The sequence below is a fragment of the Haemorhous mexicanus genome, chromosome 1 (genome assembly GCF_027477595.1).
Source record: "Haemorhous mexicanus isolate bHaeMex1 chromosome 1, bHaeMex1.pri, whole genome shotgun sequence".
Lineage (NCBI taxonomy): Eukaryota > Metazoa > Chordata > Aves > Passeriformes > Fringillidae > Haemorhous > Haemorhous mexicanus.
In genome coordinates, this window is record NC_082341.1 from 63,645,238 (window position 1) to 64,221,953 (window position 576,716).

The window sequence follows — 576,716 nt, forward strand, 5'->3', positions numbered from 1 at the left end:
GCATCATCTGTTTCCCCCTCATCCCGCCCCACCTCCTTGCCTCCAGCATCCAGGTGCAGAAATGACAGTGAAGGCTAATGGATGGGACAAGGAAAAGAAGTCATAGGATATGTACTGTAAGGCATATTAATAACAAGTTAGGCTGTTGCTTTGAAGTCTGACTTTCTTTCAAAAAATTTAAAATAAAAATAAAAAAAGTAAAAAGAGAGAAAGAATAAGAATTGAAAACAGATCTGTCATGGAGCATTTGTAAGAGGCAGTGCCACAAAACCCTTTGGGACTTTCCACTTAGGTCATAAGGGATCTGGTTCAAATCGCATTGGTCCTTAATCCACAGGTAATTGACAGCACAGCTCTCAGTGACTCAGTGTGGAACAGCGCTGCAGTGCTCATTACTACTGCAGACCTTCAATCAGAATATTTTTAGTCACATGCACCCTTTTGGCTCTACAGAGCCTATTGAGACAATAGACAATTTGCACGTTTATAAGAATTAATTACCTGCTGGCACAATAAAAGCCGTTACCATCCAGTGTCCACTTCAGAGGGAAGTATCTGATGGAGCAAGGCCAGACTATAAGATGAACAAACACAGCCTCGAAACACTCCTGAGAAAAGGGCTGTTCCCTGTCCTAAACATGGTGCAGGGCTTTTTCCCTCAGAGCCCCAGGAACTTGGGTGGATGAAAGACCTCTTCCTCATCCCTTACGGAGCTCTGAGAACATCCCAATCTTGCCTAATTTATACAACCCAGTCCTCAGGGTCCTTCTCTGTTGCCAATACCCTACTGTGAAGGCTCCATTAAATCTTTTATTTATTTGTCCATGGAGGCCACTGAAGAATGTCACAAGGTACTTCCCTTTCCAAAGAAGGTTCAGCTAAACATGAATGAGGCCCTAACATTATTCTGGATAAGGGTGTGTACTCGTATTTTTGCCAGACCACTGACAGGCTGCAGGGAGTACATATCCCTGAGCTGGACTTCTGACCACCTTATGTGCAATTAGGTGCAGATTTGTCACAGTCATGACTTGGCAGTATTTTATGCTCATTCTCTGTAATGTCACAAGCAAATGAACACAAAGTTCAAAACAATGGGGGGAAAAGTAACACACCAGTTCTCTTTGCATAGGCTCAATCTCTGCTGCCACATGGAGCAAGCTGAAGTCTAAGGTCAGATTTGTCTTCTAAAATTATAATTAAATACTAATTAAAATGTTCCAGCACAGTTCTGGTAGTGAGATTTCATGCTAGCATTAAACAGTAGGTTTACTGGTAACTCAGACAACTGTACACCTTACAAAAACTCTCTTTAGCTTAACCATCCCCAGGGATATCTGTCCTGAACTATGTCCAGAAACACCTGAACAAGAGACTCTGGCCAATTCCAAGTACCACTAAAAATTACCAATACTTTCCTATTATGAAAACACAAGAGGATCTACATTTTCTTTTTTTTTTTTTTTTTTTTTAATAATCACATGCATTTCTTCTTACAAAACTAAAGTTGGTTTTCCATTTGACTCAGTCTGGGTAGAAAATACATTCCTCAGCTCTAAAGCCAGTCGCACTTTGCTGACTCAAAACTTAGCAATTCTGCTCAGCTATTCTGCACAAACAATAACTCTACCTCACCTCCAAATGCCCCAAGCGCATTCAAGTTATACTTGTAAGGCTTTCTTCCTTTGCAGCTTCTGTCTCCAACTTCTTACCCTCTAAGTTACTGAATTCTTGGCACCTCCTGCTTCTTTAGGTTATAGAAGTCCAATGTCTGAAGAAGGGATTTTGGCACTATTACTGTAAATATCTGGAAGCCAGCGTGATGACTGGTTACTTGTATTTATTTAAGTGTTCCTGTGTAGCATCCAAAGTCTGTTGACACCCAGCAGCACTGCATTCTGCAAAATGCTTTAAAAGCAAGCAGAAAGTAAGTTTCTGTTGCTGGCAGCTAATTCTTTTAAACTTGGAGAATGATAAGCTAAGTAGTACATCTCTGGGTCACAGCAACCTTTTATAACAGCAGAATCTAGAAGCGCAATTTTCTCACATCAAGCAGTTTGAGGAAGATGAATCTGCTTCTCTATTTCCAGTGTTATGAAACTATGATAAAGAAACAAGCCAATAGAAGTACATAGCCCAAAAATATGCTTGCAATCTGGAACATCTGAAGTACTTGATAAAAGCATTTGAGAACTTATGCATAATGGAAGCAATACACTTCCCAATATAACATTAAAAACAAAGTTATGTTGCTAAGAGAGATAATGCTGCAGATGATGTCCGTGACTAGTGGCCCTGGCCTTCCTACTGGACAAATCTCTCACTGTTGAGTATTACAAAATCCCTGAGCTGTGAAGGACAGTGATTGTCCCTGGGAACTCAGATTCTGTGGGATGTTTGTAACAAATGCATTAGGTTTTGCAAATTCTGAAATGTGGACTTGCAGTATTAGCCCCTGAGGGTTTTCCAGAAGGAGGTTTCGGTATTGCACTGCAATGGGGTTTGAGGAAAGGATCAACCCTGTTGTTCTGCTAGGCTACATTTCTTTCCAAGAGTGAAAAGAAGGGCAAAACTAGCTCAGAAATTATATGATGTGGTTAGTTTCTGCCAGCTACAGCACATCAGGCCTGTGTACTTTAGCTAGGTGAAAGACTGTCTGAAAAAAAGCACTTTTGGGAGGCTTGTTCAGTAAATTGTTTTTCCATGTCTTTCTGAAGAAGAGTTTGTGGTACTTCGCAAAGTTGGCATGGAACTCCCCAGGTACACTGATACATTCAGTATGTACAGCTACAGGAGCTGTGGAAAGCTTTTTTCTATAGGAATATGAGTACCTGAGGCAACAACACTCCTCTAGTTTGGAAACTAAGCAGGTACTTTTGTCTGTGTTTACTCCTAGGGGAAAGCAATGTGATCATCATAAGGCTGTGAGTTACATCAATTTTAAAAGATATTGCTTTGAATTAAGAGAAAAGTGACTAGGAAAATTCTTCCTCCTGGAAATCTAGTTCCCAGCTGATTGTTTATGTGTTGATATTCATTCTTTCCAAGTAAACAAAGAAATAAGCTCTTCTTATTAGCCAAGAGAACCAACATTACTGGAATGAAAATCATTCTCTTACATCAATTGTTTTTCTCCTTCCTCCAAGCTCTTAAGAAAAGGCCAGAAAACCCACCTTAGGAAAAAAAAAATCTGTCTGCAGTGACCCTTATAAATTAAAATGACAGGAGTGATAAAATTATAGGGAGAGAAGGATTTAATCTTTCACTCAAAACATGCATTGGAAAGAATTCTATACTCCAATGCATATCTGCATTCAAAGAAGAATTATGAAATTATGCCCATAATTCAAAGAAGAATTAAGAAAATATGCCCTTTCTGGTGAGCTAAAGAAATATGAGATCAGCAAGGTATCTAAAAATATAGATAAATTAGCATTTAAAAAATTTAACTCTGCATACAGTTCTGGTGCTCCCTCTCTACCCCAGGGTTGCAGTCAAGGTAGGAATCCTTGAGTCAGATAAATGCTGTTTCCAAATAAGGGAAAAGCAGGTCCTCAAAACCACTTTTCTGCAGTGGAATTCAAAGAGCTCACTCAGTCCTGTCATCAGGATTGTCTCATTCTGACAAGGATCCCCCACCACAACCACTTTCTATAGAGTCTCAGGCTGAGTGCAGACACTGACATGTCACTAGAACTCACCCAGCTGTGTTCTACACACATACCAAGCAACCATCATAACAATGCTGTTTGTGAGTGATTTTTCATTGTCTGCAATATAAAAGCCAATAATGGTCCCAGATATTGGCAAAGTGCCATTTCTAGTAGACACAGCTGAAGGGGGAATTCCCACTGCAAAAGATGCAGGACAACAGAGAGAAGTATTTCTCCTCCTAAGACTAAGGGCAGGGGGTGAGCTGTGGAGACTGTCCTTCCAAAATCTTAGGTGGTTATATGGCATTTTAAGATGCCAAACAACTTAGCACGGTTTTGCTCCAGTTCGAGGGCAGCTAATTATGAAGGACACTACACAGCAGAAGCCATCTGTGTAATTCAAAGACAGCACAAAGCTGCACCACAAAGTACATGGTCAGAGCAACAGGCAGCGTTGTAAAATACATCAGGAAGATTTTTCATTTTCTATTTGGAACATAAGTAACTTAGAAGTCTGCCAAAATTCCATAACCATTGATCTTCTGTGAGGAACTGTTTCAGCCTAATGCAGAGCACCAGCAGCAGCAGCCAAAGCAAAGATCACCAGCTCACCAGCACTGCTGTGCCTTTTTGTAATATCTGATCAGCTTGCTGGCTGCTAGATAAGCCCTTATTCCTATGACATTTCCTGCTTTTAAAATGGAAATAAAAATCATCTTTATAGCTCTCAAATTAAAAATCCATACGCTCCTCCACGGCTTACCTTCAGCCTCACTCTAGGCCCAGACTCCTGCAGAGCTGTACAGTCCTCTGGAAAGCCTCCCCAGCCCAGCTGCACCCCAGCCCAGCCTCAGCCATGTGCTGTCCCCATGTCCCCCAGCCTGTGCCCCCACACCCAGGAACACCAGGAACACCAGGTCAGCCCCAGCACGCGGGGACAGCGCCGGGCACAAGGACACCGCTGCATTTCTGTAAAAGATAGAAGGCTCATGGCAGCCTCAGCTTTTTAGGCTGGCTGTGGAGGGAAAAATGATACCTTATCTGGCACCAAGCCTACTGGTAGAAAGCAGCTTGACATATTTTGATCCAGCAGAATGAGTAAGTTTACACAAGCTCAGTGCTTTGTGTTTTTACTGTACCACCAAAACACAGCTAGAGAGTACACAAGTCTTGCCATTACTGACTCCTTATCTTGGAAATCTTCTATGTGTATTTCATCCAAGTCCTTTAAGCACCCACTCAGTGTGTGTGTGCAATCCTGACCTCCCAGGACCGGTGATATTTGCACACCACAGAAACAATGGAGCCATTTGTCTTGCAAGCAGGCCTGGGCAGGGGAGACAGCTCTCTCCCATAGCTGGCCCCAAACAGGGCATTTGTTTCAAATGACTGAATTTCAGAGCCTTTAGAAAAAGACACAGTGCTGCTGATTAAACCTTATTTTCCTCTTTCTAAACTCACACAGCCCTTCTCCAACCACTGGCTACAGAATGAACAGGAGAAAGACAAATGTATATAAGAGTACATATAGGAGCAGTGCATATACCCGTTAGTGAATGCAAGCCAATCCAGGGGAAACACTTGCAAAAACCAAATATTGTGAGAAACAGTAGAATACCCATAGTACTCCATTTAGAATACTGATAATAAACTGCTATTTTTTTCCTGTTGTTTCACAATGTAAACATCTAATCATTTGCTTTCCCCTGGACAGACTGTCAAGCAAAGACCATTTCTGTTCTCATTATTTCCATGAAGCTCTCACTACAAGTCATTGTTTTCCCACATGCTCGCACAAAACAAATTTGCATTTAATATCAATCTGGTGCAAGTACAGTGTTTCCTCCTTTACACTAATTAGGCTATTTAAAGACATTTTCATCAAATGCATGATAAGAACCTCTGGATTGTACCCCTTGAAATGTTCTGCTGAATTTTTGCTAACATTTGGTAACAAATCTCATGAGAGCCTTTAATGGAAGTTAGCATTTTTTTCATGTGTCATACTGCAAGTCTTCAAAGCAGAAGTTTATAACAAACTCTTAATGTGACTTTAAAGCTCCCAGTCCTTTTCTAGATATCTGCTTTATGTTTGCTCACATTGCTGACTGCCTAGAGTTTGGCTGGCTCTGACCAGATCTAAGCACAAAGGCAAACTGAAATGACGCAGAACTTACTTCTTCCTCCTTTGAACTTCCTTAACAAATAGAAATTTAGCAGCCTGTGCATCAGGAAAGTAAGCAACAAGAGAAAAGAATCCCTAAAACCATAAACAACCAAAACCACCCACTCTCATGCCAGCTGTTTTTAAAACTGATATCTACGGTTAACAAAAGAGACAGACTGGGAATCATGAAAGATGAAGCGTGTTCTACCCACATCAACAGCACTTCCTGGAGGCCACCAGCAAATTGAACTCCTATTAGAAAGAAAAAGGAAAAAAGAAAAGGAAAAAAGGAAAAAGGAAAAAGGAAAAAGGAAAAAGGAAAAAGGAAAAAGGAAAAAGGAAAAAGGAAAAAGGAAAAAGGAAAAAGGAAAAAGGAAAAAGGAAAAAGGAAAAAGGAAAAAGGAAAAAGGAAAAAGGAAAGGAAAGGAAAGGAAAGGAAAGGAAAGGAAAGGAAAGGAAAGGAAAGGAAAGGAAAGGAAAGGAAAGGAAAGGAAAGGAAAGGAAAGGAAAGGAAAGGAAAGGAAAGGAAAGGAAAGGAAAGGAAAGGAAAGGAAAGGAAAGGAAAGGAAAGGAAAGGAAAGGAAAGGAAAGGAAAGGAAAGGAAAGGAAAGGAAAGGAGTTGTATTAGATATGCACCTCTGTATATCAAAAAGGAGTTACTAGCCTAAGGGAGAGGACAGGTTGACAGCAACTTTGTATGTCCTTTATGATGCACTAATCCTGAGCTGATCAGGAACATCCCTGCAGTAGACCCTATCATTTAGCAACATCCTGCCTGCCCTATGTGCTGTGACCTGGGCTCTGTAATTCCTGAGCACACCTCACCTTACAGCTTCAGAGCCATGTGGAGGTGTTCAAACCACAAGTTTCTGGCTCTGCTGCACAGTGCTTGCCCAACAGAGATGTGTTTCCAGTCACGTATGGCGTGTCAGTGGCCTCTGCAACACGAGAATGGAAATAAAGTGGTGGAGTAAGGACCTTTCCACAGCTCTACCAGCAAGAGACACTTCAGCTTGTAAGACACACACAGTCCTCTCTGACAGTTCAAGGCAAGGTAAACCAGCCCTTGCCTTGCAAAGATGCTCACAGCAACACGAGCCATCCCAAAATGAGCCCCACCAAAACACTGCTGCAGTCAGAGAGCCCCCCACACTTCCCTTCAGGAGTCTCATGGCAGAACTGCTGGTGCAAGCAAGAGCTGTCAATAGAAGGATGTAGGACAGAAAGGCAGCATCTTAGCTTTAAATCTCTTTGGGCCACTGTACTCACTTCCTGAGGCTGCCACATTGATCCTCCTTTCTGGGAAATTAGTTTCAGCCTATAGAAACTATTGAGACTCAAAATTCGCATTTGTAAGAGCACCATGTGAGTTACAGCCATTCTATTTTGAAATGAAAATGTTTAATCTGCCAAGAACTATAAGGAAACATAACATTTAAAAATAAAAAGAGAGAAAAAGTGAGCAAAATACCATCATTGGACTTTTAATGGATGTAACTGTTAAACTGTAGTTTAATTTAAAACCATATGGCACACCAGAATAGAGTAATTTATTTAAAATTTTTCCTTTGCTTAGGTCTTGGTATTATTTAAAACTTGTCCCATATTGACAATTACAAAGCATGGAAAGAACTGTCTATAGCATTCCTCTTCCATAAGGCCAAAACTTTTGCTTTCCAACCAGCTATGAAGTGTCTGAGAAAAGAGAAGTTTTATGTGTTCTTTGGCCATCACACCAGCTTGTTCCTACTGCCTGAAAGACGAATAGCATGTCTAGATAACTGAACTCTGACAATTAAAAAATCAGACTAGTTAGTGAACTGTCATTTTTTTAAAGCAAGGAGACCTTGTCAATTCTACCTGTCAAGTGAGTTTGGACAGATTGATAAACATTTCAAGAAAACAGAATAAAACCTGTTCTCTTCATGAAGCAGACTTTCGTTTAATTTCTTTGCTCACAAGCACATGAAAAGAGAGCACAGCACAAGACTGTCCACAGAACCAGACTTTATTACCAACACTATTCCAGGTCTTTTGCTCAAGCTACTGCTGTGAATGGGAATGACTTGAAATTTGGTTTCATGGATTTCCTGGCAGATAAGATAGTATTTATGAGTTGCCTTAGCATTCCTACATTTGAAGCAATATGAAGTATGATTGGCAGCAACCCAATTTCATTATTCTTAGATGAGTCAGTAAGTGTGGAAAGAGAAATTAAATGGGCAGCCAATCAACATACACACAAAAAAAATCAGATATTCTGAGGCCAAGAAAGTATTTATATGCTGATGACTCAACTTTTGCAGCAGTGTCTGCAGCAAGAACAGGAAATATACTGTTGAACCCTCTTACGACAACAACTTGGATGTGAAAGACCGGAATAGCTCATTCTGCCTTCTGTGATTCCGAAAGCTGGAGCTGCAATCCTGGATCTCTGCAGAACACACTCACAAGAGCTTCCGAGCTCATTAAAGGACATCAGAAATACAAGGGTCCTGCAGGACACATGGTGAGTAAACGGCTTTCAAAGACTTTGGAAAGGAGCACAGATGACAAAGGGCTGGCCCTGGAAGCTCTGCTGCTGTTTTACATACAGCGTGTGCATAATACATAGGGCCCACCTACCTCTGCAGTGGTAGGTGACTGCTGCTACACAGTCACAGAAGAGATGAGGTCCTCCGTCCTTCTTCTATCATGGCAGGAAAACTTCTTATAAAACTTCGTATAAAACTTCTTATTGGAATTTTCTGAACTCAGAACCTACAATTTACCACATCCTTTCATGAGTATTTGTGTGGAGGCTCAAGACAGTTACTTCTTTACAAAGTTTAGGAACTGCCTCTTGTGTGCTGATTATCATTTGCTTTTCTTCTTGCACTGCAGATGTTGCAGAGGATGTGGTGAAAGCAGTGGATAACAATGTCCTGCAGCAGTAATTCTTACAGCAGATATATGCTTATATGCTGGGGCAAAGCTATCAAATCAGCTCTGTGTCTGACTTTAACGACACTATAAATTGGAAGAAACAGAGAATTTATCAGTGGATTTAGATTAGTTAACTTCAACAATTTTTAGTATGTAATACTAGCAAATCTGTAGATAGAGACAGTAAATATATTAAATTGGTTGCCAGCTAGGCTTAATTTTCTTGATACCCCTGGTAGTACTTCACAGACCAACTGAAAACTTCCAGATTAAGTTCAAATCAATACAAAAATTAATCCTATCCCTTCTACAAGTAAGATGCTGGTTGATGCAGGCTCACAGGACATGCAAAAGAATGCAAACAAGTCTGATCTTAAAACCTGAAGCATAAGTGATTTTCTTTCAGTATTATTTCAGTCAGATACAATAAAAAAGGTTTGGGAACCTGAATACGTGTTTCCGGAAAAAAATGCCAAATAAAACCAAATCAAAACAAGGTGTCCCTTCAGAGCAGCACAGGGAGGAGATATGGAAGTGCATATTTGTTCTAAATAATTTCATTCTCACAGATCCAGAGCTGCTATCTGCTGTTAGGCTCTGTTTTATCCTTCTGCTGGAGAGTGTTATTCAGACTGCCCTCTTCCCCTACTAAATCCGAGCAGGACAGAAGCAAAATAATGTTGCTGCAGCATGTCCAAGCTGCTATCTGTCTTTTCTAAATTTCCTTAATATTACCATAATACTTGGAGATTAAGCTGTCCCTTGAGTGTGAACATCTTTCTCTCTGCCACTAGTTATCTGCACAGCTGACTTGGTAACGTGCTCTCTTGTTTCCTCCTGCACTCTGCAGGCCATGTCACACACAGCCCTTTGTAATCTCCTGTATAGACTTCTTGTAGTTGGTGATTTCTAGATATTGGCTTTTATAGCTCATAAAGCCACTAGTGGATATCAAATTTAATATGTTCAGCCAACATCAATGATGTGTTTTATCTCTTGCTCTGAATTACAGCATTTCTGGGGTTTGCAAGTTCAAAACTAATACAGCACAGCAGAAGAGGCCTTTTAATCCTGCTTATTAGCAAAAGGGAGTTTCTGACATAACCCAAACGCTCTGGCAGACAGACAACACACAGCTGAAGAACAGACACTGCAACACAATGGATTCCAAGCACTGATACCTCTGGCAAATGAGCTCCACTGGAGAAGCAGCATTCTTGTTTTCAGGGAAGAAGCCACCTTACTCAGACTAATACTTACCTTCTGAAGACATGTCATCTTCCACAAAACAAAACGAGGTGCTGATAGCTTAGCTGAGGCAGCTGGGGGAAAGGGTAAGAGAGAATGCAGGCTCGCAGTGGAATGGAGGTACTTGAAACCCAAACAAAAAGCTGAAGCTTTCAACCCCTAAAGAGTGTGCATTATTTACTGCATGCCACTGGACTGAGCAAGTTTCTTAGCTGGCCACAGTTTACCCATCTCCCCTACCAAGCAGCAAGAAATGTACTGACAAGAAGTACACCCACTGAGAAGCAGGGTGAGAGGAGACAGAGCTGGGATGCCCTCCTCCAGGACACTGTGTGTGCCCAGCTCACAGCCAGGGGCCAGGTGAGCGCTTCTCTGGCTGTGGTAGCAGTGTGGTGGAACAGACTGCTCCAACACAGCACAGGAACCCAAGTTATGAGCAGTTGGGAAGGGTGTCTGTGCAACAAAGCCTTCCTAGCACCATTAACATTTCATTTTTCAGATTATACTGAAACGATATCCTAACCATGAGAAGTCAAATTTCCCATCATGTCATGATTTCATCACATTAATTTCTCTCAGATCTGCAACTCTTACTATGTGCCAAACAATCATGGCCCTTTTTTGGTGTGTTGTATCATATCCAAGCTTCTCCTGTAATCTGTAACCCACTAACATTTGTACATCACTCACCACAAACACCACCCAGGAAGAGAGTAGACACAATATTTTATGCTCACTTAAGCACAACTATGCTGTTTTCACACTCAAAGACAGATGGGGCATTTAAAGTATGCAAGTTGTGGGCACAAATCTGCATCACACTCTGGCCACCAACATGGAAATTCACCCCATTACCTACAACCAGCATTAAGCAAACCATGCAGGGCAGATTGTCCTCTATAAAACATCATGTTAAGACCACTTTTTAAGAAGAATGGCTATAATTGCTAAATATTTTCCAACAAAATATTGTTGAAAGGATACTCAAATATTACTCTTTCCCCGTTCATGGGACATGACTGGACAACAGTAATGATCCAAATCCATAACCACAACTTCCCAAATGGGGCCTCTGGGATACCAGCAGTTGCAGTGACATGATTTTTTTAAATGGTATTGGGCTTCTTTAAAATGAAAATAGACTATTCATAATTCATCTCCCTTCTATCAACTGAAGAACTTTCATTTAAAGGAAAAAAGCATTCACTTGAATGTTAAGAGCATGCATAAATCAAATATGGAACTAAAAGACATTTAATGATATTTGCACAAACACTTTCCAGCAATGACTCTGATTTTAATTATCTAGTGGATGAACCCTGCCTGTGAACAAGTCCAATGGTATTCTGCAGCCAATTCCTAACTCTGTGGTCCATGTCTCCTAGACCAAACATGCTTTGCAGCTTTTGCACAAATATTTTTCATTTTGCACCCTAGTTTTACAGCCCCTCATTTTTTCCCTCTGCTTTTTAGTTTCTAAATGCTCTCTGTTTCTATCTATACAATCAACCAAAGTGCACACAAAATATAATGTGGGATATAAAACTGTGAAAATAAAATCTGGGAAATTTGCAAGCAATTTTTCTAGCAAAAAATACATGTTTGAGAAGACATAAATAAAGATTTTAATAAGCCTCACACAAACAGGCACATGCCTACTCGTTCTTCCAAACTGTCAGAGCTCTTGCAAAAGACTTCTTTTATATTTGTCTTAGTCCCTGAAGTTACACGTCTTAAAGTTAAAAAAGATAGACTTGTTAATAACACACAAATGTTCATAGACATAACATCTTTACAGATATCCTCTGTGAGCAGATCAAGCCACTCTCCATATGTATTTAAGTGAAGTGGAAGGCTGGAGTTTTTAAGTTGTCAGATCTGCGCCTGGGTAAGAGGGGCTCTATTTTCACTCTTGGAGCAGGGAGAGATTAGCAGCTTGAAATCACTTTGACAGTTTCAGTTACTCTCCTGCATACTGCAGGGAATTTTAATTCCAACCTGTGAAATTGTAATTGCTTCTCAAGAAGAGCAGGAGGATTCTGGGTAATGGCCACAGCTAAGCTCAGTGTCAGAGTTGCCACTTGCTGCCACTTCTGATATTATTTGCTGTTATTCAAAAATCACTCCAGCTTTCTATATGGGAAGTTGAACTGGGAAGTGAAACTAGATTAACAGTAGCTGTCAGATGTTCAGAGATGTGCAAGGAATGATGTAACAAAGGTGAGTCTCCTCAAAAAGCACCTTTTCTTCTTTATCTTGCTTTATAGAACAAGCTTTACATAAAACACTTCTTCTATATCATACTCTTTTTCTAAACAAGTATTACTAGAAAGCTGCAATGAAAAGACTAAATGACAAAGTCCTCCAGCATACAATGCTCGAGTAGACAATAAAATGTGTGTACTTAATGCTGATCACAATAGATTTAAGATGTCTTTGCTGCTCAGGGTTCCGTGGTTTGTAAGATTCCTCACTGCAAACAGCCAAGAGAACTCAGAGCTACCACAAACACTTAAATAGTTGAGGCTTTCCTGGTATCAAATGGAAATTATATTCTTTTTTTCTCAGACAAAAGGTCATTGAACGTAGATTGCTTATTAGCAGACACATTCTCTAGTGATGAGAGTGTTCAGCATGTGTGAAAGCGGGATCAATTGACTATGAGGTAACTTTTCCTGCAATGACCTTGTTAAGCTGGGGTGCAGCAGATTTCTCACCCACCCTGATGGCTTGCAAAGAGGGAATACTTGGAAATAGGTCTCGAGCATAATGTTGATGTAAAAATTAAAAATGCTGCCTGGCAGGGTACTTAGGGGATTCAGGGAGCCAAACAGGATCAAAAATCACAGATCAGATGGTCAGGTTAACTCGTTCATGAGGAGGATGTACTTGTACAGCTCACTCCACACTCACTGAGGTTTCCCAAGCTGCACCAGTAGCCGCAGGCAGTCCAGGCTTGGTCCAGGTGAGCTGTTTGACCAGAACTGTTTTGCTCAGCTCAGTGGCTTTGGAAGCTTTATTTGTACATAACCAGAACGCAATGACAAACACAATGCTGCTCTACAACACAAAGTGTCAAAAACCTCTCTCAAAATCTAAAGGAAGGCAACAAAACATGTGATAAACAACACTTCCTACTTTGTGATTTTAAACAGTCTCTGCAAGTGGAAGTTTGGATGAAGATTCAGAAAGGTGACAAGATTAAAGCTCAGTTTAAGAATATACTGCAGGCAATGTCATTTACAAAGTCTTCTTTGGCCTCTTTCAGTATATTGCACTATTTCTGAGAAAATAAGCTGGTCCCATTAAAGTCAACGATGCACAGAATCTAAATCACAAGCTTGGTAAATCTCTGTAATAGCTGATGCAATGAGTCTGTAATTGCCACGATTAGATAAGCTAGAGTGGCTGACAGAGATAATGCTAGAGGCACACAACATATCTGCATAGATTATTCCCATCACATGCGAAAATTTGGCTCGGATATAATGATTTTGCCAATCCACAGTTTTCCTGAGAATCTTGCAATCTGTGGTACTTTCCTGAAAATTTCAACGCCCAGAGTCATGTTGGTGAGTTTTTTCTGAGAATTTTTCAGATTTGTTAAAAAAGTAACTTACTGATTATTATATATTCCTTGTTGTACAGAAAAGCCTGACAAAAAAAGCATGCCAACAAACACAAGAAAATTAAGGGCATGTTTTTGTTTTGTTGTTTTTTTTATTTTTTCTTTTAAAACTTGTGGATTTTGAGTCTTGGCTTTTGACCTTCAGTGGTTGCTATAAAAAATTCTATTTTTGATTGATCACACACCTGATTTCCTAAAGACAGTAACATCTGTTGTTATAATTTACAGGCTGTGCTGAAAGCATCATGGTGGAGCTTCCTGGTTAATTGTCCGTAATTATTTCAAATCCCCAATTTATAAAGTACAAGCTCTCTTACTAGGGGATGATTATTCCTCTGCACTGTAGAGACAATGTACTGGTTTTGGCTGGGATATAGTTAATTTTCTTCACAGCAACTGGTATGGGGCTATGTTTTGGATTTTCTGCTGCTGAGGAGGGCTCACACAGCATCAAGGCCTCTTCTGCATTTCTGGGAATGTCTGAGCACCTGCCTGTCAAAGTAATGAATGATTTATTTACTTGGTTTGCCTTGCTTGCATGCACAGCTTTTGCTTCACCTATCTAAGTGTCTTTACCTCAACCCCTAAGTTTTATCACTTTTACCCTTCTGATTCTTGTTCCCACCCCACTGCAGGGGAGTGAGCAAGCATCTCAGCTGCCTGCGGGGGTTAAACCACAACAGCCATGTAAGACAGCTCAGCTCCACCTGGATGTGACACAAACACTAAAAAACCCCTCAACAGTGCCTGTGTTATGATTTGAAACAATCTCTGCAAGTGGAAGTTTGGATGAAGATTCAGAAAGGTGACAAGGCATGAACAAACCAACAATATGATGAGGTCAGGTGCTGGAAGAACTGGGCACACAGTCCAGTCCCTGACTCACCAGCACACTCACAGGATGTGTGGAGATCCTGTCATGACAAAATGGCTTGAATTGAGTAATTAGAAATTTTCATTGTGTTAAATGCAACCTCTAACAGAGCAATAATTGTTTTACTGAGCCAATGCAAAGCTAGGAGATTCCCAGACAGCTCTCTAAAGATTGTATAAAATCTACAGACTATATTAAATCCATCTTTTAACAGAACTCTATCACCAGAACAACATCTTCCCATTCAATTATAAAACCCCAACACCTTTAGAACTATTTCTACTGAAAAAATAATTCTTCTTGTATTAAAAAAAGCCTAATAACTCATTGTGAAGTTGAGAGATGCAAGATAGCGGGCAAAAACTCTTTCAGACATGACAGAAAAATAAATAGCAACAAATAACAAACTTTAATGGTCTTGCAGTGTTCATTCTAATATAAAAAGACAGATACCAAACGATCACACTGCATCAAGCAAAATCTTTAGGAAAGCTTTAAATAATCTACTGATAAAAGATGACCAATATCACTCAATAGAAAGATTCCTTATAAACTTAATGCAATTTTACCTGATACAGCAAATGTGAAAAGAGCATGTAATGCAAACATTTAATCATTTCAGGAAAAAAAGAAAAGGAAAGATGCAACAGCCTGTTCTACCAACCAAGGATCTCAGGTTTTGGCAAGATAGGCCTTCCCACAGCTTACTGACGTTCTCTCCTTTGAATGACAGGAAAGGCATAGAGTGAGTACAAATTATTGCCCAATTTATATTAGCTTTTTTTTCTAAAATAAAAAAAGATTTGTTGGTAAAAGGGTTTCCTTTGAAGATTTTGAACAGCAGTTTCATTGTTTTTATAAAAGCCCCATTCAGTTCACAGTTCTGTTTTCATTCCTCCATAGTAAAACATAACAAGAACTGCCAATAGAGCCAGGCTGACAGACAGGATCTTCAGTCCACCTCCCTCTTGTTGCCATGGCAGCTGCAAAGCCATCCAGGAGCTGAGCTGTGTTTTCACTGGGATCTCAGCAGAAGGCTGAGCTTTCCACTTTGTGCCGTTCTGTGCCGACCGTCGGAACTCCTGTGAAGAAATGCACACATTAGGATTGAAATTGTGTTCTGTCTTTCTGATAGTACATACCAAATACACTCTCTTCTTTGTACTGAGGTTCAAATTAATGTCCTTTTCAAGACCAACAATTCAACCTGCACTGCATCATCACCAGGTCATCAGGTTTTCGTACAGGAATCTTATAAATGCCATACAAAATCAGTATTTCTAATGAAATTAACTGCCAAGTCAATGCAGCTGTTAGCAACAGTAACAAATCTCCAGACCTCACTGCCATCAGGGACAGCTGTTTGATGGTTATTTTTTAATTTGTTTCGCTGCTATCTCACTACTTTCTGATTTTTAGCTTCTCCAAAAGAAATGTCTAACCAGTGATAAAGGGGACCCCAGCACTCAATCCTTTGCACAGCAGGGATCTTCTAAAGTCAATCATTGACTCCTGGTGCGCCAGCTCAGTGGTGCTTGAAAATCCTCCCAAAGGGCTTTTCCTTTCCCCTGACCCTCAGGAGGCAGCTGTGCTAAAACACTCACCTTCTCATCCAGCATATTGAATCCCAGTTCCCTGCTGTGCCTGCCATTACCATTCCCAACCTGACTGCAAGCACCAAGATCCCCAAGAATATGATGTCTTTTAACTGCAGCACAAGTTACAGATGTTGCATCACCATTTCAGCAGAAAATCCAAGTGAAAAGAATAAAAGATTCTTTTCTCTCTTTTCTCCTTATTCAGTTCAGCATTGTAGATACTCAAAAGGAAAAATATTCAATGAAACTCTGATGACATTTACAAGAGGTGTAAGTGGTAAAGGTGGAATTAAACAAAGGTGTAACAATGCTGCATCATAAGATGCAATATTTCTGTTGATCATTTCTGTTTTCCCCCCTCTATTTGAATAATCTCTTGGGAAGTCAGTTGAGTTCAGCTGGATTTTTAATTGGTTTGAAATTTTCCAGTTAAAAAAAGATTTTTGATTAAACCATTTTATTTTTTTCTCTTTCACATTTTGTATAAAATAAAGCAGGAACCCAGAAAGTACCTATATGGATAACCTTGTATTTCCAAGAAGCTGAAACAGGGCCACATGAAAATACAGACCAGATGCCCGCTCTGTCTTTTACCAAACATATTTCTGGGCAAACTCAAATGAATATCAAAGCTCCAAGAAAGGTGCCTGCCCATGAAAGTGTGACAGCACAATTCAAACCTTCTGTAACTGCCTCCTGTTTTCCATTTCAGCACTCAGCTCCATTATAGTAATTGTAGAAGGAAAATAGCGATTACTACTGGTTAGGTGAGTAAGCATCAAAGGGGCAAATGACAGCCTGGAGTAAGTGCTGTTCTAACAACTGAGTTATTGCTGACTTAGATCCCAGTTCACACAGGCAAAGGGTTACTGATCAAGTGAACTATGAAATGAGGATGACTTCTCACACAAAAGCACCTAGAAGAATGTCAACTGGGTAAACAGAGGAAAGGAAACAGGTAAGCACACAGGGGTGTAATTCTCCACAGTGTGAGGCACAGTAACAGCAGCACTCCAGAACGTCAGTCTATATTGTGCAGAACATGCTCCCTTAATCAAAAACTGTTGTTAAGTTATTCATTACAATCAATTTCTAAGGTGTCTGAAATTTTAGCACTTGGCCACAGCTATTTTGTCTTCCCAAATCAAAGCTGATTAAGCTTTGCCTGAAGATTAAACTGGAAAATGCACAGTAGTAAGGATTTTTTACAAATGAATCAAAATTCTTTTGCAATTTATTCTTTCTAGACATTTATAAAGCATTTCTTTTCTTTGTAGGTCTCACAAATCTCTAATGTAAGGTGCTTAATTTATGGTAATGATCTGTTTTTACATGTATTGTTGGTACATTAACACTAAGGCTAAAGTGATTTAAAGGATGGATAAGGATGTAAAAATATCAGTACAACTAAAGTTTTATTTCTTCTGATATTTCTTTTTCACTGAATCATGACTTAAAATTTGGCTGTCTACAATCAGCCTATTGATTCCTAATTAAATATTTCTACACTGCATGATAAAAGTAGTTATTTACTCATACAAGACTAGATGCTGTCCCTTGGCAAACACATAAAAAGGGCCTCCTCCTCAATGCTTCAGTTCCTATCTACATGTCTCAGGAAGACTAGGGACAGCCAGCAAAATGCCCCAAACATGAACTGTGAGTTGTAAAATGTTTTGAGAGACTTCTTTTAAGTTTTCTCCTTCACTAACAGTTAAGCACATCAGTGTTTCATGCATTCAATCATGTTTCTGTAACACAGTTTACAGTAGTGGTTTCACTGGCATTTCATTTATGTTATACAGTTTTTCTGTTTTCCAACATAAAACTAAAGACTCTCATTTCACTGCTATAATTTTGATCATGCCTATACTGCTTTTTTTGGATACCATACTGTCTTCTTACACCTCTACTGCAACATGCACTGCATATGCATTAGGTAGTGCTGCATACTGCTGGTAGGACAGAATGGCACAAGAGATTTTGGCAAGGTTTACAAAGTTCCAGGGGTGGTGAACGCTGCTGGTGAGTTGTCCCAGTAGCGTTTCATCGAAGTCAGCCTGTACAGCTGTGAAATCTGTTTTTTCCTTACTTCATCATATTTCCAATAAAGGAGATGATCATACTGATACAGTAAACCCATTTTTAGGCTTTTGTTGTTGTTGTTGTTGTTGGTTTTTATTCTTTTGGTAGAAAGACAAAAATATCTCAATTTGCAAACTGAAGTGACCCTTTTCTTAAAGACATCACAGCTTACCACTAAACATGCTGTGTTTCTGTTTGATAATGTACACCTCTTCAGGTGATCCTGCCAAATATTTCCTTCCAAGGAAAGTAAAGAGTGTATTCATCTGATACAAGTTTTCTAAGCACTCTTCTCTAGTTTGGCCCAAAATTCTGCCTGACACATGAGTAATACCACAGGCTTCCATTAAATTTTCCCTCATTATCATCACAGAATGTGCATCTTTCAGTCACAGGCTCCCTGTGACTGAAAGGCTCCTGTAGAAAATAACAGTCTTTTTGTCTCCATCCTGAGATTCATACAGAGCTTTTAAGCCCAGGATAATCACTCAGAGACACCTGCAGGTGGATGCCTCTTGCTCAGAGTCTGTTGTGCTGCTCAGTGACACATGGCACAAGTTCCACAGGGGGAAGAGGAGCTCTGCTAAAGGGACGGTGTCACTGCACCCTCTCCCTCCTGAGTAAGGGCTGAGTGGCCCTTGCCACAGTCTGGACAAGAGTGATGGGCCTGTCTAGAATAGAAGCAGTTCTTCCAGGCACACAAGTGTCCTCTAAACAGCTGTGTTAGTGAAAAACACTGTATATATGACTCTATGCACATTTGGTGTAAAAAACCTCAGTGGTGGTAAAAAATTAATTTTTTGAATTAGCATTTACACTGTCCACTCACTATACTCTCACTTAACAGAAGGATTAATTTTGAACAGTCCTTATTTGTATCTCTGTTTCTAGCTACAATATTCACAGTGCATTAGCTTTCCAAGGAAATCTTTACGTAATTTCTGTAATATTCTGACCTGATACAGCTGTGACATTCACCACATACAATCACTAGTCAGAGTGCAACAGCTCCTTAAGCTGAGTTCAGATATCACACTTTTGTAGCTGCAAGAGTTAGGAAGATTACCATAATGATTCATTTCAGTGGAATTTAGAACAAAATTCAAAGCCTCTTTTAACAAAAAAGTGCTGGGAGGAAGCCCTAAGGTAAAGAAGTTTCAAAAATATGTGTTTGTACTAGTTGCAGTCTTGATAGGCCACAAACTCTTTGGTAGACTTGTTAAGCACTGCTCTCACTAAATAGGACCACAGTGAAGGAAAAGGTACTCTAAGATTTAAAATGATATACTATTAATCAAAATGAGGGAAGGAAGGGAAATTACCAAACTGAAATGCACAGACAGAGACTTTGAGCTAAGCATCTTGTATTTCCACGGAGGCAGCCTTTCATCTTGTTTTGGCAGTCACAAAGTAAACACAAGACTTTGCTAATAAGGTATAATATAAATTATTAAAACTTGTAGCGTATGATCAAATGCATTTCAGATTATTTTTTGAATAATTCTGCCTTGACGACTGCCAGGAGTAATATATTTTGTGTACTCTTGCACAGACCCATTGATTGCTGTCTTTCTGAAACTCCAGTCCCAGAGCAAACCACTGGGCATGAAAGAAATATACAATCACATCAAAACCTGAGATTTGGCATCTGTCGATCACAGCCTAGCTTTTTGTAAGATCTCACTTCATGTTAGTCAACAAAGACATAAGAGAAACTCTTTAGCTCTGAGCTGAGGTTTTAATAGATTCAAAACATTTCTTACATGCAAATTTCTTTTATGGCTCAGGGGCACTGTTAGAGCTTGAAGTGTTAGCTAACTGCTGTGAAAAACTTCTTGACTGAGCATATCTCAAGATAAATTAGACTTCTGAATTTTTTAGCCCAACCAAGTACATCACACACTTGCACTACTGGCTTTAAAAACACGGACTTTTACATAATCATGCACAACAAGTCTGTATGACAAATTTAAAGAAAACATGTTAAAATATGCATTACATCTCCTGCTGCACTATTTGAAACTCTGGGCTATTACTCTTTAAAGGCATTTTTCAGATTTAAAAAAACAAACAGTAACTGAAGGTCACATAGATTACACATCCAAAAAATATGTAAATTGAGTTTCATTGAATAGGTCTTGAAGACACATTTAGTTCTGTAGGTATTAAGAGAACTCCTTTGATTTATTACTTTAAAAATTCTATCAGCCTTCTGCAAATGTGTAATGCTGATCTTAAATTACAAAATAAATGGCACAGAAAATTTTTTTTTCCTAATGGAATTAACATGGTAATTCCTACAAGAAGCATCCCTGCCATAATGTATTCCAATGAATGCCCAGTATGATGCTGTTAAAAGAAAATGCTGTCTACAAGCATTCTTGTGTCAGATATTATCAGCTGTACACCATTCCTAGGAATTCGCTGATTCCCAATACATGCAGAGTTTACCCATTTTAAAAAGTGAGAAACCTTGAGGAAAAAAAAAATAAAGCACCCAGGTCCTTTTGCAAAGGAATTTCATGTTATTTCTCCTTTTTGGGCTTTGAAAACATCCAGTGATGGACACCACAACCTCTCTGTGCCTTTGTTCCCCTGCTGGAGCCCATTCATGGGAAAATGCTTCCCTTTATATCCATCTGAACCTCTCATTCCAAGATAGGCCCAGTGTCTCATCCCTCCCCATGGGCCAACGGGAGGCACTTGGCTCGGTCTTGTCCAGGAACCCCTCCCTGTGCAGGCACTGGGAGGCCACTGCTGGGGTCCCCTGAAGCCACCCCTGCCCAGCCCTGAGCAAGCCTCAGCCTCAGCCTCTCCTCACAGCCCAGCTGCTCCAGCCACTGACCAACTCCATGATACACACCTGAACTCCTTACAGTTCCCAGCTCCTCATTTATGGCAAGATCACTGCAAATGACCCAGTGCAAGCAGGTCACCAATACTCCTAGAGACTGGATCATGGTCAAATACAACTATACAGGCAGTAATGGGAGGCTGTAGAGACTGACTGACCTCAAACTCATCTGCATTAAATCTGACAGTTCCTTCCAGCTGCCATCCTTTATGGAGACAACCTTTAACTAGGGCCTTCCCTGACCTGCACAGCAAGTCAGCAAAGTCTGTGCTCTTTCCAGCAACACCTGCATGATCTGTCTGGGTCCTTTGATCAGCATGGAAAAAAACACTTTGCTCACTACTCAGCTTTTACCTTGATTACTACTACAATAACTCCTCCTGTCCATTCTCCTTTCCTTCTACTTCTCCTCATTTCTCTCTTGCATCATCTGACCATGCAGCCTCTCAAATAAACAGAGATGCCACTAGGAACACAAATTCGTAACATCATGTCAGACAGAAACACATCTGGAACTTCCTCCTCCTACATTAACATTAAATTCAAATTTTAATATTCCTATTTAAGAGTATAAAATGAATTAATTTTCTCTCTGTAAATTCCCACCATTACTGTATGGCTGCATTGGTGTTTTTCTTGGCAGACATCTCCCCACTCTCTTCCATGTTCTTACCTAAGGGTAGGCCTTTGCCTACCTACTTCTTTTTCCTCCCCCAGTCTTTCAGATCATTCCCTCAATCAGCCCTCAAAATTCAAAAAGCACTTAGATGCTAGACAGAAGGCTGAGCAACTGGGGCTTATTAAATAACTTCCTTTGTGATGTACACTTTGAGCAGGAATAAAACAACCAAAAAGCTCAACTAACAAAAGAAACAAAAACAAGAGAAACAACCAACTGAGAAAACACAAGCCAAAAACCACCTCCAAAATGTTTAAAACACAGTCTTGTGCTGGTTTTCATTATACCCACTTGTTTTACCCTGTTTCTTCATATTTACCTATAAATGCTTCCAGCCAGGACTTGACTCTCTTTTTACATATATTAATTTTGTGCTGCTATTAAACTTAGTGACTCAGTACAGTTCCACTACACAAACAATGCACTGTCAAAATAACCTGTCATTCAAGGTCAGACACAACATCTCTAAAAAACAGTGTGATGCCTGGGTTCTGAGCTTTATTTTTTTTGTAATGAGGTGTGTGGGGTGTCAATCAATATGACAGAATCAAAGGACATTCCAGCCAGCACCGGCAACCACAACAGAACTGAGAGATCTTCTAAACAGAAAAAGTTTGCTTTTCAAAAATCACAAGTCACCCAAGCAATGACTTGAAATGAAGAATGAACATAGCAGCCCAATGTGGACAAATTCAGGATGGGGCTCTGTCACTGATTATCTCCTTGTGCATAGGACAGTTTTATGAAGGAGATGGCAGGTACTTGCTCTGGGCACTTATCTGGTAATTAGCTGGCTAACAGACAAATCTTTTTCCTAGAGATCACTAGCACAGGCTTCATGGCTTTGAAAATACATTACAGTGAATTACAGAATGTACATTAACTTGTAGTAACACTAGATATCATTTTGCAGTGTGCATACCACAGCCTGTCTTATTAGATACCATTCCATAGGATTCCAGCTTGCTCTTTCTTCAAAGGATCACTAAGATTACTTTTTTTCTTGGGGGGGGGGGGGGGGGGGGGGTGGGGTGGATTTTTTTAAAATAAGAATTTTAACGTTGTGTTTATAATACAACAATTTTCCCAGTTTATTTTGTTGGATGATGAAAGAAATACAATATATGAATGTTCAAACTCTGCTCTACAAGTGAGAATATGAAATGAAATATGATATGCTTTTTTTACAGCACAAGCTTTCAGAGACCATCACCTCTTTGCCTCCCTTTTAAATCTTGAAACAACAGTGACAATTATGTGGAGGTCAATGGTAGCTACAGGCAAAGACACAAAAGGTTTCCATCAGAAAGAGTACCCCACTAAAATGAACAGCTAGATCTGAAAATGTATATTCATGTCACAAGAACCACCAATACAACTGAATGATATTCACACATCAACAGTGAAATGAGTCATACTGGTTTTACTCAAGGGACATTGTCTCTCAAAATCAGGAGTGATTTCAAAGATCTTTCACATACAGCAAAGTAGAATAAACTGATATATGTACATATTCCTGGCTAAAGCCTCCCCCTTAATCCTAGAATATGTCATAATCCTGAATTTATGGTGTTTTCATTTCTTCCTACAGAACCAAGCATTAAAATGGAATGTTCCACAGAGACTTATATAACACAACAACCTCAGAAACAAAGGATACAGCCCTTCTTACACTTCAATGTCGTGGGTAATAAACACGGTTTAAAACCAGCATTTTAAATACTTTGCAATGATACTTGGTTCCAGAGTTTCAAATTTCATTCCAGTAGGTATCTGTAGGATCTATATGCCTCCCTCATTTTACAGGGAGAGAAAAAAATAAAGAAGATTGAAGTGTCTCCATTGCCACAATGCAAGTCAGTAATCAGGTCTCTACAATTCAGATTCCAGCTGCCAGCAGAAGCCAACATAGCCTGTAAAATCTTTTAAGTCTGTCGAGTTGAAGTTTTAAAAAAATTTTCTTAAAGCTAGACAATGCCTTAATATGAAGTCTCCTGACAATTTCTCTTACATTTATTTTTACAGACTTTTCTGCCTAGGATTGAACACCTCCAGTTCCTGGGAGTGCAGATGCTCACCAAGCACAGCTGGAACCAGACCTTGGCAGAAAGAAGCATTTCATGTAAGCCTAAAATGTAACAGTTAATACAGTGTGACTGATCTTCACCAACTTTGTGGGTTCAGTGATAATACAAAGATTTTCCTTTCACATTGTCTGTGGCCCCTTTCCTTTAAGTATCCTTAGCTGTTTTAGAAGGTCTCCCACAGTGCCAGTTAGCATACTTTTGAGCACCTGAGGGAGTGTCTGGAAATCTGTGTCTCCTTTTTAATTTCACACTCAGTCAAGTTCAGCTGCAGTTAATGGAGGGCTCTCTCATGGAAACACCAAACAATGGTTACTTTCTGTGATTAGCAAGCCTAACTGCTCTAACACAATCTCTCTATCCCCAGTCACCACAAATGATTCGTCAGCCCTTCCCCACAAGAAAGATTACATGAGAAAAACCTTTCTTGGCTTGCAGTGTATTTTATGCTAGATAATCATGATAGCACCTTGGCACTCTGTCTAAGACATCAAAGAGCCTTAAGTATCCAATCTGCAGGCTGGAACAAATATCTACCCTCAGGAGAGACTTCGTATCATTCAGAGGGTGGTCTGACCAAACCTCTGTAGTTGTACAGGATTGCAGTGCCTGAGCAGGGACTTGCACCCTGTCATGCTCAAATACTGACCATTTGTACCCACTGGACCTCAGTCTTATCCCACATGGGTGCTACACAGTGTGCTCTATCAGGCTCTATCTGATAATTCTGAGGATTAGCTCATGAGGAGAAATTTAGTTCTTCTGGAATTAACCACGAAGTAAAAGATACTAATTTCCTCTTGTTCTCTGATATATCGTCCCCTGGATATTGTTGTCTTAAATGCTGAAAAGCCAACATTGCAGCTTGCCTGAATTCCTGCTACAAAATTTTCATAATTTTAAGTATGCATTTCCAAGCATCTTTAACTGGCCACCATCAGATCTGTTCTCCAGACTAACCTTCTAGCAGACACTTTAAACATCTCCTTCATTTTTATCAGTGAAATGGGAAGACAAAAGCCACATTTTAGGAGGATAATGTAAATATAAACTTATAACTGTTTCTTAAGCACTCAGAAATGTAGTTATGGGGGGTCACAGGAAAGGTTAGAAAGAAAGAAGTACTTCCCTTGAAAGAGGTTTAAAAGGCATGTAACAACATTAATACTACATGACAGACAATGAAGAGGAAAAATATCTAACAGTAGCTTATTAAATTGGACACTAGGAAAAATGTTTTTACCCAAAAGGTTGTCAAGCATTGGAACAGGCTGCCCAGACAAGTGGCTGAGTCACTGTCCACGCAGGTATTTAGAAGATGCATGGATGTGGCACGTGGGGCCATGGTTTAGTGGTGAGCTTGGGTTGGGCTGGGTTAGTGATTGGACTTGATGATCTGTAAGGCTTTTTCCAGCCTAAAAGATTCTGATAGGAATAGTATCAGCTCTGTGCACAAAAAATTTGCACATGGACATGTGTGAAAATACTGCATAAGCATAAGACTGAAACACGGTACAGCTGGCATTTACAGAGAAATGAGGATTGTTAAACTTTCCTCTGTTTAGAAAAGGCTACTGGTCTGTGAGAACACAGCCCATAATATTTTAATACAGCTTTCTCTCATGTTTTGCTATTGCTTTTGCTTCTAGCTGAGTACAAGTATTGACAGCAATTGACTCCGGGACAAGGGGTGTCCTCCACATCATTCCAATGTCTCTGCCTGCCCTAGTAACTTTTGAACTTACTCACTTCAACAGCGGGAGAACACCAAGGGCTGGTAAAAAAACCCTTATCCAAGTCACTGCTTCTGCTGAGGGAAAGGCCAGCACAGTCTCAATAATCTCTTTTATGCCACCATGCTGCTGACCAACCTGTACTTCTGAAAATCCAAAATCGTATGCAGTACTTACACAAATCAGGAGAAGAAGTAACAAAAATATGAGATAAACGCAAATAAAACAGAGGATGACCTCTGGCAAACATATACCAGGTGTCTACAGGGGTGAGAAATACAAGCCCACAGGATGACAACAAATTGATGGGTCTGGATTTTAAGATGTTTCATGTCTCCGTACTAAAGCTTAACAGCACTACAACAGTTTTCTTTTATCACACAAGATACTCCCCCAAGTACAATTCATTCCTTTCCAGCTCTTAAGAGCTGCACATCTGGCTTTCCCCTGTGGTTCTGTGACAAAATCTGATTATGCTACAGAATCTTAAGCACTCCTCACTGAAAAAAAGTAATGAACTAACATTTCTTTGGACAAGAGACACATGAGCTGAAAAAGGAAAAGAATTCCTGTCATTCTCAGCACTACTTCCATAATTTCACCAAATTAAAGTTCTTGTATTTTGAAAAAACTATCTGTGTCAGAAATGGATATTCACAGCTGTCCTTTTTGTATGATAATTATTGTTATCTGCACTTATCAAAGATTTTGTATGTGAGAATTGCAAAATAGTTTCCATACGGATAAGAAAAATCACAGTCACACTGACTGAAATGACTTTACAATCACATGTGAAGTCATGTCAAAACAAGGATAAGAGTTAAAAAAAAAATCCCCTAGTCCTGATAACAGGACCCTTTCCTCAGGACCAGAAATCCATCTGGTCGATACCATGCATAGGTAGTTTTTGTAGCTATGTGATTTTTTTTTTTGACAAAAAGAGCTTTAGTGTACTGCCTACACATTTTTGTTCCATCAAAAGTACTTTCACAAACATTTCCAAGCCACTCCAATCCAAAATGGAGCATTTGTTCAAATTCTGCCATAGTACAGATATATATATATATAGATATATAGATATATATATATATATATATATATATATATAGGTATGAAGAAGAATCTATCAATTTGAAAGCCAAGACATTTAGTGAATAATTTTCTCACATAATACCGCATCAAGGACCCCCTGATTATACTGAGACTAAAGAAAAATAACAGTAATTTCCACGGGGCCTTTTTTGTTTTGCATTTGACATCTGGCTCTCTAAGCCAGTCAGGTTTCATTCCTTTCACAATTTATCAATCACACATCCATCTCAGGTTGTAGTATTTGGGTGGTAAAAACCTTTCTGAGAGGTCACGTGGGTCTACCAAGAGCCTAGACTGCCATGTCTCACCAATCTCCCGGTCAGAGAGAAATGTGTCATGTAATTAATAGCTACGAGCTCTCCTGCTCCACACGTCACATGTGCTCCCACATACATGACACTGACCTGGCAGCCCCTGGAAAAGAGGGTATTGGATAACACCAAATGAGCCAGGTCAACTCTTTAGGTTGTCCCATGCCAGAGGCTGGCCATTTCTGCCCTGGAATAAAGGACAACATGCTCACACACGTGTGGAGGGGGCTTCATTACAGGCCAAATCTCACAAAACAGTCTTTCTACTGGAAAGACCAGGTAAAATGGAAAAATAAAAACTGATAGCACAGTAAAATCAACACTCATTTGCTGAACTAAGTTGAGCCAGAAAATTTGGATTAAGTGTTTTCTTACGGGCTGATGAGCTATCTACATTGAAAATGGTCTGTCTTCGGGTCCTTATTTGTTCTGTGTGATTGCCATCACCAAGAACAACTAAAAATGTACATTTCTTCTGGAAAAATATTTATAAACATTTTTTACATGTATTCTTTTAATTTATAAATGATTTGTTAGCCCTTTTCCAAACAAAGAATGACAAAAATCCACATAATTTCTTTCATACCATGGTGGCATTAATAAATGTGTAGAATAACTTTGGGGTTGACTTTATACCACTGTATCCTAATTAAAAACTACTTCATGACAGTGCTTGTTACCTTAGTGATTAAAAGCTGAAGCACCACTGCAGTACATATATTTTCCTCATCATAATTCCAGTTTTTTATAGTATCTAGAAAGGAAGAAATATGTCCTAGGTCATGATTTTATTATTACACCAAATCTGAGTTGTGGCCCTGACTTGAGGAAAAGAAATGAAAGTAAATATGCTGGAATTTTAGCATCCCATGGGCTTGAGTTTCAAGCACAGAAAAGCTGTGCTTGAAGCCCTCTGACTCTTTTGGAACCTTAAAACATGAACTATTTCTGATGCCAGCCTGTGAATCTGCTTTGAGTCAACTCCCTGTGAAAATGACGACCAAGCTTTGGAATATGTTGTGATGAAGAAGAAAGGCTTAACACCTAAAGGACCCTGCAAACAGATGTAGCACCAATTTTACCTTAGTGGGAACATATATGGGATATCTACACTAGCCCTATCACACCACCACCGTAACCTTTCATGCTAACCTCACTAGATCTTCCAATCCAGAATTCCTTCATCCCACTGCTGGATCAGACCACTACAACAGATCCATTTGCAATTTCTGGCTAGAATGGCTGGCATTATAACAAATCAGTAGAAAATCTTTTTGCATTTTTAAGAAGGGTTCCAAGGCCTGAAATAATTAATTGTAGGTGGGGGAACTCTACAAGTAATTTAAATACACAATGGGAAGTAGTCAGAGAAAGGTTATCAAAGATTGGTGTACTGTGTACTAACCAGAAGTAAAGCTGTCTTTAACAAAGTACTTAAATAACCAGTAATTTTTGTATATCTTTTACTTAATGGTCTTTGATAAAGCCCACAGGAACAGCTTGCTTTGGAACTTGCTAAAAATAAGAACTGATCCTAAAGCTCAGTTTAGGAGTCAGGTCCTGTGAAAACTCATAGGCCCTGAGCCAAGTTCCTTAAAGAGAGAATGTAATTTTTTACAGTGATTATTACCCCTGTAGTTTGAGAAGACCCCTTTAAAAAATATCTTAGTGGGAGAGATTGTAGTAGGAGGGCAAGGGTTTATTTCCATTGTTGTTTAGCCCAGTAAAACTGCAACAACACACTTTAATAGCTAATGGCATGATAAAAGATCTGGAGGGAATGTTAAACTTGACATGGAATACAGCCTGCACAAACACAAAGTTACTGTATGCGACCTTTGAATAAGCAGCAGTTTCTAAGCTTGCTTAGATGCTCTAACATGACTGTCTTTGAGCACACAATCATTCTAATGTGTTCAACAGTCACAGTAAGTTCTTTGGATATTCTAGGGTAGTTAGGAGCATATCCTCGGTGGACTAAATTTAAGGCTGTGAAGTTCACATCCAATTCACTGAAGGATGGTATCTGAATATTTTAAGTTACCTCTTCTCCAATGCAGACATCAAATAGAACTTATTACTCAACTGCAATTTCATTTCAGCCTAAGACATAGCCCCTGCAAAAGTGCCTTTGAATTTTTATATGCAGACATCTTTCCCAAATATAACTTAATAGTGTCAAAACCATACAAAATTTGTTTCTTTCTCTTACTGAAAAGCCTTTTCCTCTTTTTCTTATGCTTTCTCCTTATCTTATTACCATTGACACCACAAAATTAAAAACAAACATCTCCAATCTCTAATAAATCTCTTATAAGTATATTAAAAACACAAACATAAATCACTATGTCCAAGTATTATAAAAGTCTGACAGGAAGATTATGATTAAAAATGTATCTGGATATCCTACTATAACTCACAATTAATCCTAATATTGCAGAGCAGTTCAATGCTTTTTCAATAGATTTGTCAGAATAAAAGAGAAAATAACTTGCAAAATTTATGGATACCTTAGCAATTCTCATTATCATAAAGGGAATAAGCAAGAACACAAAGGATGATTATTAGACTATTAGAAACCCATTAATCTACTCAGAATCTAATAAAGACTTTGAACATGTAATAATATTAAAGGATACAGAACATGGCAGTTTACCTTTAACATGGTTTGGTAATTTTTTTGAAATGAGCTACAGTTTTAAAACAATTTTTTAGTTAAAAAATAGCTTAATGTCATGACTGTAATTTTTATTGCCCTTCAAAACAATCTCAATGGTAATGAATCATCTCACTTCAATGCTTTTGGCAACAAATACATTTCTAAGAGGCGGATGTTCAACATTCCAGAACTTAGTATGTGTAAATTCAAACCTCCTACTGACCTTTCATTTGGTGATGGGGAAAGCTGTATCATGAGCTACATGCACCTTTTTTTGTGCTGTCCCTTTCAAGTATTGATGTAGAAAGACTATTTTAATTACAGCTTCAATAAAGGAGGAACAGACAGAAATAATATCCACTCAAGACATAAATATCTTATACCTCTGACTCTGTATCCTCACAGGGAAAGGAGAGATAGGGAAGGAATGGAGAGAGAAATACTGCCTAAATGTGCTTTTTGGTGATCTAAGGAGTACTAATAAAAAGAAAAGGGATTACTAAGTACTGCAAACAGAGATAAAATGTACACATGGGCTGAATATCCTCCACCTATCTTTGCTAGAGAGGTATAAAATTCAGACCTATGATGATTTTTGTGGACTGGATGTAGATGACTTCCAAAACAACATAAAAACTGAGGAAAGTTGTGGCTGCTATACTTTTCTCCTGAAAGCCAATTAAAACTTACTGAACATTGGTATATTAAATAATAAAGGATTAACAAAACCAAATGCTATTTAATTTTTCCCAAAGAGTCTGTTTGTTAGAGATCGGATGGAAAAGAAAAAATATTTTAAAAGGATCTCCTAAATATTACAGGGAGTGTCAAGTAGTTAAAATTACCATGGCTGCACATTTCCCTATGCCAACAGAGAGCAGAACCTACCTACCGATCTTGCAGTGCAGCATCAGCAGGTTGAGCACTAGAAATAATACACAGAAATGGTGGAACAATTTTAGCACTTAGAGCTTTACTTCTGGAGGCAGAAGGGGTAGAACATTTCTGTTTAACCCTTGCTTATTCTCCAGAAAATGACTTAGAGTTGAATCCTCCCAGGCATGACTATTTCCATTTATTGCATGAACTGCACAGGATTATCATAATTATGTATTTTAAGTGATTAAACAGTGACATTCAGCAAAATAACACTGTCTCTTGAGGAAATGAAAAGTACATAAATAAAGTTTTTCACCTGAAACAGACTGTGGTGAGCATTTGTTTGAAAAGGGTCTATGTAATATGTGTTGTTTCAGCTGAGCTTTGATCACTGTAGTTGAAATTCAGCCCTGCCAGAGGGAGGGGCAGAAAGACAACATGCCCAGTAAATTAAAGACATCAGGACAAAACTATTTGGTGAAGGTCTTATGGTGGCTCTTGGGCTTGCTGCCTTAAATCACCTCTGTGTATTTTAGCCCTTTAAGCAGGGCAGAGAAATGTGTTGGATCAACACACTCGCACTACCTTCTGTTCCAGTCTGGGAGTCATCAAATGGCTAAATTAAAATGTTCATTGAATTACAGCAGATAAGGCTGGAAACAAAGAAGTCACCTAGCCCATACCCATGACCCAAGGTGGCTGACTTACATCTCAAGTGTTTGTCACAGACATTGGCTAAATATGTTCCTAAAGATCAGCATTGATTAAAATTCCCCAACCACTGCATGGGATTCAAGCCAGTGCTAATCTAAACCCAGCAAGAAAAATTTACTCAGCCCATATGAAAGACTTGACTGCAAGTTTCAAATTTTAAGCCAAGTAATGGTCTTTCAAGCAGAAGAAAAATTCAAGTCAACTCAATGCCCCAAATGAACAAAGCCAACACAGCATGCAAATAATGTGTAGATCATGAAAATCAGCATCTAAGAAAGAGAACATGACAAAATTCAGGAAAAAATAAGACTTTGACTTTCAAAGGTCCTTTTATAAAACATCCATAGGTGGCATTGAACTCTGCTCTTCAAAAGGAAATATAGCTCTTATTACACTAACTCTATAGTAATCTTCATGAAAGAATTGAAGAAAATATAAGAAAAAATATTAATTAAGAAGGATTTTACACCATCTTTTATGACCTCTATTTACAACCAGCAGGGAATACAAGGAACACATTAAATAAAACAGATTAATACATGCAAAAGCACTAAGTATTTGTTCACTTAGCCCTACAATCATTTCTTTCAGAGAATCATTGAACCATAAAATGGTTTGTGTTAGAAGGGACCTTAAAAATCATCTATTTCCAATTCCCCAGGCCAAGTGGAAGGGATACCTTCCACTAAACCAGGTTGCTCAAAGCTCCATCCGACCTGACCTTGAACACCTCTAGAGCTGGGACATCCGCAGATTCTCTAGGCAACCTGTGCCAGTGCCTCATTTCCTCACAGTTCTGAATATGTAATCTACTCTCTTTCAGTTGGAATACGTTCCCCCTTGTCCTGTCACTACCTGCTCATGTAAAAAGTCCCTCTCCATCTTTGTTGCAGATTCCCTTCAGATACTGAAAGGCCACAAAGTGTCCTCCTTTCCAGGCTAAACAAACCCAATTCTCCCAGACCTTCTTCATAGGAGAGGTGCTCCATCCCTCTGATCATCTTGGTGGCTTCCTCTGCACTTTCTCCAAGAGGTACATGTTCTTCCCGTGTCAGGGACCCCAGAGCTGGATGCAGCACTGCAGGTGGGGTCTCACCAGAAGAGAGGGAAAGAATCCCCTCCCTCTCCCTGCTGGCCACTCTGCTTTTGATGGAGCCCAGGATGAGGTTGGCCTTCTGGGCTGCAAGTGCACATTACCTGGTCATGTCCAGCCTCTCACCCACCAGCAATCCCAAGTCCTTCTTGACAGGGCTGCTCTCCATCTGTTCATACCGGGGATTGCCCTGCAGCACCTTGCACTTGGTCTTGTTAAACGTCATGAGATTCCCATGGGCCCAGCCCTTGAGCTTGGCATTCCATCCTTCAAGTGCAACAACTGCACCACTCAGCTTAGTGTCACAAAAAAGGTATCAGAAAGTGGGAGAGAGTTCAACTGAGCTAATAAAGGGATGTTCCAAAGAAGGCAAGAGCACCAAGTAGTGAATTGTATTTCATAAAGAATGACTTGAAAATGATTTTACATAGAAAATATTCCTTTTTTTGTCAGTATTTCTCTTTAATAGAAATTTCTCTTTAATAGAAATTTCCCTACATTTCTCATATTGCCCTTTCTTGGACTTTGTGATACAAAGATCCCATTGCAAAGTAGTTCTCTGAGAGAGGTAAAAGGTTCGATATTAGTTTATCTTTCTTTGGAAATTCCGATCTTTCATTAGCATTTCTCTTTCTACTTTCTACAGTTTCTGAAATTTTAAGAAAGATTCCTCTACTCAGACCTCTATGCCATTTTTTGGATCTAAGATTTGCTTCCTCATTCTCTTTTTGCCCTAAATCTCTAATCTCTAGTTCCTGTTCAGGAACCAAATTTTCCACCACTTTGAAACTCCAGCACATGTAAAAACTATGCTTATTAATTAACACACATCTTCCACATTTCCTTCCAAGTCCTTGAAGGAAGTTTCCAATAGAGAGATCTTAATTCTGACATGATTTCTTTAATTTCTGTTCCAGCAGAAGATATTTTCTTCCCCCTTCTCCATTTTATTTTGCCTGCAAGTGAAGCACCCTTTCTACCTGAGATCAGAGAGTTTCCTTTAAGCTATGCTTTGTTGAATTTTCTTGCTGGCAGGCTATAAAGAAGTGTTTGATATATGCATCTTTCCTGTTTCTTAACATCATAAAAAAAGCCTGGGTGATGTTTTTGCTCATGGAACTAGAAAATATTTGTGGCCAACTGTAAGACCAGTAACATAAATCTTCTTCATTAGTATCCAGAAGCACAATGCCACAATAACCTACTGCAGCTAAAATGCGGGGAGGACCGGAGAGAAAACAAAAAAGCAGAATGACCAAAATAATTGGCTGCTAACTGAAAATCAGTGGCTCACTCCTCATTTCCTCCAAAGAGCCCAATGACTTGAATAGCTATTAGCTTAACAGGCCAACTGTGGGTATTTCCAAGGCCTAGGAACAGAGATGTGCACCAAGATCCCAGACTCACAAAAGGAGACACTGGAAATGGTGGCTCCCAGCACATGCCATTCACAGAGGAAGCGTTAGACATGGAGAATATAATCACAGAAACCAATGGAAAACTGAAAACTGAAAGATGTGCCTGTATTTGTTTGAAAAGAAAGTCAGTCATAGAGGCATTATAGAAACGTGAACTATGAACATAAAATAATCATGACTGGGGATTAAACAGACTGTTAAAATTATTTTTTTTCCTTTTGCCTTAATTTTCCATCTGATTAAAACTTCCCATCAAAGGCCCTCAGACTTATGGGGCTTTGATTCTGGCAATGCATTGCAACTCTGGCAAGTAGCCAGCCTTTTATTTTTATCCCTCAGCCCTTTGGTCTTTTCTTCAGATATTTCTCATCTTGCAGTATTTTTTTCCTCTATCCACAGAACATATGTAAACAACCAGAATTATTTTTGGAGTACAGAAGCATAACATACTCTATTTCTGGTTCTAACAAGAGATCATATTCTCGCAGATTCTTACTTTTTTTCAATGATTAGTTTTGGGCAAACATTTTTCTGTAAACAGGATACATTTATTAGGTACTTTACTTTATGCTGCTGAGAAACAGTCAAGATCCCTAGATATGGCCAAATAAAACTAATACAAATGTTAAAATTGTTTTTTTTCTAAATTAGATTACATTTAGACTGTTGACACACACTGCTGACTTTTCAAAAATATTATCCAAAGATAATATACTCAACACTATGTGCATTGCAAACCTATCTCCAAATCCTAAAAGGCAAGTTTACCAGAGTGCTTAAGAACATAGAAAACATGCTAAATTGCTTTCTGAATCTCAAAATGCTGAAGTGCATTCTTAATGCTTTGTCAGCTCCAAGCCTACCTCAATGAAAGGATCTACACAGCATTTACATCTTCTTTTTGTTCTTGTGAAACTTAACAGAACTAAATCTTGATCAGAGCTTTGAAATACTTATTCACTGATATTTGTAATTGCAGTTAGTAACTCGTGACAGGTTTGTTTTGTCTGAATGTTCATTTTAAGGTTACTGTCACTACTTTTTAATGTCCAGTTCACATACATCTATCTCAGATTTACTAGAACCAAATTCAAAACTGCCTTTAACATGTGTTAATGCTTTATCAACTTCAACTTTCACCTATATATCCTCTACAATGTATGTCTTCTAAACATGGTTCTCTTACTGAATCAGCAACTGTCCATTTTAAACCCAAGTAAGTCTACAGTAGATCTGTCAACCAAAATTTCTGAATGTGTTTGACCTCCCAAACAGCCATCCTGTAAAATTGTGCCCTTGGAGACATCACTCCTTTTTGAGTGGCTTTTATAAGAAAATTCATGCTGAAGTTTAAAAAAAAAATCCTGGCAAATACTTGTGCATTTTACTACTTAGTATGTCCACAACGATCACTAAGTCCGATTCCTTTGACAACTTTTTAACCCCAGCTGCTGACTCCAAGACTCTTCTGTCCTTCCCTTCCCAAATTCTGCCACAGAGCCTAACATTATTGAATGTCAAGACCTTCCACCAACCAGTTGGTTCCAGTTTTTTCCTTAAAGAGTATGGCTGTAAGACATTCTCCATCTTTAGTACATTAATGGACATATATAATAGCTGTGCTCTTCAGACAATGAAAAAGCATGAAATGCTAGAAATTACTTGTCACAGACATACAATATGTGAATATTTTATGGACACTCTAAATTGTCCTTTGTGGTTTTGCGTTTTGCATTCCCCCTTTTTCAGTCAAATCTGTTGACTCCAGTTGGCGACCTACTTCTTTTATTTCTGTGGACTAGTTTGCTGCCAGAGTCATGCAGCCAAAAAGTTTAAAAAAAGGTCTAAAACTGTTCCTTCAGACACACATGTTGCTTGTGGTGCTCACTCTGAATTTGTCAGAAAAAAAATATTGAGGGTAATATATCAGATGAGAAAGAGAGCACACAACTGCAGATAAGCTTTGATTCTTTGGAGGTACTTTTCCTCACAGTATCTCTAGAAGTATCTTCTTGCTTAGGATGAATTTATGACTTGCTTTGACATCCTCACAGGCTGATGCTCTCAATTGATTAATTTCCTTAAAAACTACAGTTTCAAAATCTTTCACTCTTTCTGTGAGCATTCCTCATTAGAGAGAAGTACAGCTGTGATGGATTTTGAAACACCTTTTACTGTGTCCTACGTAAGTTAATGAAAACACTATTAATATTGAGCAGACCTTAATTCTTGCTCATATGTGTGCACAGTGGAAAATTTATCCAAGATTTTAGTTTTGCAAGCTGCAGAAAACCTAGTGGAGACATTTGGGACCTTGTTAAAGATCCAAGATATTTTGCTACTTTTGGGAAATCTGAATTCATCAGTTCTGAGTTTTCTCCTTCATCTTTCCCCAACCTGCCATCCATGCACGTAAAAAGCTACAAAAGGCTCACATGACCCTCACATGAGCCCCTTTTATCTTGCTCAAAGCATCTTTGCTTGGAACTATGTGTCTTGAGCACACGCAGCAGGAAGTGTTTCCCAGCACTCCAACCAAATAGAGCACCCCAAATTGCATCTTGCAACCAGACAGAAATCCAAGGTAACCTTTGTGGCAAACTGACTTTTTTTTTTGTGAAAACCTAAAGAAAGTTACTGAGTTTCTATTTATATGTATGACTTTTCAGGATGAACTTCCCATTGAGAATTTCAGTTAATGTTCTATATATTATACATTGGCCAAGTGTGATTAAAAGCTTTCAGCTGCACCCTCTATGCACCAAACCTGTTCCATTTACTGAAATACTGAGATTCTGTTTGTTTCCATTACACAAAAGTTCCCAACATTTACAGTGGCCCAATCATATATAAAATACTCCCTTGAAGGAGCACTGGTAACCACAAATGTCATGAAAAGCAATTTCCCTTATCATTTGCTTGCTGCAGCCATTTATGGGGGGATTCCAGGTACTTGTTCCAGGTACATATCTCAATGAGTCCCTATGGAAATTATCAGTATCCTTGATTTTAATGTTTTTATCTCTCATTTTAACATTAAAAAATTCAGTCAAGATTCTGCTTGTCCCCATCTACAAGCTTCTGGCAGCACATACTCAGTTTAATGACAGTCTTGGTTCTGTTCCAGCAGATTATTTAAAAAAAAACATTCTGATGAAAAAATCAGCTGTGCCTAAATAGCCACATAGTCTAACCAGACAATTTGAAGGTTTTGGCTATTTTTTATCTCTTACAGACCCTTATCAGGCCAATATACACATACACACAGACAATATTAATGGAGAGCTTAGTAATGTGTTTGTGCCTAAGTGTCACGATCTGCTGAACACATTACAGTAGGTGCATTACAGGGAGTGCATTATTGCTGCTCCATGTTTCCACAGCCAGCCTTATTCAAGAGACCAAGGAGCTTAGCTTAACACTGGTCACCTCAGGTATGCCTTGATGATGTATTTTATTTTAAATGTGACTACTTAGAACATAAACAAGGACATGTATATACTTTAATACTTATCAGCAATTTACTGTAAAAGCAGTAAGGTGGCTGATAAACTGCCAATTATCCTTCTCCCATGTGCTACATATTTGTTGGAGATCCTAACAACAGTGCTGGAGAAAGGACATCAAATGATGCTTAGAAATGTGATACACATTTTCATTTCACACTCCATCAGTTTTTACAACTAGAGCTCCATGAAATGTATGAGAATACTTGGCTAACAGCCATATCTACTGAACTGTAAAATAAGAATCAGATCTCTTTTAAAAAGAGTTTCATTTTTTTTTCATGACTAAATCAGATGTTGACCTTTTTCCAAAATATATTGTAAATATATTCTGCACCTCTACCCATCAATTAATTTTGAATCTCTGAATATGTTTAGACCTGTTTTAACAGATATGTAATCAATACATATTTTTTAAAACAGCTTTGTAAAAAAAAACAAAACTATTTATCCTTCCACTAAACTGAAATATACTGAATTATATAATTACTGGTGTTTAATCTTTTCAATTCTAGTATGTTCTTTACCCATCTTGCATCTAGAAACAAGAAACAAGTGTATTATTCCCTTATAGTCAGCAAAGTAAAGCTACGAGCACCAGCAAAAATCTATTTTGAATTCAGATTTCAATCTGTCAGAAAAGATTAAAACTTCATGCATATATAAATGGGAACTATAAAATGATAACAGATAGATAGCACGGCATCATTTTGCTTGAACAGCTGTTGATTTGCCAGTGTAGTAAAGCAGAAAATGTCTTTCACTCACCTCTGTTAAACCAGAAACTTCTCCTTTTGCTAACGGTCTGCTGATGGATGCAGTATGAACTCTGGCATCTGATACTGGCTGCCCCTTCATAAAATGTTTCCCAGCTTCATAAATATTCACTTCTACCATCTTACCCATTAACAGAGGATCCTTTGGCACAAGAACCTTTCAAATAAAATAAAGACATAGTTACTAAATACTGCAAGGAACATTAGAGTCTCTTGTATCCATTCAGAAAACAGATTTTTGATAAACCTTGGAGAAAATCCTAAAACATTTTCGTAACCAGCGTACACTACAGCCCCTGGCACACTTGACCAGAAAGATCTCCAGCCTGCATTCTACAAGAGCTTTGCAGTGTTAGCTCAGCTCTTTTCAACTCCAACCAATTCTTAAAGTCATGTTTTTAGATTGATGAGAAAGTTGGGCCTGAATTGCAGCTTTTGAATCCAGACCCAAACAGCTCCCAAGGACATTTGTACTCAACAATTCCAACAAACTGCTGTAAAGCTTCCCATTTTCATCTCTGTCCCATGACACTTAAAAAAGAAAAATAATTCTGAGTCTGTAAAGGCTTCAGGACAGAAAGTATACCCTTTTCTCTTTGCACAAGCCTTTATTTTGATTGTGCAGATCCTTGGCAGCTGAGATGCATGACTGACACTGAATGCCTGTAAAAACAGATGACTGTTTCTTGGGTCAGCAACTAATGCCACTCTTTCCTGAATTTGCACAACCATGATATCAGACAGTCCCACTTCACATAAAAGCACAAAACAGATGTTCCTAGGCCATGCATTTAAAAAAAGAAAGAGCCCAAAGTACTGGCACAACACTATTTGGAATGCAAGAATAAATGGACTCAAAATGGCTCTCAAATAGGTAAGCAGTTGAAAAAGAAAAGTGGAATAATTTCCTGACAAAATTACATTTTTTACACTGTTTACAATGAAAAATTGAATCATGGAGACTTATTTAATAACATTTACTTGAAGCTTATCAACACACAGAATCCCAGGATGGATCAGGTTGGAAGGGACCTCAGAGGGGTCATCTGATCCAGTCCCCCAGTTCAAGCAGGGTCATTGTAGAGCACATGGCACAGGATTGCACCCAGGCAGTTCTGGAACTTCTCCAGTGAGGGAGACTCCACACCCTCTCTGGGCAATCTGTCCCAGTGGATGGTGACCCACACAGTAAAGAAGATTTTCCTCATGTGTAGCCCCACATTTCTCTTCACAGAGAAAAGCAAGGCACAATTCTTCCCAAGAATATTTCTGCGTTTCACATTCTCTGAACATCAGAGATAGAAAACACAGTTCTTATCTTATTTGCTGTGCCTCTGTTTGTGCCAAAGTAGAATGCAATATGGAGACTGTTTATCCGAAGTGATGGTGTTTTGTTTCCTTGGCCTATCAGGGCCAAGAGTGTGTGTGTGTCGGGACAGTCGGCTGACAGTCATGAGAATTCTGTGCAGTTCTGTGCAGTTGTGTGCAGAGTTGAGTGCTTGGCAGATTCAGTTTAGATGTAATATAGGATAGAATAATTTAGTATATTAATTAATTAGCCTTCTGATAAGATGGAGTCAGATGCATCATCATTCTCTCTCCCCTCGTCAGGGTTGCCTGCAAATTCGATACTCATGTTCAGGGGGAATTTGCCGAGCATCAGTTTCTGCCCATTGCCTCTTGTCCTACAGCTTGGCACCACCGAGGAATACCTGGAAATATCCTCTGACAACCTCCCTTCAGATGCTTAGGGACATTGATGAGGTCCCCTCTCAGTTGCCTCTTCTTGAGGCTGAACAGGCCCAGCTTCCTCAGCCTTTCCTCATGAGAGCGTTGCTCCAGTCCCTTGATCATCTTTGTCCTCCACTGGACCCATTCCAATAGCCCTGTGTCTCTCTTGAATTGAGGAGCCCAGAACTGGACACAGCACCCAAGGTGTGGCCTCACCAGGGCTGAGGAGAGCTTTTCAAAGGAAAAGATCTTATCTTTTTATCTTGATTCTTTGATGCTGAAATTGAAATGCCTTAAAATGGCTTAATAATGCACATGGACTACATGTGCAGAGGACTTTCAGAGAAAAAAAATCTGTGCCACCCACATTTGCAGACCATTTTTTTGCCAAACACTGCCTCTCCATTTTCACCTATCACAACTGTTGATTGTCCCACTTGGAGGAAATCACCACCAGCGGTTTCCCTTCTTCCCTGAAGGCTCAAGGTGTTCCATGACTGTAAGTACTTTGAGATCCTAGGATCCTTCTGAGCTTCCTAAGCATCTTCCAAGAAAAGCAGAAATCTTTGCCTTTCAGAGACAGGTAAGCTGACACTGAGCAAACACAAACTCAGGATCTTAATGCTCAGAGAGTGTTACAATGTGACTGGATCACAGTTCTTCCCAAGTAACTCATCCTGGGCAAATTTAAATCAAAGAGAAACTAGGTAGCTGAGTATACACTGGACTCATGACCTCTGTAAATCTTCCATTTCCTCATGAAAAAGGGAAGCAACTAAATATAAACCAAACTTCACGAAAAGAAACAGGTGAAATGAAAATAACTGGGAGATAGCACAAACAACCAAGCATCCAGGCTTGACTCGGATAGTTTTTGAAGCATTTGTTAAGAAAAAGCCCTCAATGGTATTTCTAAGAAATTAAGTTAAGCCAGCAGAAACTCACCTTGGCTGTGGATCTGGCAGAGCACTCTTTGGTCACTTCAGACGACTCTGTTCAATGTAAACTGTATCACCTAAGCCTTCACAAATGTCAGTTGCAGCTCTACCACTAAGTCTGTCTGTGCAGCTGCATTGATGTGGGTTTAATGGCAAATTCTTTTAGTACAGATGAGCTCAGTGAAGACAGAATACATTTGATAACTATTTGAGTTAACAGAACACTGCACCAGGATTCTGAGCTTCAGCTTTAATAATATTTAATATGATATTTAGACTTCGGAGTGGTTTTCAATTTACTGCTATTAATCTTAGTTACTAGCATGGATTCTTGTGCTTACCTGGGTGAGCAGTAGGATACCATCCTTATGAAACATGCAACACATAACATTTTAGGGAAAAGATTTGCATTTCCTTAATGCAAAGCATTTCTTCCCTAACAGAATTTAAAATTAGTCCCTACGTGACTATTTGTATCTCATGGATTCTTTACCAGTCCCTAATGAGCTGCATTAGGTGCTGTACAAACACAAAAAATCAACACATTGCTTCCTGTACATATTTTTTTTCATTGAATTAATTAAGCTCCCATAAAACAAGCATTGAACAAAAAAGTCCCAAGAAATTTCTTTTTAATTTCTTTGTGGAAGACCATGTTCCTCAACTCTGACTGAAAAGATACAAAATCAAGGAGCATCAATACATAAGACTTAGACAGAAGTTGGATATGTAACAAAAAAAAAAAGGAGAAAGTGAGGAAAAAAATTAGTGACCCATATATCTTAAAGAAACAGATATTTAAAAATAGCAATGACACTTACTACTAAAGGAAAAAAAAAAAAAAATTCTGTAACATAACCCAAAACCAGAAGAAAGCACAGCCATCACCTATAATCTCCACAGGTTCAGAAAAAAAAAAAAAAAAACAACTAATGGTAGCAAAAGTAAATTGTAGACAGCTTAGTCAGAGAAAATGGAGAATAAAATCATGATGATTCAGGGAAGCCAATTTTATTGGTCTTAACCAAGTCATCAGCTTTTGAGCAGAAAAAACAATTTTGTGAAATTGATCTGTGTACTTCCTACCTAGCTCAAAGATAATGTTTTTGTGTGGCAAAAATTTTTCTACTGGAGTACACAAAAGGAAATGACAAAAGCTAGAAGGAAGGTATTCCACTTAGGGGGACCCACACAAGCCTGAGAAGTGAACCCACAAAAGCAAAATGAGGTTCAACAAGTCCAAGTGCAAGGAGCTGCAGCCAGGTTGGGGCAATCCCAGACATAAGTACAGACTGGGAAAAGAACTCACGGAGAGTGATAACTTTGCTGCCAAGAAGGACTTGGGGGTGCTGGTGGATGAGAGGCTGGACATGAGCCAAAAATGTGCACTTGTAGACCAGAAAGCCAATTGTATCCTGTGCTGCATCCAAAGAGGGGTGGCCAGCATGGCCCCTTCCAGCCTAAACCATTGCATGATTCCATGAAACACAATAAATCATGTTGAAGTGTTTATCTAAAAAAGTTTCTGACCCTTCTATTGTTAGGATCTTTTTTTTTTCAAATTGCATTGCCTGAAACACTTTTCAGAAAGATGTATGCAAATTGTCATGACTCAACTATTCAGAAATCCCCACTTTGGGGACATTGAAATTAAAATTGCTGCAATAATTAACAGCTTCTTAAACCATGCTGTACACTCAAACATCCACTGTATATTTCTTAACATAATTTCAGGTAAGTTATATTTACAACACAATCATAAAACAAAATATCTCATTAAAAAGTCTTGATGGTCACATGTTTCCTGGAAAATCCTTCTTATTTCTCTACTATATTTTTTTTATCCCAACACACTGTGTTGCTGAGATTATCAGAAAGCAAAGAGAAAAGAAAAATATGTTATTTGGTTTATTTAACTGTACCTGCTCATAGAAAGGATTGTGAGCAACGTAGTAATTGGAGTCAAAGGATTCTTCTGTCACCAGAACTCTCTGTCTCTCACCAACCTGGAAAATAGAAGATGAGAGATGGCTTAGAAAGCAAAACCAATGAATTATACTGAGAACTTCAGCTACAAACAAATGCCCTTAGCAGAAATGATCAAATTCTCTGAGGAAACTCTGTATCAGCAAGAAAGTGGAATAGAGAAAATCCTACTTACAAGAGTCTAAAACTGACAGGGTTAAAAGAATTGAGGGATAGAAATGAAGGGCTGTAATGAAAAAGCATGAGAGCCTAACACGATAATCCAGTTCAGAAATATAAACTGATTTTTATTTATTAACATGATAGAAAATACAAATGTCAGATGTGAACTAAGTCCTTTACCTTTTCATCCGCCTAATGAAAAAAATCTGTGATCAATCACCAAAAGGGTGTCTTTTCTTTAAAAGTCACACTTGTAATTTACAATGTTGGGGGATCTCCTTATTCCCTCTTGGTGATCTCATTTCTCTGTACTCATGAGATCACACCGATTTCCATGGCAGTGGAGCCAACACTGCATATTACAAAGACTCAAGAAGAAGAGTTTTTAACAACTCACAGATCCAACACACTAAAGGCAAAATAAACACTGGCCTGGAAAGATCTGTGTTTCAATCATACTTCTCAACCTTCAAATGCACTCACACTGTTCAAAGAAGCACCAATTTTAAAATTAATTTGAAGACTCAAAGACAAATCAGTTGCATTTAGGGACCAAACAGATATGGAACAAAATCTGACTTTCCCCAAAGTTCAAAATCTCCCTCTGGTCTTGTCCATTACAAAGTTTATGACGAAGTGTATAGTTTAATTTCTGCCAACCTGGAAGGACATTTAGCTCACATTTTTAGTCTGAGCCCATCTCTACTTTTTCCATCTAAACGTGCTCTAGATTATTTCCAAACTATTTGACAAATGCATTCTGCAAATTACAACTGTCTAGCAAGTTAAATTTACTCACTGCTTTTATTACTATTCTGAGACTCAAGAAGGTTTCACATTTTACTTCACAGTCTTAATATCCATGAGCAAAGTTACATTCCCCTCCCCTCTCCCTGAAAGATTCCCACCACAACCTAGTGGCAGCTGTTACACACAAGTTTTAAGATCTCCAACATAAGTTCCATGTGAACTCTGCAAGATTTCAGAGAGGACAATGCTGTCTTGATTCTTTAGGGTACAAACAGTAAAAAATAAGATTAGGATTTTCTCTTACAGTTAAGTGTAGAAAATAGAAATTTAAGAAATAGGAACAGCAATGTCACATCTGCATTACAGTATATATATAGGTACACACATGTATACACATGAGATATGTATATAATTCTCCACTTGCTGAAAAGAAAGATTTCACAGAATAACTCTTGCCTTCCCTTCCTTGTGCATTTGTCTGGAACATTCCCAAAGTAAACCCTGGAAAGCAAAGGAAACTGCAAGCCCCCAGCTCATTTCCCCAAAGGCAGATAGACTTCACTCCCCAGAACCACAAGTTGTGGGATACATAGTAGAAGGGGCCAAATCCCCAAATTCCAGACCCAGTGACAGAATCCTAATAGTAGAAAACATGTATATTTTTAGTGTACTTTTAAGAAGTGTTTAAGACTTGTTTATAACACATTTAGAATTTCCATTCTCTGAGAAGTCTGCAACTACAAATAACAACTGATAAAACATACTCAAATTTTAGTAAAAATCCAGTGTAACCAACAGCATGGTGGTTTTCTTTATTATTGTTTTCAAGAAAACAGTCATTAAATTTAAATCCCCAGAGGAGTTTTGCAAAACATGTCAATAAGGCACTCGAGATAACTACTCCAGTAATAAGATTACAGAAAACATTTCCCCTAAACTGAGAGGTTTTGTTATTTCCATAATATTTGAGACCGCAGCTTTTAAAAATCACAGCTCAACATCTGCTGTAGAACTGAAGTGCTCAAGTCTCAGATGTCCTGCAATATTATGAAAAAGAGGAGGACATAATGTTAGATAAGCAACATTCACCCTTGGGCAAACATGCTACCACGGAAAAGCACAAAGGCCAATCACCAAGTCATGTCCTCACATCCTGTTTACTATTTACTGACACCAAAACGTAGCAAAACTGGCTCAGAGAAATATTGGGTCTGTAACTCATTTCTCAGTTGTCTTGTGGTTCCCTGGCTCTCTCTGGTCATAACAGTCTGCCTTCATCGTGGCTATGAACCCTGCCTGTGAGGCAGACTAGGCTACATGTGTTATCTTCATACTCTGAGATGACAGAACGGTAAGCATATTATGCAGAAAAAAAAATTTAAAAAACCAGAGGGAAGAAGAAAAGAACACCTGTGTTAGATCATTTGATATAAGCTGTGGTTTCTTCAGAGACAGGTTGCCAGTTTTTCTCAGCTTTGCCTCCAGGAGCCAAAAGAGGTCAGGTCTGCATGTCTCAGTGGGCCAGAGGGAGAGATTCTGGGCTCAGAATTTCTTGAGAATGGGAAGAAATTAGGAAGACTAAATTCATCACATAGGATCAGAATGGTGGCATTTAAATTGAAGATCAGAAGCTCAGAGGAGCGACACAGCCTACACCAATTTACAGTACGTGCATACAGACAGACAGACACACACACAAGACTAGCATGGTGCACTGTAAGGAATGAAAAGTAAACCCAGTAATGGTCCACTTGCTGAAGTTATGGATCTGTGGCCTTGGCCAAGGCTGAGCTCCCAGAGAGATACAATACTCAGCTATTTGCAGACTCCTTTGCCATAACAACAGAGGAGGAAAATTCCATTTAATGAGTTAGGCCATTGCGTATTCATGATCTACAAGAGTAATTGGCTACATGCATTTGTAAGACAGAAAATTACTATCTATCCTGCATCCAAGTATAATTAAGAAGAAATGTAAGTACGCAGAACGCAGCTTTGGTATTGAAATTTGTTCAAAAAGTGGAATATGTCATCATTTCTGCAATTATTCCCCTGGGATCTCTAAGTGCCTAAGTTTCACCTCTCTCAGAATTTAAATATGCAGAAACCAGACATGATATCTAATAACAGTCATAATTATAATAACTTTGATGATTTTTTTTTTCAGGCATGTAGCAGCAGAAGTAGTTCAGTATCTTATTTTTATTCCTATTCTTTCATCTGCTTCCATAGGTACACATGAGTTCCAGCTCTCAGGGAACTACAATTCTGCCAAAGCATCTGGAACTGAGGCAACTCAGCCCTGGCATCTCAATTTGGAAAGGTTTCCTATAGAAGCATTATTTTTTACTTTATGGATGACATTAGGAAAATATTTATGAATGACAGCAAAAAAACCTTGCCCAGCAACCTCCCCCATGCCAAAGTGGATTGGTCACATAATTTCCTCAAGGGCAGTTTGCTTTCACCAAAAATCATGCAACAATCCCTGCTGGTCTGATCACTTCCTGCACTGCAACAGTTACCAGGAAGTTTGTATATCTCAGAGTTAATAATCAAATCATTTAGGAACTTTTATTTCATTTTCATTTATCCTACAGGAAATTCTGACATGATAATTCTTTAACTCAGTTTTTCCTTTACCGGAAACCATGAAAAGCAGGTTTTCCAGCTGGCTGATGTATAGAACGAATGAACAGCAAGAAATGTCCAAAATCCTTCTTGGCTGCAGTCAAATTAAGTTCCTCTCTTAAACCAAAACTGCCTGAATCACATAAAACACAAGACTGATTTTTAAACTCTGCAACAGTTTGGGTGTCAAGGACTGTCCCTTTTTACATGCTTTGATAGAATAGTGCTACGTAACATCAGCAGTGGTGCCTGCTGTGATTACACTCAGGTAATGCATAACCCCCTAATTTATTTTTTTTCCAGCAATGAAGACTATGATTGCATAGTTTGGATTTGTTACTTACTACAGCCAGAGCACAAGGCACATGATCTTTTTCAACGTTTCCTTATTGTTCTTCTACCTGTATTTTATCAGCTTTGTTTTTTTAAGAGCCGCTGATTGGCTAAAAATACATAAATTAACAACCACTGTACTTCTATACTTCTCCCATGGAAGAAAGAACACTGCCCATGTAGCAGCTCCACTGATTTAGAGACAGTGGCCAAACCCTTCTTCAGACTAGGTTCAATTCATAGTGGAATTGGTAAGCATGTCTCCATTTCTCTTGAAGGAGGCTGGCTTGGATTCTGACCCAAATCATCATGGAACAAGGCTTGGAAGCCACATAAAAATCTGCTTTCCTGTACTTGTTATTTAAATATGTCACAAAGCAAGCAACAAAAAATACACACCATCACAATTTATGTGTGCATGTTTTAGCAGATTATTCTGATGTATAGAATATTTCTAGTAAACATATTTGACCTTTATTAAGTATAACAAAGTTTAAGCAAAAGCAATGTAGACAGTGTTTCTTCTACACCGGTTTTGGTTTACTTCTCTCCCGATTTTTCACTTGCAGTCTAATTATTTTGAATAAATTTTAGTAATTATGCAGACTATGTATTCTTCACTATAAAGCAGAAATGAACTGCTGGACCTATTTTTAAAAAATCATGTGAATCCATCTGTAAATAGGAGCCAAATTTCTGGAAAATTATAATCAAGCATTCTCTAGGTCTTCTGTTTACATATTGTAGGGGTGCTCTCCACCTGACAAAGAAGTCAAAGTGTGCCACTACCTCCCTGTAAAAGTGACAAAGTTTCTAGAAACTTATGACATGGTTCTGTTTTGATGATATCAGAATACAACTCTTTTCAAAATGTCCTCTGTACTGCTTTGTTCTGCTATCCAGCACTGCTCCACCAAAATTTAGGATCTATACATCTCTTTCTTTCTGAAGGTAATCTTGGAGACAAAGCATGGACTTGTCTCAGAGCTTTTATACAAAGTTGTTTGGGATTTAAATGAGGATATTGGAAAGCAGTAACATTAAAATAGTTCAGCTCCTGAGCATGACAATTTTTATGCTGGGATAAATATACTTTTCTAGCACACAGCAAAGACAGCTGCCACTTCACTAAGGCTCATGTTACAACAGCTGTCTGATTCCAGATGGGTACATGCCTCTTTTTTATTATGTTATGTTCAGTGCATAACCCTGCAAAGATCTACAGCAACAGAGTGACATAAATATTTAGAGTTCCATATCTTTTGCATCATACAATAATCAGTCAGATTAATCTTTACAGCATATGTCTGGCCCTTTTTACCTGGGCACAGAAACATAGAACCTGAGCACTTCAGTGCTGCAGAGTAAGCAGCTGAATTCATGGATTTCATGTATCCCTACTTCTTCCTCCCAAACCTAGACAATGCTGTCTCAGTCCTACAATGCCACTAATCTGCAACAAAAGCAAAATTCTCAGTGTTTTTCCTGTACTTTTATTACTCAGGTTTTTTTCAGCGTTGGAAACAGCATTGGGTGCTTGTCTTCACATACAGGAAAGTATTCAGCTCTTAACTAATGAACTCTGGAAACCCAAGTGAAAAGCAGACAATGCTCAGCAAGGTGTCTCATTTCACCGTCAACCAATACAGCTGACTTTGTTAAATCATCATTACTGAACTGCCCTTCTTTAAACAAAGCTGCAGAATTTTTTTTTTTTTTTAAGATTGCATAAAAAGTATAACTTATGAAATAATACCTAGGAAAACGGCTTTTTAAAATTTTGGTTTAGGCACACTTGCTTCAGCCACACTTCCTTCCACAGCATCATTCAAAATTCAGAATGGACACAGGCAACAGATGCCCACAGAAAAAAACTCTTTCAACCATTTTCCTGGCTGGCTTGAGGCAGTGCAAGCTGGAAGGAAGGATTAGGTATAAATTAAAAGACAGCCAGCTCTAATAGCACAAAATCAGCATAACAAAAAAGTGCTTTAGACCTTCGGCAGCAGGCACTGCAGCTCATTAACAGCAAGCGAACACCTTCTCTTTGGTCCCCTTATGAATTTGTTGGCACAGTTATGGGGGAGGGAAAAGGTAGGGAGAGAAGGAGGTGAGAGATAGAAGTAGACTGCTTCTGCTTTCTTGGCCCACCGCTCACGCTTCAGGGTAAATAGATCCTTTCTATTACTGTGCACCTGCATCTGACTGCTTCATTTTGATTTGGTCTCCTGCTGGGAAAATGTAGCTTCTCCCAGCACATACAAACCCTGCCATGCAGCTTAGATGAAAATTATATTCAGAGATGTGAGCGGTGACCTAAAAATGACAACTGGTCCTCAAAATATCTGATTCCTTTTAAATTCTGTAAGCTTGCATTTTGCTTGTCTCTCCTTTTCATTGCCTAGAAAAGGGGTAATACAAGTAGAATGTTGACAACTCTGTCATATTACATTTCCAAATTTCATTGACTGCGTACAATATTACAAAAGGAAAATAAGTTTTCTGAAATGGGAGATACATATTGCCCCTGAAAGCAGTCTCTCTTGTTGGATTTTTCTGTTGTAAACCTCAGCTTAAGCAGAAAAACTGGCTTTTTTCTGGATCTGGGACACCGTTGCTAAGACGCAGTTTTGTTGAGCTCTCGGAAACACTGTTTCCACACGTGCAAAATCCAATTCTGTTACACACAGGAGTGACCACAGAGCTGGGCAAAGTGCTGCAGCGATATAAAATACTCAGTGTAAAACTGGTATTTTAGACTATCAGGTAGCATAAGCACCCAAGCAACTGCCTTAATGTAATACTGGCAAAAGCCTCTCCCTCCTTCTCTTTTTCAAATGATCTAACAAACTGGATAAAACTGTTGCAAATGTCTACAGAAAAATTATAAATAAAAGTATCATCTCAAAATACGAACAACAAACATCTCAGAAGGTAAAATATGTTTAAGGTCTTCCTTACATACCCCTAACATTTCACAAATAAAACAAAAAAAACTAGACAATGAGTCTACCCTTAAGAAAACTTGACATTAAAAATAAAAGTATGGGAAAGCATACTGTCAACGCTGATTTTATAGAATGGAAGATGGCCTTTAGGAGAATCTTTTCATTTTCAATTTCCAGCCAATTTGGCAATCAGATGGATTATGGTGGCATGAGTAAACAAATATACGCGTTCTTTAAATTTTATTGTGCTTTTTTTCTAATACCAAGCTAAGCCTGTAGTGAAATGAGGCAACCAAGCTTAAAAGAATGATGGTCTTTGTTAGGAAAGGCCATTCTTATGCTTCTTCTGTGAAATTATTTAGAATTATTTAGATTGGGTGTTTTTGCTGGAAGCAGTTCCTTAAGACATACTGTGTATTTCCAAGTGATTTAAGCACAATATGAAGTGGTAGTTGCTAAGGCAACAATGTGCAATTCCTGTTTCAGTGATCTCTCTTAACAGCTGCATAAGCCCAGGCAAGTATCAGTTATATGAGAATTTATAAATCAGCTTGGTAAATACCCTATCAAATAACTTCTCCAGGAATTGCTTTAGGAACTCACAATACCAAACTGTTTACTCAGACTCAAGTCTTGTCCACACTACGGAAACAGAAGTGCTCAGCAGTGGCTCTGTCAGGAGGGTGCTGATGTAGCACAGAGCGATGCAGGGCTGTGTTCAGCACCAGCAGCTGTGGAAGAGAATTGCCAGGAATAATAAGGAATAATAATTGCCAGGAATAATAAAAGGCCCCAACGTAAGCACCACTTCAGTAAATCGCAGGCCGAACCACAGGTCGCTTCCTCACAGACAAAACAAAGCAGGAAAGATTTAGGAACAGAGGAAAATACTGGATTTGAGAACACAAAGTGAATACAGCAGTGATACAAATCAACACTCAGTTTTGTCTCCCCTGACATGATGCTGGGATCCCTTCAGGAAGATTGGGCGCTCCTAGAATTCATCTGATATTTTTTGGTCAAATACACTATAAGTGTAGTCTGATATTTTTTAATCAAATATACCAAAAAGACTGCAAAAAAAGGTCTGACTTCTCTCCAAAACACCACTACAATTTTTCTGCTCATCCTACAACTGAGGCCAATGTTCTCTGTTCATCTCATCTGAGAAGAAAGGGAGAGCAGATGGGATAAAGTAGAAAAAAACAAAGGTTCAAAAAGGCCCTGTATGCAAAGCCAAACCCAACTCTCCCCCAAAATCTACTAAAAGCTCTCTTAACACATTTAACAACATACAAAATACCTAAAAAAATCATTGTGAGTTAATTAACTTAGAACACAAAATGGTGGCACTAACTGAGGGTTAAAAAAGGGCATAAATATGTATCAGCCTTCTTTTCAAAAGAATATAAAAATTCTTCCTGCCTACACGAAACACAGGCGACTAAAGAAAGCATCTGAACATCATCAGAACCTGCTAATGTTAATGAGGATAGGATAATGATATTATATTCTTTTGTTTTGAAGGTAGACACTATATGATCAAAAATTACACACTTCAGGGGGTTTCTTCAGTCTAAGGCAAGGTAAGACCCTAGAACTGCTGACACTTCTAGCGGCATAATGCTGAATGACAAATAACATCAAGGGCTCACAGAGGGACCAAAGTGAATGAGTCATTAAATAATGATAAATGTAGTGTGACTTTACATTATTTAGAATTTAATAGCAACTACTCTCAAACTAGATGGGATGCATTTTACTATTTTTAAACTATATGCATAATTATTTGCGTCTAAAAAAGGTAAGCAAAAGAAACAACTCTCCATTAGCAAACTAGAATGAAAATTCTGACCAATTCTTTATTATCCATTCAAGGAAATGAAAATAAATCAGTTCAAGAAAATTGTAAGATGAATTACTTCTGTTCTAAAAAAAAAAAGAAAGAAATTATTACTATGGACTAAATATCTTTCTAATGACTTCACCATAACTTACTCCATTCACAAGGCTATGCATAAAGTTAACACAGGAACCTCATCTGGGTGCTGTTGTGTACACTCATTACCTTTTGCAATATACCAGAAGAAATATTTCAGATTAAATCCTTGACTCCTTAGTAAATTCTCTTAAACATCTACTGTGTGCCATCTTCCTTTAAAAAAGCCCTTATATAGCTCAGACAGTAAGAAGTACCTAAAAATTGGAAAACACCACAAGTTTCTACAGCACTTCAATTTAAGCAGCAATGCCCTTTGCTGTATCTGGATTTTAATACAACAGAAAGAGGAACAAGCTGTACAATTTAATTGCAAGGAAAATCAATTATTGAGATATGTCAACAAGAAATACTCTAGAATTTCCAAAGCCAGGTATTATGATCACATTATAAACTTTTTTAATGAAAAAACATTACAGCTGATGTCAAATATTCTGTCTGTAGCTCTGTGCATATCACATCACTAATCAGACTATTGTGCTCTCACCCAGCAGGTTTCCTATTCCACACCAAGTGTACTGGCTATCTTATCAATTAAGCCAATAGAATGGTTTGGACATACACACTAAACAATACAATACCTAGACAGGCCTGAAACTTCTTATGGTATAAAGTCTTTGCTAACAAGAGAGAACTAGGAAGAAGAATGATCAGCAATTGTGTGACACATATTTTTGGTCATATTTTTGGTCATATTTTTAACCCTCTCTGTGGGTATGACAAGAGGGGTGGTTTAAGTGTACATGAAAATGGGGATTCAGAGGGAGATTTACAGATTGTTCAGCAGTCTTGAAAACTCAAGGGAGGAGTGGCCCTGCCTATCTTTATGATTTTTGCAGACCATCCACAAAGGAGGTTGACAGCTGTGAAACAGGGCCTCAAGAATAGAGGATCTTCTTATGCCTCTCTGAAAAAAGCCTGCAAATAAAATTGAAATGTGCCATGTAAACATAACAATTCTCCAAGGAAAAAAATATTTTGAATTTCTATTTGAGCTCCTTCCCTTTTGTAAGTAATCTCCCATTAATCACAGTCAAAATGCAACAGAAAATCAGAGGCACAGGAAACAAATCACCATTCATTAAAAGAAATGTATTAATGAATGTGACACACTAGGCAGAAATCACTGTTGTATTCCCACAATTGCTGTAAAGGCTATATTCTAATGTTCTCAAAGCCTAACTTATGAAGTTATCAGAATTATTATAAGAAATACTTGTGATAAAAGTTCCCACATTTGTTTTTGCTGTTGCCTTCACTCAGTATCGGATCATATCAGAAGGACAGAAGCATGCAGCATTTTATTGTCCCATCCTGTCCTTTTTCTTCTTCTGTGTTTCCACCTTGCAGAGTATTATTTTACCCATATTTGACTGGAATGAAAAAACTGAGTAAGACTAAACAACGTTCCCATTCCTCAGAAGAAGTGAAGACTAAGAACACAGGAGCAGCAAGATTTCTCCTGGCTTCTTCCCTCCTGCCTACATCTTACTGGTTTGCCCAACACATAGTTTTTTTTATTAGGCTTTCTACCATGCCTGGCCTAAGACAATTATTCTTTTTATTTTCCCTGAAATTTGTTCTGCTCCTGAGGGGACTCTATGAAGCTGTCTCATGCATGCAAGAAGAAATGCAAACCATTGTTTCCATTTCCTCCATGTCAACATGCTCCAAACATGGAGAAGGAAAAGACACATCCCATTTAAAAAATTAAGCTTACTGTTTTCCACTTTGAAGATCTACTCCCCTTTCACCTCTTACACCTCTCCCTCTATTGTACACCAGTAAAGGCAACAAAACCATAAGCTGCCAGATTCCAAAGGCAAAAGGCTAGTAATTGACTTGAAATTTCCTTTTAAACAACTGAGATGGGGCACAAAATGAGCCAGGCCTAGATCTTTTTAGTCCCTCTTATACTTTAACAGCCAGCTATTGAATTCTCCAAAATGACTTCTGCATCAGAATCAGTGCATCATCTGTATCTTACTTCTATGTGAGAAGCAGCAAGAAGAGTATAAGCTACTTTCCGCGATGTGATCACATAAAACAGGTATGTAAGACAAGAGATAGGAATGATATCTACATTTTACACTGTTTTGTGAAATTATAAAGACAAAGTTGCCTGGCAACTGTAGCTGAGTTCCCCAACTATACTGGGGAAGAGGTCTGTGCTGACAGAAGTCTCATTGCACAACCAAAAAAACATTGTCAAGAGTGCCAGCATGGTGTCTGGAGTATTATTATAGCATACTATAATGAGAAAGAAATGAGAATGAAGCTAGCTGTCCAAAAATAAGAAGGCTCCTGGTTAAAAAAAAAAAAAAATATAGTATTGTTCCTTTCTCCTAAAGAATATGGTAGAAATGGCAGCACAATTCACCACACTAAAAAATGACATAACTTCACATAAACTGATCACTTTGATCAGTTCTAGCTAGCATAACATCTTTTGCCAGTATCTCCTGCATCCAAGTGACTCTCCACATATTTGCACTTTCATCCTACTATTTTTCCTAGCTATTATGTCAAAGACTATACAAACACCTCAGGGTCACACAGGTTTCTCAAGCTCTAGAAACTTGACAGGGATTCCAGTAAAGATAGGGATTGGTGATTGAAAACTGGTGTAAAAATGGTGGCAACAGAAGTCAGTAACCCAGAGGCACTGCACTGGTTTTGCAGAATGAAAGGGCAATTTTTGTCCAAATAAAGAGAAGCTCCACTCAACCTTCAAATCTACATTTTAACTGAGAACATCAGCAGCTTCATTATTAACATGAAGTTGGGCATGCCCTTATATTGTTTTTTAGTTTTCAAGATCATAAATTAAAACAACTTACAGATATGTCAGCCAAAAACCCCTGCCATTTTACATAGTGGATTTTGCTATTCCATCATGTTTGAAAGCCAATAGAGAGAATAGAGCTTTTGCTATATTTTTTAAGGAATACTGTTCAACTCTGAAGAATGCTTTTGATAAAGGAAATATTTGCCCTTTCATTTGTTCGGTATTATCAAGGACAGAATTTCTTCAGGTAGTATGAGATAACTGGTAACATTTGTATTTGAAACACTTTGAAAATACATCTTTCAACTTCTGTCATAAAAATTCTGACCACGCAATAAATTTGCCAAACGTTTTTCCAAATAAATTTCTTTAAGCTGCGATGCAGTGAGATAAGCCAGAGTGTGTGCCACAAGTGACCTGATGGTCCTTCTAAAGGCAAAAGAAGGAGGCTCCTAAAACAAGAATTCATCCTAGGTTTGTCCCAGGTTATTTCTTTTTATGAAGGCCAGATGGCAAGGCAGGAAATAGAAAGGCTCATGACTGCGAGCACCCAGCAATCCTCGCGCAACAGAAGCCTGATGCTGGTGAAGCCCAGCATTTATGAATGACATTAACAAATGGGATTGATTAAAAGAAAACAAGGGCTTCATACAGAGGCAAGGAAGATGAGGGGTCTTGGTAAGTCAGGCAATAATTTTTCTCTCATATAAAGAGTCCATTGCTAAGAAAGGGCCTAACTCACAGATTTACCTTTACTGGTTATAATTGCACACAGCTGATATTCCCTCTGCTCCAGGGTTGAAGAAGAGGTAATGCCTCACTTTCTAGGAAATTATTCATGACCCAGCTTCAGTGAAGAAGAGGTTAGCCTCTCAGAGAGGTTGAGATGAGTTATATGATCCAAACTCAAGAGAGCATGAAATAAATGCAGAACCTGGGAGAGAGGATATGCCATTTCATTTACACAAAGAGAAAAGAGATTGAATGAGGAAAAAAGTAGGCAACAGAAAATCTGTTTATGAAGGAAGCAGATCAAGTAGAACAGAGTATCTGGAAGGGCTTTTTGCAAAACACAGATCAAATAGCATTATCTGCTCATACTTCAGGCTTCGCATGCATCAAGTATAAATTATTGCATGGAAGAGAACATGCTTTCAGAATCTGTTTATTGAAGAGAGTCAGGCAAAGAGTTTGCTGCACAGCTCTCAGAAAGAATCAGCTTTAGGCCTTGTCACATCAATGATTTATAGGGTGACACTAGGGAAATCAATTAAGCTCTCTACGCGCCCCAGTTTTCCCATCTGTAAAACAGGGGCAAGCTGTTATTCAAGGAGAGTGCTTTTCCATTTTATAGCCTTCCTTTTTGTGTTTGGGTATTTGTTATTTTGTTAATTTTTACACTATTCAGTGTATTGGTCTTATGTGGATGTGTTTTTATTTTAGCATATACCTGTTCTTGCTCCATTTTAACTGTTTTGATTTTATATAAATTCATCCTATAATTTTAGCAGCAAGGTCAAAAATATGGCATACAATGTGAAGGGAACACCTACTTTTCCTAGAACACAGATCTTTCAGGAAACTATTAAAGAAATCTCATGGTAGGCATGAATAGAAAATCCAAAGATAAGGAAGTCAGGCAAATGTGGGAAACTGCTATTTATTTTCACTTTAAATTGTTTAACAGTTCAGCAGCATTTCAGTACTTCAACATTTAGTAATTCTTTGAAAAAAACTGCACAGAAAAAATAATTGACAAAATACAGTCTAATCCTCAGGCACCTTGGAAAAAAAAAATGACATGGTTGTCCTTGGGCTTCTTGCTTCATAAATTTTCTTTGTTTGTTCTCTGGCATTCCATTCAGAAGGAACATCTAAATAAATACCTTGCTGAGGTTTTAGTCTGGAAAAGGAAACTCAGTCCAGGGCATTGGTAGCCTTTCTGTTCCTACATACAGACTTAAAAGACACCAGTCACGGTTGCCTTCATTTTTATAATACTCTACTTTGCTTAAAAATGGGCTAAATAATAGGAAAAAAAAAAAAGGCAAAGTAGTTCAGAAGCACAGAGATCTAATTATTTATGAATATCTGTCAGGAGGGCTTATATCTATACAATGCTTTTGCCTCTACTAGGAAATTTACCCTTTTGCCTGTCGAGGTAATAATACATTCAACTCGTAAAGTGGGAAGAAAACAACTAAGGAAATGTTTCAAAATACAGTTTCTGTTTCAGTATGAAATGCTGCAGTCTCTTCTTAGGAGGAAGCCAGTACAAATGTGATTGGCAGACAGAGTAACAAGGATTTTTTTCTGTCCCTGCCACCTGAGCCCTCTGTTACACTATGACTTGCATGAAGGATAACCATATAACAGTGAGGCCATCAAAATCTGACTCCAGCTCTGCCATGGTTTTGAAATTCTCCAGCAGACAGCAAAATTTCAACAACCAGGTTCTTCAATTATAGGAGGACTGGGAGATTAATTTAATGTGTTTAGATACTTGTCTTGCCATTGCAAATATAATCTTCTTACTCAAGACACACCAGCTGCCTTGGGCATTAGAAAGAAAATTATTATTCTGCTATGCACGGAATGGTGCACAGGACATTGGCTGAAAATAAAGAGAAATGATGGTAAAGCAAACACCAGTTTGTGGTTACACTGAATCCTCGGCAAATGACTCTGAACTGGCAAATCCTTTTATCATTGCAGTTTTTACAGCAATCTCAAATCTCTCCTTTATCTGCTTGTTTTTTGGCTTGTTTAACACAGAGACTGATGATCAGTGAAGCAAAAGATTTAGTTTAAAGGTGTCAGCTAATATCTACCACAGAGCTGCCATTACTCTTCAAACTGGCTTTACAGATAAGAGCTGGCTGCTCACTGGGTGGCCACCACAATATTATTCGAGAAAATATCTTGAGGTGTTCATATTGGCAACTGGGTTACAATATACCATGCATGTGTCCAGAAATGTTATCTAAAGTCACTGAGAGGTTAACAGTAAGTATGTATGCTTTGTATACAAGATACTATTCCAGGAGAACACTGTGGTTGGGTGGTCTGATTTAAGCAAATCAAGTTAAGTCATATCATGGAGCTGTCTATTTTTATTGTTATGTTTTGTCCTTAACAGATAACCCTTTTATTTTTGTTGAATACAAGGTACTTTCTGTTTTTAATCCCATGGCATTATATTTTTAAAGAAAACATGTCTCTGATCTTTGTAAACTTCCATTTAGTTGATTTAGTCCCCATTCTTCCACAGGTTGCTCTTTACACAAACTGCACTTGGACAAAGCACTCTGAAAGCTGCTGCAGCTCATTAGGACAGTGCAATTTTATATCCAAAAGCAACACAGTAAATTACAGACAAACAAAGCCATTCTAGAGTGCAATCTGGAGACCTGAACTATGAAGCTGTCGGGGTGACACTACGTGGCCTTCAACGGGTCCTGATTACAAGGGACAGTGTTTTGAATTTCTGACTGCTCCAGCTGAACACTCACAGGTTGGAAGTCACCATTCTCACATGAAATTCTGAAAATACTGTGTTATTGTTCGTGTGTGTTACTGAAATACCAGACCACATAGTAAAACTGATTTTACATTAGCCACCTAAGTTTGAATAACATTTTTGTCATTTAGGTTAAGATATCTAAAGTAACAACAGTCAATGTTTCCACAAAACCAGTCTGAATCAAGATCAAAGCAGCACCTACTTGTTTCCACTGCACTCATGGTTTGAAACTGATTTCTATTTCTTGTGCATTTGCTTGAGTCAGTTAAAAATAAATGATCAGTTTAAACAAACAATTTGAAAAGAAAAACAGATAGAAAGGTGAACTCTATTCAGAACTTCAATGTACTCCACAGAGAATTTCAGTGAATGCACAGCAAAACCTCATAATTTAAATAAATGTTAATTTTATACCAGACTGATGCAACCTTTCTGAGAATTATTTTCTTTAAAGACCATAATTGTCAGAAAGATGTATGGTTCACAAGGGAAAAAGGATAGTGAGGACAAAATTCTCACTAGGAAAAACTAAAATTAGAGTAGGAAGACTGTTGTGTCTATCAATACTTTGCACTGCACACACCTGATATTTGGATTATGTAAAAAATACTCATCAGTGTAATCAAAAGGAATCTATTTAAAAACAGAAGGACATTGGATACAATTATTTATTATTTGAATAATGTAGGGATTCCTCAGTACAAGTGTACCAGAGCAGCACATAAGTCGTGCATATGGATGTAATGCAATAAATCAGACACAAAAATGTAACTCTTGAAAGTAGACAGACTGCTTCTTTACAAAATGTAATACCCCATATTTCCCTGCTTTCCTAGAATTCCACTGACAACTTTAAGCTTTTAGAGTAATGGGTTTCACCCTGTGAACACATGCCACAGAAGGCTGAGGGAGGCATTGCATAGAGTTCACTATATAGGCTGGAAACCTAAACATTTGGTTGCATCATATAAAAGAAGCACATGCACAGCAGATCCATCTGACATTTTCACACTTATTTTAGAAAATCTCTTCAACTTCCTCATGATTTCAGTCTACATTTAGTTCATTACTAGGTCCTGCAATTGCAGAACTAAAATTAATCAGAATCCCATTTACTTTCTGAAGAGCACTCAAAAGTCTATGATTTTAAATTAATTTATGCAAAGAGAAAAGCTCTTGTCTTTGTAAGTATAATTCTAAGCCATATAAATCGAAAGTAAAGCTTTAAACCCGTAATGACCCCTTTTCCATCCAGTCTTAAATGGAGTAATTAAGCAATAACTTCCATTCCATCTAAGTACATGCAGCAGTGATGGGTGTCTGCTTGCTGACTAAAGCCTGAAGCATTTAATTGACCTGTGGGAGCTGATTATTGCAAGTACAGTCATATGGCATAGAAGCTATCTACTTTTTGCTAGAAGAAATCTTTCAAAGTAATTAATAATTTTGGTAATTTAAAAAGATTATGCATAACTATTCGCTCTGAAGAGACTTAAGCTGTAGTCAGCAAGCCTGCCACAGATTTTGAAAGATAATAATATCTGTAGGTGTACTCATTTGGGTTGTAAATTTGACTCTTCAGAGTAATTGAACAAAAATGATTCATTGGCCAAAGGCTCAGTTCAGAACTCAGAAATTATCTCTGGATTTGCCTGGAGAGACTGACAATAAGGAATCCCTCACTGACTTTGCTTCAATCTGATGTTTGCTATTTATATCCTTGTAGCAGTGCTTAGAAAGGTCCTAGGTAAATGAAATTCATACAATTGAAAACAGAATACATTCTGTCTCAGACACCCTTCACAGCTGCACACAAGAACAGGCCAGTATTAGAACAGGCACTCTTCCTGAAGCATGTGCTCCAAAGTCACGAGACCACTGAGCCTACAGAGAGATTACAATCTCCACAGACAATGCAACATAAAAGCACTTTCCTTGGCCAACCTGCACTGCACACTCAAAGAGGATATTAACTGCTGGGGGAAAAAAAATTGAATAAACTCTTCTACTAGAAAGTGACAGTGTGAGACAAGAAGGAATTTAGAAGACATTTGTTTGCAAGTTCTCCTCTGTCTAAAGAATAGAAAAATAAATTCACTTTTAAGTATTGTGTCCATTGCTTGCTTTTAATAGATATTGCCTCTGAAGTACTGGGATCAAAAAACAGATGAATATTTTCTAAGCATCTCAATGCCCAGGTGACGCCTTTAATGCCTCCTCAGCTAGACTTTTTAAAACCAAGAAAAATTACCAAGTGTAAATATCCCGTCACAATCATGGAGTGCTTAGCTGAAAAAGACCCAAAGGTCATTGAAAACCCACTTCAGCAGTCCTCGATAGGACAAGGGATAGACAATCCCTTGGTGGACCTTCAGATGGGTGTTGATCACAGTAAGCAGCTACTTAAGGGATAACACTGACCAGCCAGTCCTGGTGGAATTCAGACTATCAGAACTCATGCCTTACAAAAATAACCATTTGAAAAAAGAAAGCTTAACAGGCAATTGTTTTCTTTTGATTAAAAACTGGGATGTGAGAAGGAGGAGTATGGTGGATTTATTTGTTGTTGTTTTGCTGTTTGCTTTTTTTAAACATCTGGCAAAATTTAGGGGACAAGAGAAGAGTCATAAGTACAATAAATACTCTTTGGTGAAGCACTTTATACAGTATAGCATAAATTACCATTGAATAAGATTTTGCATATATATATTTGGGACAAAAAAATTGTCACATCCTGGTAATGAAATGGGAATTGTTTCTAAGAGACAAACTGTAATATCTCAATTTGTTGGAAGCATCAGATGGAAAACTTCAGCTATCAGTTACACATCCATCTTTATTTAATATATTCATACACGATCTGGAAAAGAGAGTAAGTGATACAGACTTGAAATCCATAATGGAGATTAAAATGGAGAAGATATAGAAACACTGGTAAGAGAAAACAAATTGAACTATGAATAGAAAAACAAGATTCTTATTCTGAAAATGTCAACTGATCTATTTGAAAATACATAATCTGAAACACAGATGCTCTCTGGGAAACTTGGAAAGCAACAATGCTGAAAAAGATTGTTGGGAGGACAGAACACTGGACATGAATTTGTAAAATGACACAGAAGTGGAAAATAACACAGTTCTACATTATATTAGAATAAATACACATATTTATATCATGAGTGTGGCACTAAGCCATTTAGCCTAAGAATTCCTTCAGGGCCTTGGAAATAAAAGTTGTATTTCTTTACTCTGAAAACTCTAAGTACTATCTCATCCCCCTTCCTTTGTTTTTGAAAGTTTTACTCAATTAAACCTACACTAAACTAGAAATCCCTGCAATTTTCTAAGGTTGGTTTTACCAATATTGAAGAGAGCAAAATGCAGAGACAAATGGCCAATCAGATGTGAGCAATATTCTGCTTTGTGGTCACTGGATCTGAGCTAAGGCTTTCATTTCCAGAAGTTAAATTACAGAAAGATTTGGGAATTCTGAGAAAAAAAAAAATGCCACTGGAAATCTGGAGCTGGCAAGTAAAGAGATGAGATCACAAGGCTGACAAAGACAGGGAGAAAAGAGTAACAAGAAGCAATGAGGCTGTGCAGCACCTCTGGAAGATATGGTCAGATAAAACCACTTGGCAAGGAACCTCAGTGCATGGGACAGTTAAAACCACACCAATCAAAATATTAAGAAAAAAGACCTGTGCCACATGAACCTTTATTATTAATCACATAAATAGAATTCTTTTCAATATGTAGCTTTTCTTAGTCTTGTTTAGTTTGAATATGAATGACATTTTAAAAACGTAAATATTTCTCAGCATGCATTTAAAATTTTTCTTAAAATTTCTACTGCTTTGGTTATCCTTTGAAGTATATTCCTGCTGCAACATGTATTGCCTTTGAATGTCAGGCAGCATCAATGCCCTTCAGAAAGAATACAGAGTTTTACCTTGAAATTGGATTGTCATATTTTAAAGGAAAATATTTTTATTTTCTCTCCTCTGTCCCATCAACTTCAGATGTTGCTCAGTAGCTGAAGCCTGTCTACCATCATTTTCACTTGTATTAGTCGTTTGCTTGTCTTCTTTTTTTTTTGAATCAAAGTAACCTTTTCACATTTAAGGAATTCTAGATGCAATTGTTTCACCTCCATTTAAGTTTGTGTAATAGTGGAGTGTACCTTGCAGTTTGTTATCTCATCTCTTTAGCACCACTTAAGTACAAGTGATCAGGAAAATGCCTCAGAATTCTGTCTGCAAGAAAACTGGCCAAGACTGTTTTACCTAGCACTAATTTTTACCCCCTTGACTGCAAGGGTTTATTATAAACTGAGTACATTTCTCAGAAATCCACTTAGGTGAGAAATGGATGCTCAACCCCACACATTTTGACCTCTCTTGATGAAGTTCACAATTTATGTGGAGTGGGAACTGTCAAAACCACCCCTGTGCTAATTATGTAAAAATAACTAGTGATACCTTTTTCGCCTTAACTGTAGGAAGAACTTTGGCAAGGACAAAGCAGCAGTGAGATGGGAAGTCAGCATGTTCCCATGTTTACTGACTGACCCTTTAACACCAGTGCTTCTCTTTTAACTGTATCCTTCACAGAGCCCATCACAAATGAGGCCAGCTCTGGGTTTGCATTACACATGCAGTTTTTCAGGCAGTACTGGTTCATATTCTCTGATGTGTTATGAACCTACTGTTGGATGACAGGAGCTTTATAAGATGTCAATCTACCAAACTACTCCAACTTTTAGATCATATATTCATTCAGCTGCTCAGATCATAATGAGAAGTAATGCAGGAAGTACATATTCTGGTATTTCTAATGCTAATTTGCTCTTTGGCAGCTGCAAAAGTCAACTTTCTAGATTTTGGGGGCAAAGTGAAGATCCAGTCTAATATTATTTTCCTCTCTGGCATCTGCCAGCTCTCAGACAACAAGAAGTTTAGGCTGTCTAGTAGCTAGAATTCAGTTTGGATTCACTGAAACCTTATTGGAGATATTTGCAAGCGTCACCTTCGGCACAAATCCTCTGTCCCAGCTGACAGCCCAGCTGTATCCCCAAGTTTTACATCTGTATACTTTAGGGAGTAACTAACAGTAATCTTTAGCTGGCAAAAACTGCAGCTACTCTTGGAAAGCTACTAGAGCTACAATTGCCTGTGTTTACTCTTGCCAACTCGGCACTCACAAACTGTCCTCTAGCCCAGATGACAAATAAATAAAGGAATATTTTGGAACTTGTGCCTGGCTTGCAATTCAAATATCTAAAAAAGCATTAGCACTAGCACCAATACTACGTTGCCATTCATGTCATTTTACAGATGGAGAGGCTGTGACTAAGCTGAGAATAAATATCTAAAATTTAAGAAAGCCCAGATACAGCTTCCCAGGCTTTTGACACCATAGGTGTGCTAAGCACAGGTAGTCTTTGCACCCAAGGACACCTGCTCTGTAGTGAATGTGCCCAACAGAATTGTACAGCGTGCCATCCTGAAATATTGAACAGTTTCTGTGTCTCACTACCCAAAACCTGTGCCCCAACAAGCCTTTCTAGAGATAAACAATGACGTTATTTTCTGCCTTTTAAAATAGTCCTTTTAGACTATTTAATCTCAAACTACAGTGACTAGAAATATTTTTAGAATATGTAAATTGTATTAAAAAATCCACTTACTTTGAAGGCAATGGAAAAGAATCCCACTTTGAAGTAGAAAGAGCCATGGTAACAAAAATACCCCCAAATCTTAGCAGTGCTTGATTTCTCTCTTAATTACATTTCTGAGTGATCAAACCAACATATAACTTCAGCGTGTCTATCTGAAAGCAAAGATCATTTAGCCTCAGCAATGAACCCAAAAGAAATCTTTTATATTTCTTTATTCATACCCTTGCATTTCAGTTCAATTTGTGTCTAAACAAGACATGTCCCTGTCAGTTTATGTTCACAGTTCACCCCCATCTTTAACCTTAAATCTAAGCAGAGCTGATAACCTCTCTTTCAAGTCAACATGTATTTTGTTGGATTGATCCAACCCCTCTGCCTTTAACAGAACTCAGCAGCAGCTGGTTTCAAACTGCTTGAAACCTTGGAGATCAAAGTTTGATGAACCCCTGTCATTCTCCCGAAGAATTAAGATCTGTGAAGAATGTATGTACCTCCTCAGGCTCAGATTTCAGAAATACAGCAAGTGAAATGAAGAGAAGTTGTTTATTAGAGAACCATGCCAAGCATATTCACACTGCTGGAGTAGGTATTTTCAATTAAAACAAATAGATACTTTCAACAAAGCTGTACAGGCATCCTCACAAGAAATTAATTTGCTAGAGTTTGCAAGGCAACTAGATTCTTCAGAGATAATATAGATGGAAATTGCTCACTACTAACAGTAAACATACAGAGCATGTGGCTCTGCAGAATAATGTGATATCCTGGATTAGATTCAGATTTTACATATATACATGAATTGCTCTTTTCCCTTTCCAAACTACCACTCAGTATGTGGAAAACTGACATACTGGCATAAACCACACACAATATTTTGGGGTTTCTCTTGTCAGCCAGATGCTATTTATCATGCTACCTTTCAGCAGTGCTCAATATACCAGAGTTTTATAAATAATCATTAGGTTGCCCGTCATCATCCTATAGGAAACACCTACTACGTCTTTTGATTGCAACCTACCTAACCAAAAAGTGTGACTGGCCAGGACCTGAAGAAGTCTGATGAAATAAAGAGTGAAGAAAGATCCCAACAAAATTATTTCAAGAAAAAAATCATACAAATCAATCATCATGCAAATTCCCATTTTTCCTATTGGATGCTTTGAAGTCAGGGTAGACATCTGCATTTGTGTGTTCAACTAGCAAAGAAGGTATTTCATACTTGTTTTGGCTTTTAAATGAAAAGACTTTCCTTCAACCCCAAAGTTCAGAAATTTTCTCCCTCCACCTGTATGCTGTATGATGACAACTGCAGTTCTTATACATTTAATGAGGTCCTAGGTGATATATTACACAACCTAATTAAGACACATAGAAAGCAACATCAGATTGGCATTTTTCAAATGCCAAATTTATAAATAGCCATTTTTAAAAATGCAAAATATTTTTCTTTTCTTTTCTCTGAACTGACATTGTGTGTGTGTACCACTGATCATTCATAATTTGAATTTGCTCCGCCATATATATACACACACAAATGCACACACAGACATGCACCTTAAATCCCACCCTGAATGTGCAATTCTTCCATCATCACCATTTATTTATCATATAGTCCTGTAAGACCAATTTGTCTTCAAGATAATTCACATACCAAATGCAATCTCCAGTGATAGAAAAAAACCCCAGAAACCACCCTAAGAAAACAAACAGAAAGGCAGTAAAAGCACATTATCCTTTAATAATCAAAAGCTGCAAGAAAGAAAAACTGCATCAGGATTTTTGCGTGAGCTTTACTCAGGGTCCTTCTCCCCCTCGTGCATGCTGTGCAAATTCAGTCACCTTAACACAGGAATGGAGCTGCTACATCAGACTCAACAGGGTGTGTGAAACACAAGTTCCTTCCTCCAGCCCAGGGGGTTTTTACAAAAAGCCTGTACACACACATTAGTGGACTTCTCATCCCCCAGATATTTCTCCTCCATGCAACAAACACAACTAATAAGTTGGAGCCAGGAAATTGAACATCTGCAAAAACACCCATCATTCATAAACACAGAGCCTGATGTGTTGGCTGTGCTGCTCACGGATCAGGCAACAATCAGTGATAAAGTGGATTTAAGTAAAAATTTAACTTTTTCAGTTAAAGAAATAGAGCATATGCTGTGGGACACCAGGTCCTGGTATTCTTTACATGATATCTCATGAATTATATTGATTATTTCTGCTTGGTTTATTGCTGGTTTATTTTGTGTGCTGCTAGCAAGCTATGTTTCGACTAAATTTTTCAATGGGCTTCCTTACTAAGATAAAAAGCAGCAAAAGCAAGTCTTATCTTGGCAGCAAACAATTTAGAGCTCTGGATTCTCGACTCAAACACAAAGAATGAAATCCTCATTCAGAATATCAGATAATTCTGAATATCAAAAGTTACCACCTGTACTTATTTTTTTCTGGTGTTATTTGATACTCTTCAAATTTTCACTTTCAGTATAAGAGCACAAAGTTTAATTTTAATGAATGTAAAAAAAGGAATTATTAGTACATGTCAAATTTACTTAGCTACTTTTTAGACTGATACACATTTAACTGTGAAATGCACTCTTCCTCAGTGTTCTCACCTCCATTTATTTAAGGATACAGAGTGCTAGAATGAATCAACAAAACATTACATTTGTTGAATTATTTTCTATAATGCACTTCCTGAACTGATGATGTCTAAGTTGTCCAAATAGCAAACAGAAGGAAACGAATCTTTGGCAGCTCTGGAACTGCTATACCAATGGAATATCCAGTCAGACTGTGATAGGAGAACCTCTGATGTTAAACTCTGAACTTGGATCCCCAACTTGAAGTCCAAATTCATCATGCAGCGAATTAAGAGGAAATTTGAAACATAAATTTTTTTTCGATTTGCTGAACACATAAGCTCAATATCTTTGCAAATCAAACTCTACAGTCATACTGTATACTGTCAGACAAATTTTAAGGTACTTCTTTTGATTCTTCTTTCTAAATAAAATGTTACTTTCCTATATTAAGCAGATAACTACCGTACAGCAGGGCGTGTTACAGATATGACTCTTAGGAAGACTCCCTTTATCAACATTAGTAAGATCAACACTACACATTTATAAATCAATCTACACTGAAGAACAAACTCATTCAGCTCTCAGTTATTTTTAGGAAAAATTTTAAAACAAAAAGTTTATGACAAAAATCACAAACACTGGTCGGCAAACAACGTGGTTGTAATAGTCTGAGCTGTATATTTTGAAATTTCAAATTCAGCCATCCTGTCCCCATTTGCAAACCGAAGAACATCTTGGTAAATCCCTGAAGCCACAGGTCATTGAAATCTAGAGAAGTGCATTAGGTCTGGCTGAGCTGGAGTCCATTTTCCATCAGCAGCTCTCACAGTGTTGTGCTTTTAATTGGCAGCTAGAAAGGTGCTGATAACACTCCTGTGTTTTGGCTACTTCTGGGCAGGGCTGGCACAGCTGATGTGCCGTCTCTCTAAGATTCCCTCCACATCAAGGAGCTGGGAGTGGGCAAGATCCATTCACTACAAGAAGTCACCTGTAATGGACTATCTGAGACTCAACATATCACAGTATTTCACATAAAAAAACCACAGATGGGGGGATGCAGAGCAGTTTAACACTTACTGAGGCACAGCAGTGCTTTCAAGAGCCAGAATTCAGGATGCAAGCTTCCTAAAGGACCAGTGGAAGAAGGAGAAGTTGGAGTCTGAATGAGTCAAAATGTCTGAAGAAGGTGGTTTAGTGACAACTTATGATCTTAGAAGATGCTTGAATGTATTTATGTCTTTTTGTTTCAGGACATTTTTATAGTAGAAGACCTTAAGGATTATACTGTTAAAACTGGGCATGTGCACACAGACAAATTCTGTACAAATGTAAATTACAAAAAAAAAAAAATTTAAAAGCATATACCCAAAGTATTTTTCATCACATTGTAAAGCTACAACAGTAGAAAACTGCAGCACTGGATTCCCACTGCAGACTCCCAGCTGGGAGTTGGACTGTATGACAGCATAGACACTACAATTAATATCACCAGGAAAAAGAAAACAGGTAGAATAGGCAATAGAGTAAAACTGAACACTTTAGAACTGAGAATCCTGTGACTGGATTCCCCACCTCCACATCTCACACACATTTGCCAACGTTCTTTGTAGCTTTGTGCACATGTGCAAAAAAGTTTTTATCATCCAGGGGAAACCACTATGTAAACCTGTGGAGAGAGAAGAAATAATAATGGCCCACACCTAGCAACGCCATAAAGTTTCATGCCATTACACTTCGGAACATTTTAGTGAACGTGAACAGACGGGCAAGAGCCACCCATCACGTGAGAAGTCAGAAGGTTTGAGAAAGCCAGTCAGTGTGTGAGTGCCTGAGAAGGGAAGGCACTGCTGCCAGGCAGCCCCAGAGGCTGCCCAGGCCTGCAGCTCCCTGGCTTTGCTGCCTGAATGTCGCCTGTTTGATGGTCCCCCCCCAGCTCCCATGTGATGCAGGGGTAGCATATCGGATCACTGCAGATGCTGGGAGCTGAAGGCAACAGAAAGAAAAGCTTTGACGTTCTGTCATGGAGATGACAGGACAAAATGGCCTGCAATAAACAACAGTTTGAGCAGGATAATTTGATGCATTGAGTTCTTAAGCTTTTCCAGACGCTGAACTTAGCTTGGGATGTGAGATAAGGGGACCTCAATTACTTCACTGAATAGAGTGTGGTTGTGTGAAACCAAGAAAAAGGAACCCTTCTGTGAATGCAGAAGAAATAATCCACATGCTCTCTTTTATTTTTTTTTTAAAGCCCTTTTTCCAGCAATCAGCTTTTAAGAGGATTCGTGTGCAGGTCATATACTCTGCAGACTGAAACAATCAATGTTTCTAATCAATTTTTAGTAATTTTATTTTACCATTGTTGCATTGCCACTGCAAAACAAAACAAAAAATTAAAGCCCAATAAAAACCAGCAAGCCTGCACAAAAACATCTTTTCATCCCCCATCCTCCAGCAATCAGATTTACAAAAGTAGCTTTCTAACTGCTGCATATGTTTTTAAATCTGTGTAAAGCCCCAGTTTCATACATCATTGTGGCAGTTCAGCATCTCTGCGCTCACGAAAGAATATATGAGCAGCATTATGTTTCTCTGGAAATTGGCCCCTATTACTGGCACATAGGCAGACTCACAAGAGAACCACGCTGCTGGAGTACTTTCCATAAATAACAAGTTGTTAACCCACGCCTGTTGGGTCCAGTCCATCCTTTCTAAGCAGTTATTTAATGATATTCCACATGCAGGGGAGCTGTGGATAAACATGCACGGAAACTGTCTCTCTGCAATCCAAATGACAGAAGAATTGTGAGCCCCAGATTTACATCACACTTGAAAAAATAATGAGCACCACGGGTAATTTTAGAGCTGAAAAAAGATTTTTTTTTTTTTTTGCAAGTCTAAACGGATTGTATACGCTCCTGCAAATAAATACGCAATAGACAAGGATCATCTATTGAATATTTGGACTGACCTTTGTGCAGTGCACTTGATATCTAGAATGTTTACTGATGTTTGAATGTTCTCTTGTGATACAGAAAGTTAAAGACAATTTCCTTCTCATTCAACGCACTAATTTTAATAATGCTGCTTATACCAAAGTGTGCACTTAATCTCATAGACTCTTCATATATTCTAAGAGAAAATTAAAATAATGCAAAGTTATCACACATATCCTCTAAAGAAGCATATAAAATGTTTAAACTTATATTGTCATAAAGCAAGACAAAAAAGGAGACAAACCACAATCACTTTAATGAATTCAGCAAAATACAACTGACACCAGCTGTTGCCTAAGTGGCCAGACTTGGAACATAAATTCCTTTTGCAGGATCAGGTAAATGACAATTTACAACTCCCTTCCACATTATAAACACCCAGCAGTACAGTCACAAGAAATAGCTCTGTCTGCAGAACATTGTCATTAGTATATTGGCTTTCATTAGAGCCATACTAGCTAAACTCTTGCCTACATTTAGAAAGTTGGAAATTGGTAAAAGCAAAATTCACAACTGCATCATGAATACACACACTCCTACCTTTCTGATTATTAAATATTTGGCAATAAACGTTAAACTTAATTGACAGGACAATATAATAAATTATTGGCAATATGTTTTTCTGCATTTATTTATAATTACTAATAAACCACAACTCCTAGTCCCAGTTCTCCCTGAAGAAAGACCCCCTTGTTATTCACTCTTTGCTGAAGAAGCTTGCCAGAATTTTCAAATTTCAGCACTTGCTTTAAGGTCAAAGCCAGCATCCTAAGGGAAATAAAAGATTTCAGAGCACTCTGAGAAAAATGGTATTTGAAAATAAATTTTACACTTCATTTGTCAGGAACATCTTGAGGTGTTGTCAACACAAGAAGAATAATTTTCCAGAGATGTTTCTTTCATCACCTTAGTTCCAAATTTCCAGGGATGGAGAAATTACTCATAAGATTAATATTCTAGCTAAGGCTACGTCCCTTCCTACTTATCACTGAAGGAGAACAGGGTCTGCTTTCTATATGGATTATATACATTCCCACATTTCCCTTTCAGTAACTGCTTGCAAATAAAGTTTTAGTGTGATTCTGCAAAATGGTCAACCATTTAATTTTTTTTAATGTTTTCCCTATACTTTTTATAAATAGTTGAAAAATAAACAAAAACCTTCATATATACTACAGGCAGTATATATATACACACATATACATACATACATATATACATACATATATATATATATTAAAAAAATTATATATATATATATATATATATATATATATATATATATATATATATAAATAGATAAAGAGATAAGAAACATGGCTACAGCACCCCCCTCAGAGACCTAGTATTTTAATTGAGTGGTCCAATGCCAATGTTCAAAATTTATGTAGGATATTCAAACTTAGGAATTGAGAAATATTTTAGAGCTTTCTTAAATGACAAATATTCTTAAACAGCTTCTTCAATTTTTAAATTTTTAATTTTTTTAAAAATACAAAGAACAGCTGGATATAAACAGATTGAAGGATATGTTACTTTCACCACTTCATAAAACACATGGCTCTCAGAGACTGCCTCGTTACCTAAAAACTGCTTAATTGTACTAGGAAGCCAAAATCAAATACTCAAAAGTTACTTAACACACTATGAATACTACTTCAGTGTTGAATTAGAATGACAGAGTCATTTAGGATTTTCTCTTCCCTAGGTCAAAACAGCAGCAGAGATGAATGGTGATGAGTGCTAGTAATATTTTTATTTGCTAAGTATTAAAGACCTTATTTAGATATCACCAAAGTTTCACACATTAATAAAAACACCATCTCATTTTCTGCCAACTCAGCAGTCAAACATTTTCTTCCTTCTGAATGACTGATTCCCTGTCAAATGCCCTTGTGACTCACTTTTATTTTTGTAAGGAAATAAATACCATTATGAATTTACTTTTAAAGAACTCATTTGTGACTTAACTTTACATTCTCTTTAATTTATAAAATACTACTTCATACATATGCAAATAAATTCTGCAAAAATCAGGCTTTAGACACCTATAAAAGAGGTTTCTGCTCTAAGGCAGTGAGCTAAGGCACTGCTGCAAGGTTTGGTTATCATTTCCCTGTACTTCAGATCCCTGATGTTAGAGCAGTGCTTTTTCAGTACTTCACAAGTTCTTGTGAAAAACTTGTGAATGCAGAGATGGCTGATGCCAATTAGAAATAGGTAGGAGGCCACATGCAGAAGGAGAATGATAAAAATTTAATAGAAATAATTAATTGTTCAGTGAGTACTGTGCATGCTTTGCAGCACATATGATAACATGAGATCATGTGAATGTAATTCAAATGTACAAGGGAGTAGGAGTAAAAGTTGTCAGACAACCATGAACTTGGTCTTGCTGATTCAGGAAATCAGACCTTGTACAATGTACAAAACCCAGTAGAGGCACTGAACTTGCTGCACCAGTGAACACCAGTCAGGCATGTGGTGTCAGGGCTCTTTTTACACGTCTCTCATAAAATGGAGATTCACTAAATCTTGAAGGCTACTCAGTCAAGTGGAAGCTTGGTGAAACAGTGGGAAGTTGGAAAAACTGGCCAGCCAAGCTTGCCTGAAGAGGAAGAAGTCTGGGGTATTGGACTACAATTAAAAGGAGAAAAAAAGCCTACGTGCTACAGCTGGAGCTTCTACCTCAAGGCACCAAAAAGACTCAGAAAGAACGCACGTGAACTAAAAGAAACAAATGAAGTTTATGCAAGGAAGAGGAAGAATGGGTCATACTTTCTTGGCAAAGGTATATCTGTAGGATCAGATCAGAGATAAAATCAACAGGTAAAAATTGGACAAGATAAGGACATAGTCCTTATTGGACTCTGAGTCCAATAATGTGATTCTTCACCCAGGAGTGGTAGAGGAAATGAAGCTGTGAAATAGAGACAGCCATTTATTACTTTGCCTAGGCTTGTATACTACTTTCATAAAGAGTCTGGCATTTGGAACCTTTACAATGTCCATGTGCTTGTTAGATTAAAACATTGACCAGCCCTGAAGAAACACGTTTTAATAAGAAGCAGCCACAAAGTTGTGCAACCTGAGTGTTTCTGAGCAAGTAATTTAATGCATGACGACACATGGAACATAGTTTCAGTAAGAAATGTATGTTTGTGTTTATATATGATGTCTGTATAGATGTACTGGGAAAGCAAAAGAGAAAAGGTATGTTTCTCTTGGCCAAATTCATTATACATAAGAAAAATTCCTTGTATTTGGCATTTTTTTGTACAAGCTCTCCTTGTACAATTTCAGACTTCCATCTAAGAATATTATTTCTATTATTCTTTCTTGCTAGAAATCACGTGTAATCTGCTTTTACCTTCTGTTGCTGATATTTTTGCATCCATTCTCTGCTTAAAGCTCTGCCACTCCAAAAACATTATCTGTTTTCTTCCTTCCCCCAAAAACCATTGTATTGTTTCTTCTCTTCTACGGAACCATCATGAAAAAAAATACTGAAGTAATGAACATATCTGAGTGTGGGAGTTGCTCTACCAGAAGATGTAAACAAGGCACAATCTAGGTGAAAGTGGACCAAATGACACATCATGGAAAAACACAAGCTTTCCTCCAAGCACTCATCTTCAAGTCATGAAGGTGTTAATAACTGCTATCAATCAGGTCTTTCCTCTACAGGCAGCTGCAGAGGTGAGATGTTTATCTGCTAATTAGGTATCAGTACTTCAATATGTTCTATCTTTTCCCTTTCAATGCTGACTGAAAAAACAAAGCTCTATCCGCCAAAGCAGAAGAAATCCCTTAAAATGATCAGATACCACATTCAAAATTTCTTTGTGATATATAAAGGTCTGAGCAGGGAAATGTCATCACATCACACATAGATGCTTGCTCAGCTATGACCCCTATCAATATCATACAGACACTGGTAAGACCCTTACTTTAACCATTTCTTTTTCACTAGATTGGTTGCTAGTTATTGTAATTGCTTGTTTTGTAATTTGTAACTGTTTTTGTAATAACTTGCTGCTCTTCTTTGATTAACCTGCCAGCTTTACATAAATAATTTTTCCTAGGATCATGATGCTTTTTTTCCCACATCCAGTGAGACATTAGCTATGCTGGCACCTGAAGTGTTCCACAACAGATCTAAATGAGAATGGAAGACATCTTGCTCAGAGGTTTGCACTGCTCTTTGATGTCTCTGAATAAATCTGTAATGGCTGTAACCCCGTGATAAAAGCAGCTCACGAGCAATTAAAATTTAATTTTATTTCACTTTCACTCAGAGGGAGTATTCACCCAATTTCTGTACTATAAGCACCTGGTACAGCTGTATGATAAGATGGGAGAGTTAAGCATAGCAAAGCAAACAAAAATTTCCTCCCATAGTTACCTGCTAGAGGCAGATCTACTGTCAGCACCATTATGTAAAAAAACTTTTTGCCTGCTTAACCTCTTTTCTGCACCTGCTTTTTTGCCACAATAGCATACGGAGATGGAAACAACTTTCTTCATAAGATGCCTTTCTCCATAAATTGTAAACAAATAATGTTCACTTCCACCACAGAATAGTGTATTTTAGCTGGTTTTGTTTGTTTTATTTGGAATTAAAAGTAAAGAAAATGTTGATTTTTGGTAAGCACAAGTCCTTCCTTTTAACTACCATTAATATTCCACTAAAATATAGCTTTATGCATACTTTAATCAAAAATGTTACCACGGTTTTCAAAGCACTGAAGGAGATTTTTATACTCTGTGTTAATAAGGACATCCTTCAACCACTGATCAGCCTTGCTGCAATTGAAATGATAATACTTATTTTAAATTTAGTTCTTACTCCTCAGAAGATACTTGCTGCTGATAAAGCATTGCAACTTACCGATGTTATAGTAATTTCTAATTTAAAAAACCCACCAAACAAGCACTTGGTGTCTCAAACATTGTATTTCTTCCACAAGCAGCTTTTCTTGTCCTAGTTCTTTAATGCTACGTTAATGCAATAGTGCGTTTTTCCCCATTAACAGTAAAATAAATCTCAATGAACTACTTACTATGTTTTAATTGCTTATGCATGTGTTTAATTTAATTTATATCACCATTTACCTTCTCACTGAAACCACACAAGGTTTTCAAAGTTGTAGCCCCCTAATACCAGTCTAATGATCAAACTGCTTGATCAGGTTTTTATATTTAAAGGATTAAAGATAACAGCCATAATGTCCTATTAGACACAATGGCATGATTTCAAGGCTGTCCTATCAACTTCACCCTGACAGCTTTTCTATTTCCCACAGCTGCCTTGCTCACTTATTCCTTAGTGCACAGAAATAAAAGTATAAATCCAGGTAATGAAAACAGTCAAGCTGCTCATAAAATGTCATATTACTCTGAGACTGCACATCACTTCCCAAATAGTATCCTGTCAGTCACATGCTCACTCTTTAAACGATGGAAGCACTGGCCTGAAACATGCCTGGAAAAAAAAAATCCACTCCAAAACAAACAAACAGAAAGCCATCACCAGGAAAATTTAGAAATTTTCCCCTTAATCCCATACTTGCAAGGCATTCAATACTATTTAAAAAATAATTTTTAAAATAGCCATATACAAAATGGAGGGGAGTAAAGGTGACAAGACATCACTGTGCTCATTGTGTCACTGACAAATCAATAACCGACATGGGTGGGTATGGGGATACAGCTCTTTTTTTTAGGACTATGATGGATGAAGTATGTGACACTAACAAATGTCAGTGCATTCCTTCAATAGAAATTTCTGCTGTCGACAGCAGAGTTTTAAAGTGCTGGGTTTGGTTTGCCTTTTTTTTTTTTTTTTAATCTTCAGGAAAGTGGAGTTAACAAGTTTGTAACTGCTGTTACTAATCTGTAAGCTTATGATTAATGTCCCAATTTAGTATCTGTGATATTCCTGAAAAGATTTAACTCATCATACTTATTCCAAACTTGCAGATTTACTGTTGAATATGGCCCCTAAAACATTAACTTGTATCTCTCCAAAAGACATAAATCTGATGACATATAAAGACACTCAGAGAACTTGCAAGATTCATGAATAATTCCTGAAAGCACTAGCTGGCCAGTATAATCTACTTCATTTTTTCATTAGAGAAACATGCTCACCTTTAAGTAGGTTTGGGGAACTGTGCACCTACTGGGAAGTGAGTAAGGAACCAAAAGTTACCTCTCTGCCCCCTCACATCGTCATTGTTTTACACCAACTGGCATTGTACAGATTTTGGCTTGCTGGTTTATTTTAAAATTGAGCATGTTAGTGAATGTAAAAACACCTCAATGTGTGGACAAATGTTTCCAACTAACCTCACACAACTGAGATTCACTTCCATAACGTACACAAGAAACAAAAAATAAAGACTGAAAAGAATGCAAATCATCATTTGAGAACACTGAGAAGGTTCAGAGACAGAACTGGAATTATGATCCTATTTTTTCCAGCATATAAATATGCAAAAATATTCCTATAGTCACTTTTCTCTATTAAGCTCTGATGTTCCCAGGGTATGTACACACACATATTACAGGAAAAATTAACACAGTTGTTTTTAAACTTCAAATCTTTCTAAATTCTTGCTTATGTGATTTGCATCTTGTACAGTATTATAATATAGACAATATAGTCTCCTTTTTATGGTAAGAAAATCTATACTTCTGTAATCTCTTCTTTTGACTTGATTCCTCGCCATTAACACTGCATTAATTAACACCTCTCACGTTTATGCAATTAAAACCAATGCTGTTAAGCCAGTAGACTCTTCTGCAGCACAGCAGCCATGCTGGCCATCCTGGAAAATCATTGGCAAATACTCCAAATTCCACCTCAGTGCTCTGACATGACACAATTTTACTGCAGAACAAGAGGAAACAGGCCATAAAAAGCAGGCTTATGGCCGAGGCAACGAAATATGCCACTGCCATCGAAGCAAAACAACTTTAATGGTAAACTCAGTATATGGAAACTTGGGAACTATGATCCTGTGAGGCTGCAGATGTAGTCACAAGAGATAGTGCATTCCTAGAGCCAGCTGCTTCTTCAGACAGAGCCAGGGAGCTCACCTTGCCAGCTAAAGAAAACAGTCACCTACACAGTTACTCAAAGAACCAAGAAGTAATCTTAAAAATGAAGAGCTGTTACAGAAGATAGATATGAGTATGCATCTTTCATTCATCAAATCCCAACATCCTCCTCAACTAAAGCTTTAGGAACACTAAAACACAGACTCCAAACTTATTCCCAAGGATTTTTACATGCTTAACTGCTTCTTAAAAGGCTCGTCTTCACCACAGATCAGAAAGGATGAATGAACAAAAACACTTAAAATACATGTTACAGATGTTAGAATTCTCCTCCTTTATTTTCAGTTTAATTCAACATTTCCAAGTGGTGCCTATGGACTACCAAGGACCCACGAGGCATCACTTAGCAGCCATGTGAACAGAAGTATTTAAGAGTCAAGTGTCTCTGCATGCAGTACAAAGGAGACCCAAGGATGAAAAATTTTTTTCCTTAAGGTCTGACTCTTATCAGGAATCCTTACAGTGGGCTTTGTACACTGTTTCAGATAGGTTTAAGATGACACTTAAATGTTCTGCAGGATTAAAAAAGAAAAGATAAATATTCTTCTGAGAAACACATATGACTAAAATTATCATTGTGAAACGTAATTCAGCAGCTTCACAGTAGCTGAGTTGCATAAAGGTCACCAAATTATTTTATTTATGAACACAAAAAATGGGCTTTGGCAGAAGACCTTGGCCAGTTTTTCTTCATTAACCAAACTTTATTGCTTCAACTATAAAGAACAGAGCAGTTTGTCATTCAAGCAAGAGTAATATATACACATATACCTTAAGAATATAATGGATATATCTGATAACCTTCCAAAATATCCATATAATTACTGTTACATGAAAGAGTCCTTTGACCAGCAACTTAAAAACAAGCCCTGGGATTAAAATTTACCATTGCAAACAACTTATGAAGATGTTTTTTTTCTCTCTCTTCTCCCTTTCTTCTACAAATCCTGGATCTACTATAAAAACCACTGGAACCTGGACAAGCCTGAGAAGTGGGCCCATGAGAATCTCATGAGGTTTAAGAAAATCAAGTGCAATGCACCTGAGCTGGCACAGCCCCTGGTATCAGCAAAGTTGGGGATGAAGATATCAAGAGCAGCCCTGCTGAGAAGGATTTGGGGTGCTGCTGCATGAGAAGCTCAATATGATGCACGATATGTGCACTTGCAGCCCAGAAAGCCAAATAATTCTGTGATTCTATGGCTAAGCATTTTACAAATAGAGTGAGAGAGCATGGATGCACTACCAGTGGTTTCCCAATACATGAGGCAAGTTACAGAAAATCAGAGGGCGAGGGCAAGGGCTTTATTTTGGACAGTATTTAAATAAAAATAAAAAAAAAGAACAAGCTCATAGTTGGAAGAAAACCAGGTGGAAATAGGAGTAAACCATTTCCACTGCACTCTCTCTCAGTCTGCCGCAAATTAACCCAATTAGTTTAAGAATATTTTCCCCCTCAATTCAAACACCTCCCTAGATCAAAATCAAAAACATTTATTAACTGATGCTTCCAACTGTGACAGAAATTACAGTCATTTTTGTAGTAGAGATGGTGTAAAAATGCAATCTAAAAATATGATTAAAAGCTCAAAAGATGAGTAACCCGAGTTCATCTTGGAAATGGCTGTTTGGATACTGCTAAAGAAATGCATTTGGAGTTAATTAGTTTGCTTTTTATCTGTTCCTCAATTAAGAACTTCCTACTCTCCCTTAATCATGAAACAGCTATTAAATTTAACAGACCTGTCTAGATGACCTTACACAAGAAGAATAAATTAATTGAACAGATTTTCTTAAAAATATGAGAATCGTTTTATGAAAATAATGGTACTAGCAATGTTCTGATCCTTCTAGACTTTGAATCATATCAAATCAATCCCATATATAACATCTTAGATTCCTCCCGTAACTCCCGTAAAATAAGTATTTTGGAACACTGGTTATTCAGGTATTTCCTGAGAGTAGATTAATTCTTTTTACCCTTTACAAAAAAAAACAAACAACAAACAAAAAACCCATCAAAAAGGTGCCAACAAGTGAGAGAGCACACGTGGGTAAATCATGTAGTATTTCAATCATTAACACTACATTGCAAAGAATTAGAATAATGGGAAAAAACCCTCTGGAAGATATGATTAGAACACATTTCTACATAGAAAACAAGGACTCATCCCCTCAGTGTAGTTCCTTTAAATCCTGCTGGAATCCTGTTGGATTCCTGTTGGAATGTGGAGGGTTCTGTCCAAGAAAAGCCTTCATGTGTCAGAGCAATTCCTTTAGTGCTTTTCCCTTCAGAAAGTCATTTCAAGTTCTGTGCTGCACCTTCTCCATGTGTGAATATGGCAATAATGGACTAGAGAGGGCTACAAAGCTGAACAGATGTTCACAGATACCTGCTGCTTTCTGATGCATTCCAGAAACACTTCTTTTTCAAAGGGCAGACAAACCACAACAGAAATCTGCTCTGAAGTCTTCATTCACCCCATAATTAATTCACTCAGCTAGCAGCTGAAACACCCTGTTTAAACTTTAGTATCCAGGTTAAAAAAATCGATATTTTTTGAAGAAAGAGGTCATAATTTCTCAGATCTTAAAAAAACCACAAACAACTCAAACCTACACAGTGTTGTTATGTTCTAGGTTTGCCAAAAACAATGAAAATACACTACCATAAACAGAGAATCGTGTTGCCACTCATGCTATGGGGATGCTGGTAATGGGGAAAAAAAAGGCATGGACATCCTAAACAAAGTCCAAAGCTACTTTACCCAACAGGTGGGCAAGCAGAATCTTAGATGCAGAAGCCTACCTCAGGAGACTCAAACTTACTGAGACATACCAGAATGGAGATGTTAGAAAATATTTTACACATATTTAGTAAACACAGCACAGGCCTTCAGATGTCCATTAGCCACCTCAACCATTTTAACATCTGCTCAGAATGAAGCTTTGTCCATCATTGCCCTGGGGTAACTTCCTACAGGAGTAGAAAGGCTAGTTCTCACTGGTTTAATACAGCAACAAAATTAACTTCCAAGCACACAGCTTAATAAAATCATACTTTTCACCCCAAAGAAAGAAGTCTTCTAGGGGCATCATGAACCAAATTTGATAGTGCTGTAAAATAAAATTATCTTTACATGTCCTCTAGAAGAAATAAGGCACTAAATACAGATGAGAAAGGAGCACCCTTTTAAGATTGGGGTGAAACAATACAGGAATGTGTCAAGATTTTTAATCTAGATGCTTGACCTCAAGGCTAATTGAGAGTTCTTGCTGTCTGTACTGTCAGCCCCATATTACACAGACAACAAAACTAACAATCAAAAGACAACAATGGTAAAAAGGCAAGTTATCCTGACTTGCAAATTTCACCTATTAAACAACTGCCCCTGTTGATGTTGCAAGTAAAAAAAAAAACCAATAGCATTCTTCACCTCAGAAAAAAATAATGATTTCATGAATCTGCAAATGCAGCTGTGCCAGGCATAAGAGTTATACAGCATCTGCCCAAAGGTTACAAAAGAAGAGCTTCAATAGTTTCTTGGCTTGTTTTACAGCAGTTCAGTACTGCTGACTATCAAAATAATACCTGAAAATATATGATAAAAATGAGACGTGACTATTTTAAGAAATTCACTTTTCCGGAACCTAACTGCAGTGTGGAAGCCTGACTTTGACTCTTCCAGCACCAGCTCTCTTACCAATTCAATCCTTTTTATTCATAAAAAAAAAAATTTATTATATGATTGCTTCAGTCCCTTGCACTTGATGTATCTACCACTGTAGTGTTCTGCATGCTGACATCTACTGACAAAGAACATGGAAGAACTGAGTTCAGACCTTTGGATAATAACTTTTTGTCATCAGGGCAAGACCTTAAGATAAAGAACATGTAAGTCTGACTCAGCTCTCATGGTTCAAATCATCTTGGGCAGCAGAACAGCCCTGAGTAACCAATGGCTGTCTGCACTCTAAGCCAATATAACTTGTAAGAAACATGATTGGAAGGACATTAATACTATCTCACCACCATACCATCAATAACCATCTTCATTCAAAATCCCACTATTACTGCTATCATTTTAAACAAACATACAAAGCCCTAGATACACCTGGACTGAAATCCCAATAGTTCTACAGAATTCACCTCATTGTTTTACTGTTAGTAGAAAAAGCCCTGACCAAGTCAACAGGGAAGAACAGCTGAATGAATTTGCTTAGTTCTTGGACCTTGCAAGACCTGGATGGATAAAAAAGTAAGCCCCCTTTCTTTTTTAGATGGATGCAGACAGCAACAGACTGTTAATACAGGAAGCAAAGAGGGATGGCAACAAATTCACTCAAGTCTTTTTAGAGAGACTGATGCTGGAGAGACACAAATGAGGTTGCAGGCTCCTTGAAGCCCAGCAGTACATTTTTGAAAGCAAACTTCTGGTAGAGGATTTTGTTTTCATTGCCTCACCTCTTTCTTCCTCTTCTCTCTTATCCTCTACTCCAGCAGGGTAAGAGGAAGTTTTCAAGGTGAGGTAGATGAAAGAGATGGGAATCGTAAGGGAAGCCTCCAGCAGACAGAATTGTGGGATTCTCACTCTCACTGCTCTCCTGCAAGGAGTGCAGGCCATCAAAAGATTGAGCTATGTTAGGATTATCACACTTCTGTGTATTATTTGTGGAAACAAGGGGGAAAGCATGTAGTATATATTCAAGGACAGGTCCCTCCTCCAACCCCTTTTAAATATTTAGCATGTGAATTGCTAAAAAGCCTCTTTTGAAACCCAAGTAAAGCACTGATTGTCCTAAATAATCACCCTAAACATTCACCTTTACAGTTTCAGAAGCTGGCAAGTGTAAGAGAACACACCTAAGATAAAACATGTGGTTTCCACTCCAAAGAAAGAGAAAAGATAAATCAAGCCAAGCTGTTTCCATATTTTTCAATATGATTTAAATAACAGACCTGTTTTTTAGACTGGTACATTTCCTCCAATGCACATGCTAGTCCCTATTCCAAACTGGGGGAAGACTATTTAAAAACTGCATCCGCTACCACCCACCCCCCATTTGAAAGTTTCTTTCTTCCTTGACCCAATGCCAACACGATAATCCCACATAAAACGGGAGTGTAGGAGGGTATTATTGGCACTAAAGCATGGGAATAACCTGCGGGAGGAAAAGCATTTCTCTTAGTCCTTCCTTAAGCATAAGTTCTGCAAATAAAATAGGGGGAGTTTGGACAGAAGAAATGTCTGGTTTAGCACAAAAAGGCAGAAGATAAAGAGGTTAGATGAGAAATAAAATATGAGAGGAGTTGACAAGAGATTACTTGGAAACTGAATTCAAAGCAAGAAATTTATCCTAAGGAAAACTTAATTTTTTCCTTCCTTACCTGCAACAGAGAAATTAGAAGGCCCACAAGGATCTACAGAACACATGTTGTATGTGCATGGTGACGGGGAAAGAAATGTCTGGCTGCAGGAGGCATCCAGGAATGACAAATAAGGATTATTTATATTATAGTCTAACTACCTGCATCTATTACTTCAACAGACACCATGACAAGGCTGCTCTCAGCACAACAATGCTGGGATTCTTCCTTGGCACAGACAGACCCTCACTCCATGGGGGATGCAGACATTTTTACAGAAGTCTGGAAGGAGGCTGCTAAAAACAAAGGAAGCATTTTTAGTACCTCTCAGGTTTTAGAATACCACCTGTGTATTTATACCATCCCTTCTCATTCCAAGCATTTTCCTGGGAGGAAAGTGCCCTGCACAGAAACATGGGAGGCTTCCTTGCCCATATGAAGAGTTTTTTTCCATTTAAAGGAGCATCTGGTCTAATGTGTGTGTTTTAATTAAATGCAACCATTTGTAGCTCAGAAAAAAACATATACAAAAGGCCATACTGAATCAACATAACTGCAGCCAGTGACATCTAGATTCCATAGTAAAACAATAAATACTCCACAACAGTATAGTTCTAAGATTAAAAAAGGGGGGAAGCAATTTCAATGAATTATGATCTGTGGTTCCTGCAGCTATTTACAAAAGAAAAAATCCTTTGATCTTTGCTATAAAGAACAAACAATACTTCTGCACTGCAAAGAAAGCCTGGATTTCTACTGAGTTGAGGCTGTATTCATTTGTTAAAAAAGGAAAAAGGTGACTGCAAGGAAACCAGTGCCATGAATCATTCCAATAATTCAGAACTATGCCACCCAGCTGCACATATCTCTTAGAGCCGTATGCAAAACATTACTGTACACAAGCAGGCAGATTAGCTCAAATAATGGTCTAGCCTAGCAAGACAGACCTCTTTTTGTTGGCTTGAATAAGCTCATACAACTTCAAATATGCAAATTTGAGCCCAGCTTAATTGTACTTGATTATAGGAGATGCTGTGCATGACAAGAGATAGTCGCTTATAGTCAGGAAAAAAGTGCCAGTAACATCTATAAATCACAGTACTGATCAAATAAACATAATCCAAATATCCCTTTGAGAAAATACCAAATTAACATGCTTCCATTGGTTAATGCTTCTGTTTCTTCTTGCTTCTAAATGTTTCCCTCTGGTTATGCCATCTTCTGAACTGCCTGACCCACTGCCCAACCTCAGCCTTGCACAAGTTCCGTACTGCCTCTCTTCCACCTTGCCAGGCACAAGTGCAGTAGTTCTGCCTTGCACTACTACAAAAAGCAATTGAAAGAAGAAATAAAGCTACAAAACATTGTAGTTGATTTTGATTGTCTTTGTTGCAATTTGGTACTTCAAAAGGAGGTAGCAATACAGGAATCAGAGAACACTCCCTGTTCCCCGAAAATTCAGTTCTGCCATCTTAAGTTATAAGGTAGCTCAGGAAATCCAAGGCACATGGCACATGGCACATGGCCTGACCAGGATGAGGCTTATTTAACACCAGTGCTACAAACATGAACTTCACTGGCTTTGATTGACTTTCGCCTATTCTGCATCCAAGGTTCTCTTCCTGTAGAAATGAAGGGAAATTGTGGGACTACTGCATGCATTTTCTAAAGTGATCTACAACTCTACAGTGGCATTTAGCTGAGGTTTTCAGACATCTGTGACCAAACTGAGAACTATTGCTTTGACCTGCATATTTGACATTTGATAGATGACTCAATGAACTTCCTCTTCCATGACACTGCGTTTGGGAAAACAATGTGTTCTAATATTCTCTGCATGAGGTTTATGAAAGGCCAGTGAACTACCTTGGGCTTTTCTGAGGCAGCAGATGTCCAGCTACTCATTAAAACATAGAACAGTTAAACTCGGTTAAAAAGGTACAGAAGAGGAAAACCGACTTTCATGAAGTTTTATCTAAAAAGACAAAAAAACCCATGCAATATCTGTAAATGTACGATCTTATTCAACAGTCTTTCCAGATAAAGCAAGATTTTAGTTTATGTTAATTCTAATCCAAACTTTCTCTCATTCTGATGTAGAAATAAAACCAATAATTTACTGTGCATCCACAAAACAGCTTTATATTTAATTTGACCTTGCAAATACAAAACCAGAACATTTTAACCTTATGTACTACAGCTAACTGGAAGTGAATTTTATTTCAGAAGATAGAAATTTAAATAGATTAATTGCCTCATCAAGCAAGAATAAATAATAAAAAAAACCCCACAAAATAAAATTAGTACTGAGATTCATCTATAAAACCAAATGTACAAAGTTGAAGGCTGTGAAAAAAATACTATAAACATTTGAAAATCACTGGTATGGCTAAAAGTCAATGAAATACAAGCAGGAAGCTCCCCTTTAACCATCTAAGAGCAGCATGCCAGGGCAGTGTTAACTGTTCTCTTCTGCCTTGAGAGGTTTGGTGTATGCAAACATGGAGATGATTTGAAACAACTGAAATATGACTGTAAAAAACAGGTAGACGATGATTCAAACCTTCTTGGGATTTAGGATTAGGCAGAAGCAGCCAACTAATTACACATTCTGTTTGTTTTAGCTGAGGGAACAATGAAGGTTTTACAGTTGCTACATTCATCACACATTTTTCACTGTTATATGGTAAACAAAATTTATGTCTTTCCTCCAAGTGAAGCAGACAGTGAGTCTGGTAGGAATGTTTCTTCTTTCTTTAAGCATTTGTTTCTTCACTTGCTGTTTTTCTCATATATAAGTCTCCTGAGGTATATCTGAAGGCACATTCACCTTGGTATTCATAAACAGTGTTTATATGAGGCACACCATTTACAAGAGCATTTCCTCATTCCCATCACTTTTTGAGGAGAGGGGCCGTTGACTAAAATTTTTTTTATTTAAATGTTTAACTGACTGCATTTGCAACATTACTCCTTTCATCATTAGAACTTTTTTCTAGGTTTCCTGTACCTGGAATATTTCAGTGAGAGCAGAGAGAGCATATAACATACATAGGCACGAGTTCTACTCTGCAGAATACTTTAAAGGAAAAACTTTAAAGTAAAAGAAAGCAATACCCTTCTGTGTTTTTTTAGAACAGGAGATCCAATTGTATTCAAGGAGCAATTTTTTCTGGACCCCAGAGGGAAACTTCTCCATGGTCAGGATGTGTGCAGCATGCTGTGAAAAAACAGCTGAGCTCTGCCTCACGGTGCGTGACTGTGAGGTTCTCATCATCTGAAGGGTCAAAAGATTTACTCATTATCTCTATCCCTCTTTTAATTCTATTTTATAAAAATAACTATTTTTCCCAGCTAATCACTGTCAGACCTTCTTATGGATATCCAGAAAGAGCCCTGCACCATCTCCACCTCTCTCTCACCCTCCCTGCTCCACTGAGAACAGCACCTATTGTAGATTCACAACTGAGCATGCAGAGCAAGAAAATCACATCTGAGAAGACATCTTATCCTTCAAAACAATCTGCTCCCTCACCATTTCCTGTATTAAATTCTTACAATATTTTTATATTTACAGAAAAAATAAAGGATTTCTTTCACTTGTGTAAGAAAAACAATGATACCAAACAGACATTTTCAGGATGAAAATATACTCACAAAATTTCCAGAAAAAAAAATTCTAAGTAACTGATAAAAGTCATGTAGATAATTATGCTGCATTTTCTAATTTCATAAGATAGCTTATGTTCAGTTTTTAAGATCTAGTTTGCTGTCATTTGATCCATAAATCCAAGCAATTGGAATTCATGGCTTCACACACCGCTCTCATTATGCGTGCTCACTGCAAATGCTTGCAGTGTGGATATCACTTTCTTAAAATAGAGTGTTTGAAAATAATTTAGTCTTTTACATGAGGTCACCTTTTCTAAAGGCACAGTATAATTTTTAATTAATGCCGGAGATCCTGTATCTCTGAAAGATTATGATTATGCAGACTTTATAAAAACACTTAAATTAAAAAATGAAGCAGGTGCTTCAAGTTTCTGCAGAGACATGTGCAGATCTTTGGTTACAATTTTTAAGTGCCTATTCATTAGGCCCCTCGTAGGACAAAGCTGTGCATGGAGCCAGCTGGCTTTCAGGTACTTCTGCTGCTGTCCAATTTAACTGTGCAAGTGGTGCAGAATAATAATTCACAGGCTGAGATCACGAGTACAGTTACACCTTAACACAACTGAAGATGATGAAAATATCTGACAGTGGAAAAAGCAGAAGTAAGACAGTCACATAAACATTATTTCACTAGGAATTCTGGGAAAAAAAAATCCTCCCTAAATGAATCTCATTTATATGGAAGAAAATGGGAAGGTTGCATTTGAAAAATTATCCAGCAATTTCAAATCTCACCACACTGAAATTAAAATTAAAAAATTGCCTAAAACACACTGCTCTCAAAATACCACCAGCGAAGAGTTTAAAATACAAAATCAAACAGAAATCCACCTTAATCCCTCCTCCTACCCTGACCATTAGAATACCTTTAAAGTCTTCTGGAGTAAAGTAATTACTTGATTGTGGATACAAATTACTGTGATTGTTAAAAAGATCTGTTGTTATATAGCGTGTTTGTATACAGATTTGAATTTGTGGCTTAGCACAGCACAAGCAGCAAGAAATCTGCAATATTTATATACACACAGTTAGGTGTAAGCCCAAATTTACACCCCCAGAGACAAGGGATATCACTCCTAACAGGGCCTCACTTGGAATTGATCCAGCTTTTGAACTGTAGATTAAATACTATTTTTATTTTCTTGGGAAAAAAAGGTAAAATTTATCATATTCAGGCAAGAACAGAATGGCAGGGTTCACAAGACAGATGGTGCCTGAGTACTACAGCAGTTGTCACTTTGTTGTTCACTGCTGAGGAAATACAGCAGAACAATAACTTTGGACTGGTATTTGACTTAGACACATAAATACATGTCAGCCACTTTTTCTCCATACACTCATACATCCTCACATGCCTGTTATTTTTCCTATGAGATGCAAATTCCTTTTGCCCCACACAAATAAGCTGCTAGCAATTTTTGATTCCGGATGATTTATAGGCTTTAGCTTAGAATCAAAAGCTATCTTACTTTCCAGAATAAAATATGCTGATACCTCATTTCAAGTATATTTGTGGAACTGGGGTTTTGAACAACTGTGAAAGAGGAGACTGTTCCTCAAAAATCCCAACTGCCACGACAATACACATACAGATACTGGCAATTAACTTTCTCCTCTCAGTGGCTCTGTGTTTTTCTTTTTGTGAAATTATGTTCTCAGAATCAGGTAAAGGAAAAAAAAACCAACAAACTCACAAAACCAAGGCCCAGCAGAGCTCTTTCTAAAGATAGTTTGGAGAGCATTCTCCACAGAAATGACACATATCTATGTGAGACATGGCATATTATCTACCACTAAAGACAAAACAGCTTTCTTGGCAATTACATTATCCTATTTTAATATGAATAACTGCATTACTTTGATTTAGATGTGAGGCATTATAAAGGTTTTACAGTAAGTAGTTTCACTTTCCATACTTCCCCAAAGTGTTTTGACGTACAGACCCAATTTCTTACCAGACACACTGAGCTTGCACAGAGTGCACAGTTGCCAACCATTTCTCCTATGCTACACACCCTCAGAATCTAATCCATACAGAGCTTCCCCCTCCTTAAAACTATGCACATCCCAAGAAAAGGAAGTACTCAAAGACAGTATTTATAAAGGAGTTGGTTTAAAAGCACCAAAAGCCTGTAGTTTCAAGGAAGAGAGAATCCTTTGTAATAAATTAGAAAATCTTCGCACGTATATTTTCCCAGATTATTGTATCAAATTCACTAAAATGCTGTAGATCTTTAAATACAAAAATACAGAAATTTTAAAAATAAGTACCAATGGTATCTGTTTTCCAAATCCAAACATCCTAAAATAAATTTAAATTAGCTTCTGATACAAAATTGTTAATAACCAGAGCAAGAGCAAAACCAGATATAGTATATTAAATACTCCTGGAAAGGACTTCACTAAAAGTCATCCCATTTGCTGATTTGTTACTGGAAAGCTTTATAGAGAATGGAATATACATATAGAAGCAGGTAGAACTTAACAGATTTTAGAGTATTTACTTACTCCTTACATTTCTTTCAACACAGGGAGTGACAATAAAACTAAAAAAGAACATAACAAAAATTCAACCCAAAAATATAACCAAAATTCAAATTGCTCCATCCTCCCTATTGAAACAAAAAGCACAGTGGCCATAAGAGAACAGGCAGCATCACTACAGGAACATAAGGCCTATTCCTACAGAATTAATTGACTGCACTGACTTCAGGAAGCTAATTCATTAAACCTGCATGGACAAAGATAAGATTGACTGGAGCTGTTCAGCTGAAAAGGCAGGCCTTGCATTTCAGAAAATATGGTAATACAATGTTTCTGCATATTGAGCTGCTTACTGAAAGATGAAAACACCAGTAATCTGTATGACAAGTTGTTGTGGGCTGCCTTCCTAAGGTGGCATATACAAACTTGGAAGGAGATGAAAGGAGATCTACCGTAAAAATGTTTCACTTGTTAGGGATTTCTATCAACCATCCTGCAGGCCCTGATCTTTGACACTGCACCCCAGTGTTTAAATGACAGTAGCAATGTTTTTTCCATTCTCAGGAAGACATTGCTGTATATATTTTACCTTTGCCTCCATGTTTTGAAGTATAATGCAGAATACCTCATATTCTGTGAGACAGAATATCTTGCTCATATCTAACAAAGCTCAGAGGAGCCTTTTCAGAATGCTGCTATGAGCAACTGTCCTTTTGCAGACCTTTGTTATCAAGAGTGTGTTGGGTGGCTCCAGCTTCCACAAGTATGGTGTGCTGGTGTGCGGTGTGTGCATGGTGATGGGCTCTGTGTTGTGTGCTGTGTTTGTACAGTGATGCTGCTATTCCAAGCTGGAAGATGGGTAATGAGAACACCAGGGAGCTGTATAAATAGTGAAGACCTCTTCTGAGCTTGAGGATCCGGGCTTTTATGAACAGCTTAGGAGAAGATACTGACTATGCCTGTTGGCAAGATTTTAACTTCCATAATGTCTCTGAGGTGAACTTTAATTACAATGATTCAGGCAAAATAAGGTGGGAGTTCTGTATCTGGGAGGCCACAGCAAAATTTCTCAAGATCACTTGCTGATTTATTAAAGAACTGTGATTCAACACTGGGCACAGTTTGGTCAGAAGTGTGGCCATGAAGATTTTTTAACATACACCTTGTCAAGGGAATGAGGATGCTTTTGTAATAATGATTAAGCAGGTTTTCTTTATCCTAATTTTCAGCATCCATACTTAATTTAACACAGATTAATGGTGAATTATGGTTCTCTCAACCCCATATGTGTATTCTAAAAAGCTGTGAGACTGTAAAAAACTGCCTGACTTGTTTTTGAAATAAATGTACATGAATACATGAACGCGTTAGAGGGAGACAACAGAAAAAGTAGAGTTTTGTAGAAAAATGGAAATGAGCAAATGTGAGACAGGGTGCTGTCAGCATCTGCATAGTGCTAGACCTTAGAAAGCTTTATATCTTTATTAAATACAGTGACTGAATTTTCTAAAATCTTCCTCAAAAGCAGTTTCTTACTATAGCATATCAAACAACATTCTAACATGCTGTTAGCTTGAACCCTAAGAACAGTTTTAAATTAAGAGAATTCATGCCAGATATCTCAAAAGAAACCTTGCTGCTCTACAGAGACACATCGTCAAGCCTGGCAGAAATAAAATTAGAACAGAAAATTTTGTTTTAGTTGGTGCTATGGATGAATGTTGCTCCACCTTCCTGCTAAGTTATATATGAAATTCTTCCATACCTGAAGATATTATTTTCACATGGAAAGCAAAGGGAAAAGTGTGTGTGTGTGTGTATATAGATAAGATACCATAGTACCTGCAAGCTCTGTGAATAAGAGTACAAGAGGAAAAATGAGAGAAAACGGGACTAAAAAATTAAAACATGAAACAAAACCCCCCACAATAATTCAATTCATAGCTGTGAATGAAAAACTGGGGGCTGCAATACTTACACAGCATTTAACTGGAAGGGAAGAGAGGTACACCTCAGAAAAACACTCCAGTGGGACCAGCAAATGTTAGATTTAGGGACAGAGCAACTGCACCCATTTGATTTCTTATTAAGAGTGTAAAGCACTGCTGTCCATCCACCATTTCATGGAGTGTTAGATCCATAGGTGCAAACAATTCAGGGCAGATTCTCATCCTGTGGTCTTTGAAACTTTAAGTGGTGAAGATGAAGCAGATTCTGAAAGCTAAGAACTAGCTCATTTCTTCAATGTCATAGATTACATAACACAGGCCAAATCTTCCCATTAAGTTAAACTGTAAACTATGACAGAATGAAAGCAACCTAATGAGAAGGTGAATAGATAATTGCTTCACTTGTAAATTAGAAAACTGACTAAAATCTGGAACACTGAAGAACTGCATCTTGGCTGTTTAGTTCCATATTGGGAGATTTAATTTTTAATCCACCGACACAATACCCTAAAATGCTTTTGTCAAACTCTCTCAGAAGTTTACAAATATGGCCAATTACCGCCTTTGATATATTGCATCTATAATTCAGGTTACTTTTTTTTTCCTTAGTGTGTAATTTAAATATAACCATTTTAAGATGTTCTACGCCTACAGAATTTAAAACCTGATGCTATTCTGTTCCAGAGCATGGTGCTAATAACACCAAAAGTGCAGGTTCAATCCCCATACAGGCCGTTCACTTGAGAGTTGGACCCTATGGTCCTTGTGGTTCCCTTCCAACTGAGAATATTCTGTGATTCTTGGAGCTCATGCTATGTTTATAAAGAAACAAGGAACTGCAGTGTATCAAAAAAGTAGCAGAAAAAAATTTTAAGATTTACTTAAAACATCTGAGATGCAACTCTGACGCTTTAGACAAGTCCATTGTTCTTAATCAAACATAATAGCAAAAAAAAAAAAAAAAACCTTAAGGCAGTGACTCAGTGACTATAAACAGATGATAGAAAGTAAAATGAAATACAATTAAAACTAAGAGTAAAATCAAAATATGGGCATTCATAAATAGAGATTTATTTAGAGACCTATGTAACTCAATCTGCATGAGAGGCTTGTTGCACTCTTTTGTATGACTGGAACTTATAGGAATTAAATACACAAACACATACAATCATGCACTTTTCAACATACATCATTAAAAAAAATCCTGTCTAAATTTTCATCATTCAGAATATGATTAATGCAGCCTATCAGAAGCCAGATGGTGCAAAACCAGAGCCATCAATCAAAATGAAAAGACCACTGTGTGCTATCCCGAGTGATGTGCTCTCAAATGGAATTTCTGGTCACAGATCCTAATGCATGATGTGCAGTGCCACAAACATCATGGCACTGCCCCTAAGGAACAGCCACAAACACAGCAGGCTTTGTTAGGCAAAAAAAAATTGTAGAATTAGTATTTGCTGCTGTAGTCTCTGACTGGGAAAGGCTCTGCAAGCCAAATATATGTACTTTAAATAAAAAATTAAAAGCGATGCCTTTAATGAGTTTAATGTTTGCACTGATGACAGTACCTGTCAAACTGTGCACTTGCCATTTGATTTAATATGGGATCGTGCCATACATAAACAAAGCAGCTGCCACTGTCTGTCTGACACGTGAATTGGTATTTAATATCTGTTCCCACACAGGACTTACAAATGGTTCACGTTTTTAGCTTTCTATTACACATTTTCTGCAAATGTTACACAGAAAACAAGGTTGGGGTTTGCAATGGGAAACAGTGATCGCTTTCCTCTTGTAAGGTTTTGTACCAAGCAGGCCTAGTACTTAAAAAATCAGCCTGTAAAAATAAAAGGGATGAAGAGGCATAACTCACCACACCATACACAAACTTCATAAATGATGCTATCAATATTAAAGGAGATACACAAATGAGCAGCAGTAATAACATATAGGTGTTTTTACCTGGCACTAGCAAGGCAGTATGAAATAAAGGATTTGTTAGCATAACTGCTTGTATTTGCAGCATGAAGTGTTTTATCACAACACTTCTCTCACGTGTGTTATGTAAGAGAATATATCAAATTTTATACAAATACATTTTGTAAAAAAAATAAATCTCACATTCTATTTTAAAGACCTGCATAAACTACCTGCATATCCATCTCTTTTTCTATAAGGCTTGGAGACTAGGTATGACTGTCATGATTGCATGAGAAAAAGGAGGAAGAAAAATTAAACATGACCAAGAGGAGCATTTATATAAACTAAATGTCATCTTTCAAGATGAACTCCTTACTTGCTTTCAGTCGTATTACAAAATTCCACATATATCAAGAAGAAACTGTAATGCCTATGTTCCTTTAAGGAGATATACCACTCCACCCCCTCATTTTTATTCTGATGATCATGAGATACCAAACCTTAAATTCATCATTAGTCCCTTAAACAACCACTTTATACTTCACATAATGCAAATCAAAAAGAGGCAGTTTCTAGAATCACAAAAGGAATGTGCAGTGTCTTGGAAAGATGTTTTTTTGTATGCTGGAATCTCATAAAAATTTGAACTTAAAAGAAAATTCTAGAGAAGACGGCACCATACAAGCCTCTCATACTGGAGCCTTTCCCTCAAAAAATGCATGGAAGGATGTATAGTTTCTTTTATACCTCTTTGGATGCATACAGTTTTTTGGATGAAAAGTCTCCTATGTTCTTAAAAAAACAGAAGAAAAAATTCTATAAAGGAAATTAAGATGTATTAAAAGAATGAAAAAGGCTTTGTTAAGGTACACTTATCATAAGATCCAGGTTTGTACCTCTCTTCCTACTGACACCACCACTCCTTCCTCCTGATGCACTAAAGCTCAAGTACAGCTGAAATTGAATTGTGTATTAAGACGCTTCTTTCACCCTGAACTGGAACCCAAACCTCCATGGCAAGTTCACACCACAGGCTGAACTCAAACCCTACTGACCCAGAGTCTCCATCCTTGCCTAGGTTTGATAGTCTTTCAAACCTACTGTTAGTATCTGGGACATTTAACTTATTGTTGCCAATTTTGCTGTAAACATGTATACAGTGTATACATGTCAGAAAACTGACATCATCCAGCACTCATCCCACAATTCTCAGGAAGGATGAGCACAAGAAGCCACAGGGATGCTTGTCTAATTACATCTAAATACATCTCTGTCCCCTAAGATCATAAGAGTTTCCCTCCAACACAGGCACACTGACTGCAAAACCACTGACAGCATGTTTGAGAGAACCCTGAATTTCAAACACAGCTAGGACAATCACCTAGATTATGCCGGGAAAATCCATGTGGTTTGCTGGCAGATGCTGAGACTTCTCCTCCAGCTGCCCTTCAAAGCTGAGCTCTTGAGCTCACACTGACAGTGGCCAAACTGCACGGCACGGAGAGACAGCAGGAGAATTAGTTTCCTGTGTAGAGCAATCTAATGCCCAAATTATATCTATTGTTTTACATGGCCACTTTACTGAGACTTCTCTTTTCAGCTGTATAACTAACCTCTCTTCATGCTTTTAAGTGGAATATAGTGCAGAGAGGAAATTATAACAAAATAAAAACTAATGGAGCGTCTCTAGTTCCAGGAGTTTAAATGACAGCAGAAGATGGAATAAGTAGCCAGCGCTGACTTATTCCAAATGGGGAGAAATGTGATCCTATTCTTGTATGATTTCTGCAAAATATACCAGATTGTTTCTGGATGATACTTGGAATCAATCTCAAATCAAAGGTTTTGTTAATTATGGGGTTTCATGCATGTGTGTATGTGCATATACGCAAGTCTGTGCAGAAGATTATACCTTATTATCAGACAAAAAGCCAAAAAATCCACATCTCCTTCACAACTTTATGTCAAAGGGTCAATAAAACATAATTTTAAACAGGAATAATTAAGAAGAAAAATAAATAGAATATCCTCACTCCGTGGAAGAAAGTAAAAATCTTAACCAAGATTTGGGGTACCAGACGACTAATCAAAATACTCTAGTAATAAAAGTATTGATGCCTACTTGATTAACAACTAAAATTTTAAATACTATGCCAAATTAATTACAGTACACAGTTTTCCAGTGAGAAGATGGGGATCAAAACATAAAGACAGTTATCAAATCTACTACTGAAGTTCCCAAAACTTCTGTCTCTTGGTAAGTGCTTAGATAAAAGCAGACGAGTCCAAGAGCTTGGTCATATGAATACTTACATCAATAGCAAAGTTTGAATAATGGGGAGCTGTACCACCACCTCTGTGGATGGGTTTCCACAACACTGTGCTCATGCACTGCTACACTTGATGCACTGATGCCTTCCTCTCCCACAGCCACTTTAATGCCATGGCAAAGTACAGCTAAGTGGCTCCATAAAGAGGAAAATAATCAAGGAAAACAGAAGGGCAGGGGAGCAAAACAGAGCAAGAATGTAATGTTAGTACCTGAAGAAGATACTAAAGAAAGAATAGTTAGATAGAGAGGACCTGAAAGAAAGAAGGTACATAAAGGAAAAACCCTTTTATTTTTTGAGGGGAGAAAAGGCAATAGAATAAAAAAAGAGGGAGGGGTTGGAAATGGGAAAAGATGGGAGATAACTAGGAAATCCAATCCAATACAAACTGCAAAGCCAGACAGGTAGAGGTCAAATGTGGTCTTAAGGAATAGAGAAGGAAAGATACCTGAACTTGAAATGCCCATGCTAGTTATGCGCTCCATCACACTTTGATATGATTTTGATGCTAACACAAGATTGAAGGGAGCTTTAAAAAACTGTAGCTGGGTCAATCCTGTTTAGTTTTTGGAATGCCAAGATTTTCCAGCAACTGATTTGAAAAACCCTAAAACCTTTCTTTTTCGTATTTTTTGTCTCAGCATCAGATCAATCAATGATGGACAAGGTACATAAATGATACAAGACATTGAGCAAAAGGTAATGTCTTTCTCCAGAAAATAACAAGAGGATTAATGTGCATCAAAGAATTTCTCTCCATTAAGCTGATATGGCATGTATTTAATGTCACTGTAAAACTTGTCTCATTTTATGTTTCAGTATTTTTTTGGAGTAGAATATCCTTATTTCAGGCAATCTACTACACCAGGTAGCATCTGCAAGCTGTACCAAGGAAAAAAACTGTGAAGTAAATAACCACTATTTTCACAACTGTTTAACTGGAAAAGTGTATACATGGTTTTACATGAGGTGAGGGATACATGTGGATTTCATGAGTTCATTTATTAAAACTGTTCTCAGGATCACTAATGAAGGTATGTCAGTAATACATTGGAACCTTGTTCAACACCTAAGCACATACATCAACACATAGCCCAGGTACACCTCTGTGTATAGATGCAAACATGATTTAACAGATTATTGTTAAACATTTTTTTGAAAGGCCACTTAAAAAAGACAGAAAAAACACCTCTCTATCCTAAAACAGGTGTCCTGGTTTAGGGCAAATTTGGGAGAGAATCCCCAAAAGGGGGGCCTCTCCAGAAAGCAAACCCACACGGCCCCTCCCCTCAACAAGTTCGGGAAGAATTCCTTGGAGAGAAGTGGAAAGAACCTGTTTATTTAACAGGCACTGCACCCCCCAGCACATAGAATGAACAATACCAGATGACACCACTCTTTCACCGCTCTGAAAAAGATGACAAATTCAGAAAGTCTGAATTTGTCACCACCCGTCTCTTGGGGGTGGTCGCTCTGGTATCAGTCCCTCTGGCGCTGGGGCAGCTGCTGCAGCCACAAGGTGCAAACTCTCGGTGTTTCCCAGGTCCCAGTCCGGAGCAGGCTTGAGTAGGTCCAAAAAGGAAAGGAGAAACAGTCCAGGAAGAAATTTGGACTGTTTAGCTAAATTAACTAATGAGAAGAGGCAAAAAGCAAGAGCAAGCAGAAGCAAAGCAGAAGCAAGAGCAGAGCGAAAAGCCGGGCAAAAAGCAAAAGCAGCACTATGTACTGCCCCATTGGTGTGTCCCACCGGCTGTGGGGGAGTGGCTGATAAGAGGCCAAAACAAAACTTTCACTCTTCAGATCCAGTCTTGAAGGCACAGAACATAATATCCAGTGTACACAGCACACACAAATGGGGATACAAGCATCCTAAAATCACCCCAGGACAAAAAAAAAAGCCTCTGTTCTGGAATAGAGGTAACAATCCCAAAACATTCAGTTAGTATCAGACAAGGTTAGATGCTTTAAACGTCCAACAACAAAAGTTACTAGCATTAAATATGGATTTAAACAAAATATTAATCATATCTACTAATAATATATTTACTTGTCTGTATATATTCTAGGTTTTGTCTAAAACAAAACCAACCAAGAAAGCATTGCTTTTAGAGCAACAAATTCAGGAATTGGGTTCTTTGTTTCTTGATTTTCTAGATGCAATATGCACTTCAAATAAGACTGCAATTCTTTAATCACAACACTTCAGCTACAGAATTGAGACAGCAAATATGTATTTTTCTAACAGCACATACAGAGGAGAAGTAAGCCCTTTTGTTGCAGTGCTTGCCTTATTTCTTTGCCTATTCTCTACAAACCCTGAAACAATTCCTGGTGTATGAACAGCCCTTTCTAAACTATCTCTATATTAGCTTGCTCTGTGTTACAGATGGCACAAACTTCAGTGTGGCTTAGATCTAAGTCAAGAATAAGCAGGAGCTTTTGAGGCAATTAGATTTTCTTCACTATCATCAAGTAATGTTCAAGTGTGCCATTAGCACGAGGCCACTGCATGGCTCTTCCAAATAGAAATTGCTTTTCTCTTTCAGTAGTCTTCTTTGAAGCCTCACATCATATCAAGAGCACAAAACAGCTTTATGTAACCTCCTCCAAACAGCAGCTCTGAACATGAGAGAAGAGAAGAATGGATGTAGGTTACAATAAGAGTATTTCCATAAAAAGCGGTCATATCTGACATCTGAGATTTTAAATTAAACCCAAAATCTATTTCAAGGCAGGAGATAGCAAAAGGCTCTGGCCCTTTTCAGCAATAACCTAAAAAACCTTTTCATCTTACAAAACAACAATTCAGAGCACCTCCTTTAGAAAAATTCAGATCATGGCTTATATCACAGGCATTGCAACCTCACAGTTGCCTTACAATTTAGTACAATGCTGTTCCTGGAATAAATGAAAAGCAGGTTAAAAGGATTTTTGTTATTTTCCAGCATCATTTACCGAAGTAATTACCAAAAATTCTGAAGGCTGACAGAGTACCACAAAACTGCTTTCTTTTTTTCTGGCTCAAAAGTAAAACCTACACATTCACAGTACTTCCACCACGCATCTTACAAAACACAGTTAATAACTGAGAAACATTACTGCCCTTATGAAAAACAATAAAAATCGCTTGTGGTTTTCAGCAGTTCTGTAATTTCCCATTTCCAGCCTCCAAAAATCATCCAAATTTGGTTTACCTAAATGTTTAACATGCTAGCTGCCATGCTTCACGTGTAAAACAAACCACTTCCTAATGCCAGTAGCTTTTCAAGATGACAGCAGCAAAAACATAGGATGTCTAAGTCTGAGAGATCTGGAATTATGAACACGGAAGTATGGTAATCTCACCAGCCACATGTTTAGTGTAGCAACTACATTTTAGTCCTGCATCAGCTACTCTCACAGCAACACTTCCAACTCTACAGGTGTGCAACATGTCAATTTAAATGTCCCCTTATGAAACACATTGTCCCACAGTGAAGACACATCTTCAAAAAGATAGTTTTAGGACCTAATTAACAAGAGTACTGTGGTGATGTCTGCCATTAGAAAGTTAGCCAACATCAAGCATTTTAGTTAGAATGGTTTCATTCACTAGAGATCAGAATTTCTTTTGTTCAAATTGGCTTATTTGTGAAGGAGTCCTGGTACATGGGAGAAAAATGAAAGAAAGCAGCTTATCAGTAGGAAAACTGGTCCCAACTTAAGTGATTGACTTCCCATCTCCCCCTGTTTCTGCTGTTGAGCTAAAGAGTCCTCATCTTGGTGAAGACAGTTTTTCTGGTTCTCAGTGCCACCACCACACCCTCCATTTCTCTGCCACAGCCTATTGCTCCCAACACAGAGGTGGAAGGAATACAGGACTTAACAGTTGTTTTTTTTTTTAATCAGAAGCCAGATGACTCCAAACCCTCACCCTTCACCTGGCACTTTACACTTGCTTTCCAATATTTTATGTTTCACACAGGTGCTCATGATGATTCCTAAACAATGCGACAGCCTTGGGCATTGCTATGATTAATATGCTGTGTTATTGTCAACAAAAATCACTTGGAGCATACAGAAATGCCTCCTAAGGCAGTGCCAAAAAACATCCCACCTGTTTCATAGCAGCCCCTGCCTGCTTCACTGTGAAAATAGTTTCGCCCCCTCATTACTTACAGCCTCTTTCAATGTTAATTTTCAAAAAATTTCTGACATAAAATGTCAACTGTCCAGAAGAGCTGAAGAATTCAGCAGAAGAACCTCAGTTTAAGGAAACTGACACTAGATTAATTATTTTCCATTAAGCATAGGGTCTGTGTACTATTGAAATAATTGTTTGAAAACATCATAGGTCTCTAAGCAGCAGCAGCCATTAATACCTTAAGCATACCTTGTTATAATCTTGTTAATAATGTTCCTTGAGTGAGTTATGCACATCTCTACCCTTCTCAAAGACAACAGGACATAACTCCCTGCTCCACAAAATTGCTTATGAGGCTAAGAGCTGACAAAAAAACCAAACCAAAACAAAACAAAAAAAACCCAAGAAAATATTTTTTGTCACTTAATTGTGGATCTCAATACAATGGTCCATATAACTTGCCAAACACACAGGCATTTTCTAGGGGATTTTGCTCTTTTGAGTGTTTTAGCATTTCCAGAACACATTAATAAAGAACATTAGAAGCATGAAGTCTAAAGATCTTACAATTATTTTAGCAGAATTGCATCAATTACAGCACATTTTGAAACAGCAACTAATTTTTTTACTCCTGAGCACACCTTCAGTTTGGGAGAAAATCTCTCAAAAAACTCTTCAAATCACATGAGTGTTGACTCTATTTCTTACGAGGCTGGACACAGTATATGCTAAAATAAATCTCTAAAGCTATAAGACATGACCTTATTTTTTCATATATCATGCCGTGTTGTACAGCAAGAGATTCAGGCTGCAAAGAGCAGAAGCAAATAGGGAGCTGAGTTTTAAGCACAGCTCTCAGGGGATTTCTCACTGTAACCGCCCCGTGCTGCCAGAGGCATGGATGGACATGCCCTAAGGTATCCCCAGGTATCCTCCCAAGAAAGCAAAGCAGCAAAATGCGTTGTAGTTCTGATATACTGTGCTTACAATATGTAAAAACGTTCTTCTGCAGAGCAAAAATTGAGGATTATAGTTTTAAACAACAACTCCAGGGCTAGACTGAATACTTAAACTCATCTGACAAAAAGAAGAAAAGGAACTAGGGCTCTGCACTTCTGAATCTGGCCATTAGGTGCACACTGGATCCTCAAACTCCTATTGAGCTTAAAAAAAACTGCTATTTTGACCAGGTAAGCTATTCAAACAACTGCTTTACCAGCTTTAAAAAAACCTGGCTCACAAATTATAAAGAGCAAGGGTCATTTCAGAGACCTCCAATTCCATTATTTCTGAGCTAAACATTGACTTCAGACAGAATAAAATTCTTACTGTGTGAAAAATGAAACCTCACAGTATACACACAAAAAACATTCAGCAGAAATTACTTGTGTGCAAACATAATCTTTCATTAAATGAGCTTGCAGGAAACTGGCCAGAATATAGCATCTCAATTATTTACTTTTACATTTTAAAACACTAAAGCTGTTGTTGGTACAGCTTTATGAGGATGTCAACTTTATAATTTTTTTCTGATGGTCCCACAGTGAAGACACATCTTCAAAAAAGATGTGTCTTCACTGTGGGACCATCAGAAAAAGATTAACTGTATATAAAATTGGAAGTGCTGTTCTATGGCTAACTTGAGAAAAATTACACAGCAATCAGAACTTGACTCTCAAGAAAGCCAGACCATACATATTTTTACTCTACATAAACATGAAAAAGCAAGTATTTCAGAACAAAGAATGGCTTCATCTACAAAGAGTGCTATGTATTTTTACACAGGCTAACTGAAATAAGTTTGAATAAATGGCAATCACCCACCTGGAATAAGATATTGCTCAGCATTTCCTATGTAATTATTTAGTTCTGAAAAGAATGAATTTTAGAAGATACTTATTTTAATAACAACAAAAGAAAAAAACTGAGAAAAGGCAGTTCTTTGTGTGTGCCTGACATGAAGAATTCAATGTATTTGTTAGGCATTCAAGACTGATGCTAAAATGAGCTTTGTCTGTGACACAGTATCTGAAAGACCCACAGGTTCTGTAGTCAGAGGCTCTGTACAGCATTTCAGTAACATTAGGTTAGAGAGAGCAGGATCAAATCTGCCTGGATAGGAGAAGTATATAATGAACAATTTTTGAGATTTGCTGTTGAATGGTTTCATCTGAACAATGAGAAGGGCAACTAGATGGTAATTTATACTTGTTTAGGAATTAAAGAATATTGGAGCTCAGTTAATTCTCCCCTGATACCAGCAGAGTATCTCCTGCTTTTCCATTCCTTCTGCAGGAGGAATTTGAAAACTCTGCCTCCTCTGCTGCTGAATTAAGGCCTCATTGTATATAAGAAAAAACTCAACACCTGAAAGCGGAAGGGAAAGTAAATCCTTGTTTCCACCTCTACAAAAGCGCTGGGTTTTCATCTGGGAATGAAGAACCACGAGCATTTAAATGTCTTTCAGGATGCTCTAAGTTACACTAGATTGGAAAATATATATTGAGGTAACATTTTCAGGGGAACAGTCACTGCTTCTAAGAGCTATTGGCCTCCAGACCATGTATAATAGTAACAAGATTAGTAAGGTTAGTGTAGCTACTTCATCAAAACATCACTTACTTTCTGGTTTAGCGAGTGAAATGCGAGCATGGAAGAATGAACACTTTCTGATTTTCTGATAAATTTTTCTCCTTACTATGAGATATCCCATCCTAAAAAGATGAAGTACTGTTGAATCTTTGTAGGAAGTCCTGTTTCAGAAACTGTAGTTAATGAGATTTTCACATCTGCTTTAACTACTACTACTAAACACCAACTTAAGTTTTTCTTCTATCTATTTTAAAATTCTCAGAGAAAAATAATTTAATCAACAAAGAAATAGTTCTGGAAGCCACTAGATCCAATCACTTGTGCCATGATCCTGCATCACCAACTCTTTCACAAAGTCATTGTGAAATCTCCTTTTTACACTTCCTGAAAATAATCTACAAAATAGCAACCAACATGTGCCCCTGCCCTCAAATCCCCTGGCCATGTAAATCAAACAAAACAGAACTGGAGCAAAGCTAAAACACACCTCCACTGGAAATAACTGTATTCCTAACTAATGTTAGATTTAATACAAAAATTAAAAGCCCTCCCCCAAGACTGCAACACTCATGAAATTGGAAGCTGAGGTGAAAATTAAAAGCACAGAGCAAGAAATCTGCAGTCAGCTTGTTGCAGCCTACAAATAGGAAGTAGTCGGGAGAGGGAAAACCTTCACTGTCAAATGGAAAATATGGAAAGGCCATAACTTTAATACAAACTTTCACTTGTCCTTTCCCCTGCACTTGTACTCTCAGATATATATACAGAATATGCTTGGAAGCAACAAAAGAGTGGGGTACAAAAATGAGCCATCACACAATTGTACTACTTTTAATAATATATTAAAGGTCCTAAAACAAAGATCAAAAGCAAATATATTTAAGCACTTATATTCCATTCCACATTGTGTGATGACTAATTTGTAAAGAGTGCAGAAGTCCTCACAACTGCAGCCAAAATCATTTGAGAATACTTTGATATAATGCCACAAAGGATATGAGCAGGAAGACAGCAGGAGTTACAAATGGCCAAGTTCCATTAAAAGTGCTAATAAAAGAATAATGGAATTTCCTTGTACTATGAATAAAAAGTGTTTTGTACAGGAAAATTAAGACATGGAGAGGAATATCAAAGTTTCTTGTTCACCAGTTGCATCTCCTTATTAGATCTTAATTGACTTACTATTACATTTAACTTAAAATGCTTCAATTCAAAGGAGCAACAATCCCATTCAAAATCTTATCACACTAGTTTTCTTTATTCTTCATGTTTCTCCATTAAGGCCATTTTCACAGGCCATTAATATCAGTTTCACCAATCTTCAAAAATAATGTGAGACTATTTATAAAAGAAGTACTAAGCAGAGATGAATTTAACTTGAAATTAGGTACAATTATTAAAGCTATGGAATTTAAGTGCTGTTTTCCAATGTATTTTTAAACTAAATTTTCAAGTGGCCAGTAACTACAGAACTCTCCCAGCAACAACCTGCCTGATAAATTTAATCCATTCATTTACACACTGTGGTTCTCACTGACATATGTGTAGTTACACATATATTGCATACATGTGCATGTGTTCCTACAAAGAGATAGATGCACATACATACTTCTGCCACCTTCTTCCCCCAAATATAAAACCTAGCTGGTTTTTCCAATGTATTTGCAACATGGCCAGGAAAAGAAGAGACAGAGTTCAGAACTCTTGTTCTCCAAAATCTTCTTGTAACAACTTTATTTTTTTTTATTTCACATTGCAATGAGAAAAGACCTTCTTTTTTTCCCCAGATGTTACAAACAAGTTATAATGATGTGTGCTCCTACTTCTTCCCCCAGACAACCACCAGGCTGCTCACACAGCAGCGTCTTGGAATGATTCTTTTGTGATCAATAGATAATTCATTAGTATCATGTATCTCAGGGCCTAATTGACACAACAGGCTAAGCAACATACTCCAGGGTAACACAGTTCCTAAACACAGAGGAAAAAAAAGAGGGGAATCCAATACCACATGTGGTCACTTTGCAGGATTTAGTGCTAGTCTATAAATTATATGTCTGTGAGGTTAATGTGAGTCATTGGTTTCACAAATCAGAAAACGCACCTTTTCAAGCTTGGCTTAAAGAAACAAAGAAACATTTATGTGACAGCAGAATTTGAGTAACATGCTCAACGCTTTCAATTTTATAATTTCTCCTTGATTTTGCATTAAACAAGAAATATAGTTACCACAAATGTTTGGAATTTTTCTTAACAATAAACTCAGATAGTGTATTTTTTTCTTACCTTATGATCATATGGATTGTATGAATGAAACAGCTGGGACAGATCCTTCGTTCTCTGTTTTTTCTGTAAAAGATTATTAATAAAAAAGCCATATTAGAAAAGTTAAAGGAGAAAGAGAGAAGCTACTGATTAAAAAGTTGTATGCAGGTACAAACACATTCTCTCCCCACTTTGTTAATGAAACTGTAGTTATGAAGAGCTGTCTATGGAGATTAAGGATATTAAATATTACAGGAAATAATTAACATATATATTAACAAATATATTTAGGAAAATATCCTTAATAAATAATAAACACTAATCTGTGGAACCTCAGTGGAATGTGTAAACAATTCAGATTAGGCTTAATTTTTGCACAATATATCGTAAATAGTATTTTAGAATACAGATAACAAAACTGAGAGATCAGGCTACAATCTTGTAAAGACTTGCCTACTATTGTAGCATGTACATGCAGTATTGCTTTATAGAAGATCAGGTGTAAAGGAAGTCAGTTTGAAGAAGAATCATTTATTATTTGTCGATTTCTTTTGATGCTAATACTCTCACTGCTTTGATTGTGGAAAATTAATAGGTGATATCTCATTTAATGCCAAGGCAAAGAAAAAAAATTCTTCTGTTCAGAGCATAGTTCAAAGACAAAACCTGCTTGATCCAACTCCTACTGAATTTAGCCAAAGAGCTTTCAGTAATTTCAGCTGATGTTAAATAGAATTTCTCAGCTGTATCCTATGGAGAGTGGGCAGGAAGAGGAGAAAAACACCCTTTGTCTTTACTGCATGGATGAGTCACAAATCAGTTCAAAGTTTTATTATGTCACAATTGGTGTTTACTTATCCCATAGCTGAGGAAGGCAAAGCACTGCATGTTGGAGAATGTGTAAAGAGGAGACAACTGGAAGAACTCCTTGCTTGTAGTCTGTACCAGTGTCTTATTCAGCCATTGTTTCTGTGAAAGTAGTTTTTCAGGTAAGCTGGAAAGATCTGTTTATGGTTCCAGCATGGTGGGAACTAAATAGACAGCTGCATGACTGCAGAATTTATTTTAACTTCTGAAACTATAGGGTAATTTAAGTAACTTCTTATCATGCAACATGAACTATATATTTTCTTTTTTTACATAGTTTTTATTTTCACTGAAACATTCAGCAACTTACAATGACTTCTTTTCTGGTAGCACAGCTGTAGACAGTCAAAGTACTTAAAATACTAAAAAATAATTTGGAGAAATGTGATAAAAAAATTAAAAAGAGATATGAAAATGATTACCAAAAAGATTGCTTGAAAAAACCTAATTTAATGTAGCATCGTGCAAGAAGAAGACAAAAGCACTTGAGTTTGGGTTATGGAAACCCCACTAATCTTTCTATGAATAAAACCCTACAAAATCCAGAAAAAGTCCAAGTCTTGCTCATTGTTACTGAAGACTCTTTCTCTTGAATTCATTTTGACTGCAATTACTTAAATAACACTCAGTAAAACAATATGATGGAAAACCACCCATCTTTCACCCTCAGACCCTCACCAAAATGCTGGTTACGTGTTCAGCTAGACAAAGAGAGAAGATGGCTTCCCTTACACAACACACTGACACAGTCTTCAACTTTTTGTTGTAGAAAATTACGGTTTTTTCCTACCTTTCCACAAAAGTTTTATTTTTTTTTTGACTGGGGAAATGCTGGAAATTCCTAACAGAGAAAAATGTGCAATGAAACTTCTCAAGATGCAGATGAAGAAATGCCCCAAAATTCCCAGGATGCCAAATAAGCTTAGCTGAACTAAATCTAAACAGCATTTAACTGTTTTATATGGAATCTGAATATTTAGAGATAAAAATGTCACAAGCACAGAGTTAAAGTTGCTTAGTGATCACTACTGTCTTTCTACAACAAAAAGTGCACTTTGACTCAGGTCTCTAAAACCCAAAAATATGTTGCACTTCAAAACACATACACAGGACAAGGAATTCATGCTGCTCCAATGGTAATCCCTTCAACTCCTACAGCTGGCATGAGTCACATAGTATGAATAATAAGTTTTTGAAATAAAGAAGCAGCATGGTTCACAGCTCACCTCTGTGCAGTACAGAGCAGAAGGTAAAGCAGGCCTCTCCATGTCTAGAGGCTACAGTGGAAAATAAGGAGACCAAAAGCTCCTTCTCCTTCATCACCTTCAGAGGACTATTTCAGGATCTAAACAACCTATTTACACACATCTACTCAGAATTTCTTCCCTTAACATAGCTTCATACCCCTATTTATGTTCCCTCAGCTTAGTCCAACATCCCTTTAAAGTACCCTTTGACCAATATAAAAACTTCTATTTCCCTGCTCTTTTTCTTCAATATTCTGATTCTCCAGCCCTTTGTTCTGTACCAATAATGTTGCCAAAATCACATCATAAAAGGCAATCAAAAACCCCCTCTGAATTAGGCAACTGTACTATCTTATCATATTGCTCCCTGCGCAGCAGCACTGTTGCTTTCAAACATGTTCACAGACCTACAGAGGATATATTCTAATTATTTCTGAAAAAAAAAATTTTTTTTCTTTCCAAATTAGCATGAAAAGACCTTCCAGGTGTCTGATAGCAACATCAGACTCATAGTTTATTCCTGTACTCCTCTCAGGCTTGCCATACAGTGATTGATAGTCCTTAGTTTGCAGCACTTAAAGAAACAAGTTCAGGGAGAGCAGACAGGTAAAGACAGAAATTCAGATCCTATACTGATGTGAGCCACTTAAAAATACATGCATATGACTGTAAAAACAAATTTTCAGTTGTCTGCTTTAAAAAGTTGAAAAAAACCCACATTATATAGGAGATAAAAAGGAGACATATCTTTATCAGGAAAAGTATGTGAACATCTTATGAAGAATGGATTAAAATGCTGCTGCAGGACTGAGTTAAATACTGTAAAACTATATATTCTTGTACACATAAGTATGCCAGGATGGAAGGTTTTCCTGAAATAAATCAGAATTTTTTCCAAGTGAGTTATTTCAAGCCTTTTACTAAAATGCACCTAAGTAATTAACTTCTTCTGAAAAGACAGGTAGTGTCTAAGATATTTATAAAAATAAGAACCAGAAAGCAACATCAACTAATGACATTTCTTAGGACAGAACACACAGACAATGCTAGTAGAGAGGAAACAACACATTACCACAATTTCATTATTCCCCCCATCCTGCAAGCAGATATGCAATGCAAGTAACACACACTTTGCTCTGTTTATTTCCTTTCCCTCTCTCATTTTGCTGGGCCTCAAATTTTTGATTACTGGAATTTATTAAAGGGATACTGGTCATCCAATATGCATATTATATGTTTAAGGTAAAGTAACAATAAAGGCTCCTTTGACAACAGCCTGGGACTATACACCAATAAAGGTGAGTTAGTGACCTCGGTGTTTTTACTCTTTTTTTAGTGTACTGCTTTTAAGCAATAATAAAACTTTTTTTAATGCCTTACATGGACTATACTGTGGATTATTATTCTACTTTTGTAGAATAATGTAGAAGTGATAAAATATCACTTAAAGAACAACAGAATGCAAAAAAATAAATCGACCAACAAAAATACCCCAACAAACTCTGTAGTACAGAAGGTATCTAAAACCATTTAAAATATTTTCTGCACAAGTAAACCAGCACAGAATTATGTGCTGACTACCTTAGAATTTTTTTTTGCAAATAATGGTATGAAAATAGGGTAAAAGTAGGGGTATCCCAATAACAAATTTTTATAATCAGAATATACTTTAGAAAAATAATTTTACAAATGGAATAGTTATAAGAAATGATAAACATTGTAAGCTCACACATGTATATTGCACTTATCTCATGATCCTCTTTTCATATTCAGGTGATAATTACCTGTCTTTCAGATGATTTTAATGTAGCCCAAAACTTGTTTGTTTTCTTTTCAAGTATGGTGTCATAGGTCTGCAATGTTTATTGTGAAGGAGAACTACAATATCACCAAGGTATTTATTTTATAGATTACTTAGAAGCTACTTAAATGGAATATTCTCAGATTTTCACCTCAGAATAAAAGGGACAAAATTACTCCCAATATGAAGGTAGTACTGCTTTCCTTTAGACTCAACTTTCAGCTTTATAAAGCCTATTTTCACCTTCAAAGTTCTTATTAATTCCCACCTAATAGTGTGACAGATCTGCAGATTCCAGCAGTTTCACTCAAAGTCTCAGCATCAATATATTATCAGCAAAGTTCTCTTGCCTTTGTTTTCTTGCTCACATAATTTAAAATTATTCTGATATACAGGGCTACCTTCAGTAACAAGAACATGTATCTGTTTCTGTTCAAATACTCTCCTCCTTGAGTAAAGTGAATAATAACATGTGTCAAGGAAATCAGATGAATGTCTTTTTTTCAGTTCTGTTCCCTCACTTACCAATCATCTCCCCCATTTCTCTTTTACATACTGCTGATCAGAATTAAAAAACAATTTTATTTTACCACAGGAATCTTATTTAATTTAGGGTTTATAAAGCATCCCACCCCTATCCTTGAGCATGCTAACAACCAATAGCAATATTTAGTTTTTCTTTCAGCAAGCCTGGAAAAACACTTTACCTTCTTGTGTAGCGTCTAATGGATTACTTCATTTAAAGTCATATTAAACTTAGTGAATCAGGGAAAAATTTAACTACAATCTTGATACACTTTGGGAAAAAAATGAAGCAGCTTTTCAAGTGTTTTCACAGTTTCCCTCCCCCGTATAACTGAAAGCACAAAAGCTCCAGAAAAACAGACACTCACAAAACCATGAGATTGGATCTTTCTTTTCTGAAACAGCACTTTCTGACACGTTTTGTGTTAAGACACTCTCTGACTTCAGTAACATTTTCTGATCAGTAAAAAAGTAGTGTCTCTCTTTTCCCTTCTGTTACATCTGCGATCTCAAAACTACAAAGGCCTGGGGTAGTTCCAAACTCAGAACTCTTATAAATCAGAATGAAGCAGGTAGCACCCTACCCAAAGACACCCCCCGGACTAACTTCAATCTCCACAGAATTACTTGGCAAAACACCAGAGAGGGAGATAGCAACTACTCCAACCAAGGTACATTTAAAAGCCTTGCTTGGAGATTCAATCCATGAAGTATTAAATCTGTGTACCTATAACCACAACAGAGATATGAGACAAGCCACTGGAACCACCATGTTATCAAAGTTTGCAGATTGCTTTTTGGTCTGCAAAACAGCACTTTAAAAAGTGATCAGAAACCACTGAACCATTCTCTTTGACCTCTGTTATTCAATGCATCACCCTCTTAGAAATGATCCTGAAAAAAACACTGTGCCCCAGCCAGATTTCTTGATAAAATCATACCTGGTGTTCTTTCTGCACTTGCATCCATGCCCTGTAAGCTCTGAAAGAACAGAAGTGACAATACAGGCCTGACAAGTTCTCTGCTTCCCATCACTAACTCACCCCTACTGCCATTATTCCTGTCTTTCTGATCCCATCTATAATAAAGCATAGAAGATAATTTGGGGAGTAGCTAGTCTTGTTGACCTCCATGTTAAAAAAGACTCACAGTTCTACTTCAGCTACTGACCCCCACATATATTCAGCTTGCCTTAAGAAATAACTTTCTAATAATTTTTGATCCATGCCTAGAAAATATCATTTAGTGTACAGTGTGTTATTCACCAGCTCACCTCAATGTTACAGAATAGTGGACTTTTTTCCCCAGCTCCAATTAACAACAGAACTGTAGATAATTCATAATTCCTATTTTGTATACTTTTTGTTACACACAATGATTCTTTAAAAAAAATATAGCATGGTTCTATGACTCCGTGCAATGTATTTATTGTCTAAAAGAGCAAAATATATAAAACTTCACAGAGTTTTACTGATCATTAATACTATAAAATGATTGCAAATGTTAAAGGAATACTGTCTTCAGGATTATAGCAACACAAATTATTGTGGTTTAGCCTATTTTGCATTTTATGCAGAGATTCTGATTTATGGAAAATTACAGACATTTTCAAAACACAGCTAGGATCTTCATAAGAACATCTGTCAACCTATCTGAAAATAATTTGTTGAAGGATACATTTTCAATTAAATCATGTGCATGGCAATTTCCTCCTTCTTACCTCCCATATATTAGCTATGTAATACAGACAGTTCAAACCCATATATTTCACAAATGTTGCTGAATTTTATTCCTTCTGGTAAATTTGAGACATTTTAATTTATCTTATGATTAAAGCTTGCTATTCCTGTCACTTTTTATTAGAGAGATAGGCAATCACCAATCATGTGAAATTTAAGAAGGGCAAAGTGCTGAATTCTGCACCTGGTATGGGGCACACCTGGATGTATGGACTGGGGAATGAGAGGCTGGAGAGCAGCACTGTGGGAAGGGATGAGGGAGTCCTGGTTGATGGCAAGGTGAGTCTGAGCCAGCAGTGCCCTGGCAGCCAGGAGGGCCAACCCTGTCCTGAGGGGCATCAGGCACAGCATGGCCAGCTGGGCAAGGGAGGGGATTGTCCTGCTCTGCTCTGGGCTGGGGCAGCCTCACCTCCAGTGCTGGGGGCAGTTCTGGTGCCACAATGTAAAATGGACATTAAACTGTTAGAGAGTGTCCAAAGGAGGGCCATGAGGATGGTGAAGGGACTTGAGAAGAAGCTGTGTGAGGAGCAGCTGAGGGCACTTGGGCTGCTCAGCCTGGAGGAGACTGAGGGGAGTCCTCATTGCAGTCAACAATTTCCTTGTGAGGGGAAGAGGAGGGACAGGCACTGATCTCCCTTTCTGGTGACCAGTGACAGGACTTGAGGAAATGACACTGAGTCAGGAGAGGTTTAGGTTGGATGTCAGGAAAAGGTTCTTCTCCCAGAAAGTGTTTGGGCACTGGAACAGGCTCCCCAGGGAAGTGGTCACAGCACCAAGCCTGACAAAGTTCAAGATGCATTTGGACAATGCTCTCAGGCACTGGGTGTGATCCTTGTGATTCCCTGCACAGGGCCAGAAGTTGGACTCAATAACCTTCCAACTCAGGATATTCTACAATTCCATGATTCTATAAATTATGCAAAATTTATCCAGAAGACTTTTACAAAGCAATTATTTATTTCAGAAAAAGCCTTCAGCACTTGTTCATTTTGAGGGTCCACAAATTTGGTATAGTTTGTAAAATGTTCTGTCTGACTTCTGATAGATTTTTATATCTGAAATTCATGTAGAAATTTCACAGTCTATATGAGGTGGGTATTTCCTAAGGATGCCACTATAACTGATTAGGAAGACTGCTTAGGTCAAAACAATTTGTAGAAAAAAATATTTAGCTGAATCTTGGCCTGGGGTATCAGCCATATTGCAAATCAGATTGACACTAAATCAGAAATAAAGTGATTGGTCACAAGGAATAGACTGTTTTTGAAAATGTACAGTTATTGCAGCCAGTTACACAACAATATAAACCAAAATGAACTGCAAACTACATCTTAGTAATGAAATGAATTTTAAAATATCTGTGTATCTGTATCTATAGATATGTTAAGCCCAGGACATACATAAACCCAGGACAGACCTGTCTGCAGGGCACTCTTTTCCTTTCTATGATCTGGTGAGGTTATCAGTGTGCTGTACCACACACAAGTAGCCTTGAAAGCACCAAGTTTTCCAGTGTTCCAAGCAGAACAGAAAGAGAAGTGCTGAAGAGGGTACAGTGTGGTACAAACTGTGAGGAGCAGTGCTCAGGTGCTTGTTGTGTGACAGAGACCACCTACAACACACGAATTCACCAGACACATAAAAACTGCTCTCACTGTTTTATCTTCATCTATTATTCAGTCCACTCTACTTCCAGGTTTTCAGCAACTCCAGGTTCCAAGATTTTTAGCCCAATGACCAGAGGTGCAGGTACAGAAATGAAAAGAGGAGAAGATAAAAGTTCCAGAGCACTCACTGACCTGATCAACTGTGATGGCTTTGAGGGAGAGCACTTGGATTATCAAAGACAAGATGAAGTTCAAGAAAGGGTCACCAAGAACCCACCCCAGGATATTGCAGGGTCCCTTCATTCCAAAGCACGTTGTATGGGCCATTATAAAAGTTACATTATTGCAAATGATGGACAAGCTTAGTTGCCTCCATGATACAAATTAATTTGCTGCCTGTGTTAAGTTACAAAAATTACACCTAAACCACATCCTCATTTGAAGATGTCTGGAATTTTGAAAATTTTCTGTTCTGATGCCTATATCCAGTTTCAGGGAATAAGTTGTTACTAATTACTACAGCTGCTGGCACTGTTTTTAGTTCTGAGCAGTCTGGATTATAAAGTCAATTAAAATTCCAAACTGAAAAATAGCATTTTGTTTCAGTTTTACGCAAGCTACCTAAATGTAATTCAAACAAAAATTACAAAAATTACAAAAAGGCACAGTTAAGACTTCTTCCATGGTTCTCCCACTTCATTATGAGGCAATGAACAGGACAGAAAAATAAAGAGTATATTGGAGATAAAACTGTTTTCTCTAATAAAATCAAAGGCTATTCTACCTTATCTCTGAGAGTATCTTCCTTTCCTTCTATCCAGCTCAGTGTTCAAAACTCATGATGCTATTTCAGCTTCCTTACAACTAAAAATCTCTCAATTCCATCAAGGTTTTCAGACAGACTCACAGTGCTCATAGCCACTACAAATCTTGGAGGACTTCACTTTCCAAAACTATTTTTTTATACAACATAGGTTCTGCACATGGCTGCAAGCATCAGTTCACAAAGTCGCATGATGTTAACAGCAGTTTCATTATTCTTGCAAATTCTGTAACTATTTCTGGCCTGACAATGAAATTTAGGAAGAACTCCCCCTCTTCCTCCTTATGTATATTCTCCATATTTTATTTTCCAATTATTTTTCTTAATAATATGGCCTAGACCGAACTCATAGTTGTGCTTTACTTTGAGATGCTCTAATTTTCAACTTGGATTTGTAAAAAGTTTATCTGGAAGCTGCTGGTAATTTTCATTCCAACCAGTTTCTGCTGTAAAAGAAAAAAAAAAAAAAAACCACAAAACACCAAAATCTAAAAAAGTAGAACACCAGCTAAGCTGGTTTCCTATGTGCATTTCCAATCCAATTTGAATTTTGACTTGTTTTCTCAAGCAACACAGTTGTGCTCCTTGAAAGCACAAGCCTTCTATTCTACACCAGTGTAAGATTTAATAGCCACAGCTCCAGGCTAGAGTAAAAATACTTTCATCCTTTCTCAGGGGTCTGACTCTGCACTGTCCAGCTGTTACCATGCAATTTAACTCATTCCCCAGATTCAGCTATGAACTGAATTTTCAGCAGCTCCATAGGCAGATCATTTATAGCTCTCAAAAACACTTCGACCTATTTTAAAGGTCGACTGTCTCCCACAACAACAAAACCAGATTTTCATTTCAGCGCCTGGTCAAATAACTGAAGGTGGTTTAAGCTTGAGCTGATTCTAGCTCTAAAATAAAGTGGCTTTAAACACTTATAAAATTCTGTTTAGTAGTTCTGTCTAACACAAAACCCCTATTCTCAGGAACTATGCTCCTTTGAATTCATTGTAAAAAACTGAGGTTCTGCCACATGCTGAATGGTGAGCACTGGGGTAGATTTAAATATTCAGCATAAAAGCAGTCAAATGTTTTGGCCATCTTCTAAACAGAGGAAAGAAAGAACCAGGCTTTCATATGTCAACCACTTTATAGAGTTACTGGGAAAAAAAAAAAAAACAGGGAGGAAATAATCCAAAACTATTTCTAAGCATCTAGAGGGTAACAAAAGGAATCAACATTGATATGGCACTAACCAACAGACACACCAATCAAAATAAAACCCATCAAAGAACAACAGGGTTTGTAGATGAGAGAATTCACAGCTATCAATGGTTTGTAGGGCTTTCTGCAGTACCTCACATGTCGTTCTCATAAAAATCATAAAGGAACATGGATGTAAATAAAACTACTAGAAAACAACTTGATGGACAACGTTAGCTTTGAATACTACAACAGTTTAGTGAAAAATATGAAGAATTATATATTTATTTTTTCTTCATGCTCCACATTTCCCTCCAGCCTTCACATTTTTAACTCCCTGGTCCCAAAGTTTTCATGAAAACATTCACTCAGGTTTTTACTCTAGCAGAATAGCAAACAGCAAATAAAAGTGCAGTGCTGAAAACCAAATTGTTTGGTTCAGCAGTCAAACTCACACATTAATCTTGGCTTCTCTTACACAGGAAGAACATTCTGCATGTTACACCATGCATTGTTGCATGTGCTGGGGAGGGGAGATGTGTGTCAGGGGCCAAGAACCTTTGATACACCAGGAGCAGTTATCACAGCTGCATCCAATTCCTGGGGCATGTAATGCCAGTTAGTCACAGCACTTAACAGGGGAGCTCATAGTGACGATACACTGGAGTAACAGTACTGCTGAATAAGTGGCATTGTTTCTTTTTCTCTTCTCTTCTCTTCTCTTCTCTTCTCTTCTCTTCTCTTCTCTTCTCTTCTCTTCTCTTCTCTTCTCTTCTCTTCTCTTCTCTTCTCTTCTCTTCTCTTCTCTTCTCTTCTCTTCTCTTCTCTTCTCTTCTCTTCTCTTCTCTTCTCTTCTCTTCTCTTCTCTTCTCTTCTCTTTTCTCTCCCACCTTGTGATCTCCCCAGCATTCCTCTTTAACTTTGGAAGAATATCCCTACATAATCCCATTGCATGATCTTTGGATTGGCCACCATTAATCTGATGCAAAAAGTATTACTGATTCTGCTACGTCTGTGAGAATTAGAAATGAGATGGTACCTTCCTGTCTGGGCATTTGAATTGCATTAACTAATCAAGTCCACCCAAAGCTGCACTCTCTCAACCTTCAAGTGCTTAACAGTGCCATTGGTTCTGTCATGTATCACATGAAAGCTTATCAAGTTATTTCTAAATCCATATTTAGAATTCATCCAGCAGATGAATTCTTTCCTTGCTTTATCTTCAACCCTGGCCTCCCCAGGCACCTTGTGCCCCATCACTACCCACTAAAGTCTGAAACATATGCTCAAAGGCAAGAGTAGTCCTCAATTGTCACATTTCCTCACTGCTTAGCAGGTAGCTTATCAGCCTTTTCTTTGATGGGACACCTACAAGGTCCACTTCTGCTCCTTTCCTTTAGAGCTCTGGACATGGCTAAAGGTGCTCCTTGCACAAGCAATGCTATTCCATTTGCTGTCCAGATACCTGAGGTTAAAAAATGCTGAAGCAGAGGACAGCTAACACAGGAGTGTGCCTGACACAGGAGGGAGGGATTATTTTTCAGAGAGGCTGGGACAGTTTGGCAACATTTGGAAAATCATGTCTTTTGAATAGGTAAGAGCACATGAGTTTACACAGAAGATTCAGCTGTTTGTGTGCAGAGATTCAGAACTACAAAACCTACATCCATCCATCCAGCAAAGGAGGTAAACATCACACTGGCACTTTAGAATGCCTATTTCTAGTGCCTTGCAGAATTCTAATCAAAGGGAGGTATGGTGCATCTGCAGCCACTCAGTTATGAAAGGGTGTCATGAAACTTCTTGGAGATCTCCTAGAGGGAAGTAAAAGTAAAGCAGTCTAAGAAAAATAAGTAGCCATTATAGAACAAAGGCCACAAAATTTCTGCTCCCACAGAGATGACCAAATACAACTTGTCTGGCAGACAGCAGTCAGGTGTATATTGTATAATGCCATCCTTATGGAAAAAATCTCTTAGTGCATTATGTACTGCTCCTGTAATTGGGAGATATGAGAACAGATTTAAGTGATGGTTTGATTAAATGGAGTGGGATACGAGGTCTGATCACTGATATTTGTTTCTCCTCATAATGGTGAGTGTACTAACAATGTGTTAGTTTTCTAACTCTTCAGGGTGACTGAGCAGCTGTAGCAGCTGCCTCTGGCCAGCTCTGTACACTCGGCATGATGCCACATGGTATGGAACACTCCTTTGGCCAGCTTGGGGCAACTGTCCCAGCTGTGCAGCCTCCCAGATTCTTGAGCCCCTCCAGCCTTCTTGCTGGCAGGGTGTGAGGAGCTGAGAAGTCCTTGACTTGCTATAAACACTACTTAACAGCAAGCAGAAATATCATGTAGTGGTATCAACATGATTCTCATATTAAATCCAAAACACAGCACCATACCAGCTACTAGGAAGAAAATTAACTCTATTCCAGCCAAAACCAGGACAGTTACAAAGTTTGTAAACTGGTTATTCACCTCAGTATAGTAAGCACAGTGCTTAATACAACTAATACAGAGAGAAAAAATTAATAAGACACTTCAGAGGAATCAAAGGAAATGTTCAACAGTTGACTGACAAAATTTTCTAGCTCGAAGCAATGTAATTATCTGGTGATATAAAGAAAGAAAGAAGGAAAGAGAAAGTGCATATATAATTGAAACTGAATTTTTTACACTATTGAAAATATATACAGAAATATTAGAATCCACACTGCAGTTGATAGCAGTGAAATCATGAAGTTGCAGTCACATTACTGCTCTCAAAACAGCTGCCATCTCCTATTCTCAGTAGAGATGAACCTAATTGTACCTTGCTAAGATCCTTACTTTCAAAATTACTATTTTCTCAGGTATTTTCCAAGTGACAGAAGTCAAGCTGATCCTGAGGTGATAATCTCCTCTAATGTTTCAGAAATTGTGATGGACCAAATCACAACGACAGAGAAAAGAATCTTGCAAATCCCCACATGAGTAATAGCTGCCTTGAAAAAATAAAGACCAGAGAAGTTATCAAAAATAAAAGGCATTACATGCTCTTGACTTTGGAGAAAAAAAGTAACTTTCACACTTAGAATTATTCTGATCCTTTGCAATGCAGCTAAATATGAGTTCCCTACCAGACACATCTGAGTCATGTTCTCTTGCATTGCTTATTACTGCTCTAACTAGGATCTGTAATTTGAGTTATGCAGTTATTGGCACTATCACTTTTACAAGCAAAGACAGCAAGGAAATTGAGAAATTCAGATACATAATAACAATAATAGCAGCAGTAATGATACACAAAGTAGCATTTCATCATTAACACATTTCAGAGTGAGAATTTTCAACCCACTCGACATAAGGAGCATCCAGACTCATCTCTGAAACAGTGCATTTAGCAGAAGGTGGATATAATGGGGGCAAAGGAAAGAAAAAAAATTAGGTAGCATTTAAGTTCTGGACAAGATCTTGGCTCATTTTCCATGCACATGACTCAGCATTACTGTAACTGCTTCTTAAAAAAAAAAAAATCATGTCTAGGTTTGTTTTGACTTTTCTCTAAACTGGAAAGAGTATTTGTGGTAAGCATAATCTAATTGATGGCTATTAAATGATGAGACCATTCAGACAGATGCCTGATCCTCCATGGACATTTTTTCTCCAGGAGAAAGAAGAAACGCCTGCAGTCTTAGCTGTCTTTTCTGAATTTATGGTGGCAGAAATGTCCATCTGGATTAGTGTCATCTGCCCTTTTAGCAAAATATTGGTGCCTGTAAGGCTTTCAGTGATAAATTATCTATGTGAAGGGATGATTCCATGTTGACCTACTGATTGTTTTTTCTATTCAGATAATCTCAAATGAGGATTTTCTCCCAAAAGACAATTATATTTAAGATCATCATCAAAATCATCCACTAAAAATAAAAAAGTACTAAATATTACTATGCTTCATACTCTACAGATTGTCTCTAGAAGTGGTTAAGTCTTCCAAAAAAAGCTAATCTAAAAGGAACTGACACGACAAGTATGTTATTATTGCAGATGTGATACTTGGGCAGAATCACCAAAGCCATTTTGAGTCAGAGTTGCTGAAGAGGAACTCACTAAAGTGGAGCAGTTTACAACTAGCAATGGATTTGTCCACTGCAGAAGTATATAAAAACTGAAATAACATAGCAAATATATTCAGCCTTCAGAAAAATGTAACAAAGAAAAGAAGAATAAGAGTTTTCAAATAACTTGCTCACTGATTCAACATCTGTTTTTAAACAGATGTTTAAAAAACATCTGTACAGACAAAATCCTTTTCCCATAAAGAATTGCTACCAACAGATCCGCTGCAATGGATACTGTTACGAACACCTCCTGGAAGCACCAAGCTCCCAAGTGCAGACTGGTGATCCAATGCACACTGAGGCACTTGCACAGACCAGCTGTATGGCAGTGCATGTGCTATTTCTTACCCAGTGCAAATGCAATAAAATGCATTCATTAACATGGATAATATTTCATGAAAAGATGAAAGGGTCAGAGTGCATAACATGGATGGTTGTGTGCTACTTCCTCTTCCTAGAGAAACATAAGTTACTCTAAGCAAGGAATAACAAATAAAATGCCTGTCCGTTTCTGGTAATGCAGGAAAGACCATCAGCTGCTGTCTAGAAGTAATGTGAATATAAAACATAGGAGATTAGCACAAGCTCTTCTTGCTCTGTTTGACTAGTTGCTCTCCATTTCTACTAAGAGATAAAAGAACAAAGGATCTCATAACATAGGATTTTTGAAGGACTACAGGGAGGAAAAAAAAAGAAAAAAGAGAAACAAAATCTATTAATTACAGATTTTCATCAGCCCTGGATTAGAGGCCCCATCTTCTTTGAAGGTTCTGTTTCACTGAAAGCAATAAGTACTAGTGCTAGAAATAAGAAGAAAGAATGTAAAACTGGGTTAAATTAACAATTACCATTTTTCAAGTAATACTTCTAACTACAGAACAGCTAATGTTCTTTTAATAATTTATCTCTTCGCAGACTGTCTTCCCATAAGTACCCAGTTAAACAGAAGTGAGTAAATTAACTTAAGCTCTCTGCACCTCCTGTGAAAATGGCATGCTTAAGAACTTGTGCATAAGAATATAAACCTGAAACACAAACTAATGTTTTGATTTTTAAACTTCCTACCTTCCAAAAATTACATTTCTGAACCTTTTTCATGTACCAAAATATCTAAAAAGCATTCAAGACTAAGACAAATAATGCAACCATGTGAGTTGGTTATACTACGGAGACTACTTCAACAGCAGGCATTTTTATTTGAAAACTTACAATTTCCCATTATGAGATAGTCTATAATAAATGAATAAATTGCTCAGGCTGCACTACACTAAACAGCAAACTGAAGAAGTCAGATACAATCTTATTTTATGTCTCCAGCAGCTGACACATCCTATGGAATTCATGGTATATACTGAAAGTAAACAGAGATACTTTGTTTAGCTTTCAGACACATAAGCAAAGGAATACAAGTTCCAATATATTGTTTTGACTTTGTGTTGGTGTACCAGGATACATAAATTGAAATAAATAGGTTTTTCATTTAAATTGATTTACATTGCTGGCTGACTTTCATTCTTACACTGAAAGGAAATATAAATGTTATTTATGCCCACAAAAATGATACAGTAATGAGCTGAATTACTACAGGCATCAATCTTGTATACTTTCCTGTTTTGAGATTCAGATTACAAAAATAACAAATTCAATTTTTTTGAAATAAATCAAACCATGCCTTCTGATATGATTGCTATCATTATTGCTTATAAATAGCCATTTGTATCTAGCAAAATACAATCAATAGCCATGTACCTTCTTTATAAAAACAGTTTGGAACTTAAGATGAGACTGTTAGAAGATGGGGGTAGGGAAGGAGGGAGGAAAGGAGGGAGGAAAGGAGGGAGGGAGGGAGGGAGGGAGGGAGGGAGGGAGGGAGGGAGGGAGGGAGGGAGGAAGGAAGGAAGGAAGGAAGGAAGGAAGGAAGGAAGGAAGGAAGGAAGGAAGGAAGGAGCGGAAGGAGCGGAAGGAGCGGAAGGAAGTGGCAGAAGTGGCGGAAGTGGCCGAAGGAAGGAAGGCAGGAAGGCAGGAAGGAAGGCAGGAAAGAAGGAAGGAAGGAAGGTTGGTTATTCACAATAAGCTTGAGAATGCTGGAGTCACAGAAGTCTTAAAATGGAAAAAGATTACTATGTGTAACCAATCAGCTACTACTCTTGGTAGTCATTCACCCCAAACTTGATAGAAAGCAGACAAGATCTTGAGTATTACCACTGTATTACCCTTCCTCACAGTCTGAACAGCCATTTATAAATGAAAACACATTCAGTGGTCTAGCCTAGCCAGTGGTCTAGCATCATTTCCCTTACTGGACTGAAAAAATCCTTCACTCTAATGTGGCACAGTTCTGCAGAAAATGTACATTTTTGTGTACATGCTTTATGTATTCAAGCCATCTGAAATTGCATCTTACCACTGCAGCTGGAACTTGAGGCATTTTTGCAGCTGGGGTTCCTGGACGTGGGTAGAATTGATTAATAAACAAGCTTGGAAACCTGTACACTTCTACAAGTTTCATAGTTTCTTGAAAATCTTCATCTGTCTCTCCTGGAAATCCACAAATTATGTCTGTAGCAATTGTTATTCCAGGCACTCTGCAAAGGAAGTAGAAAGAAACACTTAACTGAGGACATGCAGAAGTGTTGCTCCCTTAAAAGGTTATATGTACATAGACATATAGCCTTCAACTTTATCTACAGAAATTGAGACCTACAAGGATCTTGGGGGAAAAAGATATTTTCTCATTGCTTGGTAATGAGAAATGCATCTGGTGCTCAGCAGAGAGCACAGTAATAGAAGATACCGCAGCAAATACTGGATTAGGATTGTGACAGAAGAGTGAAAACATCTGGATCAACTCTTCCTTCAATACAATTTGGAGGTAATCAGCACACCTTGTTATTTCTTGAATTCTGATTGCTTAATCCATAAAATGCAGACCTTTTGAGACTCAGTCACTAGAAAATGTCAACTATTTAATGTTTTATAAGGCTGCTAACAAAGTAGAACAGGGTATCTCAAAGAAGGGACTGGCATGCCATTATCACGGAGCAAACTGAACAAGATTGGCTTAGGAGCCAAAAATACATCTTTAGTCACAAGTTAATTTTTAACTCAGTATTCTAAAACATCAGCCTATGCTCTGCTTTAAAAGGAAAACAAAATATTTAAGTTCACAAATGCACAGGCAGTGAGTTCTCTTGTTATTTAAGCAAGGTCAGCATTTCCTAACTGTTCCCTTTGGACTAAATACGCAGATCCCTCATACACATCAGGTTAAGGCAGCACAGCTGACAGAGTCAGCTCACAGACACAGAAGGATGCACAGAGGAGGGTGAAGTTAGGGGGCTTCAGTTGAAATTGTGCCACTGCCACCATCTTGGACATGGTGGGAACATGCCATGAACACTTTCACCAGCAGATACTGGAGTCAAGGCCTGCACCCAGACTGAGCTTTGTGTACAGTGGGAATAATGATAAGAATCCTCTGGAGAGAGGCAGAAACACATAGTGCTCAGTGCTCCCTCTTGACACAGATGAGACTGCTTCCACAATGCAGAGTTCACCCCACACTGCCAGTAACAATGATAAACTGCAGAAAATATTGGAGAAAAGTAAAAATTCTATACAAATATTGGTGGTATCTAACTTGGAACTGGCCCTGTTTCAAGGAGGGGGAGTAGATGAGATGTCTTCCAGAGGTCCCTTCCAATCTAAATAATACTATAGCTCTTATATAGGCCACAGGCAAGGGAACAGCTGGAAGAGATTGTTTTAGGGGTGAATGGCATAAAGACAATTGTCACAAGCAAAGTTCACACTTGAGGTTAAGAAGGGGTCTCCAAGATTGTCTCTAACCTAAAGAAATGGCTGGAAGGTTTCTCTTCCCCTCATCCAGTTAAGACAATGCAGAACTGTGAATGTCAGTGCATGTAATTCAAATTACATTTATAAAGCATTCAAACAGCCAAAGAAAACTATAATTTCTTATTAGACACTACATCACCACAGAAAAAAAAATGCTGTGATTAGAGTGAGTGACGAAACTTGATTTTGAACAACTGCAAGAAAAACTTCCTGAAACAATGAGTTATACTGAAAAAGGAAAACCTGCTGGCAAAAGACCCCCAAAAGGGAAGCAGAGAATACTGTTCTTATTAATTTTATTAGGTGCAATATTAGACCATAGCTTATATCTACGATACCACCCTTCAGACAAATTGTACTTGGTAGTAAATATATTTTGTGATTTTTTTTTCCCCCAGACTTAATTTTTTTTTTTTTCTACAAGTATTGGCAATGAGCTTATATTAATGCCTTGCCCTCCTTTTAGCTCGTGTCTGGACATATAGGTAGTAGCACAGGAATTTATCATCTATTATTAGAATCTTCTTTCACCTGTTCCTTAAGAAAAATCCCCAGCAAAGAAACCAAATTCTATCAATTCCTTTTTGAGTTCACAAATTCAGACTCCATCATCTGAGGTTAAAAGATGGCATTTGAACAACAAATCAAAACCACTATAAAACTGAACATTTTCAAGGAGTTGGTCCAACAGCCCTAAGTGGGAAGCACAATCTAGATGTTGTGCAGAAGAGCAGAAAACCCCAGAGCTGATGGCTCAGCACCCTCAGTCACCGCTGCTTTCCCAAGACTGACAAACATAAAGATATGAACTTTTGCTTGATATCAAGTAACAATAAAACTCCTTATCTTTAAGGACTGAGTGAAGAGAGCAGCACCACACCCTGCAACATGATTTTGTTCATACCACAAACATCTTGTGCAGCAGTAGTAAGCTCATGGAAGAAAGAGTACATTACTTTATAAACCAATGCCACCTAACATCAGCTGCCATTTCTCAGAACATGAACAGAACATTCATTACATTTGACAAAACCATTATAATGAAGTTATTTTATCCATTTTAATGACACTATTGGCAACAGTCAAAGCATTTATTACCAATGGTAGTAGTAATACCATCCTTTATAAAGGCCTGGTTGTTTCTATAGCAACATGAATTATAAGGTCCAATCAAGCTAGATACAATAAAATATGCTCTTTTTCTCCATAACACCAGTTGTCATTCAGTTAAAAGGAAATTACATATTTTAAAAATTCATAAACTCTACAAATGTCTGAACTCCATTTGCTGATAAGGTGTTAATTATCTTAGTAATTAGATTTCTTCCTGGATGGAATTATTACACACAAAGAAAAGCCTGGATACAAAAAGAGAATAAGGACCATGGTGTCTTCAGCAACAGCAATTAATTACAGTTCAATCCAGTGTAACTGCCTAAAATATGACATTGCATAGTGCATTTTTATATCACTGCTGGTTATATTGTTTAACAAGCCATTTAAAAAGGGGAGAAAAGCATGAGATTTCACTCAAAGTCCAAAATGACAAAAATCAAGCTCTTAAAGACTTTTCAAAGCAGTGATGAACAAAAATATGTACAATTAGTTCCACATGTGAAACACAATTTCTTAATGAAAAAAGAGGGGAAAAAGATATCACTATGGAAAAATATAAAGCACATACACACTTGAAAATTAAAGTGACCTTTCCTCTGACAGTCTGAAAGAAAACAGCACAAAACTCTTTATTACTTTGATTCAGATGATGTTTAAGAATTGCTCCCTCTATGAAATATGATCCAAAATCACATAAAACAAGTTCTTGTGCATCATCTAACACTATTATTATTTTACACCAAATGCTGCTTATCTATTCTGAAGCAAACAAAGAAACGTTGCTGAACATCCCCTATAACATTTATCACATAAACTCATTTACAGTTAGCCTAACTAACTATTCAGTTTCCACAAATGGTTTTTAGGGTGTAGGATAGAAGCTCTACAACATGTTGACTCTCAGTTGGGATGTTTTACAATAAAACTGTGGAATTTCAGAACAAAATGAATTAGAGGAATAATTATTGCCATGTATAAGATAAAACAGCCCTATACTTATTTTCTCCTCTATGTCCCTCTACATATACAAATCCCTTCCCTCTAAAGAAGCAGACTGATGTTTTGCCATTCTGAACTAGACCAGCAATGCAAAAATACCCAAAAAAGAAGCAAGTACTTCACCTTACAGTGAAGACACATCTGTCTTAGTGTGATGCTATAAGGGCCAACACACTCATGAACAAGTGCTGACAGCACAGGTATCCAAACCCCACAGAAAGGAGGAACAAGAGATGTTTGAAAGAATACAGAAGAAAAGCAACATCTTACCCTCTGCCTAAAGAGGAACAAAGTCAGCCTCTGGGGTCAAAGAAAAAAATCAGACCCAAGGAATTGACTGATGCCTAGAAGTCAAGTCATGGACAAGTGACTTAGAAAGAAGATAAAAATAATAAAAGCTGACAAAAATAAAACAGTAGGACCACCCCCCACCCCATCCCACCCCAATTTTCACAGAGCAATACTTCTAAGAAAAGCAGCAGCAAAATTGTGAAAATGTCTAGGATTCACTTGTTACATGCACCATTTCATGTGGTTTTAGCTACAGAAAACATTTCCTTTAGCAATAACCATTACAAACCAAATCCACGTTCGGGAAGAAATTATATAAATCAGCTAAAATTATCACCTTCAGCTACTCAGATGACCACTTTAAATTCTTTTGCATGATCACATATTCTTCCCACTTCCATTTCAGCAATTAACACTTAAATCCAGAAATTACTAAAGCCACCAACTTGCTCTTAAGCAACACCAGCTACCTCCACCCATTACAGTTTAACAAAATAGTGGATTTTGGATTAAAAATAATGGATTAGAATAAATAGCAATATGAATGAAAAGAAAACACTATGTAGTCTTACAGAAGGGTATGAGAACTCTCTGTGTAATCTATAATAATTAAAGTAAAAACAAAAAGTTTGATGACATAGCAACTTCTTGATTCATAAATTAGAAATTTGCATTGAAAAAATGTTAGGAAAAAACCCTGAATTTTTATGAAAATAAAACCAGTCTACTCTGAAGTGTTATTTCAGCATCATACATTATTTTATATTTTAGAATGCTTCTGCAGTATAAGCCTATACAGAGAACATGAAATGGGGTTAATGGATTAAATAATTTGAAGGTATCTGAGTTGGTCTTCCAAGTGTATTTACAGAGCCTAAAAGGCATCTTAATGTGCCATTTTATGTTGGAGCTGAAGGATGTGTTTGCATCTTCCCAGTGACCACACACAGTCTTCCAGAAGCCCTTTTCACCCCCTCTTTCTCTTTTCTCCATCAGGCCTAGTCTCGTGGGATTTCTGCCTTCAACTTAAATGGCTCACTGAGGAATCACACCAACTGGAGCTAGCACAAGAGAAACAGACTGCTCAGCTGGAAGCACCGTCTAGGAACAACAGGAAACTTCACCCCGCTTCTCTCTTGGCTATATGGAGATTAACCTGAGGATTAAGCCACGGAAAAATCCCCACACTTTGAGAAAAGAATTCAGCCTGTTTCTGTTCTGAAATCCTCCAGCACCTCTCTCTCTCTCTCTCCCTAGACTATGAATGCAGCACAAGACAATATACTCCTAAGTTAAGTGCCTGGAGTTGGGGACTAAGCCTGAGCATAATTTATGAATTTCTCCATCCTTTCCCATTTATGATTTACCCTAAATTACACAATGGATGAACAGGCATCTAATAAATGTATATCCACTGAAAATGTTTTTCTTAGTAATCTTTTCCATATGTGTTTAAAAGTAGTCCAGGATGTGTGAGTTCAGAACCTCTGTGTCAGAAAAACAAGTTCTTTTGAATCCTCATATCAATTGCTGAACTGATTTACACACGGAGTAAAACTGGAAAGTACCTTGGTTTAATGACAACAGGCATGTCATAAACACTTCTGTGTAAAGTCTCTTAAATGATAACATACTGAGCCTTATGGCCAGATATAAACTATACTTTGGTAAGACACCTTATTAAAATGCAGCTATATATATATTAAGAACATTAATATTTAAGAGAATTTATATAGGAATTATACAGGATATAAGAAATTATCTTATTTCAAATACTACAATATGTTCTCTATTACTTTGTAAGACAATTCCAGGTTGTCTCACAAATCAGTTCTGCTTCACCTCAGTTTGGCTGAATTAAAGCAAAAAAGGTAACTGGGTTGATACTGTACGTAAAAGCATTTAGTGGCTTCATTTATAAGCCAACTCACTTTTTACTCAGCTATTAAGACAACAAATACTATCAGATGTCTAAGTAAGTCTATTTTGTTTATGTGTGTAAAAAGCATAATTTTAATACTATTTTTAAAACCTATTTTCACAGCTTGGATCATATCCCTCTGAAATTGATGCCCAAGACACAACAAACCAGAAAAAAAAATTGTAATGCCATATTGTTTATATGCTTGCTTTGATTAAAAAATAAAAGAGACAAATAAAAGCCAGACAAGACCACAGAGAAAACTTCTCAGAGTATTCTTGCAAATTTCCCTGAAGGAAGAATACACTCGGGAGAATAGTTGGTATGGCCATTAAATCCTATCAGTTAATTTGGAGGTGGTTCATAGTGAAACACTTCAAATTTCACAGGTAGCAGAAACTACACAGTAAGTCCAGCCTTACAGCTACAAAGTCAGGGGATGTATCCTGCTTTTTGCATTCCACACCTTACAGAGCACTCAAGGCCGCTCCTGCTGGTGATTCCATAGGGAACACATTACACCTGAGCTTTGTCATCTGCAGCAGTGTCCAACAGATTTACAAGTGCAGCTTAATATGTTGGGCTTGAATTTGGAATCGTTTGTGGTTTTGTCACCTTAAACAGGCTGTAGAATTGAATCTGTGATCAAGAAGCACAATCCAACAAGCTCTCAGAGTTTAACTGAGAGTGAGAACAGGTATTTCTTAATGACTTCATTTCCCAACCCACCTCCTGCTGCCAGAAGAGCTCTTTCAGAAATTGGGCTGAATGACACCTGGAGGCAGCAAGCAGACCTGATTTCCAGAACTCAGCTTGAGAAGATATTGGTGTGGAGGACTCTGTGCGAGTAGGGACTGGGCTGTCCTTGTTACCAAGGAATAGTGACCTAGATAAAAAGTATATCTCATAATTAGCATGGCTCACTGCCTGAGGATGAAAGAGTACACATGGTTTTACTCTCTTCAAACAATTATCTTGAAGGTTGCCAGAGTTCCTACTAGATGCAGTCCAAATGGTTTAGGAGAAGCATTATGATACTTCCCATAATCAATTTTCCTTAAAAAAAACCCAACCCCAAAAACCCCAAATCAAAAACCAAACTGTTAAGGCTTGGTCCAACTAAATTCAACTATAAGGTGTTCTACTCTCCCCAAAAACAATAAACATTTTATAGAACTTCATTACAGATTTATAACTTCAGATCATTATTGTTTTATGATTAAAAAATGAGCGACTTAAGACAAAAAGCTCAACATCCTTAAACTTCATTTCCATTCAATCTCTAATAAATACCATCTGCTGTGTACTTTAGGGATATAATACCCGTCAAAAACTCAGCCGTATTATGAGAACCGGCACCAAGTTGATCTGAAATGCATATTTGAACAGATGTGTTTAAATTACATCTCTCCGTCTATCCACACACATAAATTCAGAATAAGCATGTGTTGATTTAAAATGCATAAAAAAGGGATTTGGAGATGCATCAAAAGTGAACAGCATCTCAATGGATCAAGGCTCGCATTACTAAAGGTCATCCCTAAAAATAAAGTTTGAATTTATTAAGGGTTGCACCAGGGAACTGTTCTTGGGAACTGACTTAATGTTTGCTGCTCTAAAGCAGCCATTGAAATTACACTAATTTTCTATGACCCTTCACATTTCAACATTAGAGCTGTCAGGCATGGTCAGAAACAATAGGATCTCAGCCATGAGTAGCAGAGAATATGATATACTTTTTCTCAGTCTGACACAATGCTTATCACCAATACTAAACGTCTTGGGCTCTGAGGACCCATCCACGTCTGTTTCAGTGACAGTCACTTAGCTCTTCACTCTGACACAGAAATCAGGCATATAAAACAAAATGATTAGCATGCCTTTTTGGCATGATGAAACCAAATTAAAAAATTGCAAGCAGGGCTCCATTAACAAATGCTAACAAAAAAAAAAAAAAAAAAAAGAAAAATAAATATTTCTGAACATGTCTTTTCACCAGTCTATAATCTACAGTCCTGCAATGTTTCAGGGATCTTGAAGATAAGACATACTGGTCCAGAGGTCCATCTAAGCCAGCAATCTACTCCTAGCAGTGGGCATCAGAAGTAGCCCAGGGAAGCATTTCAAATGTTGAGCCCCCCAGAATCCCTTCGTCCTTCCAACTGGGTTTTGTCAGAAAGATATTTCTGTAACCAGCAGCTTCTGATGGATTTCTTTTCTATTAACTTGTCAACAAGTCTCTCCTTGAATCTAAACCCCCACCACAGCAAAACCACTTGAAACAAAAAAATCTCAGGTGAGCCTTCCATGTGCTAATTCCATTTGATGTCCCCTAATTGTTATGCTGTGACAGACCAGTAACAACTCCATTCACCTTCTCAGTGCTCTTCATGATTTTACTGACCTCTGTTCTAGTCCCTCTCAATTAGCATTTTCCAGACTGAAGAGTCCTTAATTTCCTTTGTGTGATGATCTGCCATACCTCTGATAATCTCTGTAAGTCTTTACAGGAACATTGCTCATTGTAACCTATCCTTTTTAAGAGGGGCACTGAACGCATGTAAGAATACAAGCACAACAAGATAAAAATCTCTTATAATAATTCTAGAATTTAGATAAATGTTCTGCTTTTAATAGTTTTCTTTCAGGTTTGGGTTAATTTGTTTTCTAGTAAGCAGACAGAAAAAAGTAATGGACCTTACACAAGGTAAGGGACAAGAGAGAAATAAGTTTTAGAAAATAAATAAACTAGAAGTGAAAACAAAAAGGCCACCACATTTCAAAGACAGAAGAAAGTCAGCAATATGGTGGTAAAGGGGAACTGAAGATATCAAAGGAGGAGTAGTAGTATTACAAGTTGCAAGACTTTAACAGAGAATGTAAGATTTCTGTCTGAAGCAAAACCAAGAACCAATCAAGATTAAAAAAATGAGGAAATAAAATTGCCAACAGGACAGATGTTTTATTCCAAGGTGTTGGTTCAAGATCCTTTACATTAATAACTTTTGCAGGACAGGAAAAGAGCAGAGAATGGCAAGACATACATTAAAACAAAGATTTTGAAAAAAAACACACACAGTTTGAAAGAGTTCCCCCCAAACAGCGGATAGATTTAAGATACACAATTCTTTCACATCAAAACCTATACAAACAAATTGACAGGATCTTTTTTCTGTCTTACGACTTCGTGAGAAATCATCTCACAAAAAATTCTCCAGTTGCAAACATCAACATGGAAAGGATCAACACTGAAGGAAACAGCAGTTAAAAACATAGGCATGATGTGCACTAAATTTAATGTAACCTCCATTCCATTTTCAAAGTACCTAATGAAACAGAACTTTTACCACACCAGCTGATCACCCAAAACACAGCAGCTTATTTGCTACATCCTTATCAACACAGTACTTGCAGAATGTGTTGTTATAATTAAACCTGAGAGTCACAGTTTAAACAGAGCAGCAGACAGGTTGTCTGGGGCAAGGCTTTAGCAGCCATAAGCAGTTTTCCTGAATATTAGCTAGAGGCATTTAAATGACAGTTCATGCACTCTAAATAAACAATGCTGCAGTTTTACACCAGACAGTTTTTGATGTACATTCCTATACATTCCTAATGTGAATTTTTCAGAGCCAGCATCTCCCAAGTATCAAGTATCTGATAGGTCAAAACCCTTTATTGTCACCTCTCTAAAACTTTTTTTTCCCCTTTAGAAAGCAATGTATATAGAGGAAAGGGGTTGCACAGGGAACTACTACTCCTATCAGCAGCACAAAAAACAAAGCTGAATAATGATAAATTTCTCAGAGTAAGTGTAGTATTTGGGTCAAAATTCCAGTAACATCCTCCCTACTCTATGAAGATTGAAAGCTGCTATCATGTAACTTCAAAGTTTTTAATTTTTATTTCATGATCCACTGGCAAATGTGACTATATGGTCTTAACACTTCGGACCAAAGTGTGACATGATGATTGGAATGTACTCAGAACATATCACCTACATAGTTTCAGAATTATATTTTCAGAAGTAACACTTCAGACTCACAAGCAATGATATTTCCTTATTAAGCCAAAACCCATGAGTTTAACTTTAAAGAAATCCAGTGTGTTTTACTAATTAAAGTGTGATAAGATAAAGTTAATTATATTTCAATATAATCATACTTCAATCAGCATAATGCAATTTAACTGGGATCACTGGGAAACAGAGAATTTACCTTGCAAGAATAAATTTAAAGAAATTATGAAGTAAATATTTCAAAGGGCATGTATAAAGAATTATTAATTCATTCATTTAAAAATATAATTGAAACAATATTCAGAAAGAACTGGGCATGACTGTTAAGGTAATGGGCATCACTGGAGTGATAGTACACAACAAACACCATCTGCAGATCACTGTCTCATCCCATTCATGACATTCTCTGATAACAATCTGAATTTAAAGAAATCACACCATAAATAACATCCATCTTTATGAGCAAGAACAATTCACTTGGCTAACTGGAAGGTAGCAGAATGGCTATGAGAAGTATCTGTTTTGTTCTCAGGTATACCCAAACAGCAGGTGAGTTCAGAATACAAGAGATTATACAGGATTGGTCCATAAAAACAAAATATTATTTTATGTATCAATTAATAAGACATAATTTAAAGCTAAATATTATGGCTTCTCTTCCAAGTGGAGAAATGGGCTTGGTCTGCTATGTTGCTTGAGGACACTATGCAGAAGAAGCAAAATCACCAGGAAATCAGTTCTAAAACAGTTAATAGTTCCTAGTTAACCTCAGTTAACAGTTCCTGAACAGTTCTCTAACAGCACCTAGTTAACCTCCCAGAAGAACGGCCTCAACCAGCCAGGTTCTTACACACTTCATGTTTGTAATATTTTGGTAGCAGCTTCCTTTGTCAAGAATTGCCAGTAATTTAAGAACGTTTCTTTGTAAAAGACAGAATCAGTTTAGAATATTGGGGTCAACTGAAGTAATTAATGCATGCATTCCTTCAAAAGTTTTGAAGGACATTCAGATTCATATATGTACACCAAGCAACACACAGGGGACATCAGAGGTAAAATCAGGAGAAGAAAAGATGGTATTTTAAATGTAGACTGTTACCTTGGCAATGACAAAGTTAAAACAATACAAAATCAATGGACACTGTTGCCTCAGGGAAGCTCTTATCCATTTCTCTCTGTTCAGCTCAGTGAACTACTTCACTTTCAGTGTGTCACCAAGTTGCAGATACCTTAATACTGACAATTAGGATAGGTTACCATATCATTATTAGTGTATATTGTCACAGTCAAAAGCTTTAAATAGAATAAAGGACTACCAAATGTGTAGATGTTCAGGTGCCTTTTTTTTTGTGGACTCTGACAGCCACAAATCTTAATCCATTCACTTTGCTGCCTAAGAGTATGGTTACTAAGTGGGAAATTAAAAAAAAAAAATTCAGAAAAGCATAAAAGGAATACTGCATGTCAATATGAGAGGAGGTAATAGTAAGTAATAATAGCAAAGCTATGATTGAAGTCCAAATAAAATCCAGAACTTCAGAAAAGATAATGAAACCCCACTATTCAAACAAAAGGCTGGAAGGTGGTCACCTGAAATATTTTGAGCTTCCATGTGTCACATGTCTTCTGTAATGCTGACGAGCAGACACTGTGTTTCTACATTGTAAAGAAGTAAAACAGCCAGAAAATGAAGCTCTCAAAGTCAACAAACTCATACCATGGAGAAATAATTAAGGCAACTAGATGTTGTGAGCAGTTACCTGATTTGACCTGCCATTGACTGAAAGTTAAAAGAGAATTAGCACAAAACTAAAATATGCTGTTATCACTGAAGAATCATCAAAGACAAAATTAAAAGTATGCTTTATGAAGAATTCAAAGACATAACAGCATACCAATTATGGCAACTAAAGCTCTTTGGCATCATTGAGCCATTAACATTGGATAGGTAATGTATGAAAATTGTATTTGGGGAATAAGGTTTCGGTAAATTTAATAGCAGAAGATGAATAAAGATGTAACTGAGATGAGTAACTTCTTTTTCACATGTGAATATATGTAATTAGGTAAGAGGATCAGCACCAATTGGTTCTAGCAATGTGATTCAAGGCACAGGAGTAATATCGAAAGATTAAGGGAAGCAGATTTTTTTCTGTCTTGACATGGTAAAACAGAAAGGCCTGGCACATGAAGTCCTAGAACCCAAAGAGAGTCTATGAAGATCTCACAATTAGTAAGTTAGGCGGGACACTTACCATTGAAAACTAAATAAGAATCAGGATGGAGCAAGACAGCTGCTCAGGAACGAGCATCAGTCCCCAAAGAGTTGGTAAAATTTTAAAAAGCAATACTTAAGAAGGAGATGGAAGAGAACTGAAAGCCTTCAAAAGCATCTCTATGAAAGGACATTAGTGATGTCCTCAGATGGGAATATTAAATTTAATAGTTCTGATAAAGGAAAAAAAATGAAAACCTTTGTCGTTAAAGAGATGAGTATAGAAACAAAGAGAGAGATCTTGATAGCAAGACTGACAGCGATGAAAAAAAAAAAAAAAGCTTTTCCTGAGGTTCCCAACATTCTAATCAGAGAATCATGTAACAATTTGCAGGGGAAGAGACCTCTCCAAAAGCCAACAAATTTCTGGAGCAGGCTAAAACTGCAGAATTAAATCAAATCAATACAGAGAGAACCGAAAAAGTGTCTCAAATGAATGAAATAAGGTGGTTATAACTACTCAATTTTGCAAGCTGAACACAAATTTGAATGTAATCATTACCATGAACTCCTTCTGCTAAAGCCCACTTAAATGTAATGAATAATTTTATAAAATACTCAAAGTACAATACAGAGGGAGTAGAATATAAAAATGGAATTGAATCAATTCAGTGGAAACAGCAGTGTGTACACTCAGACTGTATCACTGAAACCAATTTTATCAAATCACACAATGCTCCACAACAGCCTTGGGGCATCAGATAAAGAACCTGGAAAACCTGTCAAATGCCTGCCAGGCACAACAGTGCCCTTTTGGCTCTGCAATACCAGCACAAAATATGAAGAATTCTTAGGCAGCAAGATCCACAAGGCTGGTGCAAAAACTAAATTCCCAAGCTGAAATCCAGTATCTGGGTATAACATGTTGGGCCTAACACAGATACTGGCTTTTCAAACTTGAGAAAAACAGAAGGCATAAAAGGAAGTCTGAAGGAAGTGGCAAATTACGATCATTAAGGATGAAACAGGCTGTATCTCAAACAATTTAAACTCATTTATTATGGAGAGAATATTGAGCAACTGATACAAAACTACCATCTATGTAACAACATTCTGAAAATGCTTATTCCAGGTGGGTGGGAATTTCAGACATGTTTGAAGTAGGTAGAAAAACATGGAATAACTTCAGAAATTATTTATTGATTTAACCTTTGAGTCCATTAATGAAAAATATTTCATCCTCTGTGATGTATTGCAAGTCTTTATAATTCACAACACCTCCTTTCCTTCTGTTTCAGCGCCAGCACTGAAGTTCCAGGAATTTCAGTAGGTTGGGTTTTCTTATCAGCTGAGTAGAAGACATACTAGTTAAGCATCTCTCTAAAGGTTTTTTAGGGTTTTACCTTACCAGGAAAAAAACATTTGAAAATATTCATTAGATTTTACAGTTCTCATTTTCTTGTATTTTTCTTCTAGAACATACCCCATTTTTCAGCCCTAATCAGTTTAAATGTTAGTATTTCTCCCTTTAGGGAAAAGAACCCTGAAAACAGCAGCAATAAAAAATTTTCTTTGGCATCTGGCTTGTCGTTAACAAAAAATATAAGAGAAGAAATATTCTAAGAAGGCAAAGACCAGTTTCCTACCTACAGACCAGAGAAGACTAGTCACCAACATGTAATCACACAGTGGTGTAAGCAAGCACTGAACTATGATGAGTTTTATGCCAGCAGTATCTAAAGAAACTTCCTTCAGGCCCACATCTGTCAGCCAGCAGTTCGTGTAGTAACAGGGGTGGTCCAAATCTCAGAGTCCACTGATTAGACCTAACCAAGGAACACAGCTAAATGGAAGGGCTAAATGTGCAGGCAGCATATCTCAAAGTAAAATCTGTTATGGGCAAGTAAATAACCTCTCTTCCTCAGAGGGACTCCTACAGTCAACTGCAAATAATCTAAGAGTATGGAAAATCTGAAGACAGGCACATTGTGTCTCTAAAGGAGAACTATGGCAAATGCAGCTTTTTGCTAGGCACAGTAGCACTTAGCAAACATGTAAGTGGTTTCAAATGTCCACTTCACATATAAAAAATACAAAGGTATGGTGCAGAGTGCAGTTGTGTGAGGTTTAACTGAAGCAGCTATTAACGAAGCAGCAGATGAACCCTATTCATGACTTTGGAACATTCCTCTCATCTACTGTGAGAGCCTGAGGTATCTGTTAACCTGCCTGAACTCTTCATCACCAGATACAAGATCTTCAGGGATTGCTCTTTAGGGCTCTTCCCTAACATACAAAGGTGAAATGCAGACAGCATACAAAATAAGTATCTGTAAATGAAAGTAGGAGGTTTAAGAAGAAAAGCAAGGCACATTGCCTTTCCTAAAATAGCTGAATGTTGGATGTCACCTTGGAGAAGGACTTCAGAAATACTACATGGGCTACCTTGCCTTTGTGGGAAACAGAACAAAAGGAGAATCAGTGGTGAGAGCTCAAATCCCTTTTTTCCTTCCAGCTAAAACGCACACTGCCTTCACAGACAAGGATGGTAGCGAACTCCCAAAAGATAATGCAAGGCCTAAAATCCATTGTATGTGTGCAAAAGTTAATAGAAAGATGCAAGACTCAAAAATCCTGTGCTCCAGAATCACAGCTAATAATTCCAGAACAAACTTGTTTTGGTGATAAAGGTCAATTTGCATTAACTGCGGCAGCCTACAAGGAGCAACAACGGCATCTCAGCATAACCCTGAGCGATGAGCATCTATCAAACTTGCAAAGGCACCATCTCCCACAGCAAAAATACGTCTTTGGGCCTCCTACAGGTTTAAGAACTTGGCAGAAAGCTGCACAAGGAGAACACACACCTTGAGGCTGTGCCTCACCAAGCCTTCAAGCCCAGCTTTCTGTGAAGGCAATGCAGGTGCTACTGGAGTAACTGAGAACCTGCACTCTCAGTGATTTCCTTGACAAAACAGCAGACTAAACTTAAGAAGTAAATACTTGGAAGATGCTATTGTGAGTTTCTGGCTCAGGGCTCACTTACCAGAAAGATAGGTATTTAGATGCAATGTGTTTTCCCCCTCATAAAGTAAAGGCATTTTATTTATTTATAAAGGAAGTCCATCAGAAAATTAAAAAAAAAAAAAAAACCAAACAAAAACCAAAACATTCAGGCAAATAGGAAAAGTCACATTTATACCAGGTCATTAAATACATTCTTGTTTCAAGGGGAAAAAAACCCAGCAGATCAGAGGAAAAATCTCAGGATAGAAGTTTAAAAAGAAAGGACAAATTAATACCAAGAATTCATCACGAGTATTAAAAGATGATGTAAACTGGATGTGAAATAGGCTTTTGTGACAGAGTTAAAAAATGAAAGGACAATGCTCAAAGTTAATTTCTGGATGCTCCAGAAGTCTAATGGAAGGATCAATTAATTTCTGTGCAAACTCTAGGCAGGGGATGGGAACATATCCCATCAAGATGCTATATTACAAAAAGAGAATTAAAATTCCCCAGCCACTGTCATTGTACAAACATAATCACTGTTTCAATGCTCATTTAGTTCAATAAACAAAACAATTTTTTGTTCTTAAGAATTATTTGAACATTTGCCTTAAGAAAGAAATATGTTTATTTGCATTATTAATGAAAACACAGAAATATTATCTCATCACTTAATGTCATAATTACTGTACTTCACTTAAATGCTGTCAAGCAAAAGCTGTATTTTGTGAAAACATACATTAAGAGACAGACTTCAGCTTCTTCTATTCTTGTAGTGATGAAAACTCTCAAAATACCTCACGAATTGCATTCTGTAGAAAATATAACTGTATTATCTAAGGTAACCAGCAGCAGAAAAGCATGTTATGACTTACTGCCATTAACTACATATGATATTTAAGACATAAAGCAGGACTGTAAATTTTAAAAAAATCACATCTGATCTTTTATATGAATTTTAACATTTTTGAAGACAAAAACCAGACAACTAGAACATTTTTTTTTGTACATCACTCTGAAATACTCTGGCAAAGCACTTACTGTTCTCCTCACTACGTTATGACAAATGGCAATAAGGACTCCTTTTTCCCACAGAAAGGTTTGTGTATTGGTTTGTGTGGCAAGGTTGTGCTAGTGAGGGAGCCTGCAGGGGTAGAGTATGCTACATGGAAAAATACTTCCCTGGTCAGAGCTGGGAGTCCAGCTGGCTGCCTCAGCCATTTCTAGGGTTGAGTATGTGAGTCAGGTACGCCCCAAACCTGAAGTCAGGAGTGCTGTCTCACTGCAGTGGAAAAATTGTGCCAGTCTGTTGCTCCAACCTGAACTCTACAGTCTGTCTGTCTGCCTCCCACACTCTGCAGGGACTGGGACAGTAGATTTCCCTTCACCAAGCACAGTGGCTAAACACCAGCTGTGGGACACAGACACACAAATTCAGCAGCAGCTCTATGATCAATCACACAAAACATTTTTCACAATCCTGTACCACTTCTGTAGTATGTTGGAGGCTTATGTTGAAGTTTGTCTCAACAACAATCCTTCAAGGGAGATAAAACAGCTCAGAGAGATCAGTATTTTTCTGTAATACAAAGCTTCTTGTAGAAGACAGGTTGAAATTTGTTGGGGTTTGAGATGTCCAAAAGGTATTACCCCAGAGCTGACTGCAAGTCTGTATGGAGCTGTGTTCTGATCTCAGAGCTGCCTCTCCTGCTGAGGGCCATGGCTCCTCCAGAGGCCAACCAGGGAGGCATATGACCCAGCAAACCATAAGATAATTCACTTCTATGGCCTATGGGTTTTGCTAATAAATATTTTCTCCAGATTCAAGACAAAATGGCTTACAATCAGTCACTCTAGCTTTTTCTTCTCCTATGGGAAAGGTTTTTGGACACACTAACATTTTCCAGCTTGAACTAGAATATGAATTACAATTTTCCAATAGGTGGATTGAGAAAAATTTACATTGCCTCTTGTGCCTTTATAACCATACTTGCAATACTGTCCTCCTGTTATGAAGCAATTTAACAGCTGTACTTTGTCAATTACTCCTACTAAACAAAATGACAGCTTTACATAATGATGAGGAGCAAAATAGAAAGACAAAAATAATTATAAGTGCATGAGATAAGTGGTTCAGCTGTGGAAAACAAACTTTGATCTGTTACAGTCAGATATTTGTCTTATGTACAAACCTTTTAAGATTTTAGGTCTGTGATTACTTTGCCATGCAATATTAAGTTTATAAATTTCATTCTTACTAAAAAAAAAGGTGAATCATCAACTCCTGAATACAATATACAGACCAACATAAGATGCACATGAACACAAATTTGAGCTTAGCTAAAGTAATCTGTATCACTGTCCCCAAGTAAATACACAGACAAAACCTCTGGGTAGCAGAATTATCACGCTTCTTGAATGCAACAGTTTTAATTGGATAGTTACACTTTTAAAGAGGTTTAAAAGGCTTTGTATATTTGTGTTTCCTAGTTTTCTTCATTTAAGCAGTTTGTGTTTAAAAAATAACCACTAAAGGTACCAAACAGCTATAGAAATATTGCCTTTTTCATTTCATCATTCTTTTCAATTTATTTTCCCTAGAAGTTCAACAAATGTAGATTCAATCAGCACTTATCAGCTGGCCAGCTACCACCTTCACCAAAAACTCCTTTGTGCCACACTGTCCTATGTGATCAGAATAACATGGCTTACAAAATGAATTTATCACTTGGTACTGTGGCAAAAATGTGAAAAAAATATGCACTGAAATGAACAAATACTTCTCTGAAATATATAAAATATGAAAATTTAATGCCATCATCAGAATTTTCTGATGCACATCTGAGTACTATAAGGTGTACACGTATCTTGTATTTATATCTGTACTATCAAATTACTACTGAGTTTGCTATCACAAATGCTTATACATCTTAATATATGTTTGGATATGCTTAAAAGCTCAGGAGCAAATTAAAACTGAGAATTACATGCCAAGTCAATCTGCTATAAAGCAAATTGATATTAATTAAAGTTATTGTTTAAAAAAAATTAGACTTCCCTCCCCAGGTTCTGTTTCAAAAAAGTGAAACACAACAAAAATAAGTATTCAGGAAAAAACCAAAGTGATTTGAGTTATTTTGCCTTAAAACACTAGAGAAATTTAGTATCCTGATAAATACAAACAAGAATTTAAACTCATAAATATTAAATGGTTGAAAACTTATTTCCACTACTGCATTCCTTCCTTATATCCTTACTACAGATTTTATATCATTACTTCCAAAGAACACATTCACATGCCTTCAGGGGGAAAAGAAAAAAGGAAAAAAAGATACCATCTTGCTACACTGAAGAAACTGAATTGGATGTACTTTACTAATTTCTACTCCATCATCTAACAATACTCCCACATTAGGATTTTACAGAAGAAAACTGCAGATGAGGCTGCCCAGAAAAAGGAGAGCCTAATCATAACTGCATACAGAGAGCATCACTCTAAGCAGCTTCACTACTTGTTTTTAGCAAAAAGAGTAAGCCAGATTGTAAGGGAAGTACACTAATCAGATGAAATTGCTTTTACATTTCAACAGGGCACATATCTTCTCTTTCTAGCAACCATTCAAAAAATGATTCCTCCAAATTTTGGCCAAAGCAGAGCATCACAGTGTTGTGACCTCAAAGGATTTGAATGGCAAATGCCCCATGTGCCCATCCTGGGCACTTTATTTCCCAGGCTTCACCCTCCAGTTCCTACTATGGGAGTTGAATAGCAACCTGAGAACCAGGAGAAAAAAAACCCAAACTAACCCTCTCATAATGGTTCTCTTATCTCCAGAAAAATGTGTGTTATTTAGAAGAAAATGCTGTAAAATGGGAGTACCCATAAGCATGCACATCCTGCTTCAACAGGTCAGTATGCAGACCTAAAGTGATCCAGAATCCAAAGAGACTTCATATAAAAAATTACAGAGCATAGAAATTTTGAAATCATAGTTTCCTATACAGTATCTTCCCCCAAAATAAACAGATTGAAGTTACATTTAATGTCGACTAATCTCTAAAGTAGTCTGTAAATTTGGAATTATTTTACGTTAACATCACATCACGTGATTCACTTGGGACTTCCATATTTTTATGTGTACATCCTCACACATGAACTGACAAGATGCACAAACAACAGGATAACTGAGAGTTGACAGCCCAGAAAACTCCAATATTCCTGATGCATCTGGCATGAAAGACTATGGCTACCAGTGACTAGTAATTTATAAATTGGCAAAAGATCTAATCCTGTAAATCATGGCAGTAAAGAGGTCTCTCCATGAACTAACCAAAACCTGAATTACAGTCTGTAGAACAGTGAAGACAAAGATTAGGAAGCTGCAGATATTGCCTTCCTGCCTTCCATTCCCTCTCTAGGAAAAGTATATCTCCTTGCTAAAAAGTAAGGGTGCAGTAGCATTAGCTGAGAAAAGGGCAAAGTGCTGTACAGGTCAAAATGGAAAGACTGCCCTCCTAAAACAACATTTAGCTAGGTTGAAGTCGTGTTACAATTAGTAAAAAAAAAAGCTATCCTGAAATACCTAATGCTTTGCTTGTCTCTCCACAGTCAGTTTTAAAGAAAAACATACTTTTGAAATGTAGGTTGATGAATGCTGATGTTTAAAATATCCTAATGAAATTAATGGACCTGCAAGTGTTCAGCACCTTTGAAACCTCTTGCCTACTTGCACCTCTTTCCAAGACCTTGTCAATCAAATGCAGGGCAGGAAGGGTTATAAACCTACCAAAGTCCAAATTTAAATTTCAAGACAATTAAAGACAACTAATCCTGTGATAAAAAGGAGTTTGTCCATCAAAAGCTACACCATGAAGCACTAGGGTCAAGTCTAGACACAAACGTGAATATACCTCTGTACTATGTGATAAAAAACACCCACGCTCTAGCTTTTGGTGCAAATTCAATACCTTTTAAAGGCACTCAATTAATTTAAAACATAAGAAAAAAAAAAAAAAGAGACACGTTTGGTAAAGTGATTAGTTCAGACTCCAAGAGCAGACAAAAGACAGAGTAAAGAGAAGAGTCTAGAGACTGAGGTATAAAATTACAGATAAGTACCAAATACACTCAGCAATTTCTTAGCAGAGAACGTAATAAGGATTTTAAACAGATGACATTTGCATTTGCAGTAGTCAGACTGACAGAACAGATGTGCTAAAACCCATTAAAAAAAGCCCAAATCTGAAAGCCTTGTCAAGGTTTGTTAGGGACACGATTTGCACGTCTGCAAAATGAGCTCAACAACGTCTCTCTTTGAGAAATAGAACTGCATTTTGAGAAAGAAAATGAAACTCATTCACATTGTAAAAAAGTGAGGGAGTTGATAAAGTCTACTTCATAATTACCTGCATTTTGAAAGTGAGTAGAAAAAGGTATGTAAAAATAGTAAATGGTAATTTTAAAATTACTCTTTTCACGACCCTCCGATTCTACTTTCAGTAAATGTTAGGGAAGTAGGGAGCCTCGCTGAAGCCAGCTGTCCCAAAAGGACTGTGTAACACCTTCTCTCAATTTGGACAATATCTCTAGTTTCCTGGGTCATCAGGCAGTTGTCTGTAATACTAGGCAATTAGGTCTTCAGTTTCAACTTGAGTGAATAATTTCCTTCCAAGTTTGTGATTTATTTTCCACAGCACACATTTACTAATTTAGGTCCTTTGCTGCCTTCTTCCAACCGCAGTCATTATGTATCTACCTATGCTGAAAAATCAAGGCTTGATTACAGAAAAAAGTAATGGAGGCTCAGAGAGGCTTTTGAGTAGGTCTGATTTTAATGGAAAAGGGAGAACCAGTGAAAAGAAACCCCAGAACTTTCTGCCTGAGAGAGCTGTGGCTTCTCTGCTGGCAGACCAAGTTTGCTGGCCTTCTGATGATATTGGAAAGCTCAGATCTTTCCAGCCTGAGTTACGAGATAGTCTCAAATGAACAGCAGCAGCCACCCACAATTAATGTTATGCTCCTATCTCAGGACACAAACAAAAACAAACTGGGAGGCAAAACCAGCTTTTCCTCAGAATTATGCTGTTTTCCAAAACAGAAAGGTATAGTCATTCAGTCTAGCTCTAAATTTCCCTACTTTTCTATTTGTCTAGATTTTGGGTTTACAAGTCTCTTATCAAGCAGCAGTAATAGATAGGAGACATAAATATAAATTTTGATGAACATCGGAATCACTTCAAAAAACAAAAAGGTGAGAAAATATAGTCTGGGCAACAAAAGTAAATTTGGAAAACATGTTACCAGCCTAAGGACTTTTTAATGGGTATATATTCACATTGCTGATTATTCAAGCAATTGCAAAATATGACATTCAGATCGCAGGTTTCTTTAACTCAAATACATTCCAATTGTTTGCTTTTATCATCAAAAGTAAATTTCAGGGGATTAAGTTTCAGAACTTCAAGATAATTAAAGCTGTCTTGCTCTTTTTGCAACTACAAACATCACCTTTCAGAAATATAATCTATGCTGAATCTTGAAAGTTGAGATCACTTGAAAAACAACTCACATTTTGATATAATGACACCAAAAAGAAGAGTTTCTTATAAAAGACTAAATTTGTCTCCAGATTAAATTCACTTAGCAGCAATTTCTAGAAGTCCTGTATTCATCTTCAAACTCACACAGGAATCAGTCTTGTGAATAGTGCCTGCAGACTACTTTATTAGTCCCCAGAGACCATAGACCAGGGCACTAGTCCTTACTTAATCCCTACAGACTGTGCACACCCTCTACATTAATCAGTACATCCTCACTTTAAGCTGTTGCTCTCTAGAACAGTTTAAAAATAAATTCTCAGGAAATATATCTATATATTTCTATCTATATATTAGATTTCCAGAGAGATGTAGATTGGCGTATCAACTGCTCAAAGGTATTTTCCTGACTAGTCAAACTTACTGACATTTCAGTGCAAAAAAGTACAAAATATAATAGAAGGAATTTCTAAAAAAAAAAAAAGTATAAAAGAAGCCTTCTGTGTTTCAGTTTTTCACAGTCTAATGGATTTGCCTTTCTTGCTTTATATTCTATGCATTTTGCTATTGATCTTCATAGTAAACCAAAAATGTTGTCACGTGGCTGGGGAGAGTGGCTCTGAAATACAAAGAGTTGCATATCAAAAGCCAGCACTAGAACATCAGTACTAATTTTTAAAGTTCATTTCTATTGCTCATGCCTGCAGAGAGTCCTCAAAAAGAGGAAAAATATGACATTTCTAACTTCACAGACACAGAATGTCAAGAACCCTCCATTATTTTTAAAAAGTGAGTTTCAATATAGAGAGTACTCTGTCTGAAGTACTCTTGGAGAACTCTAACTTCTCTATAAGGTATTCTGTACTCAGCAGGGTATAAATAAATCCCTACTATGAAGAAGACACCTCTGCAGTCACTCATGGCTCTCCAGAGGAAGGAAAAGCATTTATTTTTTTTCTTCTTGAAGAAAAAAAGCCCCAGAGTGTTTTGTTGCCCTGACTGAGAAAAAGATTCAGAAATCAGTTGGTATATCTTTGGGGTTCCAAAACAAAAATTATGATGTGGCTGTTTCTTTTCCTTTTTCCTTTCATTCTTACTTGCTGGACTAAATTTTATGTGCTTAGATGTTTGAATGCAAGTTATTAAACACTTAACTGATAACCATTAGCATTCCTTGATGCATAACTTTACTTCTTCAGTGGGTTAGCCTATATAATTATTGCTTTAATAAAACTTTCAGTAAAGTTATTATTAGAGCAGATGTCACATTCTAGAGACAAAGGTGACATTTTGAATCTACTGGTAAGTCCTTGTACATTTTGTGTAGGAAGCTTCTAGATGATTTTATAGCCCCAGCAATAGAGAAAGGAGATATAGGGGCTTCTACCTTTGGCTTATTTTACCTTTTTGATAAATGGGAGATAAAAATAATCCCTTTTGGCTATTAAAGTAGTTTAAACACATATTTATTTTTGACTATTCTGGCTCTAGGCTCTGGACTTGTCTGCAGCCATGTTAAGTTCTGGCAAATTTTGTGCTGAGATCTTTATGGAAATATCTACATGAGAATGTTATAGCTGGCTGCTGTCACAAGAGTAAAGTCTACAAATTAAGACTCTGTGCTCTTAAGGGCAAAGAAAAAACCTTGCATTTTACAGATGAGCACATGTGCAAATATCCAAAACATTTTCTCTACCTTGCATGGCTTCTTTATCCTGCTGCCATATGGTACAAAGATTTTTCCATCTTAATATCTGGAGACTCTTTTCTAACAGGAACTACTAGATAATTTGGTATTTTCTTAATAAGCAGGATAAAAAAAACCTTTATTATTCTTTAAAATCAAGACATCAAACCAGTTTTCTTCCTTGTTAAGTTCACTACAAAAAAGCCCTGGAAAAAGACGTATGACATACATTACTGTATGCTCAGTGACCAGCTGTTTTAAATTTGGGTATTAAGTAATTCACTCTTTGCTGTGTGCAAGAGCTGAATGATTTAATAAATCCCCATATGCCCCAACATGTGCCAGCTATACTGGGTTATCGAAAATCCAGCTGCTGTTATGATAATAGCTTCCAATGCTAAAACTACTGAAGAGAATAATGAATCAACTTCAAGTCAACTAAGACATAAACTGACAGAGTTCCACTTAAGATACGTGGGAATACAATACATCTGTTAATTAAAAACTAGCACTGATCCATAGTCACATGAAATTTAGTGCCAAGAATTCATGGGCATTGTTTGTGGTGGAAAATTAATGCAAATCAACCTGTATGAAGAAAAGCAGCCCCATTTCCATCAGTTGTCCTAGATGCATAGGAACGTCCTATAAATTACACATTTGGTTTGCAAAACAAATTCTGTTGTGTCACAGTTGGATTTCTTTCTTACATATTATAATTCCCATGCAGCTATTAGATGGCATGTTTTACATAGCTAGACTTCTCAATTTTTCAATTACCACCAAAAAACTGATTATGAAAGTTTGATTGGTTTGATGTATCAGTATTTTAATGCAAGGTAGGAATCAAAGGTACAATGTCACTGCCTTAAGTCATTGAACAAACACACAAACAAAGGAAGCAGAAAAAGAGAAAGTAGCCAAACAAGGTGTCAGAAATGATTCTGCAGACACATGGTTTTTTGACAATCAGTGCAGAAATATCCATCAAAATATGTCACTATCAACTTTTTAAAAGCTAAGACAATACTTCCTTGAATATGAAATTATTACTTGTAGTTACAAAAGCTTTGCAGGTGGATGCAACTTTCATCTTGGTGTCAGCATAAGCAAATACATTAATGATACATTCCTTCATTTCTCACAATTAGCTCTGTTGTTAAGGGAAATAATTTTGAAATTAATCTAGAACTCATAAGTTCCCTAAGCAAGATTAGAGTGTTAATATATTGATGTAAATTTACATAAAATATAGGACATAAAATACTTATTAGAACAAACAAACACAAAACCAAGCCATTTACAACTGCTGGAGCTGGATCATCTCCTGTACACGAAGTGTGCAATGCTCAAAAGCCACATTAAAGACAACTTCAGTAACTCCAACTGCAAGCAATCTATATATAGTAGTTTATGTATAAAAAATCATTTAAGAATGCATTTTTTGAAAAAGATTAGGAATATATTGACAAATTAAAAGCATGTCATGCAGAGATTTAAGATGCTTATAAAAGCTGGAGCATAGAGGCCAACCACATCAAGGGGCTTACAGAAAACTCAAAGACTTTGAAAGCTTAAAGGACCTCATTTTTTTCATACCTTAATTATAAAGTTGCAAATAATTGTGTTTTCAGCCACATGTTCTTGACATTGCAACAAACCCAACACTGTCATTTTCTCAATTATTAGTAGACTTACTTTTCTTTAAGGAAATCCACTACTTGTTTGAAGTCTGCCACACAGTATTCTCTTTTCATGTCCATGAGCACACTGTCAGAGGCTGACTGGACTGGTATGTGCAGAAAAGCATACACTCTTGGATGATTGAGAATCTTGGCCATTTCCTAAGAGTTATAAAAAGAGAAAAAAGCTTTAAAGCATTATGAAAATAATACAGAAAATTCAGATTAATATATGGGGTAAGTATCAGCAGTAATACTTCTAAAACCCAAACAATACTAAATTGCCCCAGCCCAGTTTGAAACAGTAGGGACTGGTGAAAATATCTAAAAGCAATTTTTTTAGGAGAAAGTAAGAAGAAAGTGGTGAAATCGAGTTTCCTTTGAGATAGGGATCACATTCCCTATGTAGTATTGATTACATGATCAAAAAAATATTTTAGAGGCAAAGTATTATGAAAATTGGTGATTTCAGACAGTGGCTGTTTGCAGAAGGTGGCAAAGGTTAGTTGCTTTCCTGTTGGAATGAAGTAACTTCTCAGATACCAAAATGAGAATGTCTGTAATTGGAGCATCCCTAAAGTCAGCCAGTTGCTAATTAAGGTAAACCTCATCACTTGCAAGCGTGTTCCAATACTGGTCTGAAATATTGCCTGTGTTACTTCAGAGAAAAGGACTGAAATTAAAAGTGCTTGGCTATAATATGAATAGAATTAACCAGGGGGCAGCTTAAAACTGGAGTGACAGCTTGGAAGGAGACACAGGATGTGATACATTTTGTACAAATGCAAAAGGTCAGGGGAAAAAAAGGAAAGGTAAGACCAAATGCAAAACCAAATCTCCTAATGAAAGCCAAACCAACCTCCCAACAAAGGCTTGGCAAGGGGAAGGAAGGTGAGACAGAGAATAGAATATGGTGGTCTGGTTTCTCTCATTTTTATTATTTAACCAATTAAGGACATGTAGTCAAGCAACAAAGTTTAAGTATTTTTTAAAGTTGAAACCAACCAGCATGGAGACTGTGTGCAATATGGTACCATACTGCTTGTTAGTCTTTGTCCTGCAACAAATAAGTGAACTTGGACAAAGAACCATACTCCATGAACAACCAAGTCTTCACATGCGGCTTTCCCTTCTCCCTGAGCTGTGGGCATACAGGAAGTGGCCTGGGACTGAGCACTGCTCTTCTGCCAGTGCATGGTGGTGAGCTCCAGTCAAGCTCACTCAGGCCATTTCTCCTGTTTTGTCTGATGGCACAGATACTCTGACTGACAACACAGACTGCTGCCATATTTACTTTTTAAGCTGCAACTATTTACAAATTCTTCCAGACCATTAATCAGCAATATTAGTCACGCATCTAGATTTCCTCTCTGTATTTATAAAAGGCTGCCCTAGATTGTTCCAAGAGAAGGCAGACATCCTCATGCCTTTTCATTTGCAGGAACTCAGGTTTTAAAAGCACTGATTTTTAGAACAAGAAGAAAAAACTGCTCTCTCAATACTCACTTTTCATCTGACAAACAGATGTGTACAAAACCCAAAACTCTATCAAATCCCTTCTGGAAGCAGTTTTGAAAGTTTCTGTCTAAGATCCTATTACATAAATGTCTCAGAGAAGTGGTTAAATTATTCAAGGCAACAGCTACTCCATCTCAGGTATGTAAACTCAATTTGATACACAGAAAGGCTGTGTGCAGTGAACCTGGCTCTCAGTGGAAGCTGGAGGTAGCTGGTGTCATGAAAAAGGAGTGAAGAAAAGGCCACCATGCATCCACACAGATTTTGTGTCCAATTCAAATGGAACTGTATTTATCTGTGCCCTTAATAATTGTAGATATTCAGCTGAAATATATTTTCAAAAATGAAATTGTCCAGAACAAGTACCTAAAACTGGGAAACCTTCTTTTTTTAAGCTTTAGAAAATATTGCAAATGCAATTTATATGAAGCATCCTCATAGTCATCTGTGACTTTTCTATTTATCAGTAACTAAATATGTTTCTAAAATACAAAATTTGAGCTGAAAATTAAGCTATGGATCACAAGCCTATTATTCTGCTTATCTCTTTGTTCCAAGTACTTTATTCAGTTTTCAAAAACAGATTTATGATATAAGGAATGAATGAAAGTCATGTTTCATAATGTGTTTCTAAATCTGCCAAGTTCTTAAAAATAACTCGCCCTATGACATAGGAAAAAATATTCTTTTCCATTCCTCTCAAATTTTGCATCTTCTGAATAACAGACTCTTTAATATGAGATCAATTTGTGAATTCTTTCTGAGAGCAATAAATCATGTATTAGAATTTTTAGATATGGAAGTGTTATTTCATTCCAGCTTTTGTAAGGCTGAGAATCATCTGACAGAACAAAAACCCAAACAGATTCACTGTGTCTGTTTGTGATAGAAATATTAGATTTTTCAAAATCCTACCTTGTTTTACCACAAAGTTTTGATTTTTAAAGTCACAAATGTAGAAATTCTGTAGTTATATGAAAATGTTGGGTTTATTTCTCATACTCACCTTAAACAACGAAAATGTTATGGTGAAGTATGAAAAATGAAAACCAAATTCTAAAATCTCAATAGGGCTTTCCTACTCAGAGGATTCAAAAAAAAAAAACAAAGCCAACCCAAACCAACCCCAAAACAAACCCAACCAACCCCAAAGCCACCAGCTGCTGGTCTGACAGTAACATGCAGAATCCTGCTGGTCTCACAGTTGATCTCTTTCAGGGGGATGTGGCCAAGAGGGAGCTTTTGATTGCACTTCCTGTAAGAGGAACTAAACCAATAGTGACCACCAGCCAGGGTTAAACAAGACTTATCAGAATTGCTTCTTCCAGTTATCCCCCATGTAAAAGAAAGAAAACATATGTTTTCATGATCACTGTTGTTGATAACTTTCAAGATTAAGAACACAACTGTTGTCATCTAAAGTAATCACCCTTGGTTCTGTACCAGTGGGATGCAAAATGCCTGGCATTAATTAACTGAACACTTCAACTATCCCTACAGATCCCTGCACACAGTAAAAGCTACAGCTGTAAGCTCAAAAACATTATTGACTATTCCACTGCACCATTTTGGTTCAGAAAGATACTCCGTATTAAAAGAATTGGCATTCTTTAGAAAGTAAATTGCTTGCCATGTGTATCAGAAATTCACATGCATTACACACATGGTCTGTCTGGGAACACTAACACAGCCTAGCTGCTGTGGTCATGGGTTTCAGGGATCTTCTGGACACTCAAAGCTCCTTCTAGAGATGAGGAGGTTGCAAACAGCTCTTTATACTGTGAACTCCTTTCGCTACTTGCTTACTGCATATAAAGCTACACCAAATGCACTGCATGTGCTTTGAATCAAAGATCCTACTGATAAACTGATTTCCCAGCAGGTACTTGAGGATTGTAATGATTAACTTTGTGAATTTAGCACAACACAAATTATTAACACAAACCAAACACAAGACAGAAACACCTGATGACCCACTGTTCCATTGTTATTCACTTCTAAGTACTGCTGGTGGTCTCAAATTTACCTTTTATAACCAGAAACTCTGAGTGAACCATTCAGAAGAAAACAGAATAAGGAATTAAACAAAGCTTTGCTTGATTGCATCAGAAACCTGGATAAATCAATCTTCCAAACTTTGCACCGTTCAGATAGAAATATCACATTCTGACCTGTAGCTTTAAGGCAAGACTTCTCTTTCATCCTCCCTACCACTAAAATAACACTGAAGTCCTTTGCCACATAGGTTTGATTAAATTACAACTACTCTGCACTTAATAGTCATACTTAGTCAATGCTGACAGATTTTCCCATACTACAGATTGCACATAGAATATCAGATTTCATCACTGAATAAAACTATTACTTAATATCCCAAAGAGTATTTGAAGGACATCATGGGCTAATACATATTTTTACTTCACCATGTCTCAACATTCTAAGCTTAACATCTATTTCCTGGTTTTTTTTATAAATATATACATTTATTTTTTTCTAAAGTGCTCTGCATTACTAGGTATAAATACATATTTCAGTTAGAAAAAAAGCAATCTAGAATTTTATTTCCATCTGGAAACAATAAATGAACAACATTTTGAAACTATATCACTGCGAAAGAAACTTTCTGTCTTTCATCACGACTGAAACGGCTGATTGCCTTTTCTCGCTCTTCCCTGGAATCTGATCATGTGTCTATGAATGAAGGGATGCACTACACAAAAATGAAATATCATGTAGGAACTAAAAGGTCAAAAAGTAGCACAATTTGTTTTAACCTGCCTCTACAAAAATAGGTGTCATCTACATTTGGAAAATAACAATGTATGTGAAGCATCCTTCAGGATACTGATCACATATGAAATATTTTTCCAGTCCTTACCAGCTGGAGTACATTAGAACACAAAGCACATTACCAGAAAGATTCTATCCAGTCAGTGTATTTTACCCTAGCAATTACAATACACAAATTTAACCATCTAACCAGAAAATCACACCTCCTGTTTGCAATGACACCATGTGCAACCATAGAAAATTGCAGAGACAATAAACATCAATATCTGTGCATCTTTATGTCAGTACCAGCAAGCTGTTCAGACAGCAATTTTTTCCCCTTACCTAAAGCAGGCAAGAATCCAGATATTTGAATTCTGTCTCGTGTTTGAGTCATGGTAATGTGAATAGCTTGCTTGCTAGCAAAAGGATTTCATCCTCTGCCAGCAGTGAAGCCCAAAGAAATCCTCGTCCATATGGAAACATGACAAAATGGCACTCCCTCAAAACTTCATCCCTTTGTGGCAGATGTTAGTTTGGGATATGTCACGAGGGGTGTCTGCTGACTGTTGTCTTTCAGAAGCTGAGCGGTGCTACCACCAGCACAGTCTGGATAAAAATCAAGTGGCTGTGGCCCATTTTATAAATTCCTCTGCTGCAGTGCAGCTCAGGAACAGATGTGATCTTGTGATGCAGGCACGGGAATGATGACACAGTTATGACCCAGTCTGGAAAACCCATAGCAGTTTTGTTAAAACAAATGAATAGGGAACTCTACCCCCACTTCCCACCCCCTGTGAGCAATGGGGCTTTAAAAAACTAAGAACATGTGGGATGTCCCTGAGGACACTGGTTGGAAGGCAGTGCCTCTCCCTCGTCTGTGTATGAACCGGGGAAATGTGCTGAAGCCACATGATGGGCAAGCTTAGAGGCAACCCTACCCCATGTAACATGACATGACATGCTCAGGTCTTTATCCTGTCATTAGGATAAAGGCAGGTCACACTGCAGCAGTTAAAAGCCCATGCAATTCTAGCCAATGTAATGTGAATCTTAAAATCAAATCTTTGGGTTGCCAGATGGAGGGCAAAAATCTGTTTTGCCATATGGGAAAAATGCCTTCTACATTACCAAACAGAAAACTGGTATTAGCTCAGGCCACCCTTGGAAGTGGATATAAACCAGACTGCAAGCTGTGATTTGCTGATAGGAAAACTAGCCGTGAGAGTCATATGCTCAGCCCTAGCTTCTCCCAGCTGTTCTCCTAGGTGTGGGATCTCTCTACTGCTTCCAGCCTCAGAAAACAGACAAACCTAAGCAACTTTTTCCTCCCTCACAGCTTAATATGTATTAAGCCTAAGCTCTTAAAAAAACATGGCAAACCATGCCATACCAAAACCACCTAATGTGCCTTGAAGAGCTTGCCACATCTTCATTTATTAAACAAGAGCATAAGCTAACTCAAATTCCTGCACAAGAAGTGAAATTCAGATAATATTACAATAAAATAACTGCATTTCACAGTCCAAAGCTTCAGCTGAAATTTTCACATCTCTTCCTATGAGTCAGTGCACAAAGGAAACACACAGCACCAAATTCACCAGGTACCTAATTTTGTAAACCTAGGTACCTATTTTTGTAAACACAAAAATATCAAGAATTCTCCTATTTTGTTAACAGGTGGATATGGTTCTAAGTATACATGTTATATCCAAAAATAAAAAGAAATTTCTTGCACAGTATAATTTATTCACACTTTCTGACAAAACCAGTAACTCCCAGTACAGACACCTTAAACCTTCATTTGTGAAATTCTATCACAATAAGCAAGCTGGCTTCCCTATCACAATTTGCCTCCAATATTAAAGCAGACTGACTTTACACTGGGTAAAGTGTTAAGCACTAGCATCTCCATTGAGTGGATTGCTTATTACTCAGGTTGTGATGAGCCATGAGCCCAAGCACATCTGAGTCTTCACCTCACCAAAACAGAGCTGATTCAGTGACACCTTCAGCATTTTACCAACTAATTTCTGTGCACCATGCAGGAAAATGGTTCAGTGCTTTCAAAGATGAGAACTGTTATTGTTGCTGCTGCAGCCATCGTTACAATCCTAAAGAGCCTTTGTGGAGCTTCAGAGTGCTGTTTGTCCAGTTCCAAAAATTGATTTATTTTAGGGTGAAGTGTACATTTCATTACTGGTTATAGCGATGGTTTAATGACTTCAAACCAGCCAACCAAAGAGCTAACACTAATTACTTCTGAAATTATTAATTCTGACATGCAAGAAAATACACTTTTTAAAAAATTTTCTCCCTAATTTCTCATCATTAAGAACTCTTCAAATGAAATATTTTTTTCCAGAAGTAAATTAATACTCCTTTTTTCAATATGTATTAGAAACACCTATTGGGAAGGTCCCTAAAAAGGTGATTTATTGCAACAGCATACTGCTACTTTAAATAACTCTCGGTCTCAATCATACTTTATGCTAATAAAACCTTGAAAATTAATTAAAGCATAGAGAGGCACACACAATAGGCAAGTAGGATTGTCACACTACCTTTTTGTCTTCAGAAAGCTGAATGAGTGAAATGAACTGCTAGTTTCATCCATACTAGGAATTTGTTCTCCAGCTCAAAAACGAGAATCCCATAGGATAGAAAAGAATTGATGGTTTCTGCTTAGAAGGAAGACATAGAATGAATTGCACACCCCTCCAGAGTTCATCTGCGCCAAGACGGGGCAGTGCCAGGGAGCCTCTCTATTGTTTTCCTTCATTTCAAACAAGCAAGTACAATATCTAAAATAGCAACTGCTTTAGCAGGTTCCAGTGGAAGAAAAACAGTGGAAGGTTTTAATCAAAACTTAAACCTTTAGGCAAATACTATCACTTTCTTTTGTGAACTGATCTAAATTTCATAGTAAAACAAAATAAAAATATTGCAAACCATAACAACGAGATTTATATCATAGAATTTACATTTTTCAGTAACCCTTGCCATTTAATAGAGCTAAACCAATTGAATCCAAGAATGAGATTTTACATCTTTTCCTTGATTAACAGTGGTACAACAACATAAAGCAAATATTACTGTGCAGTTTTATTGAAATTTCTAGAACACAATATATTTTATTTTTCTCATTTTTAAAGAAAATCTTCACCTCAAAAAAATCAACCTTTTTTTTAACAAATGCCAAAGCCTAACGAAGCAAGCAGTCTTACTGAAGATTATGTAGATGATGCTGCAAAGCACAGGGAATGTGACAGCTCATCTATCAAAGAAAACAAAAGGGTTTATGCATCTAAACTAAATAGAAGCTTTTGAAACAGCACGGAGAGTAGTTGGTAGAACTTTACTTATTATAATATAAATAACCAGGAAAGTGAGATGCTATTTGTTTAACAATGAATGCAGAAATATTAAAAGAAGATGGCACACTTTGTTATGCAAGCTCTACATATGACAATAGCTTCTACCTCAATGCCTTGAAGTGCATGGCAACTGATAAAAAAATCCTACTTTTATTTAGCATAAATGCGCTATCCCATATATGCATTTCCCATTCTTTTAACATATTGCTCAATTACTGGTGATTTTTATTTTCTGCTAGTAATTCACCAGAAGCTCCAGCTCCAAAGGACTGCTGGGATGAGACAGTATTGTAAGTAATTGACAGCCTGACACTCAGCACAAGATTGAGTGTGGATCTGTCTGCATTTAAATACTCTTCATTCTCAGGCAGTCTAACAAGCAAGAGCAATGTTCATATGAGCAAATCATAATTAAGGTACAACTAATATGCACAGATTTAACTGGTCAAGCAGCATGCTACTTAATGTTAACCCCTTTTTGCAATACCAGTTTTTAGTCACAGATTATTAAATACAGCAGAGCACTAGATTCATGCATAAAACATTCCGTTGTGATAGAAAACTGAATTTTGCATAAATAAAGCCAGTTTTTTATGTATCTCAAAGCATTTTTTCTACTAGTGTTATAAAGAATGTGAGCTCCATTCCCAACAACACAAATATTCCCTTCCATGTCGTCTGGAAGGAAATATTTATTGTCCAAAGTTCCCAATTTGCTAAGGTTTTTGAGAGAACCCAATATTCACAAATACAGCATAAAACCTTCAAGAAGAGTAAAATGGGATCTTATTTTGACATTTATTAAGCCAAATCATATTCTACCAGCTGGAAACGAACATGTCACCAAGCATTTACAGACGTTAGGATCTGCTGTGTATGCGATGTTAGAATTCGAGATTAGAGAAAATGGCATGACACAATGTGTCCCAAAGCACAGCAGAGATTCATCCATTTCCCAACTCCATAATATAAAAAAGTACATTGACTCTGGGGTGAGCTCACGTTCCCATGACACTATGTCTTAAGAAGTAATTTAAAGGAAATGTGCTATATTTGAAAACCCCAAAGACAAAGAATGCTTTGAGAGGAAGTGCAGGAGAGACAGACTATGTTAGTACTAAAAAATAAAATGCAGGAATACAGAGAGTTAGTAAAGGTGCACATACAGCTTCCATAGGACAAACAAGCATTTAACATAATACCAAAGGAAATAGTAAACATCCCTTCACACCTCACCTTTTATTTTTTTCAGGAGGACGGAGGCAATTGCCCCATCCACCTCCCTTTAGTATCTGAGGTTCCTTTCAATTATACTGCTAGCAAAACAGACACAGTTTGCATGGAGACAACTTTGTAATTACAGCAAGAAAAAGTTGCATGGTCCACCGAGTACAAAACACTACAAAACTCACAGTAATAAGAAGTCAGGGGCTTAACTATTCATTTATTTAAATGTATGCTGCAGTTTTCATTTTTTCTGGTCAAATCAACAGATTTTAATTGGCACTTCCAAAAGCAGCAGTCTATGAAAATGACAAAAAATAATACTAGAAACAAAGCAAATACATGCCCTAAAGTCCTTTTAATTCTTGAAATTATGTTGCCCTTTTTTTTGCCATTGAGGAATGTGTGCATATTATTCCCTTTTTAAATGCATTTCAAATCAGCTTACACTCGAGGTTATTCAAAACTTGAGCTTATGCACAACGCTCAAAAACACTTGGTGCACTCAGAGGAAAAAAAGGACAACAGAGAAAAAAGAAAAGTGAATTAGTAATTTTACTGTAATGCTGTAACAATTTCCTATGTGCTGTGTCAGGGCACGTTTGAGGGAGCCATCTGTAGGGTATCAGCTTCAATGAGGTTAAGAAATACAAACACCAAGCTGACACGAAAAATCAAAGCAAAAGAGCAAAGAAATACTACTGCAACTCGTGGTACACTTGGCACACCTTCTGCATTTAAAGGCTCTGCTGCCATGCAGACTCCATCTCAATGGCTGGTGTATCACTCAAATGTCCTGAATTAATAACGGAGATACAGCCCACAGATGGCATATAGTATGGTTTGAGACAGACTCATTTTGACAGGTGACAAAGACGACTACTCATCTAGTCATGTGAAATTAAGCACTTACGGGAATGGCAGGTGTGAACTGCCTCCTTTATACAGATCTGGAAGCATCCCATCACTCACAGAAAGTGCCATACTAAAATCCCAGACAATTCTGGGATTATGTTAAATCCACAAAAGAGGCAAGCTAAGGCTGAGATGTGAGTCCCGGCCCTTTCACAGTCTGGATGATCTAGAGTCCCTTGTGATTTGGACAGAGCCCTGGATTCTTAAAAAGCAAATTAAGTTTCAACCCAAGGAAAAGTGAAATATAGTCAAGGCAAAATCAGTATCTAACACTATGCCATGAACATAAATTTCAAGCTGCTACACATTTCACCTTATTTTTTTTCTTTTCAGACTAATTTCCATTCATCGTTTATCTACTACCATTGCTTTAATGGATTTTTCCCAACCCTCCCTTTCCATCAGTCACTGGAAGTGGATGTTAAACACTGTCTCACCAGAGTACTAGCGAGTAGCTTCATAATATGACTGGGGAAAATATGTCTGGAGGTTACCTCTAAAGCAGGGTGTATTCTTATGTACTTTTACTACATGTTGATACCATGGGGTGATAAAATCTTTGACATCTGGCAGTGTGTGTAACTAGAGCAGTAGCACTGTGCAAAGACATATGGGCAAGAACACACAGGGAAACCACACGCACACACACTCCTTGCAGGTTTTTCTATAATGGATTCTAACACTAATCTTCTCCATCACATTATATAAAACAAAACAAAAAAAGAAATCTGGGCCAAATTATTTTTCCCTGGCCATAGTCCATGTCTGTTTAATAAAATTTTCTACCACGTAGATAAAATCCCAAGTTTTCCTCAATGTCATGTTGCATTTACATTTTAAGACACCGGGCAAGGGCGTGTCTCAAAATCTCAGTTTGAGACCAACCTTGAAATAAGCAAGCTCTATGCTTCATACTGTATCCATTCAAACAGACTGCTGAGACTGTGAGAGCACTTTGGAAAATGCAATACTATCTCCATTGCTCGGCCAGGTTTTATCTGAGAGGAAAACTGAGGATGTCTCCTGCAGGTAAACCAAACTCCAACCTCTTTCTCAGTCTTAGTGACATGATCAAGAGTTTGAGTCTCTGGTCCTTCAGTTTCTTTGAACATCCCAAATAATACTCTCTGTCATAACAGCAAAGCTCAAGCTGGAGAAGCCCTGCCAGGATTTGCTGTGTTCACTTTGACATGCCCACTGAAAGCAGCAGTGAAATTTTAAAATGCACCTCCCCATGCTCCCTTCACAGCCATTGGCTGGTTCAGTCTGGGGGGAACTTCATAGTGGACAAACTAAATTAGCTACCAAGGAAATGAGAGCAGTAGCTATACTCCAGGTTCACCGTGAATGTACTCCATCCACATGGGTGGAAACAGAAGGATTCAAGTGGTATGTCTTTGAAACAGCTTTGGATCATGGGTAGTGGGAAAGTTTGATTAAGAGAATTACATTTATTTTGAAGTAAAGAGTCCAAAATGCAGATAAATTTAGATATAGTGGCTTTACTACCAAATTCTGTGTTTTCCTCATTTCCTCTTAATACTTCATACTATGCACTAATGTAAGCACAGACATCATCTGTGGCTAAAGAAAACAGCAGATAAAAAATCAAGTACTTTAGGTTATACCCTGAATAATTATGATAAAGCTCTTTGTAATGACATAGGTTAGTATCCATGCCAAAAAGCATCTAATATTTTGCATGACTATAAAACATTGTGTGGTTCCAAATATATCTTTCTTTTTATACAAGAAGGCCAATTGAATGCAGAATTTATAATTTTGAAAGCTTCTCATCCCAAGACTATTCATGCTACACAAGGCACTAGTACCGCCATATTTACTGAATAAAAACTGAAGTACTAAATTGTCAGACTGACAAACAAGCACAAGCATAGTAAGGATTTCCATGAGATTAACAGTACCCTCTGAAATGACAAACATCTTCAAGTACAGAATGGCATTTATCTGACAGCAGTACCTGAAGACACTGGTTATGCTGTTTTAAATCATATGAAAACTTCAACTGACTCCCTACCTGAAACAAACTTGAGCTTGAATGGCCACTGGCCCAGGTCCCCAGATCTACCAAACCTTCCAGCGTAAGAACCTTAATGCCCATTACAAGTGTTCACAGCTTTTCTTTGCCCCCTGCTCTGCTCTAATCCCAACACTCCTGACCCAAGGGAAGTTGTCTTATTCCTCTTCTTGTGCTGGCCTCCATCAGTGGAACAGCAGAGCTGTTGGCTACCACTTCTTAGTGGAGACTATGAAACTGATTCCCAGACACTGAGGCAGATGAAACACTCTCACCTGCAGGTAAGCTACAATAAACATGGAAGAAAAGTGAATGAATCAAAGTTTTTGCTTTTAGGCTGAGTCTCTAGGGAAGCTCTGTCCAGATCTCAAAATTTTTTTCACAGAAAGCCAAACATCATCATAATAAGAAAGATGACTTCTAAAAAAAAATCAATTAATAAAATGCAGCACCTTTTAAAACAATTAATGAAAGATGTTTGCAACGAATAACACATCTTCATATCTTAGGAGATAACAAATCCATCTTTGGATTTTATCCTAATCAACTGACATGAGGGTTAATCAGCTTCTCACTTAATTTTGGTTTTTTAAACAAATTACAGTTTTACCCTTTCCTCAACTGGGAAGTTAAAAGTATGTTGCCCATAAAAAGTTTATTTTGTTTGGTGAAAACATATACAGGAGACTGCTTACATTCCCCAGTGATCCTTCAGAGAAAAGTCTGGTAAGCTTGGAAAAGGAGATTAAATACAAATACAGAAAGCAAAAAACCAAAAATTTGTCGCTAATTTAGTTTGACAAATCAGCAAAATTATGTCACAAAATTTCAAGATCAGAAATTCTTGGTCACACATGAAACACAGAAATGTGATTGAATAATCCTTAGAAAAATCACATAAATTGGAAACTGTATGGAACACTGAAGAGGACGAGCAACAGCAGATGTTGCTACTGCACGAAAAGGCTGCTGCACACAAACACACGTTCTGCACAGCAACATTCAAGACACACATTTTTAATAGGCTTCCATGAATTCCTCTGCTTTTGCCATGACACCTAAAGATGCATTTTCAAAGAGATAAGAGTACTTTTTCTAAATATGAGTCAGGTAAAAAGTAAGTCCTACCTACAGCACCTTCTGGAAAATTTAGAAACAGGAAGACTAGATATCATAAATTTACAGATTTGTGACATGCTTACACTTACTATGATTGAAGGAAAGCAACAATCTTTCCACTTTTCTTGGACTATATCAAGAGTACCCCTTATCTCAGCAGAGCACTTTGTTATTTAGAGCAACTGATTTTTCTATTTTTTTTTAAGCTTTGAGAGCACTGACACAATGACCAGCAGTGACAAAAGCAGCAGTCTATGCCAAAACGCTTGTAATAAAGTGAATTAAAAATGAAAGCAAAGGAACTAACTGTGAAAATTGCTAAAAGCTTGATTTGCTTTTGTACAAGATGCTGAAAAATGTTAAAATACAAAAAGAAAAGAAGAAAAGCTTGTGGCAGATATGGGAGTCCCAGACACAATGCAAATTCTCAAAAACACTACCACATCCCTTCCTAAAGGCTCCTATTCAGAGTGCTGAGTTAAAAGCCTCTCTTAGTGAAGCATATGCTAAACCAAAGAATTAAATAATAACCTAGCAAATTCCTTGCAACTTTCTGCAGGTCAAATTCTTTAGCTGGTGAAGTGAAAACCTGCTTATTCCTACAAAGATGAGATTCCATGGCCCACATGCTTCAACAATAGGCAAAGGTGCAGTTATAGCACTCTGATGGGAAAATACTGTCCTTGACATCTTAAGAAAACACAAGTGCAACTATTAATGTTGGGAAAGCAGCATGGATACCAGCTACTTATCTGGTATTAAACATGCACAAAAATTACTTTCAACTACATCCTTCCCTCCTTTTTCCTCCTCTTTACATTTATGTTCATTCTGTGGACAGTTTCTAAGAATTTCAATAAATTCATTTGGTGACAGAATCCACCAAAACCAACCTACCTTTCAGAAGAAACACTTCCTCCTCTGCCTGAATAAGCTACTCTTTCAAATTCACACTGTTCCATATTTCTAATTTCATTGAACTGCTTTGTTACATTTATTTTAAACACAGATATACACTTACATTTCTACTTCTTATCATGGAAGTTCTAAACACACCGAAAATAGGATAATGAATGCATCACTGAGTGAGACCATCATATAGTGTTTCTGGAAATATTTGTCTGAGGTGCAGCAGGAAGAAAAATTCAATCCCATAGTCCATCACTTGCAAATGACATTTCCTTTAGTTCTTGGAAACACTAGATATACCCACAAACAAACATCACTACAATAAAATCCTACATGTCAGAGATCTCAGTAATATTATAATTCCAAAATTACTTGAGGATCTTATTATCTCAATAACTTGCTGTGTCAGGCAAATGGCTTTACACTGTTAGTCTAATGTTGTAAATGTATTTTAAGTCTATTATGTTTTTAAGCTATGGCTTAAAATGAAAGACACTTCACACAAGGTTCCATGCTGACTCACTCAATGAATGTCCATGTCGGCATATAAATGATTTCTTTTCTTCCTTACCTCCAGATGCTCTAAAATATAGGGAGGGTTTGTCATGCCAAGCCTCAGCATAGCTCCCTCAGGAATAACTTCAACCAGCTTCCACAGAAGCGTGGGGAGGTCTGTGCCAATGTCTCTGCCATAAGCTCCTGTGTCTTCACTGGTCAGCCATATCTCACAAACACCCTCTGTGAATAAAAGAAAGAGATAATTAACAAATCTGTTTTAGAGCTGTTTATTTTATCATACAGCTGCTCACTCTTTTAAATGCAGTATTTCACATGGCTATTATGCAGCCAGACTGGGTATTCAATTGCAAAGGGGAGGGAAGGAGAAGGAAGGCTTATCCCATGGGTAGCAGTGGGTTATTAAGTTCATTTTATGAGCACAAGAGTGCTACAACAATGCTGTAAATTATCATTGCTGTGGAGTGATTAACATTCACAGCCAATGACTAATTCTGTGCTGCCTCTACAGCAAGTCAGACAAGTTTAATACTCTGTTTTATTTTTTGAGTCTAATTCATTAAACACCGCAAGACACATCACCCAAGCAGAGTTTGCACTAATGGTTATTACAGTAGTTAGCTTATTAACTGGTAAGCTTCCAATGAGCAAAACCAGCTGTAAAGCACTGTGATTGACATTCCTCCTGAAGTAACTATTAAAATCTTGTATTCTTTAAATTATACAATTAGCAATGAAATATTAAAGTTGTATTGAAAAGGTTAGTGACCACTGCACAACTGAGTGATAATACGGGAAAACCTGTTTCCTGGCAGTTAATGCTTCATTTTCCATCAACCAGAGCCTTAGGAAGTAGGGCATTTGATTTTTATTGTAAATAGCAACCTTGAACACTGATATTTGGTAATAATATCCTCCTACCCAAAGAGAGGAAGATTGTACCACTCTTTAACAATAGTTGAAAGCATTGAGGTTTCATGCAGCCACTTCTGCCAGCCTACCTAGCTTTCATACTTTTTTGCAATATAATCCCTCTACCCTTCCTTACCAAAGCCAGAAATAAGCCATCAAAAAGAAGGTGTCTGTGAAGAAAACACCTGTGATTCACAGGAAGTTAAGATACCATTAACTCAGTGAAGAGCTAAACTTCTAAAACCAATCATGAACTGGTAAAAGAAATTATCAAACACTAGAAGGTGCAAAATTCATCAAAGCACACTTTGGGCCAGCAGAGAATGTGTTGGAAAATGTAAATGTTTACGTTACAAATTTATACTCAAATGAGGAAAACTTAAGCACATACACTGACTTTAATCACATAAAAAGCGATAAACCTAGAAAACCAAATGTTTTACAAAATGTAAATCCAAGACTGCTACTCTTAAATTCACACTGCAACAATAATGGCAGAGAGCAAGCCATGCTGAGCATCAAAGTTAATCCTGTTGGCACAGAAACATTTTCAAGGTAACTTAGAATGAAAAATGCTTAAAAATTGAAGGTTAACTGGAAAACTTGTAAAGTTTTCCTTCAAGAATAGGTTAGTGAGGGAGATGTACAATTTATATTTTGAGAGAAGTCTGGTGTAAAGCATTCCTGAAGTACTAAGTGCTCTTTGGTCGACTATTTGCAGTCACAAGTTTGTAGTCACACTCAAACTGAGCTCCCTGTGCAGAATCTGCCTGCAGGATGCAATTACACTGTGGATTTCAGTGCACTTGCTAATGTTTTTGGAATTCATCCCACCACAGGCAGTACCCACCGTGAAACATACTCTTGGGTTTGCTGCTTGCCCTACATTTTCCTGAAACACATGAAAAAAGAAGTGCATTTTATATGCTGTATATTAAAAATGGAAGAGAAACATAAGGAATCTAAATGATTGATAACATCCAATTTTGTTTAGTTTGGGTTTCTTTACATGAGTCTCCAATAGCCGTAAGAACACTACAAAACTTATTGATTGAATGAGTTTCCAGTGTAACAGAGTAATTATCATTTGCAAGCTTTCAATCTAAAGAGTTGCATGGGGTTTGGATTGGATTTCCTTTTTCTTTTTTTTTTTCATGAAAATGGCTAATGGAATACTGCCTCACAGTTACCAGATGAACACTGAGGAAAAAAAAATAAATCACTGGCTAGGAATGGAAATAACATTCCTGTGGAAAACAACAGCAAGCCTTCAAAGCTGCATAGGTGGGGACCATTAGCCCCCTGGTGGGCTGAAACTTCAAATTAAATCACAAGAAGAGGAAGCAGCTGTAATAGTAAATCAGCAACAGCAGGAATAACTGTCTCATCTGCTCTCCGATCAGGGTGTTGAACAACAAGCAATGGGAATAATGCATGCTGAGAGATCCAAGGATGTAGTCTTGTTACCTGGGGCGGAGGGGGGCGCAGGGAGGGGGAAGAACACCTGTATTTTAGGGAAATATCCCAATTTCAGGGTCACAAAATGGATCTTCAAATTCTGAAAGCTACCATGAGTGATAAATATTTACAAGTAGGATCATTAGGATAAATCAACTTTGTACATAACTGTGTGAAAGAGGTTTTGTGTGGACTGATTTTAGGCCAGTTTTTTTAGTCCTTTGCATCCCCAGTGTAGGAGCCTAAACTTACACCAGGTAAGAATGGAAAACAATAGACCTCTCAAACAGTATTGATGTAGTCAGTCAACACCTCCCATTTTCACTCCACCCAGTTTCCCTCCAAACTCCAGCCCTCCACAGGAACATGTTTAAATCCACCGTCTAATCATGTACATAATATTTTTCCTATTTTTCGCAGTGAACCTCATTCGATCATTCACCACTCTGTTACTGGGCAGTTTTGGTGCTAATAAAGGCAAGCTGATTTTGTAAACAAGAAAATTGATCCAAACGGGAGGCTTCAGATGTGCAAACTCAGAGCATTTGTTACAGTATTAAGGCCAATTATCGCTATATCCAAGTAATTACAAGTCTGCCTTTGGTCACAGCTCGTGGTTTATTTCTCACTCTGCCATCACTATCCAGCACAAAAGTGAAACCTTAACAGCTGGCCTCTGATCTGCTGTAACTGGAGATTACTGAGAATGAAAAATGTTGGAAATAGAATAGGTTCCAACAAATTAAGAAAGTTCTGAGCCTATTCCTTCTCACATGTCTCAATATAAAGAATACTCCTTGCAGATCATCTGATATGGGTTTTAATTTAATTTCCATCAGGTAAGCAATCCTTATCATAAAGGATATAAGAAATCCTACATCTATCACTTTTACAAAATATGTGCATTCCTGGTTTAGAGACCACTTGAAATTATTAATTTCTTTAATAAAAACTTCTAGCATTTTTATTTTGCTTTATCCTAATGTCACTATTGTAAGCACCGTTTTTGGCAGTACCAAACATCCTTTAAACTGAAGAGAAGTGTACTCCATCAGAAAAATGAATTTATTTCAATCTACAAAAAGATCTGAAGAAGTTAAAATACTGGACACAGCAATGCCAGTGAAATTCTCATATTTGATAACTGACTGTACAAATCAAATTCAATCCCCAAATCCTTCTGATTTTTCTTCTCCTTCCTTCCTTGTTCTTCTCTTTTCTGGCAGATTTTTTTAATGTGAACCAGAGTGACTTTTCCAACAGCACAATTCTCTGCAGGCTGCTTCAGTGGGAGGCCCCTGACTCTGACCTTCTCAGTAGCCCACATATGCTTATCAACAACTGCCTGACCTCCTTGTGATTCCTTCTCCAACAGTGAATTCTTATGGCAGCCTGCAGTGCTGCACAGACCACAGAAATAACTCTCCCAGCGCACCACAGAAATCTGAAAGACCATCTGCCAAGGGGAGGCCTGACATAAACGTTTGTGTCTTGCAGACTTGAGGACAGTCAATCTGAGCACAGCCAATCTGACCATTCCTGATCACAACCTTAGAAATATTTAAAAGCAAAAAAAAAAAATCATGGCCAAAGATGAAGGCTTAGGAAACACCAAATTCATTGTTCAGAATTAGCTTAGCCTACTTTATTTTCTCTTCAATTATTTGAGTTTCTTCTTATTTATTCAGCATGGATTTTACAGGAACCATTGACATACCTGATGCAGTGTATTATGCTAGATTGCTTTGCTGAATCAGTGCCTTAACTGGGAAATTGTGAAGAACTATGCAAATAGCAGATCACTGTACCAATCTGGATATAATGCAAGTTTAAACAGAAACTGAGATTTGGAGGAATCAGTTTCCTCCTGTAATTCTGAAGTACTCTGCAAGCACTGATTCACCATCATCCAAGTGTCCTCTTAAGACAGTTCAACCACATGGATCAGCACTGAAGCATCCCACTGCAGGGACTTCCCTGAAAGAGAAAATCAAACTGGGAACAACTCACTGATGCTAAGGGGGATTTGGAAGGATTCATTTCCAGTTCACCAAGAAACCCTTACTCTTATTTCATCTGTATATACACAGGGCTTCTGGAAGACAGAAAGGATGGAGCTGGACACAGTCCTATACAAACCCTAGTTTTTCAGATAGTAACTCACACCAAACTGTCATAATTAGAGAATGCAGACTTCTTGCATTTGGCAAGCAGATGATGCAAGTAGATTGAAGAAAAAAGACAGGTCTAGGTTCATGGCTGCTGAAAGAGGCAAGCTGTCCTAAAGGATCAATGCTTTTTCTGTATTTTGTGCAGCACAGGTCAGCTTATGGTTCATCACCATACCATACAGATAAATGCAGTGCTGCAGTTCTGCTCACGACACACTGTGTACAAACTGTCTCACAGCCTGAATTTCCAGAGGATCTTTATTAATGCTCGGAAATATTTCCTTTTTTTAAAAGACCTATTTTTTTTACCCTTCTGGACAGTCTTAAGGACATGGAAGATGGCTGTACACTCCTATTTTCTTAATGCTTGCCACAAACAGGAGAACAAGATCTGAACAACATCATGAATGTGGGCAACATCATGAAGTGTGACCTACTACAATTGCAGATGTGCTCTGAATATTTCCAAGGACAGCAATTCCACAGCCCCTGTGGGTTATCTGTTCCAATATTTGATCAGCCTAAGAGCAAAAAATTTTTACTTTCACCTAATTGCAATTTGCTGTGTTCCAACTTGTTAGCTATCATCCTACCTCTGCAAGACCTATCTGACTTCAAGACAGTCAGGCTCTGTCTTCCCTCTACTGTCCCATTAGGCCATCGTAAACAGCAATAACTCCTCTTAGCTTTCTTTTCACCAATCCATTTCTTGTCTATTATGTGCTCCATCTTCCTGATCATTGCAACGTCCCTGTGCTGAATTGCTGCAGTGTGTCAGCCTTGTCCTGAAGCACCCAAAAGCGTACAGAGCACTCTCTCTGTGATGTCTCTCAATTGCCAAATCCAAGGCACCAGTTGCTCCCTGGAGCCTGCGGCTGCACTCTCCAACAGCAGCTGGGGCACAGCTGGCAATTGCAGAGGGGTTCCACTGCTGACCCATGTGCACTAGCTTTCCCAGAGGAACTCCAAAGGCTGCAAAGCTGCTTCCCAGACAGTCAGCTCTCCACATCCATAGTGCAGCATTTGGTAGCATCCATAGCGTAGCATTTCATCCTAGATTTGGGACATTTTACCTGCCTTTGTTAAACTTCATGAAGTTACACTAAGTCCATTTCTCCAAGCAGTTGAGGTCTCTTGCAATATTAGCTGCACCCTCCAGCCAGTCAAGTACTCCCCTAATTTGAGTATCATCTCCCAGATTCTACCTTGTTACAAAAGACATGAAATATTGGCTGCAAAATACCCTTAGTACGTGCCATCTAGACCTTATACTATGGACTGCCACTTTGGGAATCTGGCCATCCAATAAATTCCTTTACCTTCTCACCATCCAGTATTTCACTCTATACTTCACTCTAAGAACATTAGGTACAATGCTGAAATTATAGACAAAATAAAGGTAAACAAATCCAAACTACACCTAAACAAAACAGAAAACCCTAAAAGAAAACAAAAAATCCAACTTCACCCCAAAACAAAAAAAAAACCAACATCATATCCCCCCCAAAAAAAAAAACCCCAAAACCAACCCACTCCAAAACACCTCAACTCCACTGCTTTCCTATCTTCCACAAGCCACAAATCCCATCTGAAAAGTAACTCAGGCCCATCACATGGCTTGCAGTTGGTAATCCTATGCCAACTGTTCCCAAGCACACTCTTGCCCTTTCCATGCCAGGATGTGGCTTCTAGGAGCGTCTACCCCTTCCAGAGTAAGGTTCAACTGCCCTGTAGTTCCCCAGTCCTCCTGTCTTGCTCTTTCTGGAGGGCAGGGTGACATTCCCCCCTCTTCCAGATCAGGAATCTCCCCTGGTTGTCATGTCCTTTGAAGGATGAGAGAGAACAGCCTCATAATGACTTCAGCCAGCACTCTCAGCACACTTGGATGCCTCTCACAGCAGGATTATTTCTATTACTTCTGCATGTCAGTCTGCAGGTACAAAAACTAGAGCTGTGTTTTGCAAGTGCCAAGCTCAGTACAAGCCTTTAAAGCAGTTGTGGTTTCTACTACCCACAGGATGACACATATATTAGAGTGCTTAGGAAATGAACACAGTAACTTTTATGGTCTACATATTTTTGAGAACAAATGTTTGGAAACTAATATGAAGTGGCACAGAGACCAAGTTATACTGACTGAGATCATTCCACCAATGTAGGAATAACACGTTATTTTAGAAGTAGAACACTGAACAGCATTGCTTTGGAAGATTCTGCTTGGCTGTGTTGTCTACCACACTTAGTAATGAAATTAAAGACATTTTTTCCTTCTCCTTGCCAACATACTTCAGTAAATGTTTACTCTAACAAATTATTAAAGTTCTCATGTATTTATATAAAAATGCTATACATTAGTATATATCCATGGTATGAAATTCTCAGACCCACTGAAGCCATAACAGGAACTTGATTTAAAGGATCATTTACTACAGACATGACATAGATACTTACAACAAATTCCTGATCCTGCAAACTAATGCAAAAAAGTTTGGGCTATATTCACAAACTGAAAAATAGAAAAATTAATTGCACCTTGACCCCCCTTAACTCTTCCAGCTCTTGTTTTTACAAAACTATGAAACATATTTTGGATTTTGGTTAGATTAAGTTGTATTTTCAAAAAGTAAAATGTACTGTCTCTCTCTCTCACATACTAAGTTGCAATCAGAGCTTAAATGAACTTTGATGGAAAAGAGCTGAAGAAATACCTTATCAAGCACAATACAAATTAGTTCAGGAAACAACTGGGTTCTACTTCAAAAAAATGTGCCAATAATCTTTTTAAAATGTATGTTTTATACATTTTCCCCTCAAAGTGCATTCATATTTTTGTGTTATTTTATGTAATTTACAAAATCTAATCAGAACTGAAGCATAGGGGGAACAAAAAACCAAAACAATAAGCATTAGGAACAGTAACTTTTTCCAATTACTTTTAAGTTAGAATAACAAAACTCTGGGGTTTTGCACAAATTAAAAACCCTCCCCATCCTCTCCAATGGCACAACATATGCACACACTTCTACTACCACCTTTCACACCAATTTTTAGGGTTACTTTGGAGATTTTACAAGAACAACTGCACACTGAAACTACCCATCTACTCCTTAGTAATACCAAAGTAAGTTTTAGGTAATGATCCTCTACCATCTGCTTTCTATTTAGATGTGAAGTCCAATAGAAGAACCTAATAACCACATGACTTATAGTAGCTTTCCATTTTAGCTTCTGTGGTTAACAAAGTGGAAGCTGTAAATACATTCATTCCAAATTTTACTTTTCCAAAGTCATGCATCTGAGAAATGAAACTGATGAAACCATTTAGAATATGGGTTGATTGAATTTGCTTATTTATCTAAATCTATCACATAAAAGTCTCAAAACCAGAACTGCTACTTCTACAGAAAATGCTTTGCCATCAAGGCATTTACAAAGGAAGTTCACTACCTGTGACTACTGTAGGGATTAGCAGTTCTACAATTTGCATCTTAGTGTACTTTAATCACTTCTCCTACTATATTGATAAGCAAAGTATTTTTATAGGACGAGTTTTCTGAAACAAGGAATAAGAAAGCTTGTAACAGTACTAAAAGTTTCACTTAAAGTATTCCTCCTTCCCATGGCATTAAAAAAAAAAAAAAAGTTTGAAAGTTCCCGATAAAAAGCATGCAGCAGATAGAGCCAACTAATCATTAAATACCAAAGAAAGCATAAAAGGTTTTTCTCTCCCACAAAGCAAACTCTTGTCCTTGCTTACAAAAGAGGTCATTCTACCCCTATAGGGCCCTCTGTTCCTAACAGCTCACTGCTAGAGCATAAACCAGCAGCCCTGTCTCGCTCGTTTTGTAGCTGCAGTGCGAGAGCAGAGGGGAGAGGAAGGAGGGGAAGGAAAGGGAACAGGATAATAGGTCACTTGCTGCTGCAAACAGCATGATAGCTAATCTTATTATGAGTCCAGTTCCATTCTGCTAGAACAAGGGAGACTCAAAGGGGCGTGAAGACAGTCAGGCTGCTGAAGTTTGCTCAGTGCCAACACTGCAGCATTATGCATCTTGCTTTCAAGGAGGATTAATGATACCATACATCATGATGATAAATTGGAGTTTGTAGCCAGTTTGAAGAGAAAGGGGAGGAAAAGATTTTTTTTTAAATGGAGGGAAAAGTGCACAGTTGAATTTCATGAGTTGGTTCTATTTTTCAGGCTGAGGAAATCATTCTTTAAGAGAGAGGTCAGTGCTTTTTTCTATTGGTCACCTGCCTGTGACCCTCCTATTTCCAGGCATGTGTATTATGTACACAATGGCCTGTTTTGAAGGTTAGTTCTTGCATAAATGAAAGAATGAAAAAAAAATAAATCCACTTAATCATTATACTTCCCAGCTGAAAAGACATAAAACTAAAGTTTGCCATTCCAAATACAGACATCCTACAAGAATTCCTTTGGTTTTCAGAGACAGTGGACATCTACTGCCTGAGTTAACAGAGTAAAAGTCTTGTGTATTAATGATCAGGGACATAATTGCCTGATGTTAATTATTTCCTTGCTGAACCAATAAAATTATTCAAGGAGCAGGCTCAGTGATAAGCAATGGTACCTACAGGAAGAAAATAAAGCATAAAGGACTGTGTGACTACAGGGAAGAGATTTGCAAGAAAAGACTTAAACACAAAGGAAAGCAATTTCAGGAAACCTAGACAAGGCATGAGTTTAGAATTGTTCTGCACCCCTGTACACAGCATATAGAAATACAGGTTCCTGAAGCATGGAATTATTGCTCTCTACTCTATGCCTCACAAATACACTTCGTGAAATATTGATATATGTTCATGCTGTCCTGGTACTATAAGCAGGCAGAGAATACTTGACCCTCCACCAGAAGGGTCAGTCCAGCACCCTGCACAAATACTCTTCAGTTTCTGAAAGATGAAGAGCAAAATTTCCACAAACTTAAAAACTGAAGAAACAAAACCTATTATTGCTATGCCTATTGTCAAAACACAAATGCAAAACCTGCATTCAGCTCTGAATTCAAAATGAGGTATACGAGAAATCTTGTTTATGACTTTGGAATTCATTGGGAAAAAGAGAGTAACGTGCCACTCATTATAACATACGCTCGCTGTTTTAAAGCCCAAACATGGGCTATCGTTCTGCTGTAGATGAATATCAGATGCAAAGGGTCACACACTGCACAAATTCAAGGAAATGGTCACGAGCTGTAGGCATATTACAGGATGCAGTGCTAATTAATGGAGGCTTTTTACTGAGTATCCATCTCTGTAGTGCTAATGAGTTTGGATTAATTTAAACAACATGTTTTCATGGAAACTGATTAATTCTTGGGAAGTAGCATGGCATACCAAGTTTAAGTCATTAAAAATGTTTGTAGCCAAGCTAAATAACTCTCTGAATCTGAGTTTATCATCATATAAACTTCTACAGAAGGAGAATGACTTGAAACTTCTACAATAGGAGCCCGCACACAAGCTGCTGCCAGGGTGTGTTGGAAGTATTCGACATGGAACTTCATCCTTCACAGAGCATTCTCCTGCTCTAATTTCTTGCATTTTCAAGAGCGAATCCTATAGTTTTATTTAATTCTTTTTCTTTTTTTGACTTTTACTTTTTTAAATAGAAACAGCAAGAGGAGAAAGAAAACACATTTTGGGTATTTACAGATGATATTTTAAAAACTAGCTGAAAATTAGTTGAAATAAGTTGGCTTACAGTAAAATGTCAGCATTTCAAAAATGTAATCAAAGGAAAGAGATAGCTTGTGTCTTTCTTTGACTGAAAAGCTAACAAAAATGAACAAATAATCCTTGTTCTGTGAAATATACCAGTTTTAGGTGAGACATCTTTTAAAACCTTTCATGTTCTAATTACAAAAGAACCCTAGAATTCAGAATAGAGTGTTCTCATAAGGGACAAATAAAAAGGTGTTAAATGCTTTGTTTCACACTAAGTTATGAGCCAAGACATAATACTGTAAACCTCGAACGGCAGTACAGAATACAGAAATACTTTAATAAAGACAGGCTCTTGTTTTACTTTGTTTTTCATCCATTCCTCAATATATCACAGCAATTTTATGTGGAAATACTGAATCCTAGGGAAAAGACTGATTTTAATTACAAGCAATCTTTGTATGAAGAGTGAAAATAGCTCAAGAATCTGTCAAACTGATGTATCCAAGACAAGAAAGCAGGGAAAAGGGTCAGCATATTCAAGGGAAAGGTGGTCAGTTGAACATGGAATGCACTTAGGGGATTCCAGTTCCATAAGCCAGCAATACAGAGGGGTAAATACCATTTCTGGGGTAGATAATCCTTATCTAAAGTTACCTTCTCTCAACAGCATAGATAATACCTTCCATTCATTACAGCCTGTATCTACAGGTAAGGCAAGCTTGCTGCACCTGGTGCGTGTGTCCTTTTCTGGTTTTCTGGGGTTGTTGTTTTTGGTTTTTGTTTGTTTGTTCTCTTTTTTAAATGAGAAAAATAAATGCCAAGAAAATAGGCATTACAAATTAAGAAGTCTACAGACAGAAATAACATCATAATCCCCTGATTTCTGTCAAACGTCTCTTTAAATGTTCACTGTTACTTAAAATATTTTCTCAAATGAGGGGTATTGTCTCTGCAACTCTAAATGAGTCAGTTTAACCAAAAAAGGAGAATGCTTGCATTGCACTAGTAATACACCTTCCCCAGTTCTAAATAATGAAATTCTTTAATTATATCCACTGAATTCCCACAGAGCACTCAAAGCCTTTTTGGTGTGTAGCCACCTTAAACTAAATTTATTTTAAATATTCAATGATAGAACACCAAAATATATCATCAGTCGAATGCAATTAAAATGTGTTGGAGATGTCCACAGAGAGGTCAAATAGAAATCTTTCAAGGGCTTTGAAGGATATTAATATATTTTTCTCAAACAGATTAACGCTCATAAAGGACTCAATCTAAACAATAATTTACCTTTTGATGAACTTATTATATGTCAACATAGGAACATGAATTAAATCTAAATAAAGAGAGATGAGCTTCTGTCCATGAATCTTTAACAAAAAATATTAGAGTGAAATTACTTAGTCATTTAAAGACTAGAATTCAAACAAGATCCTAGTCACTCAGAAAAGGTTTATTATTCCATCTATTAGAAAACCCCACCAAACAGATGACACTAGGAAAAAAAACCCTTAAAAATATTATTGAAATAATCTAAGAACATCCATTTGTTAAATACTTTTTCGTTAAAAACTTGGTAACACAAGTCTGCAAGTGTTACACAAGTTTACCTTTGTCTTCATTTAAAAGTTTCTGAAATGTGTTCCTCAGACTTGTTTCTAACACCTTTAGAGCCTACATTCAGCTCTAAAAGACATAACCCAGCAATGAAACTTGAGGAGAAAAATTATAAAGGTATCAAACTTTGCAAATCTTAGAACTGCTGTTCAGCTGCATTAACTGTTAGAAATGAATGTGTATTTGATTTAGAAAGGAGAGGAGCAGGGAGCAAAGGCCAGGTTCCAAAGCCTGGCTGAGGTCCTCACATGGCTACAGGGATATGTCCCTGGGAGAGGAACATGCAGAATGTCCCAGGGGTTATAGGGCAAGTGCTGCAGTTTGTCTGGGATGGTGCTCTTGCCCTTGGCCACTGCATACCAGAAGTTTCTATGGGCAGGGGAAAATTAGGTTGGAAAAAACTCTTCCAGGAAGCACCAGTTCTGACAGTTAGTATGGACATGTGTAAGAAGTTGTATTAAAATGCAAAATACTCAGCCTTTCAACACTTAGAGCAACATTACTACAGCATATTTATGAGTAATCCATGTAATCGTTGGATTGCAGTCAAGCTTCAGAATCCCACAACGACATTATTTTTAGAGGAACTTAAAGAATAATTTTCTTTCAGAACCCTATGAGCCTTGAAAATAATTCCAGCCCAAACTTTCTAGAGGAGTCACAAATCAAACACAAATGCCATTCCAAAATGTTTCTCATTTTTTCTGAAAGAAATATGAATCAACAGATAAAGGAGCACTTTTTTGCATATGTTTATGTTTTCCAGTAATGATAGATGGGATATTTTGCAGAGCAGTTTTACTAAAAATGCAAAATGCATATCACTAAGTTGCATAAAGAAATAAAATACAGACAATACCCTACAAAGTCATCAAATATCCAAAGTACAACCAAAAAATTAAAATGTGTAATGTATAAAATACTCTGCCCTGTGACGAAGAAACTTGCCGCATGTTCATACACCATTTGTCACTTCTACGTATGCCATAAGATTTAGCAATGCCAGAAAAAAGAAGAAACCTAATGAAAGGGCTGGTTTTAGTCAGTTTCAGAAATGGGAAAAATGTCATTTCTTAAAGAGCATATCTTGATTGCAATAATTTCTTTTTAAGAACATGAACTTTAGCCTTGGGTTATATACTGGAATATCCAAATAATCTAATAAAGAGCTTATAGTAACTCTTAATTTGTAGCATAAGACATCTTTTTGTCCCTATGCAACACTAACAACAATTTGGCTGCAACTTACATTGTGTTTTATACCTTTAGCTGTTTTTGTATGAACAGAAACAATTGCTTAATAAATGGGAATAAAGTGGCTTTGTGAGTTTACCATATTTTCAGAAAGATTCCTTCTAATATTTCCTCTCTCCTGTCTCCATCTGAAAATAATGAGAGCAATTACCTTTTTCAACTACATACCTCAAACAAAAATTAAAAGGATGCCATAAATCCTAAATACAGATCACAGAATACAGTGAAACATATAAGCATAAACTCTAAAGTGATGCACAGGATGAAAACACTTCCCTGAAACCTACAGAGAAGCTCTAGACACACATGTAGTATCTCAGCTCAGAGAGTGTTTCAGACTCAGACATGGGAAAGAAGCCTTTGAAGACTGAGTGTGAGCACATGAACACAAACACAAATTGGAGAAATGAGCAAAACTGGCTGTATTCAATAATACCAGAGTCTTAACTAAAGATTGGCAGAGAAAAATAAACTAAAACCTCTTAAAAGAAAATGTTCAAAAGAAATGCATTCCTTTCCTCCAGCTGAACAAAATATCCAGTCATCTTGGGATTATTATGAAGTTATCCCTCATTTGTTTAGGTTTAGAGTTACTATTCAAACAGGAGTGTTGATGCCACTCTTACTTATGAAATATTGGTTTAAATCAATCAGAGTGGGTTTTAAGAATAAAGAAGAATGGACAACATTCTGCTTCTATTTTTTTAATAACAACTTCTCTTTTGTTTTTACTGTGAACTGAGTTAGTAGATGCCAATACTGTTAAGCGAATCTCCCTACTCAAGTCTCCAACGTGGACTCAGATTTCTTAAGCTTGTATTTAATATAGCTTTAATCAGGATATCTAAGAAAGCAAGGCTTCCAGAATCAGGTTTTGCATGTATCATTCTATTCCAGTGACTTCTGAATTCATTGACCAATTTCTATGAAATTGGGCAGAAAAATAGAATTCTCAAAAACAGTAAGTTTCCACAAGTTTAATGAACAACAGTAACCAGCCAGAGAAGCATTCCCCAAGCATGTGTCCCATTTCAAGGGAAAGCAGGCAGGACTGCCTCTCAGTTTATTTGGGTATAGCCACCAGCCTGGAATATCACACATGGAAAAAAAGGGGGTTCATACTGGTGGAGAAGTCTATCATTATCATTAGGGCACCAAACTCTAGAAAGCAGGCTGTATCACATCACAAAAAAGCTGGTCTTCAAAAAATATCGCAAGCATTGCATAAATAAAAGTACGGATTCATGAGAATTTGCAACTTGTAATTATAATTACTTGTGCAAATACTTTAGTTTACTTCTACTTAAACCTAAAGAATAGCATGTGACAGTAATCAATAGTATGGGGCAGTTAAATGATTTGCCATCTTCAGGTTGTTAATATTCCTTATCACCAGGACTCCAAGCAATTCATCAAACCATATGCTTGAATGCAAGCCACTGGAGCAATAGTTTTTATGCATATTCTCTGTGTGTATGTTTCTATGCATGACAGAACAAATATTGAGACTATCTGACAGTCTCTATTTTATTTTGCAGGTCTGTTCCAACACATTTAACCACAATGCATATCTCCTCTTTTTCCTCCCCTTCAACCTGCCCTGTCGATGACCTTAAATGCAATTTAAATGAACCACTCTCTGCTAGTAATGAGAAATAATTCAGCCTCAATGATGGTTTGTTAAAGGCTTCTCTCATAAAAGAAAGCACATGTATCTTTTCAATCATTTTGAATCACACAAAGACATTTTGGCTTAAAAAAATCATTCACTAGTGATGCTAGGTAGGATAGACGTAAGTCAAGTTTCAAAGTAAAATAATTTATTTGTTACAGGCATTAATTATAAATTTAACATAAGGGAACCACAGCCTGACCAATTTCTGTCCTGCAGTTTCAGAATTACCAAGTTCTGCTGCCTTCCCACATTGAGAGGAAGGATTTAATAATTCTCCCCACTGCACATTAATGCCTTTTTGCCCTCTATAAAACAGCTCACAAAATACAAATATTTAACAGCAAAAAAAACAAATTCACTTGTAAATAAGTCCAATAAAGACATTTAATAGCAAACTTTTGTCTAGTTCTGTGAAATTATTACAGACAGATCTACAAATACTTTCAGTCTCCTAGCTCCCATTGATACCCTTGAGCACTGGTCTTTACAAAGGTATTTAAACATCTCTGAGCATATTTTTGGGATACATGAATAGTGAACCTCGCTAGAACATTTTGTATGTGGTCCATAATTCTTCTTCAGCTTCGCACGAGACCTTCTGCAATCTTTTTTGTTTAATCCAACCACTGAAACAGAATGATATAGTAAGACAGAAATTCTGGATAAGAAGCAAAAATTTGCAAAAATGGACTCCACTTTAGCCCGGATAAACAATTTAACATGTAAGGATGACAATGTACAAGTGTTACTGATTTAGAGGAGGATAATACTTATGAAAGTGTCTGCCTCATTAAAAACAGGATCATAAAACAAAAAGCTCTGTGCTGCTAGACAAACTCCATTGTGTCTTGCAGAAGTGTCAAGCCTTGGCAAACATCCAATTGCTGAAACATTGCCAGGCACATCAGATATATATTAATGCAGGATAATCTGTAAGAAAAGCATTCTTTCATAAACATTTTTTTTCTTTGTAAAACCATCAATCAACTTCCTAGCTGAGCACCATGTGGCTCAGCTTAAGAGATCCTCAGGAATGCTTCAGTGTCTATAAAGCACTGACTTACTTCACAGACTTGGTGCCTTTCAGTGCCCATTGTCCTAAGTATTTGCTGAAGTTATTTGGCTGGCTGTCAGCAGCTAATTCTGATTTGTAACTTGGGAAACCAGCAGCAGGAAGTCCTTGGATCTGACTAGTGACATCCTCAGCACCAATTAGCCAAGGTGCAGACTGCCAGTAAAGAATTTCTTGCAGTTCCAATTATTTAATAGGAAGATCCAGGACCACCTAAGTATCTGTCAGAAAAAGAGCTAACACAAGCATCTTGTTATTTAGCCCACCTTGAACTGCAAAGAGAAACAAAAGGACACATGCTTTTGTTCTAAAGTTGTGTTTCCTTATAAAGATATATTCTAAAAAACCACAAGTGCATTCACAATTCAACACACCAGCATTGTAAAAATAAAACAAAGCACAAAGTTTCCAAAGCCTTATTACAGAAGGGTAAATTTACATGGCTTACAAGGATTGAATTCACCTATCCAGGGAATACATACATTGAAAGAATGGCTGAAGTTATTTCTACACTAAAGGAATTCTACTGATATTCTCTGGAGTTCATTTCAAATTAGCAGTATCTGCCTCTCTATTCCATAGGAAAAAAAGTAGTTTACTTAAGCACCTGATCTTCAGGGCCACTCACTAGTTTTTAATTCGAAGCATTCCAATGTTATTACTTAAAATGTATGTTTAAATTCCATAACATAAATTAAAACACTATTATTTCTCCATAAATTCACAGGAGTCAGGATGAGAAAATTAGCATTGTTTAAGTCAGTGAGAGAAAATATAAACAACCTCACTATAGCTGCAACTACTGGATTAATATCTTGTCCACAGATTTATGAAACAAGAGGGACTGAATGACTCCATGTAAAGGCAATAATGCATTTCATCTCAGATTAACTTGAATACAATCCAATTTAGAGGAGACTAGAAACCTGAAAGGTTTTTGATGGCTTATATATCACCAATTTGCTGCTTGTATGAAGTTCTAAACAAAGTGCTAATTTAAAGGAATAATACGAACCAGTGCATACATCCTGCATTACTGTTTTTGCTTGGACACGTCCAAGTGACCTGGCTTGCAGCAGCTATCCCAGACACTTATTTAAAGAAAAACAAATCTACTAGAGAACCTTGAAAATAAAATTATGGGCTGAAGTTAAAGTACTAGGACAAAAAAAAAAAAAGGTGGCTTATCTCAAGCTAGATTGTCTGCTTGTGCTGCAGCTGTGCCTGTATCTGGTTATATTTAATTTCTTTTAAAATGGTTCTTTAAGAAGAATCATATCACACTCTGTAACGTTAGCATTATTTTTTGATGCCTGAATGATCTCAGTAAATAAATAGCATTCATCTTATCCTTCAAAGAGCGCTTAACTAGCTCTCTTTTAAACTGAAAACACTTCATGGCTATGTCACCCAACGGAGATGTGATTTTTTTATTTCAAATAAATAATGCATGTTAGGAATAAGAAAATAAAGTGGTTTTTGAAAGGCTGCCCTTCAGCTCATTTCTCTTTCTCTTCTAAAAAGTTAGTAGGTAAGTTTTCTTCTTACCATAATTAGTTCTAATATGGTAGGAATTCACATGGCTCTAACCAGTGCCAGGTACTGTATAAACATCAACCCATTGCATCTTTTCTCGAAATCACACTTCTGTATCACCAGTTTGGATGCTGGAAGTGAAAAGCATATAAATGACAGCTCTCAGAAGTCAAGTCTGTTTGGAGCAGTTATTTCAGGAGATGATTTTTCCTTCACTTCTCCCTTCTAAGCCATCTCTGCAGACAGAAATTATGACACATCAGTTTCAGCACTGCTGCAGCCTAAAGGAAAGCCTCAGCAGACATTTCTTCATCAAACATGAGCACTTCTTTGCAGACAAAACCTGACAATCAAGTCTACTTGCCTTGCCAAATCTGTTCTGCTTCTTCCAAGCCCTTGTTTTTCTTCTAAGGGTCTCATCCTACAAGAATATTAAAAGGATATCTATTGGATCTACAGTGGTCTTACACTCCTATATGCTGCAGGTTTATGTCCCCGACTCATCTTTGCACAAAATCAAACAGTAAGAAGCTGAGGAGACAAACTCTTTCTTTTTCCCCTTAGTTTTTCCTCCCCATTTTTATTAATTGCTAAGTTTTCTGCTCAGAAACAGCTTTCTTGCAAGGCCTCCTATTTAGCCCCTCAGTAATGGAAGCAATGTAACCAGAAAAAGTAGTTGGAAGGAAGAGCATTTGACAGTGGACAGTCCTGATACTGACCAGTGTAAACTGCGCTTAGAAAGAATGAGAAGATGTATCCAGGGGTAAAAGATGACAAAAACAAAGCAAAGAAGAATGGCATGGCATCTTAAATAGTCATAACTTTTCTCCAACCACCTATTTCTCTTCTCTTCCATCCTGCAGCGAGAAGGATAAAGAAATTAATGGACTAACAATGACTAAACCTCATCTGTCTGCATCCTCATAAGGTGATTGCAATCCAGCTCTCCAGATGTTCACAGAGCAGCCATTCAGTGTGTCATCCCAGTGGAGAGGGCAGTATAGGAGCCAGTACAAAGGGCTGAGAGTGGGGGGAGACTGAAGCTGTCTCTGGGAGCTCACTTCGAGCTTCTGTTAGCTTTGAAAGCAAAACTTCACCTTTTGTCTACTCATTTTAAGGCTTCTTTCTCCTTAAATCAACTTCTCATTTCTCAAGATCGGCTCAGTAGATTTTCAGCTGCTACAGAAGTAGCTACTTACAAATTTTGGAGCCTGTAGAACTTACAGGCTCCAAAATTTCAGCTGTCACAGGTGCTGCAAAGTGGTTTTCATTACACATATAAATTTGATAAAGTGGATCTAGAAAAAGCTCTGTAGTAGCTACAATTCCAAGTTCAAGCCTAGGATGGTGCAAATCAAATCAGACTTGCACTATACAAAAGGACATGAGTGATATTTAACTTCTCCACTTCTGATGCAAGAGCGCAAGCCCTACCAAGTTTCAGTGGCTCATTTTAAAAATTGATATGCTGCAAAATCATTATGCATAAAGAATGCATCTATTAAGTATTTAAACTAAGAATTTAAAATTAAGTATTAAAAATACTATGAAGAATTTAAAGCATAGGAGATGAAATACCTTTAAGCTCTGAATTGCATGTTATATGAAGGTGAGTGTTACATTTTATTCTGGTACCATTCTATCTAAATTCTTAATAGAACTCTCTGTCACATTAAGGGCAACTTGTATTTATGTCAGTGTTAATCCTTATGCTTACGTGAATTCCTATGTTTATTATACTTTTTCCATAATTCAGTTAACATATAGACAAAACAGTGCCTATGGATTTCCAAAGAGCTCTCAAATGTCCTTCACCAATAGCTTGCAGAGAAGGCAATATCTCATGGGATAAAAGGACTGATGCCTTTGGTGGATTGCCTTGCTACAGATAGGAAGCAACTTTAGGAATAACTTGCCAGCTTTTACAATAGACAGAAATTACCACATTTGTAGGTGGATTGGTGTGCTCAAGAGACAAGAAATCTGAAAAATTGTGAAAGAGGAACACAAGAAAGATTTGTGATGACAAAATTATGCACAGGAAGTCAAAACTAAATTAGTTGTAACAACTTGCAGAGATGATAATGAACTAAGAGGTAATAATAATAACACAGCCAATGAAAGCCTGTGCAGATAAACACAAAACACACCACAAAAAAAGAAAAAATGAGATCCTGAAAAAGAAGGGCTCAAAATTATGTAGTACAGCCTGAATAAGGAAGATAACTTTTTCTCTAGATAATTTTGTGAAAGCATTATCTAACTAATTAACACCAATCAAAAAAAACTTGGCAGAGTGTTAACACTGCATAACAAGAGAACACAAAACTAAGGGAAAGCTAATGCTATGCCTTTTCACACACCCTTGGTATTTCAAAATTCTGAATTCTATCATGGCATTTCTTCATAAAAGTTATCACAAAGAAGACTGTAATAAAGCAGACACAAGAAAACAGACCAGGTAACCCACAATTCAGTTTGAGAATGACAGAGGTGAAGGAGACTACAACAAAGACGTACAGAACCTTGAGCTTGCCAAGGTCATCAGGAAAATGACAAGGCACCTATTTTCAGTATTTGAGATTCCATAATTTTATAGAACCAATAAGTGTCTTGGGCAAAGGTTTTAGGTAAAAAAATTTGATATTGCAAACAGAAAGTATGAAACTCACTGCTATGGGCTGCTGCAGGGACTGGAACTCTAAGTCTGTAAGAAAATTTATGAAGAAGAGGCTTAAAGATGATTTTCAGACTGCAATCTCTGACATGGGAGGGCCTATGAAACTGGGGGCCATGCAAGGCTTAAGCTGAGCCTCACCTCGAGCTGCCTCACTTCTTTCACTGTTCCCAAAGCATCTAGTACTGACCATCACTGGAGAAAAGCAGAACAAGCTCACTGATTATTCTTGGCAGTTCCCTGACACAACAGAGCAACACTTCTTCACGATACCTATTTCAGTCACCTGTCAAGGTGTGAACAAGGCAGGAGAAAATGGCAAGTTACACTGACTATAGATGAATCCATGATTTTATAATAAAAGACAGTGTACTGAACAACAACTCCAAAGATTGATACAATTTTCATATCCTCTCTATTCCAGGCTTTGCAATTCAAGGGAAATGTGGGCATTGGTGAGACATACTGGGGAATCCCATTTTCTAAGACAAAATCAAGTATAGATATATGGAGTTATATTTTCCTCAAACACCTTGTTAGGCTGAAAACATCAGCCATCTAAAAGAGAAACTAAAATGTCACATTAGAAAAATAGGCAGTTTAGCTCTGCCTAAGCACGCACTTGCAAAGCTTTATCTAAATGGTATCGCTCTTCTTAACAGAAGGAAACCTTTTTATTTCAAGTATTAAAATATCTTCACTTGAAAAGCTGAGACAAAGGCACGAAATTCAGCTGCCTAAATGCTGCAGTTTCAATTCAGTCTAGTGATGAGTACCAGAATGTCATTAGGCATCTAAACAGAGTAGGAACAACCAGGAGCAGTGAGAATGATGTGTCACAAAGCACGATGTGATGCAAGCATGGCAGAGAGCATCACTGCTAAGCGCAGACACTGTGCCACTTGGATCCAGGCAATAAGATGACCACCACTTTGTTCTATTCCAAGGAAAAAGAACTGCCAAAAACTAAGAGGTCTGGGCTTGCTTAAAAGATACTCATCCAACTGAGATGATTTTAGATGAAAGAAAATGGGAACTGTGTAATTATATACACTTACCTTGACAAATAGAAAGCAATCTGTGATTAGAACGTAGTAATTAGTTACAAAACGCTTCCCATGGATTTAATTACCCATCAGTCTACATGTTTCTTAATTACTTTTATCTCGTTGAATCAGTAAAAATTTCTGCCTGGGGCAACTGCCACTCACTTATTTACACAGCTTCTAGTTTTTACAGTGAATATATTACAGCAACATGGCCAAACAATGCTAGAATTACAGTTTAAATTTCATGCATAAGAAATTTCTCCCTCAATTTTCTATGGAAATTATTTTCTTAGATGTGAATTCAGACTTAACTTTATTACCCATGTGTTCAGGAAGCTTGAAAACATCCAATGTATCATTGAAAAGAAATTCAAAGAAAAACCACAAAGTTCTTAAGTAAAAACAAAAACAACAAAAATACATTATACTCACATAAATGAAAAAATGGTTAACAAGCAAAATTGTAAACCTGATAGACACACAACTTCTCAGAGAAATGTACGAAATTTCTAAATTTGAATCAAATCTTAAGATGTAAGAACTTCTGAGGGTATAAAATTGACTCCAAAACTGCCCTGTTATTGGTAATATCCTCCATCATCAGCACAGCCTCCTTGGTGTCAGTATTAGTTAAGGTCAAGAGGTATGATTAAGTCACCCAAACTGCACAGAGTACACAGCTGCCACAATGATTCACATGGACAGAGAATAATTACAAAAAATGAAACCAAATTTGTAGTTGCAGAATTAATAAGAATGTCTTTGTCTACACAAAACCCAGAAGGGTCAATTCATTTGCCTGCATTTTGGGTGTAGTGACTCCTGCTATGTTTACCTGCTGTCTGCTCTGAAAAGAGACTCTTTGCAGCAAAAACTTTGTCTTTCAGTCAAATTGATGGGCACAATATTCCCAATATGAAATAAGTAACTACTACACATTGCATACATTTCTATAAGGTAATGTGCAATGACAAAACTAGTTTTTTTCACAACTGAACTTTTTAGAACTTATGATTAGCAAAAGCATAAATATGGTTTAAGTGGCAAATGTCAAAAAGTACAAGTAACAAAAATTAATATAATTTACATTGAGAAAACACAGGAGCTATTCTAGCAAATAACAAGAGCAAAAAAGGTAGGTTCCTCTAGCTGCTAACACATTAGTTAATATATTTTTCTCAAGGAAACTTTGCTAAATGGCTAGTATCCTGAAGCTTGATTAAAATTATGCCTTCTCTAATGAGGGCTGGTTTTGTTTTGGGGTTGCTGTGGGTTTTTGAAATTTTTTTAAAATATGATTAATATATCCTAGTGAGCCTTTTCTGTCTCTCTATACCAGCAGTTCTGTAATCTCTCTTTCACCTTTGAGACACCATCAATTTCATATCACATTTGCATTTGCTTATAAATTAATGAAGAACAAAATGTTTAAAATTGTCCATGAGTTGCTATCTTACTGTCTGATGTCCTCTATAATTTAAAAAAAAAATTTAAATGTACAGTTATCAAAAAAGGGCAATTCTAGGACATGCCTTTGGTCCTATTAGTTCAAGCACATATAAAAGGCTGCAACTCTTATACTATCTTTTTATTTCTAAAAAACACACCCACTTAGATTTATTTTCTCATGCATATAGGTATTGAAAATATTTCCACTAGGGCAAAGGAAAAGGTGTTGGAGTAAAAGCTTCTAGCAAGAAAAAAAGCAAAATCAGTCCTTGCACATCAGCAGGGACGCTCATGGCATCTTTTGGAGAAGCAGCAAGGGCAGCTGGCTGAGGCTGAGCAGTAGCAAACCTCAGCTGCAGCCTTTGAGGACGTGGGACAGCTCACCTGCTGACATAACATCATCCCCTCTGCTGGGCTCCTTTCACACCTGGCCCACAAAAGTCCCCAGTTATCAGTGAGAGTCTGAAAATGCACATCTCAGTCCTGTCATCAAAAGCCAGATTTTCCTCGTAGCTTTAGTAGTTAAAAATCAATGAGTAAAGTAATCCTAATGTGCAAAAGTTGCAGGTCTGTTGAATTATTAATAAGCAATACAACTGTAAATGCTTTTGTTCACCATTCTTCAGTGCACTTGCAAATGATTTCAAAACGAAAGGTGCTGAAGCATGAAGATTATAGGCAGCCATTGCTTTTTGAAATCACAGTGCAGGGAATTGGTGGAATTCTTGCCTGCTTGGGTTATAATCAGACATTGTGAACTTTCCTTGAAAGCAGACTTCAAATTCACAGGGGTCCCCAGCCTTCAATCAAGAGAATGCTTGAAACGACCTCCATCTGCCATTTTAATGTATTCTTCCCAAAGACTTCCATAAATATTTAATATAAGAAACGCACTGTTTAAACACAATGAGTAGCTTGTGAAATTAAAATTGGCTGACGGATTACACAATATAATACACAGTAAACAATGGTAGAGAAACCATAGGCAGAGCCACACACTCTCCTTCTGCTCTTCAACTAAATGAATCAGAAAGGAACGTGAAGGCAAATTTCATGACACTCTTATTAAAGATATAGCAAGCCTTGTACAACAGCCTTAATGCAGAGCATGTCCCTAATCTCATGTGTGCATGGGCACAAAACAGACACTTGCCTGTCAGCTGGAGAGAAGACACATACAGATTTTTTTTTTTTCCCCCCTGAATCGTTTCTTTGCAAGGCAGCAAAAGCCTTCCTTCCCCACCCTCTTCAAAGCCTTACAATGACAAAGCTGAGAAGACAAAGCTCTGTCCAAGATTTTAAGTTGGGGCTTAAAAGGGTGAATAATTAAACGACCCAATTTTGAAAAACACTAGATATCATATGACACTAAACCCACAGCAAATGCTTTGCAGGCTGCCTGACATACAGCCTCAACCAAATCACTGAGACAACTGCATTAGCAAATCTGTCAACAAAGCACATCCTGGCAATTTTTTCACACATTTGCACTTTCTGGAAAAGCAGTTGTATGTAATTTACAAAATTCCCAAATTTAAACATTCACAAGGAGCTTAGCAATGTATGCTGCCTGCTCTGCGTGCCTGCATTTGATATTTACATACAGACACATATACACATATATATACAGGAAAAGATACAAATTTATTTTTACCCTATCACATTCATTCCGTATAACAGCTGAAACATCTATATATAAAAGTATAAATACTAAGGATATTTGTATGTTTGCAACGTAAAATTACACCTCTTAGATATTTTTAAATGCATCTGTGGTACATAGCATCAGAATGTACTTTTCTACTCCAACCTACAGTGTTGCTTTATCAGAAAATAAGAAGTGAGTATTGTTTCTGTAAGAAAAACAGTTCTTTTCTAGAAAATATCATGCCCTTGATAGGAAAAAAAACCCAAAACCACAGAACAATCCAGGACAAGTATGAAAACAATGCTTAATCCTGCCTGGAAATGTATATCTAGATAAGGCTTAACTCCATATGAAGACGCAAACAAGACACAAATACAGGAATTCAGTGGAGAAACCAACCCTAGCATTATTTGTGTGTGAGAGGAATTAATTGAAGAAACCAATCCTAACATTACCTCTGTGTTTACACACACACACATATATAAATGTGTTTATATGACATGTATATACATTAGTTGTTTTGCAGATTTCTCAAAGCCAGGACCTCACAATTCTGTGAAAGCACCAATAGAAACATACATACAGTAGTAAACCACTGTAGCTACAGTCTTAATTTTTATAGTAACCTTTTATATCTTTTGAAATAAATCAAATTAATTTTAAAGCACATGAATTTTAGGTAAAAAAATTGTTCTATCAGATGTATTTTCCTATTTTTCCTGCCTACGTACAGTATCAGAAGAGGCTCCTTTCCACATGTTTAGAACTCAAAACTCTTTAACCAAATTTTATTTCAAAGAGAAATTACAGATCAAATTTATACCTACCCATTGCCCAAGTCAAGCCTTCCAAATCCAACTGCCACTATCTAAATCCTCTGAACTGCAATTAATGATAAAATTAATACTTTATATCATTCTGGATCTCAGTACATTTATTTAAAAAAAAAAAAATCACAAAAATTTACAAACATTTGCTGTCCCTTATTCTCTTTCTCTCTGGATACACTACATCTAAAAAAGCTCATTTACTGAGATTATGATACCAAATATATTTTCTGTACCATAGGCAAACCACAGTCTTGGATTCTAGGTGGATCATCCACTAAATAAGGTTTCTAATCATTCTTCATTCAAGGACACAAAACCAAACCAAAATATTCTATTATACATCCTTTGAAAATTATTCCTGATTCTCTTACCAGCCATTGCTATACACAACATACAAACACAAACATATATATGTGACAACACGTATCTTTAACAGAGAGCAGTTTCTGGGAGACAGAAGAATGTGTGACAGGACTCAAGATGATAATCAAGATAGCACTTCAAATCCCTTAACAAGCTTCAGTTCAGCCTGAAGCAGCATTAGATTCTAATAAAATACAGGGCAATATGAAATGATGTGAAACGTCTGGTTTTCCCAGTTTTACTCACAAGCATGTATTGATGGGCTGCTGGTCAAAAAAAAAAAAAAAAAAAAAAGGAAAAAAAAACCAAACCAAAAAACCCACCAAAAAAAACCCAAAAAACAAAAAACCAACATGAAAAACCCACCAGAAAAGGGAGGAAGAGAGGGAAGGAGGGAAAGACAGTAATCTTTGGAAGAAGGGGAATAAAAATGAGTAACCCTGACCATCGAGAAAATCTTAGAGGAGGCAGAGTAGGAGGAATGCAAAAGTCACAGAATAACAGAGGTAATGAATCTGGTGTTTCCGAGTGCTCAGAGCACTAAATCTGAATTTACTGTTGACCCCAGAGAGTAAAAAATGTTCTCCAGTTGTTCAGACCCATCAAGCAGATCATAAAAATTAAGATCTATAGAGATGCTCCTACTTATAAGGGCAACTGCTCTTTATCATCTTCACTACAATTAATTCAAAATATTTCAAGAAGTCCATGAACTAGGAAATTACCGCTTTCAAGAAGAGATTACAACATTAGATAGCAGTGGCTTAATTTGCATTGCTGACAAGAAAATCCAGAAAACTCATTAATTTTACAACAGATACAACCCCTTATTTCATTACCTTGTTAACGTTTTTTTTCTGCTTTATGTCTTCTTTTTGGAAGAAGAGCCTTGCTTCTCTCTCATTTAAACCTAATGATTTGGTCCAACAAAACCATTTAGCTACTTTCCTTTGGAATGGGTTTCCTGCAAGCTGTAGTAAGTTAGAATCTAGCTACAACTACCAATGCACTGACACTCAAAAAACCACACAAGTTTTTAATGTCAACGAATATCACTTATATGTTACTTCCTTTTTGAGATACTTGTCAAACAGTTCATAATTCTAAGTGCCAGGAGCAATCAAACTATGGGGTTTTTTATAATGTTAAATTCCCAAAATGCTTATTAGCTTTTCCTTCCTTGCAAGTGAAATGTAAAAACATCATTTTGGAAAATTAAGCCATTGTATCACTTGAAAAAATTACCAGAAACACCAAACAAAGGTCCCAAATGTACAATCTGAAAACTAGGTTTCTTCTTCTTCCAGTAGAAGTCTTTGCCTTGAGGGAGATGAAGACTGACAGCAGAGGCACAAATTTTGGCACCCTCACGGCTGGCAGCACAGGCCACTTCAAGGAGGAGCGCTCAATAATTGCTGTTTTAAATAAGCAGTGCCTGTAGACAGCAACTTACAGAAAAAAGCAGTGCTTAAGTGCTAAGTTGCAGTTACTTTTATGTCAAATTAGAATAAACTTGATGGACATTATTTCTGTCAAAGTGACACAGAGACATAATTGAGCAGATACCATGACTACACCCTTACATGATTCTGCCAGTCCAAGGAATTTACAAACATCATGCAAAGTGTCAATTCTCCCATTTAAAAGAAATTAGAAAACGCAGAATCAGTGCTGAATCAGGGGACAGAGAACACCAGGCTGGGTAGTGCTAAGCTGAAGATGATGCAGCTGTCTTCCAAGAAGCCAAGAACTCAAAAAAAGTCAACAAATCTCAAATAAATTCTTATTTATGTGAAAACATGAATATTGATTAAAATTAAAAGTGGTGCTGAAGACTAAGAGAGTCCAATACAATGAATATCAAAGGCAAAGGCATTTGTTGGTATTCTCAACATCCAAATTGTTGAGAATATTTATGTCAGAGGAACTGGAAAAACATATATTCTGAAAACTATTCTTGCCTGAATAATATCAAGTGTGTATGAAATTTTGCTGACTTATGAATCAAAATAAATCTTTTCCCACCAGGTCAATATCCAGGACAGAAGTATTTCATCTGATTTGTAGAACAATAGAGATCCTCAACAGGCCTATATATTCACAATACTTAGTACCTTAAAATGACTTATTTTGTAAAAGAAAGTGATGCTAATAATATAAATTTCCCAAGAGACTTGGTAATAATCACAATAAAAGCAATTGAAACAAACTAACTGCAGAAAAATAATAAGATACTATATAATTATAAGTTGCCAATGAAAAACTTGTTACTTTCTCCCTGAACCATTTCAAACTAGTTCTGGGCAAACAGTGTCCCCTCCCCCACCCTTTTTAATTCTTCTTTTCAATTTACTACTCACTTGGAAAAGTGACCTTACTTTTACCCTGCATCTCCCTCTGGTGGTTTCCTTTTCTGTCTATTTAAAAGCAATTGTGGTAAGGAGATTCTTCTTGTCTTGCTCTAAAGCAAAACAGAGCTTTGAGTTTCAACTATTTTCATCTCCTTCTCCTTTCACTCAAGCTAAACGAACACAATAAAACTGAAGTTGTGTCACTCAACTTTCCTTCCCCCACTGTCCCTGCTAAGCGTTTTGTTGTTTCTCTGGCCATTCCTTTAGCCATACCCATGAAAACCAATCAGTTTTCTGAGAGGGAGCTAGCAGGATTATAAAAGCAGACAGTCCATACTGCAGACATTAATGCTCTCTGAAGTATTTCCTAACACACATCAGCATTACTACAGTTGCCTGCTGATGAATTTGCATCACTGGGATTTACAAACCCGAATTGCTGGTGCTCCCACGCTGTGGATCGAGAACAGAATGTGAAGGTTTTACTGACACAGTTCAAAGAAGAGATGCCAATGAGCAAACACCAGCTCTCAGATTTCTAAAGGATGTCAACCTGTTTGCTGACAGAATATAAAGGCACATGCACAGGAGGATAAATGCAAAATGTAATTCTCAATGAGAATTGAAAACCTGCTCCTACCAAAAATAACATCAGCAAAGAGTGCTTGTAACTACCAAATTTGCTACATTTCATGTTTCTTTATCTGGACTGTTTTGGGGTTTTGTCCTTGGAGAAGTTGCTTTTTTCACCAGTATTTTTATATGGAGATTATTGCCAACAACATCTGATGCTTTTTGAATTTAAAAAGAATTAAGCCAAAGTTTCCAAGGACACAGGGTAACATTTTTATAGGCCTTTGACTACTTACCACTTTTTAACTACTAATGGTTTAAGTTGCTAAGTCATTACAGATGGTTCTGAAACTTTTACACAATATCTCATTTTCCTTAACTGGGTTATATTAAAATAATGTACTTTTCCTAACAGTACAAATAGTTTCTTACACTGAAGTCACTTAAGAAAAAATGATTCTTCAGGAAAACATGGAAGTAGAGAGCAGAAACCACTGCTGTCGCAAAAAAGAAAACCTTTAGAGTGATAGATGAGTAACTAACTACACAAATTGTTTTAACTCAATGAGAAACATTCCAGAAAAACATTCACCAAGTGGAACACAAGAGCTTTCCTGGCTTCAGAAAAATATGATAAACAATGGACAGAAAAATAAAACAAATTGAAACAATCACACAAAGTCTTTTCAAATGCTGTCTAATGTTAGCACCATCCTCCCCTCACTTTTATGCTCTTGAGACACACGTCAGTGTACCAGAGAAACATCAATCATCAAGCAAGAGAAAAACATAAAGCCTATCAAACAGTAGGCTGGTTTTTTCTCAGGAAAAATGTCAGAGCATTTCTCTTTGATCTTTTTCTTTTTTCCTCTTTCAGAAACAGACCAGGAAAACTTCTCCACCCTATAAAAATAATAAAGCACAAAGCCACACTTTCCAGTCCAATCCAGAAAATAATCTCCAATGAAAATCGTTTCTTTCCAAACGACACCAAATGACAAATTAACATTAAAAATGCTGGATCAAATATTATAATCATAATTTCATTTGAAAGAAGAAATTTCTGCTTTTATCATTGATCAACAAGAAAAAGGAAATAATGTCTTAATAATGACACTAACAGACTCATTATACATCTAATTTTCAGTGTCTAAAAAACCTACAGACTTCATTTTGTCATGTCCAGAAGCCTGTAAATTGAATATAATCAACACTATAATTAAGATTTCAAAATAGCTTCTATTGTACGAGTTTGCCTTCAGTAATTAATCACTTCCCCGGAAAAAATCTTCTGGGATTAAGTGACCATTTCACTCAGGAAAAAAAACAACACACACACACATTCTCTTTATATATAATTTAAATAAGTCTATATGCTCTACAAAGAAAATAGACTTTTCCTGAAAGTTTTTAAGCTGAAAAGCAGAATATAAAACAGCAATTTCTTTGCAGCATGAGAATACAACTGCTACATTTTAGTAAGAAACTGGCCATAGTCTTCTAAAGAGAGACTGCTGTTGAGGAGACACCTGGAATGTCAGCACCCACTTCTGGAAGGCACAACTGACCTTTAAAAACAACTGATCAGAAATACAAGTCAGATGCACAGGGCCTGGTAATGATGAGCAAATCTTAACAAAAGACAAGGCTTTCCCTGAAGGTTTTTACACAAATTAGGTGATTAGCAGAATTTAGATTAAGAAGTCAAGTCTAAAAAAACTGGCTCTGAATCTCTCTATGTCTATAGTGAACTGGGAGACCAAACCTCAGCATGTAAGCCTATGAGAGTTAGGAAATAGCTAGAAATCCAATTATTGTTACTATATCTGTATCACATTGAAGGCATTGAAGTAAATGGGTAATAGACTGGGAGAGTAAAAACTGAGTTAATGCAGAAGCCACTTTTCAAAATCTGTTAGCTCTACTATTGCCTGTCAAGTATTTACAGCACCTCATAAGAAATTCTCCCTCTCAGAAAAACAAATTGAGAAATGAAATTAACCGTTGAATTTACAAAAGTTTATTTTCCTAATACTGGAATTCAGGCAGATATCCATAAATATTTCTTGTTATATAAAAAGGCAAATGAAGAATTTTTATCATAAAAGTTTCTTTCCTGTTTCAAGCTTTGGCAAAAAAAAATCCAACTTAAGTAAACCTGGAAATGGTTAATGACTCAATATTAAATAAAATTTCACTATTTGAAATATACGACCATTGAAGTCCCAATATCCTGGTATTAAACACATTTTGAAACCATTTTTTGACAAGAATTAATCTTAGCATAAATATTTTTCTTTTATATGGAAAAGAATTTTATTGTGTGACTATTAAAAAAAACCTGTCATTCCTGTGTAATAACTGATCTATAAATGTACTCAATCACGTAATCTTCAATGAAATTAAAAAACAATTGCACATAAATAGCAATCTAAACACCTTTACAGGTCACATACTTAAATATTTGCTTGTTACTAGACACACAGCTTGGCTGATTTCACTGAAGGTGCATAAATGGTGTAAGTAAATAACGGAGACCTGAAAGGTAACGAATAGTGCTGGCATACTTACAAATCCAATGACAGATTTTTTTCCTTGCCTATCCAAACTAGGATACAAACTGCTTAAAGCTCAGGGGTGAATATGGACAAGAACATCCCGTTTTATTGATTTCCCCCCTTCCATTCTGACAGAGGAAACACAGGCCCACAAGGCTGAGGGCAAATGTTCAGGTTCAGCAGAGAGAAAGGAATCCCCTACACCATCCATACATTGGCCTCATCAGGGTTGTTTTGAAACTACTGACCCAACATACCAAGAGCTTATATTGTTCAACAGCCCAACTGATTAAAGGAGTTATGACCCACAGAAGTGGCAGAAACCATATTAAAAGTATCATGGCAATATCTAGTATTAAAGAAAGTTGTTACTGAATGAGACTAAAGTCTGATACAGTTTACAAATGCAAATGTGGAAGGACTATAGAAAAACTTGTTTCAGAAAATCTAACAGGTCAGCAGATCTGTGTGAAGAAGCCTTTTATACTTATCCTTCAAGTATTTTCAATTCTAGTTGGGAAAATAATTATCAGCTCCACAGAAGTCATTTTACATCGACAGAAACAGAAAAGTACAGAAAAGAAAAAAATACAGAAAAAATTTAGTATGTCCTTTATACTCGAAGGAAAAGCCCACAAAATTACTCAGTGAGCTCTACAGCCAGCAGCACAATCTCATAAGCTCTTGATTAAGTTCTTCTCACTTAAAAAAAAAACAACCCTGTAGAACTCAGAAGGGGCAGGAGATGTACTCCTGAGCCAAAGAATCCTCATTCAGGTCAGTGAATTCTCACAGGATCCCAGTAGAATCCCGAATCCCTCCTTTTGCTACTCAGAAAATTTGCCTGAAAAGGAAAATTTAGAATGAAAAATGCTTGTGAAAATTGCAAATTTAAAGTGCAATAACAACAAGCTGGACAGCAGTACAACTAACATGCATTATGTACAGCTCCAAAAATCCTAGAAAACTGCACAGGAAAATGGAAAGAAACAGGTGGGCTTATGAAATTCTGGCCTACTAAGGAGAATCTGTAGCACATGAAAAAAACAATCCGGCAATAAGCAGTCAGAGAGAACAGTTTGAGCAGTTTATAACCATAAAATAGCAACAGACACAATGTTACAAGTTCTCTATGTTCTTACCAAAATACTAGTTACTTTCCAAAAACCAAGACTTTATTACTTCGAACCAGGAGGGAACACTGGCAGTACTAAATGCTACAGTATTTTCAGTTCTAAGAGTTTACAAATTATCAATATATACCTCCTATAGAAATTACGCTGATGCAGAAAAACAACAACAACTACAAAACCCAAAGAAACTCATTTGTCTTTGCAGTATAAATGTACATGCAGTTAGAAGTCTATGTGTTCTGCCAGGACTCAGATAAATATCAGTTACCTCATAAGCTGCAATTTTCATCTGTGAGAAGTCAGTCCAAAGCAGACTCAAGTTAATTCAATTTAGGTTCATCTGCAACAGGACAGTCTGAATCCTGTATCTGCCTATGCTACAGTGAAGTTCCAGCACCTCTCACACATGCAAAGCCAATATATCTATGAACAACCAACACAAAGAGAGCAATATGTAGATGAACACCTCAGTTATAGATGTGAAAACCCCTTCTTATAGAAACAGAAATATTAAATCAATACATTTAATATTAAAGCCTAGTAGGAATTTTATGAAGCTTAAAATCCTGGAAAATGGAAAGAGCTATATATTACATATACTGTGCTTTTCTTATTAGGTCTTATGTTAGCTACAACTAAATATTTCAAGGTAACAATGATACAATTATGATTTACTCTAATAACCACATTAGAATCAGACACTCCTAAGAAGATTGTGCTGAACTGAGTCGTTCATACTGAAGCTTTTTATTGCTGTTTCTATTAAAATTACATTTGTATGTTTGCATGGACAGGTTTGGGGGTTTTGGTGCAGCTAAAGATATGTAAGGTTTTTTGTTTGTTTTTAACCATGCAAGCATGGGCTGGACATGGACTTGTAACATCAGTCCAAAGGAGACAATTAAACCTTTAAAACTAAAAGGCAGGTAAGGACAGACTGTCTCTGGAGATTCAAAATAGTACACAGAAAAACTATTAGCCATTACAAAGCCTACTCTGTGATACAAAATTGATGATCAACATAAGTCCTACACACTTGCTTCTATATTCTCTTGCTCAGAACCACTAGTTGCCAGTAAACAGTATTAATAAACACCTTGTCATATGACAACCTGAGGACATAATGACTGGATAGCCTGTCAAGACCAGCAGAAAACAAGCCCAAACAACTTCCAGTGAAACCACATTATTAAATTTAGGGTTCAAGGATAGCAAACAAGAAAAACAAAACAAAAAAGCAACAAACCATTACAAAAATATGCTAATAGCTCTGTAGCACCCTGAACCACTAACAATTTAAATGCCAGCATGCTACAAAACAAACAAGCAAATTTTCTGCCACCTGACCTACACCAATTACCCAGGTTTTACTACTCTGTGAAACCTATCTACATGTCTGATGTCTAAGACAAATAGGAAAAGAGTTGCTTTTCCATGTATCTTCCAGTAGTTACAAAATTCAACCACAGAGTCAGCGACGCTTTCTACTGCAGAGCTTATTTACTACTTCAGGTTTTAGGACATATGGATACTCCAGCACACATTCAAACAATTCCCTATGGTTTATGATAGACAGTGTGCATGATCCTTGGGTAGCTCTAATAAATTTTAAAGTTTGGATAAAATAAATTTGCACCTCCAAATGGATTGTTTTAGATGCTAAGCCCTGCAGCTACCCCTAACAAACACCTCGCAATGAGTTTTAGCATTTGCACAGGGAGATTATCACAGTGGGCTCCTTGACACAGCAGAGCTCACTGTGATAAAAAACAAAACGTGCCTTCCCCTTCTCCCTGGGGGTGTGCTGGATTCTGAACCATTAGCAAATACAACTCCATTATGTGGGAAGGAAGTGGGAAATGGTTGTGCTCTGCAGGTGTTCAAAAATACATTTTCAGTAAGGGAGCAGATGCTTGAAAAGAAACAATTCAAGTAAGCACATGGCACCATAATCAGTCTTACTACTGTATTTGAAAGCAACTGTCTTCCTCTCAAATATACAAGTTACTTGCTTTTGGCATCTCATGTATTTATTGCACCTGCAAGTGCTTGAATATATTACATTTCTACATTTCAATGTACAGTTCTTTTAAAGCAACAGGACACAACAAATCACAAAAAATTATGAACAAGTCACGAGCCTGGTCACAATAAACCCTCTCAATTTACATGGCACAGGGAGTTGCCTAAAATGAATTCTAATTTTCAAAGTTCACTTTAAATATTTCTGCTACCTTATATTGCCAGACAATTGCTTGTTTTTATACTCTGGATATGTGAAACATCCACTGTTAGAGAACATTTTGGTTCAATTCATTTTGAGGAACCAATAAACCCACAGAGCCAAAGTGCATTTCTTCATAAATAAGTGTCAGGAAAATTAAGGTCTTTCCTTGCAAATGTAAACCCAACAAAAACTGGATCGTTCAACTGTGTTGAGTACAACAGATATCCCTTAAGCAGAAACTCTGAAACAAAAACATGAATTATTTTCTCCCTAGCTGCACTTATCAGTGCACTTTTCTTTTACACAAAAATAGACCAAGAGGGTACAGGACAGCACTATGCATGACTACTGCCTTTTAATAAAGCTGCACTTTCTTCTGAATACCAGAACTTGAGGACTTCTAAATAAGGCACTTAGAACCTGTGACCAAAGCCTCAATAAGTGTTAAAGGCATCTAAAGGGCATCTCAAAAGTGTTGATTTATGATTAAATGATCTAGCACTTGGCCAGTAGTTCCAGTCAATGCACTAAGAAGTGAACAGGTCAGGAGACTGAATATCCTGTCTTTTCTAGGTGGCCCTTGCAGGTAAAGGGAGAAGGGTATGATTGGGCCAGAAAGTGTCTGCCTCATGTCATACTGAATTCACACTTAGGGAGAAACATCAGTCTGCAGCTGCCACTCTGATGGTTCTTGTGAATAGCCAATCATTGGCTTTTGCTTTGTTTTGCTTTTTAAAAATGTTTAATGACTTTCCTAAGTAGCAATTTTTAACTACCTTAGAATCTGTTTATTATTTTGCACTTTGTAAATTAAGCTTTTTCTGTGCCTGCATATATGTAGCTTCTTGGCATTAAAAACTCCCTCTTTTTTATTTTTCTCAGATAGTACACTCTATCAAGACATGCACCTGCCTTTATGCTAATAAAAATCAAATTTAAGCTGAACCAGTTCCTCCTTCCCTTTTCACTTAGATTGACAACAGAACCCCAAGTGGGAAGTTTAACTTCCTTATTCCTCCCTTTCTGGTTTTCGGGTTTTTTTCCAAAAAGTCCTCTAGGGACTCTCTCCACCATGACTGTCCCCTAGAGTAAAATTCAATGTAAGAACAGCTGCTTCTTTTATCTATTTGAATTCCTCCAATGTCCTAAACCATTTTTCCTCTGTACTGATTTTTCAGATCTATTTCTAATAGGCCTACAAATGACACTATCAACTTTGAGAGTAATTACAGCACTCTTTTCCAGCCTGTTGAGCTATTAAATAGAAACTGGGCTACTAAATCAAATTTTCACTAAACTTCAACCATATTTCAGCAGTGTCAGCATATTAATAGGTCCATATTCTTATTTCAAGAATTTTTGTTTCAACATTCAGGATAACTAGTTTTCCAGACTACTGTTCTATGTTCTTGCATCTATCTGCCACTAGCATTTGCCCTACCCAGAATCATAGTCTTGCTCATATGTTATTCATATTCTGAAGGAGACAAACACACCAGATAGGTTTAATCATCTAGGCCATTCACTGCCCACAACTTTAAAATTTTCTGCTTGCAGGGCTCTCAGATGGAAGCTCAAGAAAGACGCAGTTTGCTTTGACCTGAATTCATTCTCACAATAGTTAATTACAGCTATAGCTACTTTAACATATGAATGATGTGCAAAAACCTACAAAGTCCCAATGACAAAGAAATTAAAATTATAAAGTTCATTAAACTGAAGCATAATGAAGTTTCCTGTGGTTTACTGGCTGCCTACATTTGACTCTTCCCTAAACAGTACTAGCGATACACAAACACTTTTTACACAACTATGCACTAAGAAAGAAGTTGTAAAAAGTGGATGCCTTTTAAAAGTAAACATTTACTATGCCATGGTACTGACCTACAGTGTTATTTCCTATGCTTAGTACACATTCTGCAGTGATATATTTTTCCACTGTAACTGTTTATCATTAATGTACTTCTGTTTCATAAGGGAAGGGTAACAGCAAGAAAGTCTCTTTTCCTCATTCAGAACTGATAACAAAGCAATCACAGTCCTTTATAGAAACAATAAAGCACTATTGCTTTCTATTCTATTCTCTTTCCCCTTCCACCTATTGCTACACGGCCACAAGCCACACAAAGAAGTTAATGTTTTCTAAGTCAAACAACTGGCTGGCTGCTTATCTGAAAACTTCAACGTGGTGGTGCAACTTGCAGCTACCTGTGGGCGAGCACAGTGCCTGGCAACCCCGCAAAGCAGGCGGGCTCCAGCTCCCAGCCCTGTCGCGTGCCTCACAGGGAACATTCCCGGCCCAAGCGGGCACTGCCAGCCCCTTGTCCCCCCCGGCCTGCCTGCTCTGTGAACTGTGGCTCAAAACACCCAATAAAACCAAGCTGCGCACAGAGGGGGCGGGTGGGGCAAAAAAAAGCAGCTCTTTGGGTCAGGGCCAGGCCCACCTACCGGCTAATCCCGGTTTACATCCGACAGCTGTTCATACTCACCTGGCGTGCGGCAGGTGCGGGACAAAGGGCACAGAGCCCGGCAGCACCTGCCGCCCCCAGCCCTGCCCGGGCCAGCGGCACCTCCGGGCAGCAGCTGCTGGGAGCGTGGCCCAGCACCCTTGGGTCACTGGGGAACAGCCCGGGACACCCAGCTGAAGGAGGCTGCTCCGCACCAGGCATCGGCACATGTAGGAACTACCAGCCCATGGCGGCCCTCTCAGTGCCTCCTCCAAATCGCACTCAGAGAATCGTCACTCTGGCTGTGCGGAGGCAAAGCCAGCTGCTGGTGCTCAAACGTTTCCTTTGGCTCGATCTTAAAAACCACAGAAGGTTTTTCGCTTTACTATGCCCAAATTGCACAGTGAGCACAATTTTTGGAACAAGTTCTCAAGTAAAAATAATAATAATTTAGGTGCAACAGACAGAGGGCTGGAGATGTCACCACTCCTCGTTCCAAGCCAGCTGTTTAATCATCACTGCGTTGTGCTCATTTTGGTGCCCCTCTAATGCACTGTCACACACAGTTCTGGCTACATGAAGTATTACTGCCAATGGTATGTTACAGCCAACAAAAGCATTCTCCAGCCAGCCACAGTCAAGAGTCCTCACTCAACAGGGCTGAAAGATTGTCTTCCTCTTTCACAGGTAAACCAGAAATGTGGAGGACATGTCAAAGCTGAGAAATTAATGACCAGGCCTAAATGCTACAAAGGTGCAGGACTAAGGCAACATAGAAAGGAGGGGGGAAAAGAAAACAAAGACCAAAACCAACAACAGAAGTCCAAACCAGACATGACGGCCACAGGTGCTACTTTTATACAGCTCCATGGGATGTTGTTTCCATGAATGTCATTTAATAAACTAAATTTATTTCACATACAGCTCTGACCAATTTTGTTTGCCTGAAAGTCCATGGGTTTTTTTCTTGGGCAGGTAACTGAACAAAGCCCTCTGTTTGTCTACAGGGGAATCACACAGCAAGTATCTCCAGATTAAGAAAGAGAACCCAAGGTCCTTTGATCTAATATCTCTCACTTCCATCACCAGAGGGAAAAGCTGATGGTTTTAAAACAAAAAAGTCAGGCTTCACCCTTAACACTGGGAGTTCTACAAAGAAGAGGGAGCAGTAACTGCTGATACCCAGAGGCTGAGCAGCACACATTGTCTGAAAAACATTTGTTCAAAGTGGTAAAGAGAGATGGTAAATCCAGCCCACACTGCAGTGCATTTGACCAAATTCCCAGATATATTAATTATAAAATGCACCCATTTCAACTAGTCCCTAGCACAAATGACACAAGTAACACAAGTACATCATTCCATAACTGACTCATCCAGTGAGACCAAAAAAAAAAAAAAAAGCTCTAGCTGCTATTAAAAGAAAAAAGAAAAACCAGGTGGAAGCAAAAGAACAAAAGAACACTAAAAAGTCAATAAACCTCACTTAAGCACATGGAAAGGCTTTTACTATTAGAAGACTCAAACTATATAAAACCACTAAAATCCCAAGGAGAGCTAGCTTTTACATCATGGTGTTAAAGATATGCGATTTACCTTGTTCAAGTACATACCTTTGTCCAAACAGTGTAATCAAGAATAATACAAAATCAGCAAGCCAACTTTTTGAAGCATCTAAAATAAGATTCAGCACTTATATTATGTATGTTAGTTGCAGCATGGTTCCAACAACTACATGAACAATTCTGAATGGCTAAGAAACCAAAAGCAGCTGATAGGACCAGAATATATTTGTCACAGAGTACTTTAAATTATAAACTGAAATTTATCCATTACTGCAGTGAAAACAGGAAAAGATGCTCCAAGTGTCTAGCAATATTTCGCATGGAGACCATGAAAACAAGAAATAGTACTTGAAAAGGAATCCAAAAATAATTTTGCAATTAAACCTGAATTATTGCAATCAGTAATCCAAATAGAAAAAGGAAGTTTCCGAACATCAGATTATGTAAATTTGGTTTACTTTTATGAATTTACATGGTACTAACATATGTTCTTTCCTTAACAGTATATCATAATATAATATAAAGAAACTCCTCTCACTTTATAACACCAAATTATCTGTAATTTAGACATTCCATTAGTAAACTGGCCAGGAGTGTGGGGAGTATATCTTACTCTTCTGACTGAACAAGCTGACATGCTTTGCAGCCTGCACTGCAGGTAAACAACTATGACATCCCTTAGATTAAACCAGATGACAATGAAAAGATCCCTTCATAAGAAAGACCTTCAAAAATCTGTCCCTGCCTGAGCAGGAGGTTGGGAGCAGAGAATATCCAGAGGTGCCTTCAGCCTCAACCCTGCAATGATTCTAGGAAATAAAATTCTCCCAGCTTCCACGTAGGAAAACATGACATCACCTCAGGTGTTATTTGAAGTCTGGCAAGATGTTATGAAGGTAGTGTCATGTTTATTTGCATCTATGAATTCTGCAAGGGAATTTTCTGAATACTCTGGGGAAGACAGATGGATTTACATTGATCTAAAGTATCTCATTCAGGTGTCTAAATAAGATGATTATTTCCCTTATAGTTAATGAAGACCGGGCTTTAGTTCTTAATTCCTACACATCTTGGGTAGGTAACCTAAGTGCATAGCATACTTAGAGAAGTCATGAAGCAATTCTCTTGGAACAAACGATGTCATTTAAAAAATGAAACCATGGTAAATAACTTTCACTGTGTTTGAAACCCTGTTTTCTTGTGCCATTTTCTGTCAGTTTGACAAAAAGCTTGAAGAGCTCTGCAAGATACAGGCTTATGCACACCAAGCCAAAACAAGCTCAATAACACACTAGAGTCAAATGCATCTTCAGGACTGAAATCCACAGCATCAGATGAAGTCTACCAACATTATCTTTTCTTTACACATTCATTTCATGGCAAAAAATCCAACTTGCATCTCTGTACTGAAAATAAAAAAAACCCAAACAAATCACTACTTAAAGTGGAAGAGCAAGATTCAGAGGACAGTAGAAACATTTAAGACTTGCAGCAATTTTGCAGGATTTAATTAAAAAGCTGCAAGACATACTTACAGATAGGTCATTTTAAAAGAATTCATGCCTTTGGCATGTAGTAATACATAAGACTTCAGCCACTCAATAGTTCCTTGTATTAGTGCCCAGTTTGTCTTACTGTATATACATTATGGTTAATATCAAATTATTTCATCTTTAGCATGTACCTGGGAGGAGGGGGGGACTGCTCACTGGGAGGAGTTTTTGTGCCATACTAGCACCTATTTCTGCCTTCTACAGCCTTGTCTGCATAAGAAATCTGGAACCAGAAATTCCCCAGAAGTAATCACAAGCATGATTGTGACAAGTAACACAGGTCAGGATACTTAAACAATGCTGTCATTGTAACATCTTCAAAGATTTCTTGATTTCTACATTTCCTCTTAGTCATGTCTTAGTCAAGATTGACACAGGACTAAGACAGTCTAGCCAGGAAGCAGCTTAGATAATTACATCTACAAAAAACAATGAAGGAATAAGTTTGTACTTCTGTTTCCAGTGGGCAAACCCAATAGCAACCTGGATGCACGGTGCCATTTAATGATGGCATGTTAGCATGCAATGTGTATCAGATTTAGGAAACTATTAAGGATACTAATCACCACACAGACTAGTTTTAAAATTAACATATTAGGAGAAGCCCACTAGTGTGTTCAGACAATGAGTCAGCTTCTAAAACCAGAACAGAAGCAGCTAATACAAATGAAATGCTAATTTTTCCCCAGACAGTGAAGCAACACTCTCTGTGTATTCCAGTTCTTTTGTAGCCTGTGAACATTTGAGTTTATTCTCTCAGACTGCAGTGTGGACCCTTGAAGAGTTTTTTGCTATTTCTTTCCCATCTAGATCAACACTGGACCACTGGGAAAAAAGAAGGTTCAAACCCTACATTTCCACACAATCAATTAATTGTACACAAGATGTGCATTTCCATAACCCTTAGCACCCACACATTGCTAATGCCACAAAAATAGCTCCAGTTATTCTTTAGATGTTCTCTCAGCACTAAAATAAGCAATGTAGACTTGTTTGTCTATCTCCTCTTCACCCTCAGTCAGAAAACTGTATCAGCACTTTGGAGTGCTGAGGAGTAGCTATGCTCTATAATAAGAATATGTAGGACATCACCTTCCCCAACAGACCTGCTTTTCTGTATGTACGGAAATTGAAACTATTCCTCTCCCCTTAGATCACACTCCAAAAAGAAGACAACATTTTTTTTCCTACAACCAATGCATCATCAGAAAGAATCAAGTAAACTTTAGTCCTGCCTACCTAGGATCTATCTCATATTCAATATGGCCCCACTCTACATACAGGCACCTAATACTGTTTTATATACTCTGATACATTCCTGCAACACAGTCACATTCTGATTACAGAAAAGTTGTGAAAGTACCACATACATATTTGGCCAGCATAGCTTACTGCTTACAACATGTAGATCAAAAGGTATGCAGCTTGACATTTAATTCCCTAAAATGAATATGGTTGTGACGAGTAGAAAATGAAAGATTTTATTCTAAATCGTCTAAGGACCAACATAGTAAAATCAGAAATCACCACAGAAACATCATAATTTAAAATTTCATATTAGAAATATCTCTTAGAGAAAAGAAGTCAGCAGGTCCTCTACATGTACTCTGCAAGTTAATACCTTTTGGCAGGATGAAGCTGTTCAAAGAAATAAAACTGAAATAATAACCACTGCAATGGTATTAACAGACTTTTTTTCAAGCTGCTTTAATCTTACAGTCTGTCCAAGAAATTAGCAGAGCACATACATGTGACTTACTGGCAAAAAAGAAAAAGAAAGGTAATTGAGCCAAAATTATTTTTTTATATCATTGCTGCCCTCTTCTGGTTTAAAATTGCTCATTCTCCATACTTCATTACTAACTAATCCATCTCAACTAATTACACTACATTCATATGGAACATGTTCAGAATTAAATTAATTTCATCTAACACACAAGCAATTCTGGCATGCTAAGAGTCCCACACACCTTTAAATATTATAATTTGAGAGTTATGAATTAAAACCTATTATTAAAATTGATTGCTAGTATAATTTTTAAAAATTAACTGTTACTCTAAAGCGCAGGAGTCAGTTTTGACATCATGACAGGTGTCAAGTTAAGGTTATCAGGAAAACAGAAAACCAACAGAAGAATTTGAAAATGCTTATTCCAAAGAAGTATAAGGAGAAGACAGAATCACATTTTGTATCTATTCAGGCACAGAGCTTTTACTTGTTCCATTACAGAAATATATCCAGCAAATGCAATTCAATATAAAACCAGTAATTCATAATTAAAGGAGTTTATTGTGTGTTTTATTGTGAACTAAGCACTTTTCATATTGCCAAGATCCAGAAAACCAGGCAGGCATAAATAACATCCACCCTTCCTTCTTGCCAAAATATTAAACATCTCAGTACAGAATTCCAGAATAAAACCAGTGAGTACAAGTTTATGCATTGCTCAAGGGCTGGAGAAACTCAGCATAATCTTTGTGATGCCTGTAGCATTGTCCATCCCCTTCTTGTTCCCACACATACCTTTCCTCCCACTAACCTGGCATTGTTACTTCTCTCACCTTTTGCTGCTGCTCAGAGCAGGCTTAAAGAACAGCACACCCCAGCAGCTCATCAGGGTTTCATGTCCAACTCAAAAGCAAGAGGGCCCCATGTTTCACATGTAACATCCCCTTTGCAGTTCTTTTTTCTCTGCATTAGTGGACAGAAATGGTTTCACTTCTTGTGGCCAAATCATTTCATGAGCTTTATCTGCACTACTCATATAATTAGTCTGCTGAAGACAGAAAATTTTAAATACATTGTCAAACAAATATAAATAAATCTATTGCAAGTTTTTCACTAATGGCACCAAGTATTGATAACAATTGAGCTGTTAGTCACACAGAGAAGCTGCAAATGGATATTTGACCCTACAGATTCTAGGCAAGAATAAGTCTCCTTTCTCTTGCTGTATAGAAGTTTCTTAAGCTGAAAGTTTTCAATGTAACAGCTATTTTTGTCCTGAGAATACAAATAATATGAGTGAAAGCCACTATAGTCCAATCTAGATGTTTGCCAGAATCAACTATGTTTTGAAGCTATGCTTTGATTTGGTTTGTTTGTTTGCTTGTTTTTGTTGGCTCTTTCATCAGCTGCTATAGAATTAAAGGCTTCATCTTGATCTTTAAAAACACAGCATGTATACTTTGGAGGATGGAGGAGGAGAAGAGAGATCCCTGAAGTTCAAGAGCTGCTGCTTCCATTTAACTTGGAAATGCCATTGCTACTGACAGTTGCCACCTCATATCGCAAACCAAGGCCAACAGAAACAGTTCCAGAGGGTTGTGCCTGCAAGGACAAAATAAGCTCTTTTTCACAAGAGAGAGATGTGTCTGTCTAGGGAAGAATGACAGACAGGATTGAGGTACAAACTGCATTTAAAAGACAAAAAATATGTATACTAAAATCTTGCAAATGAAGGTCTTGTCTGAAAAAAACCAGGCTGCTATTTCTACCCCCCTCCATGCAAAACTGAACGTACCATAATTTAGGACAGAAACACTTTAAATATTTCTTACCCAGAATTAAGCACTTCACTGGAAAACCTTTCTTAAGAAACCCAAAAACAAACACTCAAGCCCCAAAACAATACAAATCAAAACCTTTTATATTTCAAATGCTGATTAAAAAATAAAATCTCACCCCCAGCTCCCAAATCAAACTACTTCTTGGTTTAAGTTCCCAAACAGAATGCACTTATGCCTTTCTCACCAGGTATGAAACAAGGCAGAAAGAAGAAGGAGGAAAAGCTAACTGAACACCACCAAGTCCACATCAGGCACTAAAATTAAATTCTAAGGGTAGCTTATGGGAGCAGTTAAAAAGCCAACATTGTTCTCAGTCTCTGAAGCTATGATCACCACCAGCATAACAATGTAGACAAGTAAGAGGGTAAATGTAGTCCCAGAGTTTCTGCAAGCATGAAGGTGGACACCAACACCAATAACCATTTAAAAAGACTAATTCATGCAAAGATGGTATCTGTCTTGTGGTTGCTGTTGGAGAAAGAGAGGATCAAAAGAATCATCTTGGACCCCATACCCTAAAGAGAGAGAAAAAATAATATATGTGGTAGCAGAACATAAAAACCCCTGACCCTTCCTTGTTTCCCTTGAGTGTTACAAAATGTTCTGCCTTAGTAAGATCAATGGGATAAACACAATACTCCAGTACTCTAATCAAAAGAACTATTTTAAGTATACTAAGAGAAGCACATCCAAGAGTTGTACAGCCTCTCAGGTCACAGGCTGCAGAGGTAATTTATCCACCAGGCCATGAGATGTTGATGCATTCCTCTGATAAAGGACTGCCACCAAGTTAATTCTAAAAAATGGATCACTCATGCTTTAATTCTGCAGGGGTTTAACAGAAGTGAAATAAAGGGCTTAATAATGTTCAGACTGGCTTTTGTCAAGCTGATAAATTTGAATACCTCTGCCATCCATAAATACTTTTTTCATTCAAAGTTTACAGTGATTAAAATTTTATGTTCTCTGTATGTGCAGCATAGATTATCATTCTACTTGTACACATACCTATATTTAAAATTTCCATAGTTTCTCTCACTAAAGTAATCAGTTTAAGATGTGACTTTCCTTTTTTTTTTTTATTTAACTCGTAAATCAGCATTAGCTTGTGTAAATCAGAATTAACTTCCAAAATCTGGGTTTGTTTGGTTACTTTAGGTAAACAGCTACCAGGAGCTATCTCAGACATACAGAATTGTTTTCATACCTAGACAGATAATTTTCTTTTTATTTTTTAAATACTGTCAGGCTCCAGTAAAAAGCTGGGTGAAACTCATCCAAGGTATTACTCCACTGACTTCCCTGCAGTTACATCAACTATGAGCCTGACCCTAGGGCAGACTATTAAAATTTTTTAAAAGTCAGATTCAGCAATGTTCTTTTTTTTTATTAGGGAACAAACAGTGCAAAACTATATAATGACCTACATTCAGCAAGGGAAAAGCGAGATCAATCAAAATGTCAAACATGTATAAAAGATGCATTAAAATAGAAAAGCTATATCAAGTACAAAACATTTCACAGTAATACAATCAGACTATGGCCCTCAGTCTAGTAACTGCTTTGAAAACACTGCACACTCTCAGGCAAGTAAATGCACAAGCACAGATCAGTTACCGAGTGCATATGAATGCAGGGCATCTGAGATATATTAAACCTTCTCTACATGAGACTGCATCCAAACTGCACGTGTGGCAGATCTACCACATTTGGAACATTTGCTGTTCTTGTGTGAATGGTGTCTTTGGAGGCATCAGGCTCCTTTTTAAATTTGAAAATACACATCCCCATTTCCCCTAGTAATTACCATAAATGAATGGCAGTTCTCATTTCTTAGTCTGTAAAGTGATTCCAAGGAGCAAAAGACACTTGTAGTGTTTTCAACTAACAACCATTTATTCCCATTACTTACTTAAGATAAATGCAAGTAATGTAAGGCTTACAGATTCCCATTCCAATGAACAGAAAATACAGATGCCTGTCTGGAGGAATTTTTAGTATTTTTCATCATCCATTTAAGACATAGACAGATCTATATGATATCCGCATATCCACAACCCATATATGCACAAAGCCTTTGAGTATGAGATACTGCCTTAAAATATAACAAGAGCACATTTTCCTACAAGCCATTTTGAGAGGAGGTTTAAGAAGAATGCAACACATGTCTCAGCGAGCTCCAGAAGGGTGTATTAATCCATTCTACTCACAAGAGCTGCTGTTTTGCATCACATCCACTCCAGTGTTTGGGGCTATACCCAACTAGAAGGAGACGTGATACTGAACAGACCAAGGGCTGCTTAGGTCTGTGCAGTCCAGGCTTGGGGGACAGAAGAATTAATGAGGAAATGAGAAAAAAGCAGATGGTGCTGCAGTACTTCTTCCTGCGTATCTGCCACCTCAGGCGGCTTCTATACAGGCAAAGCCCCAGGGCCCCACCTGGCAGACATATAATTACCCTAAATGTGCACTTATGTTTCATTACACCTTAACCATCACTATGCACACTGATTACAAGTATCAATCCATTTCATTTTCATACACCTCTGCGGTTGTTCAGCATTCAACTGTGAAAATTCGGCACTCTCCTCACTTCTAAAACAAGGCCCATGCTGATAAACAGCAGTGGGCAAATTATTTGTCACTCTGTAGGGTGCCAGTAGGGTTTGATAAGGATGACATCACTCCCATTTTACCAATAACAATGACACTAACAAGAACATGTAATCAGCAAGCCTCAGTGCTTGGTCTAGCTGTGGCAGGTGCAACTTTTTTTATGCTGTAAATAAGCCAGCCAGCATTAGCTTCCAGCACAAGTACAAAACTATTTATTTTATCAGAATGTTAAGCAGAAGTTGGCTTCCATAAGGCACTGCAGCTGCTGTCGCTGCTTCTGCAGATGCTTTCATTAATTTTATCAAGGACATACTGAAGTAAGTGCTTGATCAGCACAATGGCTATTTAGGAACAGCTGAAGAAATGAAACAATTAACTTAAGGAGACTATGCAAGCCCAATATGCAAATTAAAATAATTAAATATTTTTAAAATGCATTAAAATACATGTAAGAATGCTTTATAAGTGCTTTATAAAGCAAGATTTGCAGTGCCGATGGGACTGGGAAAAAAAATAAAAATCTTCACAGCTCTAACTTACTTATATCTAAATAAAATTGCTTTAACCTTTAAAATTATCCATTTCTTAACATGGTAATACTGACTTAGGTACTTTAAAAATTAAGTTACAGTGAAAGATATTGTTTATGATAACCAAGCATGAAAAGGACTTTAATATCCTTAGAGAAGTTTCATTTTATTATTTGCTGTGAAGAGATATTTTGCCACAGTGGACTAGAAATTTAAAAATGCTATTTGTTTTATGACACCTTTACTGCTTGGAATACTTAAAGGACCAAACATACTTAATAGAAGATGTTTTATTTTTCCTTCTTCAAAAAAGAGCTTCATATTGTCCTCTAACAAAGCATTAAAAAGAAAATTCCCTTGTTTATGCTTCCTTATTCAAACTCTCATGGTATCTGATTAAACCTCCAAGAAAATTTCTATGCCTGTGCTTGCAAAAAACTTTACACCTAAGAGTGGAAATTGAGTAGATGAAGTTTCACCTCCTTGCATCTTCAAGGCCATCCAGCTACCACTCCTCAGATTTTGTAAAGGACAGCAACAAATAAATTAATGCTAGTTTTATTTCCTTCTCTGCCTCTGCTCAGGATACTAAGGGTTTTCTGCAATACTACAGTTCTGTCTCACTGCTGCAGCCTGGGAAAAATATGGCCAGATGCAGCTACTAGCATATTCACAAAGAAGGAAAAAGAAATGGAATGGTAAAAATAATAGAGAATGTTCTTCACAGCAGAAAATCTGATGCAGGGCAACATTAATTACTTTTAGACAAGTGCTCTGGGTAGTTTTACTGAAGTCAGCTTAGCTGGATCTGCCCGTGGCAGATGTGACACACTATCCTAGATAATGTTTGCTGTTTTCAGTAGGGGGTATGGTGGGGGAAGCTGCAGAAAACATGTTCAAAGAAATCACTCCCATGATGCTGTAAATTTTGTCCAGACATGCCATTTGAATCTCTCCCCTTTCTACACCCAAGAATGATAAAAAGCTTCTTGTATGGAAGACAGAATAATCCATTCTATTTGCAGAAACTGGAAATTACTAAAGGATAAAAGATAAGTCTTCTACACCCTTCCAGTGTTTGAATGCACTTGATATTTACATCTACATTTATTGTCAAGAATTATTGAAGCAGTCTGCAAGTACACATATTTCCAGTGAAATCTGTGAAATATACCTACATGGATTAACCACAAGGCTTTTAAAAACCCCAGAGTTTCTGAGCAAAAATGTCTTGGCTACTGGAAATGAAACTGAAGTTCCTTGAGCTCTTCATTAACCCTTCCTGTTTCATGTTCTCCAATTAAAAGCCCTATTTATTAAGCTTTGCTATGATAAAATGTGTTCTAACAAAATTCTGTTCATGTCATCTGTGTTTAAATAACAATACTGAGCACAGCTGAAGGAGAATCACAGACTAATAAACATTAGCGTGTGTCAATAATGCAGCCCACACAAATTTTAGTTTAAATACATAAAGGTAAGCTTTACTATTTGAAGAGTATTACGTACTACTTGCATAAGACAGACCTCTGTTAAATGACTGCTATGAGTATTTGTCACTTTCTTTCAGTAAGACTCCACAGGTTAAAAATTAAATTTTTTTTAAAAGTCCTACTACTAATGTTCAACTCTTGTTCAAAAAGTATGTCAGCTTACTGTTTATCCAAAGGCAATGAAAAGGCCTACTCTGTAAGGAGTAGGATTCCTACTGTGCAGCCAAAAAGGAATTGGGGGGAAATAAAGGCAGCCGGATAAACTGGATTTTCCTGCCCTGCAGAGTATTCATACAGATTAAAAATCATATATGTTTCATCTATATACAACAATTTTTATTTTGATATACATGTCAATCAAAGCCTTCAAACAGCTTCATTTCCTTAACCATTACCTATTTCTTCCCTTAAGTAATTTGGAAATTTTTGAGGTTTTACCACATACAGAAGGTTAAAGTCTAGATTCTGATGAACTAACTGCAAAGCAAACCGTCAAAAAATCTATTAAAGGGAGAACACCTTGTTCTACTCTGAAATGACACTTCTTGCTCCTAGCAGGCCAGTATTATTTAGGTAGAGGAGAACTGCTTACTCAAACCACACAGACTTTTCAAAGGTGACAAAGATAAATGAGATTTCTCCTTTAAAATTTACAAAAAATGTCTCACAGATTTTTGAGGTCTGGTTTACATTGTACAACCACAAAACTTCACGTGAGATATTTACACATTAGTGTCCTAAAGTGACTGAGGGGTTGCATCCCACACAGCACAGCATTATAGTCCTGAAACAATAAAGGCAGTTTAACTAGCAGGAGATCCATTTAGGAGATCAGGCAATCAGGCATGCTAAACTACAGGTGACTGAATGGAAGTTGGGCTATGACAGCCACAATCATTTCAATATCTAACACTGTGTTAGCTTTCAAATCAATGCCCAGTGACCTACAATGCTTCCATATGAAGGAAACTGATCCAAAGTTTGCTGTCTCCTTTGATCATTTTAGGAAACTCTGCTGTTATGCAGGGGTACATTCTAGTGGTATATTATATCTGCTATTGCATGGAAAGATAAAACCTGAAAAAAGAAGAAAACTTTCAGGCTCAGGTAGGTCCCATTTTTTCCACCATCACTGCGTTGCTTACCACAATTTGATAACAAGTAGATCTGGCAGATTTTGCTAAAACTTATTTTTTGAGGAAACTGTGAAGCCATTTTCATAAAATTGAAGATGTCTTCAGGTTAAGGAATGAGATACTTTCAAATTTCTTCTTCCTCTTCATTGTGACAACAGCAGACACTTAATCTAAGAAACTCTGCCAAAGCTCAAGACACCAAATATAAAACTGACACCATTTAGCCTGTTCTCCACAATGGGTTCAGACAGGTGAGCCAATATTCATTCCACGGGAATTTTGGCTCTAAAGGACAGACGTTTATGCACGTGCAATCAGCAATCCATGTCACTGTAACACATAAGCCTGCTACAGTGTTCCACTACAAAAACACGAGTTACGTGTACTCCGTATTTGCTTACCCCTAAAACACAGGACCAGAACTTACTTCTAAGAGAAGCTGGAATCAAATTTTACCATCACTTTTTCTAATTCATTTTTGAACAGGGAAAAATAAATGACAAGAGGAAAGAAACCAATATCCATACACAAAAAATGTGATTTGTACTAGAGCATCCTGTAAGTAATGACATGCTTTCCATGTCCTTTGCACTTGGTATATCTCCACAGCATATAAGGCATCAAGTTTTTGTCACGAGCCTGACAGCTTCTGATAAACTCTTTTCACAGTGAAGTAAAAAAATAAAACATCTCTGCTAAGAACTTTCCAGCCAATTGACATACATTAAACTCAGAACTGAAAATTGATATAAAAATACCTTCTAGACTACCTGAGAATAAGTCTCAGTATACAAAAGCACATGAAGTTCACAGTTTACTATGTATTTTTCTATTTTCGTATGTAATTTTTCAAGTTGTGCCAAAAATCAGTGCAACACTCACAGACCCTCATCATTACCATCCACTAATACGGAAGACTGAAAGAGTCATAAAAATAAGTAATGGATTTCGTTACATGCATAAACTCTCATAGCATTTTTATATTACAACTCAAGACTAAAGAAATGGGTTATTGTGGAAATAATTAAATGTATGAAAGAATTTAATTTCTCATCTACACAGCAAATAAGCTCTGGAGTATTTTAATGCAGCAAAAAGTTAAAGATTCTGAGAAGTTTTGCATTAGATCCTCTCTCCTCTTTTGATCTGCTAAGTCTATTTTGCAAAAAATTTTGGAAAATATATCCCTGTCCAGAATGCCTAGCAGCATGGCCATCGAGTATAAACACTTTCCACTTTGAGTACCTCTGATATTTGACAGCTCTATGAGCACTTGAACATCATTTATCACATTTATTTTTAATAGCTCTCCCTGGGCACAGCTGCCTTGGATGCCAATCTTCTTTTCTTTAGCCTCCTGTAAATATTTGAAATAGCTATTCATTAACAGTTGCAGATTTATTCGGCACTGTTGTACTGCTTGTGAACTGAAAATAGCTTTTCTTTTTCTCCCCCCCCATTTCTGGCTGATCTGAAAAAAGCCTGCTGTTTAGGTTCAATCTGTCAGGATTTAAATTATGCTCCAGCTGAGAGCTAATCAAGGGTATCTGACCTGGTTTACAAATAAACTAGGAACAAGAATGTTATTTTTTTCCTTTTTTTTCTTTAGGGCATGGGCCCATATATGAAAACAAACCATGAACAGGTCACAAATACAGTTATCCTAAATTAAAGCAGAAGCAACTTGTCCAGAAACAACTTGTTCTCACAGGTGCCTTCCTAGAGGTTCTCAAGTATTTTCACTGACAGCTCTTACACCTAGCTTACATGCAATATTTGAATTTCAGATTTCAGTACTTTTGCACAACGTACACAGCATTAAAAAGGCATCTATTAAAGCCATCAAGACACCCTGGTGTTCACATCAGGAGTCCCACACATCTGTACAAATCATAGCTTTTATTTTCATGGAGTGATACTGCAAAAAAAAAAAAAAATTGTGTCATTCATCATGATTGCTCCTAATCTACTTCCACATACAACCAAACTGAGCATAAAAGCCATCTCCCTAATATCTGAGCTTACCAAATTGTACAAAGTGCATTTTAAGTGCATTTTAAGGTCTATTTTCTTTGGATTTAGACTAGAGAGGCCAAAGAGCTCCCTAAAATGTACCAGTACAAAACACACCTAAATTGTCACTTCTGTAGCATATAATAAGAACATCAAATGTTTGAATGCAGACATGTGTGAGAGGGTTTTAAGATAAGAAAAACTGCAGCCATGTCTTGTTTCATGAAAAAGGCCCCTAATGCTTCCAATACAATACAATATAACAGCCTGCAGAAGGCTGCTAAAGCTGCAGAATACATTTTGTTTAAAAGAAGCGTTGCTCAAGTGGTCTTTGTACTACATGGTATGAATGATGACAGGGCAGCATGCAACTAATGTTTTCTTCTACTTAGTCCTGTCCTGTTATTTCATGAACAATCACAATCGCTGTAGCATTATGTCTAAAGCTGGCATCAAAATATTTTAGCACATATTGACTTTTGCCTTAACATAGTAGGAGGTACTCAAGGGAAGGTTAAAAAAAAGAAGGGACAATAGTTAACCATGAGAGAGACCAATCTAATCTCTGGGCCCAAGCCTACAAATTTATTTTTTATAAGTTACATTTAGCAATCTCTCAACATTCTCACCCTGTCGCATCTGGGCTCATCACCACCCAGAGTTTTACTCTCACTATGACTTCACTGACTACAGCATGAAAGATTAGACAATTTCTTTTTATAACTTACACTTTACACTTGAGATATGCTGTGAGTTGAGTTGCTTGACGTTGCAGTCTCTTGCTTCTGTAAACTGCACCTTTATCATTTAACACATAACACTTTTAAAGGTCTTTGAAAGAAAGTTATCTCAGATCAAAACAGCTCTTAGTTTTCCTATTAAATTAATCTCAAAAGTTACAGTCTTATATTAGCACTAGATACAGAGACGGCATCATGGCCTTGAGTCACAGTGGTATTGCACAACATGTCAAGAGGATCACCACAAAACCCAACCTCCACCTCATTACAAAAAGTGATTGAGAGCAATACTAAAAGCATAAGGCACACTTTAAATAAAGTACACTGGGGGAAATGAGTGACTTGCTGAAATACAGCTTAAGAATAGACACAAGTAAGACCATTAGTCAGCTTAGCCTAGAGACTTCTCCCACAGGATGCTTGGCTGAGAGTATAAATGCATAAATTATTTGCTGAGTACTCAGAAAATTGCAACACTTGACATAAGATTTGTTATTTTTAAAAAATGGACTCTTCTTCCATGTCTCTGTCCTATTTCTTCCAAATGCTCAAACTTCCACTATGTCCCATGCTAGGGGGTTTCTCAGCTTTAACCACACTACGAGATTAAGAATTCCACTACAATTTGTTCTGAACCTGGCCTTTGCTAGCTTCACTTAATGCCTTGGAACTTGGTAAGGCTTGAGATATCCAGCACTGCTGTTCATTTTAAGAAGCAGTTGGCACATTGGTCACCTTGCAGTAGAAGGGGTAGTGGGGCATGCATGACTCATTTAGCTCATGAACAAAAACACAGAAAGGAGGTGGGCAAAATTTATGATGAGAGATCCTAGCCCTGTCACAACCCCAATTCCTCGAAAAAGCTCTCCTTCAAACCCTCGTAGCAAAAAAAAAAGAAGTTAGCAGAAGATCTTGAGTAATCTTGTGAGCAGGAGGTTTCAGTGGCACAGAACAGCTAAGGCTTGTTCCTATACAAGGCCAAGCTGCCAGCAGCAGACTACTTACCAGATGATAAAAGGCATCATTGCTGCATTCGGATAAATTACCTTTGCATTCGGATAAATTACCTTTGGTTGTGTGACATTAATGTGACATTAAGGATGACCTCAACTTGGTTGGTGCATGGTGCAACACAGTGCATCAGATTTGTTAAATTAATTATTTGTATTCTAATTACCAAATCTGTTTGACAGTAGAAATTGCTCATGATATTTTCACAGGAGCTATAGAAAGTTTCAGGCAGCTGATTGCAGCATAATATGCAAAGCTGACCCCAAGAATACTCTTAAAATGTTTTGGAAGTATTTCTAATCCAAGCTTAACAAAACCATCAGTAAATACATAAGTAAAATCTGTATTATCAAAGAAAAACAAGTTTCTATAGCTGAAAAAATATTTACATGGAGTGAAAAAATTCCAGTTCCTCTATGGTTAAGAAGCCACATAAAACCAAACTTCTACTTTCAAGCAAATTTAAAGATAAAAACCTTTTCCCTCCCTCTGAAAATTACAATTATGTAAAAGATACATCATGCTTTAATTCCAACTCTTTTTCAATTCAAGACTAAATATACACATAACCAACTTAATCTGCCTGGTAAAGACTTAACTACTGGCTTTGACATTACTGAATCCTGTGGTTTACACTCCATTTCAAATAATACAAACTTAGCAAAAATAAATTTATAAATAAAATTAACAAGCAAGTAATGCTACCCAGCTTTTTTTCTGCTGCTGTTCCATTAAATAAGCATGGAAAGAATATAACACATACTACTCTTGTACAATATAAACAAATTTTCAAAAAAAAGAGAAAAAATAATTTCAAGTAAATATCAGATTGATGAACTCTTCTGAAGAAGTCACAAGTGAGCCAAACATTCTGTTAAAAAGCATGAAGACTAGAGTGCATTTAAACCCTCTTTTTTCCCCTTTCCCAGTAAAGCTGGAACAGGTATCTCCTGCCCTTGGAAGATGAGAGAAGACACCCCAGAGTGTCCAATATTACATGACATTTTGTAGGACCATTTCTCACCCCAAAAGCCAGCTAAACTGGCCTAGGAAAGAGCAGCTCTGTGATGAGAGAGAAGCTTGGGCAGATTACTACATCTGGTTTCCCAGACATCCCTCCCATCCTTTGCTCCAAAGGCCATGAGGGCACTGCAGAATTGTGGTACTTTCACAATTTCAGCATCTGGGAAGATTCAACTTGTATCAGTTACTAGTGTTACCATGTGAGGTTTCTGAAAACACATTCAGTTTTACCCCAGATCAGTCCCCCAGCCTGATTCACACAAGGAACACTCTCCCAGCCAAAAAGCAGGTGGTCTGAGGAAAGGATGAAGAAAAAAAAAAAAAAAAGGGGGCAACAGGGAGGATAGATGGAGGAGGAAAGGCAGGGGAAGTGATGGCCAAGAAATGCTCCTTCTACCTGCAGTGGTTGCTGAAAGTACAGCTGAAACTATAACCTAAGGCTGAAGATCAAGTAGTAATTTGAATTGTATACAACTCTGCTTTGGCTCTTTTCTATTACACTTTTATTTCAGAAAAAAATAAAATGCACCTTTTTTCATAACATTACAAAATTAAACAGGCTGGCTGTCATTCAAGGATTTTAATAGCACAAATGCAAATATTTGAGTAGGAAAATAGAAAGGAATGAGAAGACTGAATTATGTAGAGCAAATGTGACCAAAAATTGGGGTTTTCTTTCTGCTGAAGAAAAAAATACAACCTTTGTTAGACAGACTTTTCTGGTTCTTGAAACTGCCAAAGCTAAGAGATTAGTGGAGTCTTACTGTCTCTAGGATTCTTAGTCAGGCATGCAAAGTAAGCATTCCTGTATTCAATTTATAATCCTTATTTCCAACACTGGAAGCTGCAACAACCCATGCACAGTCAAAAGACTTTATAAAAAAGGAGCATTACTAGAATAGGTTTCATAGAGACAAAAAGGTCATCTGGTCATGTAATCAGACATTTTGGTAACAGTTTCAATTTCTCTGGCAAGTTAGCTTCTGGTACCTAAGTACCTCTGGCAACACTTGGAGAAAAAACAGCATCCTAAAGCAGGAATTGTCCAGATTTTTAAAAAATATGCCTTTTATTTCATGTTACAGCATTAATATGCTTTATGCTTTGGAACAGATAACCATGATATGATAAACATTTCAAGGCATCCAAAGAATCCATTTAAAGCTATTCAAGCTTATAATAATCCCCACAGAGGAGAAAATATTACTTTCAGAAACCCAAGGCACCACATGGAGACTTTGACTCCTGATGAAAATCTTTATGGAAACATGATTTTTTGCAAATTCTAGGGTGACAGCTCCTCATTAAATGAATGACCACTCCTTGTTACTGCATTATCTTCCTTCCAGTCTTCACTAAACCACCAACTTTCCTCTGTCATCCCAGAGAAGACCTGAGACAACGCCATGGTAGCAAGTACAATGACCAACCCCCTATTATCCTGAATGCAGTCATGTGTTACTCTGCTTCAGTTGTTTACACTGCTACATTACAAGCTCTTTGGGGCCGCTTTTTTTTAATCAGGTACACAATACTCACACAATAAAATCCCAATTATACAAATAGCAATGAGTGACAAAGTGGTTTTCCTTTAAAGCGAGCAGCCCAATTACAGCTCTGCATGTTATGCTGCATACTTGCAAAAGCTATTGTGATTAATTTTGGTGTCTTAATTGAGGCATGGGCATGATTTTTTGGCAAATTAACTCTTATGGCATGATTGCTCCACAAGGCTGTTTGACAGAACTAAATCCTGTATGGACTGTGGAAGAAGGCATTGACACATGGAGCAAAAGAGAAAGAGGTTTCCCTTCCTCATTTCTGATGCCTAGTATCACAGTAGACTTGGCAGCAATGGGAAAAAACATAATGCATAAAACCAAACTGAGGTACTGAAGCATGCCTACAAAATCTAACAGGCAAAATCAAGTGAGTCTCCACAAAACCTATTTGAACCAAGAACAAAAGTTAATAAAAACCAAAAAAAAGTGACCTGGGGCAAAGTATCTGATCTGCCATGCTAAGGCACAAAGGGCTCCATAACTTTTTAGTAAGTTTTCTAGTTTCTAATCTTGTCAGGAATAACATGTTTTCCCAAATGTAATTCTTGCAAATAATTTGATGATTTTAACTAGAAGTATCAATTAAAGTTTGACAGAGTTATAAGGAAATGGAAGCAAGATTGTATTACTGAAAGTACTTGGCAACCATGAAATTAGAAGATGCCATGCTCTACACCCTTAATGAAAATATTAACAACAAATTAAACTAAATCTGAGCCTTCTGCTGATTCTTAGTATTTCTGTGAAAAACAGTGGCATGTTGTGAATCCCAGAATCCTTTGTGGCCAGAGGGCACAGAGATGATCAGTATGTTTAATATTTTGATGACAACATCAAACATACTGCAAGTGCACTGCAGAGTGATCAGCCTTTGGCAACAGATCTTGAAAACGCCGAATTTATTCTGCATGAGTCTATCACCCAGCATGTGCAATAGGTTTGAAGCATTCTGACAGCAGTGGACTGACTGCACACACACCACACTACAAATGCACAAGGATGGCTACATGGCTTTTGGCTCAAAGTCAGCTCACATCTGGCCATCTCAGAAGGAGGCTTCAGTGATAACTGCAAAAGGCCAAGTAAAAACATGCAAAATAAAGGAAAAACATGCAGAGGAAAATTATATTTTTAAATTCAACCATTTTTAATAAAATAAAAGATTAGCATAAAATCCACAAAGATAAATTTTCACAGTACTTAACTGTCATAATAAAACAAATGGAGGAATTTATTTAAAGCATGTTAATAAGGGTGTTGTCCAAATGCCTCTTCAACACTGCCCAGCTCGGGGCATTGACCACCACTGCAAGAACCCAGTTTCAGGGTCTGAGTGCCCTTTTGGTAAAGAAATATTTCCTCATGTGAAGTCCAAACCTCCCCTGAGGGACGCAGCTTTGAGCCATTCCCTTGTGTCCTGTCACTGGATGCCACAGAAAAGGGATCAGCACTGCTCTCTCTCCCTTTCTTTCTCAAAAAGCTGGAGAGAGCAATGAGGAAAAAACCTAGACACCAATTATTTAATGTAATTGCCACTACATTTCTGAAGAAAAATTTAAAATAACGCAAAGGAATCTTTTATGCAACAGGACATCAGAAGACAACAGAAATAACAGTAACACAGTGGTCAACACGACTGTGTAAAAAAACGTACCAAGAAGACAACAGGAAATTTCCTTCAGAGCTAGGAAGAAAGTTCACTAAACTAATTTGCTCACTCAAAAGTAGCTGGAAAATATCTCCAATATTGCAATTTACTACTGAAAAGATATTTTTATCCGTTAAAATATCTCTTTGCTATGTGACATTGGTTATACGTGTTTGCATATGTTACACAGTAGTTCTCGCATACTTGGAGATGCTGCTTCTACTCACTTTTAAAGTGATGGATTATCACTTTAAAAAAAAATAAGAAGTACATGTGGACAATGAAAACTAATTAATAATGCTATCCCATCTAACTATGAAATGACAGGCTGGTACAAAAATATTTATCTTGGCCTAAGTATTCTGTGCATTAGCAAAGTCAGCAGTAAAAAAGCTTGAAACATTCACAAGACACAAAAAATGATACAGAAAACTTTAATAAATCTTAGAACAACAATGAAAAAAAAACCCCTATAGCTCTATAGCCATACCCAAAAAGCACAGCAAAACAAAGACAGTTTTTTAATCAAAGTGTCTTAAATACAGCAGCCTAAGCTCCCTGGAACACAATTTCAAATTATACTTTAGGAGCAATGTTAGAATAAAGTCTACATTCCCTGGAAGTTAGTAAAAAGGCTGACAGAAAAGATTTGTTGTAGATAAACAGTCACCATTCTCCTCCCTCCTCTCTCTCTCTCTAGGTCAGATCTGCAGACACAAGTGCTCTCTCTACAGTGTTAGTTTCTACTCTGGAAAGACTCTGAGTGCACAGCCCAGGTTCCATCTGGGTAACTGGACACCCATTCTCTGTCAGTGGGTTCAGAGACAAAACTCACTACCAAGAGGGTGACCCAAGCATCCTGGTTTGGTACTGCTTCTGCTAACCAATGGGAAGCTAAAACATTGCCAGTACTTCATATTTGTGCTTCCATGACTGCCAGCTGCCCTGAAATCATACAGAGAATTTACTGGTAGTCGTGCAGGGGCAAAACAGCTACTAGGAATAAAGCAGAGTGTCTTGACAGTACCCCATCAGAACTGCTAAAACCAGAGATCCTCAGCAAAGCTCACAGTCATCTGAAAAGCTCTGGAAACCAATCACATTATATAAAATCAATCCTTATCATCACCCATAAATACCTGCTTATGGCAAACTCGTAGAGAGAAAAATATTTAACACTAATGTCTTTTAAACTCTCAACACTCCAAGGTGTACCAGATTAGGGATAATTGCTAAAGACTATTAATGAAACTCAAGACACAGAATCTTAGTTTTGGTACTCCCTGCTTTGTAATGCTACACGTTGTCCAAGATTTCCTAACAGAAGTGCTATTCAGAACTCAACACCATGCATGCCAGTGAACCATCATGCTAATAATGGAATAAAAATAAGTGATATTTTGCCACGACAATTATCCATCCAGAAGCAATCGTTCCACATAGTTTGAGGAACAGTTTGTCAGTTTCCTGACAAGACTGACTTTCATCTGAGCACCCTGACTGCTACCATAAAGTAAGCTAATGTAGTAGTTTATTATAAAGTATATAATTAACAGCAGCATATTCCCTGCCATCTGCAACAGACATGCAATGCTTAAGAAGTATAGTTTTTGTAGTGGTACATACCAAAGATTTTCATTCTAAACTAGAATGAATAACAGCTAACAGCTATTCCATTAAAATATTTATATTTTTAACTTAGTTTGCTGAATGAGCCAAAATTGCTTGCAATGTAAAGTATTGTCTTTGCCCAGAAAGCCTCTCACAATATGTAGGGTTTTTATAATAATGAAAGCCCCACTTAAGGAAAAAAAATCAATTTTGAGTCCTGCAATTTAGCCAAAGCCATCCCAGGACACCACTCCACACAATATTCAAAGTTCAGGCTTGTTTAACTTTTGTGTCTCCTTGGAATACTGTTCACTAATGGCAGCTCCCCCAGCCTTCCACTTTATATACTAAGCAAAACCACATTGCTATACATAAAGTTGCTTTGCCCAGGAAAGAAAGAGCCCTCTCATAACTGTAAATGCAATCCCCTAAAATACAGCACTGAACATGACACAGCACATTTTGAAAAAAACTTACTAATAAATTGATGACACAAAGAAAGCGCTGTACAATCCACTGTAGAAGAACTCTGCATTAACAACCTAACAGAAGACATTTGTTCTCCACTCAAAGACCACTTCACTGTATTTCACAATACTTTTTCTTTTACTAGCTTTCCTTACAGAACTCTGCTATATATTCTGATTTGACATGGCTGCTCACGTAAAAAAATTAAACTGCTACTTACTAACAGTTGAAGTTCACAGAAAAAAAAAAATGGAAAAACCCAACAACTACTTTCAACTTGAGATAGATTCTTTTCTTAATGAAATTTTGTGAAATATTCAAATTCATGTGACTTGTAACTTCAAAACTATTATGGAGGTCAGAGAGGAAATATAAACCATACAAAAGAATGCAAGACCCCCTCCATTTCAGTACACCTTAGTACCGAACACTTACCCAAGGCATTATGAAAGTATGCAGCATGTGCTAGAAATCCACAGCAGTTTTTGTGCACATTATATTATTTTAATATCTTGAATTCAATGCACAAAAAAGAAAAACAGCTTATTTCAGAGGCTGAAAAAGCACAAGAAACAGGCTAATATTTGTTCAATCATGGCGATTTCAGCAATCTCTTTTCAATCAGTTTTCGAAGTGGAAAAACTTTTCATGGCACATCTGTACCTCTCTGTTTTTAACTAGAGCTTCAGCAATACATCTTCTGTGAAAACAGAAGTGATTGTTGAAGAGATTGTGGCTCAATAACTCAGCAAAAAATTGAATAATGGCTTTGAATTGCTAAAGCCTTTCACTGGATTGATGAAGATTCCGCAGCCCACAGCTGCAGCAAGCTGGCAGTAATAAATTCTCCATGCACTGCAAACTAAGGATCTGACTATTTCATCCATTTCTAAGTATGTGAAAGCTGGAGGCAAAGCCATTTTACAACTGAATAAATACTTGCTTCTTTCCTTATGGCCTCTAACAGAGGTAGTAGCGTAAGGCCAAACAAGAAAAGAACTCCCTGGAGATGCCTGCTGTGAGGAACGTCATAGCATTTCTTCAAGAAATTTCAAAACAATAGCTTAAGGGCAACTTTTTCCATTAGAAATCATACTCTTTTGAAAGAGTCAATATTTATAATAAAGGCCACAGTACAACACATGAACTGAATTACTCATTTTTCAATCCAAATGTACAATACTTAAATTCAAAATACTTTCCAAAATTTCACATTCATTGTCTGCAAAGACAAACAAAACTTGAGTTTTCTTTCTTGTAATGCCAAGTAAATACATCTTTATGCTAATACAATGTGGAATTTATGGTATATAAGTACAATTATAACAGGACAGACAAGTCTGGGGTTTTTTTCTTTCCATACATGCCATAAATCTAAATAAAATTTAGATAGGTAAATTAAACAAAGTCATAATCCTGACTTATTACCCATCTTATCTTTGTCATACTTCCTTGAAGAATAGTCCGAAGTTTCTTTAGAACAGCTATACAGTGCTGAGTAACACTTATGCTACTTATAAATGGCAGCTTCTCTCCTGCTCAATAACTACTGGCCAATTTCAAAATCATCTGTCTTACATTACTGAAAACTCCTAGCTTTCTGAAAAATGTTTCCTGAGCTACTTCTCCACCAAAATAACAAGAATATTTATGTATCCTCTATTTCAGTTATTATTTCACAATATGTATACAGGTTTTAGAAACTTTTCCTACTAAACCAAGAAATCTGACATGACAGGATTCCTGTCAGACAATCCTAGCAGCCAATCCAATTCACAACAATGAGAGCACTAATTCTACAAACCTAAGCAATAAGAAAAATTAGTGGAAATCACAGATGAGCTTCACAGAAGAAAGGTTCTTGGCTTGTAACAAAATTGAAAGAAAAAGGCATTTGCAACCCTAAGCAAGAACCTTCTGTGTCCATAATGTAGAACTCAGAATTTGTGAACATGGGCTTTGATTAGGAAAAAGGGTCTTCCTTGCATATCACTGATAGGAATAGACAACAGTTTATCACTGGCCTAAGTAAAGGTTCATTATGGATCCCTAAATAAGGACAGATTCAAAAACACTTTCAATCATTGGAGACTTCTTACTAGAACATATACAACTCTCAGAGCCAGAAGTGAAGCCCAGAGGATGTACTGTCTGTGCATCCACAGAGGACTGACATCAAATGTTGTATTTACTCCTTTTGATTCAAAGTATTCCATACAAGATGAAAGGAGCTGCTACACCAGAATTATCTGAGTGTTTTTAACGTACAATTCAGTCCTTCAAAATGGCACACAAAAGAACAAACACCACCTGTGCCTTCACAATGAATACTGGCATAATTTGGAAGTCTCTATTTTTGAAACTCAGGTAAAATTCAGATATAAAGAACAAATACTAAGATACAATAAAGCCATCATAACAAACATACATACAAGAACTTTAGGCAGATACTGGCCCCAGATAGTGTACTGCAGGAAAAACTTAGTACTTGATTGAATCCATGTGACACTACAAATATCCTACTAAAGTTAAAAGCTGGTAAGTTTTGTATGGGTCTCAGAAACACCCCAGAATGTCTTCACTAAATCAACTACCAGCAAAAGCAATGAATTGCTGAATAGAATTTAAGAATCCTTGGGAGGCTCATTAAATTTTCAGAGCTGAATGAAAAAAGGTTTCCATCACCTTCTTTAAGAAATTAGAGATAAAGTAAAATGAACAAATTTTACCATTTCCACATCACCTAGAAAAGATCTACGCAGAGAACTTCACTTGAACAATACACAATCAAAATAAAATACTCCTTAAAATAGTGCATTTTGCAAATAGTGGTGTGCACCATAACAAAAGTATGGCTTTCTACCACAAAGACACCACAGCTATGACAACTAATAACAACAGAGTCATACTGCACCCAATCATTACATGTGAAGGTAAGCCCAGATATGCTTCAGTGGCTGACTTTTATTGTAGGGATAAAATTCCTTACCTTGAAAAGACTGCTTGGCTCTGTCCACCAGTTCTTCAATAGGATAACTTGCTAGATCTCCTCTGGCATGCTTAGTTTTACAGTAGGTACATGCATTGAGACACCTGTTCAGAAAATGGAAATACTCAGTTTCTAGCCAGGAAAGCCTTTATAGGTACAGCTGTATTTAGTAAGTACCTCTGGAAAAATGAGTTTTTATATCTATGACCAGAAAATAGTAGTATTCCATTTTTAAATCAATGGAATAGTTTGAAAACTGGTTTGCTCTCCTAGCTTCTTAAAGTATCTTTCACATCTATAAGAAAGTTTGAAAAACAACCAGTGGGAACCACATACAAAACTAAGAGTACAAATATAAATATTTTATGAAAGGTCTGATCAGGTTAATAATTTTTTATTACTAAAGGCCAATCTCCAGGTTTCCGATCCTGCTATTACATAAAAAATCCAACCTGAACAAGAAATTAAATGAAAAAAGTCCTGAAAGGTTGAAAGTAGATTTTTCTTTAAAGTGTGTATACTTGAAAAGACATTTCAATTCTTTTTTTTTTTAACTTTCCTTTGGTTTGTATAAATAGGACAAACAACGTAATGAAGACAGAATCACCAACTAGAAAAGAGTTTGGCAAAAAAGACAGCAGAACTAATGAAAACTCCTACAAGAAAACAAAGAAATGTGATTGCTATTAATTTACCTGACAATATACTAAAGGCAGATTTATTCAAAGTACAAGGATGGAAAGTCCAAAACAAAAAAAAAAAAAACTATCTCTCATCACAAGTCTGTTGTGCTTTTTTTCCTCACAAGTCTGTTGTGCTTTTTTTCCCTTCTCCCCTTTTTAGAGCTGATATTGCTCTAGCTTTTCATAGGCAAGCCCTAGAAACCTCACAGACCCCAAAAAACTAATTTTAAACATTTCTATTGTTCATGCTTACTAGAATACTATAAATTCTGTCATTTTCACAACAAAAAGGCCACAGCTTCATAAAATCATACAATCTTTAAGGCTGGAAGAGACCTCCAAGATGATCAAGTCCAACATTTGACTGATCACCACTGCATCAAATAAACCACAGCACTAAGTGCTCCATTAATCTCTTGAACACTTCCAAGAAGGTGACTCTACCACTTCCCAGGGCAACTTGTTCCAATGACTGGCCACACTTTCAGTGAAAATGTTCTTCCTGATGTCCATCTTCAACCTCCCCTGGCACAGCTTGAGACCATTCCCTCTTGCCCTGTCACTGGTTGCCTGGCAAGCGACCCCCACTTGGCTACACGCCCCTTTCAGGCATCTCTAGAGGGTGATAAGGTCTCCCCTGAGCCTCCTTTTCTCCAGGCTAAACACCCCAGCTCCATCAGCTGCTCCTCATCAGACTTGTGCTCCTGACCCTTCCCCAGCTCTGTTCCCCTTCTCCGGACACACTCCAGCCCCTCCATCTCCTCCTGGCAGTGAGAGGCCCACAACTGAACACAGGATTCAAGGTGTGGCCTCGAATCAAGTGCCAAGAGCAGAGGAACAATCCCTGTCCTGCTTCTGCTGGCCATGCTATTGCTGATACAGGCCAGGGTGCACTGGCCTTCTTGGCCACCTGGACTCTGCTGGCTCATGTTCAGCCACTGTGAACCAGCATCCCCAGGTGCTTTTCCACTGTCCACTCTTCCCCCAGCCTGTAGCACTGCAAGGGGTTGTTGCAATCCAAGTGCAGGACCCAGCATTTGGCCTTTGATATTCTTACAGTTGGCCTTGACTCATGAGCCCAGCCTGTTCAGCTCCCTCTGCAGACCCTTCCTACCCTCCAGCAGACCCACACCCCAGCCCAACTTTAGTGTCATCTGCAGACTTACTGAGGATGCACTTGATCCCCTCGTCAATAGAGATATTAAACAGGACAAGAAAACATTTAGGTACCAGAAAAGGCAAACGTTCCAACTACAGCATAGTTGGAACTTTCAAAACAATACTGAAAAGGCAAAGATAGCACAGGGTGGGTTTTGATGAAGTCACCAGCTTCAAGATTGTGTTTACTACTTGGATATATGTTGTCTTCTATTAGGATGTCTGGCATCTCCATGACTAGGTGATTGGTGCTTTGCAAACTCCAAAGGTTGTTCTTCACAAAGACTCCACTCACATGCTAGTTCTGCTGCTTTTGCATAAGCAGGGGTTCAGGAAGGGCAGGACACTGCCCAGAACATTTGTTCAGCTGCCCTCCTGACACTGCACATCCCCTCAGCCCCGAGACCTTCTCCATTCAACAGAATCCTAAATTCTAGGAGAACATTTAGGTAGTTTGTGATTCTCTCTGGATATGTACATTATTTGTTGTGCCTATCAGACCAAAACATCAGATTTTAGCATTCACCTCAGATCAGAAAACTAAAATATACTGCTTAACAGCAGCAGACTGTTCTGTTAACTAAAAATATATATGAAAAAGGTTGCAGTAAAATATCCAACAGGCTATTAAAAAGAGAAAAAAATTCCAAAATCTGAATCTTTACAACCTGTTCCAAATCAGTGACTCATTGCCACCCAAAGACAACTTATTCATCAGATGTATCTCACCTTTCTTATGAAAATCAAAAGCCTTTCATTGCACAGGACCTGAAGCATGTGTAAAAGGTAGCACTTGAAATCAAGAAAGTGTAAGCAGATAATTGGTTTATACTTTGTCTGTGTAACCTATGTAGCAAATGAAAATGTTTTACTTCTAGGTCACTGTCATCTAAACATTGCCATGAATGGCTTTCCCTCAAAGCCCATGCGTATTTCTTCCTCTCCATGCTCCCCTTATGCAAAGCATGTGTCCCTCTTTTTATTTCTTTTCTTTATTTTCTTTTTTGTTAGTTTGTTTTTAAAGCACAACTCTCCATTCAACCCAACACTTCATTTCTACGCATGCTTCTATCCCAAACATACCACTGTCTCACTCCTCTCCCTCCACATCATCCATTCAGCTAAAGCAGCCTTTTTCCACAGAGCTACACAGAGAAAAAGCATTACAGATCAGTCAAGGAAACATAAAATCACTTTCAGAGCAAATATGTCTGTCCTTTTGGAACCAAAACACAAAAGGTGTGATATTATGTACTAACCTTTGTACTATACTAATCTTTGTTTTCTCCAGGAAAATAAAATTACCAGCTATCCTGTCAAACTTCCCAGGTCAAGAAGAGATTTTACTGCAAGAATCCTGCTCCTTGAACAGTGGGTGAGTTTAACACTGGCTTTTTCACTCTCAGAAGAGAATTGTGTCAGCCATCAGTAACAAAGGATTCACCAAGATTTTTTCTCTTGGGATAAAGTAAATTTGTTGGGCTAAAATTTAAGCTCAGATTTGGGAAAACAAACAAAAAAAAAACCAACCAAACAAAAAAAACCCAACAACCACACAAGAAAATGCAACAACTTTAATAATTTCCTTAAATTTGCAAATTCTGCCTTAAGAGTTCCAACAAAAACTTTATCACAAATTTTTTTGTTCTCTTGAACTGTAACCTTGAATGAAAACAATGCTTTTTGTAGACCTTCAGGTGTGTCAATTCATCCTAAGATTGATAAAAACTGTAATATTAGTAAATTATTTTTAAAAACTTCTAAATCTACTCCTGTGTAATAGATCTAAAATCTACACTGGTGCTGAGGTACAGTAAAAAGGATAATTTATGCTATATACATAGAATTTTTCTGTTCCCTTATCATGTATGGTGCATCTATAAAATACACCATGTCACCTCTTTCTCTCCTCTCCTTATAATTTATGCATAAATCATATACATTCCTTACTATTATTTTGCTCTATATGAGGGTAGGAGTATTTGGAAAGCTTTAGAGCAAAAATAGTAAACACTAGAAGTGTTAAGTACTATGCAACAGTGCCAAATATTGAAATTATTAATCTCCAAACCTGGAGCATAATTCTCAAATCTTCAATCAATGCTCTTGTCCTGCAAGACTGCACTACCTGAAAAAATGCACTAACAACAGCTCTTCTATGGTACTTCAGTAAACTCTGTCACTAAAAGAGCATGGAAATGTGGAGAAAGAAGCACAAATAAAGAAGAGGAAGATATTTTCCAAATTGTCACATTATTGTTATTATATTTGCCAATACTTTCACAATATTATATTTTCCAAATATTCACTGTAGTATGCGGTATTGCTTCCAAGACATTTATTACTAGGGTCTTTAAGTACAACTTCAGAGGGTTTGTGATTTATTCTGGGGTAGGAGCTGAAAGTTGCAACTTGGAGGCAGCCTTTCTTCAAATTTTGCTGTGCTAATTAACTTACTCCTACTATAAAAATAGAAGTATTGGACATGTCTAAATTAAAATAATTTAGTTTTTCATTTTTTTGGTACTTAAAGACATGATAAAACCAGAAAGAGACAGACTTAGATGTTACATACAAAAGGATCAGTCTTAGAAAGCAAACTAAAGCAGACAAAACGTCTATATCCCATTTGTACTATATTTGTTAATAACAACTTGGAAAAGGAAATCATCTTTTGGGCTATAGCCGACCAACAAAAGGATGCAGATTTAAAGTACTTGTAAAAATGCTGAACTAACCACTTTTCACAGATATGAGAATTACCAATTCTTGAAAATATAAATTTCAACCAAACCATAAGTATAATCAAGGATCTGTAGTGGTTTCTTCCCTATTAAGCCAGCCTCCTCGCCAAGTTTTCAGCATAACAAATTACTCATGTGTCCATGCTGCCACATACTCAGACCACAGACAATCAAGTGGAAAAAGGCTTTTGGCAACTCTGAGAATCTGAGCACTGCCTCTCACTAAGTGACATCCACCACCCAGTGGATCACCTAAAACCAGCATCTCCTTAAAAACCAGCCTTTACCAGAGCTGTAGCTCACATACATAGGACTACACAGCCAAGAAGCCAGTACTTGCAAAAGAGTATCTGCTTTGTGTAAAACTGGGAGCATTCTTGAAGCATTTATAGATGGTTTGTAAATGTTAGTTTGCATTAATGCAGGTCAAAGCTTTTTTTTTTTCCCACAAAAATCACAGACATTTGTAGAAAATAATTAATGATCATTATGTTTGTAATTGCCAATATGTTTTGGCTAAATTTTAGAGTGATTCCAGAACAAAAAACACTGAGTCCTGGTTTTCCAACATACTAAACTGATTAAGGTACTTTGAATTATTAACCTTTTGCTTTGAATTATTAACATTTAATCAGCTATGTGCCCAGTACACAGAACTATTAACATCAAGATAAAATGTTATCCAGAGATAAATTACCACCATGTGGCTAATTAAAACACTTTTCAAACACATTACCAAACTGAGCATCATCAACATTTTGGTAAAGTGCCTAAAATTTTCTTGTAGACATAGGTAACAGTGGTCTTTACAATGTTTAGCTAGTATGTGCTTATGTTGTGCATTATACCAACCCTTCATTTTCAAAACACTAATATTCCTCATAAAACCCACACTTAACATGAAAGGCTCCCCCTTACAGATGGAACTAATTATGAGTAAGAATGCTTATGACACAGCAGACAAATACAGACTTTCCTTCAGTGGGACTAATCAGTGGATTTCAGCAGCAGACAAGCATGAGAGTGCAGACAAGAGGAAAAAAATGCTGGGTCCTCTTAATGGGACTTATACCACTAAGTTTAGTGAAGATAAGATTCCACCCTCAGATATGAAAAATACAAAATATCGTTTATTCAAGGATCAGAAAACAGCTCAATTACAGCGTGTGATGAGCCATTAGTGCATGTGTCACTCAAATTGAAAGTGACTGATCAAGGCCACACATCTGTGAGCAAGATGGGAGAGCTGAATGCTGCAATGAGCTAGGCATATATATCTATATCTATATATATATACATAAAATTTGATTGAAGATCTCTGCTTCTCTGCAGGTGGTTAATCTTGGGGAAGTGTTCCCTCAATAGCTGGAATAATCTGGCAAACTCCTGCTTGCTCCCGAGGTGGTCTACCAAACTGGCAATTTGCATAAAATCATTAATCCCAATTCAGACTAAACACTAATATTTGCCTATTTGAGATCTGACATACATATTCAAAATTTTATGAAGTTTGCCCTACTGAAAAAACATTCTGCCAGTATTACAGTGCCACTGACACCCCTGGCACATTACATCAGAGCAAACGTGAAAAGATTGCTCATCACTGTCTCCCACACCATTTCTCTGCACCTACCACCAGACTTCCTCAGGTGGTCTCAACAGCTCCAGGCCAAGAATATTTTGTATTAAAACTATGATTTTCCTGAAAGGGGAACATCATTTGCTTGCTTCAAAATACAGGTTAGAGAAGAGATTTATGTTTTTAAAAGATACTTTTACAGTTTCCATCAAATGTAATTTTGACAAAAATGTTCTGTAGTGTGAATACAGAGAAAACTCCCTTTGCTGGCTTGACTGAGCAAAATACACAAAATACCTACTGCCAGCAGGTGAAAAGAAGGATACTAGTCACAAATTATTCATCAAAAGCTAGTAGAATTCTACAAATGTTTTTCTGCTTAGAATACCAAGTTTTGAAAACCTTACACTGACAATATACTTACAGTTAAATATCATAATACATTTGTAGTATTAAATGTCAGTAATACTGACATTTCTTCACATTCTACCTCTATGTAAAGTCTACTTTTACTTCCAAAATATCTAAATATATCTAAATTCCCTCAAGTATAACTGTAATGGATTAGGAGGAAAAAAAGTCCTTCACAGGAAAACTAAAAAAAAAAAAAAAAAAAAAAAAAGGGCATGCCCAATGTGCCAGACTTGTTTTCAGGAAACTGTTCTTTTGCTTGAAGTTTGCACATTTTACAATAAAGCTTTTCAACCCACAATGCCAGGGAGTATAACTTCCTGACAAGTATTTGGGGTACGGGCGGTTGTTCTCACTTTAATAATATTCAGGATTTAAAATACTTCTGAAACAGTGGCAAACAATTTCTTATAAGGGCTAATTAGTCTAAGCAGCAAACCACATTATTACAGAAATACTGTATCTGGTATTCTAGCTTGGTTCAGACTGAGCTTGGACACCAGCCACAGGTACACACATGCACTTGAGGTTACAACATTTTCCATGAGATAAGAACAGGACTTGTCTGAACTTATCTTTGTAGCCAAGTATTTTAGAGATATGCTGGGATAAAAGTTCTCTGAAAGTGCAATGCCAGCCTGAAAAGTCTCTCAAAAGGGTTTTAGCAGAAAATAGTACGACCCTTCAAGCAATACTGTACAAAACATGGGACTGCACACATTTTTCTGAAAGTAGGATGCCACCATGAGATGCTGTTTTTTAATTCTGCTACTCAAGCCATGCTCAGCAAAATGGCAAGGAAATGCATTCAATTTTGTTCTTCTAAAGATCTTGGAAGCCAGTGTTTTATTTGGTAATGTCTCACTAGTTACTAATCAAAAGGAATTTGGAGAGAAGGCAGCTCCATTGGTTTGATAACACATAATATGATTCAATTTCGTACTTTAAATATTTGCATTTTCTGAAACTGAATTCCTACAGTCAAGTGCAGGTGATTCAAAGGTCACAGCTGTGTAGTTATATCATCTACATCACCTTGCTCACTTCAAGGTCAATGATTTAAAATCAAGTGTATCAGTGGCACTTTTCAGTGTTTGTCTAATGAACTTCTTGATTAGTTACTCTGGCCACATAGTTTTGCAACTGAATTAATGTATTAAGGCATTCTAAATTGATATTACAAGATAAAATGTCCCACTGCTAAGGTGCACACATCTGTGTTCCCCATCCTGATCCAAAAGAGTGCAGTGCTTGATGCTTACTGGAAACTAAAATGCTTTATTTCTATACAATTCAAACTAAAGCCCTATGATTCACAGAGACATAACTTATTTTAGAAGTATTTCCAAATAGCTGCGTGGCTATGTAGAAATCAGCTTTGGGGGCAGATCAAGACAGGCATTAATATCAAGAAAGCAACTCAGCTAAAACAGCACAGGTAGATAAATGAGGTACTGTGGTTGCACGGAGCAGAAAATGCCACGGCATTGTAACTACAAGTCATCAATTCTTTCAGCACTTCATAAACAGCAATAATATTTAGAAGATGATGACTCCTGCTCTCAGTCAAACAGCAGTAATGAAGGGGGTAGAAATGAAGAGCTATGGCAGAAAAATCTCAGATAAAAAAGATACTTTCTTAGAAATCTGCTCACAGCTAATCCCAGAGACACAGCAGCAGAACAGCCCCACATCACCTTATCACCATGCATGAGGAACTGTTATTCTCAGATCCCTCCTCATGAACAGCAGTGGCTGGAAAATGACCTCTGAGGACAGGATTCTTGGAGACTTGCTTTAATTTATAAATTTGCAGAGGGCTGTGACTTGACAACTGCCTTAGAGTACTTAAAGCAACAAACAGTATAATTGTATTTAAAATACTCTACTAGGGGGCAGATGACTTAGCAAAACTTCCACAGAATGTGCTGCAAAATATTATTGGGTTAGTAATGAACAATTTCAAAAGCTTTTAAAAATCAAGCTTTCAAAGGTTTTAATGAAATACTACTATTTAAATTAAAATTATGAATTTTAGGGGCTTGGGTGTGTATAATGAGCGCATTTAAAGTTCTATTTAAGGAATGAAGCATTTCAGCAGATCTCTATGACTGGAAGAAGGCTAAAGGGAGTCAAGTGTCCTTCTATAATCAATCCACTTCATTTACCATGCATCTTCACAACATTAGCAGCTTCTGAATCAACCCCACAGAAAACATGGTTGAAAAGTAGACCACTGCCTGTGACAAGAGCTATTGTTTTTACTTCCTGAATGGCTTTTGGGACAGACCCTTTTAGAGTGGTGAAATCTCACAGGAAACATTAGGCTGCAGTTAATTCTGTAACATACAGCAGGTACCACACAGATTCTTGGGATAAAAGGTATTGTTTTTGTACTGGTCAAAACATCCTGGGGGGAAAAAAAAGTTACATTTCAGCAGCACTAAAACTACCAGGCTTAATTTAGACTTTATCTGAGATTGCCATCAGACCAATTTCCAAAAAAGCATTTGTAAAATGTCTGTGGGAAACTAGATCTGAATTGTCTGGGTAAAATAATGGAAATAACTGCATAATAAAAACAAACTCACCAATTATAAGTCAAAGTTAAAAGGTGCTTATATAGCTTGAGTTATAAGATATCATGATCTTTTATGTATCTATATAACCTGATATCAATATAACCTGAATCATAGACTTTTATACCTATATAACCTGATATAAATAAATTTTTATACAATATAGTGGCTAGTATACAGTTAACTAGTTGCTTAATGCTGAATAGACAAAAAAAAAAAAAACTCACCAGGTGGATAACTTTAGAGATAGATAAGTATATTACTAATGAAAAATTGGCAAGTGCAAAGTCAATTAGACACAAAATTCAGAATTTAGACCAGTTAAGACCAGACAGACCAAGGAACACCAAAACTGTGCATGCTCCAAAGACAAAGTTGAAAAGTTCACATGCTAAGACGACCTTGGAAGCCTTCATCAAAGACTCCTGACAACCCCCAAATTAGGGAGATGCAAGCGCAGTGCAAAAGAACTAGTAACCATGAGAGCATGCAATGTAAATGAATTCTGAAGCCTACATGATAATAGTGTAGTAGTTAGGAGGAGATAGCCCCCTCACCATCAGCACTGCAGTAAACAAATACCTGTTCTATAGACATCACTCCAGGGGATTTATTTCCAGCCTATCTTTCGGGCATCACTTGAAAGAACCCCTTCCCTTCCCAATGACTGCAGGCACACAAAGCTTTCTGCCTCAAAACGTCCTACTGGTTGTGGCAGCAGAAGGACTGTTAGAAACTCCAATGTGGACAAGGATCTAAGCAATGAATACTATGCTGTTGCTCCTAAATGCCATTTCTGTCTTGCAATAAAATTGTGAGTCCTGCTGGGAAATGAAAGCATCTGTGCAGCAGTAGATACATACATGCTTCAGATACATATCCCTCTCTATGTATTGCTTTGTCAATGTAAAATGAAAGAAGACCACACATTTCAACACTAACTGCCCAATCCTAAATCACAGATTTCCCAAGCAATTTAATGGACTGCTTTAAACAGATTTTCTTAGAAGATGCATGGACTGATTTCTTTTAAAAACAGAAATTTAAACCAGGGCCCTTATGTTTGCCTTTAAGAGTCTCCAAAGGGATTTTTAGAAGCAAATTAATCCCTTTTTGCACAGTTACAGAGCTTAGTCAGTCAGACCATAGACATACCTTTGTTACTTAAACAGTTATGAATTATTTTATTTTCATTATTTTCTAATGTTATTCTTTGACTGTATTTAAGTATGTTTTGCAGAATTTAAAACTAGTGAGAGTACAGAAAAACAGGAAAACTGTAATTTTTCATTACTAATGATCATCAACTTCTCCAGCTGCTTTACTTCTCTAAAATTCTCCCATTCTAATAATTCCTCAGATCTTTTATTCTACTTTCTGGTGTTTTTTCCCTGCCATTTTCTTAACTTCTTCATCTTGTCTTGCATTTGGTGACCTGTAGGCTTGTAACTCTCCTGCAGTATCCTCATGTCCTAGTGACTGGAATGGTATGACATTCTTCCAAGCCAGTTGGCCAGTGTTTGTATGCTTTGATTTCCTCTTTTACTACTCAAGTCTGTAGTGAGCCTGAAACTTTTCCAGTTCAATTGCTGCCAGCTCTGACAGAAACCATAATTTGCTCACTTTTTTTTTTTTTTTTTGTAAAGCACTAAGAAGGACAATGAGCTTTAGACTCTAATATGACCTTTTTTTTTTTTTTTTTGCCTTGTCACTTCTATTGCAACTCAGATAGTTACGGTCAGTCATTTAAAAGAAAATCAGAAAGATCATTACTAAAGCACTTAATGCATAAATCAGAGCATTAAAAACAGGCCTGTTCTGGATTGCAAGGCAGGATGTATTCTATTACCATCTGTATGGCAGTTGTCTAGGTGTTAAGTGGGCAATTTCCCCTTATCTCTCTCCCTGCGAGATCACAATCACTCCTCCCTCAGCAGGGGGCATCCCGTGATAAGAGGCTATTGAATGTCACTGCATGGCTGATAAGAACTGTAACATCCCATTGTGAGATGCTCCGCCCAGAGGGAGGAGCCGAGCATTGCTATCCAGATATAATCAGGAGATTCTGACACACCAGCACAGCTTCTCCACTGGATTCACCAGAGGAACAGCAGCTGCTTCTTCTTCCACGGATCTGCGGAGGAAGAATCACCCTTTTTCTACAGGACCCCCTGCTCCAACAGAACCACACCTGACACCTCAGGAGGACTGCAGCCACTTTTCCAACTGGACTGCTGCCAGCACCCTGACCAACAGGGTGTCAGGTTGAGTTCTGACTCTGTCATTTTAGTGTACTGCATTGTTTTTATTTTATCATTTTATGGTTTTTCCCCCCTTCCCTATTAAAGAACTGTTATTTCCTGCTCCCGTATTTTTTTTTGCCTGAGAGCCCCTTAATTTAAAATTCATAGCAATTTGGAGGGGTGGGGAGGGTTTGCATTCTCCATTTCAGGGGAAGCTCCTGCCTTCTTTAGCAGGCACCTGTCTTATCCAAACCAGGACAGATTTTTGGCGCCCAACGTGGGGCTCGAGGGCAAATAAACAAAAAGGGAATAACAGTTCTTGAGTAATCTAATTTTTGTGTGGCTATACAAACCTCATCAAGTGACACCATGTGGTCCAGTTTACCCTGGTTTGGGTGGCACGTGATCATGGCTGTATTTCTCCCATTTGTAGGCCCTTATCTTAACATGGGTCCTATAACCAAGGCTACTGTGGCTATTATCCGGTTTGTTTTATGGGTGAATAAGGTGAGGAATTCATGGATTTTTAACTTCCTCTGGAAGGCAGGCACATGGATTCACAGCTATCACACCTTAACTATGTGTTTTTGGGGTTACTTTAATAATGGCACCTGCTGTAAGGAAATTACACCAGGGGAAATTTTCTCCCAACCCTTTAATCACCTCTTTGGGTCCACCCCACCAGTTTTTGAAGGGTTCAGATCCAATCTAAACATTAATGATATCATACAGTGGCTGGTGTTGCTGATAGGCCTGTTCTATTTAGCATTTAGAGAGAGAGAGAGACTAACCTGGATAACTACCCTGACACCTGCATCAGAACCTAACACGCCACCAGAGTCCAGGGATGCTGTTGCCCCAGAGCCTACTCCTACCCCACAGCCCGTGCCAGATGTGAACTACCCAGATTGGGTGGGGGGTCTGGTGAAGGAGATGCGTGAGATAGGCCAGATCCTGAAGGAGTACACTTCCCCAGCTGGTGCAGAGCCCTCCCCCTGCTTTGAAGAGAGAGAATCTAATAGTGCAGCAGCAGAACCCACAGATGTTACAACTGTCCAGGTTCCAGCTGAACTGCAGAGGCAGTCACAGCCAGCAGCAGTTGCCCCTGTAGAAACAAGGAGATCTAAAACAAAAGCAGAGCACCCAGATAGGGGAGGGCCCTCACAACCCACAGGGGAGCCAGAGGTTGCAATCATCACCGAGTCCCTGACTTACGAAAGTCTCCGTAATCTACACAAAGACATTGTACGACGGGGACGTGAGGCTTATACAACCTGGCTACTTCGGGTCTGGGACCTTATGGGTACAGGTGTGCAACTGGATGGTGGTGAGGCAAGGAATCTGGGACCCTTAACTCAGGACTCCGGTATCAATCAGATTTTTGTAAGGGAGCCAGGGTCCCTTTCCCTCTGGGAGCGGCTTTTAACAAGTGTCAGAGAGAGATTTGTCCACAGGGAAAGAATGCAGGAGCAGCACCACAGAATGCGCTGGAAGACTCTTGAGGAAGGGATCCAACAGCTGAGGGAAGTGGCAGTATTGGAGGTACTCTTTGGGAGAGATGGACAGCATGATAATGACCCCGACCAGGTCAGGTGCACAGGGCAGATGCTGTGGAGTCTGGCAAATCTGGGGCCATCTCAATACACCACTTTCATTGCAACGATCAATGCTGATACCAACCGAGAGACAGTGGGTTCTGTGGCAAACAAACTTAGAAATTATGAAAGTATGATCAATGGCCCCATGCAAGCTCATGTCTCTGCCGTGGTCCAAGAACTCAGAGAGGAGATGAGGGAGATGAGGGAGGCGGTGAGAAGGAACAATTCCCATATTGCACCAGTGCGAGTCACAGGCCCCAGAGTTAGAGCCCAACATTTTCCACCTAGAGAGAGAGGGTACACCCCACGGGCTGACTTGTGGTTCTTTCTGAGGGACCATGGGGAAGACATGGGAAAGTGGGATGGAAAACCCACTTCAGTCCTGGCAGCAAGGGTGCGTCAACTCAAGGAGGGAAACACTAACCGAGAGAACTCCAGTAAAGTGAAGGTAGCCTCAACCTCCCATGACCGAGCTGCTGAGTATGATCCGTCAGATCCCCTTGAGGGTACCTCTACCATGTATGCCCAGGGAAGAAATAATAACCAGGGTTAGGGGGGCCCTGCCTCTAGCCAGGGAGAGGCACGGGAAAATCGGATTTTCTGGACGGTGTGGATCCGATGGCCTGGCACATCAGAACCACAAAGGTACGATGCTTTAGTGGATACTGGTGCACAGTGTACCCTGATACCATCGGGACATGTGGGGGCCGAACCTGTTTCCATTGCCGGGGTGACGGGGGGATCACAGCAATTGACCCTTTTGGAAGCTGAGATGAGCCTGACTGGGAAAGACTGGAAGAAACATCCTATTGTGACTGGCCCAGAGGCCCCATGTATTCTAGGCATAGACTTCCTCCGGAATGGCTATTACAAAGACCCAAAAGGACTCAGATGGGCTTTTGGCATAGCTGCTGTAGAGGCAGAGAACATTAAGCAGTTGAACACCTTGCCTGGACTGTCAGAAAACCCATCCGCAGTAGGACTCTTGAATGTGGAAGAGCAACGAGTGCCAATCGCCACCTCGACGGTGCACCGCCGGCAGTATCGGACGAATCGAGACGCCGTGATCCCCATCCACAAAATGATCCGTGAGCTGGAGAGCCAAGGGGTGGTCAGCAAGACTCACTCACCCTTTAACAGTCCCATCTGGCCTGTGCGCAAGTCTGACAAAGAATGGAGATTGACTGTGGACTATCGTGGCTTGAATGAAGTGACTCCACCACTGAGCGCTGCTGTGCCAGACATGCTGGAACTCCAGTACGAGCTGGAGTCCAAGGCAGCAAAGTGGTATGCCACCATTGACATTGCTAACGCGTTTTTCTCCATTCCTCTGGCAGCAGAGTGCAGGCCTCAGTTTGCTTTCACCTGGAGGGGCGTGCAGTACACCTGGAACCGACTGCCCCAGGGGTGGAAGCACAGCCCCACCATCTGCCATGGACTGATCCAGACTGCACTGGAAAAGGGTGAGGCCCCAGAACATCTGCAATACATCGATGACATCATTGTGTGGGGGAACACGGCAGTGGAAGTATTTGAGAAAGGAAAGAAAATCATCCAGATTCTGCTAGAAGCCGGTTGCGCCATCAAGAAGAACAAAGTCAAGGGACCTGCTCGAGAGATCCAGTTCCTGGGAGTAAAGTGGCAAGATGGACGGCGTCAGATTCCCATTGAGGTCATCAACAAGATCACAGCAATGTCTCCACCAACTAGCAAGAAGGAAACACAAGCTTTCCTGGGTGCCATAGGCTTTTGGAGGATGCACATTCCCGAGTACAGTCAGATCGTGAGCCCTCTTTACCTGGTCACCCGCAAGAAGAACGAGTTCCACTGGGGCCCTGAGCAGCAACAAGCTTTTGCCCAGATTAAGCAAGAAATTGCTCATGCTGTTGCCCTTGGCCCAGTCAGGATGGGACCAGAGGTAAAGAACGTACTCTACTCTGCAGCCGGGAACCATGGTTTGTCCTGGAGCCTTTGGCAGAAGGTGCCTGGGGAGACTCGAGGCCGACCACTGGGATTCTGGAGTCGAAGCTTCAGAGGGTCCGAAGCCAATTACACTCCCACAGAAAAGGAAATCTTGGCTGCCTACGAAGGAGTTCAAGCTGCCTCAGAGGTGATTGGCACGGAAGCACAACTCCTCCTGGCACCCCGACTACCGGTGCTGGGGTGGATGTTCAAAGGAAAGGCTCCCACCACCCACCATGCCACTGATGCTACATGGAGTAAATGGATTGCCCTCATCACACAGCGCACCCGTATTGGAAACCTGAATCGCCCTGGGATTTTAGAGATAATTACAAACTGGCCGGAAGGTGAAGATTTTGGTCTTTCTGATGAAGAGGAACAAGAGCAAGTAACACGTGCCGAAGAAGCTCCACCATACAACCAACTCCCAGCAGAGGAAACACGCTACGCTCTTTTCACTGACGGTTCCTGTCGCATCGTAGGGTTGAACCGGAAGTGGAAAGCAGCCGTATGGAGTCCCACACGACAGGTTGCTCAGGCTATCGAAGGAGAAGGTGGATCAAGTCAACTTGCTGAACTCAAAGCTGTTCAGCTAGCCCTGGACATTGCTGAGAGAGAGAAATGGCCAAGGCTCTATCTTTATACTGATTCGTGGATGGTAGCCAATGCTCTGTGGGGCTGGCTGGAAAGGTGGAAAAAGGCCAACTGGCAGCGTAAGGGAAAACCAATCTGGGCTGCTGAGGAATGGAAAGAAATTGCCGCTCGGTTGGAGAACCTACCTGTGAAAGTCCGCCACGTAGATGCCCACATCCCCAAGAGCCGGGCTAATGAGGAACATCGAAACAACGAACAGGTAGATCAGGCAGCAAAAATAGAGGTGTCGAAGATAGACTTAGATTGGCAACATAAGGGGGAGTTGTTCCTAGCTCGATGGGCCCACGATGCCTCAGGTCATCAAGGTAGAGATGCCACCTATAGGTGGGCACGAGACCGAGGAGTAGATTTAACCAAAGACAGTATTTCTCAGGTTATCCATGACTGTGAAACGTGTGCTGCCATCAAGCACGCCAAGAGAGTGAAGCCCCTGTGGTATGGTGGGCGGTGGTCCAAGTACAAGTATGGGGAGGCCTGGCAGATCGACTACATCACACTGCCCCAGACACGCCAAGGCAAGCGCTACGTGCTGACCATGGTGGAAGCCACCACGGGATGGTTGGAGACCCACCCTGTGCCTCACGCCACTGCCCGGAACACCATCCTGGGCCTGGAAAAGCAAGTGCTGTGGAGACATGGAACCCCTGAGAGAATTGAGTCGGACAATGGGACCCATTTCAAGAACGGCCTTATCAACACCTGGGCCAGGGAACATGGTATTGAATGGATATACCATATCCCCTACCATGCACCAGCTGCCGGGAAAGTTGAACGGTGCAATGGACTACTCAAGACTACCCTGAAGGCACTTGGTGGGGGGACTTTTAGAAATTGGGAGATGAACTTAGCAAAGGCCACCTGGATGGTCAACACCAGAGGGTCTATCAATCGAGCTGGTCCTGCCCAGTCTGAACCCCTGCACACTGTAGATGGAGATAAAGTCCCTGTTGTACACATGAAAGGTATTTTAGGAAAGACTGTTTGGATTACTCCCACCTCAGGCAAAGACAAACCCATCCGTGGAATTGTTTTTGCTCAAGGACCTGGTTACACTTGGTGGGTAATGCAGAAAGATGGAGAAAGCCGTTGTGTACCACAGGGAAACCTAGTCTTAAGTGAGAACTGTGTGTAAGGATTCATTGTGATGCAGATGGAAATAGAATAAGGGGTGGATTATGTTCTGGATTGCAAGGCAGGATGTATTCTATTACCATCTGTATGGCAGTTGTCTAGGTGTTAAGTGGGCAATTTCCCCTTATCTCTCTCCCTGCGAGATCACAATCACTCCTCCCTCAGCAGGGGGCATCCCGTGATAAGAGGCTATTGAATGTCACTGCATGGCTGATAAGAACTGTAACATCCCATTGTGAGATGCTCCGCCCAGAGGGAGGAGCCGAGCATTGCTATCCAGATATAATCAGGAGATTCTGACACACCAGCACAGCTTCTCCACTGGATTCACCAGAGGAACAGCAGCTGCTTCTTCTTCCACGGATCTGCGGAGGAAGAATCACCCTTTTTCTACAGGACCCCCTGCTCCAACAGAACCACACCTGACACCTCAGGAGGACTGCAGCCACTTTTCCAACTGGACTGCTGCCAGCACCCTGACCAACAGGGTGTCAGGTTGAGTTCTGACTCTGTCATTTTAGTGTACTGCATTGTTTTTATTTTATCATTTTATGGTTTTTCCCCCCTTCCCTATTAAAGAACTGTTATTTCCTGCTCCCGTATTTTTTTTTGCCTGAGAGCCCCTTAATTTAAAATTCATAGCAATTTGGAGGGGTGGGGAGGGTTTGCATTCTCCATTTCAGGGGAAGCTCCTGCCTTCTTTAGCAGGCACCTGTCTTATCCAAACCAAGACAAGGCCACAGAACCTCTTGGGGATTCAGGGTCTAAACAGCCTTCTAGACATTACAGGCTGGAAAATACACAAGAAGCAGCCCTAGTCATCCAAAGCAAGACTTAAAAATAAAAAGGAATGGACAGACAAAACACAAAGTAGCTCAGCAATTCAGTTGTTTACAGGCCTTAGTCAATACTCAAATGGCAGCTTTTTCTCATATTTCCACATCTCCATCTGGCTACAACATTATCTTTGCAATGGCTGACTTGAACTATTTTTTGTGCTTCAACCAAGTTCTTTAAAAGATCCAGCCTTTTGGATGATTGGGAGTTTTGCAGGATGTGCCTATGGGCTGCTGATCAGAGCCAAGAAGTCGATGGATTCCCACAGAACACAAACCAGTTACTTCCCTGCAAGAATGCGTTCACACAAATATGGTTGATGACATCACACTACAAGATGCTTATGTGCTTTTCTAGACATGGGTTAAATAGACATTTTCCTCAAGAGACTGAGTTGTCTGAAGACATGAACTGACCTTGCCTTCTACAAAGAGGTGGTGACTAATCCTGTGGGATGGGGAAGACTGGGGTTGTCATGAGACATGATTTTTTTTATTACTTTTAACTTGCAAGGCTCCTCTAGAATCTGTAAAGTCAATCTTCTGTGATATGGATTGAATAGGTGTTCAGCAGAGCGGGTTAAAAATGGGCTGGACTGTTGGGATGTGGTGAGCAGTGCGAAGTCTAACTGGTGACGTGTACTTCAGGGACTAACTGATGCTGGGGACACTCCAATCTCCCAGCTTTATTAGCAACAGTGGTGAAGGGATGTAACATATCTGCAGCAAATCTAAAAGTGGAGCTGGAGGGATTACTTCACATGCTGGAAGGCATGCTATTCAGAGGGACATCAATAGCCTGGAGAAAAGAGGCTAACAGGAACCTCGTGAAGAAAACGGGCTTGTTCCTTGTTGCAATATGGAGCTCTTACTACTGTCTACAAAGGGATGATGGCAGCATACAGTGAAGGCACAGCCAGGCTGTTGTTGGAGGTTCAAGGTTTTAGGATTAGAAGCAATGGACACAAGTTGTAAAACAGGAAGATACCATCAGACGGAAGGAAGTATTGTTACCATGACAGCCACCAAGTACTGGAACAAGCTGCACCACAGCTGATCTCATCTCTTTGAGACCCTGGAACCTAACAAGAACACTCTTCCTTCCTAGAGACCAATGACTTCTGCTGCTCCAGGTTTAGGTTTGTGTCCACGCATATGAGTGTGAGCAGATGTGTGCCCATAATTTAGTTCCCTGAATGGAGGAGTATATTTGTGCCTCTCCATATCCCTTTGAAATGTTCATATCAACCCAAAATGTAAAAAAGTCTTACCAAAAACAAAAGGTTAAATTTATTGGTTTTGTTGTGAGTTACATTTGGCCGTATTTTAACTTCTGAATTCATCCTAAATTCTGCAAAACATACTTAAATACATTCAACTTGAATTCATCCTAAAATCCTGAACTCTCTTCTGCAAACACACCTTTACCACATGTAAAAGAAAAGAATGGGGGGTGGAGAATGGACCTGATTGTATTAAATTGATTGTAAACTGTATAAACAAAAAAGAAAAGCCCCCAGTGAGCAGATGTGCAGTAAACTGTTGTGTGTGCTCATGTCTAAGGCAGTTTATGCAAACTATAGAATCAAACTTTCCAGTCTCACAAGACTTGATGGAGATAGGTCTCTAAGCTTTGTTTCACAAAGGAGCATTCATCCCTTTGGAAAATAAAGCCATTCAGCTCCTCTAGACTAAAATTAAAAAAGCCATTTTATTTACTGAGTATTTATGTATCACTCTGAGAATTTTACTTTAAAAGAGAACTTCACTTTTCCCCACATATTGTTTGCGTAAGAAAATAATTGAGCATACAATATTCTACAACATTCATAAAATATTCCACATGTACATAAGACATCATAAATCCTAAACTCCTAAAGAAAAAAGAGCAGGAGGACAGCAGAGACCAGAGTTTTAAGTGGATATAGGTAGAGCAATATTACCTTTGAGAACTAACTAGCAGTAAGTGCCATTTAAAAGAATATACATACATCAAACTGAAAGAAAGTAGGTTATAAATTAGATATAAGGTTGAAATTCTTCACTGTGAGGGCAGTGGTGCACAGGAACAGGGAAGTTCTGGATGCTCCACACCCTGAAGTGTTCAAGGCCAGGTTGGATGGGTCTTTGAGCAACCTGGTCTAGGGGAAGGTGTCCCTGAGGATGGCAGGGGGGTTGGATCGAGGCGATCCTTAAGGTCCTTCCAACCCAAACCATTCTGTGATTTAACTCTCTGTTTTGTTTAATTGACTTTTGTTTTATTAAGAGGTATGGCTTCACTCCTGTATTTGACTTTAACATTACACTCAGGCAAACAACACTCAAAAATACATAAGCTGCTGGAATGAACAAGCGGGGCCTAGTTTAAGCTTAAGGATGAAAATTCCTATTACAGTCTCTGCAGCAAGTTCAGCAGCTGTCTGAACCACAAAGAATGACTGTATTACATACTAGCAGTTTAAAAAGTGTCTGCAGCAGCCTGACTTGCAGCACAGTTGCAGGGGTTGTATACTGAGTTAGTGTTAGTGAAACTCTTTTATTACAGGAGAAAGGAACCTACAACAAACAAGCTTGTACAAGCTTGTTTGGTACTTTCACATACACATATCTCTAAACGTGGAGTGGAACATTCCCTGTTCCCACCAAAAAAAAAAAAAAAAAAAAAAAGTTGGATTAGGATTTTAACATGTCTAAAAAACACTTCTGAGACCAGCTGCAGATATAAGAAGACACCCTGCAAACCTACCAACTGCAGACACAAGCCAGCAAGCACAACATTATCATACTCCCCCTGTTCAAGCAAAATGGCCAAGACTACAGAAGACATCACTTCTAACTCTTTAGTCAGGATCAAAGGTTATTTACATGGTTATAGTGTGCTTGGTGACCATCCAAGCTGAGCTTTCCTAAAGATGATGATACTTCTATAAATAGTTTAACTTCTACTATTTTCTCTCCATTGCACAAAATTGTCCTTTAGACTAGTCCTAAATGGTAAGTTAAAAACAGTATCTCAAAAGTTTTTACATCTTATTTTACTGAAGAATTATAAACCTAAAGCAAAAGACAAAAGTTTCAATTTGTATTTGACCAGTTATAAATCATTACACTATTTTACCCATGCTTCAAACTTTAAACAGTAATTGATAGATAGTTTTGTAAAGGAAAAACAAATTTTAGAAAATCAGCTAAAAACCCTAACTTGCAGGAAAAAATCCCTTCCCGTCTGAGCCAATAATAAAAGAAGTTCTTCTTTAAGCTCTTTAACAAATGATCTAAACCAAACTGTTAGAAAAGAGGAATGTGACTGACTAAACAAACCCTTCAGTAAACATTCCCCAGCTGCAGTTTTCAGCCTAATAACCAAGTTAAAATGTAGAGACTCCATCTACCTCCTGCAAAACGATTAAACTTCAGAAACAAAGCAACATTATATGACATACATGACTCACAGACCATAGTCACTGCAAACAAAAACCACTAGACATTTATCTCTTAAAAACAAAAAAGACACCAGGACTGGCACCAGTCTGAAATGCAAGAAAGAGCATGTGATACTTAGACACTTGTGTATTAGTTTAAAAATAAGCTAGATAAGCATGTGATGAGTGACAATTTTGTACTTGACCTTTGCTTTAATAGCTTCTTTTCAAAAAGTCCACACAGACATCAACAAAACTCCTAAAAAAAAAAAAAAAAAGCTAAAACCTTACATCTCATCCAGTGTGTTGAAAACAGACCCTAAAACCAAAATTCTACATAGAAAAATAAAAAAAATATTTGAAGGACAAATTCAGAAAATATATTTTTTCTTTAAAAAGCATTGAGGTCTTGTTGTAAATCAAGCTGATGAAATTCAACATGTTAAGTTACAGAGACAGAAGCTTGGGGTGTATATCTCCAGTGGGAATATTTCATTCTGCCTAGCAGGCAAGGAATTTGGAAATAAAAGTTCCTCTTTCCTGAGGCTGACCAGGCCTACAGGATTGCACAGGAAATTCTTTTAAGTCAGGAAATGAGGATGCATTCTGCATGGGACAAGAAACCCTTACTTTAGGGTATTACTCTCTAAAGTGTGAAACCACAAAATTTACCTCTGGAGTAAGGGTCTCCACCAGCATTAAGCAAGCTCATTATTATACATAGTGTTTGTATCTAAATCCTCATGAGTTTTTCTGTTGCTGTTTATATTTATTTAAAATATCCCAGATTCACAGAGTGGTTGAGGTGGGAAGGGAGCTCTGGAGATCGTCTGGTGCAAGCCCTCACTGCTCAAAACAGCAGCAACCACAGCAGGTCCAGATGGCTTTAGATTATCCCTAAGGATGGACACTCCACAACCTCTGGGCAAGTTCTGCCAGAGCTCAATCCCCTTCACTGTAAAAGAAGCTTTTCCTTATATTTAAACAAAATTTCTTATATTTCAGTTTGTGCCCCCTACCTCTTGTTCTGTCCCTGGAGAGTATTAAGAACAGCCTTAAAAATGTGGCTTGCCCATTTTAAACTGAAGGTAAGGATATGTATGGCACAGAGTTTCATATTTTAGGCCTAACCTCACAGTTAGTTTTGTGTTTTACCTAAATATATATGATGTAGTCAGTGGTGATATTAAGTTTCAGAAGCAAAGCTGTTAACCACATTCCTAGAAGCACAACACATTCTTTTAGGCTTCATTCTTCACTTTCATCTAGTGTATTCAAGACACAGAGTAAAGACTTAGGAGTCCCCAATCACTCCTGGTGTCGACTAAGAATCTCCCTAAAAATGGGCAACCAACAGTAATTCTGAAAAGAGGAGTTAATCATTACAATTACTCATAAAAGAGGTAAAAAATTTTAAAAATGAATTTTCCTTTACCACCACCCCTCCAAGAGCAACTGTTCTTTATCCTGAAGTCAAAACCAAATATGGCAACATCAGAGAAATTTTCTCACTGCTTCAGAAAAGCCAGACAACTAAACTCCATTTGTAAGGATAAAGCCTGTTTTAAGTAACACTGACACAATCCCACCAAGAGGCACTTTGGTTTCTTGACTCCTTGGGAATGATATGCAAACAGGAAAGCATGAGCTTTCAGACTTGCAGTTGTGTCTGCAAGAAAGGACATTAACGAGAATCACACACAAAGTTCCACTTTCATCATGCCAGCACTATTTTTTTTGAATTCACATTCTTACTATACAGGACAAGATGAGTCCCTGAAGATGTAAATAAGACAAAGGAAAAAAGAACAGATTAAACAGAGGTCTAAAGAGCTGTCTCCTTCACAAGATGATATACATGACTTAATGCTACACTGCTAACTATAACTGTCAAATTTAGGCTCATTCCATATAGACCCTTCATGTCAGGAAAGATGGTTTATGCAAACACAGGTCAGGAGCTCCATCGAACACCTGACATACTGATGTAAACTCTTGCTTTGGGGAGCTTCACCTACCAACACACTTCATAGGGACAGAGAGAAACATCTGATCCTAATTTTCTAGACACAGTAGTTGGAGAGCACCTGAGTGAAGCCTCCTGTACATCCTGCCCAGAGCAGAAGAGAATACAGAACACTTGTACAAGCCTCACTCCACACTCCTCAGCAGAACTAGCATGTTGAAAGAAGTTACACAACTACCTTCTACTATAGTCTAAACATGGATCTAAGATCTCATTTTATCACCTTATTTTTTCCCCTCTCAATTGAATCTGGTCTTAAGGAAAACAAGGATGACAACTTGAACAAGGGAACTAATGGGTGATCTCTATCAAGAGAGAAGGAGAGTGTGAAAGATCTTCTCTAGTCAGGGAATAAATTCAGTTCAGTCAATCCCAAACACAGCTATTAATAGTTGGGGTAGAACCAACTCCAGGCACTTCTCAAATCTTCACTTCTGCATTTGTATTTCTCTACTTGAAAAAAGGCCCAAACATCTTCTAGGTAAAAACCCAAAACAGATGTGGTTTTCCACACTCTCCCATAATTAATATCCAGTTGACAGAGAAAGAAATTACCTTTTTTGGGCCCTGACATCATGAGTCCCCCTGAATTAGCACAGTACTGTTGCACAGAGCTCTGCAGCAAAGCAGTCCAGAAACATCTCAGCATTTTTCATGATCTGCTGAGTACCCTGAGCTTCTAAAGCAGCAACTTACCCAAAAAGAGATGATCCAGAGGGGACCTCAAACTCAGGAAATCAAATCTCATTTGTACTAGTAGATGGTTAGTGAAAAAACACATGTGATTTATTAGATATGATTCATCTTGGTACGGTAGAAAAAAAAACTTAAAACAACTAGTCAAAAGAAAATTTAAAGCAAATATTTCAACAGGTTTTTGTTAAGACTGCTTGTTGGAAAAAAAAATTAGTGCATCCACAAAAATTTACTATTTATTGCCTAAATTGCACAACTGGAGATAGGGGACCCTTCAAGTGCCTCTTTTAAACTTATTTATCCTTGGTGTAAACACTAAGTCTCCTAACATGCATCTTGCAGTAAAAGCAAAAAGAGAAGGAACCCAGAAATCTGCACTAAGCATCTAAAATTTTTTAGTATCTGAAGCATAAATAAAACTATTACTCAATTCAGTGTAACTTGTTTTTGCAATCAGGAACTTGATCTTTTTCAAGAATGACAGTCAAGAACAATAATACAGAAAATACACAAATTTTGAGACTCTTCAATAAAATTAACAGATAAAGAAATGTTCCATACTGATAATCACCATTTCAATGCCCTATTCCTCCCTGTTTTTCAAATCTTACAAATTCATACACGTCAATGAGATTATCATAAACACATCCCTTTGTGTACTTGATAGGTAATGCAAAATTTTTTTTTTTTTTTTTAAAGCTCATAAATCTTGTTCATGGAAAACTTTTTCCATTAAATTTCTTTCTAGGTCAAGTCTAAGAACAAATTCAAGACATTTCCCGAACCTGATTCTTATTTTTACACCTCCCTTAACAGATTTCCCTTTCAAGTCTCCAAAAAAAATTCAACCTTGACCTGAATGGGCTCAAGAGACACTTCAGTCAGACACTTTGACAAGATGTTTTCATTTTTGGTGACATTTAAGATGCCATACTGATGCCAGCAAAATAAGTTGATTTTATTATTAGGAAACTAAAAGTTACCTGCTTCTGCTGATAAGCAGTAAAGGCAAAGGCATGAGCACTTAGCTTTAAACACTTAGGTTGTACAACACTTTTAAAAACAGACCACTAAACCACTCAGAACCATGAGTACATAAAAGCCCAGGCAGTTCTCATACAAACATTCAGCAAGACAGTATTTTTGAAAAACAATGGATTCTCTAGTGCTTGTCTTGTTTTTCTAGTTTGAGGGGTTTTTTATGTGAAAAGTTGGGACTAAAGACAACACAATATCAATTGTAAGTTTGACATAGGAGCTTATTTCTCAGTCTTTACTGTAATCTGAGAAATGAATAAAGTGGTTCTCAGTACTTTGTCCAGATTTCCCTAAGGAAATACGAATATGGGCATTAAGAGAAGGGACACAGATGAATGCTCTGCTCAGCAGGGAGGAATTTATCTCCAAACTCAGAGAGCAAAGTGATGTCAGAATTACGGCTATATGAAACTGCAAACAACTTCAGAACTATCTCTTCTCAGATAGACTACAAAATGCAGCTTGTTGTGCGATCCAAACCCACTTCTGCAAGTAAGCATTTGCCAAAGAGCCAGGCAGGAAGCCGCCTTACAATGCTCTGTGCTAACCTGCAGTCAGGTTCCAGGATGTTAAAGCTGTCTCATCTTCTGAATCAGCCTTCAAAATAATCAGGAATGTGGCATTGAAAGGACTGCACCGATAGTGCAGGAAACTGCATATCATAGTTATACAAAGCAAAATCGAGCTTGGTTCCCCCTCCCTACTCTTAGCCTTTCCCCCACGTAATTTAAGTTGGAAACTGGCGATGGTGTTAAAATTCTGGTGATCTTCCTTCCTTTTGGGTTAAGAGAGTCACAAAACTGCGCAGTGTGGGAAGCCACCTAGTGACGGAGAAGCACAAAAATGCCTGGAGCTGCCCAAAGTTTTAACGAGATGACGCAGTTGGAGCATGTGATGACCGCTGTTTTTCTCACTGACTTACAAGTTGTGTGGTATACTAGAGTTTAGAGAATTGCACAGTGATTCCTGGCAAGTTTTATGAGCCTTACTAAGTCTTGTAAATGAACTGCGAAATAGCAAATTTTCTCAAGATGAGATGTACAAGAGCAAAAGGAATTATATCAAAATGTATAAGGAGAAGATCTGATGCAAATTTTAAACTCATGGTGGCACTATGCAGAAAAAGTTCAAATTTGTGAGGCTGGAAGGAAATAACCCAGGGGAAGCAAATGTGCAAAAATGGAAACAATCAAAACAAACTATTTTCTTCTAACTCAATGCAGAAGTAATTCAGTAGGCTTGAAAGAGGAAGTTTTCATGACCCAGAAAAAATAGCTGTATTACATGTACTTAACCAGCACTTTCAAAAACTGAGACCTCATAAAGTAGCATGAACACAAAACACTGAACAGAAAGATTCCCAGGCCAGTAGTACTCAGTGTGTACAAACAATGTCATAATGATTTTTGCCTATGGCAAAGAACTTTACCAACATATACCTTCTGATTCCACTGAAAAACCTCACTGCATGAGAACTGCATATGACTTACAAGAAGAGCCAAGTGGACAAGGGAGATTTAGATGTCAGTTTACTTTGACATCATCAAATAGCACCATTGAAGCAACAGGCACAAAATCCAGCATCATAACTACAGGGAAATCAAATATATTTGTTCCATTACAGGCAAGATTAAAATCTAGTATGAAATTGCCAGAGTATGTAATTCTGAATAGCAGAAGAAAGCCAAAGAAACACCTGTTTACAGGAATAATTCTTAGGTGTCATATGACAGCAAACTTAATGAGGGACTGGCCAAGCATTTCTTGGAAAGGACAAGATGCATGCTGTTCATTGAACACGTGCTTCTCCTAGAGCCATTCTAACAGCATTAAACAACAGCAATGAAAAACACAACCTGAGAAATTGAGTCATACCACAAATTATGTCATGACTCTAGGTATTTGATGTACAAATGAGAAAAGTCCTTTAAAGACTCTTCGAACACTTTTTTTCCCCCCCGTCTCAAAATTACTCTTGGCAGAGGATCATGCTCTAATCCATAGAGGGAAAGTAAAGAAGCCCAGTTCAAGATTACTTTGTAATTGAAAAAGACAGCATGACATCAGAGAAATTCAGATCCTATAGCTAAGGGGTTTCACAAGTTCCGTACTTGAAATCCCAGGGACAGAAATGAAATTAACAGAAGTGAGTTCAAGCAGTGAAGACTCGAAAAATGAGAAAGAAGTAGCATTGTAAAGAGCGTAATGGTGGTAGTAATCATGAAGGTATGTACAAAGCTGAGAAAGAACAATCTAAAAGCATAAGGGAAAAAATTGTTACTTACAGGCAAATAGTTAGTGAAAAATTTCTATCCTTATTATATATTTAATACAGGTATAAAATAAACCTTTTGTGTATAAATATCTTCCTTTTTGTGAGGGATCATCTTCCTTTCAAGGTTAGCATGGTGGCAGACATTTACTCTACAGCAATCTGCAAAACATCTACATTGTATTCACTATTCACCAAAGCAATTTCGTATAATACACCTCAACACAAATGGCAGAAATACCATGGGCAACAGGAGGAAGAACTGAAGATATCAACACCTTCCACCTTCCCAGAAGCAGAAGGGGATTTATCATACTAAACTCCAGACAGTCCCATCAAGATGACCAGGCCTGATACTTCTGTGGGATGAACACTACAACTACCTCCACCAAGAGAGAGAAAGAGTCACCTCCTCCTCCTGCCCTCACCTGTTGATTTCCATGAGCAATTAACCCCTGCAAGCTGCACCAACAGATAGAGGTCCTGGTGCTGAAGGAGGTACAAACCCGTACCACAAAATGAGCTGCAGGAGACAGAAATCAATCTACTCAGGAGGTCCTTCCCTGGTCCAATCCACTTACTTTCCTTCCTGCTTTCTTAAATGACCTGCCTGCATAAGCTGCTGAAGGAAACTACTTTGTAAAACACTCCACTTTTCTGTATGAGAAAGCAGAGTGGGCAGGGACATTCTCAGCAATGGGGACACAGAAGCAGGACAGACACACAGACCAGAAATGACTACAACCATAACAAGCTGGTAAGATCAGAATATAAGCCACACTGATAGATCACCTCTTTATTATAAACAATACAATTTTCCCAAGATTTCAGTGAAATTGCTACCATGAAGCACTAGAGATTTTACAGCACTTTTTTAAACAGACTATTACATATAATTTTATAGTCATTGTACAAATGCAATTGTAATAATTGTAAGAAATTACTAATAGATGAAAAAGAGAGAAATCTTTCAGAAAGTGTCATCAATATGCTATTTAAATATCTAATTAAGAAATAATGACCTTAGATGTGAGTTACAGTAAGCTGCAGTGGAAAGAGACCTTAGGCAAAAAAGTAGATTGCTAGGACTTTCTGTTGTAAACAACTAATTCTCCTTTTCCCTCAGTTACAGCAATGTGGTTTCTGCAAGTTTTGGACTACTAGCTTTCCAGACTGTATTACTAAAATTAAAATGCCTAGATACACACAACTATATCACCCATAATTTTCATTCTGTAAATTGTTCTGTGAATTGTACCAAAACAGAACAGATTAATACCTGCTACATGCACATTTGAAATACATACTTGATAGATTGTATAGCCAAAATCTAAACATATGAACATGCAAATACCAATTGCAATATAAACAAAAAAGCCTGATGCAGAGGTTTCCTTTCAAAAACACATACACTACCTTCTAGACTTTCTACCTTCCCTGTTTCTGAGGGTAACTGACACGATAGGCTCTAGCATGTCATCAGTTTTTGAGCTAAATAGTTATGAAAAGTGCCTATTTAAATATTGTAAGGTAAGCTAGGGCCAAAGTAATTATACACGGCTTCATAGTTCCTGGGGAGTTCACTCTAAGCATTTACCTTGAACTCAACTAAAAGTAAATACAATATGTGTGCATGTAATATGTAATTATATACTAACTGCATTATTGTAATCCAAAGAAATACTATTTTGCCTCTCCAAGCATAATAATGAATGCAAATCAAAACATGTTTTCATCTTGTATTCTCAAAATCAAAATCTTCTTTTGACTTCAGTGCCACTTACATGAGTACCTTCAAAAGTAAAACATTAAAATATGGAATAATGTGTGTTATTAGTTTGTTAATAAACAAACTAATCAGGTACATTGAAGGTGTGGAATTCATCCTTGTAAGTACTCAGTCAAAGGTTTTTGCAAAATATGAGCAGATCTGTAATTCAGACTCACTATTCATTCAAGATGGGGACAGCAATATTTGGAGGGCAATTTGAAAACATTATATCATAGCTGGATAGACAAAAAATATACAAGCGTTTGCCAAAACAAAATTCACTGTCAAACAGTAGGTGATCTAATTTTTCACATACCAGAAAGCTTTTCACTTTCCATCTCTTTATATATTTTTATCGAGAGAAAAAATTTTACCAAGGAATAGATTTCAGTTCACAAGAGTAAACACAGAAAGCCAAAGAAATGGCTGTTCTGCTGAAGTGATGAGACTATTAGTGAAATATCCCACGAATATCAGCACAGAAAGGCACTGGCTACACATGCTGTCACACTTAAGGCACAACATCCTTATCTCAGAAATCAAAGATATTTTAATATGGTTTTAAGATGGTTACTCCAGAAAATTCATCCCTGTTACAAAGAAATCAGAGGTGGTGTGAACAAACAAAGCATTTTCAAAGGTGGACTCACAGCTGTAGGTGATGTTTGCTGAATGCCACAAAAAGGTAGAAATCTAGCTCAGACAGTTCAACTAGGCAAAAATCTGGCCAGGCCACACAGGTCACTGCAAGAGCTCAAGGACTTGAAAGTCAGTTGTTAAGGCCTCTTTTTGTTTAATAAACAGCAAAAGAAAGAAATCTATTGGATGCTAGTAGATCTCTGCACTACTTTGCTAAATATTAATTTTAAATCACTCTTTAGACTGGCTAGACCATATTCAGGTATAATTAGAGATATACCTATATTAGATAACTAGATAATTAGACAAAAACCCGCAGAAGCATCCAGAAGTATTCCCAAGGACTTCAGTATCTCTCAGTGGAGTATCTTATGCTGGCAAAGGAATAAATACTGTTCTAACTGGACTCTACACATCTGTCAGTGTACTGGCAACCAAAATTTTTCCCTCTATCAGAGCAGGATAATAGAGCACTCTGCTTCTCTTTTTGATCTCTCGGCTGACATTCTGTCACTGCCCTCCTTACACACTGCTGGCTGGGGATGCCTACTGGTATTTCTTATTCTTCAGACATCTCACCCAACTGCAGCAAAGAGATGGAATATGGTCTCCTTTTAATACCAAAAGCAGCCTGAAATAGGTGTTGATTCAATGAAGACTACCTGTAGCAAAATGAATCTATGCATACTGCCAAAAACTTTCCAGACCTCCTACCAGCATTATTTTACCTTTTCTTCAAGGAGAAAACCAGCTAATGCTGTGAAGTTTAAATGCGACAAAAGTTAACTGAATCAACTATTTCAGATAACCACATTAAAAAAATGAGAGCTGAAAGCATTTCATTTAAGTTCCTGACCTCTTTTTTTTTTTTTTTTTTTGGCACAATTTAAAAAAGACAAAACCAAAAATACCAAAACCTAAATTACCTACACTTTCATGGACATACAACTCAAAGTATTTTATATATTCAAACCTAAACAAATGCTGAAATGAAATCTATTGAAAAATTATGTGACCTCATATAAATTAAAACACACCTCTTGGAGAAAATTCAATTCTCAAACTCTCCAATTTATAAAACTGAAAAATCTGCTTACAACACAAAATGATGAAGAAATAGAATTTTAACATTTCACAATACATAACCAGGGAAATAGTCCTGCTTTGGAAAAACCAGGATTGACAATAGTAACTCTTTAGCTTCTTTTTAATGCTGAATTTTTGGTCACCCAATGTTGCAGCATATGTCACAGCACATGCCACAATGCAGACTACAACGATACACAGAGTCGCACCATACCACATCAGAAGGCTTTGAGCATCTGCCATTCTTGTTCTTTAGCCCAGCCTTTTATATCCTTCATGTTCCTTCATTGCACCTGTGTGCCCTCTGTACCTTTTTGTCATTGGTCAGTGCACCTGGGCACTCCATGTCTCATTGCCTTCTATCCTGTTCACCTGCTTTTCACAGCTGTAGCCCATTGGGGATGATGGCTGCAGCCCTGGTCCCAATCACCATAAACTGTGTGCCTACAACTTGATTGATAAAACAAATTGAGTTCTGTATGTAAAACTGCTTTCTTTTTTTTTTTATTCTGCTAGACTCAGATCCTTTGGCAGCTCAGAAACACTTTGAACGACCACTGCTAGATAACATGACTTAAAACACCCCTACAAAACTAGCAGGATGCATCCAGCTTCTAAGCAATACTATGTATGCTCACTCTCAACATAAACTTTGCTAGCAAGGGCTGTGCCATGAGAAAAAAGGTTGCAGTTCATCAACACAGAGTACTAAGCTTGAAGTGTTATGCTTTAATTAGCATTTATAAGACACAAAAGCAGATCTGAAAATCTTTCTGAGATAAAGTAACATATTGGTCTTCTCTAAGATGCTCCAGCACTGCAGGAATAATCTAGTCTAATACATGCATGCACATTATTATGCTCCTTTTGATTCTGAATTCCCTGTTCAGTATATTTTAATTCTTCTCTAGCCAGTCATATGAGCACTGTAGTTACTTGCCTGTTCCATTAGGAGAGGTAGAAACTTCAAAAAGAATACAGAAAGCACTTCAATAGACCTATGTGCAAACCCACCCATCAGTAAATTCTAGTGTGGGCTCATTTTCAGGTGATATTACACTCTTCTCATGCTTCCCAGGGCATCCAGAAAAAGCACAAATAAAGTCATATTTGAATGCATGTGAGTGTTAATAAGGAAGTTCAAGTATTACCAACAACAAAGATACATGAGTAATAGTCCGATCTACAAAGCAGATACAGAATTAATTAATATGTGGAAAGCCAAGTCTCGATCCCATTAAAGAGAGCTGTCTAGGTGGCTACATGGGTTATGACACTGGCACTAATGAAGATGAGACCACAAGGAGAAAAAGATTTTTCCTTAGACCTAAATGAAGCTGTAATACAAAATGAATTTGAGAACATTTCTCTTTCTTACTTCAAAGTAACAGAATAATCACATTAGCAGACTAGTTTAAAAATTTATGCCTTTTCTCCAAGCAGCATTTAACATGCTTTTCTACTACTATTATCTGGCTTGTTCCAGTAAGATGATGACCTGTACAATACATGCTTATGACATAAATAAAAGTGGAAAAGACTTAACCAAATGCCTTAATTCAAAGAAGAGAATTATTTTGGAGTAGAGGAACAAAACTCTGTTTCTAGGTTCAGATCTACTAATATCATTGCAGGATATACTAAGAGATTAAGACAGCTATTTGGGCACTGTGACACCCCCTGGTTTTTGGGTGCCCATTTTACAGGAAAAAAAAATCTATTTGAAAAATATTGCAGAGTGTTTTCTATACAATAACAGAGAAAGCAAACCATACAGAAAGAGAAGGTCACTTATTTCTTAGAGAAACCACAGAGACCAATCTACAGCTTGCATGGGATACTGGGATGGTAAAGACTTCCTACGTATCTGCAGATGGAAAAATGAAGAGTCGCCAACATATCTTTGCGTGTCAGAGAAGTCTGGTAAATCTCCTGTGCCTCCATTCCAGTAACTCACCATTAGTCTCTGCAAACATACTTGGAAACTCTGAAACATGTCACTCCTGGGATGGGAGCTTTTCTCTAGAGTCACAGTCTGTTGACAGAAACCACCAACTGTCATGGTAAATTAAACAAATAGGTTGGATTTCTCAATAAGAAAACAACCCTCAGGACAATCAAAATTAACAGTAGGAAAAAACTGTCCATTACTTAAAAAAAAAAAGAACTAAATTTAAAAAGTGCCAAACACTGAAAAAGACACAGGTCCCTGTAAAGGCAAAGCAACACCTTTTTAGCAACAAACATTCCACTGAGTAAAACCTCTGAGGCGGCTCACAACTGACACAAAAATACCTGATCTTCACAGATACTCCATACCTAGTGGATGTTTTTGTTTTGTTTTTTTTTTTAATTATAATTATTACAGACTGCACAGGGTAGTGGACAATATGTCTGTCCCTTGATGGGACAGATATGCTTTATGCACACAGCTGAGGACACTCATGTACCACAGCAGTCTGGGCAATACAAACACAGAGGGACATGTGCATATGCTTGGAACAGTACAGAAAAGGTTCACAGCTACTATGCAAGGACAGAAATCTTTGGGTCAGGAATTTTTTTTTTTCCCTCCATTTCTGAGAGAAGGAATCAATAAAAGAAATCTCAAGTCAAAATTACCAAATCTGACATCATCTTGAGTTAAGAAACAAAGACACAGATGAGAGATGCTGAAAAATCAACATTTCTGGAGACTCCCAAAAATTAAGTGGTCCCTCAAAACCCTCAGAAGAATAGCTCCAGCTGGCAGACATCCATGTACATAAAGGAATTCATCCTACTGGAGAAGGAAAGGGGTTAACGTGAGCCACGGAAGACTCCAGTGCTTTGGGGAGGAGGGAATATACATGCTCCAATAAACCTTTTCTTCCCCCACAGAATTACAGAAGAGGCCAAGGTTTCATTAAAACCCCAGCTGGAAATGGTAATTCAGCACCACCTGTCACAGCCCTGTGGGCACCCCCAGGCCCTCGCTGACCTGCCCAGCCTCAGCTGCTGCCTCCACAGCCCGTTCTGCACCAGGAGCCCCCCGTGAAGCTCAGGCTTCTGTTCTCAGACCTGGATTGAGCTTAAGTGCCATGCCTGCCTCCAGTCCTGCACTCATCTCCTCAGACCTGTGTTATTTGTACTCTTCAGACCCAGGCTGTGGGTGATCATTTCATCACCCAAGCATATGGTGTGACTCTTACAGCTGTCCTATGCAGGGTCAAGACTTGGATTCTATGATCCTTGTGGGTCCCTTCCAACACAGCATATTCTGTGTTTATGGAATCTTCCATGCCTGGGACTGCCCATGGCTCCTACCACCAGTGCCCAGCTTTGTCACACTCTCAGGCCCCATGACACCAGGTGTCCTGCTGGAGTGGGCACTGCCTGTGCTGGTGGCACCCTCACGTCACTTCTTGGCCTCCCTCACAGAAAAGACCTGGTCATGCTGCTCCCAAGTGCTACCATTTAACAGTATCAGACAAAAATATTTCCAAAGAGGAAACCACTCTATGTAACAAAGCATCTTTTTTACTATTTTAAGACCACCTAATCTGATCCAAACTCACCTCTTAATAAAGATCACTGTACCAAAAAACAGTCCTCAAAGTTTCCTCAAGTCTCTGCACAGAGAAAACTCAGGTCCAATGCGGTGCTGGTACTAAAACTGACATAACCAGAGTACTAAGGCAAAGCTGATAAACTTAGCACAGTGAAATCACAGTGACTCATACAGTCTACGTCTAGTTCTTCATTCATTTCATTTTTACATTTTCAGAAACTGCTGCGCACTGCTGCCTTTTAAAGCTATGCTTTGTTTTTTCAAACCCAGACCAACACGCAAAAAAGTCACCTACGATACACAGCTGGGGAGGCTGGGAAAGGGGAAGAGAAAGACAGGAAAACCCTAACATCTGTATTTCAGGAGAGGAAAGCAGGCAATATAGCACAGATTGAGATAGTAGTTAATTTAGGTGTCTTATACAACTAACTTGTTTGTTTGAGGCTTTAAGAATGCTTTTGCCTTATCAAGTCATATTTGACTTTCTTCTCAATGAAACAGATATGCTTTTTGTGGCTTCCAGTATTTTTTTCTATGGTCTTACGGTAGTAAATAGGTATTTAATTGACCTGAGAACAGCAAGAACAACTACGCAATGTAATTTTTGTTTGTAAACTATCAGGCTCTAAAGGAAAGGGTTTCTGAGAGTAACTTCTTAGGAGATGTTAACAGTCTGCAGTTTGATCAATTTGGGAAGGAATTGTTTTTTCAAACAGTAAAAAAATACATCTATTCAAAATATATTAAAAAAAGTTTAAAATGGTTGCTACCCTCACCAGTCACCTAATGCTAAGTGTATATACCCTACAGTACCCTTGTATTAACCTCTGTAATTAAACTAGTAATAATCTGATATTTGAAACAACAGTATTTCTAATTTTCCTATCTTAAATTCATTACTATACATCAAAAGACAGGAACAAGACCGTAGCTCAATTAGCTTACAACCTTGACAACATTTACAACCAGAAAGATATTATAACATTATACTGTGATAAATATTATGGAAAAGGAAAATTTTTACCATCTGAAAGTCAGACACAGCAAATGTAAAAAAAATGGTTTTAATCATGAAGAGGATTTTGATGGGCAAAAACAAGATGTTCACTGGAAAGAAAATAAGGTTAAGAATTTAGAACACTTGAAGTAACTACACCAAATAGCTTATATCCAGACTTCAAAACCAATCCGTGAACAAAAATGCAGTTTAAAAAGATATTATAGTTCGGCAAATATGACAAAATGTCACTCATATATTTACCAGAAGTCAGAGGAAGGAAAAGTAACCACACTAAACCTTGAACTGATATTCTGACCTAAGCAGCACATTAGGTTTCACAGCAATTATGAAGGCCACATTACGAAAAAACAAGTAAGAAAGAAGATAGTATCAAAACTCCTGTATGAAATGTTTATGAACGTGCTAATCCAAACTCAAATCTGAGATACACCACTTTTTATTTCATCCTAGGCAATAAGTTCACACCTACCTGGGCTGCCTAGAGCAATGCATTTTAAATTCAACCACCAGGGAAATTACATAAGTTGTAGAAGACAGGAAAATCAGAAGAGGACTTGTGTGATTTTTGTTGTTGCTGCTTTGTTTCTTTTTTTTTTAATAAATTGACAAAATGGAAGGATACCAATTGGCATTGATAAATGCCTTTGAAAGCAACAAGGGAAGGAAGATTAAAATAGAATTCCTCAAAGCAGGAGTACAGAACAGAAAATGCTTGCAGTCTTGTGGGGAAATGGGCATCCAGAGTTGATTGATAGGAGAGAGTAGCTTGTTCAAATGAATATAAGAATGAAATATATACATGATGACTCTTTACAAACAGGTTAGAGGAGCAAGACAAAAGTAACTATATCTAATTTAGCCATTAATAAATCTGGGCTGATAATCACATCAGACAGATTTTAACGATGTTTACAGATCATAATGAGTTACTAAGAGTATTCTGGAACTACCATCTTAGAAAGCAAAAAATCACAGAGGGGAAAAAACCCTATTAATGCTTTTTTCTTTTTATAACCAAATAAGCAGGGATTTATTTTCCAAAATGAATGTAATTTAACATCTTAAACTATTTAAAAGTGGTCATCCTGCCTTCTTCCATGTAGTTTAGGAGTTGTACACTAGACCTGCAGAAAGAGATAAAAGGAATTCTTTTGCAGTACTGAATGCTTTGTAAATTTGGAAGACTCTTACCCTGTATTGATGGAAATTATTTCTATCAGTGGATTCTTCCTAATCTTTGGCAAATCCAGCCGTGCTCCCCCCAAACGTTTTCCATTATCCTTTTTCTGACCCAGCAGTCTCACAGAATGACCTTCAAATTAAACAAAAAAAATTCAGTCATTACAAAGAAGTCTCATCATAGTTGTTTTGATTTGCTCTTCCTCAGAAGTAGTGTTTATATTTCAAAGACTGAAAATGAGAATGAGGTGTAATAATACATTTCTACCATCTGGAGCATTTATAAAGAGACACTGACAGGTAAAATAAATCATCTTAAAATGAGCAAATTATTTCATCCAATTATCTCTTCACACTTACATTTTCTGTTTTATTTGATTAAAATTATCTAAGCAGTTTCATTTTCAGATTCTCTAGCAAATAGCAACACAGCAATAATATTTAAATGAGTTGCACGGCAGGATCAGATGATTTTTCCAGAAAAATTTAATTCAAACCTAAATTAGGAGGCAATAAACAACTAAATACTTTTTTAGCTTATTATATGGAGAACCAACACATTTCAAGGTTACCTGACTCTGTAAGTGCTGTGAAGCATATCCTCACATGTCCATGGCTAAGCTGACTACCAAGATTTGCATGCACATATTCCTCCCACACCAGGACAACTGCAGGTCAGAAAACTGCCTCACAACTACTTTCCTGAAGCCATTAATATTCAGGGAGTAAAATACAAATAATTTCACCAACTGCCTGCAACATCAGTCGTGCCACAACAAGTCCTATATTTAAAAAACACAAATGACAGGGTTCGCTGATATTTTGAAGCAAGAACTAACAATGAAGAATCAAAACAACTGTGTGTATTATTGCACAAGGCAGTCTAAAGTGTTCCCAACTTATAAGTGTAAGACTTGTATCATTTACTCCACAAAGCCTAGAACAGGCAGGTGAGAGACAGCAATTGAAAGCTAATGGTAGATGCCTGAATAAAGTTGGAAGACAACAACGCAAACTGGTAGGAAAAGAAAGCAACTTGTTCAACTTGGAAAACTCCCTGTTAGAAAACCCTACAGCTCCAATCCATCAAATATTTCAGGAAAGAAAAAGCTAACTCTGAAATAGGAGTGGGGGTGAGAGGAATGCATGAAACTATAAAGTACATATACTGAGCTACATCCAGCACAGAAAGCCTATGACCACTTCAAATCAATTAAAAACTGTGTTACATCAAAGCTCCTAACTTATGTTACCAACAGCTATTTACTTTAATAGGAATTTAAATTAATTCCTTCATCAGTCAAAGCCTTTCTTCACTGCCTGTTTGGAGGAGTCATAGATTAATTTTTGAATAATGTGGCATTCATGCTCTTAATTTATTTCCTTGATATGACAACAACAGCCTGGAAAAAAACCCAACTACTTCTACAATACCATCCTTCTCAAGTTTTTTAAAGGTACATAAAAAGTCTAAATCAAAAACGTGATCTAATGAACAGGAGAGCAGGACTGACCTGATAGCATAAAGGTTAATACCAATAGGAGACATAATGGTTAATACTGATAGAAGACATCATCATGTTGACAGGAAACAAAAGGCACAACTTTTGCAGTTGCATTTGACAAAAATTTCATTATATCCTGTGGTGAATTTAGTAATAAGGTGTTTGTGCTACTAGCATTTGCTAAATTACTCACTTCTACCTTTTTCTAATAGTAACAGCAATATCCTTGTCTCACAACAGCATCAGTTATTTTCTAATCTAATGCTTCATTGAAGAGCTGCAAGCATGGCACCATTTTATTTATTTGTTTGTTTAACAAAAGTGAGTGCCTTAAACCAGAAACAGAAAACATACCTTTTTTATTTCTTAATACTGGGGTTTATTTGGAATAAACCAGTTTGTCCATTTTTTAAATATTCAGCTACATTGCCAGATTAAAGGTGTATTTGGATCTATGGCTGAAAATGCAGTGGAACGATTCACTGTAGTCTTAAAACAATCAGGTTTAACAAGTTACCCAAAATTTAAAATTAACACACTTAGAATTGGGGTCAAACCACTGTTCTTAAGTTTAAAAAACAACAAACCACAAAACCAACCTGCCCCCTTCCCAAGTAATATCTCAGCATGCAGAATTGGGGAGGCCGCATGTCTTCAGAACACAGACCCTCACAAGGAGAAGCCATGTGAGTCACTGCTCTCCAACAGGAATTTAGCTCATGCTCTCCCTCTCTCATGCTGAGAGCAGTCCTCAAACAGGCAACCAACCCCAAAAACACCCCACAAGACGAGGCCATTCTACAGATAGAATATAAATTATAGGGAGAATAAGACTGAGCTGCTTCTATCATCAGAGACTTCCTTTATTCAGGAAAGAAACCCCAGCTCTGTGACCATCTTCCACATGATCCACTGAATGTTAGCACCCACCCCAACCCCGAGCCTGAGCTCAGGAAACCTATGGCCTGGCAATCAAATGAAGGATCTTATTCTCACATAAAATACACTTCCCATATTCCTCCTGAATGACACTGAAGTTTGAATTAATATGAGGCTTGTAAGACCTGTGGGGTACTCAAGAATAACAATATTTTCAGTCCAGACACCAGAGGCTGAAAAAATGCCTCTAGTGGGAGATGGTTTTTAGCAGAGAGTTTAATGCTTCCAGAAGGCAAGCAGCACATGCACATCCAACTACTGTGACTTGTGTGGCAGGCACACTAAATTATTTTTCCTAAGAAGAAAACCCCCTCAATTACAGTATTTGTGACCTTAAATCCTTTTTCCCCTACTCCATACAAGGACTATTTTGTTTCATTTTAAGTAAGCACTAAAACATCTGTTTACAGAATTGTTACTAATTATAAAACATAACTTGATAAACACTGAATCATACTTTTTCACATGCTGTAAATCTTTTTTTCCTCATACTTATTTCAAGAAAACTTAAAAATAAGTATTTTCAACTTCAACTAGGAAAAGGCTAAATAACCTTTTTATTTTTAGATTGCCTAACCAGCACTATTAAGCCCAGACCAACATCAAGTTTAACAGAAAAAGCAGTAATTTTAAATCTCATTCATGACCTCCTTTCAAAGCTTAGAATGGGACAAAACACTGCAATTAAGCTTTACTTCTAAAGCATTTTATCTGATTAAGTTACCTTCTCTCTGACTTTACAGGTTGCATAACTTACCCAAGCAAAGCAGGTGTCCCAAACTTGAAAGGAGTCTTTCTTTTCATGTTTGTTTTCTTTCCTTTTTTTTTAAAGTTTCGTACAACATTTTTGAAAACTGAGTTAATCACAAGTCTATTACCATAATGATGACTGCTCCATCTCAGATATCAAACAAACACCACTCCTTTTTTGAGGGCTCACTCTACAATGCAAGCTTTGAAACACAGCTTAAAGACAAACAGATCTCGTCAGGTTAGATGGGAAAGCCTAAACGATCTAGGCCTATTAATTGCTTCTGCTATAAAAATAACTTTTCTTCTTCCACACAGTCTAGTAGCAGATAAAATTCCATTAAGAAAAAACAAAACAAAACCTGAAAAAGTTAATTAGTAGTTTAGGTCATGTGTCAGAGCAGTTTTTCACTAATTAGTAGATAATTAATACAGATTACGAGAAGCAGAAGTATTAACCAAGTCCAGCAAGGACACTTACAGAGCAGAATCACTCACAGCAAATGCAAATGAAATCAAGCTAGGAACAATTTAAAATGAATCAGAGCTCTCTACTTTTTAGAACTGTTTAATATTGAACTCATCTTTACATAGAAGTCAGTAGATGCAATTCACATTACTTGGCACTATCTGCAAGAAGGACAAGGTTGGAATGAATTAATCAGGATATTAAATCCTAGGGTTAGTCTAAAAGAAGGCATTTAAATGTGTCTAGTTTGATCATTCAGTATGCAAAAAGGAAAATATTTTCAAGGTATTTATTCTCACTTGTTAAAAAGGAGACAAAGAAGTAGCACAGTACATATAGCTCTAACCATAAATGCATGTGCTTCAGGATTGATGGAGAAGGCCCAATCTTGAAATACAAATATATGAAGGGAACAGGTAATGGAATTTCTTTGTCATAAGATTATAGCATTAAATGTCCTGGGAAGCTCAGGTTACCATCATATCCCTGTGACCTAGAACCACAGAAGCATGCTAATGATATTAGAGCAAACATTCAAATGGGACTGGTACCTTCCTAGCTTATTACAAGTGTAAGTCAGGGGGCAGTAGCCTGGCTTAGTAAATTTTAGCAAACTTTACCTGGCTATCAGCGTTATATCAGATACTAGTAGATCTATATTATGCTTTAAAAAATAGTCAGCTTCACTCTGTCCATAGGCTTACACTCCTCAAGAACTGCTGGGAAATTATATCTGCTTGAAAGATGGAAGAGGGCACCCACTGAGGGTCCCTCCCCATCCCTGCACATCCCACTGGAGCTACACAGTGTGACTCTGAAACACAACTCCCATCCAGACAGATTTCTTAGCTTCCAAGTTCAGTGCAGATATCTCAAGCAGCTCAAAACCACGATTTTACAGAAAATCCTCAAAGATGCAGGAAACCCCAGCCTTGGCAGCAACAATTTCTATTGTTTTCTGCTTGTTGTTACACACTCTTTCCCTTTCCCAGTTACATCACTATGCTTAGAGGTTATTCACCATTTCCTGAAAGACACTTTTTTCCTCAGAGCACGGCTGCCAACGCACTGTTCTGCACCTCTCAGATGTCTCTCACCAACCTGATTTTCTCCAGCATCTTTAAGGAACAGGATTAAGCACTATGTCATGTACTCTTGCACATGTTTCCTTCCACCACTGTTTGGCTCTTAATGAATAGAGTTTCCTTTCCTCAAGGTTAGCACTGGAAAAAATAGCACATAGGAGCAGTATAGCTAAGGAAAGGAAGGTAAAAGCATATGTAGGGAAAACAAAGTAATACATTTCTTCAAAGAAAAATTAAAGGAAGAAGTGTAAAGAAGAACCAAAAGCAGTAACAAAGACTGAAAGAAGCATCAAGCAAGGGCAGACCATAAGCTCCTCTCCCATCTTTTCTCCCTGCCCTGCAGCACAAACATGCTGTCCCACAGCAGACATGACTGATTTCAAAGGAATTCCCAAGCTCCCCAGAGCAATCACATGCTGTCAGACACACACAAGTGCAAAAACAAGGACACTAATTGGTTTAGGACTCTGATGTTTGGATGCTCCCATCCAAACCAACCCCAGCTGGCCAGCAGCACACTGGCATCCCTGAATGTCATCAGTGGCATTTCTTGTCCCAAGTAAATTCAGGGAGCAAAGAAAAGCCAAACCTAACTTAGAGGTAAATGTCCTGCTCCTGACCAAGCAACTAATAGAAATTATTCCTCTTCTAGAGCAGTGAAGATGGGAATGTTCTGTAACAGTCAAACTCCTTCATCTGGTATAGGCAGGAACAGGGATTAACTCAAACTAATGGTGTCAGAGTTACTGATCTTTCCTTGTGTTTCACTGCACCATGCCTTGGGCCAGGCATCCAGACCCACTAGGATGCTGACAGCCGATGCTATGTTTGATCCAGTCTCTGCATTCAAAACTCTTTCATAAAAAGATGGCTTTCCACCCTATACCAAATCAAAAAGTTTCATAGAAATGTGCAGGAATTACTGTGAAGCATACAGCACATTTGTAACTAGCTTGAAATAGAGAGAACTACTAAGTGTTGCACTTGGAATTAGCATCCAACAATAATACTGCTTTGGAAGACTCTGGAATGTGAGTGCCACACTGGTGAAGACAGGAGCCTTTTAAAATTCACTTAATGTAATTTCAAAAACAAGATATTCAGTAGAAAAGGTCCACAGGTGTCCCATATTGCTAAAATTAATACAGTACTTTCTCTCCATTAAACATACAATACCTCTTTATTATTGGCATGTCTCCAGTGTATGACTCAATCATAACAATATCTGTAAGCGCTAAAACTGTACTGTACAACAAGTCATACACAAAAAAGAGATAACTATTAACAAGGCATTACCATCCATGTAAAAATTTCACCAAGTTAAATTAAGAATATAAGTATTCAGGAACATTTTTGACACATCCATAGTATTTTCCTCTATCACAGAAAAAGCACTTGAAATGCCCTATTAAGGCACTACAGCTTTTTTTTTTTTTTTCAGGATTCACTGGCTTCATCCTACTTATATCCTACTTATTCTGAGATCATGCAATGTTATTGTCTTTCTGAAATAGTGCCTGAACGTTAGATCTCCTGTGAGCTTAAAATGCCAGCCACAATTCCACAGCTCAGAAGGACAATACTAAGAATCAACTACAGGAAGAGTTCCCCTGACCCTCTGTCCTCACCTCTCTGCGAAGAAATGCATTTGATTAGGATCAAAGACTCTGCTCAAAACCTCAGGAGATCCTGGAGAGAAACTTCCAAGGGAAAAGACATTTTGAATCAGATAAAACAGGCTGCATTATGAGGAAGGGAAGTGCTGAAAGCAGGATTGTCAGAGCCAGCTGCAGCAGCACAAGCAACTTGTCTAATGTTTTGGGGTGTGCAGGATGAACAGAACAGATTTAGCCTTAGAGTGAAACGCTGAGCTGAACTTCCCACTGTATCCAAAATCATGAGGTACTCTTTACATTTACCAGCCACGAGGAGTCTCTAACAGAGCTAAATTCAGGTGACTCTAACCAATGTGAATAGGACAAAAAAACAGGGATGATGTAAGATTCACTCAAAGTGTAGAAAAGACCACATATGGGTTTGGAAGAAAAGGCACCTTTTCCATGCCCATCACAGGCTCATTTAACAATGAACAATCACAGCTGTGCTACTGAGATTTTCAGTCCATTTCCCCCAACTGCTTGTTTTCCTCTTCTGTGGCACTATTTAGCTCCTATTCCGTTTCTGTGAACTATTTACAAAATAAAGTCATAACAGTGACAGTCGTAATAAGGACAGTCAGATTTATAAATTAAATCACTGAAATAACTACACTGAGAAAAATAATTACTAAACCTATCTAAAGCCCTGCATCATCTCACATACCTAATAGTCCCTGCATGCCCAAAAGCATTTGAACACACACAGCAAAAACAGCAATAAACTTTCTTGTAAGAGCAAAAACTAGTTGATAGTAACAGAAATTTCTTGCCCAACAGGGACAATTTTAATGTTGAGCCACATCATTATTGATGTTTTACAAAAGCAATTAAAATCTGCCTTTGCAGAAGCAGTTTCTCCATGATTACTGTATATTCCTCATCATGCTCTACATTTTTATTTAATTTACAGTCTACAAAGCTGAACTCTCTGAACTGATAGTGGCACAGATCATGGTATTACTATTTGGAACTCATCAGCACCCTTCAGTACATCACACTTTTAGTAAGCAGTCAGAAAGGGGCAATCAAAACACAACCTGGTGTTCTCACTGAAGCCTCTGGCCACATGAAAAAACCTTTAGAAACCATAGAGTGGGACACCTTCCAGCCAGGTCTTTTATAAGCCAATGCATTGTCATCAAAGTAGTTCTTAAATAACAGAATGAGGGGGGAAAGCTACTTGTTTGAGTAATGACACTCTTTCTACCCATAATGCTTTGATGACAACAAAAAAATTATAATTTTGTTTAAATAGGAGTATCTCCAAAATTTCCAATCCAGGGCACACAAAACAGAGGCAGGTGACATGTACCACACCATGCTATTGACCTCAGTGATTGATACATACAAATGAGCGATGGGTGAGTCCTTTATTCCCAGTCACAGCCCCAGGTTACTGACTCTCTGTAGCTCTGTGTATTCCCACCGAAAACATTATTTCAATCCCCATCCAGCTTTCTTAAGTCTTTTAAACACAGTCCCTGGCATGAGTTCACAGAATCATTGAATTCTTAGTTAAGGGATTGGAAAGGACCTTAAAGACCATCTGGTCCCAACCCCTGTGCCATGGGCACATCTCCCACTAGACCAGGTTACTTAAGTCTTATCCAACCTGCCTCAAACACAGTTTTTCCAGTTAGTGCCCTTACTTTTCCACAGTCTCAGTTTAAAAGGCAATTCTACCTCCGAGAAATCGCATTAGGAACATGGTGCTCTCCCGGGGTGTGTGGAGGGGGCTGCAGGGGCCGCTGCCAGGAGAGGCCGGGAATGCCAAGGGCCAGACACAGCCGGCTCCAGCTCCAAAAGCCCTGCCACAGCGCACCGCGGAGCTCCACGGCTGTCACAGGTGTAAGAAAGGGACAAACACTGCCTGGCAGCCAGGAAAGAAGCGTGAGGGAAAGCCTGTGAGCAGCAAGGAGAGAAAAGGAGGAGGAGAAAGAGGCGAAGGAGGAGGTGCTGCGGGGCTCCACTGGATTCCCCTGCAGCCGCCGGAGAAGAGCCGAGCGAGGCCGATCGTCCCCCGCAGCCCGCGGCGGAGCGGCAGCGCGGAGCGGGAGCGCGGAGCGGGAGCAGGGCTCCTGGCAGCAAGCGCACGAAGCCTGCGGGGACCCCCCACGGGAGCATCCTGCTCCTGAAGGACTGCACCCCCCTGCGGAGGACCCGCGCTGGAGCAGTTCTCGGATCCCCAGAGCCCACAGGAATGCCCCAGGCTGGAGCAGGAGGAGTGTGGGGAAGCAGAATCAGCACAGAGGGGCTGTACTGGGCTGAGCACAGCCTGCACTCCCCATCTCCCTGCACCCACGGAGGAGATGGAGGAGTCTGGGATGAGAGAGTGAAGCATGAGCATGGGAAGATGAGGGGTGGGGGAAGGTAGCTATAGTTTCTCACCACTCTATTCTATTTTTAATTGGCAGTAAATGAAATTAATTTCCCCCAAGTCGAATCTGTTTTCCTCATGATGGTAACTGGTAAGTGATCTTCCTGTCCTTATCATGACCCAAGAGTTATCCCATCTTATTTTCTCCACTGCCCTCATGAGGAGTGGGAACAAGAAAGCAGCTGGGTGGGGGTCTGGCAGCCAGACAAAGTCAACCCACCACACAGTGAAATAAATAAACCCACCCAAAACTGCCCCCTCACCCCTCCTTTCTATGTCCTTTCAAAGGAGATAGAAACAGAGACTTGATGAGGCCACTACCCTCCCTCTGACCCTCCTTAAGCTGCATTTTGGCACAAACAGTCACTTTCCTGACTGAGAGCCAAATGATACTTTTCCTCAAATAGGAACTCCCAGCTCTTCCAATTTTTATTCTTCAATTTGGTCTGTCATCAACTTCTTAAGTCAAGGCTACTCTTCCCACAGTCATAGAAATTGAAAAGAGACTATTTTATCTACTGTTACCAGCAGATTATTGTGAAATCAAGCAGCACATACAAACACTGTTTAACATTCTGGCATTCATATATAAATACATGCACACACACATACACACTCACTGTCAGGTGGACAATTCAGTAAAAATTCTACACTTTAGCCTACATATAATCTAGGTACTGTTTATCTCTTTTTCATACAGACAGACACTGCAACTATCATGAATCCTGCTAACCACATGAAGACAATTAAACAGTTGAGCAAATAAAGGTCAATGTTTAAACTGGGAATGGATGGACAACTTCACCAGACAGGTCAACGTGACTGAAACTGAGAAAGGTTATGTTAAGTATAAAGGGCTCAACCCTGAAGTAATTTCCTTCGGTTGTTTTTTATAATCAGGTCTAATGACCCATTGTAAAACAATGTTTTGTGAAAGCATTAGGCAGACACAATATGGACTAAACTCAATTCAACCTATGTGCCTCATCTCCCTAAGGCCTAAGCTAAAAGCAGACTGTACACAAATACTCTGGTCCCATGCCTCCCACCCCCACAGACCCTTAAAAACATGAGATTTGAGAGCATGTCTAGAAAGGAAGGGGGAAAAGACCTAAATCTCTGAAGACCTAAATTCAAAGCCAGAAAAGAAGAATTTCTCCATTAAACAGTTAACATTTCTCCTTTAAAATACAAAGAAATGTATTCTCTTGCCTACTGTAAACTGTTTATAGCCAAGCTTGTATACACACACAGGCTTTTTTTAAAGACAGATTTTAGAGTGATTCATAAAAAGCTGACTTGAGCAGTCACCATAAAGACATTCTGCAGTTCCAAAGACAAATCTTCAGCTTATTGGAGCACACCACAGAAACTGGTCATCCCAAATAACTTTTATATTCTATACAGAAGTTTTACTAAGTGATGCAACACACATCAATTATAGGCCTGTTTTCACCTAGCTCACAGACACCACAACTCCTTAGCAATATTTTCCTAACATTCTATGTCATCATAACACCTTACTGGAAAACTAAGCACATGAGTGGGTATGTTGTCCTAATGTAAAAATTGCTGTAATCCAGATTTAAAATCTGGGGAACGTGCAGATGAAGCAAGGTTTAAATCAGAACCCTGCATGACAAAACCATTCTGCTTTATCACAAAGAATGAGAGACACACTGACTACACAATTGTGGCCCTCACTTTGAGAAACTCAGTTCTGAGACTGTCAGTGAATTATTTTGTCTAGTTCCTCACAGGCAGCATAAAGGTTTCAGATTATAAATTACCATATCATATGAAAAGTATGTGAAGATGCCTCTAGTTAAGATATATCTTGGGACACAGTATAAATATTAATTAGACATGACCTGCATACAAATACTGCGCTGCTATTGAAGATTGCTTCTGGAAGTGACAATTTACCTCTAATTTACCTGCTAATTAGGAAATTTCAAAGATTCAATTCGCCACTTGTGATAAAAGTTAGGATAGCATAAAAATGAGAAATTACTAAGCATCTTAAAAGTCTCTCTCTCTCTCTCTCTTTTAGCTGTCAGTGCAACAACAAATGTGCACATCCTTCTTTTCCATTTTCTGATGAAGCAGGATAAAAAGATAAAGTCACATAAAAAGCATTTATCAGAATTATCTCGATGGAGAGCTGGGAACTAACAATTACACTGACTTCACACATATGTGGTAAAGACCACCACAAAGATATATTTCTTGAAACTACCATCTCTTGACCCAGCAGAATGGAATTGCTCTGAGAAGGTCTTCGTGACAGTGCCCTTAAGATTGAAAAATAAAGCTAGAAGAAACCCTTTCATATTTCATACAAAGAGTTCTAAATAATTCCAAGAAATCAATTTTCCTTGGGAGTGCAGCAAGCTTTCAACCAAATCCAACAGGGAAGCCATTTTCATAAAAAACTGAAAAGATGACTATGAGGAAAAAAAAAAAAAGAGATAAGGAAAAAAAATCTTTCTGCAAACTTACCCTTTTTGTAAACTGTGTATATCAAAATTCAAGCATCCAAGAAAAAACTAAGGTACCACTTAAGAAAATCGAAGCCAGGGAAAGCCAGACTTTTAGACTTAAAAGTAGCATCAGGGTAACCTGTTTCCACCTTGGCATTTGGACAGAAAATCCAGACAACTCAGTTAGGCTGACCAGTATACAGAGCTGTCCTACAGAGCAGAGACACTATGAAGTTCTACTTATTCAGTCAAATTTTTTTTAAACATTCAGTATACAGTATTTTTGAAGCTTTCACTATATACATAACCACACTACAAGAGTATATCACCCATGCAACCTTTAGCTTTGTAAAAAAAAAAATAAAAAAAAGGTGAAACAAATTGTGTCATACAGCTATCAGAGAAACCCAGCTTAAAAGTCACAGGTGTAAGCTGGCTCTGAATTCAGAATTCAGAATATTTAATCCTCAGTCCCACACCACCTCAATCTCCTGAAAGAATTAGCAGCTTTAGAAGCTGTTGCCAACGATGTAGACTCATGAAAACAAAGGGTTACCTTTCATTTGTTCTAACACAAATTTAATCTTCTACCATGTATCTATTTTATATAATAAAATATTCTAATCAACAGTCCTGTTATCTACAGTATTTTACTTCACTTGGATAATGGCAGTTCACAGACTCTTCATAAAATACAATGAAAAAAAGCTTCACATTTTTCTCCATTAGTAGATGATTCCAAAATACATAAAATAATGCAGCTTATTGAAGTAAATTAAATAAATATAAGTAAAAGCTCCTATTATTACGGCTGGCTTTTACCAAAGTAAGCCATTATCCTATGCTATGATCTCTGCCAACTTGATTCTCCTTCCAATTGCAATTTTATTGTCACAGATGGGTTACGGTTGGAAAGGACCTCTGGAGACCACTTTGTCCAACCCTCTCAACCAAGGAGAGCCCCTGAGAGCCACAGTATTTGAATACAGCCAGGGATGGAGTCTCTACCACCCACCTCCCTCAGTAACCTGAGCCAGGGCTTGGTCATCCTCACAGATCCTCACAAAATGTGTTTCCTGGTGTTTAGACAGAACCTCCTGTGCTTTTTTGTGCCCATTGCCTCTGGTCCTGTCTGTGGGCACCACTGAAAAGACTCTGTCTCACCTCCCTCTGGACCCTCTCTTCAGGTATTTATATACTTTGGTGTGATTCCCCCTCCCTGAGCCTTCCCAGGCTCTCCTATGAGGAGAAATGATCCAGTCTCAGCCTCTTAACCATCTCTGACTCTCTCCAGTATGTCAATGTCTCTCTCAAAACAGAGACCTGGTTTTCATTCATTTTCTTCAAACAAAACTCCAGAAATTCTGTGTTCCATTACCTTTCAGGAAATCCCTGATGGAATTGGCATTATGTATGAAATTCAGCAGCTCACTTTCTCCTTCTAATTCAAATCACTTTAAGTAAGCTAGAAAGGAACAAAATTCTTTCCAAAAATTCACACTTTTAAAGTTTAAATGTTCATTAGCACTCCTATGAACATTATTTTCCAGCATTTTATCAATGTTTAAAATGCAATCTAAAAATCCATTCAGTGAAAATCATTATTTTAACAGCTGCTAGTAGATTATTTGTACTCTTTAACATTCAGTCACCATAACCTGAGTAATTATGTTATCAAAAAAGCAGTAATATCTGGAGTCAGGATAAATATTACAAACCCCATTTTTGTAAAGGAAGGGCATGCTGACCCAGGTTATCATCTTACTCCCTTAAGAACTATTAAAATTTGGGGAAAAGCAGATAGGGATCTAAAATACCATTGTAAAAATCATGAAGCATCATCATTTCCAACATATTGTCATGAACACCAGGATGTTTCTGGGAAAAGAGTTTGGTTTATTAAATAAAAAATATGTACTGAATATATTTCTTCTTTGTTTGTATGGAAAAGTAGGTTCTACCCCCCAAAAATAGATGCCATAAGTTAAGGATAATATGGGAAAAATTTTGGTTGAGAGTATATAAAAGTACAGGTTTCATTCCTGAAAGCATTCAAAGTAACATGAAATCTTAAGGTCTTCAAGCCACAAGCTCTAGAGCCTTACACCACACTACACAATTTTGTGATAGAAGCTTTTTTTCCTTTTAAGAATTTGCACTGCTTCAAACTTTCATGCTGTAGTTAAAAAAAAAAAAAATCATATTCCAGCATTAAAGTTACTGACAATATCTTGTGGACTAGACACTTGTTTATATTGAAAGTACAGCCAATTAAACTAAAACTTGTAATTTAAAGCTTCATGGAACAGTAATTTTTATGGTCTGATAAGTAATGGAGACAAACTTAGGTAACCCAGAAAGACCCAGACAAATATATTTATTTAACAGCAAATGTTTACTGGTTGGGCTGCAGAAACAATACTGGGCTTTTTCTCTCCTTTGCTGCAAAGTACTAAGAGTACACACATGAACAAAGCCAGAGGGAACAAGGAACAGAGTTACAAAAGAACTTTAAATCAGAAGATAATTTATCTGCCCTGCTGAGAACAGCTCAGGGAGGTAAGCCAAAACATCGGAAAAGAAGAAAATACCAGAGAACTAAACAAAAGAAAGTGGAAGTGTAACACTCAATTCAGACAGTGCAGGAGCTTTATACAATACTCTGCACCAACTTACACTGATGAAATGATTTCTTGACATCTCCTCTTGATCATTTACCTACGAAACCAACAGCCCACAGAGCTCCTGACAGAAAACATCTCTGAAATTATCACTTATACAAAGCATACATGACAAAGTACAGCACTGCCCAAACATTCAGCTAGAGCACAAAGCAAGAGTTAGGGTGAAAAAGAACACACCAGCAGCACTGCTGGTAATGCTTACACTTTCCAGCTAGCTGCAATTAGTTCAAGTGTGATGCTTACCTTTAATAGTTTCCTCCACAACTTCTACTACACGATCTATCTGCTGAACCTAAAAAAAGTCAGAAGGTAAATACCTAAGTAGTCAACAAGTGGCCATACTTTCATATTAACTAGTCTTTCAAGAGTGTCTTCTTCTGGATTAAGGGGGAGTAAAGAATTTTGGGCTGTGTTTTTAGCCAGGTTTTACTTTCTGTGGATCTTGGTTAATCTGCCAAAAGTGACTTTAAAATTTACCACCCAATTTCAATCAAATTTTGTCCTCAAAAATGGCAATCTCCCATAAGTTTGGCAAAAATCACCGATTTGCTAGAAAAGAGTTCAGTAAGTGCTGTTCATGGCTTGTGACAGACAGTGGTGAACCAGGCACTCAGCACCTGGGTGGCTCAAACAGCCAAAGTGTTCCCTCACCCCAGTCTCCACAGCAAAATAGTAGATGCTGGAGAACACAACAAAAAGCTGACGGTATTGTCAGGGCAGAATATAGGGGAGAAAATTAATGAGAGACTGGAGGGGGAAAACACTGGAACATAGGAAGAAATTAAAAATACTGTTGGGAAATTTAAAAGAACAAGACATTCTACTGAATTTGATGCAGGTTGTGTTTGGAAATGGAGAGAAAAGCCCTCATGCTTTTCACAACACAGAATAATCTCTAATTACCTTTATATGATGTCTGCAATAAAGACAACAAATTCATGTTTTAGTGTTATATTTGCCAAAATTCACCAATAATTACATAAATAGTTACATTATTTCTTAATGGATATATCAGTATTTAAAGTCAATGGCCAACACACTGGAGATTTTGGCATATAAACTAAAAGGAATCAGTATTAACACTGCAAAATTAAACACTCAGGAATTCTTGTAGCTGAGGTTTTTTCCAGAGCTTTCATCTAAACCACCTATTCTGTGTAATTCTACTACAGATATTTACATACAATGTAGGAAAGCCAACTTGTCACACTTAGGTTTGTCTGCAATTTTTCCACAATATTCCTTTTTAAACACTGCTTCTCTAAGCTGTACATTTCATTAACTAGACTTAGTATGAATTTAGCAGACTTTTCCTTGGAGTTTGTTTTCCAGCTTGTTTCCAAAACAAGCAGAAAAGCACAAGTTGCAGATGCTTCAAGAGAAGAAGCTGGTCTGCAACAAGGAGCCTGGAACTTGGGTCCCCTGTATCAAAGCCATTATGTCTCTCTGCCCTAAACCACTGAACTTGTCATTTCCTGCAAATACAAGACTGCACAGTCTTGTCTACTTCACATTCATTTTTCCAATCTGTCTAGTAAAAGTTGGAAAAAAGCTCACCTATAGTTAGAGTCTGATTTTAAATTCCCACTGAAGTCAGTGGGAGTCAATTCCTTTCCTTGTCTGAGTGTTGGATCAAGTCCATGTAAAAGTATTTTTCTTTTCTTTTTTTTAACTTTTGAAATACAGATTTTAAAATAGGGATGTCCCCCATTTCAGATTTATTAATACAGTACATTAGTTATGAATTCTAGAAATTAAGTTATAGTATTCCTAATATCTCCAGTTTAATAACTTTTTTGAAAAATAAATGTATTTAGATAATTTTCTGAATCACAAGCATTTACATTACAGACTTACAGATCTAACAATCAGCTTATAAAGAAAGCTGATTAGCAGTCATATGGAACACATGCATATTTACATCCTTGTGTACACATCCATTTTGGATATGGTTTTAAAAATTATGACTCAAGATATTTAACATGCATACTTTCTACTAAATGTTTGAAAAATCAAGAGAAAATTCCATTTGAAAATAGAAGTGTGCACACTAAAAACTACACTACAGACAGGGAGCAAAGTCTGTGTTATATTACCTAAAATATTATTGCTATATGTCTCAGTACTAGATTGCTTAAGTTCATAACCATTTTAATCATTTAAAATATGAGAAATCTGGGTGGTTCATAACATGAGCTACCAATTACTTTCTGCATTGTACACCTGAGGAATTTTTGCATTGCTCCAAATCCCCTGTTGAATAAAGATAGAAAAAACCCACCAACCATTATATTGCATCTTCATTTTATTGGATAAATTAAATTATTCTCAATATGTCTGTCAAGAAGATGGCTCGTGTAAGTAATTAAAATTATAGGTCTGAGAGATAATGAGATCTTCACCTAGAAATGGATGTTTGTTCTGCCTTACATGTTATTTCCCACATTAAATATTTTTCATTTGAAATTATTGGAAATTATTTGGCTAAAGCCTCAAGTGCTCAAGAAGAAAATGTGGAATGCTTCCAGTCTGCATTTATGAAGATAAAAGTATCTTAGAAAATGTGAGGTGAACATGAAGTGAAAAGAGAGAAAGGTTTAGAAAATTCTTATTTGGGAATAAAAAAAAAAGGGAGGGAATGAAAAAGGAAAAAAAAATTACAAAGTCATAGTAATGACATTTTCTTGACTATATAAAGGTCTGCTGGATGCTTTTCCTCAAATCTCAGTAACCTTATGGATAATTCTGCTCTGGACTGGTATCAAAGAAATGTGTAAACCTTCAGAGGAGAGCGCCAATAATGTCTCTCTCCATCAGGCATCAGGAAGTCCATGAACCAGAGAGACATCCTGGTGGTGTATGAAGGGAAGCAACACCATTCCTCAACATTTCTTTGCAGAGTGTCTCAAAAAACCAAACCCCCAGGACTGACAGCAGGACACCACTACTGGGTGTGGTTAGTGCACCCCAGTTGGTTGCACAGATCTTTTGGGACCTTGGTTCCAGCACAGTTAAGTACATTTCTGACTTAATGTCCACTTCAAATAGTTCTCCATTAGGAGGTGAACAGAACAAGAGCTACAGACAGAACAGAGTTGACAGCTGAGGAGAACTATGCAAAAAGAAAAAACAGAAACAAAACAACCACTAGAAATCTGGGCTGAGATTGATAGGGGCCGAGAGCACAGGCAAGGCTCATGAACCCATGGAAGAATAGCCAAAGCAGGGAACTGTCTGGTGAAAAAGCAAGGATAAAGAGAGTTTTTATCAAAGCACAAAGGCTGAGTTGAAACAAAGGCCAGGAAAAATCTTTGACCCTTCCTGGTGGGATCAGAGCTAGGCATAAGTGCAGCTCAGCAATCATTTGTATTCATAACAACCCAGCACTGCCAACCCCCCACTAAACCATATCCCTGAGTACCACATCTACACGACTTTTAAACCCCTCCAAGGATTGTAAGTCAACCATTTCCCTGAGTAGTCTGGTCCAATGCATGACGACCCTTTACATAAAGAAATTTTTCCTAAGATCCAATGTGAACACCCTAGGAGTGAGCATAATATCTATACAGAGCTACTTGAAGTAAAACAATCTTTTTTTCTCATCTTGAAAAAATCCTATACATTGATTCTCCTTGACATAGTTAAGAAACGAAGTGGTCTCTACACTGATAAAATAGTCCATCTTAGGTAATTAGAACATGCTATTTATAATCCTGAAGATTTTAACTCCAGTTCACCAACTCTGTTTCATCTCACCTTGTTTAGGGATCTCTGCCAAATGCTGGATGTTAAAAGACTACTCAGCCTGTCCCCTCTCTAAAGCCAGTAAAAGGGAAATACATGGCTTCAAAAGGCACCTCAGGTCTTCTAAAAATCTAAATTATTTTAGAGATAATTATCTTCATTGACCATAAAGAGAGCTGAGCAAAACAGACTCTCAAATTACAGCACTTAGGCAAGATAAATCTAGGGCTTAATACATAACTTCAAAAGGCATGGGACTATAGCCACCCTGGCTTCAGAGGGATAACATCTGTGTTTAAAACCTTTGCTGACAATACTGACCATGGTAATGGGCATTACTCTAGGTTAGGAATGTATCCTGAGAGGAGGATCTACAAAAACTTTAAAGGGAAGGGGACTACCCCACAGATGCACATAAACAACTGATTTTCATTGCTAAACACTGACACAGCCAAAGGATAATTCTTATCTAAATTGATTGCTACACCCTTTGATTTATAGGATAGTACATAACTGCTGTGGAAATGAACATTTTCTATTTGCACTTCCAATTTTCAGGTGCTTAACTGACACTCTTCTGGCTTTCCAGGTTCAAGTATCCTATCTGAATATCAGCCTGGGAATTCAAAAGCCAAAGGCGACCCGCTGAGATTTGTATGAAGTCATTTTTAGTCATAAGTTACAGAAGGAGAGTGCCCGCCTGTTCCCAGGTTTTCAGCATGCTTTCCAAGAAGTTTTGCGAATTCAAATAATTCAGAGTAAAATTCCATCAAATTTGGCTTTCATGAAGTGCATATTGGATATTTGCATTCATGCAAGGCTCTGTTTTAAGGGCAGCAGAAAGGCTCCCAATCTTGAATGCAGTCTGGCCTTATAAACGCTGCAAGGTAGGCAAGTATCACTATCTCTGGTTTGCAAACATCATCAGAACTTTTATGAACTGAACCACAGAAATACCATAGAGCACACCTTCCTCATTTATGAGGCCAAAGCAGTAGGGATGTACGGACACTTGACATCTTGGGAAGGTTCCAGTGATTTCCTTTCACAATGGCACTGCTAAAGCTCTGCTCACTGGAGCATTTAACAAATGAAAGAATAAGGTGCATTACACTTCAAAGTGTATACCAATTACAAATGTACAGCTTGAGAAATAAAGTGCTTGCTTTTTGTGATGCACTTAGCATTTTTTATGCTGCATCATCTCTTTTATAGCAGTGCTCCTAGTGTTACATGCTGCTGCTGGGAGTGTTCAGCACTCCCACTAATCACATTCCAGAGTTTCAAACTGGATATGAAAAGAAAATTACTTAAAGTTTGCCTTATACATAGAATAGCCAAGGGAAAGGGTTAGTTGGAGGGCAGGAGAATGCAAGGAGCCTTGGCAGAGGGCTTTTCATGCCTCTGTATTTCTCCTTGGCCAAAGAGCCTGCAGTGCCCTACCATGCGCCTTCTGACTCAGAGGGCAGCAGCAAAGGGGGAATTACAGCCTTCCAGAGTAGTAAACTGGATTGGTTGTGTGGGTTTGTGCAGATGAAAGAATAGGCGTGAGAGACTTCCCTTGAGCGATGGGTGTATGGCAGAAAGTGATAGGTCTTTGATGCTAGATGTTACACTGGGAAAGATAGAGAAGGAAGGAGAATTGGATTCAGGATTCACTGACCTGTGGAGCTATTTTATGCCTTTAATACATATGTGGATTAGGCCCCGTGCTTTCAGTCTGCACAGCAAGTTTGATGATTTGAAGCACGGATACATGGGCTTTGTGAAGCCTCTTAAGACCTATAAACTCCTCGCAACCTGACTAGGGGTTCCAACACATAACATCATCTGGAGATCAAGCACCTTAAAACTCCAGAAAATGTCAATGAAATAAAATATCCCATTCCAATGGCTCAACCACCACTAGGAACCAGGGTTTTGCATGATCTTGTATGCAGCTCAGGAAGTGAGGAAACATTACCATTACCTACATCCATTCATGGGTCCCACAACATAACTTGTCAGCTAAATCTTTCATTCCCCCTTGTCTCTCCTTTTTCTTCCCCTATGACCCCCTCAAACCATCTGCACAGTTACACATCCTACTTGATGATGTGTAACTTAGGTGTACTTAGGATGTGTACTTTAGGTGTAACTTTTTTTTAGTTACTTCTCAGCAACTAAGAATGAAAAGTGAGGGACAACTACATAGGAGAGCTGATGTCTCTTAGTGCACCGCACGAGCACGTGAGTTTGAAGTGAGTACACCACAAACACAGAGGAGTAAGCTGTGGAAACCATCAGAGGGGAACTGGCTGTGAACCTCTGTAATGCATCATAATGTGCTCCAGGTACTTTACACCCTTGGCAGGTTTATTACTGCCTAGAATTCTCCTGTTCCACAAAAGCTCCTTCACTTTTTCATGTGACTCTATGATTTGCTTTACACACAGCCTATGGCAAGGCCTAAACCCACATGATGTGTATAAAGTAGCAATTATTTTAAAGAAACACAGAAGCACAGTAACATCACAAATGGTAATAAGGATATGAAGTTGCCCTTCCTTCCCTTCTGCCCAATCAGGCAATAAATAAAGAACAGTGGAAGTTCAGTCCTGTATTTCTCAAATAGAGATCAAAACAAACTCTGGTTTACTAGAATTTCTCTGGTAGTTACAACACAACTTCCTCCTCCATCCTAACAAGAGGAGCAGAAGAGCCTCTGACACACTGCCTTAGAAAGCCACCCTGAGGGAGTTCTAATTGCTGGTAAATAAACACATTCTCAGACAACATGGTCTTTAAAATAAATATTGAAAAAGAGAAAAAAAAAAAAGGGGGGGAGTGGGAGCAAAATAGCAGAACTTATATAAACAACAATAAGTCAACAGTGTCTCTCAGCTAAGTTGAAGACAAGACCAACCTGATATTAAAGAAAGATTTTCAAAACTGTACCCTTAATGCTTAAAATTTTAAAGCAGAATCAATGTCCTATTGCCAACAGAACATTTTCTATTTCTCAATTCTGCAAAAACTGCCTTTCAAAAATATTTTGCAATAGTGAGATAACAAGTCTTGTCCTTTAAATACAGTCACCCTCTCACACACATTCTTTATAAAATGGGAAGAAAATCTTAAATGTACAAACTGAAAACATAGGCAATAACATGCTCTTAGCTTTCTTTTTATTAATAGTTTTGCCTCAAGGTTGAGACCTTTCTGACCTGAGGGATCTCTTAGTTAAAGCACAGTAATTTTTACCACAGCAATGACAGCTAGAGGACAGTGTCCTTATTGCAAAGACTACATTTCAGTATTTTCAGGTCTAGTTTCAAAGTACTTGGGAACACTGTATTAATACCTAATTCATCTCCTAACAGAAATCTTTCTGTAAAAAATACTAATATTTTTTCATTAAACACTGGTTCTAGGTCCTCAAATGAAGATGATGAGAAGAGGTTAATTTTCAGAAATTACATGCTACCTAAAAGAAAATTTTAAAAAAGAGGGGGAAAATGTAAAAAAAAAAAAAAAAAAAAAAAAAAAAAAAAAAAAAAAAAAAAATTAAACTTTCCAATTTTAATAGGGTAGATTCATCAAAACTGAAACATCAAATTACAATTTTGGTCAAAGGATAATGATTTGCTTATTTTAGTCCCCTCTGTCTACATATGTATAGTATTATTATACTGGCTATAATAACCAATCATGGATCAATAATTTTGTGGCCTCTGAGCAAAGAGGAAATCCATTCACCCAATTTACTTTTTTCTTTTCCAAAGGTTGTTCAATTTTACAGTGGCACCACATCCCACAGAATACTGAAAACACTTTATTACTTAAGTCAAAGCTCTGTGGGTTCATTTTCAAGGTAAAGCTTGGTAACTGTTTAACCAATCAGTCACCACTGGATTTATCTTCAGACTGCCTCAAATTTAAACAAAATAATAATTACTGTTTTCCATTCTGCTTAATAGTGTGAAGTAAAAAAACCAACCACCAAACCCTCAACTGTGTCTGTGTAATTCATATGCTCTAGTCCCCTGTGCTTCTTCCACTGATTTTAACAAAGGTCTTAAGGCTTTTCTTGAAGCAAATAAACTGTGATATTCTTCAGAATATGCTAACTGATACCTTCATCCTGGATGAAGCCTGGAAATTTTCAGGCTTCAAAGGGCACTGGAAGTCAGTTCCAACAACAGCATCATTTTCTCTCTCCCCTCATGCCACAGCCAAATCAAATAACCCCTGACTGAAGGAAGGTTTAAATGTTGTATAATGCAAAAAGATGAACAGGAGAGGGGCGCATGGCAGGAAGCTTCTCTGCTGCCTTTTCCCAGAGAAAGGTAATAGAGTCTAGATATTGACACTGACCTACATTAATGAAAACCTTTGATTTCTAGAGATACATACCCCTATAATACTCAAGCCTTTCAGGTACTCCTGGCGAGGTTGAGCTTGTGGTACACAGCCTGCTAGAACAACTTTCTTCTTCCCTTCTTGGGCTTTCCTAAAGAAAGACAAACACAGTGTCAAGATCTTTTAAATTATCATTTTCAACTTCAACACTATCACATTATGCATGGGACAACAGAAAACAATCACAATGAAGATCTCGCCAAATCAGAAGCAACTCGAGCATGTCTGAGCCTCAGAAATCAAACAAACCAACACACCAAGAGAAGCCCATGTGAAGCTACAGCACACCTGGTTCAGTTTGGGGAGTACGTACAGAGACCATGACCACTGCATATGTTGTACAAAAACACAACCTTAAAAGCTCTAATCAAGTTCACTTTATTTGCCAAAATGATAGAAGAGAAACTGGCCAAGAAAGATGGGACAGAGTAATTGACATTCAAGAAGTTACACAGAATGCAAGGGACAGAGGACAGGATGCAGGCAGGAACCCCTAGAGGAGAACAGACACATTCATGTAGCACCAGTCAGAACTGAACAGTTACATCAGCCTTCTGATGTCTACTTAAAACATTTATTTACTTCAAAATTTGCAGTTACTTTAAAATGTTTAAGTATTTAAGCATATTGAGCACTTTCAAGCTCTAGGTACTTGCCTCTGGCAGAGAAACATTTGTCTGGATATTACCTTACATAATTCCTTAGCTTTAGTGCCACCTTAGCATCAGGCAGGAAATCAAAACACTAAGATGAAATGGTCATCATTCATCTCATTAGTAACATTTTTACTCACTTTGAATTCAATAGTGAGTATCAAGGCAGCACTGTCTCAAAACTGATAGAAGGCCTGCACAGAACTATTGGCTACACACAAAAAATTGAGATGCAAAATAATAAAGGAGATCAGAGGCCATTTTGCTAACTACCTTGAGTTGGCTGCTGCACTAAAATAAGGTATTTTAATGGAAAGAAACAAACACAAGTGAGAAATAACAAGTAAATAGGTTATGACTGTTACTTCATATCCAATATAAATGCAGCAAATATCTATAAGATACTTGATTTTGTTTTAGTGGGACTTTCAGGAAATATTCAGACATTCATCATACAGAACCTCGTTGGTCCTCTACTTGCACACTGAGTGTATAATATAAATGCACATCTTTTCAGCTCTTCCTTGATAATATTTCTATGGGTAAAGAACTATGATAAGAAGCTAATTTAGTATATTTCTTCAGCACAGAACATAGAAACATGTCTCCAAAACCTATAATCCCTCTTTTCTTTCAATTGTAAGCATTTAAGGATTTTACAAAACTTCAGTGGAGATTACCTACTACATATCCAAGAAAAAATAAGAAACTAAAAATCATACTTCATGCTTTACCTAAAAATGTCACATAGCACCATGTGACACTCCACTAACTCAAAGGATAAAAATCACTACTTATAGAGTCTAACAGACTCAACCTAATGCCTGGAGGCAAGACAATAAGCCCTGTCTCCAGCAAACAAAGCACACATCCCTAGGCAACTTGGCATCTGGTATAATCTGCTGCAAGCAACAGCCTGCTCCATCTACTTGAAAACCTGTGAGCACCACAGAAGAAAAAGCTTTTATTCATGTCGTTTTATCTGAGGAAAAAAAAAATAAACAAAGTTTCCCTTGACACATTAAATGGCATTTTAATGTTATTTCACAGCTTTAACATTTTGCTATATCTTCTGGGACTATAACTAGAGCTAGGGGGGAAAAAGTTAAAATGAACATTCTTCGTAATAAGCATTGCCTTCACTTAACTTTTTAAAAGTTGTACAGGTCTCTGCAGAGTAAAGAATTTTGTACATTGAGATTTTTTTTCTTTAAAATGCAATTAAGTGGAAATGCCAGAACTAAATTTTAAATCATAGCAAATTTTCATTACCTTCATAATATACCACACAATACATAAAACCCACCATAAATGGAAAGACATTGTAAGGAAATTATGATTTTGTTTTTGCCTCATTTTCAAGAAACCACTTCTCAAAATATGCATTCCAGTGCTATATTGTCACCTCCTTTTAATATTGTTTAATGAGCCCTACTCATATTAACAAAAGCCTGCAAAAATTATCCTTCAGAAATCTAGTTAGCACGAGAAATGTATTAGAAGAGCCTTTAGTCTTCAAAAACATGAATAGTGAGGAGAATAATACCTCATGGAAGCTAGTAGGTGGCATGAATAAATACATCTTCTCTTTTAGAACCCTTTTTATTTTTAAGTTACATGAACTTTACCTTGAACTTTCAATTTAATTGACTCATGAAACATCTTCTAGAAATACTCATTTCTAAAAGCTACTTGCAAGGTATACATCTGAATAGAAATTTAATTGGAGCATTTTTTTTTTTTTTAAGAAAGGAATTATTCAAGCTACTTCCTAAGTAATGGGTGGGAAAAAAAAAAAAACAAGTGGGAAACAACAGGGGCATGAAGTGCTGCATAAAGAGGACTCATACAAGATCACAAGATTTATACTCCATTGCAGAGATAATGAAAAATGTTCCATGCATTCTGCCTTTAAAAAGCAAGTTTAAGAATGTAACTGGAGAATTTCTGCCTTGCTCATGAGCACTTGTATTTATGTTAGGAACCTTCCCAAACAGGAATATTTTTCTCATTATTCTATGTAGTTTGTTGCATGGTAATTTTTATTTATTAAACTCCAAGAAAATTTAGTCAGTAATACAACAAAGACAAAGAAACATCTCCCACCCTCCAAAAAAGCTCCCCATAAGCATTTGCTACATCAGCACTGTGTGTATAGCAACACTGCTGGATACCATGGCAGCCAGAGCAGGAAGCTGTTCCACTTTTTCATGACTCACACAGATACTCGGGAGGAACCACCAAAAGAAAAAAGCTAGGGACATTTCCCTGAGGTTCAAATCTAAGGAAGGCAATAAAAAAAGCGAAAGCAGAGAAGATGGGCCAAGTTCAACCAAAAACCATCTGTGACATTGAACGTAATTGCTAACTTGCTCTTTGCTAGAGACAAGAGGAGCCAGACCACCACTGCTTGCCTGCTCATTTCCCTTTCCTTCAGCAGAGCTGCCCACTGGATTTTTGTAAGCTGTGAACTCTTAAGTAACCCATAGCTTTCAGGGAGCCACCACTACACCCCACCAAGGGATCCCAGCTGCACAGGAAGGCATAACAGGCCTCTGAAATAAAAAGCACTCTGGTGTTCAGGGAGGAAAGCTGATAAACTACAGACTTGTCAGCATGAAACATGCAATTTGTAAAGTGCTGCTCTAGTACCAGATATGTGAAACAAAGAATTTTGCCTGCAAACCCCACATTTTTTCTTCCAAAACCCATTGTTGGTGGAATTAAAAAAAGAAGAAGTGTATAAACAATGAGCAGGTTGCCTGCAGCAGGACAAAGTAACAGTCAAAGAGAATAGACTACAAGAGAACCAAGTACAGAATTTTTAAACAAACACAAGAAATTAACGGAGATGTCCAACGGGAAGTAACTTTGTTATCTGAAATGAAAAAGTAATTATTTCGACCTGAATCCTACTAGGAAGATGACAACTGACCATCCATGAGCTATTCCCACCAAATGCAGCACTCACCTCCTCATTGTTGTACCTGCACAAACCTGGCAATTTCCCTGTAAGATGTATGTACTTAAATTGTGCAATGCATCATTGTAGTCTATTCAACCATTCTCGTGGCCTCCTATTACACAAAATCCACAACAGTCCTTATCTGGTGTTTTAGAAAGGTGTGAAGCCATAAACAAAGGGGAGCTTTGTGTCTAGAAGTGCCCAAAGAAATGTCAGTATACATGAAAAAGTTCTGCTACAGCAGCTCTAGCTAAATACAGTATTAGCTGGGTATATGATGAGATCAGGCTGCCAATGGTTCTAAAAAGTAAAATTCAGGAGATACTATTTCCCAGGCTGTAGAAATGGTGTTGTGATATCTCTGGGGAAAAAGAAATGCTATTTGGCTGAAGATGCAAATATGTGAAAGATCTTCCAACTCTCTCATCTGCTGAATTAATCAGCAGAAAGCCACAAGTCTTAAAGAGAGCACAACATCCATGGAATGAAAAGATGGTGCCTGTACAGCATTTGGAATGCACTCCTGAAAATCCATAAAATCACACAGCCATCTTCTGTTTGAAAAATTACAAATGGTAAGTTGAACTCTGGCTTTACAGGCTTTGAGCAAATGTAATGTCTCATTAGTACCCAAAAGCTCACTTCCCATCCTCTCTGTCTGCTGTTGTTGCTCTTACCTTTTTCCAACTTCAACGCCCCCTCTTTCTCACTTCTGGCCATCTGCTATCACTCCTCCTCTGCTCCAAGCTCTGCAGCTCACTGGGCCCTTCCACAGCCCCATTTAACTCACTGATACAGGAGAAATTTATTGAGCCAAGACTGGGGGGTTTTAACCATTTTGTTCCATTAAGTTAGCTCATGGGAGAAAGGATGCAGCAGAACCAAAACTGAGGGAAAATAAAAGGTGTTGGGAAGGAAACAAAAAGAGAAGGACACAGGAACCCCTTGTTTTATCTCTGATGAGCTTAACAAGTCTTATGAAACCTCTGAGGTCACAATATGCTGAGCAGAGTGAGTGAGTAAGAAGCAAAAAGGATGCTAGAAACTCATAAATGTTCTGCTTTCAAAGTTATGGACAGCCCCATAGACAAAGGATTGTGGAAAACCTGATGAAAGCTTGTCAACATTATTAATCAGAGCAGAACCACTCAAGAGTCTGCTCAGGCATGTCAGCTTCCTTGTGCACTTCCACAGCCCCCCAAAATCACTGTAGTTTATCTGTGAGGCATGAGAAGATGCAAAGTTCACTTGAGGATGCCTGTGCTGATTATTGGAGTTTACTGAACTGCTCTTGGAGGACCAGTGTCTAGCAAAGCAGCTAAGTTCCATGCCCTCCTCCTTGTCATGTCTTCTCTGAAAATGCTTCAATAAGATAAAAATGCTTGTTCCATCCAAGTCCCAACTGAGGCTGCAAAGACATGCTCCAAGCAAAAATTAATAAATAGAAGCATAAAAATATCCTTCCTTAAGAGAGTTTTTTATAGCAGGTGAAATGTCAGCTCTGAGAATAACCCCAAGACTCACATGCTAATACCAAATTACTCCCCAAGTTTCTGAATTCAATGGAAACTTGTTTTCACCCAACTACCTGGCATGCAAGTGAAGAGACTGCAGCTTTGTCTGCAAGAGGCAGTCTGAATTGAAACTCTAGACACAGTCAAACTGGTGCCTGAGTTTCGCCCAAATTTTCTGTAAATGTAACTTTACAGGCAGCAATTAAAGATGCAACAGCTATTCCTGGGCAGTCATTACTCACACAAACATAGCATGGTAGTGGTAATGGAGGTCTTTTCTTCTCACAAAGGCTTTCAAATTAATAGTTCAAAGAAATTAACAAACTGAAAAATCAGACCAGAATGTTTTCAGGAAGAGGCTGGGATGAAGGAAAAATCCTCAATCTCACCTTGGCCCTGGCTAGTAATTTTTGTAGCCCCAAGCAGAGCTGAATTGCTCAACATCAGTGAGAAACTTCCAGGATGTCGTTTGGCCAGGCTAGGCAAAAATGGTTACATGCCAGTTCCTGTCCCTACAGATGATTAAGAAAACAGATTTTTAAAAATCAGTATACCGTAGCTTTAAAGCAAATCTGCAAAACCCATAATTAGAAGTTACCAGCCTTACAACTGTTCTTAAAAGGAAAGTGTAATTAATGACAATCTGCTCCGTAAAAAATTTCATCTTGGCTGCTGGCAGACAGATTTTTACTTGTTGGCTAAAAAGAATATATAGTTTAAATTTTAATATTTTTTTCCTTTTAATTACAAAGTTGATGGTTTGGTGTTTTTTTTTCCTTTTTTCTGTTTATTGAGAAGACTGAGGGACCTTGTCATGTAACAGAAAATACTAGAAATAGAATTTGTCCTCCCAAGACTGTTGAGCAGACTGGGACCTGGAAACCTGCTCAGGGGGTGCCAAGACACCCACTCACTGGTTCAAACCTCCCCCAGCTCTTGTCAAGTGAACAGCACAGTCTGCCAGGACTTGTTGAGCACTGACAAACCTTCCCAGCCGAACACAGGTGACATCCATGCTTTGCAGAAGGTACTTGCTAGAATGTTGAGAGAAAATGTCTTTCTGCAGTATTTTACAAGTGTTTAGGCTCCCACCATTCTTCAGATAAAGTAATCAAGTATTTGCCTTTGCTGCTCTACAAATCTGGGCTTTATGAGTTTTGGTTTCAAGCACATTGTTAGCAGGAGACACTACTATGCTCCTCAGCTCCTTTTCCTCCTTGCTCCTTTCAGAGCTCTTCTTTATCCCTCTGCTGGCAGCACGACTATCCTCAACTTCTCTGGGGCACAGAGTACCAGATACCCTGAAGTTCTGCCCACTCAATCTTGAAAAGCAGAGGCTGCTAGAAGCCAAACCACCAGGGAGCTGATGCAGGTGGCAGAAACTTGAATTGCCACCAAATTTTTTTAAAAATTTGCAGTTTCTGAACATCCTTGAATCTTTATGTCCTTTAGCACAGAGATGGCAAGATGTAGTAAGGTTGTAAAAATACTTCACTGTCTTTCTAAATCTCCAGTTTCATGCAAGCCTTTCTTCAAAAGAATCTAAGAAGTGACAATGGTGAGAGAGTTCTCAGAAGCAGAAATAGCTCCAAAGCTCTAGCAGCAATTTTGTCTTTTCTCTTTGCCTTCTGACACTACTTTCCTTCTTTAAGAGCAAGCATTTTCACTTCCTTCTACCATGTCAAAAAAGCAAGACACCATGCTCCCCCTTCAAATTGGAAAACTTAATCCTGTTCTGAATTTATTTTTGCATATCTAGACAGACTGTCAAAAGGTACAGTTTTTGTCTCAAAAACAGTGAAAGGAAATCTCATGTAAATTCACTTGCAAAGTGACACTAAACTTCTGACAGATTAAAAAAATGGAAGTCAAAATCATAACAGTGAACTTTTATATCAACCACACAGCTCTTATGCTATTCCTCTGTTCTTTCAACATATATTCCTGCAGGAATGAGAATATTCTATCATAGTATTTATAGCATTTCTCTCCTTTATATTTAGTTAACTGACAATTTATTCTACTTCACCTTCCCAATCTTACCCCCCTCTTAGCTCTATTCATCTCTTTTTTTAAAAAAGGAGTGCAGTTTAGGGCACAGAATAATGATTGTAATTAATGTGTGAAATACTACACTGCCTCTCAGGTTCAAAGTACAGGCAAGCTTCAAGTTATATGTATGCATGGCCAATGGTTGTAATAGAAAACCCTGTTGATACAATGACTAAAAAATGAAATTTGTGTTGAATGAAAATTAAATAATCCATTCTCCCCTGCCCCCCAGAGGTATAGCATGCTTCTCACTAACAAGCTACCTACAAAATTTTAAAAGGATTTGTTCTAGAAGCAGTTATTAGTACTTCTCCAGGGTTTTTGCTAAGTATAATACACCAGGAATCTTTTTCCGTAGGGTAAGAATGGTGAAAATCCAGATAAAGAAAGCAGAATTTCTATGGACTAAACACACAGGGCAGCACATGATACCAACAGTGTTTTACCAAGTCATCAGAACAAAACCCCTGCACAATTATATGGCATGTCTGACATGGAACATTCTGATAAAAAAATTGAACATAACAAAGGAACTAACAGCCAACTCATTTTTTCTTGGACTCCTCCAGGGCAGCTGAGGAAGAAAACCACAGACCTGAAAGGCAGCCAAAATTCTAAACATCCAGGCTTTTTTTTTTTTTTTCCTCAAAATCAGGTGGCTACAGCTACTACATGAAAGAAACAAAAATAACTTCTTGAGAGCCACTAAATATAGTTTTCATCTTATGTGCACAGAAGACTGTCAGAAGTTATCCAACAAAGAAAAGGAAGTAAAATTCAATGAAGTAATTTTTCAGAACAGTAAGCTGCATGTTCTTTTTCCCTTATGGAACTGCTATACAAGCAGCCCTACTGTGGCTAGTTTTTGTGAGGAATTATGAAATAGAAGAGGACTATAACACAGTGTGTTAAAACGGGGGGGGGGGGGGGGGAAGCAACAAAGAATAGAGCAGAAGATTAAGGAGGGGAAAAAAAAAAAAGAAAAAAAGATATGTCACTCCTCAACACTGGAACCTTCATTCTGTCCAGATTTTACTGTATCACATTTTATTAAACTTTAGGTTTTTTGTTTGCTTTATATTCTTCCAGTAAAGCCCAGCAAGCTCTTCCTAATCGAAATAGATCAGAACTGATCACAGGACCTGAGCAGCAACAGAAATTATCCACTAGCCTCTACATGCCTGATCATTTTAGCAGCTCTCCAATGGACTTGGCTCCAGTCTTCTTATATCCCTCAACTGCCTCTGCCACACCCAAGACACAGCAATCCAGGTGAAGCCCCACCAAGTAAAGAGCAATAAATGCCTCCTCTCAATATCTGTTCATGTTTCACTTATTTGCAACTGAGAATGACTCATGAGAGCTGGCTCATGTTTCTGGGTCTTCCCCACACATCCCCACCACCATACATCCCACATTCTTCTTGACAGGCCACTAAGCCACCAGCCTTATTTCAGTAAATTATCAAGAGGTGTCAACTAACTCTTCACTGATATCTTTAATTTCTCATTGTTTCAAACCACACCTGAAAGAATGGTAAAGATCCAAACAATCCTCCATGGACTACATTTTGACATACAATTTATTTGTATGATTTTTGTATTGCTAGAACATCTTAGTAGTTTCTGTGCTCACACAAATTCATCTCAATTCCTGAAAGCAACAGACTCCTACACTGCTTTGACTTTATTCTTTAGAAGGGCTTTCCACCACACACTGCAATACAAATGGAAGAGAAATTACAATTTTTCCTTCAGAGACTGAAGCTTTGAGTCTATGGTTATATATATAGATTCAAAAGTGTAATCTCGCTTCTGGAAAAAAAGGCATTTTTAACTACAGTATCAAGGGTGACTTGAACGACAACTGCACTTCACTTCTGCTTGTAGTGCTGCAAAAAATCCTCCACTCAGCTGTTGTCACTGATGCTTAAGCAGGGGAAGGGGAGAAGATGCTGCTAGAAAGGTGGAAGCCCTAAAGTGCATCAAGCAGCATAAGATGGGTTTAGTGCACTCCCACTGTGAGGTGGGACTGATCAGAGGAGCTACATCTGCTCCTTGCTTACAATTTATGCAGCACGCTTCCTTCCATTCTGGTTTAGGATTTTTGATGTCTGTGGCTGGAAAAACATTTCCTGAGTGGTTGCTGAGAGGAAGAAGAAAAAAAGACAAGACCTAGAAGCAGCTCTGAGAAATTGCCAGTTTAGACATCTAAATCTAGTTCAAAATGTATTATTTAGAGAGTTAAAAATTGTAACTTCTGTCAAAGCTGAAGGGGTAATTTCTCTAAGTGTATTAGCTTGCCCAAGAATATTTCCTAAAATAACCAAGATATCATTCTAGTAGTTTTCACAATAGATGATCCTCTAGAAGTTTAACACACTGCCAGGCATTTTATAGGGGTAATAATAAATACATGGGTTCATATAAGTTTTAGATTACATGCACATCTGAAAAGTCAGAACAATTTAAAGGATTCTAGCAACAAAACTTTTAATTTCTAGCAGACAGCAATCCAATGTGGATTGAATATAGCACCAAACCAGAGAGAGCTCAAGGAGCATTTGGACAATATTCTTGGGCACATGGTGTGATTCTTGGGAATGGTGCTGTGCAGGGCTGGGAGTTGGATTTGATGATCCTTATGAGTCCCTTCCAACTCAGCATGATCAGGATCATTCTCTGTGTATGAGTGAACATAAATATTTGCATGTGACAACAGCTACTTCACTCCTAAAGCTCTGTTTCCTTTTTTCCCCTCCAAATTTTCCATAAAATCTAATTCTATCAGATTCATACCACCATATTTACAGTGCTCCTTCACCTGCACTTAGATGGAATATTCTAAATTTGAAGAATAAGCAGGCTCTAACACTGCCCAGCACTACATATGCAGTATATAACCAGCAGCAGTAACTCTCTGGGCACAGTAAACCACATGTAACACTTCACCAGGATTTCCCAGCTTTGTCACCCATCCCAGTGATCAGGAAGGTCAGAACAAAGGCCTCGGTGCAATATGTTATTGATTTCTTTAGAGATAATAATCAATCAGAAGAGTAATGAATCATTTTTAAAGGTTCCTTTGCAAATCCTAGGCAAAATTAGCCTGGTGCTTTAGAGATAAAGCTTCTGAAACCATCTCTAACCTTTTTCTCAGTCTTGGTCCTGAAGTGTGATCACCCACAGGTGAGTCCAAGAAATGGAGGCAGACTCCAGGTGCATGTTTGTGGGGCTCCCAGACTTTCCTTGTGCAATGGATCTGTGTTTGCATTAAAACTCTAATGAAAAAGGCCCTTCTCATTAAAGATCCTTCCCTGGACCTCCAACACATAGTAAATTCAAAGTTGTAACATTCAAGTTTCTCTGTAATATATAAACAGTTCATAACAATGATGAGATCAACCTTTAAATACCTCTAAGAAATATGAATTGCTTAAAGAGCATTTCCTATGCAACCACTTCATATTTTTAATTCATTTCTATTTTTTATACAACATGCATCTCTGCAGACTTCAAGACACCTCACACCAGGAAACTCTACTAAATAATGCAAGGCTCTGCATCAAGCTCATTTAACTCAAAATTCCACTGAATCTCACTGGAAATTGTCATCCTGTTATGAAACTCCAGAAAAGAAACCCCTCTGCTCCCACCAGCAATTTCAAAGAAATTTTGTTCTATGGCTCCCAAGGATTGCAAAATTTGAGAGAGTGGGAGAAGCACTAACTGCACAGCTTATGCCTTTGAAATTTGCTCTAAAAGATGTCTTTCTTCCAAATTTTTCTAGCAACACAAGTACTTCTTTTAGACTCTGATTGCACTAAACGTCTAATATTTTTTCTTTCAAATACTACTTCATCAATAAACATCATGATTTTTTTTCTACCATAGCCTCTATACAAAGATTAAATAGGCAATTGAGCCTTTTTTTTCTGAATAGTCTGCACACAGGAAGATCTTCGCCTGTGAGCAAGAAGAAGTTTAACTTTAAAACAGGTGCCAGAGGAAGGCAGAGCTTTTCTTTTGAATAAAACTCAGATTAGGAAATTGAGCACTGCACTCCCTGAAACACCTTTCAAAATCTGTGCCCCATTCATCAACTTTTCACATCTCTTGCATCAGACAACACACTCCAGGCTTCCCTAGAACTTAGGGGAGCAAAGTGTGTGTTAACCTTACTTAAGATGCTACAATATGCTGTATGTGTAAGATACAGGCCTACCTCTATCAGCAGAAGGCAGCTTAATTCTTCAGTAAGGGACAGGATACACGAGCTTACACACATTTGTACTTCAAAATACACTACAGCATCACAGAAGTAAAAAGGAAAGTTCTACATTGCTATTACAACAGCAGAACAACCTGATTTTTTTAAGGTTTCTTAGATTTAACAGTATAAAACAGCAAGGAGCAAATATCTTAGGCTCCTAACCTGGTTTTCATAATACCCTTTACATAGAGCTAAACAGTGCTGAACTGCTCACTTGTCTTTTGTTTTGTTCTTTTCCTCAAATTAAAGCTTTTACCCTGTTTTGTGCCCTGATCATGGGTCAAGTGAAGGCCAGATCCACTCTGATGACCTTCAGAAGACTTGAGAGCCTTCATTCCCCATGCACTCTCCTTAAAATGTTGTTACAGCTACATTCTCCCTCCCTACTCCCATGAGCGTGCCAAAAATTGCTCTTACTTTCCGCCTCCATTCACAATGTATATCAATTTATTCCTGCCAGTATTTGCCACTTTCTGAAAAAGCTGTCAGATGTTCCATGCAAGAGTGTCTTCCCTCTGATGGGAATTAGGCAGACCCAGACAAGACCCTACAAGTAAAGCAAGGTTAGCTGAAAGAGACACTGTATGACTATAGTCATCCTTCTCTGTGGAAATAATTGTATTTAAAATAACACTGAGATGGATAAACTCTGTATCCATCCAGTTTGAAATGTCATCATTATCAGAAAATCACATTGTCAATAACAGAGATACCAAATTAGAAAACACGAAGACAGACACCAAGAATTATTTGCTGCAGCGAACTTCTGCCAAACCATGCCCCTAAAAACTTCTGCTTTAAAAAGTAACCCAGGAGAAAACACAGATAAATATTTTTAAATATCCATACATGCACTTTATCAATTTTAAAGCACAAAACTGGAGTACATGTGGTGTTCACAATGAGTTACAACATTCAACAGGACTGCTCAAGTCTGAAAATACATGAATAATTTGAGAGTTTGCACATAACTCTCTAAAGTTATGAATTTTAACAAGCCTTAATTTCATATTCTGTATTCTAAAATACGTTCATTTCACCTTGACATCAGAATGGACAATGATTCTCTCCGTATTTTCAACCTACGTACAGTTTAATTAATATGTTACCAACCATTCTCACTCTTGGTATTCCACATCCTGGTATTAGAGAATCTGCAACACATTTACTTCATTTAATACTGCCCAATACAATACAAAATATTTTTATTTTTATTATGCTTTTTCTTTTTGCAAAACTGGATATAATAAAATGGATGCATAAATTGAAAGAAACAGTTCAAAATGCCAGCGTTTTCCTGAAAACAGTATTTGCTGACTGTTACTACAAAAAGAAGTCACCAAATGCTAGTTGAGAGAAACCACTGCTGATTCTATGGTCTACAGTCAGTGCCTATCCAGCTGTCATCTTCCAGAATTTATCCAGTCCATAAAACACACACTTCAACTCCTATTTGTACCACAGAAAGTGCCTGGGAGCTGTTGGAAGGCCTGTCTTTTCTCTCCTGTTCTTCTCAGACTCCTCAGCTGTACACACCCTTCCTTCAATAAATGCAGCACTCCACCTGCCACATGATCATCAGCCAATATCCCAGAAAGAGCACAAATACCAGACTGGCAGTCCTGCGCAAGCCCAAGCAACACTGGATGCTTTTTCCATGGTTATCAACAAGAGTTTTCTCTATGGCCTGGACACAGTGCTCTCCTATCTTTTGCTTAGCTTACAGATCTCTCTAGGACAAAGAGAGCTTATGAGTACATCAGCAATCTGGAGCACCTTGCTTTCTGTTGTTATTGTTTCTTTTATTATTGTTGCAATATTAGCATTGCCCTGGTCTAATGGGACTTTCTCAGCATTGTGACCCTTGCTTGATTTAACGTCCATCAATTATCACCACAGCCAAGGGCATTTTAAAAAGGTAGCACTTACATGCTTTGTATAAATTTGTACAGAAAATACTAAAGATCTACAATAAATACATTTCCTTTAACACCGCTTCAAAATTGGTAGGCTCTCTCTTCTTAGTTCTAATGCACATAGCCTTTCACTTATTCTAACATCTCTCCACCATATATATTCCCTTAATAACAGTAATGTCTCTGCCAAAATTCTGTTTTCTACCCTTCATCTTGTAATTTTTTCCACCTTGCTGTGGGTATCTAGAAAAAAGCTGCCTTAACATCACCCAATTAGACCTTTATTCCACATTCCTCATTCTTCTTGATAACAGAATTGTGGACTAGCTAAGGAACTGTTCTCACATAAATCTCAATGTAGTCTTAATTTTTCTTCTCTGACAATTTTACTGGCTTTTTTATTTCTTTCCAAATGACAAACACATTACTCACCGAGATAATCCCCACTGAAGATAATCAGCTTCATAACATCCCTAATCCTCCCCAGTCTATCAGTTTGAAATCCATTTATGATTTCATCTTCACCTGACAAAGTTCAAAAATAGCTATCACCTTCTTCTAGGTAGAAAAATGTTTAGGGTAAAAATATAGACATAATTAAATGTGATGGTTTAAGGTTTCTGAAAAACACTGTTTAGTTCAGAAACTATATAAACAGTCCAAACAGGTCAAAAGGACAAATAGTTGTGTTGGAAGGCACCTTGTAACACTGAACTTCTATTTGTCAAGCAAATCTCACTCCAGCAGAAGTTGCCCATCTGTTGTATATAAAAATAGCAAAACCAGTTTGTTTGCATTCCCAGTAAAAGCTAATCAGCCTGGGGGAGCAAGACACATCTTTGCTTACAAACAGGCTTCCTGGAAGGGTGATGGAGAAGTTAATATTGACAAGGACTCCTCACAAGTGGTAGCAGGAGGGAAGGAGAGCTTCCCAGTTTTACTGAAAATCACCTGGTTAGCTGTGGTAACAGGGTAAAATTAGTGAAGGTCTTGGGAAATTCAGTAAAATAACAACATCAAAGTAATGTTGTATGGGTTTATAGTAGGAATTTCAGAAATTCTCATAACATCATCACAGAACATGATTTTGCATGGGGACAGAAGAAAACCTCTCTCTTCAGGAAGCTGAGGAAACTACTCTTTGTCCAAGGTTAAAAAAAAGGAAAAGTACTCTTAGTAAATAACAAAACTAATGAGATTATAAACAGATAGTTAAGTAGCTGTTTTCCCACTATATAACAATCTGTTTGCTTTTAAGAAAAATCTGGTTTTTTCCTTAAAAATTATGTGCCTGAGTAGGTGACTGGCTAAATCCTCCCAACCTCTTCCAATACACATCAAAGAAATGCTGTTTAGAGAATATTCCAGAGACAGTAAATGTTTTGAGAGGAAACACAAAGACCGCTGTATGGTATCAAGTATTTTTAAGCACCACCTGCAGCAAAGGGAAGCAGCAGAGCAGTGAGGTTTCTAATTACCTGCTGTAACAAAAACCACACAACACTTGAAATTATCATGGGTAAGTAAGCCCTAATAGAAAAAGTTCATGTTTTTGTTACATCTGCTATCCCAAACCAGTTCTGATTAATAATTTAACGTACTTGAATGGTTAACACATTTATTACTCTATATTCTACATAATCAACAACCTCTCCTAAAGGAGGGCAATTACCAACCATCAACTGTCTAAACATTTTAAGCTCATTCTATTCCTCTCAGAAGCCTGTGGTTATTGATGCAGGTTCTCAGACACCATTACTGTCACAAGGATTTTGGATAGAGCAAACTTTTCTCAACCAGAAGTAGTAAAAGCTACAAAGCCAGTTGACACAAAACACAGAAATCCAACTCTTGCACATGACAGCCTCTGGAAAATTTGGCCTTATTTCTAGCAAAGCAGTATTTACTATAAAATGAAAGTGCTGAATAGGATGAAGACTCGTGACTGATATGAGACGATTTTGAACTATGGTTATGAAGGGTCAACATCTTATCTTGAACTACATCATTAGAAGACATGATTAGCAAAACAAAAGCTCCCAAGTACCAAAACAACTGACATTCACTCACAAGTATTGCTCACTAAATAAGAATTAAACTGAGCTCTGAAAATTCTAGTGAAACATGAAGGTATTACCACACTAAAGAACAATTCTTAGCATAAATAAAATTTTAGTTATGGAATGGTTTTTCTTGGAACCTTAAAGATGACGTAGTTCTAACCCTCCTGTCGTGCAGAGACACCTTTCACTAGACCAGGTTACTCAGAGGCCCATCCAACTTGGCCTTGAACACTTCCAGGGATGGGGCATCCACAGCTTTTCTTAGCAACTTGTTCCAGTTCCTCACCACCCTCACAGTCAAGAATTTCTTTCTAATATCTAATTTAAACCCACGCTCAGTTTGAAGCCATTCCCCCTTGTCTTGTAAGAATGCCCTTGTAGATGGAGCCTCTGCATCTTCCTTGTACAAAACATACCAGATGAAAGAAATTTTTCTTTTGCAGTATTTATTATGTGCACACAGACTTTTGCAAGTGTAAATAGTGAAAAAGTGAGGGGGGGAAAGTAACTTCTTCACATAACCATTATTATCCAATTCGAAAAAATATATAGTATGCCAAGTACCTGAGTAATACCATAAGACAAATGCAGAAGCTGAATTAAGAATTTCTGGTTTGCCAGAAAGATCTTGTAAATAACAAGCAATCAATATTTTTATTATTCTGAATGCAAAAGCTCAACATTTGTGTTCTTTTTTTTTTTTCCTAAGACCTGGGATGCATTAGGATTGTACTCTTGTAGAAACTATTTATGTCAATTTGGTTTAGAACTGAGGTCTTTCTCAAAAGGTGAAGCCATCTGTGGTCTCTGACTGATGGGGTTCACCTAACTTAGGTCAAATTCCTTGTCTCACAGCAAGGTGGATCTGTTAACAAGTTTGGCAATTTAAAGTAGCAAGATGAAGGGGGGCAACCCCATACCTTGGCTGCAGGGGTGGACAGCTTCTGGAATGTTGCTTTCCAGCTCAGACCTGGCAGTGTTTACATTTGAAACTCACTGTGAGTTAGGAACCCTTTTATCAGATTAAAGATAAACCAAGAGTAAAGCTACAATGTGGAGCAGAAGAGTAATTTGTGAAATCTTACGTGAAAACAAAACCACCATCTCTCAGACAGCCTCTCAACAATACTGGACACAAGAGCCAGCCTCAGGGGAAAAATTCTGAGATCAACCTCAACTGGTAAAACAAAATAAGAGGTCATGTCAGTTTGTATTTGCATGTTTAGTATGTTGTTAAACATACTTAAGATTTATTATCTTAAGTTTATTAGACAAATGTAAGAGACCTTGAATTCCTCTTGCACTAACTGAGGGCACCTACTTTATTTGATTTGTGTTGCTTCTCACATGAGCTCCTTCCCATTAAAAAGTAGGGGTTTGGAACTGACAAACAAAGAAGCCTCAGTAAGCAAGCAATACAAATGAAGAGCTTTGTAACTCTGCACAAAAACTCTCTGGTAGCACAGCTACCCAGCACCTTCTTCAACAGTGTATTTTATAACCTCAACATCCTAAAAAACATGGAAGAGTGGACAAACACAAGGACGATTAAAATACTCCTTTTCCAATGGTAATACAATGTGTCTACGCAATACACAATATCTTTCACTTTAATCTTCAAGCATTCTTTGAAATACTAAAATCCCCTCATACCAATCTGGTTAGTTATTATCCACTTCTTATGGTGTACAAAGACTGAAGGGGGTGAAGGGACAGTGAAAGAAGAAGTACCTGAAGTTTCTATGGTGAATCCTATAACCTAAGTCAACAGCATTCTCTGTTAACACACCTGATCTCCATTCCAGCTCTTACAACTTTTCATCCACTTTTACAATGAAGGAAAAGTGGGGGAAAGAAACCTCAAACTTCTATCCCAGTAAATTATTGCTCTAAATTAAGCAAGGATTACTGACAGAATACAAAACACATCATTTCAGCACACAGAAACATGCTCTGGCAGTTGGGAGAAAGACCATCTCAAGCATCCCATTTCCATTCGAAGTTTTTTGTTATGCTGATTTCAATAAAGATGAGGTAACTACTGAGTAAGAAGTAAGAGTCTACTAGATTAAATGAAAGCTTAAACTCACAGGGGACCTTGCATTCAACCATTTTTCATCAAAACTCCATATTCAAAAAGTCATGAGCATTTAAAATCAATCACTCTGGGTTGTCTTCCCTCTATGTTTCCCATCACCAGCAGAAGAGATTGCATGAGCATTTCCAAAGAACACTTTGAAGATTAGTTCAGATACTTTAGCTGGAAGCTCCCCATTTCACTCTCACTTGTGAATTGCTTGACATAACTAGAAGTCTCATCAAACTCACCCCTGATGTCAGTGTGCCAGGTACAAAGAGCACTTGATACAGGGATGGGTAGAGCAGCAGGGATGCAAAGAAGGATGGCAAAGAAGGCAAGATATGAGGGATTAAGTATATTACAGGAAATGTTTAGTGATTTACCAATGCCTAATAAGATCTGTCATCCTGCCTTCAAGGTTCACAAGTGCTACTGGCATCCATTCCCTCCAGGCTGACAATCTAGAATGACTCAAGGCAACTCAATAACAATGCTGTACAGCCTGAGTTCCTAAATGCTCTCCCAAAAGAGCTTGAAGATGTTTTCCACCTTTACAGAGCACCATCATAAGCTTTTAGCCTAATGCCAAAATTCAGAACAAGCATTTCTTACACTGTTAAACAAAAAAACAAAACAAAACAAAAATACAAAAAAACAAACAAGCAAAAAAAAACCCACACAAAAAACAAACCCCCCCCACCCCCCCCCCCCAAAAAAAGCAGAAATATCACAAGTCTTCATCTGAAGTAAAATATTTGGGGAAACAACATATTTCAACAGTAGCACACAAAATCACCTACAGACATATTAAAACACTACAGGTAAGTAATGGATTATTGTTGACTTACTACCACTGTGACATTTAGCAATGTGTAAAATAAGTGAAAAATGCAACAAGTAATGTAACATTATTTCCTGGAGAGCAGGGCAGTCATCCTCTACAACCAAACCAGGCTCTGTATCTCATGCATTCATTCAGGCTGCTGTGTAACAGCTGCACTTAACTGAGCCCCCAAAGTGGACAGAGTTCTCAGAATGTAAGACTCAGAACAACAAGTGCTCTACATTTCACAATTCAACCAGTACAAAAGACTTAACATTTTCTTAAGACTGTGGTATGCAGAAGTGCAATTATCATCGACAAGACTTAAGAACCCATCCATGTTATTTCAGACTCAGTTTGATTTAACACATTTTCCTTCAGGATGTTTGTGTTTTCACTGAGTGATTATCTGGTCTGTATCTGTCAGCAGTTATTTGTCACTGGCTTAGTACTGCAAAAAATTTCAAACAAAAGACAGTATCCTATCAAGTTACACATCAAAGTAAGAAAAAGAACAAAATGTGTGATAAGGGACAATTCTCACAAACTAAAGTCAATGAAGTATGACTTTTCATGTATCTAAAAAGGCACTAACATTTTATAAAAATTTTGTTTGCTACATAAAAGCAGTGCTGCTAGAAGAACATTATGCCCTGCAATAATTGTAAAGAATATTTTACAGAAAAATTAAATTACTATATATTTATCTCAAAGCATAAACACACTGTGAGGGTTATGAATTTCTCAAAATGCATTTCTCCTGTAACTCCTGAATAAAGGGGCTGTCCAGTACTGTCGAGATACTCCTATTCTAATGCTGCATGTTCAGTAAGGCAAACAAGAGCAGTGCCTACTTCATTCCTGCAATTCATTCCCAGAGTGCACACTGCCTAAAAGCCCAGTTATCCCACCTAACTGCTTATTTTCCTTCACTCCAGCTCTTTGACTTTCTCTACCTGTGCTACATTTTGCCACTCCTGTCCCAGAAAACCATGAGACTCAGAGTGAAACACAAACAAGAAGAGGATGCGAACAGATGGCCAATGAGGAAGACTACTGAAAGGAGAAGAGTAAGTTGGCAAAATTCACAAAAGGGTGGCCAGAATAATTTCCTTTAGACCTCATCAGCAGGCAGATTTTTCTTTGTTTTTAACATAGAAATGCAGCATTTTTCTCTCTTTGGCAATATCTCTCTGTCATACATTTACCTCCTACCTTTTATTCATTCCTACTCAGAAATGGGCAAAATTTCCAATTATAGTATGTTGTAGGTAAGCAATTGAACACAAGAGAATCTAGGATCACTGTTGTATTAAGTCAACATGCCACCAGTGTATTTGCAAAACCAAAATTTCCAATGGGACCAGCTGCTGAGTATTCTACCCAGTGAGCATTTTCAAATGGATCATGTTCATTATTGTGTTGCTTGAAAATAAATCCATGGAAAAAAAAACTCAGGTGAAAGGCATAATTATTCACCATCATCACAGTGAAAACCTGTGCCTAAAGGGGAATTTTTAGTGCCTAAATTTGGTCTTGCAGATTTGAAAATCTGGCCTCAAGAGAACTGTATTTCTACAGTTTGTGGGCTGTCATTAAAGAGAAGGCAGGTGACAGAAGAAGAGATCTTTCAGATTACGTCTATAAAGCACGGTCTTTGTCTTTCCTTCCCAGTGGTCAGCTGAATGAGTTATTACAGTAAGATCCACCAAGCAACACAGATGAGGTAAAGAGAGGACAGAGGTGGAACAGGAAGGAATGCATTTCTTGACCAAAAGCAATTCTGGCTTGCACAATGGGAGGGTGACCAACAGATCAATGGTCAGCTCCCATGTCCAGCCATGCAGGGATGGGTCATTTCTGGATGCATTTGCATTTACACAAAGCAGAAACAGCCAAGCCAAAAGCTTAAAATCAGTTCAAAAAGAAACTACTCTTCTTTGTCTGAAGCTCTAGCTAGAAGTCCTGCAAAGTACTAGAAGTCCTAGTGAGGAAAAAAAGCACAGTAACCATAACAATTTAAAATTAATAAAAATGTTTGCAATGAAATTGATAGAACCACAGAATGGTTTGGGTTGGAAGTGATCTTAATGATCCCAACCCCCCTGCCATGGGCAGAGACACTTTCCACTAGCTCAGGTTGCTCAGGGCCCCATCCAACCAGGCGTGGAACACTGCCAGGGATGGGGCATCCACAGCTTCTCTGGGCAACTTGTTCAGAGTGCTTCAACTCCCTCACATCCAAGAATTGCTTCTTAATGTGTAATCCAAACCTACTCTGTTTGAAGCCATTTTTCCCCTTGTCCTGTCACTACATGTTCTTGCAAGTAGTCTCGCTCCATCTTTGTTGTGGGCTCCCTTCTGGGAGCTGCAATTTTCACCAGATCTACCCCCACACAGAGAATACACATAGCTAATTTTGATACAAAAATCCTCACTTTCTCTGCCCCGTTTGATAGTTCAGCATTAGAGAATACAGCCATACTAATGGAAGCTATGAACTTTTTATTTTGGAAGTTAAAAAATTCAAATTTGAACAGTGGGACAGATGGGGAAACTGTTAAGCTTACATAAAATTGCATATTTCAAAGGCTGTTTTCTGGCATGATAATAAAAAAAGATAAATCTGCTAGAAACCATGCCAGAGGCAAGTGGAAATATAATCAAATCAGTGCCTGTAAAACCCACCTTCTGAAGACAATTTGCTCTGTTCCCAAGCAAAAGACTGTAATTATCTTCTCAAATACCTACAGCAGGCTGTTAAGTTTCATGAATTTCACTGTTTGCAAAAGAGTTAACTGCATCACAGTAAGAGTTAATACATTCCCTGTAATAAATAAATAACCACCTCTTGAAACATCCCTTAAAAAGTTATAATGTCTAGGAATAACCTGGTAGCCCTCTGGCTCACTAAGACCCCTACCAAAAGGCTCGACTTGAACATCACTATGAATACATGGAAGCTTGCTTGGTAAACATACATAGCAGACAGATATTTCAGCATATCATGATATGCTAGAGCTGACTATCCCATTGCATACTAGAATAATCTTAGTTTTTTTTAAAAAAAACCAAACCAACAGCTCAGAATGGTGCTGCTTTGCATTTTATGTATCAGCTTTCATCTGAGGATCATAAATCCTTTCTTTCAAGAACCATTTTTCTAGCCTCATATCCATAAGGTGGATATCCTTTCTTTATCACAATTTTACAACCCTGAAAAGTAAAGAGTGACTTGTTCAAAGTCACTCAAGCAGTAAAACCAAAACCATTTTCCAAAATCCAGACCATCATCCTGTTGTCAAAATGAAGCCAGCCTCGGTTGGTGCGAAACAAGAGACAGACTGGCTGCTACTTTTTCCACTTCAGTGGACAAAGCCTTCCCTTTAAGTGCATTACAACATCGGAGCCAGCGGAGCCAAAAAACTGCCTAACACAGAAGGAACCACACTCAGACTTTCACTGCCCAAGTGTTGCACAAAGGCTCCATCTCAGAAAGACGACTGGCACACGTTCAGAGTGATGAGTAAACCTATCTCCTTCCATGTGCCATTTCTGATATGGCGAGAGGGACAAACAAAACCCTTTGTGCTTACGAGAGAGTGAGTTTGGGTTTGAATAACTGGCACCTCGGCTTACCAACCTCACGTGACTGAACTTTACAAGGTTAACTCAAAGAAACCTTTTAGGAAACAAGACAGTGTCAGGGGCATCCTCTTTTCCAGAAGAATTACCAAAAAATGCATAAGAGGCCAAATGAGGAGTTGCTAGTTGTCTGGCTCCAGCCAGCTGGTTAACTTGTAACCCTGAGGCCAGACCTCAGGCTCAGCCCATTGAGTCTGAGATGAAGAATTCACAGCCACCCGAGAAATAACTCAGGGATGCACCCAAAAACACAGGCACACACTCCTTCCCAAGTCCATGCTTGGCAACACCTCCATGGAGCTTATTCACAGTGTTTGCACACCAAAACAGTTCAGCTGAGCCCAGTCACATTTTCGGTGCTCTTCCATGTATTTTAGATAAAATGACAATGGGCTCCCAATGGCAAATTGTCCTGAGAGACAATGAGCACATATCAAGCATCCAGGCTTCCTACATACATTTCTCCAGTGAAGACTGTAGATTTAACTGCACACAAGCATTTCCAAGATGTGAATATCAATCCAAAGGAGGAGTTTTCAATATTGTTTCTTTTCCCTCTAAACAATCAGCATGACATTTTTAAACTAGAGATACAGTTCAGCACTAGAGAACCATGGTATGGGCCTTTTTGTTATCAAATTGTTAGCCATTTTTGTGTTACCAAGTACTTGTAGTGAAGGTAAAGCACCATTTTTCGCATCCACCCCAGCGTATTTCAAGTGCATTCGAACAGATTTCTCCAACAAAATAATGGATGGTACACAGGGGTTCTTTTTCAACAAGCAATTTAAGATAATTTAAGATATTTAAATTTAAGTAATTTAAGAAAACTTTCAATTTTTCTGCCAACTGAAATGTTAGCTGCCCACATCTTAAAATGTCAGTATCTTACCCCTACTATGCTTCTACTGTAACCAACCATACTCATGGTTTATAAAAACACAACAAAGCTACTGCCACACAAAATTTTCTCTTGTTTGAACATCTTCTCAGTTTTCTCTTGAAGGAAACCTGACATGTTCAGGCTATGAGAAAGGAAGTTCAGCTGGTATTTATTTCCACAACAATCTGTTGTGAAACTCCTCTTCCTTCAAAGCACAGAGGCTGCAGAGGCCATGCTATCTGACTGGCTGGAAAAAGCAAGGTGATGTGGCTTCGAAGGGGCTACAGCAGGCACTGGAAGCAGCCCCCCAGCCACACCAGCAATAGACTCCACATATGATGAATTATCTTGAGGATAATTCAAGCAGGATTTTGCTGCAGCTGACTGCTTCCAGTTTGCCAGTTAAATCCATTTGAAACAAGCTGAGGTACCACAGGCTACACCACCTCATGCTCCAAAAAATGGCCCTACAGAGTGACAGAGTTAGCAGCTGATAAGCTGTTAGGATTCCAGGTATTTCTACCAGAGAAACAGCTGTAACACTGCCAACACTGAAGCTTCCCAAAGCTAGGAAGTGGGGTTCACAGCAGGAACACAGGAAAGGGACAAAATCAGGAACACAGGGAAGGGACAAGATCTGATCTAACTAACAAATGTGATACTTTTAAACTTCTAACTTCTAAACAAGGCAATTTATGAAATGCCTTGACATCCCATCCAAGCCTAAAACATTGTTTGTTTATATAATCCATATCCACATGAGAGATGAAAGCTATTTAAATGCCTACCAGTTTGGTGCAGACAGAACTGACTCAAGTTAAGCAGCTTCCAGGATGTGTCAAATAATGTTGGAAACAAGAATACAAGAGGCCAGCATTTGTCAGTTAGCAAGCTGACACAGGAATGCATTTGTGATAGTTACTCAACACATGATTATTTAATTTGTTTTTTTGTAAGCATCTAATTTGGGTCTCTGTAAGCAAGAACTTTGAAAAAACAACAAGAAAACCCACAAAAAACCAAACCAAATCCCCAAAACAAGAAAAAAAAACCCCAAACAAACTGCAACAAAAAGCTCACTACACTAGCTTTCTGCTGATATTAAAATTACAGACATCTGCAAATAATGCTCCTTTAAAAATCGCAACAGGCAAGTGCAAAAAAGTTTTCAAACAGCAACAGGAGTTTTGTGTTGTACTGTCTTCCTCACTGTTTCTGACTGCACTTCCTAGAAAAAGAATATTAGCCTTCATAATCAAAAATCACATTTTTCTGTAGCCTAAAGAAACAAATACATGAAGACAACTCATTTAAAATTGTCAGGATCTAAGTACAGGCTAAAAAATACTTCCAATTTATTTCAAAACAAAAGTAGTTGTGTTATTTATTGCAGTGAAAATATTTCAGGTGTCTATGCTTTTCCTTTAGAGCTTATTTTACAGTAATTATTTTCTCCCTTCTTATATAAATTTAAATGTAACACACTAAAAACCTCCTAATATACATGTGGTGCTTTATGGTAAAGTTTTCAGCAAATTACAAATGAAAAATTACAAACAGCAAATTAGAAACAGGTGTTTCTAGCCCTATGGCTTCCTAGTTGGTATCTAAACTCAAAAAGTCACCAGAATGTAATGATATAAAGAATACACAGCTATTAGTGTTTAAATAATTCCCACGTTCATTTCCCACATTACTTTGAACACCAAAACATCCCTGTGAAAGAATCAAATGAGAGGAAGCTGGGGGTTACCCCAGAAGACCACAGCTGCCAAATCTAGGCTGGGGGTTTTTATCCAAATGGTTTGATGGTGAACAGTGTTATGTGCTTTCTCTGAAGGACACATCATAAATACTCAAGCTGAACAAAAACCAAAAAAACAACCAACTGAACCAAAGAAACAAAAAAAGCCTTGACTAATAAAAAACAACAAGCCTCATGTCAAGAGCTGTGTCTTGCTTTGAGCTGAGCCCACTCCCAAAAGAAGCCAACTACTCCAGCACCTCCCTGGTAAACTGGAACCTCCCTGGTTCCATGAGGGCATGAGCAGCAGGTGTTGTGACAGCACTGGGAATTCTGTTACCTGAGAGTAGTGCAGTCCTTTTTATTTTAATGACAAGCAAAAGGAAACAAGGTAACCTATGATGAAGTTGTAACTCACCTGAATGTGACAGACACACAGTGATGCATTTTGTGATCACTGAAAGAAACCTTAGCAGTCTGGGGTTCTGTTTGTATTGAAGGGGCCATTGGCCAAGCACTCTCCCAGGCTGTGCCAGCCCAGTCAGTCTGCAGCTCTCCTGGATGAATCCTAACATACCCGACAAATAAAAGCACCAAAATAGTGCAGCCACTTGCCAGATTGCCACGAGAACAGAAGTACAGCAGGTGGCCATCCACAACTCCAAATTAAATCACATGCTGCTCAGAACTTTATACCAATCCCTGTGTAGTGTTGTATCTGTTTAATGTTATTCTTCATCCTCAATTTTTAAAATTAAAAGAAAATGGGTTTTAGTGACACACGAACCGTGGCAGGAGACAATGATCCAAATGGTCTCATTCAGCACTCAATAAAACAGAGAACAACTATGGCATCTTTCCCCCCTCCATTCTCCTTTTTTTTTCCCTTTCAGTATTTATTAAGTAAACCAGTGCTTATCTGAGCTAAATCCCCAGGCTCAGTGAAACACCAGGTGGTAGACTGGGGTAGTTTTTCTAGCAACAGATGGCTCAAACATTTTATGACAAACGGACACGGGACTATTGCTGGCCAGCCCATCTTTCAGTTACTCCTTTATGTAACAGCAGCAACTCAGCCGGGGAGCTCAGGCAGCTGCTCACCTGCACCAGGGCCCCCCTGGAACCAGCCAGGAATGTGGGAGCCTCCCTGCTGCTCCCTGCCTGCTGCTCAGGTGACACTGGGCACAGGGAGCAAACCCAGTGCTTACCATCTCAGACAAGAAACTTGGGCAACACTGGTCCTAGAGAAAAGCCACGAAGGGCAGCCTGTGACTCTCACGTGAAAATGTATTATTTCTCAACAATTTTTACTTGCTCATTGTCTTATCTGCCCGTGCCCAAAGAAATTGCAAGCAGCTACTTTCAGCCTTAAATAGGAAATGAATTTACTGCCTTCCACACTTTGCTGTGCACAGTAAAGGAAGGTTACTTAGTTCACCTGAAGTGAAGAAAAACATTCTGTCATTCTAGCTATGGCGGTCTGAATAAAAAGATGGAGAGAACAGACCATAAAAAGCAGCACTGAATACCCCACTAATTCAATTCATTTCTCACTGGTAATTTAATTCCAATAGGTTTGTACCTGAAATGCATGCTGTAATACTCCCTCTCTAGTCATTCAAGGAGGATGGGGAGAGCACAGAAGCTACCCCTCTAGGCACTACTGCACTTCACATGCCCCCTTCTCCCTCCAGGATTTCTCAGACAGGGACATGGGAAAAACATCTGCCAGTCTCATGCTGGCATTATCTCGAAATCTGAAATACCATTTGCATTTATTTGGCAAAGGTTAATAGTATGCTTGTAATATTTTTAGTGATATAACATTGCTAAACTGATGTGACAGAAGTAAGATATGCCTAAAAATAATCTCAACGCCCAGTACTGTCTGCTCTGGGATTTTGTTTTCTTGACTGCATTTATTTATTTACTTATTTATTTTTATATAAAGGACATCACCACTTGCAGAAGTGAAAAGGCTATGAACTAAAAAGTTTATAGCCTAGGAGAAAGGGATAAAGGATGGAAAATCAGAGGCAGAAGCCTAAAGACTTTTTACACCCCTAAAAACACATTAAGGATTTGTTGCGCCTTCTTTTCCTAAAATAAATTTAGTAAGCTGAGACTGAACAAAACTTATGTTACATGCAGAGGCACTAAAATTACATAGAACTACGTAATTTTGTCGTGTGAAAAAGAACATTGCTACTCAAATTTTGTATTAGTTTTGATGCTTTCAGTCTGTGGCTTTCCTCTTGCAATACTATTAAATTCTATTCTGCTTACTGCAGTAGTTACCCTTTCTCAGTCGAGGAGGCATCAGCTCAGAAGGAGAATTAAGAACAGTTGCATAATCTACTTCATATTTAATAAACAGAAGTGTATAATACATAAATACTGTTGGAATAATGAATCAGCCTACTAAACCAGATTATCTTCTTCAATTCCTCACTGGTTCAAGATAAAATATTTATTGATGTTTCAACTGTTATTAAAATAAGAAATTCGGACTCCAGTTCTGGTATCCAGGCCCATGCCACAGCATTTTTAACACTGCAGTATAATAAAATGGAACACTATAAAATGTTTGTTACATTAAGACACTGATACACAAGCCAAGTCCAAATAAGACAATTCAATTCAAATAGCACTCCTCTTTCTTCAAGAAAAAACCCAAGCCCAGAAAATACCCACTTGTTTCTTCTTGTCAAGAAATAAATATCTCCACATTGCATGAGTACATCCAGGTTATCCAGTAACTTCCTGGCAAACAGGAGAAATTGTATAAAATATCTATGAAACTAGGGTTGCAATAGGAATGTAGGAACTAAATGATCCTATTTCTGCAGCCCTAACTATGCAGCCTACAGAAGTTCTAGTCTAACCTTCACAACCCCCAGTCTGGGTAAAGCAAGGAGGACTTAACACCAGGGAGGAAGATGCCTTGAGGGCACATTACCTTCCTGAACTTTTAGGGCCCACCCTTGTAATGAATGCTGAGGTGGTAGGAGGGAGGAAACACTCATATGCTCACACCTGCCAGTAATAACTAGCTCATCCCAACTTCACTGCTTTCACAAACCTGACAAAAACCAGAGAAGTACCACCCCTGTGAAGCCAACACTAGCACTCAGCTGCAATGTATTTACACACTGGCCAGGGATGGTACACAGCATTTATCAAACCTTAGCTGCAGCAGGCCAATGATGCAATTCTTGCACTTCTGAAGCCACAGCAAGAGTCATTCTTCCCCAGGGTCACTAGTCAAAGTATTGAAAGCAAGACAAAATTCCAGTGGAAACTGCATATGCATTAGTGCTTATTCCATGTAGGTTTTTTCAGTCCTGTATTGAGATGGGGTGGTTTTGCAGTTCCTTAGCTAGATAATCTCCTTGGCCAAAAATAATCAACCCTTTTGTTCCAAGTGACCAGCAAGGCTACCTATTATATGGTATTTAATGTGGTGTTATACATGCTACACTACAATGGAAAACAATGTAGTTTTCCAAGGAAAACAAATACTTGGAGTAGTGAAGGATTCAGATTGCAGCAAACGGAGTGAGCAAACATTGTGTTTGCACACCTGTGCAGCTTCAGCCCAACGTTGCCTTTTATCACCTGCAGCTGTTGGGCCAGACAGGCACTAGTTCCACAAAAAGCAGGAGGACACTTGCTTACAAGACACAGGGCTTAAAACTGCTCGTCTAGACTGTAGTTTGAGGTGCATGCCAATATCCTTCTTTGATATTTTAGAGTCGCTTTTAACTGCCCACTGCAGCTATATTTTAGTAAGTGGTACAAGGCCCAGGGACTCTATGCCAAAGCATTGCCATGTGCAAAGATATGGAGGGGAGAAAAGTGAGAAATGTGGTCATACCTTTAACAGTATTAGTCCAGACAGAAAAAAGCAAGAGCCTCTCTTACATGCTCTGTACTCTTGTCAAGTGACTTGCATCCCTGCACCTCTCAGAGAAGCATAGGTGTAGCTAATTAAATACCTGCTCACTCCAAAGTGGGCCTGGGGCACAGCTGCTGGCTGGTGGTGCTTACAAGGAAATGGAGGTGGGAGACCAGCTTTTAGTCTTGAGCCACAGGTCAAGACTCACTGGACTTTTAAATCATTAAATGCATGTCAGATCAGATCAGCCACCTGTCCTTGTGGGCTGAATACACAAATACACTCCAACTTTTTTCTGTTTGAGCCATATTTTTAAGCAACAAAAATGTCCCTATTCAGACATCAATCCGTAATAAAGGATTCAAGATCAATAGCTGACTATTTTCCAGACACATAGGAGCTTCCCTTGAGACAAAAGAGAGGATGCCACAATCCTTGACTCAGAGAAGCAAATAGCTATCATAAAATGCACCAACTTCATGGACTGTGAGGATTCAGTTCTGCTAACATTTCAGGAAAGAAATTCACTAGGCACAGAAGCAGAAACAAGCTTATAAAAAGTTAAAAGATGTATTGAGTATTTTAGAATAGTTCAGTTGGAAGGGACCTGCAATGTCCAACTTGTCACCTAGACCAGCTGCCCTCCTCTGGACCTATCACTACCTCTTCCCAAAATCAAGATGGCAAGAACTACGTATTCAAGGTGCAAAAATCCTAAATCAATAAATTGAAAAACTATTCTCTGAAATTCCTGCTTTAAGGATTAAGCAATTTCATTTTAGAAACTGTACTTTTAGGAAGACAATGCCTGTAAACAGTTAACAATTATCTTGTTTACTCTTCTACGTTTTTCCATTGTGACTCCTAGCCAACATTACAGGCATGGTACTCTGCCCTTACTAAATAATGAGGCCATTTGAAAGTGTATATGCCCCTATCTTGCTACCCTCTTTTCTTAGGAAAATTATAAAGACTGTATTTACAAATATCTGGACTTTTGAACAAAAACAAGGGAACAGCAGTGTTCCAGACTAGCTGTGTAAGCAAACAACTAGTTTGTCACTGAGAGAATTTTTATTTGTAAGAATATTGTTTTGCAGCTCTTTTTGGCTCTGCTCTTTGACACTAATGTTGTTTTCTGAAGATGCCAAAACAAAACACCCCACCCCCAGTCAACTAAGCTCTTTCCAAAACAAAACAAAACAAAAAAATCACTTGAAATGACATACACATACACACACTCCAGAGCTAAACTGGCCCAGTTTTCAGGCCTCAAAAACCAAGGTTCTGTTACATGTGCCTTGCATAAGACAGGTTTATACAATGATATAGAAAGTTGTCTTTGAAAACCTTCATCAACAACAGAGCTGTATAGGACCATAGGAAAACTATGGTTAGATGGGACCTCTAGAGTCCCCTTTAACTTCCCATCTAGTTCCAACACCTGCTTAAAACTGGGCTAATTCCAGAGTTCAATAATTAAACCCAAAATTGTCCAGCTGAGCTTTGAGCAGATCTGATGTGACAGATCAACAACTCCATGTGTGTCCCTCCTGAAGCTGTGTGCCCATCAAACAGGATGACCTGCCTGATAGACATGGTCCCATTCTCTGGTCTCAGGATGGAGACTCACAAAGGCCTCTCCAGAAAACCTGTTCCTTCTCCTTTATTCTCTCTTGCCATGAACATTTTTTTCTTTGTAACCAGAGAGAATTACAATAAAATCATTACTCCTGTTGTTCCCATTACTATACCAAGGTCTTGCTGCTAAGAGCACTGCCTCCAGTCCTATCACTGTGCTCCTCTGAGAAAATTCAGGTTCTACTTTCTCTGTAGCTACAAATCAGGCAGTTGAAAACGGCAATGATATCTTATCTCCAGGTCATTGATACCCATTTTATCGTCAGAAGTCCTGTGCTGGGCAGTTTTCCAGCCCCATTCTCCCAAGTGGTAAACAAGAGAAATCCTTTTCACCAGTTTGCTGGCTACATTCTTGCTGATGCAGCCAAGACCTTGGCCTTTAGCATTACAAGGGCACAGAGCTGAGTCAGCCTAGTGTCCAAAAGTTTACTTTTCTTTTAAAAATCAAAACCAAACAAAACCAAAACAGACACACACAAACCACCCACCTCCAAAAAACCAAATCAACCACAAACACAACCCACACATGAAGCTGCTCCCAGCCCACAATGTTATGTAGAGGCTGCTCTAATCAAGGCACACGTGTCTTCTCTGAACCTCAGGAGGTTCTGTTTGCCCATTCCTCCTGCTTGCTGAGGTCTCATCCAACCACAGGCTGCTGTGCCACCAAACACTCTCCTCCCTTTGGTGTCATCCACAGCCCTGGTAAGGATGAGCTTCATCCCATCATCCACATCAATGAAAAGAGCACTGAGTGAGATGAACACCCAAGAAGCCCCAGTGATACATGCATTATTGCCATGCCCCTGCAAAGAATCACTTAGAGTGCCCAGGCTGCCACTATTAAGTCAAAAATGAGCAAACAGAATACACTTTACAGTACATGATATATCATTGTTTAAGCACACAGAGTTGGAAGGTCCTACACTGTTAAAGGTATGGAACATTAGGACCAGTTGACTTATGGTAAATTCTCTGTGTGTAAAACAAGTAGGAAACGGCCAAACATGAAGTGCTTAATGTCATACATTCAAAATTAATAACCAACTGCTATTTTTTATCTGTGTAACCAAAAATTGTGAGTTGGTCACTGAAATTGCCAGTGTACAGGCAAGGCTGCCTATTACTACCATAACACAAGAATGGTGCACACAGGCCACAGTCCTAAGACAAGGAATGAGGAGACTAAAAAGCCTCACCCATATCTAGTGAATGTATGGTCCTAGGACAGAAATACTAAAGCTTTGGAAAAGGGGCACAATTTTGGCCCACCTTTAAGTTCTTTAACACAACAATTGTAAAAGTCACCCAAGAATGGTGAGATTGGGAGGGATGGGGCTTTACATCTCACTTCATTGCATTGAGGCACTGAGCAACAGCAGCAATTCAGAGCAGCACTGCAGCATCCTTGAATTTCATGAACATATTGAAACACAGCATCCCCATCCCACATGTAAAGAAAAGACAGCAACCTGACTTCAAAAAGCAAGAAGAAACAGAGGATGTAAGTGCCAGCAGCCACAGAGACCTGTGGCTGCACAGAACAGCAGGAGCACAAGCTTCTGTGCTTCTCTGTAAGTGTACACAGAGCTTTTTGTATCTCTTCAGCTCCCAGTTTAAGATTTTCACAAAAATAAACACTAGGCAAGCAGGCCTTTTACCTGTGGTAAAAAGACACTGGCTTTTTGTTAGCACGAAGCAAATTCAAGATCCTTCAATAAAGGTTAGCAGAGACAAAGAAATTTCTCATGTGTTTCTGTTTTTCTTTTAAATTGAGAATAAACAATACAACTCAGTCTTAAAAACATGACTGGATTTGGCTGTAAGCTCTGGCATACACAAGAGCAGAAAAACCTTGATGTTATTGGAATTGCATGGGACTCTATTAAACCAGTTTGGTTTTCTACCTCCGCTGCCAATGTCCTATGAGAACCTTGTCAGTTCTTCTAAAGCCTTCATTCTCCTAAAACAAAACTGATTATTCTTTCCTTCCTCACATAGCAGATTAATTTCATTAATATTTGTTAGATGATGATCACACAAAATGCAATTAAGTACATAAATAGTACATAATACAGATTTCTTTCTTGAGATCTCACGTAGTTCTCTCAGTGTCCCCATTCCTAAAACTCACACTAGTTTCATCTACTCCATGGAAGATGCTCCAAGATACCTACCAAACAAAGCTACAGCCAGGCATCAGAATACTTGTAATATCACAGTCTTGAACATTTCCTTGTTCCCAAATAACCTATAGTTGGGTCAGTTACAGCTAAAAACCCTTTAGAGAACACAGCTGCCCTTTTTCTCACCTCCTAACACAAAAGTTGAAACCCAGTTTCCTTTTTCTTGTCCATCCTAGAAGTCAAGCTTTACAAGATACAGCAAGAAACTAGACATGGAAAGCCAGTATTTATTGGGCCATTTTGCTTTAGGGATCCAGGTGTTCTCAGACTACATAAATAAATCATGTTTCATTGCTTACTAAAGTAATGTAATTTTACACAGGAAGGAAAGAAAGAAAACAAGCCCTGTGGAAGAAGGGGGACTGACAGCTTATTTCCATGCTAAACCTCAATGCAGGTTACTACTGCCTTGTTTAGTATAAGCAAGTACAAAAGATTTATCAGCCAATTTCCCTTTTTTGTTTCCCTAAACAATGAAAAGTACAACATCCTCCAATTACCTCTTTACCAAGGAAATTAGTTACACAACAAGCTTAATTTCAAAATGAATTAGGATAAAGCTAAAGCTGCTGCAAACACATGCCTTAACTAAGGAATCCTGGAGGTAATTCATTCCATCACCTGCAAATATTGCCAGTCCCACCACTTTTAAGTTTTACATTTTCTCTCAGTACTAATGGTTATTCCAACTGACAAAAAAAAAATCTGGAAACCACAAAAACCCCCACCTTTCTATCTTTAAAAACCTCATCAATTAGGGCTGAGCTAAACCATGAGCAACATTCAAGTTCCAGTATCTGCACCTTTTTTATCCCCTCCAGATTTTGAAGTGCTCAATAATGGATTTCTAGTAATAGATGAGCCACATGGCTCATTAATTTCAGCAAAACAAGGGTAGCAATTGAAGCCTACAAAGAAGTGTTGGGGGGTAATTCTCCCATTCCTGTTACATGGGAGTGGAGAAAACCTTTCCTAAGGTGACTCACAAGTGTGGAGAGTGGCTACACCTCTGACCTGAAGACACAACCAAGGGAGGGTCCACGAGGGGAGAGGCTTCCTGCCTGTTCCAAGACGGTTGGAAAAACGCTTTGAGCCATATTCAACTCAAGTTACAGCCAGGCTTTCCCTGCCTCCCACCTGAGTGCAAACTCCCTTCCTGACTACTCAGGCTCTTCTCTCCTGTGCAAACACCACACCTGTATCCCATGGTTTCCACACAACAAAACACATCTCAGCTACGTGCACCAAAAGCTCTGCTTCCTCAACCCGCTTAGCCCAGGTACCTGCATGTACCCACACTCTGGGCTTGGCAGCTGCTGTACAGCTCATGTTTAGGGTGTTTTGCTTCAGAACAGCAATTATTTCCAGCATTTGACAGGTGCAAAGCTAAAAAAAAGACTTTGTTTCACCTGCTCTGTAGATAGTTAGCCCCCACTGTTTAAACGTTAACTTGTGAAAGGTGAGACAGATTTTTTTTTCATTGTTCAAGCTCAGTGAGCCTTCCATACCGACATGCAACTGAAGCAGAAAAAGCCCACAACATATTAAATGTTGTCCTTACAACTACTGGGGTAAGTGTATCAAGTAGTAGTTATTTTTCTGATTAAAGATAGGCCATAACTATCCTTTCCATTTGCTAAGTGGCAGTGATGAATGACTGGGGGTGTTTCTCAATTTCATCCTTAAAAATAATGTGACTGTTTTCAAAGTTCAAGGAACACCCAGAATCCATTGTAATTTCTTTAACCATTTTAAAATTTTCAAGGACCAAAAAAACTAGCTTTACAGACACACTTCAAGCCACTGTGGCTGTAGCTGTTCCTGAGCGATATCAGTTGGCCAGCCTACTCATTAGTTATAATGAAACACCATTTTAAAATGCCATTTGTAGAGCTTTAACTATTCCACTCAGTTATGAAACTGCCCCAGAAGGCACGGAGTTATTTCCTCAAGAAACTATTACCATTTGGTAAACAAAGTGTACCTGTTAACTACACCTCCATCTGCAAGAACACATACAACCCCCACTACCTCCCTCCACCACCTGTCAAACCTTTGGGTTCACAGGTCACTGGGGTGTGGATACAAAGCAGGAGAGGCCAGAGAGGCTCTGACATCTCTGCACCTCTTGGCCTTCTTCCTTGTAAAAATATAATTATTCTATTAGTGGTCATTTTAAAACAATTTTAGGATTACCAAACTCAAATCAGGTACTATTCAGCTGCTGTTTTCTACAAACAGTATTCTACCAATTGGTCAATTCAGCTCAAAACCCCTCCCCTCCAGTAGACTGTAATTCCTAAAGTATCTAATTAGTTCTGGAAACTCCAGCATAAAATCCTAACTCTCAGAACTGTGAAATCACAGCTCTCTTTCAAGAGTAAGACTGAAGACCCAGTAGAGGCTGACTGCACTGAACACAGCCAGGTAGGACAGCCGTCCCTCCAAACACAGCTCCAGGATTCAGCAGGCTGCATCCCAACCACCCAACCAGCAAGCAGTGAGCCTCTGCTGCCTCTGCTTTCAGGGACTCAGATCTGTTCAAGCAACAGCTGAACTGCACAGCACAAATTCAGGACAGAGGTGAACCAGGCAGTGCTCCTGGGGGGAACACTGACCAACTTGGCAGCCTGGAAAAGACATTCCAGGGATGCATGGAGCGCAGCATTATGTAACAAATCGCTGTTGGGGTTTTTTCTGACTTAGGAAACAATGCACACACAAAACTGTGGGCAAAACACACTATTCAGGTTGCAAAGTCAAAGATTGAACATGCAAAAGTGTCAGAAGTGAGGCTGCTCCCATACATTAATACTTCCTCCTGGTGCACTTGTAACACAATTATTTACACAGGCTCATACATTTCCCCAGGACTCTCATCTCACCCCATGGTGGATAAGATCAATTTCCACTATTTGTGTAATGAGGGCAACTTTACTTTCTATGGTCTTTCTAACAGTCATGGAAAACATGATTTACTGGTCTCCAGAAGGAGAAAACATGGTGTCCTAGTGAAGAGCCCTGATTATCCTCAAAAAAACCCCTACCCCCCCAAAAACAACAACCAAACAACAACAAAACCAGAAACCCAATCACAACCCAGTTTTGAAGGGTGCTCCTGCTCCAGAATTCATTTACACTTGCAAATTGTACCTATACTCCTTTTAGAACACACTACCTGGGTGGAGCCTGACTTGCCCAAGCAGCTTTCACTAAGAGGCACCAGGCATGGAAAGTCACAGCTACAGCTTAAGGCTCAGAAGCATGAAACCTGTGGGAGTCACATATCAGATGACTAAGCCTGGGGATACATTTGACCCTATTCCCGCTTGCTAAGTTTCCAAACACTAAGAAACAAGGAATACTATGAAGCTCTGACCAGAGAATAGTGTGAAAATAAATTAAACCATTTGTGTAAAGCACTTGCATATTAGAGGGATGGAAAGTAAGGAAAAAACATAAAAACATTAAAATCATGTCCTCTGCCAGAGATTTCCAGTTTTAAAAAGAATTAGAGACCAGTACATAGCACCTGAGAATGTGCCATGGAAGTTGCATCACAGCAGTGAAACTGGAAGTAACCTTTAGCAAACACCAGCAAGCAATCACCAAGTAAGAATTGTCATGGGGTACAACAACAAGGCTGCATAGCTGTTCTTCATACTGATCCTCATTTCTGCCTGCTTGATTCTGGAAAATGAGTAATACACCTTACAGCTGTACATCTGCAGCTATGAGAAAAGGGAATTGTCACCAATACAGACTGAAGGCTGCAGAGATAGCTACTGACCAAAGCTTTGGGTCTGAAACTATGAAACTGATTTCTAGTTACGACACCTACAGAGTGACCTCAGTCCTTCACTTTCCACACTTTCATTCCCTTCACTGTGTTTTATAGAAGTCTAAAGAACTGCTTGAAAGAATGGAAGAAAATTGACTACAGATTTTTCTTCTGCTAAGTCTGATGTAGGTGCAGTAACAGGTCTTAAACCATCAGAAATGTTTTTGTTGAGCCAGGGGCAGGGTAGTTTTCAGCTCAACAGACTCCAGGCAAAAGGGTGGTGCCACAGTAAAACACTTCAAGAGTAAAACAATTATTTTGGTTTGGGTTTCTTCTCTCCCCCTAAGTCAATCTGTGTATAACAAAGCAGCCATTCACATTCCTATTTCAAATTTACTCCCTTGTTTTTCTGTATTTTTACATGCTGAGTTTTATGTTAGCATAGCTCCCCTACGATGTAACAGAAGACATAAAATACAAAGAGAAAAGAAACACTTTCATTAAAATGTTTGTCCACGCTTGATTTTCTAAAACTGTTAGATATTTAGATACTAGATAAATTACATATTAGAGATATAGTAAAAACCTGTCTCAATGCATTTTATGGGAAGAGTTACAAGGAAAATCACCTACTCCCAACTAGAAGCATTTGAGGTCACACACACAAAAAAAAGATCTTTTACCAGTATGTCAAAAGTAAAAACCAGTTATTATTCTGATATCCATCATTTTTGAAGAAACTTACCCTCAAAGAATGCACAGAAGTTTACAGATTTACCACATTCCATCTAAAGCAAAATCCACCCGTCTCTAAACCTACCATACACAAAAGATTTAAGAAAATTGTGCAATTACTAACAAGACAGAGCAAACAACATGAGATTTCTAAGAAAATCTAAAACTTTCCTAAATAATTGGTACCATAGGAGAAACTATCACAATTTCCTTAGTATTTCTGTTAAAACACATGTTTCATGGTTGCCATTTACAAAAAATAATTCAGTGTCAGTAACGAATATCACAGACAATGGAGACCTGACATTTTTCACACAAATCCTGGAATCACCTGACATCCATCACCTTGGCATGAGATAAACACCGATGAACCAGGGTGCCTGCTTCACCTTCCACAAACCAACAAAAAATGTCTGCTTTTAATTTGACAAGACAGTTTAAGGCTGATTTTGCCCATGTTTCTGAATTACTAACAGCCACGGGAACTTAGGAGTTAAGGAGCAGAAGGTTTGTTAAGTCTGCATCTTTTGAGGAAATTTTACCTTGAGATCAGCAATGGAGTTGTTAGGTACATCAGCAATTTACCCTGAGATCACTTTATGTCACAAAATAAGGTTGTATCAAACATACCAGGCCTCTCTAGAACTGGCTGACTGGGGATTTTTCAGTGTCTTGCTTCCAGTCTTTACTAGGGAACATCTGTAAGCTATCTGGGATTCCTTTGCATAAGTGAGCAAACAGGATGGAACAGCTCAGTGCCAGGAAGTTTCATTAGCAGTTTCCAAGTATTAACATCAAACATTAGATCAACACAGAGTAACAACTTCAATTCAACATCAGGGCATAGGTGTAGTACTTCCTAGTGGACTTTGTACACCCCTTATCAGTATTCCTTCCCCTCCATATTCTGAATATGTTTTCAATTGAGAATTAAACAAGGATGCAAATTTCATAATGACTCCCAAGACAGTAACCCCTAACAACAAAAAATCATGCATCTGTTTATGGGAAAATATTTTGAGTATGAATTTGACCTGCAATTTACGTTTCACACATGACTTCCCTGGAAATTGTCATAACAAAGTGCTAATTGTAACTGCAGACACAGCTACCCATGTTTCCTACTGCTGTGGCTCTTATCACCCCAGTATCTCCTCTTGCAAGGCCACCATGTAAGTCTGGAAAGAGCAGTGGGAAGGTCCTTGGTCTCTTCAGTACTAACTCCTTAGTCACATAACTTCCACAGAATAAAGACTGCTCTACATCCATAAGGAAGTGGAAGCCAGACACAACCACTCTGCTTAAGAATGTAATCCTTCCCAATGATACCACTTTTGATTTAAAAAAGTAAAATTTTGCTCTCAAAGAGATGTATAACAATATCCTTAGGTGATATAAAGCTAGGACATTACCAGCAACCTTTATTGAGATATATATAAACACACAGAGACATACCTTTTTTTTATATTACATATAAAAATATGTTTAAGTAATACACAAGCCTGCAGTGCTTCATGTAGCAGTGTTTATTCTAATTACAACATTACAAGTACAGAAGAACTTGAAGATTGGAACTAGATGATCTTGAAGGTCCCTTCCAACCCAGTCCATTCATGATTCATTCTAAGGGCGTGGTTTGTTTGTTGCTTGGGTTTGTTGGTCCTGGCTTGTTTGGGTTCAGGATTTTTTTGGGTTCTCCACCCCACAACCAAATGCTGTATTTCTCTGCAGATAACTATGGATGGACGTTATGAATGCACAGATCAGATGTGCTTATGTGCTGAGAGAGTAAAGCAACACATAAAGTCTACTTAAATTACATGAGGAGCTATTATTTTTTGCACACAATAGCAACAAGGAAGTCGGATAACCTACAACAGTGAAGAGTGACTATTTGTGTTAGTCATTGCTTGTCTGTGGAGGACTGCTCAGAACACAACCAGCTCTGATAAGGAAAACAGACAAGAGACCTTGGGAATTACTGATCCATACTTATATGTTCCAGTTGTACTTAGTTAACTTCTCAACCTGCATGGATGCTGATATCCCTGTACAAAATAATTCAACAAAATTATATCAGATATCAAAAACTATAAACAAACATTTTTTGCTTAAGTTATTTTAAAAGAAATATTTAAACAGTTCCAGGAATTTAATTAAAGCAGTTTGTATAAACACAGAGAGAAAGCAATGGTCCTATGCTATTTTTTAGTATTTTCTTGCTCTCCATCTATGATACAAACTCCTTACAATCCAGATTTAACATAAGCCTTCCTAATATCTGGGTTCATCTTGTAAAGCCTTGGGAGACAAAGTACCAGAAACAATGCTAAGGTATTGAATAAGGCACAGCTGCCTTTGAACTACCTATGTTCTCAGCTCTCCTTTCCATCTTAAGGACAGGTTATACAGGATGACAGAGAGCAATGTCCTGGTAAAACAGCTCAGTAAGAGAGGTCCAGAAGTAAAGCTGCTCACCTGTGGGCATGGAGAGCTGTTCTAACTGAAGATGGCTGCTTTATTTCCATACCTGTCTCAGAGTTCTTGGATAGTTAACTGAGATTTATAAATACAAGCAAAATAATTTTTACTCCTGGTGTAACTCAAATTCACCAACCCCAGCTAATAATATATCTTTTCCCCTCCCTCACCTGCAGGGATATCATGGAAAACAGCCCTACTTGTGAGTATGCAGCTATTCCCAAATATAATCACTTTTCCCAGATCTTTCATCAGGTTTTGTTGCACTATTATTACAGCACTTTGCCATTAACTCCTATGTGGGATCCAATGTATTAGTCAAAGATAAAGTGAAATCACGTACCTAATAAAAAGTTCTGCAAAGAACCAACTTGGATTTCAGGTTCCAATTCAGAGTCTTCCCTGTCTCTTAAAAGCAAACACCAAGAAACACATGCTCAACTCTAACAAATCAGCTTGTAATAGCTGCTAGCCATGCTCACCTCTTGCATGCATTCACATAGCAATATATATTTTTCCTCAGAAATGCAAACTGAATCCCTGTGCAGCTGAATAAATGATGGTTGGGGTAATGGTTCAGTGTGTCCATATCACTACTACAGAGAAGTGTCCTTATAAAAAAAATTAAGCTAACCAAAGGAAAAACAACAACAACACAGTCCAAATTTACTGTGGGTCAGTAACAAAACCTCTAATTACATAACTTCAGATCTCAATGCTGAGAAAAAGGTAACCCTGGTAAAACAGACTGCAACATACTGCATCTCATTATCGTTCAAGTCAAAGTAAGAAATAATATTCTTATTGAAATAGTTTACCTCTTCCTATTACAAACATATCAAAATTAGAAACCAAAAAAAAAAAAAGTATTACTAATCAGCACTGGAGAAGTTAAAAAAAAAAACAAACCCTCAAACAGTGATGTAATGATTTTCTAACTCTATTTCAAACCTCATAGTAGGTAAAGATTAACAAAAGAGCACCAAGGCTGCTAACAGTTGCATGTCCCTGTCAGGAAAGACAAAGGTAGGAAAGGAAGATGCAGCATCACCATCACTAAGTTACTTGAAGCATATTTTGAGAAGACAAAATAAAGCTTCTCCCTCTCTCCATCCTGCTACCTGCCATCTGTCCATGAGGCCACAAAGCAAAGCCACATCTTTGGCAAGGGGTGAAGCTGGTAGCAGCTGTATCACCACAACAGCTCCAGCAGGGAGCAGGGGAAAGAGAAAGAAATGGGGCAACTCTGTGTTCTCTTTACATGGAAATATTGCAGCAAGCAGCGACTCCCAGCTGGAAACCTCGTTATGTAAGCAGCATCATTTAGGACATTAGAGGAAGTCAGTTACAGTCCATTCTCCTCAATCCAAACATACTCCCTGACCATTTTCTTAGAATATGACAATGTCATCTTAGCATGTGGTTTCTGAGCAATAGTCACAAGAAATTCAAGATCAGCTCACTGCATCTCAACCACAGCATCAGTAAAGAATCAGAACAACAGAGTGCGCAATACCTGGCTTATTCTCATTAAATGTCCTTCCTGCAATAATTGTAATATGTTAAGCAGCATTTCACAATAGCTTAACTTAAAAATTTTGCAACCAGCATGCTTAACTGGTGTCTTTTGTGAAATACAAATGGAAACCACAAAACCAAGAGCATGCACTGCTTGATGTAAAAACTGTGAACTGTTGACTTAAAAAACATGTTGCTCAAGAGATATTTTAACACTGCATTATGCCATTAACACTGAAAACCAGTGTATTTCAAATGTGAAGCAAATAATCCCTTGCCTCATGAGAGGAAGCCAAGAGGGATTTGGGGGTGCTGCGGGATGAAATATTGAATTTCAGCCATCAATGTGCTCTTGCAGCCCAGAAAGCCAGTTGTATCCTGGGCTGCATCCAAAGCAGTGTGGCCAGCAGGGTGAGGGAGGGGACACTGCCCCTCTGCTCTGCTCAGACCCCACCTGCAGTGCTGCATCCAGCTCTGGGGTCCCCAGCACAGGAAGGACATGGACTTGTTGGAGCAAGTTCAGAGAAGGCATCAAAGATGACCAGAGGTCTGGAGCACCTCTCCTATGAGGAAAGGCTGAGAGAGTTGGGGCTGTTCAGCCTGGAGAGAAGAAAGCTCCAAGGAGCATTTTCAATACGTAATGAGGGCTTATAGGAAAGACAGGGACAGACTCTATAATAGGAACTGTTGCAATAGGACACAAGGTAATGGTTTTAAACTAAAGAGGTTGTCTAGAGAGGTGGTGGATGATCCATCCCTAGAAACACTCAAGACCAGTTTGGACAGGTCTCTGATCTAGTTTAAGATGTTTCTATTTATTGCAGAAGGTTGGACAAGGTGAACTTTAAAGGTCCCTTCCAACCCAGACCATTCTGTGATTCTGTGATAGTGAATCCTACAAAGTCACCACATCCTGAAGCTCCAAGTTTACCATACATTGAATTTATATTAGTTCAGGACTAATTAAGAAGCAACTCTGCTGAGGGAAGGTCAAAACAAAGCCTGTGCAAAACCACATTTGACCTGTTTTCTATAATGCTTGAGTATATACATGTTACATCCATGTATACATAACAGTCAAATTCACAGGTTATAAATGCAATTACAAGCTAAAGGACCAAAAGAAGCCACATAAATTTAATTTGTATTAAAAAAAAAGAACCATAACTTCCATATCTTATGTAAAAGTTCATCCATTTCAAAAATCCTTCTATTTTTGGTCTTTCCTTTGAATAGCTTAAATCTTTTTGCTGGTTCAGTCCAGCAGAGTTCATATAACCAAGCTAGGAAATGTGTTCAACACTAGCTAAACAAGAGAGCTCCTACTAATAGCAACAAAAAAAATATTTTACTAATATGAAAAAAATAAATACCTGAAAGAATAATTTCAAGTTCAGATATTATTTATTAAAAAGGCAGTATCTAAAGCTAAGAGAAATCTGAAGCAAAAATCCCATTTCCTGCAGCTTTCCTTGTATAAGAAGTTTTACAATCTAGATTCAGGATTCTAATTAAACATGGTCTTCCTTTCTGAAAGAATGTGAAAGAAAATTCTTCACTGTATTTAGGATATATCCATCATTACATCTTTTCTGTGTCTAAATAACATTTTTCACTCATCTTCATTTTTTTGAGTTGCAGGTATCAATTTGACAGCTCCACAAAGTAAATGTTCCTATTTAATGACTGGTACAAGGAAAAGCATACAAACTGGACATCTGTTATGGAAATGGGCTACATTAAAAAAGCACAGGGAGAGACAAAATAAAAACTGGAGACATATTAAGTATTTAGGAAAAAAAAAAATCCATGCTACCCAATTGGATTGAGGTAATCACAGATTGCTTCTACAATGAGTTTGACTGTATTTTAGACAATTTTATTTAACACTGTACTTTTGTAAAAAAAAGAGCCTCTGCCTCCACACTACTGCATTTCCCTTGAGGTTATACTAATAAAATATAATAGACCCAAGCAAAACAATAGGTTTTTGGAGTAAACACATATAAAATTTCTTGGTGAGTATTTGTGTTGTGTTGGTAGCTGGAGCCACCAACAAACATCAATTTCCATTGTGCTTGGAGTTGTAAAACCAATACATGAAATAAGTTGACTATTTATCCTGTTAAAAGTAGTTACCAGACATTATCTCTTAGGAAAGTTTCAAATTCAAGCACATACTTGGAATGAAACAATTCAGTGGTCAACTGTGTCTTGGTGTTAGCCTGTGTTTCTGACTTTTTTTTCATTGAAAGCTAAAAAGAAAACTTTATAAGTAAAGAAAAAAAAAATGGATAAAACATTAAATTCAAGAGGAACAGTTGTCTATGCTCATGTCTCTCCCAAGAGTGGTGCACCAAGGGTCAAGTCAGCAGCTGAGGTGTACAATGCCAAACGTGAACTGCTGTGCTGCACTGACAGTATCCCAAATCGCCTTGACTAAATATGCCACAGTAAAACCTTAACAGACACAGGCATTACAATGGAACTCAGGGTAAAAAACAAGAGCTTTGTTGAATACAGACAAACAAAAAAAAAAAAAAATCACCAACATTATTTTTGCTCTTTGTGGGTCAGCATCTAACAACCACGAGAAAAATGCTTTCAGAAGTATGAGAGAAAAGTCTTTTGACAGTCAAGCTTACCTGAACAAGCAAGCATGCTGTTTTAGGACAAACACCCATAAAGCACTAGTAGATAATCTTTTGAATCCAAAACAAATAAAATCATACTTGTCAGTAAGGACAAGTTTAGATCATGTTGATTTTTGCATTAGTCCTGCTACAGCAAGTTTCTGCATGTTTTCCTATGCTCCCTCCCTAGGAAAAGTCAGGCCTGCTAGGACAACAGCCAACATGCAGCTAATTAGATAAACAGTCAAAGCTACCAACCACCTGCTTCCAGCACTCAGATCATTAACCTTTTCTGCTCAATTCATCTGTCTGAAATGGTAAAACAAAACACCTGTTAAGATAGGAGGACACACAATATGTGAAACACTAATTCTGTAAAGCTCATATAACCCATTCAAAACAATTTGAATTGCTAACAATTCAGCTAACAATTTGCATTGCTGAATCACCCTTGCATCATTCTACTGTATTTCATATATTCTGGTCTACTAGTTAAAAGCTCAAAAGAGCAAGGGGAAAAAGGAAAACAAACAAAGCCAATACAACATTCCATTCTTTGTCACCTCTTATGACTGTACATTCTGTATGCAGGCAAACCAACCCAAGCAGAGCTCTGTCCTCATCCTGTCCCATGTTATTCCAATGGACATCAATTAATACTACGACCTCTCTCAGTAATGCTATTGCTTATTTGAGGCAAATCTAAAATCTCTTAGTATCTCCTGCACTTTTTAGTGCTGGAGCAAGTAATTTGGTTACCTCTCAATAAGAGAAAGAAACAAGAAATTCCCCAACAGATGGGAGGTGAATGTCACATGGCAGAAGCAGCAAGGATTCCAACTGCAGATCCCCAAATTAATTGCAACACAAAGTTCAGCTTCAGTAGTCCACTACTGGGCACAGTCTGCTTGGATAAGTCATAAATATTGTTCCAAGGACAAGAAAATATACACAGCCTACTGTTTCAGGTAATAAAAAAACAGACTACAGTGTCTCAGACTGCTGCTGTTTCCAGCAGTTGCCCGCTATCTCACCACTGTTTGAATCACAAGCTCCTCAGGAGTTGTCACCAGCTCTTTGCTTTGGCAAACTCCACAGGGGCATTTTCCACCTGAAGGCATGCTGACTTACAAACTGTTAACATTCTGATTCCATTCACATTCCTCAAATTCACACACACAGTGGTGGATTTTATTCTTTTGCACACCACTTTTAAAGTGCTTATTTAGTAGCCTATTTTTTGAACAGTGAACAGAAAATCCTCCAATCCAGCAAGGACTGACTAAAGGTTAAGGTGCAAATCTGAAGTGTGACTTAAATCAAGGAAGGAACTCGGTCAACAGAAATCACTGTCCCCATCCCATTAAAAGAGGCAAGACATTTCAAATAGATTTCAACATGTTTTTTATGTACATGCCTATAATAGGAAAGCAAGCATAGTTTTGCTCAAATGTCTCCAATCTCTCAAAAAGCTTCATCTTTAAAAGCCCTTGATTAAGCAACAAGACAAACCTTACACTACTGACCCAAAACAGTGCCTGACAGTTTCTGCTGTATCTGTCCCTGGTCTGGGTAAAGAGGGGGTCACCAGCACTAAGAGCCCAAGAGAACAGCCCATCCCCAAGGCAAGCATATGGCAGAACAGCATGAGAAACCCTAGGAAAGCCCAATTCTTCCTTTTGCTCATTTCACTAACTCTGTCTGGAGAGGTTTCCTAAAATTATACATTTTGACCAAGTCTGAGAGGAGGGGGAAGAACTGTTCTGGTTTTTAACTAGATATGGATATTAGTAAAAGGTTCTTCACTCAGAGGGTGGTTGGGCACTGGAACAGGCTCCCCAAGGAAATGGTCACAGCCCCAAGCCTGGCAGAGTTCAAGAAACATTTGGACAAAGCTCTCAGGCACATGGTGTGACTTTTGGAGAGTCCTGTGCAGGGCCAGGACTCGATGATCCTGATGGGTCCATTCCAGCTCTGGATATTCTACAGTTCTTCTATGATACTGCAGAATGATACTGTGTCCCCATTTTTGGCTGACAAGGAGAGAGGTGAAAGCATTAGCCCATGAACTATCAGGAGAGCTATACTTTTTAAATCAGAAGTCTTCCTTGTTTACCCATATCACTGAAGTGTAATGGTTGATTGCATTCATTTGCAAAGGAAAGTGTATCTTGTATGTTTAGCAATGAACTTAACTGATCTTCAATGTCTGTAAACACTGCCTGTGAAGCACCAGTGCTCCTCGAGCCTATATAGCTGGGGACCTGGAACGACAGTCTCAACAAAAAGTTCAAATACAGATACATGAAATCAGGAAATAGAGTTGGCCTCTCATGTCCTGGCCATATTTTCTTCTATAAAATTGCAATCAAAATACAGTTGTCCCCAGTGATCTGGCTCAAGACATAAAGAGTATCTAAAGCTAATTAGCCACTGAAGCGTCTGAGGCTTAATCAGCACTGCAGTAACATCTCAAAGCATCAATATCGTGTAGCACTTAAAGCAGTCCCAAATGTGTTCCTATCAGAATAGAAAAGATTTCTAGAATCACATTTAGAAGTTGATTTTAGCAGGTTCTGTTCCTGAACTTTTTTTTAAAACCTTTTAAAATATTAAACTAAAGTGCACACAAGTTTATAACCCAGGCTTTTGCAAATCTCTGCAAAATGAAGCCATGTAACACATACATTCCCAAGCAGTCCATAATCCTTTTATCTTCTAAACAGAATGCAATGGAAAGCACTCAATTCTATATGGTGTGCTTTCTCTGTATTTTATAGCATCATGTCAACCAGCTTTTAACATATTTTTTCTACGGCAGACATGAGTGCAAGAAAAAGAACACACTCAAATGCAGCTAAAAATCTTCCACAACAGCTATGTCTTCCATCACCTTAAGACACTAAAAGCATGGTTGACAATATTCAGTAAGTGTAAAAAGAAGAAAAAAAAAATACTTACTAGATTGGTAAGGTTTTAAATAAAGACTTCAGTTTAACAACATTTTTGTTCTAAGCCTATAAAATCCTTCTGCAGCATTTGGAGTCATCTATGCTCCTTGGTAAAGCTTGACCAAATATATCAATGTGAAACTGGTATTACTTAAGCTGAGAAACGTTAACTAGTACAATGAACATTTTAAACAATCATTGTTTTGAATTATGGATGGGCACAGCTGTACAAAAAACCCTCTCAAATGCTAAAGTAGAAAACCCATCTTGAAATTTTTCCCACAAGAACCCAGAAGCTCAAAAAAAAAAAAAATCTGGTGAACATAAGAGAAATATTCAGTATTTTCAACTAAATAATTTGTACACATTACATCAATGATTGGAGCACTTCCTAAAAAAAAAACTATTTCTTTACAAAACAGAATGAGGTCCAAAACTAATTTTAAACTTAATTTTGGTTAATGGTGTGTGATTGCTGAGATCTTAATAGATTTCTTACATCTGTAAACATAAAAATGTTGTGCCTTAATCTATTCCAATCAAGGTTTTTATGACACAACTTCAGCAGTCACCTAAGCTCCTCAGGTTTTTCTTAGTAAAGAAATGTCATTTTAAATTCTAGCTAATTGATTTACAGCCTCCACTCAAAACCAAGTAATTCCTACTGGCTGGGGAAGGAGTTCCTCTCACTGTGAATATGGCATAAATCTGGAATACAGGCACTTTGCCAATCTGTAGGTGTGTGAGCCTTTCATACTGGCAAAAGGCAAGGTTTTCACCAACGTGATCTAGACTAGTTTAGAGAGTCTGAGCAAGGAGTATTATTGGCAACAGTCGTACCACTGGGAAAAAGAAATCAAGTGTCCAACTTCCTTCCCACCCAATGAAGTTTGTTTTGCAGGCATTTTTACTTCAGAGAATCCAGGGCTTCCTCAGATTTCTTCAATACAAGAGGGGAACAGCAGCACCCCTACCTACAGTTCTCAGTACTGCCCTGGTACCTTCAGTAATCCAACACAAACACCCAAAGTCATGGTAACACACTAGTTCTGCAAAATGCAACAAACAGCCAGGCTATGACAGCTCAGAAACTTCCACCTGGGGGAAGTGATCTTCTCATGCTGACAGGATGTATAAAATAAAGAGCTTTGAGATACTTATGTTTTCTCTCCTGGAAGTACATCACAGCTTAGATTGTATTGCATGAACAGTATAAACAACTCTAAATCACAGTCTACTTCTACACTGGAAACGTGTTAGGAACAGCAAAAGGATTAATGCTGTGTTAAAGAAAGTGATAACCCTGCACAGTATGCAATTTTTCATTTTGCTCACTTTCAAAATGTATCATATAAATTACGTTCATAAATGTTGGGGGAAAAAAGAAAACAAAACAACAAAAAACCTTCTTCCAGGGTTATTTTCATTTGCAAAGATTTCAAGCAGCAGAAAATTATTCCTGTCTCTGAACAAGCTTTTGTATTTCTTAAATAACCTCCTTCTGTACTTAACATCAACACAGTTGCATTTGGTTAACAGAAATCCTGTAGCATCCAAAGGCAGTCATGCCTTTTACTCCTCAATTTAATCCACTGAGAGCTTTAAACAACTTGCAACATCTACAAGCACAGTCCTCTTAAACAAACATTTCCACAAATTCTACAGGTTTTGATGCTCCTTCCAGCACGAAAGTGAGATCCCCCACACAGTGTTTATTCATGAATTGGTGAAAACTGTAGCAAGGACAGAACTGGAAGCCACATGGTGCTACTTCAGTGCTAAAAGCCCTCACATCTCTGTCACAACTCATAGCTACCAGAGCTATCAGAGAGAAAAGGGTTGAACACACACTGGAGCGCGCCTTAAAGTGAATGCAGCAACAAATGTATCAGAGAATGTGTGTTAATGTACATGTTCATTGTATATAGCAACAAAGACGATTATTTATAGTGGTCAGGCTTATTCTATACCATGAGACAAGCCATGGACACCTCAAGAGTATAACCACATCTTTCCTCCCAGACAACATCAGTCTGGCTGCTTTGATAAGCGAGCCACCAAATTCCTCTCCATAATACTTCAACCAGCAGGAGAACTCCTTAAGGAAAAGGCAAAGTCCCCAAACACATGAGTAACTTATACCAGCACTTAGGAAAGGACTAAGCAAAGGAAAAGACATCTAGCTAGAAACACTCAAGAGTTTCTCAATCTTCAGAGGGCATCAGGAAAACTGGGTTACAGATCTGAGATGTAACAGTCAAGAAAAGAGTATCAGAGCACATTGAAATTAATGGAGCATGAAACTGAAGAGCAAAATAACTTTATTTTAAAGGAAGCAAGCTCCTCTAGCACACGCTCTTGGGCTTAATTCTCTTCAGCAGTCTTACCAGATTTACTGTGGTTTATGCAAGTTAAGGTTAGTAACTTACTTCCTGAATGTTTATTCTTGCTATTACCAACAGCTAAGTTTTAAGAAAACTACTTTTGACTAAAATAAATGATAGCAGAAAATGTTACCTGATAACATTCTGCAAATGGAAAAAAAACCAACCAACCAAAAAACCACAAACACAATAAGCAGAAGCACATAAATGAACCACAAAAAAACTAACCAACATTCCCCAAAACAAATAAATAGTGGCATCTCTCTGGAAAAAATTTAATGACACTTTACTTATTTTTTTGCTATTTATACTTATTTATAATACGTTACATATGTTATATATTTATAATATGTTACTATTTTGTTATTTATATGTGTGTTTATAAAACACATATATACATATACAGGTAACTCATCCAAGTTGGTCACACTGACAGATGATCAGGTCCAAAACAAAGATATCATACTGAAACATTATCAGCAAAAAAAGAATGTGACTGACTTTTAAATAAATAGATTAATTTTTAAGTATTATTTAATTTTAAGGCAAAATAAAGTCAACTTCAAAAAACTGAACTTTCCAAAGGCTGCTAATTTCCTGGAATGCCCAGCAAATACCCTACTAAAGCACAAAAGATAGATCCATCACTAATCAAAACATAAGCCTTAATAATTTTTTTTTAACTCCATCCACTTAATTATAGTGGGAATTCTTTACTGCTATTGCCTAACTCTTTAATCTTATTTTAAGATTAACCAACTGAGAATAAAACCTGCCCAGGAAACTCTCTCAATTCCCATCCATAAGCTAATGTTTTTAAACAACTCTTTGCCCTCCAAATCATTACTCTGGTTCAGCAAGTTGAACTTTATTGATACTGAAGAACAGGAGACTTCCTAAGAGCTAAAAGAAAAAAAAAAAATAAACATAAAGATTATACTATCACTCATGCTGTATCAGCTGTATACACATCTACAAAGGTTCAGAGTGTCTGGGAGTGGTTTTGTTCATTTTTTAGAAGAAAGTCAGACCAAAAAGTTTGTACCTACAGGACTTGTTGGGTTCTAGTACATTCTTTGGCCCATGTTACTAGTAAGGGATCAGCTTTCCACAGATATTCTTTAACCACCAGTGGGAACACACTACCACTGGTTTGAATCAGTGCATTTTAAAGTCATATATGCAAGCAATGTAGGAACTGTTGCAGCAGGCAGAGAATAAATACTTTTCTCAATAACATGCATAATACAATGTAACACTTTCAGACTGATTTTTTTTTTTTTTTTTTAAGAATTTTACAGGGCTGGGTATTAATTTTTCTACTCCAAGCATGTTTGCTTTGACAACACACACGCACACTACATGTTTATTTTGTTAGTCAATTGAGAAGAACAAAGATTTCCATAGTTACCAACAAGCTGCTGTGACAGGATATAATGGCAGCTCATTTTCTATCACCCAAACTTCATGCATTGCATTTTTGCTGTAACAAATCAAGAACTATTTGGAGGAAGTTGTGTTCTTTAGAGAGACAATGTGCTTCCCTTGTGTTTAAAGCACCCTACGAAAAATCAGAAACAACTACAGAAGATGTTATTCTCCATGGCTGGGAACTGCCAGGATCTGAGATTAGAGCATGAATGCTACAGGAAAAGAACAAGTATAGGGAGATGCAAGGACAAAAAAGAATAAATCCAGGCTACAAGTAACATCAGGTTCATGAACAGAGCAGCAACAGAAACATGTTCTTCAAAGAAATATTTTTGGTCATTTGCTTTCAGTTAGGCCCTCTTTCTTAACCAACTCTATTCTCCTGGCTGGGACACACACCATACCACATCATTTCTGGCACAGGATTAGTAAAATAGAAGGATGGCCACAACTGAGCTGGAAAGTATCTTGTCATCAGTTCTGTTGGCCAACACACACTAACTGCTGGATGTATTCTGGGAATAGTTTGCTTTTTTGGTTTTTGGCAACAAAGAAGAAAAGGCCTAAGCCATTCTGGTCACCAAGTGCCACACCAGCAGTCAGAAAGCAAAGTACTCTCAGGGGTGAAGGAAATTTCTGCTGCGCCACCTACAGCAGGCAAGTGGTTTCTGTTCCAGGTTACAACCCTGAGATCCTGTGATCCTGTTAGTAACTCCAGCATTGCAAGCAGGTAGCTTATATCCAACTTCTCTCTCCTCTTTCCACTCCCAAGAACTATGAGTTTCTAACCAAAATGGATTTCAACAGCCAGTCCATCCCTAGAGCACCACACTAAACAAATGGCTGCACAAATAGGCAAACTTGTTTACTAAAGGTAAAATCTACAAGACACATACCACAGTATTTCTTTGTACTGGGCAGTGACAGCTGTATGTGTACAGGTTTTCTAGTTACTCTCATCATAACTACACTTCTGCAGAAATTGGAGGCAAAATCACTACCATGTCATTTTGCTTGACATCAGTGGAATGGTACTGAGGAATAAAACATTCTTCTATTATAAGCTAATCAGCTAATCTTTCAAGAAAATACACAGTGAAGTAGCTGGTTTTACGTATATACCAGATACAGTTTACAAAGAATCACAGAATTGGTAGGGTTGGAAAGGGCTTCTGGAGCATCCCCTTGTCCAAACTCCTGCCAAGGCAGGGTAACCCAGAGCAGGTGACACAGGGACACATCCAGGTGGGTTTGGAATGTCCCCAGAGAGGGAAACTCCCTGACCCCCTTGGGCAGCCTGTTCCAGTGCTCTGCTACCCTCAACATAAAGAACTTCTTTCTTTCATTAAGGTACTTCTTGTCATTTAATTTATGGCCATTGCTGCACACCACTGAAAAGCAGGTCCCAGTTAGGCCATATTCAAGTAGATGAAAAATAAAACAACCTAACATTTCATATAATTAAAAGCAAAAAACAAAACCAAGAGCACAGTCAACTCTTCAGAAGACAATTACAACATTGTCTTGAAAAGTGATATAAAAGTCCCTATCTCAATGGGTCAACAGTTATCCTAAATATGTGTAGTGATAATCACTTGCAAGTTATTGCTATTTTTTACAAATCCACTCTACCTTACTAATTCATTCTAGAGAATTCACCACTGTAACACAAACTCAGCACATTTATTGCTCTAAAACACAAAATTACTTCTAGATTGAAAACACAGAGCTTTAAGACATGCAATGATAGTTAAAAATCTTTGTAAGGAAACTGCTTACTTGATTGAGTTTCTGAAGTGGTCCTCAGCAGGATTTTTTACTGTACAACTGTTCAGCAACCATAAATCTGCTTCAGCAGAGTTGTCTACAAAACAGAAAGAAAAAAAACCTGTGTTAAGAATTATTTAACTTGTCAACTCCTAACTTACATAATATTTTAAAAAAACCCCAAACTGAGCCATTAATCATAAGTCGGCTATTTGCAAGATTACTTTATAGTCAATTACATTCTTGGAAGGGGTTTTTTGTTTTTCTTTGTTTTGTGTTTTAGAATAAAAAAGAGGCACATGAGCATTTCCATTGTAATTTCTTTTTAATTTTTTTTGCCAATGGGGAATGAATTGTTATCTCATTTACCAGCTGAGATGCCACTAGGTTGCACATCATGAAAAACAAAGTTAAAAAGAATGGTCACAACTCCCAGAAAAGGCCTTGCCTAGACAAAGACAAAATTAAATGGTCAACAAAAGCAGGTTTCACTAAGAAAACAAAATCCCTGCTTCAGCTCCACTGTGAATTAATACTACAAAAGAAACAAATCCCAATTCATAAGATGTAAACCTCTGCCAAAGAGAAAAGTCAATGTAGCTGGTTTGGAAAGAAACAGACATATTTCTAGTTTTGGTTATATCTTAGTAATAGTATAATTATAGCTTAGCAATTTTCAGACAAAAGATATTCAAGCAACCAATACCTGTTTCCATTTAGATAAGAATACTATTTTTTTCAGGATCCAAACCTTTCTGTATGTTCAGAGCCTATTGATATCTAAATTCATTACCAGAACTGAATCCCAGAATTATCTGCAGAAGCACATATATAAACTGTAATCCTGTAAAACATGGCCTATAGTACAAAATTACTAGCACAGTCCTTATCCTTGTGAAGTTAGAGCTTTTTTTTTTTTAAACAAAAGAATAAAGATAATCTATCGCAAACAGTTTAGTGCTTTAGCATTCATCAGAATAGCTTGTATCAGTTTGGATAAGAAAATTCATGTCCCTTGCTACTGTTCAGTACATGGAGCAGTGAAGTATTGACTGACGGATCTTTAAATAACATAAGCCAGTGAGCAATGAATACAGGTAAAACATAATTTTTAGGATGCCTTACTTGAACTGACATCCTGCTAAAGCAGGAGAAAGCCTGCCATTTATACATGCAGCCATCATGAATGGCTGTATCCATACAGGCATGAATATCCTTCTCCTCCATGCACACACACTTATGACAATATGCTAAAATTGAGAAAGCTTTCTGCCTCATGACATTTTCTTCAAAGAAATCATCATTTACAATTAATTATCAGTCACTTAATCCATGAAGCAGATTGAATATAATTTTAAAAAATACATAAAATGCAACTAATGCTAAATAAGAGAAAAAATTTGGGGGGGTTCTAAACATTGTTGACCAATATTACCCTATTAATTTGGCTAAAGCACAACTTCCTTTCACAACAGGGAAAGACCACAAAGCAGTCACCTAAACAACATCCAGACCTTTAGCTACTTTAAACAAAACAAGCATCTGACCCTGTCGGGTTGGAAAGAGCACTCAGTTTTTCAGCCTACATAGAAGTCAGAATAAAAATTGAACAAGACAAAGAACCTCTCAACATGAAAACTACATTTTTAGACTAATGAACAGACCCATTTACTATTAGAAATATAATCAGAGGTTAAAAAAACTGATTAGGAATTATGTACAGACAAGCAAAGAAACAGTTTCAATGTCAGAAAAAGAGCAATCTCTTGGCCTAGTCAGATGTACCAAGTATGAAAACAAACACATTTTAAAAGTAGTTTTCCAGTCACACAGCCAAACCCTTGTATTTCTTATTCTTTTCAGCAGCATAAAATATTTATAAATTCAGCTCCACACCCATAACACACCCACCTGAGAATTAGGAGTGGGACACACACACACACTAAATAGCAAGAGGCCAACATGTAAGTGAGACATTACATTTAACAGACAACAGTTGCAGTAGCACTCATTCACCACTGCAAAGCACAACCATTTTCAAGAGATGCCTTTATTCAGAGGAGAGATGCCTTGAGACAGAGAACACCAGTTCTGGGCTTAGTCTCAGTCCCTCCTTGTGCCGTGGTTTCCAGGTGTACAGGAAGAGATAACACCATGGCAATGCTTCTCCCCTAAAGCCAAAATCAAACCTTCTCTTCAAAACAGCCTTGGAAAAAGTAACACATTTAAGTTTAGAAAGTCCTTACATGCTAAGCCAACAGGACTAATTTCATGCAGCAGTTGGTTTCCAGGCTATTAATATACTGACTCCTTGACTGAGGGACAACTGCAACACTTTATATACATTACACATATTAAAAAGTCTCCCAAATACACATAAATTCATTCCCTAACAGGTTTCAGCCTCTGTAGAACAGAACATAAAAAGCAAAGGCTTTTACAGAAGAAAACCTCCTGAGCAGTTTTGGGTAAAGGAGTCTCATTCATGTACACATCTAAAAATCATTTAAGGAACATAAAAGTGCAGCTGAGGTTTGTCTTCCTCTTACAACAACAGTAGTGTTTTATCATTTTTAGTTGTTCTATTTCTGCCTTTATTTTCAAATCTGTTTTTTTCTAATTAATTCTCATGATCTCTCATATGAATATATGTACATAGAAGTTTTGATTATGCATATATAAACATATAGACACACTTATGAGTTATATTCATTTATTACGTGTCCATATTGCAACTCTTCAAAATGATAGCTGAATTTTCTTAGTACTTTACTGTATTCAAACTTAAAATAATTGCATGCAGTGGTGTAAACTCACCACAGTCTACTGCATTTTTTCAATAAAATTTCAGTTAAAAAGAAAAAAAATTGCCAATGGGGCCTTTTTGTATCAGGTTGCAGGAAGATCTGAACATTTGCAACATTGTGGGAATAACTTGTCAGCGGTCACATTTTGCTTTGCAAGGCCTTGATGGATGTGTGGAAACAAACATGGACCAAAAGAGCAGACTGGGCTTGGCGTGTATAAACAACATCTTCTGGCTTCATAATTACTAAATATTAAGCAACACCAGGGTAATAATCCTTTATTCAGGGCATGGAGACTGGAGCAACTGGCTACCTATATATATACATAGGTATATGCACGTGTATATGTGTGTATATATTTTTTTTTTGCATATATATGTGTTTTGACATGAGTAGGTGCTACTGTTCAGCACCATCCTCAAATAAAGCATCAAACAGCTCTGACAAATGAGCTCAGGCTTCTAAATACATGCCTAGAGGGGCAGGGGCAGACAGCCCTGAGGATTCCCTATTTATACTCCAGGCAGACAGATGAAGAGTTTAGGTCTGGATGGGAAGCACCACATGAATGTGGTGCTGCACCCAGTGAGGCAACCATACACTCTTCCTTGGAAGCTCTTCACCTGCCACATTCTCCAACTCCATAGGTGAGGTTTTTGGCAAACTTCCAACATTTCAGTGAAGAACAGAGGCCTGTGTTTGGGAGCTCACACAGATCTGACAGAACAGGACAACCTAAACTTGACAGAAGGTTTTCCAGCAAGTCATAGAGACCAACAGGCAAAACTGAAGCAAGAACCATAAGCACAGTGAACATCAGTTACAGCAGTGAATGTGACAGAGGTGCAGATATCCTGCAACAATCTTCTCTATGGGGATCTTCTTCAACTTATTTTTGCCATATATTCAGCCTAGTGATACTTTTTTCATTATGATATTTTGCTGCCTATTATATTGATTTTTATGAGCTACTTAAACAGTTTCCTCTCTAATAAGACATTTTTAGAAAGAAATAAAAGAAGATATGTCAAATCAGCTTTGTATTAAATGCTCAAAAACACAACTCAAAACCATGCTCTTCTTGCATTGTGACATCTTTTCCATAAAAAAAGGCTACACTGGAAGTAAACCACAAAGTCTATCATACTCTCTGAAAAACAACATAGACTACAAAGGAACCTAAAGGTCATGGAAACTTCTGAGCACTTAAGTTAATTGGGAAACTCTGGAAAACATGAATTGGCTACATTATGCAATACTAAGATGATAAAATGGTAAGAGTCTGTAACATCAGTATACCTACAGAGGAAAATAATATTTACAATTCTTTTCTAACTAGCAGTGTCAGTTTTGTTATCATTTCAAAAATCATAAATCAGCAGAATTTCTTAAGACTGTAGTAATGCTATCAGCTGAAAATAAACAAATGACTTGGGTTTGCCTGGTCTCTTAACTTTTTAGTCTTTCTTCCTTCAATTTTTTCCAAAACTTTGTTTTCTTCCAAGCCCCCTCAAACCACATCTCCTTGAAAATCAAAACACTCACAAAGCAAAAAATTAGAAGAAACACAGCTAGTGAAGCCCTAAAAGAACAGCCTTCCTTTACTTTCTTCAGCACATCACTCCTCTCTCTGCACTGAAACCACTACCAGATTTGCTCAGCACAGTTTGCTAAAAAAACATGACTCACAACTATTATGACATACTTTTAAATACTGTACATCAATCTGAGAAATTCAATCTGAAAGCAGATTTTTCTCTGTAACCACTGAAGGCTCTTCCAGGGCCTTTTCCTCCAGCTGCCCTTATCCTGTTCCTAGTCACTCTGCGAGTCTTCCTTCTCACTTTTTCTGATTTTCTTACTTCTAACTCTCTTACACCACAAATACACCTCCAGTTTCTCTGTCTCCACGTGCTGTATTCTAGCCTCTGTTCCCATTCATCGACCTCCCCATTAAACTTTGTCCTGTGTGTACTTCCTTCCAAACCAGCTCTGCTCCCTCCCTTGATACCCTGGTTGCCATTTCATGCTCTGGAGTAGCATGAAATGTAGTAGATCCAGTAACATCCAAGGTATCTGGAATGTGTGCCTGCAACTGTACTCCATGGGAATCATCTGCCCGCAAAAGACACAAATATCTAAGCATGAGGACACCTCACAGCCAGTTACTGAAGTCATGGAGCATCCTGACTGGAACAAAGTTGCCAAACTAATTCTTTTCTTTCAACATCCCTGTGACACAGAAACCCACTGTCACTCAAATTAGGTTACTGAAATTAGGTGCTGGTTAATTTAATGATTTTTTGGACCACCAGGCATTAAGAGACCTCAACAAGTATTGGGAAAGAATCTCCTCATAAATTCTAGTTCAGAAATGCTGTGAATCATCAGTGCAGGAGGAAGGTACATCTTCCTCTGGGGACAGGGAGTTTAGTTAGTTGTTTGCAGACAACAGGCTTTGCTTGGAAGAAGACAAAAGCTCAATAAGGTTGAGAGTAACAAGAAAGAGTTTGGCGTTTTATTTGTGTGCCTTTCCTCGGCACACAAAATACTTGGCTACCATTTGCTAGTTCTCAATATGGTATCAGATATAGTTAACTATCAACTTTCATGTAACTTGTCCTACAGAAAAGATTCCGAGCAAACAAGCTCTTCCCGTGCGTCTGCACCCCTGACAGCAACTACAAATCAAAACCACAAGTTATCCTAAGTTTCCAGATGGCACTTGTTTGGAATCTCAGGGACACATTATCAGTTCCCACCTCTGAAGACGTACCATGCATTTGCCAATGATACAAAACACTCAAAGGCATGCTGAAAATACCAACTTTGCAGATTGCAAATGTCTTTCAAAACAATCCCACTCATGCCTTATCAACACTATCAGGATGTAAAATAAAAAAAGGATCAGCTTGATTGCAACATGACTTCTGTTTTCTCATTAAACTTCTGAGATACTCTGGACATAACAAATTACTTCATTCACAATTAATGAAAACACAACTATTTGGTTCACCCTGCATATGTTATTTAAAGTTCCAAAAGGAAAGCCAGGCTGCTTATCAATCAGGTAATGCAGACAAGCCTTCATGAAAAAAATAATTCTCCCATCATGCCTCTTGCCCTGATTTAAACTACAAATATGCAAATTTGCCATTTTTATTCTCCATTAACATTTTCATTACTGAGCTAATAATGTAAGTAACCTTTCTTGGGTTTTCTGGTTTTTAAAAAATTGAGTATTTTTAGTAAATTTTCTTGAGCAGGCAGACACCTCAACAGCACCTACTGCTGGACTGCAGATTTTATAAAGCCTTCCAGATCACGATGCTGTGCCTGCTATCAAAGGATATTTCTCACTGTCCAGCACAAAAAGAGAGGTGCATAGGGACTTGTCCACTGAACACATCAAATAAGTAGGAACTGAGCACATTTACACACAAGATCCAGCCAGTTAAAATCCAGTAACACACTACTGGATTCAAAATATGACATGTTAAATCCCTGCCTTTCCTCATTTGAGCACAACAGAAAAATAATTCAATTTTATGTAATCATGCCTACTAAGCTATCAGTTGATGTCCATTCAATCCGTTCATGACCTGGAACTTTGCCTTACCACTCCTTCCCAAAAACAAATTCCTTCAAAATATATTTAGTTTGCTGAAGTTTATCAAGGCCAGCAGAACAGCTTATGGCTTCTGGCACCATCACTAAAACTAAAGGGTGACTGTGAGATCACTGAGAACATGAAACTGGAACTTGAAAAATTACAATAGGTGAACACCTGAACTAACATTAATATAAATAGTGCAGACAAAAGAATCTGTATTTCAGAGCATGTCCATTAAAAGAATACTTCAGGCCTGGCATGGGGGTACTGAACACTAGACAACACAGAAGAAAAAGTACATGAAAGAATAAATTTAGCTTCAAAATATTGATGATGATAAAGTTTACTTCCCACTTCCACTCTGCAACCATCAGTAGCACTTACAAGAGTAATCCAAATTTGCATTGGGATTTTAAAGTGAGTAATGTGTTCTCTAAGTACTTTTCATCTCTGCTCTAGACACAGCACAGGCTGCAGTCTGGGTCTGAGGTGATCCTTGTAAATCACCTTTTTCTCCCACTTTCTACACTCGTGACTTGTGCCTACACTTCAGACTTGTGTCAGACCAGCAGGAAACCCCAGCTACACAGCCCAGGGTCTGCACTGCAGCACCCAGACACACAGAGCTGCCTAGGGAGGCTTCAGCCCATCCACCCTTAGCAACACCTAAGCTCCACAAAGTAAAGAACAGGAGAGTTAAACCTACTAGAAAGGTTTACCTTTTAGCAATGTAAAAAAATCCAATTAGGTTGGAACTTGTATTTTCACTCCTTCTGCAATGTCCTGCTGATTTTTCTGCCTCTGCACACAGCACAGACAACATGAATTGACAAATTACTTTGGTATTTTTGTTCATTTTACTCTAAATCACTAGATTTTCCATGCATTAAGGCACCTGAGGGTAACTTGAAGTTGCAAAATGATTTATGTTTAAAAATGCTAAACCTAGAAATGTTTCTTTTGAAAAGCAGCAGGTTTCCTCTTGGAACTTCAACACTCTAAAATTGCAGTACTTGTAAGACATTTCAATAATTCCCCCATATGAATGAGAACTTTCCCAAGCCTATAGCCACTGAACGACTCATACTTGTTCCAATCAAGAAAGGGACTGATCAATTCCACATCTTACCTGCTTGCTGTCTTTGTTGATCAGGGAAAAAAAATTGTATACTTCAGTTCAGCTCTGGGTACAGTTTAGTTTTCTGTGCCATAATCCGCATTTTAGTCTACATTCCACACTTGTCTTGTCAAACAGCTCCCAGAAAGACACTTGAAAGGAAAGGCACTCCTCTTACAAATATATGACCGTGGCCACGTTCTAAAGGAAGCTTATTCCAACATGACATGACCTTAATGGGCTACTCTTTTCTCACAGCTCTTTTTTGATATAAAATAGTCAAAGCTCACCCTGCACATGGTATTATATACCAAAGGTAGAAAATACAGGCTGCATTTTTAGCTCATTCCTTCAAAATAAAGACTTCACTACTTTGAGAAAAGTGGATCATGCAACTATTTCTTGAACAAAACAAGACCTTAAGACAAGAGAAGATAAACCTCACTGCTAGCTAAGAGGTATGTTGGCAGAAAGCCTAAGCCTTGCCAATGGCTGTTCAGCACAGTAACACCTGATGTTAGGGAACCCAAATTACCCTGGGCAGCAGCAGATGCAGGTGCCATAGCATGGTGCTCCAAGGTGGGCATTTCACCCTGCTCTTGAGCACAGGCACATTTTCGAGGCATTCCAAGAGTCAACTGCTCTCTTCACTGAAGACTTAATGATCAGTGTGAATAATTTCAATATGCAAAGAAGTGATGAGTGATTTATCAGTGTCTTGGGAAAAGTCCCATTACATTAGGAGCAAGGTCAAGTAGCCTGTTTCAGCCAGGCTATGCTACAACAACACACAAATAACTCCAACTCATTCTGATGATTAATGCGGATAGAATTTGTTTTGTTGACAGAATTTGGAAAAATCCCAGAAACTCCTCCTCTGAGTCTTAAGCCTGCTTGATATTCCAGAAATAGCAGGCACAGTACGACTCAGTGCTTTTCTGTCCCTACATACAGCTTCATACGCAAAACACGAGTTATTCAAATGAGCAAATGCAGGCTGATTGCTTCTGTCTCAGTCACTCAAAATCCAAAGCCAACCATGAACAAAACATCTTGCACAACACCGTGCCACTGAAGTTTCAAAGCACCCTGCAAATATTAACTGATTTACCTTCAACAGCCACATATTAAATATGCACCCTTCCCTACACCAATTCCTTTTCATCTTATAAATGTAGACAAGTAGTTTCAGAATTTCCATAACTTGATCGAGCCACATAGGACGTCTATGCAAACAAGCCAAGATCCTAGCCAAGCTGTCCCTGCCTTCAGGCCTGTCCCTGAACACAAAGCCATTGCCTAGATTCATTGGCACAAACTATTTCAGTCTACATCCTTTAGAGGCCAGACAGGTGGCAGAAATTTTTGACAAGATAAAGGCAATCGCAAAACCCAACTTTTCAGTAATTTGGGTTGCACAGCAAATGAGCAGAAAACACTAAACAGCAGAACAAATTGACTCCTTTCTCTGGGACAAGGTAAAAAAAAAAAAAAAAAAAATCTCTCCTCCCCCTCAAAAAAACTAACACAAACAGATATAATAGCTCTAATTCCCCATGTGTGCTCAAACATAGCTCTTGCAGATGTGTTACCAGCTGTCTCAGAACATCTACTGAAGTCTAACTATGGCCTTAGAAGGATGACAGCTGATGGGTGAGCTCCAAAAGAATCTCCAGATTTCACAGGGCTTACTGAAAAACAACTGCATTCTCATTTTGATACAATACTTCAGAAACATACACTTGCTTTATCTGTAGTCTCAGAATTAGCCTTACCTGGTAAAAATGATTAAAAAGGATTCAGTTGTTTTGCAGATCAGAGTTTCTAAAAAATGGCTGAAATTTAAGTGACACTGCTGATGTTGAGATGGGCAAGACACAAACTGCAAGTCAGAAATGTCATCCAAACTATTGATTTGAAAATATCACATACTGTGATGCTTAAGGTAAAAACTACTGCAGTCAAGCATAAGCAGGTATTTCATATGATGATAGCAAAGGCATGGGTAAATGAAAAATGAAAATTCTGTGTTTTCCACTATGCATCATATGATTCCATATGAATTTGCTGTAAACAGCAATAAGTAGTTCAGAATCAAGAAGGATTGACTGGAACCTGCCCCAGGAATATAATTTTAATCTCCTTGAGGTGTAACACTATGACAAATCTCACGTATATAAATGCTTTTATCTACAGAGCTAATAGAATGTTAATGACTCTTCCTTACCATGTCTATGGAATAGAAAAAAGAAAATATAAATTGATGGTTATTCAGCCCCATCATACACACAAATACAACCTGCTGGCCTAAGAATCAGAAAAGAGAAACCAAGGGCCTTCATAAAATGCAGTTGCATAACTTGAATTACCTACCCAGAGGAGCCTCTTGCACTTCTAGGCCCTGTAAGCCACAACTAAATCCAACAACATGACACTCAAAGCAGAGAAGAAGATTCTCAAGCATAACACAATCTCCAGACAAATGGGAAAAAAAATCTTTGCTTCATTTCTATTATAATATAAAATGTATCTTAGGTAATTAACATTATTTCATTTATTATTTAAGGCATAAATAGAGCAGCTTTACTCCACAGATTTCTTACTTTTTCAGTACATCTAATTCTGTACAAGTTGGCCCATGGCAGTGAACTTCCACATTTCCACAACTTTCTAATCTCCATCCATTTTCACAACAGCCAGGATTAGAACTTTGCTATAGTCTGCAAAAGAAACCTAAATTTTATTCCTGTATCTGTTTCACAATCTTTTTTCTCCAAGTTCTGTCCGCATTAAGTTGTACCTAGAAGCCATTTATTGATTTCAAATGCCTTGCTTCCACTTATTTCTCCTGATACCTAATGCCACAGGGAATATGGATTTAGGTTTTAGCTATCACTTTTAAAAGAGTTAAAATTATAAAGTATTTGAGCCAGATATGTCTAAACACTTATTAAATTGTAGCTTCCGGCTACTTATTGACTTTTTCAGAACTACCTTCACACCTCATCTATTTTCTACTTTATCAGTTTTCTGAAAAGCAGGAGATATGGGCTTAAGGTACCCTACCCAGCAGCCAGATAAGCCTCTGCTGTGGCTAATTCCCAACCATCATCCCCAGTTCAGACTATCAGCAAAATTTAGTGCTTGTGAAAGCTCCAGACTAAGCACAGCAGAAATTAAAGCTCACTCTTTGCACACACAACCGTGCAGCACAGCAATCAGCAGCACAAGCATCTTCACAAAATCCCACCCACAAGTTTGGAAAAAGCTTCATCTGGAAACATTTAGGACAAAGTAGCAGATCTACTTCTATGCCTGTTGAGCCAGAATAGTAAGGAAGCCTGTTCGTGGCAGAGTAAAGATGAGCTGGGAAAGAAAAGCAAAGACAGCATAGGCAGGTGTGCAAAGGTGTATCCCAGCCCCTCCTGCCCCTCCTCCAAGCCCTGACTCATGCACAGCAGACACACCAGCCCATGCAGCTGCCACAGAGCCATGCCTTAAAGAGGCTGAACAGTTCTGTACCAACACTGAGATACCCATTACAACCTTGCTCGTTATTTCTCTGCTGTGTCTCCTGTCAATCCCGAGTGCAGGTTTGATACCCTTGTTAGAGGCAGTTCTCTTAAATTACCATCATTTGCACAAAAAAAGCACCAAAAAATATTCTTCCAGCACAGTATTGCATGCAATAAGACAAGCCATTTTGAAACTTTCAGCAGCACTTACAAGTGCTGAAGGTAAAACATGCCAGTTTTGCATAGAAAAATGTAGCTTTATGGCCTCAGAGTGGTTCAGTTTCATCAAGCACAAACCAGTTCGAACATTCATTTGAGACACGTATTATTTGGTGTAACAGCAGCTCCCAAAAATAAAAAGAACATTTTGACAAACAAGAGAAGGTGGGTGAGGATCCATTTTCTCATCTTATTTGGCAGCCACATCTCAGGATTTCAAGGACTGTCATAAGGAGTGATGTTGGTATATTACAGCAGGCAGAGCTGTACTTTAAAAGTGCTGTCTAGCAGTTCCCAATTTCCTTCAAGGAAAAGGCAAAAGATTTGGTGGAAGAGCTCCATAGGTCAGAAGGAGTCAAATTTTTTTGGGTTGTTATCTTCCTCCTACCCGAGGCTCCACACTGGGAATATCTTCCTTTGGCTGGATTTACCTTTGTCTTTCCTACTTTGAAGGCAAGGTAAAGAGCAACAACACAAAACCAACATTTCATTACACTCATTACACTCAATGTATTGAAAAAGCCATTCTGACCTTTCTCCTTTCTCAAAATTGAAGATACTTCACTTCCTTACTTTTAAGACTTGAAGGCCTGTAGTTATCCACAAATTTAATTTATATTTTCTGATGTGAGAGGGATCTTTATACAAACTTCTCTTTTTTGTTTGCCAGTGACAGGAGTTTAATCTGGTGTCTCCCATGATCACTATCCTTTCTTTGCATATTTATATCTTATGACTTCACCTTTTCCTTGCTTTCAAAGATGAATTTTTAAAAATAGCATATCAAGTTCCCACAAGTCACATAACGCATCCCACTCTGGCACATTATCTGCCCAAGTGTCTGATACTGACATTATTTTTTTACAAAGCTTTTGGTGAACTCTAGTGGTAAATCTTAAAAAAAAAGGTCAAAAACAAAAGCAAACTATATTTTTATTTAATATATACTTCGCAGAAGTAAAAATGTTTATGGTTGTAAACTCCCCTGGCTAAAGGGTTATGGTCACTTCCAGTAGGAAAAGACATTCATTATCTGCTGTACCTCACCTTTAGTATTTTAAACATTTTAGAAGAGAAAAATCCAACAGTAATTAATAAGAAGTTGCTAGATACAAGGGGAAGGGTGGCAGACAGAGGATACCAGGAGGCCCATGACTACATGGAAAGCCTAGACTACCTACCTTCAACCCATAAAGTTACTGATTTGTAACCAAGGGCATTGGTTTGTAATTAGTCTTTATTTATTTCAACTGGCCTTGAAACCATGACCCTGAAAAACAATACCACGTCTAAGTACATCAACAGACCCCTTTAGGTAAGGAAAGTTTTTAAAAAGTCATCTCTGAGTGCCACCCTGTCCGGATGCATCCAGCAAGACAGAGGAACACAAGTATTAATTCAGCTTTAGGGTCATCAGCACAGCTGGGCAGGATCTAAGTTGAAATACAGCTGGTAATCCAGGCTATGAACACAGCATGGTTCACACAGCAGAGTTCCAGCAAAAGACAACATGGAATCATTGAGGTCTCCCTAAGTGCAGGCAGAGCAGATGGCTTCCTGTCTTTGAAATCACCTCATCCCCATTTCAGATCCACACATTCAACCTTTCTAAAGTACTGAAGTTAGCTGCCACGAAGTGCCTAACCCTTTACAAAAGATCCCACTCTAAGGTCTTCCAACTAAAATACTAAAATTGAACTCAGATAAAAGTATTTACTACTGTTCTAAAACCAGGAAAATAAAGATACCCTGAGACAACCACGTTAGGTTCACATTTTCATGTTGTCCTCTTCCTCAGTTTCACCAGCTCTGTCTCTGCTAGCATCCCTTTAAAATTCTGTCAACACAGGTATTTAGCCAGCAAGGCTGCAATTTAGATTCAATTCAAGCTCCATATACTTAAGCTCTATAAAGCTAAGTTACTTTAATGTTTAGTACATAAGACAATATACAGCACCCTGCCTACTGCTCCAATGGCCCTCCCAAAAAAAAATTATCACTATAAAGTAACAAGTACTTTACAGCACCTACTTGTAACTGTGGAAGAGAAAAGGTATTACATTCTTTCAAAGGTTAAGTGCAGAGAACAAAATGTGTGGTCTTGATGTAAATAAAAATTAAAAGTCTTCCAAATGCCAGAGAAGAGACTAAAACATCCTTTAGGTGGATTTAAATCAGATTCATAAGAACTCTGTCATGTGAAAATCCTTTACAGTTACTGTCACATTCCATCTGACTCCAGGAAACACTGCGATGCTTTCCAACAGATCCAGAGAACACGTTAGGAGAACATTTCTCCTCTCCTGGATGAGGAATCACAGGGGCTAGAATGAGCTACATGAAGTGTATGGACAATTGACTAATACCCACATAAAAAGAAGTGGTCTCAGAATAGCTTGATATTGTTAACCACAGTCTTCCATCAAAAGATCTTTACAGTAATTTTTAATAATTTATTTCACAAACCAAACAGCCATGACAGGGAGAGAGGGTTAATACATGTAATGGTAGTGGTGAAGAGGCAACTGTAATGGAGAGGGAACAAAGGCAGTATACAGACTGACAGAAAAAAATCAGGAAAAAAACCCACCAAGAGCACTACCAATCCAGGACAATTTCCAACTGTATTTTTTCACATTTGAAAGCAAAATATTTGTTACATCCTGGATATAATCTGCCAATTTTCTTTTTAAAAATGACAGGCACTTTATCACCAAAAAAAAGGTAATTAATAAAAAGAAAAGTAAAGTTTGTTTGTTGTTTCCACCAAGTCTGGATTTTAAAAAAGGAAAAAAATAAAATATCTGTACTCAAACTTACAATAATATATTCAGAAAACAAACATCACAGCACTTTAATAGAGTCATTCAGGTTGGAAAAGACTTGTAAGATCTTAGAGGTCTTAGTACTGCCAAATCCATCACTAAACCATGTCACTTAGTGCCACACCTATGAGCCTTTTAAATGCCTCCAGGGATGGTGACTCAATCACTTCCCTGGGCTGCCTGGTCCGGTGCTTGACAGCCCTTTCTGTGAAGAAACTTTTCCTAATACCTAATCTAATCCTCCCCTGGTAAAACTTGAGATCATTGTGTCTTGTCCAGTCACTACTTGCCTGGAAGAAGAGCCCAACCCCCACCTGGCTACAGCCTCCTTTCAGGCAGTCATAGAGAGTGACAAGGTCCCTTCTGATCCTCCCTTTCTCCAGGCTAAAAACCCCCAGATCCTAAGCTGCTCCTCATCAGACTTGTGCTCCAGACCCTTTCCCAGCTTTGTTGCCCTTCTCTGCACAAGCTCCATTCCCTCAATGTCTTCATTATGGTGAGGAGCCCAAACCTGGATAAAGAACTTGAAGCACAGCCTCACCAGTGCCGAGTACAGAGGGACAACCACTGCCCTGCTCCTGCTGGCCACACTATTGCTGACACAGGCCAGGATGCCATTGGCCTTTTGGCCACCTGGGCACAGCTGGCTCATGTTTAGCTACTGCTGACCAGCACCCCCAGGTCCTCTTTTCCTGGGCAGCTTTCCAGCCCTTCTGCCCCCAGCATGTAGCGCTGCCTGTGGCTCAAGTTGGGTTCAACTTCATACAGCTTGCCCCAGCCCATCAATCCAGCCTGTCCAGATGCCTGACCAGAGCCTTCCTACCCTCCAGCAGATTGACACTCCCACACAGCTTGGTCCTCAAACTGACTGAGGATGCACTTGATCCTCTTGTTCCAATCATTGATAAAGGTATTTATCAGGACTCGCTCCAGCCCAGCCCTGGGGAACAGCGCTTGTGACCCACCACCAGCAGGATCAAACTCCCTTTGTTACCAACTCTCTGGGCAGAGAGCTTCTAATCCAGCAAACATTCATCTAAAGCATGAGCAGCCAGCTTCTGCAGGAGAATGCTATGGGAGACTATCCAAGGCTTTACTGCAGCCTAGAAAGACAACATCCACAGCCTTTCCCCTCACCCTCTAAAGGGGTCACTTGGTCAGAGAAGGTGAGTGCCTCTGACAGCTCCTTCAGTACCCTCAGATGGATCCCACCCAACCCAACAGACTTACATCCACATGGCACAGCAGGTCACTGACCATTTCCCCTTGGATTATGGGAGCTTCATTCTGCTCTCTGTCCCTATTTTCTCTCTCAGGGGGCTGGGTACACTGAGATTAACTGGTCTGACTGTTAAAGACTAAGCAAAGAAAGCATTAAGCACCTCAGCCTTCTCCTCATCCTTTATTTGTTTACAGGCTTTATTTGTTACAAGCTTTTAGGAGCAATTAATCATCACTGAGTCCTGCAAGCACACACAGTGTATTTTCCATTAATCATCTGGCACTTAATACACAATGTTGCAAGTGGCTTTGAACCAATACATTTTGCCAATACTTCCAAGTTGTAAAACCAACAAAGCATGCACTTCATTGCAGAGCTTCTTGCACTTGCCACACCTGAAGCTCTTTTATCAGGCCCCCCACCTGTAACCCAGGTGGTTTCAGTGTCCACACCCCCAACAACCCATCCATGGCAGGACTCCCATCATCCTTCAGTATAAAAACCAACTTTCAGCTCCAAGAGCATCAGCAGACTTAGTCAACTTTTGTCCAAGCTCCACAAGAGTCCTGAGATAAGCCCCAAACCTTCCTGGGTCTAAGTAGCTCTCAGACTGCCCCACAGGTGGTGACTTCAGTTCTCCTGGACTCTCCAGCCCACTGTACCCTGCCCTGCCTGTACCCCCAGGCAGCGGGTAAAACCACCAGCTACACTCAAATCCAGAAGCCCTGCACAGCCTGGTATTCCTGATGCTGAGTAATGTATTTTTGTCCCATTCTGTATAATCCTTAAATTGACAATTGGAATGGGATCATCAAAATAATTATTACAATTGCTGTATTTGATTTTAAACTGTACACATAGTCCAAACTCCCGAATAAATGTGAACTCTTACACACAAAGCACAATTACATCCTCAGATCAAAGCAAACACTCAGGACAACAGGTGTAATTTCTTCCAAAATATCCTGCACAAAAGGACATTAATTATTCACAACTTAGCCACTGTTATTAGGTAGAAACAAGATCGATCTACAGCAGATGGATTGAAGAAACTATTTTTTGAACACTGTTAAAAGAAAAAAAAACTTAAATGTTTGAAGCTTCTAATACCTCATTTTTTGCTGAGGTTACTCAAGATCCAGCATTACATTTACTTTCAAAAGCAATATTCAGCACTTACAACAAATAGATTATTAGCCCCTTTTCAAAACTTTGAATGACTTCTTATCTTTCTGTTTCCCACTATCTTTTTACAGTATCAATACGTAGTTAACTTTTTTCCTTAAAAATAACAGTAAATATTAAAGGTAAAGCCTTACTTTGGTGTCATAAAAGAAACAGCTGCTTCACTTTTCTTACACTTTCTGATTTGGTGAAGTCCTAGCTAAGGATGTTTAATGAAGATCTCTATTCTTTCAAGCAGGGTGTAACTTCAAGAAATTCTTGCAAGGCTTAAACTACCCAAAAGGTTAAGGCACACACAGATCAGTCATCATTAAGCTCAGGCTGAAGACTTAAATTAAGTAGGAGCAAAAACTGTGCATCACAAATACATGAAAGATAACACCAACAGCTTCTGAATTTTCACAAGGCCTTTGAGATTAGGAAGGAAGCAGACTCAGGTTAAGACCGTGTTTAAGAAGCACACAGTAAAATCACAGAAGGATACATTTTTTCAACATATCCACAAGAAAACCCATACAAAATTAACAACTGGAAAAATTGCCTAGCATATATAAACAGGTATGCTTACTGACCCACCCATTTGAAACAAATGATTAGTGAAATAAATATTTAAGTGGTAGACTTTAATTGCTTAAAACCATTTTCAAAAGCAAATAAAAGCCACACCTAACATTCCCATTCCACTGGCACACAGGAGTATTCTGAGAAGTATGAAGAATTGAGTATTTACTAGAAAACAAACTTGTAAAATCTCTGCCAAATGCAGATGTTCTATATATTCCACCCTTGATTTCACAGAAAGATTTCAGTTTCAACACAGGCATTTAGGGGATCTCCACTGTACGACAAGATCAAATTTGATATACACTATTAGGGATGACTCCCTCAAAGAGGAAAACTTATTACATCGGTTTCAAGCAGGTGTAGATTAAACACCAGTACCTCTGAAAAAGTGGGCATTATTCCTTTAACAAGTCACTATTCATAGATGTTTTTTACTTCATTTTCATAATACACTGCAAATAATATGGCAATGAAGTCTTCAAGTTGCTTTTGTATCCTTCTTTGCTAATTGCACATCCAGTGTCTTTTTTACCATGCATGAAAATATTAAAGGAATATTACTAGCAGATGTAATCCTAGCTGGTAATTATATTTGTTGCCCACACATACAAAAAAAATCCAAATATATGTACGAATTATCAACACATGTCAGCCTAGAAGTAGAATACAATACGAGCTACAAGGTTGCTTGGTTTTTTTAATCCCTTCAAAGAAACCGCCATTGCATTTGAAAGAAAAATTCTATGTGACCCTCAAATCCTTTATTTTTACACATTTATTACCACAAGAGACAGTCATTAGCCCGAATATTCTCTTCAGTGCATTTTGTATTCTTTTCTGATGCACTAAATAAAGTCGGAATACACATGTGTCTTCTTTTTCAATACACTGGTTTTGTTCAAAGTGTATCCAAATATGCCATGTCAAGTTCAGTGTCCTCAGCCTCACAACACAAAGCATTACCAGAAATACTTTGCAAAGCTACACTGCAAGTATATGGGCAACTAGAGTAGTCTTGGAAGAAATGTATTCTCACTGTCGTTAAGAAGTAATGATGAAAAAAGAAAACTGGTAGAATTTTAATTATACAGTGAATTATACTGGTAGAATTTTAATTATGGCAGTGAATTTGACCTGAAATATAAATAAATGTTTATTTGCAAAAATGGTCATGCCATTCAGGATATAGTAAGGTCTGTAGGCAAATGGGAAACTGATTTTTTGCCTACCAGACTTCTCAGGAAATTGAATTAACACAAACAAATATAAAGCATATGAGTTTCAGAAATATAAGAACCACCTTACTAGGGGGCAGATTTCATAGAGCAATGACATAGTATGAATTACTTCCCTCAGGAAGAAAGCAGGTTTCTGACCAATCTTTAGGAACTGAGGACTCTTAGCAACCCAAAGGACTAGAAGACTCATCCCATAATGCCTACAACTTTATTTCATCAGCACCCTGAACTACCCAGCATACAGCAGTATTTGCAGACATTTATCAGAGAGGTACTGACCAGCAATGCCTACCTAACAAAAGCCAAAACAGCCACCGTGCTACACCTTGCAACCACCCAAGTGAGGCAATTCATCAGCTTTGGAATTCATCAGCTACCATACATCCCACAGAAAAGCAAGCCTCTGTGCCCCTCCACAAGAGAACTTCAAATCAGCATTTATGAGAAACAAGCTAAGCTCTCTTCTCCCCCCAAAGAGAACCCTTTTATCATCCCTTATCGTTGACCCCGCCATAAATTCCGCTGTGCTTTTTTTTTTAGGGATATGTGACTAAGCAGTCGTTCTCAACCTTTATTTACCTTTGAAGTCAGCTGTTTTTATTTCAGACCTTATGTCTGTGTACGCAAAAGCACATCTGCTTCTTCAATTCTTATGCAATAAAACAGAATCAGCCTTACCCATGAATGTTGTACAGATTATAGTCTTTTCTGGGGTGTATGTTCCAAATCTTGTGTTAGCACTTTCAAAGGTAATTAACCACCTTGGACTGAAAATAAAAACAGCAACATCCACCAAGACTCCTCACAAAAGATGTAGTCCAGTCTGGAAGGACACTCACCAAATCATACAGCATCCCAGAAAGACATAGTGGCCTTTAAAAATTTACAAAATATAATTAGATTCAAACCAGTATTTAGCTACTATTACATGAAAACAGCAAATTATCTCATACACAATGTTAAAACTGTATTCCTATTCTCCTATGGCTTTTCTGTCATATGAAATGAGTATTATGAGATCCTAGAATATTGCTGAGCTTTGAGTATGTAGTTCTGATAATTAATGAACCAGTTCACAAATGTCAAGAACAGGCTGGTATTTGCTCCAGATAATCTGTCTCCTGCCTTCCAAAGATCTGACATTACATCAGTTGATAACACATCGTGGAATATTATGTCACAAGTCAAGCTGTGAAACACATTACAATTCAACAGGATATTGCTTCTGACAACATAAATGGATTCTTGAATCCTAAAACAATCCCATTCTGCCCCCAACAAACTCAAGAGCTGATGGATATAAGACAATGAATGTATTCTTGGGTTTAAGTGGAAAGATTTCTAAGTCACATATACTGACCTTGTGTCATGTAAATCCACACCAACTCTACAGTAAATGACAAAAATTGATTTGGAGCAAAACTATATTGAATACTAAAATTCAAGTTTCCTTTCACCAGATAAATATTCATCAGTTTTCTTTCTTTCTTTTCTATACTAATAATACACACATAGTGCATTCCTGCTTTAGACCCTTACAAAAAAAACCAGGATAGGCTTATCACACTAAAAATACATCAAAACATATAGTAGGTAGTTAAGAGCCTCCTTGCTGATTGTTTGTTTTTGTTGGGGTCTTTTTTTTTTGTGGGAAAAGTACACAAATACACACAATACTTGGGCAGGGTTAAGGTTGTTACCTTGATGCAGCAAAACCACATCCTCCAATCTGAATTCTATACAAAGAAAGCAATGCATGGAAGACACAGCACAAGAGTTTCTCCCACAGCTAAAAATCAACAGAAAGTTGGGTATGAAAAGGACCTCTGGAGGTCATCTGGTCCAAATCCTTTGATCCAGAAGGACCACCCACAGCCAACTGCCCAGGACCATGTCCAGATGGTTCTAAATATCTGCAGGCATGGAGACTCCACCATCACCCTGGGCAACCTGTGAAAGTTGTCACAGTAAAAGAAGTGGCTCCTGGTGCTCAGAAGGAGCCTGCTGTGTCACTGTGTGCCCACTGGCTCCTGGCCTGTCACTGGGCATCGCTGAAAAGACTCCGGCTCCAGTCTCATTGCACCCTTCCTTAAGGTATTTAATACACATTGATGAGACTCCTCTGAGCCTTCTCTTTGCCATGTTGAAAAATCCCAGCCCTCTCAGCTTCTCCTCATAGGACAGATGCTCCAGTCCCTTAATTGTGTTCATGGTCCTCCATTGAGGAGGAAACATAATGGACTGTCTCCATTATGTCCATGTCTCTCTGCTGGGGAGCCCAGAACTGGACACAGCACTCCAGGTGTGCCCTCACCAGTGCTGGGGAGGAAGGAGGATCCACTTAAGAAGCTACACATTTTAAAATCAGGTTCATTACCTACACAATTCTTTTAATTACATATCTACAGTGTAAAAAAAAGCCTTGAAAGCTATAGCAATAATTAAAATGCAGTTGCAATCATACACCTATAATGAAAAATGGAACTGCTACTTAGTCTCAAGAAGCAGATGGTAAACACCACAAAAAACATAAGCTAAATTACAGAGCTCTGACTGAAAGAGGTAACTTCTACTGAGACATCTTTCAAGGCTACTGGTACCCTCTTCCTACAGCCTGGATATCCAAGTTGCTTGTAAAACAGATCCCAGGCAGCCCAGCATTTTAAAAGAAACTAGCCACTAGCTAAACAAAATGCGAGGTAAGTTGTCCCACCTCTGGCACCAGAGTCCCCAGCAAAAAAAAAAAAAAAAAAAAAAAAAAAAAAAAAAAAAAAAAAAAAAAAAATACTCTTAAGTGGACCAAGGTGCTTGCAATGCTCACAAAGCCACATTTAGCAGGCAACAGGAGATGATTATTTTTACCTTTCTCACTCTCCAAGAGATATGATCTGTAGAGCTAAAATACACAATACAGGTTTGGTCTACGTGGTAAGAAATTTAAAAACCCTGCTCAGCTTCTCTTCTGAAGATTTAAAATTTTACACAGTGCAGAGAAAAAAGGCAAGCAATAACACCTTCTAAAAAGTCAGATAATGATTTTTCATTTGTAGGACAGTAAGAAAGAACACAAGGCAGACTGGAACAGGGTCTTTATCCATGACCTTTTGTTGACACTTTACACCACTGGAAAATGAGTTCAAAAACACCAAGATGACAGCACATGTAAGGAAGCACAAACCAGCTCCCAAAACACTACAAGTGTGATGTCCAGAGGCTTTAAACACAAAGTGCTTAGGCATCTGAGGAGAAGGAATTTAAACCAAGGTCTATCCCAAAGAATACCCTCCCTATAAAAGACAGAGTTTAGTGCTTAGCCTAATCCTACTGTTACCAAATTTTGCCTCCTATAACACCATTCTATATGTCTCCATTTAAATATACTGTGTAAATGTAGCTGGCACAAATAATTCAATGAAGTGCCTAGAATCCAGCGCTTTTGGTTGTGACATTTCTCCCATGCTCACAGAATGACAAGCCAAGCAGCCTGGTCACAGTAGTAAAAGGAGTCAGTTGAGGAAATCAGCAGAAACAGAATGAAATAAGGCTCTGATGATTTTTGATCAGCTTTCTCATTCACTGCTGCTATTATTTTTAGTACAATCAAGATAATGAAACATTTTTAAACCCCCTTTTTAATAACATCTTTTACACATACTGTGTTCATGTGCCCAGAAACACTGCTACCTGATCACCAGAAAAGACTTTTAATCTGTACAAAAGTCATTCACAAATCTCAGTAGTTAAAAAAAGTATTTTTAGTACAGATATGAAAATTATTTCTGGAATCACTAACAATGACTTTCAGATACAGAAGTTAAAGAACATCACTTGGAGAAAATGCATATTTATCTGTTTTGTAATAAGTTTCAAAACACATTTCCCCTTCAAGGTACACCAATAGACTACATAATATACTTTCTCCTGCATAATCAGATCTACTTTGAATTTCTGATGTTCATACAGTGTTGACATCAGGCAATGTAATGAAAAAGTTATTTTTTCCTGTTAATCACTTAAATAGGGAAAATAAATTAACATTTCAAGATCAGCAGGAGCATGTGAAAAAAGAAAAGTTACTTTCTTTGAACTTAGTAGTATGAACTCCAAGTAAGTATTCAAAGACAAAATATGCAAACCACAGGCAAAGCTCAGGCTTTCAAACAGAGCTTATTGTTCTGCCTAGTGCAGTGTGTAAAGCTAAAGAAACATGCAGCTTTCAGCAACAGCAGTAAATCATTGTGTAAAACCAACCACTTCATTCCTTACAGAAATTCTTTGGTCCTCTCTCCTACTCACAGGCCAGTTCTGGCCCACCACACAATTTACATTTTATTTACACACTGAACAGACTTGGGGCACAGCTTTAAAAAGCTTCCCTCAAGTAGCAGCTTTCCTCTTTCTCATACCACCCTTTCACGGGAATGACACCACTATAAAGATTAACCAGATATTTGTCCTGGGATTAAAAAAAAAATGCACCAGGCCAAAGGACTGCCTCTGTTGGTAGTGACCTGTGGGATGCAGCACATCTGCACTGGCCCAGCTGGGCAGGCAGGGGAACACAACAGTGGCTGCTCACACTGGCATTGCTGCCCACAGCAAGAGACGTGCAGCCAAAGCAAGGGAAATCACTTTCCAATGCCGTGAAGATGCTGGTATGGGCACTGGAAACTATGAAAATGTTTTTAAAAGTTGACTGTCCTATAATACTATGCTAATAGGCAAATTAGTTACTGTTTAGGAAGCATACAAGTATATTACGAAAGTAATAAACTTACCACAATTTAGAATTTACTGAAAGCAAATCAAGCTCAAAAAGAACTAGCCACATGCAAGTGGCTGGATTATTTTGACATGCAGAGCTAGGATTTTTACACACATGTTGTGGAACTACAGAGCACCACACAGTAAAATTTGTTAGAGACTTGACAGTCACGCTTCAACTGCAATTATTTTCCACCAGTCTTTGAAAAAGTGTAGGATTTTAGTAAGTTTTCAAAGATTTGAGTAATATCAATTCAAGCCTATAGATCTGAAAGAACAATGAATATTGATTATGCTTCAAAAGGAAGCCAAAATTAACTAGGAAATATTCTGAACACAAATGGCAATCTACTGTCAAGAACACAACAAATCGACAGCTCACGCTATCAGTCATGAACGTGGCAATGAATCAGTGCTTCTGCAACAAATGAATGGAAGAACCCAGGGAGGGAAAAAAAGAAAACTACAACAAAACTCAAACACACAAACAACACAATCTATCACCTACATCTATTTTTCTGCATCTTTGATGAAGAACAAGCTTCAAATTTGAGTCCTTGGTAAGGTACAAATACAACTAAATTTGGAAATATGCCACCCAGCACATGCATGTGCTCCTGAAAGGTATTACTGATAAAAACACTTCATACTCATGTTGCCCTTTTAAATCTTGTATTTGTTACAAAATGCTAAGCAGATTTTTTTTCAAGTGCCTTCCACCCAGTAATAGGTCATGCATAAAAAGAGTTAATGCCCTGAATTCTGTGTAAAGCTCATTTCACTCAATAGAAAGCAAATCATATGCAAATTTCTTAACTGCAAATATAGTGTGGGGCTAATAAGCACATGAATGCTTCACTATGCAAAATCCATGCAAATACCTGCAAAAGTTTTTAACCTGGGAATATTCAATATTCAAAATGCATGCAAATACCAATGAAAGATTTTAACCTGGGAACACTGTCACACTACCTTTCTGTGTTTTGTGCACATTGTAATGTTTTTCATAACCATAACATCGGCGCTCCTGATAATACAAACTACCAAGTCAAGTGATTAGGCAAATTCCAAAATAAACCACTTTGAGAAACATCAAACAATAAAGGAGATCATATTTATGTAACACACAGACTGTTTGCATATGAACAAAAGTTTGCACATGGGTTGGGTCAAACTGAAACATTCAGAAATGATGCTTCCTCCATGAGGACATACTAATGCTGGATTGAGAGAGGTTTTTCTCCAAATGAAACACATGTAGTGCCACCTCCTAAACTCCTCTTAGGCAATGCAACTGAGTACACAGTGCAGTAAGAAATAAATCAGTACAAAACAAAGCAAGAATAAAAATATTCCTAAAATGCCATGCAAACTTCAACTTAAGAGACTTCAGGGAGCACTGCACATTTACTGAGATTTCATAATGACTACTTTTCTCAAATGCCATGATTTTTTTAGGTAAATTAACTCTATTTATAGGGTTTTTTTTAATCAGGCAGTAGCATCAGAGTCCCCATATGTTAACAAATATGAAAAAAATGTTTCTGTTTTAGGCAATTACAAATTTGTAACTGAGATTTCTTCAGCAAATACTGAAAAAGAAGTCTGGAATGATACTGAAGCAGAAGTATTTCATGAACCTCAACACACAGTAATATAGTCTAACAAAACCAGAAATAATTACCATAAGACTAATAAAGAAGTGGACTTTAGAAATTATGGACTTCTATTAACTAGCTTTCAATAAAAGAAAAAAGAAATTTTGAATTAGAATTACAGACTTGGATTTTACTATTTTTTCTATAATAAAAGTTCCAATGGGAACTTGCTGTTCCCATTTTCAACCTCTACTTTAGAGGAATACTGCAATTGGCTACCAGTCTTATTAAAAAGTCAGACAGCAAATACATGTTTAACATCTAATAGAACAAACCAAACAGACTGAATAAAGCTTAAAACGAGTGAAGTGATGAAAACTTCGAAATCAAAACAGTTTGCATATGAATCATTTAGACCAGTTTTTACAGATTAATACTGAAGTCATGCCTTTTCTATTAAGTGTTTCTTACACATTTCAAATTCCCTTCACATTTGGCTTCTTCCATTACATGCCTGCCGTTGGTGACTTTTGTGCTATGCAGGCAGTATGACACAGTGATAATGTGGGCTGCAAGTGTATCATTGTTCTTAAAATTATGACCTTCTTTTAGTCACTGGTGTAAAGATCATGAAAGCCAGGGTGAGCTATAGCACTGTGAAGTTTCAGTGCTCAGGCTAATATCAGCCCTGCAAAAGTGCACTGGACTGTAAGGTTTGAAATAAAAGCTGCTATTTATCTGTCCTGTAACTACTGGCTCAAAACTCTCCTGCTTTCTGTGCCAGTCTTCACTGAATTTTGCTTAAGTGCTATGGTTAGAAGGCTGTATCTGAATGCTTTTTTGTCTGGGGAACATGAATGAGATGTATGAAGCAAAGCAATTTTGAAGAACATCTACATCTCTGCCTGCTATTCACATCGTAGCAACAGATCTGCATCTCCATCAACACTGCAATGCCCTGAGGTGATGCATCAAGCAAGTTTCAAGAGGTGATGAATCAAACCCTCAGAGGGCCTTCCTCTGAAAAACAGACATACAGAATTAAAAATTATTTTGGTCCATAATTCTTGTTTTTGCCAAACCGAACAGTATGTCTTGCTCTTCTTACCATTCCAGTAACCTGGCATCCTTGCACAAAGCGAGCAGCCCAGAAGCCGAACACCGGCACAAGAGCCGTTCCTGCTGGCCAAGTACAGCAGGTGATGCCACAAGATTAAGCCAGTACTCCTCCTTGAAGAACAAATGACTCACTAAGCCCACTATCAGACTTCTCCTCAGCTCCCTTTATTTAAAGAAGGTATCAGTCAAGCCTCAAAGGAGGTTTTCTCACTGTTGTACAGATCTGCCTGTATTGCCCAAGACCTCTGAAACAGCAACAAACCAGCCTAGCCCTGAATAACCAGGAGGCTGAAATCTATGAATATGAGGAGATATTTTTATCCACTAAATGAGCTGCATTTGTGGAAGACTAAGGTAAAGAGAATAGTTTCCATTATAACAGCATGAATAGAAGCCTTTTTCTTTAGGCTGGTAACTTGCCAAGTGGAAACTATAACCCCGCATCTCTTATTAAGGATTTGGAATAAATCCAACATCTGTTGTAACTTAACGTCAAAAGGCAATCTCAAACCCGCACTTGAAATTTTCAAACTTACTACACACCCTCTCCCATGATAACTGATTTACTGAAGGTGGCATCTCACCCCCAATGCTATTTACAAAGTAGAGCTTATATACAAAAGTAGATGATTGGCAGGAAAGCTGTACATCAACAGGCAGCATGGACACGTTCCCCAGTGAGCCAGTGAGCCATTACAGTTCAAGGCAGTGTTTTGAATGTTTGCTGCAGCAAAATCAGCAGGCACATTTCTGTAGTCAGCTCCCACTGCCGTGTCGCCAACTCCCAGCACAAGAACCACCTTGTCAATGGGCTGGCAGGATAAGCCACTCAAATTAATTTTGATCCAGTGCGTACCAGCAAATTGTTTACCTCATGACATTGTAAGTTTAATTTCCCCTCTACTTGAAAAAAAAAATTTAATTATTTAGGTTTCAAATTATTTGACTTTCAAAATCAGTGGTAACATTTCAAACACATCAGTACTGAAGTTCAACAGAAAACCTATCTTCCATTTGAAAAAACACAGGAAGTTAAACACTTAAAATTTCATTAAATATCAATTCACAAAAAGGTGGAAAAGATCCTTACAGTGTTACAAACTATACTTTTAATGGTTTTCAAATACAACTTTTTTCCCTTTTTATATATGAATCAAAATTAAATGTTTAAGAAATTCTCATTAAATGTCAGTGAAAATGTTTCAAGTTCCTGTTATTCTGGAGGAAAAATATAATTTTTCTGCATCATTCCTAACCAAAACTATGAAGCTCACTATCTCTCATTTCAATCTTAATGTTCTAGTCATTTGGACTAGCAGCTTGTTGAAGCTGAAAAATAGCCCAAAACACATTAAAAACTTAAATTAACACTTAATTGAAGAAGAACCAATATTTCCCTCCTCTGCTGAAAGCCTGCCTTTTTCTTCCAACCAAATTTTAACAGTTGACACAATGGAACATTTCAGTCAGAATGAAAAATGCTAAAAATTAAATCTGCTTTTCTTTAAACAATTTTAATCATTAACAGTAGCTTCTGACAAAGTAGCATAAAGTAACATGCTGAAGTTTATGCCAACACATGAATAGTAGCAAATTCTTAACCATTACAGTCTTTCAACAACACTAGCCACAAAACATGTCACCACTTCAACACTTGCAAAGATTAAACGTTATCTTTAGGATGACTTTGCTGCTTTGAAGCAGCTTTGAATATCAGCTTGGTTTGAAAAGTAAGACAGCAAGGCTTCAAGGTTAAGCATAGTTATGTAAAGCTACTTGCTTTCTATTTTACTGTAGTCAAGAAGAACAACTTTAACTTCAAACTCATGTCATAAAATAATAACCTGCTCTGAATTCCAGCCTCTAAGTTTATAACTTCTACCAAAATCCTTCTGTGCTAACCACAAAATACACTTCTTTCTATACTTAAGAAGTTGTGCAACTCCAAGACAGACTTTTGCAGATTCTAAAACTTCACATTTTCACATGTTAAGAATAATCACAAAGTATTTTTCTTTACCAACTAATTAACGGTTAACTTTTCCTTTGTCATTTATGTAAATCTGTATTTTGGATGGAAACCAAAGGACTCAAAACCTCAGTAGCATGCATGGAAAAGCCTCCACTTCCTCATCCCTTCACCTGAGCAGTTCTAGGAGAAAAATATGCCCAGGTGGTGTCACTGTATTTTACTCCTTAAGCTTTTGGCTCACGGTTAAGAACTTCCCTATAAAACATTTAGAAACTCTACACAACATGAGGGGTTTGTGTTAGCACCATCCCATTGCTCTACACTAGACTACATGTCATTTTGGAATCACTTCCGTAGCAAACAGAGACTGCACTTAGGAGAACAGTACTTAAAATTCTATTCTGTAGTATCTCCATTCAAGGAGGTATAGGCACAGATACAAAGGATACTATGAGAGAGATATGTAAATCCCTTTCTCTGGCAGGCTTTGGGATCAGGCAGTGACAATATACATCTCTATGGCACACACAGTAACATATTTTAGGAATATAAAAGCCAAGAAGTTTAGTCCAACACTCATGTGATGAATGAAGAGAGAAAAAGCAGTACATTATGAAACAAAGGTTTGTGTACAGGTTGTAACTGTTAAATATTATGAAGAGCTTTAACATCTTCCTGACAGGCAAATGCCAGCTACATTTATGAAAGTTGAAAAAAATCCTTCTGATACTGTGCAAGAAGTACTAAATCTTCATAAGGAAAACAAATTTTCCTAAGAACTTTCACACTTACTTAATATTATAGCTGTTTGTTAATACCCAGTGATTTCATAAAATAGGCACATTTTTGTTCTCTGCACTGAAAGCTGCACAAATTACAAGAATATTATCTGAATAACAAATAATCCTTACAACTTCTTCCACACACTCTTTGAACAATTAGCTAATGCAAAATAACAGTAGTACAGGATAAGTGCTTTTGCTTAGCAATTTCCTCACTGCTGATACGCTGGCCAGTCTCTTTGTCTGACACTCTGGCAGAAGTGCACACAGGCTCTTTCACAAGAAGGTGTCAAAAACATAAGAGCAAGTGAGTTATGAAAGAAGCTGCTTCTAGGCCCATAGGTAATGACACCTCACCTAATATATGAGGTATGAATTCATTCCTCAGTGTTTGGCCCTGAAGATACTTCCAGTAATGAATTTCAGGAGCTAAGCTTAAAGCACATACAAAAGCACTGTATTTTAAAATTTAGCTTTTTGTGGTTTTAGCTTAGCTGCCTGTCACAACAGTAGCAACACAGTAGTGTAACAAGTCATATCCCTTCCAATGTTTCTCACCTAGTATGAGCTGAAACTCTCAGTTTTGAGCATTTTCTCACTGATCATTCTCTACATCAAACCTCACTTTCACAGCTCCTTTAATTAGCTGAGTCTGTCCAGTAACTCAGAAAACGCTGCTCATACCACTTTAAACATAGGCACCACTTTAAATCAAGGAAAAAAGCATTCCTAGAACCACAAAAGCAACACAAAAGAATTGGTCTTTTCTCACCAAGAGTGAGCCACGTGCTGTAACAGAGAAAAACGAAGTACAATCAAACTGTAAATTAAAATGACTATATACAAATTCCCATACCTGATACAAATCACAGACCTGATTTTTTTCTATTATCCTTTTAAAGAGAAGGAAAAACTAGCTTGTTAGCTTTAGCAATCCTGCTCCTTTTGACACTCGTAGGAAAAATAACCCCCAACTTTCAAGACAGTTTCTCTTGTTTTTTCACCGTCTGTCCAATCAGACACTTTCAACACAAAACCAAGCATTTTCAGACTCTTGATCTTCAAGCTTCAGCTTGCTCCTCCTGTCTCTCTTCCCTCTGTGTCTCACCAACAACTTTCTATGCCTCCCTGTAAGTTTCTTCAAAGCAAGCCCTAACGTGTTGCATATGCAACTTCTGTCTAAATAAATTAGAGAAATTATCCATTTAGACAAAGAGTAGTTTAAAAAAAAAAAAAAACCTAGAACTTCCATCTCCTGAGAATTTATCTAGGATAAATTTAATAACATTACTGCATACAACTATCCCTTCCTCAATCTCTGCAGGAAATCTCAGTGTTCACAGAAGCCAATGGATCACGTGAGATTATTTATTATTTTTCCCCTCTCTTCCTTCCTTTTTCCTCCACACCCTGGGAAGTAATGACATCTAAGCCATGCTTGGTGGACAAGTATTTCAGTGCTCTGGCAGGGACAGAGAGGCTCTGCTTGTGTCGCAGACATATTTTATGAAAAACCCTTTTGCCAGGATCTTTTCTCCTGAGAAGCTGAGAAGCTTCAGCTTCTCCATGTTTTGCTGCTTTGGAATGTGATCTGAAGAATTGTTTACCCAGCATGAGAAATTGTTTTTACTTGATGACCAATGACAGCCACCTGTGTCAAGGCTGTGAGCCATCACAAGATTTTATTATCATTCCTTTTCATTCCTTGCTAGCCTTCTGATGAAATCCTTTCTTCTATTATTTTAGTATAGTTATAATATATCATTTTCTTTTAATATAATATGTATTATAAAATAATAAATCAGCCTTCTGAAACATGGAGTCAAGACTCTCATCTCTTCCCTTGTCCTGGGACCCCTGCAAACACCACCACACTGCTTGGGCAAGGCAGCAGCTCAGGTGGACAGTTCTGAAGGCCACCTTGCCCAAAGAAGGGATAATCCAAGCTGGTCTGCACAGGCCACCACACTCAGGAAAGCCATTACACGTGCAGAGTGCCAGCCACTTACCTGCTCCTGAACACAGAGCCAAGGGAATACAATTGGGAAGTGCTGCTTCCCTACAGCCCCCTCTCTGGGGGCAGCCTACCCCCTCCCTCTCTGCTGCTCAATGCAAACACCATGTCTGTAACTGAGAGCACGCAGTGGGAGGGATTAAGGGATACCTGTGCCACAGAAGTAGCCCAAGCCAGTGTGAGGGATTACAAGATACCTGCCCCACAGAAGTAGCCCAGGGCAGGCTGCCAGTTCCTGGGGAGCAGCGTTCCCAACGCCAGCTTTTCATCTCACAGCCGCTCCGGCGTGTGCCTTTCCTCCAACACAATGCAGTGCAATCCAGCAGCTGGCCATCACAGATGGCAGGCAGGGGGGCCAACTAGCCTCTTGTTGTTAATACTTTGTATTTGGATGCCTTAACTATGAAGAGAAGACATATTTTACTCTGTTACCTCAGGGCTTATCAATCCAAAAGAAAACAAATCAAGTAAAACTCAGTTGTGCTTAGAACTTTCAGGAGAAATCCTGCAGATTTAAAATAACAGCTCTGTCTAATAACAAAAGAATTGGTGAATAATAGCAAACAAAGAGCATCTCTTTAAAACAAAAAAAAGTGATATTTTTTTTGAAGATACACAAAATATTATTTTAGACTTTTGATGATATAATATAGAAATATAAAACTGCTTTGTGCCAATCTGTGGACAGAGAGCATCTCACAGTAAAATTCCAACTGTCACAGCTATTGTTCAAAATTTCTGAGACTATTACCTACTTAGCAATGAAAGCCTCTGTCCCTTTACTTCACATAAAAACTAAAACCATTAGTCCATTAGCAAGCAGATTTTCAGTAATTTATTAAGATTTATTTGATTAAATGTTAGAAAATGTGTTCAAAACTCAAACAAAATAAATGGTAAATGCTTTCAGAACTGGAAACTACGAGAATGGAATTTTCATAACAACAATCATCATCTGATTTTAGAGCCATTCATTATTTAGCTATTCAAAAAACAAATTTCAGACAACACGCGCTAAAAATAAACTCTCCAAAACAGCAAATGCCCCCATGCTGCTTTGTCATTTAAGCAATCACATTTTTCCAATAAGGAAGTTAATTCATTATACATTTATTAAAAAATACATTTAATTCTTTGCATGGCACTCCTAAAGACAGACTCCCCACTAAGCTGCCTAACTCATTAACTGGAAAGAAGCAAATCCTGTGGCATAATCTAAGGCTTGGTGCATAAATGATAAAAAATGTGCAATTTCAGAAGACACTTGTCATATATTCTACATAAATATACAAGTAACTGCTCTAAAACTGAAGTTTCCTCACTTAACCAGTGCTCAGCTCTCAAAAAACCTACCAGTCCTAGGCAGATCTCAAATCCCAACCCATCAGCACAGATTCCATTAACAGCAGGTTTGGGTAGGTTTTTGTTTGTTTTAAATCTGAGCTCATACTCTACAAAAGAAAAAAACTGAAGCAGATGTCTTCAAGAGCAAGAAATAAAAGTGTGCAAGATGTGTCTATACCTTGGTTTTCAAAGAAATGTTGAATTGGTCCCTGCAAGCTTAGCTCTCTGCAATCTACAACTTTGTGATTGAAAGAAAAACACTCATTAGATTACTAAAATATCGGGGTTTTTCCTGTCCTTTATTCAGCATTCAGGGAGTCACTGAAAAGATGACCGCATTTAATTACAGCTGTTACCACCTCTGCCTTGCCAGCAAGGCTGGTGAGCTTAGGAGAGTCCAAGTCAATACCCAAAAACTCATTCAGCTTTAAATGTGTTGGCCTCAGGAGCTTGGCAGAAGCTCTAGAGGTTACAGGTTGTGAGGCTGGATGTCTGGTGGGTATTAAACCATGGAGCTGTGACACCTCAAAGGCCCTGTGGCAAGGTGAGCGCGTGGGAGGCTCAAGTCTGTCATGCTGTGTCGTGCATCACAATATTCTGTCTGGTGCTATCATTAACACTTCTGCACTACTTTCTAATTTCAAGTTATACAATTGACTTTCAAAAGACACTTGCATGTCATCTGTCTTTAAAACAAGGTGCTGAATAATCTAGTCAAAAGGACTAGAAGGGAATTCACACAGAATCAAACTGACTTCTCCCCCACTGATGATGTACTGTCAAGTACTTAAAGCACTTTTAAATCATTATGCAAGCACTTTTCAGAATTAAATTACAAGTGTGACATATGGCATGAAATGAAGGAACCAGACCACAATGCTGTCACTGCTGTTAAAATCCTGTATCATTCAAAATGTGAACAAATCAGTTATGCCACACTTTTTCAGAATTGGTACATTCTAAAACAGCAGTATCAAAGCTACAGCTTTTGCCATCATGCAGCTCTTAGTCTAAGGTTCTTGTACTCTGGCAGAACTGTGCTGTTGCAAGAGCTGGTGAGGCTGAGCACTGGGGCACTCTGAGCTAAACAAACCAGGTATCAGGTCCTGCTCTCCCCATTCCCTAATGACAGCCACTCCCATTCCCACTGCTTCCTCCTGTTCTGTAATTGAGATACATGCACTGTCCACCTACAGGGTCTGCCTGCCTCTCCTCCTACATGGTGGTAGCTCTCTTTTCCCCCAGACATCCTCCCCTAAACAGCCTACCAAGAAACTGATCCCCAGTACAGAGCTGCCCCCTATTTTCAACTCTGAACAGCAGTTACCAAACTCACCTTCCTGATCCTGCAGAAGGAATTTTTCTTGTATACATAAAATAAAATTTCCAGTCAAACATTGCTAAGTTTTATTTAGGGAACTGCCCACTGTGGTAGACTGTGGATAAAGGATTAATTGTGTTATCCATACTGCTGTTTAATTAAGATGCACCAAAAAACACACATACACAAAGATAAATGTTTTGCAGATTACCTGCAGTATGTTCCACAGCTCTTCTATAATTCCCAAGTTAAATACAAACAAATGGTAAAAGCTGCTTTGCACCTTAAAACAAACAACAAAACTGCTTCCATGAGTTTTTATGAAGGCCATGAGACCTTATGTGCCTGTTGATCTATCTGCCTTAGAGAACACAAAAGCAGAGACCTATATTCTAGAACAAAAATACAATTGAAAGATATTTTCTCTGAGTTCCAAGAAGGCTGAAGATACAGGACCAGAGTGCAAAAGTAAGTAATCCTTCCTAGCTTCCCAGGGTCTGACACACAAATGGGTGGCCTGTAAGGATGCAGAGCAGTGAAGTGCAGCAGCAGCTGGGAGCAACACCTCACAGCTGATGCCCAGCCCCAGCACTGGGCAGTGGCAGTGAGCTGCCTGCTGCCCTGAACATCCCCACCAGCAGCCCACACCCCCTGCCCATTTGCACAGGACACCGAGATGTGCCACCACAACAGAGAGACCTGTCTGCCCATCACCTCCTGCTTCCCAGCCTCCAGCAGCAGAAATCAGGTGGCCACAATTTGGAACAGCAGTGAAGGAAGGTGTCTGACCGCACGTTTTCATTATGTGATCATCTTTGTTGCTTCTCTTGCCAAAGCTCTCAATACACTACTTATGTCAGCATACAGTAATGGAGCAACCTAAACCAATTTTCAAACTGATCGCAATTCCAGACAAAAGAACTTTTCATTTTGATAATGATTACTTCTTTTAAATTTTTTCCATCTATAAAGGCTTCTTTAGTCTTACTGAAGAAACCAATGAATTACGTTTTTGTGATATCTTTCATACATTGATTTTTAAAGTCAGCACAAATAAAAGATTACTTGAAAGAGAAAAGAATATGAAAAAAAAAAGCTATCCAAAATATTATTTCACCATCAATCTGCATTCCCTTCTATTAGTCCACCTCTCCACTGCACAAGCCAAGGAAGGACATGTGGTCTTTCCCCACGCACAATTCATCTTTTAGACAGCTTACATTGTCAGGATATTGCAGGTATACAGCAGGTTGACAGACTCCACTCACTTAGCAATTACTTTCAATGGAAAATAAATTACGCTGTTGTAAAAGCAAAAACCACACTCTTCAAGTTCTAATTAGTTTTATTAGTTGAAGCAGCAAATCTCAGAACAACTGTAGAAACTGGAAAAGAGCAAACAGAAAGCTGAACTCAATGTTGAAACTATTTAAAGGTCTCCAGCACATTAAATAATGGCTGTTAACTTTCAAGTGAGAAAAAGCGGACAGGAGCTTGAGTGCAGGTTTTGGCTACAGAGCTTCCAATATTTGGCTTCAAAACATGAAAAGAATACAAGATAATTAGGACAGATGTGTTTACAAAGAAACAAGTTGTTGCAGGTAAGACAGACTTTCAAAACCACTACAAGAACTTAAAAGTCCGTAGCAGATCAGAATAAAGAAAGATAAAACCCTGCATCTGACCCACAATGTTCTCCTCTGGTAATATTTTTAATGAAGCAAACCAAAGTTAAGGACAGATTTGAAGTATTGTTCTCATGGTTATATAAAACACAATCTTTTGTTTCATAATGCACAGAGTTTGCAGTAAGCCAAGATGAAATTATAGCAAAAAAAATTATTAATAAACATATGCTGCAGATGACACAGGAACAATGTGCAAAATAACTTCACTGATAATTCAGCTTGCAATTGCTTTCTATCACTCAATCTAATTGTAAAAGAATTATTAAAGTGTCATTAATTAAACCACCAATTAATTCATAATTATGTACATGTAGTTAAGCAGACTCTCAATAATTTAAAGCACTTGGATTTTTTTTAATATCCTAAGGAGAGTAGGTTATTTGTAGCATACCAGATGTCTGCTGACAAGAAAGAAAATACACTAAATCAGCATTTTAAGAAACATATAGAAATATACCCATATAATTTATCTTGTTCAGATGATAAAGAGGTACCCACTTAAATTCTCTGGGTCACATTTTCTGCCTCTGATAAAACTTTACTCCTTCTACAGGGATACACCAGCAGTGAGCTATTTCCTACAATAAAAGACAAGCTCTTAATATCTTTTCTTGCGGGATCCAAGAAAAACCAGCAACTTCTACCAAGTGTCCCATTAATTTCAGTCAAAGTTCTCTGTGGAGAGCCTTACATATGAAACTCTAAGAAGTATAATAGTCTACCAAGATAAGAAACAATGAAAGTATAACTAAGCCCTAGCAATAAAAGGTGAAGGTCTCCAAAGCATGAAGGTAAAAGGCTGTCAGGTAAAGAAGAAAACCTTCACAAACTGAAAAGAGTATAAAAGAAACATCAACTGGTTTAATAAAGACAAAGTGCTGCATTCTGCCTTGAAAATTTATTTTTAAGAAGTACTTTATGCTCACTTTGCTCTTTCTCATCCCTCAATAGTATTTCACACATAATCAATAACTGAGCCTGAACTGAGAGGGGAAAAAAAAATGAAGCCACTCTTCCAAACAGTACATCAACTCCAAAGTTTTGATCATAGTTTGATCAGAGGAAATGGTAGCAGAATCACATTTCTCCTAACTGAGACTTGGGCAGTTTCATTTAAAAAGTGATAAAGACAGTAGCACCTAGGTTAGTACAGAATTTAACTTCATAAAAACTACCTGAAGATGAGTTAGGAAATACTTTCCATGAGTTAAAGGAAAATTATGTAAAATTCTTCTCTGTCTTCCCTCACTTCCCACAAGTGCAAGAAAACCAGCCTCCCTCCTCTGCAAGAGAGATAAAGACACCTCATAGTATCCTAGTAATCCAAGTGCAGACCCACAGACTGAAAATATAAACACCAAGGACCCTCAACTCAGAAGACTTCATATAAAGAGGGGGAAAAAAAAGTCTTTTCCCCTCTCCAACATCTTCCTCCTTATCTAGACGCTTCTGAAGCTTACAGTATTTTGTAGAATCACAGAGCAGCTGAGGTAGAAAGGGACCTATGGAGATGCTCCAGTCCAACTTCCATCCTCAGCCACAGTAGCAACTGGAGCAGGTTGCTCAGGGCTGTGGTCAGTTAGACTTAAAAACGTCTTCATGGATGGAGACTCTACACCTCAAGAGTCATGTTACAGGATTTGATCAAAATCACTATTTAAAAAAAAAAAAAAAAAGCCTTTTTTGATGTTTAAATGGAATTTCTTGTATTTCAGTTTATGCACATTGCCTTTTGTCCCATCACCATGGATGCAAATCTCAGAACAGACAGGCTTCATTTACTTGCACAGGCAGCAGGGACATCAGTGAAGCCCTACACAGAAAGGTCTGGGAGCCTTCATCAGAGAAAGCAGCAGATGTATTTTAAACAGGGCTATTATAAACCTGCTGCCAGATTCCAAAGTTAGGAAAATACATTTATGCTGTTACTGGCTCAGTAATAGGCAAGAGAAATCTTCAGAACTTACACAGTCACCAGAAAGTAAATGGACCTGCAGGTCAGCCCTGCTCAAATTCTCTTAGATTCGAAAATTTCCTTGTTTCTTATAAAGATTTGAGACAGATTCCAGATTCCAGCCTGTTTCAAACCTCTGCACCTCAAATTCCAGGCTTCAGCTCCTCATGGAGGGTAATAGTTCATAGCAGCTACTCCACCCCAAAGGAGTAATACCACATACCTGCTGGCCAACATCCACCCAGGCTAAGTCTCCCCAAATGTGGCAGATCCCATTCCAGCAGTTAGCAAGGCAAAGGTATTGGCACCTTTTCAGTTTTCACACATCATCACCGACTGAAAGAAATCATTACCTTCTCAATGTAGCTACTGGAGAGGAGAGTTTGTGTGATGGAAAGGGAGACAGTCCTGGACAAGTGGTAAGCAGCTCATCATATTCTCTTTCCCTCAGAACATTATTCTATCTGTGGTTTTCCCAAAGAGTTCATTCCTACTAGGTCTTACACATGGCTGAAGGAATCTTAGTAGCAAAAGCCCCATATTAACCAAAAAAAAATTCCAAATTGTGCATATGTTTCCCCTAAACACTGTGCTAAGTAGACAGAAACTGACAGGTTTAACTTCATTTTTAATGCAAAACCACTCCCCTTTTCCAGTATTTCAGTCACCGTAAAACCAGGCACACGAGTGACCCCAATACAGAAATTTAAACTGGAACTAGCTACTTAGAGAGGCCTTAGTAACAGATGCCTGACTTAGTCCAAACAGAGCTAAGGCTCTTTGATCCATGCAGCATTGTCCACACTGCAGGTGGACAGGCAGCCACCTGCACCCCACCCTGCTGTAATGAGCAACCACTGTGCGACTAACAAGAGCCTCAGGAAATCCCCTCCCTACTTCCAGAGGCAGTCTCTTTCTATTTCACATCTTTCCAAAGTCTAAGATACAGACATCAAATTGAGATACACGAGAGACACCTGTGGCCAGGTGAGTAGTCACCAATCAGCTTATCCTCTGACTGTTCATATGGCCATGCTTATTCTGCCACCTGGCTATTTCCTCCCCAAAAATCAAACATTTATTAACACTGCTGGTCATTCTTCAAATCTTTATCTATCTCTGCTGATTAAGCACTAATAAAAACCGCTAGTGAACGTTTCCAAAACACAGAAATGTCAGCATTTTGTACTAATATTTGGATTAACCATGCAACTCATCCATATTTTCTGTTTGTAGAAGTCCCAATAAATCAGAAGAAAGCTACAGAAGTTAGTCCAAAGGCAAACTCATACTAATAAGCTACATCTGGAGTTTTAGATTAAATACATCACTCCTCTGCTTAACAGACTTTTACTCTAAGATCCCTGACTTTCTAAGGCTCTTATCAACCCAAATCCAAATCATACATATGCCTCCCTGAACCGGGCCTGCCTTTTTTTGTGGTACCTCTGTTTACACAGCTTATCCCTTATCACACTGCCAACACTGGGAACCACAGCAGATGGTCCCCTCAGACACAACTCTAACAGGTTTTCTCCACTCCCCCATTCCACTTATTTTTTTGTGCAAACAACTGATAAGGAAGGCTGCTGCAATGATTTACTGATATCTGAAGTTGAAAATTGACAAAATGCAAACTGCTTTTGTTCGCCCCACCACCCCCCATGAACTGTTTAACCTCTTAACTACTAAGCAACACAGACAAAGAGTATTAATAATTGTACAAACCATACAGTCTGCTGGATTAGCATTTCAAACACAAGCAGAATTGATGGATTTAAAAATCATTACTACGTAACTTTAAAAGTTATACCAGTTTCAACAAGCAGCCTTAACTATTAGTAAAAGAGAAAATACGAGGCAGTTTCCTTTACTATTAAAATCCACTGGAAATGCCTTGAAATTATGTGCACACCCATTGCCAATAGTCTACTGAAAATAGGCTCTCAAGCAGAATTTAGAATAGAGACGGGATATTTCATTTGTATCTATTTTTATCATACAACCCAGAACAACCTGAAGCTCAGTGACATAAAAATGAAAATGTTTTCAATATTGCTATTAGAAAGATGGAAAGATGCTTAAAACTAAGCTCCACATAAATTCTGTTAAACAAGCCAGGCTCTTACTACTGGAGAACATAAATTTGCAAAACAACTGCAGCAAAACATTGCAAAAAAAATCCTAGAGGTCTGCAAGAGCATCTCAACTAACCATCTATGAAGAAGCATCTGCAAGTAGACAGTAATGAACCAGACAGACCCAGAGGGCTTTCTTAAATGTAGGTCATGCCTGTCAGACCATAGCAAAAGACACAGTAACATTTGCTGAAGAGAACCCCGAGTTATTATTACACTACTTTGTAGGCAGACATTATTAGTTACATATTTGCAATGATCACTATCTGATGTTTAAGAGGAACAAGAAGGAAATCTGCATAAATTCAATCTGCATAAATTCAACAGCTGTATTGAACTTAAGAGTAAGAGTCATAAAGCATTCCTTATAACATTTCACACTTTACATGCTTCTCTCTTCATAAAGTGGTAGGTAACACAGAAGAAAAATTTCTGTTGAAATCCAGTGTTTGTTTTACACCAGAGATTGGGAGACCAGTGAAGAAGTAGGCCAAAAGGTGGTTTAGAAAAAGTAATTTTTGCTGGCTTACGTCATATTAAAATGAAGACTTCAGTTACCTAATTATTGAAATGACAACTTAAAATCTTGAGAATTATTACTCTTGATATCTGCTTGAAAGTGTTCTCTTTCCTTGACAGATATTTTCAGTATTTCATTCTGGTACCTTGTATTTTGTTAGAACAGAATCCCATAGAAGAAGACTATACAACAAGTTAAGATGTGGAGACAGATATAAGAACATGAGATAGCATAATGGAAGTACATATACCAACAGCCTGATGCCTGGCTGGGTTTTGTTGGCTTTTTCTACTCACACAAATAACACAGGAAAAAAAAAGTAAGAATTTAAGAAAAATTCCTGACAACTAAGAGAGTCAGCAGATTAGAAATGCAGTTACTTTCCACCTGAAGATCAAAAAATTACACAGGTAAAAAATTAGTATTTCAAAGCATAATACAGTGAAACCAACATTACTCAAAACCACGTAGCCCTGCAATCACACATATGCATCTCCTGCTGTAAAATCAAGGACACAAAACAGTAATTATTTCTTTCTAGAGGCCAGTAAGACAAGAAGTGAAGACTCTCTTTTTGCTTAAAAACAGATTCACAGTCAACTAGGAAACAAGAAAGAATGCTTTAAGATTCACCACAGATGAATCTTTCTGGAAGCAAGGCATCAGGCCATAAACACTATAAATAGCTTACATAAAATACTGGAACATAAAATTTAACCAATAAATCTCCACACTCAAGAGATTTATAATTAGACAGTGAAACTTGAATTCAAGTTAGAAAGTCATTTAATGAAGAAAAAATTAAGAACAAAAAATCTGATTGCTCATTCTTTGTTCAGCTAGCAGTCATCAATCATGACTTCAAAAGAAGAAGAAAGATTCTTCACTGGCCAGCAGCAAAACTTCCCATTCAGAGCTCACTTATTACAGGTTATCAGTCTTTACATTTCTCCTGTGAATCTAAGGAGATGACATTTACCAGCAAAAGCCAGTATAGGATAATGCCTCTTTCAGATTCAAACACAATAATCCATGTGCAGATGCAGCTACACTAACACAAACATTTTTTATATTTGTTAATAATTCAAAAAAAATCGGGGTGGTTTGGGGGGATGGAATGGTCTATTTTGTTTGACTGATTTTCACAAATTTATGTTGCTTATAGGCTTCAGATTTTAAAACACTGTCTGTTTCTCTGAACTACTTAGAGCTGAACACTCCACAGGTAACAGCTTTGGACCTATGTTCATTATAGTCTCAACAGAAGTAAAATAGATAATGTACCAATAGGCCTTTCAGTCTTCAAGTCTTTGAACATGACCTCCAGTAATCATCAGGGTTATTTATTATTTTTTAACAAATGAAAAGAAAAGAACTACTGGGAAGATTTCCTGCTGTCATGTTACTGTAAAAAGCAATTGATGCAGCAGTACATTGATCAGCTTTCTTGCCAATAACTGTCATTTCTGCAGACACAGGCATGAACCTCAGTTTTGCAACATTGTAAAGTTTTGTGCTTACTGAGAAGTACTTAAGTGCTTGAACTTTACTTGTCTTACAACCAAAAATTAGCGTCACAACGTTTGTGTTGTCAGAGCTGCAGCTCTCTTTTAAATATATGAGTTAAAATAATTTTGCTGTAGGGTGATCAGGGATAGAATGAATGGCAACATTTAGACTATTTACCTTCTTCTGGGAGGTTTAAGAATACACATGTTAAGGAAGGGAATGCTATGGTCACAATCAAATCTCTGAAAGGCCACAATGCTGTTTACTGGAGAATGTTTCTTCTGAGATAGAAGTTTGCTGTCTGACCACAAAAACTGCAACAATTTAGACCTTCCTGAAACAAAATAACAATTTCTAAGACTAATTGCATGTATATACACAACTAGAAAACAAATGGGATCAATTTTTCAAGATACGTGACAAAAACCACACAGCGCACACTGAACCATGCAGAACCTCAATGCTGTCACTGAAATGTTTTAAAATCTGTTAATAAATACTTTCACAAATAGGAAAAAAACAAGTTAACATAATTAAGTTATACAGCATTATCACAAATTTTACCTGTACATACTGTAAATAAAGAATAAAAATAGCATACGCATTTCCATTTAAACTTGCCTGAAGATAATTATGAATGCACTCTGGCTGAACTTCAAGTATTCAGATTTTAAACATTAATTTACTTTGACTATGTGCATGTCAAAATGAAAGATTGCTGTCTGGATCCAGACATGCAGTATTAATACTGAACACGTGCATTCATTTCAGGTCAGCAGACATTCCAACTCTACTTCAGCAGGTGGTAGGAACAGCACTCTAATTAAAATCTATATTAAAAAGTTCACAATGGGCTATCTACTCTGAATAGCTCCCATACAGAAACATCACTGCAGCTCAAAGACTTAGAGCACCTTCCCTCAAAACATATCAATGGCCCCTCTCATAAACCACCTTTCTGAACCATTTCTACTTTTTCAACCTACCAACAGATTTTTCAAGGCAGCCCACTAAAGATTTCAGCACCCATTTAAGATATTAAGAAAGGTACCAAAACTGTTCTTCAAAATAATCTCACATTTATATATCAAAGCAATGAAAACGTGATAAAAAAAGCTCATTCCCTATTAGATATTTGTCTCTGGTCAATCACTTAATAACATTTTTGCCTTTCATAAGTGATACATCTGAGATCAATGTAAACAAAGTCAAGGCAATCTCAGCCTGGTAAAAAAAAATATTTAGTCGCACTTAGAGGGTAAATATCTATCTGTTTTGGGTTTGTTTTTTTCTAACTTAACATTTTTACATTACACTTTCAGGGTGAGGTTTTTGGTTTTTAATCAACGTATGTTACACTGAAGGCCAGAATATCCTGACTTTTGACAACGCACCAAATTCTTCAGTTGCAGTGCTTCATATAAACAATAGAGAGCACTAAGTCCACACAACACCCACAGTCCTCGTACCTCACTTCTGCTGCTGAATGAGTTGACGGTATGACCACCAGCTGAATGCAAGTACTTACAATTTTATGGCAACCACAGCAAATAAACTAGATAGGGAGATAGCCAAAAACCCTGAAATGGAACATGTATAGCAAAGTTTGTTCCTCAAGTGTAACTGATAATTACATTAAATACCTTCCAGGAAAAGAGTGATATTGGTCTTCTAACTCAAAAGACAAATAGGTCCTTTTTCTTCTTCAGATTTGAAAGCAACTAAGGATAAAGTCTATTACTGACAGCAAAACCCGACTCTTTAATTACCTTTCCCATAGAAGGACTAAAACCTTCCACAGGGAGCATCAAGATGATGACAATTCCAAAAGTATTCTCTCTTTCAGGAACCACTTGTTTGTCTGCACTCATACTGATGCCCCACAAAGTGAGACAAAGTGTGGCCTCATCCCTTCTCTCTTGAAAATCACCCATAGCATACACCCTTACACCTCCATCTCTTTACTGGCACTAAGATCAAACTGGGGCAAAAAAAAAAGGCCAAGGACAAATTTAAATAATGTTGTATCCCACACAATTTACTGTATTTAATGAGATTCCCATGTGGAAGTGATTCAAGTTTGAATTGCATGTGCTGGTCAAACAATATTGGATGGCACCTGGATAACAGGTGCCACTTTAGATCTATAAATTCAAATATTATAAACAACAGTGACACAAGCTTAAGCTTCTTCTACAACAGTTCATCATTAGATGCCTGTGAAGTTTTCAGCACTCAGAGAAATGGGTCTTTGCAAGTGTAAGCAGAAATAAAGGAACACTTTCCTTCCATGTGTACAGTATCTTGTTTTTCTCATGTGTGGAACTAGCCATTATACTTCCTTTTAACCCAACCAGCCCAGATACTTAGAATGTTAATTTGTCTAGTGCAAAGCTAAAAACATATAAAAGTATATTTGACCTGCTTCTTTCTCCTAGTAAACAGAATCATATCATACCCTTCTATTTAAAATAATTTTGGTTCCTAGTGAGAAACATCCATTGCCAAACAGCAAGAAAATCTATATACAATAGTTAATTACTAATGTTGCATTGAACTTTGGTTACAAAACAGCACATTTCAGTTTGACTATTTATTTACAAAACAAAAACATCATGTAACCCCTAACATACAAGGACATACTACGAATATTTAACGCATCATATTAGGGAAAAAATTTTAATAGTCTTTTTCTTTTCACAGACACAAAATGAAATCATGTGTAAATTCTGACAACATGGATAGAATTCAGCAAAACATAGCGCTGGTTTACCAGACAAACATGTTCACAGCTCCATCCACAGAATGTTAGACTGGTGTATTGCAGCAAGTGGTTCCTCCACCTTCTGTTTTGCTTCTTTTAGCTTATAGGATACTGCTCAGTGTATAAACACAGGGTACATATACAGAACTGGACTGAATCTGTTTCTTTTCAGACAGAAATAGCATTTTAAGAGCAGGTGGCAAGACAGTTGAATAAGCAGATACTGTCCATTGTCAGATGCACAGACAGATCTGCAGCTGTTTACAGGATGTGTCAAGGAACTGTGTACCTGCTTCTCTGCTTTAATGCTGATGTATGAATCCACAAATAAAATTATCACACGAGGCACATCAGAAAGGCATAGCAATTACACTTGCCAAAGCAGAACTGGAACAAGGATCGTTTTTATCAACTTATTCACGGCTAACAAAGTATGCTGTAGAAGCTCTGAACTTAAAACACAAAACCTTGAGCCTACACAAATAATAAAATATCAACTAACAAGAAATAAAAAACTTGAAAGTTGAACTGAACTTGAAATCATATTGTCAGCCCGACCACATTACTTTCATGGTAACTTATTAACACACTTCACATGCTTACCTCTACACACAAAAACTCTGCAGAACTGTAAGGTTGACTAAACATTGAAAGGATTTATGCAATTTAAGAGAAGATAAGGTAAAACAAAATACTTGGTCTTACTGTATTAAAAACTAGGTATTCATACCATTTCAAGCTATGCATCTCTCTTAAGTGTCTTGCCTGAGTTAGGACCAGAACTCCCCATACAATGAAGGGAAAAAAGCCAATATGCTCGAATTCCTTACCTCCAGGGGGTGCTTCAGGTAAGCAAGTATATTTTCACTTAGCTAACCAGACCTAACTTAGAAACTTCATTATGGGATGTACGGTAAAAACAATTTTTGATAGATATTTGAGCATTTCCAAGACAGTCCTTTGTTTATCATCACTTTAATGCAGCAGCTAAAACATACATTTAAACATGGACAGAAAGTCCCATTTCAACAGTTTTTTGCTTGGGGGCTTTTCACAAAGAAGTCTTTTCATTGTTTATTCCAGACTGACATTTTTGAAGACACTACTCTATTTTCAAGGTGTAACTATTAAAGCATTTGTGAAACAATGCTACAGAAATTGATGCTGAAAATCAGTAAACTCTGTAGAGGTTAAAAAAAAATACATGTTTTAGCATACAGAAAGTCATACAAGTAGTTCCATTTAAAACATGTCTTAAATCCACCTCATTCATCAGGCTTTAAATCCTTCATTTTAGGAATCTGTTTCTTGAGGATATGGTTTGCAACATAGATGGCACATGTGTTTTCAATCCTGGAATGTGTCTAAAGTAACCGGGTACAACTCAGTATCAAGTACCACACAGTTTGTTTCACAAGTCAGACACTCCACGATGTTAGCAAGACATTAACTGGTTCCACACTTTCCACGTATCAAAGTTATTCTTGATTTAGTTCCTGGTACCTGAAGTTAAGGGGAGTAGAATTGCTTTTACAAAAAGCTGGACTGTATTAATGAAAATGAAAAAAATACAGCTATGGAAGCTTAAAACAAGGTTTTGCAAGGGCGAGATGCTGATTAGCAGGCATTTCTGTGTCCCAGGTCTCACAAAAACAACAAAGCCAACCCTAGTCCAGAGGGATTTTCAAATTTTTTTCCTTTGTATATATACCGAAATTTAGAAAAATGTTTACAGTTTGCAATAATTTTTCTTTTTTGTGTGTCCACCAACAGTAAGTTTGAAAAATGCAGACCCCTTCAATTACCTTCTTGAATCACAATTTGGGCACGGATCTCTAGAAAGAAAAATAAATAACAGTCCTTCAACAGGTGGCTCTCGCAGAGAAATAAGAACCTATAAATCAGTTAATACAAAAACATTATTTTCCTTATAAAATCATTTTCCTGCAGAACCAAATTAACCAAGATACAGGAGGAAAGATCTCAACTTGAATCAACTACATGTTATTAATTCATCCTAGAAGCTGCCTTACTGCTTCAAACCAAAAGCTGTGAAAACCTGCAAAATACGAAAGAGAATTATGTTAAATTAATACTTACACATTTTAGACTGAACTACCTCAGAAGCACTGTATCATCATCAGGGATCAGCAGCTATGGATGTATTTTCTCGAGTTATGAATTGTTTTCTAAACTGAGGAAACTTTCACCTAAGACAACAGATCTTTGGTGTCCCATGGTTTAAAGATACAAACATCTAACTTTTGCCATCCAGCCACATACTGCAAATCCAGATCACCATGACTTCAATGTCTTGAGTTATATATGGCTTGAAACTACTTTTCATTTCATTGTGGTGTACAGTATTCCTAAGTCCACTTCTTCAATACAAATGAGCTATCCTCCCCAAAAACCTTGAAAAAAAATGTTCTAATAAAGCTTTTGCTGCTAAAGAAAAGCAAAATACTTTCTGTTGCTCAATATTTCCTTAGAATCTTCCTATAAGAAAAGTTGTTCTGCTAATATTTTTCTTGGGTTGTTTTTTTTTTTTTTAACCTAAGTGTTATGCCAGGTAGCACACCTGGAACTTCAAGTACAAATTTATCAACTGATTTCAATTACTGCCACGAAGGCGAGTCAAACTAGAAATGTTGTATACACACAATGCAAGTAATCACTGCTACACCAGTAGAGGTGAGATCCAAGACAGCCACCAGCAAGATCTCAGGATGTAAATGAAGAACATACTCTAACACATAAATCAATGTAATCATTACTGTAAGAAACAACTGTTAGAAGCATTCACCAACTTTATCTGTTCCCCCCTTCCCAAAAAAAACAAGTAAAACACACTTAACAATGGGAAAAAAAATTCATACATGCACACAGAAAACATGCAGTCTGGTAACATAAATGCCACTTTTGCACTTCACAGACCCTTTGGAGTTTGGTTGGGCTTTTTTTAATGATACATATAACAAGCTGCTGCTGAAGCAAACTTTCTTCTTTTGCTGGAAGAATCCACATCTTTAAGAGATGCAAACTTTCCTGGTGTACGTACCTGAGACCCATGAAAATCTGCCTTGCCAAAATTTCTAAAATGTTTTTAAGCATGACAGTAAAGGAAACGGACTGCTTAGCACATTGTACCTCCCGCACAGTGAAAACCTCTTGCTAACGCTGATCATTATGAAAAAACCTCACGCCATCCTGATTGGACACACAAAACCCTGGCTGCATCACGTTGCAAGAGACTTAGTACCACACCCAGAAAGCTTTATTTGGATATGATCTTTTCCATGAATGAACAACTACTTGCTTACAATTATATAGCACACTCTGAAACCAAAAGTGCAATTTTACGACAGAAAAAAGTTTAAAATTGTTTAAACTTTCCCAGCTAAAAAAAAAAAATAAAGAGTTATTAAAATAGCATGAACATACACGGATGATGATCAATTAATAAAAATCATACAAATCCCTCTAATCTCAAAAGACTTTTACACTAATCACTGCTTCATTTCCTTTGTGACCATATTGGAAATGACAGTGGATCTCATTTTTTCGGAATAATCTTCTAGGATATTTACACAAGCCTAATGTATGCAATGCTCCTGCATTATTAATAATTTCTGTGGGAAACGAATGAAAATTTTACCTCACTTGCTAGGGTTTCCTCTGAACTTTGAGTCCTTTCAAGCAATGCAAAGCAAGGCCCTGAGCCAGATGATCATTTGTAGTGGGATCAATTAAGTGAGTAAATTGAAAATAAAATTCAACAAAATGGCATTTTTAACCTAAATGTTAATTTAAACGGTTCTCCAGAAGAGGTTTCAGCACCCAGTTCGGTGCCAGCGCGGTCACACAGCGCCATCTAGCAGTGACTCGCAGTACGGCAGTTACTGTGGCACCGAGTTTGACACTTCTACAAACAGAAGTTTGTAAAATCCTCACCCATTTAAAGAAATTCAAAGAATCCAGGGAAGTGACCCGTAGAATTGCTATAAACAAACCTAAAGCTGAAGCTTTATAGACAGAATCTACACCAACCACTGCAATTCTCTTCCCATTGACCAGACTCTGGCCTCACAAAAGGGAGAAGGTGTTAAAAACATCTTTGATAGCTTATTACTTCTGCAAAAATATTTCTAAAAACGATCTGGAAAAGCTAAGTAAGCATTAGTAAAACTAAAACTCTTGCTGTAATGCAGTCCTGCACAGTTCTTATTGCAAGTCTGACATCAGACTCTGATCTAATGTTTCTCCAACGTGTTACCTTCACTTTATTTTAAGTGGCCAAGATTTCTCTCCTTGTCATGACTAAAACTGTTGAAACATCTCAAGTTACACATGCCAATAAATTCAGGGTTTCTAACGTACTGGGTGGGGGGAGGATCTTTTAAGGCCCCAAAGAATGGCATCAAGATGGATTCTTTACCAGATCAAGTTGCACAAAATGCTTGCAGAAATCTATCACAGCACAAAACACTAAAACAAAGCGTTCCAAGTCTAAAGCTCTAGTTTCACAAGCACATAATTTAACTCAGCACAAGGAAGCCTTAGTGCTAAATGAAAGACAAGCCATCTCTTGTCAGCCATCTCTTGCCCACTCAGTCCAGGTAATGCTCTGCCTTCTTTCTTTCTCAATGTCCCAATGCATATGCATAGACACAAAGATTTGCACTGAATCAAACCAAGCAACTAATATGATTTTACACTAAAATGGCCCAAAAAAACCCACCAAAAGGTGACAGAGTATTTTTGAAACCACAGCGAGGAAAAAGTAAAAGCAAATAAAAGAAGTGTGATGACAATCCTTTGCCTAGCAATTCAGATTTAGTATTACTAAGAACAGTTATTATGAACAACAGTGGTGGCCCTAAATGAGCTGTGAAAGCAAATTCTTAAAAAAAAAAAAAAAACACTGTGAATCTCTGTAAATTAGCAGCATTCACTTCAGACACATTTAAAAACCGAAGCAGAGAAGCAAGCCATTCTGACTAGGATAGTGGACAAGCTAGCACCAAGACATCAACTTCCCCATCTTGAACAGTTTCATTCAAAAACTATTTCCTGTAAGTATTTTTCTATGGAAGTGTATTTCAGTATTTCTCATCTTATATAAAAAAAACATAAATTCAATTATGACAGAGTTATTCTATAACAGAGCCTGATCGAGGTTTCAGCTGTCCTGTGACCTAAACTGGAAGGTTTCACAAACTGCATTTTGAATAAGGCAACAAAAAAACCTCCCTTCTCCACATTCATCAAAATTGTACATCCTAGATAAACATACTAATGTACTTTAAGATTGATGCAAATAAATAAACTGGATAATGTCCAGAGGAATGGAACAAGAAAGATCAGAGTTCTAGAGAAGACGACCTATGAGAGAAGCTTTTAGGAATTAGGTCTACTTAGCCTAAACACAAGATGCCCATAGAGAGAAGGCATAACAGCATTCAAACATGTGAAAGGCTGCTATGCAGAAGAAAAGAATCAGATGTTCTCATACCTACTAAAGAACATACAGGCAGCTAAAGGCTTAACTGTGCTAAAAGGTATAGGCCACACACCCAGAAACACTTTTCAACCAGAAAGGCAGTCAAGCATCCAAAAGGGGTTATGAATTCTCCATCACTGCAGGTTTACAACACCCAGCTAAAACAAAAGCTGCTGCTGGGGCTGGCCCAGCCCCGGGAAGAAGAGCTCACCATGCCAGGTGCCTTTTGGCCTATGATCTTCAATAGAATGCAGCAGTCTAAGATCAGGCTCTGTCAGCCATGAACACAAAATTACATCCTGCAGGTGGTGAGGGAAAACAGTTCCACTTAAAATTCCTCTCCCAGTCCTCCTCTGCATCAGTTTACACCCCAGAACTAAACCCCTCTTCCTGCACCTGGTAGCTGGGCTGCCTGCAGCAGGTGAGCAGCATCAGACTGAGGTGCTGATCAAAACTATGAGAATTCCTCCTCAAGCCACCAAAGTGCAGAGGCAAAGTTCACAGCCCCCTCCATTTAAATGTAATACGGCCTCAGTAAAGAGAGGAACCACTGACAACACTGAAAAGCTGCACCTGTAAAAGAACTGGCAGTCACCTACAGAAGACACTCTTTCTTGCTCTGTGTTTTTATTTGGAAAATCATGAACAGACTCAAAGACAATTCTAAATATGCAAGTTTTCCAACAAGCCATTTTTAACAAAAAGACACAAGTATCATGGCAAAAAGAGTTTGTGAAAAAAATTCCTTCCTCTCATTACTTTCCTGAAGTTTGGGGTTTTATGAAAAATCAAGATAAAAAAAAAAAAACTTGAACAATCAGATTTTTCTCCTGTAAAGAAAATTTTGGTAGTGCTTTTCTTATTCTACTCTGGTGTTACAAAGAATATCTGGAACCATCAGCAATATATAAAGGTGACTGCCATACAACTGAACTTGTTAATTTTTTTGTTTTCTAGTAAGACTTCCAAACCATATTCATTTGATATTCTCCTTCCATCACTACAAATTATGAGACTCAAGCTTCTAATTAAATAACTACTGCATGCTCAAATTTACCATCATCTGATGGTCTACATGTTTACATTCACAAAGGAAAATTAACATTTCCATTGGGAAGTGAATTTTTCAAAGCATGATAAAGACAAGCAGAAAAGTGGCGACCTATGAATGAACAACAGAATCTCAAAAGTCAACTATCAGTTAGGGAATCAATTACAAACAAGCACACTTTTACCCTTAAAACCCAGCCAACAAAAACTGAGGGTCCAAAATGCCTAATAATATCTGCAGTTCAAGTCTTCTGTCTTCTATTAAATCGCAAGCCAAAAAAATCACTTCTCTGTACACCAGTGTCTTGTACCAATCAACAGCAATTCAGTTTTGGCACAATTAACTCAAAGTCTATTTACAGTTATCCAAGACAAAGTTCCTGCTTAACTTCTTTCTGTAAGCAAATTCCAAAGCCAGGGATTTGAGACGAGACAAAAGCTAGTATCTTCTGCTTAAATAGCCTGGTCCTCAGCCCAACACTTAATCTGCTAACTCCAACTGGTAGCACACAAAAGCTACAGGATTCACAGCAGCAAAATCAAGATTGATAGATGTGCATTTCCGTAGGCCCATCATGTCCTGGCTAAGCATGAGTGTTGGAAAGACTGCACCAGCTCAGTCAGCTTAAGGTCCCCATGCATGCTGTTTGGCCAAAACAGCTATCCCACTTTCTCCAAGTGGTTGAAAATAGCTAAAAAAACCACAAAAACTGGACAGGACGAGGCTGAAGTCTCACATGAACAGCAGAAATAGGTTATGACAACATAAAATATTCTAACACACAGTTTTATGATGCAATAAAGGCATTTCTCTGCACATCCTGAGATGCAGAGCAGCCTTACCACTTCTCTCAGGGTGAGAGGGCTCACCATCTCTCCAGTATTGCCGAGACCAAATAATTACTAATTTTCTCTGAAACATTATGAGCCTGTGCATAACTCACTTGTTTTCAAATCAGGCTTTGGAATACAGCAATACCAGAAAAGAGCAGGACTGAATGGTTATTCCATGAATACCACAAGGAGGATACAGGTCACATGGGAGTCTGCTCCAGCTTTGCTTCAGATGGTAGCACAATGTCATTGCACTATCACAGAGCTCCTTCCCTGCTGACTTTAGGGCCTCCTGGGGCACAGTTCAACTGCCCCCAGAGGTACGAGGGACAGACTGTCCTTGGTACAGACAACTTGTTTGTCTCCACTATTTCAAACATCATTCACAATAAAAGATTTCGTTTTCTAAAATTTAAAATATTTAAATATGGCAAAAGAAAATTATACAACTCAGAGGTTCCTGAAGATAAGCTCAAGAAAATTATATGCAGTCAACATGAATGAATTAAAAAAAAAAAAAAAAGTACTTCCACAAACCTTAAGTTAAGGACACGAAATACACAAGCTAAGTACACAGCTAGGTCTTACCCACAGTCAACTTAGACATTAATTCACAGCAAGGAGCATTTTCCCTCAAAAAAACACATTAAATCACATCTTGTAAATTGTTTAGAATTTTCCTGAACAAATAAAAAAGCTAGCTTTGGAAACTTAGGATAGCACCACAGTAGTGACAACAGTTACCAAATGCTAGCCCTAACAAGGTGTTAGGTACCCAAACAATTAAATACTGATGTCCGACCTGAAAATCATCTGCCTTCATACTCATAGTTTTATTTATGCATTTCAGCAAGTAGCGCTTGTTCAGTAGTCCTTATGGTTTTTAGTGTCTTGGCAAAATACACACGGTGAGACAGAGTACATAAGGTTATTAAAATCAAACAATTTTTTAATCATTCCTCAAAGAAAACAGTATGTTGATCGTTATAAGCAAACTTTCAAATAACGCTTCAAAGATAAAAGTAACCCAGCCTACCCAGACCAGCAAACATAAAGCAGAAAGCCCTTCCAAACAGAACTGCTCTTCAAAACGGTGCATTTAGGCAATTACACCTCATGAATCTCATCTCCTTAGCACAGACTCTCTAGAAGAGAAATTGAGTCCAACACAAAACATAAGTGAAGCTAAAGCATGGTAACTCTCGAGACAAAACAGAAGTACAAAACAGACCTTCACAATCAACAGCAAAGTTGCCAACTACATCGGCATAAGACCAGAACGGCAGCAAGTAACGAAAATCCAAGCAGGTTTATTGCAATGCACATGACTGTATTTCCCAGGTGCCTGAGGCTCCAGGCGCCTTAGGCCATCCATCCGGCGGTTCCGAGCCCGGCAGGGCGGGCCGGCTCCGGAGCCCAGCCGGCCGGCGCAGCGCGGCACTCCTGGGCTGCTGCTGCCCCCTCTCGGCTGCTCCCGGCGCCGCACCACCCGCCAAGGCTCCGGCCCAGCCCCACCTCTCCAACCTTCTCCAGCTGAAAAAAGCCTCTACTATTTCATACATTACCTTATCCCAATTGTGTGTGTGTGCCTGACCACTGTATAAACATTATTTTAGAAGGAAACCAGAAGGGTAGTGTCCAAACTCACTCACGTGGCCAAGCGGGCATGGGGAGACACAGAGCTGTATCACTTATTGAAGAAAAAAGGCATAAATTAAAAGCACAGATGAGCTAAGACAGCAGCAGACACACTCCAGGGATGTGATGGGATGGGATGGAAATCAAGAGATAAAAAATTGCTACATTTCATTACTTGTTTACTCAGCAACAGGACCTGTTTTAACACCTGAAAGCCATGGAATCACCTACCAGGCTTACAAGAACATTACCAAAGCCGGCCATGAAGAAGGAAAAAAAATTACACCTAGTCTGAAAGTCCTTTTCTTTCTCTCTCTCTTTTTTATTCCACCGTCTTTCTTTATTTGCTCCCTCCAACGAGGAAAAGCACCAAAACCAATTTGTGTCTATTATCTGCTTTAGTGCACTTCTACTGTCCCCAGTCAGCCTCCATAATCACACAGCAGTCTTTTCTCTTAGTATGCCCTCAGGCCTAAGACAGGGAGAACAACACAGATTAACGTTCTCTATTTGGAGACAGAGAACAACAGTTCGAGTTGTGCTACATTCACCATTCTTGAAAGTAACAAGCTAGAAAGCAACTCAGCCAGGCTTGCCTTGCCCCCCAGAGTAACTTATAGCAATTCTAATACAGGGGCATCACCATTGCAACTGACAAAAACTCATTCCCAAAATATATTAAAAGCATCTTAATGCAAAACTACAGCCATGGCAAGTTCAGAGAACTCTGTCCTCATTGGCAGCTAAACTTCATCCTTTCTAGCAAATGAACTGTACTCAAACTCAAGCAAAGACCTGCAGTGAACATTAACCCTCCACCACTATTCCCCAATCTCCAGGGTTAACAAGCACATCTTTTTCAAATGCTCCTACAAATGTTCCTGATCAAAATAAAATCCTGCTCCTACCTCTGAGAATACATGGTCAAAGAAATCTCTTCAGGTTATAAAAAAATGGTCTATTCTCCCATTAGCTTTCATAAATCTACTACAAATTTTCCTAAAGCATGAAGAACAGTGAGACATGTGAAACTAATGTCTCTGTAGAACACCCTATAAAGCTCCTCATCATTTGGGTGTTTATGCTGAACTCACTTCATGACTGCTACTTATACTTCATTTGCTAATTGCTTAACTATCTACTACAGGGACAGGTTCCATATAGGAGGACTGACGCCATCAGAAGTTGAAATTTACCTTTCATGGTTCAATCTTTTTCAAATTCATTCTTCTGGATAACATTAAATTCAGCATTACCAGAACTCCATTGCACAATCACCAGAGCACGAAGCCAATGCCTTGTCACTACAAGTAACCCAAAACATGTCGTGCATGCTTAAATTTGCCTATCTGAGCTCTCTACAAGAGTCTCTGAAGATAATGTGCACATAGGATTTATTAGGTTCTTCAGCATGCTCCCAACTTTCAGACGCCTGCCTTGATTGTGAAATAAAAACACTGAAAGAAAAAAAGACAAACAAAAACATACAAACAAACAAGCCACTCACAGATGAATACACAATTTTAAAGAGGATAAAGACAGTACACACTTGTCACATCAAGCACTAATGGCAGCGAGGCCATTATGAGAAGAAAACAGACTTTAGTTCTTATCTAGTTCCCCCACAAACAGGGGACACATTACCCAGTTTGACAACTCAGAGTTCTATCCTGTAACGGAGACAACATCCTCAAAGCTGGACTCCCCACTTAACAGAAAGTTGCCCAACGGGAATAAGAAGTTGGTCCTGAGGAAGCCGAGGTAGGAAAACCCCACCGCAAAGAGGTCATATATCTTGCACTGTGCTACAAGCCAGAAGTGATAAGTAACAGAAGTCTAGCCACACATGGGTTAGGAAGTTTTACAGGGAACACTGGAGCAGTAATACATAGTTGCCAAAACCACAATTATACGTTAGTTCACAGAGACTTAGAGAACATGCAGTGCTGCAGATGCGTCACAGCATGATGCTGTATGAACTCTGTACTGCAAGAAACCACCCCAACCATATCCTGACTCATTGTCCCCCTCACTGGCTTATAGGACACTCTGGATGCTCTGGGAATATCTATTCCTTCCAAAGAACGGGGAAATCTTGATCGCCTACAGTTGTGCAACTCCATCTGCTACGTCCCATGAGCCTCACCTGTTTTCTTCCCCACTACATCCCATTTCACCCTCTCTCCTCATCCTCCTAACAATCTCACCATAAAAGTTTCAGATTTTAAAAGGAAGAAAACCTTCACACCCACATCCCAAGTATTCCCATACTAACTGCATGTCAGAGCACGCTTTTCAAGCCTGAGCACCAAGAATCAGCACACAAAACAAACTCATGGCAAGCAGCAACTCTGATCTTCTAACAGCAGGAATGTGCATCACTGGAACTGTAAAGCAATTATCTCAAGACAACAGGTACAGAAATGCTACTTTACTGCCTCGCTCAGTATCAACATCCAAAAGCTTTTACATCCAGAAATAGGAGTCCGCTTGAATCTGAAAGAAAATCTGTGGCAGAACAGGTAAGCCTGTAAGGTTATCAAGCAACACAAAAGTCATACAGCGCTGTGACTCTACAAGTTATAGACAGTGGGAGAATTCTTCAGTGAGGGTACAAAGCACCAGATTTTACATCTCTGTTCACTTCTCTCCATTACTCAGCTGCTTCAGAGACAGTTTCATGACTGCAGTGTTGTAGAGAAAACAGAAACACTTATCAACAGAAAAGTAGTGTGGGGTATTCTGCATATTTAAGCACACATCGCGCATACCCTGCCCCTCAAGAAGGATTGCAAATTATCTTTTCTTTCCAAATTGGAACTGCACTCACAACCATTTGAAAAATACAAATCCAAACACAAGGACTAACCTTGAATTCTCTGACTAATAAGGCACTTCATGAGCAGCTAATAAAGATTTGTCTTTTAGCTTAATAAAGAATACTAAAAATACCTCACAATGAGGATGGCTCACCCCAAAAATTACACAGTAGTCACTACAATTTTACATGATACTTATGAAGGAACAGATGAGCATTATCAGCAGGGTGGAAAGCAAAAAATGGAAAGACCAACTGCTGATTCTGAGCAACTAAAAGCATACACTGGAAACTAGCAGAGATCTTAGTCAAAATACTTCATCAACCATTATGCAGGCTGCAGAGAGCTTATTTTAATAATACAGTAACTTATTAAAGAGATCTCTCCTTTAAAGCAATAAAATAAATCAAAATCTAGTATTAAAATTTTATTGTGTAGTACAAAAGTACTTTTAAGACAACACTTGAAACAAAGGACCAGATACTGAAGTGACTCACAACCCAGGAATCAATACCTGTACAGTCTTAGTAATTTTCTTTATTTTGCACTTGGATGAATAAAATTCATGCTGCAGCATGCTTTGCTGCATCTGTATGGGGATGGCCAAAGTCTACACAAGCATGGCTTATGCAACAAAGTGAACACAAGACAATGCCATTAAACACTGAAGTCCATTTTAGATTGCAGCACCTCATCTGCTTTTCAACAGCAGACTCTTTCCTTTTACACCTGTCTTCTTTTAACATGAGGTCTTAAGGAGATCATTCTTTCTTCCTTGTCCTCTTCCTTCTTTCTTCTACTCAAATGTGTTGTTTAAGCAGATGGAGAATCTTAATGATACCTCAGTTATATCCACTGGTAAGCAAAACTGACAAGTGTTTAGAAAATTAACAAGTAGAAGAGGCAAAAAACCCCAGATAATTTCTTTAACAGGATTTCAAACTACTATTTGATATTTCCTTTAGAGAAATACATAAATTCTCTGCACAGGGAGTTACAGAGGTATAAGACATATAACTTGGACTATAAACAGTAAGAATTGGCAAGTCTCACTGATACAAGTCCTGTCAACTAAACACAATAATGGAGTGAACTCTACACAGCCAGCAACTTTGCATCCAACACACTTACAGAAGAAATCTCTGTGACAGTGAATAGGATGCCTGAACTAATTTCAGATTACTCTAAAACTGCACAAATAAAGCTAAATGTCTGTAACATAACCCAGTTTCTAAGTGCTACATCAAAGCTAAGCCCACTGATTCAGCAGAAACAATTCTTGTTTGTAGAATCCCATGCTAGAGAAGTATGTTCTGTGCTAGCATTTATTTCTAAAATCCATGAAAATGTAGTGCAGATAAACTGTGACTGGTTTACCCTCACTGAATGTTTAATAGCAGTTTTTGCTTTGTCTCCATCAAAGAAAAAGTTAGTGCTCATTTTTCTGATGTTTCTACATTACTAGCAATGCCTTTCTTACCCCCAGCGTGTTTTACAATGGCTGAGGAGGGAATGCTTTGGACCTGAACAGCCCTGAGCCACAAGCAACCTGTATGAAATAACAAGCATACTTAATGTCTTGGTCCACCAAAATGCATTCAAAGCTGGGCCAAAATCCATTAATTCCACAGAACCAGAAACATACACATGTCAACATATGTGAACAGAACTACCCCCTTAGGAAGTCAAAGCATTCTATGTCTGACTACACAGGTGCAATTCCATTTTTCAGAGAGAAAGAGCTACATGGCAAACATACTTATGTCCCTTCCAAACAAAAATCTTGCTCACAATATTTGAAAGCTCCCAACTCGCCCACTTCCTGTTTTTCACAGCAGGCATTACAGGCAGTCTGTACCATGAGAGTTTCTTCCTCCAGGGCGTATCTCACAGGGAGCACTCCAGCAGGTCTGCAGGCATGTCTAAACTATATAGCAAGTCATGCTGCCAAGAAACCAAAACCAGTTTTAGAACCAGTAAAGCCAGCATGAGCTACACCATTTTCAGAATATGAACAACTACCCATGGTACAGCATTACATTGACAGCAGCTGGTCCACACAATTCTGTGTGGCTCAGGCTTATAACGGAGCTTTGTGTTCCCATAGGATGGTATGCAAGATTTGTTCAGAATGCTGCCCACCTTCACACTGTAAAAGCAGATACAAAAATAGATTCAGCTCTTCTGCTGGTTTCCCTTTGCTTATTTTTAAGCTGATGCAGTCCCTGACTTTTAATCACCATTGCTGTTATTGCAGTATCTGTATATTGCTGATTCACACTCTGGTCTCTCCCCAGACAGAGGCAATCTTTGCTGTGATAAGTACAGCCCTCAGTTTCCACCTTTGGATATAGACACTCCTGGAAGCAACAAAGGGTGCTCGTACAGAAGGAGCATTTTTGAAACACATGAAAAGCAAGGAGGACATTATATCCATGTTCAGTTTCAGATAATTTAACCTGTAAGGCAGGTTGCATTGTTACAAATTCCAGTTAGCAACAGGAGTCTGTCTGATGCTGCTTTTCTTCCTTCTATATTTTTTTCCAATCTTGCAATTAAACAGAAGACACTAGAAACAGTGCTTGACTCCTTCATAATGGAGCAAAAACTGCAAGTAAAGCTCACATCTTATTTTCTAAAGCCAGAACTTTATTCCTGCATCCTTCCAGGACGTGTTGTCTCAAAGGCTTAGAACATGTAGGAAATAGGTTAATCCACCAAACACGTTCAAGTAATAGCTGCCCAAAACACTGTGACACAGCCAATCTTTCATCTTAGTGAGTATCTCTATCTTTTCCCCAAGATTATAACAGTGGTACATAAACTAACAAATTCTAGCAACACAGGGATTGATTTACAAAATGGCTCTTACAAAACACTTTTTTCTTATTTTTTGCATATCATAAACAATATTAAGTTTAATTTCAATAAATGTTTGACTTTTGGATCATTTAAGCAACAGTTACTGAGGAGCTGCTTCACTGTACTGGACAAAAAGATTAAACCCCTATTTGACATCCTATCTGAACTTCCCAGATGACTAAATACAAAAAAAAGCCAAACGTGCCTTCTTAAAAACAGACTGACAAGAATTACTTAATTTCAAAAAGAAGAAACTACACTGCGTAATTTCTGCCTATCACCTAGCATGAGGGCTTTTTTGTTTGTTCCATTTAATGTATGTACATACATGAACATAAACTAAATTAAGACTTAGATGTAATAATGACTAGAAACAAGTGATCAATTTCATGTACAACTACCAAAATTACTCTGGGATCCCTCTCCCAGCAACTGCAACTTTCATTAGGTTTTTAAGTCTCAGTTTCAGATTCTAGACGTAGACTTATTTCTATTCTAATGTAATAAACAGTTAATTTTCTAAAAAGATAAGGTATCAAAAATTTAACATAGTTCCTTCCTTCACTGCATTCCCTATCTTTCCTACATCTCTCCTAGTAAAATTCCAAAAGCACAGAACAGTCATCTGAATCTTCACAAGCCAAAAGCAGCTTCTGGAATAATATGCATGGGAACAACAAAGGTAAAGAGGAATTAAATTTAAGAAAGCCATAATGAGAACATATCTGCAATCTTATACAAACAGCTGCCACAAATAAGGGGGTTTGGACCAGTACTCCACTTGTCTCTGGAAAGAGCATACCTACTCCAGAGTTGTACTACTAATTTAATAATCACCTGGGTTCCCTAAAGTAGTTCAGCACTTGAATAATTTAGTGTCTTATTTCTACATAAGAAAGATCAGCAGCAATGAAGGAAAATGAGATGCAACTGTTTAATGGTATCATGACACGTTAATGTGAAAATCAGGAAATTATTCTGTGAAATCAGGATTGGTTTTAGAAAAATGTCAGAACAGACGACTTGGAAGTCTTTCAGTATACAAGTTTAGGTGCAAGACACACCTGAACTTGAATTAATTAATAAAATTTAAGTTTCTATTTTGACTAGTCAAAAGCTATACAAAAATATTCAGATAATACTTGTATATTGAAACATGGTATTAATCCAACTTTTCAACTCTTTTGTCAGCATATTTTGCATTAAGGAGATGAAATGTGGTCAGCATAACCACATTTATGGGGTATTTTTAGGCTTGGGAAGGCAGAACAAGATGATGGGGACATTTTAAAATACTTGTAAGGGAAAGAGAAATAGCATTCTCAGCTCTTTGGAACCTAGGAGATACAATCCTGTAACATCCCACCTCCATCACACTGATTACCCCTCCTGAAAGAAAAGAACGTTTACCTGGAGTAGACCACCTCTGCTTCAATGCAAACACACACATCATCAAGTAATAACACTGCCTCTCTCCCTCTTTCCCTTGGGTTTCACCATTTATAATTAAAAACCAAGAATTAATATATTTCCCATCCACTCTTATGAAAACTTTTCAATTCAGTTTAGTAAGTAAAATGTCCAAAATAAGGCACTGAATTGCATCTATCTGATGTTTGCCCTGTCAAGAAAAATATAACCATTCTGAAAGCACTCATCCTATAATCATTCTGCTTAGTGTCAGGAAAAACACTTTACCTCCTCACTTTCAGATCAGAAAGGGATCAGAAGGGGATTTTTAAAAGCATAATTAAGACTGAAAACACTTGATGACAGCTTGACAGCTCTGAACATTCACCCCAGAAAAACTGAATTACAGGGCTCACTCATACTGTTACCTGTAATTTTGTATCCATATGCAGCCAGCTGTCCAGCCATGTATTCACCATCTGAATTATTGTGAGAACATCCCCATGTACGAATCCAGATTTTCTGAACACCAGGTATAATGCTGTCAAGTAAAAATGAATGAGAAATGTAAGTTAAATGATGAACAAGCTTCCCCGTTAAGCCCACTGAACTGACTGAATGAACTGTAATTCTTCAAACATAAAATAAGCAATGCAAAACAGCTGAGGAAAAACAGTAATTATGTGATTTTATTGTAATGGGTATTAGGCCTTGCCGGGGTAGAGTAACAAAAACCACTACAGGGCTGTGTTTTGTGTTTGTGACTGCCACAGTGTTAACACACCGGTGTTTCAGCTGTCATTGAACAGTGCTTGCTTGTTTCCCACTGTGCTCCATCCCGCCACAAGCAGACTGCAGATGGACAACAGGTTGGGAGGAACATGAGCAGAACAGCTGACCAACAGGATAATTCATTCCAGATGACACCATGTTCAGCAATAAAAGCTGTGCCTTTGGTCTTTCCAAAATAACCACTGTTCTGAGACTGGCTGGGTACCAGTCTGCTTGTGGGAGGTGGCGAATGGCTGCTTTTGCATCACTTGGGGTTTTTCCCTGCTCCTTCCTTCCTTCACTTTATCTGTCTTCATTTCAACCCACAAGGTTTCTCACTTTTACTCTTCCAGTTCTCTCCCTTGTGGTAGAGTCAATCCACCACAACTAGCAAGAAAAGAGATAGAAAATAGTTTCAGCATGGAGAAGGTACAGGAGCTGTAGGATAACAACAGAATCAGTACATCGCAGCTATGTTAAAGCAACAACAAAAACCCCAACAAAAGACATAAACACAGAAAAAAATACCAAAGTTGAATTCCCCAAAGTTCCCAAAATTATCATATCATGTAACAAGTAACCTACAAGTGATAGCACTGAAATTAGGTCACCAGCAAACAAACTGCAACCTTTTGATATTACAGCATGCATTGACTGCAGTTCCCTCCACACAAGCCAGCTCTATAAATTAACTTGATGGCCACCAGCCACACAAACAGCAGAAAGCCCCCATCCCAACCTTTGCAGGCTACAGAAGCAGCATGGCAGACACGCAGTGTGGAGCTAGCACATACAAGGCTCCAAAAACCAACAAAAAGTTCTGTAAGAAGCTCTCATTGAAATTCCTGGGATAACTGCCAATGAGCTAAAGATGCCAGTACAAGAACACCACACATCCTGGAACACAATACTGCGCCCTGCCTACAGCTTTTTTTTTTCCTCCCCCTCCCCCTCCACGCTTCTTTTTTAACAGACACTTCCCCTAGCTAAAAATAGAAATTTGTTGATGGAACATTAATGATCATTAACTGCAAACACAGGGTATTTAGACTTCCTGCTGTCTAAACAACACATGTTCAATGTGCTTTCTTGGGTACAAAACACTAAAACACAGCCTGATAGAGAATATATAATACCTGGACACTTTGGGGCATGAACTACTTGTGTGAAGTATCTACAGAGCATCACCTCAGCTGTCCATACATTCCTGGCAGACTGGGGCCAACGCACTTTTATGCATGCAGACAAAAATGCATTGTTATGCTTATAAAATCTCTTTTGAACACCAGTGAAAACCCAGAATTTTATTTCTCCACAGGAAATTAAATTTCCATCCACAATTTATTTTCATCATCTAGGGAAATTTTATCCATCAACTTGAAACTAATGTTTGAAAAAAGAAAACAAAAAAGAAAAAAACCCAGATCACAGACCTGCAGTAGAAACTAAAATCAATAACTGAGCTGACCTATACTCTAATCAATTCCACTGCAGCAGAAAGTTGATTCTGTTCTTATGGAAATCACAAGTAGGAAAAACACAAAGATTCATTTCATGCTCACTGCATACTATTTCCACTGAAATAAAACAGCAAGTTCAAAAGAAATTTTACCATGTCACTTGCAGGATGTACACACAAGAAGTACAGCCTTTGCAAATCCCAGGATGCAGAAAATGGGTTTAAAAACTGAAGGAAGGCTGATGTACCCTTAATGAAAGGAGACTGGGTCAGAGAATACAGAGTTCAGCACGCTGAGCATACACGAGTCCCTGCGCCCTGACAGGATGCACCCACAATAGAGACAGGGACGTACTGGAGACAGTCCAACAAAGGGCCATAAAGATCATGAAGGGACTGGAACGCGCCTCGTAACAGAAACAGCTCAGAGTGCTGGGACTGCTCTGCCTGGAGAAGGCTCAGGATGATCTCACCAAAGTATATAAATACCCGAAGGAAGAGTGCAAAGAAAGCACAGACAGGATTTTTTTCAGTGGTGCCCAGTGACAGGACCAGAGGCAACAGGCACAAAATGAAATATGGGAGGTCCCCTCTTAGCATCAGAAACACCTTTTTCACTCTAAGAATGACCAAGAACTGGCACAGGTTACTCAGGGAGACTGCAGAATCTCCATCTCCTGGAGATACTCAAAAACTACCTAGTCAGAGTCCTGCCAACTAGCTTTAGTGGCAGTTCTCAAGCAGTGGTTTGGAAAAGATGACCTTCCAACCCCAACCCTTTTGCAACTCTCAGGATTTTGTTCCTACTACTCATTTCAGAAGTCAAAAGGCTACTCCAGAACTGCATTTTGAAGAGCTCAGATTATATTTAGGTAATTAAGATTAAACAGACAATTCTTCAGAAATCCTTTACATATAAAAGCATAACAGAAACCATTTTTCCAGTCTGATTATTCCATTCATCAACATGTCAGCAATAACTGATTTCTACAGAAAATGTGACTAGGAATTTCCTTAGGATTTATTATTTTTTCTCTCTACATTCTATATGGACTATTTTGCTCATTTTTATCTTGTACACAGATTTTACATTAAGATATAACACAAACTTCACCTTATTTTTAAAATCTGACAAGTGCATACGAGACACAAGAAAAGCACTAACTCAGGGTCAGTGTAAGACTTTACCTGTCACTTGGGGGCTCATCATCTGTCTGAGCATTCTTCTGGGAGTTACGCTTTCGCACTTTGGGAAAAACATTCCTTCTCACAAACTGCCGATCGTGAGGCTTCAAGTCTTCTGCTGACACAATGTCTTCAATATCCTCAAGCACTGACTCACAGGCAGCAGGCATCTTCAAGAAGTGTTGGAAGAAGATTGGCATTAGGAAAGCATTTGAATACAAAACCAAGGCCTTGTATCTACTGCACACTTCTCATAAGGAAAAGTCAGATGTATCTCTGAGCATATGTGCAATGTATCACACACATGAGGGATACTGAGTACATAAAAACAACCAGAGACATTTCCTGAATGCCCTCTTCCTCCTCCTCCTCCCTCCCCCCCCCAATACCTCAAACACAGGCAGGGAGAAAACCATACATATTCTTAAGGACTTATTTATAAATCATCTGTTCCTTGTCATCTCCTAACTCAAAACCCCTTCACCTCCTTTGACACGACACATTCAAGATACAGGTAATTTTAATCATGTCAGCATCATAATAAAATATGAGCTCATGTCATGTGATGGATGTACTTCCACTCACAGCACAGAAAAAGAACAAAAGACACAGAACCCAAGTGACTGCTCCAGACACTAACCAAAAATGCTTTCACAGTCTTTTTGAAAACAAACCAAACTATTCCTAGAATTCCTGATCACACATGCCTTTCATCTGAATTAGTTCATTCACTGGGAGAGTAAAATAAAAATTTCTGTTTTCAGGTAGAGAATGTTAAACAATTATACCTAACTAATAAAAAATACATATACTATAATCTGGCTAGAATAATATATTTAAAAATTGCTAATATCTAGTTATATTTATCATGAGAAACTAAACATATATGCATATGTATCTCCCAGCAGATGTGAAAATCCAGATCAGTTTTCAGGAATCAAAAAAAAAGCCATTTGCTAGAAAAGCCTATAAAAAAAGTTACTGCATTAACTACACACCACACTGCACTGTAACTGCTAATTAGAATAAAGTCTCAAGCACCATTGGAAATTCATGTGTTTCACATAAACCAACAGCCCACTAAGGAAATCATACAATGGTATTTCAGAGTTTACAGGGAAAATACAACACTTTCCTAACTGACAATGAGGAACAAAAAAACAAGGCTATAATCTCTTTAAGCTTATACTTCAGTAACTGAAGATTTGCTACTGGCATAAAAACAATTCCAGATGCTGAAAATGAATTATTGAAGAACACAAGAAGTTAAACACCAGTGCATTTTCCCAGCATGTGTACTTCAGTCAATCCTGCAAAATATACTTCAAAATAAAACTTCATGCAAGCTGAACCATCACACATCTGCATTTAACTTAAAAAGGAACAGAATGATGTCACAAAGAGGATGTATCTGCCCAAGCTACTAAGGCAATTAGCATTCTTCTAAATAATAAAAAAAAACAGGATCTATACAATAATGCAGCAAAAGGTGAACAAAAATAAACATTTGTGAAAAGTCTAGCAATAAAGAATTTGAGGGAAAGGTGAAATCTCTAACTCTAACTTATACCACTGAGAATATGTACAAATAATTAAAGTTATCAAATCAATATCTGGAAGGGAATAAAAAGTCTTGATTTGCCACTTTTTCTCTCTTACAGAAAAATTTCCAATATAATGGAGCAGCTGGAAAAACAAATAAGCTTAGCTTATTTCAGTGACCCACGGAAGAAAGAATACAGCCAAACTAAAATTCCTACCTTTTTAAGTAAGGTATAAATCCTCTTGGACAGTAAACCTGTGGAGTGGGGGGATAAGGAAGGGGAAAAGGAAAAAAGATATGGCATGAAAAAGCAGAACTAGCAGACAGAAAGAAATGAATTCATGTTATTGTCCAACAAGCACTCATCCTCCCTTTGCAGAAATACATTCCTTGCTCATGAGTTTGACCTCACGTGGACCTGGTACACACGCTGGCTGACTGGCAAGGTGGAAGAGTTCCCGTGTTTTCCCTGTCTGCTGAGCAGTAGCTCTGTTCTTTTATCCTTCTTCTATAGAGTCTTTTTTTTGTCAAAGTCAGATGTATTTAAGTTATCTCAGACTTCCTCCAGATTCTGTCTTCAATCAGTTTAAAATTTTGAATGAAAGAAGGGAGAAAGATTAGTAGCAAATTTTACGTGAAATCATTCACAATCTTTTTTTAATTTAAAACACAGTGGAAGTTATTTTAAAACAGATTACTTGATATCTGCACTAGTTGCATATGCATGCATGAGATCTCCTTCACAAGGAAAAAAACAAAAATAAAGATGAATTCCTGCAGCTATTCTGGTAGATGGACTGAAATAATAAGAGTAACAAAAACAGAAGTTAATGTATTCTTCTCATACAGCCCAGCTGCACCTACAGAACTCTACGTTTTTCTTTAAAAAAACATTAGTGAGCAATTAAAAAACTAGAGTTGCTTTAACATCTTGTCACAACCAAAACTTCCCTTGTGCCAATCTGGTTTGGTCACCCCTGCTCAATCTCCTCGCAGACACCAACAGAGAACTTCCATGCAGGTGGAAGAGGACTGCTCTTTTCAGCTATTTACCAACAGGTGTCTCCGCTAAAGCCCCGGGATTCTATCCCCGGCCTCACACAGAGCAGAAGAAAACTGCAGCGCTAATACACAGAGAAAGAGACCGAATTGAAAGCATACGTATATGTGTGTGTGTCTATATATGTGTACACATCACAGAACGATGGAATTGTTGGCGTCGGAAGAGACCTCCAGAGATCATCCAGCCATGCCACGGCAGGGCCACCTGGAGAGGTTACAAGGGAATGTGCCCACCTGGGTTTTGAACGTGTCAAGAGAGGGAGACGCCACAACCTCCCTGGGCAGCCTGTTCCAGTGCTCGGCCACCCTCAATGTAAAGTTCGTCTTCCTGCTGATGTGAAACTCCCTGCGTTTTAGTTTATAGCCACTGCTCCTCGTCCTGTCACTGGGCACCTGAAAAGTCTGGCACCGCCTCTGAGATATTTATACGCATTAATGAGATGCCCTCTCAGTATTCTGTTCTCCAAACTAAACAGACCCACTTCCGCAATCTCTCCTCATACACATAAACATGCGAACAACATATATATATAGAGAGAGAGAGAGAGAAATATAAAAATAAACCCACACACAAGAGCGGCTCACGGGCGAGGGGCAGCCCGGCCGCCGCCTGGACCACGCACATCCCGGAGCCCGGCTGGGCTCGGCTCCCCTAGCCGGCCCCCAGCCCGCTGAGGGTACCCCATCCCCGAGCTGCATCCCGGCCACCGACCCCTCCGCAGATTCCCGCCAGGACGTTCGTCTCCTCCTCCTGAATTTAATGCGCAGCCCCGGAGGGCCGCACAGGGGACGGGAGCATCGCGCGGGCAGGAAAAGGGGAACCCGGCCAGACCATCACAGCCAGGCACTGGAGGGAAGGACGGGACGGGAAAGGAAGGTAGTGGAGGGAAGGGAAAGAGACCAGGGCCGGGCCAGGCCCACCCCGACCCCGACACTCACCCGCTCCTCACCCGGGCTCCGCCATCGCGCCCCGCCCCGAGGCCTCGCGCGCGCAGCGGCGCCAGGACGGCGGCCGGCGGAGGCCACAACAGCGCGAAACGCGCGGCGCTGTCGCTTTGCCTCTGAGAGCGCGGTCTCCCGGAGCCTTGGAGAGTCACCTTCGTTCTAATTGGAAAATAACAATTCCAGCAATACCTATCCAGTTAAAGCGCCTGAGATGCTGATGTATCTGATCCGAATGGGTGATGAGCTATTCAATCCTCTTCTGGCCGCAACGCGCTTTCTTTATTCTTATTTTTCATTGTTAATTTCCTCAAAATGCAATGTTAGTGGCAACTTGGCTGAATACTATAAACTATACCAAAATATTTAGTGTCAGATGGCTGAAGTTTCTGGGAGTGTTTTCCTCCAAACTTTTCTGGTTGATGTTTAGTAAAAACCAGTGTGGTTGTTGGGTGGCTGAAGGTAAAGCTCTGAGCAGATTAAGCGTGCAGGGTCCCTGCTGATCTAAGTGTTGTCGAGAGTGAACATATCATTATTGCTTTGGCTTTAATATACACGGTTAACCTAAAAGGATTTTTCATATCGTATCTTTGGTATATTCTATTTTGAGGTAGTCAGCTTTGGAATGTAAAAGTCACCATTTCCTGGAGCTGCATTTCAAACGTTAGGTTTCTCTCTTTAGAAGGAGCCTTTGGAATGAGTTTATTCTGAAAAAAGCAGATTGTATTTTCCCTGGAACTGGAGGGAAAGTGAATGAAAATTATTGGTGTATTCCATAATAGGTCTGTTGGTCGACTCACAGATAAAATGTGGCAACTTGTAATTAGGAAAATCATCTCCCTCTCCTTTTTCTTACAAACTCCTGCTTACTTTATATAATGCTTATCTGACAATGCTCACAGGAAGAAAAAATAAAAGAAAAGGAAAAAAGAGAAAATGTGGACAAAGGAACTGGTGAGATTTAGAGAACTGGGACAGAAAGAAATAAGCACTTCACTTAAATCAGTCTTTAAAAACAAATCATTCTGAGCAGGACTGAGCACTATTAATGTCACCCTGGTCTCATGATAGAATCATTGTTACAGTTGAAGATATATTTGCCTTCCTATTTGGTCTTTGTTTAGGCACTCAAGTACTTTCCAATGGTGTTCTCAGTGAGACACTGTCTGATGTGTAATTTGTTACTTTTGTGGCATTTTTAGCCAGGAGAGAATGGAGAGAAATCTTTTAAAATGTGCAGCCGCACTGATCTATTTCAGACCTCCTCCTATGGAATAAGAAGTCCCTACCAGGTCAGTAGCCATGGGATCTGTATCCCCAAGCAGCATTTTAACTGCTGTCTCATGAAGGTAGTGATTCTTTTGCTTTTTTCTTTTCAGTTTCCCAGTTCAAAGTACTTCACATGCATGAAAGTATTTCACAGTCCTTGAATTCATCTTCTCTCTTCTGGGAGCGCTGCACTGCCCTCCCTCACAGCTGTCCCCACCAGCCAAGTGTTCCTGCTCTGGTTAAAAACCCAGCTGGGCACACACCAGTGCTGGCTTACAGCTGACCTAAAGAGCAAAGCACAGCCTGCAAGACATAACCAAAAACTCTCCAAAGGGCCAGCACTGACAAGCGCTACTCATTAAGGGGAGGCAGTGATCTCCAAGAGCAGCTCCCATGCAGGAATAACCCATGAGTCCCATACCTAGTGACATAAATAGGCCACGCTGATCAGCTCCAGCATGAGCCAGCAGAGCCTTTACCTTGTCCTGCTGCCAAGAATTCCGAGCAGCAAGCAGCCCTTGTGCCAGCACAGTCCTGGAGAGCCCTGGGATGTAGCCACAAACTGGAAGGCACTCTGCCAGTGCCATGGAAGCTCACAAACCTAAATTGCTTTGTAGCACATTCCTAGTAACCTGCAGACAGACAGCAGGGAGCACAGCAGGGAGAGAAGGGAGCAGATAATTCCCTACTACCTCCTGACTGCAGGAAGAAAGTTTATCCATATCTACCTGGGAAAAGTGCTTTTTTTGTGACAGTGGCTGGGAGTACAACTTCCAGTGCTGGCCTTCTCTGGGCTGGAGATACTGGAACATATGTGCTCCAGTTCCTTGAGTGTCGAAAGAAGAGCTTTAGATTTCATCCTTTCCAAGTTGCCTGCAGACCTTACTTCCTACTCCTCAGGGCTGGTAGATTCAAAGACACCAGCCTCGCGCTGGGTTACCAGCTGAAGTCAGGTTTTGCCAGGAGTAGGTGGTTGGAAAAATACAAAAACTGCTGGGAAAATTAAATCCAAATCTCACTTTCAGGTCCTGGTTAGTAAAAGATACATCCTTAGTGGGTTTAGAGCGTCTCAAAAAACATCCTTAGGCGAGGAAAATGGTCAGGGAGGTGAGAGCCCAATTTTTATATGGCAACCTAATTCTCTGATAACTGTCAGTTCTGGGTAGAAATGGGTGGAATTTTTTTATTCAGAAAAAAATGAGGAGTCCTAAAAGAGACAAGAAATTAGATCTTTTTTTCCTCTACTTTTGAAATTGAGGAGAATCTGGTTGGTCATTTGTGAGCAACATTCAGCACCACTCAGAACTGGTAACAGTCCATTTTTTTTTTCTGTTGTATATGACACTTTCTTCCTGTCAAGTTTTAAAAAGAAAATAGTGGGTAAAGAAACTCCCAGACTTAATAAAGGCCAAGCAAGCCTTCTACTGATCATTGTTTAGCTGTAGAGTAATATCCAGGCAGATCTTACTTCAGCATGAAAAGCAGAATGGGGAGATAAATTCTTGTTTATGCTTTGGTTAGTATCACTCCACTGACTTTGCTATTCAGACTTATGGTTTACTCAATGTTGAGAAATGTTGGCTGCAGGAACACTAATGGCATTGTGCATAATTAAATGGGGGGAAAAAAAGGACATATACTAAATTTGGTTTTTTTAAACATATAGCTCTTTCATGCTACAGAAAGTACCTCACATATCTTGCATTCTTTCTACAACAGAAATGTTCATGTCTGCATCAAGACCAAGGTGCAATTTATTCTTTCAGGTCTAAGTCAAAAGGAATAGTTACTGTTTCTTGTCAATTGTAGGTGGATGAGTCCTTACTGTAAATGAGCATGAACCTCTTTTTTTTTTTTTTTTTTTAACTCCTTTCCTGTATGTAAAGGAATAAATAGTTGCCTATCATTCAGGCTATGTTGACAGATTTTTCCAAAACCTTTTCCATCTGCTGGCAGCCAAGGAATGCAGCACATACAGGCCCCAGTAAAACCTCCCTGGAACTAATACTTGTACACTGAATAATGTTGAGGTACACCGTGCTAGCCTGGAGGAGCAGGAATAAGTATTTTAACTGGCTGATTTTTTTATCCTGCACCTCAGCACATCCCAAGTTTGCAAAGCAGATACAGAAAGCAGAAGGAAAGAAAGAGGAAAATGACATGAAAATTAGTAATCAGTAGTAGATTCTAGGGGCAAATAAAAAAGTGCTTATGGCAACTGGAGAACAGAGAACAGGCCAGGGAGGTACAGCAGTTATTTACTGCCACCTCTTCTTGAAAGGAGATCAGAGAACACAGACTTCTGGCCCTCCTTTATTATGTATTAAAAATATAGAGAGAACCTTTGTAATTTTCCTTGCAGTACTGCTGTGTGCAGATGTTTGAATATGTACAGGTGCAGAGAGAAAGTAATAGCCTTCTCCTAGTGTGCAGGAAGTTGACAAGACACAAATGACTTGCTCAGAGATACAACATTTAAGCAACCAACCGTATTACTGTGATTTTATTGTCCTTTATTTTTCCCCTTTTTTTGCAGTTGGTGGATGGCTGTGTATCTAAAAGGTGCAGCATCAATACTAGAAAAGAGGTACAAGTTGGTAAATACGGGTCCCGTGCAAGGGCCTGTTGGAAGTGACTCAAGAACACTTCTTTTCAAAGCTACTATTAGGAAACTTCTGGAGAATTACCAGTAGGCAGGTTAAGCAGATCCTCAACAAGTGCTTTCATGTTATTTAATCCTACAATAACACCATTTCTATCGAGTTTGCAAGAAGTCTGTTCATAATTCATATGAGAGGAGAGGGAATAAATAAAAGTAAATTTGTATAATGCCAACCTCTGGAGCACCTGCTGTGTCTTTTATTCTTGTTTCAGTATGACTTTAAAAAACCCACTGAACTTGTTAGCATCATGAAAAAAAGGGGATTGAAACTATCTGTCAAATGAGTGTTTGCACTAATAAATGAAAACAGTAACAGGTTTCAAGAAACAGTATGACAGGCACCAAGAGTAAGAAAAAATTAAATAGCCGTATACAAATCTAAAGTCTTTAAAAAATTGCATTTTTATTGATTCATTACCATACAAAATTTATTCAAATTACATCCATTTGAAGTGGTAAGATCACAGCTAGAGAACATGTCACCCTTTAGTAAATCTATTTACAAAACTCACCATAAAAGCTTTTTTTGTTGGTTTTTTCCTTTTTTTTTTTTTACAGTATTTTACAGAGGTTTGTTTTGTTTTTGTTTTTTTTTTTTTAAACTAGCATACAATGCAAAGCTAAATTAGATTAGTATTTTGCCCACACACACTGGGACAAGTGTTTAATTTGTACAAAAAAAAAGATGGCCTGCGTTAGTCTTCATTTTCTCTTCCCTCACAAAAGTGCCCCTTTGTCTCGCAAATCTTCATGCTCACACAACTTTTACTTTCCTCTTCCACAAGACAAAAACTTTAAATACTACAATTTTATTTACAGATCCACATCTAAAAAAACTCTTAAAAAATTACAAACCAGCTAGAAAATATTCTGGCAGTGTTTACAAATTAATTCTATTGTACAAAACTGCTAGATAACTAAAGTGTGAGTTGAGAACATATATCAAATTAAATACAACTGCTGAATGATCTATGCAAACATTTGTACATATAAACACACACTTAACACTGTTTAACAGTTCTTTATGTGTTGCTCTTTATACATTTGTTATATTCCAAAACCCACACAGTCATACAGTTTCCTTATTAGTACTGTGACTTCTTGCCTTTTCATGTGTGAGCTTTCATAGCAGCAACTCAATGGTACCAGAAAACCTGCATACATAATATTCTACTACAGTACAAATAGTACTAATTTTCTGAGTATGTCAGATAAGCACAACAGTAATGCAAACAAAAAGATTATATGGGCATCATCTAATCAACATTACATTAATTTAGCCCAGAACATGGCAAAATATTTTACACTCAAGAAAAAAAAAATTATTTAAGACTTCTTAGAATTCCTCTGACGTTCAAAAAATAAATATTGGTACTATACTATACTAGCAAAGATCTTCAAAAAATAAATGCGATTCAGTTGATGTGGTACTTACAGTTATGTACTTTGGAAAAAAATTAGTTCCATTTTGCTGGCGAAGAGAATTATAAAAAGCTGTAAGCAGAGGAAGCTAACCCACTGAGATAAATATGATATATCGAACAAACAAAGCTTGGCATAAGTGTTTTCCATAGAGGGAAAAACCCACAGTGCATCTCTAGTAGGCACTTAACATGAAGCCCCACTTAGTACCACAAAAATTCTTGTACCAGTTCTAATGCACACTGGGGGCAGTAAAATTGAACTGTGCATCTTCGTTCTAGTTTAAAAAAAACAACCAACAAAAACTACTTTCACACACGCGCGCACACACACACACAAGCATTTTTAAAAATCTGCAATTACTACGAGAAGTGGCAGAACTTTATACTTTTCAATATCTGCAATATACACTACATTTACAGTGTATTTTCTTTTCATTAAAAGCTTTTAAGGACATAAGTATTTGACCTCATAATGAGACATATACATAGCTCAAAATGAGCATTATGACAGCAATTTAAACATTCCCACAAGTAGCTCAAGAATCCCATTCCACTCTTTTGCATTACTTCATATTTACGTTCACTGCATGTACAATCCATGTTGTGACACTCAAAAGACATGCATTCTCTGCAGAAGGCACGACCTGAAATACTATTACAAAATTGTTACTTAGGACTAAACCAGTCCATGAAGCCCTTCTCCGTAAGCCCACTTGTCACGGGAAGCAGAGACTGGGGGAGTGTGGAGACAAAACATCTACGGTCACCTGCTTGCACCTGCTGACTCGCAAGGCACTGGAGCTCGGGGTCAGGGAGAAGGCTCGGCTGTAAAAGCCTTCCGTTGTTTCTTATGGTGTTACAGGGAGTATTCAATTCAAATATCAGCACTGTTCAGGAGCCTAGTTTATTTAATAATGCTATTTTATGGTAAGTAGAGGACAACTCTGAATGACGGCAGGTTTTTTGATTCCACTAAAAACATGGTTTAGATACGGACAGCACTTAAGACAATCAGCTGTATATAAATTCATCCATCAGGGAAGGAAGTTTCTCTAAATCATAAGCATCAAAGAGGTCACTGATGCCTTCTTCATCCCCAAGGCTCAGCAAATAATCTTCCTGAAGCAGAGGAGGCAGCAAATTCACAAATGGTCCTTCAAAGTTTGAGGGAATTTGGTCCTCGGTCTGCTGTAGAAGGTTGGCTGGAGAAGCCAACGGAGAGATTGTTGCCATATTTACTGAGCAGTCACCTTGTCCTGAGTTAGCAGAAGCCACTTCTGTGACAGGAGGGAGAGAAAAAAAATAGAAGTTGCCACATTTAGTATCAGTAGAAATATCAGACACAGATCAAACAAAGTAACCACTGCATTAAGGGCCTTGCATAAAGCATAATTTCAGCAATAAAAAAAATGGCCTCCATATAATTTCTAGCTTGTTTTTGATGTGTTACAAAGGGCTTCTCAAAAATGATCATGTTGCTGTCATCTCTGAATTTTCTATTAAAACATTATCTTACAAGATTTAAACATCTACAGGGGGAAATAAATCATAGTGAGACGCCCATTTTTCAATGGAGATCATAGTCAAAACTGCGAATTTTCTAGGTACCAGATGTCATCAGTGAAGCAATGTAGCTTCACATATACCCATACACAAAGATTTCTGCCTCTTGTGTTGAGATGGATCTTTACTGCTACTTTCTTATTTGAAAACTTAAAAGGAACAAAACTGTATTCAGTATTATGTACACTTTGGTTACATCCGAGATGCAAATAGGAAACTTACTTTAAACAAATGATGCAAATGAAAACTTATTTCTGACTATGTCAACCAGAAATACATAGTGAAAAAATTCATACCTTAGCTTTCCGCTTCTTAGAAAAATAAAGACATACAAAAAAAGCTGGAAACCCAAAGTTCAAACTGAAAACTTTAATGTGAGCTTGAAGAAAGGCCATTAGTATTGCAAAGAAATCACTTTACCTTTGGAAATGGTTTTGGAAATATTTCCATTGTGGTCCTGACTATAGGTTTTCATTGGACTGAGAGCATCATTTTCCTCTGGGCACAGATAAACTTCAATAGGTCCTTGAGTACTAGATAAATGTATCAATGCACTCTGCTAACAAAACAAACATCAGAATGGTGTTACACCAATGAACACAACAGAGTATTGATGATACGGAGTAAATTCTTACTGCGTTGTGAGTGTTTGAGTACAGTTTTACTAATCAAAAGAACCTGAAAAGAACACCAAGCTTTTTTTTTTTCCAAGATGTGAAAGGTTTGGCTGATGTATCTTGCAGACTAGAACATAAAAACTTTTTCCACTGTAGTGCACAAATCTCAAAATCCCACCATTTTTGTATGTCCTAACATAAGAAGGGAGGCATAAAGGATTAAACTCCAAACATTTTCTTATAACCACAATAGCCTGGAGCCTTCTGATGGAATGGAACTGTGGGATGCAAGTCACAGGTTTTATTATCATTCATAACAATAATATTGGACGTATTTGTATAAATGTTTCTGCTTTAAAAAGATGCCAAAACATCGTTCCCACTTTCCCAAGGGCCTTCAGCACCTACTCAACTGAACTCAGATACCTGTATGTAAGTTCACCTATTTATCAGGCAACATTTCCAAATAACAAAAAAACTCCAAACCGGATGCCATTTCCTTCACCCAAACTACTTATGTAAGTTCTTCTTCCCCCTCAAGGCGGTGATTTTGATGGTGGTTCTGAATAGGAACTGCTAATTTGTTGCAAGAACTTACATTTTTCTTAACTTTCACACACTGATGCAATAAACCAACATGACCCAGGCACAGAAAACCTGCAAAGCTGCTCTTTGTGTTATGATGGAAAATCATAAGTTACTGTGGCTATAAATAAACCTGATGCTGCTGTACTGCATCAATAGTTTTCTAAAAAGCATAAATAGAGGCATTAGGTACCTCTTTGCAGACTTGTTTAAAATATTTCCTTTTGTGCCCTTTGACAAAATGTTCCTCTTATTATTTGGGTTCTGACAGTTATGTAACATAACAGACAGTGTTTACAAATACAGAGAACAGCAACTGAATGGGGGCTGGCCAGGGAAGAGAAAGCAGTTAAGAGTACTTAGGGCAATGCTACAGATAACTGGAAAAAAAGGAGATGTAAAGTGCGGGAGTTGAAGAAGGAAGTTACTATTGGTTGACTGAAGTTTGCAAAATAAAAGAACACTGAAATGTAATAGCATGTGACAGAAAGAAATAGGACCTTACTGCCTGAAGCTGAAAATTAAATAAGGTGGGTATAGAGGATAAGGGAAGTTTAAGCGCTAATTTTAATGATCATGTGCATCTCTCTCTGCCTTCCTGATTTCACTGAATTAAAAATCAAAGCATAATGCCCAGGGGAAAAAAAACAGGAAAGCAAACAACAATAATAGTATGTATTTATGAATACTGATAAAAGATACCCTTTTCTCATTGCAGCAAAATGATTTATTCTTCCTGCCAGAACTTGCAAGGTTCAAAGGGGAAAGTAAGGACAAAGGCAAAGAAAAGAAAAAAAGAAGGATAGAAACCAAAATGGGTCTAAGCAAGTGCAAAATAATCTTAGGGAAAAAAAAGTGACAAGGAATCCAGAGCCTGATCCTGCCCACAGGGCAGCAGGTATGGCTGAGCTCACTTGGCCTGGTGTCGGGATGAAAGATTAATGCACAGCTATGAACAAAACAACAGCAGTGTTTGTGGGGTTAGCCCCATCTCTAGCTGCTCCTTGAGTGAAGAAATTAGGTACATTTTTTGAATCTCTAACCAATCCATTCCTGCAAATTACTCCCATTTGCCCAACATACTTGGGTCTGTCTTCCCAAGTGAGAATTAAAGTGAGTGCCAATGAAGCAAAGATGATGGTGATGAAAGAAGGAAGGGCAAGAATGTGTTCTATGAGTAAAACACAAATTTCTACAATACCTGTAATACTTCAGAAAATAAATTCCTGCATGAAAACATGTTTCAATAAATTAGGATATCAGTTGTATGTGTTGTCAAGATGCTTAAGGCATTGAGTTATCCATTAACTTTTTAACTAAAATAAGAAAGCTGAATTTCTTGTGAAAGACTTCACATTGTTACAAACCAATGTAAAATTGGAAATTTCAATTGTCAAGAAAGTTTCTTTTTACATAAAGCATAGCAAAAGAAAATATCTGTAAATAGTGTGGATTACTCTGAAGAAATCTGAAAGTGAGTGAAAAGGAGCAAATAATGATAGTTCTGTGTGAACTGATGTTTAAAGTTTCCTTTTCTACAGAAACATCCCTAAAATTTGTAAGAATATAGGACTGTTTACCTGGGCACATATCACAGTAAGACTCAGGAGATGCTGCATCTGTAGAAAAAATTATATATAACCTGGCAGGAAATGACAGATTCTCCTTACCTCCACTGGGTCAGGCACTTCAAGTCTTGTTTCTGGAGGAGCTTTCACAACTATAACAGTTTGGTCTTTAAGGCCACTAATTTTTCTAATATCTTGATATGTCACATAAGCTAATGTAATCACTGTTAAGGAATTTTCCAACCCAGGTTACAATACACTCAGACTATTAGAAAAGGCAGAAGTCTTTCAATTATTTTTCCATTTTCTCAAATTTCAACAGAGCACTTAGCCCAAGGTTTTCTGTTCTCTACACTGTGATTGCCACGAAGCCCTGTGAGAACTTCCCTTTGATGTCACAGCCAGGGCCACCACTCAGGAAACAAAAAGGATTCTCTGTGCTGAGTGCTCCTCTCCTCCTCTACATGGGGGAAACTACAGAAGCTAAGGTTCAACAACCTGAAATTACTCACAGGCTCCACAAAGCAAAAGTTTTTATTCACTTGCTATCAACATGCAGAGAACTGAAAATCACTGAAAAAGTGTATAGGAATTTACAGATGCATGCTATAGAAGTGCATACACAGCATCATTGAAGCATAGAATGGTTTGGGCTGGAAAGGATCTTAAAAGATCATTTAGTTCCAACCCTTCTGCCATGGGTGGGGACATCTTTCACTAGACCAGGTTGCCCAGACCCCCATCCAACCTGGCCTGGAGCAATTCCAGGGATGGGGCATCCACAGCTACTCTGGGCAACCTGTGCCAGTGTCTCACCACCCTCACAGTAAAGAATTTCTGTCTAATATTTCACCTAAACCCACCTTCGTTCAGTTTAAAGCCATTTCACAACTTGTCCTTATTAAAAACTCCATCTCCAGCTCCCCCACAGGCCCCCTTTATGTACTGGAAGGTGCTCTAGGGTCTCTCTGGAGTCTTCTCTTCTCCAGGCTGACAAAAATCCTAATTTCAGTTTACATTTGAGGGGCTTTGCAAACGTAAATATATAATACATAGAGCCTATATGAAATTATATAAATATTAAAATATTATATAAATATATAAAATATATAATTAAAATACAGTATTATATATTTTATCTATTATATATACCATATTATTATATATACTATAATATTATACTATATATTATATAAATAATATTCCTATAAATGGTATATAAATAAATATTTATGCAACATTCATATATTTATATATTAATTTCTATTACATAAAATTATTTTAAAGCCTGTTTAACCAGCTACTTTAAACCTCTAGAGTACAGAATGTCAATTTCTGCATAAGCACAGAATAAATATGAATATTTTGCTGTTCAACAAGTATTTGTCAAAATGACAGTGTTTTGGGGGTTACTACATGGGGAAGCCTCACATACTGATTCATGTACCTGAGATGTTAAAGTGCTTTTGGCTGTGAAAAGAACTGGGAAATGGCCATGATCACATGCATACAGCTCTAGCTCTTTTAGTTTTGTCATTTGTCACCTGGCATAACGTTTATGCCAGAGAAATAAAAAGCCTGACTTATTATATATATTTCTTGGGCTGTTACTGGACAGTACAGCAAGACAGACTGCCCGAGCTCCAATACATACTGCATCTATCTTGGATCACACAAGTCAAGAGGCAAAGTGACAGCTCATCATCTTTCACCCAAATGGCTTTTATCAAGGCTTTTACCACTTGTTAAGTAAGGTTTGCAAAGGCAGAGTTCATCCCCACGGGATTCAGTGCTACAAAAATTCACAACTGTCATGTTGAGTTTTGTCTTATGTCTCTTCATGGATTATACTCTTAGCTAGAGGCAGTACTGATCCTACTCCCCATTCCCCTTGGTGATCTTTGGTTACATCAAAATGTCTATGAAATCCAGTCAAAAGTCAATGCTCACGTAGTTCAAGTACTTTTTACTGGTACTCCCATAGTTACTTCCTCTCCTTCAGAACAGAGAATAAATCCACTTTATTAGATGCTATTTGAACATTACTTATTATATATAGTAATAAGTTTTCCTATCAGCATTTGATAAAATGCTTTCTTGTGTTGCTAATAGGTGGGAAATCCAAGGAAAAATGACAACTGGTTAATTACGAAGAGCATTAACAGCCAAAATAAGTCATATGAACCTTATGCAATTTAGTATTGCTATTACATTAAATAATTCAGCCTAAGGTATTCTGAGAACTCATGGAAGTTTTATCTATATTTTATTATAGATTCTCTAAACAGAGGAATCTGAAACTTGCAACAAAGTTTCAGACTAAACCAAATCCCAACTTTATTTTCCTCTCTGTGCCTTTAATTTATATTTAAAGTTTAAAGTGAAATAAATAAAAAAAAAGTAATGACTAAACAAGTCTGTTACCTTATCAGACTTTCTTTTCACGCCTTTATAATTTCTAAACACATAAAACTGTGGTTTGCTCTAGGCTTGAAAAAATGCAGGGCTATTGCATATCTTCACTCATTAATCAGTAAAGGTTCTTGGTTCTACTGTATGTGAACACAAATGTTAACAGTCTCCTTCACATACTTCTTTTCTTGCTTTCCTTTTCACACCCCAGAAGCATTACAGGTTCAAGCTGCTTAAGCAGCTTTTATATCAAACCACATTAAAACCTCTTCAGCTTCTAGAAGCTCCTGATGCTTTCTTTCAATGACATCACACAGAGGAAGTCTCCTAGCATTACAGGGCACAGCAAGGAGGCTGAGCACCTTTGAGGTTTTGGGAAAAAGGATATCTCTGATTCTCTGAGTCCTCTGTTAGCAGCTTGAGGTCCAGGGTGCAGCTTTGGATTAGCTCATCCAGTTTCTTCTCTTCCTGAGTCAGTTCCGTCACCTCCTTGGTGAGGCCCTGGCGCTGCGCCAGCATCCCACCATCCTCGGACAGACTGCAGCCCCTGCAGACACATAGAAGGAAGATTTCTGTAAAATCTGACCCTACACCATGGGAGACACAGGGTTTTACACTGCAGATCAAGTTCTTCATCCTTTCCCCCTAAACCCATCCCTAGCAAGTCAACATGAACGATGCCTTCCAGAAAAAGCATCTTTTTATCACAACAACACATTTTGGAACTGCCACCAAGATGCAAGAGTTGAATATTTCCAAATACTTCCAAAATCTTGTTTCTACCCACAGCTTAAAAAAACCCAAGGAAGGCAATAGATAGAGACACATACCTAAAACTTACTCCACAGGCAGAAGCAAATTAATTAATCCAGTGTTCAAACAAAATGCTGGTTTCTAATTTCCCTGACAAATGCTTTTTATAAACTTTTCTTAACAGAAAAATAGGACTTCATCCTGTTGGAAGGCATTTTGGATAATTGCTTGGAGCAAAGTGTTAGAACGAAAGGCAGGAGAAGAAAAACACTGCGGCCCTGTGATGGTGAAATCAGCCAGCAGGGATGGAAAAGGATAATGAATACTTACATCCACTGAATGTTGTTTTTGGATTTTTTCTTAATGAGATGGATGCCTTCCAGTACATTGGTGATATCGTAAATCCTCCTTTTTTGCACCTTGAGGACCTCTGCTGCTCTGTTCAAATCTAGGACCCCATCAGGAGATTGGCTCAGCAACTGAATGAACTTCTTTGTAAGAAGGCCAAGGGATGTATCATACCGAGTCTTCTCTGAAGGAGATTTTGGAGCTTGGAAGGAAAAGGAAAAAGAAAGTTATATCGGTTTTTTTCTCATTTTCGTTCCGAAAGCAGCAACCAAAAATGAAATTACATATATTACAGTTACTTCTTTCATTTTTACTGAAGAAATCTCTCATACCTCACATTAAGACACAACCTACCACTACGTATTTGTATTTCAAGATGTACTTTTCCAAAAGTCACAGGTACATGAGCAAATATATACGTTTTTTAAAATGCAAATATTTCCAGTAGTCTGATAGATAAATATGGAAATAGTCTGCTTAGGCTTTTACTATGTGAATTCATAGTATTTTTAGTATCTACTTATCCTGGCAGCAAACCCAAAAAAATCCCCTGTGACTCTCCTTCATCAGTCTGATAGCCAGCTTTCATCAAGGTTTGATTTTCCCCTCGTGTGAGATAAGTGTTTCATATGCAATTAAGCAGGACTTAGGTGTACTTCAGTGGGTGAACACAATGACAGATTCCATCAGTGTCAGACTCCACAGCTTGAGAAAACTCAAGCGAATTAGAGGAGATTGGTATAAAATAACAATTTATAATCATCATTGCTTCATAACCATGCAATGCTCAAACTGGGACAGAGTATCCATATCTTCTAAATTAGAAGTCAGCAAATGGCTTGGACCAATTCATGGTTTCCATGCACAAATGCAGCATCTATAAACTTCACAGATGGGCTTTTAAGAGTTTAAATACTTGGATCAGAACGATGCCTAATTCTAAATGTCCAAGGCTTTTCTGTCAGGGGAAACGAGCCAGCCATTACTACAAGTCTGCTGGGCTGGTACATCTCAAACCCTTACTTTGCTTCCAGTATGCAGGGTGGAACTTGGGCTGATTTTGGTGGTCTTTTTCATATTTTCAAGGGTCATGTCATACAATAAACTCCAGAAGTCAGTCAAAACTGAAAATCCCACCAAAGAGTGAACCTTTAGATTACCCTGAAATATTCTGAAGAATACAATGCCTTTTCAATGAAAACCAAGATGTTGCATCCTTGCAAAGAAAACCAGCTAGCTGTATTTCTTTGGGTAGACTCAGGGCTTGTCTGCTCAAGGAAATGGAAGAATATTCATAGAAAGGCTGGGGTTGGAAGTGGAACTTAGAGATCATCCAGTTCCACCCTCCCTGCCATGGATAGGGACACCTCCCACTAGACCAGATTGCTCAGAGCCCCATCCAACCTGGCCTTGAAACACTTCCAGGGATGAGGCATCCACAGCTTCTCTGGGCAACCTGTTCCAGTGCCTCACCACCCTGAGAGGAAAGAATTTCTTCCCAACATCTCATCTAAATCTCATTCACATCACTTACATGACCTTGTGGATTTAGAGCAAGGGTGGTTGGTTTGTCTGGGTTTTGTTGGAGCTTAGAAAAGGGTAAGAGGATCAGAGTGATAATGGCAAGAAGTGACTGGAGTCCCACCTAAAATGGCTTAGGCTCCTCATCCCACACCAAATTCTTTGTACAGGTTTATCAATGCTGCAGCAGCATCCTGTGCACCAAGCAGTACTGAATTTCTACAAGAATCCACTTCAATTTAAAATAAGCTTCATATAGCTTAATGAAATTTAGCTTAGTTAAATCAATTGTGGTTGTTTAACTCCTATGCTTTAAGTTTCTATCTTCAACTAATTTCACTTTTCCTATCTGCCTCAACAGAAACCAGCAGGCTGGTGAGGAAGACCCCTTGGCCTCTCTTGCTCTGACATCACTACCACTGCGGCCTCAGTCCTCTCCTTGCCCCATCTGGCTCCCCCTACCAGCCTAACTCTCCTGCTGAAATCCCCCAAACAGGACAGCAGGGCTACAGCCCCCACTTCTGCTGCAAGAAGCCCACTGCCCAAGGCAATGCAGATGTGCAAAAATTAGTAATTAGAGCAACTAGGCAGTGGCAGTATCCAGAGTCCCTCTGCAGGGACAGAAGAGAGCTTGGATGCCACTAAGAATATTTTTCATGCAGTGCTGCTGAGGCACAGCTAGCAATCTTTGCAAATCCCTACCCAGGGAATGAAGGCCTGGTAGCCAGCTGCTGTAACTCCTGCAGCCAAGGAGGAGGCTGGCCTGATGAGCCTTGCCTAATAACTGTGCAATCCATCCCATCACGCCACCTTCATTCCTCAGCATCCACCTCTCCAAGCATCCCAGCATAGTGTCCTTGGCTGAAGGGGAGGCCCTGGGCAGAGGGAATGCAGGCTGCCTGGCAGCCAGAGGGACACATCTGGCAGCCAGGAGCTTCTGCAGCCTCTCAGCAGCTCTGCAGCAACCCCTGCATGCTGCAAACCTGCTGACCACTGCCCAGCTGGGGGTTGAGTTTGCTGCATACACATCTAGGTGAGGACAGCAATAAACACACCCTAAGCTAGGTAATGCAGACTGATGACAGCATGTTACCAGCTCCCTTACTTTTTGGACTATCTGGACTTCTTGTTGCAGCTCTTCCTTTCCCCTTTGGAGTCTTTAGTCCTTCCGCAAGATACTGGTGGCCACTTTCTCCCAGCTCCAGCCTTCGTTTTGCCTGTTTAAAAAAATAAAAAAAAAATTAATGGATTGTTAAGAAGTATATTTCACTTTATCAAACACAGTATTGGGACTACAGGAAAGGCAGAGAGTGGTGAACTTTTCACACCAAGGTATCAGTACAGGTTCATAGCCCATATGCATCACAGAATGGAATCCAAATATTTACTGGAATCTTAAGGCACACTTAAACATATTACTTAAAAGCTAGGTTCATGAGGTTTTAATTTGAAAATTCAGCAATTTTTTTAAATTTGAAAAGCTGAGTGACCATTTGATGGTATATTTCAGTCTAGTCTGCACTTTCTTGAATAGGTATGAAAGACTTCAGCCCTCACTTGAGCTAAGAACATTTCATTTAGGAAAAACAAAGACAGCTTCTCAAGCACCCACATGTATGAATCCACAAAGCTGCATTTCCTTTGAAAAACTCATTATATCCATCTAAGTTTCTGCAAAAGTAGTGCTAGTGCAAGTTATATTTTTCCCTTCACTATCTGAGAGGATGGCTTTGACGGGACCAATAATTTCCACTACTGTGAACTTCTTACATGACACGACACCAAGAGCAGCATTGGATAAGTTTTCTCTGCCTCTGAAAAACTTGTCCTCATTGAAAGCACAACCACTACATTTATTTCACATTAACTAGCATATGTGTTGCCTAAATTAAAGTAAGGTGGAGCAAAAGCAGTATTAGACAATGCCTGAAAATCAGCTAAAGGTTGCATTCAGCTCAAAGGAAACACATCTTGAATAATGAAAATAGTGAATGAAACCATTAAACTTTGCAGCACACAGACAAACTGCAATGAAAACCACCACCAATATGAATTCTGTTCCTAGACAGAAACACAATATACTATCTTTGGAAACAATTCTATACCCTTCTCTGCCACTCAGGTTACTGAAATTAAATCTGGGGATACTCGTTATCCTAACAATAGAAAGCACATTACCTGGAAGACACAGGAAAAAGAAGCTTTATGCCTAATCAAGTTTAGACAAACAACTGTTTCTGCAGAATGTTGTTTATTCAGTTAGGTAGAGTAATTCAGAGTACACTATTTGCTTGTTTTTAAGATTCACCCCACAGGGCTGGATAATGTCATCCTCCTCATTGCTCCAAGACAAAACAATGCATTTTGCTATGGAGTTGTAGACAGGTATTTCTGTATTGTGGATTTGTCTTATGCACTTTACTTTGCATCTGTGACCAACAGAAGGCTCTGAATAAAGTAATTCATATGCATTTATTTATGGATAGCCATATAACATCTTTCTGTTGGACTCTGCTTGCAAACCTCAGACTTATTAAAAGGCAAGTTAAAGCACATGAAACTCATACAAGCCCATGGTGTAACAGCACGTGCAGAGCACTCAAGGCACTCTTCTCCACATCTTGTGTGAAGGGGCATAAAATTCACTGGCAACAGGGCAAAACTGCATCTGCATCCTTCTAACCAACACTCCCAGCAGATCACCGGTAGCAGCTTCCAAAAGCATGAAACACCTCTGCTCTGCTCAGCTCTGTAATCCAAGGACAGAGATTTCTAAAAGGTCAAGTGTTAACAAAAGCATCCAGCTAATATGTTTAGCCAACATAATTGGATTAAATTAAGATTACAGCTATTCCACAGAGAGCAATACATTTCACACTTTTTTATGCAAGCGTTTTTCTACCCTGAGAAAGGGTGGAAAAGAGCAAAGGAAGGAGGGGTGAAAAGGGAACAATTCAAGGCGTGGGAAGACTAGGCCAAAGGGATACAATTAAAGATAAAAGAGAATCTCAAAACCAGGTGTGAGAAGGAGGGGCAACGCTTAAAACGTAAAATCCAGAGATTTGCAGCTCTCTCCATCAGAAGAGAAACTTAGGCTTGGATTATACATCAAAACTTTTTGTTTCAACTTGTCTGCAAGACACAAACAACAGTATTTTGCCTCTGCTTTTGTGGTTAAAGACTTATTTAAGTTTTTCCCGTGAACTTCAAATAATCTGAGAGAACACAGACAGCATCCTTTGGTTGCACAGAGCAGCAAAAGCCTGCCTGCATGTGCTGGGGCTGGCACAAACACCACACTCTTGTCAGGCTCAGGGCACCTGCAGACATTGTAGGGCTAGTGAAAAAAATACCATATGATAAAGTGAACTCTATGAGATAGCTGGTTTTTAGGGTACAAAGCATACAGGAAACCTGAGAGATATATAGAGCAAAATATTTCAGTGGAGTTTAAAAGATCCTGATTACTGACAAGCAATTTTAGGAAACCCTGAGGAATGTTTAATTTCAGGCCAGATGTTACACGTCACTCAGCAAGTCCTCACTTCCCCTTCCTGTTTTACAAACTTTGTAACTGATAAGATGCAGGACTGAAGTGGCGTGTTCTCTCAATTTTGTCTTTCATGAGTTACAAACTAAAGATTTCCTAGTGCTGTTTTGTTTGCACTAGAGATTCTTGGTGACTCACAGTTTCTCTCCCATCTCCAAAATTATTCATAATGCCTTCCAATATCTGGCTTCTCTTCAGAATTCTCAAGATCTGTGATCAGCAGAATTAGTGAGCCTCTTAAAAAAACATCTTGATTTGTGTCACTTATTTTTGCTACAGCACTGTATTCATTATTGGCACTATTTTGACAAATTAGTATTATTTGTCCTTACTGCATTACTTGATCACTCATAGCACGCACAACCATCTGACATGGTAAGAGGAACTTGCTAAGAAGTAACAAGCCAAAGGACACCAGCACAAAGCATCCCAAATGACAAGGCCAGATAGGAAGCAAAGGGACTAAAAATTTCTCAGTGACATGAACCTGAGTGCAAGAAATGGGAAGCCAGATTCTTTAAGGGGACAGTGAAAGGAGCACAAAATACATGGAACTATGAGACAGGAAAGCCACAAACTGATACATTCCAGCAAGACACACAAAAGTAACAGGAAAGCAAGCATCCCATTAAGCTAAACCAGATACCTACCCCACCCCTTGGTGCAGATGTAAATATTGTGACATCAACTGCTTTAACTCAAGTTTTTCTTCCAATACTATGAGCAATCCCTGATATAGATAGAACTACAGACCCATTGTTCAGTGCAGACCACTAAAAACTGGTGGCACCTTGAGTCCTATGTAGGTTTGCACGTTTAGCTTCAATTCCTTTTTTTTTTTCTTTTTTTTTTTTAAAGAAACCTAGATAGCTACCACAATCCACATCAGAGGCAAACCCACAAGAATGTCTTTCCTAAGAACACTTGTCTCTAGAGGAAAATAGTTTAAAAACTGCCAGGATAAGCTAAGTATTTTCAAGAACACAGGACCTGATGCAATTCACTTTACAGTACTCAGTCTCATGGATTAACTTTCAAGAGGAGGTTGGAGCCTGGTTATGCTTGTAGAAGAGAAGAAAAGGAGCAAGTGTAGTATTAATTAATTGACAAAAGGGGTGCAAAAGGTGCAAATGGGAAATTATAGCCCATTCCCTTTAGTGGGCTGGTTTGACTTCATGGCTACCTGGGACTATCAGGTTGCTGACACCACCTCTTTTCTGCATCCTCCCTCCATCCCTGCTCTCCTGGTGCAGCCAGCACCTGATTGATAATGTCCTCATCAGCCCTCACAGAAAGTTGGTTCAAGAGGTTCCTACCAGCAGTAACTTAGTCCTACTCCAAAACAGAAATGATTTTTCTGCTGGGTGGGTGATGAGCTTGCACTGAGAGCTGCTGAGGAGAAGCAGTGTCACACCCACCCATGCCCCTTGGAGCATCAGACTGACAGCTTCACTGCCATATCACACAGCAATCAGCTTCAGTTCTTGGGGAAAGAAACTGGCAGCAATTACATATAAAGAAGAAATTTCAGAGTGTTACCCTGTAACAGATAAGTAAGGGCTAAGTAAGCATCAGGTAAGAGCCAGCACAGGGTTTTGTCAAGATAGCAGAGCACAGTGCCCAAGTAGGGCAGACATCAGTTCTTGAGGACTGCATCATATCCACCCAAAGCCTTATTTACTCTGAGAATTATATTTTTAAGTTTGAGGGAAGAAGCAGTAAAATTTAAAAGTTTAAATTCTGTCCAGTGATAAAATCATGGAAAATAACTTTGCCAAAGTATGCACACTAGAATTCGTCCTGCTAGATGTGTCTCTCAGCTTTATTACTGGATGCAAGTTAATTGCACTGTTTGCAAGAGATAGACCTAAAAAAAATTACATTACCTGTGCCACCTTCTGAAAATCTTTTGTCTGAAATATTGCTGCATCCATTAGGCTTCAGCAAGCACATAAATCTTGCTGGAATAATCTGCGTTGGGCATATTCTACTACCCCAAAACCCTAAATTCAAAGTAATTTGGAAAAGTGCAGTCAGTACATTTTCATTACAAATGTGAAGCGCCAAATTCCACTTCAAACTCCCCCCACAGCTCTTGAGCCTCCCAGGCTCTGCACATTCCATCTTCTTGGAGGTCCTGAGACCTATCAACATCCCCTGCTCCCCTAGCAGGCATTCAAGGTGTATTTGAGGAGCAGCAGTCTGATTTAAATACAAAAGGACAAAAGTTGATCTCAGAATGAGAACAAAAGTAACCTGGGACAAAGCCTGCTGAGATGGGGACAGAAGATAAAAACTTATTCCAAAAAACAATGGGATGAGGAGCTGAAAATAAATTGTACTTTATGGTCAACGAGGTGGTAAAACAGGGAAGATTGGAAACAACTAAGCACGGTAAGGAATAAATTGTTTGTATTAAGTGATAGCTACAGGGAATTAAGCAGCAAGGCAGAGAAACGTGTCTCAGGCCTCAGCTGTGGGCGTCTCAGAGCTAGGAGTAAGATGGGCAAGTTAAGCAAGGGACGATGACTAAGCCTAGGGTAGTCTCTAGAAGATACTACAATTGCTAGGGGCAGATAAAATGGCAGCTTTTCTGTATTTTACCACAAGGCTGATATTACTGGGGAGGGGATGCAAGCCTTTCCAGTGAGCACAGATAAATTTTGACTGCAGAAAGGAAGCCAAGCATAGGTTCTCTACCAATCCCCACACACTTTGCACGGGCTTTCTTCCACATTTTCTAAATTAAGCAGTCAGCTAAAAATACAATTTAAAAGCTGAGGTTCTGGAGGCATGAACTCTAGAAAGCTGTTCCAGAGGTCAGGAGCTGCAGAGAAGAAAGCAAATATATTACATGAAAGGGTAAATTAAACTGGAGCTTGATGAGGAAGGAATGCAGGAGAGGAAGCAAAGGAAAAAAGACACCTTGGGGTGAATGCTGAGAAATATTCATACACTAAGGAAATGTCTCCACTGAATGAAGGGATACAGGCTGAGCATTCAGAACACACTCAAATGAACAAACCCAGGTATGTGGAGAGCTGTGAGTGTCTGCCAGAGGGCTGCACCCACCTGAGGGCACAGCAAACATTCGGGAAGACTGGAAAATAGGAAGAGGCACAGAGAGGAAAGCAGAGGGGCTCAGCTCTGCTGGTCAGCTCACAAGCAAAGAAACACCCAAGGTCAGCAAAAAGATGCAAGAGAAGCTTCAGAGGTCCTGCCCTCAAACTCCTACTGACAACTCATTTCACACCTGCTGCCTCATTTCTCAACAGAAATAAATTTGCAGTTCAAACCCCTGGAAGGGAGAGGGATTCCCATCTTCCATGAAGAAATATTTACCCTAGTGGTCTACACAGATGCCAGTACCATACTACCTCCAGTTTCAGTAGTTAACTCTGACAGTCTAAAACATTTAAGAGGTTTCAGGAAAGAATAAGAAAATAAAGAAATAACTGGGAATTAAACTATTTGCACATAAAAGACAACAAAGCATGTCCTTAAAAGGAAAGTTCTGTAAGTCCTCTCAAGTCTTCCTAAAGTATTATTTCCCTAAGGAAAGCAGGCAGTCCCGTACAGAGGAACAAGAGGAATAAGATGAGGAATGGCACTTTTAATGAAAACATGACCTCAAAATTCTGTTTTACTCATAGCCACTCATAAGACTGAAGTAAAAGAACACAAAAAGATATATAAAAATAGTGCCTTGAAAACTGAATACACTGTAAAATCAACACAAAGCAGAAATAAATAATTTCAGGAATCTGAAATAATAGCTACTTATTCATCAAAATAAGCAGCTTGTATTTAAAGTAAAATTTAAAGAATCTTTTTAAAGCAAATGAAAACAGTTTACAGAAATCATCCTGATCATTCTAATCCAACAAAAAAGCCCAAAATTGTCTTACAAAACAGCAATTGTATATAAAAAAGGACCAAAAAGTACTTTCTATTATAGCAATTTCTGTTTCCTAAGTTATCACCTTTTCCAACTTATTATAGTTTTGACTGAGGGAAATTCTTCTCTAGATCTTATATTGAAATTATTAATTCAGATACAGTCAATTATTTTGTTTTTAATGTAGATGAATATTAAAAGAAAATCCCTTTTACATGTCTTAATTTGGTTTATAATTCAATAAGAAGCACATCACAATTACCAAATGAAGTGACATTCTGATCACTCGCAGCCCTCCCCCATAAGGCACTTGACACTGAGGGCTGACATGTTACTCTGGTGAAGTTTCTTTCAAGGCCTAATTAAACCATCCTATTTCTATCAATTTCCCATTTTCATGATTCCCTCAGAAGTACTCAAGAGTCAAGGAAGCCATGAACTGTAAGCACTTAGAGATGAAACCGCACAACTTTTATTTAGCTCCAAAAAGTTGAAATGTGGGTGGCCAACTTTCAGCGGCGAATTCTTGTTTAAAAGTGGGACCCAAGCCAGAGGAACTGAGCGGCTTTCCCTCCTCAGGATGAATGTGCAGGAAGAAGCAATGCAAGTGCCATGAGTGCCTCCCAGTTGTCGCTGCAGAACATCCCACAAAGCCACTTTAACACCCACGGAAAGGAATACATCAGCTTTCAGGCACGCTCAGCGCTCCCGTGCTAGCGGCGCTGCGCATCAGTGCCACCCCAACGAGGCACTTCACACTCTCATCTCCAGCCTGGCTGCTCAGAACATTTTCAACTGCTTTTAAATGAAACACAATGGCCCGACCCAAATCAAGAAAGTACTGAAATGTAGCAATGAAAAATGGTGGTTTCTCCCTACACTTGCACAGCAGGTCATTTTTCCTGAAGCAGGATTATAATCTTAATGTACTAATTACCTTTGATTTTCATCCTGATATCCCATGTGACCTGGCCTGCCCTCTGGTCAGATTATCTCATAGTCACCGACGCTAACATAACTCTGACACCAAGGTACACAGCCCTGTTTGATATCACTCCATTTTAGGCTCATGGGTCTACTGGAATGCCATGGGATCTGCCCCACACCCCACCAGACTTGCACTCAGTATAGCAACCAGTGGCAAAACGTGCAGCTTATCTTGTTTTCCTACTCTGCTGCAGTACTTCATAATTTCTTTGCACTGAAAGAGGAAGGACATTACAACGGTTGTGCAAGACATAAACCAAAGCATAAGCCACGTTTCTGGCCTCAAACCAAGAGAATTACACCTATGCTGCATAGGAAATGAATCATCTGAGATCTTTCTTATTGCAATTTTTCCACCAAATACGAAACAATTACTTCTTACTGGAAGCAATGGCTTTGCACTGTACTAAGGTTGAAAGCTCCAGTTACCACTTCATGTTGAAATATGAAAAGTTGTTTTCAGGAAACTGCACCCAGTTTTCATCTCAACTGCTAAACTGCCCAAGGTGAGGAGTGCCTGTGTCTCTGGGCAGTCCTGAAACACCTCCATGCCAGCCTCTGATGCCAACAGCTGCCAGGGGCTGAGCTGCACCTGCCTGGTTACGGTGGAAGCTGTGGAGACAAAACTTCCAGAAAATGTAATGACAAACACCCAAAGCTCACATGCAGGAGCGCAGCCAGACTAACCAGCATCTTGGGGTGGAATCCTGGCCACAGATTTTTGGTGAGTTTGATGCAGCAGGATCCCCACCCATTCCCTGGGAAGCATGGCCTGAGCCTTGGTGGTAAGGCTGGACCTGTCACTAGCAGGCTCTAACACATCCTACAAACTGGTGTCAAAGCTCCCAGCCCATTTGCCCACCCCATTCCCAAAGATGCCACCTCAGCAAGGCTGCTGCCTCCAGAGCAGAGCTTGGGGGTTTTCAGTTGTGGTTCACATCACTGATTTCTCACCATGCACATCCTTTGAAGAAAACAAGATTGTCACAGAACAGGCCTGATGCTGAACTTGCAAACTCATGGCCAGCAGCTGGGGGGTAGGGGGGAACACGATGGGACGCAAACTCAAAGGGGACAGGATGTGACAGCGGACCAGCCATGTAAGAGACTTCTTGCTCTAATTTCTTTGTATTGCATTTGTATGTAACAGTTCCACCAACACGGGTCTACTTTTTATGCTACCCCTTGAGATCAAAGTAAGCCAAATAAGGAAGAGATAGTTCAATTCACATGGTGTATGATAGAGCACATCTCAGTGTGGCTTCAGAGCTGCTTGCAGTGTTTCAGCCCTTCAGGAAACTTTCATATAACCTTCTGAATAGCAAGGCTAAAGTTGAACAGGACCAAGGAAAAGAAATCTTTCCTATTATTTTACGGTTGATCCTAAAGAAAAACCATTGCAAAGCAAATCAGTCTCATAATACATCCTAGAGATATTTTTTCTTTTGTATCTAAGGATTATTTTAAACGTCATTAACTTTAAAATAAGATTGCAATTGCATTTGTTTAACTGAGTGGCTTCCACGTTATGTGTGGAAATTTGCACAGCTACCTAGAAAAGAAAAACTTATGAACACTGTCAGTTGTCTGCCAAATTGTCTATTAAACAAACAAGCCCTGAGACTGGGGGAGGAAGGACACAGAGAGCTGGAGAATATAATAGGATGAACTTCCTGGTAGGAAATTCCAGTAAATGCCATAGAGCATTAGATAAACAGGCTAAAAACTAATAGCAGCATTCCAAGCACATATATTGAAATAGGAATCAGGAGAAGTGCTACACTTACAAAACATACAGAACATAGCAATAAACCTCTCCAGGAGGGTGTAATTAATAAGATTGCATACATACAAAGGGAAAAGTGAGGAGAAAGAAGAGCACTTAACAAAGCCACACCAGTGCTATTGCAGTGTAGGTGCTCTGTAATGGTGCAAGATGGGACTTGCTTTACAAAGTTCACTCACTAAACTGCCTGCTTAAGCCACAGCATCTTGAGCTTTGTTTTCCTTGGATACAGGATACCTACAAGAGAGGACAACTGTGGAATTTCACAAATGAAATTTCTGGAGCGCAAGTTTTCGTGTCTACACGTGTCTGCAGTTCATGATGTCCCACCCTGGCACCCCAAACCTTTCTGTATTCCACACAAAACACCCATACCAAATTATATCACACCAGTGCCATGGGACTGCATCACTTAGCTTACTGAGTTCACTGACTCACAGGGAACCAACAAACTTGTGCATTCTTTCAAAAATCAGTGATGCTAAGGATACATATGTAAACACTTAAACTACAGAGAGCTGCAAACTAAAAGGTAACAAGTTTTAAAAGCTCAGGTGCACATGAGGTATATGGTTGGGTATTCACATCACCAAAGCAGGTGAATCCATCCTTAAAAAAGGTCAACACCAATCCTGACTCCATATTTTTAATTCACTGCCTGAGGTACGATGGCTCTTACATCCATCTACTTTTTCAATTAATGTAATTAGTAATGAGAAGTCAGATCTTGAGTAGAAAAACCTTTTATTCTCAAGTACTTTCTTAACCCAGTTCCACCCAAGTATAAAAGCATACAGCAGGATTCCCCAAAAGTAATAAATGGACTTTGAATCCATTTAGGGCGATAAAAATATTATCTAGTTTCCAAAGGTCACTGTGAAAGTTGACAAGAAGCATTCAGAAGACCCAGGCAACATGCAATGATTTGCATTTACAGAATCAGACAATGAGAAATAACGTGGGGTCCTAAGCATTTACCATAACACAGGATAGTTCTGTACATCATGTAAATTGTGAGCGTTAGTTCACTTTAAGGGAGTCTCAGCATTGTTCAAACAGATTAACCCTGATAAGTTATCCTTGCACCTACAAGTAACCATAATGCTGACCTTGCACAAGAGATTGATTTATCGTTTGCAAGTTAATTAAGTATTGTTTCAAAAATTGAATTACCAGCATTATACACACACACAAAAAAAAAATTCCTTACAGAACCTTGATGAAGTTAACACAATAACCTCTTCCACATACCAAACCTCAGAGTAACAAAAAGAAATAACAAGTGCCCAAGAAACAGGAAAACATGGTTTACATATCCAAATGCAGCTATTCCCAAAAGCAGGCAGAAAGGAGGCTCCAGATTAGCAGAAAGTCACAGAAATAGATGAAAGATTATAGGAAGAGAGCAAGGGCAAAAATCACAGATAGCTGGACCCTAAAGACCCCAGTTATGGCCAACAGCCTCCTCCACCCTAGATCTGGAGAGCTGGTACTGCCATCAGAAGGTTTCTCTTCACAGCACATTTCTTTGACTACAACCTAAACTTGGTTTTCACCTAGCCTGGGTTGCTAAACTCTAGAAACTGATGACTTCCTCCCTCCCCACATCAAGGTAGGCAGCTGCTGCATTTACTTTTATTGCACAGGTCAGTTTGGCAACAGTTTACATGGCTGAAATGGCACAGAGAGAGCCAAGTTCCTGATATGTTAAATGCTGTGTAATGTCACAAAGAACAACTAATCCACTGAGCTTTCACTGTGATGCACATTCTACCTTCCAGTATTTTATCAATCCATCAGCCACACCATGGAGCAGAACAACCTGAACGTGCTGGCAAAATGACAACAAAGTGATTTCTAATAGGAAGCTTTACTTATTCCCATTGACAGAGAGGGGATAAAAAGAAACGAAGATGGCAGCAGACCTTAAGTGAAGTGAATGAGTGTTGGTAGACTAAATGATTTTCTTGTTCACATTTAGGAAAATTCTGTCATGCACAGGACAATCTAAAACAACTGATGTGACAGCCTAATTTACAAGACAACAACCAAAACAGATGGTTTTCCAGGGAGTCACAGGTAAAGAATTTCTAGGGAAAAAGACATTCAAGTTGCTGGTCTTTCTCAGATTATATAGAATATTTTAGAAAAGTACCCCTTTTGGCTTTGGTGAAGCAGAAAATCTTCAGTCATACAAACAAGGACTTTAACCTCTGTGAAAACTGACCTTCACCAGACAAAATCTGTCCCTTCTACTTTGTCTTCTTTACAATATATTTCCTAAACTAAACACCTTGAGATGACTTCTGCAGAAAAATTAGTAGCACTCTGAAGTCTCAAATTTTAAAATGAAGTGAATTTGCATTTTTCTCTCTAATCTACCCTTTGATGAAAGAAAAGAATCTGACTTTCTAATATCCCCTCCTACGTATCACAGACCCTAGTTGCTGTGCTATTGTAGCCAAGGATAAGAATGCAATTTTAGAGTCTTTGTTATGAAAATGAAATGAACAAGCACCTGCCAGGAAGTACCATAAACACAGTTGCTCCTACCAAAAAGCAAGTAGAAGGATTTGCTAACCTCAAGGCTGTTCAGAGTTGAAATTACAGAGCATAACTCTACAGAGAAATTACAGCAAAACAGTCATTGTGTCAAAACTGGAAGGCATAAACTCATTATTTTCCCCTCACTTCAAAAAAAATCCAATTTCCACTTTGAGTTTGCATTGTTCAGGCTTTCAATATTAAATTATCCAAGTGCTCAAGTTCAACAACTTAAGAAGTCCTTTAACACCAGAATCATTCCAGGGAGTGGCTGAGGTGGGAAAGCACCTCTGGAGACCATCTAGTCCACCTGCCACTGCTCAAAGAGAAGGTAACTAGAACAGGAGGCTCAGGGCTGTATTCAGTTGGGTTTTTAATATGGCCAGTGAATGCAAGCCCACAACCTAAGGGAGCTGTTCCAGCACACCTCTGCTGTATAATCTTCTCTTTAAATGGACTTTCTTCATTACAATTTTTGCCCACTGCCTTTTATCTGTCATTGGCCACCACTGAGTTCCATTTTCCTGGCTCCATTTTCTTCGCTCTCGTCCATCATGTGTTTAAACATCTCCAGGCTCAGCAGTCCCAGCTCTTTCAGCCTCTTATTCTATATGAGATGCCCTGAGGCTTTAACCACCTTCATAGCCCCTGCATGGACCTGCTGCATATGTCCATGTCCTCTCATAATGGGGAGCCCAAAGCCCGACCCAGCATGTCAGCTGTGTCTCACCAGGCTTGAGCAGAGGGAAACGATCTTCTCACTCTGCAGAGCTGCTTTACAGCAGGTTTGTCCCAGCCCATTCTGGTACCTGGAATTATTCTTCAGCAGAGGCAGGACTTTGCCCTTCCTTTTGCTGAACTTCATGACGTTCCTGTCAGCCCCTTCCTCAAGCCTGTCGAAGTCCCTCTGGACAGCAGTGCAACCATCAGCTGTATCAACTACCACCCCCAATTCTGCATCTCCTACCAGTCAAGTCACTCCTTAATATTAATTTCATAAGCAAAACATTGCTTAAGTAGCACTGAAGGGCATTTTCTTCAGACCTCAAATAATTCATGCTGCCCTGCTTAACAGCATCTTCTAATTTCAAGATCTTTCCCCTACAAATACTAGCACTGAATCACATTATGTCATTTCAGGTACCAGTCACACCAAAACTGTTGACTGAGGCAAAAGTATTCCCACTCGAGGCAAAAGAATCCCCACTCCTGTTCATTTTTTTGTACATGCCAGGATGCAAGCCTCAGTGCCATCGCCTCTCAGCGTTGTGCTGGAAGCTGGTGTGCAGATGCTTGTCCATACAGACTTCTCAGAAGTGCTGCTTTCCAGGATACAGGCCCCCTTTCATAAGGCATGGCTTGCATTCCCTGTGCTCTGGCATACCACTTTGCCTTTCGCCACACTGAAGACACACTGTGTCTGAATGTGCCTACAGAGCAAGCTGTGAGAGCTCCATTATCATCTCCCATTCTGCTGGCAATTACTATCAGTAACAGGTTTTTTTGTTTACTTCTGTGACAAGGATGAAAGCACTCCATAGTATTGGGATTAGGGAAAATACTCACTGGAATCAATCAAAAGGACCCTTTTCCTGCCACTTAGCTGATTTTTTAAACCAATTTCACATTGACAGTTACTTTTGTTAATCCAAATGCTTTACAAAATTAAATGTATTTTCTATCAGCCTCATTCACATGCCGGACAGCTGTACCTTTGTTAACTTCTAGCTTTTGGTAGGAGAAGAAGGCTGAAGCTAGGAAGAGCTGGCTGTGGGATACTGCTGGTAAACACTTTTGGAAACACCACAGGCACTCTTTGCAGTGCTGTGTACAGAAGAACTTCATCCTCATAACTGCACACTGCTTAAACCCTACAGAAAGACTATTGACCATCCCAAGTATTCTGGAAGTTTTATGGGTGCTGGCACAAGGCTGGAAGAGCAGAACATTAGCAGAGGGATAAAAGAGACAACACCTGGATTGAAAGGAGAAATTTGTGCATCTATTCATGAGCTTTAATTTCCATTGATTGTAGCCTAAAGTTCTGATAAAGTCCATTTGGCCTCTTGTACTGTGGCCTTCCCGCTCTTTCCCTTTCTGCTAGCTGTCCTGCTGTATAACCATGCAGCTATTAGAACTATCCCTTAGGCAATGGACAGCTAAATGGGATTTTCCAGAAGCTTGGGGAAGTCTTCCAGTGGAATCTAGCACTAAAATATCACCTATTAAAGGCTGCACTAAAAATTCCTTTCTTTAAATAACTTTGAAGAGAGAAGAAATCTATCTACTCAATTCAGGCCCATGGATTCCTCCCCAAACATACCTTAATGTGTTCAGAAGATAAATGACCATATGGTTTAATTGTGCCTTCTTCACAGAAGCCATAACTTTCTCTCTTATGATCAGTACACCTTGATCCTTTTCATTTTCAAATGCAGTCCCACTTATGAGTCATCTTTCCCTCCTCTCACACACCCTTTTCAGTCTCTCCTCTTCATCCTTTTCCTCTTGTTTTAGTAAAAGCTGTAGGTAGAGTGAACTAAAATAGCAAGTTTCACAACTGGACATGAGACATCCTTAAATTTAGATCAAATAAGCCCTTCAAAAGTACACGAGAGCTTTCCATCCAGACAGATTTATAAAAGATACATATAATTATGGAAAGGAATAGGAATAAAAATAGCCTGTGGACGATGCCCTCTCTCAACAATATACGGATAGGAAGGAGGACAGCCTTGTTCTCTTAGAAGCAGGAGAAAAGGTAACTTAAGGCAGCCGTGGGAAGCTCCCACCAGCCTGTAGGCTTGCTAGATTGCTAAAAATCCTTCAGCATGATAGATTCCCACAGAAACCCTCATTTTCTACACTAATTGTTTTCCCAACCCTAATTCCAAACTATAATCAAACTGTAAAGCTAAGATTACCCCAGAAAACTTGCCTACATCTCACTATCTGGGACTGCAAGTTCTTATCCAAGCTAAAGCAAAGACAGTCTTGGACGAAACCTGCTTTGCCAGTCATCGGTTTGTCTTGGAAGTCTAAAATTCAAGAAAACACAAAAAACCTGTTGTCTTTCCTTGACATCCATAACTTCTACCCTTTCAACAGGCGCCTGCTGATGATAGCAGCAAGAGTCGTCTTACTCCCGAATTTCCTCCCACGCTTTGCACTGGCAAGGAGCCCTCACGCACTCTGTCCTGACTTGGAATGAGTTCTGCAGCCACCGCAAACTGGAAATTTCATGTCCACTTCAGGTAAATACATTTTATTGAATTAAATGCAAGAAAGTAAATATGGCAGAGTTACAGCGCTCCTTGTGTAAAACATTGACTTCCAAGATAAACAGGAATGCTACACAGCTTTCGCATACTGCTATCCTGCAAGCACCTCAATGCACAATGGTGCTAAAGAAATTGGGAGAAAGATGGAAATTTTGGCAGCTGCTGAGGGGAGCACTGAGGCTACTGGCAGTGGGCAGCATGCGTAAGGATTGAGAGATAAACACATCAGACCTTTTTCCCAAGTAATAATAACAAAACAGTTATGTTTGAAAACCGACAACAGATTAAAGTGAAACTCTTATTTCACAGCCCTGTGAGTTCCAGGCTGTCTCCAGAGGTAGTTCCGCACTAGCTGAGTTTGTAGTGGAGGATTACTTACAATAACAATGATACACCTTCTTTTCAGCCAAAGCTGAAATTCAGCAGTACATTCTGGTCACAAAGGCAGAATTCTGCCACAGCATGGAATAAGCAGGGCCCTGGATGCTCTCACTGCCACACAGGCTGGCTCCACCTCACCATTCAAGGGGCAGAAAGGAGACTTTACTATGAGTGCAGTCATGAAACTCAACCTTCCTTGGCCAACTTTGCATGTGACTGGTATTCATTACCACCCATCAGCCTTTCCACCTTTGTAAGCTACACAACACAAGACCCTTGGCTGCGGCTGTTGACTGTAAAAGCCATCCCAGTTGCTATCTCCAAGGATTCTGTGATGCAAGACCACAACTCCTTCACTTTCACCTATTAACAATCAGTCACACTAAAGCCCTGTTTAGAGCTGTAGCTGTCAGACTGTACCTCCCAGAGCAGCACAGCCAGTCTTTCCGCTGGAGGTATAGCAGCGATTGCCGAGAAGGCCTCCAGTATTGCAAGCTCACTACATACATAACTTCTAGGCACAAATTACATTTTCATCTTCACCTACTTCAGTGCCAGCCATCAGACTGTAATTAAATTACACGTAGCCTGGGAGCCTCAGTCAGGGACTGGAAGACAAGCGTACGAGGCAGGGTGCAAACAGCACAGAGCAGATTCCCAGTTTAAGCAAATATGGCTTTCCTCCACAAACTCAGGACGTTTTCAGCCATAGTTACTCCTCCACGTGCTCACAAACCCACTATACTGCCCCCAAGCCCTTTAAAGCTGGGGATGGGGAGAGCGTGCGAGCTGCCTCCAGCCCTTGGGCACTGCTGGCCAGGCTGTGGCAGCTGCACGCCCTCGGTAACCCAAGCAGAGAGTAGAGGCACAAAAGCTGCCTATTTCTTTGCACGGCCATCTGCTAGGGTTTCCTTCTGCGCAACTCCACTGGCTTCTAGGAGATGCTGAGGTCACACACTCAGCGAGGCTCTTGGTCTGCTGCCACTCCATGCAAGTGTCCCGTGTGCAGGGAGAGGGCACGACCAGGGACAGCCTCTGCCGGCCACCTCCACCCTAACCCCGCGGCCAGCTGGGCCAGGGAGCTCCCTGTGCTGAAAACTAATCACTCAGCCAGTGTTAGCTTTCAGCTGGAGCAGTCCCCGGGCTGACAAACACAGAGAGGTAGGAGGGCAGGCGCCAAAGCAGGGAAGGAGGGAGGGCAGCATGACCCTGTTTGTGTCATGGCACCAATTTGGATCGTGGCTGCAAGTTGACTCTGAAACCACATCCCCAACGGGTCTCCCAGCATGGTTCCAGGAAATCCCCTCTATCACGGGAAGAACTTTTAGTAGTACAGACCTGGTTCCCAAATCATCCTTTCCTTCCTATCCCCTGAGGCAATTAAGGCTACTCTGCCTATGAGAGGATTACATTTCATTTCCAAGAACATGCAGATAGAAAACAGCAGGATATTTTAGTGTCCAAGACAGACAATCATTCTCGTGCTGCTGAACTGAATGAAAACGGCATGTTGGTCTAGGGCACAATGGTGAGGACCAATAGGAAGACCTCAATCCCTCAATAACCTCCTGCAGAAACCCATCATGACTGAATCACTTTGCATTTCAATCCCTGCATGAAGCTAGTGACCTCCTGAAGGATCTTGACATGGCATTTAATCCTCTTCTCCATGTTACTGTCTTCAGAAATACCCAACAGTTTACCAAGCAGCACAACTGCTTAACAGCACGTGACTATTTAAAATGCTGAAAGCAAGTCTTATCATATCTACCCTAAAAGAGTATCCTCAAAGTGTAACAAGGAAACTGGAACCATCAGTTAGTAATATTATCGCTCTTCCCTCACAACAGAAAACAAGGAGAAAAAAGCTAATCAAATACTACCACCTTTCTTCCCCTCTGCTATTGCTTCTCCTAACATTGACCACATTTGTGGTTAAATGCAGGGAGTCAAACTTCCTATAAGCAGTGTTGTTATGGTTCCAGATTTCCACTGTGGTTCAGCTGTATCACAGCTCTGGAAAGGCAAACTGGCACGTGCTCAAACCGCCACCTTCCCTTGTTTGGGTGAAAAAATTCCATACTGTCATTCTAAAGGGTTCTTTACCTGAACCACCTTGCTGGCCTGTCTTCTAAGTATAAAGACCTTAATAGTGAACTTAAAAAAAACACTTTGTTGAAATCGATATTTTGGATTAAAAACACTTAGTGAAAATTCCGATGCAATTTCATCATGCTACAGGAGATGCATGTAGCCAGTTAAAATGCACCTTCCCATTGAGACAATACTTCTAATTCAAAGCTCTGGCTGGGAAGATCACTGCACCTGCTCCATGCTGGGGCTCATGCCCACACAGTCATGGAGAGGCACTCAAAGACGAGGCAGAGCAACAATGAGGACAAAAAGCATCATCTCTCAGGGAGAGGTGAAGTACTTGTAGATGGCGTTCAGCATCACTCTGCAGCAGAATGAACAATGCATTTTCATGTGATTTGATCAAAGAGACTGGGCTAAATCTGGACAAAGAAATCTGACATCAGCTTTTCAGGAGGAAAGCAAACCTTCAAGGACCATTAAAGGCAGGCAGGCAATTCCTTATCTTCTAGGCATGCCACACTTGCACTTTCAGTGGGAAAGCTGGTGAGCAAGTACATTTGCTGGGATCTTTATGCCACCCCTCTTACACCATTGCAGCATTACACAAAGTTCCAAATCTGCTGGCTTTTTCCATTTCAACAAGGTATGGCCATCCAACAAGTCAATAAGGCAAGCTCAAGTATCTGATACTTTTAGATAGATATACTATAGCACCTCACAGATGCCTCAAGATTTCTCCCTGCAAGGTCTGAAGGCAATTAATTCCCCCCTTCTCTGCTGCTGGTTGAACAGAGTTTGGGACCTGCTTTCCACATGCTGAGGCAACTGAGCTTTTTAAACAGCTAGGAAAGCCACATTTCTCTGCTGGAAATGAAGTACTTTGAACAGATATAATCCCAGTGCAGTACAATTGGGGCTGCTTCCCCACCTCGAAGGAAGTAAGGAAGCAGTTTCAAACTGGCATTGAGGCTATCCAAAGAGTGAAAGGGTAGTCAAAAAAGCCCCAAAACTCCACAAATCTTAAAGGGGAAAGAAAAAGACTGAAATTCTGATCATTTCTTACTGAAAACATAATGGTAACTCTTGATTTACTTCAAAACAGAAAGACCTGATTTTGGCCTTAGAGAAAGGAGTCCATCTTAGTCTCTGCATTGCAGAGGAGAACAATCACATTTTTGCTTGCTCTGACTTATTGCTAAATTGATTATTCTCCAGGACTAGGAAAGAAGGAGAAAGGAGGTAGATTGTAATCACCCTTATAAAATTCTTTTAGGTGAAGGAAGTGAATGCCTCTTACTTTTCCTAGCAACCCTCTTCCCTAATTCTGAAGCAAATAAATCACACTAAGCATAGTATCTTGAACATATGGCTCTGAATAAGGGGGATTTGCCTCCTTTTCTCTTTTTTTTTTCTCCTCTAAATTAAATATGCCAGTCTCTGGAATTCCCAACACATTCCCTTTCAGAGCAAAAGGGGTTTCTGTCCCCCTAAAATACAAACACCACCAAAGAAATTCCTTTGTAACCACTAACTTAATTCTGCCCACAGAAGGCTGTACCTAAGTTTAATATCTAGCCAACTGCACACAACCTGTTCACTACTGTTGCATTCACTTCCCACATATTCAGCAAACACGAAGCCACCAAGACAAGAATAGGGAAGGACTTCAGTGCGCCAAGACCAGCAGCAACATGAAGAGCATCTTTACAGATGAACAGGTCATAACAACGCTGGAGGCTGCCAAATGATCTTGCATCTTTCTTTGCCATCTCTCTTGTAAACACCTACAAAACACATGGCTCCAAGTACAGAAACTCATGGGATGTGTTCTTATTTTGCCCTTTGCTTTTCCACGCACAAGACACCCCACATTGCACGGTGTGGGCTTTGAATGCTCCCCTGTCTTTCTGCAGAGCAGCTGAAGTGGAGGACCAACGGGAAGGATGCTGCTAACCCCCAGATCTGGAAGAGGCTTTCCACAGGCACCCTGCAGGAAGGGGGAAACACCTCCTAAAGTTCCTCATTCCCCTGCCTGCAATCCAAGAAGGCAGCTGGTGACACTGCGTGGAAGAAGATCACAGAGAAGTTTGCCAGTAGGAACGAAAGGGTAACGAGGATGCCAAAAGCCAACGGTCTGCATTTTTCTTTATTTTCGGTAAGCAAAAATAAAACTAAGCAACACAAATGTGACTAGCAACAGAAATCAGGAAGGAAATGTAAATGATTTTATAGAAAGCGCGAATCAAAGTCATACCAAAAGCCACCTGAATGTTTCTCTATCATAGGCAATTTCTCATGTTCTTTTATGTCATCTTTGCAGTGTCAGGTTTCGAGAGAACAATTCTCAGCTCAGCACGACAGAACAGTAATACCAACAGGCATGCAGAACATTAGCATGTTATAAATAAACTGCTAATTTGAGGTGGGAAAAATTATCAAGGCAGCTCTTGCAATTAAGAATCAGAGAAAGAAAATGAGCAACTTGCTTATGCTTTCAGGACACTGTATTTTACCAAAAAAAAAAAAAAAAAAAAAAAGCTTTTTCTAACCCATAATTCCTGAGGGAAAGAAAGAATAAACGCAGTGAAATACCCACAGTTGAGACAAAGAAGCCAGTGAAAATGCTATTATAATTTTTAAAGCCCTCCCTGCACCCACCTTAAGTAGTAAGTTGTCTTTTTTACTGGCTGAAAGAATTCTGTGCTTAAGGGTACTACAGCCGGGTTGTGAAGTTTCAGCTTCCTCTCACCCAACATGCAGCTTTACATAACTCCCCAGAGACACTTTTTGGTCACAGATACCACGCAGCTGAACCCAAAAAAAAAAAAAAAATACAACCCACCCAAAAAAACACAGTGCAGAAGAGGTGCAGAAGCATTATACAGCAATTCAGAGCTGGGTTACTTAGAGCCACTCAATAAAACTCTTACCATGAAAAGTGAAACTTTATTCTGCTGAGCCGTCGGCCAGGATTATTTGTGCCTGCGATAGCCCTGATCACCACCCTCCGTCTGCCCCATGTGGGGTTCCCTTCCCACCCTGTCCCCAAGTCTGCAAGGACAGATAACACCCCGCCACAGCATGGCTGCCACCTCTGGTATTATTTCTGTCCTGCTCCAGCATTGTCACTCTGTCCCAGCATGACACTTACCAAGCATTGCTATAAAAATTTCTGCGAATATCTATGTTTTTCCACGAGCGGAGATAATGGCCTCATTGCAAAAGCCTTGATAAAAGCTCCAACAAGACAGCTTTCAGATATCACCACACAAAAGCCTTCTGTGAGAGCTGTAACCAACATCAATTCCCGCTATGCGAAGACATTAGACAAAGTGTGAACTAGCTTACTGTATGGGGACAAAAAACTGACTGTCAATGTGTGGGACCAACGCTGTCTAAAAACACAACGCTGGCAAGGCAAAATAGCACCAGCATATATACATGGTAATTGCCATTTAATTCCAGAATTAACAGCACAAGAAAACAAGTACTGAAGGCACTATTAGGTTACTAGCATAGTTCAAGACATTATAATTCCATATAATTCCATTTCTAGTGTCCCTGGTAGGAAAATGACTTTAGAGACAGCAGATGTTAAAAAACACCCAAGCAGAAGGTGAAGGAAAGCCCAGTTTCCATTACAGAAACACTCAGAGAATGCAACTAACCCTTCAGATTTGCTCCTTAGAGCATGCATTTTCCTATAGAATCATGGAATAGCTTGGGTTGAAAGAGATCTTTAAAGGTCATCTAGTCCAACCCCCCTGCAATGAGCACTGACATCTAACTGGATCAGGTTGCTCAGAGCCCCATCTAACCCAGCCTTGAATGTTTCCAGGAATGGCTACCTATCACCTGTCTGAGCAATGTGTTCCAATGTTGCATTAGCCCTGCTGTAAAAACCGTCTTCTATCCAGTCTAAATCCACATTCTTTTAGTTTAAAATCATTACGTTAATAGCCATAGAATAACCCGAGCTGGAACAGACCCATTGGATCACTGAGTCCAACTCCTGGCCCTGCAGAGGACAGCCCTGGTAATCATACCATGTGCCTGACAGCACTGTCCAAAGGCTTCCTGAACTCTGCCAGGCTTGGGGCTGTGACCACTGCCCTGGGGAGCCTGTTCCAGGGCCCAAATACCCTCTGGGTGAAAACCATTTTCCTAATACCCAGCCTAGGCCACGGTAGACAACCTGGCACACGCAAACCACCATTCCACCTATGGTACAAGATGAAACCTTCTCTGTGCACCATTTGGTGCTTTTTACATACTTATCTGCTTACACTCGGGTAGCACCCAAAAAGTCAGAAGCCTATTGTCAAACTCAGTGGACTGCACCAATATAATTGCTGGGCCAAGAGATAAGGTTTTTACTTCCAGACCTAAAATTTGCCAGATGACACCTCCTAAATTGAAGGTCTAGGAAGGAGGGATGCAAACAAGTCTACTTGTCAATTTGTTTCTGAAAAACATTTTAAAGGCAAACTTGAAAGCTAAGTTTTTAGACAGCATAGTACATCATCCCATGGAGAAGTATTTCACTCTAAAATTACATCTGTACTTTAAAATGTGTAAAAAATATAAAATCCTACAGTGCATATTCAGTGGCTTGCAAAAAAAAAAAAGTATCTGTTACTGCACTCTAATTTTAGTATGATTTTATAACTAACGGGTAGAACCAAAATTGAGACAAAGTTATATTCAGAGAGAACTAGTAGAGTGGACCAATGAGCCTGACATGACATATAAGAATTAGACTCTTACAGTGCATGGTGTGCACCATTGAGTCCTAAACCAGAGACCTTTAATGTCACCTTAATTAACAAGGAAGGAAGTTTGCCAATGAGTTCCTTCACCCGCCCCCCTCTTCTAGCACTAAGTTATGCAATATGCAACAACCTTTGAACCAACAGCTGTACAACAAGCAAAAAACCCAAACCAGAATAGCTTGGTTAAGACGAGAATGTCTTTCAAGAAGTTCATTAATGAAAATTACTTTTAGAATCTATGCATACATAACCAACAGACATACCACAACTCAGGGCAGGAATGCTGAAGCTGAAGCAACGAAGGCTAAGCAAACATCTCTTGTTGTCCAGATGCCCAATACAACTTATTTTTACCAAAAATAGTTCTTTACATGGCTTCTAAAAGTTTTCACAGATTTTTGCAAAACATCTAGTGGCTTGCAAGGTCCATGTGACAGGATGGTAAAATTTCATTGTAAAAATAAAGAAATGAAAGCCAAAATAATAGCAGCCTCTGCTTGTAACAGTGATTTGTCCATATAAAGCTCCAGATACCAAGGACTCAACATCTGCAATACTGTAAGTGTGCATCACAGGAAACACCCCACATCTTCTGAAAAATCAGATTCTAGACCCTTGAAGTGAGGCCCCTGAATAGCCACCAGCCTTACGGAGTGGACACTTCTGGGTCTATATGCAGCCACATACAAGTTGGAAGAATCTTGAAAGTAGCTGGAAGTGATCAAATTAAGTCTCCTACTCAATGAAAGCAATGAAACGGAATACTGGTTTTACTTTTAGAGTCAGGAATAAAGAAAAGCTGTATTTGCCCACATAACTCAGCACACCCACAGAAGAGATGCCAGCTGATTCTGAGAAGGTGATCTTTAATGCTCCACTTTGCCTTCCTAGCTTAGTCCTAGGCCAAAGAGCTTGGACACAAAACACCTGAGAGCTGCAGGGCATGCATGTGCAGCAGTGCCAGAGTTAGCATGTTAGTTTTCACACTGTCACAGGTCAGGTCAACAACTGCCCACGTTCATAAAGTGGGACAGGAGCCTCATGACACACGCCATTAACCTTAGGCAAGCTCAGTTTGCAAACAGCTACCAGCACATTTGCTATGCATTCATGTATGTATAAAAGGGATGCTAAAACCCATGAAGGAGTACTCTCTAACCACACAACAGAGGCCATTTTCATTAAGCCCTGGCTTAATCAACACCTAGTCAAGCTCCTGCCTTCTCCCTTTTCAGGCTTGCAGATGCAAATATTTACCACAGGCTATGTTGAGCTCACAAGGCATTAACAATTCCATGAATGCCACTAGATCCAGCAAATAGCAGCAGCATCCAAGCAGACAGCATAGTACTTCAAGAGACACCCATGCCAGGCATAGCACACTTCCAAGTGTGGTTTTGGACCAACTTACTTGAGGAAAACAGAAGTTAAATAGTTTCTTTTTAAAGATGTGATATATTGGGCAATTTTGCCAAGCCCATCTTCAAACAGAACTGAAATTGAAACAGAATCCAAATACCTCACCAGCAGCACCTCCAGCGCTGCAGCAGCCCCATCTTAGAGGCATGGACAGCCTCCCTCCCACTGCACACCACTTCTCCCAGGGAACGTGATGGGGGCTTCTTCTCCCCAGAATGACTGTTTTGTGCACAACCCTGGCCTTGAAAAATAATGCAGGAAGTGATTAACTCTGTCAGCCAAAACAAAAGCCTGAAGTCCAACTTAGTCATTTGTAAGGATGAGAGTTACCTCCATACATACACACTGAGGGCTGCCAGCTGCAAATGGGATTATTTGCAGAGACTCTAAAACCTGGAGATTTAGTTACTCTAAGAGCTTTCCATCTGCTGAAGCCCCACACTGGGCTGGGCTGGATCTTCATTACCACCACTGGTGCAAGAAACCCACTGGAACTGAAGTCAAGAGTCTCCAACTCATCCTTAGCAGGCAGTTCCCCCACAAGCCAGGACTGAAGCCTGAGCCACCTTCCCACCCCTGCACACCAGCAGCAGGACCAGCCCTGCCACCAGAGCCACGGCCATCAGCCAAGCTGACACCTTCAGAAGCGAAGACTGAAAGACACCATACTTGAAGCCACCAAGAAAAGCTCCTGTCTTCATTTCACCAATGTCATTCTTGGTGCTCTGAACAGGAGGGATGGGCTGAATTTCCCTCCCACAACCACACCTGGCCTACTGGCCTGCACGGGAATGGGCTCCAAAGAGGAATGGTGCTACTTCACTTTCCTTTTTGCATCTCATAATGAGCTATTCCCACAGCAGCCATGCCTACTCATCCCCTGTGTCTCACACCTCCCACTCCCAGGGCCAGGTTAAGACATCATGAAACTAGCTGGGTCTGAAGGGGTCTCTGCAAAGTGACTTTACCTTGTGCTCCAAACACCTTTCAAAGCTGCCAGTCCACATAAGTTTCACAAGTAAAAACTCACAATTACAGAAGACACACTTGTTTTCACACCCATGTGGTTCCTTTACAAAAGGACACCTTTAGCTTCACATTAATGGCTTACATTTCAGGAGAAATTAATTGTCTGACACTCTTCAGAATGGAGAAGACATCTGAGGACATAAGATAATTTATCATAAACGGTGCAGAGAAACATACATCAGAAAATCATTTTTCCCTACCATAATATCTAGGATCACCCAAGAACACCACAGACAGCAAGTTCAAACTGAAAAAAAAAAAAAACAAACCAAAAAGCAAGACAAGAAACAAAGAAAATAGTTTGTTCCTTTCATACCAAATAGCTAAATCATGGCTAGAACTTGTTGCTACCTAAGGTCAGAAACAGAAATACAGCTAGATTCAAACAGGGATCACAAAAATCACCAGCCACTGGAAGCTATAAAACCCACTGTAATCCCTGACCAAGAAAGTGCTCTCTTAAGGCATGAAGGGCTTTCCTGTGCAAGCCTCCTTCCCTGTGTTCTTTCCTGAAACACTGGCCGCAGTCATAGTCAGAGAAGTAGTGGGGAAACCCTTCATCTTGCAAAATATACAGCTGTTCCTGAATTCAAAGATTATTCTCCTTGTAAATGCTTGCACATACTCACAGATAAGCACACAGTAAAAATTAACAGAACAGCACCAACACACCTGGAATAAAATGAGGGGAAACAAAATGCCTGTATTTGCTCAACCAGGTGGAGCATCCTCTACAGAAGAATAAACAGGACATAAAGTGACCCCTACCCAGATTTTGGTAAGCAGACTGGTGGTGCAAGAAAAATACAGTCACAGAAAGAACAATAGGACCAACATGATAAAATGGAGGCTTGCTGGGACAATTTAACACCTCTGCACCATTGCAAGGGCAAGTTCCCGTCCCCTTCCTTCTCACTCACCCCATCTCAGGCCCAAGATGCCTGCCAGACCTAATGCTCAGACCCAGCTCCTCTACCGTGTTAAAACTGAAAAAGACCCAAGGTACAGATGATACTCCCAAGGCTCCCCAGGCACAGCAGCAGGGGAAGAACCCTGTCTGGCCACAGCAGAGCAAAGGAGATGATACAGAGGAGACAGTGAGGGACAAGCAAGCCTATTCCTTCCAGCAACAGTAAAGCCTTGGAGCAGCTCAGCTGTCCAGGGAGCCCTGCCAAAAGCCCTTATCATGGTGGGGCTACCATACTCAGGAGCTCTGGTGCAGATGGAGCCACACCAGCACAGCTGGACTCTGCATGAGGATAGCAAAGCCATCAGCAAGCTGCAGCCTCTTCCTGTAGGGTTTTAGTAGGATGCCCACTTTTCTTCACAAGATGTTCGTCAGCATGGTTAGGGCAATCATGATCTGTACTTCTCTGAACCTGCCTCAGACAGCTGCACCCAAAGGACCATGTGGTACCTCCAGGGGCTCAGAAACAGTGCGTTGCTGGAGGAGAGGGACTTGAACCAAAGAAAATCCCTTAAATGCTAGTCAAAAAGCAAAGGTTCCAGACTCATACTAACATTTCATTTCCACTAACACAAAATATCAGGGAAAGAAAACAGGTCTGAATATGAAAACACCTGTGTCTTCACATACAAACCTTTTCATTGCTGCAAAATAAAGAAAAGCTACTAAGTTAACTGCCTGCTTCTTTATGTGACTTACATATTCTTCCTCCATACCCTAAATCCTTGCTCACTATTTATGTCTTATTTGGCTTGCTCCTTTACATAACACCTAGGAGAAAGACTGTACATTATCCCATTTTTCTCCCTTTCCAGCTGCATCTTGCTGAGAAGAGGGGAGGAAGGAAGAAGTACTTTCTAAACTACCAGAAAAATGAGAGAGGTACTAAGTATTCAGCTTGGAAATGTAAATCCTCCTGCCCCCTTCTGAAGTATGCCGAACTAGCCTCTCCACAGCTCATGTCATCTAAAGGCCACAGGAGTTCTCTAAAGATATTGTTGTTAAGAGGATTTAGCCCCTTTTAAAAAGGACTTAACATGTGGGTGGTGTCTCCATTTAAGCATTTTCTCATGGCTAAGAAAATGGCCCTCTTCTTAAAGGCTTATCTTTATAACCCAAAGACAGTAAGAAATTCTCTACTATTTGAATTAGAAACATTTTGAGCAGCTTGCTTTTATAGCAAGCCCATTTCTGAATACAGGGTAGTGCAAATGGTAGTGACTTTCTCACACCAACCAAGTGAGAAGGCAACACCCGTGAGAATGCTTTTGGGGTACCTCATCCATTAATTTTTCCTGCATTCTCATGAGGATCCAAGTCAATTCAAAAACTCACTGACACTAAGACAGCATGGTGTCACAACTCCTATGCCGTATCCCTGGCCACTACTTTCTCTTGATGGTCCCTGGCACTTCCCAGACCTGCTATTAGCTGGTTCAACCTGCTTGCCTAGCAGAAAACATTTATTTAGGTGAGGGTTGATTTTCCATCCTGGGAAGCCTGAGATTCCAGAAGGGAAAAGGCACCAGCCCCCAGCAGGGTGCAGGAGAGCATGGAAGGATGCAGGACCACTGGCCCCTTGCCACAGCACTGACCCTATCTCCAGAGGCTCAGGCTCTCCCAAGGGGTGCAAACTGATGGTTGTTTTGCAAGGGTAAATTCTTCATTGCTGCTGGTGTTTAAGCCATAGCAGGGGTTCAGATCCACCTGGTGACACTTTCTATTAACTCCCCAGGAATCCTGCAAATCAAGCTGAAAGGGCAGGCAGGCTGGGTCACAGCCTCCCAGAGCCAGGGCTCTCCAGGGCCCAGTTAGCAACCCTCAGCCACAGGAGCTGCCACAGAGCAAGGAACCGGCTTTGGACACTATGGAGACACTTGCCTGGGACACGGCACAGTGTGCAAATTCTCCTTAGCGTGGGGCTGGAGAGGCCTCTTGTTATGGACTAGGTCACTTTTCAAGGCTTTTCCTGTAGTGTTACATATATACAAGCACAGATAAAATAACTACCAAATTCCCAAGAGGAAGCAGCTTATTTGGGCCAAAGAACCTTTTTCATTTGCTTGTGTAGTTGAACACCTCCCTGCACAGCCTAAACTATACTGCTGTACTGACTCTTTTTCAGTCATACCATAGTTTATATTTGGAAGTGATGGGTGGGTTGCCAGTGCAGTTACATCTGCAAGGCAAGAGGATTTTCATAATCCTAACCAGTGCAGGTGTGCTGGCCAAATTTTAGACTTACCTCTAAAATCTTTTGCATAGCAGGGCCTTGTTTTCAGCTGGGGGTCTCAGACTCCATCCCCTACTTGCAACTCAATAATCAAGAGCTAAATTTATATTGGTGCTACTTGCCTAAGCTCACTGCTTCAGCTACCCAGAGTTTTCTCAATCCTTTCACCAGTCCCTAATACTCGTTTTGTCAAAAATACTCTGCTAGGAACAAAGGGCAGAACATCCTCACCTCCCAGCCCCAGAAAATCCTCCATGACTTTCAAGGAAAGACCAGAAAGGGCAGGAGAGTGTCCCTGCCAAGCAGTTTGGGGTGCAGAAAGTCAAGGCAGGACACTAGGGCGCTTCAGCCCGACTTCCCAAAAGATGGGTCTGTGGCAAACCAGCACAGCTCCAAGAAGGGCACTTGCATGAGCACGGCTCTCAGGGCAGAGCAGGATGCACAGCCCCTTTCCTGGTGTGTGCCATGGATGGTTTATCACCCTTGGAGGGTGCCAGCCAGCAGCCGTAGATACTGCTGGCCTGACCACTCTCTTCTTCCTCCATTCCACATCTCTCCCCAAAGTTAATATGGAGGCTGAGGGTATACAACAAACTCATCACTTGTGTGGGGACTTCTTTGCAGGCAGAGGCCAAAATCACTTTCCCCAATTCCAAACCTCTAAGGTGGAAACAAGCCTTCCCAGGTTTTTAAGGCCAGAGGTTCCTCCCATTAGAGAGGTGAGCAGCATCCAAAAAAAAAAAAAAAAAAAAAACCAAACCAAAAGGCACTACTCAAATCATACATGAAGGTCTTACAGGACCCATTAATGAGAAATTTTAGGAGTTCCTATGACATCAACATCCCTCCCACAAAGCTAAAAAAGCCTGTATAATTTTTTTTCCCAGAATCATCATGTAACATATGCTCCTCTTTGCATTCACTTACCATCACCTTCTAGGAATCAACCTTCACATAGGACAGCCAAATATTTACAAAGTGGCCTGAAGTAGCCTGCTTGACACTGAGTGCTATTAGGATATGCTAAAGACCAGGAGCATAAAAAAAAAAAAAATCAATTCTCTTTTACAGCTACAGCAAAGATGCTTATTTTAAAAGTAAATAAAATAATAACAATAATTTTTTTAAAAGCTTTGGATGGGATTTGATGAGCCTTGAAACTTCCACCACGAGATGAGCAACCAACACCTGCAGAAACCCACACGAGAGGCAGCTCATGCCATCCTCAGGGGCCTCCCAGCTGCCCCCAAAGCTCTTCCAGAAGTATTTCAGGATTACAGCACCATCCCATACCTGGACCATCACCGACCAGATGCAGGGAAAAGGGGGCGGGGGAAAGGGGTGCTAAACCCCCTTTTGCCCTGGCAGGGGCGCAGCGGGGCGAGAGGTGGGAAGGAGTTGAGCAATCCCACGGCGCGGGGCGGGGGTCGCGGAGCCCGGGGGGGCAGGTGAGCCCCTCCCGCCGCCCACGACCCCCGCGCGGCGGGGATGCCCAGCGCCCTCCCCCGCTCTCCAACTCGGCGGAGCCCACGAGGGCCAAGCGCGCACCCGAAATCGGCGAGGACAAAGAAAACCCCACGAGTGGGGGAGGCGGAATTTCTTTTTTTTTTTTTTTTTTTTTTTTGAAAGGGGGGGGGCGTAAATTTTAAGGAGGGGGTATAAATTCTAAAGCGGGGGGAGAGGAAGGTTGGTGCTCGCCGCCGCCCCACGAGTCACTGACCTGCTGCAGGGGCATTTCGGAGAGCAGCGGGGGCCGGGGGCAGCCGGCCGGCGGTCGGGCTGTCCCAGGCCAGAGGGAGGAGGAGGAGGAGGAGGAGGAGGAGGAAGCGGCGTCCCCCTCCCCGCCCGCCCCGGCTCCCAGTCACAGCCGCGGCCTCCGCGCACGTGTGCCAGACGTCACCGGCGGCTCCGGGGGTGAAGCGGAGACACCGGCGGGGCACGGCCCGGCCCGGCCCCACGCCCCGGGGCCCTTCCCCGCCGCCGGCTGCTCGCTCTTTGCACCCGTGCGGCGGGACGTGGCGGGGGATTATTATTTCCCCCCCCCCCCTTTTTTTTTTTCCTTTTTTTTCCCCCCCCTCTCCTTTTCAATAAGACCCGGCAGCGGGGGTTGGGAAGGAGGCAGGAAAGTTTATTGCAACAAAGCGCTGCCTCCGCCTTTCCTGCCCTCCCCCCGCACCCCGCCCGCCCCCCGGGTCCGGCCGGCGGCGGGATCCCCCCCCGTCCCCTTCACCCTCCCCTCGGGGACGGGGGGAAAACACAAAATTACCGGGGGGCGGCCTCCGCCTCCGGCGAGAGCGGGCTGCAGCAGCGCCGTCCTGCCGGCGGGTCCGTGAGGGGTGCAGTACAGCGAGCTGCCAGCGGGCTGGCCCCCATCCGCCGCCGGGGCAAAGGCACCGGGAGCCTGGGAAGCGGCGGCGGCGGAGGAGGAGGAGACAACACAGGGCGCCCCCGCCACGGCGCCGGTGCTGCGGATCTGGATGAAGGTGCCGGCGGCAAAGCGGGCCGGGAAGCCGGCGGGGGCTGCTCTGGAGTCCGTGGACGGCGCGGGCGGCGGCGCTGCTGCCGGGGCCGAAGGCTGGAGTCCCCTTCTCATCCTTCCCTCCGGGTCTGTCCCCGCAGCCGCGTCTCCTCCTCCCCCCCGTCCCTCCTCCCCCCCCGGCCTTCCCAGCTCCTTTTCTCCTCGATGCCGAGGCCCCGCGCAAAATACTGGGGGCTGCGGGTGCCGGGGGGGCCCCGGCTGCAGGATGTGGGGCGCCGGGGGGGGACGGAGGCGGCGGGGCGGGCAGATGCGGCGGATGGAGCGGGGCCGCTCCCGCTGTGTGGGGCCGGCTGGAAAATGGCTCCAGGAAGCGGCGGCTGCTGACAATGAATGAAGGGAAAGGAGACGGGTTACGCGCCAAGGGCCTCCCGCGAAACTCGGATTTCCCGCCCTCTTTTCAAACCAAATTTGCATGTCACCGCCCCCGGGGCGCGCCCCGCCCGCCTCACCGCCTCATTGGCCCCCGCCGACCTCCGCGCCGTCCAACGGGGGTGCCGCCTCCCCGTCCCTCCGCCTTCCCATTGGCCCGGGCGCCGCCGCGATTTGCATTCGGCGCGGCGATTGGCTGCGGGGGCGAGGCTGGGGGATTCCCCCTGCGCGCGGCCGGGATCCCGGTTCGCCGGCTCGCTGACAGTGACAGCTGCTCCCGCACGGAGCGCCCGGCCCGCCCCGGGCACCGCCCCGGACCCGCCCCGACACCGTAACCCACACCGTAACCCACACCCACACCTATCCCACACCCACACCGACACCGCTGGACTCCCCTCGGCGCGGGGGGCGTGCGGTGAGCGCCGCTCCGTAGCCCTCAGAAGGCTCTCGCCCGCCCGCCCGGTGGGCGCGCTCTCTGCCGCTGCCCCTGCTCCGGAGCCGCCGGGAGGTGCCGGTTCCCGCGCGGCAGCTCTGCGGCTCGGAAGGGGTCACCTGAGTTCTCGCCCCGGTTTGGTCGGAGAGGCACCGGCCTGCGCCAGCGGGGAAGTTCCTGGGGAGCCTTTTAAAAGCGTCCCGGCGCGGGATGTCATCTCCGGTAGCTGGGGAATGGCTTTCCGCTTTTTTCGTGCGCCTGCATCCACAGATTTTCAAATCAGCTCACCCGAGGCAATTAACTTATTTTTTCTCCCCAAAAAGTAAGCGATTAGCAAAATACCCCCTTCCTTTATGGTCTGTATTACCTCCAAGAGGTGAAACAGTGGAAGTATGCCCACTAGCTCTTCCCAGTTCGCTTCACTCACTAAATGCCCTCTTAGGATCATAGAATCGTTAAGGAATGGAAAAGACCTCCAAGATAATTCGGTCCAACATTCGGCCGAACACCACCCTACCTCCTGAATTTAAGCTGCTTTACCAACACGTCCCCTTAACTTATTAAATGCCCCACCCTGCACAGCACCCACCAGCCATGCCCCATTTTCTCATGTTTTATTTCCAGACACACCTTTCCCTCAACCAGTGCTCCCAGCAGACAGCGTGTCCAGGCTGCCACTGCTGAGTCAGGCAGATAAGGATCCTTTTCCTTGGGAACCTTCCGTGTTTCTGTCTCTAGCCGTGACCAAGTGAGTTGCTCTATCAAATCCTCAGCCCTGCCTAAAGGTTCTCCTGGTCTGACCCCAGGTCAATCAGAGTAGATGGGAATATTGGCTAGGGTGCAATTTTGTTGCATATTTAATAAGGGCATCTTCCATTCTGGGCATGTTTTCCATCAAAGGAATAAATTCTGCTCTGTTTGGTGCTGAAAAAGCCTTGATTAGCCTACTGGATGCAATTTTGGGCAATGCACCTTAGGAAAGATACCACATGGAGAGAATCCATAGAAAAATAGGCAAGAAAACCTTTTCAGAAAAATGTGTCCTTCTTTATAGAAGAAGAAACCTTTGTAGATTGGCTTTTGTTTTGTCACAGGCAGAAGCAGGGGAAGAGAACATGACAGTGGTGACCTGATACACAAAAGGTGACAGAAGATTGCTCTTCCTCTGTGGAGAGGCTAACAAACCTTTTAGGAAATATTAAATTTAATCTAGACAATTGGGGATCAATGAATTTTGTGGTAAGGAAATCCTACAGTAGCTTACCACTGAGTCTTTTTAATAGATGAGAAAGACTTATTTTAGCAAGTCTTTTCAACTTTTTTTAGCAAGTCTGCATTTGTGCTCAGTCTAAAAGCCTTTCAAAATCTTCATTATGGTCCTTCCAGCCCAGGCAGGAGCAGGGGCTGCCTGGAAAATTTCACGTTCTTCTGCAGAACTTTAGCAGTCTTTAAAATGTCACCCAAATGATCAGTTCTGATACTGTGGACTGATCTTAAGGGTTCAGCCAGCAATGTCCAGCTCTGTGCACATTTCACAAGGTGAAGCAGGTAAAAGTTGTGCTTAACATATCCTGGCCACAGCACGTGTAGCAGCACCTTGCTGACTGGGTGAGGCTCCTCAAGGAGAAGCAGGGAGAAACACACACCTTTCCCTACTGGAGAGTTCATCTCCAGTTTTCTTCTGGACCTTCTTTAATCGTTTCCCTCTGCCATGGTCTCTGCCATATTCAGCTTATTACCCATCCTGCAAGTGTCCCACGGCAGGAGTCACTGCCTTGTGCAGAACTGAGGCACATCCAAGGGCCAAAGCAGGGAAGAGGCTGAGAAACAAGAACAGCAGGCAAAGGGCAAGGGGAAAGTCCGACAGAAAGAAAAGTGCCGGCAGAGAGTCAATGTACTTATACTTCAAAGTAAAGATTTAATTTTTTTATATGTATGGAAATGTATTGGTTTCAAGGATCTTGCAAGATGGAGAGAAGAAATGTGGGCCATGATATTACAGCATAAGGAAAGAAAGCAAGAAATAAAAAAAACCAACACAGCAGAACGAGCATGGCAAAATTAGAGTCCTTAGAGCAGACCTTGAAAGAGAAAGAACAGCAAAAATGAGAGTATAAAAAGAGCCATGTAGATGTAGTAGACTAGCCAGGATTCAAGGAGCAGAAACAAAGAACAGTTAAATTGAGAGAATAAACAGACAGTGCATGGGCTAATGCATGGTACACTCCAGAATTCACTTCCATGTATTGGTTCTTTCACCATCTACGTTTCTAGGAGTTCATTACTCTGTCAAGGGTGTAAGTCAAGTAGTTGAAATAAACTAAAGCTAAACTATTAACAGTTAAATCCTATCTTGCTTCTTTGTATGTTGTTTTTCTTTTTGAAGGAAAGGGTCTGGCTTAATTCATAAGAAAGGTTAGAAGTTTTCAGGAAGCAAGGAAAACACTGTTGGTCTCAGAAGGACACTTAACTGAACTGCAATAAACCCAGAAAAACAGCATCTATTTTTACAAAAGAATAGAAAATAAATCCTCACCACAGATTTATGTCTGTAACCAGATGTTAAAAGCTAGTCCCAGAGTTGTACAACAGCCAAATGAGATGGCCAGGAGACAGGCCCTATATCATCTGAATGGGAGGGTCCTATGTTCCTGTCTTCTGGAAGTGGAGTTGTGCTGTGACTGTGGGATGGCAGGTGGAAAAGCTTTTATTTAAAGCATGGGGTTCATCTGAACAGCGACTTTGCTGTCCTTAAACTGAAATCTGCAGAAAATACTGCAGGAGAAGAGATGTGTTGTTTTTTTCTTGAAACACAGTTCTGTGCCAGATATTTCAGTTTGCAGTGGGACCTGTTAGAGGTGCAATTCACTTGCTGGAGCTAGTGGAAGGAACCTAAAGAAAGTGGAAATTAAAACATACATAAGAAGTGTACAGAGAGCTACATAAAGAAAGCTAATTGCAGGCCCAAGGACTTCTGTTGGTCTATAAAAAACAAATTACTACCTAAAGGGATGTCATCATCCAGGTAGCTGTTGCAGAGAAAGTACCCTGCAGAACTCAAAGGCTTAGGAGATACTGTAATTAAGGCTGGTGTGCAGCTGTGATTTATCTTTCCGAGTATGGTTCTATGGTACTATCCTGCTATCCTTGCAAATATGGTCTTTATCTGTGTGATGATAAGCAATTTACAGTCATTTAGGGAAAAGGCTGCATTTATCCTGAAAATAACGTGTAATGAGAATTGCTTTCTTTGGGATTCTTACTTGTTGCAGGCAGTGGAAGCAGTAACAAAATCTTTGCCTAGATGTTAAAATTGTTAAATCTGACTTGGAGACCTGGATTCCAATAAGACTTCTCCCATGAAGATTCTGAACAATGTTACAATGGAGACTGCAAAACATTCCTAAGTGAAAACTTTCTCTAAGACAGTTTGTAATAGGAATAGATAGTAAACCAATGTATAGCCCTGCGTATGGAATAATTATGAGGGCAGTAAATACTCAACAGGTACTTACTCCATGAGACTTGCCCATCCTTCATGCTGAATGAAGAACTGTGCAGGAAAAATGTCCACAAAATAAAAGACCACATCATTATGCATTCATGTGAGGGATAGAACTGATATTGTACAAACCCCCCCAGTTTGCTAATTATTAACCTTTAAGTAATTAATTTCCTACATTTTGGAGCTTGATTTCACAAGCATGTAAGGAAGAGTTGAGAAGGGGAGGATGAGATTGTGCTCAATACCACACATCTGGAACACAACCTGCATGACAGCAAAGGGACATCTGGAGGGAATGCTGAGACTCATGGGATGTGTGGGATGTGTGTTTCCTGCTGTCACTGAAAGTGTGACATCCCATAATCCAGGTCATTAAAGAAGCTGTTAAATACTGTCAACCCCAGCATTACCCGTACCAGACACCACTGATGACTGGCCTCCAGCTGGACATTGTGCTCTGGGTGAGAACCCTCTGGACATTACAGTTCAGTCAGTTTTCATTCCAGTTCACTTCCCACTTAACATAGCCAATGCTTCATCCATTTTTTCATGAGGGTGTTACTGGAGACTCTGTCAAAAGCCTTAATGATGCCAGGATAAATATCATCCAGTGCTTCATCCTCATCCACTGAACTAGTGTTACTGCAGAAGGCTATCATGTTGGTCAAGCCTGTTCTTGTCTTCATAAATCCAAACTGACTACTCCAAACCATCTTTCTGTGTTGGAAATGGTTTCTGGGATAATTTGTTCCATTACCTTCTTTTTAGGGATTGAGGTGAGGCTGACAGACCTGTAGTTCCCCAATCCTCCTTGCCCTTCTGAAAGAGAGAATTAATAATTACTTTCTTCTTGTTGTCAGGAACCTCTCCCAGTCTCCATGACCTTTCACAGATTATCAACAGTGGCCTCACAGTGACACTGGCCAGCTCCCTCTGCACTAGTTGGTGTATCCTGTCAGATCCCATAAACCTGTATATGTTTGGTTTGTTTAGATGTTCCCCAACTTGGTCCTCTTCTACCTAGAGTAAATCCTCTTTTCTCTAGACTTTTCCACTGGTGTCTCAGGAAGCTGAGATTCCTGAAGGCAAATCTTGCCAGTAAAGACTGAGGCAAGGAAGGCGTTCTGTGCCTCAGATTGTTCCTTGTCCTTTGCCACCAAGTTCCTTTCTCCTTTGAGCAGTGGGCCCATATTTCCCCCCATCTTGCCTTTGCTGTTGACTTAGAAAATCTCTTCTTGCCTTCCACATTCCTCTCCAGATTCAATTTCACCAGGGCTTTCACTTTCCTAAGCACCTCCATGAATGCCTGAGCAGCATCTCCATATTATTGTAGGGTCACTCGTCACTGCTTCCACCTCTAACATTTTTCCTTTGAGTGTTGTCAGGAGCTCCTTGTTCATCTATGCCAGACTCTTGTTGCCTTTGCTTGATTTCTGGCTCATTAGGGTGGGACCATCTTAAATGTGGAGGAGGTCATCCATGAAAAGCAAGTGATCTTCTGGTCTCCTCTCCAGGACAACCTCCCATGGGACTCTTCCAGTCAGATAAATGGAAAAGGCAGAGTCTGTTCTCTTTCTGTCCGGATTGTGATGCTATTTTTTGCTCCCTCCACTGATGATTGCCATCCTAGGATGACATCTTCTGAATGTCTGCTAAACAATTGTGAGTTCAGATGTTCAGTATATTTTACTTTCAGAAAAAAAAAATCAGAAAAATTGTATCAGATTTATTCTTGACCAGATTTCAAGGCTTTACTTAAAGAAAAACCTGTCAGATTTTTAAAGACTGCTCATTTTCCTTTGCCTTGATTCTCAACTGATTTCTGTGTGATATTTCAGAGAAAATTATTTAGCTTTTAGAAGGTGACAGAATGTTGAAAACCTGTGTCCAAGAATAAGAAATGCTGGATAACTTTAAGGATGGGCAGAAAAAAATATACAGGCATCCTTTCTAGGGAGCCTTTTGGGAGTAAACACAAATAAAAATCAGAGCAATTTCATGAATCACTTTTACACTTCTAAAATTTACAGGGATTATTATTGTGTATTATATAGACCAAATTTTTAAAAAATGGATAAATGAAACTAAAACTAAATTGACTTCCTTAGTTTGTAAATTCTTCTAAGAATGTGATCTGAAAATTTAGAAGTGAAATGACTGTTGCAAGCAGCATGTGATCTATTTACTGCATGTACTTACCTAACAGTTTCTGGAAAAAGAATTAAAGGATTATTATCCCTTAATTTGTAAAAGTCATCAACCTTGAAATGTCACTTTGCCATAAAATTATTTGTACACTAATACAATTTTTTTTATTAATGAGACATCTCTCCTATTTCAGTGGTTTCAGAGAAAGCAGGTGACCACCTAACTGGAGCAAGGACATACAGTTACAGAGCATCATTTGGTAGCATCTTCTCATTATTCCTGTGTGGCATCCATTAAACCTAAATATCAAAAGACCTGGATGGTGAGAAATGATTGCCTGGTTCAGATGAGATTCCTTTTCAGGTTTAATGATTTTTTTTTAACCCTAGGCAAGGTTCTCACAATCTGTTGATACGCCAAAAGAATTTCAATTCTTTGCTTGTATCCATGTATTTATGTTTAAAAAAGTCCTGTATACATCTATAAACTTATTAATGTCTTCCTTTTCTGTACTTCATTACTTACATATGTTGGTAAACATATAGTTTTGATTTGCAGCAAATGTTGCTTATGAAAATGAAACAAAAATCATGCATGCATTATAAATTCTGTATGTCAGCACAGTTCTGCTTTGGGGAGGGTTTTAGTGAGGAATGTCAAGCCTGACCATCTGCTTGATGAGAGGGAAGGGTGCTGTGCCCCTATCATGGAGAGACAGAGCATACACTTGACCTTATGCAGGCTAGTTATCACAAGGTGACTTTAAGTGTCTGTGTGTTGCAGGATTAGGGGATTGGCTGCTTGCTAGACTGCTGGTCCTTCTGTTGCAACTTTCTGCCTTTCCCTTTGCAAGATTACTGCACACCTCACAGTTCTTGCCCTCTGAGAATATGGCCCAGCACAGGGTTTTCACTGGCAGTGAGAGGAGACATTGGGTCTGTTCCTGTCTGTGCAGTTCCAATCCCTTTTGTCAATTCAGTCCAACTCTGCATAAAGAGTTAATGTCCACAGTAGCCTCCTGCACCATGTCCTGACACAGTAATCAATTGACACCCTGTTCCTCTTGATCGAGTGTTACTTAAAACACAAAGCAATTTAATGTAAAGCTGCTCTCAAGCCACCTAACCTCTTAAGTCTACTCCTCAGACCTTCAATCTTTTAGTTGTTTCAGCCTTTGTCTAACTGAACCGTTTGCCTCCCAACAGAACAAACAATCTCCTTGCAATAATCAACTGTTTGTAAAGAGACTGCACCCAGAGTGGATTGCTTCACCTTGGCTCCTTGGCCTCCAGAGTATGTAGATGTCTGTGGGACAGCTATTCATGCAGGCACTGAACCACTCATGCTCTGAACTTCATGAGAACAATTGATTTTCAAAAGTTCTTGAGATGAGGTATATAATATTGACAATATATTATTTGTTTATTTTTGTGTATTTTTGTATTAAATGTTTTTGTATTAAAGAACAAGTTGTTTAGAGACTTTTTGGGGGAAATCCAGTATCAGGGCATTCTGATTAGGCATCTGTTTCAAACTTCTGGATTTTTCTTCGGTTTTCCACCCTAGACCAAGGCTTCAATTCAGGTTTTTGGTTCAGTTACTTGGAATCATTTGTTGTGGATTTGCTCTGACAGTGGTCTGGCTGGCAAGGGAACAACTCCCTTGGGAGTGCCCACAGCCCGCGCACTTTTCTAGGGTAGAGACACATGTTCAAACCCATGTTCCAAAGTAAGCAGAACACAAATTTGGACCCAGACCTCTGATACCTTTTGTTGTGGGCAAACAATCAGAAAAAACTGCAATTTCTGCTCAGTAATTTGCTGTGAAGAACTGTAGTAAGAGCTTCTCTGGAGCTTCCTGCTCATTTTCTTGGGCTTTTTTTTTTTTTTTTTTTTTTTGAGCGTGTAAGGCCAGTTCTTAACTTTGAGTGCCTGTTTCTGTCCACTCAGAGGATAGGAAGAGCTTGAGCATTTGGTTCAGAGCCGTAGGCTTCACTAGGAGGCCAGGAATGTTGGCCAAGCACATGGCTGCATGGTGGGAGCCGGGGCTGGGCATGAGCCTAGGCTGCAGGCAGAGGATGAGGCAGAGTATCAATGGCCAAGTGGAGACTGTTTCCTTGCCAGAGTCAGGGCCTACAAGGCAGGCACCACAATACTCGGTTTATATCCCCTCCATCAATCCAGCTCAAAATTACCTCCAATTAGAGGATACACGAGCAGAACTACTTTACTAGGGCGCTGTCTCTTCTGTAACTAGAAGGCTTTCATCTCTGTGTACACAAGGTCTCCTTTATCCTTCTTTAACTTATAAGTGGGCTTATTGTAGGAAAGTTATACTAGTGGAATGCCTTAATTCAATCCAGGTTTGTTAAGTCTCTTTTCCACATTCGTCCAGATCAGATAAATTGCATGCTGTATTTACTTTTTTGAGTAGTTGCCTAAAATGTTCAGGCGCTGAGGCTGTTTCTCATAATGTGCTGACTTTTGGAATGAACTCTTTATTTACAGGCTTTGGCAAAATGGCTAGATTTATTATTTATTAACCAGAAAGCCAACAACCATTTCTCTTAGAAAGGTGCAGAGTTGCATGAGGCATACTGTGCTATCAAACTTACAAGTTTTGTTCTGGATTTTTGCAAAATTCATATTATCTATGGTTTGATAGATGCAGAAATTACCATTTTTAGAGAAGGAAATCCTGTTCTTCCTTCTCTTTTTCTTTCAAACTTCTCTAACACTTCAGGAACTCTTTTTGCATCAGAATATTTGTAAAGTTTGCTTTGAGATCACAGATTTTTCTGTGCCTTGTGAAAAGGCTTTTCTTTACTGAGTTATTAATTTTCTTCCTGAAATAAACTCACTTTTCACCTCACAGTGGGTTTCTGTAAGTAACCTTATGCTTGTCATTATCTTCCTCTTTCATATGCCTGTATACAGTATCAGTTAGTATTTTTCTTTGGTTTGAATTGATTTGCCAATATGGCTTTTGCAGGAATGTGGCCTCACTTCTCCAATACCTGGCAGCTTGTCCAAAATCTCAGACTTCACCATCACAGGAGTGTAGCTGCAAGAAATGTGCTTTGGAGGCATCAGAAGTATTTACAATAAATAGTAATACTTTCAAATAATGCTTCAATATTATTTCAGCACATAAGGGCTTCAGAAACTCATTCTATTTAGCCTACAGTGGAAACCAAGTTAGCAAGACCCCAAGGTTTCCACATGTGGTCAGAACTACTCCTATGGGACTCTCTCCTGTCTTCCCTGCTGTCAATGTGTCACAGTGCTTATGAAGACATTTGGGAATTCCTGTTCTCTGACTTCTGGCCTCCTGCTTTGTCTAGAGCTGTTCAAATTAGGCACTTTTTGGGGACATATGAGCCAGGGGTATAGGCAGAGCAATCCAACGTTGCTCCAACCATTCAGGCTTGAGCACAGAGCCCAAGAGCCTCTGCTCTGGGGCTGTGGTTATATGCTCAACTTGAGCAGGCAGAAGTTGTCACTGCCAACAGCAGAAGCAGTCCTGCCTTTCACTTATCAATTGTTCCTGTTCCTGTGCTACCCCTCCCTTTTGCTTGTGGCTGGGGAACTGATCTGAGTTAGAGCCAACTTTTACTTGTGCTGGGTTAGACTTAGCTTGTATCAGTTCCTGATCTGTTTCACTGTAGAGCTGAAAAGAATTTTTCTCATGCTAACATGAGAAGGGAAACAATGTGGAGACAGGGGTGGTCCAGGTGCCTGGAAAAAAGGGAGCTGAGATGACAGCAGCTAAAGGAGTTAATGAAACTCCAGACTTTTTATCAGCTGAACCTCTCAGGAGTTCAGTCAATGAGGCCAATGAGTTGAATTTTTGCTGCCTTGCCACTTTCCTCATCCATTTCTGTACAACAGGTGACTCACACAACTTCCCATTCCGCTGGGCTTAGCTTGCCTACCATTCCTGCTTTCCAAGGTGGGAATTTGGGAGCCCTGAGCTCAGTGGAGCCATGCATGTCCCAGCTGCCTGCACCCTAGGCAGGAGAGTGGAGTCTGGTGGCCAGAGAGAAAACTGCAGCCAAGGAGAGCTTACTGCCACCGCAGGGTTCAGCAGACAGCTCCTGCTGCACCTGCACAGCAGCCCCGCACAGGTTCCTCTTGGCTGAGCCACAGCTGGACGAGCTGCTCAGCGCTGCACTGCCAGCAGCCTCGGCTCTCTGTAGAAGGGATCTTAACAGAGCTGATGCATTCTGGTTTTGCTGTGGCCCTGTGCTGTGTTTGCTTTGCTGGAGTGCAGCTGCAAAACCAAGTTATCTCAGACCTGGCAGTAAAAGCTGACATAATAGAGACCAGCTTGCCTTGTCCCACTCTCCAGGACTCTCTGCATAAAATGCACATAGGAGTGATACCATCTGCCCTCAAACTCAAGGGAAGAACCAGCTGCAGATGCAGCTGGAAGAACCAGCTCTAGGAGCAGCAGTTGGTCAGTCTCTTACTCTCAGTTTTAATACACACCTATCCCTGGCAAGGCCCTATCTGCCTATTTTTCTCATTGTTTACATAGGCTGGCTTTTCTCAGAACCTCCTCCCACCAAACCAGGCCATTTCCTGCCACTAATTCATTGCACTTGACTTTGCTTTGATCTCACCAGCCTTTGGCTTTTTAAAATAAAAATGATCTTTTTACAACCAACTATCATTGCACTCCATGATTACCATTGCAAGAACAAGGATCATAAATAAATTATATTTGGCTGCTGAGGTTGTTTATTGATAATGGTGAGCTGGGAAATACTCTTGAGTAATATCACAGAGGTGGACAAATCTTACTCCCTTTCTTTGGAGAACTCCATAGGCATAAGTGGAGGTGCAATGGTGTGGCTGTCAAAGTCTTATAAAAAGATGAAGCTCGTAGAATGGACACTTGTGCGATAAGATGTAGGGGGATACAGTATGGGTAAATGAAGGTGGTATAGAAGGTAATCTTATCCCCCAATGAGTTGCAGCTGGACCAATTACTAAAGATTAGAAGCAGGCCTGATCTTCACAGGCCACACCTGTAGCCAATAAGAGCAAGTGGTATAAAAGAGTGGATTGGTGGGATCTGGAGTCAGATGACTGCTGCAAGGACCAGGAACAGTCAGGGCTTAGAGGAGCTGCCTGTGAGAACCATCGAGGAGGTATGAAGCTCTGGTGACATGAAATCCTTGCACTATAATGACATTAGAATTCATGTTATCTAACACAACAAATGGTGACCCTGACATGATTCGGCAACTAAGCTGTATTGACTCATGGATTCGGGAGAACCAGATTTGACCATGTAACCCCGTGGATTCAGGGAAACAGGATTTGAATACTAAACTATTGGCAAAATATGTCACTTACAGCTATTGGTGTTTGTTAAATATAAGTGTAAAAGACCTTTAAGATAGCTGCCTTGTAAACTGGGAAAAGCTATAGAATAGAACTAACATTTAGAAATATATATCTGTGCTGTAATGTGCTTGTATAACTCTTAATTCTAAATGAAATGTAGAAATATGTCATAATGTTAATTTATTTGAATATGTACTTTTGGAAATGCTGCAATTCTGTGGTTAAAAGAAAAACGGGGGAATTGTAGGGGGACACAGTATGGGTAAATGAAGGTGGTATAGAAGGTAATCTTATCCCCCAATGAGTTGCAGCTGGACCAATTACTAAAGATTAGAAGCAGGCCTGATCTTAATAGGCCACACCTGTAGCCAATAAGAACAAGTGGTATAAAAGAGTGGATTGGTGGGATCAGGAGTCAGATGACTGCTGCAAGAACCGGGAAAGGTCAGGGCTTAGAGGAGTTGCCAGCAAGAGCCCTCGAGGAGGTATGAAGCTCTGGTGATATGAAATCCTTGCACTATAATGATGTTAGAACTCGTCCTAGCTAAGACAACAATAAGACACTAATGCAAATTGTCCTTTACTTCTAGAAGGAAATAGTGTCTCTTGGGATGCATTTGTTCCCCACAGGGAAAACCTCTTGTCAGGTTTTCTGCTCCCTTTGTGTCCCTACCTTTCAGCACAATCTGGTCATGCATACAGATTTTAGGATTCAATTCTCAAAATGATCAATCCTGCTATGCATCTTTAAGAAACCCAAAGAGATTCAAGTCCATGAGACTCTCATTAGCCAGACATCAATATTCTGAGACTAGAGAGAGTAGCTGTTGGAAGAAGCATATAGTTGCAAAGCATATTATTATTTATGAATGTTTACAAATGGGAGATGCTTCTCTGATTCTAGCTCTTTTATTTTTTCAGGGTTTTTGTAAAGTATCCTTTTTCTTTTAAGTGAGAACAAAGTTAATTTGTGTCTCAGATTTAAACTCTGAACTTAGTGGAATAGAAAATAGAGGCTTATGCTCTGTTTTCCGTGATTTATCATTTCAATTGCAGAAAATTGTATGATGCAGGAGGTTAAGTTAGCTGTGCTGGGGTATAAATGCATTCTTGTTTTGGTCCTTAATTTACTTTTATGTCTGACTCATCTGGGAAGATCTTGTCTTTCTGGGAAAGAGATGGCAGCAAATCAGTTGGGAAAGGAACAGATTTCTTCAGATCTCACATTCTTCTGATTTTGCAGAATGCCATTTCTAAGCTTATGGGACAGATGGGAAACCTTAGGAGCGTGGAAACTTTGGAGACTATTGCACTGAGATTAGTGAGATCTTCATGAACTAGTCAACCACTTCATCAATGTTGTATCAAATGTTATGTCTCCCTGCATTCCAGGAATCACCAGGGGTAAATATGCAGTCTCTCAGAGATACAAGAAACCTCATTTTTGAGGTAAAGGGCAGCAAAAGCAACGTAATAATTACACTCTCCGGATTTACCCAATGGGGCAGCACTACTGAAACACACAAAAAGCCTGAGGAACTTTACAAAATGTGCTGTCTTAATATTGCTTCCTTGATCGAAGGACTGCCAGAAGCCTCTGAAAGGGTGCCATGCTGCTGCACAATGAGCCAAACGTCGTGAAGAGGTGCTTTACAAGATCACATGCCGATGATAGAAGGTGCTGGCATTAATTTAGCAGAGAGCTGTGGAAGCAGAGAAGGCTGCCAGAACATGTGGTGGTTGTGCAGGTCAGCCTCCTCCCTGGAGCTGAAATATTGCCTGACTAGGTCAAGTCAGATGTGACCTTGAAATGGAAGCATTATGAGAGACAGAACAATCCCCTGATAGTGAAGTCCCCAATAACTAATTGTAGATTTTGTTTTTCTTTCACAGGCACTGGTCAGAACTTTACCCACACACACTTCCTCAGTTCACTTACAGCTGTCTGTTCCCTTCCAATTTATTAAGCTCTGCTCACTGACCAAAACACCTCCATGCAAAATAACAAACAAAGAAGAAAAATATACATATCCAAGTTTTCTCAGCTGTTTCTCAGAATTCCTTTCCACCCACTGCCAGTTGAATATAATTTAAAATTATTGTGTACTTAAGGAAGCAAGGATTGCTACTGAGAAAGTACTTAGAAACTCAATAACTAAGTGCCAACTGAGCTTTTTAGGGACTGGGTTTCCTTGGTGGTGCCTATTTAGGCTGACTGTGACTTAAACAGAATCGGCTGTGCTAGTACAAGTATGAGGTCAGTGAATAATTCTGTGAATACTGATTTCACAGGAATGGCAGCAGAGTATGTTAATAATGTGGATGCTGAGCAATACAGCTTGCTTGGGCCTGCTGTTGAGGCTCTTTGTCTAAACCAGGGCTGTTTGAGTGCATCTTCTTGGGCTCATTGACATAATAAGTTAAAACTGTTACTGCACCTGCTCACTCTGAGGCTCTGAAGACAATGTTGAAATGAAGTGACCCTTCCTACAGAGTTAACTGGTTACATCAAGCTGACATACAAGCATTAGTGGCTTCAATTGGGATGTAAATGAGAGGAAGAGCAGAAGTAACCCTGCTGTTAGGAGATATGGAATGGGGTGCAGGCTAAGGAACCAAAATCAGCTCTTTCTGAATGTTGATATTTTCTCATCTTTTGTTTCAACAGGACCCATTTACCTTCAGATGATGCATATCTTGAGATCTTTTGGCACCAAGTGTGCAATGCTAACTGTCTGGGCAGGGTGCATTTAGAAAACAAGGGTTGGAGGGTGTTGGGAAAGGAAGTGTTTTTCCTTCTTCCCCAGCTGGCTGGAGATGGGCCTGAAGAAGGTAGGGTGAGATGAGTGGGTGTGTCGATTCAATGTTCTGTACTCCTAAAATGTTCTGTTGTGTAATTTTTTTCCCCTGGGTTTTGACTAATTTACAATTTTGCTGAGGAAGAGCTTCATTTTTGTGTGCTACTGAATCATGTGATGTTGCATCTTAGGCCTGAATTAATAAAATGGCCTAATTTGTGCCTTTTTCTGCAAGAAAGAGAGATATAAACTAAGAATAGGTGCAAAAAATCTCAAGTGAGGTTGTCTGTCCAGAGACTTATATATTGCTAAGAAATTAAAAAGCATCAGGGAACTCTTCTGGGCCTTGATTTTTTTTTTTTTTTTTAACTTTTAAATTATATAGAATAGTTGCTGGCATGATTATGGTCCTGACTAACCATTATCCCAGATCAGTTCTAGGCATAGTTCAGGAATTGTTGCAGGCCTGGGACCATTCCTAGTAAACCACTTAATGTAGCCATTCTTTTTTGAAGGATAGTATGGATTCTTACTTTTCACTGATATCTCCCACTATTTCATTCAATGAGTCATACTTCATTAGAATACTACACTTCAGTTGCTGGAAAGAAATTTAAATTTTATTTTAATATCAAAAGAGATTAAACATTCCCCACTTTTTGGACAATTTATTACTTCAAATCATTTAGGCTTACTGTCTGTTTTGAAGTACATGGCTCCAATTTCCAGTCATTGATTGTCATTTTGATTTTCTTTTCAGTACTTCTTTCTTCAGAATATACTTATACCCTGTAATCAAATATGATTTTTATAACAGATTGTTTTTCAGGTCTTTGTCCATAAGGCAGGTTCTGTAGCTCTGTAATAAATCCTGCTGCTCTCTTCCATGTCAATACCCATTTTTAACATACTTTTAAATAATGATGGCTAATGAGGCTTTCACAGGATCATAAAATGGTTTGGGTTGGGAGAGATTTTAAAGCTCATCTGGATTCAACCCCCCTGCTACGGGCAGAGACACCTCCCACTAGCCCAGGTTGCTCAGAGCCCCATCCAGCCTGGCCTTGAACACTTCCAGGGATGTGGCATCCACAGCTCCTGTTGGCAACCTCTGCCAGTGCCTCCTCATCCTCACAGTGAAGAATTTCTGACTAATATCTGTCCTAACCCTTGTAAAAAGTCCCCTCCCTCCTGCAGGCCCCTCCATGGTACTGGAGGGCTGCCATAAGGTCTGCAGCAGTGCAGATTTCTGGTGCTCTTCATTCTCCACTCTCTCTCCTTCCCACCATTTCTCCCTGCATTATTTTCCAAGCCATGCCAAACCTCAGCATTGTACTTGTTGGGGGCTTTGTCCAGCTGCAGTTTCCTGCAGTTCCTCCCAGAGCCACAACTGCCCAGGCTGCAGCCTCCCATGCTGCAGGCAGAGCCTGTGCTCCTGGTGGAACTGAACCTTTACTGCACCTTGTTTGAAAAGGTCCAGGTCATCCCAGAATGACTCAGACCACTCTCTATGAGTGCCTGGTCCTTCAAGTAACTGTGACCAAGCAAAGCTTTGCTGTCCATAGATCATATGGGAAGTGGCCTTGTAATCATTTTTATTTCTTCATTTAATAAATGTACCCAGAAATACAATAAAAGTGTCAGACTAACAAGGGCCTGGAAAAAGACATCTTTCTGCCACAGCAATTCATAATCTTTATTCCCATTTTAAAAAATTTATTTCATTTTCATTCTACGTTGGGTTGCTGTATCTTCATCCCTTTTCCATTTATTAAACATTTATTTGAATACTGTCCATTTTTTTATTAGTATGGTTTTTTCTTTAAAAAGCACTATTGATATAATTGTGGAATCATTAATTTGTTAAAGACCTCCAAGATCATCAAGCCCAACTTTCATTCAGCATATATTTTGATAGCTGCTACAAATCAGATGCTCAGTGATGGCATCCAAGCTTCAGCACTGTATTTTTTGAGGCAGATTTCTGTGGATATGGATGGTTTCTTAAGATTAAAAAGGCCTTAGGCAAAGTCCTGAGCCAGTTTCACTGCAAACTATAAGGGGAAAATGTCAAAATGGAGCTATCTGGCAATGAAAATCGTATTTGAAAAGGTAGGCAGTATTGTGGAGAAATTTTTGCCTTTTGTAAAGTATATTTAATTATAAAAAGCAATGTATTAGAAAGCAAAGCCCTCATGACTTAATTTAAGGAACAGTTGATGATTGTGACTGGTTGTAAATCTAGATTAAAGTAGAGGTTAAAAATTCTTTCCTTACATATTCTAATATGCCAAACACAGAGCAGAGCCTTCCACAAAGTTCAAGGTTCTCAAGTTTCCTTAGGCCAAAGATACATACATAGTTTATAGAGTCAAAATAAACAATTAGCACAACTTTTTAAAAATGGCTAATGTGTTTCCATGTGTTGTTAGCCCAGCTGGTCAATAATTTGCTGAGAAGCCTGCTAACCATCCGGAAGTTCCCACTATTATACCCCTGCTATGGATGAAATACAACATTCAACACTATTTACAAGAGACTTTACACTTTAGCTGTTAAATAGGCCCTTGAAATATTTGCTTGGAGTAATAAGCACTTTCCAGACTATATTTTCTAGCTTTTCCTGTTCACAATCTTGAATTCCAACATGAACTTCAAGTGCTAGAAGGCGTTCAGTTTCACTTCTCAGCCCTAAGTAACTGGGGCTGTCTCCTAAGTTACAGAAATTTGCACTGGATAAGCTGCAAGCAAAACAATCTTCAAGTACAGTCAGACTAAGGAAATAATTTCTGGTCTTTCCTTATAGTTATGAAGCAGTAGCTGGGTTTTTGTTGGGCTCGGGCTTCTCAGCCTGAGGAACCCCAAAGATGATGCCAGAAACTAGAAATTTGTTCAGTGAGGCATGGTTCAGCCTCAGACACATGTTGCAGAGACGCAGGATGGTTTGTTTATCTACAGGGAACATCCCTGCCAGTAAAACTCCTGCAATTTGCAGAGTTAGACAACAGAGAGTTAGCACCTACTGAAAGGACCACACTTTCCAGAACTGTGTGGGTTTTGGATCCATAGCTTGTTTCATAATTCTTAGCAAGACTTAATATCTTGACATTACAAAAACATTTTAATAACTTAGTGGTTTTAATTTTGTTTTCTTTCTGTTACATCCCTTGGGAATATTAGAATTACCTGTATGTTTTGTACTCTTTGCCACATCCAAAAGTGAAGATGAATGCTACATCTGCAGGGATCTTGAAACAACAAAATTTGGACTTTGTAATGTGTTTTTTTTCTATTTCATGGTACCATCATGTGTGAGAAACCAAAGAAACAGTTTGAGCAAGTAGTCAGCACTTAATTATCTGCACACCCAACCTGAGCTGAATTAGGCAAAGGCAAATTAGAATGGGAGTTGCAACATTAGGTCATAATTTACCATACTGTAAACACTAGCACAGGCTAGTTTTAACCTTCCAGAAGTCTAATGTAAAACTCTGGGATGTTTTTACCAACCAACCTGCCCTGCCACTCCTGTGACCAGAAAAATCTTGCAGGAGGAAGATTTGCAAAGAGGACAAACAACTTTGCTTTTTCTTCCCTCCCCTAGAGTCAAAACTACAGTGTAGGGACACATGGAAAAGTTGGCAAACCCAATGGAAAGAAGAATCAGGGACTACTCAGAGTCAATCTACCTCCAGCAGTGTTAGTTCTCTGTTACACTCTGTTGTTTTCTCCTGGACATCTCAGGAGTCAGAGTGTCTTTGGGGAGAGTCAGGCCATGACAGCACAGTCACCGAGGGAGCTCTTCCAAGGTGGCTGAGGAGAGGGTTTTGCCTGTGGATATGGGAGCTCAAGACGGATGTCCTGAGTATTGCTGTGCTTCAGATCCTGTCCCACTGCCTCTTCCTCTCCTTGGTCCCCCAGCATGGGTGTGGAGAAGATGCTTCCCACTGATAGGCACAGTAGAACAGCGGAGCTGAAACCATTCTTTGTCCTCTTCCAGACAAACAAATAGCTGCATCCCTCTGTTTACATGGCAGATGTAAACTGCAATCCCCTATGGATTGAATTTAAACCAAAATCATTACACTGCTTGGTTTCAAGAGGTCAGGAAGCTCCCTCTAATCCCCTAAAATCAGTAGTGACATTTGAAAAACCCACATAGCTGGAATATGTTACCCATAGTGTCACTGTGCAGCAATCTATAAGACACTATCTGCAGACTAGCTGGAGAAGATAAACTCAGGTTAGATCAGAAGCCTAAATGCTTCCTTATAGGGATAACTCAGGCAAGCTGCAGACATCAATGGAAACTACAGGAGTACAATAACTATGTAATGATGATCCCCCTCATTGTCAGCCTTGCCTATGCATGGGATGGGAAAGGAGACCTTTCATTAACTGTCTAGGAGGCTGGCACTACAGCAGATCCATATCATATCCTGTCACATGGGATGCAATTTGTCAGCTCCTGCGTGGCGAATGACGATATCTGTTTAAGAACACGTTTGCAAGCAGTCAGCTGGCAAGGGCTTTGTACACTGGCCCATCTGTTACCGCAGTAATTGGGTCATCCACTTCAGAAGAAGCTGTTTAGCCCGTGTAGTGGCAGCAGCAATGACCTCCTGTGAAGAAAGCCTGCACTGGACCAAGGATTCTAACAATGGGATAGAGGAAAGAAAGTATTCCTATGGAACCAGCTGGAAATGGCAGAGCCCCATTAGGCACGTGTTCAGCTGAGGTTCTGGAGCAGGTCTAATTGCTCCTCAGAAATTATGCTGAAGGAAAGCACAGGAAAAGGTTCTGAGAGTTATCACTGCCAAGGGGACTGCACCCTGCCAAAGAGAAGGTTGCCAGGACTAGCTGTCTTCTTGTCCAGCAGCACAGATCACCAACTTCAGCGCCCTTCTGTTAACACTTGATGCTGTCCGTGTGAAAAAATGGTACTGGGAAGGAACTGGAAGGTATTTTTAATTTGTAGGTTGGCATTCTTGTTTTGGAATTTCCTATTTAATAAGAGTTAATAACAGAGTTGGTTTCTGATTTAAAGATAATCAGGATTGTGGTTACAAATATTACAAAGTTATAGCTTCTATTGTACCTGTTCATGGCAGGAGAATCAGTCCTTCCTCTACACTAAGTATTCATTTTTCACCTCTCTGTCTGTCTCTGGGGCAATTATCCATTAAAACAATTTCAATAGGACTACACCTTTTTCTATCCATAGCAATTTTGAAAGCTAGAGAATCTGCCTGTCCAAAGTTAGGCTCTGGTCTGAGCAAGAAATACTTGTTACAAAAAGCTGATTTTACTGCATGAGTTGGTTTCCTCCCCCAGTCTTTAACCCCTAAACCTTTTAATTTTTGGAGACAAGCTTCATTACCATGTGTGCAGAATGAATTTCTGAGATTTCTGGTGTCCATGGAGCCTTGGCCACTTCCACAGAACAAGCTTTTTGCAGTGAAACTCAGCAGTTTGCCACTAATGCAGACATAGGGAAAACATGCAAAAAACCTGAAAAATTAACCAAAACTTCTCTTCAAATGTAAAGGAAGCAACTTATGGCTATAATTTTTGGTGCTTAATTTCTACATATAGTACATATTTTCCAAATGAAGTTCAAAGCTGATTTAGTGTAAAGAAAGCTACAAAAGGAAGACAAAAGGAAAGATTAATTATTCTAAAATGAAGCTTGTTTTGACTTCATGACCATCAGGGTCACTTGTGGCCTTATAGCCAATGAATCTCTACCAGCAATATGTGGGGAGTGAAGTTTTAAGCTACATTAACCATTTCAGTCACTTATTTCACACATTTTAAATTCCTTGAAGTATTTAAGAGAGTCATCACTTGAACAAGACAACAGTTACTGAAAATCAGTAATGTTTGACTTAACCTAGAAGAGTGCACCCCTGCCAATCAACCCATTTCTTAGATGAGCTGTAAAATATGCAGCGAAAAACATTCAGCAAAGACAAGCTCATCACACTTCAGCCAGTTTAGGTAAAAGGCTTCTTGCTAGTGGTAAGGGAGTGACTTCTGAAAGAGGAGCTAAATAGTAGGACTGAGGCAGAGAGGGAAATACTCAAACATCTTTCCAATAGATGCAGTCTTGTTATACATAAACATCTAGCCCTCATTTGAAGGAACTTTGAGTCCTTTTCTGTTGCACTTGTTCTGATGGCCCTTTGAGGCCCAATTTTCTAGGCACCATCTCAGCCTTGTGGGAAATGCATGCTGTGCTATGAGACTGGTCTAGCTGGACCACTAATAAAGCTGAACTGTAATTTGGATGCCCAGCTTTATAGTAGGACAGATGATTACTTTTTATTTTATTGCACTGCTAAGAAACCTGGAATTTGTTCCCTTGATACTGTAGGCATGGTGCTCTCTCTGAGCAACTGCTAAAGCAGGCAGTGGCCAATTTAATCTAAATTTTTCTCCTTAACTATGCTTCCATTTTTAAATAGAAGTAGCCTCACACTTATGAGACAGCCAAAAGGTGTGCCAACATCCATGATAACTTTGTAAGATATCTGCTCACAGATGTGATTGACATGAGACTTTGAATGTGGGCTTCTCAGTTTCTCTTTCTTAAAAGTATCCACAATTTTTCTTTGATTATCCTGGCTTGTGGCAGCAAAAAAGACTGATCCATCCAGTAGGGTCTAGTAAGTGGCTGCCTTTAGAACAAACATCATCAATGTTTTACGGATCGATCAGCAGGGGTCCTGCTTTTGCCAGTGATGGAAACACACCTAAAGATCTCTTTGTTAACTGGGTCATGTTCTTTCTGGTAGGAGTTTACTGGGTGTTGAATCCAGACCTTTTCCCCACACATATAAATATTACATACATAATGATGATCCCAGCAGGAATATGTTTATTACTTTGTTATCACAGTGCCAAGCAGCCGCATTCATGGAGGAAGACCCTGTTTTGCTGGATGTTACACAAGCTCAGAATAAAGCAGACAGCTCTGGCTGAAGGGGCTAATGATCTAAGTAGGAGGCAGGACTCAAAGCTGGATATAGACCAGCTGGCAGAGAAGGCCAAGGAAACAATAAGACAGCACTAATCAGTGAATATGCTGTGATCTCAGCATAACAAGTCTCTGTTGACAAGCTTTCAGTAGAAAAGCATTCCCCCCTCCCCCTTGAAACAATAAGAAAAAGAAAAGTTTTAAGAAGTAATTAAAAACAGGATAGTATTTTAATCTTGCACGGTTATTGGGGTCAACTCCTAATCGTAAAATGGCAAGTTTAGGAGAAAAGCCAAGAGTGGTCATTTGAAAATCTAACATAAGGGCTAACGCTTTTCTTAGGGTGGATGAATAGACAATGGGAACCTAGAAAAGGAAGGATGGCATGAGAAGGAGTGAAACAGAATATGCAAAAATAAGAGTGACATGTTCTAAGAAGTGAATTTGGAAAATACACTTTGCAGGAGCTTTCTGATAGGACAATGTCCAATTTGCCAGTCCTGTAGGAAAAAAGTTTCAGTAATCACAAGAAGAGACAGTGAGAAGGGTGCATGAGATTTTAGCTGAGCAGGTGTTAACCAGATCTCCACTGGTATTCACTCAAGCAGGGTAATGAAGTACCAATTTAAAGAAGAAAAAGGCAAAAGCGTTAGAAAATCTTTGCAACCCAGAGTTTATTGTAATTACATAATTAATATATTGGTAATCCTAAATAACATTAATCAGCTTCAAACCATGCTTATCTCTAATTTTTTTTTTCCTTTGGATGTTGTTTGGAAAAGTAGTGACTGTCCACAACTAGAAAAATAATGCACACACTTAAACCTCTTTAACCATGTACTGAGGGACAAAGTGTTCAATTAGCACTAATATTACTGGATATCTTATTCGGGCTATAGATGTTGCTGAGCACTGTTATCTGATAGCATTAGTGGACAAAAAACTTTGTAAATCTTGGCTGTCTGAATCTGTGCACCAGTCCTGAATGATTCCTGCAATGTAATTTAATCTTTTCCATAAGACTTTTAACTGCAGTTGAAAGGGTTTGTTTGAATATATCAATTTCTTTTCTCCTTCTATAAAACCGTAGTATTACACCTACAGCTTTAAAAACTCTGAAATATCTTCCTGCTAACTCCTAAGTCTTGACTGGTCTCAGCAGCTGTTTTCCCCCACCTATTATAATTACTGCAAAAAGGATTTCTAAAGAAAAAAAAATTAAACTATTTATCCAACTTTCTGGAAAAGTTAAATTTATTTTTCTCTGTGCTGGACAATTTCTCCTCTAGATGGTAGCAGAGAACAAAATCTAAGGGACCAGCACTGTGAAGAATGGGATGATATTAAATAAAAACCTGCTGCTGCCAGTGAATTATGACTTAAAGTAGCTGAAAAGTCGTTCTCTAGTAAATTATTTTCATGTTCAGTTTTCATTTGGCATAGGTAAGAAGAGTTATTCTGTATACACCAATGGCTCCTAGTAAACTGGAGTTTTAAAAGAATTTTATTTCAAAAACCTTAATGCTCTATGATTTGCCTTTACACAACTGTTATGCAAACCCTTCCTTAAAAATACAAATATTGTTATTTTAATAGTCCTAGACATCTTCTGTTTTCTTTATAAAACCTTTTCTTGATTTCCTTAAATGTAGTTGAACTGAAATCTCCTGCCAGGTCCAATAGTTACTGGATCCTGAAGTATTTGCATGAACAAAGGTTCATACAATTTTTTTTTTCATATTAGCTATGAGGAATTCATATTAAACTTCAATATTTACAATTTTTCATTTTGTACATCAAAAAATACCCTTCCAGGTTTTTAGTTTCAAGCTGTGTTACACAGGCTTCTACATCTCAAAATGTTCTGGACTGAAGAGCAGTAGAGCTCCCAGAAAGATTCTCTGTAAACCACCTTCTTTTCAATTCACTAGCAAAGGAAAAAAAGAGAATCCTTCTATATGTACATGTGCCTGCTTTATGACCACTGGTTTTATTGAAGTCAAGACATCCCCCTGAGCAGCAGGACAAGAAACTAGGCTGCAAAATCATCTCAAGCCTGGCCACATGTTGGTAGGATGAATCACAAGCTAAGAGTGCGTGTAAGCCTCCATTCATTGTCTTCTGTTGTCTTTCATTTTGCATCAACAGATTCCGATTCTAATTCACTATTATTTGCAGATATTAAAAATCATTATCCCGTGATCTCTGAAGACTCCTTCAGCAGGCAACATTCCTTTTGGGTGAGGGTGAGTGCTCCTTCACAGCGGGAGGAATCAGCAGCAACAGCAGGAAGGGGCTGTGCTGGCTCTCTGTGATGGAGCCCAGTGGCTGCTGCCCAGGACCCAGGCCAGATGTGCTCCAGCTGCAGCAGGGTGCTCTTTGGACAGCCCCTAGCATCCCCCTGTGAGGAGAATGGCATGCTGCCCTGGCCCATCCAGCTCCTGGGCATCCTGCAAGCAAGAAGGACCTGTGAGAGAGGGGATCTTCCACAGAGCTGCCAGCAGAATAGCCCTTCATGAGCTGATGGAGATCCTGGATGCTGGAGAAGACAAGCTGTGCTGTTGCTGGCTGACCTCAAGGTGAGCCCTTCTGGCCTGATGCTGGAAAAGCTCCTTTCTGGCCTGGAGTCTCCAAAGGCTCACTGGGAGCCCTTGAAGGACTTCCTGCAGAGCATTCCTGGCAGAGCTTCTCATGATAGAGCTCTGCACGGAGTGCATGGCAGCCAGGCAGAGGAGCAGCAAGCAGGCGCAGGTGGAGGAACTGAAAGCATAAGCAGGGATTGCAGCCTGCCAGATGAGGAGGCACTGGGAGGGGATCTGCAAGTGCCTGCCAAGGGACTGCCTCCTTCAAAAGCTGGTGTTTCTGGGGTGGACTTTCTGGGGTGGACTCAGCTTTGCTGGGGTGGACTTGTGTATCAGGGGAAAATGCGTGGATGGCAAGCCTTCTGTAGCGTGGGCTTGGCTGGAATCAAGTGCTGGGAAGCAATGCTGGGCTTCCTTCCCTCCCCCAGCACAGGAGCCCTGATAGCTGGCCGAGAGCACCTGCACAGCTGTGCAGCACAGCTGCTGGCTGCCTCCTGCCCCAGGCCAGCTCTGGGATCAACTTGGTGAACCTTGTGCTGCTGGTGAACCTTGCTCAGCGTGGCTGAGAAGCCACCAGCAGCCTGAGGCAGCTGCCGGCCTTCTTTCAGCATTCTGGCCACAAGACCTGCAAAATCCCTCCAGAGACAGCTTCCCAAAGCAGAGTCTTCCACCACAGAAGGTGGTGTGGCACCGAAGGGCTCTCTGTCTCATGAGAGCAGAGGAAATCCCAGCAGAATAAAGCAGGCAAACCTTTTCTTGGCTGGAGAGTGGTTTCAGGCTCCCTAACCCATGCAGCTCCCCAATGAGCCAAGGGTCACACTCCCAGTGAGTGAACACTGTGTTCCTAAGGCAGGCCCTTGAAGAAAGGACTGATGCAAATCAGCCAAAGGGATCTCCTCTGCAGAGCAGAGACAAAAGTGGGACAGAGTCTCTTCCTGCTCCAGGCTGTCCCTTGTCACCTGCAGGCTCCAACAATTCTGCTTTAGGCACCCATTACTTTGTCTCCAACCAGCCCAGAGACCGGGTTAGGCTGTCTGGTATGTGCAGGAGAACTAGGGAGCCTGTCAGACGAAAGAAGGTAAAGGGAGACAGCTTTGGTTAAATCAAGAGCTGACTGCAGTTGATCCTACCTGTCCCTATCTCATCCCACTGTGGGGTAGAAAGTTTTGTATGCTCCTCACAAGAAAACAAAAAGCCAAGAGAAAGGAGGAGAAGTGAGCCCTGGGCAGAGGAGAGGGAATGGCATCCAGCAAGGAAAGGGAGAAAGAGGAGACTGAAACTAAGCACAAAGGTCCAGAAGAGGAACGGGCCCAGCTGAGTACCAAGCTCTGCTTCCCATTTTTCCCAGCTCTCAGCCCTGCTCTTAGTCAGTTCAGCTTGCTGGCAAGAGACAGCCAGGACAATAGCATCCCTGGATGGTGCTGCACTGGGTTTGGGAAGAGCTCCATGGCAGCTCCCCAGGGGCTCCATTGAGTCCTGTACCTTGGCACTGGGGCACTGTGCATCTCTGCACGTGCATGGGTTCCTAAGGACATTACTTCCCAAGGGGATGAGGCGCCGGAGACAGCCTGTCACCAATGTCAGCACTAGCTCTCTCTTCTGGGCTGTAAAAGATTCCTTGTCAACCACATTTCCCAGAGAAAGGGGAACCAAGGCATGCCTATTCCTGCCTCTGGAGGGTTATCAGTGCCTTCTGGCTGTGTTGTTGCAGGTGCTGATCTCCTGTCCCTGGCTGAACCTCAGGGACCCCTGGGCTCCTGCACCCAATGTGTACTAAAGTAAAAGAAGAGGCTTTTCTCTCTCTCTGTTTTACTTTCTCTCTGTTCTATAATTTGTGCCTGTTGCCTCTGGTGCTCTCAGTGGGCACTCTGGAGAAGAGCCTGGCTCCCTCATCTTCATTTCCTCCTAGCACATTTAGAAAGAAACATATATTTGTGGTTTTAGTTTATGTTTCTAGAGAGGTACATATCGATAACACACACACCCTGTCCCTTTCCTGAGGAAAGGCTTTCTTTCCCTGGGGAAGAGCTGGCAGTGAGATGCTGAGAGGGAGGAAATCCTCACCAAGATTTTGGTGGTAGGTGGGAAGTTCTGAATCAGAGAGGAATTGTCCATCTTCCAGAGCACAGCACTGGTGGCTGTACCACAAGTGCTTTAAACACCTGGCTGGTGCTTTTTTGCACACCTGGAAGCCTGGAAGGTAGCAGCACCACTTTCCTTGAAACCTCTAGTGTTGAGGCTATAACTTGGGATTCAGGAGAGGAATTTAGCCTCAGACAAACTTTTTCATTACGTATTTTGGAGTATGGAGAAAGTAAATGCCTTGAGAAATTCTTCTATATAAGGAACTTGGATTAGGAACATTTCTTCACCTGCTGCACATCAGTGCTGGTGCAAAAGTTGGGGTCCAGGTTGTAAAAGTGAATGTCCAGTCAAACTACTCTTAAAGACTTTTGTAAGGCAGTGGTTTCTACATTGAAATTCATAGACACTAATCAGACAGTTCACAGTATAAATAGTATACATAAAACTTGTGCCTTTGAAAATCTATTAAGCATAATCATGAAACGATATCTTCTTGATATACAGTGAATTGTTTTGCAGAGAATTAGTTCCCTCTTAGTTTATTCCAAATAAGAGATTTTTGAAACCTTTTTAGAATTAAAGAGTGGAAGCTCTCAACTAATAAAACATTAACTTTTAATTCAATTTTGTTCCACTGAAGACAAGGGAAAAGCAGGGATTCATTTATAAAATTGCAAAAATAAGTGCTAAGTATCATCACAGGTGTAGGTGACAGCAAGAAAAATATGAATATTTAAAGGCATTCCTGGTAAACACAGAGGTTGTTGGAAGTCTGCCTACTGCTTAAAAAACCCCCTTTGTTTAAGTCAGATGTTCCCTGCACTGTCGTTAATACTAAAGACCTTTCAATGTTTTGATATCACGTGTGGCAGCAAAGACTTGTACTTTTTTTCTTGAATTTTCCAAATCCTCTCCACTTCCTTATGACCTGCAGAGTTCCCAGTTGATTTTAGGCCACTATTTCCAATTTACTATGAGGCTTCATGAATTCTGAGCTTGGTTCAGCAAAGCGCCAGTGTCCACATAGCATAAGAAGATATAGCACCCTTCTCATGAGGTTATTACTAGATTTAGGTATATTTTCTTGTGAATTTATATCAAATTTCAGCTACAACCAATAATATTTTCCCATCACTAACGTTAAAGAAGTCTGAACTATTAATATACAGATAAGCTGTGTGTGCAGTGTGTGTGTGTGAGCACACAGCAAATACCTGCAGTTTGAGCACTCACACACGTCTGTAAATTGATGGATACAAAGGTGCACACACAGAATAATCCACAGAGAGCAGATGGCTCCACTGTCCATTGCCATGTCCACAGAATTCTTTTAATCACAACTTAGAGTGAAGGCTGTCAGCCACCCAGAACAAAACATCCTTGAGTGCATCCCATTCAATCATTCTGATTGCAGCTACTCAGTAAACACATCCTTCCTGGAGATACTTCATTTGGTATTTACATTTATTATCTAACTTTTGATTTAATGTACATTTGGGGTAATCAGTTAAAATAGCCCAGCAACAATCCTTTCCCTGTATTTTCAAGTGATCAGAATACTCATATTGTTCTTTTCTTCACACAGGTTTGTTTCACTGTACTTTATATGAGACTGAGAGGGGATTATATTTTCCTCATTTTCACTCATTGTTTTCCACAAACTAACTTTATTTTGGCTCTGACATGTCAAGGCACCAGAGCACTAGTTAAAATTCAATTGAAACTGCAGTCCTATGGGATTTAAGCCTGTGCTTTAATGCTTTGCTGAAATTAGGGATCTCTGCAAGGAGACACATAGAAGTTTGGTAATCTTGCCAGAACTGCCAGTGAACAGATAAAATTCTTGTCATTAGCTGAGCATGGCCTGAACAGTACACACATCCCATAAACCCAGGCCTAACCTGAACTGTGACATTAAAAAACACCCTGAGCAAGTTTAACTGCCCCAATAGTCTTACATTTGTAACTCTGTATCAGCTAAATTGTCAACATTTTTTCTTTCACAGTTGCAACAGGGAAACTACCAAATCTTTTTGGGATTTTTCCAAGTTTTAGTTATGGGAGAATTCTATGAGCTGCAAAACTGCCAGGTTTGTAAAATTAGTCACCCAAAAATAGATTTACTATCAAACAGGCCTTGCTATGAAAGAGAACACAGGAATATCTGTATGCTAGTTCTCTTTAATAGAAAATTTCTTTAAAAATAGTAATAAAAAAAGTCTTAAAAAGCTCACAGCTGCACATAAGTTTCATAGCATTAGATATGCTTAACAAAATAATGTGTTTATCAAGTAAAACTCAGTTAAGCCATCAAACAGCGCAAATTCAGACAGGAAAACTTTTAGCAAGACCACCTGTGGATGTTTCTTGTTTAATTTCTGTTTTTAATTCAGAAATATTTGTTACTCATTAATAGATAGTTTCCCTAAAAAAAGGAACCTGATATAAAATTCATGTTGTCAGTGTTGCAAGGTGAATGATAAAATGGTCATATCTCTATTTACAAACAGTCTGATTTGCTTTTCTGAAGAAATATATCCTGTCTTTCTTACAAGGAAACAGAGGGGGAAACATTTTAAAAGTTAAGCAGCAGTCACAGGGAGTTCATATTCCCATGAATGGAAATGATTATATTGGACTGTACTAGAATTTAGTTTAAGCTTTTAAAGTACTCTTATTGATGGCTGTGAGTCTTTCAAGCATGGAACACACAGAGAAAACTATAGTATAATGGGAAAACTGTAGTCACTGTACAGAAGTTATACATCACAAATCTATTAGTGTTCTCTAAACACCAAGAGTGATCCTGTCAAGAAAGTATATTTGTTTTTCCAGATACAAGAAGGGGTAAGGTTTCACACCTGAAAACATTAAATAATCACAGAATCACAGGAAATACTTTCCCAGGTTTACTAGCTGTTCAAAAGAAAATAAATAAAGGATGAGAATAAATGCTGAATTGGAAGTTAATACAAATAAATCTGTCCCGTTGAACACTCTAAGTTTTTGGAAAGAGAAAGAAGACTGAGTTAGCAAGGATATCAAGTAATTCAGCATATTCAGAGCTTTGTTATTGAGCTGAAATGGATTTAACAGTGTTGTATGTGGTGCAATTTAAATAGTGTTAACATTTAATATTGGAAAATGTAAGCAGGAAAAAGCAAATCTTGATTATACGTACACATTAGGCTGTAAATTGCCTACTACCTCTGAGAAAATAGACTTTGAAGTCACTGGGGATGATATGAGAGGTTCTTGGTAAAGGAATGAAGAGCAGCATATTTCATTGCCACAAAACTTCAGTCTCTTCCTTTCAAAGAAAACAGAAAAGGGTGGAAAGGAAGGACAAAGATACCAATAACTTCCACGTAATGAGAGATTAACTAGAGTCCTCGGTGAGGACAAGAGGCAACTCGGGGTATATGAAGTTATGAAAAGCGTGGGGGAGGTGATTGAGCAATGATTGCTTGTTTATTTCTCAGAGCACAAGAACAAGACAGCCCTCAATGAAATTACAAGGCAGCTGCTTTAAAGCAAACCAAGGGAAGTACTTTTTCATGCAGCACATAATTAAACAGCAGAACCCATGGGATCCTGTGGAGGTCAAAAAGATAAGTTAATTCAAAATATATTAGAAATGTAAGATAGGCCTACGAGTGGCTATTAAACATGATACTCCAGATGAAATTTCCATCTTGGAAGTCCTGATGGCTACACTACAAGGTAAAAGGATTGCTCTGTTCCTTTGTATCTGTAGCCAGCTTTGCTCAGTTCCCTTCACCGGGCTTCTTGTGCTAACCCACTTCAGAGTTGCCATCTCCTTCCTTCTTGTGCTCTTGTGCCTGACTTTCTCCATCTGTCTTTCCCTCCTTCCAGCTGTTTTCCGGATCAGCTGTTTTCAGCACCGCGCAAAGCCCAGATGGCTGAGCACCAGTACAGAGAGACACGCAGTTCTTGTGACTGGAGCTGGGTGACAGCCCATCCTGCTCCTCTAGTGGCAGAAATAGGCGGAGTCCAGTCACACAGAGGAAATGTGAAGGGGGGAAGAATGCTTATGCTCCTCAGAAATATTATGTGCTGAGCCCTGAGCATCCACATGGATTGTGTGTGGCTTTGCCCCCAGAACTCTGGCAGTTGATGGCTCTTGGGCAGTTTCACAAACACAGTGAAAGGCATTTCCTTGATTCAAAAAACACTACCATGTCTAAACTTGAAGTCACCCTCCCAGAGGTACTAGATTTCCACAGTGAAAAAAAGCTTTGATATTATCTGTACTGTGTGTGTCGTAAATCACTTTTATTCTGTTCCCAAAGGCAGATCAATGTTTTTAGCCAAGGCTCAACAAGCAGCCTGCTTGTGGCAGACACAGCCCATGGAAAGTTCCATCCAGAGAGTTTCAGGCTGGCGAATTTTAAACTGGAAAGAGCAACTTATAATGGAAAACGTTAAGAGCTCTCATGCATGGCTATCCAGTTCTTCCAAACCTCTTACTTTTTCCACTTAAAGTATGTGTGTGCATGCATGCATGTGTATATTTCCACATACATTCAAAGTGGCACACCTAAAATGATACTAAGAGAATGTTGTTTCTGTGAATCTCCTTCCCCACTGAACAGCCTTTGCCTGGGTTTTCGAGCACAGCATAAGCAGGGCATTTCAACATGGCACAATACCATTCTAAGCCACTGCTACAGTTTCAATTACTGAAATAGCAATTGGCAATTACTTGAAGAAAAGAAAACGACCGGCCTATTGAAGAGCGTGTAACCAAGCCCGCAAGGACCCTTTGGGATATTCCAGGTTCCGAGCATGCCAGCAGCTGTGAGCTGAGCAGAGAGCTCGCAGCGCTGACCGAGCTCTCCTTGCAACACAACACCACATTGTCCGGGCCAGGCGTAAGAACACTCCTCCTGCAGATAAGATGAGTTTGACACAAGTACCTTTTTAATGGCCACATTTCACTTGCAAGACAAACACATCGCTTAAAGCTCATTACTCTTTTTTCCATTTTTTTTTTCCCCTGCGAAGGGTCTCTGTATAAATAAATAAGTAAGTAAATAAATACTTCTTCCGGGGGCTGTTTTGGCTGTGACATCCCAGCTCTCCCCTGCTTGGGGGCAGCTGCGCGGACAAGTGTGTGCTTTTGGCAGACCCTGGGGTTGGGGGACTCCGCTCACGTCTGTCCGTGCGCACCCTGCCGTGCCGAGCTCGCCGCGCCACCGCGCCGGGGCACCGCGCCCGCGGGCGGCGGCAGGCGGCAGATGCGGCCCCGGGGATGGCGAGGGCTCTCCGCTCCCCGCCCCGGAGCCCGCCCCGCCCCGCCCCGGCCGTCGGCGGCGGTCCCGCCCCGCGGAGGGCCCCGGGCGGGCGCGGCGCGGAGCGGGCTCGGCGGCGGCGGCGGCGGGAGGTGCGCGCAGGTGGCAGCGGGGCCGTGCGGCGGCCGGAGGGGGGATGCGGCATGGCCGAGCCGCCCGGAGCCCCGCACCGCACCACCGGCTCCACCCTGCTGCACCCGCTGAGCGCGCTGCTGGGCATCCCGCTGGACCAGGTGAGAAGGCGAGAGTGCCGCGGGCCCCGGCGGCATCCTCAGCGCGGATCCCCGGGCGGCAGGGATCATGCCCTGTCTGCCCGAGGGCCTCGGCAGCAGCGCGGTAGGAGCGGGTTTGGGCGGGGGTCGGGCTGCTGTCACCGGGGAAGCGTTTCGTTTTTCCCGGCAATGCCTGGCGCTTCTCCTGCTCTCGCAAGTAGTCGCTGCTGGATGCTGCTGGATGCTGTCAGTCACCGTGCTGGGCTGGCTGGGGCAGAGTTTGGAATGCTTCAGGGAGCTCGGGTGTTGGTCCACTCCAGGAAACCGCGTGGGGAGATGCGGGGTGCCCTGTAGGGAATCCTTACGTTCAGACACTGCTTTCGTGGCTACGGGACTGTAGAAGGGAAGCTCAGAAGCCGCTTCCAGCCTAGTCCAAGTGCCTGATGGAATCGCGAAGTGCATATAAGGAGATAGGCAGAACACACAGACACACAAGTGGTCTTCTGGGAGGGCAAGTTTGCATTAAATCCTTAACAGCATCAAAGATTTTTGGCTGTGGTGGTGTTTTCTAATTGTTTATAGTCTCCTAGTTAACTTTATCCCTAACAGGCAGAAAAACGTTGCTCTCCCCTACCCCCTGCCTTTTATTGTCCCTCAAGCCTGCATGCACCTGCTGTCTTCCTGCATTCTTTCAGCGACAAGGAAGTTAAGTCTGGAAGTTTGTGCTGACCAGAAAAAGACTCCACCAAGCTGCTAGGAAGCTGACCTGTGCTCTAAGAAACCAGGGCAGCAGAGGTATTCTTGGTAAAATATCAACAGAAGATTGAGATTTATTTGCTTTCTTCTGTTTGCAGAGTGAGTGGTGCTATGTGTCATTTTTTACTACTGTTTGTTTTTAAAGCTGAGTAAGGAATATGTCATTTTGTAGATTAAACTCCTTCATCTAACCATGCCAGTTTTCCCTTTTTTTGACAGAAAACAGGTTTTGATGCAAGAAGAAAGATATGTTGCTCAACACTAAAACAGTCAAACAATAGAGGCCTATAATTATCTGTGAGCCATTAGATTAGGAGAAGGCACATGAATAGTGATAGCTTCTTTTTCGAGGTATTCCATGCCATGATTGATGAATACAGGAGCACCAAAGAAGCCAGGAGTAGCAAACATTTACTGTTCCAGCTTGTTCGTGGTGCCACAGTGTACGTACAGAGTTAGGCTGACTCAGTTCCCAAACAATGAGGTCTTGACAGACTGCAGTTTTTCTTTCTAAGCTTTCAAAATCTTGCCCTTCCATTCAGCTGAGGTGATACAAAGATGGTGTTGTCTGTGGAGAAGATTCTTCTCATGCTCTTCTGGGCCTGAGGATGCTTCACTGCATCTGGTTATGGGCTGTGTTTGTCCCTGGGCTCTGGTCCCATGGGTGCAGGTGCTGGGCACTTCTGTGTTTGCTGGTTTGTGTCTCAAGCCCGCAGCAGAAAGCAGGGGCCTCGTGCTCTGGGCTCAGCAGTGTGGCTGGGCTGTGTGAGTGTGGCTGGGCTGTGAGTGTGGGTGCAGCTGTGGCTGTCCCTGCCATGACCCTGCTGCCTCAAGTGGCACTGGGCAGTGATGGGCCAGGAGGAACCCCCCCTTTTCTGGGGTTCATCACAGGACTGCAGCATAGCTGCAATGAAATAGAACTTTCCTCACCTGAAAATCCCCCTGTTTTATTGTCCCTGTGAGATTATGCCATCGTTACTTTTTAAAAATTTCCCCCACTCCTCCTGCCCCACTGCACTATTCTGCTCCATGCCAAGCATCAGGGACTTCTGCTGTCCTGGAGCAGGATATACCCACATTGTGGTTGTGTGTGGAAGCACTGTGCCACCACTGTTCCCTCAAATCACGAGTCTCAACCCTGACCTGCAGTGCTAAGGCCCTCAGAAGCAAAATAAAATCTTTTTTTACATGACTTCTGCCAGGTGGATTGCTTCCCTTCCTCATAAGAATGAGAGGGTGTATTGCTGAGGCGGGGAGAAGTTCAGTCACTTGCTCCTCTGCACAGAATGGAGCTCTGTATATGCAAGACAACTTTGCCAGATCTGAATCCCATGTGGAGCAGGGACTGGTTTTACAGGAGCCCCTTCCTGCAGTGCTGACAGGCTCTCTGTGCCTTCTGCTCAGAGCCCAGGCTGCAGCAGGGGAGGCATCTCTGGTTTGTCACTCTGTGTCTGCATCCTTGTGCTTAGCCTGTTGGATGGTGACAGCCCCAATCTCCCTCTGCTCCATGCAGCTGGCAGTTCCCCATGGCTGGCCCTGGACCTTCAAAAATGCCAGGATGTGCCTGGAGAGCAAGAGGTAGAGGTGGAGTTTAGACCCTCCAGGTCACTGTGATCTGTGAAAACCATATGTCTCTGTGTTAAATGAACAGAGGACTTGTCCCTTCTTTCATGGAGATGGTTTTCCATGAGAACTGTCCTATGAGGGAGATTTCACTCTATGTAAAAGACCAGAAAAAAAGTTGAGCTGAAGGTCTGAGAAACGAAAGTTGTAATCGTTATTCTTTCATGGCTGGGGCAGAAAAACTGTGGTAATGGCACTTGGAAAATGTTTTGTCATCTCAGAAGCAGCTGTTGTGCCACTCAATATGGGAAGCATGGATGACTATGAAAATGTCATTTTCCACATTGGTGGTTTTCTTAAGTAAAAAACTGTGACTTGGTTTTAAAAGCAGCCCAGAATTACAGAGGATGGAGCTCCTCTCTGCACTGTGTACCTGGCAGACTGCTCACACTGCGTTTAGGAGACAGTGCACTGCACAAGGACATAAAGGTGTTTTCTGCTTCAGATGCTAAAACAATCCTGATGTGTCAGCATGTATTTGAATGTCTCTTCAATGGATGACTGATCTTTGAATTTAGCTCTGAAATATGATTTTTTAAGAAGTGCTATATGTGGTAACAAGATTAATGATCTTGAAAGAGGATGAAAAGATTCTCTGTGTTCAATTAATTCTCATATCTCAGGAAAGCAGACTTTGAAGTTTAGCTGACTTGTGTTCTAAAAATACCTGTCTAGGTCAATGATATACCTTCAGCAGCATTTGCAAAAGAATTTTGGGGTATTTTTTATTTCCATATCATGTATTCCCCAAAACATTGATGCTGGAATATCATCCCTCCAGTTTGCTTACACAAAGGCTTTTGGAAAAGTGTGCACTTTTTCATTGTACATGCCCAAAGTCACTAATTTCAGGATAAAGTCCTATACCATAAATCAGTGAGATATGGGAAGTTAAACATCAAACTTTTAATACTGTAATTTATATAAACAAAGCTCGTGCATATAAAAATACTGTGAAGAAATAAATACCCTGTTTCAAGCCATATTTAAAGTAAATTTATTGGCACTGTTTATTCATATGTAGTTTTACCATGCCTTCCTAAGCTCTAGGCCTCTCTAGAAGTAATTCAGGCTCAGAGGGTTCAGATGATTGAAAAGTTTCACTTCCCAGGGTTATTTTGTAGTACCCTTCGTATGCCAGGTTCCTATTGCTTTAGAAGCAGAAACCCTACAGTTTAACAGGCCTTGTTACCCTGACCTATTGTCAGACAGTACCAAGGCTGTTAACTTTGAGGGAAATAAGTTCAGAGAAAATTCCTTCAAAAAAAACTCTGTGAGCATCTTCTCGTGTTTATATCAGAGGGCTTTTAATTTTGGTGTTTCCATTGTTGAGGCCAGCCATGTTTCCCCAAAGAGAAAAAAAAAAAGTCCACTTGAACTTAATTTTGGCTTTGTCTGCCGGTGGGAATGAAAAATTTTTCATTTTAATCCTTTAATGGCAGGTCATTTGCATATTTATATTTTGGCAGCAGTTTAAATTAAAAAAACTAACTGTGGATGGATTCTGGGACATGCCTCTGAATCTTGGGATAGTTGGAGTATGAAAAATGTCTTTTCAGCATTCTTTAAGTTTGAAAAACTCTGCACAAAGCATGCTGGTGAACTGGTTTTAAAAGGAGAAAGAATAAAAAGTATATGTGTCTCTTTTAACTTTTACAAAAATCGGGGATGGTTTTGTTAACTTTTTTTCATAACATTTTTCCTTTTTTTTTTTCCCTGTCAGACTTCAGTTTTACTTCTCTGCTTTCTGATTTAACTAGTCAGAAGATCTGTTAGTCCCAAGCCTCTTTGCATGACTTTTCTTATCCAGTTTTTGGACAGTGTAAATTCAAATAAAAAACTAACTTTCCAGGAACCCAGAAGACTTTAGTCTGTGAACTTTGAGGATCCTTTAATGGTTGTCAATACATTATAAAATGTAATGCTGAGGAAAGAAAGGTAATTTGTCACAGACCAAAGTGAGATAACTGAAGATGGAAGTTCATTAAAGATTTAAGTGGGGTTAGCATCAGGTTTTTAACAGAAAAAAGCTGCTCTGAAGCTCTGGAAAAAACTGTCATGGTTGGTATGAACTATGCTGCATTGCAATTTCCTAGAGTCATCATTTTACAATTGAAAATTCTACATTTCCATTTTGAATTGCAGCAGTATTTGTTTCTTTAAATCCCTCCCTGCCTAACATAGTCGACCGCAAAAAAAATATAAAGCCATGTAAATCTTAGTTATTTGAGAAGCAAAAAGAACAAATGAAATTTGAATTCAACACATTTATAGAGAAATATTACTTACATTGCCAAAACCAACTTTAATTTTGAGCTTTTCTGACTTTTGAATAGTTAGGTTTATAAAACTGTTTTCCTTGAAAGAAACCATTAGCTTGTTATCATAATGCCATGAAGGAGAAGGCATGATGTAAAGAGCAGAGGAAGAATCTTGCTGACCCTCATTTGGGTCCCCAGTTAAACAGGTGCTGGTGAACAGGGCAGTCCATAGTGCATTTGCAGTGAATCCAGTCTCTTGTTTCAGTCGCTTGTGCAAGGTCCAGGAGTCTGTATCCTCCTGGGACACAGGTGTGATACTTCTTCCAGAGTTTAAGGCCGTCTCCAAAGCATTTTTTTCCTGTTCAGGTCAGCTATCACTAACAATTGCAATCCATACACGTTCTCCTCTGCTTTGGAAACGTGTGCTGCCTTTTCCAACATGTTCTCACTGTGTTTGGCACTGTAGTCTTGGACCTTATGGCTGATGTCTTGATACTTCGAGTGTAAATATTTCCACATCCCTCATGCCTTGAAAACAAAGCCTGTCCTATTAAGTTTTTTCATTTGGCAAGGGACAAAAGTGCAACTGGAATCAGCTGCTTACAATTTTCCCCCTTTTAAGCACTTTCCTTCTCATCTGTGTTAAACAAGATCTGGAAAAATAAGCGTTGAAGGGCTGCATAAAGCTCCCTGAAACCTTCTCTGCGCATTAATCGCACCAGCGGTGCTCTGCAGCTATTTTGAGAAAATCTAAAGTAGTGATGAGGACTCTTGGGCTCCAGCCTAGGGGTCTAGGCAGTGAGCACAGAGCTGGCTCTGTGTTTTCGGGGGAGCCCCTGATGCTTAGGGATTTGCTGTGCATTTGCCAGCCTGGCACGGTGTTTAATCCTCTGGCTGCTCCTTGGCTCCTGCTGCAGTTCCCAAGGACGGGCAGCGCTGGAGGCAGGTTTGCTAAACTGCAAAGTGCTGCTGCTAGTCCCTGGGCAGGGCATTGCTGCAGGAATCCAACCTTTTGTACTTGTCCAAAATCAAGGAACAGGTAACATGATTTTTAAAACGTGTCAATGGGCCATATTTTACTTTGGAGTGAAAAAAAAAAATCCTTCTCTTTGTTACTTAGTAGTTACAGATAACCTTGAGGGTACCAAACCTCATCTCCTGGATGCTTGGATAGTCTAGTGAGGGTCATTAAGGAGATCTTCCAGAAACTCAGGCCTGCTCTTAAAAGTACAGCCTGATGCAAAAATTTCTACAATTAGTTCACTAATAGTGGCGAGGGTGTTTATGTTAATATATAGCTTGGACCAGGAGTGTGCTTTGGGAAGGACTCCCTTGACTGTCCCCACTGGGCACACTTTGGACACAAAGTGGCCCTGGAGCACATACACAGGGGTCCTTTCTGAGACTGTGAAGCCAGAGGGTGCTCCCCAGGGACCTGCAGTGCCTCAGCTGCTGAGGGGCACACAGCACTCGAGTCCAGCTCCTCTGACCTGAGACCCTGCAGACAGTGAGTCACATGGATGAGGCACCTCACCCTCAGCTGCTTTGCTCTCAGAGCCATTTTTGCTCCCCCTCAGCACGTGCAGAGATGGACAAGGTGGAATTCTCTGACCTTCATCTAGTGATTCCTTCCTTCGGAGCGCTGGTCAGGCTAGTTTGGTCACTGCTGAATAGGTGGAATCCAGCCCGTCCTGCGCAGGGCTCAGCCAGGGCAGCCTCTGCCAACAGAGAGAACGGCCCCTGGAGAGAAGCAGCCAAGGGAAAGCCTTTGGGTGGTCCTTTCCCAGAGCAAGATTGCATCAGTCTCCCTTCTTATGACCTTGATTGGGAATGTTTATTTTCACCCGTCCTTTTTCTCCCCCCGGCTTAAAGCATTTTAAACAGCTTTTGCAAAACCACAGGTGAGCACAGATGCACAACCAAAAGCACACATTCTGACATAAATGGTTTTTTTAGAAGTTTTTTGGATGGGGTCTACTCACAGTATGTTGCATCCTTAATGGTGTTGAGTGGAAATATTTTTTCTCTTGTGTTTTTGGCTTCCCTCATGATAAGAAAATTCCAGGCTTTAAAAAACCAGTCTTAATAGTGTGAGGAGAAAAACCCTTGTAAACATATTTTTGAATAAAATATGTTGAATCATTTACAAATTTCCAAAAAATTTGTTCTCAATCATTCCCCTAACTGTTAGTAAAATACCCAAATAGAAGGCAATTTTTAAAACCAAAATCCAAAGTATTAACTAGACAGCTTATTAACTAGACAGCTTTTCCAGCCAGGAATTATTTCTATTTTTTTCTTCAACAGGAAATGGCAGTCCTTGTTCTGAAAACTTTTAATAAGGTTAATCAATCAGTCTGTAGCATGAGGGTTGCCATGCTATCTGGTCTGAGGCAAAACAAATACTGAACTTAAGACCAATTCTTCATTTCCGTCTTTCTGGTTGCTTTGTCCTTGTAAGATTTGGTGTTTACCTGGTGACAGAGTGGCTGGATAATGGGAATTTTGCCTGTGCTGGATGATGGGAGTTTTGCCTGTGCCCTCATGTCACACCCTGCAGTGTAGTGGGTGGGAAGCTGTCTCAAAGCATGTGAGCTGCCTACCTAGATGACTTAAGTGAAAAGCAAATAGACCTGAGTGTATCTGGCTGCTAAATCCCAGACAAAGACCTGGCAATCCTATGGAATAGCAAGTTTTAAATTTTGGATCAGAGAGAGATTCTATTCTGTGGTCTTCAAGTTCGCTGAGTGTGTCAGGTTGGGGACATCTGGGATGGAAATGGGAGGCAAGAAAATACTCTTTTAAATAATTTCTTTGGATTACATGCAGAATACTAGAAAAACTAAATGACAATTTCAGGCCAAGAAACAGACTTCAAATGCTGACTGTCATGAACTGGGTGAGTGTTTGCAGCTTCCATAAGGCCTGGTCTTGTGACAAAGCTCTAATTGGACTTCAGCAATTTCTTCATTTGTGGTTTCTTGTTCAAGTGCAATTTGGCCCTGGTATGCAGATAGGGCAGGAATGGGAAAGGCAAAATGACAAGGCAAAACCTAAAACAGTTGAGGACCCTCTGCTTTCAATATTTCTTGAATAACTCCAGTGCTTGTTTTCATGCTCATGTATTGGTTTTAAGTAAAACTTTTTTTTTTTTAAAGGACCACTGAGTAGAAAAGTTTTAATTTTTAACTCTTACATCTGGCTTAAATGACATTATAAAATGGTGAAAGTAGGGTTTTTTCCTTTTAGCAGTGCAAGGAAGTGTTAAAGAGAGTACAGCAGTGACTTCATCTCATGTGCACACACACAGAGGGCAGGTTCAAATCCTGACTCCAAGGGTTTGCACAAAGTGTTTATACCAGCAAATTCCAGCTGATAGATCACTAATTTTTCTGTTTTAGAGAGAGTATTATAATTACTCTGTTCAGTCACAAGTGGAGTTTAAGTAGTCTGACATTTACACTTCTCATGTGTCAGGGTTTCTCAGGATATTTTGCCAGCTATGCTGTATTGGAGGTGGAAACAAAGTGTAGACAAATGGAGACAGTGACTGAGAAGTTAAAGTTAATTTTTTAAAAATCAAATTCAGTTTTTGATGGCAGCATTAGGCATCTACAGTGAGTTGTAGGCACTGTTAGGACCCACAGTTGTATTTGCCTCAGTGTGTATGTTTGTGTTCATGCTAATTCTCTAGAGGCAAAAAATTGTGGTCTGTGGTTGCCACAGCAACAATAACACTGCACTCAGAGTATGGGTGGGTTTTCCCTACTTTGTACAAGAATGCTGGAAGTGTAGGCATATTGCTGTGAGACACTGTGAAATATGATAGACTCTTGAGAGAGAAAACACTTGTTTTTTTTCAGAGAAAATAATTTTAATTTTGTGTTACCTTTATTGCCACTTCTCTGATGGGGTGTTATTTCCCAATTTGCAAACCTAACATCACAGAGAGGAAAATGGGCTCAGCAGTTTGGAAAAAGAAAGTTACAGAGGTGTTCTGCTGATGCTAATCAGTAAATAAGATGAAGATTAGAACAAAGAATGCTCAGGGCAGAGTGACATAACTATATTTCTGTTCCATTGTGGTAGTTTTGTCAATGACTGTAGCTGTTCTTTGCCACGAACCAGGATGAAAACTGGAACTAGATAAAAGAGAAAAAAATACAGGATAAGCTTATTTTCTTAAACCTGCTAAAGCAAAGTGAAGGAACAGAGAGGTTTGCTTTAGAAATGTGACTTTTAAGAGGGATCATGGTGAAAGTGTTTGTGAGCAGCATGAAAGAAATGGATCTATGCCTTAGAGTAAAAGAATGTGTTGAAAGATCATTTAGCTTCAACCCTTATGCCAGGGAACTTCCACTGGGCCATGTTACTCAGAGCCCCAGGTGGCCTTGAACCCCTCCAGGGATGGGGAGCTCACAACCTTTCTGGTCAAGCAAAGAAGGGACTTATTCCCTTCTGTCTCCCAGTGTTTCTTCACCTTCAGAGAGACATGTGATAGGCTGTAGATTTAACAGTGATTAAAATCAGGGTGTTTTTCATATGGTCCAGACCTGGCTGTGAAACCCTTTCAACAGGAGGCTGCAAAGGCCAAGAATTTGGCCAGAGCCAGAGTGGACTTGAATGTTTACATGAAAGGCATGAGTTTCTAGGGTAAGCATGGCTTAAAAGAAAAACCTTTTGGAGGTACCTGTTCTTTTGCTGGCTCCTTTCAGGGCTTGTTCCCTCTGCAGGCACTGGTTTCTGTCAGCCCTGCCTCTGGTGTTGCTGATGCCTTTAGGATCCCAAATCCCTGCTGACAGTCCAAAGCATGGCTACTTCCATGACGGGTGGGTGGCTCTGCTAGAGTCATCATCCCCTCCCAGACCTTGACTCATGCTGGATTTATTACTTGAGTTTCTTCACATGGTGATAATATAGCAGGAAGCACCAGATCTCTGCAGGGAAGATTAGCCAACACCCAGGAGAGGTCACTTCTCTCACATCCCACTTTCAGGCAGCCCCAGCTGCAGCTGTCCTTCTGTTTATTAGTTTACATAAAAAGTAACTGGCTCCTTATATGATTTGAAATGTATTCCCCTGTTGGGTTATCCTCTTACTTTTCTGTTCTGATTTTTAACTGCTGGGAGATTTTTGTCCATATGCTGAGCACTTCCCCTCTGTTCAGTTCATGCTGCTGTATCTTTAATGCTGTATTTGATAGTTTTGTGATCTGCATATATTCTTTGAATAGGCTATGCCAGCAGGTGTCTGGTGAAGTCTGCCTTCATCCTTTGATAGGGTTCTGACATCCTGATCTGTAGTCTGTTATCTGCCTGTTTATCAGTCGTGCACCATTACCTCAGTCGCCTAAGGGTCTCAGTCTTCTTGTTTATTTATTTTTTTTTTTTTTTGCCTAGATAGAGTTGAGTTAGTGTTTAAATGATTATCAGGGGAAAATAGATTCTGTGTCTGCCTTCTCTCTTACCTTTTCCTGTGGCACTTCAGTTTTTGAGCATAGTCTCTAAAAAGGATGACATACCTGACCAGTTTTAGGAGACCCGAAATGGCCAGTGTGCCTGTTTGCTGTGTCTAGGATTGTGGTTTTGCAATGGCTTGGAGAATTTCTGTCTGTGAGACAGTGGCCTCATTAATTTGCTGACAGGTAGAACTAGTGGCTTGTGTCCTGAAAAGCTTCAAGTGGTGTTTGGGGACCCAAAGGGGTCGCTGGTCACCTCCAGCTCCTAAATCTCCTCCCCCTCATCCCATATAAGCTCTGTGCTGCTCATGGCTCGGGTGCCTCCCAGCATCAGAGAAACTGGAACACTCCCCACATCTGAATCTCCACCTTAGTGCTACAGCAACAGTGGGAAGAACACCATGTGCATTTTGAGATAGCGAAGTTTGCTAAAAATCAGACCTGAAATGCTTTCTCAAAGTGCCTCTGAGCTATCCAGATGTTAGTGGTATAAAACCTTGCGATAGGGAGGTGGAATTACATTTTGTAAGCCAGCTGGGCAGATCGTGCAATGTCCTAGTTCTTTCAAAGCGTGTTTTTTTAGGCTTTATGTGTAAAGCACTTGCTTGAAAGGGAAATTATAATTGTTTGTGCAACTTAAAGGATTGCTGAATTTCTTTTCCCTGGCTGTGTTCAAATTCTTACGGTATTTTGAGAAGAGTTCACTTGGAGTTTTTGGTATCTTGTTGTCGTACTTTACTTCTTGGATAATAAGTTGCCTGTCACTGCACAGTAGAAGCATCACTGCAATAATTTTAAAATATAAGGACATTCTTCTCTTTTTTCCCTCACTGTTGAAGAGGAAAAAGTGAGACTTATTCCTGTTGCCTAAGAAAAGCAAGTTAAGTTTCTGCTATTGCTGACTCATAAGCATGGCAAGAATACAAAAATACCATGATTAAGCAAAGGTGAGTGAGTTCTTCCCTCCTCATATCGCAGTTATCTTTGGAAAATATCAGTGTTATAAACCAAAGCTCTGCTGCACTGCATGCAGATAGAACTACAGAGCTCCAGTGGGGGGATATGCAAAAAAGGCTTTAATGAGGCAAGGAAATGAAATCTTTTTTTCTCAAGTATAGTGTAAATAAAATCAATTTATAGCAAAAGCCAAATATCTCTTTGTTTGTTTGTTTGTTTGCATTTCTCTATTCACCAACTGATGCTTGTTCATGCTGTGTGTTTTCCTGTTAGTTTTTGTTTTGATTTGGTTGCTAAGTTTGAAAACTAGGAAATGTGGGCTTTTTTAGTTTTTGTTATTTGTTTGTTTAATTTGAGGGGGCAACCCCTCAAATTCCTTCAGAGCATGACTTTTTTGAAAGGTACTGATGATTTCCAAATATGTTAGTTTAGTGCTGGTTGAGATGTTTGACTTGTGCCAAGTCCTGAGCACTTGTCATCTCCAAGTTACTTGTTTTCAATAGTGTCTGAAGCTGAGTGCCTAAAATTAGACATGCTCCTAAGTTCAGCTTTCAGAGATTTGCTGTAGATGTAAGGTGCTTGTAACAGGCATAACTAAACAGCTGGGGTTATGTTCTTGTCTTTTTGCATGGTTGACAATCCAAAATAAATGACCATGGAGCAAGTATGATGCAAATTCTGAGCAGAAATAAGGAAGGAGAAAAAAAGCCACAACAGGATATTGTCACTGTGCACATTTTGTTGGTGTCTTCTCTTCCTGCCACAGTTCTGAAGGGATTAAAAATAGGTCTGCAGCCCACATAAATGAAGGTTAGATAAACATGTCATATATCGAAAAACACAGGGCAATATTTTACTTTTAAACTCTAGAACAAAAGGAAGGACCACTATTTTGTGGTTGTGAAAGTGAATATCTGGAGCTGGCAGTTAACAGAGGTTTGCAGATTCTACACGGTCACTGTAATAGCAAAGGAATAAACGAAGATAATTGTGTTTGAATTAGGAAAAAAAAAAAAAGCAGCACATACACAGCTCTTTGGAAATTGCTATTTTCTTCATTTTTAGCCTATCTAGAAAATCTGCTGGCCAGCAGAATCAAGTGCCTTGGGGGAAATGTGTGACTCTGCAAGCTGCTGGAAAATATAAAGTTTTCATTGTTTTCGGAAGCAAAAAGAGTGAGTTTTACTATCTCCTATGTTTGCAAATATAATTGTCTAAATATAAACTGAGTTTCCCAATTAAATGGTTCTAAGGTTTACTGCCAAAAAATGTGTTTGTGCACATATATCCTGCCCTTGTGCCATGCTTCTTTTTTTTCCCCATGTGAAAAACCTCTCTAAGGTGCATCTGGTTGAGCTGACTGAAAATTAATTCTAAAGAAAAAAAAAAGTCTCTTCAGATTCACTGCCAATTTTCCCTGGCCCTTACTGCTGTCTTCCCAAAAGTTCTGTGTGTCCCCTTCTGCCCGTGGAAGGTAGCTGGGAATACTTTCTGTACCTCTTTCACCAAATTCTGTTGACTGCATTACTGGAGAGGGTCTGGTGTCCCTTTATTTTGCTAGGTTGGAGCATGACAGCAACATAGATCTTCACCTTTCCATGTTGATGTACCCCAATATTATGTTTCTATGCTTGTCTGAAGCTTTTGCTTTGTTCCTCACTCCCTCTGCAAGTGCTGCTCCTGTGTATTTCTGAGACAGAAAACTGCTTAGGCAAGCAAGAGGACAGGAAGAAGTGAGGTTTGTAGCACCTGCCTGGGGAAGCAGGAAACTGAATGTGTTTGACTACACCCATTGTGTGGGAGCATTGTTACCCTAAAACTCTTCCACACATACCTAGCAGTAGATATCCTAGCTTGCTTTTCTCCTGACTGGCAGCACAGTTTTTGGTTTTTTTTGTTGTTGTTGTTCATTTGGGTTTAGGTTCGTGCTTTGTTAATTTTATCCCAGTTCTGTTTCAGGCACTTGGAATTAGTGTAGAATACCAGCTTATGGAATATGAAACCTTTTTATGGTGTCTTTAAGTGTTAAACCAAAAACTGAAGCGTGAGAAACTACGGGTCATTTTTGAAAACTTCATTTCTTACAACTAAATGAAGTCCAGTTTCACAATCCAGTGGTTTCTTTTTTGCTTCTGGTAAAGTTAGTGTATGTAGTATAAATACTGTTTATAAGTCTGCACTGTACATTTCTGCACCCAAACTTACTCATCTAGAGTACTTTTACAGTACAAGTACCTGTTTTAGAGTTATGCTTCAGAATTTGATGAATTCCAACCTAGAATTCCCTTTTTTCCTCATTGAAATGAAAAGAAATTTAGATGAACAAGCTCTGCTATCGAGATGAGTGTAAGGACAGATAAAATCTATCCTTTTCTCTAGCAAAGTCCATGCATAAACTTTTTAAGCACATCCTACTATGCTAATTTTACAGTGCCCTTGTTTTAAGTTCCTATGAACATGACTTGGTATTTAAATACAGGATGTTCCAGATTTTCTGTGTTTAACGGCCTGATAAAGGGTTACATAATGCCATTGCAATGTCTGAAAAGTTTAGTCTTTGATCAAGCCACTAATTCCAAGGATAATGTGCTTAAATTTAGCACAGTGCTGACAGTTTCTACAGTGGGGAAAAAAAACCAACTGTCTTTTGGCATAAAATAACCTGTCAAGTTGGCACTTTTCCCCCCTTACTGATATTTGTTTCCTTTTGTTGTGTGCACTTACTGGGACATCACTGGGATAATGAGAACAAAACTGCTCTGTTTGTATTGATTTGTTTTTTTAAAGAACACTGACATTTTTCCATAGAAAAGGAACTGAAAATAGAATTGCACAGACATTGCAGCAGCAGGAATGGGGCAAGTTGTTTTAGATGTGCCAGTTCCCATTCTACTGATGGATTGCACTTTAAGCCTACTGTTTTATTTTTAAATTGATGAATATGTGCAGGCTCAAGGCTTTCATCTGGCCTGAAAGTTAAGTGTGTTTCTGATTTGGGACTTTACAAACACTGCTCTAAGGGTCCTGCCGTCCCTGCGTTCAGGCAAGCCCCATTGGTATTTGGGGAAGATAATTTCCATTGAAGTCACAGAAGGGTGGCTGGGTAGACAAACATTTGTCTGTATTCCTTCTTTGTGTTTTGAATAAATCAGCTGTGTACTTATCAGTTACACAGACAAAATGAAAAGGTGCTTGGCTTGCTGTGTTTTGTTCTAAGTTTTTAAAAACTAAACATTTAAATGTGGTGGGAGATAAATCAGGTCTGTGTTGATGCTGTTCTTAGTGCTGCTTCTTTGAAGTTATTTACTCAAGAATGCAGATGTAGAAACTGGGTTAAAATCTCAGGATCAGTGCTTGAGGCTGGTGAACTTGAGCTGCATCATGTCTAATGAGACCTGTCTTGGTCCTGCTTCTTTTTTGGTGCTGTGGAGTCCATCCATTGGATGTGGTGGGTGAAGGGACACAGTGCTGTGGATTGGGAGCTCAGCAGTGCTCTTGAGAGGCGGTGTGGAAATGCCTGTGTGGGATTTGGGGCACTCCTCACATCTGGAATGACTAGCTGGTGTTAGTATCTGTTACCCAAGAATTCCTTTGTGAGAAAAAGGTGGGGAAGTGGTGTATTTAATGATTATGGAAGCCAAGGATCCAAGCTCCAGATAGGTGCTGAGCCCTGCAGGTGGCTTAGAAAGAGAGGGGGGAAGCAGTGCTGTGGTGTTCTCTCCCTGGGAACTTCTTAGAGTTCTAGGGACTTTCAGAGAAGGCTTTGCAGGGACTCAGTGTCTGCTTTGTCGTATCTTACTCTCCTGGAGTAGTTGTCTTCCTTCTTTCTGTTAGTTTTCACTTAAGCATCTCTCTCCTAACTTTACATATGTTTAAGTGGAGCCTTCTGAGGATACCTGTCAGAAGAGCTGGAGTGATGGAGTCATGTGGTGATAGAGGGTAGATGGTACAAGATGCCATCTTTCCTATCAAAAGAACTTGATCCAAGTGACTCTTTTGTGAAGAAGCAAGGCTGGTAGTTCTGGTATTAGGTTTTTTTGCTTGCTAATTTTGTTGTTTTTTTTTTTTTTTTTTGGTGTGCCAAACTTCTTGTTTGGATGACAACACTTCAGTCCTCTTTTCCTTTTCTTATTAAAATACCCTCTATACTCTTACCTCCTAGCTGTAGTTCTGCTTTTAGACATGTCTGACACACAATACTGTGAAATACTCCACCTGCACGGAAGTATGTAAAATTACTCTTTTAAAGTAGTTTTGGACCTACAGGTACTGTAATTAGTGTGCTGCCTCACTGCTGAGCAGTCTGACAAAGCAAGACAGATCTTCTAATATCCTAGAGGCATTCTGGTTTGAAAGAACCATCAGAATGACTTAATGCTCTAGACTGTTTGATTTTCCTGCTGTTCCTATTACAGGTAGGAATTAGTACTGACTATCTTAGATACAAGGGAATTTCATCATTTGGCATCACTTGCTGAGAGAGCAGTAATTAATGAGGTACAGGTAGTGGCAGAACATTGCTGCACAGGAATGGTCATTGCTTAAACATCTGTTCAACAGAGAGAGTCATTACAGCTCGATGTGAGAGCTGTTGACAGTGAGCTAAAGCTGGTTTTGGGTCAGATCCACATATTAAAGTTATCAAAGTTAAAGTGTATGGGAGTGTGACTTAGCATTATGATGTAGATTTGACTTCTCAAGCTTACTTTTGACTTAAATGGTTTTCTTTTAAAATTTTTGATGACTCTGGGTTTAATCTATAACTATATTTTGTGTTCTTCTAGTGATTATTCTGCTAGTGGTTTCATAGAGGTAATCCAGAAAGAACATCTGTTTCAAGTTTACAGTCTAAATCTTGGAAGGATATTTGACCCTGTAAGTAGGGAAACAGAATTCACCCAGGAAAACAGCACAACAAGCCAAAATACTGTCAGTTTTGTATATTCTACTTCACCAAGTCCATTTTCTGCATGTAACTGCACAAATACTGCCAAGGCTATGAACAACTTAGTGCTGCTTCTGAAGAGGACAATAATCTTAAGTTAGTCATGCATATACACTTTTCTCTCTCTGTCTCTCCCATGACAGAAATTCTATTTTCAAGCCTTTGCATCTGCCCCCCCCAAATCTTCCACAGGACTCCTACAACACAAAGCCAGAGAAATAAGTTGTTTCTGGATAATACCGGAGATGTGACATGTCAGCAGTGGAATCAGTATTTCCCCAATGTAAATTAATTTTTCTCCTCTTTGATCCATGCTGATTGCAGTCTGCAGTGCCTGGCTATACAGCATCCTGCAAGTGACAGTCAGTTCTGCTTCCTTTACAAATAAATGCCTCTTTGTGCTGGCTCTCAGTGCACTGAGTTCTGTGAGAAGCAATACCACTGTGGGCAATAAGGGGAACTGCATGGACCATGCTACTCAAATCCTATTCCTTCATGGATTCCTTCAGGTCAGAATTCTAGCAGTGGGAAACTTGACATGGTCTCTATGGTATTGCCCTCCTTTTTGGAGGTGCTTTTCCCCTCCCTGTGTAGAGCTGAATGATCTCTGCAGAGGATATTTGTCCTTATGGTTCATAAAAATAGTCTGGAAAATCAAAATATTTTGAGAAATTTCAGCAAGTATCAGATATCTTTGAGAGCTGATTAAAGACCATTCCATCTCTCATTCTTAACACGCCCCTTCTAAATATCACACTTTTGATGTTATGAAATGCTCTAATAACAGCAGGTCTGTTTTTCAACATCAAAGTAGAAATGTCTCTTGCAAAGTGAACTTAAACATGTTGTTTGCCAGGTGTCTTTGGTTATATGTGCAAAATAATATTTTAAACGTGGAAAACAAATTACTGCATTTCTGTAGTTTTTGCTTTATTCTTTGGAAGAAAGGCATCACCCTGGAAGATGCAGCTGATCTCTGGCAGAGTGGAATGCTATATTATGGCATTCCCTTTCCAAAATACTACCCAAGCACTGTTGTACTCCACAGACAGTGGTTTGACTTGAGTTGCTCTTGCTGGCAGAAGTTTCTGTTAGCAAGGTTCTTTATGCTTTTCCAAATACTGAAAAGAGCTGTTTGGCTGTCTGTGGTAAGACTGTGAATAGAGGAGAAAGTCTAATTTACCAGATAAAAACCTCCTAGCAATCTCCTAAAGTAGTGCTCAGAGATCATTAGTACATGGCAACAGAGTATCTTGACCATGAGATGTAACTTCATCCTCCTACTGAACCACTATGAGAGGCCTCTGCGCGCATAATTTTGTTCAGAAAATGAAATTCAGATTTAAACTTTATTCTCTCATTTTGCTGGTAAATCCAAGACCTGGAATAAATTAGAGGTATCTTCTGCCATATCTATAACCTGACTGCATCCTCTGCTACATGTTGAAGTGGATGTGGACCTGGATGCTGGCTGGGAACATTCTGAAAGCCCGGCTGTGCTCAAACTCACTTGTACCTCTCTCTGGGAATGTGCAACATGCCTGGTTTTTATCCACAGATTGTGCTCTTGAGGACACATCAGCACCCTGTCATCCAGCAAGGGGCAAGTTAGCAGTGTGACTGCTTTAGTGATTGTCAGAGAAACAGCATTAATAGGAGTTTTGCTTAGAGGGGATGGTCTGGTTTGGGTAATGGACTTAACTGGCATTTGGAGTTTGGAGAGAACTGTGTGGTCAATTTGTTATGTCCTCCTAGATTTTTGGAAAGTGAGATCAAATTTTCTGCAAGCCTAAGGGAGGAAAAATGTAGTAGAGGAAAAAGAAAGTATTTTTGTGGTCAAAACAGAATGCAGGATATTTCCTTCTGATACTTAACTGTAAGGAAAAGGTTAAAAGCACTAAAATAAGAGGCTATGTGTTTGTACTTAACTATCTCTTCTTAGAGTGTGATCTAGTAACTCTCAACTGTGTATTGCCACTTTTTTAAACAGGGAGATTTGCAGATGCAAGGCTTATGGGGTGAGCAGAATTCTTGAAGTGGGTTATTAGTAGCCTACCTTCAACTACAAGAATCAGTGACCAAGACTCTTTGTAATGATTTGGTTTAAATGTGTATAGTCAGGTTTTGTCTCCTCTCATATTTTCTGTTTCCCATCTCAAGAATTTCTAGCTAGGAAAGGCACTTTCTCTTTTCTCCTGTTAAGATTTTTGTGGGGTTTTTTTTGGTAATTTTTCGGTGTACCAAGCAACATTTTACCTCTCTCTTTGGAAGTCTTCCATGGCTCCATAGCTTTCCTGTTATAGGGATTTGACATATTACTACTTTTGTTTGAGTTTTGTTCTTTTTTTCCCTCCCCAGCCTTCACCATGGAACTAGTTTGCTCCCAGCACTAAAAGTGATAATTGCTCCTTTTCAGTGTTATTGACATCAAGCTCATGTCCTGCAAAGGGTGAAATTTTTAGATGCACCTTTTTAACTCCAAGTATTTGGAACCTTTATTTTGTGATTTGCCTACTGGCATTTGCTCTTAGAAGGGCCCACTTGCAAATGGTTGATTGGATCAAATAAAATACTGAGCAAAAATGGTATGGATTTCCTCTGAGAGTGGTTAGGCAGTTGAGGAGATGACTTTGCTATGTGCAAGGCCCTGCCTGTTGATGGAGATGACTGAAAAGGTGGTTCCAAATCCCTAGGAGTTAGTGCTTCCCCTTCACACAGTACCAGTCCAATGTTTGCCAAGTTTCATCCTGTTAAAAATGGGAGAAGATACAAAGGCTCAAGACAGATGGAACTGACCTTTTATGTACTTTGAGGGATTGGATCACAGCATAATCCAATAGGGGGATCTTGAAATCACCGTGTTTGGCTATTCTTGCATCAACATCATGGGTCCTTGGTGGGCTGGTTTGACCTGATTGCTAACTTTGTGTAAAACTCAGATTTGCTATCTAAACATCACTGCTGAGTTATTGCTACTACAGAATTTGAAAGAATACAGTGAGGAACCACAGTTTATTTTTTTCCTTCATTGTTCATACCTGCTCCAGATCCATCAAGCCTTTTAAAGTTGAGACTAATAAAGAATTAAAGGATTAATTAAGCAGACAATAACGATCGACTCGGTTGCGCTGGAGCTGTTCCAGATTTTCTCTCTCTCCAAAAGTGTGGATATCTTGTTTCTGTATTGCAAGGTTGTCTCCAGCTGGCTGTGACTCAGACACAAGTCTTCCAGATGTCATTGCAGAATACTGTGATGAGGCTGCCTTTCTGTCTTCCAGTGTTTAATCATGGAAAATGAAAGGAGGATACTGTCTTCTTTTGGCAGCGTATCATGTGCTCTGGTTCCTAATTTTATTGCATCTTACTCTCTAGAGCATGGAAGAAAGTGACTGTAAAAAACAAAGGTGTTTCCTTTCTGCTAGCAATGTTGAAACCAGATGTGCAAAATTTTGGTGGCAACACCAAAGAGATGTGGCTGGCTAAAAACACGTGTCAAATGACTTGCAATGCTGTAAAAGGTTAATTGGCACATAATTTTTATTTCCGTGTTGGTTTTGCCTGGACACCATTCCTTAGTGTTCAGAAGCCCTGAATTTTCTGTTTATAAAGTGTTTTTAGCAACAGTGGAAATAACCAAAAGGGAATAGTATGAATCCTTTTCTCTTTGGAAAGGGAAAGGAAGGAAAGTGTGACTTAGTTCACTTGTGATGCAGCACAACATTTGTTAAATTCTTAGGGATCTGTTTACTTGGATGCCTTAAGTATGCAGAACGAATTATAAAACTAATGTCAAATGGAATGCAGTAAAGTCGCTGTCAGCTGAACTGTCAGCCTTTGTGTGCATGCATGTGAACACTGCATGTGTTTAAAATGGTACACAGAAATAAATAAATAGAGGAGGTTATATGAAAAGCTGTTGCATCCCTCTATTCCCTTGTGTAGTATTGGTGAACGGTGAATAGCACACTCTGAAGGTACATAGCTATAAATAAAATGAACACAAAGAGAGATAATAATAGTTTTCATTCTTTCTCTGTAAGTTTCTCAGGCCTGAAGCTTGGGAGAATTCTCTTTGACTGAACTGAGAATCTCCACAGTGCAGAACAGAGCAAGTCTGGTCCATTGCCAGATTATTGCTTGCTGAGTGCATTGGGTCTGTGATGTTTGGCTGCTGTGCAGAAACAACCCTTAGAAACCAAAAACTCATTGAAACATAAGGGCGACCTTTTGACCTGGTACGAGGCTTTGCACCGACCCTTGCAAAAAGAGAACAGGCTCCTGGTTAATTGTCTTGGTTCATTTGCACAACAAAATGAAGGTGTGACAGTGACACGGTTGGTAGCACAGATAACACACGCTCAAAGGCCAGGGCAAGCACGAGCCTCACATGTACGTGAGGCTGCTGAGCTGTCCTTCGCTGGATGTTAGCTTGTGATGAAGTCTCTGCCACTTTTTTGCTGCTGCTGCCACTGTCATTCCCTGCCTTAGCTGCTTAAATAATGCTACAAGTGTGTCTGCTCTGGGATCTTGCACTTTCCTTATGCTGTGTGTGTGAACCTCTGAGATCCCAGCATCCTTAACATCTCAAACCGGGCTTGCAAGAGCCGGGTGAAAGTTAAAAAACAAGTGCCTGCTTATCGGGATGGCTTTTCCTGGTGTAAAGTTTCCGTGAGTGGCGCTGCACAGAGGGGGGTATTGTCTTTCAAACAATCAACCACATCAGTTTCTGTGAGCCTTTGCACTTTCCTTCTTTGCACCAGATCAGAGAAGCTCTGCATGCCACAGAGTTGAGCTGCACTGGATGTGCCAGTGTGACCCTAAGCTGGAGCAGGATGGGGGGATTAAGGGTCGCTGATTGTCACTAAAGAGTTGGCACCCATCAGTCTTCTCCCTTTGAGGGAGAATCATGAGAGTCTCTACCCTCTTTGGAATATGCTTTACTGTCTTCTGCTTTGGGTGGTAGTATTTAGTCACCATTTAGACAAGACTTGGGTAAAAGTAATTTTAAACTTCCTATCAGCTCTTTTGGATTACATCTTTTTAAACTGAAGGCTCTTCCACTTGCTTGGAAAGGATGCAATCAGAGCAGCCCTGCACGGGCTTCAGCGGTTTCTGCTGCACCTCTTTCTGTAGAAGGGTGGGAGCAAGGTGTTAGCATGTTGAATGTAACTCTATGGTAACATACAAGTTCAGGATTTCTACTACAGCATCTGGGTTTTGTGAGACCAGTGCAATTTCATTCTTTTTGTTCTTTTTGTTCTATAGGTCTTGCACTAAAAATGAGAATTATTTGCTTTGGTTATAATTCTGTGATACTATTTATTATAAATGCTGGTTGCTTGCATGAGCAAGAAATTAATTGATATTGTCTCTGCTCCAAACAACTACAATTCAGCATACCTAAATATTTAAATTATTGCATTATTCTATTGCATGACTGCCTGCATCACTGAAATAAAGCAACTGCACCAATGAAGCCAACAAACCTTTAATGGAAGCATTTTCATGAACAGCCAACACCATGTTGGACATAGTCCATCAGAATAAAAGCACTTTGGGGCTATAGTATCTTGTTAAACACATTGTAAATGTTTTTTACAAGAAGCCTGGCAGAATCCAACCAGCCCTGGACAGCCAGCACGTCAGAGCATTTCCGAGTGAGATGTGTTATCCTGTCCTGGACTGATAGCTTTGGATAATCCTCTAATCCAAGTGATTGCTTAAATGTTGCAGCCTGCTTTGTTTTGCTTGGTCTGGGATGACTTGCTGCTGGAGAGCTCAGGGTGAATTTAAAAAAAAATCCAAAAGAGTAAAAAGAAAAAAACCAAAAACCAGGACTGCGACACTGTGACTCAATAAATGAATTTACCTCCAGCTGTGCAGGGTCCAGGCTGGATTTAAGGATGTTGTATCCCAGTGGTGTATTTGCTCTGTTAGAGACAGCTCCTGGCTCTGTTTTGGCTCTTTGATCTGTTTTTCCTCTGAGTTCTGGGATTTTTGCTGAGGCTCTCAAAGAGAAGGTGACTTGAAGAAGGCAGTGTGATGTCAGTTTTGCTCTAGAGGACACTGAAGCTTTTGCTTGTCCTTGTGTCTGACAAGAGCAGCCTCTACTCCTGTACTGTTTGCCCTCTGCATGTCTTGTGCTCCCACTGCCATCAATACCTTCCTGCAGTGAGGCCAGACTGATGTTCACATGCAGTAGCCAAAGAACATTTGAGAAGCATATTCCTTTAGGTGTCTGCTTGACGGTAGAGCAAAGTTGTTTTCTTTGCACTCAAACCACAAAAAAATGGGAAGTTGAAGGTCTGTGTGGAAGATGCTGTGGAGTGGAGGAATTCAGCTCGGGTGGCTTCTGTATTCTCACTGCTAGTGAGCAGTGTCACATCAGGATTGATGATTTTGCCCTTGTGTTGGGATGGGGCAGAGTCAGGTACTGGGGTAATACTTCAGAGACCCAGACTGCTTCCTGGCCCCTGCCTCTCGCCAGGAGGACTGAGAAGGGGAATGATGTGCCCTGCACCTGGACCAGCCTGGCACAAGAGCAGAGCCTTCCTCCAAGGAGAGGGAGAACCATCAGAGCTCAGCCCTACCCTGGGGTAGCTGGAGCCTGGCCTTCCTCATCTGCTCCTGCTTCAGGCAGTGTGCCTGTTTGACCCCTTCTGGCCAAGAAAAGTTACCACATGAGTTCACAAGTGAGAATGCTGAGAAGGGAAAGATTCCTAGCCCATGATTTCCTCCCCTTTTCTTACCTCTGCTCTCAATTGTTCTGAGAACAGAGAGAATCCTCCCCCTCCCCCTCCTCCTCCAAGAATCAAAACAGTTTTTTGTTTTGCTTGTCTTTTACAGATCAATTTTGTAGCCTGTCAACTGTTTGCACTTTTGGCTGCATTTTGGTTTCGTATTTACTTGAGTCCCAGTCATGCCAGCTCCGCTGTTCGCCACGCATTTGCCACCCTCTTTGGAATATACTTTGCTGTCTTCTGCTTTGGGTGGTGAGTATTTGGTCACCATTTAGACAAGACTTGGGTAAAAATAATTTTAAACTTCCTACCAGCTCTTTTGGACTACATCTGTTTAATCTGAAGGCTCTCAATGCTGCTACATTAAAAAAAAATCCTAACCAACATAACCATTCCAAACCCTCAAAGTAAAGTGACTCATAAAAGTATTTTTAAAGTGAAGTATTTAATTTAATTTGTGATGTTTGTTCTGGAAGTTAAGTCTGCTATGAAGATACCTTTTCTGGAAAAGATGTATCCAACTTCAATGTGCACTTGGAGCCAGGCTACTCTTTCAGTTAAACATATGGATAATATCTTTTAAATAAGTATCAGTCTGTGTTGAATAGTCAGGCTATAAAGGTGTCCTGTGGTAATCCATGTTTTCTGGTACCCTGATATGACGTCACATTGCTGTCATTTGCATGGAAAAATATTCTCTTGCTCCGAACTGCCAGCACTTCCAGGTAAAATAGAAATTATCTAAATACTCACTTTGTTGTCTTCAAGGTATTCCATTCATCTTTTTGTCCTGGTGATGATGAACTATGGCATTATGAATATGGCGAGTATTCCCAACATCCACAGGTGAGCTGGTGTGGCTGCAAGGCAACAGCTGCCCCTCTGATAACTTCCCTGCTTTGAGGGAGAACCTTGAGGAGTTTTTAGAACCACCTCTTCTTCTTTCCTTCCCTTCTTTTCTTTCCCAGTTACTTGCAGGAGCTTTGTTCATGGAGTTACAGAAGCAGCTGTAATCTCAATTTGTGGGTTTTTTTGGGTTGATGTATTGCATTTTCCTATGAAATTGCTGGCCTCAAAATTTGACTTTTGCAGGCATAATAATTTATGGGATAAACCTTTGATTTTTTTAAACATAATGAAGTCATGTTCTCCTTGGTCTTGTATTCTTCCAGATTGCATTTTGTAATCCTTTTTAATGTGTTTTCCCCGTTGTTGTTTGGCCTTTAGGTATTTTCCACTTAATCTTGAGTTAGGTTGTTCAAATAAGGTCACTGAGAAAGCTTAGTGATCCACAAAATGAGGTCTTGCTTTTGGTACTGGGCTTTGTGAAAAAGTAGAAAATACCAGAACTGTTATTGCTTAAAGCAGAAGCTTATGGTTTGGGTGTGTGACAGGTGTTTTCTGTCTCTGCCCTGTCTGGCTGTCTCTGTAGCTGCTGCTGAAGGCTCAGAGTCCGCATAAATCTGGGCTGGGGAATGGAAACCCTTTCTTCACTTGCCTTCAAGGCCGGGGCTGTCTGAGAATCTGATGGTCAGATAATCCTCTCACCTTCCTTTTTTTTCCTGAAGAGACCCCTCTCTAATATCTAAATGGGAACCCTACTTGTGATTTTTTTAATATTATTTAGAAATGTGAACTGTAAAAACCAATCCTTTCTACAGCAGTTACTAGCATTTTGCACCAGCAAGACAGGGTATTAATGAGGTATTTTTTCTACCCTCTCACAAAGTGCAAAGCCCAGAAGTCTAGAGATAATTAATAATGTCATAAGAAAGAAAGGTAATTGGACAATGTTTGTTAAAGAAATGCCATCCAGAGACCAAACTAAAAAGGTGTTACAAATTTGTATTACGGTTTCCTGGCCATTGTCCCTGCCTGTCACTTGAGGCAAATGCAGGAGTTAGTGGCTGTAGATCAGAAGAACCAAGTCTACAAAAGATTCATCCACTAGTTATTTACATCTTCCCAGACAAGTTGGGGTGGTGATAAGGAAAAGGACACAGCTTCAACGGGAAACACCCTCACTCTTCCTCTTCAGCCAATTAGCCACAGTGGCTAAAAACAAAATAGCTTTATACTGAAACACAGATCAAGCCAGTTCATTTAATGTTGCCTACTGCTGCAAGGCAGTCATGTGTTGGTTTGAGTCAGTGTGAAATGTCCATCCAATGTGCTGAAAAACCTCAGGAGTTCTGAGGGAGGATTGGGTTAGGGTTTTTCTATTGTATTCTACTAGCCATAGCAGAGTGACTCAAAGTGCATCCACATTGTTAATTTTGGCAAAGTAAAAATGTATTCAAACCAGTTGAGAGTGAGCTTGAACAAAGCCACTTTAAGGTCTTAACCTGTTCCTACAGGAAAACAGATCCCTCAGAGTGGGGCTTCAAGACTTGGCTCTGTATTCCCCCAGAAAAACGCAGTGGAAGAGAACAAATTAAATCAACTGCATAATTTAACCTCCATTCTCTTTTCCCTGGTTATTTTTTGCTAGTTTGCTCTCTGGTGAAGCTGCTAGCCTTCAAGGCCTATAAATGGACAAATTAATCCAGCACCAGAAATGCTCCCAGCTGCAGCAGAGCTCGGTGCATCTCTCCCTGCTTGCCCCCTGTTTCAATCTAAGTGCTTTACACCTCAGCATGGGGGCTTATTTCAGATCCTTCATCCTGTCTCTTGCTGTTACATGTCTGACTTGCCTTTGGATGGATGCTTGCCATTCTCCCTTGATGAGAGGGGAACCCAAGGACCTTGCTGAGGCAGGACTGGATGCCTGACCCAGATAAAATACCATAAATTCTATTCTGAATCTCCTGAAGAATCTGTCACGTCCCTTCCGTCTGCCTTTCACCCAGCTGTTTGCTGTGGGCCACATGACCTGCAGGTTGCCTTGTGATCCATCACTGTCACTCACACTGCAGCTTATTAGCCCCCAGGGAGGAAAAACTCATTTCTTTTAAAACCAGCCATAAGTTGACAAAGGCCTGGCTCTTTTTCAGTTGTCTGCTGCCTGATCCTCTTGTCTGATTTCACCTTTAGCTCTCCCCTGTGGTGGATGCCCTCATGGGTCCGTGGAGGACCCTCTTTTTCAATGTGTGCTGACCAGCCCCCGAGGCTCAGCCCTACCAGGCACGCAGGATGTGCCATCTCCTTCTGTGGTCTGCTGGTCTTTGCCTCTTCAGCCCTGCATGGATAGCACAGAATAATAACCTCAGCTATGGAGGACACCAGCAAACCTGGTCCTGGCCTGTCCATGTGGTGCCAGCCTTTCATTCTGGTGTCCTAGCTCACCCTTGCATGTAATTTCCTTCATGTGTCAGTCTGTCTCCAAATATCCATCCACTTCTTTCCTCCCCAGAATCCTCTTCCTTGCTCATGTAAAAACAGGCAGGAGTTACTTGTATGAAAGGCTGCATCAGCCCATGCAGACACTGCAATATTTCCAGTCTTCAGATTGTTCAGCTGTTGAGATAGAACCATGCTTGTGTCCTGCCCAACAGAAGTTTGCTATCATCTTGAAACACAGAATGAATTTGTCACATCCTACCTAAGGATGTTTCTGAAGTGATCTTCTGGGTCCTTTCCAATCTATCTGATTCTGTGACTTTTCTGGAAGGTGGTGTGCTTCAGCATGGAGAGCTGAAAGGTTGGGCTATGTGCCATCCTCTGCCTTTACATAAAATCTCAAGAGAGAGAATACCTTACTCTTGAAATATTTTAGTCTTTGCTAGATCTGAGGAAGAGTTCTAAGTAAAGAACATTTACAGACGAAAATGCAGTGGATAACTTCAGTGAATGACATAGACTGTCATCTGGTTTCAAATGCTTAAGTTGGACAGAAATTTCAAAATAATATGTGACGATGGGAGCCTTGAAAATTCAATTTTGCAACTTGAACTGAACCTATTTCTTCTTCCATTTTTCCCTACCCCCAGAATGAGGAGACACCTCTGTAAGGTTTCAGCTGGGTACACAAAACCATCAGCCCCCTTGAAGAATTTCTTCCAGGTCTTGTAGCATAGCTCCAGACTTTTAAACAATCTGATTTGAAAAAACTGAAACAAGCCCAACCCAATTTGAGTGATTCTAGTTCTTGTTGGTACTTGTGTTGGTAACTATGTGTTCTGTGTGTTATGTTTTTAGGTACTCCTTTGTCGTAGCTATGGGATACCTCACCTTGTGCCACATCAGCCGAATATACATATTTCATTATGGTATTCTCACTACAGACTTTTCTGGGTGAGTGAGTCTGCAAACTGGTTCCCTTGTCAATCAGTGTTCGTTGATTTCAATAAGCTGTAAGAATAATTTTTATGTTATCTCTGGAGCACCTGCAATTTTGTTTCCCTTAACCTTTTTCTGAGGCTTTTGTTGTGATCTTTGGGGTTTTGTTGGGGTTTGGTTTGTTTTGGGTTTGGGTGAGGTTTTTTCATTTGTTTGTTTGGGTTTTGGTTTTGTTTTTTAAAAAAGGAATAAGCACTGTATGATTTTTGCACTGATTCATTGTTTCTACTGTTTTCTTGCTGGAAGCTGTGCAGTTGAGGAGGTAGAGCTTAGTTAGCTAGCTAGGTTTCCCTGAAGAGCAGCCTGGGAGGACAAGTTGGGCAGTCTCTCCCTGCAGCTGTAGGAGTGACTTACATGGCTGGTGCTCTGCTCCCTAGTGGTCTGCCCTGAGAGGAGGGGTGGCTGCTCTCCTTCCAGCTTCCTAGGCACAGCTGTCAGCGCCGTGTCTCCTTTCCCCCGTTCTGATTTACCTTGAAGCCCCAGCTGGGAAGGTGTTTCCCAGCCCAGGCTCTCCAGGATGTGAGGGCAGGACTTGGGCAGGGGTGAGATGCTGGTGGAGCTGGGTGAGTAACCCAGGCAGAAAGACTGGAGATCAGCTCAGGTTGTCAGCACTGGTTCTCTCATGGGGCCAGCTTGTGGCCGCTGCTTAAATAGCACAACTTTTTGTATGCTGTGCTCTGTGTGAAATGGTTTTCATGCACTCTGTAGTCTCTGATTTCACTCAGAGAAGCAGTGGAGGGTGCTTTGCACAGATAGAGAGAGCTAACCAACCCTATGTGCTTTGTTTGTGGGAGGAAGGCGTGCTTTTGTGTGATTTGAAACCAGCGTGCTAATCTGTATTCCACTTGTTTAATTGAATGTCTGAAGGCACAGTAATTAGTGACATACCATGAAAAATTTCTGTAAACTTGCACAGTAAGATTTACCCGACTCTTCCAAGTCTCTTTCATCTTACAGGCACAGAGTACGAGAATGAAGGTTTTTGTTGTCTTTGTGCATGTGTCTCTCTCTTTGAGGTGGTGGGTTTCAGCATTTAATTAAACTTCTGGTGGTGGAGGGGAAGTTTCTCTCAAACTCCTGAGGTTTTTTTATTAAGGAGGCTACAGTAATGGGAACTTATATGTTTAAAGAAATTTAGTTCTGTAGTTTTTTCTGCAGTTCTTTTGATACACAAAAGCATGTCCTCAAAGAGCATGACGTACCAAGAAGGCTGTAAATGGGATTGGAACGCTGTAGCTCAGTGTGTGTAAAAGACAGGCAGAGAGGGAAATGTGAGAGATCATGATTTTCTGAATACTGTGTTCAGAAATGCACTGTCAGGCATATTAGCTCTCTCTCTCTGAATACATTTAATAAAGATCCAGCTGAGACTGGGGGGGAAAGAATAGGAATGGTGGTTGTTTGTTATGGATTAGGTAGTGTTCTCTGCTCCCTTGATGAAAAAGTAACTACTCTTATTTAATGATGAGCTTGAGGATAATAATGGTAGTGAAAAAATAATGCTTGAACTTACTCTGTTATTTGATTTTGACTTGATGCTTCAAGGTACACACCAATTCCTAAACTTCAGTCAAAAATAAAACTACCAAGTAGTAAACAAGTGGAAAATGTACTATGGATATGAACTGCACCTTCATGGTATATTTTAAAAGCTAAGAATAAATACAAATACTGTAGTGGCATCAATAAAAACTTGCAATCCAAATTGTTGAAACCCACCTCACCCTCATAAATCTGTCTTAAAACCTGCTTCCTTCAGCTGTAAATATGTGCCCATTGAAGCTTTTTGCACACACCTGAACAGATGTGATGACCCAGAGAGACAAAATATACTCCCTGGACACAGTTTTACCATGTATGAGCAGCAACTGAGCCTCCTCTTGCTCGTTCTCCCATATTGGATGGTTCCCCATCTGTTGCATGTGGCAATAGGGAATCATTAGGACAGGGTGTGGCTGGGAGGATGGCATTAAAGTTCTCCCTCAGGGTTTCAGAAATGAGTGAGACAGAACTATGGAGCTGTGCCCATCTCCCTCCAGCCTCCCACAGTTTTGGGTGAATGTGGCTGGAGATATATGTTGAGAAGGCAAGACACTGGACTTGGGGGAATCTTTAGGTTGCAACAAAATCCCCATCAGCTGCTGGCTTGCATTTGAGGTTTCAGTACCCCATGAGTTGCAAGGAAGAAGTTTTAATCCACATCAAATAGGCACATAACCAGTTCTATTGCCATCAGCTTTCCAAAGTCAGCTCTGAAGTGTCCCTGAAGTGACGAGCCAGAAGATCATTGAGTGTTTCCCAGTGGCAGTGCTGAAAGCCAGCATCCCTCATTCCCTCTCTTGGCCTGCCTGGTGCACTGAACAACTTGCATGCATAACCCTTTTGAAGTGTGCTTGCAAATACATTTTTGGGGTGTTTTTACTAATAGTTGGTTGTGCTATTTGTTTGGAGCCCTTCCATCTTGAGAACAGAGCTTGTAAAATGCAGGTGTAGATGGAGAGAGCAAGGTAACTTTTGAGTCATATCTTAAACAAACTGGAAAATAAAAACCCAAGCTGTGGCATATCACTTCCAGGTTACAGAATAAAAAATAAGGGCCTCCTTACCTGCTGGTGACTTGTTAATTCTTAACTCCTGCAAAGGGAAGGTCACTGAATCCCACTGTCAAAACCGTATGCAAGCTGCTTGCAGCTATTTCTTGATTTAAGAGTTTTTCATGTATTGCATAGTACTTAAAGAAAAACTTGTGGTTTTTTTTTTTTTAAACACTGCCAGGTTTTAAGGAAAAGAATTTCCAGCTTGCTGCACTTCAATTTTCATTTCTTTTTAAAAAGTGTATATATCTTATCAAATTTCTTTCAGTTATATTATTTATCAAATAAGTGATGATGTAATTTAGGAATTTTCTCTTTACTACTTTCTCAAAAATCCTATTTGTTTTTGAATACTAATTGTACAGTAACTGATTCCTGTGCTTCCCCCTTAATTCAAATCAATTTTTGAGAGAAACATGCATGTTTTATTCTGCTTGGTTTGCCATGACATTTGTACATTGTACATGGAAAAACTAAATCCTAACTCTTTCTCTCTTATTTCTTCTTCTTTATGCTAAGAGGATTATGCTGGTAAGTTGCCTGCCTATACAACTTTATAAAAACTGTAACAACATCATAGAGTTTGTGTTTTTTCCCTTTGTATCACGGGCTCAGCTTGAGTATAGCAATATGATAGCTTTAAGGAAAATTAATTTAAAATAAGAAATCTTGATTCTGTTTTTTGGAAAGTAGTAATAGATAGAGTTTCAGTCTAGCAAGCTTCATGACCAAATGCCCAATGCACATGATCATCCAGATAAAATTCAGAAGGTATGGAACTTGTCTGTTTCAATCCTTTGCTTGATTCGGGCCGTAGAGCTTTTTAGTTTCCTCTTTGAATTCTTGTAGTGTCTGAGCAAAATTTCCTAATATTGCAGTGAAATGTGGGAGAATGATCGTGCATATGGGAGTTTCTTTCGTATATGAGTAGTGGCTGAGAGCTCTGGGGTTGTTTAGCCTGGAGAACAGGAGGGACCTTATCACTCTTTTCAACTGCTTGAGGGGAGGTTGTAGCAAGGTTGGGGTAAGTTACTTCTCCCATATAGCAAGAGACAGGACAAGAGGAAATAGCCTCAGGTTATGCCAGGAGAAGTTTGTATTGGATTTTAGGAAGAGTTTCTTCATGGAAAGTGTTTCCAAGCATTGGAACAGGCTGCTCAGGGAAGTGGTGGAGTCACCATCCCTGGAAGCGTTCAAAAAAGATTCAGTTATGGCACTTGGAGGCATGGTTTAGTGGTGAAGATGGCAGCGCTGGGTTAACAGTTGGACTCAGTGTTCCTAAAGCTCATTTCTAGTCTTAATAATTCTATGATTCTTGCTGCCATTCCTTACAGAAGAGAAACTCAGTTTTTGAAGATCACCACATACAGTGGCACGGTTTTCAATCTTGTCTTAGAGATTGGTCTTAGAGAGACCATAGCTGAAGTATCTGGGAGACTTGAGCAGTTTTCCTCCCTACGTGTCAAATACGTAGCTCTTACAAAAGTGCTTTGGTGGACATCACTCCCCAGACACCACCTTTCTGTTCACCCTATCCCAAATGCAGAGCAGCAGCAGAATCCTCAGCAAACCCCCTAGAAAGGGATGATCGTTGAGAGAGCCCTCTCAAAAAGCCATATATATAAGCAAATGATTCAGTAACAAGTGTCACTTCAGGCAGTGAATTTTTGCTGGGTAGTTAGTGCTTTGTTGCTGGCTTTTTCCTCTCTGAGCGGCTTCTAGTTTCAACCACAAAAGGAAGGAATAAAAGTACAGCAGCTGTTTTTCACAAGGGAAATACATTTGCTGATGAAAGCAAAGATAGATGTTACCAGTGAAAACACAGAGCAGAAATGTTGTCTGGTCCTGCAAGTTCAGTTGGTTATTTTTATTTTCTTGTCTTCTAAATGTATGACATGCAGTACATTGCTGCAGTGTCTGTTCCTGCAGTGCTGGGCAACCTTGGTGTGCAGCTGGTCCCCAGAGACAGTGCAGCAGTGCAGGTGCAGGGTGAGTAAGGGGGGGTCAGTCTGTTTTCCATGCCTGCTTGCTGCTTTGCTGCCTGGCTGGGTGCTTGTCCATGGGAAACAGCCCTGAAATCAGTTACCATTGGATTCACAGGAGCCCGGCAAGAACTGCTGTGTGGGAACTAGGCAAAACTCAAGCAGGCAATCACTACTAGAGAGCTCCACACATCTAGTACATCCCTGGACACTTCTCCAGAAGTAAACACTCTTTCAAGTGAAATGCTTCTACCATGAAGGCTTAAGAAATACTGCTTGGGAGCTTTTACACACAGACACACACAAAGGCAACACATCACATGAAGGAAATTGTAAGTTGCTTTGGAGGTGGCAAGTCTGTTTAGTGAAGTGTTTTTCCTCTGATGTACTTCTTCCTTTTACTGTTGAAAGCAAAAGTACGAGCTCACTGCCAGCTTGGCCATCCCCTTGTCAGCGATGGTTACTGTCACAGCAGGGTGTGACTGTGTGAACTTCTTGTCATGGCTTCAGCACTGCAGAGGTAACCCTGAAATACATGTTCACTGTTTTGGAGTCTTGTCTGCTATGAGCCTTTTGACTCCACCTCCTCTCTTAGTGAAATCAGGTCAGTGGAAACTATTTCTAGCAAGCGTGTGCCAGACTTCTCCACGGGATTACCTAAGGTCAAGCAGACTGTGCTTGGAAAACGTCTTTTCTCTCGTAAGCAGCGAAACTCGCTCCGTGCAGAAGCCAGCCTGTGATGTGGGGAGGACCCCCACAGCGGTCTACAAACAAAACATCTGTACTTCCACTGGCCTGTGCTTCTGGCAAATTTATTGCCTTGGGGCAAGCCGGATTTAAAAATTATATTCACTGATATGTTTTCATTTGGAAGGTTTATTTAGAGGAGTAAACCCCTCCATTGAGCATTCTCTGTAAATGGTTGCATCTTAAGTCTTGTGTTATTTTTCAAGGCATCTAATGTGAGGTAAACAAAAACCCAAAGCTGTCTTTACCTTATGTTAGATGCCTTGAAAAATAAAATTGTTCCTGGGTCACTTTCTTGATTTTTTTTTTTTTAATTAAAAGTTGGCCACTATGGTTTGTGTGTAGGAGGTACTGCACAGCTACAACCTGAGATTAAACTCATAGCCAATACATAAAACATGGGAAGGGAGGGGAAATCACACCACACATAAATCAGATTCTGTGTTTCTGTGGTAGTTTGTAACAGTAGTGCTTAATAGGACAGGTGGAGGGGATGTGGAATCACCACTCAGCATGTGGCTGCAAAGCAATCTGTAGGTGTTCAAATGTGATGGATTGCAAGCTGTTTAGGCTTCTAAATCTGTTTTATTTCAAATGCTTCCTTCCTAGGGATAAGTCCTTGTGCTTCATCTGTAAGTGCAAGTGCAGTAGGTAGATTTCCTTTTTGAATTCAACCTAATTGCTCCCCTCCAAAAACCTGTGCATCACAAAGTTTGGGAGTAAGAAAAGGTATTGGGAGTTTTATAGTTTTGTTAGCTTCCCTTCTTATTTTTAGCACTATTGATTTTTTCCAGTAGAGTCTAAGGGTTAAAATGGTACCATGTTGGAAACAGTTGACTATATGCGATATGGTGCTGTATTTTTTTATTAACTTACTCAATGTTTTATTGCTGTTTAAAGTTACAGCTTGCCTGAGAGGCTGAATAGAAATGGCAATTCAATACTCTGGTATTTCAAAGTTTTAATAATCAAAACTCACATGTTTAGGAATTGGTGATTCTTCCCTCCCCCTTCCCTGCCCTTAAGAGAGAGTTCCAGTAATGTCATCATTTTGTTGTGCTCTGCAGCATAGACACGATCTCCCTGAGATCAAGTCAGAGGGGAATGGTGGGCAGGAGGAGAGGAGGGAGGAAGATGCTCCTTGTTCACCTGAAACATTGCTTACCCTTTGTGTGAAGTGTTGGCTGATAACCTGACACTATCTCGTGAAAGATTTAGTGTGTGTCATCCCATTGCCACTCTACAGTAGTTTTCCACATTCCTGAGTAGGGTAGAAAAGAGATCACAGAATCATTTAATTTGGAAAAGTCCTCTGAGATTGTCAAATCCAGCTTATGACCAATCACTACCATGTCAACTAGACCATGGCACTGAGTGCCTCATCCAGTCCTTCCTTAAACACCTCCAGGGACAGTGACTCCACCACCTCCCTGGGCAGTGCATTCCAATATCTAATCACTATTTCTGTAAAAAATTTCCTTGGATGTCCAACCTAAACCTCACCTGGTGTAGCTCAAGAGAAGTGACCAACTCCCACCTGGCTGCACCCTCAGGCAGTTGTAAAGAATGATAAGGTCCCTCCTCAGCCTCTTTTCTCCAGACTAAACAATCCCAGCTCCCTCAGTCACTCATCATTGGACTTGTGCTTCAGACCCTTCCACAACTCCATTGCCCTTCTCTGGACATGCTGCAGCCTCTCAGTGTCCTCTGAATTGAACTGAACACAGGATTGCAGCTGCGGCCTCACCGGTGCCGAGTACAGAGGGACAATCACAGCCCTGGTCCTGCTGGCCATGCTATTCCTGAAGCAGACCAGGATGCCATCGGCCTTCTTGGCCACCTGGGCACTCACTGGCTCTGGTTCAGCTGGCTGTTGACCAGCACCCCCCAGGTCCTTTTCTGCTGGGCATCTTTCCAGCCACTCTGGAAAATACGTATGACATGTAATATGATGATGTCAGGAGGGAGAACAGGAGGTATCTAATGTACCTCCTTCCTACTCGCCCTGACAGACATGTGAGTTTTGTCATCCCTTGTCTCCTCTGGAGCTGGGAGATTTCAGGGACAAACACTGTCCATCTTTTCTGATGAAAGTGCAGGAAAGGCTGACTTGTTCTGTTGGCTTACAATGCGCCATCAATGAGGCAATGACTTCCTAATATAGATGAGGAGAGCCTCTCTCCTCTGTGTTTATATGTAGTATGACTTCAGTGCAGGCTTTACTCCTGCTGCCCTCGGATTGTTTGCATTTTGGTTCTCTCTGGTTTACCGTGGGGGCCTTGTCTAAGACAAGTGTCTAAATTTAGACACTTGAAGTCATATGGTTTTGGCTCAGAGCCTGAGGTTTAAAGTTACCCACTTCAATATTGGCGTGAAGTCCTTGCCATAAGAAACAGATGCAACCAATTGAAGTACATTGAAACAAGTGTTAATGTTCCCCCATAAAGCTAAATAGTCAAACACTTTCAAAATAAAAATTTGTGTTTATTGCAGTAAAACTGCTCTATTCAGTGACAGCCTCTGTCTCTCTTAAGGATTAAAAAAAATCTGCCTTTTCATATGCTTAAAGGATTAGGATTTATGTGTCTTTGAAAGCAAAGCTAAATTTTGTCTGGGAAAATCTACTTTGAGAAACAGGATGTTGAAGATAATGGTAAAAACAGCTTATAAATCACTTTTCTTGAAACCTTAGTTGGAATAAAGTTTAGAATGGCTGTTTGACAATATTACTGGAAGGTGAAAAGTCATTGTTGAATTTGTCCATTCCTTGGCTACTATCAGTGATCTAGATGACCCAAGAAAAGCTGCTGTACAAACCCCTCTGTTACAATTGTATTCAACTTCTGTGTATATTTAAGCCTATTCTGAATTTTTTGTGCAAACTTTTTTTAATTGGCAGTTCAAGTAGGTACTTCTGAAATGATAAAAGCAGTTTCTGATTAAGTAATTGGCTGATATTACATGTTCTGGTTTTGGGTAGAAAATGCAATTTACCCACACAGAATTACTTGTGAACTCTTGGAAAAGAGCAACCATATTAAGTGTTAAAAAAAGAACACTTAAAATGAAAGAATGTCTTTTGTGAGTATTTTTGTGTTTACCATGCTCAGCCTATGAATTATCTTGAGAATCTGTTTGATTTATATTAGTGGGATAATCAGGTTGTAAACAGTTTATCTTAGCCATTGGGCTTACATTTGATTGTAACCAGTAGGTTGATTTAGTTAAGGATGGTCCAGAATCTCTTGAAAATCTCTGTAGAACATAAGTATTTGACTGTTATTTTAGACAGAGACATCACTGAATGTAAGTTCCACTTTTTTTTCTTTACCTTGAGAAATCTGTGAGGCAAACACAGTGCTGGAACTAAAAAAAAAAAAAAAAAAAAAGAAAAGCAAAACAAAAAACCACCCTCAACTTTTTTCTTTAATTGTGTTCCAGAAAATATGTTACAATAGTTAAAATGAACAGCTGTAATGTTTAGCACAATCATCTGTGTCTCTTAAAAAAGTTCCATATACTGGTCAAACCGTGTAAATAGTTAAATAAATGTGTACGAACTCAAGTGTTCATTTCCAGGTTGAAGACATAATTTGTGTTCAAACAGAAGCCTCCATCTGGTTAATGTTGTTAATTTATTCTCAAATGGAGAAACAACCCATTGTATTAATCCTCAGTGAAGACAGATCTCTTTTGTGGGACTGATTTTACATACATTCATCACAACTAATGCTTTAAAAATAGTGGTGTATCCTCATCACCCATTCCCATCTTGTGGCTGTAGTGGTTGTGAGAGATCTGGGCACCCTGTGCTGCTGTCTCCCGTGGCAGAGAGATAGGGAGAAGCAGTGTGAGGGGGTGCTCATCCCTTGCTTTGCCTGCTATGGGTCCTTCCAGACTGCAGATGTTCAGCGCCAGGTTTTGTGTTTAGGGTGCCACTGTTGATGGAGGAACTGGTCAGCCGTCCCCGTGGTTTTCCTCCCATCTTTCCTCTTTCCTTCCTCTAAATGCTCTTGGCTATGTCCTTTATCCTTGTGGGAACCACCTCCTGATGCCACCAAGCTGAGTTTAGTCTTTTTTCCCATTCTGTAGCTGCAGCAGCTCACATTTGCCTCCAGTGCCAAGAAGCTCTGTAAAGCTGGCTGTGGGAATTATGAGTGATCCTACTGGGAGTAGTGGCTATTTCTGTGTGGCATGTTTAGTTGGCACCAGAGCTGCTGGGTGGCTGCAAGCCTGGTTCAGGTACAACCAACTCCTTTTTCCAGGGGCTTCAGATCCCACATGCCAATGGACTCCCAGGTGGATGGTGTATCTTCTACAGGCTGTTCACAACGCAGATGCATGGTCAATAACCAAGTGGGAAACTGCTGTGCTGACAGCTATTCTGGTATTTGCACACAGTCCTAATTGATAGAGCTATTCATGTGGGGAAATAAGCATCTGTATCTGCAGAGTCAACATTTTTTAGGGCACGGAGGAGACAGACAATAGGAGAGTAACAAACAGTAAGAAGAGCCAGAGTTGGGTTACAGCAGCACTGCTGTATTCTAGTGTTGCATTGTATGGGGCTTCAATTTGGTCTTTGCCTGAAAAGAAACTCAGTGGGCTGCAGAAGCTGGTGTTTCCTGGTGGTGTGATTTCTTCTGAAGTACAATTTGCACTGCTGCAGGATAGGGAGATATAAAATAAGGCTTTGTGTGCACTTAGCAATTAAAAATTCCAGCGCAAGTTACATGGGGTTGTTTTGAACCCAGGCAATTATCTTATGCCTGAGTGCCTCCTTCAGCTTTAATTGGATGTTTTCCACTTGTTGCTAATACAGTTTTGCCTTTTAAAGGCATAAAGACATTCAGTGAGAAAATTGGGAATAATTTGTATTACAAGACATGTAACTGTTGTTTCTGTCTTTGTTATAGTCCGCTGATGATAATTACACAGAAGATCACAACACTTGCATGCCAGCTACATGATGGTAAGAAAAGGAATCTCTTCTTCTTCCCATGTCCTGAAGACAGGCTTTATATACCAGTGAATTCTATGGTTGATTTATGGAGTGAATGAATGCACTTCAGTGAGTTGTTCCAAGTGAAGAAGAAAAACGCTTTATGGAGGAAAATGAGAAACTTAAAGGTTTGATCAGTTTTTAGGCTCAAACTGTTTTGGCAATATCAGAGACAACTGTTTTCCCCTTTGAGTATTCTAGTTCCTTGGGGCCCAGTTTGGATTTTAGCTAGTACCAGTATCTCCTGTTTAGATGCTACAGTGCATCTCCATTAAGTTCTCTGAAAGTGTTACTGATTCTCAGAAGTCAAGAGCTGATGATACATACACTCAGTCATTAATGCTAATTTAGCAAAAAATATGCTAGCACTGATATATGCAGTGGTAATATACTCCATGAGTTGTGAGAGATAGAATTCAGTAGCTTCTCCCCAGTGCAGAGAGAAGCACAGTTGCAAGCAAAATAACATTGTCTTCAGTCTTGTGCTGTGCTGTGACAAAGAGCAGTATTATTTCCCAGTAAAACGCCTGTGTCTACAACAGTGCAAAGGCTAAAAATGTCACTTGTCATCAGTAGCATTATTGCTTGTGCCTACTGATGTTGCACTGCAAATTTCTGATGGTCTTAGGTCCACTGTCTTACAAGCTGTGGGTGACTGAATAAGTGCCTTGCTATAGAGTTGTTGTGAGCAAGGATTTAGGTGATGGCACACGGGGGTCTGACATTGTTTGCAAGCCAGGTTTACACAAGTGAATCTAATGTTTTTATCTGGGTATAATAGATACAGCTGAAGCTTGGCTAATTGACCGTGTTGTTGGCTGAGGCTCATCTGCTTCTGTAAGTTGAGTCAGCTCAGGTATTTGTGCAGTTCCACAGCAACGTGCAGTCAAGGTACTCACCTAGGATGTTGAAGGTGAACGACCAGACAGAAAGGAAAAAGACAACAGCAGAGGCAGAAATGTTCTAAACAGACCAGAATTCCTACAGATTAATGATGGTGGAAAAGGCTCATTACATTGCAAACACCCATATATGGAGCAGTTGATCAAATGAAGGCAGCTTGCAGTTCAAGCATCAGTGGCAAATTTGTATTTGTAAAAATTTAACACAGCTGTCCATAAATGGAAACAGACAAACAAAATACCCAGTCCTTTAAGTAATTAAGGGCTAATTGTTTTTCTGAAATTCAGGCCCTCCCAGTATTTACAAACTGAAACAGTGGAGAGAGAATGTAAATGAGCAGCTTATCAGCAGTCGTTTTAGGATGTGGGTGCTGTGTCTGTATTGGTAATTATGGCCAGTATGTTTTGAACAGTAGTGTCAATTGGTGCCAAGCCCCTGATCTTCTGGGGCTGTGCACATGGGGCTGTGCACATGCTCCACACCAAGTGTTGTGACTCATCCCGTGTAGTTCTGCTGAAGCCAGTGGGATTCCCTGCAGTATGTGCAGCTAAAGCTCTAAGCTGAAGGTTTTGAGGTATGTGCTATAAGCAGTATTTGTTTACCACTGGCCGTGACACAAGATTTTTCCATCATTTTCCTGGGACATTGAGTCTGTGCATTACCTCTGGCCCCAAAGGTCTTGTGCATTCAACAGGAGGTCACCCTTCCAGTCTGGACCTTGTACAATTCCAGATTATTGCTGATGTGAATGTTTAGGCTTGCTCCAGCAGCAGGCAGCTCGGCTGCTCGTTCACACCAGTGGAGCTTCTGTTCCCTGAGTGCCTGTTTGCCTTCCCCTGCCCACTCCTCCTGCTGTGAAATGCTCCATTTCTCACCAAGGAGCCAGCGGGAGGCTTTTGCTTAAATGAGCCAGCAGCTTCTGGCAACAGAGGTTTTTCTAGCCCAGGACAGTTTGTGGAGGCTGTTGGGGGTTGCAGCTGGTTGGTGGCATTGCCACTTCCATTGTGTGTGTGGGAATGCTATGGCTGCTCTTCCTGACAGTGTAGCCAGGGTGAGAAAGGGGGAATGAGGTAAGGAACTGGGTAAAGAGGTATAGTAGAACTTGGCATAGAAGTTAGGGATTGAGATGTATTAAACCACCTGTGACAAAAAAACTTTGAAATTATGGCCTTAGAAATTTATTTGTGGAGTGCAAGCATAAGGCTTTGGGAATAGCTTTTCCAAAGACTGTCTTTTGGAAAGATCTAATGCGTCTTTTCTTTCCAGGAATAGGGAGACAAGCTGAGGAACTCACTGCTGAGCAAAATCGGCTTGCTGTAAAGTAAGGATGTAATTATCTGAGTGATTTGTGTCTAATTTCTGCCAAAGAAGTTGACTGTTTACATTGTTTTTATTTGTTCTTTTATTTGGGTTTGTTTTTTGTTTTTTTTTTTCCATTACAATGTCAGGGACAACATAGTGGCCCAGCCATGGAAATGTTTCCTGCTACTTTCCAGTCCATGAGATACCAAAAGTCCTACATACTTTTTCTATTTGCTTGAGAAGCTTTGTTTCTCTAATGCTGCTGTCATTACCCTCCTTGCAACAAACATACCTTCTCCCTTAAGTTCCTATTTTTTCTTCAGTTCAGGACCTCTGCCTTTATCACCTGTGCTGGTCAGTAAAGTGCTGAAGTACTTGGCAATGTCTCATAAATATACTTAAATATATACTCCACATGCAACAGAACAAGTATTTGCTGTATTAACTCTTTTAAATTCAGGCTAAGACTATCCTATACAGACTTATTGGCTGTTATCTTCATCTGATCTGTGATGTGCTATTTTTCCAAATAATTACTCCTCCCCTGTCAACAATCCACTGCACAGTAAAAATCCACTTTAGTTTCAGTCTGACAGTTCAAGTGCTGTTTTCCTTTGCCATACTTTTTGAATGCTGGATTTTATTTTTTTTGGTCTCCCTCCATAATGTTAATACTCCTAGGTTTCTGTGTTATGTAACTTCTAATTTTTCATATGGAGAGAGCACTTCTTTGAGCACCCTTTTTTTCCTAGTTTTTCTCTCAATACAAACACAACATGGAGTTGAATTTATGAGTGTTTTGTTGTTGTTGGGCTTTTTTGTGGTTTTGTTAATTTGTTTGTTTTTAATGAAGAATTAGTGTTACAGAATTACTCTTAGACCCATAACTATTTTTTGCCATGATATGTTTGTTATGGCCAAGGAAATTATTTCCTTAATTTCCAAGGTAGATGTTTCAAGAAAATCTGCCTGTGTACTTGAGAAAGTAAGGGAGTCATTTCTTGAAAAGCAAAACTCTTGTAGGTAGCTGTGACCCCACAGTGTGTATTTTTAAAGCTCTAAGCATAATTTTTAACTGCACCTAGCCCTTAATGCTAGTCAATTTCTCACTAAACAGGCTTGTACAGTAGATGAGTTCATAATAGAAAAGAAGATGCCAATAGCCTAAGTGTCAGTGTCAGACAAGTCATAACTGAAGAGTTTTAAATCCCCTTTGGTAATACAGCCTTTTGTCTTCCCTCCTGTTCTTGGTCTGTTTTTGTTTCTCACTCATCCTCTGTACATTCCTTTGTGCATTGCTCATGTCTCCCCACCCAACCATGTGCAGAACCCAAGTTGAAACAAATGACTTTATTTTTAATCTTACTGTAGAGCTAGGAAGCCCACATCATGGACCTGTTTTTGCAGGACAGAAAGATGACTCTTACCCCAAATTGTTTGCTCCATCTTTTTGTGAAATGCTTTCACCAGAGAACATACCATTCAGGCACTAACGTCTACAATAACCAGTAGGGTGAATGCAGAAAATCCTTGCTAATCTAACTGTTTATTCAAACTAATTCCACTTCAGAATAGTAGTAGGCAACAGAAAATGTTTAACTGTTGCTTAGTTTTTCTGCTAGAAATTTGTTTTAGTCTTAAAGAATTTTAAGTGAGTTTTGGTTATGCGTGTCCATCTGTGTCTTGGGCAGGAGAGCCCTCAAGCACTGTGCCCAAGTCTGTGCTCTCATCTGAGGCCTCCATGTTTATTTGAATGGTAACAATTAGGACATTTGTGGAGAGCACTCACTCTAATGCAGTGCAGAACACAGCGCACAGTTTGGATGTTGGCTTCTTCTGCCACATAAAAATCCCGAGCCTAACAATTTACAAATTACACTAATGCTGAGAGGCCTTTGCATCTTTTTTTCCCCATTGTAATGATCTGTAGCAAAGGCAGTGGATCTTCTTAATTTTACATCAAATGTAAAATTAAGAAGATCCAGAAGGAACTGGTGGGGTATGCACTTCCAAAATGGAAAAAAAAAATTAATATGACTTTCATCTTCAGCCATCTTTCAATTAATATGGTTATTTTTCCCCCCTTAGTTCCTTTTCCTGTTCATGATGCAATACAGGCAATTACTTCCTTTATTTGAACAGTAGGAGAGAGTGCTTATTCATTCTCTTCCTGTATGTCTCATGTGACACTTCCCATTTTTCTAAAGGCTGAACTGAAGGGAGGGTGAGAGCTCCTCCCAGGACTGTGAGCCCTGGTTTTAGAGACTCCCTGCCCTGTGGTGTGTGTAACAAGGCAGTATGGTCCCTGACATCCTGGACAGATGTCCAAAACCAATAACCAGCTTCTCACTCCTGGTACTGCTGACCTGTCCAAAATGGACAAATTTATTACTGTTTTTAGCTAGAAAGTTTCTAAGATTACAACTTTTCAAATCACTAGCATTAGTTCACCTGTAGTTTAAGCACTTTGATGTTACCTTTGCTCTGACTGCCATCTACCAGACATCGCCAGAATATGGCAGGCTGTGTTTTATCTTCCCCAGAACAGATCTAGAGAGCTTTCAGCTGGGCGGAAATGGGTAGGAGAGAGGTGAGGACTGAGGCAGACGGTGCGACAAAAAACATCGGTGAAAGCCTTTGATATGTTTTACCTTGTTTTGTTTTTTTTTTTTAAATTTATTTTTTTCTGTTGTGTGTGGCTGATTTTTCACAGGTCAAGGCCTTCTTTACTGGAGTATTTAAGTTATCTCCTCAATTTTATGAGCATCATAGCAGGGCCTTGCAGCAATTACAAGGACTATATCGCCTTCATTGAAGGGAGGCATGTGCACATGAAACTCTTGGAAGTGAACTGGAAGCAGAAGGGTTATGACAGACTTCCTGATCCTTCTCCAACTGTAAGTTTTAAAATGACAAAGATTGATTGCAGGGGGCAGGAAAGCACAACTTTGTACATGATTCTCATAATTAAAAGCTAAGAAGAAAACCCAGTTTTGGGTTATCTTGCCAGTAAAGGTTACAGTGAGTTTTTTCTGTCAGTGGCTGCTGTTTTTATCACAAGGTCAGGGGTGAAGGGGCTAGAGAATTTGCCAAATGGTTTTGGCATGCAAAAAGGATCAGCTGTTAATGGGGGTCCTTTGTGCAGCAAGGGGAATGGGCTGCAGGTTCTGACAATGAATGACAAGTTGCAGTTCAGCTCCAGACAGAAGAGGAAATGTCAAAAAAACAAAAAAAAAGTCAAATCTCCCCCACAGCGCAGGAGATGTTAGAAGTACATGAATCACTGCTAATCAGAAACTGTAGCCTGTCCAGATGCTTTGCAATAGTACATTTAAGATGACTCCAGAGGTGATTTTTTCCCCATAATTTTAACACTGATCTGGTTTTATATTTTTTTTAATGTTACTTAAAATATTCTTAGAAAATAGCCTTTTTGTAAAGCAGGATAGCGTAACATGAAATTCAGATTTTCTCTCTTAAGGTGGCACAGAAAGTGTAGCTTTTGTGACTGTGTGCAGAATGTATCCTCTGAAGCTGAGCATGTGCTTTTGTATAATGATTCCTGTTGCACACAGTTGTCTTTCTACTGACCCTAGTGGTGTTACTTCTGTTTTGCATTCGTCTGACTGAGGTCAAAAAAGGCCTATATTGTGGAGAATGCAATATAGGATAGAGGATACTCAGTAGAGAGTATTAAAATCTGCATAAAAACCAATTTCACATTACTTTATTCCAGAATTTGGAGAATATATAAAAATAGATCAAAAATCAAAAGGATAAAAAAATACATGGTTGTTTTAATAGTATATTTCATTTTTTATTAGCCTTTTGAGAACATGAGTCAATTTTCTCCTGGTATCCAAGTGCCAGATTACTTTTTAATTACAGCTGGATCAAGAAGGGTTTACCCATGGTGTGTATTTGCAAACAAGCTTTGAAGTACTGCAATGATTGTCAGTAATGGTGTGTAGGAAGCTAGGGAGCTGGAATAGAAAACCTGTGGCAGGGCACATACCCTGAATAGTGGGTACAAGTGTGCTGTAACAACACAACGCTTTTTGGACAAGTGATTTTTAGCAAGACTTCTGGGTGGTAGCTGGGTAGTCAGACCTACTGTTGCACAGAATATCAGTGCTTTTGCCTTCCAGGAGGAACCCAATCTTTAGTTCCAGGAGGGGACAGTACATTTAGAGAAGATTTCTGCTTTCCACTGTAGGGCTTGGTTTGTTTCCTTTCCCATTTTAGAATCTCTGCACACTGATGTAGAGTCTGTCATGAAGTTCATCACTGATTTTGACTTGTGATTGTCCTACCTATCTACAGGCAGTTCAGTAAACCAAATTAAACTAGAGCTGTGACTCTGGTCTTCTCCTGGTCACCTCTTCTAAATTAATTAGTATCAACTTTGTCACTGGTAACTTTAATGGTTCTTGAAGCCCGTTGTTTCTGTATGTTAGGAGCACTACCTTGTTCTTCCCCTAAAGCAAATGTTTCTAATAAATGTTTCATTGTTTGTGCTTTTTAGGGAGCAGTGATGTACAAGCTGTGTATCACACTAGTATCTCTCATTTTATTCTTGACACTTACCAAGAACTTTCCTATGGCATATATTATTGATAACGAATTTCTTGATAAAACTCCCTTCCTGTCAAGACTTGGTTACCTGTATGTTGTAACACAGGCAGCAAAACCAAAGTATTATTTTGCATGGACGTTGGGTAAGTCTGGCTACATTATGTACTTTTGTGTGTAGCAAATAAGTTCCTAAATGGGGGAGGAGGTCTGAAACCTGGGATGGGGGGAAATAAAATTGTCCTTAGACCTGTAGTTCATGTGGGAGATGTGTTCCTTTAGGCAGTGGACCCTGTGCTTGTTGGGGGGCTGATGTTAGACCTTGCCTCTAAAGCACTGTCGGGTCCTGTACACACCTTGGCTTTGAGCAGTCCAGAGAAAAGATTGGAGAACTGTGGGGAGCAAAGGAAGTGTTGGGAAGGGCTAAAATGTCTGCAAGGAAAAGGGAGAGGAGAAGTAAGAGGGCTCACTGAAGAGGGAAACAAATTTTTTTAGGAGCCAGTCAGACCGGTGGTCAAAAAAATCTTTTTGCATTTTGCCTTCATCTTTTACAAGTCATGTTTCACCATCTGTGTGTGAGGAGTCAAATCCTTTAGGCCGGGCTGAAAATCTCCTGGATTTTTTTGCTGGTATTAGAAGACATTGTGTGTCGGGGAGATCCTGGAAGTCCAGCAAGGAACGCACATATCTTGAGGCTGAGCAGAGTGTCACTGAGACGGGATGGAAATAGCCAGGGAGATTCATTGCAAGGCTGTGATTAAACTGCTGGGAATAAAGCTGTCAGATTCAGGGAAGGCAGCCAGGACTGGCTTGTGTGGGATGGGAAAGGCTTTGAGATAAAGAATGGCTTGCTCACAAACTTACTTTTGTGGGATCCAGTGTTAAATTGTTGCCTCCATTTTTTCTGGCACTATAGCTAACTGGAAGGCCATTATTAAAGAGATAAACTGAACTTGCATTTGTGACAAGAGCAGGCTGCAGAGGCCCTAGAAATGTCTTACAAATAAGGCAGTTAGCAGAAAAGTATGCATTGCATAGTGGAGGGTGAGGCCTCATCTATTCACATCCCAAATCCAGGCAGCAGAACAGCAGGCACTTTATCCTTTTTTTACCCTTTCCCAGTTTTGCTCCCGGTGGCATGGCCCAGGGCATTACAAAAGCCCTGCTGAAATGGGCTGGTAAATGCTTCCTGTCCTCAGGCCAGGACAGGCTGGCTGTTGTGTGGGAGCTGCACCACCCAGACCCGTGGAAAGAAAATTTGGTTTCTCACTGGAATAGTTCTGGGAACAGGGCTTCAAACCTAACTCCCAGCTGTCACTGAAACCACTTTGGGTCCGAGTGCCTCCAAGCAAGGAGCTGTGAAAGCCGTGCACAGCCCGAGCTGTTCCAGTCTGCAGGGAAACGAAGCTCTGCGGAGCTTGTGGAGATTCGTGTTCCTGAGCAGCTTGAGGGTGCACAGTTGTGACTGTTCTGTGCTTCACACCATGCTCTGCAGACAGCAGCCTGGGAAGCAAAAGGCCAAGGGGGATGCTATGTAATTATTGCTCATCCCATGATTCCTGGTTTCTTGGTTTTGGCCAAGAAACACTAATTATTTGGTCCCTACTACCCTTGGAGTAAGGAGGAGCAAATCCAGGAGTCCACTGCTCTGGGGTGATGGTTATGTGCAGCTCCAGTCTCTGAGATTGGGCAGGATCTCCTGAGAAGATAAAAAACATGGAGAACTTTCTTTCCATCAGTAAAATCAATCTCATTTTGAAAAGTGGAAAACAAAAAAGAAAATATCAGGTTGGAGAAGGTTGCTTGTTTATTTATTTATTGTTAGTCTTGTTGCTTATAATTAGGTTCCCTCCCTAGTTTTGTGCACTAGGGCTTCTCCATGAGCTTGTGCCTATACTGACAGCATTTACAAAGTAAAATCCTGGGGAAGAAATGCCGACCTTTTTAAAGAATAACCAGGCTTGTATTTTGTAAATGACCTGGAAGGAAAAGCCTCACCTGTATTTGCGCTTCCCTTTCTCTTCCAATGATCCTCAGTGTTGGCTGCAACTAGTGATCCGGAGACAATAATGAATTCTCCCTTCTGTTTTTTTAGTACTCCAAGTAGCTATTTCTAGCAGGGGCACATTGAAATCAGAATCTTGAGACCCACTGATGAGGTGACTCCCAGGCACTCCGAGAGGGGAGGTGGTTGACAAGAGTGCATCAGTGTGTAATGCCTACTGTTATCCAAGCTTTTACTTGCTGTAAGGTAGCTACATGTGTAACTGAAGTTACTCAATATTTGGTTCATAGAGATGTTGAGGCACTTTAGTGAGGCACTCAGCAGCGGGATTAGCAAAAGGCTTTGTCTGCAGAATTCTGAATGACAGTCTTAATTAACATAGCCATGCTGGAACTCTTAATAGAAATAATAAGCATGTCTTTAAGATATTAAGGTTTTTTTGAATTCTGGAAAATGCTGTGACATCCAGGTGCCCTTTTGAGAAAATTGCTCATTCATTTTATGGTAATATCTGTCTCAGATGAATAATAAAGGCCAAATAATAGGAAAAGTGATTTATATTCGTTGTTATTTTATTATTTCTTCTGCAGAAGGAGTAGCTACTCTTTCCTCTTGTGTAGCCTTATAGTAATGCCCTTTTGCAAAGAAAAAGCTTCTCCTAGAAATAGAGGTTGCTAAATCCTACAAAGCTGTCTTGAGTGTTTGTTTAGTGCCATACTGACTTGTAAGAAAACATGTCTCTTCCAGCAGTCTGATTTTGACCTGTTTTGCTTGACATTGCAGCAGATGCGGTCAACAATGCAGCTGGTTATGGATTCAGTGGAGTTGATGAGAGAGGCACTTTCCGCTGGGACCTTTTGTCCAATTTGAATATCTGGAACATTGAGGTGAGATACAGGAGTGGCTGCATTGGCATAATTATACAGAAATGAGCATGGTAATGGGTAAGGGCATTACTGAAAGGAAATCTATGCTACCAGGCTGCTCCTCTTTAGCATGAAGAGGTTTTGTATTTTATCTCTTGGACAGATAAAATGCATCTGTCTCACAGGCCTCCTCTTGCTCTGTATTCAGGTTGTATTTCTAAATAGTTTTGTGAGGGCTAAAAATAATGATATCAGATATTTAATAAATGAGCAATCAATTACTGTAGATTGAGGCTGAGCTCAGTGGGTCAGTAAATTGTTCACAGCTATGATTCTTCACCATCTGTGGTGTGTTCTGTTTATTTACTTCTAACAAGCTTTCACTTTTGTAGCCCAGTTGAGATGATTGGTGGTAGTGAAAGAGGCTGCCACAAGTGGCACAGACACGTGCAAGGGCTGAACTGCCTCTGGTACGTGGAGAAAAGCAAGGGTAGGAGACGTAACAGGTACAAACCAAGCAACCTGAGTGGGAGCTGAGAGGGGCACAGGGAGCTTAGGTGGGTGCTGGTCTAGAACACCATGCTGGGAGCCACACTGTTTCTCAAAACATCTCTCACTCCTTCCCTGTGACTGCTGCGTACTTTTAAGATCCATTAGCCTTTTGAAAACTATTCATGTTTGTGTCTCTAATGCAAAAGATGGCCCGTATAATTTGTTTGCCCTGAAGAATATTTTGTGAGTGCCAGTGAGATCTGGAAATATTTATGTGTCTGCGACTGCTTTCTAAAGGCTTCTTTTTTAGAAATAGGAGAAGCCTCCCTCTGTAATTCTCTAGTTGTGATTTTAAAAGTAATCACAGCTAAAAATAAGTTGATTGTTTTATTGCTGAACAATCTGTGACTAAGTGAATGCGCTGTAATAGCTCTTCTCAAAAATGAAATAACTCCTGTAATTCTTCCTTGAAGATGCCAAAATTGGAAGTCTCATTACACATGCCCTGTTTTTCAACATTCTTTCTCTTTTTCTTTTCTAACCATGATTAATCCTCACTGTGGTTCTTGATGAGTACAGGATACACAGCCCAGAAATGCTTTACACTTCTAGATGACAGGAACACCCTAGATACCACTCTGAGATCTTGAATCTATATCTGATTCATTTTTGGGGCAGGAGATGGTTCTTTGATGGGCTGAAGCAGCTTCTGTTTGAAGGAGGAAAGTAAAATGCAGCCAGTACTCTTCAGTCAAGCCAAATGAAGCAGCCTTTGCTCTTCTCTACCCACTGAACTGATGGCCTCTCAAAACTTACTTATTTTATGGGTCACGTGGGCAACAGAGATTAGAAATTGTTTCCAAGAGCATAAAATAGAGTGTTGTCTGATTTTTTCATGTTTGCAATGAGAAAAAGAAAGGCTACGGAGACCACGGCTTTGGCTAAGCCTTGAGCCATGACTTTATGTGCCAACAGCAGTGCTGGCAGTTGAAGTATGATTGTGCGGTGTATACAGATACAGTCTATATATTCAGCAGGTATAGCCACCTGCATGTGTAAAATTACCTCAGAGCTGGGAACTTGAGTGCTAAATGTGACTATCTGATCTGTAGAAAAGATAAGCACATGGAAGGGCTTGTGTGGGCCTTAAAACATGACAGGGGCTAAGCCCACGTGGGGGACTTGAAAGCCTTGGCAGCGTGCTTGTTTTGACAGCCAGCAACTACTTCCTCTCTTGGTAATGTAACAGGGGAACTTAAAGGAGGCCAAAAGAGAGTGACAATATTAGTTGGAAGGGAAACTGTGTTTTTCTTGGCTTCTCATGGTACAGTAATGCAATTAAAATGTGGCAGTCCTGCATTGGGAATTGTTAATCGTTTTAACTCTTTAAATGCAGAGGATGAAATGCTAGCTTTAAGGATTCTGCGTGGAAATGGAAAGATATTTGCACATTCTCCTTGGAAGCCTTTGCCCTTAATCCATTTTTTCAGTCATTTTTTCCATCCCATGCCTTCGGCAGATATGGCATAATATTGTGGTGTCACTGAATCACGTCCCCACTTGGCCAGGGTCTCCTTGGAGGTTTCTGCCAGCAGGCAAGGGACCAAGGTGGAGTTGGGAGGTGAAGTTGATCAGCAGAAGGGGAACTGATGCTGAACAACAGAGTCTAGCAGTCCCCTAAAGCTGAGGGAGCTCAGAGGAGGAGGTATGGGTGGTTCTCTCAGGATGCTGGAGTCCACTCTGGTTTCTCAAGCTTAGCGGTGGGCTGAGGATTGGCTTCTAAATTTAGTCCGAATTTTTTTGCCCATGTTTTTCAGTCTTCCCCCTTCCTTCTCTAAATAGTAATAATAATAATAAAAATAATAATAAATGTTTGGGTTTTTTTTTTAAATAACACTTTGTTTTAGTACCACCGTAGGGAAGTCCAGATTGCATAATGGATGGCAAGATATCTCTTCCAGAAATAAAGCTGTTTATGAACTGAAAGGAAGGCCAAGCATATAAAACAAGAAAGCTTCTCAGATTGCCCATTATTTGAAAAGTAACCAAACACTGTATTTAATTATATGAGACAAAGTGAGATTTTAGAGCAAGTGCCAAGTGTTAGCAGTGAGCCATCAGCCTAATTAATGTCCCTCCCAAGTCATATTAGTCTAATGATGGATTGTGACACAGTCATCATAAAAGTTAGCTGCTAGAATTAATACTTTCCATGTACCTCCTCACTAATTTAAATTGCAAGTAGTATTTTACAGGCTTCATTACTAACATTTCATGTGAACTTCTTTCTTAGACTGCAACAAGTTTTAAAATGTACATTGAAAACTGGAACATTCAGACAGCTGCCTGGCTGAAACGGTAAGAGTAATGAAACAGTTACATGCTTGTGAGACCCAAAAGCTCTCCATGGCCTGGAAAAACGCTGCTTGGTAGCTCTCATAAATGTAAACCCTCTTATTCTTCCTTTGTTTCCTGTGTCTGTAATAGCTGGTGCAATACAAGGGTATTTGGTGCTGTAAAGTTTTATTGCTGCAAGTGTAAAATGCTCCTATTTTATATATGAGCAGCAAAGTCATAAACAAACTGTTCAAAACTTCCATAATAGAAAGCAATAGCATTTTGTTGTTTCCCTCTATTAACTTTCCTGTACTGTTTTGCTTTGCTATGTTATGTTTCCCACGTTGAGGTGACTCTTGCTGCGTTACTGGGATCCAGAAATTCAGTGAGAAATAAGGTCAAAATCTTCAGAGCCCCAGCGTAGTCTGGTTTGGAATTACCCTAAGATGCTTGCCAGGCAGTCCTTGTTTAGGATATGGGGAAGATACTTATAGTGCTGAGATGATCTGATTTTAACCAGTGACTGTTAAGGCACATATTATAAATACTAGCATGAGTCCAAATTTTTTAGATTGGACTGTGTCTCATTACTCATTTCACTTTCTGGTGTGATTAAAGCTCAGCATAAAGTCTACATAGTGTCTGAAATGCAGGCACAGATTTATTGTAGTTATTGTAATTAAATCTATGCATCTTAAAAGTCAATATCCACTATTTTTCATTATTCAAATGGTTCCTGGTAAGAAATGCATTATCTTGACTTGTTTCTTTGGAGCACAGCATTTGATTTAAACTTCAGATAGCCAAATAGACTGGGTGTTGTTTACTTGAACTGTTATCCTTTCATCTCGGGAATAAGATTTTTGCTGCTAAAGTTAGCTGGAATCCCCTGTTTTGCAATAGTTTAGGGCACTCCCTGTTGTTCCCAGCATCTGCCAGATAACTGTGCCTAAAAATAGCTCTCTTCACTAGAGTGAAGGGTGGGGTCACATCTCTTTGTCTTTCAACTTGTTCTTGGTCTGTCATCAGAGTTTGGAAGGGTAACATATGATTCCAGATAGAGATGCAAAGGTGAACAAAGTCTTGCCTGCCCTTTATTCCATTATTGATTTAAATGCTTTGAGCACCAGAAATATTTGTACAGGCAGTCTTTGGGAACTCATTTGCATATAAGCATGCTTCCTCATTCCATCTAAACCTCCATTTAAATGAAGGGAGAGTGTCTCATGCCTTAGCCTGTGACTAAACAAAGATTAGACAGCTAAGAAAACACAGAGTAAGACCTTAGAAACAGAAGGATTTCAAGCACAGTGGCCACTGTTCAACCTGTTCTGTTTTGTTTTCATTTTTGCAGTGTCTGCTATGACAGAGCTCCCTGGTACCCTACGGCTTTAACATTTATCCTGTCGGCCCTGTGGCATGGTATCTATCCTGGATATTATTTTACGTTTCTCACTGGAATCCTTATCACACTCGCAGCCAGAGCAGTATGTACCTTTCATTGTTCTCTTCTAAGACTAGACACTATCCAGCTGTCAGCTGCACCCTCACATGGTCAAGCAGCTTGTCTCTGCTGTGAGCCCTCTTTCATGCCTTTGCAGGCTTGATGCTCACTGAAACTCTTCTGTATTGATGCTAATTGCAAAGTACCCAGCAGTTATAACCAGCACCAGTTCTGGACATGATGCACTACTGTCCCTGGCTGTCAAAGGAAATGTTGCTTGAGGATGCCTAGTTAGAGGTGCCACCAGCTATGTCCATGCAGTCAAATTAGCTAGGGATTCACAGTCATGTGGAATTCCAGACTTGTGCTGGGTCATGTTGCCTGTATGCTGGCTTGTAATTAACTCTGGGCCCAGTCTTGCACAAGAAGCTGCTGTGGGTTGAGCATTAGCCCAAACATGAACAATTTGTGTGGATGCAATTGATGCAGTAAAATGGTCTCTGTTTATGGGCCTTATTTTGTGTAGAGTCACCAAAGACAGAACAGGGTTCATGTCTCACTATTGTTAAATTTATCACTGCTGATCTTTCAGGCTGAACGAGACACTTGTGCAGGGCTGGGAAGCACCACTGTTGTCTTTTGGAGATGACTATGGATAAATAGCCAGGTTAATATGAAAGGAGAATTAAACTAGTGACCAGTATTAACCACTATCCCTAGGGCAGGTTGCTTTGCCTCTCATTTATGAGGATTTCACAGATGTGAAACTAACTTAAAATCTCTAGAACGGCACACACTTGTAGGTATAAGCACTTGTTCATTTTAAGTAACTTTGATTTACTGTTGATAACCAGTAAGAAATGAAAGTCAGGAGGCAGGAACAGCTTCCCTCCCAAAAAATATTGTACCAGACATCCAGAATGAGAGAGTCTGCACCTGTGGTTATGACAGAGCAAATTGGGAGCTACTTCGCGGTTTGCCACCGGTTGACTGTGAGATCTTGAAAATGTCAGTCTGTACACATCTGTATTCCTGCTCCCAGTGCTTTGTAACTGGTGAATAAACCTTCCAGTGATGCTAATGCTGATGGTAAACAGAGTCATCCACTGCTGTGTGTCTGTGTGGCTTTGCCTAAGAAATGTTTATATAATTTTCTGCTTACTTTTCCCTGACCTGCAGATAAGGAACAACTTCAGACATTACTTCCTCTCGTCAGTGCCTCTTAAGATAGCCTACGATGTAGTCACCTGGGCAGTGACTCAGCTGGCTGTGTGCTACACTGTCGCACCATTCGTCATGCTGGCTGTGGAGCCCACCATCAAGTTTTACAAGTAAGTCCTCTTCCCTTGACTTTACTCTCCAGGGTGCCATAGACTTTTGTTAAATAACCCAAACCACGCTGAAAGGCAGTTAGCATTTCATCCAATTTGAAAGGAGCCCGGACAGGATGCTTGCTAAAGTATAAGAGCTGACTTTTGCACTCCTGTAACGTAATGAGATTATAACAATGCCAAGGCAGAGCACTTTGGTTGCTCTTCTCATTCTGTGTCCTTACGTGACATTTCATATACTGGGTTTCCCTTTCCAAAACAGTTGGGCCTCAACCATTAGCAGTAGCCAAGGATGAAGAGGTTAAGAATAATGTGAGTTGGCAGTAGGAAGGAGATGCTGAGCAAAGACCAGGCTTCCAGCTGCTGAATGTGTATAAGGGGAGGTATGATGGATCAGCAGGAGATATGGAGGGCTCCTGGCAGAGCATTGCTCCTTGAAATCAATGTGCTTTTCACTATGGAAGTGTCCTTCTCTTCTTACAAAGGGAGTACTTGAGATTCCTTAAAAATAAGATTCCTTAAAAATAAAAATAAGAAAAAACTGGTTGCAGAGCACATTGAATGTGCTCTAATAAAACCAAGTTGAAATAGAAAAATTGAGAAAATAATTAGAAAAGGGAAACAGGACTACATGGCTTTACTCTTCTTTCATTTTACTGTCAATATAGAGTAACAGCTTTTGGTTCAGAAGAAAGTCAATTCCCTCCACCAACATAAAAGACACAAAACTGGTAGTCAGGATAGCTGCTGTCTATTTGCAGGAGGCTGAATTTCAACATTTTCTATTCCTGTTTCTTGAAACATTTGATTTCAACACAGAAAACTTACGATGGAGTAAAAATTTTCCAGATCTTTCTTAGCTTCATTTCTTAATAATTTTGCCCTGGTGACTTTTGCCCTGGTTAACTTTGAACATAGTTAACATTTGAATTTAGAAACTTGTAAGCAAGGAAATGTTCTGCATTTGGACTAGGGCATGAATTTTTGGAGCACTTCACACCACAGGCAGTGTTCTTAAGCACCTTACAAGGATATTAAGAACTATGGTAAGAAGCATAGATGAGACCACAGAAATATGCATTGCTATGTTTAACAGCTGGACCATACTGGTCCCAATCATCATCTTCCCCAAGCTGCCAGAACCTCATCTATTTGGTTTAAGTATTTTTTATTTCTCTTCAAACTTGTGTATACTGAATTATTTGAAATAAAAATATTTGATGTTTAGAAACATACCAAATGCAGATATCTCTGAGCAGTTACCTTCAAAAATGCAAGCCTTCTGCAAACGTAATTACCTAACCTTCTCCAGTTAAAATCTGAGTGTTTTGATTTATTTCAGATCTCAGCACTTTGGTTGAATTTATTTCTTTCTTTCACTTTTTAAAATTCTTTTTGAACCATCAATGATATTTCTTCACAACTTAGCCTTGTAAATTCTAATATTAGAAGAGAGATGGGCTGAATAAGTCTGGGGTTGAATTAGATGGGTTTATCTGAGCTGTCAGACTTTGGATTCTAGGGTTTGCTGATGGTTACCTTGCCCCATTATCATCCACAGCAGCATTTTCATCCATGCCAGCAGACACCATATTCTGAGACTGTGTGAAATTCAAGGGTTTATTTTTGTGTTTTCTAGGTCAGGTTCATACATTCTGCATTCATCCTTTAGCACTAAATTCTGCATATTGGGGTTGCAGAATTCATGTTATTCCCAATAAAAATATAATATTCTTTCTGCTTTTGTTCCCAGGTCTGTGTATTTTCACATGCACATTCTAAGCATCCTGGTGTTGCTCCTGTTACCAGTCAGACCTCAAACCCACTCTGTAAGAAGGGCTCAGAATCAGGCCATGCCGAACTCTATTAAAAACAAAGACAAATGATGCCTCCAAAGAAAACTGCCAGCATTGGGAAATCAGAGTGGTGTATTGTAAACAAAAAAATAAGAAGAAAAACGTGTTGCAGGAGGATTGAGGTACAAGACAAGTGGCATTTCTCTTGGCTATCTTAAAATCTTACTGGAGAGGGCAGAGAAGAGCCTGAATGACTGTAATTCAAATTATTCCAGTTAATGGAGATTTTACAGGCAACGTTTACAGGCTCATGGGGCATTTCATTTTTATAATAAATATTTTTATGAAGTGTTTTTTATATATTTAAACTTTTTCACAGAGAGGCATTTTTTTCTCTTTTACAGAAATACACAACTATTAATCAACAAATAATCTTGTGATTAGAGAGAGGGACAGAAAGCAGCTAATAAAGAGTTAGACCAGGTGCCTGATAGCCTGGTGCTGTGGGCAGCTGTCAGGGGAAACTTTTCATCTCTTTTGGTTGTGGAGAGAGATGGTGCAAGTAGAAGACTACTGGCATGGGGTTGCTCAAGGTGCTGGCACTGACTTGTGCCCCAGCAGGGGGAAGTGGGAGCGGGGCTTTCCCCAGCAAACCCCGGAGCAGGGACTGCAGCCTGAGCTGGGCAGCAAAGGTACTTCACATCCTTCAATGTGACACCTGCTGGTGATGAAGGCAAGACAAGTCCCTTGGGATTTGGTGTCTGGGAGCAGTGATAACTGGCTAAGCCAAAATTTAAAGCCAAGTAAAAGAAAAACAAAAGGCAGAAGGGGGAACTCAAACCTAGAGTAAAAGAAGGGATATACGGCCTGTGGTCTATAGAGCTGTGCTTCTCTAATGACACAGCTGGTGCTCATTGCTACATCAGCCTTACTTTGTAGTCTTAGTGATGCAGCACTTCCTTTTTGGTATCAAAATGCGTGAGGAGCCATACAGGGTTAGTGTTTTAAAACCTGCAGTTATGGGTTAAATCTAAAAAAGCTTTGTAGTAGATCAGACTGTTCTACTCAAAAACATCCCATCTTAAGGAGGGGTTACATTCCAGCAGATAACACTAATAGGAAACCTGAACAGCAATTATCACTGTCATAATAAATCATTCTCTACAAAATATTGTGATCACCACAAGAGTTGAGACTGAGTCCTTGTGTGATCTTGACATCTGACTTAACTGTTGATGCAAATTTCTCTGCTCGTAAAGTCCTTGACTTCCAGGGATGTTTTGAGGCTTGATTCCTGAGTGCTTGTTGTGCACCGAGATAACCTGCTGCAAAATTCTGTGTCAGGGTTTTTAATTTTTTTTTTTCTTAAATCCACTTAACCCAGTAAAACAGACCAGTACCACACATCAAAACCAACTGAAGCATTTTTTAAAATGTTTTCCAGGAATGTTTTTATCAGGATTTTGTAGAAGCAGTTCCCTTGTTAAAGTATTGGTATTACTTTATTGACATTTAACTAATGTGTGATTGAGGAAAGAATCTGCTGTTTACTGCATTCTGATTTTTGAGTCAGATTAAAGTTTTGCAGAATCCTCGTGTTTTGAGAAGAAACAAATCAGTGAAACCAACAAAATTCCAAAAAAAGTGATTTTTTTTTTTTCATTGATGGGAATTTTTTGTCCTGTGACCATATTATGATTTAGAGCATAGTTCATGGAAGAGTTTATTTGCTAATTTATTTTAAAGGGCAAGATGGGATTAAAAGATTGATCTGAATAAACAATTTGCTTTGTGTCACTGCATTATTGATCACTAATGTCTAATGTGAAAAATAGGTGAGTGGGTGGGTGAAATCACACTTGTGAGGGAAGATGTTCAGGTCTGCTGGATTTTACAGCAGCTGAGCTTTCGATCCTGCTCCTGCTGAAACAGAGACAAAGTGACCCCTGTCTGTTTTCATGGCAGCTTTGCCCTTAACTTGGCTGGTCTTTTTTTGTCATGGTGTGTGTGTTCTCCTTGGTGCACCAGCCTCAGTTACATCTTGGGCATCTAATGTTGCCCTTGAGGTCTGATTGTGCCATTCCTGTATCCTGTGGGAAGGAACCAGGGCACATCCCCAGAAAGGGATGGGGAGTTGGGTGCTGCTGGTCCTGGAATCCTGTGGGCTGAAGCCAATCTGCAATTGCCTCCCAGAAACAAAAGAAGCAGTGTGAGCTCTGCCAGAGCCAGCAAAATTCACATCAACTCTGGGCTTTGGCAAAAGTGAGGAAGACAAATGTTCCCAGCAGGTTGGCCTTAGCACCTGCTTTGGAAAAAAAGTGCTCTCAAAGGGGTTTGGGGGTCTCTACCTGCTGCTCTGTGCCCTGAGATCTGCCTGCACGGCTTGTGCCCTGTTCTGCAGTCCTTCCTGAGCTGTGTACATTCAAGAGAGGCCAGGTATGATCAGTGGGGTTTCTCTTACAGTGTTTCCCCAAGTGAAACTTGCTTATATGTAAAGCCATTGACTGATGTGTAGTTTCAGCTCCTATAATGTGATGAATTAGTCTGGGCTAGTGAGAAAACTGTTACTCTCCTGTCATGTTGCCTTCTCAGCCTGAAACTCTCCCTGAAAACAGGTGCCCTGGGAATCAAAGAGAACCAGTCATAGAGATTTAACGTGATATGTGTCATGAGCCAAAACTGAAACTGGCTTTTTGAAACATGGCATTTGCAGGGAAACTTGGTGGTTGAATTAGTCTTAAAGCTGGGTGGAAAAGAAGAAAATTACCTAAAATCCTTGCTGTACTATGTTACTATGGACTAGGCAGCATACCTAATCAAATGTGGCAGTCCTGCAAAGCTAACACAGAGTGGATATAAATGGCTGTAAAAATTCCTTTGAAAAAAAGGCTGTTAGCTTTGAGGTTACCTTGATCAATCTGTTGTGTTGAGCCTTCCTCTCCTTTTCCTCTTTTCGGGGGGATGATATTTTGTTTTATAGAAAGACTGCAAACAGATGCTACTCTTTAGAGGAGAGTTGTGCTAGTAATGTGCTTCTACTTTGCACAGGAGTATGTAATTCAAAGAGCCAAAGTAGAGATTTAGGTTAGAAAAAGATGATGTCAGGAACTTGAATTCTGGTAATTCTAATTCTAGTGTAATTTGAGAGAGTATTTCAGTGATCAAAATACATGGTGGTGATTAGCAACATGTTATTAGTTTCTAATCCCTCTCTGGGTCCTTAATGCTGCAAAAAACTCAAGAGCATCTAGAGAGATTTTGAAGAGAGCAACAATCTTGATGGCTTGTAAGAAAGAAATACAGGACTATCACACAGAAATAAGAAAGATAGATAGATTATACTGGATGGAAAAAGGTTGACTTTAAATATGACAATACCAAAAAGACACCACCACCATTACCTCCTTGGATTGAAGGCATATTCTAGCTGTTGTTTTTCACCATATTTTGATTTTTCTAAACTAGAATTTGAGATGCACTTGGAAGAGAAAACTGAATAAAGAGTCAAACTTCATTTCAACTTAACTATGGGTCTGGTGTTTAAAGAAGCAAGTGCTCAGCAATTTCTTCAGTGAACTGAATGCACAGTGTACACTTTTACTGTCCTGTAAGCTGTCCCCCATCCTAAGTATATTACTGCATGTCCATTTGGAGCTTGCCAAGCAATAGAGGCAGCACAAAAGTGGGATACAAGGTGGGCAGATATTTTTTTCTCCCTGTTTGGCTGCTCTGTTTTGTATGCATACATTGCACATAGCTGGGATTTTTGTATCACTTAAAATGAAGTAGGTGGGTGAGAAAGCTGTAGATTTTTACTCTGTTGGTAGATGTTTGCGTAAAGCTGCAAACTTACCTCTCTACACATGTAAAAGCAGGCCCTGATCTGGATTTTGTGGAAATACAAGTTGAAATCCCAACAGCAAAGGAAGTTTAGGGGCAAAATTCCTATCAGTGAGGCTAGTGACTCATGTTTAAACCCTTTGTCTTCTTATCCCTGGACTGAGGACTTCAGAAAAATTATGTACTGGCTGCAGAATAAATAAAAACTTGTCTTTAATGTATAAGGGTAGAATCCCCATAGTCCACCTGCTGTGGCCAGAGGAAGAGCATGTGTGTCTCCTCATCCTTGCCCAAGACTAAGTGACATGCATGGCTGCATATGGAAATATCAGCTATCCTTTGAGGTACTGTTCTCTTTCCTGATGTCACTGAGCTGATGCAGTTCAGCTCTCAGGGGCTGGAGGCGTTCCACAGCGATACAGAATGGGAAGCCTCGCCTGACATCTCAGCATGAGCGCGAATGCTCAGTGTGTGCTTTAAAATCGCCTCCTTTTGTGCGCCATCAGCCTGCTGCTCCCTTTCTTCCCGGAGATGACAGTAATGATATGCATGAAGGGTTTGGGTTTGTGCTGCTGAGACGTGAAGTGGCAGCGCGTTTACTCACATACATTTACGAGTGGTGCCCTCTGTGGGCGAGCACTCGAGAGAAGATTCTCCTCCTGTGCTGAGCGGGGGCCACTGCAAAGGCGAAAGGTTTGGCAGCAGCCCAGACGCCCAAAGTGCCAGGCAGCTGGTGGGTTTCAAGTCTGCGGTAGCACAGGTGTGCTGCGCAGGAGAACGGGAGAAATGGAAGACCTTAGGGGGGAAACCCCTATTATTACAGGAGGAAATGCTGCTTTGGTCATAAAAGAAACAATGTTTGTATGCCTTAAGAACTTGCGGCATGCTTTCATTCTCCTAACTCAAATACAGTCTTTAGAAGGGGTGCACTGGATGAGGGAATATCAGTTCTGAGAGGTGCCCTGACAGTGCTCTTAGGACGCAATTTACTGTCCATCCATAGAACAGCTCTGAAAGTGAGACCCCAGGCTTGCCTGGAGGCTGTTCTGCTGCAGCATGGCTCCCTGTGCACCCGGATGAGGGGCTGTGCAGCTGGCCTCTGAAGCCCTGGCATCAATGGCAGAGGCAGCTGATTGAGGAGCATGCTATGCTCTCAGTCAGTTTTCCTGATCCTTCTGTCAGATATTGTACAGGTAAATACTGTGTCTACCAATACTTGGAAAAGAGTGTGGAACACATTGAGGCCAAACCAGTTATGGTGGGACAGGATGAAGAGAAATGCTGCCACAGCCCAGACATGCAATGTAACCCTTGCCTTGTCCCAGGATGGAAACCCCTCTTCATCAGAAACATCTTCAGACAGTGACATTGCCACTGCTCTGAGACAAATGGGTTCCCTATTTGTTCAGACTTATTCTTGCCTTGATGGCTTCTGTATTAGTGCACTTTAGTTTTTCTGCTTTAATTTTTAATTTGTGTTTGCGAAAGATGGTTTTTTTGTGGCCATTTTAGATCTGATCAGGCTGATACACTACTAAGCACAACCTTAAAAGAAGTGAGTAACATGAGTATTGAAAGAGATAATGTGAACAGATTCCAACTGATTTACCTGTCTGTTACTCTGATGCGTTTTGGGGTTTTTTCCCCCAAGTACCCTTAAATGACACCTTCCAGAGTGGAGCAGAGGGCGCATTTTCCCTTGGAGATGTCTTGGGAACCAGCTTAGACAAAAAAATGTCCATTTCTGATACCCAGAGGCCCCCTTGGCTGGCCTGGTGAGTGGCTGCCCGGGACACTTCGGGATAGTGGGGGGTGCCATGTACTTCCTCCTTGTCTCCAGTCTGGGAACACGTGTGTGATTCAAAGCATGCGTGAGAGAGAATTCTTGCAACTGCAGCCCTCAACATGTAAATCAGGGTGCAGGGGCCCTCGGGTGTGTGAAATAAGGGGCAATCCTCTAACAAATAATTGCATAGGTGGGGACTGGAGGCACAGGGAGTTGTGACAATTGACTATGAGCAGGCAGCTCATGCCACGAGAAGGAGCAAAAGGCAAGTTTTCCAAGTGCCAGCCTATGGCTTCATGTGTCTGCTGCCAGGAATGGTGGCAAGGTTTGTCTGCTGTTTTGGAGGGCTCCATGTTGGACCCAGGACCCACAGGGCAGGACACAGCCGCCATGGGAAGGACTGTCTGCCACAGCACAGCTGAAGGACCTGGGTGGCACTGAGGGAAGGACTGCAGCCCCATGAGCAGCTCTGCTTTTGGCGTATGCGTCTGTACCTGGACATTTCGGCTCCTGGCCTAGATTCTCCCATGTTCCTCCCACTCCAATGAAATCAAGACATGCACTTGAAATATGAAATGTCATCAAGAATCTTTAGTGTCTTTATATTTGCCTTCTGATCTTGGCGCCTTTGAAGCCTGTGCATCCAAGCTGTTCCCAGCTGCCAAGGCCAGAGAGGCATTTGGAAAGCGCAGCTGTCAATAAGACCATTTCCACGCTGCGCCCAGTCCCCCGGTGTGTTCTGCAAATGATGTAAAGCCACGATGATGTGCACAGGAGCTCTCCTCTCTCCTTCCTGCCCAGAGTTTCAGCTGGCAGGAGTGGCAGTGGCAGAAGTGCCCAGAGGATGGGAAGTGGCATTACTGGCGGCTTTCAGAGAGCTGGCTTCTGCGGAGCGGGTTTGTTTGCAGCCAGCGCGTGGTCCCAGCGGCACGATATGGGCCTTCCTCAATTAGACTTCTTGACTGATGGCCAGTTTAATGAGCCCATGTACAGAGGGTCATTCAACATGGCAATTATACCTATAAATCTATTTGCAGCAGGGCTCGAATAACCTTTTGCGCACAGTTCTCCATAAAATGACTGTCTGATTAATTAACATTAATTTATCCACTGTGTGTAACCAGATGCAGTCTGTATGAAAGCCTCTGCTCTGATGTGCAGGGCACTGTGCGAACTGGGAGGATTTGAGGATGGGAATGGCTCTGATGTTGTTTAAAGTCTCTCTTTTAGATTTTTTTTCCCCCTTCTTTCTTCATCTCTCCCTCTCTCTCTGGTCCCAGTTGATTAACATTCCAGGGCAGCATCATATAACAGGGGGCAAAATTCAATTAATTGAATATGAAATATTTATAACCCTACTCTATGTGTCTATCAGAGAAGGGTCCTTAATAGATCTTCTCATTAGCATGGACTGGTGACTCACTTCTCTGCTTTCACAGTCATTTGGAATTAAAATCCAATTAATCTAATGTCCCTGTGAATATTATTAAACTATTTGAAAAACTGCATAGAAGAGATATGAGGCAGGGGGTGAGGGGCTAAGAGAAGAAGAGGGAATATGTCTTGAGCTCATGAAGATTCATTTCTTCTCTGTTAAACACGTAGTCTGGAAAGACTAATTCCCTGTTTTCTGGAAAGTGGATAGCTAATTCTTAATATCAAAAGCCTGAGAATAGAAAAATATCTCGCTTTCTACAAGCAGAACTGTGTCATCTTTGAACAGGCAAAAATACATCCTTACATTCTCCTGCCTTTCAGGTTGTTCCACTTCTTGGCTGCCTGAAACTATGGACAGATTTACACAAGGTATTTAGACACCAGGAGATCATGCCCAGCTCTTCAGCAGTGCTCAGCTGCGGGGCTGGCTCTGTGGCCAGAGACCCTAGTCGCCTGCCCTGAGGATGGGAGGGCACTGTGTGTCCTTCATGACCCTTGGAGAGAATTTTCCTTCCTATGGGATGGGGAGTGTGAGGAGAGGCAGGGTGATACCATTCCAGCATAGAGTGAAAACACTCAGGGCACGTAGAGCCCTGGGCTGGGAGGCACTCCTGGACTACCTCATACAGATGTAGCCTAGAGGACTATTTAATTGTTAAATATCTCTCTCTCTTCAGGGGCTAGGGCACTGACCTGAAACACAGCGAGGAGGGATGTTAACTGTGAATTTCACATGCAAACCTTGAGCAGGAGGCAAGTTTCTAAATTGAATATTCCCCTAATGGGAATGACTTGAGGACAAAATACTTTAATGGCTCAAAGGAATTCAGAGACTGCTGCAAGAAAGTGCAAGTCAGGAGATAAATATTTCTGAGCTGGAAGAATATTCTGGATATCCACATAAAGAAATATTCCTTCTCTGTTTTAAAAACAACAAATTAAAGGATCTAGCCACAAAGTTTGTTCTGGTTTTGTTTGCTTGCTTTTGGTTTAGGGGAAAATGGCCTATTCCTTTGAACATTACCCCTTTCTTTTTTTTCCCCTCTGTTAGAAGCTTAGTCAAAACATTATCACAGAACATATATACAAATTAGGATACAACTAACATACATCTGAATGTCTTTATGAAGCCTTACAAAACCAGAGTGTAGAGAGACCAAACATACTTCCCCTGTCACAGAGATACAAATCATGCAAATGTCCTCTGCTCTGGGCTTGATGTAGCAAATAAATAATTGGTGAATACATGTGTTTTTAATTTACTCAGGAGAAGTTATACCTAACATGCCCCTTTGCCCATTGTTGTAAACCTACATGCCACCCAGGTATGTTTAAATTTCTCAATGTACTAGTAGTGAAAATCTCACAAGCAGTTTGATCTGCTGCTCATCTGCATCAAGGACCAGAGCACAGACCTGAAGACAGACCTGGCAGAAACATACTCCCATCCACAGTAAACCTGAGCAAGACACCTCTTAATTCAAGCCACGGCTTTTCAGAGAGCAGGAACCAAGAACTGAAATCTTAACCCTCTTCACGCTGGAGAAACCACAGCACCTGAAGTGTGGTGGCACCTCACAGGACAAACCCCAAATGCCCTGAGAGTGCACTGTTGGACTGCTGAAAGCTGGTGCTAAGGCCAAAAGCAGCTGGTGGGCCTTGGTGACATTTCATACCTGCTTTGTATGCCTGTCTTTCAATCCTTATTCATTTACTGCTGCTGACTTGCTATGATGGATATACAGAAGTGACTGAATCTGAACTGCAGGCTTAAAATGTTATTATCTAAAGATCTAATTTGGTTTGCTTTTGATATTAGAAGAGACTGATTATGGCAAAACTCTGGAGCACAATCAAATTAAGAGAAGGAACAAGTTTTTCTTTTCTGTAACTCTGCTTTTTCTGCAGCTTGTCAGTGGATGTTGGCCCCAGTTTATTCTCATTGCCTCTTCCATCCTAGCCAGAGATAAATGCGGTAGCTCTTCTCAGTGATTTCCCTCTCCCTTTGTCTGTTGTTTATGGTCTCTGTCCTAGCTTAGGCTCCAAACCCCAGTGGTCAGGGACAAATGGTGTTGATTGCCCCTTTCCCTGGGAGCTTTGCAGCAGGAAAATAAAGAGGAAGGCAACAGAAAGTGCACTTGTTCTGTGCTGTGAAGATTGCACTCCCGCTTTGTGCTGGTATAAAATGCCTGCTGCTGATGAAGGGCAGTGGAAAATCAAATCTCTGGGTCTTTTTTCTCAATCTTTTGTGGCTCCCCTGCACACTTCAGGCGCTGTATTAATGATTATAATTTCCTCCACATTGCCACTTTGTCTGTGAGCTTCCTTTGAGCAGTGTTTCCTGTTTTGTGCTCTCTTCCAGCAGGCTCCAGCTTTTCTGGAAGTGGCTGCCTGAGCTCTTTCCCAGAGTGAGGGTATGCCAGCCAGTGCATCAATCCACTTTTGTTTTCATTATGCCAGCTTCCTGCAAAGTTTTCAAATTAATTTTACTGCCTTCCTCAATTTTAAGGCCTATAAAAAGAACTTGGTTCTGCCTACCTTGGTGAACTGGGACCTGTTCAGGAATCTGGAGGATGCTTTTGCCTTGGTGCCGGGGGTAGCTGTTTCCCCTGCCTGCATCCAGTGGGTTCCTGGCACTACCAGTCGGAAAACATCCAGACCCCTCCTCAGCTTCAATCCTGGGTCAGAGGACAGAGTTATGTCTCAGATGTCACAGCCCTGTCCCACGCTGTGCTGGGTCAGGCAATCCCAGCAGGGCAGTCCTGAGCCTCACACCCACGTCTCCAGGCTCAACTGGCTCATTCCAAAAAAGCCCAGCTGAAGCTGGTGGGTAGCAGGGAGGCTGAGGTGACACGTGATTTGATTTTCCTATGGAAATTTAAAAAAATTAAAATTAATAAAAGCTTAGGTTTGTGTCTGTGCAAGTTGAAAGGGTGCAGTTCATGGACTTGTTTACTCACATTAGCTTTAAACTATGTGGCTCTGTGGCAACACAGACCTTGGCATAGGCTCAGAGCTGGCAGAGGTGGGGGGGGGGGAATGAGGATACCCTTGTACCTGTGACAGCTGTATGAGTTGCAGCGGGATCTGTGACTTGTGGATGCTTGTGACCAAGACCTCCATGAGAAAAAGGCAAACCTGATGCTAGCCTTACTTTTGTGATTTAGACATCTTCACCACCAGTGAAAAAAATGTTCAGTGGCCGACAGATCAGAAAAATAAAACCTCACCCTGGGGCAGGATGCCTGATTGCACTGGATAACCCCCATTCTGCTCTTCTCTTAGCTCTTTGCAAAGTGTCTTTGAAACAGCTCCCCTTTCTGATGAAAGAAAGGGTGTGTGTGTGGTAAAACAGTCTGGAAAATGTTTGGTTTGCTCGCAAGGGGTTGGTAAGTCTGTGATTCCCTCTCTCTTTCTAAGACCCATCTCTAAGATTTTAGGGGTCAAAGTAGACTGTAAAGAAATAACTATCCTGTGCCCCTGGGATCACAGATCTATGCGACTGGAGAGTGGTTGAGAGCAACAACAGATCACGATGGAGCCAAACAAGATTAAGCCACTTTGCACCAGTGGGAGGTCACAGAAGCAGCATAACTGAGGCTGGAGTCAGGTTTTCCAAGCCCACTTGCTGCTGCATGGGGCTGACAGAGGGACAGGGGTGGGGTGAAAGGTCAAAATATTGATGAATGTGTCCCACAGCGTTCTTTCTGTGTCTGGTTGTCTCTTGTTCCCACCAGTAAGAGACCCTACCACTGAAGTCGATGGAGTGGCACTGCCAGACTGTTGTGTGAAAGGCACCAGAAAAGAGACTCATGCCTTTCCCCTACTCTCAAAAACCTTTTGGGTGTTTTAAATAATAGGAGGGACAGAAACTTCTAAAACCTTTCTATTCATAACAAAGAAAGCAAAAAACCTGCCAGTTTTTCAACTGGCTGAAGCCTCATGCTCTCGACTCAGACATTACCTGGTTTCCCCAGTCAGATGGCGAAAGGAGCTCTCTGCCAGCGCCCACCTGCCCAGCTGGTGCTCCAGATAAGGCTGAGGCCTGGGTGGCTGAGAGACAGCCTACTTATTGTGCTTTCTTCCTTCCTGACATCAGGCTGCAAATGGAAATACCTTTTCAGCCTTGGTGTTATTGCCTGTGTGGATGGCACCTTTAGTGTGTGCTATTCATTGCTGTAATAGCTGCACCTGTGTATAGCCGGCGCGCTGGCGCTGCGGCAGCTGCGGGCCCTAATTGCAAAACATTATTTTCTGTTTCCTGTTGTTGTTGCCGTGAAGGTCCATTCATAATGACTGCAGACCTCTCTCTTTCTGCAGGATTCCCTGTTAGACCAATTCCTCCATGCTGGAGTTCTTCAAAGAGCACTGTCTCACGCGGGCTCGTGCCTGGCAGCCTCCATGTGTGTGTCCAGTGGTGTCCGGAGCAGACGGGATGCTTGCTGTGGGTGCTGTGTGGTCGGCTGAGGGGCCGGGCTGAGCCCCTCAGCACCACCAGTCTGGGCAGTGGGCTTTTATGTGGGTTAGCACAGAGGCTCTGAGATGATTAATTCATTTGTTCCTGGAATATTCTGCCCCTGGGTGCCTTCGTTCCTGTGAATCAATTTAGTACTTTCGGGCCGGATTAATGCAAGTGCCGATGGAGCATGCACAGGAGGAAGGAGGGGGGTGGAGTGGGGGAAGCAGGGGGATACCCAGGACACAGCTAACAACTCTCAAAAATGAAAAATAAGGAGATGGAGTGTTTCAAGAACAAAATTTGTTCATTTGTTTTTCAGTCCTCTCAGCTATCACACTAAATTCAGTTCACTGAGAGGCAACGAGCTAGTCAGTGTTTCAGGTTGAGCCTTATAAATCAAGGCTGTAGTAAGGAATTTGAAATGTATATTGAGGCTGGCTGTTCTCTTACCTCCTGCTGTAATGAATTCATGTCTGCAGACAACAGACACAATTATTATGGAAATTGCACACACACACACACACACACACACACAAACACTCAGAGGAAAATGGGGTTTTTTCAGAGCTCTTGCTTTAGTGCTCCTAGCCCAGGCCTTCCGTGCCTGACTGGGCTGTCACAGCTGGTGGCAGGATTTTGCCCACCTCGTCAGGCAGTGCTGGAGGGCATCACCCACAGCCTGCCCTGAGCAGCGGGCTGTGCTTCCAGGGCTTCCACGGCTCCCAGCCCGCTGCCCTAGGGCAGATGCACCAAAGATGTCTGTACCTATTTAGGCTAAAAAATGGCTCAGCAGTGCAGAAAAAATAGGGGAAACGACCACGTGTCCATCCATGGGTCGCTCTGAGGAAGCGGACCGTAATTAAATTAAGTTAGTAAACCCAAGTGCTGCTAAGTGTTCAGGCGTGATACTGTGGGGAAGGGAATAGGACGGATGCGATGGAAAGTTGGCCCTTCCTGGACTCCATTTTGAAAGCTGGAGAGAGACTTTCAAGGCTGGGAAGGGGACTTTTTACAAAAGCATGCAGTGACAGGACATGGGACAATGGCTTTAAAGAAGCGAAGCAGGTCTAGACGAGCTGTTACGCAGAAACTCTTGCCTGCGAGAGCGGCGGTGCAGGGGCACAGCTGCGCAGAGGGGCTGAGGGCGCCTATCCCGGGCAGGGCCCCAGGCCGGGCCGGGCCGGGCCGCGGGCGGGGCGGGCCCGCAGTGCCCGCAGTGCCCGGCAGGGGGCAGTGCTCCCCAAGAATTCGAGCCCAGCGCTGTCGGCGCGGGGGCGGCTGCGAAACCAAAGGAAAACGAGGGCAGAGCCTGGGATCCTTCCCCCTTTCTTTCCTGCCTCTTTTTATTTTTTCTTTTTTTTTTTCCCTTTTTTTTTCCTTTTCTTTTTTTCCGGGAGGGAAACATAGAAGTGTTCAGCTCTCCGCTGTGTTTAAAATAAATCCTGAAGGTTTCCTTTCTGTGCCTAAAAGCGGTCAGACCCTCAGCTCACTAGCAGGTTAGGGATGAGAAGGTATTCTCAGTATTGCCGGCCACTAATGCTGATGTATTTTGTATCAGTGAAATGGCTAAAATCCTGCAGCTTGTGCATAAATGGATTTAGTTTTCCTTCACCTGAGCCAATTGCATTTCTTTCTCCTTCAGCCCCAAGACAATTCATACAGGCTTTTGTGAAAACTCAGTTTGTGTTTTGTTTGGTTTTTCCTTCCTTTTGCATGTGTTCTTTTTCATATTTTATTTCAAAGGATCACAGAATTTGTAGTGTTGGAAGGGACCTTAAAAATCAACTCGTTCCAACCCCCCTGCAGTGGACAGGCACACCTTCCACCAGACCAGGTTGATTGGAGCCCCATTCAGCCTGGCCTTGAGCACTTTGAGGGATGGGCCATCCACCTGTTCCTCTACCTCACCATGCTCTGAGCAATTAATTTTTTTCCTGACATCTAACGTAAATCTCTCTCAATTTAATTTAAAAGTGTTCTCCTTTTTCCTATCACTTCTTGCCCTTTATTTCCACATCATGACGGGCTTTTCCTTGCTTACTTTGTGTTCGTGCCCCAAAGATTAAGGCAAGGCAGGAATACAGTGCAGGCATTTCAGTAATGCAGGGAAAAAAATCAACCTCACAAGAAAAAATTGTCCAGATAATGATATATCTGAGTGCTGCAAACAAATCCTCTTTGAATGTCACAGCTCCATGAGAGTCGCTGTAGTAGAAGCTCGGAAACATCAGCGCATGGAATGAATTTTCTTTAGGGTGGTTTACATGGGAGTTTCCTCAATTCAAGCTTCTTTTGCACTGCATGCATACATGAAGGCTGTTCTGGAAGTGCAAGTGAGGAACAGAAGGGGCTGGATGGTGATGTGGCGTGAAGGGTGCTCTGTAATGTTAAGTGTGTTCCACGGCTGCCTGTATTTCTGACCAAAATGCTGGCGAGGAGCATTTGCAAATGTTTGTTTTTCTTCCAGGTCCTTTGGAAGTGGCACCCAAAGTCCAATCTCGCCATTTTCCTGAGGAGGCCAAACATCTGTGAGGGACGAGGCTGAGGGCTCATGTGCTCTATGTAGGGCACTGCTTTTCCATCTCCTGTGAATTCAGTGAGTGTGGCAGCAGCCACACTCAGCAGGGAGTGCCAGGAAGGAAAGGAAAACCCTCTGTACATAAAGCCAGCACAGCAGCAGGGGCAGCTTCCCACATGCACTGCTCCCCTCTGGAAGCACCTCACACCTTGCATGCAAGATTTTCATTTGGTCCATCCCTTGGGATGCTTGGACTCAGCTTTGAGCCTGGCAGAGCTGGTGTTAGCTGAAGTTACCTGTCTCAGGTATGACCAAGGCCACAAATTGCTTCCAAAGAGGCTGTTCAGTGACCAATACTGACTGTAAGTAGCTTGCCAGGCTGAAACTGTAACACTGCACACAGACAATGAATGGTAGGTTCCCACACAGCCTTGTTCATCCCTATGCCCCTTGGCTTTTTCCTGGCTTGCCTGCTCTGGAAGAAATCATTTTACAAAACAACAGGACAATGCTGATAAATCTTTCCTGTGGTGGGGGACAGCTTTATCTGGATTTCAAAACCACACTGAGCCTTTGACTGTTCTCACCTTGCTGCTCACCTTTTTCTGTGTGCTGGGTAATTCAGTTAGGGGGAAGCAGAAAGAGATACTCCTACATCCCTATTTAAAAAAATATTAATTCCTAGTTAAAAAATTAATTTCAAGGAGGAGCAAAGCAATGGGTGTAAGATGGCTTTACCAGTGAATTGTATGACTGCAGGTTTTTTGTGCCTTTATTTCAGAGAGGAAATCCTAAAAGATGGACGAGGTGTGCAGGATTTGATCATGATACAGCAGTTCTTGCCTCCACTTCTCTGGCTAAAACCAGCTGAGGGCTGCATGGATGGCTGTTACCATCTGTCAATTGTGAAATGATCTGATGGTTTTGAGTTGTGTTTCTATGGGAAGAGTTTCTATTTAACAAGAAAACACCAGTGAAAGAGGCGCTTTTGCTAATAGTTAGAGGGGCCAGAGATTGAATAGATGATGGAAACTGCATTTCTTTCTCATCTTGCTCTTGTCAACACTACGTGAAAAATAGAGCAGGCCTCAATTCAGGAAAACAGCTTCGTCAAATTTTGAACTTGTTAAGTTATTTTCATTGTGCAGGGACCAGAACAGACTTTTTTAAAAATTTCTTGTGAAATAGGCCATAGTAGCCTTTAGTGAAATTTGTTAGCAGGATAACTCTTGAAATATTTCATTTATTGAAAGCAGTCTTTCTTTTTCAGAGAGCAAAACCACTCAGCAGTAACTTCAGTGCTAATTTTGTTAAAATGATGGCAAATTTTTGCCAAAAGGAGGGAAAATCCTGAAAAATGTCCTTTTTTTCCAACTAAAATGTATTCAATGTGAATAAATTGTTCCTGGGTGAAAAATGTGTCCTGGCCATTTTTCATTGATCATTCAAAGCCAGGTTTGGGTTTTTTTAAATTTGTAATAATTAGTAGCAACACTGGAAATCAGATCTTTAGTTGTGGTTCATTTGAACTCCCTTCAGTTGCCTATCTTTGAATATTTTAACAGATTTTGAAGTGTTTACACCTTTCTTTATCTCACTTTTATTTTTTTTTCATTAGATCCACGCCAGCAGACTTGAGGGAGGACTGGGACCCTGTTGTGAGCAGTGTTGCACAAGAGTGTAGCAAGAGCCAGTTGCTGCCCCAAAGAGTTTTATAAACAGCGCCATGAAGGCAGATGAAATTTGGGAGTGGGAGCAGGCAAATGGAGACAGAGGAACTTGTCCAAGGTCAAGGCTGGGATGAAATCCAGATTTCCAGTGTCTTTGTCCAGGTCCTGAGACATGAGTGGCTCAGGCTTTTCCACCCTGACCCCTTCTTCAGTATTTTGCAGCTGGGTGCACTTTTCCACCAGCCTTCTCTCCCATTTGGCAACATCTTTTGGGGAGCCACATCCTGCATGGTCAGACCTGAGAGGAAAAGTCAGATGTCAGCAGAGATGGCTCTGCTGAGCCCTGAGCTCTGAGCCTATGGCCAGGAGTTTCTGGAGCCATGTGCTTTGAGGGGATAGAGGAGAATCCCACAGCAGGTGGTTATGAAATGGCTCACTCCTGGGAAACTTTCCTTTGAACTGCTGTCAATTAAAGGGTGACTTATGGCCTCGAGCACTAGTTGATTTTTTTTCTTAATATTTACTATTTAAATTCTAGATGTTCTTGTTATCCAGACTTGTTTGTGCTTGGTCTGCCTAATTTAAGCTAAACCAGCTCCTCAGGGCAGAGTTCTGGTCTTCCTATGTTTGTTAATTGCCATGTCCCCCCTAAAATCATGCAGATTGTAATAAATAAAATAGAAATGCTGGGTCCTTCGGGTGTTAGTCAGTCATTCCCAAAGCCAATCTTTCCTTCTCTTTTTGGTGCTGGTTAGGTATACCTACATATAAGTATCTTTGTGTTGAAATCATCTTTGTTCCAGATTTTAAAACAAAAGAAAATTGTATTTAAATGAACAAAACTGCATCCAAGGAGATGAGGACCGTATTTGGGATGTCTGTATCTTTGTTCCTGTGACCTTCTTGGTCTGGGCACCTGGTTCACCAAAAATTCCTCAGCAGTGAAATTCAGTATCAAGAGTGAGACCCTCAGGCAGGATAGATCCAGCTGCTTCCCTGAAGGAGAGGGGAATTGAGGGCATGGCACCTTTGAAGCTGCTCCAGGGGCACCTGCCAGACAAGACTCATTTTTGGGATGGCTTGTGGGGTGGAAGGAGTTCCTTAGGAAAGAGCTCCAGGGAAGCCACAGCCGTCCTCTTGCCTGCTCCTGGCGCAGCAGCCAGACTGGGTGAAACCAGTGCGGGATGGAAGAGGTGGATAATGCAGCTCTTGCCTAGATGAGGCAAAGATGTATCTCTAATGGGGTCTTCTCAAAGCTGTAGTTTTGGATGATTTGGATACAACCTACCCTGGAGCATGTGCTGAGCAGGTGTGTGTGCTGAAAGGGAAATCAGCTGCTGCTGCTTTGGAAAAGGAAGGGATACCACCTCGCCTGTGACACTTGTGGACCTGACACAAGGTGTACTTGGCTTATGTAGGGTTTGGCACCTTTATCATAACCCTTTGGATCATACACCTTCACACCACAATATTGTGAATGGCTTCTCCCTGGAGCATAACAAAGAAAAGAGGTTTTTCAGGGCAAAATGAATTTGTCTGATGTTGTAGCTGGAGTTTATATTTCACTGTGCTTGTCTAAATGTTGCTAACCCAATTGTGAAGCAGTTGAGGAAACCACATTGCACCTACAAAAAAGTGGTGATGTAAAAAAACCAAACCTGCCACCCAGCTCCAACCCTCCGTGGTCCAGCCTCAGAAAAATAAAGATAAACAAAATCTTATGTGAATTCTGGTCCAACCCCTGTCTCCAGGTCTGGCTTAGGTTGAAGACTCATTTGCTGTGACATGGTGGTGAAAATGAGCATCAGGATTGGTCTTCCAGCATGCAAAAAGCCACACTGTGCATACTGCTGTCCTGCACACTGAAACAGGATTGTTTTAACAAGTGGGTTGCTAGAGCTCTTATCCATCTTCCTGCACCCCCTTCCCTCCTCTCCTACAGCCCCAGAGGCCAAGCTGGGAGAAGTCAGGCAGAGGAGCTCCAACCCCAATGCATCCTAGCCTGTATCCTCCTAGAGAAGCAAGCCCGCTGCCTGCCTGCTTGGGAGCAGTGCTCAGATGCAAGCCTCCACCACAGATGGCTGAGACTGAGTTTTCAGTTCACTGGGTCTGTTATTTCTACCCTGTTTGAACCAGAAATATGTTTGTTTAAATATTTTCTCTGAAATTTCACTTTTGGAAATTTGCCTTGTAGCATTTCAGAAGTAGATCACTTGGTCATTTATTTAATTTGGAAGCTAATTATTACAATTTTATGGTGTTCCTTGATGTCAGTTATCAGAGCTATCTTGATAAGAAATACAAATAGCACAACCCCCAAAATAAACCACCTAAAAACTTTTTGACATTAGATTCTCAAATATCATTTCAAAACTCAAAAATCTGACCTCAAAATGCCAACGTGTTCTGGATTGAAAGCACCTAACTCATTTTTATTTCATTCCAGTATCTTTTTAATGAGACTTTTATCAAGATCATTGCTAAAGAGATTAAATTGGGTAAAGGATTCAGTTTTGCATTAGAATTTCACTCTTAAATTCTGTTGCCACTACCCTGCACCTGCAGCAGAAACATTTATACAAGGTAAATGTTTCCATTGAGTCTGGATGAGAGGCGTTTGCCTGGCTCTTAGAGAAATGTTAAATGAAACATCCTGTTAAGAGTTTGATTTAATGCTACAGTGAATTTATCTTAATGTATCTTTATTTTCTCAGACCTATCTGGACTCCAGCTCTTTTCATTAGAGGTAAGAAACTAAGTCACTGCCTACTTACATGTCATACCTGACAGAGCCAAGCCAAGAGGGATTTATGATGTCAATATGAAACATGATATGAAATATTAACATGTAAATATGGTGATGGAGGGTACCAAGAGAAAGCTTTGGCTGTATTTCTGTGTAGCTTTCATTGCTCCTTCTGAGAGGAAAGACCTGAAGGAGAGATCAGGAGAAGACAAGGTTAGGAGATCGGGCAGCAAGGCTCTAGGTTTAATGTTGGACGTGGCAAATCTTGGGGTCATTTTAATTTCTGATGGTGGTGAGTTCCACACCACATAAATCACGGGTCTGTGGGAGAGTGGCCACGTGCTGCTGTCAGGAGGAGATGGATGGCTGGTGGGAGAGGTGGGCTCCCAGGTGAGCCTGGCGGGGCCGCACGCAGCCGCAGCAGGCGCTGAAACCTCTCTGGCTGCACCCAGGAGTCTGCATCCCACTAACAGGATGGGGGGAAGGTTTGCTCCCAGAGACCTGCTTTGCTGAGCAGATGTGCTGCTCTGCTTTGCACCACTACGTGCTTTGTTTTTTTTTTTTTGGTTTTTTTTTTTTTTTTGGTTTTTTTTTGGTAATTTTCGGGTTTTTTTGGTTGTTGTTGTTGTTGTTTTTTGTGTAACAGCAGGAAGCATCAAAACCGTGCTTACCTTACTCACCCTGGGGACAAACACTAATCACGGGCAGGTGAAAAGCACTTTGTTTTGTACCTACTGTTTCTTATCTCACAGTGCTCAACACAGTCCCCAGGGCGCCAGGAGTGACCCCAACAGCTGAGTGGGCATTGCCAGGCAGAGTAAGACAGCTGAAACCAAAGAAGCCACTCCCACAGGTGGCTGATATTGCCAATGTCCTGTCAGGACACTCATGGGAACAACACAAAGCTGCTCACAGCCCATCCGTCCAGAGACCCAGCGCTCCTCCGGCCAGACTGCCTGCCTAGCATCCAGAAGCCCTGCTCCTGGCTGCACGAAGAGCTGGGGTTAAACCACAAGGTGGCTGACGCTTGTAGATGGCCTGCACAGTTCACAGAGAGGGCTGCTGCTGGCCCCCTGCACGAGGCTCCTCATCACAGGACAGCAGCAGGGTGGCAGGGCTGTACTTCATCTCATCCTTGGTTGTCCCCTCCTGGCTCTGCACTCCTTGCCCTGTGCTGAGCAGGATGGCAGAGTGAAGATAATGATCCTCATTTGTATCAGTTAAGGTCTCAGCCCACTCTGGAATTTACTTCATTAGGACTGTAGGCTGAATTTATTTTCATTTCTCCTACTCTAATGCCTTGCTGCAGTGTAACTGGAGCATCTCTTTTTACTGTACTAAAGTACAGACTTGTCTCTTCTCATTTCTTTAAACCTTCTTCAGGTTTTGCTTCCACCACTTGCCTCTTCTCTTTCTCCCACTTTCCACTTTCTGTGAGCTATTTACCCACCTCTTTGTTCATCCAGTCTCTGATGCTGGGCATCATCTGGATTCATCATCTGGATTCATCCTCTGGGATGCCTGACACACTGGTACTCCCCTGGGCTGTGGGTCAAACCCAACCTTGCTGCAGTGGACAGGTACATATCCCTTTTCCCCCAGCTGCAGTGGATCAGAAGATGTACATAAGGTAAGAGGCTGAGGGAGGGCAGAAAGCTCCTGCTGCCTCTAGGGCAGGAATAAAAGAGCAGAAGGGACATGAATTAAGATTTAAGAAGGAAGGAAGCAGGTGGGACACAGGGAGTGGAGATCAGGGCCCATTGCACAGAGGGGTACCTGTGCATGGTGCAGTGCAGCTGTGCATGGTGCAAGGCAGCTGTGCATATCCTACCCTGATCTGGTCAAAAGCCATTCTTCCTGCCCAACCCTGCTCTCGCTCCAGCCAGGGGCTGGGGTGGGACTGAGAAGCTGCCCAGTCTGCAAGGAGGCTGGATCCTCCCATTGCCCCCTACTCCCACTTGTGCCTTTGAGGAAGGAAAAGCAAGACAAAGGAAACTTTTGAAGTGGCCTTCTATGGGTGGCTGCCTCTCAGCACTTTGGTCCGGTGCTCCCTCTGCTGGGAAAAGTTAAGAGATGAAAATCAACACAAAATGGGCAGAACTGGCCTGGAAAGTGCTAACTTGATACTTTCCATTCTGTCAGAGGCCTCTGTAGCTGTAGTTGCAGCCACTGACTGCCTGTGGACACACACAGAAATTTGTTTGTTTGTTGTTCCCGTGGGTTTTTCTGTGAGTCTATGCTTTAAAAGAGATGTACGGCCTTCTTTCATGACAGCCTGGCTTTACTACAGCGGTTCTGGTCCCTATATTTGACCCTAGCATGGGACTCTTTCCAAATCCTCACCCTACACTTGGTGTGCTGAGAGCTGGTGGCTCAGCACGCCCACCACTTCTTGCTCTTACACCTGGTGTAAGACCCTTAAAAGCTCCCTAGGGGCAGAGAAGTCCCTCATTGTGGGTTCCCTTCTCCAGTAGCACTGGTGCTGCGTTATAACTCTAGAAATACCTGTTTTCAACTAGGGAAATGGCAAGGTTTAACTGTGTGTGCTTGTGTGTTGCAAAAGCCTGCATCTGCATGTGTGCTGTCAATGGATGAGGAGAAAGTGTGCGCCAAGCTCTCCGTTTGTTTTGGAGGTGGTGGCAGCACGTTTGCTTCTATAGAAAGCTTTACAGACTTTTTTTCCCATCAATGGGCAGTCCCTAACTGCATTTATTAATTTCATTGAAACAAATGAGTCTGTGGCTGGATCTGGCTGCATGGCCTTCAAGGGAATTTATTCTGTATCTTTCATGTTAGTGATATCTGTGAAAAACAGGAAACTGTTTTCCCATCTCATTCACATAACAGATAAGATGAGAAATTAGCTGCTGGATGAGCATCCCGGGGCTGTTTATTTTGCCACAATAACTAAGGCTCTGCTGTCTCCTGTTCACACACACGTGCACCAAGACACACACACACACACACACACACACACATGCACACTCACACTCCTGCTGTCTCTCCCTCAGGGTCACTTTCTCACTTGAGAGCGGCTCTGCCTCATTGTGACAAACCTCCTGATTTGGAGAGATTTCCCTCCCTCAATTTCTCTTCTCTCTTGCTTCCTCCTAGAACGGCTGCATGTGGGGTGCCTTGGCCTCCTGACAGCTGGCTGTGTGCACCCCTAAGGGAGGAAGGTTTGGGTGAGGAGTGGATTTTCATCAGCACAACTTGGTACATAACCCCTCCTGCTGGCTGCTCTTCCTCCTTCCACGTCCAGGGCCAGGCACATGACAGGAGGCCCCATGTGCTGCTGTGCTGAGCCCCAGAGAGGGACCCCCTTGGATGACCTCCACAGCTTGGCAGCAATGATTCTTCCCCAGCCCCAGGAAAACCACACTGTCCTTCCTCCCTCTGCAGATGGTGACCAGTGCCATGTCCAGGTAACCCACTTTTGACAGGCAGCACCTACTTTCTTTAGGAATTTCCTTTTCCCACCACCTCATATTTTTCCCTCTTTTAGACAGTAAAATGAAGTCAAAAATGGGTAGAATTTTTCATGTCCAAGAGATGCAGATAGTCCTTAGGATGAAACAAAAGTATTCCCAGGAGGGTGCTGGAGAAGGAAAGGGTGCTTTGCCCTCCCTGCATTTGTCTTCCTGCAGACCTGGGTTGGGGGAATGCTCACAGTCTTGGAGCAAATTTGAAAAAAGGAAAGTGTAGTCAAAGCAGAGGTTGGGTTTTTTTGTTTTGTTTTGTTTAATGTTTAGAAAACTAAAGAAAAGGAAATCAATTATGAGGCCTACCTGAATTTTATTTCCTCACCAAAAACCAAATTACTCAGCAAACTTATCGCTTGCTATTGCAGGCCTTGGTATTAAAGAAAACAATCAGGCCAGCAGGATTAATCTCTGACAGCTGCCTTATCTTTAACTTGCACCTTTGTTATTTTCTGATGAGCTTCTCTTTTTTTGCTGCCACGTTGTACCATACCTCACTGGTTCCTTTCATTTTATCATCAGGCAGGAGCGGAGGACCTTTCAGTTTATTAAAAAACCTTTATTTGTGAAGAACAAAGAGAGGGGAAAAAAGGCAAACAATGAGGTCAGACAATCTCCTTCTTGCCAGGAGTCACTCACCTGTTATTTAGAGTGTTATCAGTTCGAGGAGACTTGCATCATTGAAAATCAGTCCCTGACAGCACGCTCTGTAAATGCACACACACATGGACGTGCACACACACAAAAGACCCTCACGATTGACTCATACCAACCTCCAGACAAGGTCCTCTCCTGCCAAAGCTATAATATTTCCAGGGGGGGAAGTCCATTCTTGCTCTGGCTCAGGGGTGGCAGTCAGGGTTTTGGTGCAGGAGTACGGCTTTGGCAAGTCTAGCTGTACCAGGCTACCTGCATCTCAAGCAGTATCCTCTGTCCCCCAGGAAAGCCTCCTGCCCTAACCTGCTTTGTGCTCTCCTGACAGTGTCTCTTGGCACACAGTGGGACTTCTGGATTTTCAAACAACAGCCTTCCCTTCTGCAGTGCCTCTCCAATTCTGCTTTCCTAAAGAGGGTGATTCAGGTAGCACCCAAAACGATTTTGTCAGGTAAGTGTTGTTTCTCAGCTGCAGTCCTCAGTTTTGTGCAGATGCCAATCCCTCAGTGCAGGAAATGCCTCCCGCCTTTGTCCTGCTGGTGAGTGCCTCTGTGGAAGTTTTCACAGAATCCTGTATGGGCAAGATGTGCTCTGATTGTCAAGCTGGTTTCCTGTTCTTCTTGTAATAAGTCCAGCTTGCAGTTTCTTTTTTTCTTCCTTTCATCCCATTGAGTTCTGGACTTGGAGGACATGAACTCATGATTGAGTGAATTGGAGTTAGAGACATCACACTGGTTCCCTAGGATGGAGATATGAAAACAGAGTTAAAAAACCCCAGACTTCTCTTCTTGGAGTTCAAAGAGAAAACCAACTTTGAAGCTTGCTTTAAGGAAGAACCTGTTGAAGATGTTGAGATTATTGGTGACTAACTTGTGACATTTGGAAATGGAGTTGGTGCAACTGAAAAAATTTCCTCATTTAAAGAGAGGTAACAAGAAAATCAAAGAAAAATCCCAACCAACCCCAAAATAATAATAATAAAATGGTGCTCCTCAACTCTCAAAAAAACTGAAAAGGCCTGGAACACAAAATGCGAACCCCCAGATACAAACCTTTACCCTGCTCTCTGGGAGTGGTTACAGACATAGCTGTGAACGTGATGACAGAAGACATGATGATCCAGCAGGATGAACGCTTTACTGGCAGAAGTTTAAATTGGTCTCCTGTAGGTCACACTGCCAAGAGTGGTGCATGGCATTCTTATCCTTTGCCTCTCCCCTGAACCAGAGGGGGAAGCAGATGGTATAAACCTGTTTCTCCAAGAACTATGCCAATCCTCATCACAGGAAAAAACACCAAACCTTCTGCTGCCTGTTTGAGGCAGCTCTCGGTCCTCTTTACACCACTGGAGACTCCCTCAACAAAGCTTTTCTAATGTAAAGAAAGCACAGCTCCAAAGAGCTGACATACCCTGCTCTTTCCTGGTTACATGCTTTGGGGCCTGAGTTTCTCTCCTTTCCTGGTTCTTGGAGTGACTTATGCAGTGTGTTTTGTCCATGGTTTTGTCCTGTAAGCTCTAAGCAAGAAGCTCTGCAGCTCACATGGCTGCAGAAATCGAAACACTACAACTGTCATTGCACACCCAAAAGCAATCATGAATTATGGCTGGTTTATTAAAATAAAAATATACACAGATGTCTAGCTAAAAAGGATACAAGTGTCCATAAAATGATTAGAGGTATTTCCAAACTGTGGAGTTACACAAAGAAATGTTTTGAGAAATCACAAGCTATTTACCTGTGTGGGTCTGTGTACATGTATGTACGAGTGCCTTTCAACAGAATCAGCTCTATCATCTGGGTATGATTTTCAGCAATCTGCCTCTCTTCTTTCTAGGAGTTTTCTTTTCGGCTCCCTTCCCTTCCCTTCCCTTCCCTTCCCTTCCCTTCCCTTCCCTTCCCTTCCCTTCCCTTCCCTTCCCTTCCCTTCCCTTCCCTTCCCTTCCCTTCCCTTCCCTTCCCTTCCCTTCCCTTCCCTTCCCTTCCCTTCCCTTCCCTTCCCTTCCCTTCCCTTCCCTTCCCTTCCCTTCCCTTCCCTTCCCTTCCCTTCCCTTCCCTTCCCTTCCCTTCCCTTCCCTTCCCTTCCCTTCCCTTCCCTTCCCTTCCCTTCCCTTCCCTTCCCTTCCCTTCCCTTCCCTTCCCTTCCCTTCCCTTCCCTTCCCTTCCCTTCCCTTCCCTTCCCTTCCCTTCCCTTCCCTTCCCTTCCCTTCCCTTCCCTTCCCTTCCCTTCCCTTCCCTTCCCTTCCCTTCCCTTCCCTTCCCTTCCCTTCCCTTCCCTTCCCTTCCCTTCCCTTCCCTTCCCTTCCCTTCCCTTCCCGAAACCTTCCCTTCCCTTCCCGAAACCTTCCCTTCCCGAAACCTTCCCTTCCCGAAACCTTCCCTTCCCTTCCCGAAACCTTCCCTTCCCGAAACCTTCCCTTCCCTTCCCTTCCCGAAACCTTCCCTTCCCGAAACCTTCCCGAAACCTTCCCGAAACCTTCCCGAAACCTTCCCTTCCCTTCCCTTCCCGAAACCTTCCCTTCCCTTCCCGAAACCTTCCCTTCCCTTCCCTTCCCTTCCCTTCCCTTCCCTTCCCTTCCCGAAACCTTCCCGAAACCTTCCCGAAACCTTCCCGAAACCTTCCCGAAACCTTCCCGAAACCTTCCCTTCCCGAAACCTTCCCTTCCCTTCCCTTCCCTTCCCTTCCCTTCCCTTCCCTTCCCTTCCCTTCCCTTCCCTTCCCTTCCCGAAACCTTCCCTTCCCTTCCCGAAACCTTCCCTTCCCTTCCCTTCCCTTCCCTTCCCTTCCCTTCCCTTCCCTTCCCTTCCCTTCCCTTCCCTTCCCTTCCCTTCCCTTCCCTTCCCTTCCCTTCCCTTCCCTTCCCTTCCCTTCCCTTCCCTTCCCTTCCCTTCCCTTCCCTTCCCTTCCCTTCCCTTCCCTTCCCTTCCCTTCCCTTCCCTTCCCTTCCCTTCCCTTCCCTTCCCTTCCCTTCCCTTCCCTTCCCTTCCCTTCCCTTCCCTTCCCTTCCCTTCCCTTCCCTTCCCTTCCCTTCCCTTCCCTTCCCTTCCCTTCCCTTCCCTTCCCTTCCCTTCCCTTCCCTTCCCTTCCCTTCCCTTCCCTTCCCTTCCCTTCCCTTCCCTTCCCTTCCCTTCCCTTCCCTTCCCTTCCCTTCCCTTCCCTTCCCTTCCCTTCCCTTCCCTTCCCTTCCCTTCCCTTCCCTTCCCTTCCCTTCCCTTCCCGAAACCTTCCCTTCCCGAAACCTTCCCTTCCCGAAACCTTCCCTTCCCTTCCCGAAACCTTCCCTTCCCGAAACCTTCCCTTCCCTTCCCTTCCCGAAACCTTCCCTTCCCGAAACCTTCCCGAAACCTTCCCGAAACCTTCCCGAAACCTTCCCTTCCCTTCCCTTCCCGAAACCTTCCCTTCCCTTCCCGAAACCTTCCCGAAACCTTCCCTTCCCTTCCCTTCCCTTCCCTTCCCTTCCCTTCCCGAAACCTTCCCGAAACCTTCCCGAAACCTTCCCGAAACCTTCCCGAAACCTTCCCGAAACCTTCCCTTCCCGAAACCTTCCCGAAACCTTCCCTTCCCTTCCCGAAACCTTCCCGAAACCTTCCCTTCCCGAAACCTTCCCTTCCCTTTCTCTTTCTCTCTCTCTCTCTTTTTTCTCTCTGTCTGTCTCTCTCTTTCTTTCTTTTCTTTTTTCTTTCTTTCCTTTTCTTCTCAGTGTTTCTGTCCTTTCCTCTCCAGACCAATGACAGTCCATATTGCTGTGAGCTCTCAATATGAGCTGAAGGACACATGAGACCTCAAGAATCCCCTTGCAAGGAACTTATCAATGGCAGCCCATGGCTTGAATTAAGGGAGGTAGCCTGTTTAGCTCCCTTTTGTTTGGTCATATCTACTTAGTCCTTTCTGGAAATACAGCGTTCTTGTCTTCCTGGATCTCCCGTAAACGGCACTGGCCTGAAACAATTGCAATTATTTACTTGATTTCATTTATGCTCTGCACAATCTTAGATTTCGTTAGCTGCAGTTAAAATAAAAACAAATCAAACCTCATATTCCCTACTGAATTATACTGCCTTGACAACAATGAAAGTAAAAGTGTCCTCATCAAAACCTCCCCTTCCCAGCCCACCCCAATATTTTAAACTAAAGCTTAACAAAAGAGACAAGTTTTGCAATGTGCCCTGAAGGTCTGCCACACAAGAAAGCAAATTCAAGAGTGTGGGCCTTCTTCTGCTGAGAAAAAAACCCCAAAGCCATTTCCTAATGTTGCAAGGACTTCCAGTTCAAAGGCACCAACTTATCTCCATGGTGGACCTAGTGTTCGTGGCCAGATGTAGTTTCTGGGGACGAGCAGGTTCAAATCACAAGGAGATTTAGAAACCAAGGCCCGAATTGCACCTGGAAATGAACTGAAAATTGGCGCAGCCTGTGTGCCATCTGCGCTCTATGGTTTGTGTCTGAAATGTGGATATGTAAGCAGGCAGCTGCATACTGCAATTAGCTGAAGTTTCTGAGTGGTCCTCAGACGTAGAGCTGAGCAGACCACATGGCAGCGATCCAGTCTGGAGATGAGAAAAGCACAGACAATGGCGACACAGTCCAACAGGACAAGAGGTTGAAATCTCCTCACCAAGCAGATAGGAGAAGGGGAAATAAACACTCGTAGCTCCTGCTGCCACTGGAACATTCAAAAGCATCTGGAAATCCAGGAGGCCTTCTCCAGCCGGGCAACAAAGGGCAAGGCTTCCCTCCATCCAGATGGCGAGCACCACTTTTGCCATCTCCCCCAATTATTTCCTGCCACCATTATCATTTTGATTTCATGTGCAGTCAGCTCTTGTCTTCCAAAACCTGGATTTAGATTGAGCCTGAGAAAGCCAAATGTCTGCAAAACCTGAAGTCCCATGAAATAGGAGTCACAGTTGCTGAACAACATGAGCATTTTCCTGGCATTGTTTTCCAGCACTGTGATGGTCCCTTTGTGAGCACCACAAGCCATCTGGAAAAAAAAAACCCAATGAAATAACCCTCTAATAACACCAAGATGCATGTATTTTTTAAATATACATAGCAGAACCTCTTGACCATAAACTAAGTGGGTGCAGACTATAAGTGCTGTGAAGTTTCCTGTTTGGGAATACTCTGTCTAGAGTTTGTCTTAAAGGTGATAGTCTCCTTGCTGCAGTGAACAAAACCTATTTGAGGCCTGCTGGGGCTGTCACACCCAGGATTCACTTTTAGCCAAAGTTATAGGAGCTAGGAAGACTGCCACATTTCCAAAGGAGTTTTTGGGAGGAAAATAGTGGCTCAAAGGGGGAAGTTGAGGTTAGAGCTTTACTGTTGTCCAAGAATTGTACTGAGAGCTCAAGTAGACTGTATTGTGAGAGAATGATATATGGAAGGGATGCCAAACAGATGGATTATATTACAAGGTGACAACTGTATCATCAGGAACCCAGTGCATCCAGTCTGCCCTGCCTTGCTCAGATTTTAGGCTGGTGTAACTCTTTTAAAGTGACTTCTCCCTGCTGAGGCATCCTGGACCAGTGCATTGTCCTGGAGCTGGGTGATGGTGCAGCCAGTGTTGCTTCTTGAGGGACAGAGAGCAATTGTGCTGCCAGGGTGAATAAATAAAATCCCTGCACCTCAGAGTTTTGACAGCTGTGCAATCTGATGGAAGCCACTCGTCACTAAAAGGAGTTTCATCAATGAAACAATGAACATGTGGAAGCTCAGACAAACACAGGGAGTTTCTTTAGTTTTTGGAGAATAATTGTATGTCGTGAACAGAAGTCTAGAAACCCACCTTATTATATCACCTGGATGTGAAAGGTTTGGTGTAAAGTTAGATTTGTTCATTTTCTTAACTGAAATGGAGACAATAGTCCTTTGTGTTCAGGAAGCACTGAATATCCAGCCCAGTGTGGGATGCCCTGCTTGATTTTGTTCTGACACACCCAACATCCTGAGGACTGGCAGCTAATTTCAAATTGGATGGCTTTGATTGTTACTGGTGTGTGAGACAGAATGGCAGCACAGGCTGAGGCTGTTGCTGACAGTTAAAATAATGATCTTTTCTACCAGTGAACTGTGCACATCTTGAGACACTGAGAGAAAATGGCTTGCAGAGAGATCCAGAAGGAAGCTTGTATACTCCTTTTTATAATACAATGGCAGGGGAGACTCACACTTGAGATTTCTGCTCACTTAATACCAGTTTGGTTTTGTCCAGTTTCAACTATGTTCCTTGCACAAACTGCACCTTGGTTCAGGCTTGCTAGTTTGCATTTATGCCTAAGAGAATACTGATGTGATTTGTCAGTGTAATTTTCTGCATAATGAATTTGGTAGTCTTGATTTTAAAGTTTTCTTTTTGAGCTCTCTGACCTTCTGAAACTCTGGGAGCATGCTGTATACCAGGCCACCCACCTACCCAGATATCCCAAGCTTTCTGTGCCTTGTTTAGTGGACCTTGCCAGTCAGTCTTGAGGGATCTTTGCCACCTACTTGTTTTCCCATGCTGCATTGAAATCAGTTACATATCTTGGTTTTCAAGGCCTGATTCCCCAGATAGAACATCACTGATTCACCATCATCTCCTGTGCACTCACGAAATATCTGCTTCCACCTCCAGTCAGGCAATTTTCTGGTGTCTATTACCCATTTGTTAAATTTTCAAACAAGGGCCTCTATGTTTTCTTCCCCATTGCATTGTTAAAGCTTAAAACAAGTGTCTCTCTGTTTCCTTTCCTGCTGCATTTTGAGCTCAAGATGCATCCCCTGCAGCCAAATCCAAACTTGCCTTATTATTGCTGTCCAACCCGCCTTCAAACTGGCCTTCCTAATGGTATCTGTAAAAGACTGAGCAACTGCTTGTGGGTGTGCTGGACTGACTGCCTGCCCAGCTGACTATTATTTTCCTGTTATTCCCTCATATTTCCTTCCTGTCTGCATTTGTCTGACATCTTCTTTCTCCCATTAAGCCTCATTTCTTTGTATTTTAGACCATTTTTCTTGTGTTCTGCTTATACAGCACATGCCACAGTGGGAGCCTTGCCTGTGGCTAGGGATCTTGGGCTTGGTGATGGCTTACATCAGGTTGGAGATGTCCTGCTGGGAGAGAGGAGCATCCCTATGCTGCCCCTGCTAGTGTGGGACACATGTTCCTCAATCCCCTGGCATGGATGTGCAGCCTCCTGGCACCCTCTGTGAAGTCCAGCCCTGGGAACTTGGGACTCGAGGGAGAGGGAGAGGGAGAGGGAGAGGGAGAGGGAGAGGGAGAGGGAGAGGGAGAGGGAGAGGGAGAGGAGAAGAGAAGAGAAGAGAAGAGAAGAGAAGAGAAGAGAAGAGAAGAGAAGAGAAGAGAAGAGAAGAGAAGAGAAGAGAAGAGAAGAGAAGAGAAGAGAAGAGAAGAGAAGAGAAGAGAAGAGAAAAGACATTGTTTAGACTTATTGGCCAAACACATTTAAAAATATATGACTGTATTTTTTCCACCTCAGTGGAATAGAGAAATTCCGTGAAAGTATTTTAAAGATAGATACTAGTTAAGTAGCTCCCAAATAATCATATTTTTATTTGAGCTTTATGTTTCTCTTAAGTTAAATCCATTAGTAGATTAGGTTTTGCCAGCTCTATTCATGGCTATTTGATCCTTGAATCCTTTCAAGAAAATCAATGTGTGGCTTTCCAGCTAATTAACATAGCGTTAATAAAATGTATAAGGCCGAACCCCTCTCTTCGTCTTTCGAGGTCTGCAGAGAGGGTCAGCAAGTCCCGGGGGCCTGGGGCAGAGCGGCATCCCGGGGGTGGGTGCAGCATCCCGGGGGTGGGTGCGGCATCCCGGGGGTGGGTGCGGCATCCCGGGGTTGGGTGCAGCATCCCGGGGGTGGGTGCAGCATCCCGGGGGTGGGTGCAGCATCCCGGGCGGGCCGGGGGCTCGGGGGGAGCGGCGGGGACCGGGCGGGCAGGCACAGCCGCCCCTCCCCGATTTTCCGCCCCCCTCCCGCTTTCTTCTGCAAATCAAAGCCGCCATCTGCTGTGACAAGTGTTCCCATTCACCTTTTCCCTCTTATCTGCTCCCTCGCAGGGAAGTGCTCTGGAGGCTGACAGCCTGGTCTCCCTGCTGAGGCTGCATTTCTGCAGCCATCGCCCCCCGCCCCCCTCCGGCTGCGCTCCCTCACCGGCGGGGGCTCCGGGGGAGAGCCGGGGCTGCGGGCCTGTGGGCGAGGAGGGGCTGTGGAGGTGCTTCCTATGCCCGAGGTACTCCCCGCCACTCTCCAGCATCCCTCAGCATCCATCAGCAGTGGGCTGCTCCTCATTGTATTTATTACTCCCGTTTTTGAAGGAGATGTTGCAGGGGAAACACAATGAATGGTCAGACAGACCCCTTTTCTCATTTCCCCTTTGCTTTCTTTCCCTCAAACTTAAGCAGCTCGCCAGCGTTTTTCGTTTGTTGAGAGAAAATCATTTGGGCGACTGAGAAGCATAAGGTAAAATGTGTAACAGGCCCCAATGAATCACAGCAGTAATGGCAATGCAGCAGATCTCAGAAATGCTGGGGGTAAATATTTTTTTCTTTTCCACCCAGTCAGCTGACATGTCTGTGGTTGCATAGGTGTCAACACAGAGAGAATTATTTCCCTGCATGAAGGAAACCTGAGAAGGATAAAAAAAAAATGATGGAGGAAAGGATAAGAACCTCCTGTGAGTACTTTTTTCCCTGCCGTAAGGGGAAAAAACCCCCTTTGTTTTGTTCTCTTGTCTGGATGTGACATTTTACACCGCTTCCCTTCTATTCTTTCATATCCAATTCTAAAGGCTATGGCTGTCTCACACAAGTATTCCTGTGCACGCTGTTAGCCCACTGGGGGCTGCCAGTGTGGGCCAGCAGCAGCAGCTCCGTCCCCAAGGCTTCACCCTTGCAGTCCCACAGCCTTCCCAGGAGGGCACTGAGTGGTTTCTCAGGGCTGATGGTGATTGCTCGAGAGTTGCTGATGCTTCATGGTAGAGTAAATTCCACACTCTCAGCTTTTCACAGCCTTTGGTCCAAACCACGGCATCCTGGTGTCTCCTTGTACAGCTGCACAATAAAACCTTTCCCTTCATTTGAACCATTGGAGGGTGAAAGAACTTCTCAAGTTCAGTAAGGGTTAAGAGCAAAATAATGTCATTAGAGTTACTGGTAACTGATAGAACCACATCCCTTCCCTAAATGTTATTGAAATAAAACTGAGAGTGGGTGGTAAGCCTGCCTCTGAAACTGCTAAACTTGACTTGAGGCTGGCTCCAGGTTTTGTAGCCTTTTGACCCTTGTAGGATCTTCTTCCATTGGAATGTGCTGCTTAGTGCTCTTCTCTTGTGAGTTGTTACTTAAAGTTTTCATTAATCTGCTAAGAATATTTGAGATCATACAAAACCCCTTAGGTTTCAGAGCTCCTAAAGACTGCGAGGAACTTTGGAGTAACTTGATAAAGTCAGGTAGGTTAATAGGTCAAACCCAATTATAATTAGTGAAAAAAGGTGAAGCACATCCATGGAAATAATTGGAATAAAGCACAGAAGCTAGTGGAGTAGCCAGAGAAAAAAAAAAGAAAAAGGGAAGTAATGTGTCTTGCAACTCTGTGAAAAACAGCTGCCCTGTGTAAATTGCTCTTCAGCCAATAGAAGGAAAGTTAGTCTATCTTAAAAAACTTTTCAGTTCATCAAATAATAAAGAATTTTTTAAAAAAGCTTGATATGCAAGATGAAAGAGTCTGCAAAGTGAAAGGCTGGAAGATGTCTGTGGAAGCTGTGAGAGATATGGAAAGATGACCTTGGAGAGAGAAGGGTAAATGCAAGAAATTTAGAGCAGACCAGAGGCTTGAGAGGTGCTCACAGAGGTGTGTGACCCTGAGGATGTCTGAAGAGGAAGGAGAGTGCATTCTGCCCAGTAGCATAAGCCCTAGCACTCCATGGCATAGCTCACACACCCACTGCCCAGCTTCAGAAGATATTTTTGAAGTCGGTAAGTTATTTCATAACTCCTTACTACAAATAGATTTGTCATTGGGATTGCTCATACTGGTTGCTTGTGGAGGTCTCATACTTGGCTCCACTGTTCACCTGTACTGGGACGTGTTTCTCTGCCAGATCTGTAAGGGCTTTCAGTGGAAAAATTCTTTTAAAAAAGTTCCTAGTATTCTGTCATGTAAATGTCCTTGAAAATTGTCTCAAGGACTTCTGCCCATATTCTTGGTGCTTTCTCCCAGTGCACCGTATTCATGTGGGCACCACCATGTGTCCTTGTTTGAATGAGTCAGGAAGTTTCTATGGGAGGACACTGGTCTGGATCCAACATATGGTTCTTTTTAAATGAAAGAACCTTTCTAAAATAAAATAAAATAAAATAAAATAAAATAAAATAAAATAAAATAAAATAAAATAAAATAAAATAAAGTAAAATAAAATAAAATGTGTTTGGCTGGTATAGTGTCAAAGTGCTGAGCAGTACATTTTCTGAGCATGAAGCATATTGACAAAAATTCCTTGTCTCACTAGATGGGATTATGATAAAGTGCTGTGGCTTCATCACTATTACTGACATGCCGGGTTTTTGCTTGCTGGTTTCTTTAGGTTAACATTTGTAATGCTGCTAAAAAGCAATTCTCTCCTTGTTCCTGATTCAGCTGTTCTCCTTGTGTGTGGTGGACTAAAGAAAAGTAAAAGGATGCAGGATGGGAGTGTGGTGAGCTCTGACTGGCATGGATGGAACAGAGGGCAAAGCCTGAGAGTGTCTCTGCTGTTGTGCTGTGGTGTGTGTGTGTGTCCTGCAAGGCTTTGGGGGCATTACCAGGGATACAGAGCTTTGGCTTTGATTTTTCCCATGTGACAGATGCCGACTCCTTTTCAGCTTGGCTTGCTCTTGCACCCACAGCGGCGATGCCTCGGTCATGGCTTGAGTGGTCTAGCACATCAGGAGTGATGAGGTGACATGGGAAGGTCTGACCCAGCCCTATGGCTAGAGCAGAGGGAGCTGCTAGATGTCTGTGAGGAGGGAAGGCATTTATGTCATCCTTCAGGAAGCTTCTCTACCTTGAACTGACTGGCAAAGGTTAGACTAAACTTTCTGTGCTGATTAATAAAGCCTCTGTGGATGGGGTCCAAGCCAAACCTGTGAACAATCTCTATCTCTGAATTTCAGTTTGTTACAGCATTTACATTAAGTTGTAGATAATGTGCTCATAAAGCATTAATCTAATACTCTGAACTATGAAGCCTTGCAGTTGAATTAATGTCTTTTTACAATCAAGTCTTATTTACCCTTTATGTTCAATTTCCCGAAAGAAACTCTCTTCTACCGAAAATTTGCATATCTGCTTTTTAACAAATCTGGTAGAACTGTTAGATGGAAAGTGTGAGGTAGATTAGTGAAGGTATTTCACAGGCTTGGGCATGTAAAATGAGCCACAGTATTTATTCTGCAATCGCTTCCTCCATTTTCAAACTGTGTCTCAAAGTTGTTGTGTTTTGGAAGCATGAGCTGCAAGAAAGATGCAGATTGCAGAGGATGCACACTGTTCACTTTGAATTTAAATCAGTTAGATATGCAGGAGCTCACCTCATGAGTTTAGGGGGAAGTCAGCTCAAGGCTGGAAGATGAATTTGGCACATATTTACAAAGGCAAAACTGCAGGACCCACCAGCCAAGCATTTTATTAGAAAGACAAGTTAAATTCTGCTGGGACATCCTAAAATAAGGTAGCCCTGAAGTCAGAAGCGTGCATAATCCTAATACTGAATGTAGTGGGGTAAATAAATTTAAAAATAATGAAATATCTTTGCATGATGGAAAACTCTAAAGTATGTAGATTTGATTTTTTTTTATTTCACCAAGTGGTTATTCTGCTAATGAACTGTGAGAGTGAAGTTTGAATATTACAGTATTTGTCAACAAATATGTTTTCCAGCCTGTTTTGTTTATCAGCTAATTATTTGATTCAGATTGCCAGTAAGGTAGAATTACGAGACAGCAAGTGTGGTACAATTTCATTTTTCAGTGATTTTCCATGAGTCCCTTTAAATCTTCCAGGTGACTACCTCAAAATACCTCAAAATTTTCAAAAAAGCTATTTGTTAGATTTACTAACTGCAGGAGAAAAAAATCATAGCTTGGCAGGTTTGCTTTGTAATGATATATATTCTTAATATCCAGATAAATTTCTAATCCTAGTGAATTATTTTTTTGCCTTCAGTCATATCAGTTGACATTTAGATCCTGAAGTTACTCTTATTTAGTATAGGAAAAAATAAACCCTTTTGTCAGTTTTCAATTGAATGCCTTTCATTTTATAATCTCTTGTTCTTTCATTATGAGAAACAGTAGATAACTCAAAAGTAGATTTTTTTGTTACTGTCACATGAAAAAGTCCATTTTTGTTACTTGTCTAAACTAGAAGTCCTGTTCTTTTCAATCTCTCTTCCTATCGAAATTTTCCTCATATCTCTAATAACATGGCCCTGAATTACATAATGATGAACTGAGAGAGGCTGTTTCCTGTTGTGCAAATAGCTCTGATGAGTGGGTCTGCCAATACCACTGACGATCAATCGTCAGTTTGTATCGAATACGTGGGACTCAGGGTTAATGGATGGAGTAGAAAGTCTTCCTGGTAGGAAAATGCCAGGAGGGATTTGCCAATCTAATTTTGGAGCGGATGGTGAGCGGCACTATTGAAGGGGCGATGTTCCAAATTCTTTCAAAGAAGTAATTGTTGAACGCTTTCTCAATAAACCATCTCTTGTTTCTGATAAACTCACCAGTGTTTGTTCTGCCTCTCCTTTTCCTGATAGGAGGATCAGGCTAAGCAGAGCCAGCATCATCTGAGCCTTTTGCCTTTCTTACCTGAGTGGCTGTTGCATGCTGTGGGACCCCTGTGGGAGTGGTGCTGGCCAGGCTGTTTGGTGGAACTGCACAGGGTCACGCTGGTTGTGCTGCATCCCTGGGGGGGGCTCCACTGTGGAAGGGCACATGCTTTCCAGGAGAACAGAATCCTGGTGACCATGGTGTTAGCATAAGCTCCATGGTTGGCTGTGGTTGTCCTAAGCCCTCCCCTGGGATCAATTACACCTTTGGTGGGCCTTGCTTCTGTTTCCACTCCTGTCATTTTCTGGACCACATTAGCCTCAAGCCAGCTCCTAGCTGAGGAACTTCCAGGTGTTTCCTTCAGCACCAGCTCCACCTTTCTCCCTCAGCCCATGATGGTGGCCCAGTGTCCCTTCAACCCCCTTCCCTTTTCTATGCACTTTCCTCACAGCAGTTTCCTTTCTCCATCACTCACAATTCCCTCTGGTATCTTTTTCTCCACTGAGTCCCACAGCAGGTCTTTATTTTGGGTTGTAACAGGAGCATTCAGATGTGCACAACTAGTGCAGGGTAAATAGTCAGGGAGCTGCTTCTCAGGAGTGTTTAGATGTTGTCTGGGCATTGTGGAGAACCAATAACCTTAGTTGTTGCTTTGCCTGTCCAAAAACCTAACTTTGTGAAATTCTGTGTCCAAATTATGAATACTTGCTTCTTCCAAAACTCTTCCTTCTCCTAAAGTAGGTGAGAAAATAGCTCCTGTGGCTGTTTGCTATTTACAGAAACGTCAAAAGTAGTCTTGACTAAAATGTAAACATTAGCAGAGACAGTTCTACAGTAGACATTTGATTGATATGGACATTTGATTTAACTTCCAAACACCTTGGATTTCATTCATAACCTCAGATCTGGGAATGTTTAATTTGTATGTATGTGCCTGGGAGATGAGGAGTTTCCTCTATGTTAAACTGACTTCAGGCTGAGTGTGGTTGTTGATTTGTGTCATAACAAAAATAAAATCCCATTATCCAGATACCATTTCTCAAACTTTGATCTGACATGAGTAAAATAGTGATACTGAATTAATTTAATGTCATGGCTTCTGACTCTTATATTGTACGTGTGAAGAAATGTCCATAGGGTATTTTTTCCTATGGACATAAATGAATTTGTGGTTTCTATATTTCACTCTGAGTTTATTGCCTTAAACACAGCACACAGAGAAGCATAAAGGCCAGAGAAGAAACATAAAACTGCCGCTATCAACCCCTGTATGACCCTGCTAAAAGTAGCTACAGGAGTGACCCTTCAAAGCATCCTCTCAGGATTCAGAGTTCTGAGCAATTATTCCTATAAGGATCACTAGAAAGAGGAGCTACTGTGTAGAAAATATGTGTGTGTCTGTGTATGTGATAAAGGCAGTCAGGGCAATTTTCTTTAAATTATTATTTAAAGTCTTCTGTAATTTGCAGCAAATCAAAACACATTATTGTGTGAATAATATGTAAAGAGATAGTATTATAAATGCATGCTACATTTCTGTATCTGCATACCCAAGGAAAGAAAAGTTTATTCAATCCCATAATTTTTGTTATCCAATTGCTGTAAAAAAACCCTCACTTCTTTTGCATCTTTCACTATAGTATCTAAAATATGAATATATATTCAGGCAGCAATATCTTCGTAGACTGCAGAGAGGTTTCTGCTCCTCCCCAGCTAAAATGGGAGGGAAAAAAGTCCTCTTTTGCTATAGAATCTTTCAATTTTTGTTTTACTGAGAACTGCTTTAATGTTTTGTTTTCTGTTGGTTTTATTTCTTCTTTTACCTCCACTTGCTATTCCAGTAAAGAATGAAACAGAGCTGTGGGGTAAAGCAAAAGAAAGCTGGGAAAGAAGCAGGATTTACTCATCCTTAATTTTGACATAAAGCTTCAGAGAAAAGAGTGAATGAATGAAAAAGTTCGTCCCAGAGCTGTCAAAGTAAAACATGACTGGAAGCTGTTACAATTTTTGAGGAATTTGAATCGTCACCACTTGCAAGGGGGCAATCAGCTGCATTCACTTAGCAGTGCAGTGAACTGAGGTTTCTGTTTCCTGACTGCTGATGCTGAATTACTGGAACTCTTTGACTGCTTTCTGAAATACTCCATTCCTAAGGCACAACATTTTTTGGGATCCAAACTGTAGTCATGATTTCTGTAGATTAGATTTATTTGAAATACCCTGGTGGAACTCATTGCTTTGGTACAGAGGTCTCATCCGATCCCTGCTTTTAACATGCCCACTCCTAAATTGAGAAACCCATTGTTCTGCCTTAAATCATTAAGGACACAGATTAAACGATCCAAAACCAAAGCACTTAATGGGGAGTAGCCTTCAAAACATGTATACATGTGTTTGTGCTTGGGTAGTGCCTGTACTTGGTGCCACCCAAATCTTTATTATTTTTAAAGGGGTGAGAATAGTTATTTCTGAATAAAGAGCATGAAGGGGATGCGAGGTGGCACTGCTTACTGAGATCTTTGCAAAAGTACATGACCCAGAAATTTCAGTGTCCTCAGTGTCACCAATGCATGGACTGCTGCAGGCAGATGTGTATGTATGCGAGGGAATTTAAAATGTTTGGTTATGTATATTTAGGTGCGTGTGATTTTATAGGTAGGACACATTTGTTTTTCACAGCTAAAATCTATTAAAATGCAATGCGCCCTTTGCTGGACACACAATGGGGAATATTAAACAGAATTAAAGTTTTAAAGTGCTGCTACTGCTTAATGTGCAAAACCAGCAGATAAACTTTTTTCATGCTTCCCCTTGCCCTGTGACATTTAAAATATCCTGCTCACAGCCATCCTTACCTTGCCTAATTCTGTCTTTATATCTGACACAAAACACTTCCATCCTGAGGTGGGTCCTTGACAGTCTTTAATATGACAAAATGATTTGGGCTTCCTGTCATTCAGCTTAAATCACTTTTCTACCCATGCATAAAAAAAGCTCCAGCACAATCCTTGAGGGCCTCAAGAGAAACACCTCTGGTCCCAGCCTAACCCTCAGCTGCATGGCACTGCATTGTCATCATAATTGGATGTGATAGATTTTCACTCTGCTTTACTAAAATTTTGTTTGTAATTGAGTAAATGTGCCACTTGCAGTTGAAAATAAATTAGCCCAGAGCAACAGCAGCTTGACTGTTTTTTAAAACTCTGTGTGTGGGCTTTTTAAATACATGCACACACATACATGCAGACATAATATATAAATATAAATATAAATAAATATAAATATAATCATATAGAACAGGTCAAGTGTGTAGCCAGGATTAGAAAAATATCCCCTTCATTGTTAAATGGCGTCCTGAACTCCATTTTCTCTATGTGTGTTGTACATTTTCCCCCTCAGAGAGGGTGAAAACATAAAAGCAATACAGCAGACTGCAGCGTGGGGGAGGGTTTTTTCCTTCCTCACACTTTCTTTCTACTTTTGTCAAGCCACCTGAGAAGTTGATATGAGAAGGGCATTTTAGAATAAAGACATTACTCTGACAGCAAATACAAATGAAATAAAATTGGCCTAAGGCTTTGATGCCAGAACCTGAATGGAGAGCTGAGACTTAGCAATGCACTAGTTTAATACACCAGAGAAATAGAACTAGAATAATTTGCAATGCAGGATGATGAAAGAAGAAAATATAACAAACCCAGAGATTAAAATAGAGTTTTCAGCTTGTGTACATACACATTTTGCACTCAAGTTGACCCATAAACATTGCAAGAGAAGCAAATATGCACTTTTCTCTTCTTTTGGAACAAAGCTGTTTGATGTGTGGAGGTACCATGTCAGGATCTCAACCTCGACACTCCAGAGAGAAGGAACTGAAAGTCTCACAGTTTTGGATGAAGTCTTCTTCATGGACATCTCCTGACTCTAGAAACAGCCACTGCCAGCCACATTAACCCATGTTGCTCTGGTCACTGAGCAGAAAAATGGGCTTTGTGGGGAAGAGAAGGAATCCTTGAGGGAAAGAAGGCACTCACAGGGCACCTTGTGCATGTGGTTGATGCCCCTTTTCCCTGTACCCGTGTGCACACATCCCCAGCTCTCTCATGATCCAATTACTTTCCTTAGAGTAAAAACTCTAAAGTTAAGGATTTTTTTGGGTTTTGTACTTGTACAGCATTTATAACCAGAAGCGATCCTATGTGTTGCCACAATGCAAAAAGAAAAAATAATAGCTAGAGGCTTAAAGGCTGAATTGTTTCACATTAACATAGGGGTCTGTTTATTTTCATATCCTCCAGAAGACCTCGTTTATTGGTCTCTAATGTTTCTCAGGTTTGTATGACCCAAATATGAATTGTTTGACTTTTTTTGCAATAGGCATTTTGGCAAGCACTGAATTCATTTTTTGGTATTAAGTCAGCTGTAGAAAAAAATAAATAAATTGCTGAAGTATCAGAGCCAATTATGGGCACTGGTTCATGTGCTGGATTCGGCATTTCTCTTTTAGATATTTAAATTATTTCAATGCACAGGCCCAGTCATTCCAAATCTTTGGATGTATTTAAAGCAACTGAAAATCCCTTTTCAACACAAAAGTCAAATAATCTTATAGCCCCTTTAACAAATAATGATGGTTACCTTTAGATAGTGTCAGGATGTAAGTTTTAACATAAAATTCTACTTGCTGGTAAAGGAGAGTTCAGGTTACACAGGAAAAGTGACATAAAGTACAAGTAATAACAACAACCACTCTTTTTCCAAAAAGCCCCAAACCATCGTTCAAAGACTACGCTATCCTCGTCTCCTGGTATAAAAGTCACTTCACTTTCTTCAGATGTGGAGCTTGATTGAAACAGAGAGTGATTTTCAGCAAATAAATGTAACTCATACAGAATTATACAGGTTTTTCCTAGAGGCAGACTTTGCTATCATACAAACTACCCTTAGGAAGGAAACTAACAATTCAAATAAACCGGTCATTAATTTACATCTAACTCATAAGTCTGAGTCCTCCAAGCCATTAATTTTGGGTGGGAAGGGCAAGAGTACTGCTCTTGTCTGATTCTGTCTGTGGAGTGAGAAGATAGTGCTGCTATCTCTTTCATCAGGAATTTATGTACATTAGAAAAGAAATGACTTTTTCACAAGTATACCAACTACCACAAGTAAACAGCTTCTTCAAGCCTGATGGCAAAACCTCCAGCATGCCGAAGCAGCAGTGCACTTGTTTATTATCATACAGAGTTTAACCTCTTTTTACACTGATTTCCTGCTTTTCATGCAGTTATAAAAAATCTAGGCTAGGGTGTAAAGGAAGGCAAAGCTTGTAAGCAAGAGCTGGCCAGCTGGTGATGGAGATTATTAACTGAGGACAAAGCAGACATTTACAACAGTGGCACAGAAAAGGGAGAATTAAACAGAGATCTTTAGCAATGTTTTCCTCCTTCAGAAATATCACTTCGTCTACAGCCATTCAAATACTTGGGGAAAAGAAAGAAAAAAAAGTAATATGAATGTTTAGGCTTCCCCTAGGCATTTTCCATGCTCTAGATATCCCGACTGTAGCAGAGAATCCTAGCTCATCACTGAACTACGTCTCAAATATGCCCTTCCCCTCACTGGCTGGAGGGACTAATTTATGAAGAGAGATTAAAAGAATTAAATATAGATAGCTTCACTAAGTGAAGACTACAGTGGGACAAAAGAATAGCCTACAAATACATGGAGGGGGTTAATTCCTGAGGGAGGTGAATTATTTAGGACAATAGGAGTGGGTTTAACTAAGAGTAATGGGATGAAATTAAAAATAGGAAAAATTAGGCTGAATATATAAAAGGATCCTTCTTGACAGCTAGATCAATTTGGCCATGGATGACTGTCCCTTGGGAAGTGATGAAAGACCCATCATTTGGTATATTTTGAGGCACGTTTTGACAAAACATCATTTAATGCACTATGGGAAACCACTTGCAGGGAAATACACGAGAAGATAGGTGTTGTTGGTCTCCTCAATCTGTCCATAAAAAATTTCGTCAAACCAACCCTCTAACTCAGCCTACCAGCTTTGTCATCACCACAACTGGACCACATGGATCCACACTGCTCCGTGAGAGCCACACCACCACCATCCCCTTGCCCAGATGGAGCCTGGTAAATCCTGCAAGCTCTTCTCTTGGCCTGCATTCATTTGGCTGGTCAAGATGCAAACAGTGGCCACCTCCATCACAGGGCTCCTTCTTTACTCTCAGATGCCAAATTATCCTTTCCCTCCCATTTACTCTATACCGCCTCATGGAGGTGCTGCGGCAATTCCTTAATTTTTAAAATCCTCCAGCACAGATGGCTTCATGTTGGGAGCCCCCCGAAACTGCAGATGTTTGCAAGACCTCCCTCTCTGTCCAATGTGTTCCAGGAAGACAGTGCTTGTAGCCACCACCAGTGAGAGCAGTAAGCACTGCATCGTAAGAATTATGTTACCTTTGAGTTTTGTTAGATACAAAAAGGTGGTGGTGGCTTCACCTTACATCTAGGAGGAGGAAATTGGTTTCTGGAGCTACCTGCAAGATTCTCTACCTTGTCCTGCACCTGGGTATAAGAAGGAGTTGCAGTACAGGAAAGTTTTTACATAAGTTCATTAGAACTAAAATTGCATTAAATAGAGACTTGGAGTCCATAATTTTTAAAGAAGTGGTGCGTAGAACTAAATTCTGCATGTCTTTGCTGTTCATTCAGGCCCTCAAAACAGGAATAACATGTCATGATAGAAAGGTTTGTCTTTCCAGGTGCATCTGACTTCCATCATGAGGAGGAGCTCCATTTTGGCACCTTAAAATCCTTAAACCTTCTTAGTTGAGACACAGAATGTTTCCATATTACATGGAATGTTTCCATATTATTCTCCACAAATCTCTCTCATCCAAAGTCTCGCTACGACCCCGCCAACTCCTGATGACTGTGCCACCACCCTGAGGGATAAATACCCCAGGGAAAGGCAGCTTTGAGAAGGAGCAGTCTCACACAAAATGAATTCAGAAACTCTAGTTTGTCATTTTGCCCTTCTTTTGCAGGGAAAAAATACCCACCATCAACAAAAAAACCCACGCTAGTGATTTCTTTTGACTTAAACTGGGCATTCAAAAAGCTGTTTTTATTAATGAATCATATTAAGCCATCAGTGAAAGGCTCCCTGACTCTGTTTAAATAACAGGCTATGATTCCTCCCTCCCGCACCCCCCTTCCCTTTGGCTCCACTGCTATTAATTGAGGAGTTTCTTTGTTTCTTTTCTAATGAAGCTAACAGAACACATCTGTCAGGTGCTTGTATTCTTCACCCGTCTATAGTATGTAATAGCCCAGCTGGAGGCTATAATGCTACACAATACCCCTGGCCGTTACAGCAACTATTTATTCCTGGGCTTTTCCTCAGATAGGGATTTGAAAAAAGTCTGAAATTTGGGCCTAATTGCTATTTACACAGCGATAGACACCTGTTCTAGCTGAGACACTGGCTCATGAATCCCACACCTGAGACCTTAGGGAAAGGGAAGGGGAAAATTTCAAGCAGCTGCCAGTCCGGTTCAGAAACAGAGATCTTTTCTGCGAGATATGTACGTACAGTACATAAATCCGTGCCTGCCTATTGCCATAGCTACTGTTTCACGGCCAAATGTTCATTTAAAGGCTTAACATATGCTGGATGTGTGGACACATGTACACAACCGGGAGGAAAGAGTTTTCTGCCTTTGCTTCCACGTTTTTATTGGACTCTCCCAAATTCTTGATGCCAGGATTTATTTCTCCAAAGATCTGCGCCTGCGGGTTGCTGCCAGCCACCGAACTTCCACTCCTGCCTCATGTTGTGCAGCACAATTGCTCCATTTTCCCCTTGTTTGTGCAAAGGATCCTGCTCTTCCTCTTTGTTTCTGTTCAGGGGAGCCTGTGTGCTCCTCAGGAGCAGCAGTCCACGGCGGAGACTTTGTTCTCCTAAGGCTGCTAGCAGTGAAGAGGCAGTGTGAAGCCGTACATGAATCTAAGTTAGCAGCCTCTCCAATGCAGTTATGAGTGAAAATCTATTAAAATGCAACTAGATCATAAAAATCCCCATTTATTACCTCAGATGTGCATCAAAGACACAGAGCTGAAGAAAAGGTTCTTTCCTTCCCTCTCTCCTCTCCTGGTCATTGTCATTCCTCCCCCACTATATGTTTCTGTTTTGTGCCAAACAGCCCCGTTCATTAGGTGCTGGACAGAAATAAAATGTTATTGCCCTGCTACCTTATCAGATAACAATGTCCTCTGCTGCTGCCAGGGAGAGGAGCTGGTGTGCCTGCTTTTTACAGAACTTTTCCCTCCAGTCAGGGGGGCCCTCTGAGACTTTCAGTCAAGACCTCTCTTTTGTGAAAAGACTTTTAATTCGGGCTGTTTCTTTGATCAAGCAATGCCCTGTCATCCCAAGCCCACCTTCATAACACTTTTATTTGGGGGGGAGGGAAGAGGCATGAGAAGGGGTTGAGTAATTAACTGGAAAAATTGGTTCTTATGTCATGCAAAAGACTTCTGAGAGCTGCTGAACATCAAATGCAAGAAGGGAAGGTGAGGAATAGGAAGGTTAATAAATGGATTTAAAAAAAAAAGTGAGAAAAGCTCACACGACGGATGAAATGAGAGTACTGAGCCAAGCAGAATATTCTAGAGGCTTTATAAAGCATGTATATCAGAAACAGAGAGATGAGTCAAGGAGCCAGCAGTGGGGCACCCAGATTGGTGAGAGATGAAGGGGATACTGCTAATATTAATTATTTGCTGCAGGGCTCACAAAAGCAGTTCAGTAGCTGAGAACAAAACCAGAAATTCATTTCCCAGAGGAGAAAGAAAGAAGTAGTGAGTGATCCCAGGGTCATTCCAGGACAGGTGATAATGAAATTAGAGTTAATGAAGATGAAGAAGACACCAGAGCCAGATGAGCCTCCATCCCAAGATTATGAAGCTGATGCTGATAATAAATGCTCCCTGCACATGAAGGGAACCTTAAGGTAGGTGGAAACCATGTCTGCATCTGATTTAACAGGAGCTCTGGGATAATAATAGATATTAACCTTTTTCTTCTAAAGACTGAAGTTTTAGTAGCTGCTGAGTACCTAAGAGCACAGATTCACCCTGATAATGTTGTTAATGCACCTTCTCTGTCTATGGAATGCACTCCAGATTAAAGGGTAATACAGGATGGATCAGATATCATTTCATTGCTATTTGGCCCTCTATGGCACTGGGACAACTTTCTGATGAAACCACATCCTTGATCTCTGGTAGAAGCGAAGCGAAACATACACATATGTGTAAGTATTTACATTCCTCCCTGACAAAGCTGTACGTGACTGTGAATATGAACAAGAGGAAACAAGATAAAAAGAAAACAAAAATATCTCTTTCAGAGACAATAAAGTGATGAGGAGACTATAAAGTGAAGAGGAGAGAGGTCTGATCCATTGCTGACTTGTGCCAGGGTGATTTAGGGGGATTTTTCCTCCAGCTGTAGCCTTACCAGTAGGTAAGGGTGTAGTGACTGAGCCTACACTGTGGTGGCACTGATTTTGACTGCCTGATATAATTTTATATCTAACAAAGGGGCAGCTTTGGGGATATGCTGTCTGTTCTGCTGCTTGTGTAGTCCCTCAGAAATGTGTGTGTGGTTACTGAACATCCACAAAGACAAGACCTTAGGTCTGTGATCCTTGCTGCACAGCACTCCTGCTGATTCACATCCCATGTCTAGCAGAGCACACAACTTTTCATCATTTTTAAGTGCCACGACAGGATCTTAGTACCCTACCAGTCTCATCCATGTTTAACCAGTGTGATGTTTTTACTGCTTTGTTCTGGACTTGTGATTTTGTTCTCAGTACCAGACTCATCCACTGCTTCTCTCTATTTTTGCCTATATACACTTTATTTCACCTGGTTTCATATATGAACTCTTTCTTTAATTTTTATTCTTAACACCATTGTACGTGTTGCAGATCAAATCACGGTCCTTTCCATTTCTGTTGCTACAGATGTCTTCATCTGAGCTACAACAAGCCGATCATCAGGGCAATCCCTTGAAACACCTTTCTATTGTGAAGGTTTTGTAGCAGAGAGTCTTAAATTTTTTTTAATTTTTCTTTTTTTTTTTTGTAACCAAGTAGAATGCTTTTCAATTGAGAATGAAAACATCATGCTTTTGAGTAGATGGTAGTTATCCTCTCATGAATCAGCTTTTTGTATGATGCTTCCTCAAAACTTTTTTGTTGTCTAGGTAAATAATGCTCAGTGGTCTTCCTCTCACTGATTCTAGGTGTTACTTCTGAGTGATTTCTCTTTTTCAGCTTTGTTAGCCACAATGTTCTTCATTAAAGATATGCATATATTGTTGGTTGGACAAAACCCCACTGAATATTGCATTACTATAGCTCTGTGTGTCTGGTATCCTCCTTGTTGTGGAATTCAAATTGACAGCTGTAAAAGGTTTTTTCCAATCATTAGTTGCACATCTGAGTTTAGCAGTCTCTGATGCTCACCTTGTTTTTCTCTGTTATTTCTGTAACCAAAATGACTACATCGGGAAAACTTAGTTGCCAGGATGCCACTTATTGCTCTGTTCAATTTGTCTTATGCAAAGTTCAGGGTGAGTAGCACTGGCCTCAGTAAATACAAAGAACTTTTTAGGCAAGCAATGGATCTTTGCAGTCAGTGTGATACCAGCATTGCTTTGGTTTGGCTAATTATTAATGGGTTGAAGTTCTACATATAAGGGAAATACGGCATTTCAAAAGTTAATTGATTATGAAAGCTCTTGGTTTCTATTTATCAGCAGTCAGAATAATCAGCAGCAGTGATTTGTTTCCATCTCTGTTTGGTTCTCAGATTTCTGTCTAAACTTGGTTAAATCTGAATGGCAGGTTACTTTCAAACTTT

General features: G+C 39.5%; 3 protein-coding genes and 1 long non-coding RNA gene across 7 annotated transcripts; 2 read left to right on the forward strand and 2 right to left on the reverse strand.

The window, feature by feature from the left end:
• Window positions 1-7,944: 7,944 nt before the first annotated feature.
• Window positions 7,945-14,427, forward strand: LOC132329886 (uncharacterized). Its single transcript, XR_009487203.1, has 2 exons — window positions 7,945-8,329; window positions 9,758-14,427. It is a non-coding gene; the product is annotated as an uncharacterized LOC132329886 (long non-coding RNA).
• A 454-nt stretch (window positions 14,428-14,881) lies between these two features.
• On the reverse strand, window positions 14,882-398,037 carry CDKAL1 (CDK5 regulatory subunit associated protein 1 like 1). Of its 2 annotated transcripts, XM_059851463.1 has the most exons (16): window positions 397,967-398,037; window positions 396,183-396,220; window positions 394,426-394,592; window positions 391,436-391,548; window positions 331,112-331,196; window positions 279,078-279,174; window positions 271,179-271,227; window positions 256,998-257,118; window positions 220,708-220,811; window positions 158,541-158,707; window positions 144,117-144,262; window positions 119,172-119,352; window positions 102,882-102,944; window positions 42,568-42,651; window positions 37,969-38,133; window positions 14,882-15,577 (listed from the first exon to the last, which is right to left on the reverse strand). In XM_059851463.1, the coding sequence occupies exons 3-16, from the start codon at window positions 394,590-394,592 to the stop codon at window positions 15,371-15,373; spliced, it is 1,749 nt and encodes a 582-aa protein (XP_059707446.1). In that variant the 5' UTR covers window positions 396,183-396,220; window positions 397,967-398,037; the 3' UTR covers window positions 14,882-15,370. The 2 variants fall into 2 exon arrangements, with proteins under 2 accessions (XP_059707446.1, XP_059707454.1); XM_059851471.1 differs by lacking the exon at window positions 396,183-396,220 and having other exon boundaries at window positions 397,967-397,999.
• Window positions 398,038-402,279: 4,242 nt separating this feature from the next.
• E2F3 (E2F transcription factor 3) lies at window positions 402,280-444,489 on the reverse strand. 2 transcript variants are annotated; one of them, XM_059851503.1, is made up of 7 exons: window positions 443,902-444,489; window positions 413,797-413,908; window positions 411,153-411,372; window positions 410,456-410,616; window positions 407,760-407,872; window positions 405,308-405,443; window positions 402,280-404,601 (listed from the first exon to the last, which is right to left on the reverse strand). In XM_059851503.1, exons 1-7 carry the CDS (start codon window positions 444,226-444,228, stop codon window positions 404,336-404,338), a joined length of 1,335 nt encoding a protein of 444 aa, XP_059707486.1. In that variant the 5' UTR covers window positions 444,229-444,489; the 3' UTR covers window positions 402,280-404,335. The 2 variants fall into 2 exon arrangements, with proteins under 2 accessions (XP_059707486.1, XP_059707476.1); XM_059851493.1 differs by having other exon boundaries at window positions 405,308-405,446; window positions 443,902-444,488.
• Window positions 444,490-475,815: 31,326 nt separating this feature from the next.
• MBOAT1 (membrane bound O-acyltransferase domain containing 1) lies at window positions 475,816-532,128 on the forward strand. 2 transcript variants are annotated; one of them, XM_059851516.1, is made up of 13 exons: window positions 475,816-475,975; window positions 498,801-498,946; window positions 499,463-499,540; window positions 502,832-502,927; window positions 513,212-513,267; window positions 515,467-515,521; window positions 518,216-518,399; window positions 520,028-520,220; window positions 522,863-522,966; window positions 525,731-525,795; window positions 527,129-527,261; window positions 528,398-528,549; window positions 530,303-532,128. In XM_059851516.1, exons 1-13 carry the CDS (start codon window positions 475,886-475,888, stop codon window positions 530,433-530,435), a joined length of 1,485 nt encoding a protein of 494 aa, XP_059707499.1. In that variant the 5' UTR covers window positions 475,816-475,885; the 3' UTR covers window positions 530,436-532,128. The 2 variants fall into 2 exon arrangements, with proteins under 2 accessions (XP_059707499.1, XP_059707508.1); XM_059851525.1 differs by having other exon boundaries at window positions 522,866-522,966.
• The last annotated feature ends 44,588 nt before the right edge of the window (window positions 532,129-576,716 follow it).

What these genes read in the sequence shown, in the direction of transcription:
- MBOAT1 (XM_059851516.1), top strand. Translation starts at nt 475,886, where the DNA reads ATGGCCGAGCCGCCCGGAGCCCCGCACCGCACCACCGGCTCCACCCTG. An exon ending in GCTGTCTTCTGCTTTGGGTG is followed by an intron (nt 498,947 to 499,462) that starts GTGAGTATTTGG and finishes GTTGTCTTCAAG; the next exon opens with GTATTCCATTCATCTTTTTG. An exon ending in TTCCTGATCCTTCTCCAACT is followed by an intron (nt 518,400 to 520,027) that starts GTAAGTTTTAAA and finishes TGTGCTTTTTAG; the next exon opens with GGAGCAGTGATGTACAAGCT.
- E2F3 (XM_059851493.1), bottom strand. Translation starts at nt 444,228, where the DNA reads ATGAGAAGGGGACTCCAGCCTTCGGCCCCGGCAGCAGCGCCGCCGCCC. An exon ending in GGACTCAGAGAATCAGAGAT is followed by an intron (nt 407,873 to 410,455) that starts ATCCTTTTTCCC and finishes CAGTGATTACAT; the next exon opens with TAGCTTATGTGACATATCAA. An exon ending in AAGTGCCTGACCCAGTGGAG is followed by an intron (nt 405,447 to 407,759) that starts GTAAGGAGAATC and finishes TTGTTTTGTTAG; the next exon opens with CAGAGTGCATTGATACATTT.
- CDKAL1 (XM_059851463.1), bottom strand. Translation starts at nt 394,592, where the DNA reads ATGCCTGCTGCCTGTGAGTCAGTGCTTGAGGATATTGAAGACATTGTG. An exon ending in AAGGCTTGAGTATTATAGGG is followed by an intron (nt 271,228 to 279,077) that starts GTATGTATCTCT and finishes GACTTTTTTTAG; the next exon opens with GTTCAGCAGATAGATCGTGT. An exon ending in ACAATCCATATGATCATAAG is followed by an intron (nt 42,652 to 102,881) that starts GTAAGAAAAAAA and finishes TCTATTTTCCAG; the next exon opens with GTTGGTGAGAGACAGAGAGT.